The sequence below is a fragment of the Bubalus kerabau genome, chromosome 12, assembly GCF_029407905.1.
Source record: "Bubalus kerabau isolate K-KA32 ecotype Philippines breed swamp buffalo chromosome 12, PCC_UOA_SB_1v2, whole genome shotgun sequence".
Taxonomy (NCBI): Eukaryota; Metazoa; Chordata; class Mammalia; order Artiodactyla; family Bovidae; genus Bubalus; species Bubalus kerabau.
Genome location: NC_073635.1, coordinates 88,835,893 through 89,401,676, shown reverse-complemented (window position 1 = coordinate 89,401,676; position 565,784 = coordinate 88,835,893). Strand labels below are relative to the sequence as shown.

At 51.9% G+C, this 565,784-nt stretch overlaps 8 protein-coding genes and 1 long non-coding RNA gene across 31 annotated transcripts in view; 5 read left to right on the top strand and 4 right to left on the bottom strand.

Annotated features, from left to right (window-relative positions):
• ANKRD10 (ankyrin repeat domain 10) overlaps window positions 1-31,227 on the top strand; it is a 31,821-nt gene extending 594 nt beyond the window's left edge. The window contains exons 2-6 of one of the 5 annotated variants that reach the window (XM_055543032.1): window positions 3,574-3,726; window positions 7,876-7,967; window positions 18,726-18,979; window positions 26,436-26,525; window positions 29,669-31,227. In XM_055543032.1, coding sequence (XP_055399007.1) covers window positions 3,574-3,726; window positions 7,876-7,967; window positions 18,726-18,979; window positions 26,436-26,525; window positions 29,669-30,135 — 1,056 coding nt within the window. In that variant the 3' untranslated portion in view covers window positions 30,136-31,227. Of the gene's footprint in view, window positions 1-3,573; window positions 3,727-7,875; window positions 7,968-18,725; window positions 18,980-26,435; window positions 26,526-28,910; window positions 29,023-29,668 lie in introns of all 5 variants that reach the window. The other 4 variants (XM_055543033.1, XM_055543034.1, XM_055543035.1 and 1 more) reach the window with 4 other exon arrangements.
• Window positions 31,228-59,817: 28,590 nt separating this feature from the next.
• On the bottom strand, window positions 59,818-64,552 carry LOC129624259 (uncharacterized). Its single transcript, XM_055541917.1, has 3 exons — window positions 64,108-64,552; window positions 61,429-61,542; window positions 59,818-60,505 (listed from the first exon to the last, which is right to left on the bottom strand). Exons 1-3 carry the CDS (start codon window positions 64,272-64,274, stop codon window positions 59,818-59,820), a joined length of 969 nt encoding a protein of 322 aa, XP_055397892.1. The 5' UTR covers window positions 64,275-64,552.
• Window positions 64,553-85,683: 21,131 nt separating this feature from the next.
• ING1 (inhibitor of growth family member 1) lies at window positions 85,684-91,110 on the bottom strand. Of its 3 annotated transcripts, none has more exons than XM_055543030.1 (3): window positions 89,284-89,390; window positions 88,027-88,113; window positions 85,684-86,937 (listed from the first exon to the last, which is right to left on the bottom strand). In XM_055543030.1, exons 2-3 carry the CDS (start codon window positions 88,043-88,045, stop codon window positions 86,237-86,239), a joined length of 720 nt encoding a protein of 239 aa, XP_055399005.1. In that variant the 5' UTR covers window positions 88,046-88,113; window positions 89,284-89,390; the 3' UTR covers window positions 85,684-86,236. The 3 variants fall into 3 exon arrangements, with proteins under 3 accessions (XP_055399005.1, XP_055399006.1, XP_055399004.1); XM_055543031.1 differs by lacking the exon at window positions 89,284-89,390 and adding an exon at window positions 88,475-89,241; XM_055543029.1 differs by lacking the exons at window positions 88,027-88,113; window positions 89,284-89,390 and adding an exon at window positions 90,861-91,110.
• A 5,391-nt stretch (window positions 91,111-96,501) lies between these two features.
• On the top strand, window positions 96,502-115,289 carry CARS2 (cysteinyl-tRNA synthetase 2, mitochondrial). Of its 11 annotated transcripts, none has more exons than XM_055543017.1 (16): window positions 96,579-96,697; window positions 97,080-97,130; window positions 99,925-100,108; window positions 100,727-100,844; window positions 106,269-106,340; window positions 106,438-106,543; window positions 107,257-107,340; window positions 108,285-108,414; window positions 108,762-108,895; window positions 111,678-111,745; window positions 112,346-112,412; window positions 112,667-112,805; window positions 113,536-113,659; window positions 114,061-114,159; window positions 114,792-114,998; window positions 115,145-115,289. In XM_055543017.1, exons 3-16 carry the CDS (start codon window positions 100,068-100,070, stop codon window positions 115,280-115,282), a joined length of 1,527 nt encoding a protein of 508 aa, XP_055398992.1. In that variant the 5' UTR covers window positions 96,579-96,697; window positions 97,080-97,130; window positions 99,925-100,067; the 3' UTR covers window positions 115,283-115,289. The 11 variants fall into 11 exon arrangements, with proteins under 11 accessions (XP_055398988.1, XP_055398989.1, XP_055398990.1 ...); XM_055543016.1 differs by having other exon boundaries at window positions 96,635-96,723; XM_055543018.1 differs by lacking the exon at window positions 96,579-96,697 and adding an exon at window positions 96,838-96,949.
• Window positions 115,290-116,464: 1,175 nt separating this feature from the next.
• NAXD (NAD(P)HX dehydratase) lies at window positions 116,465-128,749 on the bottom strand. Of its 5 annotated transcripts, none has more exons than XM_055543026.1 (10): window positions 128,595-128,749; window positions 125,058-125,208; window positions 124,255-124,300; window positions 123,480-123,568; window positions 122,668-122,776; window positions 120,888-120,938; window positions 120,703-120,807; window positions 119,835-119,955; window positions 118,759-118,879; window positions 116,465-117,770 (listed from the first exon to the last, which is right to left on the bottom strand). In XM_055543026.1, exons 1-10 carry the CDS (start codon window positions 128,638-128,640, stop codon window positions 117,572-117,574), a joined length of 1,038 nt encoding a protein of 345 aa, XP_055399001.1. In that variant the 5' UTR covers window positions 128,641-128,749; the 3' UTR covers window positions 116,465-117,571. The 5 variants fall into 5 exon arrangements, with proteins under 5 accessions (XP_055399001.1, XP_055399002.1, XP_055398999.1 ...); XM_055543027.1 differs by having other exon boundaries at window positions 116,465-117,722; XM_055543024.1 differs by having other exon boundaries at window positions 128,474-128,688.
• Window positions 128,750-142,212: 13,463 nt separating this feature from the next.
• Window positions 142,213-144,091, top strand: LOC129624207 (uncharacterized). The gene is made up of 3 exons (XR_008700828.1): window positions 142,213-142,318; window positions 142,782-142,946; window positions 143,982-144,091. It is a non-coding gene; the product is annotated as an uncharacterized LOC129624207 (long non-coding RNA).
• An 8,720-nt stretch (window positions 144,092-152,811) lies between these two features.
• On the top strand, window positions 152,812-183,624 carry RAB20 (RAB20, member RAS oncogene family). Of its 2 annotated transcripts, XM_055541884.1 has the most exons (3): window positions 152,812-153,288; window positions 153,533-153,849; window positions 182,670-183,624. In XM_055541884.1, the coding sequence occupies exons 2-3, from the start codon at window positions 153,678-153,680 to the stop codon at window positions 183,191-183,193; spliced, it is 696 nt and encodes a 231-aa protein (XP_055397859.1). In that variant the 5' UTR covers window positions 152,812-153,288; window positions 153,533-153,677; the 3' UTR covers window positions 183,194-183,624. The 2 variants fall into 2 exon arrangements, with proteins under 2 accessions (XP_055397859.1, XP_055397858.1); XM_055541883.1 differs by lacking the exon at window positions 152,812-153,288 and having other exon boundaries at window positions 153,466-153,849.
• An 8,141-nt stretch (window positions 183,625-191,765) lies between these two features.
• Window positions 191,766-352,267, bottom strand: COL4A2 (collagen type IV alpha 2 chain). 2 transcript variants are annotated; one of them, XM_055543011.1, is made up of 48 exons: window positions 351,968-352,267; window positions 350,656-350,743; window positions 350,499-350,553; window positions 302,277-302,357; window positions 246,330-246,464; window positions 246,199-246,243; window positions 243,909-244,025; window positions 242,350-242,421; window positions 241,739-241,774; window positions 241,573-241,635; window positions 239,778-239,813; window positions 237,312-237,353; window positions 236,391-236,489; window positions 233,755-233,790; window positions 233,137-233,187; window positions 232,037-232,081; window positions 229,898-229,951; window positions 229,134-229,200; window positions 227,688-227,798; window positions 227,123-227,272; window positions 222,616-222,708; window positions 222,204-222,361; window positions 219,381-219,453; window positions 219,189-219,295; window positions 217,865-218,066; window positions 217,185-217,244; window positions 215,618-215,674; window positions 214,399-214,506; window positions 211,493-211,714; window positions 210,414-210,575; window positions 209,613-209,783; window positions 208,798-208,941; window positions 207,471-207,593; window positions 207,088-207,269; window positions 206,334-206,397; window positions 206,080-206,154; window positions 203,163-203,270; window positions 202,491-202,598; window positions 201,511-201,582; window positions 199,970-200,095; window positions 198,077-198,193; window positions 197,215-197,376; window positions 196,995-197,093; window positions 196,661-196,807; window positions 196,436-196,552; window positions 195,106-195,297; window positions 194,340-194,626; window positions 191,766-192,804 (listed from the first exon to the last, which is right to left on the bottom strand). In XM_055543011.1, the coding sequence occupies exons 2-48, from the start codon at window positions 350,697-350,699 to the stop codon at window positions 192,547-192,549; spliced, it is 5,133 nt and encodes a 1,710-aa protein (XP_055398986.1). In that variant the 5' UTR covers window positions 350,700-350,743; window positions 351,968-352,267; the 3' UTR covers window positions 191,766-192,546. The 2 variants fall into 2 exon arrangements, with proteins under 2 accessions (XP_055398986.1, XP_055398985.1); XM_055543010.1 differs by lacking the exon at window positions 351,968-352,267 and adding an exon at window positions 351,033-351,283.
• On the top strand, window positions 351,342-493,558 carry COL4A1 (collagen type IV alpha 1 chain). The gene is made up of 52 exons (XM_055543012.1): window positions 351,342-351,615; window positions 406,270-406,329; window positions 432,663-432,752; window positions 432,846-432,890; window positions 433,976-434,020; window positions 434,126-434,188; window positions 434,680-434,733; window positions 434,872-434,898; window positions 436,189-436,272; window positions 436,359-436,421; window positions 437,755-437,790; window positions 438,332-438,373; window positions 439,562-439,648; window positions 440,127-440,153; window positions 440,316-440,366; window positions 441,219-441,263; window positions 441,348-441,401; window positions 443,000-443,041; window positions 443,947-444,031; window positions 444,169-444,204; window positions 446,069-446,233; window positions 448,602-448,697; window positions 450,048-450,131; window positions 450,689-450,759; window positions 456,460-456,651; window positions 457,206-457,374; window positions 460,120-460,212; window positions 460,300-460,404; window positions 460,974-461,071; window positions 461,579-461,729; window positions 461,935-462,048; window positions 462,949-463,116; window positions 463,232-463,321; window positions 464,129-464,281; window positions 464,433-464,531; window positions 464,643-464,732; window positions 465,699-465,838; window positions 466,424-466,550; window positions 466,643-466,723; window positions 467,132-467,230; window positions 468,739-468,789; window positions 470,218-470,403; window positions 470,972-471,105; window positions 472,865-472,937; window positions 473,813-473,884; window positions 481,713-481,841; window positions 483,060-483,158; window positions 484,050-484,262; window positions 485,274-485,451; window positions 488,965-489,079; window positions 490,066-490,238; window positions 492,077-493,558. Exons 1-52 carry the CDS (start codon window positions 351,532-351,534, stop codon window positions 492,156-492,158), a joined length of 5,010 nt encoding a protein of 1,669 aa, XP_055398987.1. The 5' UTR covers window positions 351,342-351,531; the 3' UTR covers window positions 492,159-493,558.
• The last annotated feature ends 72,226 nt before the right edge of the window (window positions 493,559-565,784 follow it).

The window sequence follows — 565,784 nt, the reverse complement described above, 5'->3', positions numbered from 1 at the left end:
GCGCCGGCGGAAACGGGCCCGGCGTGCGCGGCGCATGTGCAGCGGCGCAAGTTTCGGACGCGGGCTGCCGCTCCGAGGCGCCGCCCAGGCGGCGAGGTTCGTCCGCAGCCGGCGGGGCTGAGGGCCGGGCCGCCCTTGGTGGAGACGCGGCGCGCGAAGTGGCGCGGCGGCGCGAGCGTCTCCGAGGGGAGGCTCTCGGAGCGGAACTTCAACGCGCGGAGCCTCTGCCGGGCCTCCTCGCGCCCGGGGGGGAGCCGCCCTCAGGTCCCGAGGCGGGGCCGCCACCCGAGGGCCGAGTTGGAGGGTTTCGGGGTCAGGCGGCCGCGGCGCTCGACGCTTCTGGGGGGCTCCGGGCCGCGTGTTGCCCGTGTTGGTGTGGTCCGCGGCGCGTCGGTTACCTCGGGACTGGGCGGAGCGGATCGGTGTAGTTGCTCGGTCGTGTCCGCCTCTTGCGACCCCGTGGACTGGGCCTGTCAGGCTCCTCTGTCCATGGGCTTCTGCGGGCGAGGGTGCCGGCGCCGCTGCAGACCTGACGAGAGGCGCCGGCGTGCCCCGTCCGCGCGGTCCTTGGGTGGCCGAGGAGTGCTCGTCCAGGGGCGTCCTCCAGGCTTCTCAGAAGCGGCCGCAACGACTTGCTTGTACCGGCTGCGGTCACAGCCCAGCGAGAACTTTTGGGAAGCAGCTTCCCGGCCCCCAGGAAAACGAAGCCGGGTTTATCTCAGTGAGAGAAGTGAGAGGGAGTCACGACGGCGGGGCGAGGAGGGTAGTCGTCCGGGGCCTTGAGATTCCCCCGACACCCCGCGTGCCCCGGGGAAATCAGTGTCAATAAACAAGAACAAAAGCGCCTTCCGGCGCGTCTCCCTGCAGCCTGGAATGTGGATTTCCCCAGCCGGTCAATTAGCCCGGGAGCCATCTCCCTGCTGAGCGCGTCTTGCTTCATTTTTACGTTAAACTAGGTAATTCTCAAAGCATTGGTTCTCGGCATCTTTGGGGGGCGGGGGGAGGGCAAGAGACACCCTGGTAACGGGCTTCCCAGGTGGTCCAAGGATAAGGAACTCGCCTGCCAATGCAGGAGACGGTTCCGTCCCGGGTTGAGAAGATCCCCTGCCGAAGGAAATGGCAACTCCCTCCAGTATTATAGTCTGGAAGATCCCGTGGACAGAGGAGCCTGGTGGGCCACGGCCCATGGCGTCCCAAAGGGTCGGACATGACTTAGGGACTAAACAGTACCGCCACCACCCTTGTAATAGCCAAGGCAGGTTTTGGGGGGAAAGGTTCCCCTATTGATTCCGATCCTCCCTACCCTGCTTGAGAAGGACACAGCATGGCAATCCCAAACATTCTGTAGGCTCCTTACAAAGGGCTATTTAGAAATATTGACCAAGGCACAGGTACTTCCCTATCTTTAGGAATTAAAAATAGCCATAACTGGAAGATGGCTATGATGATGGAAGTGGTGGATTTCATGCATGTGTATTTGGTAATAAAAATGAAACCAGCTGAATTCAGCAAGTCTCTACTTGTACAGAACATGAGTAGTAACCTGGACACCAAGTAGTAGATAGCCCTCAGAGACCAAAAGTTGTAACTGGAGCCTTTTATTTTAGTGCCTTTGGTTGTCTTTACTCTCACTGTAGGGTCTTCGATGCAGAAGGGGCCGTGAGAAAAGGCTGTTAGGGCAAAAGTTAGGCCAGGACTCCTGACAGAGTTCTCAGCCCTGCCTCCCCGCACCCTGCCAGCAGCTTCCCTCCTTTGGTGTACACTCAGGCCTTCACTGTTCTCTGCCTGTGCAAGAGCCAGCTGACCATTTAGCATGCTGTGAACGACTCTCAGGGCATTGCAGGTGGCTCAGTGGTAAAGAACCACCTACCCCACCCCTCCCGCCAATGCAGGAGACTCGGGTTCCATCCCTGGGTCGGGAATTCTCTCTGGAGAAGAAAGTGGCAGCCCATTCCAGTATTCTTGCCTGGGGAATCCCCATGGGCAGAGGAGCCTGGCGGGCTATAGTCCGTGGAGTTGCAGAAGAGTCAGATGCAACGAGCATGCACCGAGCCCTCATTGTTCTCCACCTGTGTGAGAGCCAGCTGAGCGCTTAGCGTGTTGTGAACTACTCTCAGCCCTCAATCTGTGTTCCTAGAAATGTGCCAACTGTGCACTAATTACCTAACCGTTTTATGAGGCTTGTTCTCGCCCAGAGGACTAAACCAGACATCATTTAAAAACTCTGATTACACCTCGTTTTTACAAGGTGTCCTATTGAACAGTATCTTTCCAGAATTCCAAACCTGGTTTCCTTCATCAAACCGCGGTTAACAAATTTAAGTCCGGGGACCTCTCAGTTCATACTAAGATTAACCACTTTCGGCATATCAAGCGGTTTTTATCCTTGTTTCATTTTTGTTGCTTTGAGACCTGCTCATCTTGTCGCTATTATTGGCCTTCATTTTTCACTCAGTACATTAGTAAAAGCAATATATAAAAATATACCAAAATAGTACCCCTTTTTCAGCCTTTACTCTCAGATTCAGGTTTCTTGAAGACAAATCCTATTTTAAATCTGTACCACCAACTGTGAGTTCACCCTCACAAAACCGGCGATGGCAGCGCTCTGCCCTTTGCCGGGCAACAGTGGCATTGCTGAAAGAGGGTAAGAGACACGGCGTGAGACCCAGGGGTGGCCGTTTGTTCCTTGCCTGAGGTCTGTCCTCTGGAGAATTGCTGGCGGTGAGCAATTTTTTTTCCCCACTGAGTCTGCATGGTGTTTGGGGAGGATAAACAGGCGATCGTCCTCGATCTGAGGACGCGCTGGGTGGAACAGTGGGAGTCTCTGAGGACAGCAGACCTTCCCTCACAGTGCTGGGCGCAGCGTAGGCACTTGCTGAATCCTTGAGTGTGATGGCTCTTTCTCCAGAGGCCAGTGTGGTACTGGTGTCCGGCTGCAGTCTCGTTCTGACTCCCGCCCGTCTGTCTGTCTGAGTCGCGTGCCTGGGCACAGCTCACCTGTGCTGCTCAGCCAGTTTTTTCCTTGATGGGGGGAGGGGTTCTGTACAGACTGACGAGATGAAGTGCTGCCCTCTCGCCTGCTCGGCGCTGTCTTCTCCCTGAGATCTAGCGCTGGGCCTGAGTGCGGCCTGTGCAGGACGCAGAAAATCCAACCAATCACTCTTAACTGTTCATAAGTTTTTAGAATAGTTGGTGAAAGTGGCAAAGCTTAGTTCTCATCAAAATCCTGGAATATACAATCTAGTCTCTTCTGATTTGAGCTTTTTTAAAGATTGAAGTATAGTTGATTTACGTTATATTGGTTTTGTTAGTTGTAGAAAAAACATGTAAACTTGTATTGTGTCCATCATTTTGAGTTCCTATTCCTGTGTACCAGCTTTTTTACAAGAAAGAGGAAAAATGTGTTTTTAAATAAGCCTTTTAAATTTTGTGATACTGGGAAGGCACGACTTACTTTGTTAAACAGAAAAAAGTTTAGCAAAACACCACTCGTCTCCACCATAGAGTTTAGATTGAGCAGTGTTACTAGTATACTGACTTGTGTGCCTCTTTCATCCCCTCTTCTCCAAGTTGGAATGCTTGATACAGTTGGTGAGAGCGGGGGCCACCCTGGATGTCTCCACCACCCGTTACGCACAGACCCCAGCCCACATTGCCGCTTTTGGGGGACACCCTCAGTGCCTCGTCTGGTTGATCCAAGCAGGAGCCAACATTAACAAACCGGTAAGGGAGTGCCTGTGATTGACATGGTTTGTTTTTGTTTTCTTCTTCCAGCTGTAATTACATGGTGTTGAGTTTTAAATTGAGGCCTTAATTAGAGTGTAAGATCTTTACCTGTGGGCTAACTGGAACTTAAGTTTATTAAACTATTTGTGGATAATTGGCCTTCACGGAGCAATGCTTTCTGCTCAGAGTGCTTTCACCTGTTGTGTGACTCGCTGCGATCCGAAGCGAGCTGCCCAAGGTCACAGCTGGTGACGGAAGGAGTCTGGTCGTGAGCCTAGGTTTCCTGGCTCCCCTGCTCACAGCTGCCTTAGCTTCATCCCCGATGGTTGTGAGAACACACCTGTTCAGCAGAAGAGAGGCTGTGAAGTCATCTACAGTTGTCTGGTTGCGATAGCTTCGGCAGGCACGTGAGCTTCGGCAGGTCACCATCTGAGTTACATCGCGCCAGGTACTAGGTGGGGATGATGACTAGACGGAGGGAGGCAGTCAGGGGTCAAATAGAACGTGACTCCTAGACACCAGATTGAGGAAAGGTGGTGTAGCAGTCGTTTGAGTCGGGTCAGTGAGGAAGGGGAGTAAGGGTGAGACTGGCTAGGGAGGAAGGGCCACGAGGAGAGGAGAGCCCTTTTCTTGCTGCTCCGCTCACTGGTTACCCTCCACGCCACCCCCTCTCACACAGGCTCCTCCTGTGCTTTGTCGCTTTTGTCCAAGGATTCAGGAGTTCCCAGTGGGCAGCTGTGTGTGGTGGTGGCGCCGGGCGTCGCCTGTCCCCACGGGTCTCCTTCCCGCTCCTGGATCCTCCCCCTCCTCCTGGTGGAAAGGGCACGCCCTGCCTCCTGTCTCCAGGGCCTTTGGGCAGGCTGTTTCCTTGGTTGTGACTCAGCTTCCTTATCAGTGAGATAGGATAGTGCGGACAGCAGTAATTACTGTTTAGTATATATGTAGAGTTTTAAGTGTAGAACCTTCTTCATGATTATTTTAATTAAGTTGTTACATAAATTTTATTTGGAGAGCTCTAAAGAAGTCGTCTAATGCTGTGTTTCAAAGATTTTTAAGCCCAGAAGCCCCCTTTTCATATAATGATTTATAGCAGCTCGGTATTTTCTACAGACACCCCTTCCCTGAGCTGCTCTGGATGGTACTGTGTGGAAGCCCTCCTCAGTTCTGCTCCCAGGGCAGACCCCAGATCCCAGTCACCTTGCAGCTGTCCTCTAGTGTTGAAACGGCCCACCTGGCTCCACGTCCCCAGTCCTTTCACAGACGAGGGTATTGCTGGGTCCTGACATCCCTCTTGGGGGGACCTTGGCTGGCTGCGGTCTCACATGGGGAGCTTCGCCCCTCTGAGGCTCGGCTGCCAGGCTGGACTGCCGTGACCAGCACCCCGCGACCCTGAGGCCCCAGTAGGCTTCCTGTCGGCTCATCTCAAGGTAGACAGTTTTTCCTCATTTCCCACGTAAACATACAAAACTAAATCCAGGTTTTTGTTATTCTTTGTGTGCGTATAATTTTTGGAACCTAGTCTTAATAAATTTTGTTTTAACTCATGTTCTAGTCTTAATCTTTTGGCATGTTAGTTACTACTAACCTTTCTGAGCTCATTTTCCTCAAGTGTAATGGAGACTTCTGCTGTCATTGCTGAGGTTGGCATGGGTGGTCACTGAAGCCTGGATGTGCTGTCTCGAGGCTCAGTGCTCTGAGATTACCCAAAGAGGAAGTGGAGTTCGTTTTTAAGTGGTTTATTTTTATAGTCCATAAGTCCTCTCTTTAATACCCCTTCTAGAATGGTGCTGGTGTTTGATACTGCCTTTAGTTTCTTATAACTAGATTAGAAATAAGGTTGTTTTTTTTTTTTTAATTAAGATTCAAGGTGGCTTGTCCGCCTCGGGTCTCTGGCGCAGCTCCCTCTGTCTTTTATGACTCAGAGTCTGCCAGCAGTAGTTCTAGAATCATGTTACAAGCCGTTTGGTATTTTTGAAATATGACTGGCCTGAACTTGAGATGTGAGCAACCATGAAATGGCTCTTGCCTCTCATTCCGTTGGTTGCAGTTTTCTTTAAATAGTGTTCATTCTGCCCTTCCCAGCTGAAATGGTCTCCTCGCACACCACGAAGTAGGAGCAGGCTGGCTCTGCTCTCTTCTCTGCCTTCTGTTGCTATCTCACCGTCTTCTTGAAACAATATAGAAAACCTTTTCTTGTACTAAAGATAGTTTTTAAAAGTCCGCTTTGTTTTCTTTAGTCTCTGTGATTTGGCAGAATGTCATCTGAGTCTTGGTTCTGCTCTTCCTGGCGATGCACATAGGTGCTTGTTGCCTCCTTTCTGCGTGTGCCTCTCCCCTCCCTTCCCTTTCAGAGAATAGGGGTAGGTTTTTGTAGTTGTTGTAAGTCTGACTTTACCAGATAGTTTACTGTATAGACTCATGATTTTCTGTTTCTTTCTTCAAAGGTGGGACTATTCTGTTGGGAATTTTATGTTGCTTGTGAGCTTAAATATACGTGCTTTTCGCTCCAGTAAGCAGTTGAGTCTTTCCCATTGTGTTGTTTTGTACAATGCTCTGCCGCTCTCTACGCAGCCCTCACCTCAGTCTCCCCTGTGAGCTAATGTTCCCGAGTGCCGTGCACGTGCGCAGTTGCCCCACTCCTGCTTCCTGTATTTTCCCGTAGCTGTGTGTAGTCTTCTGCACCAAGTTCCCATTCAGTGATGATGGGATATGATTGATTCAAGGATTGTTGGCATTTCTGAAGCAGAAAGTCCTAAATCAGTTGCTCTAACAGAAGCAGCTTCTCTTGCTCGCTCTTTCTTGACCTTTTATTTTACCCCCGTGTCTGTGAATGAAACTGTATTTCAGATTGTTTTGGTCCTTTCATACAGTGTAGAATAATCCTTTTCTTTAATGACTGTATTATTCTTCAGAGTCATCTCCCTGAATCACTCACTGCCTCTGCCTCCTTGAACGTTGTTTTCTGAAGGGGCTGCTGCCAAGTCGCTTCAGTCATGTCCGACTCTGCGACCCCATAAACGGCAGCCCACCAGGCTCCCCCGTCCCTGGGATTCTCTAGGCAAGAATACTGGAGTGGGTTGCCATTTCCTTCTCCAATGCATGCATGCATGCTAAGTCGCTTCAGTCGTGTCCGACTCTGTGCAACCCTATGGACAGCAGCCTTCCAGGCTCCTCTGTCCGCGGGATTCTCTAGGTAAGAATACTGCAGTGGGTTGCCATTTCCTTCTCCTCTGAAGAAAAGGTTCTAATGCAGCCTTTCTGAAGGTCCTTAAACACAGCTACCTGTCACAAACAGCCTAAACTGTGCAGAGCTGCCTGTGTCTGACTCCATGTTCTCTATTTTTTCTCGACCCTTTATCTCAGCTGCTGCTAAGTCGATTTAGTCATGTCCGACCCTGTGCGACCCCATAGACAGCAGCCCACCAGGCTCCCCCGTCCCTGGGATGCTCCAGGCAAGAATACTGGAGTAGGTTGCCATTTCCTTCTCCAATGCGTGAAAGTGAAAAGTGAAAGTGAAGTCGCTCAGTCGTGTCTGACTCCCAGCGACTCCATGGACTGCAGCCCACTAGGCTCCTCCGTCCATGGGATTTTCCAGGCAAGAGTACTGGAGCGGGGTGCCATCGCCTTCTCTGCTTTATCTCAGCAGTCTTGTCTAAAGTGTAGTCCTGATTCACTCTCGGGATAAAACACCTGGGGCAGTGGGGGCACTGGGTGTGCCTGAGATGATGTGTGGCCTCAGGGTGTCCCTGTGGGAGACTAGATAAACATGGGTAGACTAGACCAGGCCTCGGATGTTAGGCCTGGATTACTAGTTTTGTGTGAGGACAGTGGTTTTGCGTTGTATATTCATTTGCACAGTGATTCACGATAAGAATTATTTCTCAATTGCGCCTACAGTACACATGCTGTCATTGCTGCTGAGGCCCCTTGGTGGTTCTGTTCTCGCCCTGAGAATCCAGGAGAGTGTGCTCCTTCCTTGGTCTGCTCTTCTGTTCTCTTTCATCTACATTTTTTTGTGTGTTGCTTCAAATTTGGCTCGCCTTACTCTGTTTCAAAGAGGGCTGAGATGGTCCTTGGCCTTCATTAATGACCCTAGAATGTGGATCTGAATGTTTTCACTGTTGTGTATCATTTTTGTCGTTTCAGGACTGTGAGGGCGAGACTCCTATTCACAAGGCGGCTCGCTCTGGGAGCCTGGACTGCATTAGTGCCCTGGTGGCTAACGGGGCTCAAGTCGAGTAAGCGTCTTCATTTATTCCTGCCAACCGAAGATGTAGTCAGGTGCTGTGTTTAGAGACAGGTTTAGAGCAAGCACAAGTTCTGAGCTTTGTTTTTAACATTAGTAATATAGTTTTGCTTTTTAGATCAGTTGGCGGTAGTAAGCAGGTTGTTCTGTGGGTTAAGTTGACCACCAGCAGAAGGGGCCTTGATCACAGCAGACTTGGAATTCTTGCCATGAGAGTGAGCAAGTGAATTAGGGTGGAGATGACAGTTAACCCGTTAAGTTTGGAGCCTGGCATTGTTGACTTTGCCACCACCTAGCTGTGTCACTGTGGGCGAGTCTTCAAACTTGGCCAAGTTTTAGTTTCAAAATGAGTGCCTTGAATTGGATTACGTTATCTTTTCAGGCCTCTCTGGCTCAAAATATCATGCAGACAGTTAGCTTTTCTAAATTTTTATTTCCTATCTTTTATTAGATGTGAGAACATCTTGTGTTTTAAAACCTATGATTTTTAATGATTTTATAATTCCATGTAAAATGGAACTATATACAATAGACTTCAAACTCATTCTGAGTTTTTGATACTGATGTCATAATTTTAGAATATCCTTGTCTTAGCCCAGGTTACATCAACTGGCTTACTTAGAGCTTCATAGAACAATATTAGCATTTAAGTGTATTAATTTAAAAATGTGATTGTGTATGCAAATCATTAGCTAGACATGGCATTATACATTTATTTTAGTATTAAATTTATTTGTATTAACTTTCTCTTAAAGATTTATTATAAAAATTTTTCTTCTGCAGTTCACAGCATTAACAAAATGGATGCGGTTTTCACCCTTAAATGTTGAGTGTAAGCTATAGAGCTGTAATAACCAAAATAACTGTGATAATATCAGCTTTCTTGTTTTACCAAGTGTATTGAATATTTCATAAAAATTAATTACAAATCACTTTATTCTAATTGGAAATGTGAAAATTTAGACTTTGGGAAAAATAAAACCCACAAAACTTAGTTTAACCCTTTGGTTTCCACTTCATTGTTTTGACTCTGTATTATAATAAATATTGAAAATAGATCCTGGACAGCAGAACCATATACATTAATGTACGGCCTGTCTAATACCAAGGGCTATCATTAGACTCTCAGTATCTTAGCTTCTGTTTCAGTAAGTATTATATTGTTAAGACTGGACATTGGTATGGGCTTGAATCATTTACTTGTATAACCATTTAGTGTTATAACTATGACCTGTATTACCTGTTACATTGCAGGGAGCCTTGTGACTTCATATGTAGTTATAACTTAAGGTAATGTAAAAGCAATTGATAATTCACTAATGAATATATTACATAGTTTTAAAAAGCACTGAGATGATTCTCAATGCATTGCTTTAAAGCAAAGTTATAGATGCCATTTTCTTTGCTGTTTTTAGGTTTAAAACTCTGATCTTCAATTTTAATAACAAAAGCTTTGATTATGAAATACAGAGTCATAAAATAATTGATTAAATTCCTTAATTGTCATTTATTAAAAGAATGAATAATCAGAAGTTGATCTTCTTGATGACTTATTTTTCTAAATAATAATTGGTCCTGAGCATTTTATTACTAAGATGTTAGTTTTATTCACTTTAATGGATAGCTTAATCCTTTGAACCAGTAAATATCTTTCTTTTGCTATGTCCTTTTTTTAATAGGTGTCTTTTTTAAATGAGATCATTTTATTTACAATTCTGTCCTTGTTACAGGACCCTCGAGTGTCTCTTTCCCACCAAGTGTGACTGAGCATGGCCTGAGTGCCAGCTTGCTTTTCCTTCTCAGTATAAGCCACTCCCTCGAGACCCTGCACATGGTGATTTCCCTGGTCTGAACTTTCACATATTTTTTAGAACAAATACTTAGCCTGAGCCACCTGCCAAAAGCAGTTTTTAAAATTGTAAGTCTTTGGCCTGGAGGTAGAGCCCAGTGGTCGTTAATAATCGCTGTTGTATGTGTGGTTATTCAGTTTTAACATACAGATAAAATGTCAATGTTGCCAGTAAGCCAAATTGTAAATTGCTTTTTAATGTCTGTTCTGCACATTTTTATAGTTTAATACTTTTAGTCTACCAACAAATAATACTTTAATCCCCCCCCAAATTATGATATACTTAGGTCTTTTGTTTTCTGTTAGGCTGCCCGTATGGTAAGGTGCAGCCCTGACCAGTGCCTTTTAGTTTTAAGAGCATCAAGGGGCACAAAATTACCTTACTTAAAGTTACAAATTTTTTTCCCCCAGTTCAGATTGAACTGGAGTGTTAATATTACATGCTGTAGATGGAGTAGTGGAAATTTTTCCTTTTTCTGTGACTAGATTAAGAGCTGTCTTGTATCAGTGTTTTATCACACTTGGTGGTAATTAATAATTTTGTTATTAACTCCTACTTTGCTTTTTATATATCTGCTACATAAAGTGGCCAAAATCTGAAGTTGCTGCTTTTTTGGTCATGGGGTAGATAATGGTGAGGGCCTGCGGGCCAGGCGACCGTGGCTAGAGCGGTTTGTTACATACCCTACTTGTCAATGTAGGCCGCGTCCGTAAGGTAACGCACGCCGCCGTGCGCTGCGGCACACTTGCTAGCACCACACGTGAGTATGTCGATGGAGTTTCTTTTTCTTCTCTTATTTTACATCTTGAGTTTTGGTGCCAAGTTTTCTTTTTCACGTAAGGTTTTGTTTCTGCTTATATGATTGTTGCTGGTATCTGCCACTGTTTCCATCCAAAACTAAGAACCAACAGGACGGTGGCGGTTCTGCGGCCACATTACAGTATGAGTGTGTATGCTTTAAATGACCCAGACCGCTGCAGATGCTTCTCACTCTTTTTCTCAAGTATGAAGTTTGCATCAAGTTAAACTGGCAGCATCTTTACCTTTGCTTGTGTGACAGTTCAGTTCTTTGCAGTCACAGTTTGAATGCTGCTTGTTTGATTGGAAGAAGGGCAAATCATATCATGGGAAAGGTGATTCTTCAATCAATTCAAGTAAAAATATAAAATTAAGTCTCAATGTGATTTCCAAGAAAGACTCTTGAAAATTTGCTGTCTGCTGATAATTAAGACGACCTTTTACTATCAGCTTTGTAAACTATGGTTTTCTACCCTTGAATTAGCTTTACTTTAGTACTTTGACACTGATTGATTTTTAATATTTTTATTGTCTTGAGAGATAATGGAGAATGTTTCCTTATCAATCTATAAAAGTTGATTTTTTTAATGCCTCAGAGTATAAAAATGGATTTAGTGAGATTTTAGAGATTCAGAATTGCTTGCATCGAAGGCCAGTTTGCTAGTCTATTTTAATATCACTTTGTACAGGTGCCAGTGTTTAATTGTGACAGAGTCCCACAGCTTTCTATAAGAGAGTATTTCATAAAAGCCATTGGTTCTGTGGTGACTGGATAGATCTTCCAGTGAGCTACATGTATTTTAACTTAATTATTTTGATCCCAAGAGAAAGTTAGTTATGATCATCGATAGGGAGAGACGCATCCATGGCCTTAAATAGGCAAGTTCAGTGATTCACTCTGAAAAAATCTTTCTTGCCTGATATAGAAAACGGACACAGGTGATTAAAGTTAACAGAAGTCTTAACATTGGATCTTAATAGATTTTTCAGTGTTGCAAAAAAAGTATTTTGCTGAACTTCTAAGAATTCATAACTGAAATGGAGTTGGTTTAGTTTGGTTCAGGTTTATGACCCACCTGTATTTGCTGACCCATAGAGCCCCGTCTAGAAGCAAAATTTTCACTGGGGCAAATCACATGACGAGCATATTTGATGTTAGTGTCGAAAGCTGGTTGCCCGTGGCAAAATGTAATCCATGTTTACTTTATTAGACATTTGTTCACATTTGAAGTTTGAAACTTACCCATTTGCCCTTCAGAGTAATAGTGCAAATATGAAATGTAGGAGAAGTGAGTAGTAGTTTCTGATCTTGGGATCCTGTGCGTTCCATTCTGGCCTTGTCACTGCAGCAGACTGGGTTTCCTGATTCTGGTTTCCTTTATTAAGCGACTGCAGGCAGGTGGAGGGATCACTGCAAGGCAGCTGCTGGGATCTGCTTGCTGGGAAGGAGCAGGTAGTGGGGGGCCTGGGGCACTCTAGACTTGTCATGGCAGCCTGAATAGTACCCACGTTTTAATATTTGTTTAATCACCGCTTTTATAAATAGTGCTTTCAAATAAAACCAATGATTTCTAAATTCAGATGTCTTTTCCTTTGCCAAATTACAGTGGGAGCCTGTTAACTATTTTGTCAGACTCTTTGAATGATGCTGTTGTATTTTAATGTATGCAGACATAGTTGGGGTTCAGTTGCAAATTAAAACTACCCCCAGTAGTGTTGAACTTGAAATGAAAACTTGGCACCAAATTTATTCAAGTAGAAACTTTAAAAAATACTTTCTTCCTATTGTTACCTGAAAAATATATTTAAGAACGTTTTCATAATTACTTATTTAAGAGTTTGGATACCAAAGGGTTAAAAATACACATGTTTTTCTTTTATTGAAGACATTTTAGATGTTTGTAATGTTTTGTCTGTACAAATGGGCGTTTAGTAATGTTTTATCTTTTTTTTTTTTAATGATTCCATGTATTTGCTTATTTCCATCTAGGAATAGTTACTAATGTATTTGAGATACAGCATACCAAATTTTAAAGTAACCAGAATCGTGAGTTAATGGTTTTTAGTCCATACTGTTAAACTTTTGTTGAAATACTGACATGATTAAATTGGCTTCATGCTAAACATCACTAGAAGTAATGGCGAGGGCAGTGTCTCAGAGCGACAGCTCTCGGCCACGGGGGCCACGCGACAGTGGCTATGCCCGGTAACTGTGCTTCCGCACCTCATGTATGTGTATGTATTTTCAATCAAAATGTTGCCTGCAAATATGTGATCCCTTATTATTTAAGTTTCCTGTTTATGAACCATTGCCCGTTTTAAATCACATAGAAGGTTCTGAATCGTAAAAACTACACATGTCAATGTTTTACAGCTACGTAATTCGAATTGACTTGATTTTTTCAAGTAATCCTAGAAAGGGGGAGCATTCCATATAGAAACTGCTGAAACTGCCACAGGTGCTTCTCCGAACCCTTACCGTTGTGGCATTGAATGCTCAGTATGGCTTCCTTTCTCCATCGAGGCATACTGTTGAGGTATTTGTTGCGGTGATTGGTTTTAATGCTAATCTAGGAATTCAGATATAGATTCTTTAGATTTGCATGCTTTGCTTACCCTAATTTATGATAGCTACCTTTTTATTTGTAAACTAACAATAGTTAAGTTGAGATCAGAATTTTAACAGAAATATTATTTATATAAAAATTGTGGTTATCTTTCATTGTCACATGGCATTAACTAAAAAGAAAACATCCTGAAGGTGATGTGACAACTCAGACTCTAAATGTACTTCAGAAACTTCTGGATCCGTGGTTTTTCAAATTTTTTTAAAAAAGAAAACTATTGGCACGGCTTCTCATACTCTGATGTGGTGACACTATAAGTGGAGGTGGATGGGATCAGCTGGCAGCAGAGCGGAGCGTTGTTCTCAAGTTCTTTGGGGATATATTGTTAGGTATAATAAGTTGTAATAAACCATTCAGAATTTTATTACAGAAAATACAATAGAGTATAAAAAGTTTGATTTATCTTGCCAATTATTCAGCAGAATAATTCACAGCAGATATTATTCTTTGTCTTCCCATGTTTTCATATTCCAGTTTTGAAAGAACACTAGGAACTATTGGGAGAAAATGGGTAGAATGACTTTGTGTAGCCTCAGTGAAAGTTACAGGAACCGAAGTCTGTCGACACAGGACATAGCTTTCATAATGAATTGTAGCAAATGATTCACTAGCCCCCAAATCGGATCATGTCAGCTTTTAAAGAAAAGTTTTTACAGCTTTCACAGAGTAGACCCAATCTGAACACCCAGGTTGACTGATGTCTGATTTTTTTAAATCTCTGCCCATTTTCGAAGACTTTTCAGATGGATGCCAGAGGGGGCCAGAGAGGTGAAGTAGAATTTGAAGCACATCCCATGTGTGGCTTTTTGCTTTAAGAAATGGGCAGAGGGAAATCTTGGATCAGGTTCAGTCTGTTTGCCCAAGTACAACAACCAAAGACATTAAACTGGTGTGTATGTTTAATGATTTAATCTGAAAATAACGTGTACACTTTCATTACTACCCTGTTTTCATGCAGAGCACAGTTCCTGAGAGTAATTTTGCACAATATCTACCAGATACTGTGAATTTCCCTTTGGACTGGTGTTTGCGGACTGCAGTCCAGACTTTGTCTTCAGCAGTCTCTCATGGGGTCGGTAGGCGTGGTCAGCAGGAAGTGTAGTGAATACCTCAGGATTGAAGAGTCAAGGCCTGACTGTTTAAAAAGTACTGTAACAACGAGAGGCCACATTCGAATGTAAAATTATCATAGAGCCTGTAAATCCTAAGTCACATTCATGTGCCCAGCTCCCATTGGATTTTTAGCAAAATCACTAGGTTTAAAATCTGCTTACACTTGGAACACTAGAATTTGAAGGCTTAATAAATTGATGATACATTGTAACCAGGGTAACTGTTTCAACTCTTAAAATGTCAAAATTGAAACATGCTCAAGAAAGTGTATATTAAAAAATAAATTTAAAGACCTGAGCCTGTTTTGTTAAAGTGTCTTGGGAACTACACTACTTAATTATTGTTTATTCTAGTCTTTAGCAAAAAGCCAGCATGATTTTCAGCCTCTGTGGAGTACACTTGAAAACCCTCTACTTAGGAAGTATTAAGAGGTGGTTCGAGGATTCAGACCTATAAAGGCAGTTTCGCCTTCTTCACTTTAAGTACATTGCTTGATTCAGTTGTGAGGCACTTTGAACTTTCAACTGAAAACACTCAAATAGGAATGATTGTATTACTTCTGCTTGCTCTCTCAGAGTCTTTTATTTTTACATTCTTCTGAAGTTTACCTTCAGATATTTTTCTTGGTGTTTGACATTTTGTGGTTTAACATATTGGGCAGCCTTTTAAAAAGTTCCATTTTATTTGAATTGAATAGTATGCAAAATTACCAGAGAGACATTTTTCAGGAACCAATAGGCATCTCTTATTAAGGGTTAGCGATCTAGTCAGAGAAAGACAAATACCATATGATATCACTTGTGTGTGGAATCCAAAATAGGACACATATGAACTACAGAACAGACACAGATTCACAGAGAGAACAGACCCGTTGCCAGGGTAAGAGGGGTGGGGAAGGCAAGGATTGGGAGTTGCAGGTTGACAGGTGTAAACTCGTACATACAGGATGGATGAACAGGGTCCCACTGCAGCAGAAGGAGCTGCAGCATCGTAACTTCATCATGACAAACCATGATGGAAGAGAATATGAAAAAAAGGCATACATAACGGAGTCACTTTGCTGTACAATAGACATTAACGTTGTAAATCAGCTGTACCACACCCGAATTTTTAAAAAGTAGAAGACTGGTTACTAATATCATCTACTGGTTAAATGTTACTCAACTAGTCCAGCCCGTTGTTTGTTTCGTATGGCCCATAAACTAAGAATGATTTTTACATTTTTTAAATGGTTGAGTGAAAAATCAAAAGAATAATGTTTCATTTCACAATATGTAAAAATATATGAAAGTCAGATTCCAGTGGCTGTAGCTGAAGGTTTATTAGAACACAGGGAGCACTGTAGTCCTCACATATCATCTAAGGCTGCTTCGGGCGGCAACGAGAGAATGGAGTCCTTGCTGTCTAGCCCTTTCCAGAAAAAGTGCCTGCCCCATGAATTGGTGGTCCCATCCACTCCTTCCCACCCACTTCTTGTGCCCCGTACGATTGCACGGCCAGTAGAGCAGGATCTAAATGTGAGCAGAGCAGAGAAGCGTGTTACACTAGGTGGAGAAAGGCGTGAGTGTGGGCGCGGGAGGAAGGCGCTGGGAGCCGGGGAGGGGAAGGGAGGCCTGCTGTCCTGCCCCAGGGCCAGGCGTTCACAGATCGTTTGCTTTAGAGGAACACCAGCACCATCAAGCTGGATGTTCCACTCAGCCCTTAGTGACCGAGAAATCACATGGTTGGAAGTCTGTAGTTTCCCCAGAAGTGGAGAAGGGGTACTCTATGTCCCCATTTCTAATAACACTCCAAAGACGGTGCTGACACTAGGGTCTCCAGTAGTTCTTCCGCAGCTCCCATGTGTCCCCGATTCTGACGTCTGTCCGTATGTCTTCTGGAATGTTTGGAGCTCCCTTTTGGGTCACTCTTCGACCCCTCAGAGTTACTTGAGGAGCCAGTTGAAGTTCAGCTTGGCTTATGATTGCTCTTTCTTTCTTGGTCCACACATGGGGGCACATAGCGTGAGTTGGCTCTGGTGACTGCTCTTGGGAGTTGTGAAGGCTCTGTGTCACCCCACCTGGGAGTTTGCTGGGCTCCAGCCAAGCTGAGTGACGTGTTCCTGTCGGGCCCCCGTGGTGGCGGGAGCCCCTGCCTGTGTTCTCCCGGATGTGCCCCCTCGGACACAGACAGTCTCTGTGGTCTCTGGATGCCGGCCTTACTTGTTATGTTTCCTCGTATTTCCGTGGAAGAACAGTAAACTCAGTCTCGGGCTGCTTAAGAGCGGAGGAACGGAATGTAATTTGGACAGCTTTGCTTTCAATGACTTTAAAAAGTCGGCCTGCTCCCTGAGCATCTCAGCTTTCCTCGGTGAACTGCATTTCTGGTGTAAATGGCATTTTAAAAGTCTGTGCTGTTCTTTATTTTATCGTCCACTAGAGGGGTGCTTTCTACTGACAGCTTCTGTGTCCTCATGTCAAGCAACAGTTCCTCATTTCTGCACCTGATTTCAGAGAGCGAGTTCATAGTCATGTCCATAGAAATCATTTTATAAACTGCTTATTCTAGGTCTTCATCTTTTCAAATTTTGTTGATTTAATTTTTTTTTTTTTTAATTGTGGCACCTTACTCTGTTCACGTTCTTCATAGAGTAGACCTTTTTGGACCATTCACTCATGGTATCTTCTGAAAAGGAAATACACCCTTTAAAAAAATTACCCAGTCTTAAAGTTACTTGAATATTAAATTTCTATAGCATGCTGATACTAAAAATTAAGTATATGATTATTTTATATGCACATAATTAATGTAATTAACTTTGCCAAAACTTTGGTATTTCCTTTCTTTAATTTATCTCAAAATTAAAACACTATGAAATTTTAGAATAATATTTATCAGAAATCATAGCCACAAGGTAAATGTCAGTTTTAGTTCCCAGTAGTCCTACACACAATGCCTTTTATTTTTAAGAAAATATCGTTGGTTTGGGGGATTCTCGAGTCTTGTCTCATTTATATCTGACCAAATTGAGTTTGGGCTTTTTCCTTTCTTCAAACTGTATAAATCATTTCTTTTTCTCGTGCTTTTAAACATGGAAACATATCTAGTGATTGTCAAACGTGTGTGGATGTTTCATTTCTGAATTTTGACTGTCCTGAGTATTATGGCTGGAACTAGGAATACAGGGCTATGGTATCTTTAAAGTGGAAGATCCCTATTTGTCCCTGATTCTGTAGTTTTCTCTCTGAAACAGTTTTTCCCCCATTAACGTGTTCATATAGGAGACAAGCGTCCAGGGCTGTGCATTGTTCTTTCGGGACAAGGCGAGGCCTGTGTCTGGTCAGAGCTGAGCGGTCTGCTGTGAGGTATGGGCGCTGCCTGGGCTCCTCGGCACTTCTCCAGTTTGACTGCATCAGCCTGCAGCGACAGCCTGGTTTGCTGTGTTACAGATTCATCACACAGAGCGGTGTATTTTCCTGTCTTCCAGGGGAACTTCATCATGGAGTTGCTTTTGTTCCCTCCATTTTTACTGTTTCCTAATTAAGATGTACAATTTCAACGGGTTCTTTGCTATCCATCTTACTCAGAGCCTTCATTTATCCTCTGCCACCCCTCCTGACTAGTCTAAATCTTAGTTGGTGCAGAGACATTGGCCCTGTACTTGTCAGTGGGATTAACTACAGAGTGATGTTGATTCTTCTTGGTGGTAGGACTCGGCCTCAGGGATAGCTCCTAGGACAGTATTAGAAGGAGACATCTACTCACATGCTTTCAAATGCCAAAATCTAAACTCCTAGAAGTTTTCCTATGGCCAAAATATCAAAATCTCAAAAAACTCAGCTTCTCAGATCTCCAGGCTGACAATGAATCAGCTTCAGGGCATCCATCTAAACGTCCACTTATGGTGTCACATGTCAGCACAAATTCTGGCTTGTCATTAAGCCACTTGTCTTTGCTTTTAGGAAGTCAATTGTTATGAATGCCATGGACAATTCAGTAAATGTTTGTTTGTTATGATTTTACTGGAGCTAAAGGAATGGATTATTACGTGCAGATAATACAGAATTCAGTTTCAGGTTAAGTCTGAAGTTAGCATAAATTTTCATTCTTCAGACTAACATAAAAAATGATTTTGAGACGTTAAATAGGAAGATGCCTTTTATTTTTTTAAGTTTAGTATGTTGATTTTTAAATTACTATCTCCCAAATCTTGTTTCGTAATCAAATGTGCGTAAGAGAGAAGTTAGTTACAGAGATAGGAGAGCAGCTCCTTCTTAATGAAGACTTGCTGTAATCTGTATGCTCTTTCGTATCACCTTCAGATAGCTAGTCAGCGCAGCAGGAGCAGAGACCCGATGAACGTGCTAATGGCGTGTAATTCAGTGTTTTTGTGTCGTACAGCCTGAGAAATGCCAGTGGCCTGACGGCAGCAGACATTGCTCAAACCCAGGGTTTCCAAGAGTGTACCCAGTTTCTCTTGAACCTCCAGAATTGTCATCTGACTCGTTTCGGTCACAATGGCACCTTAAACGGAGGCCATCCGAGTATATTTCCTAATCACGTTAGTGTGGGAACAAACCGCAAGAGATGCCTGGAAGATTCGGAACCCTTTGGCGTGAAGAAAGCTCGACCCGCAGGTGAGACCGCTTTGTGGGCAGGGCAGGCAGGCCTGTTTCTTCTCTAACGTGTGTTCTTCTTACGGCTGAGTGCGCCTCGGAGACGCTCCCTCACTCAGGGTGCTGTGCCCGGAGGACTCTGGTGCAGTGATGGAGGAGGCTTTCCTGTGTTGCTTCTTGGAAGATTGGCCATTTAACGAGAGGGGAGGATGTGAGAGGGCGGTTCGGCCCAAGTGTAATGTGTGTGTAACCTGCCGCACACCCAGGTTCACCTGCCGTGAATTAGAGTCTTCCCGTTTGTTGTACCTCTTGAAATATAACTATTAAAAAAAATCTGCCCCTGTGCCTCATTTTTTCTTCCTGTGAATTTTCCTGGACTTACAACAATTGTTGGTCTGATGTAAAATACAGTCTCGCATCGGGGAAGGTGGATGTTTGCACTGCTACATGGCCTCAGCTGGTCTGCACGCCCGGGTGTGGGGGGGTGCCGCAGCGGGGCCCGGCGTGCCGCCTCCACACTGAGGGCTCGTGTCTCCAAGGTAAGTGTTCCGGTTCTCGTGTCCCTCCAGCTTTTTATCTCTAGATGGTTTCAGGACGTGTAAATAAACAGTCAGCTAGTCACTCTTTGAGGTGTCCCTTTCACTTAGGGGGAGAAAATATATATAATCAGAAGACGTTAGTAGCTTGGCAGGAATGTTCAGCAAACTTACATGGAAAGGGAAGTTTAGAGCTGACAGTGAAAGTAATCACACTGAAATTATGTGCTCAGATAAGATTTGCCAAGGATAAATACAAAATCATGCCCTTTGGTTTAAAAAAAAAAAGAAACTGTTCAAGTATAGTCTGAGAAAACCGGAGCGGCTCGTGTCTTTAAATTCGATGTGTCAGCCTGATCCTCCCAGCGCTGTGCCTCTTTAATGTAACTGGCACATATCCAGACAAAAGCATTTCTCCCAGAGTCAGTAAAAAGTGAATTCTCTACTTCACAACATTTAAGATGTTGGTCGCTGTGAAAAGTTGTGATTACGCAACTTTTCTATAGAAATGAATGTATGGACTTAATAGTTTCTAAAACTCGTAACTTGTATAAATTATGGGCCTAATCCTTAGAAAGATGTTGTAAAAGTCATACCCAGAACATGAAGGTATGTGTAAACTTCAGAAACTAATCCCCGTTCTGTTTCCTGCCTGGTTAGTGTTTTGGGGTGGTGTTGCTAGTTTCACTGGGTCCTGGTACAGGGACCACGCATGTCCCTGTCATGTTAGCATACAGGATAAATCTTAAATTCTGCTTAGCTTTTTTAAAGAGATGTCACTTAACGTTCAGTGAAGATTCAAATGTACCTAAAGAGTTTTAAACTAGCCTCTTCAGGTTTCAATTTCAGTTGAATTGGCCAGTATCTCCTTATTATTGATGTGTCTGGAAGAGCCTTTCCAAGGGTTCCTGGAAACTTAAGAATTTGCACCCTAGGCCCTGTCGCTGCACAAATTGTGTTTGAAGAATTATGCAGGTGTTTGGGGATTTTATTTTCCTCTTCCAGACAAGGATTCATCTTGGTCAGCTGAGTTAAGAGATTAATGTTCTGCACATTCAGCTCAAGGTACAACTTTCCCTAAGTGCCCCATTCCTAGCAGTCAGCTCAAGGAAGCCAGTTAAGAAAATGACGTTGGAACCTGGCGTTTGAGTTCACAGGTGGTTACACACACCTCAGGCTGGGCGTTAAATCTTTGGTTACCTTTTTTAAAAACATGCCTGAAGTATCTTGGCTACACAGCTTGGACTTTATCAATAAGTTTAGTCTGTTCTGTATTCCTAGAATTTAATAAATTAGACGTACTTATGTTTTTAGTGTGGAATATACCCAAAAGCTATTAATTCCAGAGATTTTCTGGCTGAGCCAACTCTTAAAAGACGGATGGCGTTCTGTGATATTGACTCTTGAGTTTGGTGTCACGATTGTGAAAGTTTACCTCCTGCAATCCATAGAGAGTAGGATCTCTCTCTTAATAAATGGTTTTTAAATACTTTAAAGTAATTGGAGTGGTTTTTCCTTTGAAAACCATATGATGTAAAAGAACTTAAGGCACTGATCATTTATTTGTATGGCCCAAATACAAACTATCCTTTGAAAGCAAGTTGTCCAGCAGACGTGGGTACTTTAGAATGTCTTCGATGCAGTCGTTCACACCAGGGTCAGCATGCACCCTGTTGAGGAGGGTGAGTTGAAATCCAAGATTGATCCTGATGAAAAGTATTTCAGGGTAATATTTTCCCCAGTGTGGGAGATTTGGTTCATTTAGGACAATGCAAGGAAATATCGGTTCATAATAACTAGGTTTGGGGGTTTTTTTCCCTTCCACGTTGACCAACCGTCTGCTCGGGGTAGAATGACAGGTGGGCCTCAGGACTTCAGCTGCAGCTGTTGAATAAAATCTGTGTTAGGGCTGTTAGCATTGTAGCTTATAGGAGCAACAGTACAATTGTTCACAAATGTATTCCTTGGAAACTTGTCCAAATTATCAATGATCCAGGATAGAGAAAAATGCCACTCCCGCCCACGAGAGAAGCTTCATCTTGTTTTTAATCTTGAGTAGTTTCAGGCGCGGCTCCAGAGCCTTGACGGGGAGAGGCGGTGTGAGCAACAGACTGACCTGGGAACCTCGTTTTATCTGGGTGAACAGTTGCCATCCCCAGGAGGCTGTGGTGGTACCAGATCAATCTCAGATGTTAGGTTGACTTCATGGTTTTTGTTTTAATCAAATAAGTATATTACTGAGCTTAGCATCTCATGTATAACATGTTAGGTATTTAAAAACACCTTTTAGGAAAAATACAGTTTGACTTTGCTTAAAATGAGTCATAGGAAGTTGCTCAGCCCGCATTCCTCAGGATGAAATAACAAAGAATCTCCATCTTCTGTTCTTAATTGTTCATGGATGACCAGGCTTAAAAAGATAAGGAGAAAGGAGGATGGATGTGACTGGAGATTGTTGAGTGTTCATGCTCAGTCACTAAGTTCTGTCCAACTCTGCAGCCCCATGGACTGGCCCACCAGGCTCCTCTGTCTATGAGATTTCCCAGGCAAGAATACTGGGGTGGGTTGCTGTTTCCTTCTCCAGAAATCAGATTTGTAATGTAGTTCCTTCTAGTTGAGGTCCGTATATCTGACATACACAAGAGACTTTAACCTTGACGCTTGCTTAGTGTTCCCTCTTATTTGCAGCAAATGGCTGTGTTTGCTTTTAAAAATTTGACCAAATGTTTGTATTCCAGTTAACAAAAGATGGTTTTAATCTCCAAAGGCATGGCATTTTATATATATATATATGAATCGTCTGACTGAATTACATTTAAGAGCCGAGTCATTTCTGGGTTAGTCTTGAGCTGGGCAGAGCTCACAGGCCCGTCTGGCCTCCGCGCACGTGGTGGCTGCGGCGCGCATCGGCCAGGAGCAGGCCTTCCTGGCACGCTTTGTCGGCTCCTCTGTGCCACGTGCACCTCCCCCTCCACCTTCTATTAACAAAGCCCCAGACCCCTCGTTAGTGTTTCCGCAGCTGTCACTCTGTAGTCGGCATCTCCGTTCACCTGCCCTCTTAAACTCCCCCGCCCCCGTCTGCTGTTGGGGCTGTGGTGGGAGTCCCAGGAGAGGTTACCGGTAGAAAGAACCACCTTCCCACCGGCCTTTTGTACTGTTCAGGTTCTAATAGGACTTTTCCTTTAGAGGGTGATCTGAGTAAAATGTGCTGTGAGGAGAAGAGAACGGTTCTAGTTAGTAATGGAGGGAAGCCATTCCTTTTTTGGGGAATGGGGTTTCACCAGCGGGAAGGCCAGAGTGTTGGGAGTAACCTTGGTTACGGGTCAGCTCTTAGGTCTTCCCTTGAAGAGGCACAGAGGGCAGTAGGTTGCTACCCTGACCCCAGCTTCACTGGGCTCCACACGTGGAAGTGCCCAGCAGTGCTTGCTCGGCTGGTGGTGTGCAGGGGAGGACGCCCCGTGAGCTAACTAAAGCACTTAAGACTGTGTAGGTTGGGTTTTGCCTATTGAGAGAGTTCACTGCCTTTAAAGTGAAAGAATCCTGACGAGGTGTTTTTCATAAGCCCTAGGTACCTCTGTAAGTGGGCCTGGCGATCAGTCTTGTGTACAGGTTCTGCATCAGGATCAGGGACCTGCACGGCATAGTTCGGGCACATCTCCCCGAGCTGACCCAGCCCGCACGAAGGGAAGCTGCTTGGTGGCAACCGTTTCTGTAGTGCTGCAGACCCCTGTCTTTAAAAGCTAAGGAAGGGTTTCCTGCTGTTTTCCTATGTCCTTCATCAGGAATAGTTTTGTAGTTTTAGATTCACACTGGTACCTGGCTTTAGTTTTATTCAGCTCTCTGGTTTATATGAAAATTCAGGGGCAGGTTTCCATGCTGCCCCAGAGCACCTTCCCAAATGGAGCTTCTTGCCTAGCCCCAACGTCAAGAACAGGCTTCTGGGCAGTGGTCACACCTGGTCCTGACTCTGCCTCTGGGCGAAGAAACTGGGTTTATTCTGAGGCAGTCCTGGGTGATGTTCTGCCATGAGTACGCTTTGTCTGGCGTGTACTGGAGTCATGTCAGCGGATAACTGCTTTGGAAGTCAAAAGATATGGACACTTAACAAGTGTCTCATTTTTCCTTTTAACTGGAGTAGGAAGATAGGGAAATACTTCTTTTCTAAAACAAATAGAATCAAACATTTTGGAAGAAAGCCTTTTTTCTGAAATGTCGACAAGCCACCTTTCTCAGACGCAGCGTGGGGCGTTGTCGTAGTTGCGTTGGTGATGGTGATAGCGATGTGTGGGAGACGGGAGTCAAGTCCAGATCCGTGTTCTTACAGTTCTGCAAGGCTGGTTTTAATGTCATGGCTTTTGATGCGGTTTTAAAAGGTAAGTGGTGACACCCTCTGTGCTCCCATGGAGCTGTCTGAGCCCTTCCTAATTCCAGGTGCTGGGAAGAAAAACATGGAAACGTTGGTATAAGATACATTACCGGGGTTCTAGGCAGCTAGGTTAGCAGCTGGCAGATAGATCCTGCGTGGGGAAAACGCCTCACAGAGTGTCTACGGAGAAAGTAATTCTAGGCTGTCCACGTTAGCATATGCCTCCCGCGTTTAGTAAAGAGTTTCTTAAAATCTGAAAGCCTTTAGTCTGTCTCATTTGTACACGTTTTTCCTGCTCTGCTGGTGAGAAACCGCATTAACAAAAGATGCACCCGAAAGGAGAGCCTTGGGAGGAGCCCTGCTGGCGCTCCGCGTGGGTCTCTAGTTAGGGGTCAGCTTCTGCTGTGAAGCAGCACTGGGTCTTGCTCCTGTCTACAAGCACTTTTCCTTTGAATGTCCTCTGGCTCCCTTCGCTACCAGCTCTTCCGGCCCCCTAGTGGCAGGTCTGCCCTCTTGTCCTGCTTCGTTTTGTTGCCAGTCTTGATTACCTGTTCTTAATGGTGCTGCTTGCTTTCTGTGCCTGTGCCCTTTCTAGCTAGAGTGTGGGCTTCATTCCCTGATGGGACACTCCAGGCGCTGGGGAGACGGTTGACCTGCTTTCGTGAAGCTGCTCTGTTGTGCCTTTTGGGGAAGAGGGGGTCCTTATGTCATACCTGTCCACTTTTCTTTTTAAAACCTGCTTTCAGAGATCTGAAGTTGCAGCTGTAACCTAGATGTCCCTTTCCCCGAGGAGCACTGGCCCTGAACTCCAGAACAAAGCCTGGCATCGGGAGGATGGCCACGTCAAGCTGTTTGTGCTGTATCCCCTTTCGTTCAAGGCTGTTTGTGGCTTTGCCCAATAGGCCCGCTCTGCTTCTCAGTCAACTGCCTGATCTGGCTTGTCAGACGTGGGCCCTGCGTTACTGCAGAGACAGAATCAGAGGTTGGAAGGGTTCTGTCTCCTGGTACCTGAACTTCCATCCCCCAACCCCCCCCCCTTTTTTTTAAGAAAAGATGGCCTGTTTACCACTGATTTCTTGAAAGTACCTTGTTTGATAGTGAAGCTGGAACCTGGCCTATCACTGACCTCAGTGGGGCCTGTGGAAGATTAAGAAAAGCTTTGAAAACTGCTGAAGTCCTCCATTGGTTACCTCTGGTTTCAAAGCACTTCTATTTCTAGGGTGTTCATGGCCTCGTGTCTGTGCAGATTTCTGCTTTTTCTTAACAGCACGCGTCACACCATTCTGTTTGTTCTGCATACTGATCATCGAATTTGTATTTCTCTTATTAAGACTTTTTCATCTAAAACTTTTAACAGTTTGGGGATACTCTGAAACTGATACGTTCATTCCGATACAGAAAACAATTCATGTGCCTCTAGAAGTGGTTGAAGCTGCAGAGTTCAAGTCTTTCTGTTTTTAAATGTTTGTTTGAAAGAAATAGCACTGAAAGTTGTTACTTACTTGTTGTATATATCCTGTGACCCAGAAACCATTCTAGTCTATCCTGGTGAAGAAGCAGAAGTGTATGCAGAAGTGTGTTTATAGGGATGGTAGTTAATATGGTGTTGGTGATGGAAAAGGAGCCCCACTCAGGCAGCAGTGGGGAGCTGGGTGGTGGCTGAGCTATTGGTGGTCCAGCCATTCAGGGAGTTGTTACTCAGCTTTAAGGGTCCTTTTGAATTTAGTTGTTGGGATGTGTTCGTTTAGTGGTAAATGAATATAGGCAAGACGTGCAAGTGATCCTTCAGATCCGATGTTGTAAAAATGCCTGCTTCTTAAGACTGGATAGCTATGCGCAGCATGGCAGTGGCTGCTCCTGAGAAGTAGGGGCCCCAGGGCTAGCAGGAGGTTTTGCTGCAGTGTGTGTGAGCCCCGCAGGAAGGGGTACCAGGTGTGCGCACCCGCTGTTCTCCACGATGCGAGCGTTGGCGTGCCCAGAGGCGCATGCGTAGCTTCAGTCCTGCCGTCCTGGAGCCCAGAAGCTTACTGGGCGTTTCCAGTTGCGTCACATCTTGGGGCACAAGGCCAGAGCTGCTCTCAGCCCATATCCGACGAGCTTGTCTTGATCTTGGAATTTATTTTCTATTAATGAAATCACTGATTTTTAAATTTGAGGATCATTATAATGGTTTTTATGTTACTCAGGAATTATCATTTCTTTATGAAAAACAACTGAAGGAACATTTGGGGGTGTAACAGACCATCCTAAATCTTTAGAAGTATTTAGAAATAAATGTCTTCGAGTTACATAACTGCTTTATGTTGCCCAAGTACCAGCCTTAAATGAGAATTTACGCCAGCAAGTAAATCTCGAGTAGGTGTCTGAATTGCCATGACTTCATCAAAGCTGCACGTTTCCGGAATTATTCTCTATTGTGGGGAAGTAAGTTTGTTGGTAGTGTGCCAAGGTCATTGGTAATCCATAGATTATTAAGCTGTTTGGCAGTTTGGGAGCATCCAGTGCTCTGATGACAAGGAGTGAGGCGCATCTGTCTTGGGTGCAAGGAACCTAAACGTGTCTGTTTTCTGTGCAGCCCACAGTCTGGATGAGTCCATGCCGCTCGCGAGTGGTGAGGTGGAAGATGACCCCGACAAGATGCACGTGGACAGAGAGCTCGCCACAGGTGGGGGCGGACAGGTTCCCGTTAGCCGAAGCTGCGGTCCAACGGTGGAAGACACCAAACTGCCGGAGGGCGGTTCCGTTGGACCCAAAGAGATAGAAATCTATACTGTTTCGGCAATGCAGACCCCCTGTCGTTGCAGGAACCAGTATGCGTGTTACTTCTAACATGAGTTGCCGCAGACAGTTTTTGCACTTTGTCCCGCGTTTTAAAGAATGTCATACTATGATTTGGACAAGTTTGTAGATATAAGAATTAAGTGTTCTGGTGCATTTTATGGATATGAAAAATATAAGTGCAATCTTTCTATTTTGATTTGAGGCTTTTGCTTAACGTGCCTTGTTTGATTTTAAAGAGGTTTAACATTTTTCGTTTTCTGAAAACAGGACCTTGGGGTGAATTTATCAAACATCTGTTAAATTACTCTTGCTAGTAGTTTCAAAGGGATAAACAGTGAAAGGAGTGGCTGGCTGTAGGCACTGAGAGCTAGCAGATGTCATGGTTTTGACTTGTAACCTGTCAGGCCCGTGTGGAGTCCTCCACTCAACCCTCCTGGGCGCTTTGGTTTGTTTGACATTCACTCTGAATCTACTAAAATGCTGAGAACCGTGTCAACACAAAACACCTTTTTCACTAAAATTTTTAGTATATTAAAACAGTTGGTAGTCACTTTTGGTTTTTAAAAGGTAAGGGCTCTGTTTCTGTTAGTATTTAGAGTAAACATTTAGCCATTTAGTTAATGCTTTTTTCTATCCTTTTATTTAGGTGAGCATGAAAACGTTTTAGCCATTCTCTTAATGTTTTAATGTATTTGGAAATAGATACTGTTTCTTTCTTAAGTTTTATTATTATGTCTGTATGCGAAATTCTTGTTTCCCAGGGGTACATGAAAAAAATCATCTTTGTTCATATAATGAAAATGTGTGCATCTTTCTAGAAGCTACAGAATTGTTATGGGTAGAGTCACCATTTTGCTGGGTAATTAAATGAAGTGGGTAGATTTTCCAAGGGAAGTTCTGATTGGAAAATACATTTTAAAATCCTGGCTAAAGATAAATAACAAAACTCAAAGCCAGCTTAAAAAAAAAAAATGGCATTGGTACATGTTTTTAAAAAGATAGAAGTCATCACTGTTTGATCTTCAAACATTTTATTTCCCTGGGTTTTCAAGTTAAATTTAATCCCACACTTGAACCTGACATTGAACAGCCCATTATTTAAACTCAGCTCATCCCATGTAACAGGTATCAAGTAAGCGTTCCCCATATTTTTCACCATTTCATTCTTTCAGCAAACAAAATGTATTAGATCGCTAAAGGTGACCCGCAGTGGGTGGACACAGCGGAGGGGGCGGGGCGAGTCCTGGAAGGCAGACTGGAGCAGAGTTGCGGGTCCTGGGCCAGCGGCAGCGGAGGGCGTCGGCAGGCAGGTCTGGCCGGGCGCCGATAGCCTCAGCCCGTCTCTGGCACGCTTGCCATTTTCACGCTAGGTTTTACTAGATGTTCCGCTGTGAGGTTCCACTAACCTTGGCTTGAGGTTGCATAATGGAACAAGTTTACTCTAACTAGGCACCAGAGAAGAACGGCGCACACGCAGTGAACATTAAACGAAAAAGTAGTCTAATCAACCCGGGTTTCCGAGGCCCAGTCCCCTGAAAATGTAATTTCCATCTTTGTTAGTAGTATCATGGTTGTCTTACTATTAAGGTCACCATCCTACCCATGAGTTTTATTACCCAGGGAAAGCTTCTGGTTTTTTGAAAAAAATAAATGTTTCTCTGGGAATAGCTTGTGTTATTTTTAATTCTACCTCATGTTTAGTTCTTGAAATACTTGTTCTCCAGCCTTGAGTTTAACTAAATAGAAGAGCTGTCATTTAATTTGAAAAGAAATAATCCACAGTCCTCTGAAGAATTTATAGAAGTTCTTAAACTATCTCTTAAACTGCGAGAAAATTGAAAATTAGTGGCACGTTTAGATGTTTTTGTTCATTGAATGAGCCATGATTTTCCATCATCAGGAGAACTTGCGGGACACAGAAACCCGTATCTGAGTGCAGATCCGGGCGGGGTCATGGTGTGGGGCTGTGATAGGGCCAGGGGACACACAGGGATGTGCCCTCTCTCTGAAGGTGACAGAGTCATGCTTTAATGTCATGCCTTGCTTTAATAGTGCAGGACATTGGGGTACAATTTAACATCATCGAGCAGGTCGTGACCTTAGGTTGTTTCTGTACTGTTGTGTGAATTCCTGTGAACGTGTATTAGTCCTCAAGTTTCGTTATGCAGAAAAATACCTTGTCATTGCCTGTTCCCGTGTGGCCAAATGTTTTGTGACTGACGTTTTTTCTCATGAGACATCCCCTCTTAACGGATGTCTGTGTGTGCAGATTATGGGTTTTGACAGTGGATCCTTGGACAGCATGGTCCCTGTAATTGCTGAACCCAGAGGACACTTCAGGACGTGCTCGTGGCTCAGGACTGCGCGCATGGGATCTCAGGGTTCGTGGTCTTCTGCGGCCTGCCCGTGCTGCTCTGTGGCATCTTGCAGAAATGCTGTGTGATCCGGGTGTTGCTAAGGAACCACAGCCCCGCTACCACCCCGTGTGGGCTCCCCGCCTCGGAGGAGGCGCGGTGAGGGGCCTCCGGTGACGTGTCAGCGTCATCCTGGGAGCTTCCTTCATTCACACGCTTCATCGGTTGCTTTTCGTTTAAAAAAAAAAAAAAAAGCCTGAAGCTTTCTGGTTTTTAACCCTTTGTTGGAAACACTTAAATGTTCATTTCTGACGGACTTTTTCGAGGGTCATGATTTTTAAAACTGTTCTCCAAACCTAGTCTTAAAGTGAGAGCGGTTCAGTGCTATTGGTATTTTGCACGTGGCATATTTGTCAGCTGAAGTTTTTTTAATTTGGCTCCCCTACACTAGTGAAATTTCTTACGTGTTTCCTTTCTTACCGGGCAAATGCAACTGGTGATGTTTTATTTTTAAATCACTTACGCACAGTTTTTTGTTTTGCAAAAGAAACTGGTTTGTGTAAAGAAAAGAAGCTAAATAAATCCTGTAAAACAGTAGCAGCAAGGAAGCATTTTATAGTCTCTCCTCCCTTCTGGTTCTGAATTTTGGTGACAGGTGTATTTCTTAATGCAGATATGAAAAACAGTAGCTCCGTATCGAATACACTGACAAACGGATGTGTCGCCAATGGACACTTGGACTTCCCCTCCACGGCCCAGCCCTGTGGGATGGAGAGCAGGAGTGGCCAGTGCTCGGCAGGACTTAACGGAGTCGGCACTGGCCTAGTTCCAGGGCCGCCTTTCCCGAGCAGCCAGGGCTCCCCCGGCGTTAACGGGACTGAGGAGCCAGAAAGGAGCACCCAAGTCAGCCCGGAGACGTGCGGCTCTCTGCACCTCAACGGGAGCCCGAGCAGCTGCGTGGCCAGCAGGCCCTCCTGGGCAGAGGAGAGCCTGCAGTACGGACACTACCACGGCTTTGGGGACACAGCCGAGAGCATCCCCGAGCTCAGCAGTGCGTTGGAGCATGCCAGCTCCGTGAAGGCGGAGCAGGGCTACCACAGCGCCGTGCTGGGCGCCATGCACCTGTCCCATGGCTCGTAGGGCCGTGGGCCTCCGCCGCCCGGAAGGAGCGCCACGGCCCGTGCGGCGTCTTGTGCTTCAGCTTTCTGGAAAGGCGCGCTCCGTGTGGCCGGCCTCCTCAAGTCCTAGTGCGGGTGCAGGCAGGGCTTACTCAGCGCACGGCTGTCTCCGTGGGGCAGGGGGGCCTCTTTCCGGACGCGCTTTTAGAACTTAATGTTTTCTGCTGCCAATCTCGATATCCTCTTTTGAATAACGTCACCGTAAATTGCCATTTTCCCTTCTGTCGAATTAAATTTTATCTGATGAAGAATCAGAGACAGTAAGTGAGGTGCCTGGTAAACCCGCCTCTTGGCACGTGGGCATCATTTTGAAGAACTTGCTTTTCCTCCTCCCTGTAGAATTTTTGACAGAAGACAACTATCTCCCTATGCAAGGTACAGCCTTACACAGCTTTCTTGCAGTGATTTGTATGAAGAAAAGAGCGTTTGTCTTTTTCAGAGCCTTTTTCATGGAAGCTTTGCTGCCTGCCGCGTGGTGAGGGTCTTCCCTGCACACACACACAGTGTCTGAGGACCCTGCGGCGCCTCCTGGAATGCTGGCGCTCGCTGCCCTGGTTTCACCGACAGCCCGTGCGGCCTGGGCCTGACTGCTGACCTGATGTGTTTTTACCCACGTTTCCTACTCGGGCTTGAGGATTTTTACCACAGATAACGGTTTCCTCTGTATGCAGTGGAAGTTACTCTTTGTAGGGACTGTCAGGTCAACACATTTAACTGACTCTTCCAACCTATACTTTTTTTCCTTGCTTTTGTTTCTTGGGGTTTTCTGCTTTAAAATATATACCACTATGTGTATCCAGTTAACAGAATTTTGAATCTCTCTTGATAAAGCTGCATTAAGTTTATGGTTTTACAGAAATTAGCTTCTGTTTAGGCAACTAGTGGTTCCACTGTGCAACTATTGTCCTGAACTTTTACTTTTCTGATTTTTGTAATAAAAAATTTGTGAAGATAGAAGATGTGTCAGATGAACAAAACCAATGTCCTCCGAGTGTTACTAACATTTTGTTTTTAAACTGTCCTTTACAGATTGAATAAAAACCTCTCACACGCACTGTGTTTCTGGGTGTGCTTGCCCCCGTGTGGGGGCGGGGGGGCCTGTGGCAGGAACTGTTGCCTCGCTTTCTGCTTGTGAGCAGTGATTCCCTCCTCTGATTGCCCGTGGAGCACTCCCACGGAGCACTGGTTAGCACCTCCGGTTTGTTCACCTGCTTTCGGCTTACGGGCACATTGGGTCTCTCTCGGGACGCACGGGGTTTCTCTTGGGAGGTGCGGGGTCTCTCTTGGGAGGAGGGTGAGGGGGTGTTAGGAATTGCTGTCAGCTGACAGTACTTCCCTGTACGCTTGTCTTCATAAAGAACCACAGCCGTAGCTTCCTCAGCTTCTTTGAGCCAGCACACATTAATACACGGAAGCCTTTTAAATACATAAATCTTAGTTAACAAGCGGAAACAGAATAGCCATTCTGGCCTGCCTAGTGTGTCATTTAAAACGTTCAGTACTCTCTGTACATTATGAAACCCCCAGGCCACTGTTTGGAGCATCACAGAAGTCACTCTGTGCTGAGGCAGAACCCAGGACACATGCCTTGTCACTGCATTTCCCGTGCAGGCACCTGTCATCACGCCCGAACCCCGCTGGCCTCGGAAGCTGTTTTAAGGGACTGATCCCAAAGTCGCCAGAGGCTGCATTCCAGGGGAGGGGAAGCCTGGTGCCATTCGTTCCCTCATCCCCTGCATGAGCTGCACCTCAAAGAGTCTCAGAGGCTTCACGGTGAACTGTTAGTGACGGTTACTAGAAAGCATTAACGGAACCTGCTAGAATCTGCTAAAGATCAGGACATCTGGTTCGCCCTGGAATTGGACAGAATTGGACTGTTTCTTGGGGCTGAGAAGGCTTCCTAGAAGCTCTGCTTGAGCAGCCTCCAGGCTTCCCTGGGTGATTGATACATTGTGGTTCAAAGTCATGACACTGAAATTGTTACACTGAACTCCTATTTTGCCTGGAATTGGGTTCAGAATAATATAGAAGGGGAAGAATTTTTAAAAATAGGACTTTTAAGAAGAAAACTCATTCATACTTTTTTAATTTAAAAAACTCATTAATCCTTTTTTTTTTAAATGTGGACGTCATTTTCACATTGACCAAAAATAAGCTCAAATTTTTGCTCTGCTTAACTCCCCAAAATTAACTGTCACTGGTTCTCGGTGTTTGGTCGGAAGAGACTTATCGGCCCTTGTATTAAATACCCAGTGGCAAGCAGCTGGGAAATGAAATAAAGAAGTCCATTTACAGTAACATCAAGACCATAAGCTGCCTGGGAATGCCTTTAAAGGCGGGGTATGCGGCTAGGCAGGCATCACGGGGCCACGGGGAGGGGGACGAGATGACAGCAACCGCGAGCAGAGTGAAGGGCCGGGGTGACCGGGCAGCCTCGGCCAGGGGGTGACTGCGCCGGGAGGCAGCCGGGCGGGGGGGCGGGGAGCAGAGGGAGGGATTGCGGAGGGGGCGAGACTGCGTGGGCCGGCGCCCGGCCCCGAGGGCCTGGGAGGGACCCCGCCCCGGAGAGAGCGTTCCGCTTGTGCTCCAGTGACCCGAGTGCGGTGAGAGCCGCAGAGGCGCGGGCCGCGGGCCGCGGAGTCCAAGGGGCCGTCCCACTTCCGCTAAGGACGCAGCGGCCTGAGCAGGCAGGGGAAAAACAGGCCCTCCGCGCAGGGAGCTCACGGTGGGGCCCGGCTTCCCTCCAGACGGCGGGGGAGAGCGCGAGAGGGCGGCCCCCAGGCTCCTCACCCCGCTGCCATCTCCCTGGAAGTCCCCGGACCGTCTCCGACACTGTCCGCCCCCCGACACGTCCAAAGATGTTCATTGTAGCAGCGCACAATCAGAGGCGACCGCCGTGCCCATGAATCGTGACCCTGCACGGCCGCCCGTGGACACGAGCCGGGGCTTCACGAGGGTCGGGGTGGGGGTGCGGGGCCGTCAGGCGTGACCTGGACGGCAGGGACCAGTGCAGGGTGGCGCGCACAGCGCAGGTGCGCGTGTGCACGTTTAGACGGTGCAACCCCACCCTGCGAGCTGTCGGTGGATACACGCACACGTGCGGGAAAGGAGCGGACCACAGGGACGGGAGTGACGTCCACCCCCTCCCGGAGAGAACACCGGAGGGACGGAGGGCTGGCGGGGGCGCTGGGGGAGCAGACCAAGGAGACAGCTGCCTTTTCATTTCATTGCTGTTGTTCTTTTGCTTGTTTAGGAAGATCTGAAACAAAGACATTTAAATTAAAATGTTCAAAGGATAAAATAAAACACCAGATTAGAGCAACTTGGCTGGGTTACCCTAAGCCCACTGCCCAAGCTTTCTACCTACCACGCCCTCCCCGGGACCTCCCTGAACGTCAAGACGACGATGCAGCTGGAAAGCTGCAAAAAAAAATTAGGTTTTTCTGTTTCGCCGTTTACCACCGCCACAGCGCCGTCACCAGTGAATTCATCTCCAGTGTTTTCAGAAACAGCTACAAAAATGGCAGCAGACGCCTCAGCGAGCCGGTCCCGCCCCCTCCTGCTAAAAGACACGTCTCATGCCCGTCACTTGCTTTACCGCTTCCCTGACAGTTCCTGTAACTCAGAATAGCCTGAGCGGATTTTTACCAGCAAAACAACATGGGTCCAGACATCAAACAACACTGACGCTCCGACTCCCAACAATGACCCGACTCTGTGTTCCCGGCGCTTTGAACTCTGGGCAAGCAGGAGCCGTGAAAGGCCCCGCAGCACAGGGCAGCTCTCACCCCACAGACCGACCCTCTGCCCGGAGCCCGCGACGCCCAGGGCTGGGATCGCCGCTGTGGCTGGTGCTGCAGTGGGAGATGAGGGTGAGGTCCCAGAAGAGGACACAGCGCTGATCCACGTGTCAGCGATGGCCCCGTGCCCCACGGCCTTGGGCAGCTGGGTCTCAGGACAGCAGAGCTCAGGCCTCTCGGGGGTTGACGTGGAGGGAGGGGTCCCCTCAGGGGACGAGCCAGCTCGGGCTGGTGGAGGCTGGCTGTAGGGACACGCAGATTGCGAGGCAGAGAAACCTCAGCTTGGTTGGAGGCAGCAGCTTCTCCCAGCGACGGGACCCGGGAAGAGAGCACGCCCGGCTGAGGGAACCGGGGGAAACTGGCCAGGCCGTGCTGTGGGCGCGTCCAGCTGACCGCTCTCTCTTCTCGAACCTTCTCTGCCTGCCTCTCTGCTCTTAAGCACCTGGCTTTTTGCGCCCTCACGGGCCCAGACCGACAAGCCCAGGAGGCCCTGCTCGCCTGTGCTCCTCACCGACCTTCCAGAGACAGGAAAGGCCCTCCGAGCCGCCAGCCCGGCCCGTAGAACAAGCCGTTCCCAGTCCCAGGTGGACTTTCTGCCCTGACCCACACGCAGACGCCGCACACGGCGGGTGGTGTGAGCTCGTCTCCCATGTGACCGGGACCCGGGAGGCCCCGACAGAGGGCGGCCTTCCTGACCCCTCCCAGCGTGTCTCGGGGGCTCCCTGGGACGGGGGGCAAGTGGTCGGCCCCCCAGGCTCCAGCCGAGAGCAGCAGCAGGAAGAGGGAGGGGCCGCGGGAGAGAGGGGCCCCCTGCGCCGCGGCACACCGGGCTGGCTGAGCGGAGGGACGCGTGCTCACAGAGGGGGCAGCGGACGCAGCGTTAGTGGGTCGCGGTCAGGGAGCCGGGCAGTCGACCCCCCTCACCCCCCAGGGGGTCAGGCAGGAAAGGCTGTCACGGGAGTTGCTCCAAGCTTCATCTGTCCGAATGGCTTCTACTGAACGTGAACTGAATGAAGCGCTCACTTTGATGAACGTACTTTATCCTCTGTTACCATACGCAGTTCCCGTGTGCTAAGTCACTCAGTCCTGTCTGACTCTCTGTGACCCCATGGCCTGTAGCCCGCCAGGCTTTTCTGTCCATGGGATTCTCCAGGCAAGAATCCTGGAGTGGGCTGCCATGCCCTCCTCCAGGGGATCTTCCTGACCCAGGGATCAAACCCGCGCTTCCTGCATTGGCCCGCGGATGCTTTACCACTGAACCACTTGGGAAGCCCACTATACGGAGGACTTGACGCTTAACAAAGCCCTCCTGAGGGCGCCCTCCTGGGACCCGTGAACCAAGCCCACGCCCTTCAGACGGCAAGAGAGACTAGACCGGACGCGTGGCCCCAAGCCATCCCCAGGCGTCCCTGTGAATGCAGTAGATACCAAAGCAGATCCGGGTGTCACTGTGCATGCACACACACACGCACACCTCCCTGTCAAGGGGGTGCAGGTGCGAGCAGGGAAGACCAGGCAGCTCACACAGGCCCCAGGAGGGAACCACGGATGCAGTATCTCCAGGCTCTGGGTGTACACGACCCACTTAAGCCTGGAAAAGGATGACAGGGTTAAATTCTGTGATACTCGTGGGGGAGGGGAGGGGCTGGGAACGGAGGTGTCGGGGGTCATTTGGCGGACACTGTAGGCGGCCGTGAAGATAAATAAGCAAGGCCAGTCTGTGCCCAGAGCGTCCGCAGTACCGGGTTAGTGTTTGCTGTTGAAAATTAAGTGACACCGGTAATGTGCTTGTCGAAAAGACTGACGTCTAAGAGAGAGGCCGAGAGCCCCTCCTTCCTCCCTGAACATAATGAGGCTCACCTGTCTGATGAAAAAAATGTATACAGCCAAGTCACAGGAGAGATCTCGCTGAAAAAGAATCTGAAAACTAGCACAGAGAAAGGGGGAACGAGATGACAGAGAAATTAGCGTTTCATAGGACATCTGGGACCCGATGGAGCCCATGTTATCTTTACTTCCAGCACCGCAGAGTCACGGACAAGCCCCTCCGTGGGGCGCGGGGCACCTCGCTCCTAACTAACCAACAGCACCCCCGGAAAGCCTTCAGGAACGGCCATCTCAGATTTACCCCAGATGCCCACGGCAGTCCTGTCTGCCTTTAACGTCACCATCTGATTCAAATTACTTGGAATTGAGTAAGTTGGCTCCTTGACTGGGTGGAGATTTTTAAAGCCGGAATGGGGATATTTAAAGTATCTGAGGTTAAAAAAAATAAAATAAAGTATCTGAGGCTGGTTTTGAAACTGGAAAGGGAGTAGTTGCTTCGCCTTGAGAGAGGCTGCCCATGGCAAAGAAGTTAGAAATACAGTAAAACCGAATGGAAGACGCAGCTTTGGTTGAGTGTAGACTTGCCTGAGTTACACGCGCGGCCACATGGAGTCATCACCCGGGCCCTCCCTCCCTGCCTTTAACTTCCGAACGTGAAGCACACAAACTCGTCTCAGAAACTTATTTATGGAGTGTGACAGAATGCATCTGCCGAATTCAGGAGCACTCCTCCAATGTGACGAGACAGCTCAGCCCATCAGTGTGCATAATGAATAAAGATATGCGAATTTAAGAGACAAAACAGTGCCTGTCAGACTTGATCAAATGAGAAGAGGAGGAATAATGGACTCTGGTCGGGGGCGGCTGGAGCAGCCCCCGTGCATAAGCTGCCTCCATCTCAGGGTCCCCAGAATCCGTGTCTTAAACTTCAGTATGCTTTTCTGGGACAAAACATTTTCAACTGAATTTAAACAAGGACTTGACCATAGTTCGAAGCCAGCTTCAATACAGAGAGATCTCAGTGACAATCATTTTATTATTTTTCTGTGACTTGTGTGCTTTATGCGGGTTTCTGTTGGATTGCCTTTTTCGTTGGTTTATATCAGCTTTGGTATCTGTCTTCTGCGTGTGGCGCATCTCTCTGACCCTTCTGTCACTTGCTTTTTTTAACTTTGTTCTGGTCTCTTTAAACTATAGAAGGTTTTTGCCAAATTTGTCCTCCTGTTTGGAGATTTCTGAATTTAACTTCTTAGAGAAAGTTGCTTTCCCAACCACAGGATTTCAATAATACTGTGCTGTGTGCTCCTTTAATGCTTTTATGATCTTGTGTTTCTATGTTGTTCTTCAGTTCAGTTCAGTCGCTCAGTTGTGTCCAACTCTTTGGGACCCCATGAACCACAGCACGCCAGGCCTCCCTGTCCATCACTAACTCCCGGGGTCCAGCCAAACCCATGTCCATCGAATCGGTGATGCTATCCAGCCATCTCATTCTCTGTCATCCCCTTCTCCTCCCGCCCTCAATCTTTCCCAGCATCAGGGTCTTTTCAAATGAGTCAGCTCTTCGCATCAGGTGGCCAAAGTATTGGAGTTTCAGCTTCAGCATCAGTCCTTCCAATGAACACCCAGGACTGATCTCCTTTAGGATGGACTGGTTGGATCTCCTTACAGTTGTTCTTAATCCAGTCGAAATTTATTTTTGCATATGGGATGAGACCAGCATCAACTTCTATTTTCTCCTATGTATCCAGGTACCATCCCACAAACATTTACGGAGTGGCTTCCTTTCGCACGGGTTTGAGATGTAACCTTTGTCCAACAGTAAGTTCCGGCGCCCGGAAAGGCACCCGGGTTCTGTCCTGCCCTCTGGCCATTATGCGGTGCTCTTGCCACTTTCCACTGTTTCCTTTCTATTCTTCACCACTTCTGCTCTTGACCCTCTTGCGCACTTATTTTTCCTGCCACACATTAGAAGTGAGTGATCAGCCGCCTTGCATCCCGGTGTTAACTGAAAAAGAACTGGCGTTTTCACGTTACTGTCGTCCCATTCAGAATGTATCGCTTCAGTCTGGGTCTGCGGTAATGCTAATTATTCCTAAGGATGTAAACTACAGAGTCAGACATGACTGAGGGACTAACCCCCCCACACACAAACTCCATCACATAGATACTCGCTATTCTTATCCTTGAGTGTTTCTTGGTTTCTGCTGCCGTTACAAATGGGATTTCTTCCTATTCATTTTCTAACAATGTCAATATGAATTTTTTTTTGCATGAATTTGCCTCGTGTCCAGTCATCTTGCTGAATTTTCTTAGTCTAATACTTGTCTTTGACAATATTCTTATCCTCAGTTCCTCTTGCTTTGCTGCTTTGATTGAAATATCTGAGGTGATGTTACATAAACGGGCTTCTCTCACCATCAGTGTTTCCTCATTTAAGATTATATTTGTTGCTGCTTTCTGGAAGATACCCTTCTTATAGTCTATAAGTTCTCTTTTATTTCTGTTGACACCTGCCTTGTGATTAGGAAATATGAGGTTACCAGATATGTTTTGGGCGTGCGGTGATCAGATCCCAGGACTGTTCTAGAAGGTGGGGTGTGCTGAGTGGCGTTGATGGGTTGCTCAGTGAGAAAGCTGCCTGCATGCTCCGGATCACAGTGTGCGCTCTGAGCATGTCACGCTGGGTCCAGCCTGCTCACAGCTCCCTGGGTGTGTCTCGGGGAAGGAATGTTCCTATGGGATGGGGGTGGCGGGGACCTTTATTAGGCTGTTTGTGAAGGTTTTATGACATGATTGGTGCCCTATTCTTCTCTGTTCTGGAACAGTTTGTGTAAGGAGGGATTGTGTAAGTGTTCCCTGGATATCTGGTAAAGTCAGTTGAGAAGCTGTCTGGCTTTGGCAGCTCTTCACCTTCATCTGATGGAGAGTCTTTGTTGTATGCTTCACGGGATCACAGGGTTATCAGGCTACCCACTCGGGCTCACTCCCACCCGGAGGGTGAGTCTCCACAGCATCATTAATTTCGTCCACACTGACAGGAAGGTATCCAGACAGAGATTACAGCTCTCCTCATCTCTTGCCTCTCTGCGCACATTTCTCCATTGGACTCTGTGTACTCCCTCTGAGTGTTCCTAAAAGTCAGGCTTGCCAGGAACTTCTCTTTCCTAATATATATATTTTTTAAATAACCAGCTTTAGGTATTTTTATTAGTTCAGGGATTTTTGACACTCTATTAATTTTATCACTCTTAATTTTATCCTTTTTATTGTCTTTTGTTCATTCTTTTTCTGGTTTCTTATAATGAACGCTTAACTTGTTCATTTCAAACTTTTCTGCTCAACAGTGAAATTATGGGTAAAGCTACAAAATCTTCTCTGTTTATAACATTAGCTTCATCTTAAAGGTTTTGAGATTAAATATACTCACCTTAAGGCCTCCCTGGTGGCTCAGCTGGTAAAGAATCCACCTGCAGTGCGGGAGACCCCTGTTCGATCCCTGGGTCAGGAAGATCCCCTGGAGAAGGGATAGGCTACCCACGCCAGTGTTCTTTGGCTTTCCTGGTGGCTCAGATGGTAAAGAATCCACCTGTAATGTGGGAGACCTGGGCTCGATCCCTGGGTCGGGAAGATCCCCTGGAGGAGGGCATGGCAACTTACTCCAGTATTCTTGCCTGGAGAATCCCAGGGACAGAGGAGCCTGGCGGTCTATAGTCCATGGGGTCGCAAAGAGTTAGACACGACTGAAGCGACCAAGCGCACACACATGTACTCACCTCATAGATTTCTATATAACTAGTCACTTATAGGACTTCCTGGTGGCTAAGATGGTAAAGTGTCTGCCTACAATGCGGGATACCCAGGTAGTCACTTATAAGTTATTTGCCTTTGATCTGGGAACGACTTTTTAAAGTGTTTTTCTGACTCGCACACGTAGAGAACATTCTTGTGGTTGTCGAGGCAGAGGAGAGGTAAGGGAGGGAAGTATTTGGAGTTTGGGGTTAGCAGATATAAGCTATCATGTATAAGATGGATAAACAAGGGCATACATACACAGGGAACTATATTCAAAATGTGCTTTTTCAAATTTCCAAGTAGATAATTGTTTTGGCTTCTTATTATTAATTTCCAGATTAGTGTGACCTGTAAGAACTCTAGTTTTCACAATTTATGAAAAAGTCCTTTGATATCAAAGAAATTAGGAAATTTCTATTTTCACAAGAAGAGAGTCTCTTACACACCTCCACTGATTGCTATTTGCATCTTGAATGTCTGTTTATTTCATTCTTAACTGGTCAGATTCTGAGAGAGGGGTGTTACAGCTTCCCATTGGAACCAAGATTTACAAATTCTCCCTGGATTTGTGGTGTCTTAGCCTGATGTGTGTGGTTTGGAGCACTGGTTATTGACCTTTTTACATGGACTCTTCTTTTATCCCCTGGACAGGGTGGTCTGGTGGGTCAGAGGAAGAGCAGAAAGACGGTAGCAGGCTCCGGAGACCCACGCAGCCTGGGTCTTCCTCCACAGCCTCAGTCTTTCTGGATGGGAAATGGGGGAAACGGCCTCTGCTTCACCAGCTGGTGAGGATTTAATTGGTTAAGGCCTGGAACAGACTTCAAGGGCACTTGGCTCCAGAAAGATGTTAGGTATGTTATACATAATGTGATAAAGTGCCACAAACCTGGAGGCTTAGACAACAGAAGGCTCGTCTCCAGTTCCGGAGCCCAGATGTCTGACAGAAGGTGCCCGAGGGCTGGTGCCCTGTGGGGACTGAGGGGAGGCCCTGTCCTCGGCTTGTAAACCTCCGCCCTCACCCTCACGGCGTTCTCCCTGGGCGTGTGCACCTGTCTCTGTGTCCAACTCTGCCCTTTTTATAAGAACACAGAGATCTGGGACCGCGGCCCACCCGGTGAGCTCAAGCTAGCTGGGGTCTCTCTGAAGACGATTTCCAAATCAGGTCCCGTGAGCAAGTGGCGGGGCTCGGCGCCGCAGGCGCTTCCCGGGGCACCCGGGGGACCGTGGCGCGGGCACGTGAGGGTAGCAGCCGGGTGAAGGCGCGGGGCTTTGGGCCCGAGACTCAGCAAGACCCAGGAAGGCAGAGTTGCGACGCGCTCAGCTGCTGGTGGTGGGAAGGGTGGCCTCACCCAGCGAGGCGTGGGGGGAGAGCAAAGAGGGGCGACGTCTCTGTGTGAAGGGTGCGGGAGGAAGGGGACCCGAGCAGAGAAGACGCGGGCAGAGGCGTCGGAGGAGCGCGGCAAGCGGGCCCTCAGGAAGGAGGGGTGCTCGGGCGGGCGGAGTTGCGTCAGAAGCGGGACCGAGCCTCGAGCCGGCGCGGAGGGCAGGGACTGCGGAAGAGGGGCCACGACAGACCGCAAGGCTGCGGGGCTCGGGCTCAGCTCCCCTTAAGCTGCCTGCACACGGGTGGGGAGCCTTAGGGAGAGGACCGCGTACTCGGCTGCAGGGCGCCTTCAGGGCGGGAGGGGCGCGGCCCGGGTCTGCCTTAGCGGAGGGGCGGTGGGGGGCGGGCCCCCGCCACAGGGGACCGAAGGGACGGCTGGTGATCGGGTCTCGCCCATCGGGGAGGGCGGGCGGTGGGGGTCACTCAGCCGCGTCTGACTCTGCGAGCCCACGGGCTCCTCTGTCCCCGGGACTCCCAGGGAAGAACACTGGCGGGCAGGGGCAGGGGGGAGCCCTTTCCTTCTCCAGGGGATCTTCCTCACCCAGGGCTCGAACCTGGGTCTCCCGCATCGCGGGCGGACTCTTGACCCGATGAGCCATCAGGGAGGACACGTGAGCAAAGCCCAACCTAAAGGGAAGCTCAGACTCAGCACGTGTCGGTGAAGGAGCCCTGCTCGGAGGTCGAGAAACGGCAGAGACGCGCAGCCGTGGAGGCGGCCAGGGAGACTCACACCCCCGCGCCTCACACGCGGAAGGTTCCGGACGGTTTACACCTCAGGCGCTTAGACCCTCGGTCATACTCGAGGCAGTGCCGGTCACTAATTACAGAGTTTGTGTGGGGAGGGCTGTTCCAGACAGACCACCTCCCGAGGCCCCGGGTGTGATGAGAGGAGAGCTTGGGGTCTTGGTGCTCCCGAGGGCCCTGGGTGTGATGAGAAGAGAGCTTGGGGTCTCCGTGCTTCACCCCTGGGTGTGATGAGAGGAAAGCTTGGGGTCTTGGTGCTCCCGAGGGCCCTGGGTGTGATGAGAGGAGAGCTTGGGGTCTCTGTGCTCCCGAGGGTCCCAGGTGTGATGAGAGGAGAGCTTGGGGTCTCCGTGCTTCGCCCCTGGGTGTGATGTGCTGGGGGTCACTCCCCCGGCCTCACCCTGTCCGTTGGCCCTGACCCTGTGGGACAGCTCTAAGGACCGTCTGACTGGGTGTTGTCCAGTTGAATTTCACTTCTTTCAGTTGGGCCTGCCGACCGCCCTGTCCTTGGCAGCCTGGCCTGTGTGTTCGACTGTACCCGCCCCCAGGATGCCCCGTCCCTAACCCTCCCCCCTCCCCGCCACCCCCAGGAGGCCCTCCAGGGGTGGGCCCTGGGGCCCCTGGTCAGACCCTTCTCCACCATCTCAAAGCTGTCCCCAGAGGCAGGACGGCGTCTCCCCGAGGGGTCCGGGGCCCAGGGCAGGGGAGGACATGCAGGGTCTGGAAGGGGCCCCGGGCTCACACCCCTCCCCAGTGCGTCTCCCTGCTCAGGGCCTTGCTGTCTGTCCAGCTCGTGTGGGGTGTCCGGCTAGGGGACGGGAGGGGACGGCAGGGCAGCAGGACCATGTGGCCTGTCCCCCAGCCCTGCCCTTCCACAGAAAGGCCCCCAGAAGGGTCCCCTCCACGCCGCTAGGCACCCCAGCCAGAGAAAAGTATCCGATTTCTGGCTTGAGCTTTGTACCAAAGCAAAACGGAAGACCTGCATTTCGGGGACAGGAGGAGACAGCTGGGAGTGTCGGTGTCCCGGCAGAACCAGTGCTTCAGGCCTCCTCACTGTCCCCGACCCCGCAGCTGGAGGGGGCGGCGTGGGGGGCTCTGGGGGCCCAGCCCCAGCCCAGGGCATGCTCCCGGGCTGGCCCCACAGTTGTGGGAAGGCAGGACGAGGAGGAGCCCTGCCCAGGCGAGGGCCCGGGGCTCATGGGAGGATGAGGTGACCATCCTGGGCACGGGGCATGGAGGGGCACTGTCCTTCCGGCCCCTCGGCCCCTTGGTCCTGGCCAGAGGTGCTGACGGGTCCCAGGATTGAAGCGCTTTGCTGCCGTCTGAGCTTGTGGGCCGTGAACGCTCGATCGCCTCACCTTTCTTTGAGACAAGTGACGCTGTCTATCATCACACGGTTTGACAAACGACAGGGCCATCAGTGGTCACACAGGAGCAGGAACCCGCCTCCAGCCCAAGAGCCACAGGCAAGAATCAGATGAGGCTTCAGGCAGCAGGGGGCTTCCCTGTGGCTCAGGTGGTGGACTCTGCCCGTGATGCAGGAGACCCAGGTTTAGTCCCTGGGTCAGGAAGGCCCCCTGCAGAGGGGAAAGGCAGCCCACTCCTAGGTTCTAACCTGGGAGATCCCATGGACAGGAGAGCCCGATGGGCTACAGTCCACGGGGTCGCGTAGCATCGGACACGACTGAGCGGCTGACACTTTCGGGGCAGCAGAGCCCAAAGGCTCCTGACGGTCACTCCAGAAGGTACCTGGTGACAGCCCTGCCCCTAGAGGATGGACCAGAGCAGTAGGGCTGGGCCGAAAGCAGCCCCGCCAGGCCACACGGGGACGACACCTGGCCTCCTGCAGCTGGTCTAGAGGTGCCCCCGCCGCCTGCCCCCGCTCGTCTGTGGGTCAGGAGCCCCCAGCGCTGATGTGACGAAGGGGGACGCACCACGAGGCCTGAGCAGCAGGGACCCCCACAGTCTGGAGGTGCAACGGCAGCGTCCTCCCTGCCTCCTGCAGCTCCTGGGGCTCCCAGCCATCTCGGGCCCGTGGCTGGCAAGAGCATCACCCCAACCTCCGCTTCAGACTCCAGAGCCTTCAATGGGCCCAGCACCTAGGCAACCAGCAATTCAGCCAAAAAGACAAACCCTGGCCTGTGGCCATGGCACCGGCTCATTCATGCCTCCGCCCCAGAGGACCAGCTTCCTTTGTGTTGGGGCGGCAGACCAGCCTTGGGGCTCAGAAGCTGTACACGGCCAGGAGAAGCCTTGCTGGGCCCACGAGCTGGTCTCTCTGGTGCCGCAGCAGCTGAGGCTTTGTGGGCGATGACGGCAGGAAGAAGGGACCGCGCAGGGAGCTGCAGGGAGATCGCGTCTGCAGCTCTCATCTTCACACAGAGCGTGTTTGCTTCTGGCTTCAATTTTCAATGAGGTGTTGAGTGAGATTCATGTTTGATCTCCCTATAGCTCAGTCAGTAAAGAATTGCCTGCAATGCAGGAGAGCCGGGTTTGAGCCCTGGGTCGGGAAGATCCCCTGGAGGAGGGCATGTCAACCCACTCCAGTACTCTTGCCTGGAGAACCCCATGGACAGAGGAGCCTGGGGGGCTACAGTCCTTGGGGTCGCAAAGAGTCAGACACGACTGAGTAACACGTACATACACATGCATGTTTGATCAGTGAATTGGCTTGAAAGGTAAATATATTTACAGAGTAAATTGTAAGCTATCAAACCTGATCCCTCTCTCAACCTGAAAACTGCCTTTCAGGAAATTACCAGCAGGAAACCCAAAGGTTTGGGGGCACTGAAGTCCTGGGGCAGTGTCGGGGGCGGGAGGGGGGCGCCAGCGGGGGAGCTTTCAGGGTGCTGAGAGAGGGCGAGCTTTGCATTGAGGAGGGAGCCTGGGGCCTGCACATGACTCCATCTTTCCCCAGACTTGGCTCCATCTTCAAATATCCCGAGTATGGGAGTATGGCCGGGATGGGGGGCAGAATACAGGAGGCAGGGTGGAGCCTGGCCGGTGGGCAGGACCCTGCAAAGACGCCCTCTCCGCCTGCGGCGGAGTCTCCCCAGGCCCTGGGGCCTCAGTGGGAAGGAGCTGCAGTTCCTCTCTCGGAGCCTGAAGGCCGGCTCCCCTTTGCGGAGCGGGAGGGTCAGAGGAGCCCTCATGCAAAGTGGGGTGCGGGTTGGTGTCTGGGGCAGGAGGTGGGGCTCTGGGCCGAATCTCCTTCCTGGAAGCTCCGGGAGGGGGCAGTGGACAGTGCCGGGAAAGGGGTCTGCAGGGGATCTGGACCGGAGCCCCTCACTGCCCAGCTGAGGGGCTTCTGTGTGGCGGGCGGCCCACCGTCAGGCCTGTCTGCTGGGCAGAGAGCAGCTGAGGAGCCAGTGAGCCTTCAGCCTTGCTGGGCTGCCCCAGGGGGCGTCTGCGTTTGCTAAGAGGAATGGCGGTGTTCAATCCAAGCCCACTGCCGGCGGTGACCGCAGGCCTGTGACCCTGGACATGGAAGAGACTGGGGTGGGGGGGTGGGGGTTTCCTGGAAGCCAGCCGCACCTGAACAGGGGGCTGGGGACTGGCGGGAGGGGTTGTGGACCTGATGTGTCCTCAGCCCCTCCTGACCCCACCTCCCACCAGGGCTGGGAAGTGCCCAGAAGTGCTTGCGCTCGCTCTCTTCTACTCCCAGGCCCGTTCCCGCACACGGAGTCATCTGCATGGCAGACAGACGAACCGTGTTCACATGAATGCAGTGTGAGGTCTGGGCTTTTCTGGGCATGTCCAGTGGTTTATGTACTTTGATCGGACCTTCCTTGGAAGAAAGGGCAGCTCAGATTCAGCGGAGGAGATGCGCCTGCTGGACTTGCTGCGACCAGCGCCCCCCCCCCCCCCCCCCCCGCCCCGCGTCCCGCCCCAGTTCAGCTCACCGCAGGACTCGGGGGCCACCCCCTTTAAATGTCTTAACCAGTCACCACGGTGTCAGCCGCATCATCGGCGACCTGAACCCTCCTTCCCACCGTGACGTGAGGAGGCCATCGGTGACTTTGCAGACAGCAGACCGCTTTGGACCCTGAAGCCTACATTCTGCAGATGGGCGTGGGGCCCGGCCGCCAGCATCTCCCGAAACATACCCTCTGCTCTCGGGCTTCAACAGGCTGAGAAGCTAGACGCCATGCCCCCGCCGGTACAGAAGTTCACTTAGGAGACTGACCTCTGGGAAAGCGGGTGTCCCTCCAAGAGCGGACCCGGAAGGGAAGGAGTCGAGTTCAATCCAGCTCCGTCCCTCGCGGCTGGACTCTGGGCCAGTGTCCCCACCGCCCTCCGCCCCCCTCCCCGCCCCCGACTGACTTTCTCCGGTCTCTGATTTCCATGAACCCGCTCAACTGCGTGCAGAGATGAGCTGGAGGGAGGGGCAGCCCGGTTCAGGGCCAGCGGTCCCCCCACCTCCGTGCCGCCCCCTGCAGGCGGGAGGTGGGCGTCGCGAGCGCGTGTGCACCAGGGCGCGCTGCGGGGCGGGACTCGGAGCCAGGAAGCCGCTCCCCTCCGCAGCCTCACCCTCCAGGGAGCCCCCGGGGCGTGTCCTTGCGGGTGGAGGCACTCTGCGGGCTGCGTTCCCTCCCTGTGTGTGTTTACAGTTACGGCCTTGGAGACAATAATTCCTTATTTCCCACGATTTTCCTGGGGAAAGTGGCGGGAAGCGGCTGTCTCAGGGCAACTTCCAACAGGGGTGTCACCTGCTGCCAAGCGAGGCCACCCCCAGAGCCCTTGACCCGCAAAGGTCATTTATGTCCCCACTCTCGGCAAGTCACCACCTCCCCGTCGTGACCACCACGGGGACAGCAGCCGGTGACCCAAGCCCACCCACATCCAGAATATGGGCTCCTGACCCAGCACGGACATTCTTTCAAAGGACAAAGTCTTCAGATTTTTTTTTTAAATCACTTATGTATTGAAAGCTAGTTTGAAGTGTTATTATAGGAGTGAACATACATAGATAAAGGTATTCTAGACATTAGAATCCAGTTGGGATATGTTTTAAATCACAGTAATTTAAACCTAAGAAACAAAAATGGAAAGCCATATAGCCAAAGAGATATATTGTATTTTAAGTACTGTTATATAGGGCACAAGTGAACACCACAAATTTATTAGTAAATTTACAAACACTTCATGTACCATTAAAAGCCAATATGGAAACTGTATGTCAGGAAATACCTGTAAATAAAAAGCAAGCGGCAACATAAACCAAATTAGAATAAATGTATATAAAATTCATACTACTTCTCTGTATATTCATTCCATTAATCTTTGAGAGTTTAATATTGAAACTCCCAACTAAAAATCTTAATTTATCTACTTTTAAAAATTATAAAATATAGTAGTCTACACGTAACCTTATTCTGTATTTTCCAAGTCTCCTATAAATGTTTACTATACTTTCATAATTTAAAAAGTTAAAATTAAAAAATCACATTGACAAAACAAATGTACTGCTAAAAATTGGCACAAAATACACAGCAGACTAAAATAAACTTAAATGATTCCTTTAAAAGGTATCCATGCTGCTGCTGCTGCTAAGTTGCTTCAGTCGTGTCCGACTCTGTGCGACCCCAGAGACAGCAGCCCACCAGGCTCCCCCGTCCCTGGGATTCTCCAGGCAAGAACACTGGAGTGGGTTGCCACTTCCTTCTCCAATGCATGAAAGGGAAAAGTGAAAGTGAAGTCGCTCAGTCGTGTCCGACTTCTAGCGACCCCATGGACTATAGCCCACCAGGCTCCGCCGTCCATGGGATTTTCCAGGCAAGAGTACTGCAGTGGGTTGCCATTGCCTTCTCCAAATAGTGCAAGTTAAAAAAAACTACCCTAATAAAGGTGAATACACAACGTAGGACAAAATAATACCTTTGAAATAATTACAGTGGCAGGTATCCCGGAAAAACGGTTTCACCACAAATATCTACTACATGGTGAGCAGCAGGAGATACGTACAAATTCTGCTTGAAACTAGCTTGACTCTAGTAGCAACGCCTCCCTGCTTCGGAGCTGTGTATCCAGGTGGTATTCACCTGGACGTTACAGGAAAATCCCAGATTCCGCATCAAATTAGCTGTGCGGCCTGTGGGAAAGCTCCCCTGGGATGCGAAACTCTGGCGACCTTTGCTCTGCTGGCCTACGATGCTCCCCTCCGCCAGCAGGGGGCAGCAGTGCCATCCGCATCATCTGCCCGGCCACCTGGAGACCCATCCCAACCAGAGGCCAGGGGCTCCCCACGCAGAGAGCCAGGGTCTGAAACCTGGTCAGGGAGCTAGACCTGCTCTGCAGCAGCTGAGTTTGCACGCTGCAACTAAGAAAAGATGCCCCATGCCTCAACTAAGACTCAGCATAAATAAATCAAAATATATAATACATATGGTACTTAAAACACAAGGTCACATCTCAATCTGGGCGTGATAAGTAGCAGGAGCCACTGATAACTCATGTCTGTCAAGACAAAACTACAGCTGATTCCCAATTACGGGGAATACAGGGGTTTCCAGGCCCTGCACCCACTGTGAAGCAGGCGGCTCAGCGGGGGGACCAAGGCGCCCACGCCTCCCACTTAGGGGCTGCCCCTAGTGCCGGCCACACTAAGGGGAGCCGGTGAACCATGACAACCATCCGCAGCCAGTCTACAGGGAACATCCCATCATTCCATGTCCAGTGAAGAGGGGAGTGTTCACAACCACACGGAAAACCATGCTCCTCTCCACATTTAGAATTTTCATCTTATACTTGTCAAAAGAGCAATTTTTGTCTTACTTTAAAGTTAAGTATTAGCCACTCAGTCATGTCCAACTCTGTGACCCCATGGACTGTACCGGCCAGGCTCCTCTGTCCTTGGCGGATTTCCCAGGCAAGAACACTGGAGTGGGTTGCCATTTCATTCTCCAGGGGATCTTCCCAACCCAGGGATCGAACCCACATCTCCCACATTGGCAGGTGGATTCTTTACCACCTATAATTATATGCAAGGATTATATTGATATATGCTCCATACATGTGTACATGTATTCAATAAGCATTTTGTATATAATAGATTGCATAGAAAAATATGATTAAATAACTTTTAAAATGTTAGCAGCGCTTAGCTCTAATGGTCGGATTTGATTTAGTGATTTTTTTTTTTAGTTGTTTTTTTTCTTGTTTTTTTTTGGCTGTGCCTGGGGGCTTATGGAATTTTAGTTCCCTGACCAGGGATTGAACCCCAACCCTCAGCTCTGAGAGCGTAGACTCCTAACACCTGGACTGTCAGGGAATTCCCTAGCGATTTTTCTTTTATTCTGTTTTTGTTTTACTGGGTTTTCCAGTTTTCTACATGAACTTGACTCTTGTTTTGAGTAAAAATGTTATTCTAGAAAATAGCAATAACAAGGTAAAACCACAGTCTGGTAGATTCAGTAGAATTTTATTTAAATCACAGAGGGCTTTCTTTCCTTATGGAAAATTCTCCAATTTATTATGGAAAAAATGAAGGACCCGGCGTAGCTGAGGCCACATGGAAGAAAAGCAAGCTTGGGCAGGTGCTCTCCAGAGAGGAGGACAGCGCAGGTTGCTGAGCGGTTAGCACAGCGTGGGTGGACAGGAGGCCGTGCAGACAGACAGCCGGACAACACGGGGCGCCAAGGACCACGCCCCGTCACACCTGCAGAGCCTGTGTTAGAGCCGGGGTGCCTGTTTGATAAACAGGAAGCGCCGTTCACGGACAGTGCCGAAGCAGGACCCCGAACACAGAAGAAAATGACGCCCCGTCCCTGATCCGCACAGTCCGACCAGGAAGAGCTTCAACCAGAGGCTGGCGGCCCTATGTCCTGCCCTGACCCTCCACGGCGAGGATGCCAGCAGCCCGGCCTCTGCTCCGTCCCAGGGCCAGCACGTCCGCTGCGTGCTGGGTGGAGCCGCAGTCTTTTCCGAGCATCTCCGCGTGCAGGGGCCGAGGCACCCTTAGACGTCTATGTGGGGAGGCGGGGAGGCGGCCCACCTCCTCGAATTCTCGCCTGGGCAACACGAAGGAGGAAACGCCCGTTTCAAAGGGCTGTTAAGGGAGTGAGTGAAAGTTCCATGAGGCCCGAATGCACCGTCACTCACCCACTCACAGGTGCAGGGGGGCCGGCTGCGTGGAGAGACAGGCCCGACACGGAGGCTGGGCAGCTTCTGTTCCCCTGATCCTAGCTCACTAATCAACTGACGTCACTGACATCAGTGAGGCCCGCGGGGGAATGCTCCTTCCTGTAGATTCAAAGCGTGGGGTGAGAGGAGTGTCGACTTCCGGGGAGCAGACAGTCCCCTGCGGTGGCCAGCGGGGCGCAGGAGTCACCCACGAGCCTGGCGGTCAGCGCCCCGACCTTTCAGAGGAGGCCTCGCTCACCAGCCCTGCCATGAAGGCCAAGTTCGGGAACCCAAGGCTCCCTGCCGCTGAAATGGAGGCGCTGGTGCTGTCCCACGCTGTTCATCCCTCGCGCACTCAGGGCTCAGGCTTCAGGCAACTGAGAAGATGTCGCTGAACCACAAAAGACACCAGGATTCTTGGCCTCCAGAGGAGGAGAGTCCAATCCAGTGACGAGGCTTGATCGCTCAGAGCTTTTGTGTGATAAAGTTTTATTCAAGTATGAAAGACATAGAGAACGCTTCTGACATAGACATCAGAAGGGAGCAGAAAGGTTATCTTCCTATCAGCAAGCTGTCAATCAGAGAAAGGAGATGTCCCAGAACTCAGAGAGTGGCACCAGGCCCCTCACCCACAACATGCATTGTGAGATACCATTGGCACCAGGTGAGTCATCCCGGGCCATCAAACAATTGCATGAATCCTGAAGAAAGGCAGGTTTCCAAGTAAATGTATAGTTTCATTAACATAGATTAGGAGAACACAGTATGAGTAAAGTGTACAGGTTTGCTGAGCCCTTATCGGTTCCGAGTCTTAAGCAGAACAGACGGGAAGAAAGACAGAGTCTGGGGTGAACACACAGTTCTTTAACATAGCTTAAGACAAACATTTCTGTAAGAAAAATGCATTGGTTAGCTCAAGGTTTGAGAAAAGTTCAGTTCAGGTGGAACCGGATATTATCATGGCAACACAGAATTTTAAGAGAAACCTCTTTTTAAATTTGCATAGAGAAGGGAAAATCTGACACTTGTAGCTTGTTTCCTCCTGCCATTCAAGAGAGAGATAAAAAGAGTCTGACGCTTGCAGCCTGTCTCCTCCGCTTGGAGACCTTCCTGCCTGGTACCCTCTCCCAAGGAATCCACCGTCCAAGCGCAGGGACGCCCTCTGGTGAAGGGCCACCCCCCAGGCACAGGGGGAATTCAGAGGCCAGAGGCCCCACTTCCCGGCAAATGTTTCGGTACTTAATCTGTCCTCCTCTGAAACCACGATGGGCTTCTAGTGTGACCCTCAGCTCTGAGGTGCCTCTGAGGCAGCAGAGTGAATCAGAATCATTCCAGCTAAGGCGCTTTGCAAACGGGCTGTCAGTGCCCACAGTGGAAGCCCTGCTGTTAACCAGAGAGTTCTGTCAGCCCGGAGGACCCATGCCCCAGCCTCCTGTAGTGTCCGTCCTTCACTGTCCATCCTGCCTGTCCACCCTGACCATCCATCCCGACCGTCCATCCTGACTGTCCCAGGCAGACACGAGTGGACAGAGCTCCCCAACCCCGCTCTGGGAAACACTGCATTTAACTGAGGCCAGAGGCTGAGCTCCCTGAAGGCAAAGTGGTGTGGATGCTTGCCCCTGCAGACGGCAGCATGGACCCGACAGGCGCCAGGACCCTGCGGACACAGCCCCCAGCCAGCCCCCGGAGCCCGCAGCCCCTCGGGGAGCAGCGTCCCGGGAGCCCCAGGCTGGACCACGTCAGGCTGCAGGCTGCGCGGGGAAGCCCGCCACCCACGTCCCCACCTCTCCTCCGGGCCTGACTCTCGCTGTGACCCTGGTGCGTCTCGCTCTCCATCTCACCCCAGCACCTCACGCAGGGCGGGCCGTGGGGGTGGTTAGTAAACACGGCCGAAAGGAAGATGGAGTGATTTTAAATCATTCTACTTCATGCTCATTTTTGTGACCTTCTCTGCGTGTGTAGCAGGAGCACCAGGCTTCCTCCGGCTCCTGTCCTTCCATCCAGAGACGAGTGCTGTTGCCGGCTTTGTGACACCACGAGCGTCATGTAGTCTGTGCAGAGTTACGTCCGGCTACATACCCAGTGTGTGTACACACATGTACAATCAGTGTCTATACACGCGTGTGCAACCAGTGTCTGTACACGTGCATGCAATTAGTGTCCGTACATGTGTGCAATCAGTCTCTGTACGTGCGTGTACAATCTGTTTCATACAAAGGAGAGCATGCCAACCCCACTGCCTCACCTGAAGTATCGGGAGCTGTTTCATTGCCATACATGTAGAGCATCTTCATTATTTGAAATGCTTTATATATTTTATTGTTCGATTACACCAATGTTTATTGAAGAAGCCCACGGACAGGGGTTGGATTATTGCCGTTAGTCGGCTTTCACAAACAACGCTTGGTGGGGGGACACCGTTTCCTTCAAGACACTGCTCAGCCATCCCCCTGGCCGTGCTGTGTACTGTGACCTGCTGCCTCTCTGCAGCCTGGGGAAAGGCAGAGCGGGTTTTGGTGTGACCACCCCCAGTTCTCACCACGGTGACACACGGTCGGGAGTTTCCATCGCCACTCTTCAGGGTTCGTCTGTTCACCCAGGACCCCCCGAGGCCTCTCAGGGGCTCATGCTGCACAAGGGAGACACCCCGTCTCTCTTGGCTGTTTTCCCAGCCCCACCTTGTGCGTGAGCGTGACCAGGGCACAAGAGTGGGCCATCCGTGTGAGGGTCCTGCCCGCGGATCCTGCCAGCTCAGCGTGCCCTGGAGGGCCAGGCAGACTGGGCTGGAAACCACCAGTAAACCTTCAGGGGTCACAGCACAGCCTGGAACAGAGGAGAGGCAAGGACTCAGAGGCACGCGGAGAGGAAGCTCAGCTCCTTCTCCACCGCCTTCCCGGGAGAGACCTTGGAGAATCAGCACAGCTACTGAGACACGCTTTGGGGGACCTCCAGTTGGAAACTGAGGTTCTTTTTCTGGGCTTTATTTTTAGGGCACATTTTCTTCCGTGTCTGTGTCCAAGGAATCCCCACCCACCAAGCACTCCTGCTTCCATGTGTTCACTTGGAAAATTGCTGCAGTTCACATGGTATCACATAGCAGTTCCTTGGAAAGAGCACCACGGCTGCCACCTGGTTTTCAGAGGGAAACGCAAGCCCTCGGCTTGTCGTTGGCGAGAACTTCTCCGGTCATGGTCTAATGCAGACCAAACTGGAACTCCCCGAAGCTAATAATTCCATTTGGTCACTCTCAGATTCTTCGCTTAATGAGGTCTTTTAGTGGCGAAACTGCCAATGAAGGAGCTAGCTACTCACACCTCCTGATCATGACAGCATCCTCTGTGCCCCAGAAGATATCAGAAAAGCAGAGGGGAGGCAGGAAGACAGGGTCAGCCCTGGCAATCAAGGTGGCTATGCAGGGCCTTGACCATCCTGCCTACGCCTGGAGGCCCAGTTCCACGCCAGGTCCCGGCACAGCCAAAGCTCAGAGCCACTCGGGGCAGCCGTGCCAGGGCTGGACGTGTGTCCAGTTTCATGTGCCCTCTGGAGCCATGCCCACCTTGTCTTTCTGCGTGGAGCCAGACTCACCTATAAAAGTGCGTGGGGGTGGGGGGAACTTCCCTGGCAGTCCAGTGGTTAAGACTCAGCCTTCCAGTGCAGAGGGCAGGGGGTTCAATTCGTGGTCAGGGACCTAAGATCCCACATGCCTGGCGGCCAAAAACCAAAACATAAAAATGAAGCAATATTGTAACAAGTTCAATAAAGACTTTAAAAGTGATCCATATCGAAAAACCTTAAAGGAAAAAAACTGCGTGCGGACTTCCCCAGCGGTCCAGTGGGTAAGACACCTCCCTTCCAAAGCAGCAGCAGCAGTTCCATCCCTCGGGAAACTAAGATCCCTCATGCCACTCGGCGGGGCCAAGGGATAAAAAATGTTCTCAAAAGCGGTGGGCAGGTGTGTCTGGGCACCTGGGCGGAGGCGGGCGTTAGCATCCCAGAGCAGGCCACAGCCCCTGCGATGCTCAGAATAGGAGGCACGTGTTTACTTGTTTTTGTTGGTCTTGAACAAGAACAGTTGCAGAAAGAAAGATATTGTGGATGATGAAAAGGTCTCCGTGTAAGTGAGGATTAGGTTGCAGGGATGGAGCGGGACTCCTCCTGCGGCACCGACAGGGGGGCTGGAGGGGCAGAGAGCAGAGGCAGGAGGGGCCTGTGCTCCAGGCATGGATTCTGCCCCTTTGGTTTCCTGGATGACCAAGCCAAGCTGGGATTTTACTCAAATTTACAAAGAAACCAACACCCAGGGAAGGTTAGGAACTTGCCCCAGATTCGCTCTGAGGTCCAAGCTCAGCTTGGATTCAGAGCAGCGGACTATGGACACTTTTGACCTCGTGTCCCCAGAGGTGAAAATAGCTGAGCAAACCCTCCTTACATAACTATGTATTTTTAAGCCACATGTAAGAACGGCCGTGCTAACATCCTACTTGTATATTGTTTAAATCTTTTAAAGTATATTTATTTTTTAAGATTTGTCTATTTGTCTGTGCTGGGTCTTACTTGCAGCATGTGGGCTGTTTCCCGACCAGAGATCGAACCCAGGCCTCCTGCATTGGGAGTAACGAGTCTTAGCCACTGGACCACCAGGGAAGTCCCTGTATCACTTATATTTTAAAACCTGCACAACCATAAAAATGCTTAAAGTATGAGTTAAAGATTAAACAAACAATGCCCTAGAATAATTGTGGGTTATTTTTTTTATTTATCCTACAGAAAACCTTTTTATCCTCCCTAAAACAATACCATTCTACATGATAATATTTTTAGTGGAGAGATTAAGAAGAGGTGGCACAATATACAGAAGAACTATACAAAAAAGATCTTCACGACCCAGATAATCATGATAGTGTGATCACTCACCTAGAGCCAGACATCCTGGAATGTGAAGTCAAGTGGGCCTTAGGAAGCATCATTACAAACAAAGCTAGTGGAGGTGATGGAATTCCAGTTGAGCTATTTCAAATCCTGAAAGATGATGCTGTGAAAGTGCTGCACTCAATATGCCAGAAAATTTGGAAAACTCAGCAGCGGCCATAGGACTGGAAAAGGTCAGTTTTCACTCCAATCCCAAAGAAAGGCAATGCCAAAGAATGCTCAAACTACCACACAATTGCACTCATCTCACACACTAGTAAAGTAATGCTCAAAATTCTCCAAGCCAGGCTTCAACAGTACATGAACCATGAAATTCCAGATGTTCAAGCTGGTTTTAGAAAAGGCAGAGGAACTGGAGATCAAATAGCCAACATTCGTTGGATCATCAAAAAAGCAAGAGAGTTCCAGAAAAACATCTATTTCTGCTTTATTGACTATGCCAAAGCCTTTGACTGTGTGGATCACAAGAAACTGTGGAAAATTCTGAAAGATGGGAATACCAGACCATCTGACCTGCCTCTTGAGAAACCTGTATGCAGGTCAGGAAGCAACAGTTAGAACTGGACATGGAACAACAGACTGGTTCCAAATCAAGAAAGGAGTACGTCAAGGCTGTATATTGTCACCCTGCTTATTTAACTTATATGCAGAGTACACCATGAGAAACGCTGGGATGGATGAAGCACAAGCTGGAATCAAGATTGCCGGGAGAAATATCAATAACCTCAGATATGCAGATGACACCACCCTTATGGCAGAACGTGAAGAGGAACTCAAAAGCCTCTTGATGAAAGTGAAAGAGGAGAGTGAAAAAGTTGGCTTAAAGCTCAACATTCAGAAAACGAAGATCATGGCATCCAGTCCCATCATTTCATGGGAAATAGATGGGGAAACAGTGGAAACAGTGTCAGACTTTATTTTGGGGGGCTCCAAAATCACTGCAGATGGTGACTGCAGCCATGAAATTAAAAGACGCTTGCTCTTGGAAGGAAAGTTATGACCAACCTAGATAGCATATTCAAAAGCAGAGACATTACTTTGCCAACAAAGGTCCGTCTAGTCAAGGCTATGGTTTTTCCTGTGGTCATGTACGGATGTGAGAGCTGGACTGTGAAGAGGGCTGAGCGCCGAAGAATTGATGCTTTTGAACTGTGGTGTTGGAGAAGACTCATGAGAGTCCCTTGGACTGCAAGGAGATCCAACTAGTCCATCCTAAAGGAAATCAGTCCTGAATATTCACTGGAAGGACTGATGCTGAAGCTGAAACTCCAATACTTTGGCCACTTGATGTGAAGAACTGACTCATCTGAAAAGACCCTGATACTGTGAAAGATTGAAGACGGGAGGAGAAGGGGATGACAGAGGATGCGATGGTTGGATGGCATCACCAACTCGATGGACATGAGTTTAGTAAACTCCGGGACTATGTTGATGGACAGGGAGGCCTGGCATGCTGCAGTCCATGGGATCACAGAGTCGGACACGACTGAGCAACTGAACTGAACTGAACTGAATGTGATTAAGGGCTTCCCTGGCGGCTCAGGTGATACAGAATCCGCCTCATACTTCACTCTTTTTGAGACGCTTAGTTTAACAATTCCTGATATAGCATGTGGAGGTCTGATCCTAAGCTGTTTACTTTGTGATTCTAATGGCTTTCAAACTTGTAAAAAGTACTCCTCTAAGAAGTGCAAATCTGCATAGCAATGAATAATTGACTTACTAAATCATGTTACTCATTTTTTGATCTTATCTACCAATTATGCAAACATTTGATTGAAATTCAGCTAGTAAATTTCCATCTTCCCTGATGTCAATTAGTTGTCCTTGCAAATTAATCATAAGTCACTACATATTAACATTTTTAGCATATGGAATTACAACCCATCATTTTGGGGAAGATTGTTAAATAAGACAGAAAATAAAGTATGCAGACAGGAGCATCTTAATAGATGACACACATCATTTGGGGCAATAATAGAGACTTTAGCCCATCTGTTCGCAAAAGCTGCTCTCAAAAAGCTGTAGTTTTCTTGGTCATTTAAAAAAAAAATCACCTTCATCTTTAAGCTACAAATTAAAAGTGTTGCTTATTTTAAAGCTAGTTTCCTCTGACAGCCATTTGTTCTCCCAAGGACAGGTCACAATGTTTGGACAGCTCCAGTGTTGTGTAAAAGAAAACTCTGTAATTCATCTTTAAATTCAACGCTTTTGATTACCCTGCTACAAGTTAACCAGAATGATTCTGGTACCAGCACCTGGTAGATTCTGTCTGCAAGAGTCTGACTTGAAACTCACTTACCCGGAGTCCGCTAGTGACCGTCTGCAGAGCCTCTCCATTTCTACTTCAGACAGTAGGACTGCTTACAGTTTTTCCATTAAAATTTTAACTTTAAGAAAACGACCATTTCCTATTAAGACTATGCGTCCTATGGTACATCTTTCTTCGGATACACAGGGGGAAATAGACCTTTTTCCAACTTAATTTTTGAAGCAAATACAGCCAACATTGTAAGTACTGAATACCCAGACACCCTGATTAGGAAGAAGGCATTTGCAGAGTCTTACAGATACCTGTTAATTACGAGACGCAGACAGCACTTTTCAGGGGAGACAGATCTAGCGAGGAGGTGGAGGTCAGCGTCTCCAGCAGTGGGATGTATGCACCCCACGGACCCTGGACGAGGCGGGCAGGGACACAGCAGCCCCCCAGAGGCGCTCCTGCCAAAGACTCAGAACCTTGATCCATGCCTGGGAAAGCGTCAGACAAACCGAAGAGAGAGACATCCCCGAAAACACCTGCCCAGGACTCTGCAGAGGGCGCGGTCAGGAAAGGCTGGGGAACAGCCCCAGATGGGTGTGTGGGGGTGACCCCACACTCTCGCAAAGCGGGGAGAGACATCCCCGAAAATACCTGCCCAGGACTCTGCAGAGGGCGCAGTCACGGAAGGCTGGGGAACAGCCCCAGATGGGTGTGTGGGGGTGACCCCACATTCTCGCAGAGCGGGGTCCTGCTGGGGTCCGTCGGCGGGAACACGGGAGGAGGCCTGGGTCGGCCGCCTGGTGCCCCCGTGTCAGGCCGGGGTGGCATGTGGTAACTGGCTGGGAGCTAGGTGGAGGGTAAGGGGAGCTCTCTGGGCTCGTTTCACAATCTTTCTGCGACTCTGAAATCATTTTAGAATACGAAGCTGAAAAAGGAGCCTCTGTGTGCTTGCCCGCCTGCGTGCAGAGCCCCCTGCCACCTGCACCCCCCCATGCGTGCTGCTCCAACCCGCTTCTTTCAGCCGCAGATGCTTCCCACGCGACCCCACGGCGCCGGGACAAAGGCGAGCATTCCGGCACGCGGCCCGTGACTCTTTGTATTTCGGCTCTTTGAATCACAGCTGGAAGCGCTTCCTCCGTGGGGTTGGACTAAAATTGCTGCTAAATCTGAAAGCTCAAAAGAGACTTCTGGAACCTCATCAAGCATTTAGTGGGATTTATAAAGTACTATGTTTAGCAGGTTTTAAATGGTGGCGAAAATGTCATTTGTTTCCTGCGTTGGATTGTTCTCCGTTTTCACGTGTTTGATCCCTGTCTCTCATCATGGTGATTTTAACTATTACGAACCAATATTGCAAGACACAACCTACACTTGGGAGAGGGTTACCCTCCAAGGTTACCCTCCCCCACCCCCGGTTACCTTGGAGGGTAACCCTTCCCCTCCAGGGGAAGGTGAATCCATCACTCAGACCCTCCCAGCCGCTGTGGGTCCTGGGGCCTCGTCGGGCTGGAGCAAGTGTCCAGCTGGACCTGCAGAGGCCGCCACCCGCCAAGCTGGGGCAGCACCGTCCCTTCGTCCTGTCTGCTGCATCCCCGTGACCGTCAGTCTGCGATTCCGCGTGCCGCCCTAAGCCGCTCGGCCGTGTCTGGCTCTGTGGCCCCACGGACTGCAGCACACCAGCTTCCCTGTCCTCCACCGTCTCCCGAGTTTGCTCAGACTCATGACCATTGAGTTGGTGACGCCATCCAACCATCCCATTCCGTCACTGGCTCCTCCTGCCCTCGATCTTTCCCAGCATCAGAGTGTTTTCCAATGAGTTGGCTCTTCACATCAGGTGGACAGAATATTGGAGCTTGCAATGATGTTTTCCTTAAAATCAGATCATTTGCAAATCCAGCCAGAGGCCCACGCAGCGTGTTTGTGATTCTGAATGAGCCTCCAGCAAGCCGCTATCACCTTCGGAGCGAGACCTCCCGGCCAGGCCCCCACAGCACGCCGCAGGACCCCTCCCCCAGGGCCCAACTCAGTGAGGCCACCCTGAATATTTCAGTTAGAGGAAAATAAACATTGGCAGAAATCTGGAATTTTTTTGCCTCGCTGCCCAAAGCTGTGCTGTCTGATAAAGTAGCTATTTAAGTAAAACTGCAAATTAATGGAAGGTAAGGTGGCTCAGCGGTAAAGAATCTGGCTGCCAATGCTGGTTATGTGGGTTTGAGCCGTGGGTCGGGAAGATTCCCTGGAGAAGGAAATGGCAACCCACTAAATGGCAACCCATTCCAGTATTCTTGCCTGGGGAATCCCATGGACAGAGGAACCTGGAGGGCTACAGTCCATGGGGTTGCAAAGAGCTGGACACGACTGAGCGACTAAACCACAGCAATAAATAAACTGTAGTCATGCATTTTCAAGAACCACACTTCAAGTGCTCTGTGTGCAAAGGCCATGCTGCACAGAGCAGATGGAGAACACGGCCAGTTCTCCTGGGTGTGCTGCCCTGTGGGCTCACACTTCAGAGAAGCGCCAGTGATCCCCTGGGCCTGAGCCCTGCTGGGGACCGACGGGCGGTGGGCACAGGCTGGAGCCAGCCCGGGCTGGGGGGTCCTCCCTGCCCCCTTTCCCACGTCATTCCATCCCCGCAGCTGCAAGGCCCTGTGGCCCCGCTGGAGTGTGGGAGCCGGAGCCCCTCCCCGACCCCACTGGGCGTCAGCGTGCACTTAGCAACGTCTGAAAAGCCCCACGGCATCCTTGGGTCTCACTCCCCATAAATCAAGCAAAATAAGTAGCTCAGGCTGCCACATCGGAGCAAGTATATTTGTCCTGTGGTTTATTATGGAGCAGGCTGCTTGTTAAGGGCTCAGAGGAGTCCAGCTCTGGCTGAAAACCCCGCAGAAGGTGTCGCCGCGTCCATGTGCTGGCAGGCGACAGTGTCAGCTGGCACGGCTGCAGGTGGGGGCCTGGAGGGAGAGGCGGGCGGGGACAGGGAGCCGAGGGTGGTGGGCGAGGGGAGGCCAGAGGCAGTGCTGCCGGCGGCTGGAGCTGCCCAGGCGTTTTCAGGGGCCTGAAGGACGGAGCTGTCACACTCAGGCCTGAATTCACAGCATAAATTACCGTCTGCCCGGGCAAGGAGGCACACGCCACTTTCCAAAACTGGAAAAGCTCCATCAGTGGGGGCCGAGCCATCAGCCAGCCGCCCAGTCCCCGCAGCCAGCGGGGAGAGAAAGTCCTTTCCTGGAGGAGCGTCCCGCTCCGAGGATCCAGGAGAGGGGACTCGGGGCGCCCGGCCTCTGCTGGTCCAGCCGTGACGGGAGGGCGAGGAAACCCGTGACGAGGTGGTCGTGGTTCAGGAGAACAGTCTCCCTGCCTGCTCGTCACCAGGGACGGTGAAGCCGGAATTCTGCTCCTTTTCGCTTGCCTCCAAAGGGAGAAAGGATGGCTTGCCGCTGGTGGGAACTGGAGGGCGCACAGCTCATGTCTGTAACAGGAAACATCTGCTCTCACTCAGGGACCAAGTCATATTTTTCAGAGTCTGGCTGAGCAATTGGGTTTCCTTTTACTGGCAACCCCAGCTCGGCGCCTTATGAATCTGAAGCTAACACCTTTCCCTTAACTTGTTCCTTCTGCTGACACGTGGGAAAACAGAAAGGCTTCTATTTCCCCCTCCGTGCGGTGCTCTGACTGCCCTCAGCACACCCTGGGGCTCTCCCAGCTCAGAGGAGACACCTTCATGCAGACCTGCCCCCTCTCCCAGACAGAGCCCGCAGGCCACCTCTGCCGATCCTGTGGTCAAAACCCCGGTGGCCAGGCTGCGAGAGGTCTTTCTTTTGTCCAACAAGGGAAGAGATGGGAACTAAGTTACTTTTTAATAAAGAAATTTTTTATGTTTAATTGAAGGATAATTGCTTTATAACATTGCTTTGGATTCTGCCACACATCAGCGTGAATCAGCCACACGTATATACAGAATCTAGAACGATGGTCTACACACACACACAGGATAATCTGTGGAGTATGTTCACCTTATGGGCACACTTGATGACTTCTTCCTGTGCATACACCAAGCTCTCAAACATTCTCAGCACCAGAAATTTTCCCTCACACAGCCTCCTGGTTCTTACAAATAGAGCTGCTGGGTCCCATCCCACCCCAGAGGCAGCCCGATTCTGATTTCTGCAGACACGGATTCCTCCCCTGACCTGGGCCCTCACTGCAGGCATCTCAGACCTCAGGACAAGCTCATATTAACCCAGACCATGAAGCAGCGACGTCGGTTTGCCAATCTGTGGCTAGAAATGCCATTTTTCCAGGGACTAATTACTGCAGGCCAAGTCACGCTCTTGCCAGTCACCTTCCTGAGATGCTGGTCCCCGGGGCGAGAGCTGGGTGAGCCCTGCTCACCTTTCTTGCTGTGAACGTCCAGGCCCACGACTCTTTAGAAATGCAGTAACCCCGACGCCAACGTGAAAAGGAGGGGCAGCACCCAGTGCTGAGGAGGACGCAGAGCGGCTGGAACTGCACAGGGAAATGACCTTGAGAAAGCATTGAAGACTCCACGGAGCCAAGCAAGCGCCTCCCCCAGTCCAGCAGACCTGTTTCTATCACACCCAACAGACAGACATCTGCCCACCAAGGTCAAGTGCTAAAACAGTCACAGCAGGTTTACTTGTAAGAGCCCACCTGGAAGTTACCCGGAGGCCCACCTGCGGGAGGACGGATGCGTGTAACGAAGTGCCGTCCACCAGGGGGGTGGGCGCGGATAGGATCACCTCTGGGAAGTGGCCGAGCCCAGGTGGATTACAAGCAACAGGAGTTCGGGCCAGTTTAACTCAGAGTGAGCCTTATTAGGGGTCCCTGGGGGCCTCGTGGCTAGGATTCTGGGCTCTCACTGCCATGGCCCGAGTTCCATCCCTGGTCGGGGAACCGAGATTCCACAAGGCACACAGCCAGGAAAAAAAAAAGCTCAGAATATTTCTTCTCTTGCTTACTGGCCTTCTTCACCTGAAAGGAAGGCCTAGAAAATGAACTCGCATTCTGTACGATCAAAGGAAGAGGAGGATGATTTTGACCGACCTCTGCAGCCACTGGGGTGCTTTTCACAGGCGCACAAACTCTTCGTGGTCAACAGAATCACGGACGAGGGGAGCCCTCTTGGGGCTGATTTCCCAAATCGACGACTGCGAATTTGGATCGGAACGTGTACCGGTGGTGACAAGCTGTGTGTCGGGGAACCCCGAGGGGGCACCACAACCCCCAGTGTGCACTGAGACGCTTGCTATTTCCAAGGATTACACGATAAAGCTCCGGGGGACGACGAGCTCGGCGGAGGCCACGACTTCCGGTCGGCTTGCAGAGCTCCAAGCCTTCGTGGAGCTGGGGCTTCCTTCAACCGCTGAGCTGAGACGCAGGAACCAGGGCTTCTACACGGACGGGGCGGGGGTGGCTGTGCCCGGCGGGCTGAGGTCAGAGCCGCCACGCGGATGGCCAGGGTCGCCCCGGCTGGAAACACTGCTCCTGGGAGGATGACCGAGAGGCTGGTTTTAATCTCGGTATACTGGCGTTATTTCCTTAAACAGTCATCTAGTTGTGAGGATGCAACTCCTTAAGCCGTTTGGATGTCACCACCTAATAAACAGTGTTGTCAGGCATTTCTCTGGGCCGACGAGCGCCGTGCAGGGTCACCGCGGCCCTGACGGGGGCCCTGAGCCAGGGTCCAGAGCGGTCGGCGGCCCTGCCCCCAGGCTGACCGAGGAGGTGCAAACAAGCCCTGTGCTTTCTTTGTGAGACTCTCCGCCATCCTGCCCGAGCTGAACGGCTGGCCAAGTTTTAGCTCTCATCATCCCCGCAGCGAACATACACTTTAAAGTGTTATTGAAGGAAAACACCCTGTTAACAGCGATCACTCCACAGTGACCCTCAGAATCCGATGGGGTGTCTGTCCCTCAGCTAGGAGCTGGCCGCCCCGGGCCAGTCAGTAAACTGAAAATCTCTTTTGCTGCAGAGTGAGTATGTCTTTTTTTTTTTTTTTTTTTTTTTTGCAAAATTAGAGCCTTCTTAGAAGCCAGAGGCAGCAGAAGACAAAAGCTGAGGAGCAGGGTTATAAATGAAAAGCAAACAAAAGCAGAAAGCATCGCCACTCAGCAAGAACTCAGTGGACGAATCCTCTGGGGAAAGCTGCCTGTGTCCAAAGGTGGTCTCTGATTGAGCTGCTGGGAGGAGCAGACAGCGCTTCCTGGACCACCTCTGACAGCGGTCTGCATCTCATCGCAGCCCGAGAACATGGCCGGACCAGCCCAAGACACAGCTCACATGCGCTCCCGCCAGGCACTAGTGCCCAGCCAGACGGGAGCGCCCCGGCGCCCCCAGGCTCCTCTCTGCACACCCCTGCCCCCATGGACGCTTGACCCAGAGCCCAGACCCCCTGCCTTCTGGACGCCGTCACCTCTAGTCCCTGACCCGTGACTCCTCTCCAGTCCTTGGTGCCCTGGCTTCTGCGTTCTCACCGGGAACTAGGAGTCTTAATCATTTCTACCTCGTGGTGTCTCTGTAAAATCGGATTAACAAGTACACTTCAAGCAGTCATCGGCTTTTATTATTCTTAAGATAAATGTCTGATAAGGGGCTGCGGAGTCAAGTGACGAGACTAGCTTTTTTTGCTTTTGAAAACTTTCCAAGGGAAAAGTTTAAACCAAGTTGCCTTTTTTTTTTTTGGAAAGGGCCTGTTCCCCTGAGTGTTGGATATTTTAATTTCTACAAATGTGCTGATCTGAACTGTAGACACCGTCTCCTGCTGTACCCACCCCAGCCCCGGGGTCATCTGCTGGTCTACTGTTCTTAAGGTCAAGCAGAATTCTGGAGCATTTTCCATAATAACTCCAACCCCAGTTTCTGAATTTGACAGTTTCGCTTACTCTAAGAGCACATACTCTTCACTGCGGCAGGGCCGCCCTGGTCTGGAGAACCCCGGGAGCACGTCACCCCGGGTCCCACGGACGCTCCACCTCACCACGCCCAGCACACAGCCCCTCAGGCGCTTTGGGAGCAAAGCTGCAGAATTCTAAAACCCATCTCCTTACCCACCGAGCAAGACGCTCGCAGCTGCGAAGGGAGGGCAGACACAAGCACCCCGAAAGGATGCCGTTTCTCCAGAGGCAGAGTCCTAAGAAGACACACGTGAAAAATAAAACTTCACTCCAGAGGAAGAGCTTAAAGAAACAACATTCATCACAAAAGAAAAAAATCCACATTGACAATTTCAAACAGAGACAAGTCTATCTTATTAGAGGAGAGAAAGAGATCCAAATTAATTAAATATAAAAGGAGAAAGTAAGTTTAGTTCAGAGGAAGGAAAAGCACAATATAATATACACAGGAATAGAAGCAGACACCTTGGGGGCGTCCCAGGCAGCTCAGTGGTGAAGAATCCTCCTGCAGTGTCGGGGATGCAGATTCCATCCCTGGGCTGGGAAGATTTCCTGTAAGAGGAAATGGCAACCCACTCCAGTGTTCCTGCCTGGAGAATCCCATGGACAGAGGAGCCTGGCGGGCTGCACTCCATGTGGTTGTAAAGAGTCAGACATGACTTAGCGACTAAACCACCTCACCACCACCATTACAAAAGAAAGAAAGGAGATACTTTTTAATAACGAGCTAAAAATTAAAGAATTGTATGAAATAAATGAGGAAATGTTGGAACATAAAGTGAAAAGAGTAGACTTGCCTGTGGAATATTTTTGTGTTTGAAATCGAATAGTCCTGTAGAATTAAACGGCCTTAACAAGCGAAGGGAACTCAGACAACCTACAGAACAGAGCCAGAAGCAGGAGGAGGGCGGCCAAGGTGTAAAGCAGCGTTCTCCTCTGGCGTGGGAACCAGGGCCCGAGTGGCTGCACACGACGGTGGGGAGGTGCTCGTCTTTTATTTTGGGGGAGAGTGTGGGGAGAACTGGTATGAACTCTTCTCCAAAGCTTTGGTAGAATTTGGGGTGAGTCAGTCTGAGAAGTGAAATGTTAGTAGCTCAGTCGTGTCTGACTCTTTCCTACCCTATAGACTGTAGCCCGCCAGGCTCCTCTGTCCATGGAATTCTCCAGGCCAGAACACTGGAGTGGGTAGCCTTTCCCTTCTCCAGGGAACCTTACCAACCCAGTGATCGAACCCAGGTCTCCTGCATTGCTGGCAGAATTCTTGACCATCTGAGCCACCAGGGAAGCCCAAGAATACTGGGGTGGGTAGCCTATTCCTTCTCCAGTGGATCTTCCCGACCCAGGAATCAAACTGGAGTCTCCTGCCCTGCAGGCGGATTCTTCACCAGCTGAGCCACCAAGGAAGCCCCAGAGTCGGTCTGGGGTCTTCTTTTTTGGCAGCTGTTTGTTTGTTGTTTTTTACGGATTCAACCTCTCCATCTGCCCCTCCCCCTCATCTGTACCTCAAGTCCCCAAGCCCCCAGGCCACAGACAGGTCCTGGTCCTGGTCCTGGTAGGATCCGGGCCGCAGAGCAGGAGGGGAGCAGCGGGCATCTGCGGCTCCGTCGCTCCCCATGGGGGCCTGTGCCGCCCGAACCGGGCCGTGCCCTGCGGCCCAGGCTCACAGGTAAGGAGGCGCGGGCAGGAAAGAGCAGCTCCTGGAGGAGAGCGTGGGTACGGACGCCCCGCAGGCATGGTCCACCATGTGGAGTCCAGCCTCAGAAGCATCTCCTGCAGAGCTGACCTTGGGAACGCCTCTGGACGTGACCACACATGAAATGTCCTCTGGTTTCCAGGGCACACGACCCTTAATTATCCCCCAGTCAGCGCCCCAGGCCCACCCTGGGTCCCCCCACCCTGCTGGGCGCTTGACCATGTGACCGTGTGGACGCTAGCTGCCCTGAGACAGCTCTTACGGGAAAAGGCTTTGTTTCAAAATTCAAAGCTATTGAATTCCAATGTCATCAAAGTCAAATTTTCCATTAAAATTTCTATTGACCTTTTCCCATAAGAGTAACTCTGAATTGATTCTAAACCCATTTTGAAAGCCTGGGGCAAGGGCTATTCTGTCCCTGATCTGAGGCCCCCCACCGGCTTGCAGACCGCCCCCAACCCCCGCCCCCCGCCCCCAGCGTCTCTCGGGTGGAATGGAGCAACGCGTCTTTCAGACACAGCAGGACCCGGGCTGTGGAGGAGTCTGGTCTCTAAGGGTCGGGAAGACACTCCTCCCCATCACTGATGGGATGACCTACACGGCTCCAATCACCCCCACCCTCCACAATCCCTCTAGGTTCTACAGACTCAGCTGGTGACCGGTAAACTTACAGAAGGTTAAGAAAAGGACTTAAAAATATTGGACTCTGTGGGAGAGGGAGAGGGTGAGATGATTTGGGAGAATGGCATTGAAATATGTATAATATCATATATGAAACGAGTCGCCAGTCCAGGTTCGATGCACAATACTGGATGCTTGGGGCTGGTGCACTGGGATGACCCAGAGGGATGGTATGGGGAGGGAGGAGGGAGGAGGGTTCAGGATGGGGAACACATGTATGCCTGTGGCAGATTCATTTCGATATATGGCAGAACCAATACAATATTGTAAAGTTTAAAAATAAAATAAAATTAAAAAAATATATAATCAGTTTATTTCTCATTAGAAAAATGACGTACCTATTAGCAATACATTATAAGCAACTAAAAATAGAAAAGGACAAAGTAGACTTTTACTTTTAATACAAATAGTATAGACGCTGTATTTTCAAAAATTGAAAAGGAAACAGCAAACACACTTTTAAAATACTCATGACATTCATGAGAGAGACACCAGCACGCACACGAGCGTGGCCACTCCACTTTGCCCGCTCAAGGGCCTGGACAGAACCAGGCATTTTCTGTGAGCTCTCTGACCCCGTGCACATCTGAGCGGCTGCCTGAAATTCAGCGACTTTTGGGTAAACTGCCCACCCCTGCGTTATCTCAGAGACACAGCGTGCTAAAGCCCGAAGATGCCTGTAGCTCACTGCTGGATAGAACTGATTTTAAAAGCTGTTTATTTAGAGCTGTGTCTGCTCACAGAAATAAACCAGTGTCCACTGGACCCAGGCTACCGGGCTTTTCTTTGTGGGCGAATTAGTAACACAAGCAAATTTTGTGAGTCTTCAGGAGACACTAAAAAGGAAGGTGTATTTTTTTCAAGACACAAAGTTTGATACCTAGCGATCAGACCTGCTTCACTAACGGAACTCTTTGGGACGGCCACATTCTAACTCAGTTTCTCTCTGTTGGATCACACGTGGTTAGAAGGTAAGTCTGACTCCTGCTTATTTCCATTTCTCAATCACCAAAATCCAGAAATCAGCGCTGATGTAATGCCACCCTCTGACCCATGGACTCCGTTCCGATTTCCCAAGTTGCCCACATCCTCCGCAGACGGAGGGTGCACCTGGACTCACGGTGAATCTCCAGTTTCGTTCCGTCCAGCCCAGGTCCTCAGCCTCCACTCATTTCTAATGACCTTGACAGTTGCAAAGAGCACAGCCCAGTTTCCTTGTTCAGTGTTGCTCAATTTGTCTATTTCCTCACGAATGTATTCACAATATGCACTTTTGACAGGAGCACCACCTAAGCAGTGTTACGATCCTCGGGGCGGGCTAAATCAGGAGGTGTGCAGCGTGAATTTGTCTCGTTGCTAATGATGTGGGCTTTCATCCCCTGGTCAAGTGGTGTCTGCCAGGCTTGTCCATGTGACAGTCACTGCGGGCGACGAGATGCTCTGAAATGGTGTTTATCTGTCCTGATTCTCATCAGTGATGACCCTTGCCTTCAAGCACCACAGGGAGGGCCACGGGCTGTGTCTCTAATTCCATCCCTCACTTTAATTCTACCAGTTGACATTTCCTTACTGACGCATTGACTGATTTATGTCAGAAGGGTTCCACGGATTCTTACTGTTCAGTGGGTCATAACCTCTTGTGATCCTTGTTTATTTTGATGCTCAGACTTGGCCCATAGATGCTCCATTGCGTTGGCTCCTGTGTTGGTTTTGACATGTTCCCAACATCTCTGACATTGTCTTACTTTCTGGGACAGGATGTCCGGGCTCAGTTGTATTTCCCCTGTGCAGGTGGGAACCAGCCGTGTTTCTGCAGGCCCTGGTTCCTTTCAGTGGAGGGCAGTATTAAACCAAGATCTGAGCCATGTGTGCCCATTGGCACTGGACTGCCCTGTTCCTAAGCCTTCAGTGGGCAGAACTAGGAAATATGCATCCACACACATCAGCATCAGCTCCCCTATCTACACGCACATCAGCATCAGCTTCCCTATGTACACGCATCAGCATCAGCTTCCCTGTCTACACACATCAGCATCAGCTTCATTTAGACGTGTTAAAAGCCATGGGTCCCTGCTGATATAACTAATTCTAATCCCTACAACAGAGATCACTGAAGCTCCCCCATTTCCATATTTATAATCTTTTAAGTATTGGGAACACGGTCCTCATTATCTGCAGTGCATATACTTATCTTTTCAGTTGCCTGTAAGACAGACCTTCTGGCTTTCAGACCATTCAGGCCATCTATTTGGCATTAATACTGCCTGCTCAGCCACGCAGATGTCCTCCCCAGCCCAGCCCTGCCAATCTTGCTGGTAATGCTACTGAATCCCCAGCCCCCAGCCCCAGGCCCACTGAATCCCCAGCTCCCAACCCCACTGAATCCCCAGCCCCCAGCCCCCAGCCCCACTGAACCCCACCCCACTGAATTCCCAGCCCCCAGTCCCCCTGAACCCCCAGCCCCAGGCCCACTGAATCCCCAGCCCCCAGCCCCATAGAATCCCCAGACCCCAGCCCCACTGAACCCTCAGCCCACTGAACCCCCAGACCCCGGCCCAACTGAACCCCCAGCCCCAGGCCCACTGAACCCCCAGCCCCCAATCCCACTGAACCCCCAGCTCCCAGCCCCACTGAATTGCCATCCCCAAGCCCACTGAACCCCCAGCCGCCAGCCTCACTGAACCCCCAGGCCCCAGCCCCAATGAACCCCCAGCCCCCAGCCCCACTGAATTCCTAGCCCGCAGTCTCACTGAACCCCCAGCCCCCAGGCCCACTGAATCCCCAGCCCCCAGCCCCACTGAACCCCCAGCCCCCAGCGCCACTGAATTCCTAGCCCGCAGTCTCACTGAACCCCCAGTCCCCAGGCCCACTGAATCCCCAGCCCCCAGCCCCACTGAACCCCCAGCCCCCAATCCCACTGAACCCCCAGCCCCCAGCCCCACTGAACCCCCAGCCCCCAGCCCCACTGAACCCCCAGCCGCCAGCCTCACTGAACCCCCAGGCCCCAGCCCCACTGAATCCCCAGCCCCAGGCCCACTGAATCCCCAGCCCCAGCCCCACTGAATCCCCAGCCCCAGGCCCACTGAAAACCCAGCCCCCAGCCCCACTGAATCCCCAGCCCCAGGCCCACTGAATCCCCTGCCGCCAGGCCCACTGAATCCGCAGCCCCCAGCCCCCAGCCCCACTGAATCCCCAGCCACCAGCCCCAGTGAACCCCCAGCCCCCCGCCCCACTGTATCCCCAGACCCCAGCCCCACTGAATCCCCAGCCCCAGCCCCACTGAATCCCAGCCCCAGGCCCACTGAACCCCCAGCCCCAGCCCCACTGAATTGACAACGGTCCTACCTTCAGCAAATACTGTTCCCGTTACAAGTACCGTGGTTTTCTTGTGTAATTCTCTTTATTCTGAATTAACTGTTGTCTGAAGTTAAGACATACACTTTCAAACCACTTTTTCTCTTGGAATACTGTACGATTTACAGAAAAAGTCACAAATATAGGCAATCCCACATACCCCTTGCCCAGTTTCTCCCACATTTCCATCTTACGTAACTACGGTACATTTTGTTACAACAAGGAAGTTACCGTTGGTACATTACTGCTGACTAAGCTCCAGGTCTCATCTGGACCTCACCGGTTTTTCTGTGAACGTCCTTCTTCTGGGTCAGGATCCAGCACAGGCCCCTACCCCGCCTCTGGCCCCGTAGCCCCTGGGTGTCCTCTGGTCTGTGGCAGGGCTGTGGTCTTCCTGTCTGCAGATGACACCCACTTACCACCCACCCCCTCGGAGGAGGGTGCCTTCAGAGAAGTACCTGGGAAATTTCAGAGCCTGTTAAAATAGAATTCTAGCAAAGGATTTGGCCAACTGGGATTTAGCAGACTAAAATCCTAAACAGGATTCCAGCTAACTAAGATTTCACTAACTATGAATCCCGGGGAACCTGAGTGTTGGAAACCCAAGGACTAACGCAGCGTCATCTGGGGCTCAGTGAAAGGTCAGATCCTCTCTCCCAGTGTCAAAAATGTCTCCTCACTAATCTGGAAATCCATCGCATTTAAATGAGCTCTTTGGATGGAAAAACCTGAAAGTAAGGCCATAGGAAAGGATTTGAGAACGATGGGCTTTCATGGAGGAGAAAGGGGTGCTGGGAGGCGCGGAGGGGGAACCCTGGTGGGAGAGGCAGGTGGGGGCCACTACGGTGGCCAGGAGCCTGGAGACCCTGCCTGGGGGGCTGGGAAGGACCGGGAGAGAGTGAGGAGGTGGGGATCCTGGGCAGGTTGGTGTCACAGACCCACCCGGGACCAGGGGCCACCCAGCCCCGGCGTAGGGTTGGCGGAGAAGAGACTGGGACGGCCACCCATCCGGATGCACAGCAGCAGCCCTCATGGCGCACGCGTCCCTTCCCGGAGTGTTCGCTGGTTCTCACCAGAGCCCCATTAGATTAGGCACAGCGGGTGGCTTATCAGGGTCTCATGAGAAGACAGGGGTGCAGTGGAGACCTGGCCCCACCGGGGGTGGCGGCCACCGTGCGGCGATGCTCGCGATGCTCGGCAGACCTGAGGATCGGCGGGGGGACTCACACACAGCTGGGCCCGTTATGCTGCGGCTGAGACAGCGTTTCTGGGAGTGGACCCCGCCCGGGGTCAGAGGATCCGCTCCCTCCCAAGGGCTGGGCCCCGCGGCTCACCTGAGGAGCTCTTGCGGTTGACTGGGAACTGCAGGGGCCTCACAGAAGGAGGACCCAGCGAGGCGGGAGGAGGCGGCGGTCCCAGGCGTGTGCTGTCTCCCTAGAGTCTGCAAGGGAGGAGGGGTGGGCTGGGGGGCCCCGGGGGGTCTGGGGCCACACCGCTTACTCCTCACAAAACCTGCCAACCACCAACCTATGTCTGAAGGACCAGGAAGCTTATTTAGGAATGACTCCTGTTAGAAAGGCACTTGGACTAAGGAGTGAAATTTTCTTAGTTTGATACAAATTTTAAACCATAAATTATCGAAGCACAAGATTCCAACATGTCTTTTCCCTGGAGCCACAGGGCGATGGGCTCAAGCAGACCTCTCAGTGAAGCGCGTTTTAAAACGACGAAGAGGGTTTCATCAACCCTGTCCAGGACTTGGAAAGACACTTCATCACACACAGTCACATTACTCTTTAAACAAAGTGAAAACCTAGGTTACCAACACGAATGTATAATACCTTCCCAGGTGGCTCAGTGGTAAAGAATCTGCCTGCCAATGCAGGAGACTCAGGAGACAAGGGTTCATATTGCTGGGTTGAGAAGATCCCCTGGAGGAGGAAATGGCAACCGGCTCCAGTATTCTTGCCTGGAGAAATCCCACAGACAGAGCCTGGAGGGCTGCGACCAAGCACGCAGGCACAGAATATATAATAGCAGGGGCCATGAATTCATTTTGAACAATGAACCAAGTATGCAAAACAAAGAAATCAAGCTTCAAAGAGGCAAAGCAAATTTTTTTGAAAAAGAAAAAAATTTAAATTTTGAAATGAAAACTAGCTAATAAATCAAGCTTGAAATTAAACTTGTAAAGTGTGTTAGTGCGATTTTCACTGAACCAGCAAAGAAGAATAAAACTAGCCTTTCCGTTTGTTCAAGCTTTTCTTTTTAAAGTAGAGGTGGGAGTTTAAAACCTGTGTGTCAGTGACCCAATCCTGTAGGCATTTATGAGGTTTTCAGAGGAGCTTGTGGGGAGCAGAGCCAACAACGAAGCAGAGATGCTCCAACCCTGAGGCCTGGGGAGCAGAAAAGACCCTCGGCTCCAGGCACCCAGAGGCCCCCAGCCCCGCCCCTGTTGGCACCTCTGTGATGGGACCTGAGCCAGAAGCTACGGCTGCTTCACGCTTCTCCTAGGATACCTGCCCCAAACCTGCCAGGACGCTCCGTCCTCACAAAGAAGCTCAGAAGATCTTCGACCTGGGAAACAACCTCAGAAAGAGCTACTCTTGTCACTGAACACAACATTAGCAAGAGCAGTTCAGTTCAGTTGCTCAGTCGTGTCTGACTTTTTGCGACCCCAGGGATTGCAGCACACCAGGCCTTCCTGTCCATCACCAACTCCCAGAGTTTACTCAAACTCATGTCCATCCAGTCAGTGATGCCATCCAACCATCTCATCCTCTGTCGTCCCCTTCTCCTCCCGCCTTCAATCTTTCCCAGCATCAGTGTTTTTCCAAGGAGTCAGTTCTTCGCATCAGGAGGCCAAAGTATTGGAGTTTCAGCTTCAGCATCAGTCCTTCCAATGAATATTCAGGACTGATCTCCTTTAGGATGGACTGGTTGGATCTCCTTGCACTCCAAGGGATGCTTAAGAGTCTTCTCCAACACCACAGTTCAAAAGCATTAATTCTTCAACACTCAGCTTTCTTTATAGTCCAATTCTCACATCCATACATGACTACCAGAAAAACCATAGTTTTGACTAAATAGACCTTTGTCAGCAAAGTAATGTCCCTGGGTTGGGAAGATCCCCTGGAGAAGGGTATTTTGGGGGCTTCCCTGGTAGCTCAGTTGGTAAAGAATCTGCCTGCAATGCAGGAGACCCCAGTTCGATTCCTGGGTTGGGAAGATCCCCTGGAGAAAGGAAAAAGCTACCCACTCCAATATTCTGGCCTGAAGAACTCCATGGACTGTATAGCCCATGGGGTCGCAAAGAGTCAGACAGAACTGAGCGACTTTCACTTTCATTAGCAAGATAAGACTGTGTTTATGATTCAGATTTTCCGCCCTTTAAGTCCCATGTTAGCAGAACTGATAGCGGATTAGGGGACAGGGGCAGTTGCCTGGTAGAGTACGCTTTAAAAAGCAACGGCATTTTGCTTGAGAAAATCATTAAATAAACCAGTGTTCTCCAAATTGTCTTCATTGTCCAGCACTAACAGTGATGCCTGAGCAGGCAGTCCGGTCTATGCATATCTGTAAGTTACATGAAACATGCAAATACGTATTATAAAACATAAAAATAGAAATTTTCATTTGTGGCCCATACCACACAGCTTGCTGAATCTTGGCTCCCTGACCAGGGATTGAACCCAGGCCCTTGGCTATGAAAGCACAGCATCCTAACCAGTGGACCTCCAGGGAATTCCCTAAAAACAGAAATTTTTAAAGGATAACATAAAATAAATTATAAGTATCCTATAATTTGGGGCAGCTCTTGGGGGTTTTGTGGCCTACCAAGATATTAAAGGAATGAGTGAAAAGTACATGCAGCCTGCATTTCAATTCAGAAGCAAAAACTACGACTGAACCATGAGAACGGATGGATAACAGCAGGAGCAGCGAGCTCACGACTGAACCACGAGAACGGATAGAGAACAGCAGGAGGAGCGAGCTCACGAATGAACCACGAGAACGGATGGATAACAGCAGGAGCAGCGAGCTCACGACTGAACCACAAGGACGGATAGACAACAGCAGGAGCAGCGAGCTCACGAGGGCTGGGGAGTGTGTTCTGGATATTTGGGTTGTATTTTCTCTTGGTTTGTATTAAATTTTATCACTCACGTTTCTAAATAGAGACCATGGCACTCCCAGTTTGCATTTATTTAAAGTGTAAACTTTCAGGGACTTCCCTGATGGTCCAGTGGTTAGGACTCCATGCTTCCGCGCAGGGGGCAAGGGTTCGATCCCTGGTCAGGGAACTCAGATCCTGCAAGATGTGCAGTGCAGCCAAAAAAAAAAGAGTTTTCAGGAAAAACAACTGCCTTGATGGTACTTAGAATTTCAAACCAACTACTTGAACTTGAAACTGCTGGCTTTGGCATGCATTCAGATAACACTCGCTATTCAGACAGCACTGCGTGCAGGTCCCAGGATACAACAATGAACCAGTCATGGTTCCTGGTCTCCGGGAACTCCGCTTTTACTGGCTAGAATCGGTTTGATAAGAGACTTCCATCCCCAGCAGTATGGCAGGCTAGATATCCTGAACACCCTCAGACTGAAGTGATTAATATGTTTATAAAATATTTTTTAAATGCACTCTGGAGATAGCATGAGATTGGAAAAAAAGAAAAAAAAACATTCCACAGAGGCCAAAGCTAAAGGAAAGCAGAAATCCTTGTTTTTGCCAAAAGTGTTCTCCCCTCAGGGCAAAGCCTGGGGTCGTGGCTTCTTCCTGGAAGGCTGCATGGGCCTGCGTGCAGAGCGGGGTTGGGGGACACAGCCTGGCAGACCTCCCTGGCCTTCCTCAGGCCTCCCTCTGGCCCAGCGCCCGCCCCAGTGGGAAAACCGGCGGAGTCCACTCTCGAGCGGGAAAGAGGAAGGGACTTGCTGTGGAGGAATGAACGTCCCCGGCGAGCCGTCTTTCTCCACCTTGGTCCTGGGTGAAGGGGGCGCCTTTGAAAAGACACCAGCTTTACCAGACTTCACGTGTGTGTGTGTGCTGTGAATTTCCACCAGTTGTGTGGCCGGAAAAATCCACAAGGTGGGATTTTAGTTTTACTTGGTTTTCAGGTTGTGAGAGAGCTGGCAGACGGAAAAGCACGTCTTGGTGGAGGAATTCACCTTCGCCTGAAGCTTCCTGGGGGGCTCAGGGGTAAAGAGCCATCTGCCAGTGCAGGAGATGCAGGGGACAGAGATCAGTCCCCGGGTCAGAAGATCCCCTGGAGGAGGAAATGGCAACTCACTCCAGCATTCTCGCCTGGAGAATTCCACGGACAGAGGAGCCTGGCAGGCTACAGTCCGTGGGGTCGCAAAGAGTCCGACACGACTGAGCAACTCAACAACAGCAACATGGTGTGAAGTACAGGCTTCTGGTGGCCCGATGGTGAAGAACCTGCCTGCCAGTGCAGGAGAGACAGGCTGGATCCCTGGGTCACGAAGACCCCTGGAGAAGGACATGGCAACCCACTCCAGTATTCTTGCCTGCGAAATCCTGTGGACAGAGGAGCCTGGTGGGCTACAGTCCCTGGGGTCCCAAAGAGTCGTGCATGACTGAGCGACTAAGCACGCCACACTGTGCCGTAACTCGTAACTGATCTGAAAGGTCACTGGAAAGCAGGCATACTATTACCATTTGTATTAAGCTCTGACAAGACATACTGATATCACACAAATCTAAGACGAAGTGATAACTCCTGGCACTGAGTCTGCAGTGCAACCTAACTTTTGGAAAATACGACAACTGAATGGACCCCAGAAGAGCAAGTTCGATAACATTAGAGCAAAAATCTAAAGTGACAGGGTTATTGAAATTACTGGGGCATGTGTCTTGTGGAAGCAAAATACACAGACAGGTTTACTCGTTTATTTCCTCTTTTATCCCTATGAGGTTATTTGCCATCTGACTCTGATGACAATTGTATTAATATTTTCTAATATCTGACACAGGAAAGAGGCTAGTCAATGGCATTTCTGGCCTTACCAATGTGTCAGAACTCTGGAGTGTGGACTTCCCTGGTGGCTCAGTGGTTAAGAATCCGCCTGCCAGTGCAGGGGACGCAGGTTTGATCCCTGGTCTGGGAAGATTCCCAGTGACCTAGGGCAATGAAGCCCGTGAGCCGCAGGGACGGAGCCTGCGCTCTAGAGCTGTGCTGCACGGAGAGAGAAGCCCGAACACTATTAGAGAAAGCCCCATGCACAGCAACGGCAGCCCAGGGCAGCCAAAAACCAGTCAATCGATAAAAACAAAGGTGTTCATTAAAAAAAGGAAAAGGAATACTGGGGCATGCCTGGGGTAGAGGACTGTCCCGCCAGCAAGAGTGGGTGCTGCCCTCGTGGTCGGCGGGGTGACTTGGAGTCTTTTAACGATTGAGGATGTCAGGCAAACATTTTCTTCTTCTCAAAGTTGCTCAGATGTGTCTGACTCTTTGTGACCCCATGAACTGTAGCCCACCAGGCAGGCTCCTCTGTCCATAGAATTCTCCAGGCCAGAACACTAGAGTGGGTAGCTGTACCCTTCTCGAGAGGTTCTTCCCAATCCAGGGATCGAACCCAGTTCTCCCACGTTGCAGGCAGGTTCTTCAGCGTCTGAGCCACCACGGAAGCCCCTTAAGTGCAGGAAAAGCAGAAGGTCAGCCCTAGAAATATAAATGTGGATGATAAAAATCAAATATCTCTGGGAGCCATGAAGAGCTTCTGATCAGTATGGTCAAACACTAAAAAGCTGGAGGAATTGTGCAGGGGGAGAAAGTTTTAATATATCCCAAACCTCAGATGTGCAGATACCACCCTGAAGGCTGAAAGCAAAGAGGAATTAAAGAGACTCTTGATGAAGGAGAGTGAAAAAAACTGGCTTAAGACTCAACATTCATAAAATGAAAATCATGGCATCCTGTCCCATCACTTTATGACAAGTAGATGGGGAAACAGTGCAAACAGTGGCAGACTTTATTTCCTTGGGCTCCAAAATTACTGAAGACGGTGACTGCAGCCATGAAATCATAAGATGCTTGCTCCTTGGAAGAAAAGCTATGACAAACCTAGACAGCGTATCAAAAAGCAGAGATTACTTTGCCAACAAAGGTCCATACAGTCAAAGTTACGGTGTCTCCAGTAGTCATGTATGGGTGGACCATAAAGAAGGTTGCGCGCCAAGAAATTGATGCTTTTGAACTGTGGTGTTGGAGAAGACTCTTGAGAGTCCCTTGGACTGCAAGGAGATCCAACCAGTCCATCCAAATGGAAATCAGTCCTGAATATTCATTGGCAGGACGGATGCTGAAGCTGAAGCTCCAATACTCTGGCCACCAGATGGGAAGAGCTGACTCAGAAAAAGACCCTGATGCTGGGGAAGATTGAGGGCAGGAGGAGAAGGGGACGACAGAGGAGGAGATGGTTGGATGGCTTCACCGACTCAATGGACGTGAGTCTGAGCGAACTCTGGGCGATCGTGGGAGACGGGAAACCTGGCGTTTCTGCAGTCTGTGGAGTCACAGAGTCGATACAACCTGGCGACTAAACATCAACAGTAACGAAAACAGTTTCTCTCAGGCCATCCGTGTTATTGCTAACGGCAGGATTTCATATTGACTATTACTATGGATTTCATGTCAATATTTGATCATATTATTGAGATCCTGTTATTTTCAAATCATTTTAAAACAGTTACTTTACAATCGTTGTGTGACATTTCTAATTTCTGAAGTTTTTGAGGATTTTGTCTATTATTCTCAGTTCTGGTACCTTGTTTCCTTGTCATTTTATTGATTGATTGACTTTTTACTATGAAACAGCTAATCTCTCTGGAATTTTGTTGTTCAGTCGCTTAGTCGTTGTCTGATTCTTTGTGACCCCATGGACTCTAGCCCACCAGGCTCCAGTCCATGGGATTCTCCAGGCAAGAACACTGGAGTGGGTTGCCATTTCCTTCTCCAGGGGATCTTCCCCACCCAGGGATGGAAACCGCATCTACTTTGTCTCCTGTGGCTCTTGCATTGCAGGAGGATCCTCTGCCCTCTGAACCACTGGGGAAGCTCAAGGCATGATATGGAATCACCCCTAAAACTATCCCGTGACTGTCCTCACACGTCCCACTCTCACCTCTGCCGTGCGCAACTCAGCTAGCTGTTACTTTGTTAATATTCTTCATTCTAGAAATAGTTTCAAAGTTCCCAAAGTGAAATGCTCACTGCTAGACTTTGCCTTGAACGATGAGCCAAAGTTCACCCTGCCGTGCCTTCAACGGTTATTTCAGGCAGATCGTCATGCCCTGAGAGTATTTCCCTGTTACTCAACTTGGGATTTTTCATATTTATGGAGCCAATCTATGAGGTAAGGAGCCAAAAATATTTTGAAAACCATGTATACTGACCGCAGAATATGACCGAAGATATGATAACCCTCACCACCAACTAATTCTCACTTAAAGATACAAATGAACATTTCCATTTGCTGAGCACGTCCCAACTATCGGGGAAAGAACGAAGCCAGATCTGCTCTGGTTGCCATGGAGGCAGCATAATTACCCATTTTAAACATGGCATCTATCAGGGCAAGAAGAACTTTAAAAACGGAAAGGTTTACTCTAAACATAGTACCTGATCATCCAAGCCAGACTCGCAGTAGCTCCGAGTCTAGCACACCATCTGCCCTGTTGGCCATCGCTGACGCCGTGAGGGCCCGACTTTCCCGTCATGTCTGAGCTGCAGAGAGAAAGCCGTGCTGCCTGTCCTTGACTTCTCCAGTCCCAGGATTTCCCTAGCCCTCCCTTCTCTCTTCCACCTTTGTGTAAGGCATAGTCAATTTCTGTCACTTGCAACCAGAAGGTGCTAAAATACAGTCATGAAGGAAATCAAAGAATTTCTCAAGCAATGTGTCATGCAAAATAAAATTTGGAAGACAGCAAACCATTTCTAAGCATCTTTGTAAATGGAGAAATTGCTAATAAACCCTATGAACAATTATTGATGTTTGTTCTTATGAAATTTTATAACAGAAAATATTGAATGCCTTTGGGTAATCAAAATCTAACCAAATTCAATTTCTCAGATATCCGCCATTTAGAAGCATTCTGCATTTCTAATGGCTTATACATTTGTCCTAAAAGTATTTCCTTCACACAAACCAACTGAAATTCCACTTCAGGTATGACTATTATTTAGATGTTAGAGAAGAAAAATGTCTTGATTTTTGATGTCAATTCTTAGATTCGTTATTTACTCAACATGTGTTTATTGAAGGCTGATGGCTTCCCGTGAAGAGAGACTCCCTGATGGCCCTGGGGGTGAGTCCGGGCTGCCCGGGGACCGGCCGGCTGCAGTTAAGCACTCAGTCCGGTCTAAGCTCTGCCGCTGACTTGCTGAGTCAAGTTGTCACCTGAGCCTCCATTTCCTCTCCTATAGACGGAAGGGGCTGAACTAATCTCTCTACGCTCAAATTCAACCAAGAGGTGAGTCAGCAAGAAGGTTACTGGACTTTGAGAGGTGGTGGAAACAAACCCCTATTTCTCTACTTACTTCTGTTCTGCAAAGAGGAACAGTGATTTCTAGAGAAGCAGCAGCAGGCCTGCTCCTCACGCAGGAAGAGAGAGGAAGTGGCCAGTCTGTCCTGAGGCTGCACTTGACTGCTTCCCTGGTGGCTCAGACGGTAAAGCGTCTGTCTACAATACGGGAGACCCGGGTTCGATCCCTGGGTCGGGAAGATCCCCTGGAGAAGGAACTGGCAATCCACTCCAGTGCTATTGCTTGGAAAATCCCATGGACAGAGGAGCCTGGTAGGCTACAGTCCATGGGGTCGCAAGGAGTCGGACACGACTGAGCGACTTCACTTTCACTCCAGCTGTAAGGATCTCAATTTCAGTTTTCAGAATACATCGGTCGACTGGAATAACCAACAACTGACCAAAAGCAAGCCTCCGATCGTGATCTGCATGGAGTTGAGCGTTTATGAGGTGCTGCACACCTCTGGCTGGCCGGTCCTCCTGCCAGGCGAGGAGACACACTGTCACCCTCCTCGGGCTGTCCCTGAGGACACTGGGCGGAGAAGCGGCGGCCCTGAGGTCAGACTGCATGAGGTGAGCTAGCGCAGGTCCAAACCGTCCGACCTCACATAGTTCAGTCCACAACCGCGCCCCATCTCTGGTGAATTGCTTTTTTGTTGTTCGGTCGCTCAGTCATGTCTGACTCTTTGCAACCCCGTAGATTGCCACACTCCAGGCTTCCCTGTCCATCACCATCTCCTGGAGCTTGCTCAGACTCATGTCCATTGAGTCAGTGATGCCATCCAACCATCCCATCCTCTGCTGCCCCTTCTCCTTCTGCCCTCCATCTTTCCCAGCATCAGGGTCTTTTCCAGTGAGTTGGCTGTTCCCTTCAGGTGGCCAGAGCATTGGAGCTTCAGCATCCGTCCTTCCAATGAATATTCGGGGTTGAGTCCTTTTGGACTGACTGGTTTGAGCTTCTTGAAGTCTAAGGGACTCTCAAGAGTCTTCTCCAGCACCTTCAGTTCCTTGGCGCTCAGCCTTCTTTCTGGTCCAGCTCTGCCCCCACTATAGGGTGGGACAGGCACCAGCTGTGGGGCCGGCTGTCCACCTGGAGGCCAGGCAGTGTAGGGGCTGCATGTGGTAGTACAGGGCCTTCCTTCAGGCCCAGGCCCGGCAGTGAGGACCCCAGGCTGACTGCCCGCGCCCTGGGCTCCTGTTCCAGTTGGGGTCCTGGACACGTTCCTTCTGCCTGCTTCCGTCCTCTTGGTTTTGAAGGACAGAGGTGAGATCGAGGCGGCAGCAGCAGCGTCAGGTCCTGACCGCAGGTCCCGCCAGGATGGGGATGGAGGGAAGAGGACTCAGGCTCTGCAGCCCGCGGGGGACGGGGGCCTCCGAGAATCAGGCCTCACCCGGGGCTGGCACCCTCACCTGCAGCAGGGACACCTTCCAGGCAGGGTCCTTGTGAAGGTCTAAGCAGACACTTAACACCCACCTCCGAGCAGTGCGTGGCAGGCAGTCCACAGAGGCTGTTCATTTGTCAGCAACGCTGACTCACTCTATCTCGAGTGGACCTGCCTAAACAAACACTGTCTTGTTTAACAGAAGACTCAGGCTGAACCAAGTATTAAATAGTGCAAGTCAAGATTTAACCTGTTACTCCATTTGCAGTGACTTCAAGTAGGGTTTTTAAAGTGAAAGTTATCAACCCTGTTTTTTGAATGAAGTCAGATGATACAATGAATTTGAGGCAGGGAGAGAGAAGAGATCTAAAGCTTTTCTTCCTTCCAGGAAAATGACGCATTCGTTGTCATCCTTTTTGGAGGGAGGAGGGGACACAGCAAACTCGTGTTTAGTTTGTGAAGAAAACAACATATAAATATTCTGAAACAAAGACCCTCATTAAAAACTCCCGGAAGTGGGATTCCCTGGTGGTCCCGTGGTTAATACTCAGTGCTTCCACTCCAGGGGCTCAGGTTCGAACCCTGGTGGGGGAATTAAGATCCTGCATGCCACATGATATGGCCAAAAAAACCCCCCACCAAACCCGGAGGCTATTTTGAGTCTTGACACACCTCTTTCCTGAGCCAAGGAGGGAGATAAGAGAAAAGCCTCAACTGACTAGCAATTTCTCTAGATTAAACGAACCCAGAAGTCTGGCCCCCAAACTGCCTGAGACCACCTGGGACCAAGATAGAAAGCAGAATGGGTCAAAGGTTGCAAGGGAGGGCGACAGAGCGTTTCCATAAGCCTCGTTGCGTGCGCGCCAGCAACCGCTGAGAGTCATAAATCACCTCCAACAGGACCATGGAGAAAAGCCAGGCCTCTGGCAGGGGCACGTTGTCTTCAAACGTGCAAAGACAGCATGTTCGCAACTTGCTTCCTGAAAGGTTCAGTACCTTAATACACGTGGCCTGGAACACGATATGGACACGAGATGCGAAAGGAAATTTCACGTAAATGCTTATTCTTTCTAAAATAAGCATATAGTAAAAAAATAAATAAAAAATAGTGAAAACACACTGGATTTTGCTTTGGTAAATGCTTTGTTACTTCAGCAAGCACACCCGTGGCTGGCTGCGGCCACTGAGCCACATTCACGCCCAGGTTGCTGGAGGGTGGCCCGAGGGGCCTGTCGCTGCGGCGTTCCTTCTCAGGACCCCGGGTGCACCCTCCTCCGAGCCCCGAGCCAGAAGCACCATGCGGTGGCTGCCCAGTGCGCGGTGATGAACTGAATGAGCCAAGTTGCCTTGTCCTGTTTTGTGCCGGGCGTCCTTAGCATCAGCCGAGTAACGGCGTTGTGAGTTTCAGGAGAACAGCGAGGGGATCCAGCCACATACATGTACATATCCGTTCTCCCCCAGATCCCCTCCCATCCAGGTTGCCACGGAACATTAAGCAGAGTTCCACGTGCTGTGATGCATGGGCGCTAAGTCGCTGCAGTCCTGTCTGACCCTTTGCGACCCCATGGACTTTGGCCCACCCAGGCTCCTCGGTCCACGGGATTCTCCAGGCAAGAACACTGGAGTGGGTTGCCATGCCCTCCTCCAGGGGATCTTCCCAACACAGGGATGGAACCTGTGTCTCTTCCATCTCCTGCACTGGCAGGCAGGCTCTTTACCATTAGCGCCATCCATATACTGTACAGTAGGTTAAGTTTAACACAAAGATAATAAAGTAGGTTCTAATGGAAACATCTGAATCATAATGACTTGGCTATTAAATAAAAGCAACTGGGGGTTAGCAGAGGTGGCGGGGGTGGCACATGAAACGGGTGAGGAGGGTCTAAAAGTACAAACTTCCAGTTAGAGATAAGTCATGGGATACAAGGTAAGGCCCGGCGCCTGCAGTTAACTGTGCCATACTGCACATCTGAAAGTTAAGAAAGTAAATCTTCAAAGTCCTGATTACAAGATTAAAAAGATTTTGTAACTGCATGGTGACAGACGTCAGCGAGATGCAGCGGTGATCGTTTTGCAACATACACAAATATCAAATCACTGTGAGGTACACCCGAGACACCATTAACACGTATCAATTGTACCTCAGTAAAAATGTTCAGATTAAAAAAAAAAGCAAGTAAATAAAAGCAACTGTTCTCCACCAGGTAGCTTCACTAACCTCTATAGAAAGAATTCAGGCCCATTTCTAGTGCTCCCCTAGGGTTCCCTGGACCTTTATCATGACCTAAAGCCTAAATCTTGATGTTCTAAGCACTTGTTGTTCTTATTGCTAAGTCATGTCCGACTCTTTGCCACCCCATAAACTGCAGTATGCCAGGTTTCCCTGTCCTTCACCATCTCCTGGAGTTCAGATCTAGACAGCGTATTAAAAATCAGAGACATTAGTTTGCTGACAAAGGTCTGTATAGTCAAAGCTTTGGTTTGTCCAGTAGTCATGTATGGATGTGAGAGTTGGACCGGAAAGAAGTACTTACCTGTGACTTTTTACCCAGTGTTCACTGGAATTAACCAAAGTGATTTAAAAGACAGCGAAGTCCACTGCCTCTGCCACATTCCACTTTTTAAGAAGAAAACACGGCTAGCCGTTGGTCCTTATGGGAAACTTCATTAAGGCACGAGCAGAAGCCCCAGCGTTAGATTACCCTGAGGCCAGCATCCTACTCGCTGCAGCTCGTTTTCGGAACCAGCCCACGCGAAACATACGGCTGAGCCCTGAATACCCGGAGCTAGGGGCGCTGAGTCCCGTCAGTGGGAAACCCGAGGATACCCGAGTCAGGTCCCCACCCCCATATCCAGGGCTGAGTCCACAGACTCGAGAACTGCACGTCCGTCATGCGCTGCTGGAGTATTTCCCTCCAAAAAGAACCCAAGTGTAAGTGGGCCCACACGGTTCAAACCAGTGTTGTTCGAGGGTGAACTGTATTTTAACAGGGAAGAACCGTAGATCCAGATTTAGGCAATTTATTCAAGACCTAAGCCCTAAAGGAAATCAACCCTGAATATTCACTGGAAGGACTGATGCTGAAGTTGAAGTTCCAATACTTTGGCACCTGATGCAAAGAGCCAGCTCACTGGAAAAGGCCCCAGTGCCGGGCAAGATGACGGCAGAAGAAGCCGGCAGGGGAAGAGGCGGTCGGACGGCATCGCTGATTCAACGGACATGAGTTTAAGAAAACTCCAGAAGACAGTGAAGGACAGGGAAGCCTGGTGTGCTGCAGTCCATGGGGTTACAAAGAGTCAGGCACAATCTTAGTGACTGGGAAACAACAAGCCCTAAGGGGGAAAGATGGGGCTCAAACACTCCAAGGTGTGGCCCTGGGTGTGTCTCTCCAGGAGAGCCGTCTACACTGAACCTGAAAAAATGGGAAGAAATCCCGTATTAGCAGATATGCTATTCAATATGCACTTTTATAACAACTTTCATTATCAGCTGTAACTAAAAGTAGAAAACCAACAGATATAATTGTTTTAAATAATAATTTATATAAGCAAAGATTTGTTCAAACCGCTTTTCTTGCCATTGGATTATTATTATTTCACTTATTTTTATCTAGGAACCTTCCTATTTTATATTTGTCTACGTGCATGCGTGCGTGCTCAGTCGCTAGGTCATGTCCGACTTTTTGCAGCCCCATGGACTGTAGCCTGCCAGGCTCCTCTGTCCATAAGATTTCCTAGGCAAGAATACTGGAGTGGGTTGCCATTTCCTCCTCAAGATCTTCCTGACCCAGGGATCGAACCCACATCTCCTGTGTCTCCTGCATTGGCAGGAGAATCTTTACCACTGAGCCACTGGGGAAGCCCATTTGTCTAGGTCAAGCTTATCAAACTTAAACACTTAAGATTCTTAAATGTTTAAGTGTTTTGCTGGAAAGCAAATACCTATTTGTAGACATTGACATGCAAAAAGTTTATGTTCTAATGTATGATCAGTTACAATGCCCATGTCTTTACCAAACAGTGCTCCGTACTGGCAATTCACTGTCAAAGTTAGGGAATTACGTTGGGCACAAAAAAAGTTCTCAGTAACTGTTTACCAGATGAAGGTAACAGTCAGAAAACGGATTCATGGTTTCACGTGTAGTGAACATCTGCCACAGGCGTCCCCCGACGCCCCAGGGGCCCGACCTCCCCTGTGGTGCCTTCAGACCCGGCAGACCCTGGAGAGAAACGACCCTCAGCCACGCGGGGTTAAAGGGAACCACGTTATCACTCAGAGCTCAAAGTCCCACTGACCACACAGTACGTGGGCAGTGAAGGACGCTGATGATCGCGCTGGCCGTTAGTCTATATCCAACGTCAGCTTCGATGGGGCCAGAAAAGAAATGACTTCAGCTCTGTGGGTCCTGAACCGCTCGACTCTGACGCTGGACAAACACGGCCACACACAATGTGTTAGCAAACGAGCCTGGCTGTGCCCATAAACTTTATTTCCGGACACTAACACGTGAATGTCATATAATTTTCATATGTCATGAAATAGTATCCTTATGTTGACTTTTTTAACCCATTTAACAATCTGAAGATCATCCTTGGCTCACACACCATACAAGAGCAGGTGGTGGGCGGCATTTGGTCTCTGGGCAGTCATTTCCCAACTCCTGGTCTAAACATACACTCCTATTTTTACACTTATTATTTTCCTGGCAATTAGGGTAACTTCTACTTGATTAAGTGAGAACAATAATACAAAATTTTCTTAAGGCTTTGTCTATACTGCTGGTGTACACGTTTTTAAGACAAAAATGTAACACGTACTTATGTCAAGATTAAATATACTGGTAGGTGAACAACTGGCCAAGTCACGTGTATCTCCTGACGTCACGTCTGCAGCGGGCTCCTGCATGTGGCGGCATCTGGCTGCACTTCTGATTACAACACAGGAAGTGCCAGGTCCACCTGCAAACCTCATCAGTACCACTTCTGTAAGTTAGAGACAGCTACCCTGGGATCTGTCATAGCAAAAGCGTGCTCTGAAGCTGGACCTCTCCGGTTTGGTTCAGGAACAAATGTACGCAGTCATTTAAAAATGGCCATTTGGGGAATGGGCCAGGATATAAAATGTTTGTCTGGTAAAATTAACCGTTTGGTGTTTTCAAAAAACAATTTTCAAGCGTTAAAACTTGTCTATTGAATTGTTCCATGGATACACACTATTACAGTGAGCAACAAACTGGCCACAGGCCGTGTTTTTAGCAACTTGGCTAATTTTTTTAAAACAATGTGTTCATGAAGTAGTCACATTTTTATTCAAATAGAACAGTGGCGAGATGGACTCTTTCTTCCCACATCTAATGCGTGAGGTTGCTGCCAAGACGCCCCAACCCCCAACAACAAAAAAATCAGAGACTGACTTGGGTGTTTCATTCAAACCTATATTTGCAGTTTCTCAAACGCTGATCCACAGACCACTTTCCTCTTACACGTGTGCACCACCGGGACAGCAGAGACGCCCGGCGCCCGAGCGAGGACAGCTCCTCCTCCGTCCACAGGTGCGTCCCTGCACCCGCCCGCCCGGTGGCGACGCAATAAATACGCGGCTTGCGGCCGCCTGGGTCCAGCAGGCCCGCCACTACCTGTTGTAGGCCCGCTCGCGTTTGGACTTCTCCAGGGCCTTGTCCATGGTCTTCTCGCTCTCGCCCCGGCACTTGGGGCAGTACCACTTGCCCTTGGGCTTGTGGCTCAGCCCCACGCAGGAGAAGTGGAACCACTCGATGGGGCACTCGTCGTTGTCGCAGCCAATCATCTCCCCGTAGGAGACCTGGTTGCACAGACAGTACGTGGGCTCGTTCGGGTCGATGGGCAGGTCCGCGGGGGACGCCTCCCTCTCCGCTTTGGCCTTGGAGCGCTTCTTCTTCTTGGAGGCCTTGGCCTTCTTCTCCTTGGGCGTCCCCGAGGTGACGTCATCGTGGTCGTGATTATTCGCGGCGTTCTCCCGGTTCTCGTTGTTGCGCTGCCTCCGGGACCTCTTGTTGTTGGGCTTCTCCGCCTGGGTGATCGCCTCGTTTTTGGACTTGTCCTGGCCGGCTTTGCTGTGGCCTGTGGCGTCAGCGGCCTCCTGGTGGGCCTCCAGCAGCTCCACGTGGCTGTCCACCTGCCGGGCCCGGTTCTCCACTAGCTCCACCATCTGACTCACAAGCTGGATCTTCTCGTCGCCCAGCTCCTGGCTGCGGATCAGCGCCCGCTGGATGCAGTGCAGTGCTCTCCGCTTCTGGGCGCCGTCCGCCTCCCGCTTGAACCTCTCGTAGTGCTCATCCAGTTCCTTCAGGATCTCTGCCAAGGGGAAAACAAGCGTGAGACCCCCGCCAAACACAGTCTCCAACCCATAAAACCGTGGTTGTCACGGACCAAAATGATCAACGCAAGGCTTCCTAGTACGAAAAATCTGTAACACCTAGGCCTTTCTAACAGGCTTTTTACCCCCGTTACAAAAAGAAAAAAAAAGTCTCTGGAACTAAATACAAATGTTAAGACGGTTCCCATTTATCAAAGTGCACCCTAAAGCTTCCCAAGGGACTCTGTGTGCACTCAGAGGACAGGTAACCAAAACTCCCTGGACAAGCGGCCATGTGGAGAGTTCAAGTTTAGGCGAGGTATTGAGGCCCAAGCTTTTATTTTCTATAAAATTAAAGATTATGTCCTATATTTCCATTGTTTTTATCCAAGCATTTTGGGAACATTTTAAAGGCTGTTATTCTCTTTATTTTAGCGCACCAACATCTAGAAGCTACTATTAAATTAGAGAGATTATATAAATACTACTCAGCGGCCCATGGCCTCAGTTTACTCGCCACATCATTGCATCACAGCATGCACTGGAGTATCTCTGTTATACCCTGTTACTGAAAACAAGAAAGGTCTGTAAGGAGGAGCCAGACAAGGGCAGCCCTGCTTGGACACAAAGGTAACAGATTTCACTTTTCCCTTTACTGGTTACAGCAATAACATTTGTATCTATAAAAGACAACAGATTTTAAAACAAACAAAACTCCCTCCTACTAAATGTTAACCTATTTGGACAGGTTAGAAAACAGTATACCTGCTTTTACAATGTAATTTGGCAAGTGGAACTAGGCAATTTCTCAAGAAATAAAAGCTGTTAGATAAATCTGACTGAAACAAGGAAAGTAAATATTCTTGCCAAAACTCTACTTAAATACACAGAAATTCCCAGACTTATTTTCCCTAAACAGTAATCATTAAACAGTATCAGATTTTACTCCTGAAAACCCTTTGCAGTCTCTTAAGATAAGGCAATTCAACTCTCCAGCTAGGAAGTTGGGGCGGATGTGGGTAGAGGGTGTATAAAATGTGACATGACCACTTCCAGATGTTATCTCCAATTAGTTATAAAGCACATACCTAACACCAGGGTAAACATATGAACTTAGGCCGACACGACTTAAGCACAGGTTATTTTCCAGGCTATATTCTTCAGACTGCCTTCTCCTAGAAACGAGGAATGCCGGAGTCTCAGGGGCTCTTGGAGTAAGTAATCCTGAACACAAGCAGCTCTGTTCAACTTATCCAAGTTCTATCTCATAGGTGTTAAAATATTAGTTTCTGCCATTTATTTTTAAGTGACTACACTACAAAACTGTATCACTTGGTTTAATCAGTAACCCAAATTTCTGAAGACAATGTTAGCATTTCATTGGAAAGACACCAATTCCATCATATCACTAATTTGAAAGTTAATAGCATACAGCTTCTTTCACATCACAAGCAAGCTCAGAGCCCTATAAAGCCTTACTGTGGGAAAGAAACAAACATCCCATCAGAAAATCACCAAGAAATAATTGTTACCTACACAACAGCATACGTTTCTTCAGTGCCCCAAGCAAAGCACTCTTATCAACAAAGCCACTGAAGTACAAATATCTGTAAATAAGAACCCTGCTGCTAACTAGGGAGGCATCCTGGTCTCTGTAGCTCCATCAGCTCCAACTGCTGCTAACCCTTTTTTCTAAAAAAGCTCCACACACCAGCACCCTGTGAAAGTAATCTTAAAGATTACTGGAGATTGCAGCAAAGTTTAATCTCATCTGTCCGATAATTAGAAATGTATTTTAATTTTACATAGGGATGGCACCAAAGTTCTATTAGGAAGCCCTCTTCCTTGGGGGTGCATCAGCATTTAAAAAATAAATAACATTTTAAGAATAACTGGAAAAAAAAATAAAAATAACTGGAAAATATTTCAAATTGAAAATAACCTCAAATATCACTGGCAAACGAATTACAACCCATCCTTATGAATTAATGTCCCATTGAAAATAAGCAAATACTGTTAATCAAAGCTTGACTTGCAACCGATAAGTTAAGAATGGAGCCTTAATTTCTAGACTAGACTGCGCTGCAAATCTCGGCGTTTATAGTAAATCCCAACCGAATGAGTTATGACCACTATATGCCGGGTGACGAGGCTCCCTCGGGGCCCCGCCGGGGTGTCGGTGGGGCTGGTCCTCTCCCGTGGAGCCGGACACGCGCAAAGCGGCTGTCACCCCGGCTCTGAGACGGTAAACAGGGAGTCTTCAATCTCCGTCTCCGAGCGCAGCGCACACCACCCGCGTTCCGCGCCCGGGGTACCCACCCACCCAGCAGGCCCGGGTCACTCACGGCGCCGCCGCTCCCGCGGGCCCCAAGGGCCCGGCGGGAGGCCCGACTGCACCCTCGCCAGGCCCGGAGGCACGGACACTGGTCTCTCCCTGACCCCCGGGTGCCGCCATTGCTCCGCGGCGGAAGTGACCCACTCCCGTCCTGGGGGGGCGGGGCCAAGCTGGACCCCCACCAGTGGAGAGGCGGCCAGCGGGCGGCGCGCCCCGCCCCTGGAGCCACTGCCTATAGGGATCGCCGGGTCGGAGGGCGGGAGCCAAACGGATGACCAATCACGACGCAGGAAGGGAGGACACAGCCCGCCCCAGCCGTAGCAATGGCCAATGTGAGGCCGGAGGCCGGGCGACCCGAAGACATTCGAATCGACTCGACCTCCTCCCTCCTGCCCGCCCCTCTACGCAAGGGAAAAAGAAGGCGGCGGAAACAGAGCCATGCCACTCACAGTGCAAGGCCCGCCCCCATCTGGCCCAGGAACCAATGGCTCAGCGACGGACTGATAAGGACATTCCATGGGAGATACCGAGTCCAATCACAGGAGGCCGAGGCGGAACGATCGCAATATGCTAATCGGGCGCCTATATAAGTCGCCTCGAAGCCGAGCCTTGGGCAGAGCGCGCAGGGGCGCCTTGCCGAACGGGCCACCGGCTCGTGGTGGGGCTCTTCCTGGCTATCCACCTCCCCCCGCTCTTCCGTTTCCCTGCTGCGCAGCCCTGTAAACATTAGTAAACTCCGAGGGACTGTCCACGGCACAGACACAGCCCCCAGCGCCGTGCCTGACCGGGCAGCAAAGTTTCCCCAGCGGCCGACAATTCCCCGCGGACCCGACCCCTGCGTCTCTCGGGCAGTCTGGGCGGCGGGGGCTGCAGAGGACGATGCACAGATCCCCTCCCCTGCCAGGTCCCTCTCCAAACCGAAGGTACCTGCCTGCGCCCCCTGAGCGCAGCACGGATGGGCGACTTCCTCGCCCCATCCTCCCTCCCCTCCCTTCCCACGGCACACACGGAATAAAGCCCTGGCCCTCCGCAGGCTACACCCGGCCGCGGCGCCCCTCACTCGGTGTCCGGCGCCGTGCGAGGGCCGGGGGCTGGGTGGGGGCGACTGGGGCCGCACCACGCGGAGTACGGACCCCGGACTTTACGTAACACTCAGATTCGGGACTGGGTGGAGGTGGTTCCGGGGACCCCTCGCCCTCTGCGCCCTCCCGGCAGCCCTGCGCGCAGCCCCGTCCCCGCGCCCCTCAGCCTGACGACCGCGGCACAGCCCTCCCCAGGCGCCGTGGCCTGCGCCCCCTGCGCCCCCTCCCCCGCAGCACCCCGCCTCGTCACTTCACTACAAAGAGCGCTTTGCTCGCGCAGCCTGGCATCGAGACCTCTCTCGTTCCTCCTTCCTCCTCCGTGCCCGGGCTTCGCGCACAAGGACCTTGGGAAATCAAAGACGCCCCAGACCTTTTGTTTCTGCCGGCAAGGGCCCCGCCGCGGGCTCGCGGCTCTCCAAGAGGGGAAGCAGGACGGCCCGGCCCCGCGGCGCGCCGCCACCGGCGGGGATGGAGCAGCCGCCCCCGCCCATCCATCCCGCCGTACCTTGGTATTTCGCGTCGATCTCCCGCATCAGAGAGACGTTTCTCTGCAGATCAAAAGGCAGAGACTCGATGGAGTCCAGGTAGTCCTCCACGTAGTTCACCAGGTGGATCTGCTCCCCGTTGGCAGGGCTCAACATGGTTCACCGCGGTCCCCGGCGACTCCGCGCGGCTTTCCGCTTCCTCCGGCCCCCGCCCCCTCGGAGCCCGGCGCTGCAAAATGCAAGGCTCCCGCCTGCCGGCGCGCCCCCCCCCCCGACTCCAGCCGGCCCCGCGCCGCTACATCTGCGAGCCGCGCCGCCTGGGCCCGGGGACCGGCTCCTGGCGGGCCGGGCCGGCGCTCGGCGGCCTCGGGCGCGGGGCGGGCACGGGCGGGCGTGCGGGCGCGCACCCCGGCGCCGGGGCCGGGGCCGGGGCCGAGCGAGCGCGGGAAGGGGCGCGCGCCGCCCGCCGCGCCGCACTTGTCCAACGTGGAAAACCCAAATACCAGTTTCAAACACTTGGGAAACATTCGGCCCCCCGGCACCGCGCATGCGCCCCGGCGCCACCGCCCCCTCCCCCGGGGGCCCCGCCCCCGCCGCACGCACGCCCCTCGCCAGCCCCGCCGCCCGGGGGTGGGGCTCTGTCTGTCACTCCGGCCCGGGCGGGGGTCTCGCGGGCAGAGGGCGGCGGGCGGGGAGCAAACTTTACTAGGAGTTTCGCACTTGCAGGCAGAGCGGCGTCGGGCGGCACCATACTCCCACTGGGGCGGGGGGGCCGCAGGGCGGCAGGAGGCCCCGCCCCAGACGGCCGGAGCCGAGCCCGCAGCAGCAGCCCCGCCGCCAGCCCCGCGGGCAACCTGTCTCCCGCCGCCAGCCCCTCGCACTCCCCTAGCCCGCTCTGTAGCGGGGAAATATATAAGTACGCCTCGGAACAGACTGGCAACCTCGGGAGCCAATCGACTTGCCGCGCACAGTTGGATGGTCCAATCAGGACGAGGAGGGGTGGGTGAGCTCGGGTACCGCCCCCTCCGCCGGGGTCTCACTACTGGAAACCCGCGTCCTCTCGGGGCGGGCGGGGCCCGGTCGGGCGGAAGTGGGCGCGCGTGCGCACTAGGGCGGCCACGGCGGCCGCCGGCCCGCGCGGGAGACCTACCATCTGGCGGTCGGACCACCACTCCCAGCGGCCCCGGCGGCTCGCGCGCTTGCGCGGTCCAACACCGCCCGCCCTTATTGTGTCGCCGGCTGGAGGCTGGAGCCAAGCGGCTTGGAGACAAAGAGGCTCGAGAAGGGAACCCACGCCGAGCCCCCGGAGAGGCCGGACGGCCCTTCTTCTCGCCCGTGTCCTGGATGCCGCTCTTGATGTCCGCGCCCCCACTTCGAAATACCACCCACAGCGGGGCGGGGCCGGCTTTCAGTCAGGGGTCCCGGGGGGGTTTCTCTCTCAGTCTCGGGCCCTGCCCTCCCTCCATCTCTCTCTCCTCCTGGTGCTAAACTCAAGTTGGGCTTTAAGTGAGCCCCGTTGCCTAGACGACGAGCCCGCGCGAGGCCCCGCCCCGTGGGCGTGGCCACGCCGAGGCTTTGTCCGCTAGCCCGGGGCCTGCGCCCGAGCCGCCGCTGCAGGCAGGCGAGCTGGGAGGCGTTCTCTCCGCCCGGTGTGTCCTCTCCCTGGGCGCAGACGTCCTGTAGTCGTCTTTAACCCTGCCCGGTAGCTCGGCCCCAGCCTACGAGCGTCCCATACCAGCTCTGCGTCCCCTCTTCGGCCGGTGGATGCGGGGTGGAGGGTCGGCCTCCTTCCCGGGTGCCCCGCTGCTCCCCGCGTTCCCGCCCCTCGACCCGGGAACGAGGCTCTGGTGGAGCCCCTAGAGTCCGCAGAAGCAGCGTTGTGACAGCCAAGACCGCTCGGAAGTTTTCGGTCCCTCTCTGTAACCAGTAGAATTGCAGCCCAGCCCGGTGTTTTTAAAATGGGCGATTGTCCGCAGCGCGGCTCGCGCTGGCCAGGTGATGGTCTCGTAAACAGCGCGAGACCGCGTTGAGTTGTTTTTGTCTTTCGAAACGAGTTTTCACGTGGGATCGTTGCTGCGCTGATCAACGCCGAATAGTACTTAACACTTTGAAATGAGTTTCTTCTTTACGCTCAGCCCCCTTAACCCACCCCCACATCAGGAGAACGTTCACTTCGAAAATTTGGGGAAACGGTTGTTATTTCACTTAGAGATTCACACTTTTCCAGTTTTGGCTCAGTTTAAAGCAGACGCTGAGTTTAAACTTCATTTATGGGCCACTAGCCTGCACAAGACTTTAGTACTCTGACGCTATGTGGAAACGAAGATATTATGTGGACTAGTGAACGCTGACTAAGAAACAAGATAAAAGTAACTTTAAAGTACATGATCAAGAAAGAGGTAGGTACTTTTAATCCAGGCATTTATTGCCTTTAACTGAGAAGTGTTCATCTGGATTTAAGGATAAAGGTGAGAAAGTACTCCTTTCAGTGATAATCAAGCTGGACTGTTTTGTTTTGGTTTTGTTTTTTAAATCACGATGTCATCTCAGTAGCGATCCCTCATTTTTGCATGGACTTGACAAACACGTGAGACAAAAAAAAATTGTTTCATTCAACAAAAAAATATTTAATGAGCGCCTACCATATGCTTCCCCCTCTTGTGGCTCAGCAGGTAAAGAATCTGCCTGCAATGCGGGAGACCTAGGTTCGATCCCTGGGTTGGGAAGATCCTCTGGAGAAGGGAAAGGCTACCCACTCCAGTATTCTGGCCTGGAGAATTCCATGGACTGTGTATCCATGGGGTCCCAAAGAGTGGGACATGACTGAGCGACTTTCACACTTCACCACTTGCTAGCTACTGTTCTGTGCACTAGGGAAGCAGTGGTGAATAATGTTTGTAAGACCTTTACTTTACCCCTTAGGCTAAAAAGCCAGAAAATATTTGATTAGTTTTACCAAGTTCTTAAAATGTATGCCAATGACTTCAACATTGAATGGACAAGGTTAGAAGACCAATAGCTAGAGCATAACTGTAATCACCCATTTAAAAATGCCACTAAAGAAAAGATCTTAATTTTGAGGATACATTGAAGAATTTGGGTAGTTTCAATTGTTCTTTGGAGTGTGTTTCAAAAATTGATATTAAAGGTTTTTTTTAAGGTTATAGTTCTAGTTTCACTGAAGATGTTCAAACTTAATGGAAGAAAAAGAGATGAACTATAATTCTTTCTGTTTTGAGCTGCTTAAATATAAATCCTAACATGTTCATCTCAAACCTGAAGTGCCCTAAATAATATGTGCTACCTCATCTACTATACTTTGGATTTACAGATTTTGCTTTGAAGCAAAATTAATGCTGAGAACTACACTTTTTTGTTGTCATTAAGGGCTACGAAATGGCATTCATGACATTTTGGAATCATTAATTATAATATACTTACTGGTTCTGACGTAGACTGGGAGGAGTCAAATTAACTGGAATCTCTCTCTCTCTCTGGGTATGTATGCTACTATATCTTCCTGGTCACTTTAATATTGAACTTGCAAGAGGAGTCATGCTTTTAACCATCAGTGAATAATGTGTTTGTTTTCCCCTGTTTGACGATTCCCAGAAGACTTAAGGTAGCACTGCGGTCCGCCAAGGGCTGAGCACCTTACAGGACCAGTTTTCAGAGGACAGAATATACCTCTTAGTTTAAAAAATCAGGTTTCCCATGGCCAATTAAAACATGCCAGCTGTCCAGGTTCATGCGCAGGGTTCCATCTTCAGTCTCACTAAATTTGTTTTTAAAACTTCTAGCTTTCCCCTCAAATTCTTCATGTTCTTACAGATTGCAGTCAAGCCTTTTGTCGTTTTCTTATTTTTCTGGCATATCTAATATCTGTCGGAGCTTTCTCTATCAGATGTTTTACTGCTCAGATTTTCTCCCACCTGCAACAGGTGAATCTCCTCAGAGATTACCCTTTTCTGAATTTGGTGGTGGTGGCTCAGAGGGTAAAGCCTCTGCTCGCGATGCGGGAGACCCGGGTTCAATCCCTGGGTAGGGAAGATCCCCTGGAGAAGGAAATGGCACCCCACTCCAGTACTCTTGCCTGGAGAATCCCATGGATGGAGGAGCCTGGCGGGCTACAGTCCATGGGGTCGCAGAGAGTCGGACACGATGAAAGAGGTGGCTTAGTGCGTCAAGAATCTGCCTGCCAAGCAGGAGACGTGGGTTCAATCCCTGGGTTGGGAAGATCCCCTAGAGATGCAAATGGCAAACCACTCCAGTATTCTTGCCTAGAGAGTCCCACGGACAGAGGAGCCTGCTGGGCTACAGTCTGTGGGGTGGCAGAAGAGTTGGACAGGACTGAGCAACTAAACAACTACAGAGTTGAAAATAATTTACATCTGAAGTACTCAAGGAACATACTGCTATATTCAAAATGGATAACCAACAAGGACCTGTTGTACAGCACGTGGAATTCTCAGTGTTGTGACGGCCTGGATTGCGGGGCGGGGTGGGGGGGGGGGTTGGGGGAGGATGGATACATATACATGTATGGCTGAATCCCTTCGCTGTTCCCCTCAAACTACCATTACATTGTTAATCGGCTATACCCCTACGCAAAATAAAAAGTTTAAAGTTTGAAAAAAGAAAAAACCCAAAAATAATTAGGGAGAGAAACACACACCTTGTACTAGAAAGGAGAGAGAATTACAAAAGAGCAACAAGGCAAGCATGCAGGCAGTGGGGAGGGGGTTAATGCTGAAGCAGGGCTCTGAGAGGTGGGGGAAAGGGGCTTGGCTTCGATGGGAGGTCTCCTAATTGTGAATGACAAGCTCTAACACTTCAGCTGTCCTGTCTTCGGACACAGTTCCGTGGAACTGCAGAGCTGGACTCCAGAGGCCTTGGGGGAAGTTTAAGTGCTGTTGGAAGGTACTTTGTCTCTACTGGAGCACTTGCCTCGTTATAGAACGACCAAAACAAACCCCCAAAAGAACTGAGAAACAACGTGCTGTTTTGAGGACTGCAAAAGCAAAGGGGATTTCTTTGTTTTTTTGAGACGCTGTTTTGAAAGATATCAATAAGGACACGTTTGTCGAGATAATTTGAAAGTTAACTTCAAGAGACTCCGCCTTTAAACAGTCTCGTTGAAACCGAAATTCAGAATGCTTTTGTTCTCAAGAGACCAGATGACAGAACTTACAACCGTAAAATGAATCCCAGGCGGTCATTTCCTACTACGCGTACTCGATGAATGGGTGGTGTCCGAGCTTTGCTGTTTCATCCGGGGACAGGGTGTACCGTGTTGGGGTGCAGACGTGCTCAGTGTGTGCATGAGCCGTGTTGGGGTGCAGACGTGCCCCTGGAGCAGGCGCAGAGCCGTCAGCGGCTGCCCGCCCCATGGCACTGGGTCCTGCGGCGCGCGGGCCCGGCCCGGGGTTGCACCGAGTCAGCTCAGTCCAGCGCCGCCCGGGACGAGAAGGTCGGAGCTCTGCCCACCGCCCCGGGGCGGGGCCGCCACCCATGCCTGCCGCTCCCCTCCCCTCCCTCACCGAGGCGCGGCCCCGCCCCCCGCGCCGCGGCGAACTCTGGCCGGCCTCTTCCGGGTGGGCGGGGCGACCGGGCCTTCCGGTGGGCGGGGCCTGGAGGCCCCCTCCCCCGGCGTGGGCGTGGCCTGCGGCCTTGCGCGCCGGCCATGCTGGGGACGCGCCGGGCCTGCGCGGGCGCTTGGCTGCTCCGGGCCGCGCGGGGCCCGAAGCAGGGCCGCTCGGCATCGGGGGCGCGCGGGCAGGGCTGGCTGCAGCCCACGGGCTACGACACGGGCGTCAAGGTGTACAACAGCCTCACCCGGAGGAAGGACCCGTTGATTGTGAGCCGCGCGGACGCCGCCTCCTGGTAGCCCGCCGGGACTCGGGGAGCGGGGGTGCGGCGGGGCGGGAGGGGCTGCACCCAGCCTTTCCGGAGGCGGGCGCCCTGCGTGGGGCGCGGGCTTGCGTCCTCAGGTGCAGGCGTCTAATGAATGATGAAGTACTCCGGCGGCACCTGTAAAGACCCTCGGGTAGTTCCAGCGTTTCACGGATTTGGCGCTGAATTTAGTGATCCGAGGGTCATACAGCCCCGGGTACGCATCCCCCAAAGCGGTTACTTTTCTTTTTTACAAAGAGACATGATTCTATGCTGATTATGACTGAGAACGTGGCGTCCTGTCTTGCAAGTTTGTTTCACATGGTGGGTCTTACCTCTGTCCCCAGGTATAGCTGCGGACCAACTGTCTACGCTCACGCACACCTGGGTCATGCTTGGTGAGTGTCCTGACGCTGGATTTTCACCCTTTAAGGGACCGTTTATTTTGGAAAGAAAGCCTTTTGCAGGGTTTTTTTTTTTTTTTTTTCCCTATCCCTCAAGTGACAACTTAAGAATCCTGAGTAGTTAGTGTATTCCAAGCATTGTGGGAAGCATACATATTACATCCTCACTTGGCCCCCATAGCAGTGCTAAGCACTTGGTCCCATTTCAGGTGAGAAGCCTCAGGGACACAGTGAGAGCAAGGGAAAGGACCGTTTTGCAATCAGATGCTTCTTGTTGTGTTTAGTGAGAGGAGGCCATTCAGAGGACCCTTGAGTCAGCTGGTCAGGAGTTTCCGCGCCCCCCTCCCCCTGCCCCTATTTACTTCCCAACTTTGGACAAGTCACTTTATTACTGAGTCCTGGTTTCTTCGTCTTTCGGATAGGGATAATAATATTCTTTTGAATCTTGACAGTTTAATGAAATAAAGCCCACAAAGTGCTGCTTAGCCCTGTCCCTGAGGTGGGAAGGCTGCCGAAGGCCCTCCTGTTCTCCAGGATAGGTGACCCGTGGGAGGGCACCCGGTAGGAAGCGTGGCGGGTGAGCTGGAGCCTGAGCCGTCTGACCACCCCACGCGCGCTTGCTCTGTCTTCTAAATCTGCCTCCTAGGCTTGTCCAAATTGCTGCTTTTCCTAATATTTTGTCTGTTCTCTTGTACATCTCTTAAATTTATCTTTCAGATCTAGATTAAAAGTTACCTTTATTTAGTATGTATTTTAGAAATTACGCATCACCCAGCAAGACCTGAATTTTTTGTGTGTATTATAACAAAATAAATTGACTAGTAGTCTTTTTTTTCCCCTCTTCTTTTTGGGCTAACTTACTATTAATTTGTTGTTGCTCAGTTGTGCCCAGCTCTTTGTGACCCCATGGACTGCAGCATGCCAGGCTTCTCTGTCCTTCACCGTCTACCAGAGCTTGCTCAAACTCATGTCTGTCGAGTCGTGATGCCATCCAACCATCTTATCCTCTGTCACCCTGTTCACCTCCCTGCTCCATTTTTCTCAGCATCAGGGTCTTTTCCAGTGAGTCAGCTCTTTGCATCAGGTGGCCAAAGTACTATTAGTTATAAAAAGCATATTTTGATCTCTTTTTTGAAGTATTAAATATGTTGGGCAAATACCGGAAACAATAGAGGTTACTGTTTGTCCTACCCTGGAAAAGCTCTCCACAAAGGCAAAAGAGAAAACATTTTTATCATTGAAGGAGAATGAAAGGAGTATGGGGTGCGCAGCTGAAAGGATCACAAATAGCAGGAACTGGCGAGGCTTCGTGTGAGCTGGGTGGGCCCAGCTCTCTGGTTCAGGCAGGTCTACAGCCCAGAGTCCCACAGGTTAGGCCCCTCCTGTTGAGTGGTGAAAGTGACCTTGGTAACTTCATTTCAAAGAGAAGGCTTCTGGGTCCTTCATGAGTTGTGAGACTGAGTAAGGCTTACTTGGCCGTTGGAAACATTTAGATACATTTTGAAAGGACTAAGGAAGAAGTTCTGAAAGGAAGGGGGAGCGAGGTAGCCTCGCCCTTAGTTTTCCCCAGGACCATCAGTTGCAATCTGTGCTTGTCCTTAACGATGTGGACAAGCGTGCCGACCTGCACTGTGCGGCCCAGCCGATGCTCACGGCCCCCAGACCGAGAGAGCGCTCCCAGCACCCCGGAAGCCTGTCCGACTCCCTGGCCAAGGTGACCGCTCTGGGCACCCACCACTCGGAAAGAGTCATCAAGTGGGGGTGTCCCTTGTGAGGCAGAAACCTAAGACATTGGAAGAGGTTGTAGCCTCAGGGGCTGGGATGGTCAGGCACAGTCCACTGCTCTTGAGGTCAAAAGCTGGAAGCCCAAGACCGCCTCGTCTGTGGGTCTGTCCCTGCTCACTATGCAGCTTCCTGCCTCCACGCCTTCCTCCCCACCTGCTTCTGCTTTAAAGAGACAGACGCTTAACTGGACAGCACTCTGCCGGGCACTGTTCTAAACGCTCCGCAAACCCCAGCCAGTGCAGTTCTCTCACCACGCCAGCTGCTGGTGCTGTTACCTCCCACGCGTAACCCAGGAAGGGTCCCGGGTGGACAGTGCTGAGCCAGGCCGGCTGCAGAGGCCAGGTTCCCACGGGTGCAGCAGCTGCAGCCTGGTGAGTGGACCTACCCCTGGGCTCCCAAGGTGCCCACAGGGCGGGTGAGACCCGGGGAGCAGCCACCCTCGGGTATCGGGCCCCCCAGCACCCGCCCCTCCCCACCAGCTCCTTCAGCCACACATTTGATTGGACTTTTTCTTTCTGTCTGTTTTAAGTTCTTGTTAACTTCATCCTTAAAATCTCATTTCTTGTAGCATTTCCTGACCTGACAATGAGGGGCACTGGGATGATATTTATAATCAGAATTAGCTGAAATTCCTGCTGCGCAGGCACTGAGATTATGTACCGCAGCCTGTGAGATAGTAGGCTTTTGTCCAGTTTGTGAACTGGCAGTCTGAGGCTTCGAAGGGATGCTTAACCTCTTAGTTTCTTGGGAAGGAGTTTCAGAGATGGCTTGGCCCTAGAATTTGGCGTCAGCTGTGTCTGGGGTGGGTGGGTGCGGGAACACAAGGAATACAATGAGGAGGAGCTTTGTTTTCAAAGGAAAATGATGTTATGAACCCAAGTTCAGAGAGGCCACGTGTATAACAGAGACGAGCATGAGACTGGCTGACCCGGAGAGTTAAGGTTGCTCTTATGGGGACTCTGGTTTCTTGAGATTTTAAGTAGATATTGGATTTTAATCCAAGATTAGTCCTGAATATTCGTTGGAAGGACTGATGCTGAAACTCCAATGCTTCGGCCACCTGAGGCGAAGAATTGTCTCACTGGAAAAGACCCTGATGCTGGGAAAGATTGAAGGCAGGAGGAGAAGGGGACGACAGAGGATGAGATGGTTGGATGGCATCACCGACTCAATGGACATGAGTTTGAGTAAGCTCCGGGAGTTGGTGATGGACAGGGAGGCCTGGTGTGCTACAGTCCATGGGGTTGCAAAGAGTCGGACACAGCTGAGCGACTGACCTGAGCTGGATTTTAAACCCTTGCTTTCTCAAGTCTGCGTTGCCCCCGTGCAGCCTGCCCGTAAGCTGGAGTTCCCACTTTCCACAGCCACTTGCACACTTCCTGGGAGTGACCTTTCCAGCTCTGATGGGGTCATATCTGTCTTGACTTATTATCTGCCTCTGTCTCTCGTCACGGTCAAACCTTAGTTATCCTAGAGCATGAACACAGGCGGTAAAAGCACGCAGCATCTTGGCCGAATCCTGACTTTGTGTCACGAGTGAATCTTTACACAGTGGAGCAGGTGTAAACTCACCCAGACAACAGCTCAAAGTTAAAGGTGCTCGTGTTGGGTCCTGAAATTGAGGCAGCGCCTTAGTTTTCTCACGCGGACCCAAGAGGGCCGGGGAAAGGCTTTTCCTTTTGCAGCTGCCCTTGAACGTCCTTGATCACACAGTTGTGCGGCCTCGGGGTAAAGGGAGCACACTCTTTTGAAGATCACAGTGGTGGCTTTCAGGATGAAAGGGGCCGTAATGTTCTTCCTTTCAGCTCCTACGTCAGATTTGATATAATTCGGAGGATCCTCAGCAGGGTGTTCGGGTGCAGCGTCGTCATGGTGATGGGAATCACGGACGTGGACGATAAGATAATCAGACGCGCCAATGAGGTGAGCGAGGGTCACGCGGAGCGAGGCTTTGACCGGTGAGTGGGCCGACCCCCACCTGACAGTTGTCTGCGCCTTGCGAGACTTTTCTCGCCTGCTTTCCACACGTGACCACGTGAGGCTGTTCAGAGAGGTCTCCTCACCCTGCTGAGAAGTGTGGTCGACTCCGCCCTTACTGAATCCTCCCATCCCGAGGACACCTCCCGGGCTGAGTCCAGGCCCTCCCTGCCCCGTCGGCCTGCAGGATGTACCTCCTTCCCTGTTACAGGGGAACTCAGAGGCTGGCTTAGGAATTTCGCTCCTGTGAGGTTTGATTTTCTTACTTGTTATATAAACAGGACAGTCCTCTTATATCTCATGTGGCATTTAGAGGACCTTTTGGGGGGGATTTCTGGCATAGGGTTTAAATAAAGTATTTTGTTACTTTTTTTTTTTACTTAATTTTTTATTTCGTTTTTTTTTTTGGCCGTATCACAAGGCTTGTGGGATTTTAGTTCTCCGACCAGGGATTGAGCCTGTGTCCTTAGCTGTGAGAACATAGGATTTTGTCCACTGCTAACCAAGGCATTTCCTGTAGTTGTACTTTTAAAAGTCTACTTTCAAAGGTTCACCTCCTCTGTGTTTTATAATCAGCAACCCCGTATAACAATTTATATGTGACTATATGTAACAGTTGGGGCTTCCCAGGTGGCACCAGTGGTAAAGAACTCGCTTGCCAATGCAGGAGACACAAGAGATGCGGGTTTGATCCCTGGGTTGGGAAGGTCGTCTGGAGGAGGGCGTGCCTGGAGAATTCCATGGACAGAGGAACCTGCAGTCCATAGGGTTTTAAAGAGATACAACTGAAGCGACTTTAACATGCATGTACATACATAACATTTATCTCTAAAGATATATAAAAATTTGTTAAATTATCTAGTTTATAGAAAAACATGCTGAGGGCTTTACATCCTATAACTTTAAAAGTGTCTGAATGCATATATAGTTTTCTGGAAAGCCAGTTTATTCTTTACACTGTTTTGTAACCTGCTTTTCCCACTTACTGTATTTTGAGAGTTTTCTCGTGTTCTTAAGCACTCGTCAACATTTTAAAAGGAAGCATTCCATCACAGGGACATATCTGAACTTGCTGTCCTGATTTTTGGACTCTTGCATTCCTCCCGTGTTCTGTCATTTTCTCTCAGATTTATTTTCTAGGAAGCCTGTCTTCCTGTTTCCCACTGACTGCCTTCATTCAGCGTTCGGGGGAGTGTGTCGGGGGGTACTCAGCGATCCCCCTGGTCTCCCCGGTGCTGACTCTCCACGTTGTTCTGTCTGATCTCCAGATCCGCGACTTGTGCCTGGTGTCCCCTAGGGTCAGGTGTCCGCCCTGGCCACCATGTAAGCCCAGCGCGAGGTCACATGATGCTGGCGTGGCTGTGGGCGCCGTGAGTGGGGAGCTGAGGGGGCGTGGAAGGTGGCAGCGGGAAGCAGGTGGGCTGCCCTGGCTGCTGGAGCGGGCTGGCCTCCCACCACCCGCCCGGGCCCTGTGCTGTCTCCCTGGGGTCGCCCGGGGCCATCTGTGCTGAGGTTGTGCTCAGACACTCACTGGGCCGGCGGTTCTGGGGTCCAGAGGAGCCTTTGAGCGAATCCGATGCAGGAAGCAGTGGCCTCTCGTCCACGGTCAGGACAGACGGGGGCAAGGGGCAGGCCTACCAGTCCCTCTGGAGGCTGCCGGGGTCTGGGTGGGGCCGAGCAGGACCCCGGGCCCCGATGGGGAGGTCAGCCCTGCGCTGTGCTGAGCAGGACATGGGCTGGAGCCGGGCCTGGCTGGCTGGGGAGAGCAGGGAGAGGTGGGGGACTCTGATGCAGCAGGTGGATGAGTGTTGGTATGTGGGGGTAACCCCTGGCAGAGAGGACGTCAGGCTGGTTGAGGAGGAGGGTGCCTGGGTCGTCTGTCCAGCGGGACCTGAGGCCGTCCAGGTATGTCCCTGTGCTGGCTGAGTTGGGGTCAGCTGTGACTCTTCAGAGCCGGAGGTGGGTTCTCCACCTGTCATGAGGCTCAGCTGGTGGGGGCCGACGGTTGGGGAAAAAGGTTGGCAGAATTGGTTTAGAAATGATAAGTGTAGAGAGTGTTTTAATTTTTGACAGCTGAGCACGTCCATACTTGTTACATAGCAGGATGCTAATCTGGCATCACGCAGTCTTATTTGTTCTGAAGATAGACTCTGACTTCAGCATGTTAAACCACGGTCTGAAGCACATAGTTATGAAAACACTTATTTGTTTCTTAGTGTCCAACAAAAAGGCTGTTCTTTTTACCAGAGGCAAGGTTTTTTTTTTGACGATGGCCGTATCCTTCATGCCATCTGCTTCAGTGTGTGCTCTTAAAATAGTTTAAATTATATTTCAGTTCTCTGAATCACTTTCTTGACTTTAACTTTTGGCAGAGTTTTATTGTTTGTCAGGAATAAAAGCTGCAGGAGGATTTCTGGGGGAGGAATGAAAAGAAACAAGGTATATTCGCAGGGTTACATTTTGTGTTAAGAAAAATGATACTAAATGCCTCAGTGATTGAAGTGGAGTTACTGTCTTTGTGCCTTGGAACCCTGGCCTGCGTGCCCTTCTCTCTGGGAGGAAGGTTGGACAGGCGTTTAAGGTCCCCTGCCTGCCTGGGATAGCGCCCAGCCCAGGGGATCACTGTTGTTGCTCAGTCGCTCAGTCATGTCCGACTGTTTGTGACCCCATGGACCGCAGCATGCCAGGCCTCCCTGTCCATCACCAACTCCCAGAGCTTGCTCAAACTCATGTCTATCGAGTTGGTGATGCCATCCAACCATCTCATCCTCTGTCGCCCCCTTCTCCTCCTGCCCTCAATCTTTCCCAGCATCAGGGTCTTTTCCAGTGAGTTGATTCTTCATATCAGGTGGCCAAAGTACTGGAGCTTCAGCATCAGTCCTTCCAGTGAATATTCAGGGTTGATTTCCTTCAGGATGGACTGGTTGGATCTCCTTGCAGTCCTCAGGACTCTCAAGAGTCTCCTCCCCCCAGGCGGGCCTGGGCTCTCAGGGCCAGTGCCGTGTCAGCAGCGCCCCCGCGGGTGGTCCTGTGGAGAGAGCAGCGTGAGCCCCTCTTGGGGGGACCAGGGGCCTGGAGGTTCCGTGTCCAGTTGCTTCAGTTTGGGGGTCTGATTCCCTGTCCCCCATGCCAGCAGCAGCTTGTGTCCACTTCTGGCCCACAGTCACCTGTGACGGTCCCTACGGTCCCGCCGAGGGGGCGGGAGGAGCCGCGAGTGAGGACCCCACGTGTCCTGTCACCAGAGCCGGGCCGCCTGCATCTGGGGTTCCCAGGGGTGAGCAGAGCAAGTCTGTAAGAGGAGAGGCCGGAGGAGGAGGGCCTACCGGGTGCTAATGGCTCAGGAGCTGCAGAAAGTTGCTTGGTTTTCTTGACTCTTTCCCCTTTTGCACAGCTCTGTAGACGCCGGCCAGACCCGGGGGAAGCTGTGTGTCTGCACATAAGGTCCAGGCCGACGCGCCCTCCACACCTGTGGCTCCCTGTGGCGATGCTGACCACCCCCCGCCCCCCCGCCCCGCCCCCGCCTGCCTTCCGTGTCTGGAGACCATGGAGATGAAACACCAGTTCACAGTTATACCAAGAGACAGGCGATGGGACATGCTAGAATGTCCAGGGACAGACACAGTAAATTGTGGAAATTTGTTTTTGGTTAAGATGGCATTTCACATCAGCGGGGAACAGAGGAATTACTCAGTAAGAAGTCAACAATTGGGTGACCACCTGAGGGAAGAAGTAAACCAAAGTTGGATATATGTCTCACAACCAGATTTGAAGCTGATCAGAGACTTCACATAAAGACATGGAAGCATGGATTATTAGAGTAAACCATGGGGCAGTTTTTTGTAGCCGCCTGTCCAGAAGGCTTTGCTAAGTTTGTTTCCAAACCCAGAAAAGGTTGAGAAATGTAAAAGATTGCTAAATACAAAAATGAAATTTTCTGCGTGCCATAAAATAACCATGAAGTTGAAAGACGTTTGGAAACAGGTGAAATTCACATGGAGGATAAAAGGTCTATTTCTTTTCTTGAAGATACTTCCTCCATATCAATAAGACAAGACTTTAAGGACCTGCAGCTCTGTAGAGCCATGGTTAACTTCAGGCGGTTTAATGCAGATGGTCCCTAACACTCGAGATGTTCGAGCTCCCTCAGAACAGGAGAGACTCAGGTTAGAGATGCAGTGAGGAGGCGCGTTTACGGTTAGCGCCACCGTGACTGTGGTCTGGCGGGCCCTCAGCAGCACCTGAGCGAGGTGCTGGCAGTGGCCACCCAGGATGTGCACGCGTGTCCTCGAGCAGGGCGTCACGCGTGGTCTGCCCCGTGTGTGTGTGTGTGGGCACGCGTGTCTTCGAGCAGGGCGTCACGCGTGGCTGCCCCGTGTGTGTGTGTGTGGGCACGTGTGTCCTCGAGCAGGGCGTCACGCGTGGTCTGCCCCATGTGTGTGTGTGTGGGCACGCGTGTCTTCGAGCAGGGCGTCACGCGTGGTCTGCCCCGTGTGTGTGTGTATGAGCACACTCACTCGTGTGTCACGTGTGGATCTGTGGCTCAGGCGGTGCCCCCGTGTGTGTGTGCACTCGTGTGCATCACGGCTCAGCTCGCTGCGTGCCCAGGGCCCGCACACCGTGTGGCTTTAGCCGAGGACTCCAGGTGCAGGCCGCATGCCAGGTTTCGGGAGGAAGCACAGACAGAAGGTGTTTGCTTTCCGGGAGGGGCCGGGCGGGGGCACATTTCGCTCCCGACCCCAGGAGAGGAATACTGCTCAGGAAACTCATGAGGAAAACTAAGAAAACCAGGCAGCTCATCAGGCCATCTGCTGCTCTTTGGGTCCAGAACCGCGTGCCGTTGGAAACTTCCAAAGCGGCACAGTGACGCTGGGTTTTCGGTCTGTGGTTTGCTTGGCCTTTGCCCCTGGCGGGTGCTGGCGAACTGCTTTTTGCAGAGGCCCGCTCCGCCACCCGGGGCCACTCGGGAGGAGCCATTGGGCCTGGCAGCCCGATCTGGTGTCTTCTGTCCCCAGAGTCTTACCATGTACATGGGACCCCGGGGCCGTCGGGGGGGATTCAGTGGGCCTGTCTGCATGTTGCAAAGAGAGCTGAGAGAGGCGTGCGTTGTCTTGCCCACGACTGCCATGAAGAAGACACTGCTCACCGGGTTCATCTCCTCAGTAAACATCTCCGGGCCGCAGTTTCCAGGACAACTGTCGTTTTGGGGGGTTTTGTTTTGAGTTAATGGAGATTGTGGCATCGTTTATTATGTTTTCAGTCTAACCAGAAAGCAGGCCCAAGGCCCTCTGTGAGCAGGGCCCGTGGGGGCGGCCGTCCTCCGAGGCCCCGTCCTGACCCCTGCGGACGGAGCCCTGCCTCGTTATCTTGCAGATGCGCGTGTCGCCCGCGTCCCTGGCCCGTCTTTATGAAGAAGATTTCAAGCAGGACATGGCGGCCCTGAAGGTAGGTGGCTGGCGAGAAGGCCGAGCGATGGAGGCGGTCTGGCGGGGCCTCCGTCCGCGTGGGGCTGGGGAGACCGTGGGTCTGTGCCCTCCCGCAGGTCCTCCCACCCACCGCCTACCTGCGGGTGACCGAGCACGTGCCTCAGATCGTCGCCTTCATCGAGAGACTCATCGCCAACGGGCACGCTTACTGCACAGCAAAAGGTGAGCCCCCTGTCCAGGCCACGGCCCCCGAGAAGGGCGGTGCAGACAGAAGGTGAGCCCCCATCCTCAAGGCTGAGAGGGAGGTGCAGGTGAGGGTTAGGGCCGGGTCGGAGCTAGGCAGGTACAGGCGAGAAGTCACAGGTGTGTCCAGGTGAAAAGTCTCGGCCAACCACGGCCTCACGCTGACCGTGGTGTGCACCGGCCATCAGGAGCGTGGTCCAGTGCCCGTGGCCGCAGCCCTCCTGAACACGGCTCCTTCCCCGCCGCCGCCTCATGGGTCAGAGGGGCGGGGACCGCCCTGGTTCCGCAGGGCCCCCGGGAGCCCGTGTGCGGCTCAGGGAAGGCGCCCCACGGGGATGCACGTGTGAGGAGCTGCCTGCGGTCTGAGCGGCAGGGTGCTCTCGTGTCTGGACTAGGAAGGGCGTCTCGGTTGGTGGGCGTGTAACATGGGGGCCAGAGCTGAACGCAGGCCGCCAGTGAACGCAGCGACCATCCCTTTGTGTTTCCACCTCCACCGCTGGACGGCCGTGGCACGTCCGATCGCGTGCTTCCCTAGTACAGGGGCGTCGGTCGCGGTTTAGACGTGCAGGGAGGGCCGGCTGGGGCCAGAGGCTGCGTCCTGTGTTTAAGTTCTAACACCATAGCTGTGATGCGCATGTAGATGTGGGTGCTGATGGCTGAGAAGTGGCTTCACCGTTGCCTTTTCAAAACAGGCAACGTCTACTTTGACCTGCAGTCGCGAGGCGACAGGTACGGCAAGCTGGTTGGCGTGGCACCCGGGCCGGTTGGAGAGCCAGGTGGGTCCCCCCGCCTCCTGAGGGGCTTCCGGGGAGAAAGCCAGACCTTCCCGAGGCGGGTCGGGGGTGAGGATGTCACTGCCAGATGTCGGTCACGGCTGAGGTTTAAACGTAGGGGTTCTGGAACAGAGCCACGTGGAGGTCTCGGGGCTCCCCGCCTCTCATTCCTCCTGTCGTCTCTGCCCACACGCTTGTCTGTGTGTCTGTCTTAACGCTCTCGTCTGTCCTGAGGCTCTTGTGTTAAATCCCAGAGGGGGTCTATCGTGTAAACGCCGTGTGAATTTCCCCTCTAGCAGGTTCCCGTAAGCGTTTCAGCATCTGTCACCTTCCTGCTGTGTTTGGGTCTATTCCTATACCGTCTTCTGTTCCAGGGTTCTGTTAAGTCAAAGTCAGTTTTATAGAGAAACAATAGGAAGTATATAGAACTATGTTAACACTTTTAAAAGGATACCATGTAACAGAATCAAACACAAGCGATCAGAACCCCGGCAGAGCACCTGTTTTCAGGTCCCCGCCCTGCGGACTGCGTCCTGTTCGGGCCTGTCCCTGGCTATGTGCTGACTCCTGAGCAGTCCTTGTCACCTTTGCTCCAGGCGTTCCTCCCGCTGCCCTGACCGTCCACGCCGGCAAGGAATGGCCTGGCGTTCGGGAAGTGGGGAGGGAACGTCCAGTACACTTTCCAGCATCAGCAACACCTTTTTGGAAAAAATAAGAAAAAAAAAATTTTCTTGTCTGATGGCTGGGGGCCCGCGTGCTTCTGGCGTGCTTTGGTCAGGGGGTCTAGGGGCTGTGGGCTGCACGTGGGAAAGAGAAAAGACTTGCAGGAGAGACGTGCAGTTGCCTCTCTGAGGAGCGGGCTCTGGGGCGGGCGTCCCGGCTGTTCTGTGGCCGCTGTGATGTTGGCTCTGGGTTCTCTCCACTGACGGACCACTTGTCATTGGCAGTTGACTCCGACAAGCGGCACGCCAGCGACTTCACGCTGTGGAAGGCGGCGAGGCCCCAGGAGCCATTCTGGGGCTCCCCGTGGGGCAACGGGAGGCCCGGCTGGCACATCGAGTGCTCCACCATCGCCAGGTAAGCCTCACCTGTGCTGATCCGGACGCTGGGGCAGTGCCCGGCTCGGTTAATGGAGCGTGCATACGCTTTGATGTTTTTACAACCACATCTTTGGTGCAGAGCAAAGAAAGTGAAGTGTCTTTATGAGGAGAAAAAGCTGTGAACTCGGGGTTTTTATGATGTGAAAACAGAATCTCAGTTTCTGTGTGCGTTGGATTATCACGCATTTAGAACTGGACTCCGTTTGGTGTGTGCAGAGGGCTGGCAGGAGTGACCACAGGAAGGGTGTGGAGATGGTGTGGCTGGACCCGGGTAACTCCCTGCTCTGCCCCGGGTAACTCCCTGCTCTGCCCCGTGCCTTGCAGTCTGGTGTTCGGAAGTCAGCTGGACATCCATTCGGGCGGCGTGGACCTGGCGTTCCCGCACCACGAGAACGAGATCGCCCAGTGCGAGGCCTTCCACCAGTGCCCGCAGTGGGGGAACTACTTCCTGCACTCTGGTGAGTCACGGCTCCCGCCGCCTGCCCACTTCTGTCCCATCGGCTCTGCGAGTGCTCCACTGGGTGCACCCACGTCTGCTGGTCGGTCCAGCCCGTCCTAAAGGAAAGCAGCCCTGAACACTCCCGGAAAGGACTGATGCTGAAGCTCCAATACTTTGGCCACCTGATGCGAAGAGCCGACTCACTGGAAAAGACCCTGATGCTGGGAGAGATTGAGGGCAGGAGGAGAAGGGGGCGGCGGGATGAGATGGTTGGATGGCATCACCGACTCGATGGATGGGGGTTTGAGTAAACTCCGGGTTTGTGACGGGACGGGGAGGCCTGGCCTGGCGTGCTGCAGTCCACGGGGTCGGCAAAGAGTTGGACACGACTGAGCGACTCAGCAACGAAAGATCACCCAGGAGAGCAAGAAGGAGCTGTCCTTTCAGTCGTCTCTGACTTGCAGTCGGTCGCGCATGAGCTTCTTTGGATGGGAATGCCGAAAATGTCTTTTGGAAGTGAAATGTGAGCTGAAGAGAATTCGGAAAACAAGCTGTTCCGTAGAAGCTCCTTTCGGTGAAGCTGCGACGAGGGGTCTCAGCGTGCTGCCGTGGCGACTACGACTGCCGGCCTGGAGCTGTGGCAGCGTCGCCACGAGCGTCTGTCAGCCTCTGAGAGCGCCACTCTCCGCCTCACTGTTTAAGCAGCTTGTGATTAACACCAGCCGTCCGCTCCGAGGAGCACACAGCAAGTGGGGAAGCGGCGGCATCCTGAGCAGGCGGCTCTGGAGTCTGCGTGAAGCCTGGGGGCGTGAGCGTGTCCACGTTCTGACGGAGGTCGCGGGGCCACCGCTCGTGTCATGGCCGCCCTGGGACGGGCCCTGGAGCTGTCCGAGGGCAGGCGTACAGGTGCGGCTCAGGCCCTGGAGCTGTCCGAGGGCAGGCGTACAGGGCTTTGGTGCAGGTCAGGTCGGGAGACGCAGGTGCGCAATGGCGTGGGCACAGGCACCGTCTCTGTGAGTCCCTGGGTTCAGGAAACTGGATTTTCCTGGCTAGGTGGTACTAAAGGCGGCAGCTCCAGCTTCAGCATGTGCGGAAGCTGCTTCCGGCCCGCGGCGGGGTTGTCGTGGTGACCGGGGTGCGCTCACTGCTGCGTCTGCTTCACCCCAAGTTCACGCCTGCTCCCAGCCCCGAGCTGCCCAGCCCCCAGCCCCGAGCTGCCCAGCCCCCAGCCCCGAGCTGCCCAGCCCCAGCGTCTGCCCTGCCGAGACCCCCTCACAGTCCATGTGACCCCAACGTCAGTGCTACCCCGAGGTCGGCTGAGGGACGAACCAGGCTGCTGCCCCCGGCGCCAGAGCTGAGGTCTGGTGTCCACTTCGTGCACTGCTCAGAGCTCGACAGTGGCCGGAATCACTTCCTCCTGTCGGACCAGCGCCCGATGAGCTGTTCCTCTGGGGCTCCCAAGCGGGGACCGGCAGGGCCCCCAGGACCCACGTGTTTCCTGTCAGGGACCCACACTTCTCTTCAGAAGCCTCGTGGAACCATCTCCTCCGGGTGGGGGACTCGGGAGAGCAGAGCACCGCAGCCCGTGCAGGGAGGAGTCACAGGGCCCAGTGACGCAGTGCTCCCGTCCCTGGGCTGGGATCAGGTGACCCCGTGTTAACTGCTGGTGTTGCTTGTGAGGACATGGGGCCTGCCGTCAGCACCGGCGCCCCGGGTGACTGTGAGTCTAGGCGCAGGCGGCAGCGGCAGCGCTCACGGAGGTCCGTGTGCACACGCGTGGGTCCCGTGGCTTAGATGCGGGCAGGTGGGAGGGTTCACTCTGTGTTCTGGAGGAAGAGTGCTGTGTCCCGACACCTGGAGAAGCGATCTGTTTTCCTGGACTTCCCAGGCAGTGCAGTGGTAAGGAACCCACCTGCCAAAGCAAGAGACGTAAGAGACGCGGTTCAGTCCCTGGGCCAGTCAGATCCCCCAGAGGAGGGCATGGCAGCCCACTCCAGTGTTCTTGCCTGGAGGATCCCAGGGACAGAGGAGCCTGGAGGCTGTGGTCCTTGGGGTCGCAGACTCGGACACGACTTCGTGACGTCACGCACACGGGGAGGTGGACGTGGAGTTCAGCAGTCGGATGAGTTCCGTTCTCCAGATGTTGTCGGTTTTGTAAAACGTCCGTTGCACTTGGTAGAAGCCGCACGCTGCTAGGTTTACGTATTCAGGGTCAGGGGCTTTTCTAGAAGCTGCCCTGTAACCAGTTCTCAGGAAAGTTGGCCTTGGGCAGCCTGGGGTGAAGTCACATCAGGAGAGGTGGACGGACCCTGTGCCGAGAGTCACGTCAGGAGAGGTGGACGGACCTTGTGCCGAGAAACCAGTTTCCTGGGAAGTGAGCCTGGTACCCAGGCGGTCCTGGAGGAGGTCCTGGCTCGGATGGAGGCATCCTAAGGGGTTTGGGTTCCCCGTCTTTCACATATACGGGAGTGAGATGGTGCCAGGGTGGGGCACATCGGTGAAACAGCTACCGCGGGAAAGTGCTCAGGGCTGCCAGGCCTGTGCTCCGTGGAAGCAGAGGGCATCCCCCCCGGGGGCTGAGTCGGGTCCCCCCCGTTTGTGAGTCATGGGAGGGGGAGGGTGGTCCCCGCTTTGTGACGCCTGGCCAGTGGCTGTGGCCCCCTTCCTGGCCAGCGGGTCGGGGGGCCCTGTGCTGGCGCCCACGAAGGGGCAGTGAAGGGCAGGGTCCCCGGAGGCTAGGCTCTGGGAAGGGGTCCTCCTTCCCGCCTGGTGAGGAACGAGCCACTGTGCTCTCGTTTCAGGGCACCTGCACGTGAAGGGGGATGGGGAGAAGATGTCCAAGTCGCTGAAGAACTACGTCACCATTAAGGTAGGGTGCCTCTCGGGGCCCCCACGTTCCCGACGCATCGTGGAGGCTGCCCTGAGCAGGAGGCCCACCCTGGGTGCCCGGGGCTCTTCCCCTTCCTGGTGCGGTCGCTGTGGTCACGGCTGCACTCAGGCGCCTGTCTCCATGAGGTCGAGACCCAGGGCTTGGGACCACGTTAATTCACATGCAGACTGCAGCATCCCCTGGGTGGGCCTCCACGTGGCTGGTGTGGGGGGCTAAGAGGACTGGGAAAGACCCCTTTTCCACACTCCGGGAAGGAGCGTCAGGAGGCGGACGTGGATGCAGAGATAACCGGGTCAGATGGATCTTCATGTAGATCTCGGGGGTGGCCTGGTGAGGCCTGGGGACCTTCCTCAGAGCTCAGTGTTTCTGAGTAGAGTGCAGTCTGCAGCATTCAGACAGGCGCTGACCACACTGAAATACAGGCACCCACGCCCGTCCTCTCCCGGCTGAGCCAGGCCGTCCAGCCAGATGAGCAGGCGCAGCGTGGGGCGGGTGCGGCCGCAGGTGGGTGGGGAAGGCTGTGCAGGGAAATGTCCAGCCGGAGGGTCAGTGGCTCCTCTCACCCGTGTGCCCCCCCAGGACTTCCTCCGCTCCGCCTCTCCCGACGTCTTCCGGCTCTTCTGCCTGCGGAGCAGCTACAGGTCAGGTGAGCCGGCTGCATGGCCCAAGTCCCTGACGGCTCCTGGGGACCCTGAGACCCGGGAAGCAGCCCCAGCACTCGGCCCTCAGGCCTGAGACCCCCTCCGCCGCTCCTGCTGCGTCCTGAGCCGGGCAGAGCTGAGCGGGCCCAGGGCCTGACCAGCAGCCTCAGCAGTGCCGCCCCCAGGTCCAAGGTCAGAGGGGGCAGCCCCTCCCTGGCCCGTGGGCGAGGCTGCACCTGTGACCGCCCTCACCCCGCAGCCATCGACTATAGCGAGGGCGCCCTGCTGGAGGCCAGGAGCCTGCTGCGGGCCACGGCCGCCTTCATGGAGGACGCGCGGGCATACCTGAGAGGGCAGCTGGCCGGCGGGCCCATCCAGGAGGACGTGCTATGGGAGAGGTGGGTGCACAGCGAGGGCCCTGAGGTGTGAGGCGGGTGGGGAGCGGGCCTTGGGAGGCTGTTGAATCACGTCCAGGACACGGGGGTGGGGTGGGGAGGGGGTCTGCGGCTGATGTCAGGGACGGTGAGAAGCTGGGGAGATGACGGTGGCGAGAGAGGAGGAGGCCGTCGGGGTACCAGGGGCTGAGGCCGCCAGGTCTGGGGGCTTGGCATAACCCCCGGGGGCCCTGGAGAGTGGTAAGCCTGGACTCCTCCGGGGCCACTCGGGAAGGGGCGTTGGGAGGAGACAGATGAAGCAGCCTGCTGGCCCCTGTGGCGGAGCGCAGCACGGAGCCGAGCACCGGGCCCACAAGGTCTCGGGAGCCATTGGCCACGGGCCCCCCAGGCAGGGGTGTGGGCGGGTGGCGGCCTGCTCACAGGCAAGCAGGGAGTCCGTGTGTCCGTCCGCGGAGGGCCAGCTGCGCTGCGTAACGCAGCTCTGGGTGCAGGAGCACGCACAGCAGAGGTCTGCGTCTCCAGCGGGGTTGCTCGGGGCTCTGCCAGGCCTCCCCTGTGCTCGGGAAGCGGGGGGTCCTGGGGCGAGGGACAGCAGGGAGGAGGCAGCACCCCAAGGGGCTGGTGATGGCCGGGTAGGCGTGCGGGATGTGTGAGCGAGGGGCCCGCAGGGGACCTGAGGCTGCAGCTGGGGACGTGGGGGGATGGACGACAGCCCTGTGCTCTCCTCCCCCAGGCTGGGCCACACCAAGGCGGCCGTGCAGGCGGCCTTGGCGGACGACTTTGACACGGTGCGGGCAGTGGACGCCGTCATGGACCTTGTCCACCACGGGAACAGGCAGCTGAAGGCGGCCACCGAGGTAACTCCCGGGACGTGCTCGCCAGCCCTCCAGGCGGCCCCGCTCCCAGCACGGGCCCCCAGGGCTCCCCACGAGCAGTCACCTCCCGAGGGGGGCGCAGGGGGCCTGGGCGTGGACAGGAGCCCTGGATATGCCGTCGCCTCCCGGGCTCCGCGGAGTCTGAGTGGGTCACAGCGACGTCAGCTAGGGGAGGAGGCCGCGGTGAGACCCCAGCTGGTCCCCGGCCCGCCCGCCCCGGGCCAGGCTCCCGCGGAGGCGCGTGACACCCGGGGACCACCTGCTGGCTCGGGTGCGCGGAGCAGCGCCCGGCCTCCCTGGGGGCCGCGCCCCCGCGCCCGCCCGCGCTGACCTACCAGGGCCGCGCTCTGGCCTCTGAGCGCCCTCCCCGGTGGCCGTCACAGGAGCCCCGTGGTCCCCGGAGCCCCGCCGTGCTGGGAGCCATCGTCGCCTCCGTGGAGCAGTTCTTTGAGACGGTGGGCATTTCTCTGGCCGAACAACAGGTATGCTTGCCTTCTCTTTTCAGTCCTGTTTCGGGACTTCAGCTACGTGTAACAGACGCTTCCTCCCTTCATAAATGCTGGTTTTAATATGTAACTATAAGGCCAAGCTTTTTACATGTGTAAGGCGTGTCACGGTCCTTAAAGGCGCGCACACAGAGCTAGCACGCTAGCTGCAGTGACGGGGTTCTGAGCGGACCAGCGTCCGCCATGACCAGTGTGCTCCGGGCCACTTGTGTCCTGTAGGGAACCCCCCGGTGGACGCAGCAGCTGCGGTGAGCACTGTGGGCCCACCCATCAGGGTCCCCGGGGCGGCAGAGACCCAGCCCCTCCCCGAGGGGCGTCCAGCCCCGGCCTCTGGTCCCCATCTGAGCCTTCCTCAGACTTCCAGTCCTGACACCTAGGCGCCGGCACCTCTGCATCCACCCTGTGCCGGAGATGGGGCGGGGCCTGGACGCCGGCACCTCCCAGAGCCCACCCTGCGGCCGAGCTCCGGGCCGGGCCTGGACGCTGGGAGGAAGATGCCCCCCAGGCCCTTGGCTGCCGGTTCACACCCGCTCACGCCTACGCACCAGCTCACACCCCCACACACACCACTTGCCCCAATCACCCCGACACACCCCCGCACCCCTCAGTGTGTTCCAGGGGCGGGCAGCCCGGCCGCCCTGCACAGCCTGGTGGAGGAGCTGGTCCGCTTCCGGCTGAAGGTCCGACAGTTCGCTCTGGCTTCCGGGGAGGCCCCTGGGGAGGCGCGGCGGCAGCGGCTCCTGGAGCGGCAGCCCCTGCTGGAGGCCTGCGACGTGCTACGTAGGGACCTGGCCGTTCATGGCATCAGCATCAAGGTGAGCGCTCTGCGGGGCCGGGCTCAGCTGGTGTCGCAGACGTTGGCATCTCTCCTGGGAGCACACCCGCCCCCTGCTCGGGCCTGCCCCTGAGCCCCGACACCTGCCCGTCCACCCACCTATCGCCGCCTGCCTCCCCAGGACAGGAGCCGCTCGTCCACGTGGGAGTTGCTGGATCCGAGGACAGAAGACCCCAAACCCAGGAGCTGAGGACGGGGGAAGCGAGGCCGTGGTCTCCTGCCACCGTTCTGCACCCTTTAAGTCACAGTAAAGCCTTCATGTGAAAGTTGCTGTCGTGGCTGTTTTCCCTTAAAATAAACCAAGCCGACACCACCCCAGCACCCCTTTGGTGTGAGCAGAGGTGCTGCAGAGTGGGTTTCCTTTCAGCACCGACGCAGTTCAGTGCGATCTCAGCCTGGAGATGGGACGGAAGCCCCACACGGGATCCTGGGGAGGGTGGGCAGGGTGACCCTGGCCCAGGGTCACCTGGACCCTGCGTGAGGGGCAGTGTCGGCCTGGGTCTGTCAGTTTGCATGTGCTGGGTCTGGTGACAGTAACCCGTTCCCCAGGGAAGCGTAGCAGAGGAAGCCCCCGCAGGCGCCCAGCTCCCACGCACCACGCTCCCTCAACACTGGTTCTTGGGGTACCAGCCCGAGCAGACGCCCTGGGGCCAGGGCTGTGTGAGGGTGTCTGGGTGGCGCGGTGGGAGCCGGCAGGGTGAGCAGGGAATGAGTGGCCGGCGGCCTCGCCCTGTCTCCCTGTTGTCGCAGGCGGGGAGCCCCAGCTGTGCAGGGCACCGGCAGGAAACGGGGGGCCCGCCTGCTGCTCCGGCTCTCAGCCAGGCTCCCAGTTCGTCCAGAACTGGTCCATGGCTCTGCCCCGGGCAGCAGGACAGCCTGGCAGCCACGTTAACTTCATCACCGACTTTGCTACCCCAACAGGCAGGGACCCTTGTTCTAGAGGAGGGGCCCGTCCACAAGCTGGCCTGCGGCGAGGGACCCTGCCGAGCAGAGTGAAACCCCCGAGGGCAGGTGGCCGGCCCCTGGGGGAGGCTGACAGGCGCTCAGTCCTGCAGGGGACTGGCCGACGGCCGAGCCGGACCTGCCCCGGGGGCCACTGTCCTGGGGGGTGGTGTCCTGCCTGGAGCTGGTGAACGCCCGGGTTTGCAGAGGAGCCAGGGGGCAGGCACTCCCTCCATTCAGGAGCATCGCCCAGCTGCCCCGTCAAGCAGAGGGGTGCAGAGACGCAGTGGTTCCTGTGACTGCTGCCTTATGTCCTCCATGCGGAGAAGCTGCTGATGCCGGGCTGATCACTCTGCTTTAGCAGCATGACAGGCACCCGTGGACCGCACTGGCAGCTGGTTGGGCAGCTGTGTATTCATCCCCGTGTCTGAGAACGTCCTCGCTGAGGACCAAACTGAAGGTGAATTCTGGCTGTTTGAGAAAAAAATACACAACTCTCTCCAGTGAAATCAACCACATCTGCCTTTTAATAATGACTGGATTTAGGTGTAATTCCCCAAAGGAAGAAAGGTCCATGACAGCAGTGAAGCTTTTCTACCATTAGGTGTAAGCGATCCACAATTTTAAAGAAACCTTAACTCCAGCCTATTCAAAGCAAGTGGGATCTTTTGTCTGAACACAGAGCAGGGATCACTGAGGACAGATGTACGGACTCGGGCCAGGCCTGCCCTGCAGAAGGCACATGGATAGCGCACTCAGGGCTGTAATCGACCCCTTGGAGAAACAAGACGGGCCACCAAGCGCCACGCAGGCCGACCCCATGCCGACAAGACAACTCAGTAGAGAGAGCACGCGTTCTAAATGTTCCCAAGAGCAGCCCCCACCCTGCCCCAAGGCAGAGGCCCCGCTGTCCTGCCCCAGCAGCGGGTGCAGGGCAGCTTGGGCCCCCACCGGGGACCTGACCTGGGAGCCCTGGGCACCCCTCTCCGTGGGCCTGTCACCACGCCCGCCTTTGCATGGACACGTGAAAGTGAGGTGTCCCAGAGCTGCCCTGCACACTCGGGGGCGGGGTTCGTCATTTCCTTCGGTGGTTTTCCCAGGGGCCTCCAGCATTTCCAGTTCTGACAGATCACTGACTATTCCGGAAAACTTCAGCCAATTAACCAACCGATGCTGAATATTTCTGCCTGGATGTGTCCGACCTAATAACTGTTTAAAACGCCAAAATGAGCTAAAGAATGAACACCACAGCCTTTGCGGGACCTCAACTTAAAAAGAAAACATGATTCACACACAGTTGGGAACGAGAGACGGGACCCCCAGGAGGCCTGCTAGTGAGGGCCCTTCTCGCAGGAACACGACACTCAGACGCGGGGTCCGCTCCAGGCAGCAGCGGAGCCCACGGCCCAGCTGAGCCGCTGTCAGACTCTCGTCACACGATGCTCTACGTTCTTTTCTGACGCCGCAGAGGCTGAGGGAAGTTCACCAACACCGTTGCGTATCAGTTTAGGCAGAAAGCGCTAAGTTCCAAAGTGTCGTCGTGTCAACCTGCACAGCGCAGACCTCTCGGAGGACGCGGGCAGACGGCACCTGCCCTCCAGTGGCTCCGGCTCAGGCCTCAAAGAGCCTGTGGAAGGCGGGCCCGACCTCGGCGACCATGTCGGAGGTGGTGGTGGCGCGTCCGTGCTTCTGGAAGGCCTGCTGGCTGCACTGCCGGGTGAGGGCGCAGGCGCCGAAGGCGGCCACGAGCAGCGGGCTGGGCCTGCAGGGAGAGGTCTCAGGGGCGGCCACCGCACCCTGCGCGTCCTGCCTGCCATCCCGGGACCCACGCTGGTAAGCTCAAGTCTAAGGGCCTCCGAGGCAGCCTCCCTACAGTGACCACAGCTGGTCACCGGGATATGGACGATCCTGACGGATGAGCGTCAGAAACAGCTGTGCATGTGGGAAGGGTCAGGACACCGCTGTCGCCCCAGGTGACCACACACAGCACCTGTTCAGCGTCAGCGCCCACTGTGTTCTAGGACCTGGAGGATGCTGAGGCCGGGCACACCTGCTAGCCATGTCGCTCAGACCCCCAGGGACACCTGCTTGATATATTGCTGAGACCCCCCCCCCCCGCCCCAGGGACACCTGCTGGCCACGTTGCTCAGACCTCCCTGGGGACACCTGCTCACCACGTCACTCACACCCCCAGGGACACCTGCTCGCCATGTCACTCAGACCCCCCGGGGGACACCTGCTGGCCACATCGCTCAGACCCCCAGGGACACCTGCTTGCCTCGCTGGACCCGCCAGCACCCTGTCTGTACACACCCCACGGGTGTGCCGGTCAGGTCTGCGGTGACCCTGCAGCCTGGCACCATCACTGTGGCCAGGATGGGTGCAGAGCAGAGGTCTAGGTCCCAAGGGGTGGGGGTGCCCCAGCTCCCTCTACACCATCTGGGGAGGGGCCCCCCAGCTCAGAGCCCGGCTGCCTCGTGGAGACTCATCTGTCAACACGAGCTCCCCCCCGCCTGCGTGTCCCCCACCATGACAGCTGTTCTGAGAGCAGGTGCTGCAGAGCCCCAGGCAGCGTCTCCCATACCAGCAGGGGTGGGAGCAGAGAGAACCACCTGTGCCCCGGAGGCCATCCAGCCAGGGGGGTGGGGCTGCTTCCTGTGGCCAGACCAGTGGCAGGGATCAACCCGGCCAGGCCTGGGAGCTCTCCCCATGACACCGGTGTTTCACCGGGAGCATTCCAGTCTGCTCCTTACTATACGCACGAGCTGCTGAAACAGGAGGAACGAGACGGGACTTACCCGCCAGTCTTCTGGGGGCCGGCACGGAGGGCCCAGTGTGCCAGGACACCCAGGGAGCCCGACAGGAGGTCCCCCTGCCCCCCGCACCTGCGGCCGCTGCCCTCCTGGCTGCACACGAGCACTGCGGAGAAGAGGACGCATTGGGGGCGCCCTCCACCCCCCATCCCCATGCGGCAGCCTCCAGGCAAGTACGGCAGGCCGCCGCCCCCCAAGCAGCACCCAGGGTCTGAGGGGACAAGCACGCCCACCCCCAGGGCCCCTGTCCTCCAGGAGACTCGGAGCTGGTGGCGCCCCGGCTGGGACTTGTCTGCACCGTGAGAAGTTTCTGTTTCTTTGAAAATGTCTGAAGCAGTCATGACTCTGACTGTGTCAGGGATCAGAGGACCTTCTAGCATCTGAAGGACCCACAGGCCTCAGGGTCCCTAGGAGAATGCTCGCTGCGTCTCCTGTCCAGCGTGTGTGCGCGTGTGTGGTGTGTGAGTGCGTGTGTCTGTAGTGAGTGTGTGTGTGCGAGTGCACACATGTGCCCAAGCCTGTGCTTCTCTGCCTCCTGGTTCCCATGACCCGGTCAGCAGCCCTGCGTGTCCAGTTGTTTGGTCACTGCCTGCTGGGCCTGGTGCCTCCGGGGGACTGCAAGAGCAGGAGGACCCTGCAGGGAGCAGAGGCGTTACACACTGAGCCCGGAGACCCGGTGAGGACACGGGCAGGCGGCCCCCAAGGCTGTGCTTGGTGCCTGGGGGCTCCCGCGCTACCGGCCGCTCCTTGGCGTCTCCACTTTCTGGGTGCTTTTGTAAAACTTAACAAGCAGCAGGGAGACACTCAGTCCCCGTGTCTGTCTGCAGTGAGGGGGGGGGCGGCCCTCCCTGGGCCGTTGCACACGGCAGGGAAGGAGCATCAGCCGCCACGCTGGGGCCAGCCCGAGCCAGCACGCCCCATCGAGACCACCTCCCTGTGCAGAACACCGAGAAACAGGACAAAGCCAGGCTTCCTGAGGTGCGGACAAGCGGTCCTCCTGGGGCTGGTGCCCAGCATGGCTGTGCCAACTGACACGCGGTGTGACGTCTGTGGCCACTCACCCTGCTCGCCGTCAGAGATCATGTCCTGCTCCCCCTTCTGCACCACGGTGACGTTGCCCAGGGCCTGGCTGAGTCTCAGCACAGCTCCGTGACGGTCCCCGCCATCCAGGGGTGCCCCCAGCTAGACAGGACCAGAGACACGGTGCTCATTGGACACGGAAGAGCCCGTCTGCCCGGGTTCCGACTCGTCTGGGGGCCTGCGGGGCACCTGCCAACAGCCCGACGAGCTCAGCCCTGAGGCCCAGACCACCCATGCTCCAGGCGGACAGTAACACAGCCCTCAGGGCAGAAACACCGCAGGGCGCCTGCCCCGACCTGGTCCCGGCAGAGTCAGGACCCCGGCCCACGGCACGGAGTCTGCAGGTTTGCCCGAATGACAGCTCTGAAGGACAAAGAGCAGACGCACATGGGCAACACGTAAGGACGCTGGTGGACAGACGCAGCTGACCCTTCAACCATTGTGGTGTGAATGGCACGGTCCTTACACGTGGGCTTTCTTCCACAGTAACTACAATCAGGCTGGCCAAATCCACGGAGGCAGAGCCGCAGGTGTGGAGGAACCGCGCGGAGCGAGGGCCGACGGAGGGACCCTCAGGCTCTCAGCAGCGTGCAGACGGCAGCACCTAGCCCCATGCTGTGGGGTCAGTAGTGCGGTTTGATCTCGTCCTCGCAAACCCTATGACGTGGACCCCGTCCTACCCCACCTCTTAGAGGAGGGGACACAGGGCAGGGACGAAGCAATCACCCAGGGGGGCCCAGAGGCCGGGCTGACCCCCGAGTCCACCACCCAGCTTTCACCCTGTCAAGGACGCTGACCAGAGGATGCCGTGGAGTGCACACGGTCACCTGCCGTGGCTGGCTGACTCACCACGGCCTCGGACAGTCTGCTGAACTCCACGTGGTTGGGGGTGAGGACCGCCTTCCGGTAGCCCTGGATGAGGGCCGGTTGCTGGGCGATAAGCCAGAGCCCGTCCTGCGGACGAGGACTCAGGTCATTCAGGAGCAGCCGCAGGGGCTGTGGTGAGGAGAGGGCAGGGCAGGGGCCATACTCACTGCGTCGATGACCACGGGGATGCCCCTGGCCTTGGATGCTTCTAGAATGCCCTGCAAGAAAGGAAGGCAGCTAAGCAGTGAGCAAGGCTCTTCTCTGGCTTGATGCACGTGTCCTAGAACTGACTGCGGCTATGGTGCGAACTCTGTGAGCACACGAAGCCACGCGGCTGCGCTCCGTGAGTGAGCACGCCGCCGCGCACACCTCCTGCCGGAATCGCTGAAGGAAAGCAGGACGCTGGGTCCCGGAGAAACTGCCTCCCTGAGGCGGCCGCGCGGCCGGGCCTCTGCCTCCCTGAGGTGGCCGCGCGGCCAGGGGTTTTCCTGTCGTAATGTATGAGATTTTCACACGCATTCAGCTCATTCATTTCAAGTGTACAGTTTGCAGCCATCACCACGATCAGCTTCAGGATGACCTTTTCATCAACCGAGAAAGGAGCCCCATACCCTTTCTGCCTGGCTGCAGACAGGCTGTTGCACAGCTCACACCAGACGGCGACCTCGCTCAGGAAAGACCTACTAACTGTCTGTGCCTGGGCAGCACCAGGGGAGCCGAGAGGGGCGAGCAGAGGGCAGGCCCGCGCGTTAGCTGGGGCCCGGTCCGTGCCACAGACGCTCCAGCAGGTCTACGCTGGCTCACTCCCAACCTCTAACTCACACGCTGCAGAGTAGCTTTTATTTTTTTTTAAAGATAAACACACTAAAGGTTTTATTATGAATTTTTAAAAATAACAAAGAACTTGAAGCACAGAGAACCCCGACTTTCATCACCTTAAATTCACCCCCAATCCCTCTTGATACAGATTATGTTTTCACGTGTCTATAAAAATCACTTTTATTTTAGTATTTTAGATACAGTATTCCTTGACTGAGCACAGCCCACGTGTCTGTAAGATGGTTCTAAGAAAAGATGAAAAGTATTCCAGACAGATAACATGTCAAAGTTTGCTTGCGTGCTCGCCATCTGGGCGGGTGAGGACAGGCCCTCCACACGGACTGCGTGTAAACAAGCACCCCCTTGCATCAGTCGCCGCCCTCGGCAGCTCGGTCCCTGCGGGGCCGGCAGTGAGTCTGTGGGTCCAGAAGAACACACGCGCTGAGAGGCCGCAGAGGGGTGCCCCCGACCACACGCACTGAGAGGCCGCAGAGGGGCGCCCCCGACCACACGCGCCGAGAGGCTGCAGAGGGGCGCCCCCGACCACACGCGCCGAGAGGCCGCAGAGGGGCGCCCCCGACCACACGTGCCGAGAGGCTGCAGAGGGGCGCCCCCGACCACACCGTGTGTGATGACTGGTCCGACTGTCGGCGCCAGCGTCACAGACCCTCTCCCGGGTCACAGTGACAGGGACGCCCCCGGGCACCAGCTGTTCTGAGTCCCGCGCCAACCAGGCCCGTGCAGAGTGCTCCGCAGACGTGGCTCTCTGTGACCAGGGCACGCTGCCCTAACAGGAGCGCCAGACCGCGAGCTGAGCAGGCTGCTGGCGGCCCTGGCAGGGAGGGCACCACGAGCCTGACCCAAGCCGGGCCACTGCGAACACCACTCGGCCCCAACACTGGGACCCGCATCACGGCGGGACCCGCAGTGGCCGCCCCAGCCACAGCACGAGGGCCCGCGCCTGGCGCAGTCTTGCTCTACGTGCATCTCTCCTCACACCCCTTCCTCCTCCGTCCCCAAACCCCAACTCCCCCACCACGAGCCTCACAGGACGACAAGCAGCAGGAGACATGATGCGCATCAGACTTCCCGTGACCAGAGCAGTCTCCTGGGAGAGGCCGCGGTTACCTTGACGTTTTCCAGCAGAGCGTCATCCCTGCCGAGGCCGGGCCCCACCACGAGGGCGTGCAGTCGGGGCAGCCACTGCTCCACGTCGCGAACAGCCTCCGGGCCATCCCTGAACAAGAAGAGATGCCCCAGTGGCTTATTTTCATGCTTGTTTCCTTTACTAATCAAAATACAGACTTTTGGCGGATTTCCCCCAGGGTCCTTTTCCTGTCCCAGGACCCGAGCCGGGGCTCCTCCAGGACCGTCCACCCAGCTGCAGGACGCCCTCCTGGCCTCCCCCATGCCCACCGCCCCCCACTCCCATCTGCTCCCTGCTGCCTCCACACCAGGCCCTCCCCTGCTACCCACACCCCTGCCTCCCAATTTAAACACCATCCACCCGGCCCTTCTCCTCCGCAGGGCACCCCCAGGACCCGACAAGTGCCTCCCCCTGGGCCCCAAGGGCTTATTCTCAACACAGTGGCCTGACAAGCCTTTTAAAGCATCAGGCTCCAGCAGAGCCTCTGTGACGTTCAGAAAGCCAGGTGGGCACTTGAGGAAACCGTGGGCTCCCGTCTCATATAAGTGAAAGCCAGAGCCCCTAAGATGAGGCTCACGACCACCGTCCGGTCGCCTGACCCGTCCTGAGCGCCCATGCGGAGCGCCTCCAGCGGGAGCTGCTACACCCTTTCCGCACCTCCCCGCGTCTGCAGGCTGCACTGGACGCCACGCCCTGTGCCACTGCCCGCCCCCAGACTACGCACAAGCGCACCTGCCTTGCGCGCACCCCGCGTTCCCTGTGTGGGGACGCCCGTGGCCCCCGCCCCACTCACAGAATGGGGTGCACGATCAGCTCCGGGCTGTAGGCCTTGATCACGGGCGCGGCCTCCTGGGTGCAGAACACGTGGGACAGATCCGCGCCCTGGGGGAGGGCACAGCAGGCGGCTCAGGCCGGGCTCGCCTGACAGCCCGCAGAGCGTGCGGCCCTCCGCAGCCATCCCGACCCGCAGCACAGTCTGCAGGCGCGCTGGCCGCCGCGGCTCGCCCACCCAGCACAAGGTGGATGAGAGGGCGCTGGCCAGCGGCAGAGCCTGAGAAAGGCCTGGAAGGAAAGGCGGACACTGCCGCCACCCAAGGAGCCTGGCGTGCTGCAGTCCAGGGGGTCGCCAAGAGCCGGACATGACTGAGCGACTGAGTGAGGGGCAGGGCGCCAGCCACCAGGCGGCGTCACCGTGAGGTCTGCGGGCTGCAGGGTCCACCTCAGGTCCCCGGGCCACCAGGCCTTCGGGATGCGCGTGATCAAAATGCCCAGGCAGTGGCCGCGGTGAAAAGGTGTCCACTGCTTGTGCGAGGCCTGAAAAGGCAGCCCGCGATCACTGTGGCAAGGAGCACTTCTAATAAAACTTGAATTTAAGAGAAAAATGAGTCCCCATCTGAGTTACTCTGTGGCTACACAAAAGGTCAGCGTAGATTTAAACGTGTCTGTCACCCGGGGTTACCGGAAACGTTATTTAGATTTCTGTCAGAAAACATCTGCTGCAGTCATATTTAAATGATCCGACGTTTTCACTAAAAAAATCCTAACAAAGAAGCTATAAGCAAACATACCACTTTGAGAGCTGAGATTGCTGCAAAATAGGGGGCTCCAGTGTACCTAAGGAAATATTTACAGTCAAAAGTGAGAATGAGGCAAGCACTACCCAGACCTCAACAGAAACCTGTCTCCTAGCACACACTAGTTCAGCAAGATTTCTATCAACTGAAAAAAGTTTTTCAATTCCAGGAATAATTAATTGCAAAATATAATAGTATCTACAATATCAGCAAAAATCATAAACTTTCTAGGAATTAACCTTATAAACACATGGTAATTGTACAGGGAAAAATTTAAAACCTGTTAAAGTATAGCAGAGATAGACACTTGATGAGATGACTTAACATTATAAAGACGACACTTCTCTCTAGACTAACAGAGACGTAGAAAGCACTGGAGTTACGGGAAATGCCCACAGGTGCACGTGAGAGAAAAGGCAATACCGACTGAACAAGACTGGGGCTCTGTCGGCAAGGAGGACGGGTGGGGACGCGTGTTGGGGAAAAACCAAAAGGCAAAAAATCTGGAGGTCTGAGAAACCAGCGAGAGTTCGCCTAAGGCCCCTGCAGAGAGGGAGTGTGCTCGAGGGGACCACGGACCACCTGGACTGGCCGGTGCCCCAGGGGCAGGACCCAGCCCAAGAGCAACAGCGAGCGGAGGCCACGATCCCTCGCCCAGTCAGGGTCCCCTGCTTTCTCTGCTGTTCAATCAAACGTTCCTCATGGAAAATACTGCCATAGTATCAGCTGACACTTGGAAATGATTCCTGGAGTCCAGCTAGACAGACAGACGGATGGGTGGATGCTGCGTCACTTACTCCCGGCTGCCTCCCACCACGCCGATCCTCCCGTCCTGCCCTTTGTGCTTCTTGGTGGTCAGGGCAGGGACCACGCTTCTCACCAGCTGCAAAGTGCTTTCCATGTCCTTTACTGAGTGTGCTTTATGCAGCGAAAATGCTCTTTTTAACACTGAAAAACAGGAAAATGTTCAGAAAAGTAAAGAGCTATCAATATATATAAAAAAAACAGACATTAATCAAAATACTTACCAAAGCTGACTTAACATGAATGCTGCAGACTTTTATTCAGCGGTTTCAGGATTTCATTTCCACAACAAAATGAGGTTAGAAATGACACAACACTAACAGCTGTGCTAAGGTACCAGACTTGCTCTGAAACCCATCAGACGCCTTGAAAACCTACTTAAGCCTTGAGAAAGCTTTCCTAAGCGCACTGCTGCTCACTGAGCTACACATACTCACCACAATCCTCCTGCAAGCTTATTAGGTCCCCCCTCCCCCTTTGTTACTCCCACTGTCTATTCAGGCCAGACAGGTTCATGTTCTTCCCGATTCAGTTTTCTAGTCTTGGCTCCCATACTCAGGTAAAGATACAAATCAAGTATCTAATCAACGGGAAATGGCATTCTAAATAAAGAACACATCTTACACTGGGCTCAAAGTGGTTTTTCACTTTTCTGGCCATGCCACAAAGCACACAGGATCTCAGTTCCCTGACCCGAGATTGAACCTGTGCCCCCCGACCCACAGTGGAAGCATGGAATCTTAATCACGGGACAGCCAGGGAAGTCCCCAAAGTAGCATTTTAAAATAGTCTGATCCCTGAACTTTCTATAAACAGCCAATTTTAATCGGCCTTTCTTGAAAAACTTCCTGTGCTGTATGTTTTGCCATATTATTTAAAACATCTCAACTGTGAGAGAAATTCTATGTTCCGTAGAGCCCAATGTATAAATGGGTAATAAAGCACGCATTTTCTCTAGAATTACAGGATCTGTGCTGATACGAACAACACTTTCACATAAAAGGCATCCAACATTTTTATCTTCCCGTTATCTTGGCAGTGGAGAAAAACTACACGTGGGTCATAAGGTCAAGTGAAGACCAGAAGCTGACTCAGCTCCATATGGCAAAACAGCTTGATCTTAATATTGCTCATACTGTTTTACTTTTCATTCAACAAAATTATTCAAGTAATATTCTTTAGTGAGTAGAGTAAATGCCTCCTTAGTTGATACATCAGATGCTTAGACCCCAAGATGTAAAAAGAATATCAATTACCATCCAACCAAACACCTTCCCACTTTCTTCCAAATCAATACAGGATTAAAATTCCAAACAGAACCTCTATAAACCTTTGGCCATGAAAAGGCACAGGAAGGTTTGCTCAACCATCAGCCTAGCCACTGACCCTTGATTCCGGTCCAACCTGACACACCACCGAGGTGCTGGGCCGACAATCAGCTCTCACTCCTCGCCCCCGCCTCGGTCCCGTCTGCACCCCGAATCCCCAGCCATGCGCTGTCCTCCCAGCGTGCACAGTGGCTGTGAGACACAGCTGTGTGGGCACCCCGGCCAGCTGCAGGACGGGAACCTGAGCTGCTGCAGGAGAATTTAAGGGCAGCCCTGCCAACCACTGACGGCCCTCTGTGCGGTCAAGTGCTCTCCAGGCGCCTGTTTGAACATGACTGGTCAATGTGAGCACATCAGAGAAAGGCAGCCCCTCCAAATACCCCAGAACAGTAAACACGGGTGCTTTCTAAAGACTAGAAGCTGAACCTAAACTTACCAGTCACTCGAGGATTACGCTGGGTTCCTTACAATGTTCTGGCTTTATCAGTTACCATTACTTTAATCTAAGCACCTAGCTTCACACAAAATACCCCTAAGACTACCCCTCTACCTCAGCGTCTGCAGAATGCTGTAGGTAGGGTTCCCACCTGTGACTTAAGGGCTGGACTCCACCCTCAACCACCCCGGACAGAGTCTGGCACAAAATAAGCCACTCAGTAAACGTCTGATGAATTAAAAGCATCGTGGTTCACTCTAGCGGAAGCCAGTTTATCCTTCTTTTACAGAGAAGGAAACTGAGACTCAGGACAGACCTGCGAAGACGCCACGGTTACGAATGGATAAGCCTGGGCAGAACACAGCATTTTACCAAAATACTGTCATTTTCAGGCAGAAAAAAAATTTAATCAAAAAAAAAGTCAATCACACCACCAACCAAAAGACAAATCAAATGCTTCTCATGTGCCTTCTGAAAGCAATCTGTGATGGGTTAAAAAAAAAAAATCACTGCTGGAAAAAAAAATCATATCACTCTTGAGAAGTACAGGAGTTTTAGTTAACTGCAATCGTATGAATGCAAAGCACAACTCACACTGCTCATCCATAACACTCACCTGAGATGAACACGTGTTCAGAAAGAGCCAAAGGAAGATCAATTAAATTTCCCTATGCTCCACAGAAAAGCAAGTTTCAGCTAGCTCTCTAACATACACCATTTGGACTTTGCCACAGAAATGCTGAAACATGCACACCAAACCTAAGGATAAAAAGGCCTTGAGAAGAGGCAACTTGAAATTTACCCCATTAAGCAATTTGTCTTCATACAATTCTGAATCTGGAGGAACAGGTCAAAGCTGTCTGGTTTTTGGGTTAAACGAATGTAGCTGAGGAGAGGTAAATAGATTCCTTTACTCTGGGCTGTTTTCTGGAGTTACTTGCCACTCACAACTGTGCGATCTCCAACAACTTCATGTGAACTGTGGCTAATTTGGAACCAGTGACAACAATCTTTAAATTAACCTGGAGATACCATAAGGCCGGGAGGGGAAGTCAGTGACCTGCAATTCTGGGTTTTTTTCTGGTAAAAAGTTCAGCAAGTCGGCCTAATGATGAAACCTCAAGCAGACTCAAAGAGAAATCTTGACAGACCACAGCAGAATGTATGGATTTTAGGTAAACAGCGACCAACAAAATATCTCCAGACAAACCGTGGCGGCGGGGGCGTGCAGGGGGCGGAAGGGCCCGGGCAGGCGTGCCCGGGGGAGCGCAGCAGCTGGGGGAACTGGGATGCCCAGCACCCCCAGAGCGCCGCCCCGGGGGCCCGCTGCGAGGGGCACGGCCAGGGTGCGTCTCCCCGTTCCGGCCCCTCTCGGGGCGAGCCTGGCTCGGAGCCCCCTCTTTACCGCGGCGGAGGGCGGCAGGCTCCCCACTCCGTCGTGACAAGGGGGGCCCCAGGCCAACCGACCGTGTGAAGAACGTCTCCACAGACTCGTGGGGACGGAGGACGCGCTCGTCCGGTTCACCCCGCTCCTCCTCCCGCCTCTTCGGCAGCCGAGGCCGGGCCCTCGGGGTCACTCGGCGGCCGCCCACGCCCCGGGGGCCCCCCACGGCGGCGCCCCCCGCCCGGGCCCGCGGCCGAGTACCTGCGTCCAGCGGCGGCCCGTAGAGCGCCAGCGCGGCCGAGAGCACCGCCACCACGGCGGCGCCGGCGACCGCGGCCCCTGCCCGGACGGCCATGCCCCGGAAGGCCGGCAGCGCTCTTACCTGGCCGGCAGCCCCGGACCGCCCGGCAGCCGGGACCCACGGCCATCCGCGGACTTCCGGGCTCCCGGCCGCCCCCGCGCCGCCTCGGGGACCGCCGCTACGGCGGACTTCCGGGCTCCCGGCCGCCCCCGCGCCGCCTCGGGGACCGCCGCTACGGCGGACTTCCGGGCTCCCGGCCGCCCCCGCGCCGCCTCGGGGACCGCCGCTACGGCGGACTTCCGGGCTCCCGGCCGCCCCCGCGCGGCCGCAGGCGTCACAGCTCTCTGCGGACGTGCGAGCTGCTCGCCCCGCGCTCTAGCCGGAAGCGGGCTTCACTCCCGGGAGTCTCTGACCCGGGCCGCTGCACCACGGGCTGGCCTCCGCCGGTCCCTGAGGACTGTTTTGTTTTGTTTTTAAGAAGTATTTATTTTCTTTATTTGGCTTCACCAGATCTTAGCCGACAAAGGTCCGTCTAGTCAAGGCTATGGTTTTTCCTGTGGTCATGTATGGATGTGAGAGTTGGACTGTGAAGAAGGCCGAGCGCCAAAGAATTGATGCTTTTGAACTGTGGTGTTGGAGAAGACTCTTGAGAGCCCCTTGGACTGCAAGGAGATCCAACCAGTCCATCCTAAAGGAAATCAGTCCTGAATATCCATTGGAAGGACTGATGCTGAAGCTTAAACTCCAATACTTTGGCCACCTGATGCGAAGAACTGACTCATTTGAAAAGACCCTGATGCTGGGAGGGACTGGGGGCAGGAGGAGAAGGGGACGACAGAAGATGAGATAGTGTGATGGCATCGCCGACTCGATGGACACGAGTTTGAGTAAACTCTGGGAGTTGGTGATGGACAGGAAAGCCTGGTATGCTGCAGTCCATGGGGTCACAAAGAGTCAGACACGACTGAGCGACTGAACTGAATTGATCTTAGTTGGTGCATGTAGGATCTAGTTCCCTGACCAGGGATCAAATCCCAGCCCCCTACGCCAGGAGCATGGAGTCTTAGCTGCTGAACCACCAGGGAAGTCCCTCAGCAGCTTTCTTAAAAACATCAATAAAATAGTCAGTGAAAACTTGGCTTCTGGTGCTGATCGGCTGAGCTATGACTGATCTTCTGCCTCAGCTGTTGCTGCATCAGGAGGAGGGTGAGGATGGGCTTCCATAATGTCACTGCAGCCTTTTCTCATTGGTCAGGTTGATGAGATCAGGGAACAGAATCATTATTAAAATCGCTGATGATGAAAGTGCTCCTCACGTTGGTCACGTTTGCAGAGGGCGCTGTGTGTGTTCTCGCGTAAAATCCAGGAGCGTATTTCTCCATCCTTTCTCCCCGCATTTACCAAATAAGCCTCACTGAGCTGACTCTGAGATCAAGGGATTCACCTTATTCATCCCTGATCCGGAAGTTAGGCTGAGAGAAAATAAGACATCTAGTTTTATTTATCTGTGTGTGTATGCACATTGGCACACTAATGTATCAACCACCGGTAAATGAAGTGACAGGCTTTTCTCAATAGCTCTAATCTCAAAGACTTGAGAAGGCCCACATTTCTGACAAAAATATAATAATATAAAGTTGTATATATAATTTTATGTAATTGTATAATATATCAGTTCAGTTCAGTCGCTCAGTCGTGTCCGACTCTTTGCAACCCCATGAATCGCAGCACGCCAGGCCTCCTTGTCCATCACCAACTCCCGGAGTTCACCCAGACTCATGTCCACCGAGTCAGTGATGCCATCCAGCTGTCTCATCCTCTGTCGTCCCCTTCTCCTCCTGCCGCCAATCCCTCCCAGCATCAGAGTCTTTTCCAATGAGTCAACGCTTCGCATGAGGTGGCCAAAGTACTGGAGTTTTAGCTTTAGCATCATTCCTTCCAAAGAAATCCCAGGGCTGATCTCCTTCAGAATGGACTGGTTGGATCTCCTTGCAGTCCAAGGGACTCTCAAGAGTCTTCTCCAACACCACAGTTCAAAAGCATCAATTCTGCGGCGCTCAGCCTTCTTCACAGTCCAACTCTCACATCCATACATGACCACAGGAAAAACCATAGCCTTGACTAGACGAACCTTTGTTGGCAAAGTAATGTCTCTGCTTTTGAATATGCTACCTAGGTTGATCATAACTTTCCTTCCAAGGAGTAAGCGTCTTTTAATTTCATGGCTGCAGTCACCATCTGCAGTGATTTTGGAGCCCAGAAAAATAAAGTCTGACACTGTTTCCACTGTTTCCCCATCTATTTCCCATAAAGTGATGGGACCGGATGCCATGATCTTTGTTTTCTGAATGTTGGGCTTTAAGCCAACTTTTTCACTCTCCACTTTACCTTCATCAAGAGGCTTTTGAGTTCCTCTTCACTTTCTGCCATAAGGGTGGTGTCATCTGCATATCTGAGGTTATTGATATTTCTCCCGGCAATCTTGATTCCAGCTTGTGCTTCTTCTAGTCCAGCGTTTCTCATGATGTACTCTGCATATAAGTTAAATAAGCAGGGCGACAATATACAGCCTTGACGTACTCCTTTTCCTATTTGGAACCAGTCTGTTGTTCCATGTCCAGTTCTAACTGTTGCTTCCTGACCTGCATATAGGTTTCTGGTGGTCAGGTGGTCTGGTATTCCCATCTCTTGAAGAATTTTCCACAGTTTCTTGTGATCCACACAGTCAAAGGCTTTGGCATAGTCAATAAAGCAGAAATAGATGTTTTTCTGGAACTCTCTTGCTTTTTCCATGATCCAGCAGATATTGGCAATTTGATCTCTGGTTCCTCTGCCTTTTCTAAAACCAGCTTGAACATCTGGAAGTTCACGGTTCACGTATTGCTGAAGCCTGGCTTGGAGAATTTTGATCATTTCTTTACTAGCATGTGACAACACAAAGAAAAAACACAAGCTGCATTGTCTGGATATAAGATATCTAATTCCTGCACAATGGCTTGGAGAATTTGGGAGAGGTGTCTAAACTTTCTGAGTCATAGAGTTTTCATCACCAAAAATTGGAATTAGATTAGATAGCCTCTAATGTTTCTGTCAGCTCTCAAAACATACATGCTTAATCTAGTAATACATTTTGCTTATATTTTATCTTTGATTTAGTTTGTGACTTATAATATTGTTTTGAAGTCCTGTAAGAGGAACAGAAATGTGGTTGGGTTTTGTCAATAATCTAGGATTTAAATGGAGCAAGTGCCAAATAAGGTTCAAATATCTCCCCTACATCTTTTTTTCAATTGAAGTTTTTATCCAGAATAAAATTACAGAAACCGCCTGGAAGGGTGGCTGGGTGATGTCACCAGATTGGACATACCCTCTGTACCTAAGACACATAAGTTCCATCAACCTCAGAGGTTCAGCCTCTGCTAAAGTAGGCTGTATTTCTCAGTTATTCTTGGCAAATTGTGTAACAGAGCGAAGAAAGCTGTTCCTCTGCCCGTTAGGGTGCAAGGCTGAGATTCAAACTGACAGAAGACAGATGAACAGGAGGAAAGACAAATTCTACTTGTTGTTAATATTTTAACTTTTCTCCCATGAAAGGAGACTTCATAGAAAAAAAAGACCCAAAGAAGCAGTATGATTAGGAGGGGGCGGGCATATATGCCATTTTAACAAAAGATGGTAAACGTGGACAAGTGACGAGACAAAGGAAACAGGTTTTGGGCTTTCAGGGGTGGAACACTGTGGAAAGGTAGTGCCTGGGGACGCTACTGGGGACACGGGCTGCCCGGTGAGGTTTAGTCTATGCGACGCCCTGGCTCGGTCACCGCCTCCGGAGGCACAGGTTGTCCTTCCCTTCCTGGTGGGACAGAGGGCCAGCCCCTCCCCAGGGCAGGTGGAGGGCAGAGAGCGTCTCCGGTGTCTGCTGTTTCCTAGTTGTCTTCAGCTCAGAAGGATCTTTATGCCAAAGTGGCCTACTTGAGGGTGGAATCATTTGCAGTATACCTGGGAATGGAGACTTCAACAGTGTTGTCCATTTCATCTTTCTATGATGGAAATGTTCTCTGTGTTTTTACCCCGGTAGCCATGAGCCCTCCGTGTCAATGGAGTCCATGGAACATGGCCAGTGCAACGGAGGGGCTAAATTTTACATTTGAATTAACTTAAATTTAGATAGGCACACACGGTCTGCCATGCAGGGCAGTACAGCTCTAGTATATTAAGAGCCTAAACAATTGGAAAATATTTAGGTTAGCTTTGGGCTTCCCAGGTGGCGCTAGTGGTAAAGAATCGGCCTGTCTATGCAAGAAACTTAAGAGTCTTGGGTTCAACCCCTGGGTTGGAGAGATCCCCTGAGGGCAATAAGGCAACCTGCTCCAGTATTCTTGCCTGGGAAGTTCCCTGGGCAGAGGAGCCTGGTGCTGCAAAGAGCTGGATACGCCTCAGGGCACGCGCGCACACACACACAGACACACACACACAGACACACACACACAGACACAGACACACACACAGACACACACACACAGACACACACACACACAGACACAGACACACACACACAGAGACACACAGACAGACACACACACACACAGACACACACACACAGAGACACACACACAGACACACACACACACAGACACACACACACACAGACACACACACACAGACACACACACAGACACACACACACACACATCAGCTTTGAGCAGGAGAAATTTCAGCTTGTGCTGTATCGCTTGCTGCACCCAGCGCTCCGGGTGACACTTCATCCTGGGATGTTAGCTTTTTCAGTTGCTCCACGTTTACCCGGAGTACCCTCGACTGTCTGTCTCTAGGATGAAGTGTCCTCAAGGGGAGTAATTTTGGATGATCATCAGTTCTGAAGCAGTTTTGCAAATTGGCCCAGACCTAACCATTCTTACCAGACAGTTCTGTATTTATGTCTGATCCTTCAGACGTCATTCAAGTAGAACTTCTGCCGGAGGTAAGTTAGAAATGAACTCAGGAGTCAATTATGAAATTTTATCTTGGCAGTGAGAGGAACATACACCTTTCTAGAGTCTTGATCCACCATTGTTTCTGCGAAATGTTTTCTTCTTGGCAGAAATTACATCTTCAGGTCTTGCTAAGAGTTGATGTCTGACATTCACACTTATATTCTGTCTTGAATAAATAGCCTGAAGCAGGTGTTGGCAAACTGGCAAGTGGCCTTGAACGTGAGATCCAGGAATCTGAATCCAATCCAGGAAGCAGGGAGACCTAGTGAAGAATCTTAAGGAGAGGATTAGACCTTCTGTTTGCTTTGTGAGCATAACGATTTTATGGGTCAGAGTCATTTCTTGTAGCTGACTCAGGGGCAAGTTAAAGAAAAGAGAGAGAGAAGCCAGGCTGCATTTATCATGCTTAGGGAGTATGGTACTATTAAATTTAAAACAATGGTTGGCATAGTCAACCAACTTATTAGGTAGGGAAGAAACGATGCAGTCCAAGTTTGTGGAGGAAAATCATTTGCTTATTCTATAGGCCACATGAGTCACTGAGTAAAAATCTGAGCATTGAAGTTTTATCACCCTCCATCTAGGAGATGTGAGGAGCAATTAGAAAGATGAATAATAAGGATATAGCGTTTTATGTCAACTTAGATCACCAATAAATACTCTAGAGAAAAGCAGAGACCACACTGTCTGCCTTAAACTCAAAAGGCCGGAGGAACGCATCTGATGTCTCCGTGATCAGTACAGCGAGAGGGGTGTGCAGCTTCGCTTCTGTGGAAATTAAGACAAGCTCCGGGTCTCGGTACCTGACCAGGCTTCTCACACTGGGTCCTAATTTCGGAGATGCTGGCAGCTAGGACTTAAACATACCTTTTTTTTTTTTTTTTTGGAGGGGCTGGGGAACATGACTCAGTGCTCCTGTGGAAGCGAGTGAGACCCAGACACCAAACGGAGTCCGGGGGGCATCTGAGTGTGATCTGTCCTACCCCACGCTAGTTGATTTACACCTCTAGCCTTCCTGAGACTCACTTCCTTAGCCAAATGTTGAAATCTATATTAATCCATGAGAAAAGAAGGTCTCAGATGTTGCGCTGGTGGGTCAGTGTTACAGGTGGAGTTTTCTTTCTTTTGCTGACTTCACTTGTTTTTTCTTTTTTCGGCCCTGCCACACAGCATGTGAGATCCTAGTTCGCCGATCAGGGACCAAACCCAAGCCCTTCGGTTGGAGGCGTGGAGTCTAATCACTGGACCTCCAGGGAAGAAAGTCCCTGACTCTGCTTTTGTCCAGCGTCAAAGGTCAGCAGACAGGACTCAGAGGAGAAGTGTTCTGCTTGCTCTCTGAACAGCCTGTCTCCAGTGCTGGAGGGACTCTGGGGGCGACTGGGGAGCAGTCAGGCAGGCCGAGGTGAGGGCAGGGAGCTGCCGCCACACAGGCTGGGTGTCAGCTGACAAATCAATAAACGGTCCACAATACAAACGGAAAAGGGCTTTATTTGAGCCAAACTGAGGACTAGCTTGAAAGCCCGCTTCTCGGGTGACTCTGAGGAAGCACTCCAGAGAAGCGGGGTTTCCAGCAGTTCTATATCTTGTCAGAACAAAGAACATTAAACAAGTCAGGGATATATTTCCAGGAAACACACACACCCCAGCACGCACACAGCAAATCAGCCTGGCCTCGCACCCAGGAAGGGCGTCTTCGCATCAAAGGAGGACAAGTGCTGGAGTGCCAGGATGGGAGGCATTTAATCTTTAACACGGACCTTCTTCACTTTTGGCCAATGTGCCCTTTTCTTGAACAATTAAAGCAGATGTGCAATGAGCGTTTGAGAGGCCATAAACAGGCTACTTTAGTTAGCACTGAGTTCAGGTTAAATCAGGTATCAGCCAGAATGACTTCCCTCTATCTCAATATGTGAACACTTCTTTTATCGTTGGTGGTAAGGATGTGTGATGAATGCTGCCCTAGTAATAATATGTTGGTGCTTCAAATGGGCTTCTGCTTCTACCTTTAGCACGTGGGGAGACGGGCCTGGCACATCCTTATAAAGACAGCTCTGGGAGACTTCCCTGGCGGTCCAGTGGTTAAGCCTTTGTGTTTCCACTGCAGGGGGCACGGGTTAGATCCCTGGTCAGGGAACTAAGATCATATAAGCCAAGAGTTATAGACAAAAAAAAAAAAAAAATTGAAATCAGTAAATGACTTTTTAAAAAGACAGCTCTGCCCTAGCTCTCCCTCCCTGTGTCCACAAGTGTGTTCTCTGCATCTGTGCCCCTATTCGTGCTCTGTAAGTAGGTTCATCAGTACCATTTTTCTAGATTCTGTGTATAAACATTAAAACGCAATATTTGTGTCTTTCTTTCTGACTTACTTCACTCTGCATGACAAGCTCTAGGTTCACCCGCATCACTGCGATGGACTCAATTTTGTTCCTTTTTACGGCTCAGTAATAATTCATTGTGGGCTTCTCAGGTGGCGCTGGAGGCAAAAAACCTGCCTGTCAGTCCAGGAGATGCAAGAGACTCGGATTCGATCCCTGGATAGGGAAGGTCCTCTGGAGGAGGGCACGGCAACCCACTCCAGTATTCTTGCCTGGAGAATCTCATGGACAGAGGAGACTGGCGGACTACAGTCCATGGGGTGGCAGAATTGGACACGACTGAAGCAAGTTAGCATGCACTCTGTGTAGGGTAAGGGAGCTAGAGAAGGCGAAGTTCAGAAAAAGAATGAGACCGGCACTTTACAGGAACAGATCACCTTTAATGAGGCGAGAAGGGGCAGCAGTCAGATTAGTGAGCTGCTGCATAACCTAAGAAATGAGTAAGATATATAGACATGTATATGGAAAGTTACAGTCTTAAGGGAGCCTGTTCTTCTCCAAGGTTGTTCGGAGTAGTTATCTCTTAAACGGCTGGGGCCAAGAATTTTGGAGATCGGCCAGAGGCTGGACTGGCTGGGAGCTGGGCGTAACCAACCTAATGTCCAATTTTTTCTTCAGGTGAGAGAGTTCTTTGTTTTGCATAGAATGGTGGGGAGGACCTGGAGGGGAGTTTTAACTCCAGGCTACCTCGAGCCTTGCAACTTTCCTTCAGTCCATTGTGTCTAGTTCCACATCTTTATCCACTCATCTGTCGATGGACTTCTCGGTGGCTTCTACGTCCTCATTTCTGTGAACAGTGCTCCAGTTAAGCACTGGGTACTTGTGGGGTTTTTTGTCTGTTTGAATTACAGCTTTCTCAGGGAATCTGCTCAGTAGTGGGATTGCTGGGTCACATGCTAATTCCATGTTCAGTTTTTAAAGGAATCTCCATACTGTTTTCTACAGTGGCTGTATCAACATTTAGGTTTATTGCAGGGCCAGGCAAGGAGATGTGTGGCTCCTGTTCTAAAAAGCCCCAAGCTCCCCCAGGGTTTCAGCAAAACATTTTTAAAATTTTTAGTTGTTTCTTTGGCTATGCCAGGTCCTACTTGCGGCGTGTGGGATCTAGTTCCCCAACAGGAATCAAATCCGGGCCCCCTGGAACAGAAGCGTGGAGTCTTAGCCATTGGACCACCAGGGATGTCCCAGGCAAAGCGTTTTAAAAAGCCAGGTGAGGATTGGGGTTGCAGGGTCTGTGATCAGCTTGTACAGGGTTCTCTGATTGGCGGGTGATGAGGTAACAGAGTGGAGTCTCAGGAGTCAACATTCTCAGTCCTTAGGCACCAGCAGGCTGTGCTCGTGGTCATCACTTACTTAACATCTTCCTTTTGGTGGGGGTAGAGGGTGTCACATCTGCAAAACTCAGGAAATGTGCATCAAATACTGTCATCTATCCTATAGGTACTTCAGAGAAGAGCTAAAGCAGAGGATGTGAGGAAGGCCCGTCTCAGTCCTGGGCAGGCCCCGAGGGGTCCTGCTCGGTTACAGTGAATTGGACCACATCCCGCCTCGCCAGTAGAAAAGAGTAGCTCCAAAGGTCTGCAGGAAAGGAAAGGATTTTAAAGGTGGAGGTGAGTGGAGTGAGCGGATTTTGAGCAAAGAACGCATTGTTGGAGGCAAGGTCACACTCCTCCCAGAGATGGAAGGGGTCTAGGAGTCAGGATCACCCCCAGTGGCGACCAGGAAATACCAGGGTGGCTGATGCAAGATCACATTCCGGGGAAATCAGAAGTGTCGTTAGGTTAGGTATTAAGTCTTGGTCTTCTGCCACGGGCCCAAGACGACCGGTTCCATCGGAGGCCTGCGGTTTCCTTCTTCACAAAAGAAAAAACAATGGTGATGGGGCAGTCCTACTTCTGGGAATTTTCCTTGAGGACTGATTCCCACAGGTTCCAGAGGAAACATGCCTTGTTGATGTTCGTCCAGGCGTGTTTGGGAGCGTAGAAACGGCCTGCAAGCAAAGTGCAGGGGGCCGGGTGGTGCTCCCTGTTCACACGTCACGGCGCCTCTGAAACTTCCTGTTAGGTGTGCGTGGGTGCAGTCAGGGACCCTCCGGGGAGAGCTTTTCAAGAGCTTCTAGTAAAGTAACTAACGCTGCTTATTTCTGGATAATGCAGTCTGAAGTGTTTTAAAATTTTTGCTTTCTAGAGTTTTAAATGATCATTGACGTTGTAAACCATTATCACGTATTAAAGAGTTTTTATTACAAACAGAAGAGGAATGTTGGAGTCATTCCTGAAAGGAGCCTCTTGGCCCCCAGGCTCCCGGGCCAGCCCTGCCGGAGGGGCCCTGGAGTCTGTCTAACGGGAACCCAGGGCCCAGCCCAGAGGAGGCAGTCCTGCTGGGGGCTGCATCCCTGTGTCCTTGCCGGATTTCCTCCGGCTGCTGAAACAAAGTATCACAAGCCTGCCCTGGAAACAGCTGAAGTCTGTCCCCACACTCCCTGGAGTGGGAGGTCTGAGATCCAGGCGTTTGCAGGCCCTCTCCCCCTGCAGCCCACGCAGAGGGCCCTCCCCGCGTCTCTGGCTTCGGGGGTCGCCAGCATTCCTGACCTGAGATGGCGTCACTCCAGCCCCCGCCTCTGGCATCACGTGGCTCCTCGGCTCTGCGTCTTGGGGGCCAGATTCTCCTCTTGAACAAGCACACGCCTTGTCCAGGGTCAGCCCTGCCCCTGCTTCTCCAGAACGACCTCCTCTGACCTGCTAGCAGTCACATCAAGCATCGCCCTGTCTCCAAGCCGGGTCACCGTCGGAGGTCTGGGGAGCTCGGGCTTCCGCCTGTCTTTCTGAGAGACACAGTTTAACCCAAAGCAGCAGCTTAGCTGCAGGCCCTGGTCCTCGCTTCGAGTGGGGCGGGTCCCTGTCCTGCTGGGCCCGCTCCGACGGGCTCTGAACGTCCAGTGCCGACGACGGTGGCAGGCCCGCAGGGCACCATGAACTCGGGCCGAGAGGTGACCCCGAGCACACAGCCCACGGGCACCCCCCAGGAAAGCCTTGTAGAGCTGAAGTTCTCAACCTCAGTGAACTTCGGAATCCCCACGGCCTCCCAGGGAACAGCACAGCGATGAGGGCTCATGTGAGGAGACAGCAGATGGCCATCCTTCTCCCCTTGGACGCCCCCTAAAACCCTTGCGCTCAGGCGGAACCCCAGTAGGGTCCTCAGGATTCTGGGAGGGCTCATCCCTTCCTTGACTCTGGATTAGGAGAGTATTACCCCCCATCGCCAGTAGGGGGCTCAAGAAGCTGCCTTGGGAGTCACAGTATTTGTGGAGGTTGGCTGGTTTGGGGGGTTCTCAAACATCGCCCCATGTTAGAATCATCAGCGGGGCTTTTACAAGATGCTACCACCTGTGCACCCTACACTTTTAGTATTTTCACTCTCATCAAACAGCAGTTGTTAAGATTTGTCTGTCATATAAGTGCTGGACCAAGTCCCACTGACAGTAACACTTGAGGATGCTTCGACTGAAATACTGCAGCTTAAACACAACTTCCGGTCCCACCACTCCATGGGAAACAGATGGGGAAACAGTGGAAACAGTGTCAGACTTTATTTTGGGGGGCTCCAAAATCACTGCAGATGGTGATTGCAGCCATGAAATTAAAAGACGCTTACTCCTTGGAAGGAAAGTTATGACCAACCTAGACAGCATATTAAAAAGCAGAGACATTACTTTGCCAAAAAAGGTCCGTCTAGTCAGGGCTATGGTTTTTCCAGTGGTCATGTATGGATGTGAGAGCTGGACTGTGAAGAAAGCTGAGTGCCAACGAATTGATGCTTTTGAACTATGGTGTTGGAGAAGACTCTTGAGAGTCCCTTGGACTGCAAGGAGATCCAACCAGTCCATTCTAAAGGAGATCAGCCCTGGGTGTTCATTGGAAGGACTGATGTTGAAGCTGAAACTCGAGTACTTTGGCCACCTGATGTGGAGAGCTGACTCATTTGAAGAGACTCTAATCCTGGGAAAGATTGAGGACAGGAGGAGAAGGGAACAGAGGATGAGATGGCTGAATGGCATCACTGACTCAATGGACATGAGTTTGAGTAAACTCCAGGAGTTGGTGATTGACAGGGAAGTTTGGCGTGTGGCAGTCCATGGGGTCGCAAACTTTCACTTTCATCAAGAGGCTTTTTCGTTCCTCTTCACTCTCTGCCATAAGGGTGGTGTCATCTGCATATCTGAGGTTATTGATATTTCTCCCGGCAATCTTGATTCCAGCTTGTGCTTCTTCCAGCCCAGCATTTCTCATGATGTACTCTGCATATAAGTTAAATAAGCAGGGTGACAATATACAGCCTTGACATACTCCTTTTCCTATTTGGAACCAGTCTGTTGTTCCATGTCCAGTTCTAACTGTTGCTTCCTGACCTGCATATAGGTTTCTCAAGAGGCAGGTCAGGTGGTCTGGTATTCCCATCTCTTGAAGAATTTTCCACAGTTTATTGTGATCCACACAGTCAAAGGCTTTGGCATAGTCAATAAAGCAGAAATAGATGTTTTTCTGGAACTCTCTTGCTTTTTCCATGATCCAGCGGATATTGGCAATTTGATCTCTGGTTCCTCTGCCTTTTCTAAAACCAGCTTGAACATATGGAAGTTCACAGTTCAGTATTGCTGAAGCCTGGCTTGGAGAATTTTGATCATTACTTTACTAGCATGTGAGATGAGTGCAATTGTGCGGTAGTTTGAGCATTCTTTGGCATTGCCTTTCTTTGGGATTGGAGGGAAAACTGACCTTTTCCAGTCCTGTGGCCACTGCTGAGTTTTCCAAATTTGCTGGCATATTGAGTGCAGCATTTTCACAGCATCATCTTTCAGGATTTGAAAGAGCTCAACTGGCATTCCATCACCTCCGCTAGCTTTGTTTGTAGTGATGCTTTCTAAGGCCCACTTGACTTCACATTGCAGGATGTCTGGCTCTAGGTGACAAATAGAACAACAAAAATAGAACCCCACTATATCAGTTGCCTGCTTCTTAAAACCTAAGACTCAGACAGTGGTAAGCAATTTTTAAAAATTAACTTCAGGTTATAAATAGTTTATCACAGTTCCCATGAATTATTTGAGATCCATGTTAATATTTACTCAAGTAGCTTGAAGAATTAGTTGCTTAACCACTAAAACTGGATCTTTCATAGAAATGTTTGTCCAAAGAGGCAATAAAGAGAACTTGTTCTTCTAAATAATGAAAGACAGTTGGAATGCAGACCTGAGTGAGCGTCTCTCCTCGCTGGTTCTCAGATATGGTTCTAAATGATTAGTGCCTGGAAAGAAGATTTCTGGTTCTGTCCTGTAATATACTGGCCCGTGGTCAGTTGGAGCCAGAGAAACAGAGAATTAAGTCAAACAAGAGACACAGGAGAGAGGGCAACCAGGACCCGAAATATGATCAGCTAGTATCTGAAAGTGCTTGAGAGCCACGCTGCACATCGGTCACTGAGCATAAACGACGAATGTCTCAAGGTGGACTCTGAGCGGCCCAGCACCTTCCTTTAAGGACGGGTGACAGTCAACAGCACGGCCCCTCCGGCTCCGGTGGGTCACGCGGCAGGGAAGCACTGTTTCCAGGTTCCCGTCTGTTCCCCTCGCAGCCCAAACTGAGGTAAGTATGTGGGGAAAGGAAAGCCCGTTTCTTTCCCATGGGTGGAATAAAGAAAGTATCACCTTAGTCCGTTTAGGTGGCTGTAACAGAATACTACAGGCTGGGTGGCTTGTAAACAACAGAAACCTGTGTCTCCCAGTTCTGGAGGCTGGAAGGCCAAGCTGAAGTTGCTGGCAGCTTCAGTGTCTGGGCTGCGTCCTCAGCTGGGGACGGGGCACAAGAGCTCTGGGGTGCCGGGTCACTTTCATAAGGTGCTGATCACATTCACGAGGGTTCCACCCTTACGACACAATCACCTTCCAAATGTCTCACCTCCTAACGCCATCACTGTGGGGTGAGGATTTCAACACGGGAATATGGGGCGAGGGACACAAATATTCAGTCCCTGGCGAGTATGTATCTGTAAGCCTTGGAAATGAGAAGTAACGCATGCGATAGAGTGCGGGCACCTGGGCCTGTTTCCTACGGGAAATGCTGCGACTCCAGCCTTCCCATCTCTTCAGGCACAGTCTGGACCAGGCGCGCCTGCAGAGAGAGTCTTCTGGGCAGACTCTAAGCAAGATCTCTGTGGGGTCTGACCGAACCCACCGGGCCCCACCGAGGGATGAAGGTTACTGTGGACTGGGATGCCTGAGATCCAGCCGATGGAGCACGAAGGCTTTCTGGAACTTCCTTCACCTGGTTAAAGGGTTAAAGACAGCACTTCCTTCTCTCATGGGGGGAGGAGGCTGACTCCTCACAAGGGGATGGGAAATTGCCCAGGGAAATATCATACCAGCTGCCACACCTCCCAGGTATTCCCCTGAAGGCCCATTTGTCTCCTTGTAGGAGCTCTTTCTGCCCCCCTTTCCCCTGTAGCCAGCTGTCCAGGGGGCGTCTGCGTCTGAACGCAGTCAGATGGGTGTGAGTAAAATGTGCTTTCTTTCCTCCTGTTATTCTGTCTCCTGTTAATTTTTCTCCTGTTAATTTTTCAGGCCCCCCCACGGACTCAACAGTCCAGATTCCAAGGGGGCATTCTGGGGTCTTATAACTCGCCCCACATGTGCTGCCCCACCTCCACCCACAGATGGGATCTTCCCTATAAAGTCTCCAAGCCTCTTGGTGATGCAATCTGAGAAATTTACAGAAACTAGGAAATCTTGAGATAAGGATTTCTCAAGGTTGCTTAAGAGCTCCAGCTCCAGAGGTGGCTTAAAACCCTGTGATGGATTTCATGCAGCACAAATACAGTCATTGTTTCTTCTTTATTTTTCAAAGCATCAGAAATTCTGGAGTCTTTAAAAAGATGTTTTTACACGCCTACTCTTGGCGGGATTTAGGTATGACTCCAGTGGGTCAACTCTGTTTCAAGGAAATTAGGCAACTTTACATGTCACAGAAGCTTCAGGGCATGAAGACTTAGGGATATTTCGCAAGCATATGGTGAGTTTATTTAAAAACCAAACTCCTGTGATCAAGGGTGGATCCTGGGGAGGCCCTGTAGTCAGGAAGATGGGGAGGCCACAGGGAGAGATTTGCACAAAGAAGGAAGTGAGAAACAGGGTAAAGGCTATGAAGGCACTGGAAGACTGAGTGACCGTTATATGGGTCACTGGCGACGGGCGACCGCAGTTTCAGGGAGGCTGGCGGGGCAGGCTTCCTGGAGGAAGTGACACCGCTCAGCACTGAGGGGCTCTGCAACCCTGGAGAGGTCAGAGGGGAAAGGGCAGCTGCCCAGGGAGGAGGAGGGATGTGCCCGAGCAGGATCCCGGAAGATAGAGTTGAGTGTCCAGCGGGATGAGAAAATGAGACATGGGCATGGCGGGAAGTGGAATATCTCCAAGGGGGCGCATCCACAAGAGACCAGGAAAAGTGACGCTTCCCCAGAAATGAGAAACCCTCTCCTCCGAGACGCGGACGAACAGTTAAGACCGAAGAGGTGATGGTGGACCGATGAGTGTGATCAGGAAAAGCCTTCCACGTACAGAGTCTTAACAATGTCCAAAAAGCTGATCACTTACTGACAAATCGAAAGCAGTGAATGTAAGGTTCCTGTTCCCTCTGGATGGGGAAGTTTACATGGTTTCGCAAGAGGACGCAGAGCTGTTAAACCCAAATGTTAGGTTAGCTGGGAAGGGGCGAGCAATGTCCAAACGCAGACTGATCACCAGCCTGGGGCGATGTCAGAGGGGCCACAGGCGTGCTGAGCACACAGGGCCCGGCCTCTGGGTGGCGGGGCTGGCCCATCTGCGATTAGACACCAGGCAGGAGTGAGGTCTGCCCCGGTGTCAGCCGAGCGCAGGGGCCTCAGACTTGAGCTACTTGGACTCACCTGGGGGCTTGGGAGAACCCCAGTTCTGGGCCATCCAGCGTTTCCGGGTCAGTGGGGGTGGGCTGGGGTCGGAGATTTCCCGCATCTAGGTGCCAGGTGCTTTGAGGTCTGGGGCCTGGTCCGAGGGTCACCCATCCTGTGATCAGCTCCTAGGACCTGCCTAGGACCGCAGGGGACAGCCAGATGCTAAGGACCCCAGGCCTGAGGAGAGGAGGAGAGGGATCCCAGGGCCAGGAGCGCCGGGTGAACCGTCTGTTCAGAGAGAAGACGGACTTCCCTGTCTGAGCAGAGAGGGAGGTGCGGTGGGAACCAGGGGACCGCTGAGCTCAGGACACCGATACACACACCTGCACTCACACCCACAGCTGCATACACACCTGCACCCACACCCACACCTGAATTCACACTCACACCCACACCTACAGCCACACCTGCACTCACACGCAGACCTGAATTCACACCAACTCTCACTCCCACACCTACGGGCAGGCCCACTGCCCCAGGGCAGCAGAGGCTGAGAGCTGACGGAGGACGGAGCCCAGGCGCAGAGCTGCCCTCCAGGACCTCTTCCCTTGTCCCGAGGGCTCTTCAAAGTGCCCTTGGGGGCTGCATCCTCTGTGACCACCAGGAGGGCAAGCCCGAGACCAAGCCGACCTGTCCCACAAGTGAGGGGAGGCAGACAGCGCAGCCCTGCGTCTAGACCTGGGCCCACAAGGAACAGGGTGGCAGGGATGGAGCTGGCCCGGGGCTCCTGCCAACGGCAGCACCAAGATGCCTTCAGGGCTGGGCGGGGGCCGGCCTTGGTCTCGCAGTCCAGACCCCGCATCGCGGGATGAAAGTCTGCCCTTGAAGCTGCTCAGCCTGTGGTGCTTGTCACAGCAGACCAGGCAAACCTACACCAGGGAAAGGAAGTCAGCGACTTGCCCCCAAGGAACCTGCTGCCTGTCTGGGAAAAGAAATACAAAGACCAGCGTCCCAGACTGAGAGACGCTGCAACCAGGGCAGGGACAGGACAGATGATCCACAGTTTGGGGTTGACCTATGCGATCGCCCAGATTTGGGCTAAGTTGACTAGAGGTGGAAAGAACGGAATGACTTGGAAGAAACAGTGCTGGTAGATGCCATAGTGTGGATCCTGGGCCAGTTGTGTGGTTCAGGGCAGGAATAACCCTGAGATTTCCTTGAAGTGTGTGTGATGGAGAACAGGAATAACAGAGTCTATGCAGAGGGTGGAAGATGGGCAGAGGGTGCAGAAGACAGAGTCTGTGACCTCCCCTTGGCATTGAATGGCACCCCATGCTTTTTATTTGAGAAGATTTTCTTTTTATCAGAAATCTCCCATTTTGGGATTCAGTATTGATTTTACTCCCATTTCTACAAAATTCCATTCAATTTGCTCCTTTCAGTTTTAGGATAATTTTTACAGTAAGTGGGATGAGCTGATAGAAGGCATCCATATTGAGCGAGATGAAAATACTTTCTGAAATCTCAGAAGCCGTCGTCTTGGCAGTTTGCTGATATAAACTGCCATCTCATGGCAGCTTTGGGTGTTTTGTTTCACTTCTGTAAAGCATTTGAAGGAATTTTCAATGCTCTTGACTAGGGACCCCTCCTCCCAATCTGGGTGTAGGTAATTCCGCCTAATCGTCTTTCTGTAGGTTGGCTTCCCCAGCAGCCCTGCAAAGGGGTCCAGAGGCACTGACCCTCTGGCCTGGAATGTTGGGGGGCGGGCGCGAGGCTTCCAGAAGGTGCAGGTCAGGTGTGACTTATGGGGAGTGAAGCAGATGAAGGGAATTCTAAGAGAAAGAAGAGTAGACCCTTCAGGGTAAAGCGTGGGATGGTGTCAGAAAATGAAAAGTGAAACAGACTCGATGAGTACCCGCTATTTCCCATCCAAGCTGGGGAAAGGCTGGTGTCCCCAAGGGCCTGTTTCATCCCGTTGACCGTGTGTGGGGTGATGCTGGGTGAAGGGTTGTACGGAGGAGGAGCTAAGGGGCCCGGCAGTCACGGTGCACCCTCTGGGTGGAGGCTTACAGCCATAATACTGAGAGGGGCAGGGCCACCCGCATTCAGCAGATGAGGAAACCCAAGTGCGAGACAGTTTGGAACATTTGCCCCCAGTCGCTTCCTGAAAAAGTGGCCAGTCTGGACTGCAAATCTAGCTCTTCTCAAGCTCTTTCCTTTCACTCAGCTCACATCAGCTCTTTAGCAGGAAATTCAGTGGGTCAGATGGATACTGAAATGGCCAAAAATGAGGCAGGAGAAGTTGGTAGATTTGGTTACATACAAATAAAAAAAATACTTGCATGTTAAAAAAGGGCTTCCCTTGTGGCTCAGCTGGGAAAGAATCCGCCTGCAATGCAGGAGATCTGGTTCGATCCCTTGGTTGGAAAGATCCCCTAGAGAAGCGAACGGCTACCCACTCCAGTATTCTGGCCTGGAGAATCTCATGGACTATACCATCCATGGGGTCACAAAGCGCTGGACACAGCTGAGCGACTTTCACATGCACGTTAAAAAAAACCCACTATAAACAGGTTGACATAGTTCTACACACAAATACATACATGTAAGCTTTTACATGTATGGCATCAGAGGGCAGACACACTGAAACCATACTCACAGAACACTAGTCAATCTAATCACACTAGGACCACAGCCTTGTCTAAGTCAATGAAACTAAGCCATGCCGTGTGGGGCAACCCAAGACGGGCGGGTCATGGTGCAGAGATCTGACAGAATGTGGTCCACTGGAGAAGGGAATGGCAAACCACTTCAGTATTCTTGCCTTGAGAACCCCATGAACAGTATGAAAAGGCAAAATGATAGGATACTGAAAGAGGAACTCCCCAGGTCAGTTGGTGCCCAATATGCTACTGGAGATCAGTGGAGAATAACTCCAGAAAGAATGAAGGGATGGAGTCAAAGCAAAAAGAATACCCAGCTGTTGGTGTGACTGGTGATATAAGCAAGGTTCGATGCTGTAAAGAGAAATATTGCATAGGAACCTGGAATGTCAGGTCCATGGTCAAGGCAAACTGGAAGTGGTCAAACAAGAGATGGCAAGAGTGAATGTCGACATTCTAGGAATCAGCGAACTAAAATGCACTGGAATGGGTGAATTTAACTCAGATGACGACCATTATATCTACTACTGCGGGCAGGAATCCCTCAGAAGAAATGGAGTAGCCATCATGGTCAACAAAAGAGTCCAAAATGCAGTACTTGGATGTAATCTCAAAAACAACAGAATGATCTCTGTTTGTTTCCAAGGCAAACCATTCAATATCACAGTAATCCAAGTCTATGCCCCAACGAGTAACGTTGAAGAAGCTGAAGTTGAACGGTTCTATGAAGACCTACAAGACCTTTTAGAACTAACACCCAAAAAAGATGTCCTTTTCATTATAGGGGACTGGAATGCAAAAGTAGGAAGTCAAGAAACACCTGGAGTAATAGGCAAATTTGGCCTTGGAATACAGAATGAAGCAGGGCAAAGACTAATAGAGTTTTGCCAAGAAAATGCACTGGTCATAACAAACACCCTCTTCCAACAACACAAGAGAAGACGCTATACATGGACATCACCAGATGGTCAACACTGAAATCAGATTGATTATATTCTTTGCAGCCAAAGATGGAGAAGCTCTATACAGTCAGCAAAAACAAGACCAGGAGCTGACTGTGGCTCAGATCATGAACTCCTTATTGCCAAATTCAGACTTAAATTGATGAAAGTAGGGAAAACCACTAGACCATTCATATATGACCTAAATCAAATCCCTTATGATTATACAGTGGAAGTGAAAAATAGATTTAAGGGCCTAGATCTGATAGATAGAGTGCCTGATGAACTATGGAATGAGGTTCGTGACATTGTACAGGAGACAGGGATCAAGACCATCCCCATGGAAAAGAAATGCAAAAAAGCAAAATGGCTGTCTGGGGAGGCCTTCCAAATAGCTGTGAAAAGAAGAGAAGCAAAAAGCAAGGGAGAAAAGGAAAGATATAAGCATCTGAATGCAGAGTTCCAAAGAATAGCAAGGAGAGATAAGAAAGCCTTCTTCAGCAATCAGTGCAAAGAAATAGAGAAAACAACAGAATGGGAAAGACTAGAGATCTCTTCAAGAAAATTAGAGATACCAAGGGAACATTTCATGCAAAGATGGGCTCGATAAAGGACAGAAATGGTATGGACCTAAGAGAAGCAGAAGATATTAAGAAGAGATGGCAAGAATACACAGAACTGTACAAAAAAGATCTTCATGACCCAGATAATCATAATGGTGTGATTACTGACCTAGAGCCAGACATCCTGCAATGTGAAGTCAAGTGGGCCTTAGAAAGCATCACTACGAACAAAGCTAGTGGAGGTGATGGAATTCCAGTGGAGCTCTTTCAAATCCTGAAAGATGATGCTGTGAAAGTGCTGCACTCAATACACCAGCAAATTTGGAAAACTCAGCAGTGGCCACAGGACTGGAAAAGGTCAGTTTTCATTCCAATCCCAAAGAAAGGCAATGCCAAAGAATGCTCAAACTACCGCACAATTGCACTCATCTCACACGCTAGTAAAGTAATGCTCAAAATTTTCCAGGGCAGGCTTCAGCAATATGTGAACCGTGAACTTCCTAATGTTCAAGCTGGTTTTAGAAAAGGCAGAGGAACCGGAGATCAAATTGCCAACATCTGATAGATCATGGAAAAAGCAAGAGAGTTCCAGAAAAACATCTATTTCTGCTTTATTGACTATGCCAAAGCCTTTGACTGTGTGGATCACAATAAACTGTGGAAAACTCTTCAAGAAATGGGAATACCAGACCACCTGATCTGCCTCTTGAGAAATTTGTATGCAGGTCAGGAAGCAACAGTTAGAACTGGACATGGAACAACAGACTGGTTCCAAATAGGAAAAGGAGTATGTCAAGGCTGTATATTGTCACCCTGCTTATTTAACTTATATGCAGAGTACATCATAAGAAATGCTGGACTGGAAGAAACACAAGCTGGAATCAAGATTGCTGGGAGAAATATCAATAACCTCAGATATGCAGATGACACCACCCTTATGGCAGAACGTGAAGAGGAACTCAAAAGCCTCTTGATGAAAGTGAAAGAGGAGAGTGAAAAAGTTGGCTTAAAGCTCAACATTCAGAAAACTAAGATAATGGCATCTGGTCCTATCACTTCATGGGAAATAGATGGGGAAACAGTGGAAACAGTGTCAGACTTTATTTTGGGGGGCTCCAAAATCACTGCAGATGGTGACTGCAGCCATGAAATTAAAAGACGCTTACTCCTTGGAAGGAAAGTTATGATCAACCTAGATAGCATATTCAAAAGCAGAGACATTACTTTGCCAACAAAGGTTCGTCTAGTCAAGGCTATGGTTTTTCCTGTGGTCATGTATGGATGTGAGAGTTGGACTGTGAAGAAGGCTGAGTGCCGAAGAACTGATGCTTTTGAACTGTGGTGTTGGAGAAGACTCTTGAGAGTCCCTTGGACTGCAAGGAGATCCAACCAGTCCATTCTAAAGGAGATCAGCCCTGAGATTTCTTTGGAAGGAATGATGCTAAAGCTGAAACTCCAGTACTTTGGCCACCTCATGTGAAGCGTTGACTCATTGGAAAAGACTCTGATGCTGGGAGGGATTGGCGGCAGGAGGAGAAGGGGACGACAGAGGATGAGATGGCTGGATGGCATCACTGACTCGATGGACGTGAGTCTGGGTGAACTCCGGGAGTTGGTGATGGACAGGGAGGCCTGGCGTGGTGCAATTCATGGGGTCGCAGAGTCGGACACGACTGAGTGACTGAACTGAACTGAAGCTTTTATATATGCATGTGTGTGCATATGTGAGTGCCAAGTCGCTTCATTTGTGTCCAACTCTTTGCGACGCTATGGACACTATGGACTGCCCACCAGGCTCCTCTGTCCATGGGATTCTGTAGGCAAGAATACTGGAGTGGGTTGCCGTGCCCTTCTCCAAGGGATCTTCGTGACCCAGAGATTGAACCCATGACTCCTGAGGTTCCTGCATTGCAGGCAGATTCTTTACCGCTGAACCACCTGGGGAAGCCCATATATGCACATATCATAGAAATTTATTTACATGGGTTTATAAATTACGTATGTTTTGTATTTATATTTGAAACATTTATATACAATCCGCACATGACCCCTGCTCTGTTCCCCATTCTGTGCTCTCAGGAAGCCCACCAGGCAGGCCACTGCCTCGGGGGCTTTGCAGTCACTGTGATCTGTACCTGACCCTTTTTTTGTTGTTGTTATTGTATTTTTAAAATTAGAGTATAACTGCTTTCCAATGTTGTGTTAGCTTCTGCTGCACAACAGTGTGAACCAGCTGTGTGTACACTACATCCCCCACCTCTCGCCCCCTGCCCCCCGCCCCCGGTCATCACAGAGCACCCGGCTGAGCTCTGCGCGCTGTCCAGCAGCCTCCCACTGGCCATCTACGTCACACACGGTGGTGTGTGCATGTCAGTCCTATTTTCTCGGTGCATCCCACCCTCTCCTGCCCCAGTGTCCGCAAATCCGGTCTCTGAGTCTCCCGATGTGTAACTCCAGATGCATGTTTAACCCCTAACCTCATTCTCCAGAAACTTCAGCTCTGCAAACGTCCTGTTCATGACTGCCCCCTGCATCCATCCCTAGGCCTTGTTCCCTCTGCCCCTATTCTGTTTTTCTCCACCAAACATTTCATCACCATCCAGGACACTCTGTATTTTGCTTGTTTATTTTGTTGGCTGTCTTCCTCACTGCTCTAACCTTAGGTCAGGGCTCAGAGCTTAGTTCTTACCCACTGAACAAAAACATGCAGATAGGCAGGGGTTTTTTGTTTGCTTGTTTAAGAAAAGAGGAAAGTAGTTTAAAAGGTAGAATTGTCCCACAACAAAGTACCTATAAACTCCCAAGACACTTTGCAAATCATCAGAAGCAACCACACTATTACTCCTTCTACTGTAACCGTGACAGTCCCAGAATCTTCACATGGCATCTCATTAAAAAGGAGCTACCTAGTTTTCTGGGCCTTGGGCACCCTTCATCTGAGCAATTGGAAAAAGAATTACCCTGTTAGGCCAGTGGCTTAAGTGCAGGCAGAACAAACATTGGTCTTGGCAGGAGAGTAGCTAGTTTAAACAGACTTTTAACCTTTTAACTTCTTCCTCAGTCATGCTTCCCAAAGAGGAAAGAGGCAGCTGGCAGTCTTTAAGGCATTTTTTTTTTTTTTTTTAAGGAGTGGTTGAAATTTGATATGGAGACATTCTCCTGGTTAAATTTAGTTTTTCAAAGTGCTGGACAAATTTTTGAACAAACTTTCTGAGTGAATTCTATGTTCCAGGTAGAATTCTGTATGTTGTGTGTGTGTGTGCGTGTGTGTGCTTAGTCATGTCTGACTCTTTGAGACCTGGTGGACTGTAGCCCACCAGGCTCCTCTGTCCATGGGATTCTCACTGGAGCAGGTTGCCATTTCCTCTTCCAGGGAGCTTTCCAACCCAGAGATTGAACCCTGGTCTCCTGGGTCTCCTGCATTGGCAGGCAGATTCCTTTCCCACTGTGCCACTGGAACCATCCCTGCTCCTCAAAACCGGCTCAAAACACATCAGTGTTTCAAATGGAGACAGCATTCAGCAAACCAACACATTTATTTAAACACACGCTGACTGAGTGGGGACTGCCTTCCAGGTGTAGGTACTAGGAAGATGCCAGAGAAAGGAAACAAAAGACCCAGCCTCCACCTGGAAGGATGGGACGGGGCTCAGGTGGGAGGGAGTTCCAGAGGAAGGGGGTATATGTATACGTACGGCTGATTTAGCAACTGCACAGAGGCTGATTCGCCTGTTGTGCAGGAGAAACCAACAGGACACTGTAAAGCAGTTATCCTCCAATTAAAAATAAAAAACCCACCTTCGGGGACTCCTGACCCCATGTCTATTGGATGAGGGAGCCGCCTGGAAAGGTGCGGTGAGCTGGCAGGATGCAGAATTAGCTCCCTGTCCTAGGGAAACATACACCACCAGAGGACCTGGGTGTGGAGCCCAGCCAGCAGTGGTGTCTGCCTGGAATCCCCTGTGGCCTCGCCAGGATGGTGAAGTCACCCACTGTGCCCTGACCCTAAGCTTTCTTGAGCAGCTACTAGCTGCGCGATCCTCTTCAGCCCACAGAGTGGTGAACAAAACGGACACAGTGCTTCCCTCCTGCAGCTTACTTCCCAGAGAGGGAGACTGCATGGAAGGTCAGCAGTACACCCTTATTCAGTTCAATGCAGTTGCTCAGTCGTGTCCGACTCTCTGTGACCCCATGGACTGCAGCACGCCGGGTTTCCCTGTCCGTCACCAACTCCCAGACTTTGCTCAAACTCATGTCCATTGAGTCGGGGATGCCATCCAGCCGTGTCATCCTCTGTCGTCCCCTTCTTCTGACTTCCATCTTTCCCAGCACAAGGGTCTTTTCCAATGAGTCAGTTCTTCATGTCAGGTGGCCAGAGTATTGGAATTTCAGCTTCAACATCAGTCCTTCCAATGAGTATTCAGGACTGATTTCCTTTAGGATGGACTGGTTGGATCTCCTTGCAGTCCAAGGGACTCTCAAGAGTCTTCTCCAACACAACAATTCAAAAGCACCAAGTCTTCGGTGCTCAGCTTTCTTTATTGTCCAACTCTCACATCCATACATGACCACTGGAGAAACCACAGCTTTATTAGGGAGCGGTAGAAAGTAAGCAGTTAGGGCCACGGAGGGATGGAGGGCGGGAGAGGGACTCCAGACATCGGGGGTTGGGGCTCGCAGTGGGCAGTGACCGAGGGCAGAGTTCGGGCTTGCGGGGCAGAAGAAGGCAAGGCCGGTGCTCCTCGGGTGAGACGCTCTCACACCCCGCCTCCCGTCCGCATTTCCGCGTCCCCGCCCCTCCTTCTGCAGAGAACCGGGACGGCGCGGCCTCAGCAAACACCGCCCCCGGTGTTCACACTGGAGCACCGCCGGCGTCTCCAGTAAAGACTCGATCAGCACAACTGCCAAAGTCAGAAGTCCACTCCGAAGTGAAGTGGCGACGGCGGTCCTCGTCTCGCTCTGATCTACAACAGCACAACCCGCTTCTCGCCAAAGTGAGCGAAAACGACACCCGCCAGGGCCCCGGCAGACAGGCGGAGGACCGGTCCTCGAGGACGGTCACGGCCACACCTGCGCCTGCGGAGGAGGAAGCCAGGTGCTGGGGGCCGGAGCCCGCCCCGCGCCGGGACGCCTAGGTCAGCAGCCGGGCCGCGCCCCTGCGCTGTGTCCACTCCGGGACTCGGCTCTGCGTCCGCCAGCCTCCCCAACCTGGCGCCCCCACCTGCCCCCCTCCACCTGCCCGGGTCTTCCGAGTGCCGCCCGCTGGGGGAACGAGCGCGGGGCCGGCCAGAAGACAAGTCCACCCGGCCTGGCGGGCTGCAGGTGAGCGCCCTGAGGGGCGGGGAGAGGGCGGGGCCAGCCCGGGGCGTGGGCCGTCAGGGGCGGGGCCAGCTCGGGGCGTGGGCGGTATGGGGGGCGTGGTCAGCCCAGGAGTGGGCGGTCGGGGGCGGGGCCGACCGCCCTGGATCCCGGACTGGCCGTCGCCGGCGGGACACCTAGGTGGGCGTCGGGCTGGGTCCCAGCTCCGGCCCAGCGCCGAGCCGCGCTTTCTCTCCCGCGTTCCCAGGCGTCCGGAAGGGAGGGTTCCCGAGAGTCTGCCTCTCCGCCAGTCCCGGGTCGGAGTAGCCTCGGGGCGTCCAGCGGATCAGCCGCGCACCGGGCGCACGGGCCAGGAGGGCGTGGGGAAGCGGAGAGGTGTCCCCTGCGGGAAGATGAGGAAGCCCGACGGGAAGATCGTGCTTTTGGGGGACATGAACGTGGGCAAGACGTCGCTGCTCCAGAGGTACATGGAGCGGCGCTTCCCGGACACGGTCAGCACGGTGGGCGGCGCCTTCTACCTGAAGCAGTGGCGCTCCTACAACATCTCCATCTGGGACACTGCAGGTGAGGGCGGGGGCTTCTAGCTGGAGAGAAGCGTCCCTCAGGGCAGGGGACCCCAGGGCAGGGTCTCCTGGAGCAGGGGCCCCCAGGCCAGGTGTCTGCTGCCCCACGATGGGTCCCTCCCTTGCTCTGCAGGTGACCCCGTCGTCTGTATCAGGCCCCTCCTCACCGTGTGCAGCCACCCTTGGCCCCTCTTTGCTCCTACTTGACTCCTCTGCTGGTTGGAAAGCTGAGGATTCAGCCACTGGGTATATCTTAGCAACATTCCAGGAAAGCACCCTGGGCCCCAAAGAGAGGACCGCTGGTGCCTGCTTATGGAGCGCCCAGCCCAGCCAGCTGCTGGTAACCGGAGGCACTGAAGCCCTCCCACCAACAGGGTCTCAGTCGCTGTCCACAGCCACCTTGAGGGGTGAGCAGAGCTAGTATAAACTGCCTCTCCTGACAAAAGAGAAAATGGAGGCCCTGAACCTCCCCTGAGGGCTTAGGTGGGAAGCAGAGCTCAGGTCCCCTCCCTCAGTGCCAGATGTGTCTGTATTTTCCACTTATCGTCGCCATCGTCAGGGCGCATGCATGTTTTGGGGCTTTGAAGTGATTTTCTGCAGAGGCATTTTGAAGATAGCCATTTGATTAAATTCCAGGAGATAGTGGAGGACAGAGGAGCCTGGTGTGCTGCAGTCTATTGGGTCACAAAGAGTCGGAGATGACTTAGCGACTGAACAACAACAATAATTATTTTAAGTATGTGTAGTATATTTGTGGTTTTTCAAAAGTAGAATACATCAGCGGATCTTGACTCAACCTTTCAGTTTAACTCTGTGTAATTACACTGACATGAGTGTTACAATAGAATATATTTTCTTCCCCATGAAAAAGAATAAGATCCCACAAGTAAGTAAGCTGTAAATTAGTATGGTGCGTTTTCAGTGGGCTTGACTTTTTAAAGCCCGAAACTTCAAGGTCTGACTTTTTAAATATCTGCACTTTAAAAAGTGACATTTACACCGGAAGTTCCAGTGCAGAATTTAAAAGTTGCCAACTTGGGTACACCAGTCTGCTGAATAAGCAAGAATATAACTTATCCTCTATTTAAAACTGGATTGATGATGGCTGCTTTCCAACGTCTGCCCCTCCTCCCTCCCTCTTGCTTTCTCTTGGCTGTCTTTTTTGTTGTTAGAGTTGTTAACATCTTGACTAATGTGTTTGCAAACATGCTGTGAAACGCAGCGTCTCCCATCTCCCGGGTACAAGTGCACCTCCCTTGCTCTTTCTCTGCCTCCAGGCTGCAGAGTGAAGTTCCTCTGAGATCCTTTCCTTAGCTGACTCTCCAGCATTAAGCATTTGGTAGCAATGGAACCAGAGCTCTAGAAATCAGACCAAGTTAACATAACTTGTCTGTGTGTTCTGCATGAGGCTGGTCCTGAGGTCCCTTTGGTTGGTTGACTGGACCTCACTGCTGCCTTGGTTTACACAAGGCTAGTTCAGGATCAGTGCTGGGGGACCCAAACCCAGAACCCAGCTGCGGCTGCCATTAAGAAGCTTTTACCACCTGCGCGGTGTTTCTGGAACAGGAGCTGACTGTTTGGTGTCAGAACAGGCATCTTGGCATTCAAGGTTTGAAGAAGTAATGTCGATCAGTCACTTTCTTCTTTGGTGCTGAGGACGTGTTGCAGCCAGAATCTTTACTGTCAGAGGATTTTGTAATAAGGCTGATGAGATGTCCTTGGTGTCTGGTTGGGCTTCCGGGGGCAGCGACTCATTTCCTGGCTGCCTGCGAAACCGGCCTTCTTCCCGGAACCCCAAGTGTGACCTCAGCTGGGCCCCCGGGACAGTGGAATGCCGGGATCTGTGGGCACATTTCTGACCTCCTGTGTACACGTGTTCAGGGCGCCTGGGGCTAGGAGTCAGTGGTCACACAGGCCACCTCTGTGCCTGTGGGGTTAGGGAGACTTGGAGGGAGAAGGCACGTATGACTTTTTGCCTTTTAGGTAATCCTTGTTGGAGATGCAAAAGTTGAACTTTTAGGGAAGCCCCTCTCTTTCCTCCTTTTGGCTTGCCCTTAAAGTTTCTTTTGACCCCACCCTGTCTTCTAAGTTGCTTTCATTTTAATTTGTGTAACTGAGGCAGAAGGGTGAGGACCGGCTGGAGGACACCCGGTTTTATCACCATTCTCAGTCACACGGGGTGGGCGGGTGCTAAATAATGAAACTGATAGGGAGGCGTCAGAGTTCCTGTTCCACCTTGGCATGTCCTTTCAACAGCAGTGCCTGCTGGCATCCCGAGGCTGCCAGCAGAGGGGTGTGTGGGGCATCCCGAGGCTGCCAGCAGAGGGGTGTGTGGGGCAGAGCGGGGAGAGGAGGTTTGCTGGGTGGCTATCAGTTGGCATGGGGCTCCCTCTGGAGGGAGTGGCACCGTGGAGACGGGGCTGGAGCTGGTGGAGGTCACGCAGGACCAGGCTTTGTCCAGGGTTGGCACTCCGTGGGCTCCAGTTCCAGCAGAGGGGAGAGGCAGACAAGGAAACGCATGATATCGTGTCACATCGCATCACTGTTCCAGAGAAAATGCGGCAGGACAATGGGAAACTGAGCAGTGAGCCCGGGCAGACCCCGCCAGACGCCTGCCAGAGCCCAGGGCAGACCCTCCTCCAGAGCCCAGGCTGAGCCCGCCAGAGCCCAAGCAGACCCCGCCAGAGCCCAAGCAGACCCCGCCAGAGCCCAAGCAGATGCCCGCCAGAGCCCAGGGCAGACCCCTCACCAGAGTCCAGGGCAGACCCCCCACCAGAGACCAGGGCAGACCCTCCACCAGACACCAGGGCTGACTCCACCAGAGCCCAGGCTGACCCTGCCAGAGCCCAAGCAGATGGTCGCCAGAGCCCAAGCAGACCCCGTCAGACCCCAGGGCAGACCCCGTCAGATCCCGGGACTGTGCCCCCTTGTTTAGCTCTCCTTCCTCCTTCCCCAGGCCTTGGGGTGGGTGGTAGCTGACTCCTGTTTGAATGCATCTGAAGAGCTTTTCTGACCCAGATCCGCTTTGCTCCAGCTCCTAGTGACACACCCCGGTTTCCACCTGGGAGTCCCTGCAGTGCCCTTGACATCCAGGGCCTGCCTGTCGTCTGTTTGTGCGGACGGGACTTCTCTAAGATGACCGGCTTTTCTCTTCCGTGTTCCCGACTTCCTTGTGAGCCCTTGTTAACATCTGTATTTCTAACAGTCCGCTCACAGGTAGGCTTCGCAGGCGGCTCTAGTGGTAAAGGCCGTCTGCCAGTGCAGGGGACGTAGGAGGCCTGGTTCAACCCCTGGTCGGGAAGATCTCCTGGAGCAGGAAATGGCAACCCACTCCCGTGTTCTTGCCTGAAGAATCTCATGACAGGGGAGCCGGGCGGGCTACAGTCCGTGGGGTCGCAAAGAGTTGGACACGACTGAAACGACTGAGCACATGTGTTCAAGGCGATCTAGCCCCTTCCCACCGCGTTCCCGAGTTCGCCCAGGCTCCGCGATTGCCCAGTTCCAAAGCCACTTCCACGTTCATTGCAGCAGCGTCCGACTCCCAGGATCGCTTTTGGTTTCCTGCGGCTGTTGTAGTAAATGACCACAGACTTAGTGGCTTAGAAGAGCAGGTGCATCCCCGATGGGTCTCACTGGTTAGAATCCAGGTGTCAGGAGGTCTGTTCCTCTCCGAGCCTCCAGGAAGGACTGTCTTCCCTGCCTTCCTGCCCCCGGGGCCCGCCTGCACCCGCGGCTTCCTCCTCCTCCCTCTTCTAGCCGGCACGTCTGGTGGGGCCCTTCTCTCCTCACGGCCCTTGAACCCTGACTGTCATGCCCCTTCCCGTATCTGAAGGACCCTGAGATTACCCTGGGCACGTCCTGGTCATCCAGGGGTGTCTCCTCATTTAGGGTCGGCCGTTTGGATTTCTATGTTTAATACGGCGTGTTCACAGGCTCCAGGCCTGAAGACGTCTTGGTGGGGGTGGGGGCGGGCGTTCTGCCCACGACGGCTGCTGACCACACGTGTGATTGCAGGGCTGTGTCTCCTCTCCCCGCGTTTCCTCCTCTGTCAAAGGGGCACAGCTGTAGTTGTTGCTGGGAATCCAGCCGCTAATACGGGTCGTGTGCTCTGAGCAGTACTGGGAAGGAGGAAGCTTTGTGTTTTGCTAAATAAGCTTCTCCCAGCCCTGGGTACTCACAACCACGATGGCCACCAGCAAGCCTGTTACAGCGGGGCACGAGAGGCTTGGGTGGGTCACCAAGAAATGATTCTGCAGGAAGTGGAAAGCTCCAGGAATGGGGGCTCTGGAGCAGTTGGATTAAGCTCTTTCTCTTGAACACCTTAAGGGTACCCCGGGAGAGGATGCTGGAGTTCCGACGTATGAAGTCGTGGTGCCTGGAGGAGGGGATGTCCTTGCTCGCACTGTGATCTTGGTGAGGAGGTCTGGGCTCCTGTGGAAGACCAGGGCCTCAGTCCCATGAACGGCCGTGCTGTCCCGGGGGGCCCGTGTGGGCGGCCCCGGGAGGCACACGAGAGCAGATGCCAGGTGAGGTGGACAGTCCATCCGAGGACTACGAGCCCCTCTCTAGGCAGCTGCTCCTGGATCGGGGAGTAGGGGGACGCTGTGTGGGAAGAGGGCGTCGTTCAGGCTGTGGACCCTGGAGACGCGCTCTTTTTCATGGGGGCGGCAGAGCTGCGGATCCCCAGTGCCTTGGCCCAGCCTGCGAGGACTGCGTGTTTAACCTCGAGAGGCTGGCGCGGAAGTGGGTAGACAGCCTGTGCGAACTGTGTGTGCAGCCAGCGGCGGAGGGCTCTGCTTTTAGCTGCCTCTCTTGGTCGATGAGTGCGGCTGCTGAGTGGTTTTGAGGTCCTGATCCTGACAAGCAGGATGGGTGTGACAGGGATGGATGACCCCTCCTTTCTGCCGATCGGGGGTGCTCACCTGGGCCTCACTGCCACCCTACTTTGTGTAATTGGCACCCCCCCCCCCGCCCCCGCCCCAGAATTTTACAGCAGTAGAGCTCAGTGCCTGCAGCAGAGACCATACAGCACCGGAAAACTCAAGTGTTCAGTCTGGCCCTTTGCAGAAATAGTTTGCTGACTCCCGGTTTAGGTCCCATAAAAAGGAGAATACTTTTCTAAAAGTCTTTTCTGTAGCTGTTCTCTTGGCAAAACTCTGTTAGCCTTTGCCCTGCTTCATTTTGTTCTCTAAGGTCTGTCTAGTCAAGGCTATGGTTTTTCCAGTGGTCATGGATGGATGTGAGAGTTGGACTATACAGAAAGCTGAGCGCCTAAGAATTGATGCTTTTGAACTGTGGTGTTGGGGAAGACTCTTGCGAGTCCCTTGGACTGCAAGGAGATCCAACCAGTCCATCCTAAAGGAGATCAGTCCTGAATATTCATTGGAAGGACTGATGTTAAAGCTGAAACTCCAATACTTTGGCCACCTGACGCGAAGAGCTGACTCATTTGAAACCCTGATGCTGGGAAAGATTGCGGGCAGGAGGAGAAGGGGACAACAGAGGATGAGATGGTTGGATGGCATCACTGACTCAATGGACATGAGTTTGAGCAAGTTCCAGGAGATGGATAAGGACAGAGAACCCTGGTGTGCTGCAGTCCATGGGGTCACAAAGAATCGGACATGACTAAGCAACTGAACTGAACTTTCTGTAGTTGTAGAAACTCCCCAAAGAGTTTAGCATTTAGGAAAGAGTTCAGGAACTGAGGAGACCCCTGATTCAGTTAAACTGGACAAGCAGCTCTCAGATTTCCCTTGGGGGTCCACCTGAAGCTGTACTGGGTGAGGGTGGGGCCTGGGTTTAAGATCAGCGTGGGCTCCTACTGGGAGAATGTTCTTGGGAATAAATCTTAGTTTAGATTTGAGATCTGGAAATTAAGCCTGCAAAGCCAGTGTTGTAGGTGGTCCACGTCTTTGTGGGTGGTCCACATCCATGTGGGTGGCCCACATCTTTATAGATGGTCCACGTCTGTGTGGGTGGTCCACGTCTGTGTGGGTGGTCCATGTCTTTGTGAGTGGGTCAGCATCCTTGTGGGTGGTCCACACTTTGTGGGTGGCTCACGTCTTTGTGGGTGGTCCACGTCTTTGTGGGTGGTCCACATCCATGTGGGTGGCCCACATCTTTATAGATGGTCCACATCTGTGTGGGTGGTCCACGTCTGTGTGGGTGGTCCATGTCTTTGTGAGTGGGTCAGCATCCTTGTGGGTGGTCCACACTTTGTAGGTGGCCCACGTCTTTGTGGGTGTTCCACGTCTTTGTGGGTGGCCCACATCTTTGTAGGTTGGTCACATCTTTAGTACCACTGAAGACTCTGAATGGGCACCCTCTGGGGTTAAGGCATCATTTTCAGAATTCCTCTGCTTACTTGAGAAAGTCAGTGGCCTGAATATGAATGTGGGTATTAAGATAGGTGGAAGAAAATCAGCCTGGGCTCAGCAGGGTGGACAAAGAACCATTGTACTGAGAGATCTCAGAGGACAAAGGCTGCCTGTGTGCAGCTGCACGTGCTGGCAGGTCAGCCCGGAGGCCTCCTGGAGGAGGCACCAGGAACTCTGGAGGTGGGTGGGGAGAGGTATTTAAGGCTTGCGGGTACACTTGAATTCTGGAGACTTTAACTAAACTGAGGCCCACTGCATTCGTGAGCTAACACCTGAATCGCATTTAATATCTCTGGACAATAACTCTGTGCTTCGTTATCTTTAAGTTTGTGGGAAAAATAGAAACTATGATCCCTAATGGAACTTGCCCTTTGCGTTTCATTGAGACTTCGCAGAACTTCCCTCTTTGCGAAAAGGAAATTTCACACACATGTACACACGTGTTTTTATTCTTGGAACGAGGCTTTGTCACGCGTATGATTTGATGACAGACCCTCGTGGCTCCTTCCTCCTCCTCCTCCTCCTCCTGTTTTGGAGAGGGGTCCTCAGAGCCGGCCCAGGTGCCCTGTTAGGAACTCATCACAGACGCCACATCTTTGCTCTGCTCTCCCCTTTGCCGCGGCACCTCCTTCTCTGGGATTTTCCCCGCTCCTGACGACGCCCAGCTTGAATTGTGTCCCGTCTTTCAGTGTCACGTGCCTCGTGCAGCCGTCGTGGATGGTGGAGCGGACTTCTTTGTCCAGACTGTGCCACCGCGTGACCTCGTCTCCCTAACTGTGTTTCGCTTTCTATCTGATGGCAGAGTGGTCAGTGTTGCCTGTTCTGAAATGCGGAGAGAAAGCAGAACGGAGGTGCACAGAGCCGCCGTGCCTGTGGGCACCCGACCTGACATTGCCTCGCTGGGGGCGGGGAAGGAGAGGGGAAGCGCGGGTGGGGCTGACAAAGGACCAGCAGGAATAATGCCCGAAAACTTTCCAAACCTGGTAGCTCACATAAACCTGCAGATTCCAGAAGCTGAGAGAATCACAAACAGGGAAAACCCAAAGAGACCCGGGCAAGGCTCGCTATAATGAAACTCCGAAAACCAAAAGGCAAGGAAAACATCTTTTGTTTTTTTCCAGCCACTCCGTGTGGCATGTGGGATCTGATCAGATCCACGCAGCCTGCAGTGGGGGTGTGGAGTCTTACCACTGGGCTACCAGGGAAGTCCCAAGGAAAATATCCTGAAAGCACCAAGTGGGGGAAAGAAAAGGTTATAATGACAGCAGATAGCTGACTCATCAGAAGTCAAGGTGGCCAGAAGGAAGTGGCGTGGTACTTTCCAAGTGCTGAAAACAAGGATGAAGACTTTTATTTTTAATTTTAGTTTTTATTTATCTGCTTTTGGCTGCGCTTGGCTCTTCGTTGCGGTGTGCGGGCTTCCTCTAGTTGGGGCGAGCGAGGGCTACCCTCTCGTTGTAGCTCTCGGACTTCTCGTTGTGGTGGCTTTTGTGGGGGAGCGCGGACTCTAGGGTGTGTGGGGTGGGGTGCGGCTGTAGTTGTGGAGTGTGGGTTCAGTGGCTGTGGCGCACGGGCTTAGTTGCTCCTTGGCGTATGGAATCTCCCTGGACCAGGGATCGAACCTGTGTCCCCTGCATTGGCAGGCAGATTCTTTATCCTCTACGCCACCAGGGGCCTCTGATGAAGACTGTTGACCTACGATTTTTGTTCGTCTTCACAAAAAGTGACTCTGGAAACAGGTGCCATACCTTGACTCAGACTTTTCCACCTGTTCTGTTCTTTAATGACAGTATGATGCTATTTAGTATACAATTGCATGTTTAATAAGCTATCTAGGTAAACCTGGGAGGTTTTTTTTTTTCTCCACATGAAATGTAAAAGCTTTTGGCTTTGTAGCTTAAAAATTGGGAACAATTTTTGCCTATATAGTAGTTTTTGCTTTTTTGGTAGATTATCTTATAGGGTTTATTGAAAGTTCGCACATAGGCAGTAAGATTCACCTTGGTCTTTTAGTGCATGGTTAGGAGTTTTGACACAGTTGTGTAACAACAAGCACAACCAAGATACAAGCCGTTTGCATCTTTTTAAAAAAGATCCCTGGTCCTTCGGAGTCAGCCCTCTACTCACCACAGCCCCCAGCCCCCGTCTGTTTTCTGTCCTCAGCGTGGTCTTTTCTGGGCTCATATGGGACGGGGAGCTTTGAGCCTGGTTCCTTCTGCTTACTGCGTTTAACGTTTACCTGTGTTGTTGTCTGTGTTCAATCCTGTTAATTGCGGGGTAAAGTTCCACCGTGGGCTTGCCTGGCGGCTCTGGTGCCTGCAATGCAGGAGACTCAGGAGACGTGGGTTTGATCTCTGGATCAGGAAGAGCTCCTGGAGATGGCAACCCGCTCCAGTATTTCTGCCGGGAATATCCCACGGACAGAGGAGCCTGATGGGCTACGGTCCATGAGCTCACAAAGAGTCAGACATGACTGAGCCATTAAACTGCCACCGCCAGAGTCCCATCGTGTGGACGTGCTGTCCATCAGCTGAGCGATTAAACCGCCACCACCAAAGCTCCATCGTGTGGACCTGCTATCCATCAGCTGAAGGGTATTTGGGTTGTGTTCAGTTTTTCGTGATTATGAATAAAGCCACTATAAACACTGAGTAGAGGTTTTTGTGGGAACGTGAATTTTCACCTCTCGGGTCAGCCAGCTAGGATTAGGACTCTTGGGCTTTCCAGTCAGTGTATGTTGAACACCAACCTGACACAGCCCCATCAGTTAAAGAATCAGTTTTTTTAATTTCTATGTGTTGAGAGACTCACGTTTCCATGCACAGACTTGGGGAATATTCTGGGGAAAGAACTCAGTCGTTTAGCTCTTGGACACTTTTCTGAAAAAAATGGTCTGTTTCTTGTTTTCCTTAGCTGACGTTATGCAGGCACGTGTGGTTAGTTCTGCAATGGAAATTTCATTGCTTTCTCTGCCAGGGTCACAGAAGTGTTGCTGGAACGGCAGGGTGCTTGGAGAGAGGCACCAGGAGTAAGATACATACTGTAAGGTTTTAATCTTGGTTGTCGCTTGGCCATAAAACAGACACATTTAGCGGCCCTCTCTGTCTCGGGCGCAGAGCCCTTTAGAAGGAAGGCCACTCATGGAGCCTGGCGCCAGCTGCCGTGCCCGCTTACCCCGTTGTTCCCTCTGACAGATCATTTCCAACCAGCCTTCAAAACCAGCTCTTCTCTGAGACCTGCCTTCCTGCTCAGCCCGAGTGAACCCAAACCTACACGCTTACTCGAGTGTTTCTATTCCAAGAGAAGGCCTACTGAGTGTGTATCTCCTGCGGAGCATTTCCTAAACACTGGGTGACTTGTTCTGTGGACTGAGAGGAAGTGGGCATGAACTAGTGCTTCTCTCAACACTGGCCTGGCCTCCGCGGGCCGGTCTCGGGCCTCTGACATCACTCAGCTCGCCCACTGCTCAGTTTCCCGTTCTTTGGGCTCACGTGGCCTCGGAGCTTAGCTTTGACCTGACAGCGTTTGCTCGTGGCAAAAATGAGGCCAGCGGGACCGGGGCTGGAGCATCCTCCGCTCCGGAAAGGCTTCATGCCCGAGTACACCCGGCACGCTGGGCGCCGCCTCGCGGGGGCACATAGTCTGCTATGATCCTGTCAACTAGAGCAGGGCTAAAGATTTGCTTTTTCAGCTTCTTCCTCTTTCAGATGAAGAGACAAGACTCCGAAAGTTATTTGTCCAACGTCGGAGAAGGAGAGGGGCCAGAGCCGGGGTCTTGCGAGTGCCTTGTTTCACGCTGCCGTGCCCTCCATCAGGGATACTTCCTTCATCTTTAGGGGCGTCTGTGCTCTGACCTCCTCCCCTGCTGCAGTCTGCTCAGAAATCAGGGTGGTGTCCCAAGGAGAGCTGGCTTGGGAAGTGTTTTCTCCGGGCGTCCGGGTTGCTGGCTCACGGACCCGTCCTCCCTGGCCCCCCGCCAGTGTGAGTAGCAGGGGTGCCCTTGGCTTCTCCTGCGCCAGGCACCACGCGGAGTGCTGCTGGGGCCTCGTCTCTTATTTCCTCAGTGGCCTTGTGTGGTTGGTATTTTCACCACTGCCTCTTCCAGACCAGGAGGCTCAGGGCCAGGTGGTGCGGGCGCTGGGGGCCCGGATTTGAGGTCGGCGCCTCATCTTATGTAGTGGGCTCCTTTCCACCTGTCTGGGCACCATGCGGGTGCCCTCCACATGCAGAGCGCTTCCCCCGCCTGCACCCTGGGGGACGCTGCCCACGGAGACCCGGGTGAGGGGCAGCCTGCCTCCCGCATGCACCCAGACAGAGCAGGACAGGTGGGACCCAGCCCTGCGCCCCTCGCCCTGACGGCCTGCTGCATGTGGGCTGGGCCCGTCCCTGACTGACCGCTGATTGGCGTTTACATTTACAACTTTAGAAAAACAGTTACTGATTTATCTGTGGCTGTGCTGGGCCTTCATTGCCGTGCGGGCTCTTCCCTAGTTGCATGGGGGCCACTCTCTAGGTGCGGCGCTCGGGCTGCTCCCTGTGGGGGCTTCTCCTGTTGCAGAGCCCGGGCCCGAGGTGCTCAGTCTGCAGTACTTGCAGCACGCGGGCTCAGTAGTGCTCGTGCTCAGGCTTGGTTGCCCCGAGGGGGGTGGGGTCCTCCTGACCCAGGGATCGAACCGGTGTCCCCTGCATCGGCAGGCGGATTCTTAACCGCTGAAACACCGGGCACGTCCTCTGTTAACGACTTTTGATTGCCGTGGCCTGAGTTAGAAGTTTCGATTTCCAGTTTATAATTTCTCACCTGCTTTTGGAAAGAGGGTGCGGGGCTGGGACCTTGCTTTTTTTCCCCTCGGTTCCAGACACGCATTCAGTTCCCGTTGTTGAAAGGCCATTTGTATTTCCACGCATGCCCACACCCAGGCGTCCAAGGCCCCGTGTCTTGGAGCAGAGGCCTGGCTGAGGGGAGTGGGCTGAGCCAGGCCTGCGGCATGAGGGTGTCCGCGCTGCGTCCAGGGGAGGCGACGGCTGCGTGAGGGGACCCAGAGCCCATGGTCTGCCAGGGCGTTGCTTGAGAAGAATACGTTCTGTGGGTTTTTCTGGTTGGAGGAACAAAAGAGCCTTTCTTTCTGAGATGCTCGCACGTCTGTCTGTAGAAGTAGTGTTTCCTCAGCGAGTGGCCTTTGGGAGGGTGAGGGCTGCGGGCAGGGGCGGGCAGGGTGGGCGGCCTCCCGGGCCCAGGCCTCCCTGGTCCCCACCGATCTGCGGGCCCCAGGTCTCCTCCGTCCCCCGATCTAGCAGCAGCTGTGTTTGTCCTCTGGTAAGAGCTGCAGTCGCTACTTGTCACCCACATTATGAGACTTCACCAGAGACCTTGGAAGCTCCTGCCTGTGTCCAGGCTGCTTTGAAGAACTCCCGCAGGAGTGGCTGGGCTGGGCACGTCTTCAAGGGCTCCTTGGTTCCGAGTCTCCCTTATGGCCTTGCTTTCCTCACTCAAACAGGCGGACTTGTTCCTGGGACGTGAGAACACAGGGGAGGTGCTGTACGTTTGTCTTTTCCTCTATTTCTAAAAATCAGAGGCGCCTTTATTACACACTGTGGCCAAATGCACAGTGACCGAATGTTAAGTTGCTAGAATCTTATCAAAAATCCTCAGCCACGAGAATTTCCAGATAGGGCATTTTCTTGAAAGACTAAGATTAGATAGTAATGAAATCTAGCTCTTGAAGGTGGTTTTGTGTGATGCTGAACTACTGTATCAAATAATACTCCAGGTTAGCATTATGGTTCTGCCTTAAATTGAAAACTTTTAAAGCCGTATTTATTGGCTCAAAGAATGCAGTGTTCAGAACACTAATTGGAAAAGATACACGTACCCCAACGTTCACAGCAGCACTGTTTACAGCATGACAGCCAAGATGCGGAGACAGCCTAAGTGTCCGTCAACAGATGACGGACGAGTGGACAAAGAAGGGGTGGTGTCTACCCCACCAGGGAATGCTGCTCAGCCATAAAGAAGAATGAAATAATGCTATCTGCAACAACATCAGTGGATTTGGAAGGTGTTACGCTAAGTGAAATGTCAGACAAAAACAAATACTGTATGATGTCACTTACGTATGGAATCTAAAACGATAACAGGCCAGTGAATCTGACAGCAAGGAAGCAGACTCACAGAGAACAAACTGGCGTTAGCAGCGGGGAGAGGGTGATCATTTGCATCTCGTCGAGAAGCTCTTTTGTTCAGAGTCACAGCTGAGGTGCTGACCTGGATTTGAAAGTGAATGTTCAGGTGCGGAGAGTAAACTGCATGGTGTGTTGGTGACACCGTCGGCAGAGATGGGTAAACGCACAGCCCTTCAGGGATCTTGCACGAAATGAGCCATGGTCTCTACAACTTCTCTGAGACGCAGCTCCAGCACCGATTTTAGCCAGACGGCAGCTGCTGCTTCGGAAGCACTGAGCGCCAGGGCTGACCTCGGCCCTGTGTGCGCTGTAACTCTGGGGCCCCTCCCCAGGACCGGGAGGCAGTGAGGTGGGCTTCGCTGGTGGGGGTCTGAGCCCGGCAATGATCAGCGCTCGGTCAGCAAGCCAGCCCTGTGGCCTGAAATGCGCTCACACAGACGGAGCAGCTGTCTGCTGTCTCCACCTGCCCTGGAGATGGCAGGGCCGAGCCCGCCCTTCCCCGAGCTCAGGTGCGGTCCCTGAAGACCGGGAGGGCGGGCTGCCGGGGATGCTCTGTGGCTGGCTGGCCCCACTGTCCCATTGGTGGTGGAGTGGGTTTCTGAGGAGCCCGAGTCCTGCAGAGGCTGGGCCTTAGGCTCCAAGGGCACGTCCTGCCCCATCGGTGGCCGTGAGTCACTGTGTCCTTGGCTTTATCTAATATCGCTGTGCCCCTTCTTACCTGCCTTTGCCTTCTCTCTGGGGGCATTTCATCGTCCTCCTTAGCTGACCCTCAGCTTCTGGGCTCGGCCACCTCCAAGGAGCCCTGGGAGGCACCTCAGCCACCGTCTCAGCAAAGTGGCCTCAGGTCCCTCCTGGCCCCTCCTGATCCCTTCTGTCCCCTCCTGATCCCTCCAGGCCCCTCCTGGCCCCTCCTGATCCCTCCTGGCCCCTCCTGACCTCTTCCTATCCCTCCTGGTCCCTTCTGGCTTCAGGTCTGATGGGCAACGGGGTGAGCACAGTCTGGACCCCTCCTCTCACCGGTTCCGTCCACACTCTTTTCGAGCACCTGCTGCAAACTGGACACTGTGCTGAGCCCCGGGGACCACGGTGAGGAAGGCAGATGGCCTCTCGTCCTGGAGTGAACTTGGGTCAAGTTGCTGGCGACAGGCCCAGCCTGGGTGACTGGTGCCCTAAAGAAAAGGTGTGGGTGACTGGGGACATCACTGGGGACTTGAGGCAGATTTGAGGGGATGCAGTAGTCACTTTTCCTTTGGAGAAGCAGTTTGTCTGTGTCTGCACAAGACTTGACCACCTCTGTGCTGTTCCCTGCATGTTCCTGTTCTCTGCCCCCCACCCCCGAGGTCCCTGCCTCTGGGCCCCCGATCACCTGTGCCCTCTTGACCCTTGAGCTGTTTAGGTCATCGGTCTGGCTCCCTCAGTAAGTGAGATAACCGAGGCCTTGAACATGTCTTTATTTTTTGTATCTGTTGAGAAAGTCATGATTTTGCCCTTTCTTGAAAACTGTCTTTTAACATGCTTCGGGTGGAGTTGTTTGAAAAATGCTTGACCAAATCTCATTCCTGCTCTAGCAGAATTCAGAGTCCCCTCCTCCACGTTAGAATGGTTGTCGTCGGGTGTTTCCTTACCTGGCAGGTGTTCATGCCACTGTCGGGGTTACTGACTGCTGGCTTCCCGGGCATTCTCGAGCAGCTGTGTGCTCTGGCCTGTGCTTTGAGATCTGTAGAGCTGTGCCACTAATTGTGGGGGTGGGATGAGGTGCCTGCGTGTGCATGCGGGTGTATGTGTGCATGTGTGCATGTGTATGCACGTATGTTGTACAAGTGTATGTGTACACGAGTGTGCAGGTAGACATGTACATAGATGTTGTGCATGCGTGTATATGAGCGTACAGGTAGACACACGTGTGTGCATGCATGCAGGTATACATGTGCATGTGTGTTGTACACGTGCATGTGTGTATGAGTGTGCAGGTAGGTAAACGTGTGCGTGCATGCAGGTAGACACGTACACGTGTGCATATATGTTGTACACGCACATGTGCATGTATGTGTATGAGTGTACAGGTAGGCATACATGTGTATGTGTGCGTGCAGGTATACGTACGCATGTGTGTGCCTGTGTGTTGTACACATGCACGAGTGTGCAGGTAGGTAAACGTGTACATGTGCATGTGTGTGCAGGCATGTATGCAATGTGTGTCCGCATGTGCAAGTGTGTGTTATATGTGTGCACACACAGTGTGTGCACACGTCTAGCTTGCCTCTCTGCCCAGCGCCCGCAGCGACCCCTCAGCCAGGGTTGGCTCTGAGCCTTCCGAGGGGCACCGGCTGGCTGGGTTAGAGGAACACGACTCCGCTGACTCCAGGAACCAGGGACTGGGGGGTGGTTCTTCCTGTCTTACTGGCCACTGGTCCTGAGAAAGGGCAAGTCAGCATGAACGGAGGCTGTTTATAACACTTGGAGTTCCTGCCGAGACTGCAGCTCTTTGGCGGGCTCCTGCTTCAGGCAGCCTCAAGCGCCAGGGCACTCCTCTGGGCTCCGGTGGGCTCGTTTCACACAGCCCGGGCTGTGGGAGAACATTGCACTCCCACTTTTCAGAGCCTGTTGACCTCTTGTTCCCTTGGTCGGCACCTTTTCTGCAGCAGTTGTAAAAGCTTGTTCCGAACGTCAGTAATTCCCAGTCTGATGAACAGCCTGGCCGCTCGAGTGAGACCTGCAGCTGTGCCCTGAGACCAGGGAGGGTGAGCTGCAGACGCTCGGGGTTTAGAGTCACCCCGCTCCTCCAGGGAGGCTGGGGCTGGGGGTGCGGCCGCAGAATCCCGGCTGCCTAGACCTTCCTGGCCAGAAGCTGCCTCTCAGCAGGTCGCCTGCGAGTTGGGTCCAGGTCAGGAGCCTGGGCCAGCTCGGCAACGGGCAGGTGACTGTGGGCGTCCAGGGCAAGGGTCAGGCCGCTGGAGCCTCCTGGCACTGTTTGCTCATGCAGTCCTGTTATCTATCATCTTCCCACCGAGCATCACCTATCCGTCATCTTTTTACTTTCTTATCTGTCCTCTGTCTGCCAGTTTTTAACCATGTGGAATTTTTTGTGATGAAATACACGTAAAGTTTAGCAGTTCACTCCTTTTTGTGTACAGCGTGGTGGCATTAAGCTCGTTATCATTCTTGTGTGCCAATCACCACTACTATCTCCAGAACTTTCTCATCTTCCAACTGAAGCTCAGTCCCCATTAAACACAAACCTGACCCCCTGCCCTCCACCCCCCAGTGACTACTTTTTTGCTTTTTATCTCTGTGAATTTGACTCTTCGAGGGAATTATTTAAAATTTCTACTTTCATGTATAACATAATTTTGTTATATTTAAATATGACAAACTAAGTTCAAGCAAAATACTTTTTGGTCAATGGCATTAAAAAAAAATTTAAACAGAATACTTTGATAGGATTGATTTGAAAGAGTTTTTGTTTTGTTAATGGATGCAGTTATATCCGGGTACCTGATCACCCCCAGAAGGCATTTCTGATTTTACAATCTGTCTGTGGACAATGTACTTTCTAGGGAATTGTATTAGGACACACCCAGTCTGTCGAGCAGGAGATAACTAGACTTGGTAAACATGTGTGGAATCCTTTGTTTCCTTCGGATTGTTCAGAAAAGGCTTAATATCCTCCCCTTGGGTTATAATTACCATGCTCCCCCCTTATCCTCTGGAGATGCATTCCAAGACCTTCAGTGGGTGCCTGAAACTGCACGTGGAACCAAACTCTCTATATATGATGTTTTTCCTACACCATCCATACGTTTGATGAGGTTTAATTTATAAATTAGGAACCATGAGAGATTAACAACAATAACTAATAATAAAATACCATAGTTATAACAATACCCTGTAATAAACAAAACAGCACACGATTCAAAAGTTGCAAATTGTTTATTTCTGAAATTTTCTATTTAATATTTCTGGGCCATGGTTGACCAAGCGTCATCTGAAACCTTGGGAAGTAAAACCTCAGGTGAGGGAGGTGATTGTTTCAGGAAAACGTTTGTTGTGTGCTGTGTATTTCTCAGAAGACTGTATATTATGGAGAGGAAGACAAAACGCAGATTCTTTGAGAAATACCTAGGATATCTACTGGGTGGGTACCCCAGATCAGAAGCCATTTTGGATAACTTGATATTTTGAGAAAACCCTTTATCGAGTTAAAGTGCTTTCTTAACATCGTATTTGCAGTTCAGTCTTCGAAGCAAGTTAAAACTTGCTTCAAAAAATCTGAAATGCTTTTAGTTTCCTGCTTTAATAAGTAGAGGATTTCACAAATAATTGACTTTTTCTTTGATAATCTCGTTTTAAAAGTTAGTTCTCCTAGGACAACAGAGTATCTGTTGAAGGTAAAGGAGGTTGGGATTTAATGTCCTCATCTGTGAGAGTTTTTGTTTCTTAAAGTTAACTCTGTTACATAACTGTATTTTCTTTGGATTTGCCATTTTTCTTAATACTAGACTGCTAAACAATGTCCCTTTATTTGAATTGTTTGGTCTTGTTATTGAATTATTTTTAGTAAATCTATGTCTGAAAAGAATGAAGTAATTTGAGAATTCCAGTTTTAATTGTTTGACCTTGAGAATTATTTCATAAAGCCCAATCAGTGAATCATAGGTGAGGGATTAACTTATGAGCAGGTAATTCTTTGGGTGGTTGGTACATCATATGTATTCTTGCTTTTTGTTCAGGCTTCAGGTGGCCAAACAGAAACGACAGGAATGACACAGATGCTGATTTGGGTACATGTCATTGTATGTATTGAAATGTGGAAATAAATGCATTTCCCTCTCTCCCATGTGTTGGCATTTCTTGAGTTGGAAATCATTTGGGGTTTGGGTTCTTTTATTTATAGAAGGAAAAAGAAACCCTCATCTTACAGGCATGGGTTAGGATGACTGTGGTTAGTTGCCGACTGATCCGGGAGTGAAGTCCCACAAAACTGGTTTTCGTTCTGATACTGGTGTCAGCCTGCGGGCCTCCCAGGCTCCTAGAGGACTCACCTCTTCTGTGTCATGAAGCAGGGCTCTGTTTGGGATGCCTTTTGGTGGTCACAGACGGTTAAAAACAAAGGACCTGTAAATGCAAGCAAACTCAGTTGGATCATTGGATTTAAAACAGTTTATCTGTAAAACGCTGTCTAGGCACCGCCTTGGCTGGGGTCATTCATTAATCGGGGCTGAGGTTTTAACTCTTCCTTCTGGCAGAAGAGATACCCTCTCTAATATCGTGGGGCAGAAGAGAACCCTCTCTAATATCGTGGGGTAGGACTTTATCTTCTTCCTTTTCAGCTGCTCTGCCTTCACCGCCAGCTGGTGACTGTTGGCTTGGGATCTTTCCCTGCACAGAATCTTCCCAAGGTTTCCACAGGTGGTGACGTGGAACGGCCATGGGGCCGGGGCTCAGCCAGGGAAGGGCCTGGTCCCTGGACCACCCTCCCGGGTTGGTGAGGCCAGGCTGAAATCCTGTGAAGCTGGAAAAATGCGGGTTTCTGCCTTCAGAGCACAGTCGCTTCAGGGCGTCCATACCCTGTGGGGGCCGTTTCCACGGCAACGACTCAGGCTTTGGCTGTGGGTGCTTATCTTGCCTTTAGGGTTTCCTCAGTTTCTGATAACAGAGTGGTTACTCTTACTTCATTACTTCTTCTAGACTTTAAGATTGCTGTTCTTCGGTCGCTGAATTGTGTCCGTGTCTCTGTGACCCCACAGACTGCAGCACGCCAGACTCCTCTGTCCTCCACTGTCTCCCGGAGTTTGCGCAAACTCATGTCCATTGGGTCCGTGATGCCATTCAACCATCTCATCCTGTGTCTCCCGCTTTTCCTGCCTTCAATCTTTCCCAGCATGAGTCTTTTCCAATGAGTCAGTTCTTCACATCATGTGGCTAAAGTATTGGAGTTTCAGCTTCAGCATCAGTCCTTCCAATGAACACCCAGGACTGATTTCCTTTAGGATGGACTGGTTGGATCTCCTTGCTGTCCAAGGGACTACCGAGAGTCTTCTCCAACACCACAGTTCAAAAGCATCAATTCTTCTGTGTTCAGCTGCAACTCTCACATCCATACATGACCACTGGAAAATCCATAGCTTTGACTAGACAGAGCTTTGTCAGCAAAGTGATGTCTCTGTGTTTTAACACGCTGTCTAAGTTGGTCATAGGCTTCCTTCCAGGGAGCAGGCGAGCCCAGTCTCGTCCCACTGACCCAGCTTGGAGAAGGACTTGATCTGGCGGTTCAGCCTTGTGCTCAGGATCTGGCCCCTAGATCTGGTGCCTGGGGTTCAGGATCGCCTCTGCCTGTGCCCCAGCCCTTGTCTCCTCTGTCAGGGCTTCCATCAGGCCTGGAAAGGGGATTGCGGCCGCAGTCCCCCTGGGGGATGGGAGGGGCTACGTGGCCACGAGTGTGACGAATGTGGATGCTGTGAGCACTGCAGATGTGTGAACTCTGGGAAAGATATTCACATGCGCGCTCACTGTGAGAGCCAAACTCGCTCCTGGTTCTGCTCTGCCTGCTTGACGAGGTGACCGCTTGCTCGAGGGGACGCTGGTCACTCTGAAGCTCACCTGCCCATTTGTGATAGCTTCCCCTCTTAAGACACAGCCCACGAGCTGCTGCTCGTCTGGATAATTCGTTAGTTTTCTTTGACATCTTCCTCACCTCTTCCTTATGGAATTTCTCAAAAAGGACAGTGGGCCAGACATGGGTGGTGGTTTCTTCTTGTGCAAGGCAGCCTGGGGGTTGAAGGTCATTCGTTTGAGCGGCACAGGATCAAGCTGGAATCAGTGAGGCGGCTTTGGGCATTTCTGCCCCTGTGACCGAGCTCTGTGCACTAATCATGGCCTGTTTTCAGGAAGTGAGCAGAGTTGCTGACTCAGGTTCAGAAGGCGACACGTGACTCTTCATCTTCCCTGAGGCTGGGTGTTGAGTTCCCTGTTACCTCAACGTCCTTGCCAGTTTCTGTTCTGGAGGGTTCACTGAAGTTCACGAGCATGTAGCTCGTGAGAGGAGCGGAAGTGGTGGGGGGTGGGACAGAAGGTTCTCGTGGCCGCCACGAGGATACTGTCCTTGTTCAATTCATGACTTTCGGCGTCTGTGAACGGGGAGGCCGTCGGCCTGCAGCCCAATTCACACCTTTGTGGAGTGAGAATCGATTCACACCTTCGTGGAGTGAGCGTTTCCTGTCGTGATAGAACCCCACGCTCCGGTGGCGGCTTCAAGGAACAGAAACACGCTGTCTCGTGGGCCTGGAGGCTGGACGTCTGAAATCGGGTGGGCAGGGCCTGCTCTGTCTGAAGGCTCCCCCACCCCCAGCTTCAGGTGGGCGCTGGAGTTCCCGGCTGGTGGACGCATTGTCTTTGCGTCGTCATCCGTCTGAGTGTGTCTTCCTCTTGTTGTGTGCACGTGCGCACATTAGTTGCTCTGACTTGTGTGTGTGTGTCAGCCTTTCATTTGTGTCCGACTCGTGTGTATGTGTGTGTGTGTTAGTTGCTCACGACTCGTGTGTGTGTGTTAGTTGCTCAGTTGTGTCTGACTCTCTCCGACCGCATGGGCTGTAGCCTGCCAGGCTCCCCTGTCCATGGGATTCTCCAGGCAAGCATCCCGGAACGGGTTGCCATGCCCTCCTCACTTCCTCTTCTTGCCGGGACACCGCTCATACTGGATTAGGTTCCAGCCGAACGACTGTATCTCACCCTGATTACACGTGCGGCGTCCAGATAGGTTCCAGTCACAGGATCCGGGGATGAGGGCCGCCACTTTAGGGCCCACCACTCAACCCCCTGCCGACGGAGACGAGACTTTCGAAACTGCCTCTCTTATAGGACAAAACCCAAGAATAAAAGAGAAAAAGGGAGGCGATAGCTTAAAACCCAGGAAAAGCCTGACATGAATCCCATCTTCATTCCTCGCCTCCCCGTGCAGGGCCTGCCCCCTGCCCAGTAAAGCGCGTGCCCCTTGTCCGCTGTGGAAACCTGTCCTTCCCGTGCTTGTCGTTTGGCTGTTGACCACCTGGCTGGAGAGGGCACGGCAGCTCCGTGAGCGCTGCTTCGTCCTGAAGCCGGGGCGTGGGTGCCCCAGGACGGGTGGGGCGGGAGACCCCCTCCCTCTGTTGACCTGACTTAGGAGAAGCAGCCAGGCCTGTGAGGAGGACGGAGCAGGAGCCTAAGGCAGTTCGTCTCACAGCGATCCTTGTGGTCGCTGAAGAGTCTCTCGGGCCAGGTCCCCTTCCTGTGGGCCCAGCCGCCAGTTTGGCTGCGAGGCTTGACCTCTGGCTGCTCTGGTGCTGGGTAGAGGAGGGCATCGGGGTGCTGACCCACACAGGAGGGGCCGGCGGGGTGGTCTCTGCTCGGGGAGGGCATTGGAGAGGAAGGGGAGACGGTCCTGTCCACTTCAGGGCCTGGCCTCACGAGCGGCCATATTCCCACGGGGACACTTTGCAGAGAAGCATGTGTGTCAGTGAGGCTTCCCCAGAGACACAGAACCAAGAGGATACATGGATACACATCCTCCTGAGAGAGAGAGAGACAGACACACAGAGAGACAGACACGGAGACAGACAGACAGACACAGAGAGATAGACACAGAGAAAGACAGACACGGAGAGACAGACATGGAAAGAGACAGACATGGAGAGAGACATACAGACATGGAGAGACAGACACGGAGAGAGACAGATGGACATGGAGAGAGACAGACACGGAGAGAGACAGACAGACACAGAGAGAGACAGAGAGACAGACACGGAGAAAGACAGACGGACACAGAGAGATAGACACAGAGAAAGACAGACACGGAGAGACAGACATGGAGAGAGACAGACACACAGAGAGACAGACATGGAGAGAAACAGACAGACAGACAGAGATAGACACAGAGACAGACACGGAGAGACAGACATGGAGAGAGACAGACAGACATGGAGAGACAGACACGGAGAGAGACAGACAGACACGGAGAGAGACAGACAGACACGGAGAGAGACAGAGAGACAGACATGGAGAAAGACAGATGGACAGGGAGAGAGACAGACACGGAGAGAGACAGACATGGAGAGAGACAGACAGACAGGGAGAGAGACAGAGAGACAGACATGGAGAAAGACAGACGGACAGGGAGAGAGACAGATATGGAGAGAGACAGACACGGAGAGACAGACACAGAGAGAGGCAGAGATGGGTTTCGATCGGGAGGGGGAGAGTAGCTGGCCCCGGGAGTGTGTGGTTGGCAGGTCTGAACTGCACGGGGTGGGCTGGCAGGCAGGAGACCCACGGGGGAGGGTTGCTGCTGCATCTCGAGTCCAAAACCTGGAAGCAGCTTTGGGCAGCAAGGTTGGAAACTCAGGCACAATGTCTTATGACTCAGCTTGTTGTCTGGGGGCGGAGCTCCTTTTTCTCCAGGAAATCTCAGTCTTTGCTCTTAAAGCCCTTTCAACTGATGGGACAAGGCCCACCTACATCATGGGGGTGATCAGCTTTATTAAGTCAGTTGATTGCCGACTTTGATCACATTCAAAAGAACCCACCTGGCAACACCCAGACGCAGATGAGACCACATGACTGGGCACCACTCCCTGGCCGTGTCAGCTCGTAAGGTTAAGCATCACCCCCAGCAGCTCAGTGGCGGACACTCACCCTCGTGCACGGGAGCCACCCTAACCCTCGTGCACGGGGGCCTCGGGTGGAGGGTGGACTCTCAGCGAAGTGGCTTTGCACATAGGGAGGGACAGCATGCCCAGCGCTGGGCCCACACAGAGCTGCCCTCCTTTGTCACCCTGGGAAGGCGCACGGACCCTGCGTGAAAGAGCTGTAAGCATCTACTCTTTGTGGCCACTCCTGGGGGCAGCCGTTTCCTCGGGCTGGTTTTGCACCAAGCTCGCTGTCAGTGTGTGTAGACACAGACACGCAGACGGAACGTTCTGGATCTCGCCTGTGATGGTAACCTGTCATCAAAACTCACCACGCTGTGCACGCTAAACTAAAGTCGTCCTTCAGGTGGTTTGTTTACAGTGATGCGGGGGAACTGGGAAACTTTGGAGAAGGGTTTTATTTCACATTTTACACTCGTCTTGGACAGGAAGCGCATCACGGCTCACTCTGGTCTGAGCCTCTCCAGGCTGTGCTGGGTTGTCTCAGAGACGGCCCTGGGGTGTCTGTGTGCTCCCAGCTCCGGTTCTGTGGATCTGTTTTTTATCTTCATGTTGCCACATCAGTGTTTCTGTGTGTGTTTTCAGAGTTCCTCTTTCTTTCAGTGTCTGCCCTTAGATTTCCTGATAGACCTCGCTCTTCAGCTGACCTGGGAAAAGGGTCATTTACCCCAAGTGACCGCCTCTTCTCTCCCCCTTCTGCTCACTTCCGGCTGCACATCACGTCCTCCAGGGGAGCTGTTAAAGGTGCAGGATACCCACGCCCCAGATCCTGGTTCCCGTGCTCCAGGGTGGGGGAGTCTGAACGTCAGTATTTTTTAAAAGCTGCTCCCCCCTCCGCCCATGATTACAGGGTGCAGCCGGTATTGCGACATGGTTTCTGTTATTTAAAACTGTGGCCAAAAGGACATACCCCTCGGGCTGAAGTGCTGGTCGGCGCCTGGCAGGAGGTGACGTCACCTGCAACATCAAAGAGATGGAACCTGGATGTGGCTCCTCACCGCCCCGCGGCCGGCTGTGGCCGCTGACCTCGGAACCTGGATGTGGTCCTCACCGCCCCGCGGCCGGCTGTGGCCGCTGACCTCGGCCCTCCTGCCTGGGGCTGGTTTTCAGCTCTAGTGGCACAGTGGGCGGGAGTCACATGACCAAGCGCCCCGGGAATGGGGGAGAAGGTCATCCTCCAAGAGCACACCTCGTATGAATACAGAGGATGTAGGAGGATGCAGGAGACTTCTTCCCACCCCTGTCTCCAGCTCCAAGGGAGACTGCCCACAGGGCCACGTGGGTTTGCCAAGCCTGGCAGCCTGAGCCTTGGCTGCGTTGGTGAAGCAGCTAGCTGGTGACTTTTCTCACTGGGCCCTCAGGGCTGGTGCAGGGTGAGCCCGGTGTCCTAACCTCCCCAGAAATGGACCATGAAGAAGAGGAAGGTTCCAGATTGCCTAGAGCTTCCACTCTGGAGCTGGGGCTCAGGGACCTGGCTTGGGGAAAGAAAGAGAGAGAGAGATACCTTCTCAGAATCCGAGCGTTCGGGGAGGACCCTGTGAGCATCCCAGTTCAAGCCCATCACACAGATGGGGAAGTCATCGCTCCGAGGGGGCCAGGAGCTGACATTACAGCAGTCCAGACGCGGGGCCTGACTTCCGGCTCAGCACACTCACCAACTCCTGGGAAACTTGCTGCAGAGCCTCGGGTTCAGATACGCCCAGAGCTGACTGCAGACAGCCGTGTCTCGCCACCTCCCCACGTGGTCCTCACTGCCTCCGTGATGCCAGGAACGCCAGGCTCCTGCTTGGAGGCAGTTCGGGACCAAGTTAAGAGCCCCTGTTCCCTGTCGGACTGGCTGGTCTTAGTATGGGCACTACGCTAGTTGGAAAGTGGGCTAAAGGCTCTGGGTTAGATCCAAAGCAAGATTTGAGAATTTCAAACCTGAAAACTGCACACTCGTAAATCCTTTAGCTGGGTCACGGCATTCAGCTCGTTTGTGTTGGTTGACGGGTAGACAGGAGATCCAGGGTTTGATCAGCCACCTTGTCCGCCTCTTTCCAGGCTGGCATCTGGGATGCTTTAGGTCCTACTCAGCTAAGTATTTTGCTTTCTCTTTTGGTATTATTACTGTTTACTTTTGTTTTTTTTTAAAGGGCAAACCAGACAGTTTTATCTGGAAAGGAAAGCTATTTTAGGCCTTGGGCATTAACAGTCGCCTTGTTGTCCTCAGAGAAGACCACGTAACAGACGGGGAAGTTGGCGTGCCCGCCCGCCGCCCTCGTGTGAAATCTAGCGGGTGGGGGCTGACGCATTCTTTGCCCCTCACCGTCTGAGGTTAGCGTGTGCGAGAGGAAAGGTCCCGGCCCAGTGGTAACGGTGGGGCAGCGATTCTTCTTTTCTTTTCTTTTTGACTAGAGCCTCCTGCTGCCGGTTTGGGGAGATGCCTCGGTCGTCGTCTCCCAGGGGCTTCATGAAGGCAGCGGGGGTGCTGTTTCCTGTCTGCCTGGAGGCACAGAGGGCAGTTTGACCTGAAATTTGCAATTAAGTTGTTAGGCAGAGGGCCGACCCGCTGTCTGTGCAGGAGGAGGGGACGTGGGGAGCACCCGGGGTGGCAGGCTGCCCTTCCTGGTGGCAGGAGTCTGGCGGCTGTGGACTCGCTCTGTTTTCAGCATCTTGGGGGCTCACGGGACGCGTGCTTCCACCTCCTGCCAGACCTGCCCGGGTTTCCTCCTCTCCAGCTCGCCTCCCCAGCAGATCGCTTGGGGAACGCTTGGGGTTTTGTTGGAGAAGCGGGTCCCTGGCTCGGGGTCCCTCTCTGAGCAAGGGAGATGACTGGTTGGGCAAAGCCCCTGAGACCCTTCTCCCGAACATGGTGCCCTTCTCTGCAGGCTGTTCTCTCCAGGGCTAGCCACTCTCTAGGGCTGGCCACTCGGGCAGGAGACTGTCCCCCGAGGAGGCTGGCTGCCATCTGTGATGGGGTGGGACCATCTCAGAATGACTAGGGTGGCGCTCGTTTGTGTTTCTTGGCCACGTGGCTGGAGGCTGATCTGTTGGCAGAGGCCGCTGCATTTCGCAGACACACGTGTGTGGACGTGTCATGCCTGCAACCCACGCTCCAGAGACCCTGAACCAAGTGCTTTTCGTTTCCTTTGTGCCAAGGTTTCCCTTGTTGTCCGAGTGGCGCCCACGACCTTTCCTCTGAATACTGTATTTAAACACGTGCAGTAAAGTACCGAGTTTGGCCAGAAAGCAGGTTAATAGCCGTTGAGACGTTGGGCTGACGGTAAACCTACAGAACTGTAGTGAGGCTCGAAAGCGGCTGTGATTGTCGGCGGTGAAGCGCAGGGGTCGCTTCCTGCTGTCGCTTCTGCTTGGCCTGCAGTCTGAGGAGCGGAGGGAATGCCAGCTCTCGGTTAGAGGATGCTGGGAACAGATATTCCATCTTTCCCGGTTCAAGGTCATAGACTCCTGCACTCTGCCCCACTGTGGTCAGCGGGGGCCTCTGGACCCTGGACTAGAACCCGAGACCATAAGAGCCTGGCCAGGGGCTGCTGGCGGGACAGGCTGGGGGCTTGGTGCTCCGCCCGATGGGGGAGCCCTGGGTGGGTTGGGGGGCTGGGGGGCAGGTGCAGGATGCCGGGGGTGAAGCGTTGGTGTGACCTGGGGTGCATGCACGCAGATGGCCGAGCTGTGCAGGCACAAGGTTGGGACAGGGGGTCGTCCACTCTCTGCTGTCACTGATGGGGCGTCTTCTCATCCGCGTCCTGTGCAAGGGCGGACGATCCCACCCTGATCCGCCCTCCTCGGAGCTTTGCCTGCCATCCACCTCCCCCACGCACCCGGTCCTTCTGGGAGGAAATGGAGGGGGGTGTCTGGCGGGCGCAGAGAGTCTGGGATGCCTCGGGGGGTGGGGGGATGGAGCTTGGAAGATCGGGGAGGAGTGACTGCCTGGGGGCCGCTGGTCTCCGGCTGGCCTGGGTCAGCGCTGGCTGAGTCCTGTGCTGCAGAGTGTTCAAAGTGAACTTTGACCCGAGAGGTTCACATCCACCTGAGACCTGCTGGGGGCAGGGGCGGGATGGGCAGGGTCAGGCGGCGTTGGGGCTGCCGTACCCCACACACCCCAGGGAGGAATGAAGGCAGACTCCGGGCCCCGCTCCTGCGGAGGTCAGAGTCCAGCTCGGGGCAGGCGTGTCAGGGTGTTCTGAAGGACGGTGAGCCCCACAGACACCAGGGAGTGTGGGCAAGCGGTCCAGGGACCTCTCCTGGCTCCTCTGTGGGGGCTGGACACGCCCAGAGAGGTCTCCCTGTTACAGAGTCCACCCTCCTGCTGCTCGCCGCGTGACAGGCCAGCAAATCGAGGGATTGGTTGCTGGGGCCAGGAGTAGCCCCTCTGCTTGGACAGCCAGTAGACCGAGAATGTGGTCGACTAGCATCCCCAAGACTCACCTTGCCCAAGTTGGAGTCCAGTTTCTTCTAGAAGGGCAGGGGCCGGGCTGGTTGATGCCTGCTTCTTGGCGCCGGGGTCCCTGGTTCTGGCCATCGTCTGCATGTCCAGTGCCACCTCCAACAAGACAATCATTATTTTTCTGTTCTGCAACCTTTTATCTCAAGATGAATGGAAATGAGTTACACCTTCAAAGGCCAGAGCCGGGAGAATGCGTATTCCAGCGTATTCCAGGCGACAGGCAGCGTTCTTTTACAGAAGGTGCTGAGCCAGCGTGACTCAGCGCGGGTCACGGCACCAGGGCTGGCGCTGCGGGAACAGGCCCAGTGCACCGAGTCCGGCTTGCTCGTCCTGCTCCGCACGCAGGCCTGGGGGCGGGGGTCTCTCTCCGCCTGTGCGGGGGCCTGGGACGCCTCCCGGAGGGGCCCCTCCTGCATTAGGGGCTGCCCTTCGTGCCCTCACTGAGCCATCTGGCTCTTCTGAACGAGGAAGAAGGGGAACGGGGTGGGGGGGTGGTGTTTGGGAAAACCCGGGGACAAACGCGGTCCCACGTGGACGCTGGAGACCCCGGTGTGAGGAGCGCTGTCTTGCTGCCGTCTGTGGTGGGCCTCTCGCATCCAGGGCTTCTGGCGATCTGACCTGAAAGAATGAAGGGAGACAAGTGGGATGGAATTTCAGTTCTTTGGGGCTTTGACGCATCAGGGTTTTGGGTCTGCCCCGCCCCCTCCCTGCTCCGCCCTCCTCCCCACCTTCATCTGGCCTCACCCCCTCCCTTTCCCCATCACCCCTCTCCTGCTGTGTCTGCAGTTCGGAGTAAAAGTGGGAGTTGAGATGGGGGCAGGGTGTCATCTTGGCCTCTGACACGAACGAGGCTCCACCACCCAGCAAATCAGACCACGCTGTTATGAAACCAAGAAATCTTACATAAGAAAACGCCGTGCTTTCCCTTTTTCTAAACAAACAGGGGGATTTTTGTGGCTTCACGTGTGCAGAGAGTTTAATCGCCCTGAGTGTCATTATGGGTGTCTGTCAGCCACATAACTGAGGCCTCCACTCGGGGTTGTGTGGAATGCGCCGGGGCTCAGGGGGAACCCAGGCCAGGACAGGAAGGGGACCTGGAATGGGGCTGGGGACCCCCTGGAAAGTCACAGCAGAAGCCCTTGAGGGTGCCAACCCTCCCCAGAGGACCAGAGAGTAGGGCTGCCCAGGGGAGAGCCATGCTGTGTTCTGGCTGTGACTGCCCAGCTCAGAAAACACCCTGAAAACTGAAAAGGCAAAGAGAACCTCGGGCTGGGTGAGGCTCTCAGTGGGCGCAGCCGGGGCTGGGCTCCTGGGGTCTGGCACTGTGTCCTGGCATCTGGTCCTCCCGGAACCTCTGTCCTCCTTGGGGGCTGCCCCCGGGGCTCCTGCCGCCCTGATGGGTGCCCGTGGGCAGGGGAGGGAGGGAGAGGAGGTGTGAGGGGCCGGGACCTCTCCCCCCGCTGCCACCTCCCGCTCCGGGCAGGGGGGACACAGGCTTCAGGGCGGGCCCGCCCGCGGTGGGGAGATATGCCTGCCTGCTTTGCGTGTGGTGTGCACAGGAGCAGCCAGCTTGGCTTGAAAGCTGAGTTGCCCTCCTTTCCCACAGGAGAGCGCGTTTCCTTAGTGTGTGGGTTCTGAGCTCCTCCCCTGGGAGGCCTGCAGCCTGGGGCGGTGGTCTCGGAGGCAGGGCAGGGCCTGGGGCTCTGGGAGCTGGGTGAGCCCCCGGGGGTGGGGTGGGGGCAGGCCAGGGAGGCAGACGGCCCCGCCGGGAGGGAGTCCCGACCCTGTCATCCAGAAGCCAGACGCTGGTGGGAGCGTTTCATCTAAGCACCCTGGAGTAAGATGCAGGAATAGGGAGCCCCCCGCCGCCCATGAGGAGGAGAGCGGGGCGCGGGTGTCCCCCTTGTTTTGTGGGCTCACTGCGGTGCGTGGACGTGATTGTGCAGGAACTGCTGGCATGGGGACCGGCCGTCACCCCGCCTCTGCACAGCAGGGTCTCCATCTGGTTCAGCTGCAGCCGCACCGACACTTGGGGTCACGATTCCATCCGTGGTCCCTCCCGGGGGTCCCTTGTGCATGGTCGGGGGTGCCTCCAGACAGGAGAGATAACCAGCCGCTTCCTCTCCCCTCGCAGGACGGGAGCAGTTCCACGGCCTGGGCTCCATGTACTGCCGGGGGGCGGCTGCAGTCATCCTCACCTACGACGTGAACCACGCCCAGAGCCTGCTGGAGCTGGAGGACCGGTTCCTGGGCCTGACGGACACGGCCAGCGCCGACTGCCTGTTCGCTGTCGTGGGCAACAAGGTGGACTTGAGCGAGGAGGCGCCCGGCGAGGGCGGCCAGGGAGGAGGACATGACCCCGGGCAGGCGGGTGGGGGCTGCGGCAGCTCCAAGCAGGTGCAACTGGAGGACGCGATGGCCTTTTACAAGAAGATCCTCAAGTACAAGATGCTGGACGAGAAGGACGTGCCGGCCGCCGAGCAGATGTGCTTCGAGACAAGCGCCAAAACTGGCAAGAACGTGGACCTGCTGTTTGAAACGGTGTTCGACATGGTGGTGCCCGTGATAATGCGGCAGAGGGCCCAGGCCCCGCCGCAGACTGTGGACATCGCCAGCGCCCCGCCGCCCGCACGGACCAGATCCGGGTGCTGCTCTTGACACGCCCCGGCCCGGTCCCGGGGACCCGGGTGGGCTGAGGAGCCGATCGGGGTCACTCTGTAGGACTGCACGTGGAGGAGGAGCCGGGAGGAAGTGCCAGCCAGTCCCCAAGACAAGGGCCGTGTGACGCAACCCCCACGTCCATTGCTGCCCCGGGATGTGGGCAGCAGACGGATCGTCCGGAAGAGCCACCTGCAGAGCCAGGCTCCTGGAGACCAGCATCCCCTCGCTGCCCCGTCCTGACACCTGGCCCCTGTCTCTGCACATGCGTGACTCTTCAGGGTTCCTCTTCACTGTGATTTACCTTTGATCCAGCCATTTGGTACTTGTCTCTTGATGCCTCGTAATGATTCTTGACAAATGTTAATTTATATAAAATCAGGAATCGCTGTTTTTATATTGTTTGCAGCATTGTGAGCCACTTTATTATTAAAAATTATTTTAAGAAGAACCTTGGTTTAGACCTTATTTGTGCCCCCATGGGCTTTAATGTCTGTTACACGGACTTGCAGTTTCTCACGTGGACTGTGGGTGAAGCATGACCTCACACTTTTGCAGTGTCTGGGACCAAATTCTTAGCCCAGGTCTTCACTGGGCTTTTCAGTAAAGAATCTGCCTGCCAATGCAGGATGGCCCAGGTTCGATCCCTGGGTGGGGAAGATCCCCTGGAGGAGAAAATGGCAGCCCACTCCAGGATTCTTGCCTGGAGAATCCCATGGACAGAAGAGCCTGGTGGGCTACAGGTCATGGGGTCACAGAGAGTCAGACATGACTTGTGACTAAACAACAACAATGGGCCCTCATTGCTTCTGCAGCTGACCCCAGGCCGGTGTCCAGGAGGGTAGCTGACCTGCACTTCCCCAGGCCGGTGTCCAGGAGGCACCGACACAAGACCCCCCTACACACTCAGGAGTCGCCATATCCATGATTTTTCTTCTCCACTAAAAAAAAAAAAAAAAAAATCAATACACTGTCACTCATTTCAAACTTAGTACTCAAACCACCTTGGGAAAGGTAAATTGCCCGCTTACACATGTTTTCTCCCTCTGTTCAGATCGTAGGACTAGGAGCCATGGATTCTGCCCTCTTGGCCAGATAAACCACATCCATTGTTATAAATAAAGTTTTATTGGCACTCAGCCTGTTTGTTTTATATGCTCTCAGAGGCTGCAAGGACCAAGCTGAGAATTTTCAGCAGAGATTCTGTCCACCACGAGCCCACAGGAGTCGCTCTCCGGCCCTTAACAGAAAATGTTTGCCCATCCCTGTGTTTAATGCCTTGTTATCCAACAGAAATATAACACAGATCACATATGTAGTTCTAAATGATTTAGTAGCCATATTAAAAATTGAAAAGAAACAATTCCAGTAATATATTTTAGCCCAGTAGATGCAAAATAGTATGATTTCAACATATGCCCCGACACTAAGGTCACTCTGGCGGCTCAGATGGTAAAGAATCCGCCTGCGATGCAGGAGACGTGGGTCTGATCCCTGGGGTGGGAAGATCCCCTGGAGAGGGGCATGGCAACCCACTCCAGTATTCTGGCCTGGAGAATCCCAGGGACAGAGGAGCCTGGTGGGCTACGGTCCACGGGGTTGCAAAGAGTCGGAGTGACTGAGCAACTAAGCACAGCACAGGGCTCCTTGCTGGGGCTGCTTGGGTGATGGCTGTGTGAGCTTAGGACACGTCTCTCTTTTGCTGCATGAAATCCTTACAAATTCCAGATATTTAGATTGGCTTGTATGCCTAGTTGTCTAGAAGACACAAGTTCCAATAATAGAAGCAAAACTGAAGCCTCTGTCTCTGCTGACCTCTGCGCAGGTTGCCTGGGCAGTTGCTGAATCTGAAACCGCCTTTCCAGGGGCAGTGGGTGGTCAGCTTTGTTCTTAGGAGATGCCAAGAGAGGGAGGCTGTGAGAACACAGCTTTTGTTTTCTTGTGGAAGTGAAAGTGTTAGTCACTCAGTCGTGTCCAGCTCTTTGGAACCTTGTGGACTGTACCCCACGAGGTTCCTCTGTCCATGGGATTTCTCAGGCAAGAATCCTGGAGTGGGTTGCCATTTCTTTCTCCAGGGGATCTTTCTGACCCAGAGATTGAACCCAGGTTTCCTGCATTGCATGCAGACTCTTTACAACATCGGAGAACTGTAGCCCATTCCAAAGAGAAAAGGGGTCAATTCGGTTACTTTTCATTGACATAGATTAGTTTCCCATTTAGTGGATGGAAGGTGTATTTATTTTTCCATAAAGTGTGTCTCTGCTAAGGAGAGCTCTGGGAGACCCAGAAGCCCATCATGAAGACTGTGGAGGGAAGCGTCCTATGAAGTCACTTCTGTCTCTGAGGTCAGGGTGGCTGAGTTCTCATGGCCCTTTCCTCCTGCACTGTCTCGCTCTGAGCATCCCCAGCTCGTGCCCTTGAATGACCCCTGTCCCAGAGGATGGCCCAGGATGGCACCTTCTCCATCAACAGCGTGTGAGCCTTGCACCCTCATGGCGGCCCTGAAGAGTAGGCTGCGCTCTGGGCTCTGTCCCAAGGGGACCCCAGGTGCCGGCCTGGGCTCTCACCAGGGGGACTGTCCCGGGGTCTGAGCTCACGCACGGGCTTCTGGCTGTGACCTCTCGGGGACCAGTTCCTGACCAAGAGGTTTCAGCTCCTCTAGTGAGCCAGCTGGTGGAAAAGGAGGAGGTCCTCAGCTGCGACCCCGAATGTTCCTTCCTTTCTTCCCTTGTTCAGATGCAGATGCTCTGGGACTGGGAGGCTGCAGACAGCCCTGGGTTTACCTTCTGAGTTTTCCCTCAAGTGTCCCCAGAAACCTCCTTCTTAATGGTAGCTCCAGGTCAGGTTTTTCCTAGGGGCCTTGAGGCGTCCTTCACGGGAAACTTCAGTGCAGTTCAGTTCATTCACCTAGTCGTGTCTGACTCTTTGAGACCCCATGGACTGCAGCATGCCAGGCCTCCCTGTCCATCACCAACTCCCAGAGTTTACTCAAACTCATGTCTATTGAGTCAGTGATGCCATCCAACCATCTCATCCTCTGTTGTCCCCTTCTCCTCCCACCTTCAATCTTTCCCAGCATCAGAGTCTTTTCCAATGAGTCAGCTCTTCGCATCAGGTGGCCAAAGTATTGGAGTTTCAGCTTCAACATCAGTCCTTCCAATGAATATTCAGGACTGAGGCTGGTTGGACCTCCTTGCAGTCCAAGGGACACTCAAGAGTCTTCTCCAACACCACAGTTCAAAAGCATCAAATCTTTGGCACTCAGCTTCTGTATAGTTCAACTCTCACATCCAAACATGACCACTGGAAAAAGTATAGCTTTGACTAGAGGATGCTTATGTTGTAATCTGGGCTTCCCAGGTGGGCCTAGTGGTTAAGAACCTGCCTACCAATGCAGGAGACATAAGAGACTCAGGTTCGATCCCTGGGTTGGGAAGACCCCCTGGAGGAGGGCATGCAACCCACTCCAGTATTCTTGCCTGGAGAATCCCATGGACAGAGGAGCCTGGCGGGCTGCAGTCCATACGGCCGCCAGGAGTCGGACACGACTGTGCTGACTTAGCACGCACACTCGCATGTTGTAACCTGGGTGCTGGAAACATGGGTCTCCCTTTTCAGAGGCTGCGAGGCTGGGATCTTACGAGAGCACTTTGGTCATTTCTGAACCTGCCCTCCTGGTGGAATCGGCGCTGCCTGCTGTTCTAGGAACCCTTCCTGCAGACGTCCGGCAGCTCTGCCTCCAGCGAGGTCTCCCTCTGGCCGAGGCGAGCGGGGCTCAGAGCCCGTGATGCCATGGGCAGTGGATCGGAGATGGGCCTGTCCTCCAGAGGGAAGGGGCTGGACTGACCTGTGCTTCCCATGAGCTCTGCTGGTCCTGCACGTGCAGAGCATCTGTGCTGATGACCACGAATGTCCACGACACCCACGAGTCACCGAGGGAGGCAGGCCCTGGGGAGCAGGACCCTGTGTGGGAGCCGGGGTGGCCTCTCCAGGGCTGCGGTACAGGATCCACTCCAGCTGCGGTGGTTCTTTCCTTCCTGTAACTGGGGGCCGGCCCTCCTCTGCGGCACCCCCTCCTTCCTGTAACTGGGGGCCCGGCCCTCCTCTGCGGCCCCCCGCCCGCCCCACTAGATCAAACCCGCTCCCTTGGGGCTTGCTCCCATCTTTCCCACTTCTCCAAGATGGACCATTTAGCCTGCCCTGTAACTGGGGGCCCGGCCCTCCTCTGCGGCCCCCCGCCCGCCCCATTAGATCAAACCCGCTCCCTTGGGGCTTGCTCCCATCTTTCCCACTTCTCCAAGATGGACCCTTTAGCCTGCCCTTTCAGAACTGGGCAGGGCTGCTGGGTCTGCGGTGTAGACGCTGCACACGATGTGTCTGCTCTGGGGGCCCTGGGGTCCCGTCCTCCCTTGCTGGATCCTAGAGAAAGGTCTACCTTGTCCATTTGCAGGACCTTCTTCCCCAATGGACTGACCTTGAACTCGCCCTCACCTGGGAGTACGATCTGGAAGGCAGCTAGTGTGGGGGTGTGAGGACACAGGCCCAGTGTAAGGATGGGTGCTTCTGGGGCCAGAGCCCCAGGCGGCTGGAGAGGGAGGCTCCCACCGAGCTCAAGTCCAGGGCCTTCCCGGAGCCGCCTTCCTTCTGGAGGACGGCGTGGCTGTGTGGGTTTCTAAAGGGCAGTCACCCACTACCAAGAGGAGAAGTGCTCCTCATTTTACCCCCATCTGGTTCTGTCCATTGGCAGAGTCGCGGGGGCCCAGAGGGAGTACCCTGGGTGCTCGTCTCACGGGCCCAAGGCTGCCAGCATCCCGGGGAGGAGAGCTGGGCGGGCCCCGGGCCGCCGTCATCTCGGGCCACCCTGCGGTGTGTCTCTAGGGACCCTGGCCTCCTCCTCCTGGGCATCACTGGCTCGTTCCTCCCTGTGTATTGGGGGCTCCTCACTGGGGCAAGGTCCTCTGGAGGGGAGGGAGGTGTGGGGAACCCTGAGCAGAGTCCTCATAATCTGAGTGCAGGAATTCCTCCCCAGGAGCCTGCAGGTAGAAGGCAGAGGGGAGTCTTCCGATGTCTGCAATAAGGGAGGTCAGCTCCAGGTGAGAGTGTGGGTCTCCGTCTTGGAAAAGCTGGACCCTGCCCAGCGGCCTCTGGGAAGTGGCTGTGATTTTAAGGCTGTTTTACGCACCCACAGGCTCCCATTCTGCCTCCACCCTGGAGGCCCTTGGCTCCTGAACTTGGCTGTGGAAGGAGGCAGGGCCTCTGTGAGCCAGTCTGCACTCAGCCAGGCCCCCGGGGTCAACGTGCAGGCGGGGAGGCACTGGGGCCCCTGGGATGTACCTCCCCGCTGCAGTCACCCTGAGCCGCCCGGGCCCCGTGTTGGGGCTCCATCAACAGCAGTGATCTGGGGACGTGCGCTCGGTATCGGGGGAAGCGGGCTCGGGGTGGAGTACTGCCCCTAGTCGACCTGTGTCCCCTCATCCATGGTGGTGCACCCCTGAGGCGGAACCTCCTTAGCTGTAAAATGGAGCGAGAATCACAGCTCATGGAGGGTGGCGGGTGGGGCCACCCCCGGGAGGGCCCTGGGCTTGGCGTCCTTGGCAGGGAGGACGAATGACTGTCCCCGAAGGCGATCGTCAAATGGGAGGACCGTCGACTGGGAGGACTGTCGACTGGGAGGACTGGCTGAAGAGCCTTGCTTGCCTTTTTTCACTACTATAAAAACAAGTTGGATTCACCCGAGAACACAGTTGCTTCACGAAGCTTTGCCTTTGTGCTTCGACTGTGGCCTTTAAAGTTTTGTTTTTAGTGGCTGTGAGTGATGTTTGGGGAGTATGGGAACCGGAAAAGGTGCTTTCTCTTCCGAGGGACGTGTGTGCGTGTGCACGTGGCGTGTGTAGGCACACGCATGTATATGCATGTGTGATGTGTGTGCACACACATGCACACCAGTACGTGTGCCTTCAGTAAACACCCAGCAGCAGTGGGAGCTGAGGTCAGACACAGGTGGGACCCAAGAGCCTTGCTGTCTGGTCTGGAGACCACACGGCCTGGAAGTCATGGGGTGTCCACAATGGCCGTTCCTGCTGGGTGGTGTCTGGAGGGTGGTCCCTGCGCCCCGCTTCCCTAACCGTGAGGCTGGAGTGGAGGCTGAGGTCGTGGCTGCGTTGGCGGGACCACAGTGAGGGGGGCCGGGGTGGGCCCTCGTCTCCACAGTCACCACGTCTGCATCCTCCCCTCCCCACTGCTTAGTGCCCGCGCTTAGTGCCTGCCGTCCCTCTTTGTAAGAACCACCACGGCCCCTTCTGGGAGTGGCTGCCTGGAGGCGGGGCCAGGTCCAGTGTGGCCTGAGCCGGGGTGTCCCTGCGCGCAGGTGGAATAGTGCTCTCTGTGCTCACGTCACCCCCCAGCGGCTGCGGGCACCTGTCCGTGTGGCTCTGGGGCTGTGGGGGCTCTGTGTCCCTGAACTTACAGCCTGCGGATGGTTCGCTCGGGCTTGCCCTGCCGTCTCACTGTCCTCCTGAAGCTCAACGTCACCCTTTCTGTGCGTGTCAGGAATTTATGTGCAGAGCAGTTCTAGCTCGTCCCACACATGGCCTAATTTTGATAACTTGTCTCCATGGGAATGTCTTTAAAACCCCCCAATGACGGGGAGTCTCCACCCCCTTCCTCCTGAAGCCGGGCCGTGACACCAAACTCACACGAGGGTGTGCACGCCAGCTCCCTGCAGGCCCCTCCATGCACAGGAGTGGATTTAATGCTCAGGACGCCACCGTGGCCCGCGGGGTCTCTGTATCAGCTCCCCTGAGGGCCCCCCTGACCCCGAGCGCAGACCTGCTCCAGCGTCCTCCTGACTGGCTCTTCTCAGGCAGCGGGAGCAGCAGCAATCATGCGGGGCTCAGCCCGGCTCTCGGTGCCCCTCCAACCAGCCAGGATGTGTCCGGAGGCGTCTCGTGTGGTTTCACGTGAGTCTAGGCGCCGTCTGTGGTGGGGGTGGGAGAAGCCACGTTACGAGGCGTCGGGAGGCAGTGACTCTGACCTCAGGGCGCCCACTCTCGGCAAAGTGGGGACAGTGTTGGCCACTCAAGGACCCTTAGGTTCTGGGCTGGTGGTGGTTCTTAGCCCTGAGAAACTAGACCCGAGAAATCGCACGCAGCATACACGGGTCTGTGAAGGGCAGCTTGAAGTTTCAAGGTGCAGAAGCTTGGCTGTTTGACTTCAGACCAGGAATCTTCACCCGTGACCTTGACACTTGTGCGGGATCCTGGGGTCATGTACACAAACAGAGATGGATTATCTGTATTTGATTTATATTTTCTGTTTACATTTGGAGTTCAGTTATGTACTGAGACCTTGATCTTGGTCTTCCCGCCTTATGTGTTTTAGGTGTGAAGTCCGGGAGTTTGTGGTGTTTAATGCTGGGCACCTAATGCCCTGGGAACCACACAGAGGCAAAGCTAAGCCATATGAGAGCACGGGTGTGAAACTTGAAAATTGTGAAACAGTATAGAATCTAAAGAGTCTTTCACTCAATTAAAAGGAGAGGCTAGACCAAATGGAGCAGGAATCTTCAGGACTGTGGCAAGCGTCATGACCACCCTGCGATCTCGGGGACTGGGGTCTGGCAAGAGCAGCTGCCCCCCCAGCCTCCTGTGCGGGCATCTTTCAGGCCCGGGCCTCGGCCTCTAAGGGCTCAGCTGCCCACTATAACTGTTGCTATGGAAACCAGTTGTGCCCAGGTGGAGCCTACCGTAGCTCCCATCACCTTCACCTGGTCTCTGCCACCTCCCCTGGGGTGCTCAGAGCCCGCTCAACACTCCTGAACCTGGGACCCAGCCTGGCCCCCAGGGGCAAGAGCTGGAGGCGGAAAATGTGCCTTGCCCATCGGTGGTCCTTGTGTGGCCTTCCTCAGTGTGGGGGGCTGTGTGGCAGGACTGAGCTCTGTAGTGAGGCAGCCTCCTCCGCTAGGCACCAGCCCGCCCCCGCCCCTCCCCCCCCCCCCCCCCCCCCCCGAGTCCAGTCCTCCCTTAACTCCCCGGCACACAGTCCTTGGCTCAGGCGGCGCCGGGGAAGGCAGGCCAGCCCGGGGCTGATCCCATTTAAATAACACCGACACGTGAAATGCTTACTTCGTGACTGTACAAATTGTTCTCAAAGGAGGTCTAAGGTGAGCCTGAGTTCTGAAGGGTAAAAAGAAACTCTGTGAGCTGGATGCCCAGGCGTCAGCCAGGTTCTGGAGAAACTGAAGCCAGAAATGGGTCTTGCAGATTTGATTTATGGGATTTGATTTGGGACGTTATGCCAGGGTGGGTTGAATGACTTTGGAAGTGTGTTTAGAGGTACCTCCCTCCTAACCCCTGTGAGTGCAGGTTGAGAGTGTTTTCTGTAAACATCACCACACTGTAAACACAAATACAGTTCCCTGAGAAACCAGGGACGACACCACAGGCTTCGGTTCCGTCTGCTGAAACCTGGAAAATACAGCAGCGTAGTGTGGAGCTGGGCCGGCATGCAGGGTTTGGGGTTCAGCGCAAATGTCCCGCCCTAGGAACTCGAGAAAGTCAGGCAGGCAACAACGTGGGGTATAAAAATGTTGAAAAGTAACTTTTATTCTGGTTTGGTTACAGAGGAGGCAGTAGTCGGAGGGGTACAGTTCAGCGCACAGAATGGGGGGTGGATCTTCAGGCCAGCCCGGGGCGGCGGGGCGTCTCTGCCGTCTCGCCGCGGATGGCGCGAAGGTCTGGAAGGACGTGGTGGGAAGCGCGACGGCCGGGCGCCAACAGCAGCGGCTTTTCGGACACGAGGCGGCGCAGTCGGCCCTCCCGGGGGACGAGGAGCCTTCGCGTCACCGGCACTTTTGAGAGGACAGTGCGGCATCCTGGGGGCTCGGAGAGCGGGGCCTGGCCCGCCCCCCGGGGCCCGCGGGCTGAGCTGCCTCATCCGTCCACACCCCCCCTTAAGTGAGTTCGGAAAATGGGTTAACAGCGGTGGCTGAGAGCGCGGTGAGTACACGGGTGCGTAGCAGGACGTCAGCGACGCCGAGCGCGGAGCAGTCCCGGACGGCCTGAGCGGGAGGTGAACGGCCTCCCGTGCTGGGGGACACGGTGTCCTGCAGACCTGGGGGGAGCAGGCAGCGCCTGCGGGGGACAAGGGCCCATCTTGTCCAAGTGCTGGTGCTGAATTCCTTTGGTAACCTTTTTCTCTTTTTGGTTTGTTTTTTAAAGGAAAAAAAAATGCAGTCAATTTAGGGGTCGGCGTCTTGAGGTAATAAGTTAAGAATAAGCACCAAAGTGGCCCCGGACTGCACGTGGCCTGGGGAAGGGGCGTGTCCGGCGGGCGTGTCCGGCCGGCGGCCGCGCTCACAGGTTCTTCATGCACACCTGGCAGCGGCTGATGTGCGTGCGGATGAGGCCGGCCTTGAGCGTGTCGGCAGAGGGCGTGCCCTGGAAGCTCTGCTCCGGGATGGTGGTCAGCCAGAAGCTGTACTTGTTCGCGTAGTAGTGGCACGTGCCGCGGGCCCCGTTGCACTCGATGAAGGGCGTGGCGCGGAAGTCCTCCAGGCAGCTGCCCGGCGACACCAGCGACTGGCCACCTCCTTCGTCACCGGCGGCCGTGTGCTGCGCGGGGGGAGCGGGCGGAAGAGATGCCAACACGTTAGCTTATGTTTTTTTTTTTCCTTCCAAGGAAAAATAAAACAAGGTCCTACTGTAGAGCACAGGGAATTTGTACAATATTCTGTAATAAACCATCGTGGAAAATAATGTTGTATGTATGTATGTGTGGTTGATGCTTTCCAACTGTGGCTCCGGAGAAGCCTCTTGAGAGCCTCTTGGGCTGCAAGGAGATCAAACCACTCCATCCTAAAGGAGATCAACCCTGAATATTCATTGGAAGGACTGATGCTGAAGCTGAAGCTGCAAACCTTTGGCCACCTGATGTGAAGAGCCTACACATCGGAAAAGACCCTGATGCTGGGAAAGATTGAGGGCAAGAGGAGAGGGGACGACAGAGGATGAGATGGTTGGATGGCATCACCAACTCAATGAACATGAGTTTGAGTAAGCTCCGGGGGATGATGAAGGACAGGAGAAGCCTGATCCTATGCGAACCAGTGGACTGTAGCCTGCCAGGCTCTTCTGTCCATGGGATTCTCCAGGCAACAGCACTGGAATGAGTTGCCACTTCCTTCTCCATGGGATTTTCCCAGCCCAGGGATTGACCTGGTGTCTCTTATGTCTCCTGCGTTGCTGGTGGATCTTGACCACCAGCGCCAGTGTGCTTCTCCCTTCTCCTCTGACGTGGCTCAAGATGTAATGCTCGTAAGAGCAGGGCTGTCTGACCTTCGGGATACAGTGCAAGCATTTCCATGACAAAGATGCTCCTTTTTCATTTCACGATGGGAGTTAAAACATAGAGGGTCCAGCGCTTCCTCCTCTGTGACCCAGGGGCAAACGGGGGCTGCTCCGTCTGTCCCCAGGTCCCCCGACAGGAGGAGCCCCTTAAGGTAGAATGTTGCCTGTCCCTGCACAGAACCTAGTGATCCTGTTGCTTCAAATTACTGCAGCAGTAATCCCTTAAAAATGTTAAAAAAAAATCAACTCTTGTTTACCTTTTCCTTCCTTTCCTAGATTCCAGGGTTTTTTCCCTATTGTTTTGACAAGATTAGCAAACACTGCATAATTTATATATATATATATATATAATGTGATTGACATAGTTTATGAAACATTTAACATGTTGGGTATCCTGTCAATACAATGGGAGTTACAACAGTCGTAATAAATACAAACGCAACACAAGACCCAGCCTCCCCCCTGGACTTTCCTTTCTTTCTGTGATAGTGGTAAGTAAACAGGCAAATTGTAAGGAATGCTGTCAAGATAGCCAAATCGTCCTCATTAGGGTTGTTATAAGGCCTGGTGGCAAATTACTGTGTCCCACCCGGATGGGGGCAGCCCCAGGCCAAACACCGCTGGATTAGCAAAGCACAGGCTGCATTCCCGCTCTCACCAAGGGCCAGGTGCCTTTGCGCACTGCCCAACCTGAACAACCGCCCTGATCAGTCTTAAAAACGGCCACAGGCGGTGGGGGAGAGGACCTCGATTTCCACCCTGGTCCATGCTCCGAGTCACAGCAGGTGCACAGCACGTACCATGAGGAAGGAGTATCCGATCCACAAGCTGCGCCACCCGGCCGGGCAGTGGGGGATGGAGACATCCTGGCTGTGGACTGCGATGGCGACGGCCGGGGCCTCGCACACAGAGCAGCGGCTGATGTAGGGCCGGATGTCCTCCTCGGCCACGGGCATCATGGGCAGCGGGGCGGTGGTGGACAGCCAGTAGGACTTGTCGTTACGGCTGGCGTAGTAGCAGACGTCCCCGGGGTTGCAGTACAGGAAGGGCATGGTGCTGAACCGTGCCAGGCAGGAGCCCGCCAGCCCTGCGGAGGGAGGCGGCTGAGTGTGCGCGGAGGAGGGGCCCGGGTGCCTGGCCCGCTCAGGGCCCTGCCATGCCCCGGCCACCGGAGGGAGGCGGCTGAGTGTGTGAGGAGGCGGGGTCCCGGGTGCCCCGCCCACTCAGGGCCCGGCCACGCCCCGGCCACCCGAGGGAGGCGGCAGAGTGTGCAGGGAGGAGGGGTCCCAGGTGCCCCGCCCACTCAGGGCCTGGCCACGCCCCGGCCACCCGAAGAGCTCAGCGTGCACGAGGCGAGGCAGGGGCCAAGCCCTGGCTCTCGGATCCCTTGGGGGCCTCCACTGGCGCTTCCGCCCTGCCCTTACAGAGGGCCCTGGACACAGGGCAGTGCCCGCGTCCCGACCCCGGGTTTGGAGCATCCGGGTGCCTTCCGAGGACTCAGGAAGTAACTGGCCGCTGGGTCCTGCCACCCGTGGTGGGGCTGGCCGGCTGGCAGGTGGTACCTACCCAGGTCCTGGTTGTGGGCCTTCTCCTGGCCCTCGAAGTAAAGCAGACTGTACCCGCTCCAGAGCTTGTTCATGCCCACGGGGCACATGGGCTCCTTGTCGGTCTGGCTGTGCTTCACCAGGAGGTACCCGATGCTGATGCTTCGGCCGGGCATGCCGGGCAGGCCGGGGCTTCCGGGGCGGCCCGGCTCCCCTGGGCGAGACAGAGAGGCCGCCTTGCAGCTGCTGCACGGACCGCAGCCCACGTGCTGGTGGCGCGCACGGCGACATTCACGTCCCCAAGGCTGGGGTCAGTGGCTCTGCCCTTGGGGACCGAGAGCCTCCTGGCGAGGACTTACCCTCACTTAGTCCCCCTCCCCGTTCAGGAACGTGGAATGGCTATCATGAAGGGGCTGGATGGGGGGCCGTGGACTCAGAGGCCCCTGAGCTGACCCCCGGGCACCTCCTTCCGAGGGACTGCAGCGTCTGTCACTGTGCAGGGGCCCAGGGGCACTGCGGTCCAGCCCTGCCCGCCTCCTCTATGCCAGGCTGCAGGGCTCCCTGCTGGATCTTCGGGGGGTGGCCATTCCTGGGGTTAGAAACCCGACTCCCCACGTGTCCACCCAGGGCCCCAATTCTGCTCCTGATACCGCAGAATGGTCGATCCGCCTCCAGCTGGTGACCCTGTCTCTTTCACGGGGCAGCCCCTCGCCCCGACGCCACTCCCCAGCCCCCACTATGCGTGTCTCAGGTGGTGTCTCCCCCGCGCATCACAGGCTGTCCTGCTCAAGTGGCGTGATGTGGACACTTGCTGGGGTCTGGGTGTGACCATGCAGCCTGTCTCTACCGTGCACAGCGCTCACGTCACTGGTTCAAACCGAGCGCAGGTGAATTACAACAACTCCCAGGACTTTTTTTTTTTTTGCATGAATGGCTATTACTTCTGGCCTATCCCATCCTGCATGCATGTAGATAATTTTTAGAAGTCGACGATAAAAGGCTTCACAGTGGTGCCTATAATGTGATTGGTCACTTGTAGTTCATCGTCCTCAGCTTTCGCGAGCTCAGGAATCCTATCTCTCAGAGCACGTCACCCACTTCCTTCTCTGAGCCACCTCCTGATGTCTCATGGGAAGGAAGGAGGCCAGCATGTGCCAGGGACCCTGTGCCACATGCTCTGCCAGGGGCAGGGGTCACGGGGTGGGCCTTGATAACCCGGGAGCCGGACTCGGGGGCAGCCCCTCAGCTCTGCTCATCTCGGGGCTCGTCCGACCCCTCCCTGAGCTCCACGGTCCACCTGTCAGCCTCACGGCGGAGCTGAGGCACCTCCCCGCCCCCTGCCCATCACTCACCTTCGAAGCCCACCGGTCCCTGCAGCCCCACGGGCCCCTGGTCTCCACGGAATCCAGGAATGGCTGACACGCCACCTCGTCCCTGGGGCCCAGCCTTGCCCTGCGCCCCACGGAAACCTGCAGGGCCGCGGGTACACGGGTGAGTGCCCCGGGCAGGGACGGGCAGAAACAGAGCAGGCAGAGCCCCCCCAGCCTCCGCCCAGCGCCCCCTGGCTGGGCTCTTACCTGGTTCTCCGGGGGGGCCCTGCGGCCCCATCTCCCCCTGAGCCCCTGGGGGGCCTCTCCTGCCCTGTGGACCCACTGGGCCCCGCTCGATCGCAATCCTCTGGGGGATTCCTGTGATGCCTGGAGTTCCCACAGCACCGGGGGCACCTGGAAGGGGGAAGAAAGGCCAGGTGAGGCATGAGAACCGCTGCTCTGGTCTTGACTTGGGCGTGGACCCCCTCTCCAGCCTCCCGGAGCCGCCTTGCTCTGCAGAGACAGCCCCTCCAGTATCCCTGTTCACCCCACGCCCCGGCATGACCCGTGACCTCGAGGTGTCCCCCTGAGACCCACTCACCCGGCAGTCCTCGGTCTCCTTTGGGTCCCTTGGGGCCTCGGTCGCCTGGGCTCCCGGTGGGGCCTATGTTGCCCATGAATCCTGGCTCCCCTTTGGGCCCTTCAGGACAAGCAGGGCGTTGAGGACATGCGGGCCTGGTGCAGGGGGGTCTCCGGCCATCTCTGACCAGTGTCCCCGTGAGAAGCCCTCCCTCCTCCCGGGACACCACCCATGTTACAACCTTTTTCTCCCGGGAGCCCGAACACGCCAGGCCGGCCCTGGGGCCCAGGGTCACCGATCCATCCTTTGGTCCCGGGGCTTCCGGGGGTTCCTGGACTCCCCTCATCGCCTTTGCTTCCGGGAAGAGCTGCAGGCCCGGGCGGCCCCGGGGGCCCTCGATAACCTGCCAGTGTCAGTACGGAGAGAGGTGAGAGGTGAGTGAGCACGCAAAGTCACCCCTGGGGGGTGGGCTTTGGCAAGTGTGTAACCCTGGGAGGCTAGCTTTGCTTTTTATTGTGCTAAAATATGCTAACATAAATCTACCATTTTAACCACCTTGGAGTGCGCCTGTTCAGAGGCCTGCAGTCCACTCACCTCATCCTGCAGACGTCACCACCATCCTTCCCTGGACGCACTCATGTGCTCATCTTCCAGTTGAAGCTCTGTCCTCACTGAACACTCTCCTCTCCTCTCCACTCCCCAGCCCTGGCCCCCGGCATCCATGTTCTGACTCTATAACTTGATTCCTCTGTGCTCAGTTATGTCTGACTTTGCAACCCCATGGTCTCTAGCCCACCAGGCTCCTCCATCCATGGGATTCTCCAGGCAGGAATACTGGAGTGGGTTGCCATTTCCTGCTCCAGGAATCTTCCCGACCCAGGGATCCAACCTCCGTCTCCGCATTGACAGGCGGGTTCCTTACCACTGCTTCACCTGGGAAAGCCCATCGATTCCTCTAGGGAACCCTTCCCGGCCCTCCTTCCCGCCTGGCCTGTCTCCCTCAGAATCACGTCCTCAAGGGGGAATCAGGGGTGTCCCCTGCCTGCAGCAACCAGGCTTCTGTGTCCAGAGGTTCCAGCCCACAGGGTGTGAGCCCCACTCACCTTCCAGGCCAAATATCCCAGGCGCACCGATGTCCCCTGGTGACCCAGAGATGTTGGAGAGAGGGGCGATGCCTGGAAAGCCCTGAAGTCCAGGACTCCCGATTGGGCCTCGCTCCCCTGGGAGGGAAATGGAAGTTGATCAGCACCAGTGCCCAGCTCTCCATCCTGGGTTACCCCTTCTCCATGCCCTAGCCCGCCCAGGAGCAGAGCCGCTGCCAAGTGCCCACAGCGGGCTCTTGCCCACACGCCCGCCAGCCCTCTCCCACTGCCCATGGGGCCTGTGGCCCTGCCTCTGCTGCAAGGCTGCCCTCTCCGGCACGTCTTCTGCTCAGCGGCCAGCTGCCGGGGCCACCTAAGGGGGATGCCCGGCCCCGCCCTGCGAGCATTGGCTGAGAGCAGCCCTGGGGGCCCAGGGAGCACCCGTTCTGGGAGGACCCAAGGCAGGTGGCGCAGCCGCTCCTGTCCTCCCCGGGCCGCCCCTCAGGATCCCGGGCTCCAGCTGGACGTCAAGCGTCCTGGGCGGGTCCATCCTCCCGGCCCACAGTGGCTGAACTGGCATCTCACCTCCTCACTGGGCTTCACTGGTGGCCCCAGACAGCCCCACGGGGCTCCTGGATAAGCAGGAGTGGGGCTCTGAGTCCCACTCAGGGTGTCAACAGGCTCCCCTAATGTCTATCTAGGGCCTTTTCTGCCTGTCTGTGCTTTTTGAGGGTGACCTGGCTGTTTCGATCGGCCCCCAGACTTCACACTGAAGTGTTGTCCAGAGTTTCAGGAAGACTGAGACGTGCCTCCCGGAGGAAACCCTGTGTGATGGGACTGTCCCGGGGCTGAGCTTCGGGCCAGGTGTCCATGCTGCTGAACTGGGTCTGGACCCCAGCCCCGAGCAGGGCCGCCTGAGCCCCGGTAGCCCCCTGGACTCATGGTGCGGCCCCTCTGGCTGGCCCCCTCCTCCCCCTGCCTTCAGATCAAGGCCAGGGCTTGGGTACCAGGGGATTCTGGGGTTCAGATCAAGGCTGGGGCTTGGGTACCAGCGGATACTGGGGTTTCTGCTTAGTGCAAGTGGAGGGGAGGTCACAGGCCCTGGGGGGGAATCAGATGATGGGGTCTGTGCTCCCCCATCCATTGGAGGTCGGGGTTGCTGGCCTCCTCAGGGCCTGCCTTCCCCTTTGAGGGGCCGATGGTTCTGGTTTCAAGGGTAATTCTGACCTGAGCACCAGCTCTCAGACCCAGGTCTTGGAGGCCCAGGTGTGATGACCTGTTGGGTCCAGCGCCCCTGCCAGCTCCACAGGCAGCGCCTGGCTCAAGGCCGCCCCGGATGAGCCGCTGGGCTGAGCCGGGGCCGGGGGGTGGGGGGAGGGCCCAGGTGTCAGAAAACAAGGCCCACTGGGTGATGCCACAGGCCGGGAGCCCTCCACTCCGAGAAACCGGGTGTAGAGTCCACACGCCCCCGTCAGCTTAGGTCCTGCCTGGCGGCTGGCGGCCGGGCTGGGCGGGGGTCTTGTTCCCAGCAGCTGAGACCACCTCTCCCTGGCCTGTTCCTGCCGCGCTCCAGGCTGGCACATGGGCAGGGCTCAGGGGCTGCGACGCCCTCGCTCACTCAGTCATTTCCCCAGCACTCCTGTGCACACGTGGTGGGCAGGGCCCTGGGGGGCACCACGGGGATGCAGCCTGATCTTATCCTTCCTCCAAGGGCAGGGCGGTCAACAGTTAACCCGGATGGAATAAGATTGGGATGGGGTATATGAACCGTGGAACACCAGTAGGAGGTTGGCAACAGGGAACTCTCCCCAGAGAAGTCAGCACCCGGCCTGCTCCGACTGCTCATCTCTCGACTCACGGGCACCACGGTTGGTTCTGGGGGTGCAGGCGGTGATGCTGGGGTGCGGGCCTCACCTGGGGCTCCACGCTCGCCCTTCTGTCCTGGGGCTCCTGTGGGGCCTGGAAGGGTGTTGGGCTCTCCGGGGTTACCCTTGTCCCCGGCAGGGCCTGGGAATCCGGGGTCCCCGTGGATGTCTGCACCTGCAGCCGAGTGAACAGATGACGTCAGTGTCTTGGACCAGGCAGAGTCTGTTCTCACGAGAGGAAGGGGAGACTCGGAAACAAGAGCAGCCCACGACAGCGTGGAGACCTCAGCCTCCTAGCAGCCTTGATGTCCCTGAGCCCAAGACTCAGAAGGGACCCTGGGTATCAAAGCCGAGCCCTTCACTTCATGGGGGGAACTCCAAGCCCCTCAGAAAAGGCTCGTATCCTGAGATGCAGATGGTCCTGAGCTAAGACCTGCCCAGGGTCCCCAGGCTCCTGGCTAGGGCTCCGGATGCTACGTCCGAGGCGTAAAAGGGAAGTGCTGTTTAAAACCTGCTCTGCTCACACATCAGGAACTCAAAGCGGTGGGTGGCAGGAAAGAGCAACATGACTTGGGTGTTTAAACTGGAATTGAAACCTTAATTGAAGGATGAGTGTGTGACTTTATATACAATGACACACACCCAAATTTACCACAGAAAGATGGACTCTTGCTGATATAAAACAGCTACGAAGACTAATCTAAAAGCAGAGGAGGAACCACGTGAGATTTGTTTTTCTTTTGTTTACATGTATTTTTTAAAAACTTTTCTCCTCTCAACATAAGTAACTTCTATGATCTGAAAAGAAAACCATAAAAGTTTAAAAAAAGATACATTAATTGTACACTTTACAAATATTACTCGTCCAGTGAATACATTTTAAAAATGAAATGATGACTGAGCATTAAGATTTAAGATGAAAGGAACTAAGTTTAAAATAAAGAACTATCTGGGAAGTGGCCGAGAGTTTTGCACATCCAAGCGTAAAAAGGAAGCCTAAAGCAGAAAGGGGGTTCCATTCCCTGTGAGGAACACAGCCGCGCACGATGGTGTGCGGAGGTCACAGAAGCGGGGAGCCGTGCAAACCTCACAGTCACTGGCTTTCGGAGACGATGGACTCGGTGTCTCCTCCAGGCAGCCCCGCCCGCCCTGCACACCAACCACCGCTCTGAGTGCCATTGTCTTGTCCGAACCCAAACCCATGTGCTGATTCCTAAGGCCCCACGTGGTGGGATCTGGTGGAGGGCCTTGGAGAGGTGATCGGGGTTAGAGGAGGCCCCTAGGGTGGGCCCCCGCCAAGAAGAGACACCCAAGAGCTCATCTCCGCCGTGTCAGGACAGAGAAGACCCGAGAACACGGTCCTCGTCCGGATCCCCTGCACCGGCACCCCCCACCCCGGACCTCCAGGCTCAGAGCTGTGAGGAGCCCCCGCTACTGTGTAAGCCCCCCGGTCTGTGCAGCAGCCAGTGGGACCGAGTCCCTGCGGCCTCAGGGACGGGCCGTCCAGCTCTCTGAGCCCCCAACCACCCCAAGTCCCCGATGGCCCCCCAGGGGCCCCCCACTGCTGGGTGTGGCCTCGGGGCTCCCTACCTGGGGATCCCGGGAAGCCTTTGCTGCCTGGCAGACCGTGCAATCCGCTGATGCCTCGGAGGCCGGGCAGACCTGTGGGGGAGCCTCAGGGTTAGTTCTCAGGAGAGCAGAGAGACCCCCAGTGCAGCCAGATGCTTCGATTTGCTGCGGGACGGTCGTCCACCCAGCGTGTTCAGTGTCGGTCGCTCGGCCGTGTCCGACTCTTTGCGACCCTGTGGACTTGTAGTCCACCAGGCTCCTCCATCCATGGAATTCTCTAGGTGAGAATACTGGAGTGGGCTGCCATGCCCTTCTCCAGGGGATCTTCCCCACCCAGGGATGGAACCTGGGTCTCCCGCATTGCAGGTGGGTTCTTTACCATCTGAGCCACCAGGGGAGCCCCCGCTGTGTTCAAAGGCGGGACCACCAGGAAGTAGCTCAGCAAATACTGGGATGTGTCAGTCAGTCCCTCCCACGTCGCCGGAGAGAAACATTAACTTAAGAACTGTCTTCCTGGAATCTTTTCACAGACTCCTCACAGCCAGAGGGGGGCTGGGCAGTGCTGCGGGTGTTTCTTCCCGACACGCAGGTCACTGTGTGTAAAAGCTGTGCTAGGAAGCCGCGGCCTGGCACCGCGTCTATCCCCCTGGATTTCTGGAGATCAGCCTCTCTAAAGCAGGACATGGGACCCAGGCCACAGCTCCTCTTGTGATGGGGGCAGTGAAGGCGGGGTCAGGGTGCGCCCCCTGAACTGGACACGCGAGCGGCCGAGGCCGTGTCCTCTGAGCAGGGCCATCCAGGCCAGGCCGTGGAGCCCTCAGGCCCTTCAAGGGCGGCGCAGGTCCCGGCTCCGTGGGGACCCTCGCCCCATCCCCATGCTGGCACTGCCCGGGTGCTGACCGAGGATCACCCTGAGGTCTCCCGGCAGGTTGTGCTCAGCCTTCTGGGGAGGAAACACCTCTCCGCAGGCATGGTTTCTGGGACGGGGAGGCTCGTCTTACCTGGTAAGCCTGGGTTCCCCGGCCAGCCAGAGTCTCCTTTGATGCCAGGCGCTCCGGCCCGTCCTGGGTCTCCTTGAGGCCCCTGGAGTCCTGTCAGTCCTGGAAAGCCTGGGGGACAGACACATCCTTCAGGGGGCACGCAGGCACCCCGAGGCCTCCTGGCCTCCAGCTAAGGGGCTGGGTGGGTAAGGACCAGCGTCCCCTTCACTTGGCCTTGGCGGTGTGAGCATAGCCTGGCCATCAGAAGAGCTCGCCTGTGCATATTCTCATTCTTGGGTCCACACGGGAGCCTGGGCACAGCCCAGAGGCCCTCCAAGGGTCAGCCTCCCTGCGGTCACAAACACCGGGCAACAGCGGGCACAACAGCAGCAAGAAAAATCACCAAAGGGCTTCCCTCCTGTAACTCGGCCTCTGACGAGCTCCGCGGCTCAGACACCAAAAGGGGCTGTCAGAGCACGTACAGAGAGACAGGCAGACACACAGCCTCGGCCGTCAGTCCCGCGCGTCCCGCACAGCCGGGCTGTGTGCACGTGGGGACGGACACGCGGGGGGAGCTCCTGGCTGTGACTGCAGGGGACGAGCAGACAGGCAGAACCGGCCGGCCTTGTTCTGGGCCCGCGGAGACTGCGGGCTCAGCCGCACCAGGAGGGCGGTGTGACCGCTGGACCTTACCTTTTTGCCCTTTGAATCCAGGGGGGCCCTGGACTCCGGCCAGGCCGGTGATCCCCGGAAAGCCGATATCACCCTCAGTGCCTCTCAAGCCGAAGGATCCCTTTTGACCTGGAACCACAGATGCACTGCTTGGAACAATCAACCCACAGCTGCCGTGCCATTGGGGCTTAAGGTGTGTGGGGTTCAGGGGTGCCTGGTAAAGGCTTGTGGGGTCAGGGGTAAGGGTAGAGGCTCGTGGAATCAGGGGTGTGGGTAAAGGCTCGTGGAATCAGGGATGCGAGTAAAGGCTCGTGGGGTTCAAGGATGCGGGTAAAGGCTTGTGGGGTCGGGGGTGAGGGTAAAGGCCCGTGGGGTTCAGGGGTGCGGGTAAAGGCTCGTGGAATCAGGGATGCGAGTAAATTCTCGTGGGGTTCAGGGGTGCGGGTAAAGGCTCGTGGGGTCAGGGGTGCGGGTAAAGGCTCGTGGAATCAGGGGTGTGGGTAAAGGCTTGTGGAATCAGGGATGCGAGTAAAGGCTCGTGGGGTTCAGGGGTGAGGGTAAAGGCTCATGGGGTCGGGGGTGCGGGTAAAGGCCCGTGGGGTCAGGGGTAAGGGTAAAGGCCCGTGGGGTCAGGGGTGCGGGTAAAGGCTCGTGGAATCAGGGGTGTGGGTAAAGGCTCGTGGAATCAGGGATGTGAGTAAAGGCTCGTGGGGTTCAAGGATGCGGGTAAAGGCTTGTGGGGTCAGGGGTAAGGGTAAAGGCTCGTGGAATCAGGGGTGTGGGTAAAGGCTTGTGGAATCAGGGATGCGAGTAAAGGCTCGTGGGGTTCAGGGGTTCAGGTAAAGGCTCGTGGAATCAGGGATGCAAGTAAAGGCTCATGGGGTTCAGGGGTGAGGGTAAAGGCTTGTGGGGTCGGGGGTGAGGGTAAAGGCCCGTGGGGTTCAGGGGTGCGAGTAAAGACTCGTGGGGTTCAGGGGTGAGGGTAAAGGCCCGTGGGGTCGGGGGTGCCTGGAAAAGGATGCTGCCTCCCCGCGGGTGCTCCCCTTGTGAGTGGGTATGCAGATCTTGACCTGTGCTTCCCTCAGCCTGATTTCCCCCGACTCCTGCGCAGCACCTGTGGTCTGGACGGCTTTGTGCGGCCCCTCCCGCTGGAGTGCTGGAGTGCGTGAGCCAGGACACCGTGGACAGGACAGAGTGTCGCCTCGGGCCCAGGCCACACATGCGCCTCTGCTCTCACTCTGTCCCTGCTCTGCAGGAAGCCAGCTGCCTCGTCGTGAGGACATTGAGCAGCCCCGGGAGAGGCCCTCCCACCAGGACCACCTTGGCCTTGGGTGGTCCCGCCCAGTCCAGCCTTCAGGTGAGGCGGCCCTGCCGACCTCACGATAGAGTCTCATGAGAACCACCCTGTTCCTGAATTCCTGGCCTCAGAAATGGTCAGCGTACAGCTGCCGTGGTGCTCTGAGGCACAGTGTTTGGTGCCTTGGTGGGTGGCAGCAGATGGCTCACCTGAGCGGCAGATCCCTCGTCTGAACAGTGGATCCCTCATCTGAGTGGCAGATCCCTCATCTGAGCGGCAGATCCCTCTATCTGAGCAGTGGATCCCTCATCTGAGCAGCGGATCCCTCATCTGAGCAGTAGATCCCTCATCTGAGTGGTGGATCCCTCATCTGAGCAATGGATCCCTCATCTGAGCAGTGGATCCCTCATCTGAGTGGCAGATCCCTCATCTGAGCATCAGATCCCTCTAACTGAGCAGCAGATTCCTCATCTGAGCAGTGGATCCCTCATCTGAGCGGCAGATCCCTCATCTGAGTGGCGGATCCCTCATCTGAGTGGCAGACCCCTCATCTGAGCAGTGGATCCCTCATCTGAGTGGCAGACCCCTCATCTGAGCGGCAGATCCCTCATCTGAGCACTTGCTGATATGTGTGGTGCTGGGGAATCTGGAGAGTTAGTCAAGCAGGAGATGTTTGAGCCTTTCAGGTCTGGATCACGCCTGGAATCTGCCCTTTAAATGAACTCCTTGGGCAAAGCTGCTTATTGGCAGACTTAGATTCCGGGCCACACATTTTGGTGTTTCTGGGACGCTAATTAATTATTTTGGATGGGAGATCCAGCCAGCCTGAGGCATCACGTGTCTGGGACGAGAGCCATCGGGAGACCAAAAGATGGATCCACAGGAGTCCAGAGGAGCTCATAGGCGGGGCTGCCTGGCCCTAAGTGTCACTTAGGATCTGACCCCAGCTAGACCGACCACCCCTTCCCATCCTGAAGCTCGTTCTCATTAAAGAACCAGCTCAGCACCCTCTTCATTGGTCAATCACGCGAACAGACTCCTTCACCCTGAGCATTCCTAGGAGCACTTGGCCAGGGGTGCGGGGGGGTGTCTCCTGAGATAGAAACCCAGGAAGGAGCATCTAGTCCAAGTCCCTTGGGATGTGACCACCAGCAGGAATTCTGACCTTGAACTTCAGTGATGCTTACAGAGGGGGCGTGACACCCCCTGACGTCCATAGGCTGGGGGGGTTGCCTTCCTTGTTGTCTTACTCAGGAGAGGGGTCTGACTCCCACCTGCTTTTCCTCTAGACCCTTCACCGCTTGCAGGGGCTCCAGCCATTGCATCATCTGCTTTGTGCCTCATCATCCCAGTAGCCCAGGCTCACGAGGTACAGTGTAGAGGCTGCAGCGACTCCCAGCACCAAGCGCTGCTTCCCGCCACCTTCCCTTGCAGGGAGATACAGGCTTCCTGACGTCCTCACACTCAATGTAATAAAAAATCCCACTCTTCCTTGCATGTTGGGCTTGGAGACCTCAGACCAGCCCTACAACGTGGTCCGTGGGCTCACTAGGTAATGGCACGGTACACGAGCCAGCTCACGAGTGACTGCAGAGGAGGGGCAGGGTTGCCGAGGACGGGGGACATGGATGGCTTGGGTACCTGGTATTCCGGTGGTGCCCCGCTCCCCCTTCAGGCCCGGGCTCCCGGGTAGATCTATCGTGTCTCCGATGTCACCTGTCATGTGTGGAAAAGATGGCTGAGGTCAGGTCTCCTGCGTAACTTCTATGGTACTACAATCTGAATACGAGTGATTTGCTTCTAAATGACTAAGAGCACCCGTGGGCCCGCCATCCCCATGCTGCCCAGGGTGCTCTAGATCGGGGGTGGCCTGTTTTTTCCCCAGCAACACTCACCGAAGTCACCAGTGGGGCCGACCTCGCCGAAGAGGCCAGCTCTCCCGGGAGCGCCCTTGTCACCCTGGAGCAAAGTCAAACAGGAAACCATCTTACAGGCCGTTCATGAGGTCTGCAGTTTTGAAGGGTGAGCATACCCAGCTATTGTGCTAAAACCAGTTCTCAAGGTTTTTATGCCATCATTTTGTAGAAAAGTCCTCAAGTTTTCCAGTGCAATACAGTAATAGCAGATGGTCCACACACTTGTTCTTACTAAACTGCAAAGTAGTGACCATAGCAGTTTTCTTTTTGGCCACACCCTGCGTGGTGTGTGGGGTCTTGGTTCCCCAGCCAGGGATCAAACCCGCAGCTCCTGCAGAGCAAGGCGGAGTCTCCACCGTGGGACCGTCAGGGAAGTCCCAACAGTGGCAGTTTTATTGCAATTAATAACGTCAGTGACACAGTAACGGCTGTGGGGATAATCAGGACTGCACCCTGCCCTCTGCCAGGCTGACCCGGGCAAATGCTTCGGATCCCAACTCAGGACCCCGCTGCAGCCTCAGAGCAGCTCTGTGAGGCGGGTCCCGTTATCTCCCCACATTTGAGAGGGGAGGCAAAGAGAGGCGCAGAGACTTTCCCAGAGGCATTCAGCTCCTAAGTGAGATGTTAGCTTGGCTTGCTGACCCTTACTGGACCTGTCAGCCCCACGCTGTGGACCGCAGTGCTCGGGCCAGCAGGCCATAGGGAGAGGCGCTCCCAGGAGGCGTCCACTTACCCTACTGCCCGTGAAGCCTTGGAACCCCATGATTCCGGGGGAGCCGGGCACGCCAGGGAACCCCGGGGAGCCGGGCACACCAGGGATTCCAGTGTCTCCTTTGACTCCTTTGATGTGGCCGGGTCTCCCGGGCAGCCCTGGGATTCCTGACAGCCCAGGGATACCTGGCATTCCGGGAAGGCCTGCAGGAAGAGGGCCATGACTTTCTGGGGACCATGCTCTGCTTCCCAGCCTCCGGGAACCACCCCAGCCCCTCAGGCAGACCTCAGGTGTCGGGAGGGCTGCAGAGCGTGGATGTGGGCACAGGGGCGCCCCTGCCACGCCCTCAGACGTATCAGGGCCAGGCGGGCAGGCTGCCAGCTCCGAGTCAGGCCGGGCCTCACCTTTCAGGCCCAGGTACCCTTTCAGTCCCATGGGGCCTTCGTCTCCCTTCTCTCCTTTGATGTCTTTCATCCCTGGCTCGATGAGAGGGGGCGGTCCTGGGGGCCCGGGGTCTCCTCGGCTGCCTGGAAGGGAGTAGAATGTGGTCACTGCCTGGACCTCCGAGGCAGGCGTTAGCACACATGTTCGGAAGGCTGCTTGGCCGCGTCGGCCTTACTGACTTCCTTTCTGTGGAGCCCGGGTCCTGCTGGGCTGAGCCCCGGGTGGCAAGGCTCCCCTGAGACTCCGAGCTGGGGTCCCAGGTGACAGGAAACCCCATCCTTCCCACCACTGCTGACTTCAGAACATCTCCACCCCCCCAGAGGACTCTGCGCCCACAAGCGGTCCCCGCCTCTGTCTCCCCTCTCTCAGCAACTGAAACCACCGACTCCCTTCCTGTCTCTGTGGATCGGCCTGTTCAGGACATTTCAACAAACGGAAGCAGGTAATACGTGGCACAATATTTTCAAGTTTCATCTGTGTTGTTGTAGTATGTGTCAGAGCCTAATTCTTTTTCGTAGGTGAATAGTATTCCTCCACATGGCCAGGCCATGTTTTCTTTATCTGTGGTGGTTGTCGGAGTTTGTTTCTGGCTGGGGCTACTGTGTGAAGCACTCTGCCATGAAATTCGTGCATGAGTTTCTGTGTGGACCTGTTTCAGCTCTCATCCAGGAGTGCACAGCCGGGAGGAGATTTGCCAGGTAATTCTGTTTGCCTTTCTAAGGCACCGCCAGCTTCTCCACCCCGGATGCACCAGGTGAGATTCCCCCCAGCGGGGTCTGAGGCTCCAGGTCTTTGCATCCCCATCCATGCTTGTTATCAATAACTCAGTAATTTTAGAGACGGTGATGACACTTTCAGAACAAGGGTGTCTGAACAAACATCATGGAAACACAGCTTGTTGGGAACACTCTTCCTCAACGCGCGCCTCCCACGGGGTGGGCCCGGGGCTTGGTCCAGGCTCCCTCCTGGGGGTCACCGTCTCTCTGCATGGAGTGGATCTGTCCACCTGCATTGCCGTGTCCCTCTTTCACCAAAGGTGCTTCCTGCCCTTCAGAATATACCTGGGATGCATTTCTCAGGATGTTTTGGTTCTTAAAGCCCGGTCAGTTTGGTTCTCAAGTGTCCTTCGGCTAGGGGCACTCCCTTATTACACAGCCAGTGCGCTGTGGCAGGGACCAAGTTCCTGGAGCTAGTTTCTTCTGTAACGGTGTCTAGTGTGTGGGTTCCTGGGACACTGTTCTGAGCTCCGCTGAAAGCAAGTCTCAGTCTGGCTGAGAGGGGACATACCTTTCACACCTGGTTCACCAGCCAGGCCCTTCAGCCCCGGAATTCCGAAAAACCCTGCCTCTCCTTTGATTCCCGGGAGCCCAGGTCTGCCCTTGAGGCCGAGCATGCCTTCAAAGCCGTCCATCCCGGGGGAGCCCCTGGCCCCTACAGAGAGAACAAGAAACACGCTGGGTTAGGCACAGATGCTCAGCGCAGTGGCAGCCCCTCTGTGACTTGCGTGAGGAGGCGCTGAGACTCTCAACCTCAGTATGGTTTCTCAGTGGGGCTTCTCAGCACTTCCTAAGGGGACCGTCTGCGCCATGAGGGCAGAGTCAGCCTGTGGGCCATTGGGGACCAGACGCAAGGCCACTGCCAGTGGACACAAAGAGGAAACTGGAAGTCACTGCTCTGTGGTCTTTCTACCGGGTTAGAAAGAGGTCCCAGGAGTCAGCATGGTGCCGGCGCTGCAAAGGCCAGAGAACAGAGCTGGTGCCCCCGCTTCAGTCAAGGGCCAGAGGGCCCCGCCTCACGCTCGAGCAGGGAGATCGAAGCTGGGGACCAAGCTCTTCTCTTTGCTGCGGTATCTGTTCAGCAGCCAGCCTCTGGACCTGAATCCCGTCTCCCGGGGGAGTGCCCCTGACAGATAGTAAGGCCTGCTCCTCAGACACCACCCCTGCCCCACCGTGGTACGTAGACACACTGGCACAGCGGTCACAGCCTGGGCAGCGTCCGCAGCCCCCAGGGCCCAGAGCCGGCAGGCACTCCAAGGCGGGCACTCCACCCTGCGGGGCTGCCCCCCGCCCCCAGGCAGACCCACGGTCGTGCTCTGCGCTCACCTTTCAGTCCCGGGGCACCGGGCATTCCAGACACTCCTTTAAATCCGGGGTGTCCGGGGTGACCTCTCTCTCCCTGCTGCCCAGGGTCTCCTCTGTCCCCAGAGCCGCCTTTCATGCCCACGGGGCCAGGGACGCCGGTCTCCCCCGGCTCTCCTCTGTCGCCAGGCAGACCTGTCAGGAGAGGGAGGGACATAAGACATGATGAACTGGCCACACAGAGGGAACTCCTCTCAGGATACCTTGGAGACCTCGGCCATAACAGCTTTTGGTTAGAAAACGTCTGGGAAGGACGCTGGGAAGTGTGACCTCAGAGGTGAGCGTCAAGGTGTGAGTGGTGGACCCTCCTGTCTGGTGACATGCGTGTCCTGAACCTGTTACCGGCTGGATTGTGTCCCTGCAGAGCACGCATGTCTCAGCCCCAGACCGTGGGATGTGATGGCATTCAGAGCTGGCCTTCAGAGAGGGGGCTGAGGTTAATTAAACGAGCTTGCGAGGATGACCCTAAGCCAGGATGATGGGTGTCCTTATAGAAAAAAGACATGAGGATGCCGGCACAGGAGGTGTCCCTGTGAGGGCCTGGGGAGAAGCCAGCCGGCTGCCCACCACGGAGACGGGGCCCGGGAGGGAGCAGCTCTGCCGCTGCCGTGACTGTGGGCTTCCAGCCTCCGACTGCGGAAGGATGAACTCCTGTCCCGAGCCGGGCCGTGTGCGGCGCTTTCAGAGCCCCGGCGGCTCTGCAGGGCAGGTTCCCGAGGGCACATCTGAGCGCCCCCTCCACTACATGGGAGCGTGGGTCCTTACCTTGAAAGCCGGGGGCGCCCGGGGGCCCCAAGGGCCCCTCCCGACCAGGCGCTCCTGGGAAGCCGTGCTGTCCTGGCGGCCCTGGCAGTCCCGGCTGGCCCGAGAGTCCCGGGGAGCCCGGCTGGCCCTTCTGGCCTGGCATCCCTGGCATGCCCTGGCTTCCTGCGGGAGGGGAGATGAGACCGTGAAGCCAGGCCCGCATGGCTCACCGCAGGGGACAGCTCCTCCTCAGTGCTGTTGCCGGGGGACGTCACGTCCCACACCCCAGAGGCAGCCCCGGTCAGCCTGGGCTCGGACGCTGGGCTGAAGACAGCACAGGTGATATCCTAACAGCTGATGCCTCTCTGATGGAGACCCCACACGGCCTGGCGGTCACCCCACCCACTCCAGCAACACAAGCCCATGGAAGTCTGCACTCTGGGCTCTCAGGGCCCGCTTTGCACAAACTGGACACGCAAAGCTTTGGGTACCTTGTTCACACACCAGTCAACGGGCACCCTGCCGCCTTGCTGAACATGCATGGGTGAGGTGGTGAACGTCACGTTTTCTAAACCCGTCCCTTTTGCACCCACACCTTGAGCTGTGTGCCAGACCATCTGTCTTCCTCGCAAGCCCTCTCTGAGCACAGCCCACCCCTGGCTTCTTCACGTCGACCGCACCCGTCCTGCAGCCGTGGGCCCCCACACCGGTTCCCGCCCGCCTGGGACCAGTGCGAGTCCGTGGCCGGTGGGGAACTGGACCACGCACCTTGAGGTGAGTGGCGGGCAGGCGAAGATTCACCTGCCGCTCCCCATTACTCCCAGCCCCCCTCCCCATCCACGGAGGAACTGTTTCCACGAAACCGGCCCCTGGTGCCAAAACGGCTGGGGACCCCTGGCGTACACAGCACAGCGATCGCTGCTCTAGAACGTTCTGAAGGAACGCCGGAACAAAGAGGACAAGTGGGACGGAGACCCATGGTCCCGCGTGTGGTCCTGGGCTTCTCCCCTAGCCCCCAGGAGGGATTCTCGACCCCGACCCCCGCCAGGAGCCTCGGAGCAGTGGCCCTGCGCCCCCTCTCCTTTGCCTCCGTGACTTACCCCTGAAGCCAGGTGGGCCTCTTTCTCCGGGAGGGCCCTTCAGTCCGGGGCGTCCAGGCAGTCCAGAGTCTCCCCGGGGCCCGGGCTGGGCCCCCAGCACTTCTCCAGGAAGGCCCCTGTCCCCTGGGGGCCCGACTGGCCCCGGTAGGCCGGAGGCGCCAGGGAGTCCATCCAGGCCAGGGGGGCCCACTGCACCTTTGGAGCCGCGGGGTCCCATGAACCCTGAAAGGAAACAGGGCGTCCCCATAAGCAGAGGTCAGCACCAGAAAGAGACTGGAGACGGCGGGGGCCTGCTGTGGGGGGTCAGCTCGAGCGCCCGCCGCATCTCTGGTCTCGAACCCACACGGATCCCAGGGGTGTCCTTCTGCCTCCCAGAGTCTGACCCCAGCCCTGTGTGGTAGCTACGGTGGACCAGGGGGCGGCCGGGTCAGCGCTCCCTGGACTGAAGCCCTCAGCATTCGTGGGTCTGGGGTCATGAACAGGGAGGTTGTGGACACCAGCGGGCAGGCCTGAATGAGGAACAGGCTTTCACAAGCACCGTGACCTCCTCCAGTCTGATGAGGCCACATCTGACTCGCTGGCCAGTTCCTGCCGTTTAAGCCTGCTCGGCTGGGCGCACGAACTGTGATTCCCAAATCCCCTTCGTTTTCAAGGCAAGAAGGTATTAACATACTAGCAACCTAACCGTCCTATAGGTTGATGCTACGATGCCTTTATGGGAGATGAAGCTGCATTCGTGCTGGGGTGGGATCACCTCTGCAGGAGAACGTGACATTTTCTCTTAAAGGCAAAATGCTTGTAGGTTTTGCCTCTTCGCTTTGCATTTACATTTAAAGTTGCACTTGCTCACCTTCCAGTGTCTACAAAAGCCTGTATTTGGGATGGATGCTTTTTCTATAATAAAATGTTATCATTTGTGGAAAAAAAATGAATTAGCATCCTCTCAAAACGATTCTCACTTCACTTCAGCACACGCGCTGTCACCAAAGGGACAAAGCTGTAACTTCTCAACATCCCAGGTGGGCGGCAAATGTGGAAACACTTCCCTTTGCTTCTCTCCAAGGCCTTGATAACAGACACAGGGGGCAGGCTTCCTAGTTCTGCAAATCATGGAGCAACACGTGAAAGGCACGGTCCCCGCGGCCTGGGACACTGACTCCAGGAAGAAGGCCTATCAGAGGCTGATCCTGGACTGTAAGTTTAGGAGTAGACCAGTTGGCGGGGTGCAGGACAGGGAAGGGACACAGTTCAGCTATTCTTTGCTGAACACGTTTGCTAAGGGTCTACATGTGAGGAATCCACTGTTCTGCGTGAGTCCAGACATCTGGAATGTTCTCTTTAGTTCCTGGATCTTGGTTGAAAGGAATGCTGACAGGCTGGAGAGCAGTCACAGAAGGACGGGCGATTTCTGCAGGCACAGACACTGAGTCATAAAAAGAAATGTTTGCATTCCTGGTGTCAGGTCTGCCCACTTGCGAGATGTCTATGGGGCGTGTGGCCATGGTTTCCCCTTGTGGGTGAGGGGTGGTTATGGAGCAGAACCACTGACTCAAGGAACAATCAACGGAGACCTCCTGGGAGGCAGGCTTCATTCCAACTGAGAACTTTCTAGGAGAGTTTCGATGTTTCACCAGTGTGGGGCGGCGAGAGTGATTCCAGGGAGCCTAGGAGAGGATGTAGCCGGGATCCTGCAGCGGATGTTTGGCTTGGTGGGAGGGCTTCAGTGAAACCATCTATAGCTTTGTTCAGATAACATGATTCCCCAGTGCCTGGCCCTCTGTGTACCAAGTAACACAGTTGGGCTTCCGCACCCACTCCGAGCCGGGACCCCAAAGGGACAGCTGTGTCTGGGGTCACTGAGTCGTTTTCCAGGGTGTGTGGACACGCAGGCAGGTACTGCCAACTTCTGCCCACCGTTCATTACTGGAAGCATGCTCATTTCCCTCCATATACAGCTAAAGGGTTTAAGCTCTTTTAGCCACTCAATGGCTCCCATGATGCTTTGCTGGGTCAAATGTAGATGAAATGGTTTGAACTGCTGACTCAGACAAGCTGTAAACTGCAGCGCAGACGGGCAACACTGTGAACAGCAAAACACAGGTGTTCTTTGTGTGGTATCCAGTGAGTGATCAGCAGATCAGATATTGATGATGAGGGCTCAGAGGGTAAGCTTATGTGTCCTTCAGTTCAGTTCAGTCGCTCAGTCCTGTCCGACTCTTTGCGACCCCATGAATCGCAGCACGCCAGGCCTCCCTGTCCATCACCAACTCCTGGAGTTCACTGAGACTCAAGTCCAACGAGTCAGTGATGCCATCCAGCCATCTCATCCTCTGTCGTCCCCTTCTCCTCCTGCCCCCAATCCCTCCCAGCATCAGACTCTTTTCCAATGAGTCAACTCTTCACATGAGGTGGCCAAAGTACTGGAGTTTCAGCTTTAGCATCATTCCTTCCAAAGAAATCCCAGGGCTGATCTCCTTCAGGGTGGACTGGTTGGATCTCCTTGCAGTCCAAGGGACCCTCAAGAGTCTTCTCCAACACCACAGTTCAAAAGCATCAATTCTTCGGCGCTCAGCCTTCTTCACAGTCCAACTCTCACATCCATACATGACCACAGGAAAAACCATAGCCTTGACTAGACGGACCTTTGTTGGCAAATGCCTCATATCCACCAGAGAAAAACCTTTCTGCCTACCTTTTTTTTTTTCCATGCAAGATCTGTAAGTTTCTTCCACAAAAGATCAGCAATGAAAAGGGAGACATTTTTTAATTTCCCAAGGATGAGCGAAAATTGTCATCGAACATGTGTTGACAGTTTCTAAACGTTAAGACAAGGGAGCTGGGGCACCCAGATCATACACAGTCCTTCCCCGAACCTACAGGGCCGAACGGCACCCCACCCAACTCACCTGGGGGTCCTGGGAATCCCTCTCGACCTGGATCTCCCGGGAGACCCTTGAGCCCTGGCGCTCCATCGGCTCCTGAAAATCCTGGAATTCCTCTGAGGCCTTTGGCACCTAAATGACCCAGAGAGACCGGGACACACGTCAGAGCTGCGAGGAGACCCCAGCAGGAGGGGGACAGAGGGGGTCAAGGCCGGCCCCTGACCCCACACGGTCTCTTAGGAAACTGGGAAGTGATGAGCCCAGGGAACGTCAGCCCAGAAACAGCACCCCTGGCAGCTGACAGGGCTAAGTGCGGGTCTACACTAGCACCTGAGGGTGGGTCTACACCGGCAGCTGAGGGTCGGTCTACACCGGCAGCTGAGTGTGGGTCTACACCGGCAGCTGAATGTGGGTCTACACCGGCAACTGAGGGTGGGTCTACACCGGCAATTGAGGGTTGGTCTACACCAGCAACTGAGGGGCAGTCTACACTAGAAACTGTCGGTCTACACTGGCAATTGAGGGTCAGTCTACACTGGCAGCTGAGGGGCGGTCTACACCAGCAAAAGACGGTGGGTCTACACCAGCAAAAGAGGGTCAGTCTACACCAGCAACTGAGGGTGGGTCTACACCAGCAGCTGAGGGGCGGTCTACACTAGAAACTGTCAGTCTACACCAGCAGCTGAGGGTCAGTCTACACCGGCAGCTGAGGGTGGGTCTACACCAGCAAAAGACGGTGGGTCTACACCAGCAGCTGAGGGGCGGTCTACACCAGCAACTGAGGGGTGGTCTATACCGGCAGCTGAGGGTCAGTATAGACCAGCAATGGAACTTCGATCTACACCAGAAGCTGCGTGCTGTTCATGCCCCTCTCCTCTCACCTGACGAGTGTACCTTCTGGGCTCTGCTTCCCCTGGACCCGCTGAAAACGGTCTCTGAGCCCATCCCCCAGGGGTGGTAAGCACTCTGGGGGCAGCAGCCTTGGTGCCTGTGTGGGGTCCACGGCGGACAGGCCTCTCCAGGGCTTGGGCAGGGAGGGTCATGGAGGGCCGTGTGGACGACAGGCTCAGGGTTCAACTAGCTTCCTGCAGTGATGAGCGCAAGCCAGCCCCCCGCAGAAGCAGCTGAGCAGTACTGTACCAAGAACCCGGGACGTCTGGGCAGGGGGGCCACCAGGGGCAGAGAAGGAGGGCCAGAGAAGGTGGGGACGCTCCGAGCAGGGAGGGAAGGGCTTTCCCATTACCTGGGGGGCCGGGGAGACCCGGCTGGCCTGGGGATCCCTTGGGTCCTCCAGCACAACCTGCCAAGAGAGAAGAGGGCCGTCTTAACCACTGTGCACACCCGGCCTCACGGCGTCGGACGTTGCTAAGGTCAAGAGCATCGGCTGTGAAAACCTGCTTCCATTTAACGATCAGGGTGATCTGATGATTCAATTAATCTCGATGCTGATACAACTTTAATTTCACTGTGTAATGCAATCGTAATGTTAATGTAAAATGCAAATGAAGGCAGTCCCGTCGGAGGCTAACGGGGGCCGTGCTGGTGACGGGGGTCCCCCTCATCAGGGCAAATCAGCCTCGTTCATCTGGGCCCCCCCATCCACGTCAGCCAGTATGGACGCCTTTCTTTGTCTGGAAATTTCACCAGGGATGGAGGAAGACTTCGAAAGATGCTCTGTGACTTTGATTACGTTCAGAACCGGCCACCACTTGCTGCTGGGTTGTGCAGACGAAACCCGGCGGTGGCCGTCTCTGGCTGGGGATACCACGCAGCGGCGTTTTGTCAGACCGGGGATCTGCGCAGGGGCAGCGGTTCTTTGAGAGGCCTTTTGTCTGTTGGCCTGGGGTCTGGCAGGGCGCCTACCTTGGCCGCACCTGGTGGCCAGCGAGGAGCTGTGGGCTTCCCTGCCACAGGAGCAGTGCAGGTGCAGACACGGCCAGCCCAGGCCATCGAAAGAAAGGGCCCTGGACGTCTTCAGGGGGCCGGGCCTCCAGCCTGCAGAGTCGCACCCCTAGGGCCTTCTTGCAGCTGCAAGACTGGCCTGAGCCCTGGAAGCTCCTGGGTTGCTGTTCCCGATCTGCACCCTGGCCAGAGTGCCTGACCCACCCGCACACCCCGTGGCGGGGCCCACAGGTCCTGATGCTCTTCTCCAACGCCAGCCTGCACCTTGGGAGGCAGCCCCAGACCTCGACTCCCACAGGCGAGCTGCCGCAGCCCCGATGTCCAGATGGCCTGCCAGCCTCTTCGACTCTGAAAACCTCACCCTCTGCGCTCTGCTCTTCAGATCCTGAGCGGGCGCCCCCTGGACTCATCCCTCTGCCTGGCTCCCCTCCTCAGCTTCTAGGCCCCCGGCTGGAGACTTCACCTGTCTGATGGCAGCCGGGTCCACTTCTGGACTGCCCCCGCCCCTCCACGGAGCCAGGGTCACCGGGCCTCCTGTTTATATCCATCGGCCCTGCTGTGTCAGGCACTCATTCATGGCTGGACCAAAGTCTTCTCACATGTGGACCTGATCCTCACCCTGTTTAATGGGTCAATAACGCACAGCTGTCCTTCACACACATACAGACACATGTTCTGGGTGAGAAAGCACTTATCCGTTGAGTCTTACTGACCCTGTAAACAGAGGCTTTGTACTGTAGGGGCAACTTGGTGACACGTGGTCATCCCCGGCCCTGCCCTGGATTCTAAGGGGAGTCCGCATGTGTTTCTACTCTGTGGGCAGCTCCGTGCCCCCGGCGGGACCCTTGGCCGTTCTCCATGAGCACAAACTCTATAAACGGCTTCTAAGGGCCCTGTCGTGACAGTACCTGGCTGGATGGTCTCCTGTCCGTCTGCTCCGATGGGTCTTTTCACACCCGAGTCACAATCTGGGAGAGAGACAGGGTGAGGCGATTGTGCAACAGTGGAAAGTGCCTGGCTTATCTGTGTGTGCACGCGCGTGCATGTGGGTGCGTGGTGGTGGGAAGGCTGGGGTGGGCGGGGCACTGGAGGCCCGTCTCGGAACCTCGGTGCTCAGCCTCTGTGCGTCCAGCACGGGTGCGGCCCGCGCTGGGTCTGGAAGACCCCGAGGGCGGTGGTGCGCGCGCGCTGGGTCGGTGGTGCGCGCGCTGGGTCGGTGGTGCGCGCGCTGGGTCGGTGGTGCGCGCGCGCTGGGTCGGTGGTGCGCGCGCTGGGTCGGTGGTGCGCGCGCTGGGTCGGTGGTGCGCGCGCTGGGTCGGTGGTGCGCGCGCGCTGGGTCGGTGGTGCGCGCGCTGGGTCGGTGGTGCGCGCGCTGGGTCGGTGGTGCGCGCGCTGGGTCGGTGGTGCGCGCGCTGGGTCGCTGGTGCGCGCGCGCTGGGTCGCTGGTGCGCGCGCGTGCTGAGAACTGAGGCAGCAGCAAGCACCTCGTGTGACCCCCCGCACCTCCCCCCCCACACACGCTGGAGAAGAGCAGCAGGGGCAGAAGCACCGTGTCTCACGACCGTAGAGGCGAGCCTGGGCCTCGTACCGATCTGTCCTGGAGCGCCGGGGAGGCCGGGAGGCCCCGGGAAGCCTGGTGGTCCGGGCAGCCCAGCATCGCCGGGGAAGCCGCGCTCGCCTTTGGGGCCTGGCAGGCCCAGTCCTTGGGGGCCCCTCTCTCCTGGAAGGCCCTTCGTGCCGGGGGCTCCTGGTTGGCCTGCGTCCCCTGGGAGGCCTTTGATGCCATCGCCCTGTGAGAAATGCAGAACATCTCTTACAACACATGGAAGCCTCAAGGACAGCCATCTTGCCAGGCTCGCTGCCTTGATGCCCGAATTCCACGCTATGGACACGGGGCAGAAGACAGCAGGGATGAACAAAACCCCAGTCACGGTCTGGCCAGGTCACAGAAATAAAGGACAGACATCACAACAGCCATGAACAAGACTCTAGAGGATGGGAATCTGAGTACTTTTCTTTTCCAAGCTCTGCTTGGACCTTCATTTTCAGGAGGAATTCTTTGAGAGATCAGTTAGGCAGAGATCTGGCTAAACAGGGCAGGAACACATTATTTTATCTTTAGGACTTAGCACCTGTTACTGGTCTCCTATTCCGAAGGGGCAGTGCAGTGGTAAACAGGAGGAAGTCTTTGGACGAGAAAGAACAGCGAGCTTGTTAGAATAAGGAGAGATGGTGGGACCAGCAGAGCGGAAGCTGGGAGGCAGAGAGCTCCCCCACGTTCAGTTCACTCCGCTCCTCGGGCTGGGATGAGCTCGGAGCGGGGAGGAGGACCCTGGTGTGCGTGGCCACCGGCCCCTCGCTGTCCGCCCTCCATCTTCCCGCAGAAACGCGGCTCCCCCACATCCAGTTCACCCCGCTCCTCGGGCTGGGATGAGCTCGGAGCGGGGAGGAGGACCCTGGTGTGCGTGGCCACCCGCCCCTCGCTGTCCGCCCTCCGTCTCCCGCAGAAACGCGGCTGGGGCTCTGCCTCTATCACACACACTCTCTTGCAACACGGGTGAGCATGTGTCGCAAAAGCGAAGTTGTGTGTTTTACAAGCAATCCTGGAGAAAGTGTTCCCCCCTCCATCTAGGAATCTTCAGCTGGCAGAGGGGGCGGGTCTCTCATGCTACATTACGGCAGGAGGAATGTTTATTTCCGCTTTTTCTTTCAAATGTTCACTCTGGGCTTGGCTCCAACCCCAATCACTGTTTCCTTAAAAACTATGATTCCTGCTCATCAAAAGAGGACAGGTTGAGCTGGGAGGATGTCGTGCTGGTGAGTACCTCCGATGCTCAGGTGTGTGAGAACGTGGCTGACGAGGCTGAGGGCTGAGCCCCCTCTCCGCTCCCCGCACCCCCCGAGGTACTCACGGGAGGGCCTGGGAGTCCGTGGAACCCATCGAGCCCAGGGGGTCCTGGGATGCCGTCGCTACCTTTCAGCCCTGGCACGCCTGGGACGCCTGGCTGGCCCCGCTCACCTGGGGGAGGAGCGCGGTGTGAGTCTACCCTTCCAGGGCGAACAGAGGGTGAACGGCCTTAGACCTGCCGCCCACAGAGACTCACCTTTGGTGGTGATGGTCCTGGAGTCTCCCTTCATCCCTTTGGGCCCAGGGGGACCGACGTTACCAGGGGCTCCCTATGGAAACAGACACACAGTTCCTTCTTTCTCCACCCTGGTCGGGGCCTCCGAGAAGACAACGATTCCTGCTCATACGACTTGAGGGCCTTTACCTGGCATCAAGCCCAGAGCCAGACACTTTTGTCTGGACTGCCCCGTGCCATGGCCACCAACCACCAATGGCCACGGGGCACTTGAACGGGGCCGGTGGAACTCAGATGCTGACTGTAAAATTTTAAGTAGCTAAAACTTAGGGGACGTAGTCACACATGGCTGGATGCAGAAAGAACCTTGCCGCTCAGCGTGTGGTCCGCAGGTGGGCAGCTCTGGCCTCCCCAGGAGCTTGTCAGGAAGGCAGACTCTCAGAGCCCAGCCCAGGGATGCAGAAACGCTGTCCGCAGTCTCAAACTCTTTAACTTTGGAGAAGCGATCCTCTACCACGACTTCAAGGCTGCTAACTCAACTACGATTTTGTAGAATCTGGACAAATAGTAAGCCGCCAGGTATGAACGATGGATGTTTCTGATTGTTCAGTATTGAGCAATAAGAGTATTTATTCTATAGCTTGTCTTCCTGACTGAAATCAAGGTGGGGAAAAAAAATCATACTTTAGAGACAACTCAAGTGGGGGACATTCACATTTTAAGCTGTAAAATCTAGTTTTTTGATTTTATCGATTTATCGATTTACTTGATTTATCGATTTTGTTCTTTGCAGAAAACGGTGACATTCTCTTTGTATCTAAAACAAAGTCTCCCACTTTTGCAGGGCGTGACTAGGAGGTGCTGGGCAAGTGGACGGACACATGGGTTTGTTTACTAACTGACTTCCATATTTGAGGCGCTCTTTCAGATCCTATCAGTATAGATATTAAACCAAAAAACCTGAGGCTTTCCTGCCACAGATACATAAGCATACAATCAAACGCAAGCTGTGGCTCAGTGGTAAAGAATCCGCCTGCTGATGCGGGAGACGCGGGTTCATTCCCTGGGTGGGGAAGATCCCCTGGAGAAGGGAATGGCAACCCACTCCAGTACTCTTGCCTGGAGAATCCCATAGACAGAGGAGCTTGGTGGGCTACAGTCGATGGGGTTGCAAAGAGCCGAACACGACTTAGCGACTGAACAACAACAAAACACAATGCCTGAGCCGTGTGGACGCAGGCGCTGTGGGTGTGTGTGCAACGCAGCTGCGCAAAGCACACGCCCCTGGAAGGTTTTAGACGCTCCATGTGCGTAAAATGAGATCCACCAGACTTCTCGGAATGCTCCATCACTTAACAGAGAGTCGAACGTCCCACCAGTTCGGCCATTACTCAGTGCGGACTCGCACCACGCACGCTTTTTCTGAATACTTGAGCAACTTCTGTGCACTCAGCCAGGATTCGGAGATGATGCCATTTTTATACCAGCAGGAAGTGTAGCACCTACTATGTCCAGCTGGATGAAAGCATTTGTCTTCTGGGAAGTCCCAGAGAAGGGAGCAGAGAGGGGCTTTAGACCTCATTTTCACCCGCAAAGCTCCCTCAGCGTGAAGCAGTTTGAGCAATGACCCTCTGCACCCGCAGCTTGGGGGGCTGCACGCTGCTTGTGTCTCGACAGCGCCAGGTGGTTCTAAGCATCCGTGGCTGGGAGTCCTGAGCAAACATTCCTCTACTGCTGAATATACGAAATGCTAGACTTGCCACTGTATAAATGTCCCGCAGTTCTCTTTTTAAGTAAAAAATAAATAAAAAATAGTTTCTTTGTCTCCCCCTGAAATTTGCTTTGAAATCACGAGTGAGTTCAAACCTGCCACAAAGAAAGACCTACGCTGGACCATCTTTTCTTAGGGTGTGAAATGAGGCCCACTGAGCTGGAATCCACAGGCAGAAAATTCCACACATTCATCCAAAGTACATTCATGAGTTACTTGGACCATCTCGTTTTTTATGGAGTGAAGGGAGCCTTCATAAAACACTAAATCTGAAGTATAGACGGGTTTCTTTGTTTGAGATATAACTGTCATAAGATTAATTATTTTAAAGCATACAATTCAGGGTGGGTTTTTTTTTAGTATTTTCACAAAGTTCTGCAACCATCAGTAAGTATTACCTAATTCCAGACCATTTTCATCACCCCAAGAAGAATCAGTCACTCCCATTCTCCATCCTTCCAACCCTTGGCAGCCACCAGCCTACTTTCTGTCTGGAGAGCCCTGCTCTGGACACTTCATAGGAATGGTATCATATGATACCTGTTCTACGGTGTCTGTCTTAATTCACGTAGCGTGGTGTTTCTGAGGGCGCCCCACTGTGGCACGTGTCAGCACTTCACTCCTTTGGATGCATGAATGATGTTGCATCTGGTGGGGACGCTATGTCTGGACTATCCGTTTAGCACTTCTGGGCACTGGGGCTGCTCCCATTTTCCAGCCAGTGTGTGAACACCGCGGTGAACGTTAAAGTGCCGGTTTCTGTGAGGACACGTGCTTTCAGCCTCCTGGGTCTGTACTTAGGAGGGGACTTTCCAAGTCACGTGACACCTCTGTGTTTGACCTTTTGAGGAAGCATCAAGCTGTTTTCCACAACGTCTGCCCCACTTCATGTTCCCACCAGGAAAAGGTTTAAGTGTCTCTGGGAACATGCAGCTTTTTTTTGAATGGTGCCCTGGGTGCATAAGTGCTGCTGGTCTAACGTGTATGATTCAGTAAATGAAAGCTGGGCGTGGGGACGCGGGGTCAGGTGTCAAGGTCGTCCCGTCGGTTTCGTGGTGGAACTGGTCTCTCACCTTGAACCCGGCGAACCCGGGGACGCCGTGCGGGCCGGGGTCTCCTTGGCTGCCTTTACTGCCAGGCTGCCCGTTGGCACCTGCAAAGCCCTTGGGTCCTGGCAGCCCTGGAGGACCCCCGATGAACTGATCTGCACATTTACAGTCGCCGGCGTCACCTGCAATGTGGGGGAGACGGGGTGCCGTGCTGTTTATCCGCGACACGCAGGTACAACCCTCCTGTGGCTCTGCAGGGGGCAGGAGGGCACGGCAGGCAGGGGCTGGGCTGGAAGGACCGCACTGGGAGGACGTGCCCACTCTGGTCCTCTCATCCCTGGGTTGGGGGTCTTATCGTCATCTCAGAACCAGCGGAGGGTGGGCTGTCGCAGGAGGGCCAAGCGGCGCCCTGCCCCTCACCCCCAGCCAGCCTCACCTTTCCATCCTTTCTGTCCACGAGCCCCTGGGAACCCGGAGGAGCCAGGGAAGCCCCCACTTCCTCTTGCTCCTTTCAGGCCGAACAGGAAACCTGAGGGGAAGACCCACAAGGACGGCACGTCAGCTCAGCCCAGGGCCCACCGTCTGCTTCCTGCAAGGGAAGGTTTACAGCCGTATCTCCCAACAGACGACGACCGCCCCCCGCCCCCCGCCCCCCGCCCCCTGCCCAACTCCAGTCCAAGCGCTCTCAGAAAGACACGGTTTACAGCCATGTCTCCCAACAGATGGCGACCCCCCGCCCCCGCCCAGCTCCAGCCCAAACGCTCTCAGAAAGACACGGAGACTTCCTTTCTGTGACCACTGCTTCCAGGGTTGGAAAGACATGCGAACACCTGTGATTTCAGTTTTCCCATTAAAGTCTGGGAATAGGCACCTTTACTTTTCAGAAAAGCTGAGTCTAAAGAAGAGTTTTGATTGTTTACTTACGCGTTGAAGACTTGGGGTCACCATGACCTCGGGTTCCCAGAGAGACAAAAACCCAGAGCAAAACCAAACCACGAAAGGCGTGGAGGGGAGCTCTTCCCTGCTCTGCCCCGGCCTGGAACAGGTGCACCTGGGCATGCCCCTCCCTGCAGGCCCCAGGGGCTTCCGCTCCGGGTGCACACACGTCCACACACGCACACGTGTAACCGTGAGGATAACCTGTGATCCATCCTCTCCCCAGCTTCCCCCCTCACTAGGATGGGGACCCTTCAGGCGTCCGGCCCGTCTGCAGGGCTCTGACCATTCCAAGCGAGGACATCTGAGCTACCGTGTTAAGAAATAGACTCTAAAGGCCAGAAAACGCTCCGCGTCCCTCTCGAGCGGAGCGCCCTCTCGTGGTGGGAACGAGGTTGTACATTCCCGAGAAGCACCACGGCAGGGTGCTGGCGCCCAGGGTCTGGCTCGAGGTCCCGCGTGGGTGGAGATGGGCGAGGCCCCAGCGCAGGACCGCGCTGGCTGGGCTGGGGGGGGGGGGAGGGTGGGGCTGGGGGGGGGGGAGGGTGGGGCTGGGGGGGGGGAGGGTGGGGCTGGGGGGGGAGGGTGGGGCGGGGGGGGGGAGGGTGGGGCTGGAGAGGGGAGACCCTGAGTCCAGCTGAGGACTCACGAAGCTGGAGATGCCCGTGAGACACGCAGCGGTGATAAGGTGTCCAGTTCACCACCGGGAGGAGTTTGCGGCTCAGCGCACAGGACTAGGCTCGGGCCGTTGCAGCAGAATCGAAATGCGCGAACAGCCTTGGCGAGTGCCAGCCCAAGAGGCCGGCAGGACTTAGACAGCCATGGTTACTCGTCAGCTCTTACTACTCACAAACACTGGGAACTGGCCCTGTCCTTCTCGAGGCTAATCACCCTGTGACTCCATACAGATGACACTCTGCACCAGGCACTCCCCCGCTCTACACTCTGTCCTGGCATTGTGCATTTCAGAGGGAAGGTCGGGGGCTGATAGCTTCAGGGACACTGGACCTGGTTCCTGAGTTGCCTGATGCCAGCTGTGGCCATTTTGAAACTTCGCAGAAAAAGAAAAGCAAGACCTTCAAGAGGCTATAAAACCTCTCCCTGTTCTTGAGAAAGGGGGGCACAGTTCTCGAGGCGCTAACCTGCTGTGTTTCCCCTTTGCCTGGCAAAAATAACAAGGCACTCTTTTCTATTTCCTCCAAACCGTCCCTGTGTTTCTATTTGGCATCGGTGGACAGGGAGCCAAGATTCTGGCAACGGGGACGCAGTTGGGGACAGCTGGTGCATCATGGTATTAAACTCCTGTCAAAGCAGGAGTCTGCTGGGTGGAGAGATACCAGCAAGGAATTCCATCCTCCACGGGATGGTGGAGGGGAAGAAGGAAGACCCAGCAAAGGAGCCTCAGAAAGAAGGGGAGAGAGCGAGCCAGGGAGGAGTGTGTGCAGGGGGTGCCGGCCGGGGGGCTCTGCTGGAGCGAACGGTACCCAGCATAGGCTCCATGGGCACTGGGGACCCGGTCAAGGGCTTGTCAGCCTAGCAGTGGACTGAGGGCTTTATGATATGTCTCCAAGTTCTCCTGATGAGTTAGGAGAAGCTAGTATTACAGGGAGTTATTTAACCATGGATACTTCAGGGGTGCTGGCTTTTAAAATCTGAGACAAAGACACTGTGGGTGTTCTTGACACTGTTTGCAAGTCTAGCCAGAAAAGACACGTTGGGGCTCTCTGAAGGCGCACCTCCCTCCCTCCTTCCTACACTGCCTTTTCTCCATCTGATAAATTAATTAAATTAATAATTGCAAGCGAGTCCTACAGAACAGCAGTGAGCCTCTGTGATCTTTCCAACACGATTTTCCCGAAGTGGCCGTAAGAAGCCTGGCCGTATCCCGATTTATTCTAGAGCAGAGTGGAACTCTGCCAACAGTCATCCTGGTTAACAGAGCTGGAGCTGGGGATAAGCAGACGCTCATTCAGAAAGGAACTGCCTTCATGGTTCGCTTTTGCTGGAACCGCGAAAGACTAAAAATTCTGGTTTCCATCAGTAGCAACACAGAAAACCGGATGAAATGCAGATAACAGGAAAAGAATCCAATGATTTTGTTCCTGGGGAAAGGCCGGAGAGCACTGTGGGACTCAAGATCATCAATATTAAATTATGACTGTTCACAAAACTATTTTAAAAGGCCATTATGCTTGACTACTTTTTGTACAAGAGATTGCTTCTAAAAAGTGATTTGGGAACAATGTGTCTCATGGGGTAAAATGAATACTTCAAGGAGAACTTAAGTTGTGTGCTCTTAAACTTTTAAGTTGATAAATCTAGGAGACACCATTCCATCTATTTTATAAATTCCTTTTTCAGTTAACCATATGGACCAGAGATTAGTTCACGTGTTTACAGAGGACTTCTGAGTAAGTTGTAGATTTACTAAGTAAGATTTATGAAGCCAGATGGTATGAGTTTGTTTCTTTATCAAAATGGAATTTAGTTACAGGAAGGATGGCAAGGTTAGCCTTCAATCACCATCTTTTAAAGAGGCATATTTGTATGCTTTTATTTTTAATACATCATGTTCTGTTGCCAAAAAAGGGAAAAAGCAACAGACCATCGACTCAGGAAATGTAATGCTCAGAGAAACTTAGCCATTATCACAGATGGTACAGGACTAAACATTACTGTCAGGATAATAAAAAATATGAGTGATTACACTGCTCAAACCACTTGGCAAATTCCAGGGAAATATCTGTACCGAAATTTTTCAGAAGAATATAAGAATCTGATTTTTGCAGTTGAAGGGAAATTGGGAACAGAGAGCCAGAGTAACTGAGAAGACAAACTGGAACCAGAGAGGTAACTGCTGCCTTCTCTCCTCAAAGGAGCAGGTACCAATGTGCTTCTCACGCCTCCGAAAGTTTTTCTTCTCAAGAGACAGCAAAGACAGTGACAAGAGCCTCGTCTCTGAATCTCCCTTTTAGCTGGACCCACACACACTGCTGTGCTGTGCTCAGTCGCTCAGCAGTGTCTGCCTCTCTGGGACCTCACGCCCGACAGCACCGGGGTGCAGACACCATGCTTATCCAGTGTGAGGACTCAGGTCGCCCGTCTGGGCCCCCAGGTGCTACAGCCACTCCTGGCGTCAAGCGTCGCCACCTGCTCAGCGGTGGCTCCGGCTTGAGGGGGCCCAGAAGCCAGAGCCTCAAGTCTGCCCCGCGGGGTCAGCCCAGGGCAGGGGGCGGTCACAGTGGGCCCTTCCCATCTGCCCCGCGGGGGTCAGCCCAGGGCAGGGGGCGGTCATGGTGGGCCCTTCCCATCTGCCCCGCGGGGGTCAGCCCAGGGCAGGGGGCGGTCATGGTGGGCCCTTCCCATCTGCCCCGAGGGGGTCAGCCCAGAGCAGGGGGCGGTCACAGCGGGCCCTTCCCATCTGCCCCGAGGGGGTCAGCCCAGAGCAGGGGGCGGTCACAGCGGGCCCTTCCCATCTGCCCTGCGATGGTCAGCCCAGGGCATGGGGCAGTCATGGCAAGCCCTTCCCGTCTGCCCTGCGGGGGTCAGCCCAGGGCATGGGGCAGTCACAGTGGGCCCTTCCCGTCTGCCCTGCGGGGGTCAGCCCAGGGCAGGGGGCAGTCACGGTGGGCCCTTCCCGTCTGCCCCGTGATGGTCAGCCCAGAGCAGGGGGCGGTCACGGCGGGCCCTTCCCATCTGCCCCGTGATGGTCAGCCCAGAACAGGGGGCGGTCACAGCGGGCCCTTCCCATCTGCCCCGCGATGGTCAGCCCAGGGCAGGGGGCGGTCACAGCGGGCCCTTCCTGTCTGCCCTGCAGGGGTCAGCCCAGGGCAGGGGGCAGTCATGGTGGGCTCTTCCCGTCTGCACCCTGGATGGCCTGCCACCTCCTCGCCTACCACCCGCCGTCTCATCCACAGAATTATTCAGCAGAAAAACCCAAGTGAGAATGCAGCTGTGACCAGGCCCCTTGACTGGCATGCCCCACCCTTGAGTTTCCCTCCACTTACCATCTGGGCCGGGCGGCCCTGGGAGCCCGGGGGGACCGCGGAGCCCTGGCTTCCCATCAGTCCCCGAGGGGCCGGGGTACAGCGCGGGGAAACCCGGTTCTCCTGTGAAGCCTTTGGGTCCCATTTCGCCCGGCAAGCCTCTCTTCTCATCTGAAAACCCAACAGTGAACACAGCCTTGTGAGCCCCCTGGGATTCTGCCATGGCGCTGCTGTGCCCCGAGACCACACTGGACCCGTGGTTTACGGTCCAGCCAGCGACCTAAAGGGCGATGCCGCTGGTATATTTCCTCAGCACCGTTCCACTTTAAACAGCCCCTCTGCCCGCCCCCAGAGGAGGGCCCGAGAGCTGTTACAGCGCTTGGACGGCTTGTGCTCCTCCCAGCCAGCAACAGACAGAGCCACGCGCGTTAACCGTCAGCAGCGCGTCTAGCTTAGTTAGGACACAGCAGCTCTGTGACCACATCGAAACGCAGTCGAGACGCAGGCATGCTCGGGCCAGCCGAAGGGACAGATGGCAGGCGAGGGGCGCGCACGTCTTAGCTTTGAGGCCACGGAAGCTCCGTACCTTCGTCTCCAATGGTCGTGCCCGGCCGGCCTGGCAGGCCAGGGTCTCCTGGCACCCCGCGGTCTCCTGGCTCCCCGGGGGCTCCTGGGGATCCCGGCTCACCTCTGACACCTGGAAGCGAGACAGACACCCCACGATGAAAGGACCGCTGTCCAGGCCTCGGGGCAGATGTTCACACTCTCGTCGGAGGTATACGGACTGACGCCCTGTCCATCGCATGAGGCACGTGGGGTCCAAATGTTCCATCTATGGTGGCCCTGCCTTCAGGGAGCTCATTCTTAATTAGATAAGGCTGATGTTGCTGTTTAGTCGCTCAGTCACATCTGACTCTGTGCAACCCATGGACTGCAGCCTGCCAGGCTCCTCTGTCCAGGGGATTCTCCAGGCAAGAATACTGGAGTGGGTTGCCATTTCCTCCTCCAGGGGGTCTTCCCGACCCAGGGATGGAACCCATGTCTCCTGTATTGACAGGCAGATTCTTTATCACTGAGCCACCCAGGAAGCCCAAACAGGGTTGATACAAAATTCCTATAAATATTATAAAACAAGACAGGCCCAGAATACCAAAACAATATAGGGAGGTTTCAAAGGACGGGAGGGTTATTTGGGGAGAAAATCTGACTTCGAGGGACCACGGAGAATGAAAATAATAGTGGACAGTATTTCTGAGCTCATGAGTGTGCGGGCTCAGTGCTACACGCTTGAACGACGTTCGATTCCCGTAGAAGCGTGCGCCCGGATAGTATTACAGCTGCCGTGTCAGAGGGCACAGGCACCAGGCTTCAGAGAAGGTGACCTAACAGCTGGTGCAGGCAAGGGACAGCGGAGGAGGGTCAGGGAAGGATGTCCAGGGCGCAGGGGGTGGCGGAGGAAGGTCAGGGAAGGACGTCCAGGGGGCAGGGGACGGCGGAGGAGGGTCAGGGAAGGACGTCCAGGGGGCAGGGGACGGCGGAGGAGGGTCAGGGAAGGACGTCCGGGTGCAGGGGACAGCGGAGGAGGGTCAGGGAAGGACGTCCAGGGGGCAGGGGACGGTGGAGGAGGGTCAGGGAAGGACGTCCAGGGGGCACGTCAGCCAGACAGAAGGCTCAGAGCGGGCGCACCCAGAGCTGGAGCAGAAACCAGGGAAGGTGCTGGGCAGCGCCCATGGAGGCCCGGCGGGCACTAGGCTGGGCTTCCGTGGTGCCGCTGAGGGTGGCAGGGTGGGAGCCCACACGAGGTAGGCCGGAACGAAAGCCTTTCCTGGTGGAGGAAAGCGGGGGGTGCTCCGTGACACTCCTCTTATCCCACAGGGAGGGAGCGTTCACGAGACAGGTTCTCTGAGGTTAAGTGCTGAACAGCGTTTCCCTTGTTTTGCTTAGAAAGTCTTTCCCCTGAGCTCACGGCTCTGGGTCCACAACAGACGACAAAGCCTGCGAGATGTGAGCGCGAAGAATGAACGGCACAGACCTTTGACCACGGAAGGATACGGGGAGTAGCCCGGGAGGCCGGGGGGGCCTCGGTCACCCATTTCTCCCTGGAGAAGGAAGACAGGGAAACGAGAGAAGGTGAGCTGGCCTCTTGGAGCTCTGCACCCGAAGGCTGCTTCCAGATCCGAGAGGATGCCGAGCCGGTGGGGGCTGTCGCCCACGCTCCACGCCCGAGCTGGTTAGTCCAGCCTTCTGGCTGCCAGCCAGACACGCTGGCAGAGGACGGAGTGGGCAGGGATCCCTCTCACCCTGAGACCCCTGTCAGACACCAGGAGTGGCCAGGGGACCGCCTGCCTCTGGGCAGACTCCTCCGCGTTGATGGCACCATCGGATCGCCCGTGAGGGTGAGCTGGGGGGGTGTGCCCACACCCGATCTAATACCATCTGGACGGTGAGACCCAGACTCCATGAGCCGCCTAGATGTCTCTGAGCCTCGCCCGCCCCAGAAGGCCTGGCTGCGAGCCCTCTGTCCTCATCAGCGGTTCCCTCCCTGGTGGGGTACACCCCCCACCTTGCTAGGTCCCCTGACAGCTGGAGCAGCTGCGCCCCGAGTCCTCAACACCCCCTGCCCGCCCATGGAATTATTCATGGGAACCAGGGGCCCCCACCCTCTCATTACTACGTCCGCCTCTCTCAGCCCCCTCCCCACTTCTCCGATGAGGGTGGACAGGAGGTGATCAGACCACCACCCGGAGGAAGGAAGTGAAAGCTGCCCCCCGCCCCCCAGAGGAGACCTGAGCCCACCTTGGGTCCTGGCAATCCGTCAGGGCCTTGGTACCCGTCCAGTCCTCTGCTTCCCTGCAGGAAAGATGCTTGGTGCTTATTTTATCTTTAAAATATAAAGGCGTGACCAGTGTATTGTAGCTAACAAAATCAACTGTCCCTGGGATTCTCCAGGCAAGAACACTGGAGTCTGTAGCCTTTCCTTTTCTCCAGGGGACCTTCCCGACCCAGGGATCGAAACTGGGTCTCCTGCATTGCAGGCAGATTCTTTACCATCTGAACCACCAGGGGAGTCCAGTAAAATCAACAATAATTGGTTAAAATCACCTTCTACCCCCTTGGCATTCAATTTTCCCTGACTTTAGTTTCAAACGTGTCTTTTTAAAGTTGCTTTGCTTGAATCAGGATTCAATAAAAGTCAAACCATGGCATTTGGCTGGGAGGTCTCAGCTTGCTTGCTTCTCCTCCTTTCTATCTTTTCAGTTCCTTTTCCTGCGGCTGTTGAGGAAACGGTCATCTGGGTGTGAACATCCTACGTGGTGGACTGGTCCTCTCCATCCTCGTGGAGCTGGGCCCAGGGGCTCCTGGACCCCCGGCGGGCTCTGGACTGCTAGTGGCTGTTATGTCTTGGGCCTCCTTAGGCTCAGTTTCGCCTTTTGAGTTTCTTGGAGGATCCTGAGTCCTTCCTGCTGAGTCACACATAGCAACTGCCCTGATGTTGGGACTTAAAGACTGACCAGTGGGGTAGAGTGTTGGCAACCTGATCCACTTACTAAAACCAGCTCCCAAGGTGGGTTCTGAAAATTTTTAGTTAATGCCAACTAGAAGCATGAAGCCTCTTCATTTAGAAGCTTTTGCTCTTGACTTAAAAAATCTCTAACTGTAATGATTGCATTTTAATCCCTTGAATACTTATTGAAAGGTAAGGTTTACCCATATGGGCTGCATCGTATCTGGATAGGTATTTAAAGCTTAAAAAAAAAAATCTAGAAATTTATTCCTTCTTGCAAAAGAATATATATACTAAGGCCCCCTAAAATCAGAATGCCAATGGGATAAAAATGTGCATTATTTGATTACCTTACAGGATATTTTGAAATCCAGGAGCATGCATGCTGAAAGTTACTTTGTTTAGAATGAACTAAGATTGGCTTAATTCAGTATTTTATGTTGGGCCTCTGGTTTAGACCGACTCTCTTTCATACTAAGTGAAGACTGGAAAGCGAAGGCAAACTTCTCTGATATTAAAAGTGACCTCCTGCTTAGTGACTGGCCCATGACACGGGCCAGAGCCTGGATGGAGCCTGGAGGGACCGGGGAGTCGGTGACCAGGCATGCTGACCGAGCTGTGTCCCGCGAGACACAGCCAGCTGCTCAAACGATGCTGCCCACGTGGACGTGGAACCCCCGAGGAGTGCTGGGTGGAAGACATGCATGGAGAATATCACAGGGACGTTCCCTTTCCCTGGCTAAACTGCAGGCACGTGAGCACACGCCCTTCCTGTGGAGCCCTGGTCTGACGGGCACCCAGCCCACGGGCCCAGGGGTCTGCAGTGGGCGGGGGGGCATGTACTCTGTGCCTGAGTGAAGACAGCGAAGGGTGAAAACATCACTAAAAAGACCTATTTATACGTCTTCTCTCCCATAAGACCCAGCATTCAGACAGCCCTAGGCCTGACTTGGATGCAAAATGCATTTCTCACCGAATATTTGCTTCCTACAAAGGGGACTAAAACTCCTTCTGCAGAACCGGGGATAAAGACAACAAACTGGGTCGTCACTGAAGACCCAGTGTCAAAACGTGAGCGATCAGCAGATGAAGAACGCGGGTGGACTGTCGGCCACCACGCTGGCCACCTTCTTACAGGACGCTGGGGGTGACACAGGAAGGGCCAGACTGGAGGCCCCGGGGCTGTGGCCAGCGCAGGGGGAGGCGATGGGCGGCCTGGGGTGGGGGGACCCGTGCTGGCCTGCCAAACGACAGAACATGTGAGCGAGCCCCATGCCTCAGGGATGATCGGGGAGGCGTCGTTTCTGCTCCTGCACACGTGGGGAAGTTTTAAGGGGGGCGTTTTTTTCTGGGAGGCCCCAGTCTTCACATGTGACCTCTGTAAGGTGCCTCAGGCCCGGACTAGATCGCATTTCATGCCTCAGACTTACTTTCTGTCCCGGCAAGCCTTTCTCACTGTCGACGCCGGGGGCACCCTGGATTGAAGAGAAAACAGAAGCGGTGATAGCTGAGAACATGCAGCGACCTTTCGTGGGCACTGTCACGGCACCTGCCTGGGCTAAGTCAGTAAATCCTTTGCTATGACAACCCTGACGCCATCTAACTTCCTCTCCTTCCTGGAGGAGAGGCATCATTTTAGCGATGCTTTCACCCTATGCATCCTGGCTGTGACTTAAAGAAACGTGGAGAAACCCATAAACACAGCACAGTCGAAACGTACAGCCAGAAGGCGCCCCGCACCCTCGTGCTCTCAGTCTTCGTTCTGATTTTTGGAGACTGACCCTTGTCCTTGGGGTGGCTGTGGCCCGTCGCCCCAAGGTCACTGTCTTTTTCTCTAGCTCGTCTTTGCCCTCCGTTCCAGCTCACTGGGGGGTGGACCGGGCCAGCTGACTGAGCTCGGGGCCGGTGGAGGGCGGTGTGCCCTCAGGAGCGACATGGGGCAGAGCCTCGAGAGAAGACTCCCCACCACCCCATCCGCCCCACCAGGGACGTTTTTCTTGGACTCTCGGGGCAGCAAGAAATTGACTTGGTTGGACACAGCCTCCATTTCTGTTACCACGGAGTCATTCGGGCTAATACAAGCAGAAACACGTCTGAGTTCCGTTCATGTCCCTCCTCTGAAGGGGGGAGCACGGTCTCAAAACCCCCAGTTACTGGGCGGCAATCTGTGTCGGTCAGCGCAGGCTCAGGGTCGCAGCCGACAGCCCATGGAGGGGCAGGGCCCTGACAGTGGGCGTCGGGGATCGGGGTGGGGGGCAAACCTCTGTATTTTCAGGCCAGCGCTGCTGTGAACCGAGGGCTGGGGGCTCCAGGGGCACAGACTGTGACGTGACAGCAAGCCGCGAGGGCACGCTGCACAAAGCTGGCAACAGAGCCAGGGTCTCATAACAACCAGGCCGAGCAGGGCCTCTGGGGACAGCCAGTCAGTGTACCGTAGATCAACAACACACGCTCGTGGGCGTCAACCGTACTCCAACAAGCCCGGAAAGGAAAATAAAGTCAAAGCACACAGCAGGCGCACAAGCTTTACCCGTGGTCCCGAGAAGCCCATGATGCCTTCTTCTCCCTTCAAGGAGACGCCCTAGGAGAGAACAGAGAGACCACACTTCACGGTCTGCCTGCTGTGGGGGCTCATTCTTAGCGGCCCCCGCTGCGGCCAGCCTGCCTCTGTCTCTCCAGCTCCATGCAGGACGCACTCCTAGGACGTCTGCAGTCGGCTGGGACGGTCATCCACCCAGCACATCACTGGTCATCATCCCCTGGTAAGTGGCAACGGGGAGGACTGGGGATTCGGGGGCAGACGGGATCCAGATCAGGGAAGGCAGAGCAGTGACACGGCTGGACCCTGGCCAGGAAGCCGCCACCAAGCCCGCCTGGCCCTTCCCTCCACGGCACTGCTCTTGTGAGTGGTTTGGGCTCATTTATGAACTTAAGAAGAGGGTGATCAGCTGGTGCTGACTCTGCTGAAATCAGACATCCTGACACTATTTTCCGAAAAACTGTGAGACACGATCACCCTTTCCTGCTGCAGACGCATGGACTGGAGACCAGAGCTGTGGGTTGGTACTCCCCGGACAGTCTAACATTGTGATGGGACCCCGGAGAGCGCGGGAACCACGAGAAGAAGCATCTTTACTCCTTGACTTACTATTCTCCCTGGTTCTCCCTGGCTGCCTTTTTCACCCTGTGAAGATACGAAAGACAAGAAATGCTCATTAATTCACTAATAGTATTTAAAATGGATCAGGATTTATGACATAAGGTGCAAAGTATTTTATACAACTGCAAACAATGAATATAAATGGATTGTAACAAACGACTCCCTAAACCTCGCGGCTTCAAAATTCAAGGGGGAAAATGTGCTATTTCTCCTGGATTTTCACAATATCGACGAAATAGTGTGTTATTCTGATATGATCTCAAGGCTGTCTCTTTTCTGCCTGTGAGTTTCCTTCAGGGCCCACAGTGGCAGGGCACGTGCCTGGGGGACAGCCCCAAGGATAACAGAGGGGCTGTCATTTGATAATGAAACAGCGAAAGATCATTCAGGTGAGAGAGGATAAGGCGGTGGAGTGGGGGGAATCCTCTGAGGACCAGGCTCATCAGGAGCGAGTTAAGGTCCTGAGTGAGAGTGGCTTTAGAAAGCAACGTCAGTTTTATTTCTTTCAAAATAATTTTCTGTCTTTGTTTTTGGCTGCGTGGGGTCTCCACTGCTGCACGGGCTTCTCTCTAGCTGTGGCGCGTGGGGGCTTCTCTCTGGCTGCGGCGCGTGGGGGCTTCTCTCTGGCTGCGGTATGGGGGCTTCTCCCTGGCTGCGGCGCGTGGGGGCTTCTCTCTGGCTGTGGTGTGCGGGCTTCTCATTGCGGTGGCTTCTCCTGTTGCTGAGCACAGGCTCCAGGGCGTGGGGGCTTCAGTAGTTGCAGCCCCCGGGCCCTAGATTGTGGCTCAACGGTTGTGGCGCACGGGCTTAGCTGCTCTTTCCCCACCAGGGATCGAACCCGTGTCTCCTGCATTGGCAGGTGGTTTCTTTACGACTGAGCCACCCGTGATGTCATTTATATGATCAATTTCCCCCATTTCTCTTAGTCTAAAATGGGGAAGGAAATGCAGCGATGGATCTGTTCACCCATCAGTCCTAGAATAGCTCCCAGGATCCTGCAGTTCCAGACTGCCCCCTGCAGGCTGGCCAGGCCCAGCCCTGGGACCCGTTGCCTCTGCAGTTCAGTCCAGTTCAGTCCCTCAGTTGTGTCCGACTCTTTGAGACCCCATGGATTGCAGCATGCCAGGCCTCCCTGTCCATCACCAACTCCCGGAATTTACTCAAACTCATGTCCATTGAGTCGGTGATGCCATCCAGCCATCTCATCCTCTGTTGCCCCTTTCTCCTCCTGCCCTCAACCTGTCCCAGCATCAGGGTCTTTTCAAATGAGTCAACTCTTTCCATCAGGTGGCCAAAGTACTCGAGTTTCAGCTTCAGCATCAGTCCTTCCAATGAACACTCAGGACTGATCTCCTTTAGGATGGACTGGTTGGATCTCCTTGCAGTCCAAGGGACTATCGAGAGTCTTCTCCAACACCACAGTTGAAAAGCATCAATTCTTCGGCTCTCAGCTTTCTTTATGGTCTAACTCTCACATCCATACATGACCACAGGAAAAACCATAGCCTTGACTAGATGGACCTTTGTTGGCAAAGTACTGTCTCTGCTTGTTAGCATTCCCTCTTAGCTGCAGAGAACAAGGAAATGTGGTTCAGCCGCTCAATGATCTCAGCAGGGTCGCACCTGCTCCGGCCTCACTCCATCCTGGGCTACTGTCCTGACACTGGACGGGGGCCCTACCCTGCTGATGGTCAGGTCCCTCCAGGAGCCAGAGTCCCTCATGTATCCACCCCGATGACCCTGGAGGCCCTGTCCTGCCTGGTGGTCCAGGGCTGTCCTGCTCGCAACCCGGCTGGCACATGACCGTCCCCTCTGGGCTCGCAGCAGCCGCTGCCCAGGCTGCCTCTGTCAGTGGTCAAGTCACTCGTAACGCTGCAGCTGCACACACTCACGTCCCCTGTGGGGGGTCCAGCCTGCCCTCTCCCATCCGTCCCCTGGCATTCACACCCCATCTTGACAGATGCTCGAGAGACAGGGATCAGGGTCTATGTTTGGGATTTTTGCCTTGGCTCCCGTGACCTTTTATGGTGCATCCCAGCCCGGCCACCACCCTGCTGCCCTACGAGGTCAGTATTCTACCCGGTCAGTGCTTCAGTCTTCATGAAGCACACGGCAACCAGAAGGCTTAGGATGGGTGAACGGTCTGTCTGAGTGAATGAGTGATAGAGAAGGGTGTTAATTTTTATTTAGACTCTAAGAGGATGCTTTTAATCAAACAAAACATTAACAGAAACTACAAGAGTCAGAAATCTGACTCTGACCCAAAAAGCCCACAGGGACGCTCCATGTCAGCTAAACGTAGGCTTTCTTTTGCTCACACAGCTCCATACCCTGGCAGTGAGCTGTGCTGCGACCACTGGCTACGTCTACACTAGAGACTGAAGACGGAGCTGAGATTCTTAAATGGATGCACGTGTTGGTTCCAATCATCAGGATCACGAGCAGCGACACTGAGACGCCTGCGACTGTGGGCAGTGTTTTCAACGCGTCATCTGCTAATTTGGTGGGGACGGCGTTTCCACTCTGAATGCGACTGTTTGAGTAAGACCAAAGAAAGCCACATCTTTTTCTCCTCCTCCTGTTAGTTCAAATGGGAGCACGTCAGTCTTGCTGCAGCCCTTTACCTTATACTGCTCTGGGAGAAGCTCGTACACCGGCGTGGGCTTCTCGACGTAACCGTTGTCCGGTGGAATCCCGTCGGGCCCCTGCAGTCCCATGTCGCCCTGTGAACGGTTTAGCAAAGCGATTGTCTTTAGATTGAAGGACACGATCGAGGTTGAATAAAAGCATGACCCCACCGCAAACTGCTGTTTCTGTCTTCGCGTATTACTTATCACATGTACATCAATTTTAATAGTGTTACAATCATAAGATAAAAACCGTATATAAGCCTGGATGGCAGGGGGTTTTGGGGAGGATGGATGCATGTGTATGTACGGCTGAGTCCCTTTGCTGTCCACCTGAAACTATCACAACACTGCTAATTGGCTGTACCCCAACATGAAACATTTTAAAAAACGTAAAAAGATCATATAGAATAAAGTAACAGTAAGGTAAGATCACTTGATTTCCACTTGCATTAACAATCATTTGGAATTTAGGCACATAAGCTGTTTTGCTTGGTCACAAAATGCGGTTGCATTTGCTTCAGTGGAATTATCTCCTTACAATGAATTTCTGTACAAGGAAGTCATTCGGTCTGTGCGCCAAATGTTTCGGTGGTTCTTGCTGTGTTTTATGCTACTGCTTTCTAAGACTGGTACCCAAGACATAAATCAGAACGGGCGTCCCAGGTGGCACTAGAAATAAAGAATCCACCTGCCAATGCAGGAGATGACAGAGGCGCAATTCAATCCCTGGGTCTGGAAGAGCCCTGTCTTGCAGATTCTAACCACACTGGAGCCTGTCTGGTAACCTGACACTTGACAATGATTGCTACCTTTCAAAGGGGGTATTTGCAGAGCACCTCAGCATAACAGCATAAAACGAAGACATTAGAATGAGCCGTCAGCATTTCCTAATTCAATCTAGTAAGTTTCCTTTACCTTTTCACCTTTTTCTCCATAAAAACCAAGTCCTCTGTTGCCCTGAAAGACAGATGGCTTCTGTAAGTTTAAAGTCAATAATCACAGTGAAATGAAATTATCTTTTTTTTAGAAAAAGAAATCTAATATCTGTGTATTTGCAACATCACTGGACAACTATCCTTCCTAATATTCTGGCTTCAGCTCCCAGGAACGAATTAACACAAAAGGAAAAGAAACGTCTTTTCTTTTGCTAATTCCATATATAAACGGTGTAATGAAAGTCTGAGTCCAGATATCACATAAAAATGAACGGGAGCAAATCGAGATGCTGTACCAGTTGCAGAAAGTGGCCCCTCACGTTGTGCTTTGAGTGTTCACTAAAACTAAACCTTAAATGGCAAAAATTCTGGGTTCATAAAAATGATATACTAGTGTTTTAATAAAGCTCTGCTTTTAAGGAATTTGTATTTTATACTTTAAGCAAAACCTGAAAAACTGGGCTAAGAACAGCTGCTCTGTCACCCCTGGGGACACGCTGCCACTTGCTTAGATTGCCGATATATTTTACTGCTCAAATCCTGATGACCAAGAAGTTGACTATTAGTGATTTCCTCCTTGCGGCCCTGGGCTTTGACAGTCCAGGGCCCCTGCTAACTAACTGCTAACTCTCCCTCAGTCCCCTGGACCACACGGTGTGGATATCACCGATGGGGAGAGTGTCATCTCCTTGGACCGAAGCCTCACGGCGAACAGGTCATGGAGCTCAGGTCTGATCCCAGGTCTTCTGACTCTACAGGTCGGGTCTCAGAGCGTCTCCTTGGGTTCTGGCTCCTCTGGGCTCGGAACATAACCGTTTCCTGCCTGGGATCCCAATCTGAGGACCGTGATTCATACTCTCCTCTGCCTTAGGCTTTCTCATTTTGGTAAAACAATCCTAAATTTCACAGGAAGATGTCCTAACCCTCTTAATGATGGTGTTCTTTGGGTTTAGCCAAACTTTTCATCATCCTTTCTGCTTCAGAGGCAGACCGGGAAGGCACCCCGGCGTGCATTTGACAGTTTCATGAGAGGAGTGTCCACGCATGGGTGGGAGGGCTGACCGCCCGCCAGGTGGGCCGCGGGACAAACCACGGGCAGCTCAGGAAGGCCCATGTCCTCTGACTGCCCATGGCTCTGCTGCCCTCCCGGGGCTCCTGTCCCCGCCGAGCTGCAGGATCCCGTGGGGCCCACCCGATCTCCACACCACACAGCCCCCTGCCTCTGATGCCCTGAGTTTCCACAAATAGAAACAAAGCCTTTCATTAATTTTTGCTTTCTCTTTGCTTCCTTCCCACCTGGCTGGGGAGCTGAAATCAAAGCACAGAAATGCAGCCAGGCGAGACAAGAATGAGATCTGCTTGGGACCCCAACATCCCCCTGCCTCGAAAACCGGTGTCCAGGGCACCAGGAAGTGACCTGCTGGAGGCCTGGGGCTGTTTGTGCTGCAGCCAAGTGGGGATCTGAGGCGACCCTGGGGCTCCCCGCCCCATCCTACATCTGCGTCTCTTGGCTCTGGGCCGTTCCCAGCCCGCCCTGGGCGGCGGGACGGCGGGGAGCCGGGTGGGGGGTGGGGGCAGGTGGGCAGAAGCCTTAACGAGCTCCAGCCGCAGCCAGAAGCTGAGTCAGAGATGATGGGAGCTGGGGTCGGGGTGGTGACAGCCGAGGTCTCCAGGCGGCAGGGAGATGGGGTTTCTGTGGGTCAGGCCTGGGAATGGGCAGGCCGGGGAGGCGTCCTTGGCCTTACGCAGGCCATGGAGTGGTTCTGAAATGTTCCTAACGGTAGCCCAGTATTTCTGACTCATGTCGGGGTTTGACCAAATACATCCCTCGCCAGCCTCCTACGGCTTGTCCTGGACATTTGTTTAACTTTCCCAGGTCACATTAAACCCAAATTCTGCCCACGTTCCTAACAAGCCACCAACTTTGTGGTGCTCCAGCCCACTGAATCGTCTTTCTCTGATGGAAAGAGGACAGTGCTGGGCCAGAGCCTGGCTTGAGGCTCCCTGAATACACCCCCAGAGGCTGGCAGCACGCTCTGGGAGGGCCCACCTGCACCCAGGGAGGAAGAAGGCCGTCGGCTCCCCGCACAACTCCAGCTCTGCCTTGTCCCGTCCCGTGAGAGAGCACGTTATGGGTAAGCAGGGGTTGTCCCCGATGTGCTCTACATCTCTAATCACACATTCCCAGCTGGACTTTCATGCGGCCACAGGAATGCTGTGTGATTTTCAGACAAGAAGTCATTCCACACATCCACTTACTTAATGACTTCATGCATGGATTTATTCTTGGAGTTTAGAGCCTTGTCTTATAACTCTGTATACAGTCCTCCTCATGAGACAAACGATGTACTTGTCAGCCAGGTAGTTCCATGGTCAAGAAGGAGACACAGAAACACGCGAGGCCCCGGTTCCCTCCCCCTCACCCACCGTGCCCCCAGTAACTTACTGGCTGTCCTTTGGGTCCAGGGGGTCCAGGTGGTCCCTGCACAAACACAAAGAAATCTGTCAGCTGTTTTCTTTATCCGAGGACCCAGATGACATCTGCTCAGGAGCCCTGGGAAAGCTGTCCGCTGTGTGTTCAGCACACCGGGGAGGATGCGAAGAGCCTTCTGGCACATTCGTCTCGGCGGGGACGTGGGGCTGGAGGGCGGAGGACAGGGGGTTGGGCCCGGTTCTCAGGGTCCACCGGCTGCCCGGGCACAGCTGCTCCTGGTTTGCCTTTCTGAGCTCAGGCTTTTGACCTGACCTGGGTCCTGCTCACGCTGGCTCTGCTCCCTCCACGAGGCCCTGGCCCGTTCCTCCAGAGACGGCCCCTGCTGGCCTCCCGTGCATCCCCCTACCCGGCACCACCTCGCTCTTCCCGCTGCTGGGCCGGCAGGCAAGCACGCACAGAGTTAATCTACAGCCGGCCCCTCGGCAGGGCTGGGAATCCGCCCTCCAGGATCACCTCGTGCTCCTGCGGAGCAGTCCCCGCCAACGCCACTGAGGGTGGAAGCTTTACACGTGCCTTAGAAGAGCCAGGCGTGTTGATGTAGAACAGGTAGGGGGGCAGGGGGCCGTGGGAGGCCTCAGTGGTTCATGTGAAGACCCGGAGGCTGGTACCTCAGCTCGGGGAGGTGGGGAGCACCCTGCTGTTTATTTCCCAGAACTGTGTAAAGCAGGGGACCCCCCCCGCCGCCCCGAGGCCCGCGTTCTGTAAACGGGAGGCTGTGTGTGTGCAAGGGCTGAGAGCACCTTGAAACATGAGCCTGTCTCCTTCCCTTCGGCCAAATCTCAAGGCTAGAGGGCTGCTGGGGAAAACGACCAGCACGGCCCCGGGGAACTGTGCTCCGTAGAGACGTGATCGATTGTTGCGATTATTATCCGTGGTCTGAGAGAAGCGAATGAGCACTCCCACCCCAGCTGCTGGTGTGACGGACCTGCCCTCAGACACACGTGTCCGCTGCCTCTCCGCGGGTCCCATGGCCCCTGTCCGCGGCCGCCTCAATCTCGGGGCACGGTGTTCTCTGAGAAGGACTCTCTCCCCTGCACGGTGTTCTCTGAGAAGGACTCTCTCCCCTGAGGCCACAAGCGCTCCCTGAGTAACTTAAGGCCTGATTGTCTTATTAATAAAAAACGTGGACTAGCAGAGAGTCGGGCGCTTTGCAGGAGCCTGTTCACCTCTTGGTCTCTGTTCAGTGGGAAGGATCCGCGGTGGCCAGGCCTGGGGACTCTCCCTCCTTGGGCAGGCCCTCCTCCAGCCAGGGGTTTGGCTGCCAAGCCTCACTCCTGATTAGACTTGCAGGAGGAGGGGACACCTGTAGACCGCCAGTCAGTTGGGGCCCGAGGGTCACCTGGTTAACTGATGTCTAGCATCTCACCTGTCATGGTGGCTGTGCCCAGGTGCCTTACCCCTGCTCTGAGGTGTCGCCAGCAGACCCCATTTCTTCCCTATGGACCCGTGGGACACTGGTCTGCTTTGCTCAGGATGACGGGCCCCTGTCAGCTGGTCAGCTGTGGGGCTGGGAGAGTGTGTGCCTGACTGGAAGGGCCAGACCAGTGCCAGGCCAAAATCTGACCTAGCTGGCGTTGAGTCTTCACTCTCAACCTTGATGGCGGCAACAGGGACAAGGGACGGCCTGGGTGGTCTTGGCGACCATGTGCGTCAGGCACGCCGTGAGGCCTCCGCCAGCGTCCGCGCTGCCTGCGTCTCGGAGGATGTTCCACACCCGTGAGGGTGAGCACGTGAGCCTGGAACTTACCGGTCTTCCTGGGGCTCCAACCGGACCCATCTGTCCCACGGGCCCAGGGCGGCCGGGAGGCCCCTACGGACAGGCAACGGAGAAGGCGGTTAGGGAGGCAGGAGGGGTGGAGCCCGGAGCCCTTCAGGTTCTGCCCGGTCTCTTCTCTAACAAAAACAATGCTTACCTGCAAGCCGACCAGTCCCGGCTCTCCAGGTTCCCCCTAATTGAGAAGAAAGAGTTTGAAGAGTTTCAGCTTTTAAGAATCTGTGGACCTGGTTGCACTTTACTTCAGTGTTGGAAATAAGCATATAAAACACACCCGCTGTCTAAGGACTCGGTGATGTTAATTACGTAGAGAGCTGCGCTGCCGTGAGTACGAGGAGGGCGGCCCGCAGGCAGTGCAAGACGGCCGACAGCGTGGCGGCCAGCGAGAGGGCCTCGAATCAGTGCAAGACGGCCGACAGCGTGGCGGCCAGCGAGAGGGCCTCGAATCAGTGCAAGACGGCCGACAGCGTGGCGGCCAGCGAGAGGGCCTCGAATCAGTGCAAGACGGCCGACAGCGTGGCGGCCAGCGAGAGGGCCTCGAATCAGTGTATGACGGCCGACAGCGTGGCAGCCAGCGAGGGGGCCTCGAATCAGTGTAAGACGGCAGACAGCGTGGCGGCCAGCGAGAGGACCTCGAATCAGTGGAGATTCTGGCTTGTGGACACTGTGCGTCCCCCCGCTCGACTCAGAGGTCACTCTTAAGGGGGAGTGTACACGGGGCTCGGTCGTGCCCCGTCTCTGCAGACTTACCCTGTATTTGTCGCGGTCCTCTGAGGACAGAGCGTAGGGCTCGCCTTTCTGCCCTTTCGGTCCTTGGGGCCCCTGAATGCGCACATGCGGCAAAGAAAGAAAAACACCAACGGTCCATTACACTCAGCACAGTGACATGATGGGAGTCACTGCCTGCCCCCGTTTGTGGGCGATGTCCAGCTGTTCTTATGGCCAAACGAGACTATTCTGAACATCCAACTCTACCTTAACCGTGAGGTGAGACTTTTATTTTCATATTTACCCAACAGCATCTTTCTTAAAGTTAAAAAAGAAATATTCAATGGGATTTAATTTTCAGAAACCCAAGTAAAGGTTCAGCAGACGAATACTTTCCTCTCCCAAACTGTCCCTTTTCTTTGTAATGATACTATTCCGTGTCTTCTTTGCATTTGCATGCTAAAATATCGATACATACACCCCTCAGTACTATTTGTGGGAGAGATTCTGGGTCATCCGTTAAAAATGGGATTGTGTCGAGTATCTTGCATTGGCCAAAAAGTTGGTTTGGGCTTTCTGTGACATCTGAATGAACTTCTTGGCCAGCCCAGTACATGACACACAGGTACATAAGCACACAGGCCTTTTAATATCTACATATAAAACCTGTATTTTAAAGTGACTGATATATTTATTGATAATGAAAGCTATGATATTAGAATAGAGCAGAGTGTAGCTTATTGATAAGTTGAATCACATGGAAAAGAAACAGCCAGCAAATGGGGAGCTGGAGGGCAGAGGTGTGAAGATAACCAGAAATCGGTCAGCTTAAGGGAAATGTAATGAAGATTGTTACTGCTGCCCTTCCCTCACCTTAAAATGCTTTTTAAGTAAAAAGTTTTGCCAAAAAGTGTTAGTTTAACCCTGAATTTGGAATATATTGCTATAAGGTAGCAACATATTATCAAAAAAGATTGTTTGCACAGACCCTAAGAAATAAATGAGGTCATGAAATAGATCATTATATGAAAGTTCTTCCATTAAGAAAAGTAAAGTCTACCTTGTATATCCTGGAGAACAAAACTGTTTTTTCATGTCACAAAGGATGTTAGACTCTAATAAAATGATGACTAATAGAGAAGTCTGTTCAAGGTTTAAGCTTTTTAAAATTTTAGTTCCACGATTCCACTATTATTCTTGCTATTTGAATGGGAGGAAGTGATGGTATGCTTGGGAGACAAACCCATTACCTTCTATTTAACAGGCAAAGGACAAAGGGGAAATGGAGCTCTCTGAGTCCAGCACGCCTAGATGTTGGCAAGAAACCTCAGCAGCGGAGGCGTGCCCCGTCCTGACTGCTAACCGAGGGTGGGCAGCCACCGTTTCTGGGGTGGAAAGGTGGTCTGGGCACGTGCCTGCTCCCCCACCCCCAACACCATCCTGCAGCAGGAGGCAGCCCGCCCTCCCGAGAGACCTTCCCTAAGGCAGTTTCTCAAGGGGGTCCTCGGCGGGCCCTCCTGAAAGCGACACCTTTCCTGCATTTCCACCACCCAGACTCTGGAGCCGACCAGCGGAGCAGACTGAGCACTGCCCGTACTCACGCGGGGCCCGAGGAAGCCGCCGGGGCCCGGGGGTCCTGCGTAGCCCGAGTCGCCCATGGTCCCATTGCAGCCGTCATACCCAGGAGGTCCTCTGGGTCCGCCTTGCCCGGGATGGCCCTGGAAATAGACAAGCCATTGGGCCTCCAGCCCCCAGGGGCGTAGGTTTCATGTCACTGGGACGAGGCAGCTTCAACCCTTCTCAGAAGAGATGCCTCCAAGCTCCTCATCCCCTCCTGAATTAGCGGTCTGCTCTCGGCCTTCCTGACTCCCCTAGACTGGATCTGAGACATTTGACATTGCATGCCAACCTGATCTTAATTTGAGCTTGTCCTTCAAAGGAAAATTTCAATTCTATTGAGTTAAATGTCCATCTTGTGTTCAACATCCAAGCAGGTCTATTTCTGGATGATACAGCTCTTAGATTTTACTGTACATCAACTTAGTTTATGACTTCTTTTTTAAAATTTATTTATTTTTAATTGAAGGATAATTGCTTTAAATATTACGTTGGTTTTCTGCCATACATCAATAGGAATCAGCCGCAGGCATATATGTCCCCTCCCTCTGGAACCCCCCTCCCCCTCCCACCCCACCCCAACCCTCCAGGCTGTCTCTGAGCACCGGTCCGAGCTCCCTGAGAGAAGCACGGAAACGTACACATGACCACATGTAAAACAGACAGCCAGTGGCAACAAGCTGTAAATGATTCTAGGCAGCTAAAAGTACAGGGTCCCTCAAACTCTATGTTCATTAGGTGCTCAGATATAGCAGTGGGGTTTACGTTAACTTGCTGGGAGCGTCTCTCGGACTTCGGCATCGAGGAGACTGAGTTTGGCAGCCCTGACGTCCCAGAGAAAATGACCAGGTATCTGCTTACCATGATCACCCCTCCAGGTGATGATCATTTCCTCTCTAGTTTGAGACATATTTGCTTCTGACATTACATGAGCACAAAGTGGAAAAAACCAACGGAAACACGACACCCGTCAGTTACAGTATGTTTCCACAAGGTCACTCCATCTAAAGCTCAGCCTTCTGCTTCCAGAAGAGCACAGCAAGGGACAATCCCAAGAGGCCAAAAAAAGTAGGTTAAAAATGGGCAATCTCATCAGAGGCAGCTGGTAAGAAAATGCTCTGGTTATTTGTTTAACCCTTGAAATCTGCAAATTCTTCAACTCTGCCAATTTCTCAAGATTCTGACTCATGCACGAGTCATTTCCTTAACCATGCACAGCTGTGTGCTGTCACCGACGTGTCTGTTGGAGCCCCTCCCAGGGGACACCAGGGATCATGGCCATGCGGGTCTCACGTCTTGGTCGGGGGGGTGGGGCTTCCTTTCTTCAGCTCTGCCTCCTGCTGCAAAAATCTCCTTGAACGTGGAGCTAACGAAAAGCGGCAATTCTCTGACTGCTGTCCCCTCATACCCTTCCCCCTTTCTTCTGCAATGGAGCAGCCTCACTTGTGTAGCCTGGAGTGTGTGTGTGTGTGTGTGTGCGTGCGTGTATGAGCATGATGACAGATAACACGTGTGGTGCACGTGTGTGCATGCGTGTATGGGCACGCTGACACGGCACAGACATTGGCATGAATGTGAGGTTCTGGAGGCAGATGTCCTTAAACATCAGCTGTGGAGGGATGGAGCAGGTCTGAACGTGGGATAAACACATGTATCCCGGAGGCCGAGATGGGCAGGAAGCCGTCCCTGGGAAGTCTGTCCCCGGGCCCGAGGAGGAGGCTGTGAGTCAGGCTGCTCTGTTTATTTTCTTGTGCCACAAGAAGTAAAGTAAACTAGGTTAGAAAAACACATTTTATTGCATTCTGAGATTTTCTCATGGACAAAGCATGCCTTTCGTCTTCTCTCTGCACGGTTGCTACCAGGAGTCTGAGCCTCTGCACAAACTTCAGGGCAGTCCCTGCTCTGGGCAGGACGGCTTTCCACTCGGGCGGTTCTGGAGTTCAAACGCGGTGTAAGACTGGCTCCTTATGGCCCGCCTGTGCCGCCTGCAGCTGGTTACCAGTAACAAGGGGGCTCCCCTTTCACCCTTGTCACCTTTGCGGCCCTGCAGTCCTGGAAACCCCAGTTTTAGCATAGTAGCCTCCATGCCAAGTCCAGAAGACCATTTACAAAGGAAGCAGTTTGTCCAAGAGATGAGTGGGTTCCCGGGGTTCACCCACAGCTGGTGTTATAGACAAGAAAGGGGACACACGTTAGAAGTGTGCCTGTGCGTCACAAACGGATTGTTTTGCACGTATACGGTGCTTTGCAATTTTAATCTTATGAAAAACTTACGGGAATTCCGTCGGCACCAGGGAATCCCGAAACACCTCTTGGTCCCTGTAAAGAAGACAAACAGACTTAAGGCAGGCCAGGACACCGCCCCCTTCCCCCCACGAGAGAAGCGCCCACAGTCCCATACGCACCACGTCTCCCTTCGGGCCTGTGATCCCGGGGGCTCCTCTTTCACCCTTGTCACCCTTGCGGCCTTGCAGTCCTGGGAACCCCTGTAGCCCGGGGGGCCCGGTGTACCCCTGGGGGCCCACCGGCCCTGGCTGGCCCTGTGGGAACAACACTCGGTCAGTGTCCACAAGTCATAACCACGTGTCATGGTTATGGTTATTGGAACGTCTCCAATCATGCTGCTTTTGAAACTATACTTTTCATGCTTAAAGAGCTATACTCTTCAGAGAGCACTCTGTGTAAATCACCATCTTCTTCCACGAGAGCCATGAAGTGATTCCTGGCTGAGAAAGTAACAGAGTTCAAAGGGGAGGAAATACTAAATGTGAGACAAAAATTATCCTCAAGTACTAAAGCGAAGTTATTGTGAAATGCTAATATTGGGTTGGCATGAAATGATCAATTGACTTAAAAAAAAAAGTCCTTTCAGTATAAACGAAGGTGCCAGACAAGTTCCTGAGATCATCTCTGTCTCACATAATGCACGCAATGGGCATGGAGATGCAACTAGCACCCAGATACCAACACGACCCCCAGATGTTTAAGTGGTTAGACAGTCTCTCATCCTGTACACACACACACCCCGAATGCATACACGAGTATGTGTGTGTGTACAGAGAAAAAATAAAAGTTTCTGAAATGCATAAAACGTACATCCATAGCCCTGCTGCTGCTGTTCCATCGCCAAATCGTGTCCAACTCTTTTTGCGACCTCAGAGACTGTAGCCCACCAGGCTCCCCTGTCCATGGGATTTCCCAGGCAAGAATCCCTGGGGTGCATTGCCATTTCCTCCTCCTGGGGAACTTCCCGACCCAGGGATCAAACCCGTGTCTCCTGCGCTGGCAGGCAGATTTTTTACCACTGAGTCATCTGGGAAGCCCTTGCATATCCCTTAGCATGGCTATGATTTAAAAAAAAGAAAAGACGAAATTATGTGTTGGCAGGAATTTGGAGAAGTTGCTCTGTTGCAGGGAATGGAAACGGTGGCCACTGGGGAAAACGGCACGGAGGCACCTCAAAAACGGAACACAGAATCACCCGCAACCCAGCAATCCCACTTCTGTGACCACACTCAGAAGGGTGGGAAGTAGAGACTTGGACAGATCATGTCTGCACCCATGTTCATGGTAGCATTTTCCAGAACTGTCGAAGGTGGAGGCTCCCATGGATGCAATATGGTTAAGCACGATGGTCTGTCCAAACAACGGACTCTTCTTCACCTTAAAGGGGTAGGAAACTCTGACCCAGGCCATAGCATGGATGGACCCTGAGGACACATACTGAGCGAAATGAGCCCGCCACGCAGGGACAAACGCTGTCTGATTCTACTAACATGGGGTCCCTAGAGGAGTCACATTCGTAGAGATGGAAAGTGCCAGAGAGGTGACCGGGGGCTGGGGGAGGGGAGTGGGCAGTTAGGGTTTAATGGGGACAGACTCTCAGTTTGGAAAGATGAAAAAGCTCTGGAGACAATGGTGATCATGACTGTACAAAACATAAATGTGCTTAATGCCACGAAACTGTGCAAAAATGGTTAAGCTGGTACATTTTATGCTGTGTACATCTTACCACAATCAAAATGAAAAGATTAAAAAGGGGTTCCAGCTCTCTTATTATTGGAACTAATTTATGCATTACAGGTCTATTTTAATGAATGTCCCAGGTTCGCCCAAACTGAAGAAAGTAACAAGACAAAACCAAACCCCAACATCTCTGTCTTGATTTCTTAAAGGAAGGATTCTGCTGTTGCTTCATCCCACAGGCCCTTTCTCTCTGAGCCTCATTCACTCTCGCATTTCAAATGCCTGTCTTGTCTTTAGATTGAGGGGGTACTGAGTCATTACTTCTAGACTTCTCTTTTATAGCCTGTAAAAAGCCTTTCTTGTATAAACTGTGCCACTAAGCCGTTTTTTTGTCTGGGCAAAAGTTTATAATCTGTCCTTGACACTGCACAGCGCTGGGGGGAAGCGAGCGGCTTCAGATGCAGCTGGCGGTGTGGCGTTCACATGGGATGGGCGAGGGAGGAAGGGCGTGGGGGACCCCGCCTGCGATGGCCCCACCGCCCCCACGCTGCCCCTCCCTGCAGGTGCCGGCCAGGGGCGTGGGGCGAGCGGGGAAGCGGCTTTTTGGGGTGGAGGATGCAGATGGAGACTAAGATGGAGTTTGGCGGCTGAGATGAGCCCTTAGGCTTGGGGCCCTGTGTCCTCAGATGACAGGGAGCCTGGGCGCCCCTCGGGGCCGGGTCAGCGTTTCACAGATGGTGGGTTCCCTGCTCGCCCGGGGGCCCCTCGGGGCCGGGTCAGCGTTTCACACATGGCGGGTTCTCTGCTCGCTCCGTAAGCGGTACAGAATCCAGCCAGCGCTCCCCTGGAGTAGCCTGACCGCAGCATGGCATGGAGCCACGCAGCCGGCGTGCTTGAATGTCTGGAGAAGGTGAGACAGGCTCAGGAGGACTGCGTGGCCAGCCGGGCCCTGGACACGTGGCGTCCCTGTCTGATGCCCGGGGCTTCGGGTCGCCGCATCTGTCGGCGGTCTGGGGACACAAATGCTTTGACTCAGATTTTTATGGCTCTTCCTCAGCTATGCTTGTCTCCGTCTTGTTTGTGACCACAGACCAAGCCTCTAAGCCTGCAAGTCCCGTCACCCTCAGGGGCTTCTGTCTGTTAGTGTCCTCAGGGAGCAGCCTTGGGGACACGCGGATCCTGTTTGCACCGTTATTTTTTATTGTCCATAAACTACATCTCTCTCCGAGGATGACTGTCTAGCACCAACCGTTAACCCAGATGGAGTACAAGCCTCTTAACGAGAAGCATCCCTTTGTCTCGTGTTTGTTGACCGTTCCGGGCTCCCTTTGACGGGGGGAACCAATGGCGTCACGGCCTTGTTTTCCTCCCATTGTCAGTAAACTTCTTACCCTTGGCATCTCTGACGGGAAGTCTGGCTTTGGGAATAAAACTCCAGTCTTCCCTTTTCTGGAACACGCCGTCACTTTTTTCTTTTTATTAAGGTGAAATTCCTGAACCACAAACCTATCCGTTGTAAAGCGGCTTCTGGTACACTCACAGCGTCCTCCGCCCATCTCTTCTATCTATTCCAGAAGACCTTCATCACCCCCGAGAATCCCACGCCCGCCTCCAGCTCTGGTACCCGCCCTTCCGCTTTCGGTGTCTGCGGGATTTGCCCACTCTGGGTATTTCACGTCAGTGGAATCATTCATATGATACGTGACCTTTCATGTCTGGCCTCTTAAAACAAGGCTGCTGAGGTTCGTCCACGCCACAGCTTTGGTCACTACTTCACGTTTATGGCTGAACACGACTCCACTGTGTGGATAAGCTAGTTTCTTATGAATAAACTGTGTGAACACGCTCACCCTGCTCTCTTGAGTCCTGTGTTCAGTCCTTTTGGGTCTGTTACTTAGGAGTGGACCAGCTGTATCACGTGGACTCTGAAGGCTTGAGGAGCTGCCAGGCTGTGATCCGGGCTCATTTTACATTCTTATGAGCAATGTGTGAGGATCCTAAACTTCTCTACAATCCCGCCATCAGTTGTTATTTTCTATTTTTTAAAAAATAAAGCCTAGAGGGTGTGAACCAGAGTCATTCTGAGGAGGAATGGGGAAAAGCCAGGAAGAGCCTGGAGCGGATCTGAATTATTCCTCGTCCTCCAGGGTGGAACCCCAGGATGGTTCCAGCCCTTCACTGCACGCCCTGCGAGGCTGGGGCTGAAGGGACGCTCGTGTCAGGGTCCGAGCCCTGGGTGTGCGTGCTTTGCTCATCAGGGGTAAGATCCCCCCTAGGGGAGCCTGTGCCGGGGGCACCTGGGGTGTCTGCAGAGAGCGGCTGGAGGAACCAGTAACAGAAAGGGTCCCCCTCTGTCCTGATCGTCATCCTTATCAGCTTCCAGCCTCAGACGGCAAGTCCCGATTGGAAAAGCTACTTCCACCTCTTCCTTTCATGATAAGTGATGTTAAAAATAAAAAGTACCCCAGAAAGGGTAGGACTGTAGCTTAAAGTTCTTTGCATAAACTTCTAAAACTCCTAACACTCCCACAAAATACTTGATGAAAGTATTTCCACAAAATACTTCTCAAGAGCCAGCAGACACCTGGCAAGGAGCCGCGAGCCCGTGGACTCTGGCCTTGCCCCCCCGACACTTGATTTGTGTCGATATGTATCACCTCCTAGGGAAGCGAAAATGAGAGGATCTTGAAATCCTCCGTCCTCCAGGATGGAGCCCTGTGAAAGCTTTCAACAAATGGTTCCTCTCATTTTACTCCCAGGACAACTGCATGAAGTCAGTGTCACCCCAGCTTGAGAGGGGAGGTTAAGGGGGTCTAGGGGGTCAGTCAGGGTTAGGGATGACGGATGCATTTAGATCTGGGGGGGATTCCATCTTCCATGACACCCTTGCTGCTCCAAGAGAGGTCAGGGAGCCTCATCCGCATCGCCTGAGAACTCGCGGGAACTGCGGAGTCTCAGCCCCGCCCAGCCCTCCTGCCGCGGCACTGACGTGATCCCGGGAGGACTCCTTGCACTGTGAAGTCTGCAAACCGCTGCCCGACCCCGCCCTCCTCCCCCTCGTGGGAGAAGGCTGGTGTCTCTTTATCTTTAAACTTTTAATTTTGCATTGGGGTATAGCTGATTAACAATGCTGGGATAGTTTCTGGTAGACAGAGAAGGGACTCAGCTATACACACGTATCCATTCTCCCCCAAACTCTCCTCCCATCCAGGCTGCCACATGACATTCAGTAGAGTTCCCCAGGCAGGTATCTTCAAATAAGAAAACTCTCTTATGCACGAGATTGCACCTCAGAAACAAGATCAGGATTCCTGAGCTGGGCAGAGGGAAATCTAATATTTATGTGTGTTGAAGACTATTTCTAACTGAACTGTCTCGGTCTTAGGCTCTGGTGATAATTCCAGGAAGGGAGATGCTGGGCACTGTTAGGAGTGAGGGGTGCTCACGGCCTCTCCCTTTGGGAAACCATCGTGGAGGAGGAGTGGGTCGTCCTGGCTGGTTCTTGAAGCTGGAGTCTGGGCGCGGCTTAAATACTACGACCCTGGAGGGAATGCACGGCATGTCCTGAGATGCTGACTAAGCCTTCATGCACTTGGAATTCTCACTTATGGGAAAAGGGGCAAAATATATCTGTGCACACGCTGAAAGCTCCAGGACCTCAGCCTCTGAAATAAAAGTGGAAGACGGATGCTTGGTCAAGGTTCCGAGAAATCACGCCTCACAGGCAAACACGCCCAAGGAGGTGCCCTCTGCCATCCAGTTTATTAATCCGAGCACTCGCGTTGGGTAAGGGAGGAAAGAGTTTCATTTATCAAGGAAGGCCGGAGAGGAGCGTTTCCGAGGCCCAGCCCGCATCTCTGCATGTCGGGACTTTTCATCTACGGCACGGTGCTTTCCTGGTAGGACGAGAATCAGCTTTCCATGCCAGCTTCTGAATAGTAGGAAATCCCTTCTCCTTCCTAAGGGTACTCTTCCTGTCTCGCCTTTTACGGGCCCCGGGCACCCCTCCAGGCGCCTGCATCCTCCCCAGACCCTGGCGGCCCCTCCTGCCCTCCACCTTCCCGCCCTTCGGATGCAGTGACCTGTGACCTTCGCCCTTCCAATGCAGTGACCTGTGACCTTTGGGGGATTCTGGGCCCAGGCCCAGCCCACCCTTGGAGCTGTTCACACACATTTGAGAACATGGGAAACAGCCCCAAAGGTGAGAAAGACCATCTTTTAAGATTCAGGAAAATATTTTGCTCAGCTAAATTTTAGGATCAGTCACCTTTCTTAGGGATGATCGTTAGGGTTTGTGAGCAATTTCTGATCGCCCGGCAGGGTGACTGACATTAGTGCCTATTCCAAGCTGGCGATAACGTGGCGGTTAGTACTGGACAGGACATCACACATAACGGTCAGTAAGCGAGTGACTCGGTGACTGGACAGCTGCCTACTCCAGGCCAGACAGACAGACAGACACTTGGCTTAACTGATGTTAACTCTGCTGCCCTTTCCCCTAGATTCTTATCAATATACAGCAAGACATCAGTCCCACCCTGGGTGAAATCCCAAATGAAAGGTTTCACATGTTCCTCAACGAGGACGATATGGCCTCCCGGAACACCTGCTGGCCTCTTCTCCAAAACTGTCTCACAGACGGTGGTGCTGATGTGAAGGAAATAACATCCATACGCAGAGAAACCTGCTCCATAGACAAGATGGAACACAGACCCAACTGTAAGGGTGGGACTGCGACAAGTCCCACCTTTAGAAGAAGGCGTAGGAGAGAATCTGTGACTCTGGGTCAGGCGAGGGCTGCGTCCATAAGACGCGAAAGTCACAAGTCATAGGAGACAAAAAGCGGAGACAACGTTTGATCTTCAGAAGGTTCTGTCTGAAACATAAAAAGCAGGCCACACACTGGGAGAAACACTCACAAGACACATGTGATAAACGACTTTTATCCAGAATATAGACAGGGCTCCCAGAAATCAACAGCAAGGAAACGAACAACCTGACTGGAAAAATGGGTAAAAGATCTGAACAGACTCTTCATCACAGAAGAGGTGCAGACGGAAAACAGGCAAGGGGCTCAACACCATCAGTCATTAGAGAAAAGCAAATTAAATCCAGACTAAGGTGTAACTGAGAAGGCAATGGCACCCCACTCCAGTACCCTTCCCTGGAGAATCCCATGGACGGAGGAGCTTGGTGGGCTACAGTCCATGCGGTCGCGAAGAATCGGACACGACTGAGCAACTTCCCTTTCGCTTTTCACTTTCATGCATTGGAGAAGGAAATGACAACCCACTCCAGTATTCTTGCCTGGAGAATCCCAGGGACAGGGGGACCTGGTGGGCTGCCGTCTAGGGGGTCGCATGGAGTCAGACACAACTGATGTGACTTAGCAGCAGCACCAGCAAGGTGTAACTCTGGCTGCCGGAGCGGCTGACATGCCCACACAAAGACTGGCAAGGCCAAGTACTGCTGGGGGTGCAGAGAAAGCACGTCAGAGCCGTCGGGGGCGCAGACCTGGGTGGCTGAAGCCAAACACTCACTTGCAGAAGTCCTGGAGGTAAATGCTCAGAGCGGTGCAACGTCTTCCAGCTGAAAACTGGAAGCAACCTGACTGTCCTCAGTGGAAGACCAGATCATGGTCCATTCATGAGACAGAAAGCTGCTGAGTAACACAAAAGGAAAACGGCATCTGATGCGTGTGAAGGCGAGGGGGGATCTCAAAGGCACTGCCCTCTGGGAAGGATCCAGATACAAGGCTGAACTCTGTCTGTCCTGCTCATGCGATACTACGCTATTATCCTGGTTAGGTGATGTTCTAGACACAGGAAGCAGAGAAGCAAATGCTACATCAGGAGACAGAGGGAGGGGACAGGCTGCAAAGGGCACGAAGCAACGACAGCAAAGCAACTGTGGGGTCCGAGACCTGCTTTATGTCACGACTTCGGTGCTCACTAGATGGAAATGTGTGTTAAATTTGCCAGTTTTCACAGAATCACATGAAAATTACATCTCAATAAACTTGACCTAAAATCAAAGAAACAACAAAAAAGGGGTCTGGTGAAGGCAAAGATGAAGAAGGCAGCTTCTGAGGCTCACAGACAGATTGCACAGGACCAGTTCTTCTGTTGCGTCCCTACAAGTGAATGGATAACACAGATAATATTGGTAAATGGAGGAAGAGAAGATGCTTATAAAAGGATATATTGGAAACATCTGGGCTTCCCTGGTGGCTCAGATGGTAAAGAATCTGCCTGCAATGTGGGAGACTGGAGTTTGATCCCTGGGTTGGAAAAATCCCCAGGAGAAGAGAATGGCAACCCATTCCAGTGTTCTTGCCTGGAGAATTCCATGGACAGAGGAGCCTGGCGGGCTACAGTCCAATGGGGTTGCTAAGAGTCGAACATGACTGAGCAACTAGCATACACAGAAACATCCAGAAAGATGCTTTTTAAAATGTGTGCCAAGGAAATGAAAGAATTTCAAGAAACCAAGACTGAGCTCTCCTTGCCTGGAAGCGGGTCTGTCCATGCGTGATCCTGACAGGGATTAGGACTGTCCAGGCTGCGGCCCGCAGGATAGCAGAGGCGGAAGCCCGTCAGGTCCAAGTTCGAATCAGGAGCACAAGATTCACCACGGGTGTCACGGGTCTCCATCGTATGTGACTTTCACAGACAACGAAAGCAGAGGCAGTCACCTGTGATCGCAAGATGCTATAGGCTAGTTTATCTGAGATGAGGTGACTTGGAAAGACTCACATTTTAAAGCGAAGGAAAGATGGATCCTCTCTTTTTCCTCCACCCACAGGACCAGTATGCCTGAAAACTGTGCTCCTAGTTCTAAAAATAGGCAGCGCATGGGCAGTCAGACACAATGGCTTTAGCCCAGCGCGAGGCTGAGCTTTTTATAGTCTGGATGTGATTTGGCTTGGCACAGGCTGGGAAGGCCGGTTTTCTGGAAATGCCTTCCACCGCCTCTGTGCTTGTAGCAGTAAGTACATTTCATCCGCCCAAAGACGAATCCTTGCTTAGCAGACAGACTGGATTTCCTAAGTCTCTGGATTTCCTAAGGTCTCCAAGAAGGTGTGGAGGAGGGTGGTGTGGATGAGCCGAAGGCCTAGGGGAGCAGAAATGGCGGCCAAGGAACGGTCTGGAAAAAGCTGATTCAGGGTGCTGGTTGTCAGGCTCCCATGCATATGAAACACTCTTTCCAGCCCAGCAGCCGACAGCCTGGAAACAGCATCAACAACCAGAGCATCGTCAAGCAGCCTTGACGTTCTCATGAGTGACCCTACAAGGCCACCCTGGATGTGCCTGCAAGACTAGAAAGTGATATGTGCACTGAGAGGCAACTTTGAAGTCACTGGAATTATAAAAATGTTATCCAACCATAAAAAGAGTGAAATAATGTCATTTGCAGCAACATGGATGGACCGGGAGGCTGTCACACTGAATGAGGCAGATCAGACAGAGAGACAAGTGTCCCGTGGTATTGCTTACATGTGGAATCTGAAAAAATGGTACGAAAGAATCTATTAACAAAACAAATAGACTCACAGCAATAGATACAGAAAACAAACTTATGGTTACCAGGAGGCAAGGGGGAGAGAGATGAATTGAGAGATTAGGACTGATATATACACACTGTGGTCAGACATTTGAGTCATGTCTGACTCTTTGTGCCCCCACGGACTGTAGCCCATCAAGCTCCTCTGTCCATGGAACTTTCCAGGCAAGAACACTCCAGGGGATCTTCCTGATTCAGGGATCAAACCTGCGTGTCTTGAGTCTTCTGCATTGACAGGCAGATTGTGCACACTAGTGCCACTTGAGAAGCCCCGTACACGCAGGCGTGCTAAGTCCCTTCAGTCGTGTCCAAGTCTTTGCGACCTTATGGACTGTAGCCCACCAGGTTCCTCTGTCCGTGGGATTCTCCCGGCAAGAACACTGGAGTGGGTTGCCATGACCTCCTCCAGGGGATCTTCCTGACCCAGGGATGGAACTGCATCTCTTGTGTCTCCTGCATTGTCAGGCAGGTTCTTTACCGCTAGCGCCACCATTAAATAGCTAATAAGGACCAATCTAGACAGCATATTAAAAAGCAGAGACATTACTTTGCCAACATAGGTCCATCTAGCCAAGGCTATGGTTTTTCCAGTAATTATGTATGGATGTGAGAGTTGCACCATAAATAAAGCTGAGCACTGAAGAATTGATGCTTTTGAACTGTGGTGTTGGAGAAGACTCTTGAGAGTCTCTTGGACTGCAAGGAGATCCAACCAGTACATCCTAAAGGAGATCAGTCCTGAATATTCATTGGAAGGACTGATGCTGAAGCTTAAACTTCAAAACTTTGGCCACCTGATGAGAAGAACTGACTCATCTGAAAACACCCTGATGCTGGGAAAGATTGAAGGTGGGAGGAGAAGGGGACGACAGAGGATGAGATGGCTGGATGGCATCACCGACTCAATGGACATGAGTTTGAGTAAACTCTGGGAGTTGGTGATGGCCAGGGAGGCCTGGCGTGCTGCAGTCCATGGGGTCACAAAGAGTCAGGCACGACTGAGCGGCTGAGCTGAACTGAACTGAAGGACCTATTGTATAGTACAAGGAACTCTACTCAATACTCTGTAATGGCCTACATGGGAAGAGACTCTAACACAGAGCGGATGTAAGTGCACTTATAACTGATCCACTGGGCTGTACTGCAGAGACTAACACAAGGCTGTAAGTCAGCTGTGCTCTAATAATAACTAATTAGGAAAAAGAGGATTGGTGATGAGCACAGCTCAAAGCGGATATTTAGGGGCTCAGTTGTAGGCTATGTGTTTCAGTGTGCGAGCTGCAGGAGCCAGCTCCTTGCGAGTCCTCTGAATCACATCCATAGGTCATTTCACGCGTGCAGTCTCGGTCACTGCCCGTGTGGAGGCCTGCGCCCACGGACAGCCTGCAGCGCAGGACACGGCCTCTGGTGGGAAGAGCAAGAGGAAACATTGGATGCCTGGCTTTCCAAACAGCGGCCTCCCCGCCGAGATGACCCACCGGGCTGGCAGCCTTTGAGAGGGACCTCTTGGCATCCTGGCACAGCCCAGGAATGGAACCAACTATTCTATCTCCTTTCCATTTAGACTAAACACAGTCACACGAAAGAAAAATATTCTCGAGGTTGGCATTATATTTAGTTGGTCTGTTATGAAAAAAAAAAAAAAATTGGCCAACAAAAGAAAAAAGATTCAGAGCCAGGGAGGGTTCCGACTTGGCTGGGCACAGGGCTCTTTTTCCTGTTCATCTGCCTCTGAAATGTTCCTGAAAAGGGCAAGTTCTAAATCGAGCTCCACCCTGCCCGTCCAGCAAAAGGCATGACCGCCTCTCCTCCTCCTCCTTCCTTGGCATTAATTGACTTCTCTGTTGCTTTATCCTCATTGACGTTATTTAGGTTTTCATTTCCTTTTCCAGATTTCAAAATTTATTTTTAAACTTACATACAGTGGGATCCAGTTTTCTGGCATGTAGTTCTGTGAGTCTGGACACATGCTCAGAGCTGTATCAGCTCAAGGCACTAGGCTGTTCCCCCCTGCCCTCCCCGCGCCATCAAGCCCCCCTCCATCCTCTGTCTGTCGCTGGGCCTCATGGGGGTGCCCCTCTGGACGGTCACACATGTGGAATCACTCGCATCTCAGCTCTGGGGCTGGCCCTGTTCACTCAGCATCTGAGGCCCGCCGCCCCCCTGTGTGTTTCAACATTGTGGTCCTTTTAACCGTGGAAGCCTGTTCTGTTGTGCCCATCACTGCGAGGGTTATCCATTCACTCCCTGGGGGACAGCTGGATCGTTTCCAGGTTTCGGTCCGCGTGAATCGGGCTACTTAAAATCATTCATGGATGGTTTTTCTGTGTGTGTGGACACGCTTTTGTAAATGCCCAGGGAGGAGAACCTGGGCCTTATGGGAAGAGTATGTTTGTTTAACTCTATTAAAAAGCTGTGGGACCATTTTCCAGGCTGCTCCAGTTTGTGTTCCCACTGGCAGCACGTCAGAGTTACCGTGCCTGTCAGGGCTTGGCGTTCTCCGCTCCCTTAGCCGCCCTGCGAGCTCTGCAGAGCTACTGCGTTATGGCTTTGACCTCACTCCTTCCACATTTCTGCTAACCCTGGGTCCAGTGCAGGGCTCGGAGTTCCCACTTGTAGCATCATCCTGACTGCTCCTGGGACCTCCCTTTGCAATAAGAACTGCAGCCCAGGCCCCTGCGAGCCCCTGCCACACGGTCTGCCCCGAGTCGCCGGGACTGTGACCGCAGCTGCAGTGTCTTTGCTTTTCTCCAAAAAAAGGAAGAACCCAGAGTCGGTTTCACATGCCCTCGGACCTCATAAATGTAGGAAATGAGATAATTCACAAGTTTCTACTGAACAGAAAGTAAACAGAAGAGCAGCCCCTATGTTCTAAGCACTTATGTGGACTTCATTATATTTTCAGGAACATTCAAACATATTCTCAATACATTCTTCAAGAATATATTTTTCAAGGATATTCTCTACTCATGTGTTATTGTACAAAACGCTTTCTGGTACAGGAGCACCAGCTTGGTTCTTAAGCAGGACTTTTATAGGGAAACAGTCCTTTTAAATTAGACCAACATTACACTGGGGTTCCCAGATGGTGCCAGTGGCAAAGAGCTCACGTGCCAATGCAGGAGACATAAGAGATGCAGGTTCAGTCCCTGGGTCGGGAAGATCCCCTGGAGGAGGGCATGGCAACCCAACTCCAGGATTCTTGCCTGGAGAATCCAATGGACAGAGGAGTCTGGCGGGCTGCAGTCCATGGGGTCGCAGAGTTGGACCCACATGAAGTGACTTAGCACGCTCACACTCATATTACGCCGCTTTCAAAGGTATGTCCCTGCTCTTCACCACGGATAGCCTAGCACTTTCCCAAAGCTTCACGCATCACCAGGCTGGGGAGGGACTCCAGGGAGTGTGTGGACCGCTGGCATGGCTGGGAGCTCCTGGGATCATTCTACCCGTGGGATCCCATCTGCATCTCAACAAGAGCCCAGGTTGCTGTGCGCACCCCAGAGCTGGAGCGGGTCACTCAGGGATGGTGCCTGTCCCAGGCCTGTCCTGGCTGGCTGCCAGAACATCAGCTGTGGCGAGTCTGGCCCCTTAAGAATTTCTGGTCCAGGAGTTCTGGAGTGGGAAGGGGTGGAGCCTGGGAGTCTCCATTTTTAACCAGCTCTGCAAGCAGTTCCGGAGCATGGCCAGGCTTCTCTCGCAGGACAGGGGAGGGAAAAGCACGGGGGGTCCTCCCGGGACCCCACAGCGCCGTCTCTGCTGGCACCGTGATGCTCTCTGCGACGGTCCGCGCGGCTCACCCCTGCCAGCCCTTGGAGGGCATGCTCTTGAGTATGGGGAGTCTCTGCAGAGGCTGCCAAGGCCTCTCCAGCTACAAAATCCAGGGGTCCCGCCAAGGCCCCTAAGCAGACCTTGAGGGAATTTCTCCTTGTAGACAGGCTCCCTCCAGCTGTAAAATCCAGGGGTCCTGCCAAGGCCCTCAAGCAGACCTTGAGGGAATTTGTCCTTGTGGACAGGCCCCCTTCAGCCGTAAAATCCAGGGGTCCCGCCAAGGCCCTCAAGCAGACCTTGAGGGAATTTCTCCTTGTGGACAGGCTCCCTCCAGCTGTAAAATCCAGGGGTCCCGCCAAGGCCCCCAAGTAGACCTTGAGGGAATTTCTCCTTGTGGACAGGCTCCCTCCAGCTGTAAAATCCAGGGGTCCCGCCAAGGCCCCCAAGCACACCTCACAGGAGTCTCTCCATGTGGACAGGCACTGTGACCCAGAATAACAGTTTAGGATGAATTTTCCTGTATTTTCAGCATTTACAATACTTTTCCTTCCACAGATTACAGAAGAAAATCCCTAACGCTCAGAGACCCTACTCCAGTGATTTTAAAGCTGCGTGAGTCTGCGTGAGTGCCTGGGAGCATTTATTTTCTGTCCCTGGAGAGACCCGTCCCAAGTCCAGCTGCGAGGTCACTTCCTGCCGTAGGGGGTCCCCCCCGACTTCGGGCTCCTCCTGCCCCTCGCCCTCACCTTCCCCGTCACCTGTCATCAGTGCAGGGGCCCACCTGCTCTGCACACCTGAGACGTGTCCCGTGTGCAGCCCGTGTGGGGGCACCCAAGCTGGCTGTCTCTCCCTCCCCAGGCCCCTTGGACCTCGGCCTTTGCACGTGCCTGCCCCATGGCCTGGGCTCTTGGGGGGCTCTGGAGGCTCTACCGCAAACCTCTCTGGGGACATTTTTCTGACTCTGCACCTCGTCAGGGGCTTGAAAAGCTTGCTCCGACCAGAGCACTCTCTGGACAGACTGCAGGGACCAGGCCTCATCTAAGCCTCAGTCCCCAGCCTCCACTATGGCATCTGAGACCCAACCTGCTCACGATGGTTCTGTGACTGAATCACGGCTCTGCGATCACCCAGCTCTGCCGATGTGCTCCCCTGTGGACGCTGAGGCCACAGTCTTCTGTTTTAGGCCATTTTTAAGACTGTTCTGATGGGTTTGTGATTTCCAAAGCACGTCCAAGGCAGAGCGTCAGTGGGTACATGTGGGGGGAACGATGCCCTCTTGTTCTGTCACCCTGATTCTTTAAGTCACCCTAACATGTCAGGATCCGTCCCCAGCGCTCGCTCCTGTGGGAGGCCCACAGGACTCAGTTCCAGCAGACGGCCGGGTTTTATCTGTGTTGTCAGAGGCAGGCGTCCCAGGACCCTGCAGGAGCAGGAGACGCCCAGCACGGCCCTGTCTCAGGCAGATAAGGAAGACTTCATCTCCCGAGACCACGACAGCAGACGAGGCTGGGCTTGGGAAGGCAGGCTCCCCCGGCCGGAGGCTCAGCCTCAGTAATGCCCGCACCAGGCCTATCTGAGCACCACTGTCCGTGACAGATAAGCTGTGCAGAGAGCCGCCGTGACTCGGCAGGGTTAAGGGTTACAGAGAAAAGGGGCGAGTTTGCCAGCGTGATCCGAGCTGAGCAGAGGAAGGGTTTCCACGCTTGCTGGCGGTCACTGCTTTAAAATCAAATTTTAACTTCATGCCAGCAAAAGATGCCTCCTCAACTCCTGAGTCTCCGGGGTCGGAGGAATGCCCTGCAGTTCTGACGACCAACACTAGGTGGCGGTCAGTCGCGCTCTTCAGGACCAGGACCCACCCCGCTCTGCACAGATTCGTGGGGGGTTGCAAGGACGGCTTCAGTGGGGCAGAGGGCAGGCTCCGCATTCGTCATGGGGAGCTATTTCCTGTGGCGAAAACTGTGACTGCAGAATTCCAACAATGCTGTCTACAGAGCTGATCAAATCCCCTTTTTCTTTTCACAGGGCAGTTGATCGCACTCAGTAATTAATTATTTGATAATTCCCTTCCCTTCTGACTTGCTCAAAGGAATGTGTTCTAAATATGGATACAGATATGCAGATAGATAATTGAGGGGTTTTTAAAGCCAGACCCAGTGCGGAGATCCAAGGGATCGCGACCTGGTGTCTGGATTTGGGTCCTCTACAGTACCGGGAAACATTCCCAGATCAGAGCATTTACTGTTCAGAGCAAGAGCAGAGTGATTTAATCTCCACCCCTCCTCTGTGACGTGGGTGCTGTTCTTATGTCTGTATTGTAAGCGGGGGAGAGTGAAGTAAGTCAGAAGGGGAAAAAATATCGTGTATTAATGCATGCATGTGGAATCTGAAAACGTTGGTATAGATGATCTTATTTGCAAAAACAGAGGCACAATCACAGAAAACACATGTGCGGACGCCCAGCGGGGAGGTGGGTGGATGAACTGGGAGACTGGGGTTGACTGACTGTGACCCCACAGACCACACAGTCCAAGGGATTCTCCAGGCCAGAGCACTGGAGTGGGCAGCTGTTGCCTTCTCCAGGGGATCTTCCCAACCCAGGTCTCTGGCATTGCAGGTGGATTCTTTACCAGCTGAGCCACCAGGGAAGCCCAATACACTATTGATATCATGTATAAAATAGATAACTAATAAGAACCTACTGTATTGCTCAGGGAACTCTGCTCAGTGCTCCGTGATGACCTAAATGGTAAGGAAATCCAAACAAGAGGGGATACATGTGAACATATAGGATGTCCCGGGTGGTGCCGTGGTAAAGAATTTGCCTACAACGCAGGAGATGCAGGAGACGAGGATTTGATCCCTGGGTTGGGAAGACCCCCTGGAGAAGGAAACAGCAACCCATTCCAGTGTTCTTGCCTGCAGAGTCCCATGGACAGAGGAGCCTGGAGGGCCACAGTCCATGGGGTTGCAAAGAGTCAGACATGACTGAGCGACTGAGCACGGCGCAGCATGTCAGCATATAGCTGATTCACTTTGTTGTACAGCAGAAACGGACACAACTTTGTGAAGCAACTAACCCCAACAAAAATTAAAAACCATAAATGGGAGGACAGAGGCGGGGTGTTGGGGCCCTTGGCTGGCCCACGGAGGAGGAGATTCCTACATGGCCTTCCAGAACATTCCGGAGGCTGCTGTCACCGCACAGCTGAGCCTCCCTTGAGCCATGGCTCTGCCCGTGGGCCTCAAACATATCTTTTTTACGCATCTTTGTGAAGCTATAATCAAGCCCAAAGCAGATGGACGAAATGACGGCAAAACAAGACAGATGGACACCTGAGGTTCATGAAAATCCAGACAAGCCCAGGCCAACCGCAACCTTTCAGCGATTCTCTGAAAACCCCACGTCTGGGCTTTAACCCGGTGCTGCTCAACTGGGGCCATTTCACGGCTCATTAATTCCCCTCCTGCTCGAAAGTGACGGGGCCAGAAAGAGAAGGTGAAGCTCAGACAGGGCAAGTCTGTTACTTTTTAGTGACGCTGGTCTAAAGGTATGTAAGGAAGGCCCAGGGGCTCAGGCTGAAACTCTGAGCTATGACAACACCCTGGGGACCACCAGACAGGTCTCTCTCCTACATTCCCCCCAGCTCCCAGGAACAGATGAGTCATCGAGGAAAGATTGTGTTAGAAAGATCTGACGGTTTCTAAGGTGGTGAGAGTGTCTTATGGTAAAAAAGATGGCATCGGTGTGAGCATTTCCCAAACAATGAGTTTCCCTGGGTCTTTGAGAGAGTAAGGGCTTCCCTGGTGGCACACACAGTAAAAAAAAATACACCTGCAATGCCGGAGATTCAGGTTCGACGCCTGGGTTGGGAAGGTCCCCTGGAGAAGGAAATGGCTACACACTCCCAGGTATTCTTGCCTGGAGAATTCCACACACAGAGGAGCCTGGCGGGCTACAAGTCCACGGGGTTGCGAAGAGTTGGACACGACTAAGCAACTTGCACACACCTTGAGAGAATAAGCTTTCAGATATGAGGAAGTTGTTGTAAAGTCGTTTGCACACCTCCTGGGAGAGCAAGTTTACTGTGAGAGGAGGCCATGGTGGCTAAGAAGGCTTTAAGGACCAACCTCAGAAGTAACTGAGCTAAGGAACGGAAAGCAGGCACGGCCCTGGCCAGCCCCAGTGGGCGCAGACCTCCCCCGGGGCAGGCGGGGAAGTGTCAGGGCCGGCGGCTACTGGGTTGTGAACAAAATAAGAGGGTCTAGACTTCTAATCTGATGTTGAGAGAGGTGTGAGGACACAGACTGGTAGCTGAGTAAGCGTGAGAAAAAAGGAGTCTTTGAAAGTCGGGCTGAAGGAGATGGGCTGAAGGTGAGATGGTGGTGAGAACTCACGGACGGGAGGGTTTTAGAAAAGTGGCGGAGAAGTTAGCACTGAGACAGAAGCCCTAAACCAGGTGGCGATGGGCACATGTCTGTTCCTTCGCCATACGGGGCTGTTGGATTCTGGGGGTCTGCAAGTGACAGGGGTTCTATGTGTGCAGAGCTGGAAAGCTCCAGGATGTCAGACCTCTTGAAGGTTCCTAGACAGGCACTGGGTTATGGACACATGGATGATCCATTACCTTGGGAACAGCTCCTGGAGAAAGACCCAGCCCAGCTTTGAATTCGATGACTACAAGCCCTAAGTAGGTGGACAGGGCAACAGCAAGTCCGATGTTTGGAAAGGTTAAAAGGCAGACAGAAAAGCCAGATAAACACCCAGCCTTCCTCACTGGCATCTCTAAAAGTATCTATATTTTGGAAACTGTTCCACCAAGTATTTTTGCAAAGACGTGATCAGCCCTGGTACCTAGTGACCTGATTTTGGAAATGTGGGGGGAGGGAGACCCCACTGGCCAGAGCCCTGGGCTACTAGGAGGTGGGGCTCGGGGCCATGGTCAGGCCCTGCCCACAGGGGGCCGGTGCTCCCTGCGAGTGTGCCCCAGCAGATGGCCACCCGGACATCCTGAACTTCCCTCCTAAGACTCCCCGCCCTGTTCAGAGCGATTATTTGGAGGGACACCGAACACACATCCGCAATTAAAAAAAGAACAACAAACCACGAGAAACTGATCTTTTTTCAGTCTGGTGGAAAGATAATGGATGGCTCATTTGTCCAGACATGAGGCCCAGGGTCCTGGGCGAGAGGAAGCCGAGTGACATTAACATCCATTCCAGAGCAGTGACTCAGCGGCTGCTCGGTTCTCACGACACGGGGAGAAAACAACCTCCAGGACACTCGTTCTCCTCCAGCGCGTGTGTTGAAGGAAAAATAAACAGCCGCTGTGTCCACAAGATGGGAGGCAGTGATGGAAGACAGCTGCGTTTCCAGGCCCCGCGCTCATCCCTGACCTGACTCTGGTGCATCTGAGCGCCGACCGAGAACTCAGGGCATCATCCTATTCCATACACTTATTTCATCTGATTTCTGCAAGTGCAGAGGGAGTGAAAATGCAGACCTGGAGTTGTGATTCGTGTGGTGGATTCTCGCCACCTTTGGGGGTCAGAATACACCTCAATGCGGCTTATCCATCACCGACGAGGGGTTTGGCTCCTGGGTGGGATCAAGCCCCAGAAAGCCTTAATGTAGCCTGGATGGCTCTGGAAGATGCTCCCCTTTGAGTGTGTGCTGTGTGGGTGGCTATCTTGTGCTCCATCATGGCTGTGGCCTCCTGGGATGGCCTACGTGAAGGTGCCCTCGGGCGGCAGCCACTCTAGGAGGGAGCCGGGCGGCTTCTCTGTGTGCCCACGTGGCGGCACAGAAGGCCTAGGACGCCAGACAGTCCTCCAGCCCTCCTTCAGGCTGTGATCCCACCGTGGCCCAGACGGGCCCTTCGCAGGCTGGTGCCCCACGTGCCAGCAGCGATGCGCGTGGCCTCGGTCAGCGAGAGGCAATGGATGGGGAGGAAGCGCCGGTGCTCTCAGAGTGCGGCTCCTGGGGAAACATGGAGCTTGGAAGCATTTTCTCTGTTTTCCAGTAGAATCTGAACATGTTCCAAAGCCACCTCCTGTCTCCCACTTGCCCCCGACCCCGTGCCAGCTGCTTCTACCTGGACCGTCTCTCCCCTCGACGGGCAGAACGCTCGGGAGCCTGTGTCTGGGTCCCCCAGTCTTCTGCAGGGCTCCTCCCCCGGACCTGGGCTCTGTGGGGCTTCCACGCACACCCTGACATCCTACTCGGCTTCCCTAGTTCCCGCGCTGCAAATCTGGATTCCCCCGGGGTCTGCGTCTTTCCTGGGAGCTCCGAGCTGAGGCCTCTCAGTCCCTGGAAGCTGTGTCCGGGATGCTTCCTGCCAGGGACCCCTCTCCATCCGTCCGTCTGTCCGTCCGTCCGTCTGCGTGAAGCCCCATGGTCACTGTGGACTCCCGCACGGAGATTGTTAGCACACTCCCTCCAGGCCTGCCCCCTCCCTGCCTTTGCCGCTCACTCAATTCCCTGCAGTTCACCTGCCTGGACCCCAGACCCATGTGGTGGGGACACCCCCATCCTCCCTGCTCACACCGCGCCCTCCGCCATGACCAGCGCGGCGCCCTGGCCTTGGTCTCATCTCCTCGTGGCCCTGTTCGGGGCCGAGGGTACCCCCCGTGCTAGGTCTGACCTGTGCGCCCCACGTCCCCAGAGCTGGCGGGCGCCCCGCCTCTCCGGCGTGGCCTTTGCCTCTGATGAGTGTCAGAGATGCCCTGCATCCAGGACCAGCACTGCCTGGGGAGCCCCGCCTCTTCTCACACCCCCGATCAGAGGACGAGGGGTGCCCATGGGTGCCCGGGTGGGCAGCGGGCACCTCTTTACGGGATCAGCCACCTCTAACAAGCTCCTGAAGGCTTAGCAAGAGCAGGCTCGCCTAATCAATCTCCACCACCATGATCGAATCCATCTGTTCACACACCTTCAAGGGAGTCCTGATCATAAGTGGAGTTAGAACCACCGCTGAGGAGTGCATGCCTGTGTATATGTGCAATCATACACACGTGTGTACATGTTATTTCATACATTTGGAAGGTGTGAAAAATACAGAAGGGAGAAAAATACAGGAGAAAAACAAAATACGGACTCGACTGGAAGTCAGCTTGTAACAAGGTAGCAGGAAAAGCATCTCGGCTTATTTGTAAATTAAAAAAAGATCCGAACCACCAAGCGTTCACTTCTAACTAGATTACAGCGGCCTTACAGGCTCATCCTCAGGAATTTACCTCTCCCTGGAATGTGCCCCAGGAAGGACCTGGTTTTACGAGAGATCAGCTCGCGTCCACATGCAAATGGATCCTACGCGGTGTATTTCTGCTGTTTCCTGATATGTTCCTGGATCTGCTGTAAGTTCTGGAGCAGACAACGCGCATCGTCTTTGAAGTGTGTTTCCAGAACCACGCAGTGTCCTGAATGCAATGAAGGCCCAGTGAGGACGCCACGTCCCCTGCTTCCAAGGGGGTCAAGGAAGCCGCAGATGTCTGCAGGGATGCTACATCGGCTTCTGCAGGCCCCGTAAGCATCTCCCTGATTCCAGACTCATTGGTGGTTACAGGCGACAATTTACCATCGGTTTACACCTGGGATTTGTGGTTAACGCTGTCATAGACTCACAGGTTGCTCCTTTCAGGCAAATATTCCTCTCTGCCATGAGAACAGCGGTACTTTCTTGGAAGCTGGGCTGGGACGTGCCAGGAGAGGCTCAGGTGCACAGACCCGACCACTGAGGGGATGGCATGGTTTCTGCTCGCAGAGTGACCCACCAGAAGGTGATTCCCGACGGCAGACAGACTGCCCCTTGGCCAGCTCCTTCAGCTCACCCTCCCAAGCTCCCGGCCGAGACCACAGAGCAGCCGGCAACCCCGGCTGGCTTCTGGGACATTCTCTGGAAGTGCCCTAATGGGCGTGAACACCAAAGGTCACTCGCTCGCTCCAGAAATAAAACACCCAGGGGAAAAACGAGGTGTATTTCTCCAGACGGACTTGTCCCCTGATGCAGGTGTCGCGTCTGAGTGCAAGGGATGCCCGCGGCCACCCACGAGGGCAGAGAAGCTGGTGCACAAGCCTGGCCTGGACGCCCCCCTGTCCCACGCCACTGTGAGCTCTGGCCCCACCCCAGGGTTCTGTGCTCCCTTCCCCGGCCCAGGCAGCCACCCCAGCCCAGCCCGGGGCTCCCCGCCTGGCACCGTCCAGCGGGTATTTCTGCGACACAGACCTGAAGCCCCGGGCACCCAGTGTCTGGTCCTCGGGCGAGCCCACCCCGGCAGGCCCTTCCTCCCCCTGGGCCCCCAGGGCCCTGGCCAGCACCCCTTCCCCGCTGGCCCTCTGAACAAAGAGCGTTTTCCAAGCACAGCTCACCTCTTTGATCTCTGGACTAATCTGCTGTGTTTGGGTTTTACAGGGATTTTATAATTCCTCCGGCCCACATCCCCGCTAGCTGGCACCCAGTTCCCCTGTCTTTAAACCCGTGGCTTGAACACAGGTGTGGACTCCAGCCTTGCCTCCCTGGGGTGGCGGACGCTGCAGACACCCCCCTGGGGACAGCTGTCTCCCAGTTCCCTGTTCTCTGCTGCTTGCCCTCCATTTTCCAGTCGGTGGGGATGGGGGGTTCTGTCTCCGCTCAGACGCCCCCCTCTCTGCCCCGGTCTTCCCACCGCACAACTGCCAGGTGAGTCTGTGCCCAGGAGACCCGCCCTAGTGACGCAGCTGCCCCCGTTGGAGTGCCCCGGCCAAGGTGGGTGTTCGCAGCCTCCCAGGCCACACCCTTCATTCCTGGGAGGAGAATTCCACTCTCTGCCCAGCCAGGCCTGCCCCTAGGGTGGCTGCCAGGCCTCCTTCAAACCTGCATCTCCAGCCCATCTCCTGGTCTCTCACACAGAGTGGGTGGCAGCCTGTGTGTAGAATAAAGGAATCGTCAAAATACATTGATTTTTATAAGTCCGGCATTTCCCAACCCAGGGATCGAACCCGGGTCTCCCACATGGCAGGTGGGTTCTCTCTACCGTCTGAGCCACCAGGGAAGCACACAGCAAGGGCAGAACCTTCAAATTTGTGTTTGCATCTGAAGATCTGCGTTGACCCTGAAAGTTTACCTTCAAAGGATAATTCGCTTAAATAAGAGAGACGGAAACTTGCCCTGGCTGTTTTGCTACCTTATACTTTTTTTGTCTTGAACGGTAATTTTGCCTTCAACAGTCTCTGTGATTCAGAGACGCCAGTGAAGACCTTCAGACCAAGAGAATCCTTCAAAATATCACGGGTATGAAGGGAGCGAACCACCTGGGGTTGTCTGAGATGAGAATGACGAAGTCTGGTTTTAGAAAGCAGCAGAGCCAAAGGTTTTCCTGAAACAAAACGTGAACTCTGAGGAGGAATTTTTCAAGTAAGTCTTGTTTGTTTGAGTTCCCACGGGCAGGCAGACGCACAAACACAACTCCCCTGTCTGCTCTAAACATAGCGAATCAGGCATCTTTGGGTTTTAAAGGGCAGACACCTTTGTGAGAATTGCATGGCACATGTTGTGTTTCATGGGATTGTTTAATTACGATGTTATTCGTTTAAGAAGACCTGGATTACACTAAAGCCAGTTGGTTTGATTCCCTTGAGCAAAACCCCTAAACCACCCCTCGTCTGCAGACAAGGATTTAGTTTTGATGACGCTTCCACTCATAAACCTCTTCTCCGCTTCTTTCCCACCTCCTTAGATCAACAGCAGGTAATCAGTACTTATCTATGGAATACACAGATAGATAAGAAATGTTTAAAAAATGGAGCAGTCCGTTGCAAAGCTGAGCCCTGCTAAGCCAACTCGATGGTCAGGAAAAAGTTGGAAATGCGTGGGCGCGTTTCTGAAGGTCTTAGAAAAATTCAGGAAGTCCAGCAGATGTTTTCTATTAAGGGGCGTTGGAAGCCCCAAGAGCTACATCTGCTTTTTTTTCTAATATAAGTTTATTTGTGAGAATGTTTTTTTTCCCTCAAATGGTTCTCTGCTAAAACTTACAAAACAGAATGCCGGCCAAAGCACTGAACTCACAACACGTCAATGAATAACTCAGAACCTGTGCTTGTGAGCAGGGAAATTCCTATAGGAAGCAGAAATCCAGGTCAATCATTGCAAGCACGTTATTTCCTGAATAACTTTTCTGCTGTTTATGGAAACGGAATTGAGACGTGTTCTTTAACCGATTATAAAGAGTATCATGAGAGTTTCAATAGTCACGATCTTTTCCCCTCTTTGGAAAATTATTTAAGAGTCATACTGATAATCATTCTGGTTTTTTTTTAATGTGTGTTTTTATATAAACAATGATACATGAGGATCACAAGCAAGGACCCAGACATCAAGTTGGTGAAGCATAGGTGTGACATTGGGATTTTCTGCTAATTGAAATCTTGAGGACGCATTTGAATGCCCAGGCAATGGTACTTTTCTTTCTGCAGTTCTTGTCTTCACCAGTTTTTGAGTTAATGAGCGTTGACCTTGGACTTCTCTCCGAGTTCTAGCTTATATGATATTGGTCGGGGCAGGGGAGGGATCAAAGTTTTCATTTCCCCAAAGTTTCAAGAGCCAAGAAGTGAATTAGTGTTCAGAAAACATCTAACATCTTCCTTGCTTCTCATCTGCTGAGGAACTCTCCCACTTGAATTACTTGTACAAATCGGTCTCCAAAGGATTTAGGAAGGATTAGGTGTATGTAACATAACGTGCCCCACATGAATGAATGAAAACGGGAGCTACTATCCCACTGGCTGGTGATCAGGCTTCAGGACAAGCCAGCGCACCACCCTCAACAAAGTCTAGAAATACAGCTGGCTGCGTGTTTGGGAGAGTTTGTCTGATTACTACACTTGGTTACTGGATACCTTACGAGTATGGAACCAAGTCAAGAACATTGGATTCTCTTAACCTTTGGCCATTACCAAAGCTGTCAAGAATTTTAATCAAGCATCTTACAGAAGGAGCTTGTGCAATTATCAAGCTACGGATGCCATGACCACAGAAAACCTCACTACATCCCGCCTTCTTTCAGCCTTGCAACAGAATATTTTTTCCCTCTGAGAGGAGCAGGTGGCCTCGCAGATTCCTGCCAGGAAGACCACAGATTGCAAATAAAACCAGATTAAAGTAAATTAGAAGAGCTGTGTGGGAATCTTCATGTTAAAGCATTTTCACAGAAAAATCTGCCCAAATTTTAGCCCGTTCTTGAAAAGTTCCAATATTTTTGTCTCTTTCACAAAAGTGGATTGCGTCACCCGGGGAATGAGATGCATCTGGAGAATGAGAGGTTTCACAAGACCAGGCTGCTCCCGCACTTGCTCCCTGTCCATTTGTGGGAAGGAAAACTGGTAAAATGGGTCAGACATGCAAGACTCAAGGTCTGGGGTCGGCCGGACTCAGAGAACAGTTTAAAACCCCTCCTGGGTAGACCCTAGACTCTTCCTTCATTCCCAGACCAAGTAAGGATCCATTGTGATCCTTGGGATCCATCGTGAGATGGTTCCATTGTGCCCCAAATACCAGCATTATTGATATATAAGGTGTGGCAGGTTCTCTGGGTGTTCAGTGAGGGGGAGCTTCTCAGCTATGTTTCCAGCCTTGTAGAGGGCTTGCCGGGAGACCCTTTATCTTACTCTGCTGTTTCCGCTCTGTGTGACTCTGGGCAGGTGGGTGACCTCAGTCACCCTCTCTGGCCTGAGGGCTTCCGGGATGACTCCAGAGCCCAGTGGTACCTGGGGCGGGCAGTGTTCACTGGCTCCTCCATCAGTGCGCTTCCCTTCCTTCCACAGCTCCTCAAACACCCATCAGATTATCCATCAGCTGCCCACGATGCTCGCATCCTCTGGATTCTACTGCCAAAGAGGAAAACTCTTACAACTAACTGGCAGCTGTACTTAAGCCCTTTTGATAAAATGGTCTCATTGAGCCAAAAGGAATACAGTTAGACAATTAAGAAAAAAAGAGTTTTTTTTTTTTTTTTTTAAATGGATTTGGCCCTAAAGGGATGTTTTTAAAAAATCAATCTAAATTCATTTGGTTGGTGGTCCTGCAACCGCTCACTAGATGATGTTCAACTCTGACCTGCATTTGGGCCGGACATTTACCCTCTCAAGTCCACGGTGCTTTTCTAATTTCAAAGGCAAGGATGCCTCTAAACTTGTATCTGATCTTTCGCTGATTGTATTTCCTGCTGTTATGTCAAGGGACTGTGTTCCTCATGACCGATATGTGTTTCCTTATTTTTAGTTGCATGTAAATAAACATATTTCACACTGTGGGCATACCCCCTCCCATCTGCATGTAAAAATAGCAAAAGAAACAGCAGTGGAAACAGCCAAGAAGGAGAGGGGGGTGAGAAAAAGAAGAGGAAGCAGAGGCAAGAGAAAAAGGAATCTGATTTTTTTAATTCAGATTTTTGTGCTTCTCTAAAAATAACATCAAAGCCCTCAAAACGCTCAGTGGCAGGGCGAGGTTATCGTTGAGAGAGCCTACAGCGATTTGTGAACAGTCCCAGGTGGACAGCTTCTTTCTTGGGTCTGACATGGCTGCAAATGCTAGACTATCTTTTCAAATTAGGTGGCTGTTAAAATGCAACTTTAGAGAACCTTCTCACAGGATTCCAAACAGCATAAATGAGTCTGCAGATATAAACACACGACAGAAACTGTGTTCGGTGTCCCCCACCCCCACCCCCGCAGCCCCCAGCACCGGGCTGGTTCTTTGCCCCACCCCACGCCCACCCACTCACTCTCCTTTACAGCCACAAAGGACCATTCAGCCTCCTGGAGCTGGTATAATTATTTCTTTCGCTTTCTGCCTCAGTTCCTGTGATCCATCATTCCCGAGGCCACGTTACTCTGTAAGTGGCAGCCCCATTCACAGCCAATGCTTCTGGCCTCTGGTTTTGATTCCTTAAATGTCTGCTTTTCCAAGGTTGTGAAATATGCCACCCACAACGTTCTTTAAAAAAAAGTTCGACAACTTATTAATCTAAATACATGTATCCATCACTAAGTGGGGATACGACATTAGGAAGATTTCTTTGCACGATTCCTCCCCTTGTCAAGCCCATGAATTTTGCCCTGCCGCCTCGCTCGGGGCACGGGGACACGGAACCAGGAGGGCGCCTTCGTTTGGGGGCTGCTCAGGCTGGCCCCTGTCTGAGCGGTCTTTGGCAGAAGCTCTGTAGGTAGGAGCCCACGATGCTGGAGGTGCATTTGCAAGCAAACTGACTGTAAAATTATCTTCAGACAAATCTCGATGGGGGCGTATAAACAGTGGGCCAGAGGAGCTTTTCCAAAAAGCCTCCGACTGTCACGGAATATTAACAGGGCGGCACTGCAGGCCTGGCAGCCCGCTGGGGCCCTGAGCGGCGCTATGACCAAGGATGGCAAGGCTGTGAATAAGCCTGTATTAGTCACGTCCTCGGAACCCAGCTCACAGACGAGAGAGCAGGCTTGGGGGCTTGTGAGAGTCGATGCTCTGGCTGGAAAGACAGAATAAAATCCCAGGACATTGCACACTCCCTAGACCTCCCTCTAAACTCTCTCTGTGATTCAAGTGGACGCACTCAGCAATTTAAAAGTATGATGGAAGACAGATGCTTGCAGCTCTTTAAATATTGACGTTGATTCCATTCTATTCTTAGGGATTGGAAACCACTTTTAATTTTTATCATCACAAGATAACAGGGTCAACCTCGTCCTCTCTTGACAAAACTCTGAATGACTTCATTTTAGACGATCGCGGAGATGTCCAGTCCTTATCTTCTGGGGATTGTCAGTAATTTAAAAAGAAAAGGGTCATGAGTGTTCTGACATCTTGCTCAAAGGGAACCAAGGAGTCCTGGAAGCATGTTCTCCAGAAAATGAAACGATTTGATTTCACAGACCTTCCTGCCGGGAGGTCTTCAAGTGCAGGGCTCCCCTGTGGGGTCTAGGGCAGGTCCATCTGGACTCTGGGACCACAGGCTTGTGTGGGAACCACCACGACCTTATCTGTGATGCTAAGCTGTGGCCCCGGGGGGAGGTTAGGGGTTGACCCATGTAATGTGCCTCCATCGTGTTTTTGGAAAACATTTTCTGACTTTGATTGTATCTGGGTCCTGCAATCGACACTCACTGTTAAATGTTTGTTTTTTATGGAGATATTCTCTTGAACTTGTTTGTATTACAGCACAAAGTATGGCTGAAAACTGAGGAATTAAAAGCCAGCACTCAAAACTTGACTTCCCAGAAAACTGAAATACATTTCAACAGGAAGACCATTTCAACTTCACATAAGGCTTACATCAAACTGGATTACAGTCATAAAGCAGTAACCCTGACATCATTTCCACATCCAAATATTGCCATTTAAAAACGCTGTGCTTTTGAAATTATTCTTGGATGGGAGAGGCATGAAGCATTGGTAACTAAGCTGGTGAAAGTTCCGTTTGCTATTTTAATTCTACTTCTCTCTGCAAGAGTCTTTAACATGAGCTTGTTAGGGAAATAAAGAGCTTGATTTTTACATCACAAAAGAGAATCACACAGGATTAACCTTATTCACCATGGGTTCATCTTCCCAGACGAGAAGAGCAGGGTGGGTGTGCCAACATCTCCCAGTTATCCAGGACTGTGGAATTCCTCTTCCGGCTAAAAGAAAGCCTCCGTTTCTCACTGTATAAGAGGGTGACACCCCATGCTGTTTATCCTTGTTGACCCCTCCTGGACTCCTAGACTACACAGCTCTTCCCCTGTGTCACCTTCTTGGTGCAAACTGTCTCCCCCTCCTTCTCTATTCCAGGACTTAATTTATAGCTAAAGAGGAGGAAGCATGGAGGGAATCACACAAGGGCCAGATGGTTTCCAGCGCAGGAAGTTTCCAGTTATTATTCTTGACCACAATGAGATAAGAGGGGAAGGGAGATTCTCAGGCTTCCCACGAGGAAACAGGAATGAGATGGCCATGTGCTAATATGGGCTTTTTCTGCACGGGGCAGGGCCATCTGCAGCTCAGTCCACGTCTGGCTGGAAATTCACAGGCATTTTTTTGCATCATGAGCACATGCAGGAGGAGGAGGCCTCGCAGAGCCCCTCCAGACCTACTCCCCCCACACCTGGGAGGTAGATAACCCAGACACATTGATCTTTCCACCGCGGTGTCCTTTTTTGAGTTTGCTCAAATCCCTTTGGAATAACTAGAATAAAGGAACTACCTGGGCTCTTCCAATTCGCTTTCTGTCCTCACCCTCTGAGGAGCTGCTGGCTGACTCGTTTCCTGGCTCATTCTCTGTTCACTCTTAAATTCTCACAAAGTTCCACCTTGACTTTCAGTATTGATTTTAACCTCTTCTTTTTTTTTCCTGTAATCTCAAATCTGGAGTTCTTTGCCTCCTGCTGTGGACTGTTGAAAACTCAGATGTTTGCATTCTCTTCCAAAATCATCCTGGGAGGGTATGGAATCTGTGGGGACTAAAGCAGAGAAGGTTCCAGAAAAAAAAATGCATGCAAGGGTGCTCACAATGTAAGAGATACCTTATGGGGTATCTAAGGGGGACTAAGAAATTCTAGGTAAATAAAGAGGAGAGCAAAGGAGACTCCTACAGCGGGCCAGAGGGGACCACTGAGCCACGCCTGCAACAGACGAGATGGGGGAGGCCGCCCCCCTGCACTCCTGAGGTCACCTCGTCTCCCTGGCACACCTATGCCCTCCCCAGCACTCCACCCGCAGAACAAAAGCCCGAGACCCGCAGAGCTGAGGGATTTCCTCAAGGCCACCAAGCTGCTAATACGTAAAGTCAATTCTTTCTCCACGAGCCACTCAGTTCTCTGGAAAGTCTTTCTCCTCGCCCGCACCTCAGTATCACCACTCTGCTCTGTGTCGGCAAACAGCAGCTGGAGCAGACCTCGGCGTGACGAGGTGACGTCAGGTTTTCCCACTGCCCCCGTTTCACTACGTTGGAAACAGATGTTTCTGGTTCTTTGGCAACGTTGCGCCCCTGCTCAGTGTGAGGAGGGGGTCTGGGGGGCCCGTAGATATTACAGCTCTCTCCTGAGCGCACGTGTGTGACACGTTTTGAAGCTCAGTGCATCCGCACCAGCATTCTGGAAGCCCACCAGGCTCCTCTGTCCCTGGGACTCTCCAGGCAAGAGTCCACAGCTGTGCCCTTCTCCAGGGGCTTTTCTGACCCAGAGAGCGAACCTGGGTCCCCCGCACTGCGGGCCGATTCTTTTTTTACCATCTGAGCCACCATGGAGGCCCTTATTCTGGGAGCAATGTTCCTCCAAGCAAAAACAGCAAAACCCCCAACGCACGAATAAAAAAAGGACACATTTTTTTTTTTTTTTTGGTATGAATGAGGAAGTACCATAAAAAGAAGTCTTGACCCCACAGTTTCTTAGAAACTAGTGAATTCATAATTCACTTGTGACCCAAATAACTGCATAAACAGTATGAAAAGATACCGTCAGATACCAAAGAAGTGGCTCCCACTAGATATATGGGAAGCCACGAAGAAGACAGATTTCAATATAACACAACAAGAGTTTAATTCCAGCTTGGTAATGATTCCAACTGTTCAGGATCACATGAGAACGGGGATCTTCAACCAGTCCTTGAACGTGGGGGATTTACTGAGTCAAGGTTTGCCACGGGCCGCCCTGTGGGTTCTCAGGCCTCGCCCAGCACGGCCCTGACATATAGGATTCCTCTGCAAAAGCATCCTGAGAATGTGTCGTTTGGAATTAACATCGGCGGAGTCAAAGGGCATGAGAACGGGCTCTCCGATCCCTAAAGAATGGCTCCCAACCACTCTATGGAGTGAATGCTGCTGAGTTTAAACATGAACTTAACACATGGTTCTGCAGTGTGATTTACCAGGGCGTCAGTTTGTGGGTGTGAGACTGCCTGTCACCCATGACCTGAGGTTGCCTGGAACACGTCTTCTCTGTGGTCTCACCCAGGGAATCCGGTTAGAAGGTGCCGGGGTCCTTTCTGACTCTACGGGCAAAGACTTCTGGTGCCGGGTCATCAGTGACTTGAGGAACCTGTGGAGACTCCATGGGCGTCTTCCTGGGGTTGGCCCCAAGCTCAAGCGGACTGCAGATCTCCGGTGGGGAGGGGGCGGGTCTCTGGTGGGCAGGGGGCTCTTAGGGGCATCAGCACCTCGCATTGAACACCTGCCTGGCTCCTAGCACACACTCAATACGCACTCTGTGAATGAATGAATGGGACTGTAACAGAGTCTTCCCATTTTTTTTCCTCCCAAAATCACCCCAGGCCACGTTAAGTAGGCATTTAATAACATTGAGTTGGTTTGACCGAGTACATGGTATGGTTGACTAATATGTGCTTACTGAACATGGATTTTTTTCTTTTCTTTTTTTTTTTTTTTGAGAAGGGCCTGAGTCAAATAAGAAGTGAGGTATTGAAAAGATTTTGCGTTAGAAACGTTTGGGGAAAAGCAGCACCCTGTGACCCCGCCGCCCTCCCTCAGCAGGACAGAAGGTTCGGGACATGAAGGAGGACCCAGGGCAGAGACACATGCTTGGGGCGGCTTCACTCTGGGAGTTGAAATCTCAGAGAGCCCCCACCTCGCCCTTGGAGATGTCTGTGCGGCAGAGAAGAGTCTGGAGCCCAGGCTACTTCTATCGCTGACCTTGGACAGACGTGCGGTGCGGGTCCAGGCTCAGGGAGATGATGCCCACATCGGTGGCCGGGACGTGGGCCTGACGGTCACCGTCTACCGCTGAGATTCTTAGTAGGTCAGGAAGGGTGGAGTCACTCCCAGCGGTGTATATGCAAATCGGGATGAGTGCGAGCACCTGCACGGGTGCACAAGGGCGTGCTGGGACACACGCCGACGATGCGTGGTGCTTTAAGGCTGTGACACTTCCCTGAGAGCACGCACTGGTGCACGGAACGCAGAGGCGACACACTCTCACCTGAACCTGGAGAGCAGAGGGCATTCAGCTCTGTTCTTTCTGTCTGAAGCCGGTTCCCCTCCGGCTCCCCCAGCCGACGGCCTCAGGCACCGCCTGGACCAGGCCTCGGGAAGACGCTGGTCTCCCGGGATGCTGTGACCGGGCTGGGGACGGCAGACTTGGGGGAGTGGACCGGGGGTCTGTGTCTCAAAGATGGGGCGAGGTGACAGATGTGGGCGGGGGCGGGAGGGGCGGGGTTACGGGGCCGCTGGAAGGGAGCCCCTGCGAAGGTGAGGCTGAGAGCCGCTGCACCCCGGGCTGCAGGAGGACGGGCGGTCCAGGGCGGCCGGCTGACAGACGCTGGTGGAGCCCAGGCCTTTGGTGCGAGCTGCGCGATCGGGACTCGGTTTATCATGCTCGCCCTGACGTCAGAGCAGGCTCTGTGCGGCTCGCCAAGAAAACTGCAATAAACGAACCAATCAAACCCTCCTTTACTGGAGGGGCATTTCGCTCATTCACCCCGCAGGGGCTTCATGCCATGTTTAAAGTCAAAACGCAGCTTCCCAATGGGTAAAGACTGCCTCCTCCATAAACACATTCCTTCCGACAACATTCATTTGCTCTGTGGTCTAAAAATGTGGCCGCGGCGCGGAGCAGGACGGAGCACAGGGCTCCTTCTCCTTCTCATTCAACAAGTAAAAATAAACCCTGGATTTCGGGCGGAGGAGAGGCCCCGCTGCCAGGAGTCCCAGAACCTTCCCTTTTCAAGTAGTGTCTGGAGCAGCGCCCCGCCCGGCACTCAGGACGCCAGGAAAGTTCAAGAGCTCCGCCCCCGTCTCCGCGCCCAGGGTCCCTGGCGGTGGGCTGCTCACAGGAGGGTCTGGGCTCCCACCTGTGGCTGAACCCTGCTCTGAGCTTTCACACTGCATATCAGGCTTCCCTAGCCTGTGAGTTTGGCTACTGGGGTACATCCGAGGATTTCTATTCCAATCAAGCTTAGACAGGCCCAGCCCCTGTCTTCTCCCCTTGACCGTGTTTGGTGTTTTCCTGTGAAGCTCTTTCCTAACAGAAGAATCATTTAGGGATAACCCCGAAAGTCTATTTTTGGTCATGCCCTCTACATGGAAGCTTTCAAAACATCCAAGGCACACAAGTTTTAATTGCAGGTAGGAGCCAGCAGAAGGGAAAACACACCATCAGCGCTCTGAAGCATTGCTTCTTTAACAGACTTCAGCCAGTCCTGACCCGAGTCTGGGGCAAAGCAAGGAGCAGGTTTAGGGGTTGCAGATATCAGAGTGTGCTCCGGTTTCAAAGGCGGGGCTGGGGAGGAGGAAGCCGCAGAACCATGCCTAAAAAGGGACTTCATGACATCACCACCGCAAGGCTACTTATTTGGCCCCATCAGTTGCCTCTGAGTCTCATGCACTGGGGTGTTTAGGAAGCACTGAACTGAAATCCCGGAAGTTGTCTACATGCAGAAACAGGTGCAGGACTCCCATCTGGGCTGCAGTTGGCCCCAAGTTCCTCTCCAGATCAGAGGCACCGACAGGCAGGCTCAGGGTCACCCTGAGCCCAGTGAGGGACTGCCGGTGGACAGCTGGCAGGTTTGGCCAAGCACCGGCTTCCCTTGAGGGGCACTGTTTCCCCACACATTTCAGGAGCTGTCCAGGTATCGAGGAACTGCCAAGGCATTGCTGTTTCTCCTGATGGATGAGCTTAATCTACAGTTCTCAAGACTCAGAGTGCTTCAGTTCTTGACCATTAAGGAGGCTAATGACTGTTTATGGTACATGAGCCTGCAGTCCCGCTCCTGTGCCTGAATCTGGGGAAAACCAAAAATTGAAAAGACACATGCCCCTCAGGTTCACTGCAGTCCTGTTGACAGTATCGGGACAGGGGAGCAGCCTGGATGCCCGCCGACAGGTGAATGGACAATGCGCTGTGTATGCGTGTTCTTCACTCTTTTCCCTTATAGGTTATTGCAGAATATTGAGTATAGTTCCCTGTGCTGCACAGGATGACCTTGCTGGTTATCTAGTTTATACATAGTGTGCATATGTCCATCCTAACTTCCTAATTTATCTCCCCCTCACCTCCTTTCCTCTTTGGTGACCATAAGTTTTCTTTCTGTGTCTCTGAGTCTCTGTTTTGGGAATAACTTCATTTGTGTCTCTTTTTTTTTTAAAGATTCCATATATAAGTGATATCATGATATTTGTGATTTACTCCATTTAGTATGATAATCTGTAGGTCCATCTATGTTGCGACAAATAGCATCATTTCACTTTTTTTTAAATAGCTGACTAATAATCCACATATGCTAGTTTGAATGTGATGTAGTTTGAAAAAAATAATCCCCAATTGTTTTCCCCCATGGACTTCTGGTTGATGATGTCTATTAAAACTCCATACAATCTAAAAAGCCAAAAGGAGAAAAAGTCTATGTTTGGCTTGATATAACCCTACAAATTCAGTCCTCAAAAACATAATTACACTGCAGCATATGAACATCTATCAAATAAAAACATAAGTGCTTTTTCCCAAATGCTTCAGATGCACCCCGGTTGAGTGTGTGTGTGTGTGTGTGTACATAATTATGAGGAATCGGTTTAGTTCTGCAAAGTTAACACAAGATGGTAACCTGCAAATGCTCTCTGCACTCAGCTTGGAGCAAGAACAACTCAACCTCTGATGCTGGTGACTGACCAACCCGCCTTCTAACTCCTGGGCCCTGGCTGCTGAAGGGTGAAGTGACTCTGAATCCACTCCCTCTCCTAGGGTACGCGCGGTTCAATCTTAGCTTCTGGGGCTCAGTCCTTCCTCACTCTCTCCCTGTCTTACTCCTGAGTATTGTAAATAGTATGTATGTCCAATAACATCAAGCAACAAGAAAACAGCGAGTTTCCTTTTTGTTTTTTTCTGGATCTTGTTCTGACACCATCTTCCATGGTGGAAAAGGCCAGCATCCTAGGATGGACGCTGAGAGCAAACCATTATTCCCCCAACTTTGAAGAAAATGTTTAAAAAGATAAACAAGGGTCTTTTTAAAAAAAATGTGATGCACTGAGAGTGATGTTTGCAAGACCTAGTTGAGCTGATCCCCTGCCAGAATCTTATGGCCAAAATTTGATAAAATCTTCGGTGTTATTTTGAGTACATATTTTAACAATGATATCCATAACTCACAATGAAACAGCCACTCCAACTCCAGTCTGAACCCTGTTCTTTGAGGTTAATATAAACAGAAATCTATTACCACTGAACTAGCCATGAATCTTTAAGAAAATTATCTACCAGTCATTTTTCTGTTATTCAAAGTGTACATTTCAAATAGGGAAATGTGCAATTATGTTTGACCTCCTTGGGAAAAAAATTGCTTGGGAAATATAATAAATTGTTCACCCATTAAGATGAGCTGCAGAGCATGATTTATTGTTGTTGATTTCTTCTATTAATATTCCTTCTTTTATTATTGTATCAATTTGAGGAAACCATTTATTTTTTTTAAAGTGCTATTTGGATTGTTACATTGTTAACACATCACGTTACAGTGTTAACTTGTTAGAGTGATGTCTGGCAGATTCTTGAGTCTTATGTGCTTTGCATGACATCATAGTCGACGCGTAGGTCACTGTAGATGGGGTATATTCATAGTTACCGTACATAAACGCCGCTTTATTTGTGCGGTATCTAAGGAAAAAGAGGACTCGTGCTTTGCTCTGCAGCAGCACCTGTCCTCATCCTTGGCCCGCTGTGGCGGGTGATTCATGCATTTCTCTCTGGGGAAGTGGGCGGAAAACGGGTGCACGCTGTTCTCTGAAAACTCCAAGTCTCGTTTTTTCCCCTCAAGTTGTTTAAAACGTGCTGTGGAAAGAATTGATTCCATTTGGCTCATCAACAGGGATGCTCTGGCACCACGCAGCTGTTTTGCAGAACAGCGGTCCTCAAACACACCACAGCCCTATAGCTGCTTTGATTGAAGTCATTTGGATGACACGGAAGGTTTGGGGATGGGTGGGGGGGGTCCTCTCCCTCCACACGTGATCTGATGTATGCAGGCCCTTTTAGACCAGCCAAGTGGCTTCTACATCCCCGAGCTTAGCAGCATAGCTATCCAACAGCAAGACACAGATGAGGCAGCCATTGTACCAGGAGGCCGTGAAAAATCCAGCGGTAGCAAATACTGTAGTTCTAGCCCAGATGTGTCCCTCTGCAATGGCCAATAATTAAGGAATAGGATCGGGCTCCTAGAGGGACCACAGTGCAGCTGAAGTGTTAGTGTCGTGCATCTGTGTGCAAAGACAGTAGGGACACGCTGACGGTGGTGGCCTGCCAGGCTCTGGGCTTCCTGTGTCACACGCTGCATCTCCTGCAGCCCTTGCAGGTCCTCAAGGAGCTTCCTATCTCTGCTTCACCAGCGAGTGTGCGCAGGCTCTGAGAGGTACACTCGCCTACACTGCACAGCGACAAGGCGAGAGGCAGAGTCCACCCTAGGCTGCGTCCAGGCACTGGACTTCGGACAAACAGGAGGATCCCTGGATGCAAACCCCATGTGGACTGAGAAGCAGCTGCTGACCTGAGACTCCCTCTCTGAGCTGTCCTTGAGGCAGAGTCCTGTTGGGGGCTGGTGGGTGGGACTCGCTTGGCAGAAGGACCAGGCGCAGGCTGACAGCTCGTGGCGCTTGATGGGTTGGCTTACCAGTTGCTATTTCCCCATAGAAATGACAGTATTTTAATTTATTGAGTACTCAGCTTTTCTAAAGAATCCCTAGTTATTCAGATGTTTACATGAGTACGGTTGGGGTTGGCTTCCTTCTTCTGGGGTGAGGTTGTCAAGGAAAAGGGGATGTTTCGAAGCACTGGATTTGAGATAAAACACGTGCCTCCGAGGCTCCAGGCATTTCAGCAAGTCTCAAGGACTCTCTTTTCTTGTCTGAATAAAACAGTAAAAATACCTACATTTAAAAATTAACCATATGTATGCGCGCAGGTGTGTGTGTGGGTCACTATCTTACTTCTAAGGTACTGTGAGAATCCAGTGAGTTAGCACATGTACAAACAGGAATGTACTTAAAATATTAATATTAAAAGTTTAATATTTAATTAACTTATTAAAACGGTATAGGAAAAGACCTCTAATCTCTGTGGATTAGCAAAGGCACAGGAAGAATTCCCTTTACAAAGATCTCCTCCAAAGAAATCAGAAACAGGACTAATACATGCTATTGGGGGGGAAAAAAAAGACCTAAATAAAAAGAATTAGCTGTGACACCCCAAAATGTCTCTGGACATTAACCCGTGCCCCGGGGGGCAGACCCGGCCCCGGGGAGAGGTCCTACTGGATCCATAGGACCTGAAGTCTGCACGGTACCCTCTGAACAGGTGCCCACGGGTGAGGCACGCCAAGAACCACTATAAAGGGGCTTGAACGCTGCTGAGACCGTGTCTCCCATTCACACTCTGGAGAACAAAGGAGGAGCATCCTCACTGGATCTGGATGTGCCGTCTACCCCGGAGCGGTTTCATTCACGATTTTGTCAACTGACATCCACACAGGGCTGTCTACCTCGATCCTGGGAGACAGGCTGTCTTACCATCATGCTGTGATTGAGGAAACGCACGGAGGGATTGGATTTCTTGCCTAAGGAGAGTCTAGATCAGATTGGAAATTTTCTTCCTCGTCTTTCAAGTGCTTTTACCTCCTACATGTCACTCACATGCTGTGTGTAGAGAATGCTCCACACAGGAGGCTCCCACGGGGCCAACTGTAACATGAATTTTGACAGTAGCATGCCCTTCGGCTATTTCCTCGGTGAATAATTCACTGATTACTTTTGTTTCTTGGAATCAAGTCACTTCAGTTCTTGTTACTTTCTTTTAGCTCTTTAAGTCAATTTAAAAAGGCTTATTGCAATTCTATAGACTTGTTTGCTCCTGGGGCATCTCCTGGGGGTGTGGGGGACCCGGAAACAGGGAGCCTCTTCTGTACATGAGGCTGTGGATGAACTCCCCAGACCAGGATGGGTCTCGGTTTTCTTGTTTGCAAAATGTGATTTGCAAGTGAGAATATGTCCTTCCTGGATCAGAAATTCTCTGGGAAGGGGAAATATCATATGAAATCCCATAGGTGGAATCTAAAAAGGAATACTATAGTTAAATTTACTCACAAAACAGCCTCACAGACTTACAGAACGAACTTACAGCTGCCAAGGGAAAGCAGGCGTGGAAGGGAGAGTTGGGGGTGTGGGATGGACATGGACGCGCTGCTGTATTTAAAGTGGAGAGCCAACGGGGACCTCCTGTATTAGCGCAGGGCACTCTGCTCAATGTCCTGGGGCAGCCTGGGTGGGAGGCGAGTGTGGGGGAGAATGGATACATGTGTGTGTATGAGTGAGTCCCTTTGCTGTCCACCTGAAACTATCCTAACACTGTTAATCGGCCATGCATGCGTGCACTGCTAAGTTGCTTCAGTCGTGTTCGACTCTATGCGACCCTACGGACTGTAGCCCGCCAGGCTCCTCTGTCCATGGAGACTCTCCAGGAAAGAGTACTGGACTGGCTTGCTGTGCCCTCACTTCAGTTCAGTTCAGTCGCTCAGTCATGTCCGACTCTGCAACCCCATGAACCGCAGCACTCCAGGCCTCCCTGTCCATCACCAACTCCTGGAGTTCACTCAAACTCATGTCCATTGAGTCAGTGATGCCATCCAGCCATCTCATCCTCTGTCGCCCCTTCTCCTCCTGCCTTCAATCTTTCCCAGCATCAGGGAATACATGCCATGCCCTCCTCCAGGGCTTCTTCCTGACCCAAGGATTGAACCCGTGTCTCTTAAGTCTCTTGCATTGGTAGGCGGGTTCGTTACCACTAGGGCCATCTGGGAAGCCCTAGTAGGCTATACTCCAATATAAAAGAAAAAGGTAAACAATTCTTTTAATTTGTTCTATATCTATATTGATCTATCTATATGTTTTTTGAGGGGGTTGGGCCGAACTTCCCCCCATCAGTATTCCCTTAACTTGTAGGATGAATTGTAACCCACCTGCCAAACGTGCTGGTCGAGGCAGCGACTGCCATGTACGCCAGGAGCATCAAGTGCAATTCGACCGTCTCAGCCGCCAGAAGCCTCGGCCTCGGCGATGGCACCCAGGCCCTGACACACGGGTTCCAGACGCTCAGCTCTGCCAGCGTCAGTGTGGACCGGAACTGCGTATTCACTCCCACTTTCTCTCGCTCTAACACAGACTGAAGGTGCTCCGTGGACCCTTCGAAGGACTAGGGTTCAGGCAGCCAAAGGCACTAGCATCTCACCCAGCGGTGAGGACAGGCGTCCTTTCAGCTGCATGCCATCTTCCGTTCCTTCCCATAGTTCATGTCAAGTGCTAAGACTGAACAGGATAAGCCACCACTGTCTTAGGAATAAAATTCCAGCTCAGCTGACAACTGGCGTCTTTTTATCAGCCAGTTCCACTGGGAAGACTGTTCACTGAGATATTTGATTTCTATTTTTCAAAGAAGTCAAATATCTCACCACCAAACCCTTTTTGCAACGGACACTCCCTGAAGGGAAGATAAAACAAGTTCTCAATGTATACTAGCTACTAAAAGGACAATTAAATATCAGTGTTGGGAGTGGGGCAGGCGCTCACTGGGAGAACGTTGTTGGAGTGAGGAAGGCGGTCACTGGGAGAACGCTGTCCCACCCTCAAGATGCCTTTGCCGCCCGGTGGGCACTGCTTGGGCGGCGTGGGTGAGGGAGATCCTGGAGGCCGGGAATCTAGATCAGCATGGCTCTCCTGCAGCCCCAGAGCGGAAGAGACACCCCGAGTGACTAAGAGTGCTGGTCGGAAGAGCTGACAATGAAATCTCGGTGATTCTTTACTAACCGCAGAAACAGGCAACGGACATCCCCGCTCCGAGAAATACTGTGTGTCCAGAAATACACAGTTGAGTCACTAACCCATACGGCTATTGAAGAACGGAGCAGTTAGTTTCCCAGTGGCGACCATACAGCAGGCTCCATATCAATTTCTGAAAATAAAATCAGCTGAACCAGAACAATGATTTTCCATAACAGGCATTGTGCACGCTCCAGACAATGGGGAAGTTTAGACACATAAACAGAGCACAAACAGCAGAAGCTTCCAAAAGGAAACACCTGCTGTTTCAAAAATGGAACAAGATGCTAATGATTATTTCATATGCAGCTTTTAAAATAATTTAGGCTTCACCATAGTGACCACAAAATGAGATTTAAAGCACTGTAGACAAATATAGGAGTAGCAATATCTATAGTTAACAGGGAATTTTCTGTCTTTTCTGGTTCTCTCCTCTCTTGGCAATAGGAGAAAAGGTGTTTATAGGCAAAAAAGGTTACTTGTCTTACAGAAATAACACATAAAAATAATTGGAATATACACATAGATACTATTTAATAACATTAAAGTGTCTCTAAATTTAAAACAGTAGCAAAACATTGATGATTTTGATTAAAGAATAATATGAGACAAACTCCAGAAAAGTGAAACTGTATGAATGATATTTCTCACTTCTACATTCCTGATTTTTCAAAGACTTAGGAGATGCTGAAATAGCTCACAAATCATACAAAGAAAAGAAATGAGTCAATGTGGTTTTCAGAGACAGAAACTTTCTTTCTTTCTTTTTTTTTAACAAAAAAGTTTATTGAAAGGTTTGGGGAAGGTTTTTCTCTTGGTGTCTGACCGAATCCCCATGAAAGGGCCTTACAGAGATCCACCTCCAGGGTGGTCCATCAGACCCTGAGGGTCTGAAATCAATGGTATTATTGTCAATACCTTCTTGAAATATCCAATGGAACATGTTCCTTTTATGCTTTAAGTTTCTGTGCAATATATAAGGACACTTGAAAAAATCAGGAGCGGGGGAGTATAGCATTCTTATTTTCAGAAAAGCAAAAGCAGGAGGAGAAGGGGGTGACAGAGGATGAGATGGTTGCATGGCATCACTGACTCAATGGACATGAGTTTGAGCAAACTCCGGGAGATAGTGAAGGGCAGGGAAGCCTGGTGTGCTGCAGTCCATGAGGTCGCAAAGAGTCAGACACAACTGAACGACCGAAGAGCAACAACAGCAAAAAGCAGAAGGTGAGGGGCTTCCCCCAGCTTCTCCGGGCAGTAATGTGATCATGGCTGAGCCTGCAGGCTCCTCTCCCACGGGTGAGCCAGCTCCCTGCTGGTTTATTCCAGGAAGCCCTGTTGACGCAAAGCCAACAGAATATAGAGATCAGTGGGGCAATGCAGGGTGGAAACGGGAATGACAGTGAATTCCTGGAACTGCTAGCGTCAGACCCCAGGCAGAAGAGTTCAATCCTAGCCTTATCTCCCAGGGCGGTGACACCGCCCGAGGAAACTTCCCCAAGAACAGGAAGCATCGATGCTGCAAGGAGAAGCGTGTCTAGGACACTTGATGCTTTTGAAAATGTTTATTTATTCTTGTTCAAAGTGCTCAGGAATATCTGGACTAGGTTTGATATAAAAATCTGACAAATGTAGAAAGGTATTAACTCATTCTAATAAAGTTTCAGCACATTAAAAATACACCCAGGGCTTTATTTTAAGTTCTAAGATAAGATTAGATGCTATAAATAACTGAAATCCCATGTTGAACATGTGAATACGGGCTTTCAATGATAGTATACGCTAGTCTCCTGGAAACATACACAGAAAAGATGTAATATTTAATAAATATAGACTGAAAGTTAAAGTGTTAGTCACTCAGTCGTGTCCAACTCTTTGAGACTCCATGGACTGTAGCCCACCAGGCTCCTCTGTCCATGGGATTCTCCAGGCAAGAATCCTGGAGTGGGTTGCCATTGCCTTCTCCAGGCGACCTTCTCAATTCAGAGATCAAACCCAGGTCTCCTGCATTGCAGGCAGATTCTTTACTCTCTGAATGTAGGATATATAAAGTTAAAATACACATACACACACAGGCATGTGTGTGCACACATGTATGATGGGCACATTTCAGAATTCTGAGCTTATTTCCTGTAACGTGTGTGTCAAGTCTAAGAATTATTTTACTCTAGGACCTCTTACCACTTCGGCGACTGTCGGAAAGGATGCAGAATGACAGTCCAGGGCCCCTCATCCTCCAGAAACGCCAGTTTCAAAGGACTCATCTATTCATCTTTCCCATCAACAGGCCATTTCCATGACTCATCTTTCCTTCCAAGATAACTGACATTTTTGAAGGGCACCCTCTTTGTTAAATTTTATTTTCTTCTACTAAAGAAGCCTTTTTTAATCTTCTGGAATTAAGGAGTTCACTTTCATCCACAAAGTTCTTTTTGTTTACTTCCCTGGTCTGATTATTCTACTTGAGGGTCTGCAGATGGCTGCAAATCCTTCTTCATCAATGCTATCCTCAAAATAAAGTCCTAAAAATACCAGAGGCAATTAACATTTAGACATCTCCTTTTTGGTTAACAGCCGTTTCACGGAATGTCTGTGTTTGAATTAGATCAGGATTAAACAAGTAAAGGGAGGTGAAAAAAGAGGACCCTCACTTCAGACCAGAAACTGGCTGCACCTTTCAAGATGTCACAAGAATTAAATTCTGAGTTGAGGTTGAAAAATCAATTGCACAAATGGGAGACCACAAAAGACAAAAAACATGCAGCAACACTGCAAAAAACTTCCTGAAAGAAAAAAATGGAGTTTTGGGTAGAAATACACTGCTCGTGAGCCAACGCAATAATGTGTTTGATGCGATTGCACGACAAAGCTCCTAGACACACAGCATCCAGACCAGCGAGGGTGGTCATGCAGCTGCTAGAAAGCTGGGCTCAGACCCGGAGGCCAGGACTCCAGGAGGGAAGCAGGAAGCTCGGAGGAAGGGGATTCGAATCTGAGTACGATTTTCATACGAGCAGTCGGTCGGAAGTCAGGGGTGCAGGTGACACAACGGTAGACACTTCATATGAAGAAGGTTAGGAGAGCACGCTCCTTCCTAAGTTCTGCAGAGATCCGCGGATTCAGAGGAAAGGGAGCTGGGATGGGGGCCAGCTGAAGGACGAGGGAAGAGCCAGCTCACTGGGGTGCCAGGAGCTTCAAGGTTGGACGCTAGAGGCCTCGCCGGGGCATCTGAGGTTGTGTGCGCTTGTGGGGTGGGGTGGGAAGGCGGGTTTCCTGTTGCAGAAGTGGGCATGTGGCAGAGCTGAGCCCTCCCATGGCCACGGTGCCACAGTGCGTGCTGCGGGGGGGGCCACCTTCCGGGTGCCGTGACGGCCACGCCGGCCCCCGGCACCGCCTGTCAGTGGCGCTGGACTGCGCTCTTATCCGTGCTGTTACATCCGGGGGTCCATGGACTGAGCTCTTATCCATGGTATTATATGTAGTAGTCTATGGACTGTGCTCTTATCTGTGGTATTACATCTAGGGGTCTGTGGACTGTGCTCTTATCCATGGTATTATATATACTAGTTTATGGACTGTGCTCTTATCCATGGTATTACATCTAGGGGTCTATGGACTGTGCTCTTATCTGTGGTATTACATCTAGGGGTCTATGGACTGTGCTCTTATCCATGGACTGTGCTCTTATCCATGGTATTACATCTAGGGGTCTAACTGTAACCAGGTCAGCAGGGTCCTGTGGGCCTTCCTGGGACACCTCACCACCCCCCAGCCTCCCCTGCAGCTCCTCTCTGAAGATAACACATTGATAATAGTACCCAGATAATAGTATCTGATGCACATTTCCTGAGTTGTCTTACAGATGCTAAAACCCCCACCAAATGGAAGAAATGAACTGCTTGATGACCACGAGCCCCCAGACCCACTGGTGCCTAAGGACTGACAATGCCAACCCCTATGACACCACCCTGCCACCTCACCCTCCACCAGAGAATTGGACACGAGCTGATCACACACCCTGAGTTCCCACTCCGTCACCTGGCCTTAAAAAACGCTCTGCGGAAGCCCTTCGGGGACTTGGGGGCTTTCTGGGCGTGAGTCGCCCATTCTCCTTGCTTCTCTGCTGCAAACTGACTTTGCGGTGCGTTTAGCCTCACCGTTCCCTGGGAACATGAACTTGTGTTTGGTAACGTGACAATGATCAAAGCTCACCTACAGCCGTCGATGTAGCTGTCTTGTAACCAATTGCATCCAGCTTTCCCGCATTTCAAATGAAACCTCCTAACGCTATTATTTAGTCCAAACCCTTTCTCCTTGTCTCTAGTTGACTAGGACTTCTAAAAAAGTGACTATTCAAATACAATACTACTGCGTGAATGTGACTTTATTCTACAGCTTGTAGAGGTGAATTCTATGTCTTCGGGATGTTCTTTAGCTCTTTTCTACACAACACTTGAGGAGAACAGGCTGATGTCATCCCCAGGCGTCTCTTGATTTCAAGATATACCCTTCAAAGGCAAGAGAAACACTGGCCAGAGAAGAAATTATTTCTAAGATAGACGTGACGCTGACGTGTGAACAGGAGGGAATCTCCTGGGGGCTCAGGTGCGCTCACTCTGTTTCTCTTCTGTGGCGTGTCTGACACTGAGTTTCTTTTAAGTGAAGGTGTGGAATCAATCTCATTGTCTGGAAATTTTAAGTGGGATTCGGTGTTAAGCAAGAATCTCAAAGGGAAATTGTGGCTTTGAAGACAAGTTGAACTTTTTTTAGTTCAACTTTTGGGAGTTAGATTGTTTTCTCTGCAATAACGTATGACGTGTGTGCGCTCAGTCCTGTCCGACTCTGTGCGACTCCGTGGACTGTAGCCCACCAGGCTCCTCTGTCCATGGGATTCTCCAGGCAAGAACACTGCAGCGAGTTGCCACTTCCTTCTCCAGGGGATCTTCCTGAGCCAGGGATCGAACCCTCGTCTCCTGCACTGACAGGTAGATTCTTTACCACTGAGCCACCTGGGAAGCCCCAATATCATATTATATTTTTCATTAATTGAGTAATTTTTGTAGTGAATTTTACTCTGTTATATGTATGAATCTATTCTGAGTTGTGTGTCCATTAAATAACCAGGAAAGCCTGTCCTCCTTGCTTCTCTGGAGTACTCTAAGAATAGAATGAATATTCGTAAGTCTCAGATGTATTCCTCCGTCCTTCCTGGGTAAGAAGTCAGGGGGAGATTCGTCAATGTACTACTCTAACATTTCTATCATTCTATGATGAGAAATACAAATATTTGTAAAGTATTGGGTGTTAAGTGATGAGGAATTTCCCCCACGGCTTCCGAGTGAGGAAGCCACCTTCCCGTTTCAGCTTTCTGCTTCAATCATCCAGCCTCCTATTCACCCCGCCTCCATTCTTCCCTTTAGGTTGTAACAGTGTGGCTTCGGGCTGAGGGCTCTCACACTACAATCTGTTCAAGATTTGTGAATCTCACCCTCCACACCTGCCCAGGTGTAACACTGGCCCCTTCTCTAAGCTGATCGAAAAGAGTAGAAAGTTAAAAGCTGCACAGACAAAAGAAAACTGCTTCGAAGTCAGCCACAGGATTCTGTTCATTTTGTTCCAAACCACTGCAAACTCATTGGTCCTCAAAGCCAGGGTCTTTCACCGAATCTCAGAGGCTGGTCTTGTTGGCGGATGCTGAATACGGTGCAATGCATGGATCTGACCTTGACATTAGGGTTCTTTAGAGATGCGTCTTCACAAGGCTTAAAAAATGCCACTGTTACTAACTGGAGTGGATTATCTCAAAAAAACACGCGAGCTAACCTCGTAGCTCAGTCAGTAAAGAATCTGCCTGCAGCGCAGGAGACCCGGGTTCGATCCCTGGCTTGGGAAGATTCCCTGGAGAAGGAAATGGCAACCCACTCCAGCATTCTTGCCCGGAAAATCCCACGGACAGAGGAGCCTGGTGGGCTGCAGTCCACGGGGTCGCAAAGAGTCGGACACAACTAAGCGACTAACACTTACTTATTTAACGATTATATGCTAGCACTTTAATTTTTATTATGGAGACACCAACTCCACCATAAAACTAATTGTTCTCTGTTTTTTTTTTAAATTTAAAACAGACTTTAAGTCCGAAGAACAATTACAGGCTTTACAAAGACAACATTTTAATAAAAAACATCGACAGTGACAAGGCCGCTGAATGCTTTAGGCTGAAGATGTAATTCACCCAGAATTAATTTCTTCCTTTTCATTTCGGTTTGCTTTTTTGTTTGTTTGTTTTTGGTTCCAAGTCTTTAGGAATTATCTAACAGTGCTTTGAATATAAAAACATTTGTTCCTATGGTGGGATTTCAATGCCATCCATACAGGGCTCATATTGGGTTCCTGGAAGGTCTATTTCTGCTGCAGTTCTTCTAGAATTTAAACTTGGAGGCTGGACACAGAGAGGAAGGAGACAGGAGTATTTTGATCTTTCTAATCAGGGGGAAATGCGCCCTTTTGAAGGTCTGCCCTGTACTTTCCATATGAGTCAGACATCTGACGACTTGACCGGCTCGGTTGTCTACACCACGAAGGGCTCGTTCGGGTGGGACGTCAGAGGGCTCAGAATCTCAGGCCCTTCAGGCTCCCAGGTTGGACAGTTTCTTAAGAAAATTCTGCCATGCCTAAGGTGTGTAAAAATAAATGTGTATCGACCTGTTTAAATATTAAGTTTACATTCACACCAGAGATGTATGTAGCATCTTTGCCACTGGCTCTTAAGGATACAGGTAGTCTCTCTGATTCAAGAAGAAGAAAACCAGGCAGAAAAAAGATGACCGTTGCCCCACCCCAGAGTGAGAAAATTTATGCCTATGCCACCTGGATTGGTCATTTCTACCATTTTCCTCTGGTTATTATTTACAACCGCTGGGGGAAAATAAGAGTCATTTCAAAAATTTGCCAGACAAGCCTTAGCTTTCTATCACAGGCACAGCCTGGCATAAGAGTGCGTGGACACGGAGCGCTCAGCCTCTTGTCCAGACTGCCCTGAGGAGCTGGACGTGGGCACTTTTTCCATGTGCTGACTCGATGGCTTCCGACCATCTCTTTCTGCTGCCTGACGGAGGACAAAGTCAGAGGACGTGTTTCCATTTCCAGACGGCATTTAGAAAGCATGGCATGCCTGGTAAGAATTTCGCTCGGAGTCATTTTAGAAAGCCTGCAAATGTTTACTAAGGACGGGCTGGAGGTGAACGAAAGAAAGCAAAGGTCTCGAAGACTGGCATTCCTGATCTAAGAGAAAAGCGAGACGCTTCGGTGCTCTGCTTGTCAAAACATTCCATCAGGGTAGGAGACCAGGGCTTCCGAAGGCAGAGCTTGAGGCTGGCTCAGAAGCAGAGGACGGTGTTCTTTCTCTCCCCTCAGCTTATCAGGTCTCTTAGGGTCTGTGTGGGGCTTTCAACCAAAACTCAAAACGGCATTACTATCGTTACCTGGCCTCTGAACCCACAGACACGTTTCCCTAAGGGCCATGAAAGGAAGCCCAGGTCCCCAGAACCGTCAACTTGAGACTGGAACCCAGTTAATCACTTTCTCACCATCCCCAGGGCCGGTGGAGGGTGTGGACCGCCGGTCTCCCCAAGGTTTTGCTCGCTGAGGCCACTGCCCTGAATCCACGTGCCCTTTCCCCACGTGGATGCACCAGCCAGCTGGCCTGGAGGCTTCATTTCTGTCCTTCTGCATAAACCATACTTTCAGCAATGTCCCAGCTTCCCATAAAAACATCTAACCTCAGTTTACAGTCAAAGGGTTCAGAGGATAGGGACCTGCCAAGGTTAAAAAAAGTCATTTTCTTTCTCAAGTTCATTTTCTCTTCTGCCTGAGCTCTGAGGATGAATGCTCTATGCTTCTTTCATTTGGATGGAAATTCAGAAAGAGTGATCTTCCCCTGGTATTTCTAGGGAGGTAGACACTTCACGCAAGATTGGAGTGTTTGAGGTGCTAGGTAAGCATCTTTCCTTAGCAACACCTAGAGACAAGAGTGTACTTTTTCCTTATGAAGGAATTTGGTTGAGGCTGCCGGAGTGTGTGTGTGTGTGTGTGTGTGGTTTTTCTCCAGAAGAGGGAGAACTGGGTAAATAAAATATGAAAACACTTATATTCTGTCTCTGCACTCAGATACTGAGCGGCCCATGTGCCAGCGTGTCATTATTAATCATGGATAATGGTGCTACCTTAAGTATGTCCTCTGTTGACTCTATTTTTTAAATCAGACATTAATATCTGCTCTGCTGTTACCATAAGCAGCTGTGTCGTGGGCAATTGCTGTTGCAGTTGATAAATGCTGGGCCACAACCATCATGACTAATTCTCACCAAGGGTTTTCTTGATTCCTATTATTGAATGATGCATTCTACTGGTACGAAACATAGGAATCCAGCGTAAAGTTTGTCAGGCTTCATCAGAGACATGATGCTTTCAATGATCACAGAAATAAATTTTTTCTATAAGTGCTGACTTTTAATCATCAGATTCTGTCTAAAACGATGTTCTCTGAGTCCATGTAGTGAGGAAGTATTACAATTTTGTCTTTTTAAGATTTTAACAATGTGTTTGAACTGAACTGAACTGATTCTTCCTTTCGGATAGGCTCCAAACTGGACGTTTATCTAACAAACTGTGACTCATGTTAGAATGGTCCTTTGAAATTAAATATTTACCACATTGGGGCAGGGCGGGGGAGCAAGCCAGGGGTCTGGCAATTGCTTGTCTGTTCTCCAGCTGCGCGATTAACTTGTTTCTACAGCACAGGGTCGCAAGTCCTACTTGAAGAAAATGCTCACTTAACGTTGCTGGAAAAGACCCTGATGGTGGGAAAGACTGAAGGCAAAAAGGAGAAGGGGACGACAGACGATGATGGTTGGATGGCATCACCAACTCGATGGACATGAGTTTGAGCAAGTTCTGGGAGTTGGTGATGGACAGGGAGGCCTGGCGTGCTGCAGTCCATGGGGTCGCAAAGAGTTGGACACGACTGAGCGACTGAACAACAACAATCTTGCTGGAAAGAAGGCAAGAGTGATGTTATGGTCGGAAGCTGTGGGGGCTTGACCACCAAAGGTGTCCCGAACCAGACAAGCAGACAAGGAGCTTTCGGAAGGGGAGGGTCTTGATCGGAGCTCAAGCTGGCAAAGCAAATCCCCCTAAGAGACCATGGGAATATGAGGGACAAACCGATCAGGAAACTACTCTTCGCCGCCTGATGACACGCCCTGCACACACGTGTGGCTTCCCCAACGTGCCGGACACGGGTCTGTGCACCCTTGCGACAAAACCCTTCTTTGTGTGAAGATACAAGCTTAGCAGTTTACAAGTCTTGGTCTGACTTTCACGAAACCCTGATTTTACACTGTGCTTTATCTTCATTTCAGATTTAATATCTAGAATATCTTCACCTCTTCACCACGAGTTTACCGTGCACTTCCTGCACTCTCCACCTTGACACTCACAGTTGTGATCTTGATAGTAGCCACTGGCCATAGGCGGCTCTTCAGTTTGAATGTTAATTAACCAACATGGGATAAAAATGCAAAATTCAGTTTGTCCATCTCACTAACCACATTTCAAGGGCTCACACAGCCATGGTGGCTGGTGCCGAGAACACGTCCCTCTTGGCAGGAAATTCCTTCCAAGAGCGCAAGGCTGGGGTATCAGGCAAAGGCTGGGGGTGTGACCTGCTCTGTCCATTTGCATCCTTGGTGCCTAGATGGGGCGACAGATGCGCAAGCGATATTCACTGGATGAATAACTTTGCGTGCAGCCAATTGGCTGCGCGTCACCGACCGCCTGTGTGCGGGGCCACGTTCCCCGGCGTCTCTTTTTAAAAAGTTAATTATTTGTGGCTGCGCTGAGCTTCGCTGCCGCCCGCAGGCCTTCTCTAGTTGCGGCGAGCGGGGGCTACTCTCGGTTGCTGCACGTGGGCGTCTCATTGCGGTGGCTTCTCTGGTTGCAGAGCACCGGTTCTAGGTTACTCGGGTTTCAGGAGTTGTGGCCCCCAGGCTCTAGAGCACGGGCTCAATAGTTGGGGTGCATGGGCTTAATTGTCCTGGGGCATGTGGGATCTTCCCGGAGCAGGGATCGAACCCGTGTCTCCTGCATTGGCAGGCGGATTCTTTAATGCTGAGCCAACAGGGAAGCCCCTCCTGGCATCGTTTTTGACTAGAAACTGCCCCCAGTGGACTGACTCACCAAAGTACGCGTTGCACCAGCTTCCCCTTGAGAGCTTGGTGACTTGAGCAAGTTATAAGTCAAGCAGCTCCTCTGAGGAGGTCTCCAGGATGGGTCTCGCCTTACTCAGCCCAAGATGCCGCCCTGCTCCCTCGGACCTCACCTACCACGGATCTCACCACCCACTCCGCGAGGCTCACACCGGCTCCCGAGGTATTCCTTAAGGACACCAGGCACACCCTGACCTTGGGGCCACCCCTGCCGCTCAGGGGGCCCCACCCCTGTTCACGGAAGCACCTCCTTCTTCCAGACACGCGCCTTGTGCGCAGATGACACAAAATACAGATTTTGAGGGTTGCAAGAATGTAAAATTCCATTATTAAAAGGAGCCGTGGCAGATATGAAAGAAAATGTCCCGTTAGAAGCGCACCACGGACGCATGAGCAGGCGGGCATCGTCCAGACCCACCGCGGTGCCGCCTTTCTTGCAGAGAGGAGTCAAGCAACCGAGCTGGCTGCAGCCACAGCGGCGTCCAGCTAGCTGGAACCACTGCCATTCCAGACGGGCACTAAAAATAAGCCCGCGATGTTGAACGTAGGTGAGAGCTCTGTGCAGACGAAGGTTACACAAGCCCAGAAGCCGGCGGGCTTCTGCTATTTCTGAATCATTCTTTGCCCTTTCTGGTCTGCGACAGTGCAGCTGACGGGGGTGCTTTCTGTTAGGTCCGTGGGGCAGACCATTGACAAGCACCTGCCCGGAGTGGCTGCAGCTGGTGTGGAAAGCAGTCTGCTACTGCAGCATGGTGTGTGTGTTCCACACGAGCAAGGGTCACCGCGTAGCCGAGATGGGCGGCCATGCGCTGGGGGAAACCCACCCCGGTGGCGGACCACACACACTGTGTATATACAGCTTGAAGATCCATGCGCTGAGCACCTCCCCATGGCTCCACAGTGACTGACCAGTTTTCAAATTTACATCGAGCTGTTTCAAAGAACAAAAATTCCGTTTTTTCCCATATCCCAGTTATACACGTTTGAGGGTGTTGATCAGCAACATGCGACAGGAGAGACCGCCCGTTAGCGAGACCACAGCTCACCTGGGAGAGGGCGAGACCACGATCGCTGAGGCTCAGAGCCGCTTGGGCCCCCTCCCCTCTCCCCGAAGCCAGTGACAGCCACCCACCTGGGCCACCGAGAGGGCCCGCGTTCCCCGCACCCCATCCATCCGCTGCCACCCACCTCCGAGAGCGTTCTGTTCACACTCTGCTTCCTCTCTCACTCCGCTCCTCTCTGCTTTTCACATTGATTTATACTGTTGAACTTAAGGAATCTTGTGAGGTTAAGAATTATTTGCTCATACTTTGACCCAAGTCCAGGGACCCACAGACTGTGGGAAACTCTTAGCTCCTTGAAAAAAATGCAACAGCTAACTTGTGCTGGTTCTGTCTCTGCTGAAGGGAGTGGGCTCTCAGCTGCACCCTTCCAGGAGCTGGGGTTTCAGTCTCAAGGCTCCTGCTGCCAGGCCCAGGGAGGGCGAACATGGGGTGACGACCCCATGGGGTGGGGAGATGCTGGGCCCCTGGTTCAGGCTGATGGTACAGCCCTGGGACCAGTCACAGGGTGGCTGCTCCTCGTCCCATTGCAGCTTCCAGGGCCGTTCAACCACCTCGATGATTCCCAACACTGGGGGGGGGGGGGCTTCATCGTCTTTGGATTACCAATTTGTGCAACACCCGATTGCGTAGGAAAACAGGTGCCTCGTGAAGGTGGATGCCGTTCAAAAGTTGAAATAATCTATCTTACCTGAGTTTATGGTGAAAAACCATAGGGCGGAGGGGCTAGGAATCTAAGTAACTGAAATAATGATTTACATTGACCTCAGGTGGAAAAATCTGAGCACTTTTCGGTGAGGTAATGTCCAAAGGCCAAGGTGGCTCTGTTGGCTAAATCATGGGCCCACCTGCTGTCTCTCCTGTTCCCTGTGCTCTGGAGCCTTGTATCCCATGGAGACACTCACTCTGCTTCAACAGGAATTCTGTAACAGAAATTCCCTCTGATGCTTGCAGCTCGACCACCTTCAGCCTCCACCGAGTGTACAGAAAGAAGAAAAAGAAAACAGGAGAAGACAGAACCTGCCACACTGTTGGTGGGGACGTAAGTTGGTGCAGCCACCGTGGAAAACAGTCTGGAGGTTCCTTGAAAATACCAAAATGAGAGTCACCACCTGATCCAGCAACCCCACTCCTGGGCGTACACCCAGAGAAAAAAGTGGTCCGAAAGGATACTTGGACCCCAGTGTTCACCACAGCACTGTTTACAATAGCCAAGTCATGGAAGCAAGCCAACGTCCATCAGCAGAGGAGTGGGTAAGGAAGATGTGGTGCACGTATTCAAAGGAATGCTACTCAGAGCAAAAGAATTCCATTTGCGGTAACATGGATGGCCTAGTAAGGATCATACTGAATCAAGTCAGACAGAGACAAATATATAATATCACTTACATGTGGAATCTAAAGTATGATACAAATGAACTTATTTAGAAAAACAGAGAGTCACACAGACACATAAAACAAGCTTGTGGTCACCAAAGGGGAAAGTGGGGGAAGAAAAATTTGGAATTTGGAAGTAACTTATACACACCACTCTGTATAAAAAAGACAAACAAGGACTGACTGTGTAGCACAGGGAGCTATACTCAATATCTTGTAATAACCTACATGGAAACGAATCTGAAAAAGAACACACACACACATATACACACATAACCGAGTCACTTTGCTATTCACCTGAATCGCTGTAAACCAACTATATATCTCAATTAAAAAAAGAACAGAAAAGATGCAGGGGCCGGACACCTCTGGTGTGGCGAGCGTGTAACCGTTAGTGATGAAGCAAGGCTGAGAATCTAGTTACTGCCTTTCTTTGTGTATAGTGGGCTTCCCTGTGGCTTAGATGGTAAAGAGCCTGCCTGCAATGTGGGAGACCTGGGTTTAATCCCTGGGTCGGGAAGATCCCCTGGAGAAGGAAATGACAATCCAATCCAGTACGCTTGCCTGGAGAATTCCATGGACAGCTGAGCCTGGGGGGCTATAGTCCATAGGGTTGCAAAGAGTCAGAAACGACTGAGCAATAACACTTTGTATATAGCGCCCTGTGGAGCGTTGCTGGATTAGGACTTACCACTTCCTAATCACTCCAGTAGTCTTTCCAGGAGTCATGTACAGATATGAGAGTTGGACTATAAAGAAAGCTGAGCACCAAAGAATTGATGCGTTTGAACTGTGGTGCTGGAGAAGACTCTTAAGAGTCCCTTGGAAAGCAAGGAGACCAAACCAGTCAATCATAAAGAAAACCAACCCTGAATAATCTTTGGAAGGACTGATGCTGGAGCTGAAGCTCCAATACTTTGCCACCTAACGTGAACAGCTGACTCACTGGAAAAGACCCTGATGCTGGGAAAGATTGAAGGCAGAAAGAGAAGAGGGTGACAGAGGATGAGATGGTTGGATGGCATCACCGATTCCCTGGACATGAACTTGGGCAAACTCCAGGAGATGGTGAGGGACAGAGAAGCCTGGCGTGCGGCAGCCCATGGGGTCACGAAGGGTCAGACAGAACTTGGCGACTGAACGACTTAGTAGGAATATTGGACATACGAACTCTCCAATAACAACAGTCTTAACTCATTTTTTGAAGTGCTTTACTGATTCACGAAGCAGCTGAAGAGAGGCCTGAGAACCACCACTCTTGAGGCAGGAGAGTGAAATCTCTTTTCCTCTCTGCCTGCAGGCCTCGCCCCCCTCCTCCCAGGGTAACATCGGTCAGGAGGCAGGAGGTCAGGAGGTGCAGACGCAGAAGGTCACTGCACTGGAACAGGCACTCATCCGAAACTCTGAGAGCTCGCGTTCTGTTCTGGCCCCAGCGTGGAGCGGGCCTCCATGCCGGTTGTCACTGTCCTCCCCTAGGAGGACGAGGCTGGGTCCCCCTGTGGGCCCCCCGGCTCTGACCGGGGAGTCCAAGGCGCACAGACAGGTGGCCTCAGCCCCGCCCTCACCTCCCGCCCTGGCTACTGGCTTGCTGGAATGATCCCCGGGGCGGGTGGCTCAGTCTGTGAGAAACACTTCTCTCCTGGTGACGACCCGCCACCCACCCCCCAGCCTGGCTCGATGCGGCAAATGAGGGCTTACTCATTCGGTAACACGAGAACAACACTGGAGCCAGAATCCAGAGCACATTTGTGCTTTCTGCTTGGAGTCCCGAAGTTATTCAGTAACAGAGTGTTTCTGGTGTTGGCTGTCACCATGGTGAGGAGCACAGGAGCTGGACCCCATGCCCGTATAAGGCAGGGCGAGCCCGGAGCTCCGGGAGCCAGGCTCTGCGGCCAGGCGTGGTCGCGGCTGCTCCAGGGGCACCGAGGGGAAGACAGGCGGCGAGGGACCCCAGGGGAGAACGTGGGAAAGAACAGTCTCTGCGCCGGCTCTCTGAGCCCAGAGTCCGCCCACAGCTATTTTGGTGGATCCCGTTACTTCTGAAAAATACTATCAGCCCAAAAGGAGGGCAGAAATAGCTCTGCTTTCACCAGAATCCCATCTGGGTAGAGCTGTTAATTGGCAAAGATTTAATACACGTCCACCAGGTTTGTGGAATGGGCATAGACATTCTATTTTCATAAAAGATTTAATAAAGTCTATGCGACTGTCCTAACAATGAATACCTTCAGTAATGCACTGGGCTTACCCCGCAGACAGTGATAAATGGGGTTAGCAATTTCTTCTCAGTGGGTTTTTTTCTGGCTTCTTACTGTCAGTCACTCCTATCCCCTTACTGATCAATATTCAACAGCACGTGTGAATCAGTCAGGCAGCCTCAGTTAGAATCACCCAGTTTGGATCCGTGTGGGCCAGAAAGTGAGTTTAGGTCTCTCTTCATGACTCCAAACACCCCTGCCATCCTGGTATGGGGGTAGGGGGCAGATCACTGGCCCTGGTTCTTGAACAAACTACCCAGGCAACTGCTGAGTCTCAATTTAATTTGATTTCATTTGATAATGTGTCTGCAGATTAAAGTCAAGCCCATGCTAGCTTACCCGTGTTAATGAAATTAACCAGAAGATGTCACTTTCTGCGTTCTGGCAAGGCGGCGAAAGACTCAAGGCATTTTCTTAATCAGGGGTGACAGGAAATAACGCCTGTGCTGTAAACTTAGGAAATGAGAATAGACCTGGGGGCCTGTAGAAATCCCCTTCTAATGACCTCTTTGAGGAGACCCTTGGTGTCCTTCAACAATCCGCTGCTGTGCAGATGGTATCGCACATGGAAACGATCAGAGGAACTATCTTTACGGGAGAAAAGTGTTCTTGTAAAAGTATCAGTGTCCGAATACTGGTTCTACGTTAGCTAATAACAAACAGTGAGAAGGAGCAGACCCGGTCCCCCTTCTACTTGGTCTGTCTAGGCTCTCTCTGGTGGATCCCAGGGAGAAGAACGGTCCAGAGCCAGGATCCCTCCGACACAGGCAGGTCTCACAGACATGTGTGGTCTCAGGGCACTGGTTTCTCTTCTCTGTGCCCGTATAAGGCTGAGCAAGCTGAGCTGGGGAGGCCAGAGCCTGCAAGCAGGCTTTCCACCACTGCTCCGGAAGCATCGCTGGGAAAATCTATAGCTGGGGACCCCAGGGGAATTTAAGTCTCATGGAACAGCCTCCATATATTTAAAAATACTTCTCCTTGTGAAATGCTGATAAAGCACCCTCACTAGCAATTCCTGAAGCACGGAGTCCCCGCCAAGAGCAGAGGAAGCAACCACAGCAAAAACTGATGCCATGCACCAGCCCGTGGAGACTCTTGGAAGCTTCGATCTCCGGGCAGAAGACCACTCCTCCACTGTGATCATTGCCACCAAGGTAATGGTCGGCTGTGTGTTAGCACATAAGCTCCCCGCATCTATAAAGGGGGCCCGTCACACCTTTGACCGTTTGACTTCTGGGGCGGGGACTCGGGTCCAGAAGGAGGCAGGACCTGACACCCAGCCACAGATCTGGGTCCCCAACCAGTCATCTCTTCCTCCTGGTGGGTGAGGTGGGGCATGGCGACTTAAAACACTGACGCAAGCATTCAACTTGCTGAAGCTCAGTGGGAACTCCCGAGGATGGCTATGAGTCCCGTTTCCAGCAAGGACAGGGAGACGCAGGCGGGAAGTCCCACAGGCCTCTCACTGCCTGACATGGGACGCGGGTGAGCCCTGGAGGGGAAGGAGTTATCCCAAAGCGCAAGGACTCGAGAGACTGTGTCCATAAGATGAAAAACTACTCCCTACACTGCCACGCACCAAAGAGGTCTTAATACATGAATATAAACAAACCTTTAACTTCAATGATGCCGAGACTCAAATATCAGCTTTCAAAGCAACACTTGGATGAAACCTGTTAAAGTATCAGGCCCACATTTCAAACGTTGCCGGATGTTGTGGTAACTCGGGGCGACCTTTTCTCTCTGACTTACCTGTGAAGTGCCTGTACGTAAGAGGCATTCAGGGAAGGTGTGGGATAATTTCAAAAGTCAAAGTGATTCTCAGTGGTTCAATGCCAGCACCCTCTAGTTTAAATAGATACCAGGGTATAAATACAACTATGCATTCATGGTGGTTCAATGCCAACGCCCTCTAGTTTAAATAGATATCAGAGTATAAATGCAACTGCTTTCTTTATGCAATATTTCTACAAAATATACGTTTATATATACTATAAATATTAAACATAATTGCATTATGTACACATATATGCACACATGTATTTATGACAATGAGCAAGAGAGAAGATGCTCGAGAAGGCCAACACTGTTCTCAATTTATTGAGAAAGTAGCATAAATAGACCCAATTCTGCATTCTATTCTTGCTTGCTTCATCGAAATGAACTCATCTATATTAAATTTCTTATGATTGTATGCAAATGATTTAATTAGGTTATATACAGCACTTTGTACAAAACGGAAGTAAAACGAAGACAATGCTTATCGCGGCGTCATGACTTACCCGCCCTCCTTTCTCGGGGTAGCACTGGCAGCCCCCGCTGCAGTCTCGGCCTCCACAGGGCACATCCAATTTCTTCACACCCTGCAGAAACGAAGCAGAAAGCAGAGAACGTTACCTACTGCCCTCCAATCGCCGCGCAGGCCAGAATGCCAGCTGCTGATAGTCCTTCCATGCCTAACAACTATTCAGTCAAAACCCTCACTCAGTCTTTAAAGAAACAGAATTTAATTTTTAGAGCAGTTTGAGGTCAGTAAGAAAAGGTATGGCGTTTCACGCACAGCTCCTTCTGCCCACACCTCCCAACTATCAACTTGCCCCCCCCCAGATGGGCCGAGTGCTACAAGCGGTCAGCCTCCACCAATGCACCATCACCACCCCAAGTCCACGGCTGACATCAAGGCCACCCTTGGTGCTGCACATTCTAGGGTGAATTAGCCTTTTTTCAGTGCCTACTAAGTGCCAGATGCCAAGCTGCATCCTGGGGCTCAAAAGTCAAGGAGAACATTCTCCAGGGATCCTGTGTGAAGTGAGCCTAAGATAAGGTGTTCTGGGAGAGACGTCCGAGGCTGGGGAGGATGGTCAGGGTGACTGCCCGCGGCACTCTGCTGGGCCTCGTGACAAAGCCCAGACCTACTGAATTGCAGGGAGGGGGCTTCTGATCCAGAGGCGGAATTTGCAAATACAGCTGGTGGGATGACACAGCCTCCCCCCATCACAGGGAACCGCCCCCCGTCACAGGGAACCGCCACCCACGGAGAAGCCCTGCCTCTTCCCCTCCCTGAGACTGCTAACTTGGGGTACAGAGAGGGCGGGGTTGGTGGTGAGGTTTTTCCTAAGTGTTTATTCAGCTGGGTTGGGGTGATATCGTCGAAGTTTTTGCCAGTCCCTGAGATGTCACTCTTTGATGACTTTAGTGATAACGGGGGCAGTTCTCTGGCTAGACAATTCCAGCGAGGAAAAAGGCATTTCTTGCCCTCTGTCTCAGTGTCTCAGGCACGAGGTGGACATGCAGACTGGACCGTGTCTGAACTCCTCCTTTCAGACAGCGTCCACAGTACTAAGCGTTTTGAGTCGGAAATGACAATCAGCTTGGCCCTCTTTCTCCCCTCTCTGGTCAGCTCTGCCCACCTGCAGTCCGATCCCACCCCCCACAGGTGAGTTAGTGCAGCTGGTCCCCAGGGAACCTCCATCTGGCTCCTCAGTCTTGGCCAGGTGGTCCGGAGCCCGCAGGGAGCCGATCCGTAGGGGACCCTGGGCGCAGTGAGCCCTGGTGAGCACTCGGCCAGACCTAATGGTGCAAGCAACGCCCCGACTACAGAAACCGCTCCAGCTCAACAACATGGCATTTCACCAGGGCAGCTCCTCCCCTTCTGAGTTGAGTCCCAGTGACGAAACACGGGTCCCTTGGGGAGTTCTTCTGTCTGGTTTTTGGGCTAACACATTGGTCAGCATTCTCCCAGCTCCCCAGGGTTCGCGGGGAGATGCGCATGGGGCTGCCTGGCCGCCTCGACACCTCCTGCCAGCACAAGCCTCCTGGTAGGTCAATGCTGGGGGGCACAAGTGAGCTCTGACTCCATGCTGCCTGGCGGGAGCATCATCGACCTCATCAGAGATGTAGTGTCCTTTCTGTAGACAGGATACATCCCTTTGCTAAGTACTTTCTATGGAGGGGTGGTATTGGAAAGTTTCACATTTGTTGTTCTTATTCTTTCCCTAATCTAATATCGGCTGCATCTGTCACTACTTTGAAGAACTGGAAAAAAAAAAATCTGAAGATCTCAAACTCTTTACAGAAACCAGCACCTCTAAAGTCTTCTGAGACTTTTGGTATCCTTCTGAGCTGAGTCAGGTGACGGGAGAGCATAAGAGTAAACACGAATGGGTAAGGGGCTTCCCAGGAGGTGCTAGTGGTAGAGAACGTGCCTGCCAGTGCAGGAGACGTGGGTTCAATCCCTGGGTCTGGAAGATCCCTTGGAGGAGGACATGGACACCCACCCCAGTGCTCTTGCCTGGGAATTCCCAAGGACGGAGGAGCCTGGCGGGCTATAATCCGTGGGGTCGCAACGAGTTGGACACGACTGCAGCGACTTAGCTCACACCACACACATGGATAAAGTCCTTTCACGCCCTCCAAATGCGATGCTAGGCATTTCCCATTTTTGTGTGGCTTCAGTGTTTAACTACAGTGGGGCTCATTTTAAAACCGCCCGACCCTGGATATCTGGTGTTTACACATCCAGCTGCGGGCAAGCCGTTGGTGCGCGGATTATCCTGAGCACCCAAGCGAGGAGCCTGGACTCACCGCGCTGGACTTTGTCCTCTGCACGACCGGGACGTGAATAGGCGTGCGGGCAAGGCGAACTCGGCTCACACGATCATGATTCACTTACAGTTGCTTGGAAAGGGTAGGGGGACTCCTCAGGCTGAAGTGAGAAGCATACACTCCTATTCCCCATCTGGGGTTTCACATGTTATTTTTAATTTTGATTTTAAAGCCACTTGCCAAATCCCTGTATATAAATCAATGGTCGAAACGATTTTAATGGCTTCTAATCGACCTAACAGATTTTCTGTTCTAGCTCTAGGATATGCCCTAGATTTAGTTATAGAAATGTGCTCATAACCTGCTCAAAATTCAACAGTGCTTTCTGCCTTGGGAACAAGGCTTGCAGGCCTGAAGACTCCCAGTCTCCATACTTCTCAGCCATGAGCCCAGGGCTCAGATACCCTGATTCAGGACGTGGGGGAGACACTGTTGAGAGGTAGCCCTCCACCTGATAAGCCAATTTCCATCCTGGAAATTTCAGCCCTCATGTGTATGTTGGTGTGTGTGTATGTGTGTGTGTGTGTGTGTGTGTATGTCTGTTTGTGTGTGTATGTGTGTGTGTGTATGTCTGTTTGTGTGTGTGTGTGTGTGTGTGTGTGTGTATGTATGTCTGTTTGTGTGTGTGTGTGTGTGTGTGTATACGTCTGTTTGTGTGTGTGTGTGTGTATGTCTGTTTGTGTGTGTATGTGTGTGTGTGTATGTCTGTTTGTGTGTGTGTGTGTGTGTGTGTATGTATGTCTGTTTGTGTGTGTGTGTGTGTGTATACGTCTGTTTGTGTGTGTGTGTGTGTGTATGTGTGTGTGTGTATGTCTGTTTGTGTGTGTATGTGTGTGTGTGTATGTCTGTTTGTGTGTGTGTGTGTGTGTATGTGTGTGTGTGTATGTCTGTTTGTGTGTGTATGTATGTCTGTTTGTGTGTGTGTATACGTCTGTTTGTGTGTGTGTGTGTGTGTGTGTGTATGTGTGTGTGTGTATGTCTGTTTGTGTGTGTATGTCTGTTTGTGTGTGTGTGTATGTGTGTGTGTGTGTATGTCTGTTTGTGTGTGTGTGTGTGTGTGTGTGTGTTTCCATCAGCGTCTCACACATCCCACAGAGGGGCTCTTAAGAATTCCAGCAGCAACAAGAGCCCTAAGCACCACCTTCTGGAATGTCAGATCTCCAGGATGAACAGAAGTATTTACTTCTGTAGGGCAGGGCACGTGCTCCAGACGTCTCTTAGAGGCTGAACAAGTCTCAGGCTGAGCCTCGGCATTCTCTGGAGAGGACCTGGGCTCTGGAACATTCTCAAGACACAAACGCCCTCCTGAGGCTCTCAGATGAGGAGTGTGTGAAGAGCTGTGTGTCTGTGTTCCAGCCCCAGGTGCCCACCCCCCCCAACAGGAGAACAAAAGCGCAGACCAACCGCTGCCCAAGCCAAGCCCTCATGTCCAGCCCTGATTCCGTGACTCAACACAACTCGAAGACACGTCAGGGTCCTCTTGCCAGCGCCTTAATAGAGATGACGTGCTTCCTCCCCACCTACACCCACCTCAAGAGTCTGCCCGCCACCCTCGCAGATGACAAGCTAGCCCCGTCTAGACCTTCAACTTCGGAGTTTCCAGGACAGCGCGCTTCTACCCGTCAGGGCCAAGCTGTCTCCGAAACATCAATCCACTGCTTGTTAGTTTCTCACCTCGGTCCCCGCAGGTCACTTGGTGCGGAGCAATACTCCAGCAGCAGGGCTCCCTGAGCCCCCTGCGGGTCACCCAGCATCTCAGGGGGAGACGCAGCTCCAGGGCCTGGAAGCTCCCGGAGAGCCCCTGCCCTGGACCAGCTGCGTCTACTCAGCAGAGCTGGCCAAATGCTCACCCTGTTGTGAACGTCCTTCATCCCAGGGCAGGCAAGAGCTCACGGACCAATGGAACCAATAATGCTGCGAGGACTCCCAACCTTGGAGAATGTTTGAGTCCAGTCTTGACATCTCAAAAAGTGCTTCGGGGCTAATGGATGTGGTTTTGAAAGATGAAAGTGAATTATAAGCTTGGGGAAGTCAGAGAGAAGCAGCCTGAACGTAAAGAACCCAGTAAACCAGAAACATCTCTGCGCTGCATCTGGAGGAGATGAAGGGCAGGTAATCTCCTTTCGACAATTGGGAACCAAACCTGTGCTGGCAAGGAAGAAAGGGGGCAGGGAGGACGGACTGGTTGATTGAGGGGAGGCTCGGACAGAGCGTCAAAGAGGCAGTCCCTCCACGCTGGATAAACCGCTGCTCCCTCCAGACCCTCGCTACTCCCCCCTGCTGTGTGGATGCAGCCTCGGCACCGCCCTCCTGCCGGTGCCGCTCACGACTGCAGACCCCGGCCCAGGGTTCCAGCAGGGTTTCCAGGTAAGCAGGGATGATGGGCTGGCTCTAAGAAAGGGGATTTGCTTGGAGACAATGAGACAATGCAAACCACTGGGCCATCTCTTCAGTGGAGCAGAAACTATTTCCTGCAGGGTCACCAGGGCCCTGCCTAAGGCGGACCCAGGCATGACCATCCTAGACACGTGCCAGCCCTCGACATCTTTTGACTCCTGCCACCTGGGGTGTGCTCAGGGTGGCTCTGGGCACTCAGGACTCAGTTTGAGCTTATAATCAACCATAGGACCACAAATTTCAGTTCTTTTTTCCGTCAAAACATTCTTTTGAGACTCTCTCTCTCTTTTTTTTTTTTTTTTGCTGAATTTTGTGCTGTCCTAAATTGGCAGCCAGCGTTGCTGTGCTGATGAGAAATTCAAGGAATTGGAAATGACTTGGGTCGCTTAAGAGCCAACTGGCAATGTAAAGGCATAAGATACATTCTCTAGAGACCTTGTATCATATTCTACCCAAACGGAATGTAACAGATGGTTTCCAGGGCAACATGGAGAGCTCTGAACAAGAGATTTTTTAGTGAGCTTTTTACTTGGGAATTCTTTTCTTTGGAGCCTTGTCTGAATCTTGGCATCAATACACTGTAGAATGATTTAAAAATACATCTATTTGCATGGGCTTTAGTTCATCCAAGAGACAGCCAGATCACCCCCAGATGCATGGTTGAGATTCCCGGGGAAGCTTTTGTGTCTGAGAGAACAGAAGTCATGCAATGTTCTAAGCAAAGCCAGGTTCTAGCTTCCTGAACCAGGCATCTATCAGATTCAAGGAGGGAATTTCTTGCCTTGAGCCACCGGCTCCCTGGCTTCCAGCAGATATGGCTCTGCCGTTTATAACTGGAATGCGGGGAAGAGTCGGAGTGGAGATCCAGAGTGGCAGCTGCAGGATTAAGGGAACACCCGGTCCCACTTTGGGCTGGCCCTGCCTCCTGTCAGAGCAATCTACTGGCATCAGGAGAAGCCAGTATCACGCTGCCTTCGTCAGGGATTGCGCAGGACTGAGCAGAGAGGAAAAGTGCTTCCTTGGCAGCCTGGTGAACAGTAGGTGCCCCTGTGGAGGTATCTGGGGAATAGTCCCACTTCCAACATAGACAGAAGAGCTCAGCGCCACGCCTCCCGATGCCAGATATTTAGGACACTTAAAAATAGGCTTAAACAACCACTTGAACGTCAGAAAATAAAACACACAAGTGACTTAGGCTCTTTCAGACCAGCTATTTCTCAACCGCCTGTGTGAACCACCCATATGTATCAAGACAACAGACTCCACGGACGTGCACCCTGCTGTCCGCAGACGGGACGCTCTTTAAAGTCGATGCCATATGTACAGATGAAAGAAAAAAATGCTCACCATTGTTCTCAACTTGCACAGAAGAAATGAGTATTAATCAAATTTATATGAAGATGCAAGAACAAAACTCATTTGTCCCCAAACAAAGAATATTCTGTCCTCCACATGTTCCAAGAAACGTTTTGTCCAAGAAAGCCTTTTTAAGCCAAGCTACCTCCAGCCAAAAAGTGCAGATCTGGAGGGAATTTACAGATATTTTACCATTTGATTGCCCCCAGCACTCACCCGGAGCTTCCTGTATGGAGCGCTATTGAATAACCCATTCTAACCGACAGAAAAGACAAACATTCCTTTTTGTTAAAAAGTAATTATCTTTCACATTTTAGGTAAAAAATATATATATATATATATACAAGTCTTTGTCTTTGTCACAAGTCCAGGCAAGCTGAACTTTCTAAAAGTATCCTTCTAATCCAAAAAGAGGCCGACAAGGAGAAAGCCAACTTGGGAACACAGTTCCCAGTAAAGTTCTATTACTTTATCAAAACAGGAAATATAAGCCATTTCCGCACATGCAGCTTTAGAAATTAAGGAAATCATTCCAACATAGTATTAGAAAGACAGGGTATATGGCAGAGGAAGTGTGGAACACAGCCACTCCACACAACAAAACGCTCCTCTGCTGTAGGCTGGGCGGGAAGTCCAGGGAGTCCGGCTGCCTTTGTCCAAACTTTCAGGGGTGCCCAGAATAAACACGGTGACTCTAGAATGGCCCTAAGATTGCCACCAGCCGAAAGCAGTGGAGTACCTGACGGACAAAGGGGTCACCCATTTAGATGAGCCGCCCCAGTGGGCTCTGATTGAGTACCAGGAGTGCGGTGAGATCCCTCCTCCTGGGCTGGGGGGTCTGGGGGAGGCAACAGGGGAGGGCTGACGCTGAAGCTGAAGCTCCAGTCCTTTGTCCACCTGATGTGAAGAGCCGACTCACTGGAAAAGACCCTGATGCTGGGAAGGATCGGAGGCAGGAGGAGAAGGGGACGACAGAGGGTGAGACGGTTGGATGGCATTACCAACTCAATGGACATAAGTTTGAGCAAGCTCTGGGAGTTGGTGATGGACAGGGAGGCCTGGCGTGCTGGAGTCCATGGGGTTGCAGAGTCAGACACGACTGAGTGACTGAACACTGAAGTAGGGGAGGATGCTGCGACGGGAACAGGGAACCAGACAGGATGACGGCAGTCCAAGGAGAGACGCTGGGCACAGGCATTTCAGGATGCAGTCGTCAGGCCTACCCGTGCTCACTTACGCTTGCCCGGGTGTGTGGGCACCTGCGGAGGCCACTGCTCCTGCCCGCAGGGCCAGCAGGCCTGGGAGGGGCAGCACTGGAGGCCCTCACCCACGTCAGAGCAGCAAGCCGTCTGCGCTTCTACCCAAACCTGCACACTTAGACGCTTTCCTGAGCACGACCAGCCAACTTCTCCACCTCCTCTTTCTTCCCAGGTGACTCAGGCGAGGTGTGTTTTCCTAATAGAACTTGCCATCAATAAGACAGTGAGTGTGCTTCCCAGAATCCGCCTGCCAATGCAAGAGACGTGGGTTCCATGCTTGGGTTGGGAAGATCCCCTGGAGGAGGAAATGGCAACCCACTCCAGAATTCTTGCTTGGAGAATCTTGTGGACAGAGGAGCCTGGTAGGCCATGGTCCATGGGGTGGCAAAGAGTTGGACACGACTGAGGGACTAAACAACAGCAACAGTCAACAGCACAGCAGAGGCAGCTGAACTTTAATGCTGGGGTTGGGGGCCGACCGGCAGGGCTAACGCAGAGACCCCAGCAGCATCTCTGGAACTGGACAAGATGGGGGCGTGGCTGGCAGACCAAAGGCCAGAACACGCTCCCCAAAGATACTGCTCGTGCCGGTGATGCTGAGAGCGGGCTGAGGACAGCCGCTGCCCTGGGGGGAGGAAGCCCCTGCGGGTGCATGCAAAGCTGGGACGTGCAAAGCTGGGAAGCGGACAACCGACTTTGTCAGAAGAGGGCCCGGGTGGAGTCCAGGCGGGGTGGCCCCCTCTCTTCTGCCCCCTCCCCAACACAGGATGGGGTTGGCGGGGGCCGCCCAGACCTGTGGGGTGACGTCGTGGCTGAGGCCGCTGGCGCCCTCACACCAAGGGGTCATGGAGATGAGGTGCAGGCCCTGCTGCTGGCTCGGAGCCCCAGACGGTGGCATGGGAGTGTGGAGCAGCCAAGGCTCCCTGAGAAACACCTCGCCCGGGGCCAGAATGATCTCAGAGTGCGGGTGGGCCCGCTGCAGGTGAAGGCAAGCGGGCCGCCTGGCCGAACGAGGGCGTCTCCCATCACACTCCCTCTGTCCCCCGGCCTCGCCTCCCCTCCCGAGACGGGATGGAGGGGCCCCGCATGTCCCCTCTGCCGGGGGGCCCGGGTGGGAGGCGCTGCAGGTGTCCATGCGGGCCACTCCGTCCAGAAGCATCCCTCCCGCTTCCCTCTCACATCGGCTTCACCCGACGCGAGTCCAGGCTTCCCTGCGGCTCCGCCATCCCGGTGCAGACCCGGAGATGACTCATCTCACCCAGCAACTGGATATGCACACATAGAAGCACCAGGGACATGGAAGGCGAGCGTGCTGCCGTGGTCAGGAACCAGGGACCGCACAGGCTGGGGTGGGCTGGGCAGTGGGCTCGACTGGCAGCCTCAGGAGTGGGTGCGGGGCCAGGAGGGGCTCTGCAAATGGGGCTGATCCCGCCTTGAGGCAGGAAGGAGGTCCCACCGGGAGCACAGGTTGCCTCCACTTGAAGGTGCTTCTTCCCATCACCAGGTCCAGCTCACCGGAGCTCCAGCCCCTGTTCACGTCTGCATCCTGTCCACGCTCTGGAATCCGTCACCAGCACTCTGCTGCAGCTACGGTCTCAGCTCCTACGACATCCGATTTATTTTCCTTGTGTCTCAGACACGTTTATGAATCTACGGCTCAATTCTACGTTGAACCAGAGCTCATTCCCTTGATTCCAAAAGTTGCTCTTGAACCTCCGTGTGCCTGGGCTTCCCTAGATGTTGACTTACTGGATGAAACAGTCTCAAAAGTCTCATGTGAGAATGGGATCTTTTTCTCGTCCAGTGTTTGAAACAGGTCATCCAGGCTTCCACAAAAGCCCCCCATCGCCAGCCCCACTCTCAGCCCTCTTACCTCCCCTTGGCCACCATCGCTGTGATCACGGCGCCCGGGGCAATGCCAGTCTGTCACGGCGCCCGGGGCAATGCCAGTCTGACCAACGACTCAGGCAGGCTGGCTGCATCTCGGCGTCTGTTCACCCATCACTAAAGCCCGTCTTCCTGATGCCTCTGCGATGCCGCCACAAGCGTGCATCATGTGAGAGCCCGTGTGCACGCCGGCCACCTTGCAGGAGTTGGTGTGCAGGAGCATGCGCGCGCACACACACACACACACACACACGCACACATGAGCCCAGGCGGATCGACGCTTCTGTTTGAAATCGTTTGCCTGCTGTTTGGGTTTCCTTGGTGGGTCCGTCAGTAGACCAATTTCTGGAAGTCCTCCTCCCTCCATCCTTAATACAGGTGGTCACCATTCTCACTTTTATTAATCACTCATGCCCCTGTTCACTCACGGCTGCTCTAACAGAACACCAGCCTGGGCAGCTTATAAGCAGCAGTACTGTATTTATCCCAGCACTCGAGGCTGCAAGTCCAGGATCAAGGGGCGATTGGGTGCCTGTTTTACCCACAGCCAGCTTCTGGCTAGATCCTTACGTGGCCGGGTGGGGCCTGAGAGCTCTGTGGGCCTCTTCTGTTAAGGACATTCGTCTCCATCCTGGGATGCCCTCCTGAAGGCCCCACCTCCTAATACCACCACCCTGGGGTTAGGACCTCGGGGGGTGGGGGGGGGCACAAACACTCAGACCAGAGCAAGGGGCAGGGTGGGCGTGTGCGTCCTTCTGCGGTTAACCCTCTGGTTTCCAGCCCGCCCGACGCTCCAGTGACAAGACAGCGCGCTCTGTTTCCATGTCCTCTGCTCCCGACTCCCCACTCTGCCCTGGACCAGCTGAGCTGCGCCCGAGACCGAGCGGCGTGCGTCCTGCCCCCTCCGTCCCCCGTTCCCTCACTCAGCTCCAGCGAGTGCTTCGTAAAACATCTCCACACAGCGGTGGAATGTCAAGGATCTTCAGCACCTGAGCGCAAGCACCTCTGGGAGCCCATCCTCCCTGGGAATGTGCCTTCGGCCTGGAATTCTCTCCCTCCCGCCTTGGCCTCGCCATCTGCAGAGCTGAAACCTGCTCCCTTGAACACACCAGCCACTCGCCCTCCGGGTCAAGGAAGTCAAGCTCCTGCAGATTTCACCTCGGCCCTGCCCATTCTTTGTACATACGGGTGTTTCTGCTACAGCGTAATGTGGGACTGTTTCTGAAAGACCCTCATGTTCTGCAAGATGACACCTCAGGCCGACAGAGAGTACAGAAAACAGGGCTAGAGGCGGACCCGGCAGCTTTGAACCAGGGCACTAGAGTTGCTGTTCAGTCGCTCAGGCGTGTCCGACTCTGCGACGCATGGACTGCAGCACGCCAGGCCTCCCCGTCCATCACCAACTCCCAGAGTCTACTCAAACGCACGTCCACTGAATCACTGACGCCATCCAACCATCTCATCTTCTGTCGCCCCCTTCTCCTCCCACCCTCAATCTTTCCCAGCATCAGGGTCTTTTCCCAGGAGTCAGTTCTTCGCATCAGGTGGCCAGAGTACTGGAGTTTCAGCTTCAGCATCAGTCCTTCCAGTGAATATTCAGGACTGATCTCCTTTAGGATGGACTGGTTTGACCTCCTTACTGTGCAAGGGTACTAATGCCATTATGTCTAATCCCAGTAAAAGTAAGAGAATGGTTGAACAGACATGTCAAACTCACGTTCAGTCAAGAAAGTGAAAGTGAAAGTGTAGGGCGCTCAGTTGTGTCTGACTCTTTGCGACCCTCCGGACTGTAACCTGCCAGGCTCCTCTGTCCATGGGACTCTCCAGGCAATAATCCTGGAGTGGGTTGCCCTGCCCTCCTCCAGGTCAGCCAGGAAGGGCTGCAGTGGGTGCAGTGCTGTGTCTTACAGAGAAGTGAGGGCAGAGGTTTGATGGAAGCGGAAGTCAGGAGGCGTTACGAGTGCTCAGTAGAGACAGCAGCAGCCACTGGGCAGAGACGGGGAGACCCAGGCAGCGGGGGGGCCTGGGAGGGGAGCCGAGTGAGAGAGGGGGGTCCCCAGGCTGGAGCGGAATTCTGGGGGAGCTCACTGTGCACCTGGGGCTTATCTCGCACCCCACCTCCTCCCGCTCCTCCATCACCCAGTATGCCTCCCAAAAACCTGCCCGACTGACCCTGCTCCCCTGACATCGTCCTCTTGATCAGCAACTGTCCACCTGCAGATGTAGTTACACAAGATGCAGGCAGCAAAACAGGCCAGACTGCAAAGCTCTTCCTCCCTGTTCATCCAGGCTTCCCTGCTCAGGAAGGATGGGGAAGCCTGGCGTGGGGCAGTCCGTGGGGCCGCGAGAGTCAGACACGACTGAGCGGCTGGAGAATAAAAACAGCTCCTCTGGGTGTCGGTGCTCTCTTCCGATCAATAATAGGAAAATCGGCCACATGAAAGACTATTTTGGGGACTTCCCTGGCGGTCCAGTGGTTAAGACTCTGAGCTTCCTCTGTAGGGGGCACAGGTTTGATCCCTGCTCAGGGAACTAATATCCTGCATGTTGTGTGGCGCGACCTTCAAAAAAAAAAAAGACTGTTTGTGATGAAGGCTAATGCCATTCAGTCATTTTCATAGCTTGAGGGGTAGAGTTCTGTGTCTTCTGTCTCAGAGTTGAGGAAAACAACTCATCAGGAGCTTTTAAGAGGCCACCCAGATAATTATAGCTGGAGGTAAGAACTCTGTGTACACACGGTAAAGAGTCTCACACGTTATATTTAGAAAAAATGCCCTAAATATTTATGAACAACTCTGTTTATGCCTTCCTCAGCTATGAGAGATAGTCTCCCTAGACCTCATTCAGTGCAGGCATCAGCTCACACATCACCTACAGTAAGACTTCACTTATTTATACAGCATGTCGGTTCTTGGATCTCTGGCAGTGAATAAAAATGTCTATGTTGTGAGAGTTGGCTATGAGTCTGAAATGAATGTTTCACATTGTTCTGAAGAAATGAAGTGGATACATCTCTTGAAGCTATTTATTCCAGAGACCCATGCCCAGCCTTACAGCTTTGTCCCAACCCCTCCCTCCGTGACAAATTTGGGGGGAAAAATCCGAGAAGAATGGGGAGAAAAGAGACTTTGCAATGCCTTTTCAGAATACAATAAGATTTCTGTTCTGCTTGGGCGGGACCAGCCCAGGCAGGGCAGGTGTGGGTTCGCTCTGGCCCGCGAGGAGCTCCGGCAGTCTGCCTGGGCAGGCTCACGTCTGCATCCGAGCGGCTTCATCTCGGCGACCTTGATGGCTCCCTGGATCAAAGTCTCGGGGCTCAGGGCCAGTGGAGGGTCCACACTAAAACTGCAGCTGCTCCACATACCTGCTGGCCTGACTTCTGGGCTAGAATTTCTGAATTTCTGCCTTTCCCTTTCTCATACACAAACCCGGCCAAGGTGATCGCATCTGGCAGCTTCTGAGGCCGTGTGATACTCCTTTGCATACTAGCAGTGAGGTAGGATTCCTTTGCTATGAGCTTAGCAGCTTTCTCTTCGCATTGGCAGGTCTGTGAGTAAAACCTACCCTAAGTCACCGCGGAACCACCTTCCCGGGCCGGCAGCTCTGTGTCAGAGTCCTGCTCCATGTAGAGGCAATGATGCTATTTGTGTGAGGATCATCCATTTGGGTGTTTGACCACTTGGGTATTTCAAGAGGGAATTTTCAATCCCACGCTTCTCTTTACTCCCTAGCAGGCTGTTGGAAGTTTTAATCTCAAGCTTCTGGGCTACAATCAGGGGACATGTACAACAGTAACTGCGAAATGGACCTACCAAAGAGCAAACCTCCCCGGACTCGGTTCAGACCAAGACTGATTTATTATTTTTTTTAATTTTGAAAGGCATGATCCATTTATCTCATTTTATTTTAGGCTGTGCGGGGTCTGCTGCTGCTTGGGCTTTTCTCTAGCTGCGGGGAGTGGGGGCTTTTCTATATCTGCGGGGAGTGGGGGTCTTTCTCTAGCTGCGGGGAGCGGGGGCCTTTCTCTAGCTGCAGGGAGCGGGGGTCTTTCTCTAGCTGCGGGGAGCGGGGGCCTTTCTCTAGCTGCGGGGAGCGGGGGCTTTTCTCTAGCTGCGGGGTTCAGTTTTCTCGCTGCGGGGGCTTCCCCAGTTGTGGTTTCCGGGCTCTGGAGCACAGCCTCAGTGGCTGTTGCCCAGGTTCAGTCGCTCTGCGGCATGTAGGACCTTCCTGGACCAGGGATCGAACCCACGTCTCTTGCGTTGGCAGGTGGATTCTGATTCTCTGTGCCACCAGGGAAGCTCCAGACCGAGTATCGGCGAGGCTGATTCAGAATTGGATGCACACATTTTAAGGACTGGGAGCCAGTTCCGTCACACTGATGCATGATACCGTTAATCCAGTGTTTTCACGCTGAACTTCACCTGGCAAGAGGGTGAGGTCTTTCCGGGCCCCAACAGCCCCATGACCCCATTGCCTGGGCCTCAAGTGGGCGTGTGGTGCCCACTGTGATGTGGCTGAGGGGGTGCACTCTCGTGGTGCCCTGGCCGCAGGGAGGGCCTGCGGCTGTGAGACCCACCGTCTCCCGTGAGCCCTGCAGTCCCCTCATCTGTACATGGGTAGACCTGCCACCCCAACCTCGCGCGGTGCTTGCGGGGAGGAAAGGAGATGAGCCTGGGGCATGAGCTCAGCGCAGCGCCCGGCACGTGGCAGGAGGCGGTGCCGCCGTGTCCTTAACCTTGTTCTGTCTCACCCATGAAGGGGAGATGCCGGCTCACCTCCATGCTCACCGTTTTGATCCTAGGACAGAGGGCCTGCGTGCTTAGTCGCGCATTCATGTCTGACTCTTTGCCACCCCGTGGACTGTAGCCTGCCAGGCTCCTCTGTCCATGGGATTTTCCAGGCAAGCAAACTGGAGTGGGGTTGCCACTTCCTTCCCCAGGGGATCTTCCCGACCCAGGGATCGAGCCTTCATCTCTCGTGCCTCCTGCGTGGCCAGCAGATTCTTTATCTGCTGAGCCGTCGGGGAAGCCCAGGACACAGCGAGTGCAGAGTTTACACTGCTTATGGAGGTGGCTGCTCGTGCAGACACTTGAGTGTTTGGAAGTCTTAATTTTTTTTTTTTTTTGGAAGTCTTCATTCTAACAGCAGGCACAGAAAGCTGCATCCACGCAGAGCTCACAGGGTTAACCTTGGGGAGGTGATATTTTAAGTTCCGTGTACCATGAATTTCCCGAAGTTAAGATTTTTGAGAAGGAAACATTTCCTGAGCTAACTCATCTTTAATAATGGAATTCTTCTTCTTTTTATTCAGCGAATAGCTGGCAGAGGCACAGCTTAAGCAGCTCAACTCTGCTGAAAGTTGTACCCAAGGTTAACCAGTGAGTCAAGGTCATCTGGGACGCAAGCCAAGACCTCCTATTCTCTTTCCGTCGCTATGAGCCCAAGATAAAAATTCATGAATATTGTCTGAGACACAAGGCCTGTAATTCCCCCATGTATCAAAAGTGCTCTTATCATATTACAAACAACGAACATGCTGAGACTGTAAACATCCCAGAGAGTGGACTTCCTCAAGTATTTTCAGTGATGTCATCGGGTCCTTCTTTCATATCCGTTTTTATTATGCTCCTGTCCTTTCAAAACACAGTGTGGGCCACAGTACAACAAAAGCCAGGAAACATCGGTCCTCTGGCAACTGGACTGACCTGGGGAGGAGGAGAGACGGGAGAGTCCTCACGCCCGCGACGGAGAGGAAAGGCACCCACTGGACATGGCACCCGGGTCTGGACACCTGGCCCCTCTCTCCCGGCACACAGATCTGACACTCTCACCCCGCTCCCCAGGAAGCGGAGCACTGGGTGGTTTTCATCAACAGAGAGATGCTCCTCCCAAATGTCTTCCAGAAACATCTTTGAGAGCCTACAGCCTGTCATGCTCACTGAGGACCAGGGGTCCGCAGGGGACCAGGCAGAGCTCTGCCCTCGGGAGACTAGGAGCTCACCAGTAGACACTTAACATCACCATACCAGCTCTAACTGGATTGCATGCAGGGGAGTACATGGGCACCGATGGGCACGCAGTTCTCACTGGGATTGCTGTGCTTTTGCCTTGAATTTTGCTTGCTTATCTGTACTGTTTCAGTGGACCTGTCTTCCTGATTAAAGTATGTTTCCAGTCGTTTCCAGATGCCAGGTGACCTGTCCACCTAGTAGCCTCCTGCTCTTAGGAGTCTTACGAGCCACAAAGAAGGCTGAGTGCCAAAGAACTGATGCTTTCAAACTATGGTGCTGGAGAAGACTCTTGAGAGTCCCTTGGGCAGCAAGTGGATCACACCAGTCAATCCTAAAGGAAATCAGTCCCGAATATTCACTGCAAAGATTGATGCTAAAGCTGAAGTTTCAATACTTTGGTTGTCTGATAAGAGTTGATTCATTGGAAAAGACCCTGATGCTAGGAAAGATTGAGGGCAGGAGGAAAAGGGGGTGACAGAGGATGAGATGGTTGGATGGCATCACCGACTCAATGGACATGAGTTTGAGCAAGCTCTGGGAGGTAGTGAAGGACAGGGAAGCCTGGCGTGCTGCAGGCCATGGGACTGGGATATGACTGAGCGACTGAACAACTTCAACTCAGGAGTCAGGCCCAGGCTCACATCCCTAGGGACTGGCTCTCCAGCTGATGGGCTTACTGGTGTGTTTGCAGAAGGAAAAGGTTTACAGATACAGAGTGGGGGAGGCAGTTTACAGAGCTTCGGGGGACAAGGTTCAGGAATGCTGACGACTGTGGTCACTCGATGAATTGGTGGCTTAGACACCTTGGTACCCAGGAGTCCAGCTCCAGGACAACGCTGGTCATTGCTCCCCTTGGACAAACACTCGTGAAGTGGAACAGCCCTGCTTCTTTGCAGACACCGTCACGACTCAGAGCTTCCTTTTACCCAAAGCACCAGCCTCGGGAGGAAACTCCTACCAGGCAGAGGCTGGCTCCCTGATGTACCATCCCTAGCTGGGCACCTGTGCCAAGGCTGGCTCTTCCTCCTACCAGCTTTCTGCAATCTTTGCCCTTAATAGACAATACTTCTCCTCTCCTTGGTAGCAATCCATAACACCCTAAGAGATTCAGGAAGGGAGGCAGTTCTTTGAAGTCCCGGCCAGCAGTGTCCCTGAGGTCACTTAGCAGACAACGGCAGGAGAAAGGCCCGGAGACCATCAGCGGCTGTGTGCACACCTGTCACACCAGAAGCTGCAGTCTGGTGTGAGATCACGGAACAGTCAAGGACAGAGTGGCCTTGAGGAGTTTCAAATATTCCCTGTCCATTGACAGTTCTCTGCTCCTCAGAATGTCCTCATGAATTACAGGAGTGCTCTGCTTTCTCCTGGAATCGGCCTGGAGGACTGGACTTTTGGGGCCCTGGCTGGGTGGACCACCCTTCAGAAAATGCTGCCCCAGAAACTCAGACAAGACGCCAAAGTCAGGGTCAGTGGGCAGAGTCAACCTGAACCTCATGAGAGGAGCAGAGGCGTTTTCTTCTGACATGACCTACATCCCTGGGTCTTTTGGTCACTTTCTTCTGTCCTTCTTTCTTTTATATTGTTAGAATGAAGTCTTTGGAAAAGGTTGATTTGCTAGAGTAAGAAGGCAGCTTACAGCAGAAGTGCTGGTTGATTTGTGGCCCTATGTATGGAACTGCGTCCTTAGACGCGGCTGCCTCTGGCACTTACAGGGATTTTTCCCTCCCTCCGAGTCCACAGATGGCCCGATGTGGCGCTGGTACTGTGCGAGGCCCCGGGCGTGCCAAGACAACCTACAGGGGTGGAGTGGGGTAGGGGGTGGGAGGGAGGCTCAGGAGAGAGGGGACATATGTATACCTATGGTGGATTCACATTGTTATATGGCAGAAACCAACGCAGCTTTGTAAAGCAATTATCTACCAATTATAATGAGCTAAAAAAATACCAAATGCAAATCCCAGAGCACTGGGATGTGCTCTGGGTTCCTGCATCTGGAACTCTCATCTTCTCATCATGGTGATAACACATTGCATCCTCCTCCAGCGACTGAATGTGGTCCTTTTTTTCCATAAACAATGATTTTCTGCCTAATAGTTGAAAAAGAATTGCCAACTCTCTGACTCACTTAGAAACAAGTAACTGAACTCTCTCTGAGTTCCCTCTAAGCGCTTACAAGCCAGTAACAGGAAAGACATCTGAAATAAGTGGCCCCATCGCCCCCCCACCCCACGATCTCAGCTCCCCCCACGACTTCGGGGGAGGAGCCTTGCAAGCTGGCCAGCGGGGCGGCGGACGGAGGCCAGACGGGGATCCAAGAGCACTGTTTGCTACCTTTTATGGGGCACACGCGCTTCCAAAAACTGTCCAGCAGATATTTAACCAAACAAAACAAAGCCCCAAACAAAAAAGCCCGGCTTCTTATTCAACACACGACGTGATCTCCCAGCTGGAGCTGTAGCCAGGAGCTGGAGGTTGGCGGAGCCAAACCTGGGGAGGAGGAGGCGGGGGGGAGGGTGCCCAGACATCGGCTCAGCGCCTGTCTTTAGGGGACAGCGAACCCAAGGCTTTCTTCCTTTGGCAAAGCTCAGGCCAGCCACTCAGGAGAGCAAAGCGCCCTTCCAGGCTGGAAAAGTCATAGATTTCCTTGACTCCTCTGTACTTGCCCTCATCTGAAGGGCCCCTTGGGTCTCACTTTCAGCCTCTCAGAAAAGACCCGCCGTTTCCATAGCTGGGAGGCTGGCAGCACCTGCCCTCCTCCGGCGGGACTCATGGGCTTGGCTCTCGTCCTCTTCGGGGGAATGTCTACCAGTCCACACACCCCTCCTAGGTCTTTCCTCTTAGTCTCAGAGCGTTAGTGTCCTGTCTCGGTACCTGTGCCCTTGGTAACACGTTCTCTTCTCTCTCACACTGGCACACACACACACACGCTCACACACACATGCACACACACACACACGAACACACACACACATGAACACACACACACACATGCACACACACACTCACACACATGAACACACTCACACACACACACATGCTTTCACACACATATGAACACACATATGAACACACATACACACGCTCATGCACACACTCACACACAGATGAACCCACATACACACTCACACACACATAAACACACACATGCTCACACACACACACATGCTCACACACACACACCACTTGTTTTTCATTCCATTTTTGCCCTCTTGGCCAGCTCATGGTATCAGATCCCCATCACCACCTGCCTGAGACTCTCAGCTTGAGTTTTTCTAGGGGACTAACTGTCCAGCCTTCACTGCCTCAGTATTCTTTCCCCCTGTATGTTACAGAAGATCCTTTTCTCCAATTATTACAAATCAACTAATGAAATGTTTATAGACTATAAAATGCACGTAAAGTTGACTCAATAATCATTCGTGAAAAAAGATCTAACTTACAAATCAGCTTAGCATGAGGAACTAGACTCAGTATCTTGTAGGGCCCCCCTGATGGCTCAGTAAAGAATCTGCAGGATACAGGGCTTTGATCCTTGGGTCAGGAAGATCCCCTGGAGGAGGAAACGGCAACCCACTCCAGTGTTCTTGCCCAGAAAACCCCACAGGCAGAGGAGACGGAGCACTACAGTCTGTGGGGTTGCTCAGACCCTCAGCAACCAAGCCAAAACCTTGCAGTAACCTACAATGGAAAAGAGTCTGAAAAAGAATGCATACATACGTCTGTGATTGAATCGCCTTGATGCACGCTTAAAATTAACCCAACATTGTAAATTAACTGTACTTCAGTAAAAAAATAAATTTAAAAAATTGGCTTAGGATATAATTTAGCAATAAACAGCCCCTAGAGTGGTAGATGGCCCACTTAGAAAAACTTCTCCCATGGTTCCAGAGGTCTGTAAGATCATGCCATTAGCCCATGAAACAGCAAGGCAGCAGGAAGAATGGCGACCTCCAGCTGCTGGCGTCAGGCCCCTGAGTTTCAGGGCGTTTTCACTGAGTGGGCTACATTTACTCTCCACAATTACCAAAGCTGTATTTTTAACAGTTCGAGTGTTTGCTCTCTTCTAAGTCGTTTTGAAAAGTGTCCTGGGAACACAGCACACACAGCAAAGTACCTTCTGCCACACGAGCCCTTCCAATCCTGCTGAGCCCCGGGCTCGTCCTGGAGAGCCTCCGTGGTCAGCCACCTGGAGCGGGAGCTTTACGGCCCTGGGCTTAGGCCCAGGGTGCGGGACGTCCACGCCCCGGCCTTCCAAAGCGCCAGGCCAGGCCAAGCCTTGGGACCAGGCCAAGCGGGTTCCAAGGCAGCCCGCCCGGACCTGCCGCGAGTGGGCTTTCCTTCTGACCCCTGATCCAGCTCCACTTCTGATCCCTGGCCTGGAGCCCCACCCACAGGCCTGTGGCCTGGGCCCGGGACCAGCTCCCTCCCAGCCAGGGCAGGTGCAGCTGGACCTGCGTGCGGGCCTGAGTCTCCACTGCCCGTCAGCTGCCGGCCCTCACTGGGTATTTTTGGTTGGGACAACCTATCCTAAATCTTATTTTTATGATTCCAAACAGCAGAGCATAGCATCTTTTCCACTTAGCCTTAGCCGTGTCCGACTGTGACTCCATGGACTGCAGCTCCCTGCCCATCACCAACTCCTGCAGCTTGCTCAAATTCATGCGCATCGAGTCGGTGATGCCATCCAACCATCTCATCCTCTGTCGTCCCCTTCTCCTGCTGCCCTCACTCTTTCCCAGCATCAGGGTCTTTTCAGTGAGTCAGGTCTTTGCATCAGGTGGCCAAAGTACTTGAGCTTCAGCCTCAGCATCTGTCCTTCCGATGAATCTTTCACTGGACCAGTGGTTTCTGATTAGTAGCGTCCTCGTAGGTGCTTCCAAAAGTTCTAGTGCCCACGCTCCACTCCAGAACTACAGACTTACTACCCTAGGGCTGCATTCTACCACATTAGAAACTTACGTGTATGTGAGTTGTGACACACAGTGTGCACACATGTGTCAGACGTGTGTACCGTGTTGTAAGGAGGGGTGCATGAACAGACACATACAAGTACAACCTCTGTTCTCATCCCCCCCACTCTCCTTGACCCACTGACGCATCGTGGCTGCCCAGTGCCAGCACTCACAGCAGCATCTGGGAACATGCTTTGTAGCCCACACGGGCACCAGTGTGAGTGTCCATGGAGCACAAGGGGCATCACTGTGCTGCCCACGGAGCCGGTGCTTCCTCACAAACCCTCAGATAGAGCAGGGCATGAATGGCCGTCTCGGGCGGCTCCAGCTGGCTGTGTGTGTGAGACACTGATGTTTCAGATGGTCATTGGGGTCAAGACTGCAGCTAGAAAATGTTGAAACATCTTCGGGAAGGAAGCTCCCCATAAATTATTTGCAGAGGTGATGCTTCCTGGTGACATCCTGGCTCCTCCTGTATTCCTCCAGCACAACTCGATGTGAATAAGTGTGTGTTAGTCGCTCAGTCGTGTCTGACTCTTTGTGACCCCATGGACTGTAGCCCGCCAGGCTCCTCTGTCCATGGGATTCTACAGGCAAGAATACTGGGTGGGTTGCCATTTCCTCCTCCAGGGGATCTTCCCAACCCAGGAATCAAACCCAGGTCTCTCACACTGCAGGCAGATTCCTTACCATCTGAGCCACCAGGGAAGCTCGACGTGGATAAAATGGGACCTGTTTTCCCAATAAAGGGACCGAGTGCGTGTTCAACGCTTTACTCCACTCCAAGCCAGGGCTGGCCGGGGGCAGGGCTCAGAAATAAAGTGCAGGACGACGCCTCCTCCGGCAGCAGCTTTGGGCAGGCCAGTTTCCTCTGCTGTCCTGTGAAGTGTCCCCTGCTTCCAGACGCCTATAGAAACCTACCATTCCACTTCATTTTGATAGTCACCCCCCCATTTTCCCTGAATTCATCTCTTTTCATGAATAGCACCATTATATTCCGCTTCCCAAGTGTAGCCCCATTATAATTCCCTGCAAATTCATGAAAGATTGGCTCTGCTTGAGACCCACAATCAGACATGATATCAAAAGAGTCATTAGAATATTTTCCAGGAAAAGAGGAAATGGTCAACTTTTAATTCTCTGTATCAATGTTCCAGAGTAGTGGAGGAAATAATTTGAAACAGCTGAGAGACCAAAAAAAAAAAAAAAAAAATTTCCTTTTGCTTTTATTTTTAAACTCTGGGAATTGACACAGATGTGAACTTCCCTAGTTTCTATTTTCATTTACGTCAGTGCTAGGTGGAAAGGTAGTTCAGAAGTACCTGAGTACAGGTGAAGTCGGACTGCACTGCCAACGGCGGTTAATAATATTCTTATTTTTGCAAAGCGTGGTAGACGTGAACGCAAGGCAAGGGACGGTCCAGGTCCCTCAGTCCCAGGCTCAGTCCCTTCCTCCCTGCTCAGCTGGGGACGGGGCTCGTGGACCTGCTCATGCAGAGTCGGCCCTCGGAGGCCGGAGGGGCCCAGTTCTCGGAAGAGGGTATTTCAGCATCTTTCCTGAGGCCTTTCCCCTTGTATGATACTTCTTTCTACATCACTGAGACTACGCTTTATATGAAAGCCTGCACTCTCACTTTTCTTAACATTTAATGGCAACCCACTCCAGTATTCTTGCCTGGAAAATCCCATGGACGGAGGAGCCTGGTAGGCTACAGTCTATGGGGTTGCAAAGAGTCGGACATGACTGAGCGACTTCATTCATTCACTCATGCTACTAGAAGCTCTTCCTGAACAAAACATCTACAATATGTTGGCTGCATCATATTTGTTCCTAAGCCATCACTTTGCTGACAAAGGTCCATCTAGTCAAAGCTATGTTTTTCCAGTAGTCATGTACGGATGTGAGAGTTGGACCATAAAGAAGGCTGAATACCAAAGAATTGATGCTTTTGAACTATGGTGTTGGAGAAGACTCTTGAGAGTCCCTTGGACTGCAAGGAGATCCAACCAGTCCATCCTAAAGGAAGCCAGTCCTGAATATTCTCTGGAAGGACTGCTGCTGATGCTGAGGCTCCAATGCTTTGGCCCCCTGATGCGAAGAACCAGCTCACTGGAAAAGACCCTGATGCTGGAGAAGACTGAGGGCAGGAGGAGAAGGGGAGGCAGAGGATGAGATGGGTGGATGGCATCCCCAGCTCACTGGACTTGAGTTTGAGTGAGCTCTGGGAGATGGTGAAGGACAGGGAAACCTGGGATGCTGCAGTCCATGGGGCCGCAAAGAGTCGGACACGACTGAGCGACTGAACGCCAGCAGTGCGTGCCAGTCCTCGTGACCACGGCCACGACGCTCTGCACAGAACTTCCCAGCTTTCCCAGGCTGTGCATCCACACTAGAAGGATCGAACCTGCTTATCCCGCGAACATCTCAAGGGAGCGAGCTGTAACCACAATGGGGACAGAGAAATGGAACACTCCTCACCTCGGGAGCGGAAGCCAGCTCCCAAGCGTGAAACCTGGATTCCACTCACACTGAAAATGTGCGTGCACAGAATGTGGCCATGGGCCTCCCTGGTCACAGAGGTCACGACGCTGGGGTCTAAAGGAAGTTTTCCGAACAGAACCGGGGACAGGACGCAAGTGCCTCCAGACGCACCCGCGGCAATAATGCTCATGAAGGCTGGGATGCAGGCCACGCCTGGGTGCCTGACCAACAAACACACCAACAAACACGAGCTTCAGAAGCTAGGTCTCTCTTTGAAGGTTGAAGTCCAGTGCTGGCCCCTGACAAGCTCTCAGGAAGGCCTACCCCACAGCTCATCCTAACAGCATAGGCTACTCAGCTCCAGAAACAGAACCGAAGCCTGCGGCAGAAGCACTTACGAGCCTCCGCTCTGGGCAGGCCGTGGGCTCGGCACTGTGGGGCACACGCTTAACGTGCCCCGCTGCCCAGGCTCGGGAAACCGACGCTGCCCCGGGGCCGGGCAGAGCCAGGGGAGTGGGCAGGGGAGGGGGTCTCCTCTCCCTTAGCTTCTCAGCCTCAGCTTCCTGTCTGTAATGGGAGAATCCATTAGCTTTTCCCGCACAGAGGGAGGTAACGAGGCAAGGGCTGTGGGGCACTTAGCCCAGGGTTGAGCGCAGATACGACTTGGACGCCATTGCATCTTAACAATTCTGTGTAATCACCACTTACGGCAAAGCAGATGTGACTGTCTAAGGGCCTTAATAAAAGTGCAGACAACTGGCAAGGAATTCAGATGTGGACCAATCATGTCACAATAAAAAGCACCCTGTATGGGTGCCACATGCCCAAGGCATCCACGGGTAGATAGAGTTCTCCAGGCAGGGGAGAGCGACCTTCAGACCCAGAAGGGGTCACCGACCGTCAGCAGGAGCCGGGGAATCACTGGCGACTGGGGAGAAGTTGGCTCTCATTTGCTGGGGCATCCACAGCTCCCAAGGAGCAGGCTTGCCCGGGGGCTGGGGCGGGTTGAGACTTTCAAGACAAGAAAATGTACTTCCTGGAGAAGGCAATGGCACCCCACTCCAGTACTCTTGCCTGGAAAATCCCATGGGCAGAGGAGCCTGGTGGGCTGCAGTCCATGGGGTCGCTAGGAGTCGGACATGACTGAGCGACTTCACTTTCACTTTTCACTTTCATGCATTGGAGAAGGAAATGGCAACCCACTCCAGTGTTCTTGCCTGGAGAATCCCAGGGATGGGGGAGCCTGGTGGGCTGCCGTCTATGGGGTCGCACAGAGTCAGACACGACTGAAGCGACTTGGCAGCAGCAGGGAAGGCTTCTATTGTAGCTAATGTTGGGGGTGCCACTCTCTGCTCAACCTCTCCATCCATTCAGCCACTAAATCGTCACTGAGCTCCTCCACGTGCCATTGTCAATGCCAGGTGATGGGACTGTTCATGCCCATGTCCATGTCCTAAGTCCATGCCCTTGTGATGCTTACAAACTGATGGAAAGTCACAAGAAAGAAATGCAATGCTCGTAATCGCGACAAGTGCTCTGAAGAAAAACGGGCACCACAGTGATGTTTCCTGCAGAAGGCAGATGTGTATGCAGGTATGTTGGCATGCGCATGTGCGTGGGTGCTCAAACACTTATATTCGTATACATATGTGGATATCCACAAACATCCAACATGTGCTTTAAGTTTAAGGGTATCATGAATTTTATTGTCAACAATCAGATTCAAACTGCTACTTTGATGTAATATTGTGCGTAGTCTCTTGGTATTGTGTGTGTCTATTGCTCTTTTCCAACTATTAATAATAATTGACATTTGTTGGGCACTAACAAAAAAAAAAAAAGAAAATGTACTTCCTGTGTCTGGCCTCAGAATCATTAGGACGAATTTCCCTTTAAGGAGCGTGACTAGGGAAGTGCAGAGGGCTGTGCCGATGATCTCCTGGGAGCCGGTAATCAGGGTCTCCGGGGAAAAGGGAAGCGCTGCTGGAGGAGAGCACCCTGCTCGCGGCACCGGGGAGCGTGCTTTCACCAGAGGTGGGGTCCACCTGGAGCGCCCCAGTCAACACCCATCCTAGAGCAGGCAGGAAATGTTTGGAGGAGAAGAAAAGTGCTTCCAAACGTTGTCCCCTATGCAGAGAGTTAGAGGAGAGTTGGGTATGGAGAGAGGGGACCCAACACGTGTGCAGGTACAGAAACGCACCCTCTATCGGGAAGGGAAGAGACCTCGCTACTCCCCATCTCACTGTACGCCCATCAGGAGGCCCTGGGCTCAGTCACGTGGGCTGGACCTGGGGTGGGGGTCAGGGCTGCAACAGGGCGAGGAAAGTCGTTGTGTTGTCCCAATGCTGAGAGGATCTTACGAACAAAAGATACACAGTTGTCTTTCTGTGATGGCGTGAAGTACATTTCAGCCCCTGGATGGGGGGTAAGGTAGAAGGAAGTGGAGGGTTGCCATGGAGACATGTTTCCCAACGACAGCACCAGGAGCCACTGAATGGCAGCCGCACCCCTGCAGTGGCCACAAAACCGCAGCCCTGGAGTGGTCACAAAGCCGCACCCCTGCAGTGGCCACAAAGCCGCACCCCTGCAGCGGCCACAAACCAGAGGTGGAATGTGGGCACAGCTGGCGCAGAGTGGGTCTTCTTTGACTCCCAGGAGTATTTCTTAGGGTGATGGGTAGACCACAGGCACACCTACAATTTCCTCCACCCTCTACCTCTGGGACACATCCCTTCCAGAAATGAGTCTTGTCGGCTCCTATGAGAACCCCAGCACCTCTCACACCCACTATCTTGCTGGCTCAGAGACAGGACTTACATAACTACTGTTGGAATGTGGGCTTCTGGAAATACCACTGTGTTCAGGTAGCGATGAATTTCAACGGAGCCCAGCCACAGACTTCACCGTTGCTGGAAGTAAGTACTCAATTGAAAACACGGCTGATGTAAGGAAACACTCCAGGCCAGCCATGCAGGACCCCAGGGGACGCTGGACGAGTCACTGCTCACCTTTCACAACATTTCTCTTAAGGATGGCGAAATATGGTCCAAACACAAAAAGTGGTTCTTTTATTAAAAGTGAATGTATCAGAAGATTGGGTAGATCCACATCTCTGTGAGCCCAACTTTTCTTGCTTTCTATCTGCCAGCGCTTCCCTTAAGAATGACATCGACATTTAACACCCCACAATCAACACTCAAACCCAGGAGGACAGAGGACAGGAGGTGCGCCGGTGCTGCGTGAGACAGCCGTGCGCAGGCACTGCCGTGCTGATCTCACCACAGCGCTGGCGCCACGGGCCACGGTGTCTCCACCACTGTGCTCCTGGCTTACTTCTCTCTGCATTTGAATCTTAATCTAAATCTGATGAAAGATGAGTCAGGCCTGGAAATTTTTTCCTATGGCAATTTCTATTACATGATAGTCCAGTAAGCTATTTTGGGAACTGTACAATATTATTTTTTATTTTATTAAAAATTTTTAAATGGAAATATAGTTGATTTACGATGTTGTGCTAGTTCTACGTGTACAGCACAGTGACTTAGTTCCACATAGGTTGACTAAATGGACAACCTAGAAGAAAGGGACGAATTTTTAGAAAGGTACAACCTACTAAGACTGAACCAGGAAGAATTAAAAACTATGAACAAACCAATTATCAGTGCAGAGATTTTTAAGTCAGTTATTTAAAAACTCCCAACAAAAAGTCCAGGACCAGACGGCTTCACAGGTGAATTCCACCAAAGGTTTACATAAGAGTGAATACCTATCCTCTGAAACTATTCCAAAAAATTGCAGAGGAAGAAACATTTCTGAACTCATTTCTGAACTTATGAGGCCACCACCACCCTGATACCAAAACCAGACAAAGATATCAGAAAAAAGAAAACTACAGGCTAATATCACTGATGAACATAGACGCAAAAATCCTCAACAAAATACCAAACCCCAAAATACATGAAAAGGATCATACACGATGATCAAGTGGGCCTTATCCCAGGGATGCAAGGACTTTCCCGTATCTACAAATCACTGTGATACACCAGCCAACAAACAGAAGAATAAGAACCATATGATCATCTCAACAGGTGCAAAAAAATTTTCAATAAAATTCAACAGGCATTTATGATAAAAACTCCCCAGGGAGTGGACATAGAGGGAACATACCCTCAACATAATAAAAAACATATATGACAGACTTACAGCTAACATCATATTCAATAGAGAAAAGCTGAAAGCATTTCCTCTAAGATCAGGAACAAGACAAGGATGCCCACTCTTGCCATTTTTATTCAACACAGTTTTGGAAGTCCTAGCCACAGCAATAAGAAAAGAAAAAGGTATCATAGAATTTTAAAGATGAACCTGGGTTCTGAAGAGCGTTTGTGTAAGTTCTAACATCCATGTCAATGCCTACTGGTGAAGTATACGTAATATGCAGGGGTTTAGAAACCATTTCGTGGCTTGATGTTGCTAATATATTCCAGACAGTACAATAAAGCAAGAAGGAAAAGAAAAAGAAGGAAGAAAAGGTACAAGGACTAAAAAGGAAGATGTGAAGCCATCATTTGCCGATAACACGACCGCATCTCTGGGAAACAGAATTAATGGGTGAGTTTGGGCAAGCACTAACCATAAAAAGATGGTGAAGCTGGACTAGATTAAAATTTGGGGTGCCAGCTCATCAAAGGACTTCGTTTGGAGAGAACCACAGAGTGGAACAAAGTATTTCTAACACATGTAACCAAACAGAGGCTTGCTTTTAGAGTAAAGAGCTCCAAGTCAGGACAAACATTTTCTCCTAATTTTCAGGAGAAAATTAGGCACAGTTCTCACATCCATGATCATAGGAGAGAATAACCAAATGGCCAGTGAATACACACCAATCTGCCTGACCTCATCAGTAATCAGGGAAGTATAAATACTGGGGGAGTAAATATAAGATATCAAGTTCTTCTGTTGGTTGTTTTGAATTAGCTCTTGGAATCCTGCCTCATCCCTACTACTGCCCTTGGTCTTGGAGCTCTGTGGCTGTAAGCAGTCTGAATCGGAGAGCTGCTGGGCACATCCCTGCCCACCCTCTCCTCACCATGCCAATCAGGGTCTGATGAAGGAGGGTGGGGCATGAGTTTGGGTGGGTCAAGGCACTCCAGCCCCACAGACTGCCCAGTTGTGGCCTTGCCCACCATTGACAAGTAGGGAAAATTATGCCTTGCCCTTCCTTTCAACAACATGGAAAGCTTGGAGATGAGTAAGATGCAAAATTGCTGCAGAAAAAAAAATATCATGGAGACTTTGGGTAAGTCTGCTATCGCTCAGGGCAGCTTGTTCCTGCCACCGCTTTGAGCGATGAGAAGGTGAGCCCCAAAGGAACCGGGGACTGTGCGGTTCAACTGTCTTACGTCAGCAACTTCAGGCTTGTTGCGGCCTGGCATTATCACACGGGGTTTTCAGTACATTTTAGGTCCAGTAGACAATGTTCGAGCTGACCTTTGGAGGATGATTTAGGAGCTTTGGGATCTTTCTAGAAGAAAACAGTATCAGTAGAATTCCTTTTGTATACGGCTATATGGAAAGAAAAAACACTTTACTGACTCCAAGATCATCTGCATACCAGGGACGACTGAAATAGCATTTGGATGAGGAGCTGTTTAACGGAGAAATGAAGGAGGTGTAAGACACTGTGGAGGAATGTGGACACGAAGACTCCAAGGCAGCCTAATGGCCTGATTACCAAGTTATGTAGGGAAGAAAGCAGTCAGCCAAAATAGGTCAAGACAGGCAGCCCTGCAGCCAGTTCCTGGGAGAAAACTCGTCTTAATTGCTGTTTTGGAAACTAATTGCTCTCAGGAAAAGCATCGAACAGGAGGCCTTTAATTCAAAGGAACAGGGCCAAGTCTTCCAGCTCTACGGGAGCCAGAGGGTATAGCATCCATCCATCTACCATGGTCACACAGGACCACGCGGCTCAGAGCAGGCTTCAGGGCGGAGGTGGATGGCCAGGGCCAGAAACCCGGGCAGACAAAGAGATGCACTCTGCTTTGAACCATAAGAGAATCCCAGAAATACTGGCCCGAGATGGTTTCAGGCGATTCTCGGAGTTGCCCAGATGAACTGTGAACGAGCAGATGGGGAGTCTCAAAAGATTTCAGGGGATTTGGCCCAATCAAGCTGGCACGGTGGCTGGGAAGGGCTCTGCGGGGTATTGTTCCTGCCCCGACCCCCGCCTGCAACACCTCCCAGCTTCATTCCAACTCGCCACCCACGTCCACAGCAAGCCACCCAAGTCAAACACCGAGTTGCCGCAGTATCTTTCCACCCTCGGCCCGACACCGCAGCCCCTTCTAAACGCTGACACGCCAGTTGTCTGCTTAGTGACCGTTATAATACTGAAAATTCCTTTATTTAGCTTGCTTGAGAGGAAGTCAAGCAGCCATAAGAGGGACTTGCAAAACAATATCAAGTGCCATCCGCAGTTAAAGGGGCCATGGAGAGCCTTGGAATCTTTCGTGGCAACACACAGCACCCATCTACTTCATGAGAAAATTCTTATAGGGCTCCCCAGTCCTGAAAAAGCATAATGTGTATTTATAAGAAAACAAAACACACACTGCGTCAGTCTGGCCAGTTGCAGCGATATACTGAGTGCCTCCAGCACCCTCGGGTCTGCCTTCAGGAGATGAACAGCTGGCCTTGTAAGACACACTTTGGTGCTGGTTGCAGATGCCTCCTCTGCTCATGATGGAATTACGCGCTTTGCTGGGGTAGGGACCGGAAATGGCTGAGTGTGGTTGTTCTCTTTCCCTATCAACGTCACGGTGGTCCTAACAATCCCTCTCTTTCTTTCCTGGGGTGACTGGGAATACCAAGTGGAAATGTCCACTGAGCTGCACGAATGTGGAATAACTGCTTGGGACAAGCCCTTCGAGAAAAAAAGAGGATCCGACGTCAGCTCTGTCACAACTTGGTGACGTGAGCGTGTCACCGAATCCCCTCCGCCTGGTGACATGAGCGTGTCACGGAATCCCCTCTGCCTGGTGACATGAGCGTGTCACGGAATCCCCTCCACCTCAGCTGTAAATAGGATGGCTGCGCCCGATCCGTCTGTTCTCAAGGCTGCGGTGAGGACTCAAGGAGACCCTGGCTGTGAGAGACCTACGAGAAATGCGTAAGGTCAGGACCAGGGACGCGTGGGCAGGGCGCGCCTGCAGCACCCAGGGGCGCTGGGGGAGACCCCCCTCCAGAGACCACGTTTTCTGCCTCCCGCTGACCACCTTCTGTGTATGCTCTCTTCAGAACCACCAGCCCTCACCTTCCCCTTCCCCCTGCTTCTCCCTACCATCTAGGCCTTGTAAGAAAGCCTTGGGGATGTTAGGAGTCTCGTCTCAGCCTTCTGGATTCTCCGAGACAGGTATTCTCAGGAATTTAGGCTTTCTAGCATCAAGAAATCAAAAGCCGAGTCAGTGATGGGGATTGCTCTTGGAGGGGTACAGAGTGATGAAAGAGCCAACGTAGCACCTTACACCCCTTTAAATTTAGTATCGCCTTCAGACCCCTGGCATTTAGAAAACCGAATACCCCGGGGACTGAAGCAACATTAGAATTGACTTGATCAAAGGTCTAGACTTCCTGCATTTAACTTCTGCATTTTGTCCAGATGAGCGTGTTGCTTTAATCTCTTGACTTGGTTATGGACTTCCAACACATTGTGCTGAAATAGAAGAATTTATGCTTGCCGTAGTTTATGGGACCTCAGGGAAGTAGGCGCTTTGTCCCATGATGTACTCCTCTGAAGATCAATGGGTTGGACTGGGTAGAATGTTCTGTTTACCATTTCCAAAACAAGCTTTCAGAAACAGTGAATCATGTAATTTACTAAAAAAATGATCTAATATATAAAATGATCTAATCAGTGAAATTAGATGACAGCATTCTTTTACCAAGGCTGCCACTGGACTAGCGCTTGGGTTCACGATTCTACCAGGAGCTAGTTGTGTGGTTACAGGCTGGTATCTGTACCTCTCTGGGCCCCAAACTTATCTTTAGGAGAAGTTTGGACTAATTGATTCCTAAAGTCTTACCTGTCTCTGACCTTTGACACCTAGGATGACTCCTTTCACAAGGAAAATGCCCTCATATGTCATCTTTCATAGAGTACAATCACTGAAGTCAACATGGTGTTAGCACACTGAATTAAACCTATCTGTACCTTCAATTTCTTCTGAAAGCCCAGTGCTTTATCTTCATATTTTGTGAAAGAAAGGAATGAAATAGAGAAAGATAATAAAATGCTTACTAGACAAGTCTCCACTTATACTGTTTTTGTTTCACTGAACTGTATCAGCCCAGTTTGGCTCTTCCTCAAACTAGAGTGAAAATTTGGACTAATTTTATTTAATGTAGCAGCATTAGATTGAACAGGAAAAAATATCTGAACTGAGGAATTTTGGAAAGAGAAACAAAATTTTACTGATTTGAAAAAACAAACAAACAAGTCAACACTCCAGCTGAGAGGCCACAGTCATCACATGGAGGTTCTTCAGGATGCTTCAGACAAACTGATAGCGCTTATCGGAACAAGGGCGTCTCTGGTGGCGCAGCCAGTAAAGAATCTGCCTGCAATGCAGGAGTCCCGGGTTCCATCCCTGGGTCGGGAGGATCCCTTGGAGAAGGGAATGGCAACTCACTGCAGCATTCTTGCCTGGAGAATCCCATGGATACATTGTGCAGGTAAATGAGTGCTTCGGAAGTGCCTGGAGATTTGTTTTCTTAAGTGGGTTAAGGATCTTTCAATTAACTTTTTCAGACTATCCATATTAACTGAAAACTTCTTGTCTATAATTCACTGAAGACAAAGTAATAATTATTAGTCTAGATGAAGGAGGTTTATGGTACACAATTTATGGTTTATAATTCTACCATCACTTAACAACCACTTAAAATATTGACTCTGTTTCGTAAGTAAAATTGCAGGAAAATGTTATAAAAATCTATTTAGACTTTACTTAGTCTATGGGAAAATAATAATTTTGGTGTATGTGGCTGGAAAAGGCAGTTTACACTCACAATTTTATTTTAAAGGGTCAATTTTTAACAGATGACGGCCAAGAAGCCAGATGTCCCTAGGAGCCAGCGCCTTAACTAATGATGGAAACGAAATTAGCTGGGTGTGGGTCACAGTAGGAGAACTATTTCTCTAGGGGGGGCGGTTAACACTCCAGTGACACCCACAGAACGAATTCCTCTCTTGCAACAACAAGAGCCAATGACTCCAAGCTGAATTTCTTTGTTTTTCGTTCCAACACCCCATCTCCAGCTCTTCACTATAAAAAAAAGGTGCCTAAAAAACAGATAACCGACAAGGACCTACTGTGTAGCACAGGGAACTCTACTCAATATTCTGTAATAACCTGCATGGGAATAGAATCTGAAAAAGCACAGGTGTCTATACATGTGTACAAGCCACCCTCGTGGCTCAGACGGTAAAGAACCTGCCTGCAATACAGGAGAGAAGGGTTTGATCCCTGAGTTGACCCACTCCAATATTCTTGTCTGGAGAATTCCATAGACAGAGGAGCCTGGCAAGCTACAGTCCATGCGGTTGCAAAGGACATGACTGAGCAACAAACACATATGTATAGAAAAATATGAACTGTGATGTTAAAAATGCCTGGGGCTCTTTGAGAGGACCATTCTAAGGCATTCTTGGTTCTTTGTCTCTTACTGGCAAGAATCAAATAAATGCAAGACACGGGCCATTCTGACTCTGAGATGGACTGGCCAGCATGGCTGGCTGGGTGGTGCTTTCTGGATGGAGTCCAGTGTGGTCAGGGATGTGGGGAGAAGCTGCCTTCACCATACAGAGCCGTGGCCCCTCACCTCTGGGGGTGGGCAGGTGTCACCTGGGGTCTAAGCGGATGACTTAGAACGAAGCTCTGGGACGGGACGCCTGGCCCTCCTCCTCCACCATGTGCAAAGTACAAATTCTGTACCTCGAAGGAGACAGGAGAACCTTCAGGAATAGAGTCTCAAGGGCAGACAAAGATGCACTCGGGGACCACGTGATCAAGTCCACAGGAGGGACCTTCCCGAAGCTGCACAGCCTCAGTGACTGTGCAGATCGAGGGTTCTCTCCCCCCACTCACTCATCCTCCACAGTGATCTCCTTTGCAGACATCTGCCTGACAGGTCTGCCTGCTTAATCTCTGCTTGTATCTCTAATATATGCTTGTTCTACATGGAATTTTCCAAAGGACTCTGCGGACAGATGCTTTCACTAGAGATGGTCAGACGCATGACTGACCATCACTGGGGGAGATCAAGTGTCATTCCACGAGGAACAGAGCTCCTTGAACAACTCAGAGAGACAAGAGGCTGGAGGGGGTGTGCTGCCAATTTCATTTCAACAGGAAACAGGCTTCAAGTAAACCCTCTGTGACGCAAGAGTGCTGTTTTCTGTTTTTAATACTTGACTCTAAACAGTTACACTGAAATGTGTTGACTTTTGATCAATATATACACTCTCTGGTTTAAACTGTTCAGACGATGATGAGCTGAGGTTGATGGTGTTAAAAAGACCATTTTTTTTTTTTTTTTAAATCAGGGATAGATGTGTTTCCATGAAACAGGCCACGATGCCCCCTCTCCCGGGCCCTTCCCTCCCCACACAGGCTGTTTTTGTAGCGCTCAGGGTCAAACTCGCTCCCAGGCAGGACGTGACCCCAGAGGCCTCAGCCAGCCCTACGTGTCAAAAGATAAAACGCTTTGCAAAGAGAGAAATTCCTTAACTCTCTCAGAGAACAGAGGATGAAAACAATCTTTCTTTTATCCACGGCTTTCCAAAAACTGCCTGTGCAAGCAAGCGAGTGGAGCGTGTTTCTGTTTTTCTTGCCGCGCGTTAGAAGACTGGCAGCCCTTTTAGAGGCGAGGGGGCCTGGATGCACATGCTCTGCATGGCGAGCAAGTGGCAAACAGGCCCACTGAAGAGTCACAGGCCCCTGGAGACAGCTGTCTAAGCCTTGCTACACAAATTGCAGTCTCTGGATCAGCGGCAGCGCATCATCACCTGGGAGAAGGTTAGAAATGCAGGGTCCCGGGCTCGGCCCAGAACACCGAGCGTGAGTCTGTGGAACCAAACGCAGAGTCTGCCCAGCCCTGCTCTGGCCTGGCTCTTCCGACTCTGGGATCTCAGAGCGGCATTCCACGAGCTTTCTGTGGACTCCATGTCAGGGACTGACATTTCCAGGGGAGGGGGATTTCCCGGGCGTGTCCCCTGCCCCTATCAGCCTCTCAATCCCGGGCCCAGTGGGGAGGCGGTCATGGGGCCAAGTTCAGTTATCACTTTGATTGATAAGTGGGGGTTTGAGTGATGCCCCCCTCCCATTCCATTGGACCGTGTGGTTGGGTCACTGGTTCCTTTTCCACATTCTTACCCTTGACAGAGCTTCCAGAAGCATAAAGGAGGCCACTAGCCAACCTTCTCTGCCCTGAAGAAAAAGCCCAGCTCAGCCCGCAGCCCTCGCTGGCCGAGTGTGTGCCAGGAGACAGCTGGCACCCTGTCTTGCAGAGGAAGCATATTTCGCATTAGTTCGCCTCTGCAGATAAGCCGACGTCTGTCCACCCCAGTAGTTTTCATGCAGCAGCTCAAATTGAGTGCAGCCGCCAAGAGCAGAGCGCACGTCATGGCCGCAGGTGCACGCTTCTGACGGACATGCCCTTGGCCCTGAGCTGGGTGACCTGCACTGGGGTTCTGAGCAAAAAGTCCCCAAAACACTGGGCATGGGTTCTGGCCAGACGCCTGCCTGCCCCTGCCTTGCTGCGCTCCTGTGGCGTCTGGCTGAGGCGTGAGTCAGATCCCAGCCCCCACACTTGACCGGCACTGGGCACCCATGCCCATGTCCCTGCAGCGCACGGGGCCCACGCTCAGGCTCGGCAGCAGGGCAAGCACCCCTCCCTTGGGAGTTTTCTCAGGCCCTCTGCCTGCGCCCCCCACCCCACCCACAGGCTCAGAGGAGGCAGGTAAAGCACGTTTTTGTCTGGCACTCGGTCCCCCTGACTGTCCCCTCCGCTTCCCTGACCCTCACTCGTGTAAACCCTGTGACTTGTCATTTCCGAGGAGCGAGAATTAGAGAGACATGGTCAACACCACCAACTTGCAAGAGGAAAAAAAGCCCCAGCAAAATGGGTGCCAGGCAACCCAGGGCGCCTCGTGCCAACACGTGATATGGTCCCCAGCAGGTGGCTGCTTCTGGGACCACGCCTTCCTCGGGGTGCTGGGTCACAGCCTCCTGACCAGTCCCACCCAGAGAGTGCAGAGGAGACGATCCGAGCAGCCAGCGAGCCTCAGACGAGCCTGTCTTTGGGCTCCTAAACAGTGATGTGGCCACAGGCCCTCAAACTCCACCCCAGAATTCCTGGGGATCAGCCTCGGGTTTTCACTGGACCTACACCCTTGTCCGTTCACGTCTCTCAGAGCGAGAGACCCGCAGTAGGGGCACAGAGCTTGGGCTCAGTGTGCCAGAGACAGGGAGCCTACAGGACTCGCTCTATCCGGGAGTGATCAACACGGTCCGGAAACCAAGACCCACTTCCAGAGGGACACTGAGCCACGCAGAAGCGGAAAGACCAGTCTCAGGGACCCGAGTGCAGAAGCCGTGTGGCCAACGGGCCCATGTACTTTTTCTAAACTTGACAAGAACCACTGAAACCCATCAGCCAACAAAACAGAACTGAACTGTAAAACAATGCCTTAGAAAAGTACAGGAATATTATTCAGCCTCAAAAAGGAAGGAAATTCTGACACAGGCTACAGCAGGTTTGAAACGTCCAGACATTACGCTAAATGAGGTCAGCCAGACACAAAGAGACAGAGACTCTATGATTCTACCAACGCAAGGTGCCTAAAGCAAGCAAACTCATAGAAACAGAGCCTACAGCTGACCAGGGGCTAAGTGAGGGGAAGCAAGAAGGGGCTACCGCTTAATGGGACAGAGCTTCGCTTTGGGATGATGAAGAAAGTTCTGGAATCAGGCAGATTGCCCAACAATGCAAATGTTCTCAAAGCTTCTGAAGGGCAACTTGAAAACGGTTAAGACGGTAAATTTCATGTCGTGTGTGGTTTTAATCACAGGTCTAAAAAAGTAGACAAGCAGCATAGGTTTGCACTAGACAGACACACAAGAGGCCTGGGGTCTCACTAATGAGACCATTTACAAGCGATTAGGTTACAAACACTGCATGTGTATTGTCTGTGATGTATGACTTACGTGTCAAGGTTTTGTTTATTTTCGGGAAACTTATCTAATTTTTAACATATGAAATGCTTAGCAAGAATGAAGAGCTAAGACAACTTTTCAATGTGAGGAGTTAAAAAAAAAAAAACACACCTCATGGAGTCTGCCTTTTTTCTATGTTTACCCTTTGAGACTTTAGTTAATTAAACCCAATGAGGAAGAAAAACCAACGTGAAGGCAAAAATGTCGGCAGAATAAACAGCCTTAGCCTTCTGTCCTCACTCAAGAACTAGGAGGATCAAGATTTTGCCAAAGAATCTGTAAAAAGGAGACAGACAATTCTACAACTGGATGAAATGTAGGTATAAACGTGTGTACGTGTTTGTGTGTGTGTGTGTGTGTGTGTGTGTGTTCAGAGACTCAGTTGTGTCTGAGTCTTTGTGACCCCATGGACTGTACCTGCCAGCCTCCTCTGTCCATGGGATTTCCCAAGCAAGAATACTGGAGTGGGTTGCCATGTCCTCCTCCAGGGGATCTTCCCGACCCAGGGATGGAACCTGCGTCTCCTGCACTGCACGCGGTTTCTTTACCACTGAGCCACCTGGGAAGCACCGTACAGATGTATAACCTCTTTTAAATAAATTTCCTTCCTTTTGGGACACTGTGCTGGCTTTGCTCTCACTTTAATGCACATAGAACGGATGGCCCAGGTTTGACTCTGCTTGAGGAACAAGCCTTTCTAAATTTGAAGCATCACTGCGGTGCAGACAGACATTCCCTATTCTGGAACTTCTAGACAGGAGTCAAGGCGCATCTCAACTGCTTTTACTTCCTAATTAAGGAATTTTGGGACTTAAAAAAAATCCAGAGTGAGCATGACTAACCTTACTTCCTTCCCCCTCTGGAGTAAAGTAATTCATTTATTTCTAGAACATGACATTCCAATTTCTAGATAACAAACCGCTCCCATTGAAAAGCAAAGAAATCCCTCGACAATCACAGTGCAGGAGCTCAGGCTCACGGACCAATCACAGCTCAAGGGCTCAAATGCGGTGCCAATCCAACCACAAGGCAGAGCCAGGTCCAAGGACCGGGTCACCAGTGGCCAGAGGGGCCTTGGACCTCATACAGTATGCTGTGCCTCAGGCCCCAGCGCCTGGGTCTGCGACTGGCCGATGGCTGAGCTTCCGTTTTAATCAAGAACAGATCTGACATCTGTATTTCTGTTCCTGTAACTGAGGTTTTCTGGCTCCTCAGAAAATCACTTGATAGACTATGAAGACTACGTTCTCCCTGGAAGCCGCAGGAAATCCTTTAATGCTTGGAAGGACTGCGTGGTCTCAAGCCCCCAGGGCCTGTTCCTCTGTGACGGTGGGAACCAGACCTGTTCCCTACCATCATTTCAAACATGGATGATTTTTGCCAAAATTGTCATTGTGGTTTTAAACTGTGCAGCATTTCAGAAATGGGAGGAAACGGAACGTGTTTGCTCTTCTGCAGTTTCACAAAAGCCAAGGCAGACAGCCCCCAAATCCCTGCACCGTGTGACTTCATGAGCACAAGCGCATTTCCTTTTCAAGTCTCTGACATTTTGATATTGATAAACAGACATAAAACCTGATATCCACACACACTGGCATAAGGTATACAAACCATTTCAGGCTGTTTGCTGTGAACATTCCTTGTTTTGCATCGGGAAGGGGAGGCTGGGCCATAAAAGCTGATGACTAAGATGAAGGAAATCCTGTCTGAGCTAAGATTGTCTTGGAGAGGAGGGGTGGGGCGGGGAGGGAGGCAGGCAAACCTGGTGGGGGCTGGTAGGAAAGGAAGGTGGATTTCAGACGGGAAAGGAGAGTCTCAGGCCCGTATTTGGACGGTTCTGACAGTCAGGACCATGACCAAGTAAGGAAGAAAAGGATGGGGGTGACTGTCCCTCTGGGACTTCTCGCCGGACTCTTCCTGTTTGAGGGCCCCACTGGCCGCGCTCACCTGGGTGTCCCGGAGGAAACGGGTGGGTGTGTGTCCGTTGCCCCTGACTGCAGGACCCCGCGTGAGCCAGCCCTGCTGATGCCTGTAGGCGAAGGCTGGGGGCGGCCTCTGCCCCTTAGAGGACGACCTCCTCTCCTGAGGCCCTGGGTGTGTCTTCTGTGCCACGGTGCCAAATCAAAGCCTCTTGAGTTTTCTTGCTTTGTTAACTGATACTTGGATCTCAGAATTCTTTGAACAACATGTTCTTTGTAAGTCTTTCCATTTGTTCTGGAAATAATTTAGTCACACCTTGATCTGACTTTAATTAAAATTAACATTCTCTGCTTGGCGGGTGCTTTTCAAACTTGGGAAGTACAAACAGCCATCCAAAGGCTTTGGGAAGACGCCCCGGCACCCATCTCACCAAGTGGACGCACACGCAGTGGGGCCCTGGGGCCCAGCTCAGGCTCCTGGCCTTTCAGCTGCTCCCCCCAGACAGGGTCTCAGTGTCCTGGGTGCCCGTCTGGGCAGGGATGCTCCTCTCCTCTGCCCCCGGGCCACACGCAGGGCACGCGTGCTGCAGCAATGAGCCCACAAGGGCTCTTCTCCCCTCGAAAGTGGGGCCTCTGTGGGCTGCCTGCTCCCCGTGGACACTCCAGGTGGCATGTCTAACTTACAAATTCCGTCAGACAGTTGGAAACGCCTACCCAATTGCATGTGTGTGCAAACACACACACACGTGCACATACTCAGAACACCGCCCTTCCACTGCTCTTGGCCTGTTCTCCTCGGGTACCCAGACCCGAGCCCATGAAGGACGGATGCACACGGCTTGTGAGTGAACAGTATTCCTAGCAGAGTCAGGTCGTAAATGATCTCACCATGACTTGTGACATAGGTATCAACGTTTCTGTTTTATAGTAATACAAAGAAAAGGAGACAGAGAAAGGAAAAGTGACCTTTTCTGGTCATGGGACTCCAACCCAGATGCTGCGATGCTCTTTAACAGACCACGCCTGTCTACATGTAGATGTGTGGGAACTCCGGTGAAAAACATCAGGACAGAAAACACAGTGGTCAGGCAGACCCCGTGCAGGGAGCCTGGCACCGGCCCAGGAAAAAGGAGTCTGGCATCAGGCCGCTGCTGTCCGGGGGTCCCCTGCACAGCCAAGATAATTTAGGAGGGTCTCTTACTCCCTGGGGGTTTCAGTAAATCTCTCTCCATGTCAGGACTCCCAGTTTTCCAACAGGCTCTCCATCTGCTCTGAGAGGATGCTGTGTTTGCACAGCCCCGCCCTTGAGTGGCTGCAGTACACTCGTCTCCACTGCTTGGGATTTTGAAAAGGACCCGGAGAAGGAGGGTTTGGGGACTTTGTCCTGCTCAGCTCCCCCGCCTGCTCCCGTGTCCTCCCCCGAGGGGCTTTCCTCTTGCAGCCTTTCTAGTCTCTGTTCTCAGTGTTCACAAGCCGCTGGTCATCACGCACGCACACCAGTCCCTCTGCAGAGGGACCCCAGAAAGATGCTCCCTAGAGGTCTGCCTGACGTCGTCTATAGACAGTCATTCTCCTCCTGCCTGGGGAGCCCTCATGGAGAAAGGAGCTGGGGCATCCAAGGGCCGTGTGTCTGTGTGTGTTTGAGAGTGTGAGTGTCTTATGTTCTTTATTTCTCCCTCTTATTTCCATATCTATTTCTCCATCTCTACATGGGTTAGTTGCTCAGTCATGTCCGACCCTTTGAGACACCAAGGACCACAGCCCACCAGACTCCTCTGTCCATGGAATTCTTCATGCAAGAATACTAAAGAGGGTAGCCATTTCCTTAGAAGGGGGATCTTCCTGACCCAGGGATTGAACCCGGGTCTTCTGCATTGCAGGCAGATTCTTTTCCATCTGAGCCACCAGGGAGACCCATCTGTCCATCCACTATCTACCTACCTGTCCATCTATCATCCACCACTTCATCTATCATCATCTGTGTGTCTATCTTTCCATCTCTGTCAATCATCTATATGCCTATAATCATTTACCATCTATCTATATTCCAAATCTGGAGAAGGAAATGGTAGCCCACTCCACTATTCTTGCCTGGACAATCCCATGGACACAGGAGTCAGGCGAGTACCAGTCCATAGGGTCGCAAAGAGTCAGATACGACTGAGCGACTAACATGTCACTTATGTTCCATGCAGGTAACAATGTATACATGTATATATGCTGCTGCTGCTGCTGCTAAGTCACTTCAGTCGTGTCCAACTCTTCACAACCCCATGGACTGCAGCCCACCAGGCTCCTCCGTCCATGGGATTTTCCAGGCAAGAGTACTGGAGTGGGGTGCCATCGCCTTCTGCAAACATACATATGTGCATTTTACAAACCCAACATTTTGCGTGTTTTTATCTCCATCAATCATCTATCTACCTGTAATCGTCTATCTACATCCCATGTAGATGACGAGGTAACACAGGTAACACACGTATGTACCGCTTACATATCCAACATTTTGCATATTTCGAGTGTGCACGCACACCCTGTGCCTCAGATCTGCCGGCCTAGCACCGTGGTAAGGGCAGGGCTACGCAACCAGCCCGTCCTGGGCTTCACTCCTTATTGCCCTTGATAAGTGCCCTAGCCTGTGTGCCTCAGTCTGCACACCTGTTAAGCGAGGTGATCGGAACTGTGGGCTGGGATCCGTCTCTGGCACCACACTGCTGTGTTCCTCCCGTGGGAGATTTTAGCTGCCCCTGGGGTTCTGGAATGCTGGAAGCTTCCTTAGGGGCTCCTCTGTCATAAGTTGATCCCGGGGGAGTCCACAGAGACCCTCGTCGGGGATCCCTCCCTTTGTCCAACCTGGAGGCAGGGACAGGGGTGATGGCAGAGGTGGGGAGGGCTGTGGGTCCGTCACCCGTGTCCCACCTTCCATCAGTCTGCAGTTTCTGCCCAGCAGTTGCTCGTCAGCTTTCTTTTTTTCTAATGGACAAACCAGAGCGGGGAGGCACCCAGGGAGCACGTGCCTGTGGCCGTGTCCCCGAGCACAAGCCCTTCCCTCTGCTCACGGGGCCCACACGGCCACACAAAGACAGACACGCACCCAGAAGTGCTCGACACGCAGAAAAACACAGCATTATGTAATTCCCACCAGGTACCAGAAAATCGGCCTGTGTAATCCAACAACACAAATTCTTCCGTAATTCCCACATGGGAGACCACTGACCTGGGCAAAAGCAACAGGATAGGAATTTTAGGGGCGGGGCCGAAACAATCCCTCGGAAAAAATGCAAATCTCTCACAGACAGATCAGCGGTTCCTTTATCATCATGAACAGCTAGCTTCAGCCGGCGAGGGGCAGCATTTAATTGGGGGAAAAATCCACACGGAGAACAGCTGTATTTTAATCTCACCTTCCCTCTCTGCTCCCTGAGTGTATTTCTCATCCAATAGGTCTGTTTCAGGACTTTCAACTCACCGCCCCTTCACTCACGTCCAGAACGGACCCTTCACTGGGTGCCGACCCCGTTTCAGGCCCTGGCTCGTACGATGCCAGGTGAATCAGACCTGGAGGAAAGATGCTAAGTGCCCAATGCCTTGGGTTGCGGCGTCTGTCACTCCAGTGGAGGTAATTACACGAGTCAAGACAAACGCTTAATGTCTACAGAGGTTATGGACGATGATTTAAAATCCTGGCTCTCTAATGGTAATTTGGGCAGGGGGCACTTTAATTAGACTCTGAAAAAGGTCATTTCCAAGGGACAGACGCTCCGGCTGGGCGTGGGATTCTGACATGCACTACAAGCCGCCTCTGACCGGCCAGGGCAGGGTGTCCTTCACGTCGCGGGGGCTTTAGGCTGCTGCGGGGAGTGACAGGCTGTGGCAAAAGCTTCAACACAGAGCTGGCCAGGGCTGCTCTGCTCCTGGGGGTGGTGACAGGGGCGAAGTGTGAGGTGACCACCGCTGGCCACTGGCCATCCTTGCTCCTGGCCCGTGGCTGCAGTAGCAGCTGAGGCCGCTTAATGACTGCTCTGAATTCCTCAGCCACGCAGGGAGCCTGTGCGGAAGGGGGCCGCGGGGACCCTGGACCTGCATCGCTGCTGTCCACCGAGTGTCCTAGACATGCAAGTGGGTGGGCGTGAGGCTCTCCTTTCCTGTACAGCCCCTGGGGACACTGGCCTGACAAGCTGGTGAGCCAGAGGTGTTGAGCATGGAAAGCTCTCCTGGAAATGACACTGGTCTGCAAACCTGCTGTGCCATCCTGAGCTCAGCAAACACCCCTGCAACCACGCTCCCCACCACAGACCCCGCCTCCTCCCGCCAGCCGGGCGAGAAGAGGGAGGCCATTGTAGCTCAGGCCTGAGGCCCCTTGGAGATGCCAAGCTATGGAAACTCCATGAAGACGCCTTTCCACCCCTTCCTGTTAAAGAACTCCACCTGCTGTGGGGACCAAAGCCCTTGCCCCTGGCAGGGGCCACTTCTGCTAGATTGCTTTCTCTATCAGAGCACAGCGCAGGGACACGGTTCCCTCTCGCCGGTCCCTGGGGCACACTCGCTGCGTCTGCACCCGCTGCGCACCTGTCTGTCTGGACGAGGCATGCTTGGAGTGAGTGCGTCATGACTTCTCAGTCAGCCCGTTCAGTCGCTCAGTCGTGTCCAGCTCTTTTCGACTCCCTGGACTGCAGCACGCCAGGCTCCCCTGTCCATCACCATTTCCCGGAGCCTGAGCAAACTCGTATCTGCAGGATATTACTTTGAAATGAATGCTACTGGCTAGAAAGTTGCAAAGAGAGTTTGGAGTCCCCATTCAACCCTTCACCTGGACACGAGGATGTCATGTCAAAGTTTTACATAACTTCTGCCCATTTGTGTCAGAACTAGAGATTAACACGAATGCATTCACCAAATCACAGACCATCAGCATTACCCAGTTTTCCCACCAGTGTCCTCTGTCTCTTCCAGGATCTGATCTGGGGTCCCACACTGCGCTGAGAGGAGCACTGTCCTGACAGAAGAACTCGTGGCTTCAAGGGCAGCCTCGTGGAACACGGTGGAACATATCCGAACAGAACACCCAGTACGGGGTGGGGCGGGGATAGGAGACTCCAACATGGGAGGCTGATCCAGGCGCCCGAGGGCTTAGGATCCAGGGGGTGTGGTGGGGCTGCAGGCCCGTCCTTTGAAATTCCCTCCCTGACCACATGCACAGGGCTGAAGAAACCCAGAAAGTCTCCCTAAGATTAGACACCTTCTAGTCCTCTTTCGTGTGGGCATGAGCTAACCGGCTCCGCTCGGGTCCAGCTCTTTTCGACCCTATGAACTGTGGACCCACCAGGCTCCTCTGTCCTTGAGTTTCTCTAGGCAAGAACACTGGAGTGGCTTGCCACGCTCTCCTCCAAGGGATCTTTGCCTAATCCTCTTTCATAAATAATCAGAAAAGGGAAAAAAGTCACAGACCCCTAGGGAGGTGATGAAACCAGGGTGAGTGAGTCATTCAGGCTTGTCCCTGGAGAGTCTTATTAAGGGTGGGAGCAGCCACCAGGGAGGGGCCAGGAGGTGACCACAGATAACCTATGTCCTCTCACCGCAGCTGATCAGGTATTGTTCACACAAGCTCCCCCACCCCGGCCGCAGATAAGCAGCCCGAGCAGCATATTACAGTCAGCTCTGCAGTAGCCCAGGTGCCTGCGTGCAACAGCACCCCCTTTCCTGGGGTTAAGCTGGGAAGTGCGAGGGTCCAGCCTGGGGACAGGCCTGGGACAGCCGGGGGACCCCGTCCTCAGCTCTGACTCTACGACTGCCCAGGATGACTGACCTCCAGGAGCATCCCAGCGCAGACACTAGCTCCGCCTCTCAATGTTCAGTGACTGGGCTCTGGGGTCACCCAGCCCCTTAGGAGCCACGCCCGGGTGGAGCTTGGTCAGCCCCTAACTCTGCCGTGTGGTCCCTGGCCTCGGAGGCCACCAACTCCTGCACAGAACCAGCTGAGGCCTGGGCCCACCACTCACCCACCGCCTTCCACGTCCGCGATGACGCCATCAGGAGATTGACTTCACAGCCTCCTCTAAAGTCCTCTAATCAAGGGTTCTTAGCTCTTTTTCAGACTGAAAGTACCAGACATTCCAAAACCACCACCTTCCACGTGCTAAGACCTTCATTACATTATCGTCATTGAAAAGGGTTATCCTGTCGCACTGGTATCTTCCTCTCGCATTTTCTCTATCATCTAATTGAAGCTGGTCGCCTATTGTTCTTTTACCCTCTCCTCAGGAAGACAGACCATGCTTTGATTTTTATTATTTTAGTAAAATCCTTGTGTTCTATTCTAGAACTTTTCACTTGAATTCCACTCCCCCCTCCCCCCTCTCTGGTTCTAGGTATACCCATGGGCAGTGGGGAAGCCAGGGGCCCTCTGACCCCCGTGTACCTGCGTCTGCTCTGGGATGCTGGGACAACTCTCTGACATGATCAACTTCAGCGGTCAGACAAGCCACGCAGAGAGGAGTACTTTAAGAGCGTACCAGAGAGCTGCAGACTTGCTTGATTTTCCATTAACAGAGGAGGAACCTTGTGATATTTCCCTTCTTCGGAGGGACTTGGGCTTTGAACAATAGGACTAGAGCTCCAGGGAACTCTAGGGAAGCCCTGCTCTTCAGGAGGTGAACATGGGGAATGCGTGCAATCCACTTGCCATAACTTATCGATAAGCTGATTGGAAGAAGAGAGAACCTGAAGAACAGATTCCTTCTCTTTCTCTTCTTTCCTTGGAGGGAGGGAAAGGCGTGGCAGCGTGCAGGAGCACCCAGAGAATTTTCCAGAGCCTGGAGCCGTGGGAGGCGCCTGGAAATCCAAGCTGGTGGGAAGGCAGTCTGGAGCCCAGCACTTCCTGGGGCCACACAGCGCCTGTGTGTCCGGCTCTCCTAGCTGGCCCCTGATACCTGGAGAATCTAAGGTCCAGGCTGGGGTCAGGAGGTCAGCCCAGCCCACAGCATGTTTGATCTCTGGGAAGGCCTTTGTTCTCTGGAATTCTCCCCCCACCCACAGAACTGCACAGGACTGCCCTCCTAGATCTGTAAGGCTGCCATTCCATCTCTGGAGATAAGAGGCAACAGCGATCTGTGGGGGCTCACGTGCCCAGGCAACCCATCTTCAAAGTCAGGGCTGTGGTCACTGAGGACAGGCTGCCTGCCGGGCACCCACAGCCCGGCCCCGCCCGCAGGCTGGGCAGCTGCAGGAAGGCACGGCGAAAGAGGGCAGCCCCCCCCAGACCGTGTGTGTCCCCCCTGGGCCCCGAGCGCAGGCTCCTGGGGGACCGTGGCCTTTCCTCCCACTGGACGCCAGGTTGAGTGGCCTCTCCCTTGCTCTGGGCTCCTGCTCTTCAGAGCAGAGCAGCAGAGGAGGCGGGAGTGACTCCCCTTCCTGGAAATCAGCCGGTGGGCTTTATTCGGCTCACGTCCGTCCAGAGCAAGGAAACCACGGCCAGGAGACCCAACTGCTGAAACTCAGTAGTTGACTTACAGTCTGATCCTGGGAAATCGAGCTGTGGGGAGGCGCCTGGGTTCACACCCGCTGCTTACAGAGAGACACCGTGGGCGAGGTGTGCTTAAACTCTCTGTGCCTGTTTTCTACTCTGCAAAATGGGGATAATAAGAGTTACCTACTCAGGTAGCTGTGCTTTTCTATGAGGCTCAGATGGATTAAGGCACACAGATCTGCTCATAGCAAGTATTCATTAATTAATTATTCACTTCCTCTGCTAGCCATTGTCAGCTGCTTCTGCCACATAACTCTTCAGGTTACGATCAGCAGCCAGTTTTACTAAACTGACCTACCCCTGGGAAGACTCTGGCACAAATGGGCAAAGAAACAGGATTCTTGAGTGTGGCAGATAGAAGCTAGGCAGGAACTGGACTAGCCACAAGGGGGAAAGGATTTTTAATAAATACAGTTAAGGATTAAGGCAATATTGCAAGAGTAACAGTAATTAAAGCCAGTGGTCAATAAGAAGATAGTTAAGTGGAAAGTCTATTGTTGAACATTACAAATGCTGTGCCTGTTGAATAATTTGTAGCAATATGTCTCTAGTAAAATGACCCAGAAGTATCTGTTTTTTAGAGTCTAAAGCAAAGAGAAATGAAATAAACCTGGAAGGGACTCCAATGCCTTCCAACCCAATACTCTAACTCAGTGGTTCCTAAACTTTAGCACCAAGTGGGAATGCAGACACCCAGGTTCTACCCCAGAAAGTCTGATCAGGAGATTTGAGATGTGGACCAGAGTTCTGAATTTTTAACCAGCCTTTCCGGTGCATGTAAGGGTCTAAGGACTGTCCTCTGAGAAGCACTGCTAGGCAATAAAAGCTCTGCATCCCATCACAGGGCCAGGCGGCAGGGACTCGGATGGGTCTGCAGCGTCTCAGAGGCGTTAGGGGAAGGCACAGGTGTGCTGCATCCCACCAGCTGGGGGATGTCCTCTTCCTGCTGAGAATGACGGAACCTGGCTTGGGATTGAGGAGATCAGGGCAGAGCTGCCTTTAGTTCCCAGGTCTTCTGACATGGGCGCTTCCCAAGTGCTGCTAGTGTTAAAGAACCTGCCTGCCACGCGGGTTCGATCTCTGGGAAGATCCCCTGGAGAAGGGAATGGCAACCCACTCCAGGATTCTTGCCTGGAGAAGCTTACAGACAGACGAGCCTGGTGGGCTGCAGTCCGTGGGGTTGCAGAGAGTCAGACACGAGTGAGTGCGCACACACACACACACACTTCCGACACAGGGCCCTTTCTGCCAATTTTAGGCTCAGTCCCACTAAGATTCTCATCATCCTCTGGAAGGAAAACGCTCATGTTTACGAAAGTGGTTAAAGGGGACAAAGGGGTGTGGGAGAGAGAGCTGGACAGTGCACAAACCAGGCGGGACAGGGTGTCTTCCTTTGCAGGGGTCACTCGCTCCTTCTCTGAGTGTGTGTGTGTGTGCGTGTGCACGCATGTGTGTGTATTGCCCCCGCTCCCAGCTCTGAGCCAAGTCTTGCATGTCATGTGTGCATAAGGATTCATAAGGGTCGATGGGCTGGTTCAAATATCTAGTCTCTGATCTTAAATCTGGGATGTGTGGAAAGGAACGAGACACAGCCTGAGCTGGAAGAAAACTGGCCTAGAACCCTCTGGCCAAAGTCTACAGAGTTCTCTTCTGACTCCCAATCTGGGCCCTGACCTGGAGGAGAAGATGGCAGAAAGGGGAGGCTCCAGGTTCCTCCCCAGGCTGGACAGTGCTTCCTCGCTCTCAGTCTGCAAAAATCCTCGGTTGTGTCACATGAGGACAGAAAAATGTTGAAATAACAGAATTTAAACCAAGCCCTGAACACAGCTCTCCACTACCCAGAGTGGGGATGCCGGGGGGTGGGGAGGCGCTCAGGGGAGCCCCCCAGACACCAGATGCCCTGATATTCCAGCAGACAGAGGAGGAGAAGGGGAATCCAGGACCCTGGTAAGTCTCCTTGATTTTCAGTCCCACCTTAAACATTTGGGTCCTCAACTGAAAGCAACCAGCAGACCTGCGACAGCCGAGCCACACTACACGGAGCTCAAGAGAAGTGGCTCCGGTGACAGGGTACATCCCACAGTGCAATCATGGCACAGGAACGATGCTCACAGCGTCATTTCGAAAGGCAGGGCTTGTGGGGAGGCACTTGGGAAACAGGGTCCCTGGTGGGGTGGGAACCTTAACAGCCCCGCCTTGGCTCGTCCCTGGCCAGGGCGCATCTTGCAAGAAAACGGTACTTTCTGCCATTGTTCCCAGTTTCCAGGAGTACCAAGTCCCAGGTCCTCCTGCCCACCCCTCCCAGAGCCCCTCATTCAAAAGAACAAGAAAACTCTGCCAAGGGCAGGGACCCCACACCAGTTTCTGATGCCACACAGGCCATTCTCCTCCCAAGCCTGGCGCCTGGTAACCACGTGTCTGACTGCCTATAGACCCTAAGGCCCAGCTTTGCTTCTAACCAGGGGCTTTGCTCAAACGAGGGGAAAGGATGGGGCGGGTCATGTTTTTAATAATTGGTTCCCAAGGATGAGCTGACGCCTGTAATGCACAGGATTGAAGGGGAACCCAAGGGAAGGTAAACCAGAGTCCTCAGGGAAGGCGGACTTTCTCAAAGCCTGGGCTTGGTACCGGCTGCCCAGGACACACAAGCACACAAGGGGATCGGGAGCGCGCGTATACACACACACACAGACACAGAGACCCACGCTCAGATGAGCACGCACAAGCTGCCTTCTGGCAAGGTTACTCGGTGACCCAACCAAGTGCCAAGACGGTGACCCAAGAGCCAAGATTCTCTCCGGCTCGCCAATCAGCCCAGAACAAGAGTCAGGACTTACCGCCAGGACGCTCTGGGCCAGCAGCCCCACGGTCACGGCCCCCAGCAGCAGCCACCTGGGTGGGAGAGGAAGAGCTCCGTGAGTGCGTGGCCCCAGCGTGGCAGTTCCTAAAAGGACGCGCGCGCGGGACCCAGGGGCCGGGCAGAAAGTCGCTTACCGCCGTAGGGCAGGGCGCGCGGCGGCGCGCAGCTCTCTGTCCATGCTCGCAGTCCGGCCCCTCTGGGCTCCGATCGGTCCCTATGAGCCTGGAAATTGAGACAAAGAGGGCTTAGCCTGGCCGGAGAGGGGGCATCCTCGCCGCACGCCTCCGATCGCAAGACGGAGGAAAGCGGGGGGGTGGACCGAGAGTCGCCCCGCGACCCCGCCGGGGAGAGGGGAGCCTGCCCCCCCAGGCCAGGGTTGGGGCCGCTCCGCAGCAGCCGCCTCATCACCTCTCCCCTGCCCGCTCCGAGAGCCAAGCGTGCAGCCCCGGCGGCACGGGGCGCCCGCGTCCCTGCCCTCCGGCGGGTCCCGGCGTCTCGGGGCCGCTCTCACCTCGGGCCTGGCTTCAGCGGCGGCGGTCCGCTCGCATCCGCCCTCCGGCAGCGCCGCGGGCGGCAGGAGTGGCGCGATCGCCCTCCGGGGCCGGCCTCGGGCCCGCGCGTCTGCCCTCAGAGCTCGGCCGGGTAGGCGAGCGCGGGGCGCGCGGCGGGCGGCGGCGGGTGCCGAGCGCAGAGCCCTGCGTCCCGATGCGCGGCGGCCACAGTCGCCCGGCCGCGCGCTCGGCGGCCTCTTACCCGCGCCGCAGGGTCCTCCCCCTTTGAGGCGTTGCCCGCCCCCGCCGCCGAGGGGAGGGGCAGCGCCAACAAATTGGGGAGCTCGCCTGGCCGCGCTCAGGTCTCCGCCGCGAGCCGCCGCGCCCGGGACGGTGCGCCGCGCTCGAGCCCCGGCCCTGCCAGAGTGAGCCGCCCGCCGCCGCCTGCGAGAGCCCGGCCGCCGGCTCTGCCGTCCCTCGCCGCCCCCCGCCGGTCCCCGCCGCCCCGGGCTCGCCGCCATGGGGCCCCGGCTCGGCGTCTGGCTGCTGCTGCTGCTCGCCGCGCTCCTGCTCCACGAGGAGAGCAGCCGGGCCGCGGCGAAGGTGAGTCCCGGTCGGCTGGGCTGCCGGCGTCCCGCCCTGCGCCCCGGCGCCCCGCGCGGCCCCTTTGTCCCCGGCCGGAGCCGCCCTCCGGGCCCGGGGGTCGCGCGCGCGCGCGCCGCCGCCGCCAGGAGCACTCTCCTGGCCGGTCCCTGCCGGGGCCCCCGTGGGCTGCGATGGCGCACGCCTTAGGGAGCCGCCTTTGTTGTGGGCTGGGTAGGGGCGAGTCAGGGGACTCCTCGGGAGGGGAGCGAGAGAGCAGAGCTTGGTGCGCCCCGCGCGGCGTGAGGGTACCCGGGAGTCCGCGGGACTTGAACTCACACCTCGGGCTCGCCTGGCCGCCGGGCGCCCTCACCTGCGCCGGGCGCCCGAGGGGGCCGGGGCGGGAAGGGTGGACAGGCGTGCCCCGTGCTCTTCGGAGCCCCACACATGTGCCCGGGCGTCGCTCTGGGCGTGTTTCTCTGGAGCTTTGGAGACTCTGGTGGTTGATGCTGAACAGTCCTGGGCCCTTTGCCTGGAAACAGCTGTCTTCTCGCTTTCCCACGACTTTGCTGTCGCCGAAACACGCTAAGGAGCAGCGGCGGGCCTTTCTGTCCTCCAGCTTTCAAACGCTTCCAAACTCCACTCTATGAGTTTTATTAATATACCAAAAAAAAAAAAAAAAATTGAAACCACGCTATATCTGAGTGTGAAACCAAAACGAAACTCCATCTATTGTTCTGTGCAGAGATTGTTTTGCTAGTTTTCGTTTCCTCGGGCTGTGTGTTTGCCCAGAAAGGATCTGGGACTGAGGCTTGCAAGAGTGGAGGCGTCCAGCTTTGGACGATCCCTGATGTGCTGCTGTTCATTACTTTTTTTCCTTCCCCCGAGACCTCAGCTGTTCCCCACCGTCACAGACTTGCAGACAGAACCCCAGGAACGTGTGGCTTCCCCCCCAACCCCCCAACTATTTAAAAATGATGTTACTGCTTTTGGCATTTCCCACTTACTCTTTAACTGTTTCACATAATTTGGCTCTCAGGTTTTTTTTTTTTTGTTTTTCCTTCTCTTAAAGAAGAATGAAGCTCACTGACTTGATTATATATAAATGATGAACTGTTACTTGCCGGAATGAACTGACAATATGCATACATACCTTGGAACTGAGTCTGGCTCTTGGCTGGCTGCTGTCACTGGGTAGGGAACGACACCAGTGGTTAGCTTCAGATTTTTTTCTTGCAGCCCAGAGGCCAGCCAGCACCCTAGTCGGTTATTGAAACGCTCTCTGGTCATGATGACAAAATGCTTCCAACAGAGGCAGCTCTTGAACTCTTTATTTGGGTCTAGAGCTTCTGACGCAAAGATTTCACACTTCCAAGGAGAGGTGGCAGGGAAATGAGAGAAGTTCTCTGTTTGGAATATGAAGCTCTGTTTGCACTTGAGTTTTCCTATTGATGATATTAGCAAAGCCAAGCCCATCGTAAGAGGCGGCTTTTTAATTAGCTTCGAGCGTGAAGCAGGAGCCACTCAGTGAGTGAGAAGCCAAACTCATTGCTGTTGAGTTTGGGATTATTTCACTTTCCTTGAATTTTTCTTAAAGCCCAAGTGCATGTTCCTGTCCTGGCTTTGCTTTATCCCTCACATCTCATGTTATGTTTTAAGACATCTGGCAGGTGGACACCCTCTGATCACCAGTTAACTTCATGGGTCTTATCATTTTGTCATATTTTTTTTCCTGGTTTAACCAAGAGAGAGAAAATGTGTTAATATGCAAATAGCTTATTTCTGTATGAGAAAATCCATTTAAAAATAATATCTGGCTAATTTTAAAATTGGTCTCACTTTTCATGCCATCAGTAACTTTTTTTTTTATTTTTTAAACTTACCTCCTTCCAAAATCAACTGTTAGGGGTACCAAATAGTTGAATAATTTCCATATTGATCTGAGCAAAATATCATTTAAAAATGCATTTCTAATGATAAGATGCTGCCCATAGACCAGATCCTAATTCAGAAGCCGACACAATTGATTCTTGGATTGCTGGCTTTCCTGGGTATCTGAGCCTGTGTTGCCTGCACTGGTACACACAAACACCACCTACTGTGTGTCAGGCACAGGCTGCCCTTGCCGTTACTATTACGCACAAGAAAGGTGTTTGGTTTTATGTTGGGTCCTATGTGCTATGGCCATACTGTTCATTTACTAGCGGGCAGGTTTCCTAAGTCAGGGATTTTTTTTTTTTTTTCTCATCGCCACACTCCTCCCTAACTTTTCTTTCTTAGGCAAGAATGGAGGAGTAAGATGCAGACCCAAGAGAAAAATCTGCCCATAAAGTTATGATTGAGGGTCCTCTGTTCTGAGTCATGCAGTCAGGAGCTGAATAAATCCTTCCTTCTGCAGCCTCCAGACGCCCCCTTTCCGACTGGTCTGTGTGATGCTTCTTGACAGATTACTTCTCAGGATCAGACATGTGAACTTCTCCATAGCGTGGTGATGCCCGCCTAGGGTGCTGGCATCTCTAGACTATTAGTCACTCTTCTGGGACTGAATGACCTAGAACTTGGGTGAAGGGAGGTTGAACTCCCATGTGAGTGTGGCCCACGTTCTTCTGGGAATGTCAGTTAAATGAGAGGGCTGATTTCTGACTTAGTTCCCGAGACAGCACCATGAACCCAGTCCCTGGAGGGGGCTTGGTGAGGACAGAGTCTAAACCATCACGCTCTTCACATCTGGGCTGCCTCTCGTACCAACCAGGAGAAAAGTGTGCAACCCTTGTGTGTGAGTGCACACTCACAAAATTATGAATGTGTGTGTTAATGCTTCCCTGGTGGCTCAGATGGTAAAGAATTCACCTACGGGAGACCAGGGCTCAACCCTGGATTGGGAAGATGCCCTGGAGAAGGGAATGGGAACCCACTCCAGTATTCTTGTCTGGGAAATCCCATGAACAGAGGAGCCTGGCCAGCTACAGTCCATGGAGTCCCTGAGAGTCAGACATGACTGACTAACACACACGCGTGTGTTAATGGTGTAGGCATACACACACACACACACACACACACACACACACAGGACTTAAGGACCAGAGGGTCCTAAATGTTGTGTCTGCTTTCATTAAGCAGATTATTTCCGAGGACTCGGTAACCCCCTGCCTCAGTTTCCCTGGCAGATCTGCCCTCCGGCCCAGGATCCTGCCTTCATCCCACACGTGTGCCCCAGTGTGGCTTCAGGCCACACCCTCCACTGGACATTGGCTGTGCTTCAGAGCGTAGACCCTGCCCTCCCCCGCCAGGAGGGCTGCGGTTTCCTGAGAAATAGAAGGAAACAGGCCAATACAACCCAGGCTGGCAAATGCTACAGTCAGTGCGAACCCAGGGCCATAGGAGCACCTAACCCAGCTTTGGGAAAGTCAGGGGAAGTTCCAGGAGGGCATCCCACCTCTGAATCTGGGAGAGGAACGGGAGCCGTAGACCCAGCTTCTTATTTCCCTGTGAATCGCCGTGTGCATCACACTCAGAAGCTTGGACGGCCCTTCCCCAGCCCTTTCACCCCTCAGGCTAGGCTGTCTTTGCACTGAAAGATGACCTTGAGGGCTTCCTTCTCTGAGATACCAGGATACCACTGCTTCACTCACAGTTGTGATGTGCAAACATTCCCCTGGGAGGGGTGGAGACACACTGATGGCCCGGGTCTTGGAGAGCTGTGATAAGACCCCTGCTCACACCAAACTGGGGCCCTCTCCAGAGCTCGCAGATGGCTTGGGATGTTTGCAGAGTTGCAGCACGGATGACCGATCGCGGGTGTGAGTGCTTTAGGAGCTGAGCTGGAAAACCTCCCCTCAGTGGGGCAAGGCCGTGAGGGGATTCTCAAACCCTGCGTTATTCATTAACAAGACTGTCTGCAGATTTCTTGGAACTGGTAAGGATGGTCGTCCCTGAACGAGTTTGGTTATCTAGTTAAGAACTGGTAGAGCTTTTGCAGAAAAATTGAACCCACAAGTGATGCGCCGAAACGAATCCTTTTAGAGTTGGGGGGAGGGGGTGGTGTCTATCAACGAGTAATTTGCAACTCTTGTTTGGGTGAGGCAATGTTTGCTCTAAGGATGGTTTCCTCAACTGGACGAGTATTGGCCTCCTGAAAACATCTCCCCAGCAGATTGGGTATTCTGAGTGCTGGGGCTCCAGTAAGCAAAAGCAACAATAGAATGCCTAAAATAATATCATCAGAGCATTGCTCTTCCTGCTATTATTAAACAACCACTAAAAAAATGTGAGCTGTAGAACAGAAGACATATCCCACCCACTCTGGTGCACACAATGAAAGGGGATGTAAAACAAAATGCTCTGCTTGTCAGCGTGTCCTGAGGTGCTCACCACTCTGAGTGGCTTTGGAGGAGCCTTTGTGGTTTGGCCCTCGGGGACCGCTTCCATCCTGTGTTTGATGCCATTGTCCTCCTGGCCTTCATTCCCTGACATCCGTTTGCCTGGAATCCTTCTATTTCTCTGCCTCTCTGTTCTTCCAGACCCCTCAGTCTGGGTGGACCGCAGGGGTGGGCTCCAGCCGGCTTCTGGCTCTCTCCACCCTCCCCACTCCCATGATCCGTCGGCATTCCGTGAGGGGGACACCAGACCTTCCTCTGGAACCCCAGGCTGGTGTCCACACTCTCTTGAACATCTTACCTCTGCTGTCCTGCGTTAACACTCTGCCTGTGCCATGAGCCCAGTCGTGTCCCGCCCTCTGTGACCCCATGGACTGTAGCCCGCCAGTTTCTTCCGTCCAATGGATTCTCAATGCAAGAATACTGGAGTGGACTGCCATTTCCTTCTCTCAGGGCTCTCCCCGAAGCTTTGATCACAGACTTAACCAACATGACGAGAACCGAGCTGCCATCCTTTACCCAGACTGACTGCCCTCCTCCACTTGCCCGTGCTGGTCACTGACGCCCCTATGTTTCCTGACGCTCGGCTCAGGGACCGTGGCCTCGTTGGAGACGCTTGTCTCTGACCTTGTGTCCCCGGGCACTCGCTCTCCCTCTCCCCCTGCTGTCCACTCCTCCGGGTCCCCCAGGCTGGCCCTTCCAGGACCCCCGCTCGGGCAGGCTTGCTGCACACCCCTCCCGGCTCTTGCCCTCTTTCCCGCCTGTCTTCTCTCTAGCATGTTCCTCCCAGTGTCCTGAGGCTTCAGAGATCCCTCATGACCACGTGATTCCTCTGCTCGCCATCCCACAGCGGCTACCTGCTGTCTGACCAAAGGTCCCCCGCCTCTTTGGCTGGGTGGCTTTTTTGGTTTGTCTGTTTTTTAATGAAGACTTGATTGCTTACAGCCGTTTTAGGTTCGAAGCAGAATGGAGAGGAAGATCAGAGCTTTCTCACACACCCTCTCTGACCCACAAGCACAGTGTCCCCCAGTATCACTGTCCCTCCCCAGGTGGCACGTTAGGTCACAGCTGATGCACCTGCCCTGATGCATGATCGTCATCCAAGGTCTGCGGCGGACCTCAGGGCTCACTCACCTCTGTATCTCCTGCGGGTCTGCACGGATGTGTAAAGGCACGTAGCCCCCACTGCAGCATTCTGCCGCGTGTTCCCACTGCTCTGAAAGGCCTCCTGGGCTTCCCAGGCGGTTCAGTGGTAAAGAACCCTCCTACCAATGCCAGGGACAGGAGACATGGGTTTAATCCCTGGGTCGGAAAGATCCCCTGGAGAAGGAAGGAAATGGCAACCCACTCCAGTGCTCTTGCTGAGAATCCCACGGACAGAGGAGCCTGGGGGGCTACAGTCCATGGGGTCGGGAAGAGTTGGCGACTGTTTAGTGACTAAACAGCAACAGCAACAGAGGTCTTCTGTGCTCTGACCGTTTACCCCCTTCGCTCCCCAAACCCTGGCAACTGGTGATCGTTTCACTGTCTCCGTACTTTTGTCTTTTCATTCGGCTGGCATCATTACATTATGTAGACTCTTCAGATTGGCTTCTTTAGCTTTTTCTTAGGCGCTTAAAATTTCCTCCACGTCTTCATGACTTGATAGCTCACGTTGCCTAATATTCCATTGTCTGCGTGGACCACAGTTTATCCTCTCACCTACTGAGGTACACTCTGGTTTGCTTCCATGTTTCAGCCGTTTTGGGTAAAGATTCTGTAAACATCCCTGTGCAGGTGTTTGTGTGGATCTAAGGTTTCAGCTTTCGGGCAGTTACCCAAGGCGGAACTGCTGGGTCGCTTGGGAAGAGTAGGCTTGGTTTCGGAAGACGGAAGACGGCAGTACGCTGTGGCTGTACCAGTTTGAATCCCACCATCAGGGATTGAGCTTCCTGTGGCTCTTCGTCCTCGCCAGCGTTTGGCTTTGTCACAGTTTTGGATTTTGGCCACTTGAATGGATGTGTAGTAGTATCTTGCTGTTGTTTTATTTTGGCTTGCTTGTGTATACTCTTTGCAATATGGATTCATGAATTTATCTGGCTTTGTTCCTCATACTCCCCAGCCTGCAGCATGGGTAGTTGTCATGAAGGATTTATCCGTGTCTCGTGGAGCAGTGTAATCTCTTTGAGCCTGGGGTCCCTGATCCATCAAATGAAGACAACTCAGAAGTATCTGCAGATGCCTTTAAAGCCTCAGAGACGTCGTGTGTGTGTGTGTGAAGCCACTAAGCCCTCAAAACACGTCAGTTGTTATCACGGCCATGTGGCTGGTATCGTGTTGTCTTGCGTGTGATGGAACCACACCCTTGATGATATTGAGATTGAGGTGCTGGAGAACAGAGCTTCTTTGAAAAATGCCTGCACCATCTGGGGAGTGCCTGATGCTTGGGGGGAGCCGTGAGTTACTTGTATTGGGGCCAGTGTTCCCGGCTGCCTTTCACTCCGGACCCCGGGAGATGCCGGCAGGAATTGAGGGCTGGCTGCCAGAAATTGTGTTGTGTTGCTGACCCCTGTGGTAGAGTTAGGCAACAAAAGGAAAGTAATGCCAGTGAAGGTGTTTCCTCTCAATTGGGCATTTGGAGTAGATATTCCACCACAGACTAAACACGGCTTGGAAATATACACAAGGCTGAGCTCTGTGTAAATAGTTTATTCCGTGCTTTAGTAATATTCCTGCTTTGCTAGGTTTGTTTTTTAGTCTGCACACTCTAAGAGCATTTCTTGTCATCTGAGTTTTAAAGCTTGCCTGACTTGTGGTCAAGGGAAAGACAGATGGCAAGCGCCCACATCGGGTATTAAGGCAATATATTCCATGCGTATCTGTTGGTTCCCTTGCTGGTAAAGGGTGTTTCTCCAGCCTCCTCATTTTCTGCTGCTCCTGGAGTCAAGATTCTGTCCGGAGTTTTGGAATTACTGGTGTTTATTACTCGGTTCTTGTCTTGGTGTGCTGTGGGCCTCTCTTTCCTACTCAGCTAATAGCAAGAGAGGCTGGCCATGCACTGGGAGAGGGCAGTGTTCCCATTTCATCAAATTTCCCAGCACTTGGAGACCGTAGAGCCATTCGGACAGAGCTGGACCGACTCAGTAAATGTTGTCCAACTCAGTGGACTGTGTAGAGGCAGTGTTCCTGTATTTGAAGGGAAATTAAATCGAAATTCTTACAATATTTATATTGAGTCTCTGCTTTAAAAATGAGCATGTTCCTTTGTGAAGAACAAAAGTCAAGGATTTTTATGTGTAACTCAGTTTCCAAAGCTATTTGCACAAGCTTTTCCTAGCTCCCACTCACATGCCTAGAGGATCTGGAAGATATCGTATATCATTGCTGCTCATATCTAAGGACCGCAGGCTGAAACAATACAACGTCAAGAATAAAAATCAAATGAGTATCTCCTAAATACATGAAATAACATCACAAATAACTTTCAGCAGAATAGAGATGCATGGTAGCCTAGGTCTTCACTTGAGAAAAATAAATGCCCCCAACACTCCTCCTTTAGCATATGGGGCATTTTTGAGGGTACAGCGTCAGTCCTGGTTTCCTGTTTCAGAATGTTACAGATGGGCCCAGTGATAACTATTATGGTATTGTTTCATTTCTATTAAAGAAATAATATTAATGTGTATTTTTATAAGTGGCAAATTTGGTTACTGCGTCTCTGACAATATTTTTAAGAACTAAGTGCATTATTTTTGTAATAGGGAAAGCCATCAAAGTGTATTCTAAAACCCAGTTATCCTTTTATGCAACCAGTGACTTTTTCTTTAGCATGAGAACGTTAATTTCCACCTCATCCAAAATCTATCGCTGTCATGTCCAGCTCTTTGTGACCCTGTGGACTGCAGCACGCCAGGCTTCCCTGTCCTTCACTATTTCCCGGAGTTTGCTCAAACTCATGTCTGTTGAGTCAGTGATGCTATGTAAGCATCTCCTCCTCTGCCACCCACTTCTCCTCCTGCCCTCTGTCTTTCCCAGCATCAGCATCAAATAAGTCCGCTCTTCGCATCAGCCAAAAACATCAGCTTTAAAAATGTCAGTTTTTAAATATAAACAACTCCTTTTCTTAATTAGCTTTACTTTTTGAGTTGCATTTTATATAACTTTAATGTCACGGAGTTATTGCGGGGTTGTGTGAAACTTAGGTCCCCACTATCCCTGCATTAAAGCTTGCGTTAGGGTGGTATTGTTATAATCATGATTACCTCGAATGGACAAGGTCCATCATGGTGCTGAGCGGGTGTGGGAGCACCCGAGACGCGTGTCTCCAGTGGGTGGTGGTGATGCTGCGGGCGCCGGGGACCACAGACCTCACCCCTTCTCCTCGCTCCAGGGGCGGCCCCGTGATGGAGGTGAGCTGTAGCCACGCTCTTCTGAGCGGTGGTTTGTGCTCAAGTCGATGCTGAGCCGCTGTGGCTGTCCTCCGAGCCTGACGACCCCTTTTCCTGTTGGTTGTTGTTACTGGGGGCAGTTCCAGCCCTGTGGTGCCACTGGGGGAGGGGGTGGGTTTGGGGAGTGGGAGGGTCCCGATGCAGGCATGTGGGGTGTTAGGGTGCTGGAGGGGGCTTGGCGATGGGACGTGGAGACGTGGTGTACGGTTTTTCGTGTTGATCCACGGTATATCTGCGTTTTCCCATCTTTATGGCTCCATTCTCACTTTCGCGTCTGCGGATGGTGGGCTTGGAGTTTGCTTAGAGGCTTCCCAAGCCAGGACTCCAGGGTGGGCAGGAGCCCTCGAGTGTGACTTCATCTTCTTGCCATGCCCGCCTCACCTACCACCTCCTCCGAGGCTTGGCCCCTGAACGAGGAATTTCTGTTCTCTGTGTTTTTACAGCCAAATCCACTTCCTGGAAATTACAGACCACTTGGGGTTAGTGGTTTAAGATAACTCGTCATTTTTGGTCAGGAAATGGCCTGTAAAATTAAGATGAGCTTGCCAAAGCAGGAAGATGGGTTCATGGTGGGAAAAAAATGCTGCAGCTTGGATAGTGCAGCTCCTGGGTCCATGGGTTTCGGGTAGGTACGCGGCACGGTCCCCAGTCAGCCCCAGTCGCTGATAAGCTGGGGTGACGCACTCCTCACCACACAGGACGAGCTGCAATCTGCTCAATCCATCCCGAATTCACCCCTTATCTTTAACAAATACTTGTGTGTGTAAACATTACGTGAGCAGCAGATGCTTCTTATCAGTTTGTTAAAGCAGCTTTGAGCAAATAGCTTCTGGATGCCTTAGTAATAGTTAAAATGTGTTTTCCTAAGTACTTGGAAATAATGAAATTTTATTTCTTTATTCTTGGAATTCAGGCTTTTAAACCTTTAAACAATTTCTGTAATCAGTCATTTTTTATTATTTCTTGTTGGCCTTAAATTTTTCTCTTCTTTCATGGAGGTTTTCATTCACTAACATATTATAGAGATGTGTGCTTTTTTCTTGACTGGAAAACACATTTGAGACACATCACTTTGGGCACTGTTTTAGGCTGGAAGCCAAATTTGTAATCAAAGTGCCTTTTTTTTTTTTTTTTTTCACATTAGTGAAAATAAAACAAGCAAGGCTAAGAATTCACCTAAGCACAGAACACAAATTAATCTGTTCTGAGCTCAGTGTCTTGCTTATGACATTCAAAATAATTTGAAATTGCATTCAGTAAGTGAATGTTGAGCAGTCACTCTGGGTCAACAAACATGCAGTCAGGGAATCCCTGTTGTCCACTGGTTAGGACTCTTCCAGTCCTAGACTCGCACTGCTGGGGGTGCTGGTTCAATCCTTTGTTGGGGAACTAAGATCTGGCAAGCCACTTGGCACAGCCTATATATATATATATGTACGTACGTATATAATGCATATGGGCTTCCCAGATGGTGCAGTGGTAAAGAATCCACCTTCAGGAGACCCGGGTTTGATCCCTGGGTTGGGAAGATCCCCTGCAGGAGGAAATGGCAACCCGCTCCAGTATTCTTGCCTGGAAAATTCCATGGACAGGGGAGGCTGGCAGGCTATAGTCCATGGTGTCACAAAGAGTCAGGCACAACTTAGCAACTGAACAGCAATAAAACACATATATTAGCTATATGTATACCATACCTATTCTGCATGTATCAATATAATTAAAGGTATTCATTTGTACATTTACTCATAATTAATATTTATTGTACACCCAGGATGTAGAACAAAAAGCAGACAAGTATTCCTACCCTCAAAGGTTGTGTATGGCATTAATACAAGCAATTTTGGCCTTTGATCATGCTGAACTAGAAATTATTTTAAAAGATGTCTCTCTTGGCGGTTTTAGAAATGGCCCAGCCTCAGAAATTCGACTTTGTTAAAAGAGTTACAAAAAAATGAAGAAAAGAACTAAATTTTCTTATAGGAAATATTACTTATTTTGTGTCTCTAAAGTGAATTCACGAGACTAGCAAACATTCAAGATTATTCCATTTATTTAGAGATTAGAAATTTTGAAATATCTCTCGGGTGGGAAATGAATTAGCTGGGTTTTCCTCTCTGCCCTGGAAATTACACAAAGCTGGCTACAGGAAAACAACTTGGATTTAGGGTGGACAAAGGCATCAGATGAGGAAATACCAGATGTAGGAATGGACATCAAAAAGCAAGAGGGTTTCTCCAGTGTTCCTGGCTCCCAGGCACTTGAGCGAGAATGGTGTGTGTCCCAACAGTGATGATGCAAGACCGTGGTCCTCTGCCTTACTTTGAGCTGCTGGGTGGCACGGCCGCGGGACCCAGGGTGGAGGGGCTTGAGGCCAGCGGTCGGGAGGGGGTGGTTTTGTAACCAGCAGGGCGGCGCCCCGGGGGCCTCCAGCTCAGAGGGTGCAGAGGTCATGTCACCTTTCTCAGTATGGAAACCCTGGGGGGACAGCCCCCAGAGAGAAGGGCGGGTGTCCTCTGACTCAGCACCTTCTTGAAGCTGGAGGAGATCTGGTCACAGCCGGCCCCTGAGCCCTTTTCTCTTGAGTTATGCCGTTTGGCAGAATTCAAGTCTTGTTCCAGGGACCAAAGTTTTCCAGATTTCCTGGGCAAAACCCATCTAATTTGTGACTTAGGGACCAATGAATCAGAAACATGAAGCCTGTTTGTGGGAAAATATTGAGTGGCTTTAGAAAGAAAACGTAGGTCAAAGTTCTGGGTAAGATGTATTAGCCATCTGCCCTAGACAGGGGCAGGCCACATCCCATGTTATCTTGCTGCTGTGAAAAGCTGTTAATGTAAAAATCTCTGCTTAAATGTATGTTGTTCAGTTCAGTTCAGTTCAGTCGCTTAGTCGTGTCCGACTCTTTGTGACCCCATGAATCGCAGCACGCCAGGCCTCCCTGTCCATCACCAACTCCCGGAGTTCACTCAAACTCACATCCATTGAGTCGGTGATGCCATCCAGCCATCTCATCCTCTGTCGTCCCCTTCTCCTCCTGCCCCCAATCCCTCCCAGCATCAGAGTCTTTTCCAATGAGTCAACTCTTCACATGAGGTGGCCAAAGTACTGGAGTTTCGGCTTCAGCATCATTCCTTCCAAAGAACACCCAGGGCTGATCTCCTTTAGAATGGACTGGTCGGATCTCCTTGCAGTCCAAGGGACTCTTCAAGAGTCTTCTCCAACACTACAGTCCTTTTGTTGGGGAATGATTATAGAAATGACCCTTAAAAGGCTTAACCCTTAATTGGCAATTCTCTTCCTAGAGTGGAGGGTGGGTAAGGCCAGCTGAAGTTCCCAGGATGCCCAGGTGTCATAGTAACGCATTCAAGCCGCATCTGCCACACCAGAGCAGAATGGCCTGGTGGACTGCAGTCCACAGGGTTGCAAAGAGTTGGACACGACTGAAGCGACTTGGCACGCGTGCACAGAGGGTATTCCTGTTAATCCCAAGCTTCTGACTGATCCCTTTCCCCTTTGGTCACCGTAAGTTTGTCTGTGTGCAGTGCATTTTTAAGGAGGCAATGCTTGGAGCATATTTCAGACTCTTAGAGAGACATTTTCCATAGATTCAGTCTAGGGGGATTTGGTTATTGTTGTTCAGTCACTAAGTCGTGTCCGACTCTTTGCAACCCCGTGGCCTGTAGCCCTGCAGGCTCTTCTATCTGTGGGATTCTCCAGGCACAGATACTGGAGTGGGTTGCCATGCCCTCCTCCAGGGCAGCTTCCCGACACAGGGATTGAACCCACGTCTCCTGCTTGGCAGGCGGGTTCTTTACCACTGAGCCTCCTGGGAAGCCTGGGGGATTGGATAGTAGGTTGTTATAGTCAGATCTGTTGAACACGATTTATCGAAGAGGAAGGCCTGACTCTGACAGTGGATATGAGAAGTGCTCAGTTCGACAGTGTCGCCAGAGAGCTGGCCGTGAGGAGCAGGCAGGATGCAGGCACTTCTGAGGCGGGTGGGAGAGCTGAGCAGGGAGGACAGCTTTGGCGAACATGCATCTCATTGTTGAGATTGGACGCGTGGCGTTTCTCTCTCGTTTTCTGGGACCACTCATGGCCTCTGGCTGTGCGCAGATCCCATGTCCTCAGCTGTGTCTTGGTTTCTCTGTGCCTCTCGGCCTCCTGGGCAGTGGTAGCATCGTTATGAGGTTGGGACACGCAGCCCCTGTCTGCTGATTGGCTTGTCGATTGCCAAGGCGTATGGGACAGTTGAGATTCGGAGATGCATCTAGAATCTGTTCATCTGCAGATGGCAGAGGTGGGAGTAACCGCAAGAATCCAGTTGAGAGTTCTGAAAGTATAGAAAAGAGAAACCCTTTCTGAGCAAATGTGACGGAGCCCAGGCTCGTCAGGTGTGCACAGAAGGACTCTCGGGGAGGCGTGAGTCCCAGGAGGTACCGCCCACTTCCTGAAAGCCCTCTTACTGTGGGTGCCTGCTTTGGGGGTGCAGGATATGGAGACTCATAAAGTCGAGCTTTTCCCATCAGCCACGTGGGGCAGAAAATGGGGTGTGCAGGGTGCCAGCCAGCCCAGGCCTGTGACCTCAGCCTGATCATTAATCATTCCCAGCATTCCCATTCACTCCTGCAGCGTCCTGATCTGAAAGATGAGTTGTGTGAATAGTCTGGTGCTGAGGAGATTACGTGGTTAACGCTTCCCACCTTATCTTGAGGAACAAAGTGCATTCTTTGGGGCTGAGATGTGCTGAAGGATTTAAAGGATAATATCAAAAATTTGGGAGATTTGGATGTAAAATGCAGAGATAGTCGAAGAGACTAGCTGGTTTTCACCGCTTTTCTCTGCTCCTTGGCGTCAGTGAAGCATGTCCTGGGAGGAAGGACATGAAGGCAGAGTTCGGGGACATCGCTTCTCTTTTTATGAAGTAGAGTTGATTTACAGTGGTTTGTTAGTTTCTGGTGTACAGCAAAGTGATTTAGCTACACCCACACACGTATATACACACACATACGTATATATGTATATACACATACATTCTTTTTCATGTTCTTGTCCATTATGGTTTACTATAACGTATTGAATCTAATTCTCTGAGCTCTGCAGTGGGTCCTTGTTTGTTTTATAAATGGTATGTATATGTTTATCCCCACCCCCTAATTTCTCCCTCCCCTCTCTTTCGCATTTGGTAACCTTAAGTGTGTCTTCTATGTCTGTGAGTCTGGTTCTGTCTCACAAGTTCAGTATGTCATATTTTAGAGTACATCTATAAGTGTTATCACATGGTATTTGCTGAGGTGTATTAAAAAGCCTCTTGATGAAAGTGAAAGTGGAGAGTGAGAAAGTTGGCTTAAAGCTCAACATTCAGAAAATGAAGATCATGGCATCCAGTCCCACCACTTCATGGGAAATAGATGGGGAAACAGTGGAAATAGTGTCAGACTTGGGCTCCAAAATCACTATAGATGGTGACTGCAGCCATGAAATTAAAAGACACTTACTCCTTGGAAGGAAAGTTATGACCAACCTAGATAGCATATTCAAAAGCAGAGACATTACTTTGCCAACAAAGGTCCGTCTAGTCAAGGCTATGGTTTTTCCTGTGGTCATGTATGGATGTGAGAGTTGGACTGTGAAGAAGGCTGAGCGCCAAAGAATTGATGCTTTTGAACTGTGGTGTTGGAGAAGACTCTTGAGAGTCCCTTGGACTGCAAGGAGATCCAACCAGTCCATTGTGAAGGAGATCAGCCCTGGGATTTCTTTGGAAGGAATGATGCTAAAGCTGAAACTCCAGTACTTTGGCCACCTCATGCGAAGAGTTGACTCATTGGAAAAGACTCTGATGCTGGGAGGGATTGGGGGCAGGAGGAGAAGGGGACGACAGAGGATGAGATGGCTAGATGGCATCACTGACTTGATGGAGGTGAGTCTGGGTGAACTCTGGGAGTTGGTGATGGACAGGGAGGCCTGGCGTGCTGCGATTCATGGGGTCGCAAAGATTCGGACACGACTGAGGGACTGATCTGATCTGATCTGATTTCAAGGTCAGGAGGGGATGCCACTAGAATTCTTGGGCAGGTGGGGCTGGCCTCGTCCTGGGAGAAAGGCCAGCAGCGGCCTCAGCTTCTCGGTGTGCGCGCTCCATGTGGAGACGGGCCTGCCCGCCCTGATGCACCCACTTCTGTTCTTGGCCCGCAGCTCGGAGACCCGACCCTGGGGAAGCCTGGTGACCGTGAGCTCTGGCCACTGCAGGGTGACCCCTTCTGCTGTTCACAGACCAGCCCTGATGGAGGCCAGAAACCGGCCCAGGGTCGCAGGCAGAATGAAGTGGGGTGGAGGGGGACTGGGTGCCCATGGTGGAGGGGGCACTGGGTCCTGAGGCGTGGAGGGGAGGGAGCTCCAGGAGACGGTGCTGCAGGGGTTGGGGTGGGGCGTGCACAAACCCCGCAGAGGCGGCAGCCGTGATCCCGGTTGGAAAGCGAACACTCAGAGGGTGGGGGTGTGCAGTTTGGGGGTGAAGCTGGAGCCCTGGGAGCTGGAGGAGCCAGGCGGCCTGGGGAGCCTGTGAAGAATGTCCTGGCCTTTTAAGGGAAACTCTAGTGTAACATAAACATCTCGTGGGTCATTAGATGCCCTGATGAAGCCGGGAAAGCAGGAAAGTAATTGTGTCTCAGACGTAAAATTTAAACAGTGCAGAGACATTTCATGTTGAAGTTTCAGCTGCACGGACCCAGTTCCCTCTGGACACAGCTGGCCCGTCCCGGTGTCTGAGCTCGTCGTGTGCCCACGTGTACACTTGTGGGGGCATGTAAGCACACACTACCTCTCGTAGGAGAAGACAGGAGGTTTGGAGAGAAGAGGTGGTCTGTGATGTGTGGCCCCTGTTGGGGACAGCCTGTGGCATTGCGTGCATCTCCTGTTCCTTTGCTTCTCGAGTTTTCCACCTAGAAGGAGCAGGGTGTTAGTACTTAGCTCTGATGAGTGGTGTGTGTATCTCCACACAATTCTGAATGTAGATGTGTCTTCATTTTCTTTCCAACTATGTCAGAGGCAAGAAGAGGAGAAGGGGTGACAGAGGCTGAGATGGTTGGATGGCGTCATGATGGACATGGTTTGAGTAAACTCTGGGAGATGGTGAAGGACAGGGAAGCCTGGCATGCCGCAGTCCATGGGATTGCAGAGTCAGATGCAACTTAGCGAGTGAACAACAAAATATTGAATTAACTCACATTGTCACAGTTTTTAGTTTTTGTCTGTGCAGAGAACACACACACACACACACACCCCCCCGTAATAAAAGTTGGCACAGTGAAGTGAGGACACTTCTGTCTTTCAGACGCTCTACCTTGTGGTTAGATAATCTTTAAACAGATTGTGGTTATAGAGATAAAAGTCCACACATCTCTTAACCCGTGCCTTCTTCCCTAAGTGGTAGCAGGTCTGAGTGTGACACGCATCCTCTTGTGTGACCAGCGTTGTGAACCCCAGGGGTGCAGGTCTAGTTTGTCCAGGGCGGCACGCAGGCTTCCGGAGTCCTTAGCAGCTTTTTCCTGAGTCTGGAAACAGGTGCTGCTTCCTGGGCTGCAGGTACTGCAGCTCCTCCATTCGTCCAGGGAGGAAGTGTCTCTTTGGGCAGCAGCTGCCGGGAGCTCTGTCTGCACTTCCTCCAAACAGACAGCTCGGAAGCCCCCTGATGGGAGGTGCCTTTGATTCCCAAGGTCGCATCCTTGAACTCCAGCCAGGCGCGCTCCCCTGCGAGGCCCCCTTGGGGAGGCTCCCAAGGACACCGGACTCCCTTCTGGACACGGTGGCCTCTGGCCTCTGGAGGAAAGTTCTGCACATGCAATAGGAACCCCAACATAAACCCCATTTGTTCCAGATTCAGTGGGAGAAAAGGGAGCCTCAGCTCCAGGGGGCATTCTCGTTTGGAGAGGAAACGGGGACCCCCAGGCAGACAAGGAATTCCTGGGACTGGCTCCTCTGTGGACCCCAGGCTGGCAGGGGTCCAGGCTGCAGCTGCCCCGACCATGTGGACTCCAGCCTGCCGGCCTTGGGGCCCAGTGGGGACACGTGCTGTCTGGCTCGCCGCTGAGACGTCCCAAGCCTGGAGCAGGGCTGTTCTTGTGGTCCAAAGGTGGATGAAAACAATTGAGAGCCTTCTTTCCCTGTAGACGTTGTCAGAAAGGATGCCTCTGTGCGCCTACCGCCCTTTCCTCGGCCTTGGAAGCCCCCCGCCCCCGCCCCCCCATTGACATCAGGGTTGGGGTGGGGGGTGCCAGACTCTCCCCAGGTGGGTGGCCCCGGGGCGGGGGGTCACAGCCCCGCAGCATGCCTTGCCTTCCCCCGCCCTCTGCCTGCAGTTTTCCAAACGCCACTCCTGAATTTTCTGGAGTTTTGAGTTGTTTCCAACCCTGTTTGGAAGGAGAGCTTTGAGCTAACGCAGACCGCCGAGTGGGCTTCTTCCTTGAGGCAGGGCTGGTGGGATGCGGCCACGGGGTCGAGGGGGGGTGGGGTGGCGTTTGGGGTCGGCTCTCGGGGCTTCAGAGGCAGCGGGAGTGCTCCGTGCTCGTCGTGGGGAGACCTGATCAAGCAGACCATCCAAGAGGCTGCTGCAGGGCCAGCCCTGGGCCAGGCTGGGGTCCAGCCGTGCCCACCCAGCACCTAGTTTCCTGGGGCCTGTCTGTCTGTCCGTCCCCCGCAACACGGAGGGGGCGCAGGTCCTGAGGGCGGAGGCTGTGTGTGAGCAGTTAACTTTCAGGGCCTGGAAGCCGAGCTCCAGCCAGCTGCAGGGCCCCCGAGGGGTCATCGGCCGCTGACCTGTCCCTCAGGGTCCTGTCCCCGTGGACATCTGCCATGCGTCCCCGCCAGCTGGCTCGGACCCCTTTTCTGTCTCACAGCAGCGGCCCGGTCTCTCTGGGGACTGCTCCCGCCGCCCCCCTCACTCAGGATGCGTGTCCCGAGATGACCCCTGGCTGCCTCTCATGGCCAGTCTCGGCTGCCTTGGCCCTGAACTGCCCGTGTCTCCGCCCCCGGGCAGGCCCCCTGCTGTCTGGGGCTGACTCCTGGTGTCAGACCTTCCAGGCGCCCTCATCTCTTTTTCAGCCCCTCCCCCACCCTAAGACCCGCCCTGGCCTGCCCTGCAGCCCCTCCCAGCACCCCCCAGGGTGAACAACGCCCTTGAGTAAAGCAGTGACCTGCCCCCGTCTCTGCTTGGCCCCCGGTCACCTCGCCCTGCGTGTGCACATCTGGCCTTGGGTCCCCGTCACCTTCGCTTTCTCAGCCTCCCTGCCCCGGGTGCATCTGTCCTCAGGTCGCTCCTGTCTCAGCCTTTCCCTCCTCCCGCAGTCTCTCCAGCTTGCCCTTGTATGTGCTGGGGTCAGCCTTGGCCCCTTTACCATCTGTGCGGTGAGAGCCCAGAGTCCCATTACAGAAGGCCTGACACAGACCCGGGTAGGGCGGTGCCATCAGATGTAACTTTGTGCTCTTTAGTGGGCGCTGGCAGATGTGCTGGGAGGCGTATTGGTGTCAGTCATTGTTTATCTGTAGTGGTAGTAGCAGCGGCGGGAGTGGCAGGTAGACTGTTGCTATTAAGAGACTAAACGGACATGCGTTTGAGCAAACTCGGGAGATAGTGGAGGACCGGGAAGCCTGGTGCGCTGCAGTTCCTGGGATCGCAGAGTCAGACACCACTGAGCGGCTGAGCAACAGCGGTACTAGCGTGGTAGCGGATGTGGTACTGGCAGCCGCAGCGGTTTTAGTGGGTATTAGCAGCGGTAGTGGCGGTATTCACGGCCGTGGGAGCGGCAGCAGCAGCATCTGCAGATGTGTCAGTAGTAACGGCAGGCGCCGCGGCGGCGGCAGCGCCGGCTGTGGATGTCTTAGTAGGTCTGTCAGTGTCTGCGGAGATAGCGTCGTATCAGTAGACGTGTTCGTAGTATCAGTAGAGGTGCGAGTACCATTAGATCAGCAGGCGGAGCGGCAGCGGCATCTGTAGATGTCAATAGTAGCGGTATTAGTGGGTACTGTGAGGGCAGCAGGTGCAGCAGCAGCAGCAGTGGCATCTGTGAAGGTATCAGTAGAGGGCTTAATACCTGCGAGGGGGCAGCCGCGGTAGTAGAGGGGTTAGTAGTATTGGTAGAGGGGTTAGTAGTCTTGGTAGAGGGTTAGTAGTCTTGGTAGAGGGGTTAGTAGTCTTGGTAGAGGGCTTAGTAGTCTTGGTAGAGGGCTTAGTAGTCTTGGTAGAGGGCTTAGTAGTCTTGGTAGAGGGGTTAGTAGTCTTGGTAGAGGGGTTAGTAGTCTTGGTAGAGGGGTTAGTAGTCTTGGTAGAGGGCTTAGTAGTCTTGGTAGAGGGGTTAGTAGTCTTGGTAGAGGGGTTAGTAGTCTTGGTAGAGGGGTTAGTAGTCTTGGTAGAGGGCTTAGTAGTCTTGGTAGAGGGGTTAGTAGTCTTGGTAGAGGGCTTAGTAGTCTTGGTAGAGGGGTTAGTAGTCTTGGTAGAGGGGTTAGTAGTCTTGGTAGAGGGGTTAGTAGTCTTGGTAGAGGGGTTAGTAGTCTTGGTAGAGGGCTTAGTAGTCTTGGTAGAGGGGTTAGTAGTCTTGGTAGAGGGGTTAGTAGTCTTGGTAGAGGGCTTAGTAGTCTTGGTAGAGGGGTTAGTAGTCTTGGTAGAGGGGTTAGTAGTCTTGGTAGAGGGTTAGTAGTCTTGGTAGAGGGTTAGTAGTCTTGGTAGAGGGGTTAGTAGTCTTGGTAGAGGGTTAGTAGTCTTGGTAGAGGGGTTAGTAGTCTTGGTAGAGGGGTTACTAGTCTTGGTAGAGGGTTAGTAGTCTTGGTAGAGGGTTAGTAGTCTTGGTAGAGGGGTTAGTAGTCTTGGTAGAGGGTTAGTAGTCTTGGTAGAGGGTTAGTAGCCTTGGTAAAGGCACTGTTAGTATCAGCAGGCGCAGCAGCAGCAGCAGGTGAATGCACCAGTTGTATCAGTAGGTGTATCAGTGTGTGCAGGCGTAGCCGTCGTCTAGTAGATGCTTTGAGTCCCAGCAGGCACGGCAGCAGCAGGGGTGTCTATAGATGCAGCAGGGCTAGTGTAAATATAGCAGCTGCCGTGCACTGGCAGGATGTGAGATGAAGCCTGCTCGCCACTGTTGGCCGGCGGGCTTGCGCTGGGGAAGCGTGCAGGGTGGTGTGGGTGTGGACGGGGCACAGGGAGATGCTGTCACGGAGACTCAGGGTGCGGGGCGTGAGCTGGAAAGCTAATACTCGATGGGAGACGCGTCGTCGAGACTCGCTTGTTGCCTTCAAGGCAGTTGGAGGGAACGGAGGGATGTGTACCAGCACGTGATGGGAAAGGACACTCCTGGCCAGTGGGTAAACGGCTGCAGCGTGAGGCGGTGAGAAGAGTCCCTCATGCCACTAAGGTTCTTTGGCGGAAGCTAGTGACCACGTGCCCCAGCTGGGCAGGGTTTCATGTCGCCCTTCACTATCTGATGGAGAACAAACACTGTGATTTGGGCTCACCCAGGTCTAGACTTCTTAGCCTTCTTGACTATTTATAGATTTTTTTAATTAAAATTGAGTTTCTATATGAACCCACATGTTAGAAATAGCGACCTTCTTCTATTTTTGGTACCTCGCTTTCAGCATCACAGCAGATAAGCACTGACTCTTTTCCTTCCTCACCGTTTCTGAATAATCTGCTTGTTTTCCGCTTCTTGCTAATCTGGCGTTTCCTTCGGTCATCCTCCAGGGGCTAAAGGATTAACTAATGTTAATTCAACATTTTGAAATAATGTCATAAACTATGCTTCAAGGAGCACAGAGTACTTTTTGGAAGGTTGAAAAATGGTCCACGTTTGTGTTTCTCACATTTGGTTTGCAAAGATAGTACTTCCAGCTGCAGAGACGGGGGCAGCCCTTCCTCAGCGTTGTCATTGTGTAAGAGTGCTGTCTCTCACAGCTCTTATCCCAGGAGGAGGGCCTCACGGAGGCCGGCTGCCATGTTCGGTGGGCCACTCGATGGCGTCAGAGAAGTTGGCGAGGTCCCCGGCTGAGGGATGTTCTGTTTACTGGACAAGTTCGGAGCTGGAGACTTGTTTTTACATCCAAGTGGTTAAAAAATGGGACATGTAGTTGGGGTGGAAGAAAAAGCCCTTCTTTCTCGCTGGTCCAAAAGAATTGGGTCATTCCTAAAGCAGACCAAGTTTAATATAGTAATCTAAATAGATAATTATATTGGGCAGAGAGAGAATATAAGAGAGCAAGAGCTTCAGATGGATATTTGGATACATTTTATAAAGTATATTTTTTAAAGAAAAGACTATGAGAAATGCTTTATATCTTAAAAAGGAAGAGAATTCACCTCTAGGGTAGTACGGACATGATTCCACATTCTCAGAACAGGACAGGAATGGGGCAGGTCCACAAGGATAATTGGCAAGGGCATTTTGAGACGCAACTTTTTAAAAAAGTCAACACACCAATTTAGTTCTGCAGATGTAGGACTGGGATGGGTCTCTGTCCTTGGAGGTGCGATGTGTCAAGAACGTAATAAGCCAAAACAAACTCATTATTTGTGAGCAAGAAATGGGAGATTCTTGAATTTACTATATAATTCATTTTTGGAATATTTCCCCTGTAATACAAGCACTTAATTGTCTTCCTTTTCAATAGCATAATGGTGACTTTGTGATGCATTCATGAGAATTGTGAAGTTTGGAATGTGACTTTTATTTTAGGATTTTGAGGGAACTCCTAAAGGCATTTCACTTTTGACCTTTAACATGAAGCTTGTGGTCTGTCATTGCTGGGTAAGGGGCGCCTAGCGTGTGCATTTTTGTTGTGTCTGGAGGTTTGGCTGCGTTGCACAATGAGGTGTGTAATACACATGGAGCAATTTTGCCTCCTCTTTGTTCCTTGAACAGATTCACATGTTCAGTTCTTTTCAAATTGAGCTCTAAAAAACACTGAGTTATTTATACTTGGCAAAGTTTATCATTTAGCAATGCATTCATAAACGAAAACGAGCTCCAGATTACAAGGGAAAATTGCCAATAGGAACAGAACATATTAATGAAGAAGAGAAAGATGGGGACGAGATCTCAGAAGGGGAGACCCAAAGACAGGTATCTAATGCGCAGAAACTAGAGTTTGCAGGCACTACCACAGGGAAAAGAGGGAAGTTCTTTGGGGTACCGAGTGGATGTGGGGCGTGATTCAGGCAAAGACAGTGGGCACAGCCAGCAAGAGCGGTACAGTCTTCTGGGTGGCAGCCCAGGTAAGATATGCAAGTGGCAGATTCGTTGAACGATAATGCAAAGACAGTTAGTGGCTGAGAACGAAAGGGTGGTCTGAAATGGCGCTGGTTAGAAAGTTGAGCACCAGTAACAAAGTTACGTGTGTGAAGTCCCAGGGGAAAACTCTCTGAAGGAATCATCTAAAGGCTCCTGGGGCTTCCCTGGTGACTCAGACGGTAAAGCATCTGCCTGCAATGCAGAAGACCTGGGTTTCATCCCTGGGTTGGGAAGATCCCCTGGAGAGGGAAATGGCACCCCACTCCAGCACTCTCGCCTGGAAAATCCCATGGATGGAGGAGCCTGGTAGGCTACAGTCCATGGGGTCACAAAGAGTTGGACACAACTGAGCGACTTCACTTTCACCTTTCAAACACTCCTAAGTGGCCGGTATCTGAGACTGGGAAGTTTTCCCCTGCGAGACAAGGCCCACGTAGTAGGAGTCTGGCATATTTTGGTTTCCTCCTGTGACCATAGGTGTGTATGTCAGTCTCAGAGCCCAAAAGAGAATGAATTGAATGTGTCTTGCCTCAGTTCAAGAGATGAGGAGCTGAATTAAGTAACCTGTTACATGGCTTGCCCACTCAAGGAACTGATGATCTACCTGGAAACTTGTTGCAGTGATGTCACAATGTCCCAAGCTGAGGATGAAACGAACTCAGAGAATGAGCCCATTTTGTGGGGAGGAGCAGAGGCATCCTGAGATGACGGATGAGAGGTGCGGGGCTGAACCCCAGGAGAGCCTCACCTTCTATGGTGGATGGTGATTGAAAACGCAAAAATACAGGAGGTGAGGTACAGGGATGTATACAGGGCTTCACTGCTGCTCACTGGTAAAGAATCAGCCCACCAGGGCAGGAGACGCAGGTTTGATCCCTGGGTTGGGAAGATCCCTGGGTTGGGAAGATCCCTGGAGGAGGAAACGGCAACCCACTCCAGTATTCTTGCCTAGGAAATCCCATGGACAGAGGAGCCCGGCAGTCTACAGTCCATGGGGTCGCAGAGACTCAGACCCAACTTAGTGACGAAACATCAACAGTGGTTTCATGAGAAAAGGGGCTCCCGTGTGTCAGGAAGGTGCCAAGCAGTGCAAATGAAGTGAGACATTTGGGAACATTAAAGGTGGCAGGATGAGTCACAGCACCTGTTGCCCCGTTTGAAATACTTCCTGTAGGGTTGGAGCCATGTGGATAATGTAAGTGGTTTGTTGCACGCGGCTTGGAGAAGCTGTTTTGGGAAGAATTACAGAAAGAGGAAAAGCCACATGGCGATCATCCCGCTGGCAGGGATGATAGGGATGATAGAAACCAGTGTCCTAATTGGTCCAAAGTGGTGCAGAAAGGAGAGGAAATCAAGCCCAAGAGTGATGAGTACAGATAATACGTGAGCAGAAAGGAAGATATTTAAAGGACCTGTTGGGTGGAGTGAAAGGAAAGGAAAGTGGGTGGAAATGGAGGAGAATGAAATAACTTTCCTGCCAAAGGAAAATAAGGAGAAATGGGATTTGGAAACCCAAATATCCATCGTAGAGGTAGAAAGTGTAACTTGTATCTTGGTAAAAGAAAATTTCCCTTTCTTGGTATGAAAAGGGAAATTGTTATCTCCTTGATCTTTGTATTAGGTGGGGCTGGTATAACAAGATACCGTAGAGCAGGTGGCTTAGAAGCAGAATCTATTTCTGATGGTCCTACAAGCTGGGAAGTCCAAGATCAGAGTGCCCCAGAGTACTTGTCTGGTGAAGGCCGGCTCCCTGGTCTGCAGACAGCTGTCCCCTGGCTGTGTACTCATGAGGCAGGAGGGTGAGGGAGCTCTCTGGCATCCCTTTCATAAGGGCACTAATCCCACTCATGAGCGCACCACCCTCATGACCTGCTCACCTCCCAAGTGCACCCATCCCATCGCATCCCACCATGGGGAGTGGTCAGGATATCAACATGTGAATTTGGAGGTGGGTGGACACAAACATTGAGTCTGTAGCAATTTTATTGAATAACTTATGGTTTTATTCTTAGAAACAATTACTTTCTGAATCCTATCATTATTGAAGCCAAAAACAAGGTATCTGTGAGAACATAGTTACAAGGAGTCGTAGAGGAACTTGTGAGTTCAGAGCCCTTTGCTTAAAAAGGAAGAGCTGAAGGGTGTTGGGTGGGAGTCATGTGTAGAAGGTGGTCGGTGGGGAATGTGGGTTTCAGAGCACTCCTGGATTGAAGGAAGCCATTTCACAGGATAAAACATGATTTGGGGTTGAAAAAAAAACAAACAAAAAAACCAGGATGCTTCTGAACTGCTGAAATGTGTAACCCAGCGAATGTGTAGCCAACATTCCAAAATGGATCTGCATGCAGATTGAGAAAGGGGTCGTCCAGGATGGTGGCTGGCAAGAGTTTCCATCAGTTGCGAGCCTGCCCGATGCCCTGACGGCACTTCTTCTACCTAACAAAGAATACGGGGGAATAAAGGAGAGGAAGTGGCTACGGAGAAACCAATTTTGATACCAGTCAGAAGAGTATTTGTTGAATGTTCACTGTGTGCAGAAAACGGTATCTATAGGAGGAAAAGCTTTTTAAGACTTTGAAGTCAGTACATAGTACTTTGTGTGTACACATTGGGTGGATGAAATGTAGAATGAGAAATAAGAAAACTAGAATTCTACTCGTGATAGTTTTAAAAGGAAAAAGAGAACAGGGTAAGCGTGGAAGAATTAAAAAAAAAAAATTTTCCATCAAATGCAGTCACCTTGGAGAAGGAAATGGCAACCCAGTCCAGTGTTCTTGCCTGGAGAATCCCAGGGACGGGGCGGGGTGGGGGGCCTGGTGGGCTGCCGTCCCTGGGGTCGCACAGAGTCGGGCACGACTGAGGCGCCTTAGCAGCAGCAGCAGCAGCGGTCACCTCAGGATGGGTTACCATATTGATAAAGAGAAATAGTGTTCAAAGTTTGAATAAGAAGATTGTCCTAGAGACAGTAAGTGCTAACAATTTTAAAAGATGATGTGAAAATTAAGGGGAAATGAAATGGAATGGATATTGAGAAATCTCAAGAAAATAAAATTGCTAGGTTGAAGTCAGGGTGAACTTTAACTTACTCACCATGGAAGACTTAGGTCAAGGAAGAGAGGAGAGGAAAGGATGGAGCCTTCCGAGGGCCAAGTGTGCAAAGGATGGCGTGAGTCAGCCAAAGTGAAGTGGAGCCAGAAGCTTCCAGATGTGTGGGAGCAGGGCAGGGACTCTGGTGCATGGGGCATGGTCCCTGCACAGTTGAGGGAGAAGGACTTTGTGCACGTGGAGCCGATACCCGAGTCCCCAAGTTACTGAGGTAACCCTGCGGGAGGGATCAGTACACATAGGAACGTGAAGTTCCTGATGAAAAAAGCTGTTCAGAGAAGATGAGTCATCAGGTCAGAAATTTCAGGCAGAGAAAGGATTGGAGAAAATGGAAGATAATGTAGAAGAGTGGTGTATGTCAGTGGCTAGCTCTTAAACGGTATGTTTGTTCTGTGACACTGCCGAGAAGTGGCTAGTTTGCCAGAAGTGAAGTGTGCAGGTGTGAGGGGTCACGTGGACGGGGGTCAGAAGGGCAGCTGTTTAGGGATGCTCTGTTGCCCTGGACAGTTCCCACCAACACAGGTTCCGGTTGGCTGGAAGGCAGATTTCTATCAGTGACGGTCAGTTAGGACCCTGTTAGCTGATGACCTCGCCTGAAGGTCATTGAGAAGCAGCCAGCACTGGGGTGGATCCACCACACGCCTGCAAAAGGAGCCCAAGGTGGTCCTGCTCCCAAGAGTCCAGAGGAGAGGTGGGACCCCTCAGTCTCAATTTGAAAGTGTTCATTCAGAAAGATCTACAGGATGGGTATAGGCCAAGCCAGTGGTCCAGCCCGTGGGCCACGAGTCTGCTGTCTCTGATCCCAGATGAAAGCCTGAGGCGTCTCCCCTGTAGGGTCTGTGCTCTGCTCTATGGGGGACAGATGGCACACCTGGTGCTAATTAGAGCTGAGAATGGGGTACTGACACATCGCACATTATTATTGATAATCTAATAGAAATATATTGCTATATCGCTTAGCTAGTATGACTAATTATTAATCAGTTATTAATTATGCTATTAATTGGTAATCGTTGATTAGTTATTGTCTATGCTGTTTGGGGTTATCTTGTGCTAAACAACCTGCGTAAAAGTGCTCAGGGCGTGGAGCCGGGGCTTTGGCAGTACAGTGAGGACCCGTCTCGAGAGCCAGGCTGAGCTCCCTGGGGGCGGAGAGGAGGCTTGTCAACATCTGCGGTGATTTGCTGAATTAGGGCTCTGGGAGAAAACGGCAGAAAACAGCCATGCAGATGTTCTCCTAAACACTCTCCAGCTCTTTCACAATTCAGTCACGTGTGTGCAGGGTCCTTTCATGCAGCCCTGGTGTGAAAAGGGAAACGTTTAGGGGGATAAGCTAGAAAATGCAGGTCATCCCCAGAGAAGAAGTTTCTGTGTCGGCTTGAAGATGTCTCGGAATTTAAAAAATGACTAAAAATGATCTTGGAGTCATTTGTATTCATGTTCCCCATCTATACACACACACACACACACACACACACGCATCTAGATCTTACATAGGAATCTATATTTCTATTCTGAAGTATTCAGTATTTCCTATTTTCTCAGTGTTTGTATTAGTCAGGGTTCTCCAGAGAGAACCAAAAGGACATATATAGAGAGATACATGTTAGACAAATATAGATGTTCTAGGAATTGGCTCGCACAGTTAATGAGACCAGGTCATTTGCCCTCTGCGAGCTGGAGAGCAGGAAAGCTGTGTGTAATTCAGGTGCAATCGAAGGCCTGAGGTCCCTCAGGGCTGGTGGCGTGGGTTCTCGTCTGAACCAGGAGTGCTGGGCGTCCAAGGGCAGAGACGGATGCCTCAGCTCAGGCAGAGAGCTGGTTTGTCCTTGCTCTCCTTGATGGTTGGGCGATGCCCGCCTGCCCTGGGGAGGTGATCTCTCCTTTACTCAGTTTATGGATTCCAGTGCTCTGTTCTTCCAGAGATGTCCTCACCGCCTCACCCAGAAATCATGTTTTGCCAGCCATCTGGGTACCCTTTCAAATTGTTACATAGAATTACCCTGTGCCCTTCGTTCAGTTCAGTTCAGTTCAGTTCAGTTCAGTCGCTCAGTCGTGTCCGACTCTTTGCGACCCCATGAATCGCAGCACGCCAGGCCTCCCTGTCCATCACCAACTCCCGGAGTTCACCCAGACTCACCTCCATCGAGTCAGTGATGCCATCCAGCCATCTCATTCCCTGTCGTCCCCTTCTCCTCCTGCCCCCAATCCCTCCCAGCATCAGAGTCTTTTCCAATGAGTCAACTCTTCTCATGAGGTGGCCAAAGTACTGGAGTTTCAGCTTTAGCATCATTCCTTCCAAAGAAATCCCAGGGCTGATCTCCTTCACAATGGACTGGTTGGATCTCCTTGCAGTCCAAGGGACTCTCAAGAGTCTTCTCCAACACCACAGTTCAAAAGCATCAATTCTTTGGCACTCAGCCTTCTTCACAGTCCAACTCTCACATCCATACATGACCACAGGAAAAACCATAGCCTTGACTAGACGAACCTTTGTTGGCAAAGTAATGTCTCTGCTTTTGAATATGCTATCTAGGTTGGACATAACGTTAGATCAATGTAATTTTAGATCACAGTAAGGTTGGATCGTGGCTGGAACACAGAGATAAGCCTATGCCTCTCCGGGCTCTTCTGCATCGTTGAGGGACAGGCAGCAGACTCCGGTCCCTCTCTTCCTTGTTGTTGTTCAGTCGCTCAGGCGTGTCCGACTCTGTGTGACCCCATGGACTGCAGCACGCCAGGCTTCCCTGTCCATCACCATCTCCCAGAGTTTGCTCAAACTCATGTCCAGCGAGTCAGTGATACCATCCAACCATCTCATCCTCTGTCGTCCCGTTCTCCTCCTGTCCTCAGTCTTTCCCGGCATCAGGGTCTTTTCCAAAGAGTCAGCTCTTTGCATCAGGTGGCCAAAGTATTGGAGCTTCAACTTCGGCGTCCGTTCCTCCAATGATTGTTCAGGGTTGATTTTCATTAGGATTGACTGGTTTGATCTCCTTGCAGTCCAAGGGACTCTCAAGAGTCCTCTCTCGCACTCTTTTCCTACAAATGTAAAATAGACAAGAAGATCCCAGTGCCAATCCGCGGTAAAATGAAACCTTTGACGTGCTGGGGGGCCATGCCACCTGGGTCTGTCCTGGACCAGTCTTCTCGGAGACGTGCTGGAGGGAGCGAATCAGAAGTGGGGACGGCAGGATTCCACCTGGTGCTCGTGGCCTGAGAAGTGGGTCCCCTTGGCTGAAAGCTGTCCCAGAGCCACTGGGTGTTCACATCAGCTTGCCTCTGAAATTGTTGGTCATCTTTCTTGGAGAATGCATGGCAATTACAGCTGCTAGCAAAAATTTCTGGAACAGAATGGGCGTTTTGTCCCTGTTGTTGAGGTTCTGGAAACATTTGGAAGGAAACATCACTCCATACTTCTCCATCTATTTATGCATTGTCAGTCCAAAGAAATGATGTTTTCGGTCCAATACCTCCTTGACCATTCCCTTGGGCTGTCTTGTTGATGGTGGGAGATACGGGGTAAGCGATTCTGACTTCAGCCATATCATATTTGCATGGCTAAGTCCACATTATAATGTGGTTTCGCTTTTAATTGCTCAGGGTATAGAGAAAATCCGCTTCCACGTTGTGTCAACGTCTGTCTCTGCGTTGGCAAGAAAGGGAGCTTCAGCCAGTGGTCATCGGTGTAAGGCACCAGCTTCCTTGGTGTCTTTCTCTCTTCATCTGCAGCAGAGTTCCACCCAGTTGACCTTGTGTGTGCAGGCTGCCGAGAGCTGTTGACATGTCTGAGTTGCAGGGGCTGGGGTCTGAGTGGGCGCTTGCAGGGGGCTGGGGCCTGAGTGGGCGTTTGCAGGGGGCTGGGGCCTGAGTGGGCGCTTGCAGGGGGCTGGGGTCTGAGTGGGCGCTTGCAGGGAGGGGCTGGGGTCTGAGTGGGCTTTTTCAGGGAGGGGCTGGGGTCTGAGTGGGCACTTGCAGGGAGGGGCTGGGGTCTGAGTGGGCTTTTTCAGGGAGGGGCTGGGGTCTGAGTGGGCGCTTGCAGGGAGGGGCTGGGGTCTGAGTGGGCTTTTTCAGGGAGGGGCTGGGGTCTGAGTGGCGCTTTCAGGGAGGGGCTGGGGTCTGAGTGGCGCTTTCGGGGGGGGCTGGGGTCTGAGTGGGCTTTTTCAGGGAGGGGCTGGGGTCTGAGTGGGCGCTTGCAGGGAGGGGTTGGGGTCTGAGTGGGCTTTTTCAGGGAGGGGCTGGGGTCTGAGTGGCGCTTTCAGGGAGGGGCTGGGGTCTGAGTGGCGCTTTCAGGGAGGGGCTGGGGTCTGAGTGGGCTTTTTCAGGGAGGGGCTGGGGTCTGAGTGGCGCTTGCAGGGAGGGGTTGGGGTCTGAGTGGGCGCTTGCAGGGGCTGGGGAGGTGAGAACCCGGGAGCCGCAGGCGTGGCGCTCACGCCCCACCCAGGCTGCTTTGAGCCGCCACATGAGCTCGGTGTGTCCAGGGATCGCTCTCTAAGTGGAGGCGTTTCTTAGAAAGAAGTGTGTGATGAATTTGGAGAATGTTTTGTTTCATAAACCTCAAGTCCAAAATGTACTGTGAGAAGCCTTTTCCGAAACAGCAGTTGGCATTCCGTTCTCCTCCTGGGTCTGACTCAGGGCGTGTGTCCCAGGCTCCCCGTGCCCGGCTGTCCCAGCCCCGAGTCAGCCTGCCCCCTCAGAGTTCTGGCTCCTTTCTGTGAAGAGCGGTGTTTAGAAGCCAAGACGTGGAACTCAGTGTGCGCATTCCTACCGGGCTGTCATCGCTCCTGGACTTCGCAGCCGGGCCGTGACTCTTACAGAGATGGACGTCTCTCAGTAGGGCTCAGGTCCTGCCAGGGTCACCTGCTGGGCGGTGTGTCTGGAGGTGTGGAAGTACCTCCTCGGGAGGCCGTGTGGGACTTTGGAGACAACTGAGTGAGGATGTTAGAGGAGTTCGGACTCACTTCTCACCCATTGGGAGCCTCCATCTCTTCCTGTAAGGTGGGGCCTCGCAGTGACCCTTCCGTGGTTGTAGTGGACGCTGGATGAGATAATACAGCTCTCTCATGGTCTTATGTATTTGCATCATAGCCTAAGGGTATTTATGGCAAAGTTGATGCTTCTATTACACCATTGTCTTGCCGGTTTTGATATCACCTTCTTAATTATTCCATATTTTTTCATGTTGTTCTTTATAATCTTAGTTGGAAATTTTGAGAGGAAAATGGCATTGCTATTAATTAACAATGACTTAAAGAAGACATCCTTACTGAGCCCTCAGTGAGCCGGGCGAGATGCTCACAAGTCTGTTTCTGGTGGATGAGTGTCTCTGTGACTTCTTTATCTCTGCTGTCTCTGGAGACAAGAGGGACCCAGTTAGTTTCAGCTCCTGAACTGACTTCATCCACCTTCACAGCAGCTTCACAGTCTCTCCCACAGTCCAGGTGAACTGCAGCCACATCTGGTCTGTCCAGGTCTAGTATTTTAAGCCCAAACCCACAAGCAGCTGTGGGACCCAGCGGGAAGAGGAACACTGTTGTCCTTCGGCGGTCGGGTTTCGTTCTGGCATCTCCCAGAATTAGGTCACAGCTTTCTGGCTGTCGGAGCAGTTATGCATTTCTGGCTTCACAATGCCGGTTTCCCGCTGACATTTTAGGGATTTTACTATGTATATGAGATGGTGGGACCCTTCCACCCAGCCTAGGAATGCAAGGTGCTTCTCCTTTCTGTTTGTTTGGGGCTCTGAAATATGATCTTTATGCTGCAGTTAATTCAGAGACTCCCCTAAAGGCCCCTGGAGGTCGGTGTCCCGTGGTAAGGCTGATGGGGACGCCCTGGGTTCCCTAATCCCTAACCCCGCAGGGCTTGGGGCTGCTGCTGGTCTGTACGTTCCCCCATCAGGCGTCATGACACAGTGGCGTCTGCCTGGGAGTTGGGGCTGGTCCTTGTGAATCCAATTTGGATGGACACCACTGGATGTCTAGTCAGCTCCAGAAGCCACCTTTTCCTTCATGATTTCTGCACTGTTTCTGACACTGGTCGTCATAAATTCAATACAAAGTAAGGGAAACTAGCACGCTGTGTCCAGTCCAGGCTCTTAAGCCTGGGCCTTTAGGCTTCAGGGTCGTCACAGGCACTGAGGGCCATGTGCTGTTCACCCGTGTGTCCTGTGCAGCCGTGGGGGTGAGGTCACCGTGCTGGAACGAGGTCACGGTCAGCACCGGCTCTCTGCTGTCCCATGCAGGTGTCTCGGCACGGCCACCTTGACCAGCCACTGTGCCTTACACAGTCGGTATTAGGAAGCAGTCCTTTGAATTCTTCTCCTGGCATCAGACGCGTGTGCTTCGTGACAGATGCTTTCCAGGGCAGTTAGTTGATTTGTTCTGTTCTGTTTGGGGTGTCTGTGTTCTGGGTTTCGAGCATGCGTCAAGTCTAACCCAGTGATAACAGATACTTTAAGTAGTTTAAGACCCCAACCTGATATGCATTGGCCGAGATGTTTTATAGGACGATTTGTGTTTTCATCAAGTGGCTATTATGTGTCTTATTTTGACCCAGTTCCAGTGCTCTGACTTGGGGAACCACTGAAATCTGAGGATGTGAAATACTGCAGACTCTTTGATAATGTTTATCTACCCCTTGCTAATTGAGCTCCACGGCTTTCAACGCTTTGACTCCGGATCAGCTGTCTTTGTTTCAGTGCTGCTTAAACGTGTGTACTCTTAACCTGGAGAGCCAGGAGCAGCCTTCTTTGGCTGCTGCCGGGGAGAGGGCCTAGGGACTGATAAGGACCCCTCCAGAGAAAGCTGCCTGTGCATGCAGCGATGCTCTGCAGAGATTCCTCAAGGCTTATGTTCTCCTAACAGAAGGTGTACACGGAAGCACTCAGGTTACAGTCGCGTAATTCAGGGAGCACCGAAGGACGGAAAAGCACACGCATCTTTATGCTGCAGGTGTTGCCAGATCTCGAAGCCAGGATGATCCTTTTAAGTTGGGAACCCCTAAGGTCCCATGCATGCTAAGTCGCTTCAGTCGTGTCCGACTTTGCGACCCCATGGACTGTACCCCACCAGGCTCCTCTGTCCATGGGATTCTCCAGGCAAGAATATTGGAGTGGGTTGCCATGCCCTCCTCCAGGGGATCTCCCCGACCCAGGGATCGAACTTGCATCTCTTAAGTCTCCTGCGTTAGTAGGCGGATTCTTTACTAGTAGCTCCATCTGGGAAGCCCTAAGGTCCTGAGCAACCATCTTTCCAGAGTCCTGCCTGTGTCCTCCTTTGAGGGGCTGAGGTGTCGTGGCTCCAGGCACACCATCTCTCTGCAGACCTGTGAGCTGGGAGATGAGTCGTCCTTTCCCCCACCCCCTCGGGCACGTCCCCCGCCCTGGCTCACTGGACATCAGAGAGGCCAGGTCTCTGGCATTGCAGCGGATGGCAGGGAAGCCTCCCGCCCGCAGGGGGACCGGAAATCCTTTCTCCCGTGGACGTATTGTGTCGTTTGTGCCTCCGTCAGCAGCCGCTGCCCTCGCTGCAGGTTTTTTTTTGTGGCTAATCCTGAGCTGCTCACAACGGCGTGCTTCCCATTTGGTGTGCTCCTCCCCAGCGCGGTGCAGCCCTGCTCACCCCCTTTTCAAAACTTGGGTTTCATCTCTGATTTTTTAAGATTTCTGATGGACTTCCCTGGTGGCTCAGCAGTAAAGACTCTGCCAGCCAATGCAGGAGATGCAGGTTCGATCCCCGGGTCGGGAAGATCCCCTGGAGAAGGAAATGGCAACCTGCCCCAGTGTTCTTGTCTAGAGAATCCCATGGGCAGAGGAGCCTGGTGGGCTACGGTCCAGGGGCTCACAAAGAGTAGGACATGACTTAGCACATACACACAGCACTTAAGTTTAGTATATTTATTAAATTCATGAAGGTTGAACATTGTCGCTCTGTAGCCACTGTCCTGTCCATTTTCAGGCTTTGTCACTTAACCAGCACTGCCCTTTGTCGCCTGTTTCACATGGTCAGTGTCCCACCTACGGTGACGCGGGCAGTCAGCTCCGTTTCCTGTTTTCTGGTCCACAGCCCGCTCAGGGACCACCTTCTTCCCACCACCCCGGCTCCCAGGCTGGCGTGGGGCTGGTGTCCTGAGGTTGGCAACTTTGTCTTGCTTTGTCGCGCAGCGCGGTTCACGGTGACACGGACGGGCTGGGCTGGAAGCAAGCCGTGCTGTGTCCACCTGAAAGGCGGCCCCGCACCTCCCTCCCTGGGCTCCGCCCGGAGCTGGGTGCGGTGTGCAGGCTGCCGCCGGTTGGCCCAGCCCAGGCTCTGCTGCAAAAGAGCTGAAGCGGGCAATAGCTTTCAGCCCTTTATCCGGGTGGCGATCTTTTGCTGTGTAGGACGTCCCACGCTGCAGGCTGGGCATGACTTCATCGTTTGCAGAGTGTACGGCTGTCCCTGCTCCGCCTGCCGCTTGCTGCCAGCACTGCCCGGATGGTCCCCATCGCCTCCTGTCCCTCGGAAGCCCGCGCCCAGGGCTGCGTGGTGCCCAGGCCGGCAGGTGGGCACACACACTTCTCGCACTGCCCCGCCGTCCTGACCGGCGTGTTGGCTCAGGGATCTGCCAAGCCCCGTGTTCAGTCTCAGTCTCTGATGAAGAGTAGTTCTGACTGAAATTGATGTAAAATGCTGGCTTCCTTAACAGATACACACTGGTATGTATAACGTGATCCACACAGACCCACCATCCAGCATGGGGAGCTCCCCCTCAGTGCTCTGCGCTAACCCACATGGGAGAGAATCAAAGAACGGATACTTGTGTATGTATAACTGAGTCACTTTGCTGTATGTCCGAACCTAACACAGCATTGTAAATCAACCACACCCCAACAGAAATAAAAGTTAAATTTTAAAATAAATGAAGAATAAATGCATTTACAGAATGGTAGGTTCATTCTGCTGGCAGGATGAAGTGCTGTGGGAATGCACACAGGGATTCAGAAATGAGCCCTTCGGTCCCTCTCAGCCCCCTGTCAGGACGGACAGGGAGGTGGAGGCTCACGCGGCCTCTCCGGTTTCCCGAGGGGCGGGGTGGGGCGGTGTCGCCTGCGCCCTTTGTCAGGACCGTTGGCCGCGCCGCGCCCCATCATTGAGGCGGCCCTGCTGGTTCCCAGCGGTCCGCTCCCTCTCACCTGAGTGTGAGCTGCTCACACTGGTCACCACGATCTCCCGTGAGAGTGTAGGTGTGCGTGCGTCACTTGTGCGCTCGGAGTCTGAGTTCACTACACGGACCCTGACTGCTCAACTTTGCTGAAGAAGGTCACCGTCTCAGCATCTGGCAACTATCTAGCTTCTCAGACCTTCTGTTTGGAGCCACGTTGACCCTCTGAGCTGTTGAGGACTCACTCCAGGCCTTTTGTGAGTCTGCTGCTGGCCTCCAATAGTGGGGGCAGCTGTGTGTGTGTGTGTGTGTTAGTCACTCAGTTATGTCTGACTCTCTGTGACCCCAGGGACTGTAGCCCGTCAGGCTCCCCTGTCCTTGGGATTTCCCAGGCAAGATTACTGGAGTGGGTTGCCACTTCCTCCTCCAGGGGATCTTCCTGACCCAGGGATGGAACCCAGGTCTCCTGCACTGTGGGCAGATTCTGGCCCACTGCGCCACCAGGGCAGTGGGTCAGAAGGATGAAAGCCACCCTTGGAGAGTAAGCCAGGTTTGGTCACCGCCGGCTTCTCCCTCTTCTCTTCCGGGCTTTTCCACCTCCCTCCCTTTCATCTCCCTGGATGGAAATCAAGTCACGCTTCGCTGGCTCTCAGGTGGCTTCAGGGTGAGCTTGAAGTGTTCTGAGAACAGGAGGGAGGTGCCAAGCTCCCTGAGCCCTAAAGGTCCATGTTGGTGGACTTGGGCGCCCAACCTGGCATCTCCTCACTTCTGGACACACAAGCTGTGCTTGGGGGGCCGGCGTCCTGCACACGCTGGGTGTTCAGCCTCTGACCCAGAGCGGAAGGACGGAGAGCCCACGGAAGTGGAGCAGGGACCGCCGGCCACATGCTAAGGGGCTGTCCCGGGCTCAGGAGGCCTTGCCCCCAGCTCGTCTGGTCCAGGGTCCAGCATCCCGTCAGCTAAGGGCTCTAGAAGACCTTGGCCCCTGTCAGTGCCTGACCGATGGAGGGGGGGAGGGAGTGGGGGGTGGGGGAGGGAAGCCGGGGGTGCGGGTGGTGGGGATGGGGGAGGAGAGAGACAGGCGCAGGGAGAGGGAGGGGAACACACTAATATATTCAAGTCCGTGGACAGAGGTAGCATGTAGAAACAGTTTCTTTTATAAAAAAGGAATACTTTGGGGTTGAAAGGATTAATTCCTGGGAGTAGAGGCGCTGCTCCTCCGGTGGGAGTGGCCATGCGCCCCCAGACGCTCTCACCTCTCACCCTTCCCGCCCTCTCAGGGAATCTGGTGCTTGGACGTGGAGGTGGGCTGCCGTGTGGTGCGGGTCGACCGCGGTGTCTGCAGTTCCAGGCAGATGCCAGGCAGCCTGGGCCTTTGATTCAGCTTCCCCAGAGGGTGGAAGGAGTGATCCCATGCCTCCGGGAGCCACAGGCGTGTTCTGGAGCCCTGAGAACTCCCTCCTGTGGTTTGCGGCTCTTTCAGAGTCTAAGAAGGACCAGAGTCTGGGGGCCCGCGACCTCACATCCCTGAGAAGTGTGGCTTGAGTGCCAGCTCCGGGCTGGGGCTGGATTCCTGCTGGGGGAGAGGGCGGGGCCCCCTCGTGAGGAAAGTCCTCCGTGTAGCCAGTGCACAGCTGGCTGTGCCATTCTGATGACACGCCTCGCTGGCACTGCAGGGGCTGAGGGCGTTCTGAACTTCGTCTCTGCTGCGGCGTCTGCAGGTGTGCTGGCCCTGGAAACTCTGCAGCTCTCTCCCCTGCTCTTTTTCTAAGGAATAGTAAACACTGAACTTGGACTGCAAGGAGATCCAACCAGGCCATTCTAAAGGAGATCAGCCCTGGGTGTTCTTTGGAAGCACTGATGCTAAAAGCTGAGACTCCAATACTTTGGCCACCTCATGCGAAGAGTTGACTCATTGGAAAAGACTCTGATGCTGGGAGGGATTGGGGGCAGGAGGAGAAGGGGACGACAGAGGATGAGATGGCTGGATGGCATCACTGACTCGATGGACGTGAGTCTCAGTGAACTCCGGGAGTTGGTGATGGACAGGGAGGCCTGGCGTGCTGCGATTCATGGGGTCGCAGAGAGTCAGATGCAACTGAGCGACTGAACTGAACTGAAACACTTAACTGCTTAATTTTGGATTTTGCTGGATCCATTGTTAGGAATGTATTTTTAGTTGGTCATGACCCAGAGAGCCCAGATTATATTTCTTCACAGTTTATAAAATAACCTACTAAGTATCTATAAGGAGTGATCTGCAAATACTTAATTTCAGCTATCAACTTCACATTTTCACGAAGTACACCATGGGGTAAAACCTTTATTATCCCGCACAAGAGGCAAAATGTAGGTTTTCATTCATTCCATTCAAGAGGTAACGTTGGTTCCATTCTGATGACAAAAGACTGCAAAGCTGCTCATTTTACTGGAGGTTTCGGAGTGGGTTGCAGTGGCGAGCTGGTCCAGCCTCTCTTGATGATGTGTTTTGCCCTCCACAAGAAGATGCTCAGGTGGTTTTCCCAGCACTTATTCATCACACAGAGCTCACCCTTCTCCCGTCTGAACTTCAGGTCCAGACCTTGAAGTGCCAAGTCACGTGTGACAGTGTCCCTGGAGCTCAGGGGTCGTCCGGAGACCCTCTGCTTTCGTAGCCCAGGTGGTCTGCTCTGTGGCTTGGAGCAGAGAAGGAGACACGGACGGCTCTCTGGTGGCAAGGCATCCACTGCTTTTCTCGGTATGAATGCTTTCCGTGCAGGTTTGAAGAGCACACAGGGTTCATCCAGAGAAATCTGCTTGCTGGGGAGCTGAGTCATTGGTTCAAGTTCAGATTCCCAGTTTTGAGTGTAAACCTCTGGCCCACTCACCACGGTGGGAGCTACCTTATGCTCGTGGGATCTGAGGGGTATGGGTCTGGGGGGTCTTTGGGGTCTGCACCAGGAGTGGGCAGGACTGTTTTGGACTCTTGGTCACACTTGAAGTGAAACATTGGTTTTAGAAGGGGGCTTCCCTGGAGGCTCACTCAGGCGGTGAAGAATCTGCCTGCAATATGAGAGACTTGGGTTTGATCCCGGGGTCGGGAAGATCCCCTGGAAAGGGAAATGGCAACCCACTCCATTATTCTTGCCTGGGAAATCCCATGGACAGAGAAGCCTGGAGGGCTAAAGTCCATGAGGTCACAAAGAATCAGACAGGACTGAGCGGCTAACACACGCACGCTGATTTTAGAACCCAGTCCTTGACCAGAAGGGTCTCCTGCAGAAGACAGACTGGTGGGGAGGTCCCTGAGACTGGTGGGACATTTGGAAGGACAGCTGGAAATAGAGATCCTTCACCTGGAAATTCCAGGCAGGTGGTGTTAAATTAGAGCAGCTGAATCAGGAGACATGTGTTTCCCCTGAAAATGCATTGTTTATGCTTTCCTCCCCATTGTGTAAACTCAGACCCTCGGGTCAAGTGTGAGGAATTTCCTCTTCTTTGTACAGTAGCCTGGCTGTGGGCTGGAAAGGATCTCAGAAGTTGTTGATCTCTGTGTAATTTTGTCCAAATAAAGACTAGAATTCAGATTGAGGAGCAGAGGTGACTTAGATCCCAGAACCCTGTGCTTGAGTTCTGCACACACGGGGGCTTGTGAAAATGACTTTTGTATTCTGATTCACTGCAGATGCATCAGGGCTAGTGGTAAAGAACCTGCCTGCCAAGGCAGGAAGCTTATGAGTTAGCGGATTCGATCCCTGGGCCGAGAAGGTGCCCTGGAGGGGAGGGCCTGGCAACCCACTCCAGTATTCTTGCCTGGAGAATCCCTATGGACAGAGGAGCCTGGAGGGCTGTAGTCTATGGGGTCACAAAGAGCCGGGCCATGGCTGGAGGGGCTTAGCACGCAGAAACGCTGCCACTTGGCCGTGTGGTAGCCCGGTTACCTGGGAATTGGGCCTGGTTTCAAGTCCACGTTCTTGGTGTCGTCAGAGCTTCAGGAAGAGCGAGGGCCCTGGGTTCGGGCCCTGAGTCTCAGGCCCCCTCCCCGGTTCCGTGATGCTGGGCCCCAGAGAACAGCAGGGCACCGGTGCCTTTCTGGGAGAGATCTTGGCCATCTACCCACATCTTGCATCTTCCGTCTTGGCTTAGGAGAGTTGAGGCTTTGGTAAGCTTCGAGGGATTGTAGGAGACACTTGATTCCGAGGCTGGGGAAGTCCTGGGCTTCAGGACAAAGAAGTCCTAGGGCTTTCCCTGGGTATAAGAAAGGGTGGCGCTTCAGAAGAACATAACCAAAAAGAAGGAAGCAAGCAGGTCTCCAGATCTAGTAGGTGGAAAGAGAGCGAACATGAGAATTGTTTTCAGAGAATCTGGTGGCAGAGCCTGAGAGTGAGAACTGGGCTGTCAGTTTCTCGCCAGGGCCGCCGTGCTTCCTGGGTGGACGTGAAGGGGGCTTGGTGAGCCAGGGAGGTTTGTGGTGGGCACTTTATCTCCTGCGGTGGGCCCAGTTCTCAGCAGGGAGTGTTACTGGGAGAACACTGAGGTTATGAGGAGAGAGCGGAATTTGTGGAAAAACGTCCCCCCAGCCACAGATTTTCTCATCGTGGTAAACTAGCCCTGCCGTACGGTTTAGCACGCTGACCACCCGGGGCGTCCAGTCCGTGCCTTTATGTCCCTTGGCCTAGCTCTGTAAGCAGCTTCATCATTTCAGACTGGAACTCTGAACGTGTCAACAGGAGGAGCGCGATCCTCTGTGTCAGGTGAGACGCGCAGTCTGCACTCACCTGGGGCTGCCTTGTATCCCCCGTGACCTTGATTTGTGTTAAACATGAATACTGAGGATGTAGGGTTTGGTGAGCTATGGCCCATCCTGTGGGCTGCAGGCGAGGAGGGGGAGGCTCCTGGTTTCAGGGTTCAGGACAGGGACGTGAGATTGGGTGGCCCGGTGACCCAGTGCCAGGGACAGCGGCGTTCAGAGCGACTGGACACAGCTGCTCGTCTCACACACGGAGAAGACGGAGCCACTGGGAACCTGACGCCTGGGTCTCTGGTCCTCGCCGGGCGGGGCTTGTCCATCGGCAGTAGTTGGCCTCTGGTTTCTGTGGCCATTAAGTTAGCAGAATTGCATTAGAATGGCTGCTTTCTTTTGATTTAAAATTATATCATTTCTCACATTCCGAGCACATTCTTCGGGGTCTCTTTTGCTTTCACCTTTTCTTTAATGAACCCCAAATGTGAAAACAGTTCACAGGCGACTGGGCCTGAGGTTTTCCTCTGCTTGGCCGTGCAGTGAACTGTTCCAGTGAAGACAGGGTCTCATTTTCAAAGGGGAGGTTTGTGCAGTGCCGGCTTCCTGTCTAGACCATGGAGTCAAACCCAAGAGGAAAGATGGCCCATTTTGATCCTTTGACTCCTTAGGCTAAAATGAGATTTCCCATCACATGCTGTGCTCCACCTAGGTTTTGTAGACAAGCCTTTTTTTTTTTTTTTAAAGCAGTATTGTTGGTGAAATGCTTTCAAGCAGCTTGTTTATCTTTGAACGAAGCTTAGTGTAAACATGTCGTGTCAGACGGGAGCGTGGCTTGTCCCGTCAGTGATGGAGCCTCGTAATTAGGGTCCTAGCTGAAAACAATGCGCAATGATGAAGGCCGAGCAGAGCGCGGAGGAGAAGGGGGAGATGATGGTTTGTCCAGAGGAAAACGAGATCTGGAGAGGATGCTCTGGGAAGGTCTGGGAAAATGCACAAAGTAACAGGGTGGGAAAAGCCCAGCTGTGTGTGGTTCTGAAAGTGGGGTGGAGGCTGCACTTCTCAGAGCAGACTCCGGGGGCCACGATGGCTCACTCAGGGCCCAGGGAGCCCCCAGAGCCTGGTGGAGGCCGGAGGATTTCGCTGTGTGGTCCTGCCAGGCTCTGGGTGCTCAGGGCTGCTGGTGACTGTGAGCCAGTATCTTGGTTGATAGATCAAGGCTGCAAAATCCGATGTGCATTTTCCATTTTTAATGCTATGAGATGCAATTAAATGCACCTACCGCTCAAACCATACTGAGCATAATATAATCTTACTTTTTCCAAGATATTTAATGATTTAAGGATTTAAAAAATACGTATCTTGGTACCCACACTGTATTAGTTTTCTCTGTATGGTGAGATAACTGAAAGCTTTAGTTCATCTAAAATTGAAATCTGTGGCTGGTAAACTAGTATTATTTATTAACTTATTTATCACTCACATCAGCTGGTAATTCCAGACTGTATTTTTACTAGAGAGAAGGTAGATGGCTGGAATGAACAAACTGAGGTGTAAAGATTCAAAGTATATGTCACTGTTTAAATTAATTTGTGGAGTTTGGGTATTTTGGGGTACTAGTGAAAACGTGGTGAACTTGTTTTAAGGTATGCGATGCAAGGTGGCAAAAGGAGTTTTCAAGTTGTAGCCCTCTCTCCAAATGCCTCTCCACACCTGCATCCTATCCAGGTGTTTATGGATTGAATGTTGTTATTTCAAAATGCGTCTAGCGCGTCGCAGTCACACACCCTGGGTTATGTTCCGGTCGATGGCAGGGATGCGCCTCTTACTTTTCTGTGAGCTGTGACCTTGTTCATCCTTCAGTTGCTGTCATAGGACCAACACGTCATGTGAGCATCAATCAGCCCTCACTGAGTGCATGAAAAACATCATGTTTGTTCTGACTAGCTGAATCCAGAATATAACTCAGTTTCTTTTAATGGTCAAAACAACTGGATTTGCCCGATTTCAGAAGAAGTGTATTTCCAAGTTAAGGGTTCCGGAGAAGTACATTGTAAGTTGATTTTTTAAAAAGTGAATAAAGGCTTAAGTAATTTAATCATCATAAAGGGATATTTCGTGTGCATGCACAGAGCCACACACACAGATCATGCCTGTATGTGTGCGTGTGAGAGAGTACGATCAGTGGCAACCGCAAACTTTATGTTAGAAACAGCACCCTGAAAACTGTATGGTTAGTTGGTGATTCATATCTTAATTGGGATGTTATTGACTCTTAATATGAGATTAATTTGAAACTCAAAGTCCCTTTGATAATTCAAGAGATCAGTGACTGGACACACATATGGGATTCGTGTTGGAATCTGGCAACAAGAAATAAGTAAAGAAAAAGAATTGAGTCACCACCTGGCATTGTATAAGCACGTCATAAAGTGAATTGGAAGTGGAGGTCACTTTGCTTCCCTGTCCAGTCATATAACTTAACACAGTAAGACACATCTTGATGTCCTAAACGGTCACCACCTCTACTATGTATAGGGAAAAATGACCCAAGTGCCAGTGGTGAATTTTGCTAACATTAATCCCTTAAGGATTCCATGCTTTATGTATCATTTGGCCAGATTCTCCTCTTCAATAGTCTTGTTGGCTTTTGGCTCTTTCATATTTAATTTCTTTCCAGAGCCAGCCCAGCTCATTGCATTCAGGACGCCTTCTCCAAATTCAGTGTGAGTTATCCCCCTTTTTTATTCTCCTTAGTTTTCCCCTTTGAATAATGCCCAGTTTCCTCAAATGAGAAATAATAACAGGCTGTTTTAAAAATGAGCTTTCTCTTAGAAATTAACATAGAAATTTGAACTCAAGAGTTGGCAGTTTATATAGCAAAGACCCTAAAGTTTTTCAAAGAAGGAGACTTAGCTTGCTTTCAGCACATAAAGACTTTCATCCAAATGTGAAAATATAGTTATTAAAAGCCCAGGTGTGGTTTTGGTTTCCGATGGGATAAACCTCACCAGGAAATATTTGCTTTGAGCCGTGTTCACTGTCTAGTTCTTCTTGTTTAATTTTAACTTCACTGTTGTTCACTTGCCAAGTCGCGTCTGACTCTCTGCAACTACACGGTCTACAGCATGCCAGGCGTCCCTGCCCTCACCATCTCCCAGCATTTGCCCAAGTTCATGCCCATCGGACCAGTCATGTCATTCACCCGTCTCATCCTCTGTCGCCCTCGTCCCCTTCTGCCTTCAATCTCCTGCAACGTCAAAGCTCACTGTAACTGGTAGCAAAAGATTTCCCAGATATTCCCAGATGTTAACACACTTATACAAGTTCTTTGCCTTCAGAAACCACATTTAAATGCTCACAAGTCTCCTAAAACTCTCCATGGTAGATAATGGGGGCAGTAAATTATTATTGAATACAAGCGAAAAAAATTAAGAAGTTAGGACTACTTGTGTACCATTCGAATTGAATGGGCAAGGTTATGGGGTGAGTGATTCATAGTTTTTTTATTTCATATTTATATTCATATTAAAGTGTGCATGGCTTAAGTCTTCTAAATGTTTTTCTTAAATTCTCTTGGAAGACATGAGGTTTTCTGGAGTCTAATACATTTTGATAGTCACTGGTCAGTGGGTTGACATTTGGTTTCAACAGGAGCTGGTAAAGGTAAGGACTGGTTTCTTGAGTGTTAGGAGTAGGACTCTGCTCAGGGGCGGCGTGGGGGTGTGTGGTTTGGGAATGACATCTCTGCAGGCGCAAACCGCGGGTGGCTGACCCTGGAACCTCAAGGCAACCTTAGAGGTGTCTCTTGGCGTCTCTCTCGGCCTCAGTATAAACACCAGACTGTTGCTGAGAAAACCACCGCTTCCTTCTGTGGTTTCCCCCATTTTCCTTCTTAAACCATAAGTGTTGCGCTTGTGTTTTTAGGTAGGTCCTTTGAAAATGCCACTTAGCGCTTGCAAAGCAGCATTTTTGGTCCACCATCCATCATCTTCCAGAAAAGCCCAAGGAGCTGATGCTGTGCTTGAGCCCCTGGTCCGACATCCGCGTGACCTGGGCGTCTATCTGAGATTCTTCACGTGGGCCTCTCTCTCATCCTTGGTCAGAGGAGAAGCCTCGCTCCACTGTTAGTGTTCGCTGTTCCACAGGGTTAATTCTGTGGCATTTCTGTTCACATTTTGAGCTTTCAGACCTGGTTTTAAAGCTACACCTTGTTCTCCTTTGGGGCGATGTTTCCAACAGTGAGTCCTCTGGGTTTGCAGACCTGCACTGCAGCGGTTTTGAATCTGTCATTTATAAGGAATCCAAAACCTCACGTGTACTTTTGAAAAGTGGCTTCAGGATGAGTCTGGTATTCGAGGCTGAGCGCAGCTATGAAAATTACATTTTGGCTTCATCCTGGCTGCTGGGCTCAGTCTAAACACGCACACTTTTTCTCAGACATGTCCTGTATCTGACCAGCTAGGGGAACAGCTGAGATGACTGTTCTAACAAGGTGTTTTATAGCCTCTGTGAAATGCAAGGAGTGTGAATGAAGTGATATCATATACACTCATTTAATGCACAATGTGGTTGGCCTCTTTCTTACCAGAAGGAATATCTGTTTTCTAGCCTCATTCCTGGAAATACGGTATGGCTTCCCCGTCTACAGAGAAACCAGCGATCATGTATAATATTTACTTGTTCCAGGGAAAAAAGTTGGTAATCCTGTTGCCCTTGGTTTAAGTGAACTGGTTTTGAGTTGCATGTCAGTCACATTCATCTTTCCCAGGTCGGTTAGGCTTTTCATGTTGCCATTTTAAGTGTGTTACAAACGGTAGGGTCCTGAAAGGATCGGGAGGTGGCACCAGTGGGATCAACAGGAAATTGACCGCACTTTTTCCTCCCCAGTGGAAAGCCGTCTTCATGGCTTAGTACTAGTTACCTGGGGCTTTCCCAGCACAAGCAGGGCCTTCAAGGCGTCTTGTTCAAGATGCTCTAACGAGGCAGGGAAGACCACTCCACGTGAGTCCGGGATGGCTGTCAGTGAACGGACCCGGCACCGTTGGACCAGGCTGTTAAGTTTCTCACTTACTGTTGTGTGTGCGGTAAAGGTGCAGCACGTTTCCTGGGTCCCAGAAGGACGGGCATCGGAAGTGCCCTAAGCGTTCTTTCGATGCACATTTTCGCCCCAATGAGGGATTTTTCTGAAGCTACAGTGCAGGAAAGGTCCTGGAGGGGGGCTGGGAGGCTGGAGCCGTTCTCCAAGGCCGCGGGAGGGGGGCACGTCTGTCCTTTGCTCCAAGTTTCCTTTCCTGCAGACTCGTGGCATCTCGGCGTCACTGTTTGTGAGAGACTGTGTTGACATCGTGTTGATAAGACAGAGACAGGATGTTAAAAGGAACTGTGAGTGTGGGATTCACAGGCCTGCCGAGAGCGAGAGACTCCAGGGAGGGTGGGCCAAGGGCAACTGATAAGTCCCCCCCGAACCACGTGCCGGACCTCAGGCACCTGGGGGCTGCGGCGGCCCCCTCCTCTTCCTCACCCGCCCGCCTCCCTGCCTCTCTCCTCCCTTCCAGCCCCGTCCTCTCCTTCCTCCTCTGTTCTTCCTTCTCCAGCTCTTGGAAACCCTTCCGGCCGTAGCACTGCGCTGCGTGTTTCCCACTCCCAGTGCATTTCGGGCTGCTGATGGGCTGACAGAAAGTGCGCAGCACTTCTGCCTGAACAGGTGCTTTTACACTGACTGTTAAACTTGGAGACGGCACACGTTTTACCCTGAGCCTCAGAACTGGAGAGCCCGGGACCTGGTGTCTTACTCTGTCTCCTCACCTCACACCGGGGCCGCTCCCCGCAGGTCGCCGGCCCTCCGCCTTCCCAGGGGGGCACAGCGCCCCGGCCGCTTCCCTTCTCGGGTGCCCACCGGCCTGCCCCTCCCCTCGGTGCCCCCACCCCGGTGCCCTGTGCCCTCCTGCTGGGCCGACCCCCTTTGCCTCTTTCTGGGCAACAAGGCCCCCTCCCCACACGTCCGCCTCCCTGGCCAGGCCAGCCCCCTCCGCCTCCCTCCCTCCTGCTCTGGGGTCCCCACGTCCCTGGACTGGCCGTGGGGTCCCTCCCTGTGTGTCTGCGGGTCTCTGCTCTGTCTCGTGAGGGGCCTCAGATGAGGTTTCTCACTTTGGCCTCCCGCTCGCTGAGATACTCAACTCAGCTTTGTCAGCGTCGCGGGCCGGGGGCCGCCCACCCTGCCCCAGGCGTGCAGTGCAGCGGAAGCCTCCTGGCAGGTCGGATCAGCGGGGGGCACCGGGCGGCTCAGACGCGGTGTGGACGCGCAAAGGCCGCTCCTCAACCCCCACCCAGTCCTCCAGCCCCGCTGGGGACAGACCTGGAGCAGAAACAAGTGGCTGAGGGGCAGGGCCCGGGCCCGGCCCGGCTGAGGGGCTGAACTCGGAGTCAGAGGGCCAGAGCGGGTAGGGCGGGAGGAAAGGTGGCCCGTGGGGCGGCAGGATGGTGCAGGAGATGGGGGCACACTGCTCCTTGCAGGCTGCAGGGGGCGGTCTGTGGCTCTCACGGGAGCGTTGTGGACATGGTGGCTGGGGACTCGGGCGGGGAGGACAGTGTGGGGGCCAGTTCAGTTCAGTCTCTCAGTTGTGTCCGACTCTGTGACCCCATGAACCGCAGCACGCCAGGCCTCCCTGTGCATCACCAACTCCTGGAGTCCACCCAAACCCATGTCCATTGAGTTGGTGATGCCATCCAGCCATCTCATCCTTTGTCCTCCCCTTCTCCTTCTGCCTTCAATCTTTCCCAGCATCAGGATCTTTTCCAATGAGTCAGCTCTTCGCATCATGTGGCCAAAGTATTGGAGTTTCAGCTTCAGCATCAGTCCTTCCAATGAATACCCAGGACTGATCTCCTCTAGGATGGACTGGTTGGATCTCCTTGGGTGAGGGGATAGGCAGGTGAGAAAGGTGTCCGGCTACCTGGGGAGAGTCACCGGGACTCAGAAGCCTCCTAATGGGAGTTCCCTTCTGAAGGTGGGGATGTCCTCTCTGGACCCTTGCTCATCCCGGACAGTCAGTGATTCTGGGAGAACATTCTGGCCAAGGACTCCTCGGCTTCGTCCTTCAGGCCAGTGAGTCAGCAAGCACCAGGGGCTCCACCCCCACCCCCAGTTCCCATCTCCAGGCGGCCTTTCCACCCACGGGTCCCAGTGGACATGCTCATGGTCATCTGAGCCGTGGTCACGGGGCAGCTAGTCATCATTCCATCTGTGCGTGGGGCCCCCAGCAACCTCCAGGAGACACGCAGGGTTGCCCCGACACCCTCAGTTCACCCCCCTCCCCGGGCGAGGACATTCCAGGTCCACCCCCACCGTGGGAGGAGGGGATGAGGGGAAGGGGGACAAGGGGAAGGGGGACGAGGGGAAGGGAAGATGAGTCAACCCACGTGGTCCGATGAGGGAAACAGGAGAGCCAGCCTGCCGTCTCATGACGGAGGTTGGAGCCAAGCACACACCCGAGGGTGCTCATGAAGCTTGCGGGGAGCCCCCCTGCCCCCCAAGACTGTGCAGCTCGGTTCTTAGCCTGACTGCAGGAGATGTCGCAGACAGTTCAGTTTGTTTCTCAGATGTTTCATGCTCATTTTTTTTTTTTTTGCCAAGAACACATCAACACTTGGAGTTGTTTTCCCATTTGAGCAGAAGTGTTTTGTGAGTCTCAAAGTAGTGGGGATATTCTGTTTCCATGTTTTCCATGATTAGAACAGAAATGTTATTTTACTGAGCTAAATTCTTTTCTGTTGTATTAATGAGGAAAAGTTATTTTTACATCTTCAGAATCACATTTATTTTACATTTATCAAAATAAAACGCTGATGATAGAATCACCGTCAAGCAAATGCAGATTAAAGAACGTAGGCTGTGAGCTCCTTGGACATCCGTCACCCTTCCATCCACAGTTCCCAGCGTATTTCTGGAGATTCAAAAATGCTGTGCAAATGTAGACGTTTAAAATTGTTACTGTGCTTTGGCGTTTGGCCTAGAGTTTGCATTCTGTCTTGTTTTTAGATTGCCTTGTTTTCATAAATGACTTTTTTGGTTGGAAAATTTAGAGAACACTACATAATAGTAGCTTCAATAATGGGATTTCCTTGTCTTTTACTTTGGTGGAATTCCTTCACACCTGTTAATACTTTATTTGTTTTTTTTTTTAAATGTTTGTTGTATGTAATTTTGCCCATAGGATTTGGTTCTTTTTTAACTGGAGTGGAGTGGGTTCGCGTTCGTTTCAGGAGTACAGCGCAGTGAGTCAGTCACGCGCATGTCCACTCTTTGAAGACTTTTCCCATAGAGGCCACTGCAGAGTATCGAGTGGCCTGCCCTGTGGGTTCCTCCCAGTTATGCTGTCACGAATTCTTAAATCCTATGCACGCATTTTGGGGGGCGGGGTGGGTTTTATTGAAGAAGCGTGTGAATTCGTAAAGGGCCACCTCAGTGACTCTTAGGGTCCTTGGTCAGAAACCAGGTTGAGCCAGGACGTTCCCAGAAGCCCAGAAGCCCCTTGAGTCCCCTTCTCATTGCCTGTAGCCCCAAGGATGAGCACACCACAACTTCACTTGTTCAGGTTTGAACTTTCTATCATCAGAGTCTCTCGGCTGGTTTTGTTTATTTGTTTATTCCTGGTTCCCAGTTGCTCGGTACTGAGTCTTCGAGACCCATCCACGTCATAGCCCACCAACCTCAGTGGGTGAGGATTTCATCCCTTGGATCCAGACCACCATGTTTTATTCTGCTGTTTCCAGTTCTCCCTACTGTGTAGAGTGTTGCCATGACCATTCTTGAGCATGCCTTCAAGAAAGACTTTATTAAAGCATAGCAAAGGGCAGACATTGTAAGTTCGCAGCTCAGTGAAGTTTTCCACGTGTCACTGCTCACCCTGCTCGAGCAGAGAATGTCCCAGCACCCGGAGACCTCTCTGGCAGCCCCCGAGGCCAGCAGGCTCCTGACTTCCACTGTTGGTGGCATCATTTGTTCTAGATTTAATGCCGGGAGGCCATACAGTGTCTGCTCTCCTGCTGAAGTTCTTTTTTAAATCCTGGCTTAAAAACCATTTTGTTGAGGGGTGGTTGATTTACAGTGTTATGTTAATTTCTGCTACTCAGCAAAGTGATTCAACTATACATCTATCCATCTGCCTATATATACACACATATTCTTTCTCATATTCTTTTCCATTAGAGGTTACTCTCAGATTTTGAATATAGTTCCCTGTGCTACACAGCAGGACTTCATTGTTTATCCATTCTGTATATAATAGTTTGCATTTGCTAACCCAAAACTCCTAGTCCATCCCTCCCCTCCTGTTGGAGAAGTTTCAAGATGCTTTTTCAGGGCACTCTTGTCTGGTCTGGGGGTCCGTGGAGGCATTGACAGCCATTTTGCAGAACCCCTTGGCAGTACCCAGCCACTTAAAACAAGAATTACTAGAAATAGCATACTCTAGTTAAAATTACAAACAGGGTGCGAGCTAGGACATACACATTAAAAGCTCTCATATATACTCTCTGTTTCTTTATGATGTTTTAGTTTCCAAAAAGAGTGAGCTCATGGCGCTTTGAGGGGAGGGTGTTATATTTTATCCACCGTACTAACATTTTGGGGCTAATGAAACAGAGTTAAAAACAATATAATTGAAAAGGTTGAACTTCAGTGGCATGTGGTAAGGGCAAATGCTGTGGAATAGTCTCAGTAATGATAAAGTATGATGCGGCTGTTGATGACATCTGCCCACATATGTGTGGGGCAGGTGCCAAGAGTGAAATCCGGGGACAAGTCCACGTGTGATGCTCAGCTCCAGTTGTTGTTCAGTCACTAAGTCATGTCTGACTCTGCAGCCCCATGGACTGCAGCACGCCGGGCTTCCCTGTCCTCCACGAGCTCCCAGAGTTTGCTCAAACTCACGTCCATCAGGTCGGTGATGCCATCCAGCCCTCTCATCCTCTGTCGTCCCCTTCTCCTCCTGCCCTCAATCTTTCCCAGCATCAGGGTCTTTCCTAATGAGTCAGCTTTTCGCATCCGGCGGCCCGAGCATGGGGCTTGGGCTTCAGCATCAGCCCTTGCGATGAGTGTTGGGCTGATGTGCCTTAGGGTGGGCTGGCTTCACCTTGCAGTCCTAGGGCTGCTGCCTAACCCTGTTGCAGAAGGGTTGTTCTGCTGGACAGCTCCCCCTGGAGGCGGGGTCTGGAAGCTCCACTTCTGATCTGTACCCGCTTTTCAGTTTCTGCCCTGGTGGCTCTGGAGTACATTCCTGTGTCTCTACGTGCTTCTTGAGCGGAGTAGATGATTATGCACGAGGTTCTCCGAAGGAGGGCTACCACCAGGAAGAAGACGGGGCTCGTCCCATCACCACAAAACTATTCTGACATTTTGCACAGCGCAGAGAATGTGAAAAGGAATTTGAAAGATAAGCTGTTTAGACTTGGCCGAGATCCACTTGTCCCTATTTGGTGGGATGTGAAACCCATAAAAATTATTACAGTGGGGTTGGTACAGGGCTATCTCCCATCAGAAGCAGGGAAAGAACCACAGAAAATTGAGGACTTCACTCTGTTTAACTCATCTCAGACATGCTTCCCTGTGGAATATATGTCACGGTTAACAAATTACCTTGATGGGGCATTCTCTCTTTTTCTCCCCGACACAGACACACAAACACACAGACACACACACACACACACACACAGTGGTGTAGCAGCTGGCTTCCTTGCTTAGGTAAAAGGTCTCTCTAAATGGAACTAGCAAGCCTCCCCCTTCCTGTATGCCCACCTAGAACTCTCTGTGATGTCGAGAAGCACTTTCGGTCGGCCTGCAGGCCAGAGAAAGAGCGGAAATTGAGTTTATTTTGAATGAAAGTCTCTGACCCCAATCACCCCTCTTCCTTCTCTGGTGCGCGTACTGTGTGTCGTAAATCTTTGGGAATTTTTAGAACTTAGCATACTTTATAGCATTAATCCTGATGGTTTGACTTTCTGGGAACTCTTAATTGGGGCATGAAAGAAAATGTACATTCCATTCACTGTTCTATCCTCTCGTGAAGAGTGTAGAGAGACTCGTCCAGAATACAAAAGTGGTCCGCTGACGCCGTTCCTTTTGCATCCCTTCACAGTTGTGCTCTGTGTGATGTTTAAGCTTGATCCCTTCCGTCGATGGTGTGCGTGTCCGACAGACTTCATCCAGAGCTGGTGTAGCCTTTTCTTCTTTTTCAGATAATGTTAATTCAGGTCGGCTTCCACTTGGAGGGAATTTGTTACGCTCTTGTGGTGAATTGCTGGCTGTCGAGGTTGGCTTGGTTTCTGAGTTTTCCTTCAGGCTTAGGGGTACAAATGGTGGTTCTTTTGCGCCTGAGGACTTTGTCGGCTTCTCTTACCCTCACGTAGTCTGGGTGACCCGTGTGGCTGTGGGCCACGGATGAGCTCCTTCTAAGGGCTGGGCAGAAAGCTCGTTTGGGTTTTCCCATGCCATCTTTTTGGCCAACCCAATAAGACATGGACCAGGACCCACAGCACTGCGACCTTTGCGATCTTCAGCCACGTCCCCCATTTCCAGGGGCAGACGGTCTTCCTGACCAGCCTGGTCAGCCAGGCCTGTAGGTTCAGCGTGTGTCTCCCCGGGGAGAAGGCATGGGCCTGCTTGGGGGACTCGGGGCTGGTTTACTTGACCTCACACCCCGGGAAGGGGCCAGGCAAGAGGGATGGGTGGGAATGCATCACAGAGTACAAGTTCTTCCTGTTCCAGAAGCTGAAACACACGGGCAGGGAGCTAGCTGCTCGGACTTCAGGAAGAATGAGCAGGCCTTGTCCACCCCCTCAGATGTGCAGCCAAGGGAGCCGCTGGAGCCGGTGGGGGGTGGAGGGGTGGGGGGGACGGGGTATGGCTGCTGGAGCCAGTGGGGCCGTCTCTTTTGATTCTGTGGAGAGGTCCAGATGCGGAATGTAATTCTCCAGGAAGTCCTGAAGCTTGTGACATGGGCTTTACATGTCAAGTCCCCAGTGAAATCGTGACTCTGAGTAACTCATGCCGTTTTCTTGTTCGCCCTTTTGCACAGCGGTTCAGGATGGAGGGTTGAGACTCCCACTACTGCAGGCTTTTACTTAATGAGCTATTTCAGAATCAGGCAGATCGAAGGGACGCTCGGAGCATCACTGATGCGCTTTTCAGCTAGGCACCCTCGAGTCACAGCTGAATGACTCTACATGCCAGGGTGAGATACAGCATCAGTCATTGTGTGGGCCAGAATAACAGTATTTCAAAGTGGATTTTATTTAGCAAAGTAAATGTGTCTCTCATGATTTTTGTTTGTTATTCTAAAAATTAGGGTTTTTTTTTTTTTTTTTTTTTAAACAGAGCCATTTTGCATAAAATGCTAGGCCACCCAGATTGTGAAGCAAAAATCATGGTCTAAAAATGTCTTTTGTTCTGAAAAGTTGCCCATCGTTTAGACCATTGTTTAGATGTTCTTTGAATTATCAATGCTTCAGGATTGTCTTCTAGGGCCAGAAGTGGTAATAAAATTTCCTACGTGAATAAAGCAGATAAGGAGACAGGAATATCTTTTGTCTGGGATTGAGAAATTTTCTTTTTGCTTGATGTAAGCTGGTGGGAGCAGGGTGAAGGTCCTTTATTTCTGTAAGAGGGCTATAATAAGACTTTAGTTCTTTTTCTCATCTCTGATTTCATCCAATAGTTGTCATGACCTGGAGTATTGTTCAAGGGAAATTTGCGGGTGTGTTTCTGTAGCAAAAGCTCAAAAAACAGCTTGACCTCAGCATCCACCATGGGGGCCCTCTAACCTCTTATCTGGGGTCCCCTACAATTAAGGCATTTGCTGATAGCTTAAGGGAACAGTTCCAGGAAACTCACTTTTATAACCTTCCTCAAATTGAATAAAGATAAGCTTCTGAGATTTTAATCAGCCTTTCAGAAGAGGAAACCTCAGAATCACCAAATGGCCATTTTCAACTTGGGTGACTAAGGTCTGGTTTTGAAGACGCTGTGTCGAACTGTGGTTAGGAAAACCCACCCCGCCTGAGCTGCCGTTGCCCACCACCCACCGACCCCGGTGAACCTGGGCTGTGGGTGGACAGGTCCTAAGTCCATGGGTGTTAACCTGATTGGCTTCTCCTTCTGGTCTCCTTCTGGGTAACTGAGCAGAGTTCAAGGAGCAAGTGTGGGTTTCTGAACCCAGCTCAGAGGCAGGGACATGGTGGGGATGAGACGTCGCAGAGAGGAGCCACCTGGAGCCCAGGTGACTCGGGGCTGCCTCACCCGTTGAGCTTACCTGGCTGGGGGCTAACCTAGCAGCTTCGCGCTGTGCCGGGGGCCCCTGAGAACCTCCGCTCTCCCTGGCTGTCTGGGCATCTGGAGTGGTCCCCCACTCACCGCCGAGTTCCTGTTTGCAGCGGTTTCTCACAGTGCTGTCCCTGCATTGTGGGCTGACACACCAGCGTTGCTGGGTTGTTGTCTAAGGTTGTTATTTGAGGTTGATTCAATGGACGCCAGCATCACTGCCACCGCCATCAAAACAACAGCGACAGACGCCTGCTGCTCTGTCTCATCAGCCCTCAGGTGCCTGTGTGTTCGTGTTTACACACCTCTGGGGTTGGCGCAGATCGAACGGTTGACGGCGTGTTGTGGTTCAGTCAGCGGTGGGTTTTACAGCTGACGTGGTCGCAGGTGAAATATGGACTGTATCAGGCTGGGTGTGGCGCTCCGGGGCTGCCCTCCAAGTACTCTCGGGGTCCTGCAGACACACACGCCAAGGACTGTGAGACACGCGTGATAAATGTCGCAGTGTCGTTCAGTCACTAGGTCGTATCCCACCCTTTGGGACCCCGTGGACTACAGCACGCCAGGCTTCCCTGTCCTCCACTAGCTCCCAGAGTTTGGTCAGACTCCTGTCCATTGAGTCAGTGATGCCATCCAGCCATCTCATCCTCTGTCGCCCCCTTCTCCTCCTGCCCTCAATCTTTTCCAGCATCAGGGTCTTTTCCAGTGAGATGGCTCTTGCATCATGTGGCCAGAGTACTGAGGCTTCAGCATCAGCACGTCACAACAGAGGCATGTAGTCCACATGTCATGGGCACTGGGTTGGAGCAGTGAGCCCTTTCTTGGGGATGGTTGAGGAGGCTCTTTCTGCAGTCTGTTGGTTCTTTAATGTTTGTGCATTTTGGATGAATTTCTGGAGCACAGGTTTCAGGTTTTAGCCTCATCTCTTTGGACAGCTCTAAGTGGTCACCCAAACCCAGCTTCTGAAGCAAAACTGTGTGCATGGATTGATTTACACTGTAGGAGGTTATGAGAGTGCGTGCTGAACAAATTGCCTGAAAGATGAATCAGGGAGGGGAATAGATCTGTAGTGTCTGGAGTCTGTTTGGACTGTTGTCAGTTGTCCCCATTTCCAAAATATAAAATTAAGAACAGCTTACTGTCTTGGAGGCACTTGTTCAGATTTCATTTTATAAAATAAATATCTCCAGATGTAGTTGTTTTATGAAGAAGATTTCCAAGGCATTGGAACCAAGATGAGCACATTGTTTTTAGAAAACGGACTTTATGTAATCACAATACTGTTAACAATATGGTTTTATTTTCCAGAAGCTATGTTGCCAGGAGCAGCATTTAGGTGTGCACTTGATCTCAGGCTTAATATCGAGCTGCTAGTAAAGCTCGTTAGCTAAATTCTACCTGTCACACCCTCTTCCATTCTGTCCACAATATCTATGTCTATTCTGGCTTAGAATTTGGATTCTTCTAAAGAAATTGCAAATGTATTGAGCACCATCGTCTGTTTGTCTTCTGATGTGTTGGCAGTTTTCCATGATGGTAATTGAATTGAATTCATCTCAACCTTGTCCTGGCGTGTTATATTAAATCTCCTAACTCAGAGTTCACGTCTGTAAAGTGGGAATGGTAATATGCGTCTTGTTAGATAAGAGGCAGCTGGTTGATTGTTGCATTTGGTGGGCATTTGAACACGCTGGTTCCCTTCTTCTCCAGCTCGTCTTACCCACTTGAATTCTTTATCGTGCATTTTGATTTTAATTTAACGTTAGAAATGAATCACAGGAGCATTTTGTTGTGGAGTGTTCTTCTATTGAATCGTCCTGATTGAATTGAATTAACATTCTGTTATTCAGGCTTTGGGCCTGTTTGTTTCCTTTTTGCGTGTTTTGCGTGTCATTGTGTCCTGGGGATGTGAGGGGCGAGGCGTGGGCCCCTCCCCACCGCCAGGTCCCTGTGGTCTGAGCACTGAAAGTCCCGCATCAGAAGGGCCTTTGCAAGTAGCGGTGGTGCCCTGCTGAGCCTTGGGAAGTGGAGACAGTCCACGCCGCAGAGTGTCAGTGACAGCGCCCCCTCTTTGGACGGAGTGATGCTGTGATGTGTTCCACTCGGGGCCTGCTGTTCTGTCTGCCAGGGCCAGAGATGGACTTCTGAGCAAGTGCAGAAGGACTTGTCCCCCTAGGACAAGGCCACAGAGTGTGTGTGTTAAGATGGGGCTGGTGGTACCCGGGTAGGGCTTTTCCCATAAATAGCGAAGATGCCAAAAGCATTTCAGTTGAAACCTGGACGTCCTGTTCTCCTGTCTAAAGCTGTTTTCTCTTCCTTCCAGGGTGGGTGTGCCGGCTCCGGCTGCGGGAAGTGCGACTGCCATGGCGTGAAGGGACAGAAGGTGAGTAGCCCTCCCAGGGCGGCGATGCCTCGGGTCGCCATCGCTGTGGAAGTCATTACTTTAGAGCAACCGAATAACCAGCAAGTCATGCTGAAGCTTTTTACCATTTCAGGCATTTCCCCAGAGCAATACAAATCAAACAAAACCAGGCTCAACAATATTTTTGAGGCATCCTGACTGCTCCTCCCCAAAGCTGGTAATTATTGGTGGCAGTTAACGCTAAAAAAGCGATTTGGTTTCTTTCCTTTTTTGACTCTAGAAGGAACAAGTGTATTGGCAGAAAATCCGTTGAGTCAATCGCATTCTTTGGAATTAGTGCACAAAGACTAAACTTAGCTTTTTTTTTCCTGAAAAAAAACCCCACAAAAAACAAAAGTTTCTCTTGAACTTGAGAGCCTTCTATTCAAATAAGAATTTTTAAACAGTTTTACATTCGTAACATACTTGTCTAGATTTATTTACAGAAACAGTAACTATTTATCGTTTCCCAAATGTACAATTATAATTTTTTTTTTCTAAGCAGTACTCTGCCCTCTCTCTCACTTGAAGAATCGCAGATCTGTATGAAGATCATTTTCTCCTGAAGGCAGGTTGGGTCTGTGCATTTCAGTTGTTTGGAGAGAGGGTTTTCACCCCAGGACAGGGCAGTATCCGGGCTCTGTGTGGGGTCACCATGGAAACGGGGTGGGGCCATGGGAAAACCTGGCCGCTGGGCCACAGCAGCTGGGGCCACGCGGAAGGGAGGCGGAGACCCCTGGTCCTCTTCCCACTTTCTGGGAGCTGGGGGTATCGTTCGGGCAAGCCATCCCTTCTGGTCTGCCAGGGCTCCCTGAATCACAGACTCACACTTCTGAAATCCAGCAGGTTCTACTTTACAGAAAGTTGTTCCGTTTCTTTTCAGCTGTTTGCTGATGTACCAGCATCACCCTTTTTAAAAGTCTGTAGACGGTTGGTGCCTCCGCTATTACCTGGACAGGCTTTGAATCAGTGAAGTCTGTGGAAGCGTTTTCCTGTCCTCCAGCATCCACACTCGGCACCCGCTTTACTCTCTGTAATCCCTCTTCTCGCGCTGTTTTCTTACTCGGGAAGTGTCTCTAGCTAGTTCCAGATTGCATCCTCGAGAGTAACGGCAAGATGTTCGTGTCACAAAGACTCTTTTTGTGTGTGTGTCTAACTTGAATTGTAAGCATGCTGAACTAACAAAGAAATCCTTCAAACTATACAAAGTGGAACTTTCAACAAATAGGAACTGGAGACTTTTATCAACATCACTATGGTTTTCTTGTAACTTAGAGCATCAAAATTGGGGGAGGGGAGGGAGAGTTGGTGTTTCTTGCTTATAAAGAAAACGTGTCTTTTCCACCTGCTTTCTTGGTCTCATTCTCCACCATCGACTGCACCCTCCGGCGGCATTCACTCAGGCTCTGGTGCTTTTCAGACACTATTCTGGTTTTACTTTTCTAGCCTGATTCATTTTACTTTTAGCCCCAGATCTCCCCTTTAATATGAGGAAGTAGAGTCTTTATATTCATTATATATGAGGAAGTAGATTCATCCAGGTGCAGCTTTCCAAATATGTTTGGCCGACTTCTTCCTGACTTGACAGGGGCCTGGCCCTCGTCAGTTCAGAGCTGGTGAAAGCACCTTCAGAGAAGGCAGGTCACGTCTCGGGGTGTCTGACACCCACCCCGATGAGGAAAGGGGCTGTGGGTGTTTCTTTTCAAACCCGAGCACGTGGAAGCCTTTGCTTTGGCCAGTGCATCAGCGGAGGCCCGGTCTGTGCGTCTCTGGGCCCAGGAACACACACCGTAGGCCCGCCTTCCACTCGGGCATGGGAAGGTCAAGGTGGGAAGGTCACAGGGTCGCCATGATCCTTCCTGGTCTGCGCATGCTCCTTCAACAGGCTCCTCCACTGTCCACTTTGGGTTTTATACCTTATTATTATGATTCAATAAAGTCTGTTTAAATAAAATACTGGCAAGCAGTGGGTTAAACCATCCTGAATTTGTGTTTTAAAAGGCTGTGAGGACTGAATGGATTCAGACGGCCTCTTGAGATTTAGGGGAACAGCTAACTGATTTAGGATTATATCCTTTAAACAGAAAGCGGAGCTCTGTCTTTTCTCCCCTTGAGTATAAATATTTCAGGTCCCATGGTTCACATAGCATGAGCCGGGAAGAGGGCCTTCCTCCCACTGAAAGAGGAAATTTTAAACTTCCACTTATTGTCTTGGACGTGATGTTAAAATAATCAGTTTAACGATGGGAAACACCCAGAGCCTGCCTGAGCCGGACCTTCAGATCTGGTTCCATTTCTCTCATCCAAAGGTCAGATAACAAAGAAATGTATTCTTGGCTGGCACGTCAGCAAGAGAAATTGGTCTTCCTCATCTCCCACCGCTGTTCTCAGTGCCGCGCCTATATGTGCAGATCGGGTGTAAATGCAAAATGAACAAAGGCTTGAGCATCACAGAATTTGCCTCGAGCGCTTCAACCCACAGACCTGCTTTTGAGCTACCAAAGCATGTTTTCAGTTCTCATAGGGGTTGTGTTGCTGTTCTCCAGTGTCTACAAGTTAAAGGACTTTTGAGGTGTTTTTGAAAATAGGATGAAAAACGTCACATTATCGGGGGGAGTAAACGTTACCTAAATGGGACGGAGCGTCAGCTCATTGTTTCGGAGACATGCCCCCTTGAGGGACTCTTGAACATATTGGTTATTGAGAATCCACCAATGGAAATTGGAATATGTCCAGTGTAAATCACCAAAATCTCTTTTGGCAAAGTCCTGAGTTCCATGGAGATGAGATTCCTTGACAGAATGTCTGATATCCTCCAGATTTCATCAGCAGATATTGATGCCTTAGGTCACTGTTTTCTAATCTCACAGGTATCAGTGTAGTGCTAGGGAGCTTGTTCCGAGCTCGGCGCTTAGATTCATGAGCTTGTCACAGATGTCAGTCTTTGCTGACTTGTTTGTTTTCCCGGCGCCCAGATGTTTTCTCTGGGTAATTAATCTGGGTTAGTACACGGTGACTTCGTGTCTTTCCAGAGGCCTCCGCAGTGTGGGAATTTTATCTCCTTAAACTGATTAGGGTTTTGAATGCTTGCCTCCTCAGTACAAGCCAAAAGTTAAGCTCTTCCTTTGCTCCATAACCTGATTTTCTCAACTATTCGAGGTATTGGAAGAGGCAACATTGTCCCAGGAGTGACTCCCTTGGTCTTGGAAATTAACTATTTCTACTTTGCAAAAAGAACAGAGTTTGCACAAGAAGTCTTACAAATGTTTTAGCCAGAGGAGCCAACATTTATGTAAAGCTATCATCCTATCCTGCAGAGTCCCAAACTGGAAGCCTCAAGTTAACTAGAGAGGTGGGAGATATACATGTGAAATAAATAACAATTGAAGAGTAAGTGATCACATTGCAGGAGAAACAGCAGAGAAAGCAAATACTCTCGTTGTCCTGAGAAGGGAGTGATCCCAGCAGCCTAGGACCGTGAATAAAGGGACGGCTTCCTGGATGAAGCAGGATTCAGGTGTGTTGTGGCCTCACTGATGCTCCAGACTCACCGGGACATGGAGCAGGGTCCTCTGTCACGCGTCTGCCTCAAGTCATGTGCAGAGTTTAACTGCACTGATCAGAGAAAGTAGCCCCCATGGCCTGCTGATGAACATGACCTTGGCAAAGGATGGATGGCTCCTAATAGAGGGACATTGACAGGGACTTCCCCAGGCCACAGTCTTGGGGAGCACAGAGAGTCTTAATTAGGCAGAAGTGTCATATTTCTGAGGAGTGATGAGAACAGGGTGGTCATCTCATAGCTTCTCAGGACACTTTAACCTGCTGGTACCCAGGTCCTTGCCAGCAACGTGGGGAAGGAGCCCAGTTCAGTTCAGTCACTCAGTCGTGTCTGACTCTTTGCGACCCCATGGACTGCAGCATGCCAGGCCTCCCTGTCCATCACCAACTCCAGGAGGTTGCTCAAACTCATGTCCATTGAGTTGGTGATACCATCCAACCATCTCATCCTCTGAGTCAGTTCTTCTCATCAGGTGGCCAAAGTATTGGAGCTTCAGCTTCAGCATCAGTCCTTCTGAATAGTCAGGACTGATTTCCTTGAAGATGGACTGGTTGGATCTCTTTGCTGCCCAGGGGACTCTCAAGAGTCTTCTCCAACACCACAGTTCAAAAGCATCAATTCTTCAGAGCTCAGCTTTCTTCACAGTCTAACTCTCACATCCATACCTGACTACCGGGAAAACCATCGCCTTGACTAGACGGACCTTTGTGCAAACTCAGCCTGAACTGAAAGCCCCTGAGCTAGCCTAGTCTCTTCTAGGGAGTAGGATGCAGGCGATAGGATCCAAGTGCTAATCAGAGCATGAATCAATTTCCATTCTTCAAGGTAAGACGATCCTGACCTGCGAGGGCCCAACAAGAGGACCTCGTGGTTCAGAATATTCTGGAGTGTTGACCACGATCCTGTTGCTCTAAGGCTGGATCCGTGGTCTGCATGCTGCTCCACTGGCCGCCTGCCAAGGAAAGCAGACCTTCTGAAGCCTCTCTGTAAATGGGTGGTGATGAAGCAGATTGCTGAGGACCACAAAGAAATGGACCTGGTGATTTGGGGCCGTGGGCAGATCTCCCGGCTCCTGTTCATAGACAAATAACCACAGGGAGCCACCTTGTCTGCCTGAGTCCGAGCCCCACCCCAACCTGAGGCAGCTTAGGTGCAGTCCAGCCCGAGAAACCAGGATCACATCACCTTTGGAGGGTGTCTATTCCACACAGCATTCAGAATAAAACCTAGAGGCGAGGGCAGCAAAGTGAGCCTCTTAACCCCGAGTCAGGAGATGCCATTGTCCCTACATGGTGAGGATGGGGCCTCCCTGGCCCCTTCCTGCAGGAAATCCTGGCATATTCTTTGCCCTCTAGGAAATTCGTCACTCTGGTTTACAAGGAGTCATCTTTGTTACAAGCCGGGCATGACGCCTTGGTCTCCCAAGAGGCGAATCTGGCCCTAGTTCTCATGCATTCTGGACACAGAGATGGGGGTCGTGGCCCCGATGGTCAGCCTGCCTGCACCTGGGAAGTGCGTCTTGTCTTTCCTCCCTGCGGGCTCCGTGCAGTAGACCAGGGATGAATCAGTCGGCAGGCCTTTCTCGAAGGTTACTCTTGGAGACACAGAGCAAGTATCCTGAGTGTCTTTTCCTCCAGGACACACTAAATAAGAGAAAGTATGTGTAAGGAATTCTGTAAGTCTAACCGTACCTCAGGGCTTCCCTGGTGGCTCAGTGGTGAAGAATCCGCCTGCCAGTGCAGGGGCCATGGGTTTGATCCCTGGGTCGGGAAGGTACCCTGGAGGGGGACGTGGCAGCCCGCTCCAGGGTTCTTGCTCACTGCCACAGGTCGCCATCGCCTTCTCCAAAAAGGCGTTAGGAGCCAATGTTAACATTTAATATAAAGGATCGTTCTTACCCCAAGATTGCAAACATAGACTTTCTTAGTTGTCATTAAATCTTTGGTAAATTCCCTTTCTGAGACAAGGACTATATTTCATTGCCATTTTTTGAGAATTCATTAGTCTTCAATTTATATGTATCTTTATTTTCTTTTTTTTTATATCATTAAGGTTTTTTTTTAAATTTTATTTTGTATCTTTATTTTCGTCGATCTTTCTTTTACTTTATACATGGGAATTGAAGACACTGCTTTGTATGTTATGCTTTATATATCAATTGGTTATTCTCTTTTCATTTCTTATTATTCTTAGTTCTCTGTAGCATAGATTTGAGACCTCAAAGATTGTTGAAAAATAAGCTTATCTTTCTATTAATTTTTATTAGAACATAGAAAATTTCTTTCCCATAAATGAAATTTAACCACTGTTCCAAATATTAAAGGCATCATGTTTCTTCCCAGATATTTTATTTTTTACTTAAGTAAATGAAAATGAATATCTTTGTGTAAACTCTTTGGAACTTTGGGTAAATTAACTGATCTGGGCTCAATGAATTATTAATAAAAACACTAATTTATTAATTAAGCACTAACTCTGTGGGAGGCACCATACCACATATGAATTAGTGAGGATTTCAAAATCTAGTATATTAGATTAAAAAGAAATTTCATTTTCTTGCTTCTAAGACATGAAGTATAAATGCCAAAAGAGCACAACTTACTGTAACATAGGAGATTTATTTAATAAAATTAAGATTTGTTTAGTGTATTTGTAATTACTTGTATTGTTTGTGAGACTGGTTGGAAACCTCTGTTTTTATAGATGCTTTGAGCATTTCCCAAAGGGCAGTGGCGGCCACTTCAGCCTTTCCGCAGATGTGGTCCTCAGTCCACCTGGAGGACGCTCTTGCTGTGGCCTCTGGAATGGAATGCCAAGGGGTCCTCCGCTGTCACTAGGGGGACAGATAAGTCTGGGGGCACGAGCTGCAGCCCAGGACATCTCAGAACCTTTCGTTACAGCTTTGGAACCTTCAGGGGTGGCTTATCCCTTGCGGTTTTCCAAACTCACTTGATTACAGACCGCTCTGTTTCTCAAATCAAGGAGCAGCCGTTACGAAAGGATGCTTGGTAGGCTAAGAGCCTGGGTTCTCGTGTGTGTTCCACCAAGTCATTTGACCAAATTCTCCTGAGAAAAAGGGAAATGACGTACGACCTACCATTTCCTAGTTTTGCTGTAAGGATCAAGGGAAAGGTATGGTACCTAAAAATCACTTGGGACATTTAAAATGTCATGTATGTACATCATCTTAGCAGTAGCTGAAATTTGAAGTTGGGGTAAATGTGGCGATGAGCTTGCTCGCTGGTGCATTTGGGGGCTGGATTCTCAAACCGAAGACGCAGGCAAGCTGAGGACTTGTCGGTTCACAGAGAAGGACCGTTCCATCAAGACAGCAGCTGTCCCAGCACCTGAATCAGAGAGATGTCAGATGTTTGCGGAATCACAGCACCATTGTTGGGAAGCCTGTTTGTAGCTCCCAGCACCTGAATCAGAGAGATGTCGGATGCTTGCGGAATCACAGCACCATTGTTGGGAAGCCTGTTTGTAGCTTTTGGATGGTCTTGGTGGAGGAAAAATGAGATGTTCTCACTTGGGAGGTCTGTCTGGAACAGCCATCCAATTTCTAGTCAACACTGTATTTTTATCATCCATTTCCAGACTCATTAGGGGAACCAACTCTCCTGTTATTCACCCTCCTTACGTTTCAAGTACCTCTATAGGTTTTTCCTGTTAACTGCTTTTCCTGACACCCATATAATTACAAGCAGTGTCCAAATTCTTCTCCTCCCCAAGTCAACTTACCTTATTCGAGGTATTTTTAAAGGGGAACTTATGAGCAGAATCGCTTTATTTCTGCCACACGATGGATTTCAACACCCCAAGTGCCCACTTTAATCGCCTTGGGGTCAAAGCGTCCACCCCTGGCTCTGACGGCTCACTTCTCTTCCTGTGTGCTGGGTAGATGGGTTAATGCAGACTCTTTCCTTTTCCATGTTTTCCCTGGTGTCTTGCAATGCCAAGATTTTTTCCAGATGTCTCCTATTTCCTATTTCCACATATTGGACATGAATCATCATCTGGCAGAGTCATCGTGAGAATCAGTGTGGGTTTCCACATTCACCTACTTTTGTCTTCTTGATGGTTCCTTGTTTAAAAAAAAAAGGGGGGGGGCGGATTTTAAAAAACTATGCCTGAATCAAGAGTGAAGTATCAACCCTATGCTGTGGGGAAGCCATTAAGAGCAGATCCATGCTTAGTGGTTTTCTTTTATCCTTCACGCACACATCTCCCTGTGCGCGGATGTCGCTAGAATGTCCCTCTTGGGTACCACGGAGGGGACCATGAGCCACACCTCCCCCAGCATCCACCTCATCTTTCCTGTTTCTCTCCATTACTTAAAGTCTGCCCCTTTGCCCTCTGCTTCTGAGACCTGTTACACTGGAGATAGATTTTAATCATAAAACTTCTACCTTTATGGATCTATAACTGTACTTGGAATGACCTCATCCAGTGCAGCTTCACAAAAGAGTGAGTTGATCTTCGTTCCACGTTGAGATGGAATCAGATCAGATCAGTTGCTCAGTCGTGTCCGACTCTTTGAGACCCCATGAATCGCAGCACGCCAGGCCTCCCTGTCCATCACCAACTCCCGGAGTTCACTCAGACTCAGGTCCATCGAGTCAGTGATGCCATCCAGCCATCTCATCTTCTGTCGTCCCCTTCTCCTCTTGCCCCCAATCCCTCCCAGCATCAGAGTCTTTTCCAATGAGTCAACTCTTCCCATGAGGTGGCCAAAGTACTGGAGTTTCAGCTTCAGCATCATTTCTTCCAAAGAAATCCCAGGACTGATCTCCTTCAGGGTGGACTGGTTGGATCTCCTTGCAGTCCAAGGGACTCTCAAGAGTCTTCTCCAACACCACAGTTCAAAAGCATCAATTCTTCAGTGCTCAGCCTTCTTCACAGTCCAACTCTCACATCCATACATGACCACTGGAAAAACCATAGTCTTGACTAGACGAACCTTTGTTGGCAAAGTAATGTCTCTGCTTTGAATATGCTATCTAGGTTGGTCATAACTTTCCTTCCAAGGAGTAAGCGTCTTTTAATTTCAAAATTAAAGGTCTTGAGTGGAATCTCGTGTCCTTTAAAGCCCAGAACTGCTCGTGTGAGTGGACACTCTCATCAGTGGTGCCCGGCCCTGACCGTCCTCGTCTTGACTCTTAATAGAAAACGCTATTTTTTTGTAAACAGGATCCTGACCAAACAGTGGTCGGCAGGAACTTAGCTTTCTTCTAGAAGGAGCAAAATGCTGCATGTTTTAATTCAAGATCAAAGAGTCAGCATCGACCCTGACGAAGCACAGCCGTGCCGTGGATTTTCCTCCTGTTTGCTGGTGGAAGGTCACAAGCCAGTGAAATGCGGTTCCGTCTGGCACGAAACATGGGATGACTGCTGCCTGGGCTTGGAGAACTGCACCCAGAAATGGCGTCGCAGAGCCCCGTCCTCCCGGGGTGGCTCAACGCCGTGCGTGACTAAACAAAGGAGGACTTAGAGGAAACAAGGGGGCCGGATGGCCCTGGGGACCGGGCGCCACAGGGTCCTATTTTCCCTTCAACGAGCCCCGTAGAAACGTGAACATCTCCCGTGCACACTCTGTCCACGGGTGGCGTGGCCTGCCTCCACAGCCACGTGGCTTTGAAAAAGCATCATGCTTATCTGGCCCCGAGTCCAACTGACTCTGGGTCTCTCCACTCGGAAATCAGCTGTCAGTTCTCACCTCCTCCCTGAAATGCCATCCGCACAACCTTCTGGTTTGAAGTCCCTCTCGGGTTGCCTTCATCTGAATACAGTTGTGCTTTGTAGACCAACCTACAATGAGCCGGAAGACACTCCTAGTGACGAATGAGAGATGGGATTCTCTCCCACGTGTCTTTGTTAGAGTTTGAGGACTTGTCCACAGTTTTTTTTTCTCATGAGTGGGTGTTTCATTGTGGCAGCTGACGTCCTGTGTTGGTTCACTGATCACAGGTGAGAAAGCCCTGGCTCTCGGTTGGTTGGTGTGAGCTCTGAGGCCTGCAGTATCTGGATAAACACTTGACTGGGAAATGGTTTTCCCGAGGTAGTAAAGGAGCTCAGTCCGTCCACGGTGGATGCAGTGAGCCGCCTGCGTCTCCTGTCCCCCGCCCGCCTCCGTTCCAGGAGTCTTGTTGAGGTTCTGCCCATCAGTGGCTGCAAGCTGATGGATCTAGGGGGTGGCTGGCACCCGTCCTTACCGACATGCCAGCCCCAGGGACAGGCAGCGGCAGCAGTCACCCTGCCCTGAACGCTCTGCTGTGAGCCCCGAGGGGGCAGAGAAAGCAGAGCCATGAGGGTGAGCCCGTGGGGGCTGGAGCCGAGCTGGTCAGGGACGGGGACTCTGAGCTTCCCAGCAGCCGACAGTGGAGTGCAGCTCGCAGGCTCAGGACACGTGAGCTGGGCTCCGGTCTTGATCGCCTGTTTTTTTAATCGAGTTTGCCCTGATTGGGCACTATGGGAAAGGCCGTGGATAGCACTGCTCCTCAAGGCTTCTCGCTTCCTCATCAAGACCTTACGTCTTTACAGGGTGGGGTGGGCCCTTGGTCGTCTCTCTTTTCTAAGCAGGGCCTCTCCCAGCTGCTCTGCGTCTCACACGCGAGGGCGGGAGGTACGTGGATGAACCTTGTTTGCAGACCATCTGTCTCTGGACCCAGGAGGCCCGGGAGTGACGCGGTCTCTGCTCCATCAGATGTCCACCTGCTCCTCACGGGTGTTGCTGTTCAAATCCTCCCCCCATGGCTGCCCTGGGTGGCGAGCCTTGGGCCCTGTCTCTCCCCGGGCGGAAGCCGGCGCCCCCGAGGTTTGCTGCCTCAGTCCCAGTACGGAGGCTCTAGTACCTCGTCTGACTCTGGACCACACAGGCTGGGCCCTGGGTGTGCCCGGGAGGCCGTGACCCCCCGTCTCGGGAGGTGGCTCGGCTCCCGGGCTCCTCCCCGCTCTGGCTGCCGGATGCCCCGTTCTTGCAGGAGACCCTGACTTGACAGCTTGTGGAACGCCCTGCCTCCTGGGGCAGACATGATCTACGGCTGGAGGAAGACTTCCAGAAAAGCTAACAGGAACTTTCGGAAGAACATCTGGAATCATGAGCAGAGCAATACTCTGTTTTAAAGACGCTGGATGCGGGTCCCCACTGACGCCTCGCTTCTCCAGGGCCCCGTGGATCCGGGGCTGTGGGGGTGGGCACTGGAGCTGAGGTCTCGGGGGCCGTGTCCCCACCCCCAGGGCTCTGAAGATGCTCTGGTTTCCTCCACCTTGGCTCCTGGCATTCACCCGCCTCCCTGCGTGGGCCACATGGCTCTCCTCTGTCCTTCTCTGGAGCTCTGCCCATCCTGCTCTGCCCCCCAGGCCACGTGCCCCCCCCAGGCTGAGCATCTGCCTCCTTCACTCCCCTGCACAGGTGCACCTGTTCTTCTGTAGCATCCCTGCTGCACGTCCTCTGAGGCCTGCCTTCCCCCCCATATCTCCCCTGCCTGCGTGCACACACACCCACACAGGCATGTACACATGTGCACACACCCTTTTTGCCTAGATCCCTCCCCCGCCCCAACCCCCAACCCCTCTGTCCCCTGTGGTCTGGTTGGGCTTCTAGCCGGGGGTCTTTTCCTCTTTCTTCATGGGCAGTGTTGGAGGTCGCTGTCCAAGACTCTTCCTGGATGTGATAGGGACTCCAGGGGACCAAGTCAGGAAGGTGACGTTAGAGCCCAGACAACTTGAAGAGAAGAGGCAGCCGTGCTCTCTGCAGCGGTCGGTGGGGGGCACCCAGAGCAGTGTGGATTCAGAGAGAGTCCCAGGGAGCCCAGCCTTTTGTGGGTCGGGGGTGTGTGTCCCGAGCAGCTTCTCTGATGCCTCTCACGGGCTGGCCCTCTAAGGATCTGGCTCATGGTGGCTGTGTTCACCTGGGTCCTTGTGATTGGGGTGGGTTTTTCAACCTGAAAAGGAGTCTTGGCATTTTGATCTAAATTTCCAACAGGGAGAAGGTGGACTCGGAGCTCTTAAACTTTCAGAATCCACGTGTCTACTGTCTCTGATTTCAGGGCTGCCCTGTAGAGGCCAGGGGTTCGTAGCGCTTTGCCATGCTGCCCTTTCTAAAGCGTAATTTACCAGAAGGAGCTGCGGTATGCAGTCAGAGCGCTGCTGGGCCTTGCTGGTATGCAGTCAAGGTCAGAGGCTCCCTTGATCTGCGCGCAGAAGGTCAGGCCTTAACGGGCTGGCACTTTTCAGGCAGACATGTCCTCAGCCTTGAATGCTTTCTCAGTGATGTATGCGGAGAGGGCAGGAATGTGATTCATGGCGTTTGGCTCCCGCGCCTTCCTCATTCACTTCTCCAGCCTGCTGATGTGAAAGGTAGCCGTTCTTGAGTCCCCTGGGTCTTCCCCTCCCTTTTTTTCTGTTTTGAAAAGTCTCAGGACACCCGCACGGTGTCAGCTGTGAGCGTGTGGCCACAGGGAGCGGTGTCTGTCCCCTCGTCCCACCTCGTCCCACCTCGTCCCGCTTTCCAGACCCCTTCCCCGTGGGTGACCGCAACGGTGCCCCCAGAGCCTGAGGTCGCCAGGCTAGGCTCTGCTTCTGGGGCAGAGGGGGGGAGCCGGGAGGCCGGGCATGCTCCGCGAGGCTCTTCACGAGCCCCGGGGGTAGGGCCAGCTCCCTGTCCCTGTCGTATTTGTTCCTCTGCGATTCTGCACCCAGGTGGTCAGCTGCAGGCTAGGCTCTGCTTCTGGGGCAGAGGGGGGGAGCCGGGAGGCCGGGCATGCTCCGCGAGGCTCTTCACGAGCCCCGGGGGTAGGGCCAGCTCCCTGTCCCTGTCGTATTTGTTCCTCTGCGATTCTGCACCCAGGTGGTCAGCTGCGGTCCGTTGGCGTGGAACATCAAGTAGCTGTGAGGTGGTTGCTTCTCAGCCATCTCTCCCTGTAGGTGCTGGTCCTCCCCGTGGAGAAGCGTTGAGTTTGGAAGCCTGTTTGTCCTCTTCGGGATGTCTGGGGGGCTCCCCCTGGCTTGGAATTCTTGTGGGAGCTTAGGAATTTTTACAAAGTTGGCAATTTCATATCTGGAATAGGAGAGAGAAGGAAAGGCCACCTCAGGGTGCTTGACTGATCAGCCTCCTGTGGCCAAAGGGAAATTACCCCTGTGGCTGTGCTGGATGGCACAGACCCCCAGGCTGCAGAACGTGAAGCGGCGTGGCCGGAGGTTGCGTCTGACCTTCAAGCACCCCCTCCCCCTCTTTCCATCCTGTCTGTCTTTCTCTAACACACTTATCCACTGGGTCATCTGTCTTCAAGTTGATTTGTTAAATTTAAATACAGGATACATGGGAAAATGTCACACAGTTTTAATACTTTATAATCTGTTCTCTGTTTTTTATGAGAACATTAATATCTCCTAATTTACAGACTATAATGTGATTTTGCCTGTTTCAGCAACTTAGCTCCTAGCCAAAGAGTGTAATGTTTTAATCTGTCGGCATTAAGTAACTTAGAATTAACAAAACAGGAAACTGTCATATAAATTGAACCTTAAACGCCTCTGAAAAATAGATATGGTAAAACTGCTCGTTTAAATTTTTTAATGATTTGACCATGCCCCTGGGTAAAAACGTGCACCCACGTTATCTTTTGAAAACACACTGCTGATTTTGTGAACAGCGTCAAAGTGAAGGCTCTTTATAAGTATTTAAGAAGGAGCTATTTGTTGTGTTAATATATGTACCCTTATTTGGGATTGATTGTGCAATCATATGCTTTTTCTGGGGCTTCCCTGGTAGCTCAGTGGTGGTATAGAACCCCCCTGCCAACGCAGGAGACATGGGTTCGATCCCTGGGTTGGGAAGATCCTCTGGAGAAGGAAATGGCAATCCACTCCATTAGTCTTGCCTGGGAAATCCCACGGACAGAAGAGCCTGGTGGGCTACAGTCCATGGGGTCCCAAAACAGTTGGACACGACTTAGCAACTAAATGACAATAACGATACCTCTCCTAACTATTCAGTTTTAAAATCATTCTTGACCAAAAAATTGCCTTCAACATCATGCTCCATTTCTTTCCTGAAGGCACCATATGTTTTAAAACATACTGTGGTCTTTACTGAAAACAGGTTAAAATTCGGTTATTAATTAGAATCGATCTCAGCACGGCTCTTTCTCATTGAGGAGGCTGCGCTAATAGGTTTTGTGAAGCCTCAAGCTTGGCCTGTGCTGTGTTGTATTACGTGCGGAACTGATTTGTCATGTCTTAACCTCCTTGGCCCTGTTCTGATCTTGATTAATGAAGTCTTGACATTCTTGCAGCATGTTGGGGCAAGTGTTATTAGCCATGTGATAACAGGGAACTTGGTTGGAGGGAAAGGAAATCATTTGAGGCATCTGAATACGTGTTTCTCAGGTCCTCACGGAATAAACAGAAGAGGAGGGTCCCGGGGCCTCTGTCATCTCAGTGGGATGAGCTGGTGACGTGCTGGCCTCAGAAAGACTCAGGCTGACACCAGAGAGTAAATACGATGCCCTGGCCTTGAAAGGAATTGCTAGCAAACATGCTCATTAAGGAAAAACCGAGAAACCCTGTGCATAAGATAAAGGAGGAATTTCCCACACCTGTCATGTTTTGCTAAATACTCAAGAAATGCTGAGTTTCCTACGTTAAATTTAGCCACAAAAACAAGAATGAGATAATTCTTGGGTCATGACCGATAGCATCAAAAAAGAGACCAACACTGCATTTTCATTCTCTTTTAAAATACTTTGTGGCCATATAGGAAACGCCATGGACCTCACAGACATGGAAACTTAAAGACAGAAGCAAAAGGGATGTGTTTAAATGGACCACAGTCAGGAGGGTTCGGTTTGTAAACATTTGTTCAGTGTTTGAGGCAATGCAGGGTCACTCTGAAAACTCCATCAAACCAAATCTGACTCTTATGAGATCCCATGGGAAAGAGGGGCAGAGGCAGGGTCCTATCTTAAGAGGGCGAAACGGATTTTCAGGGAGTCCACGTGATCGATGCTCCAGCCAGGACTGAAATCTTTTGCTTCCAAGTTGGGGTTCTTGCCTCGTCACACAGCATCATCAGTCCACCATGAGACTGCAAAGTAGGGTTCCCCAAAGCTCCGCTCACTCACCCGGAGCAGAGGTGCCTATTTTTGTAGTCAGGTTTGAAATGGAATTCCTAAACCTGCATGCTCTTGGTAGGCTTGTATTATTTCTTTGGAACCTTAAGCATGTTGTGTTTCCTTACTCACGCATGAAAATATTTAGTGAGCACCTACTGTGTGCTCTCTGTGCCGGGTGTGGGGGCCCAGGGAATGCCCCTGGTAGGGTACCTCTAAAACCCAGTTTTAATAGATAAATGCACTGAACGTTTTTTTAAGAAGACATTTTTCTTAATTGCCAATTGGCAGTTCCTCTAAAGGTTAAACCTAAAGAATACCTTGCATGCCTTTTATGTTAGTAATGATAATCGTTATTGTCAGAATAGTCCTTTTGCATTTTTCATATTTACTGTTAGCACAGACTTTTAAAAAAACCCTCCCTGACCTAGATTGTGGCATTTCCTGATTTTTATGTGCCCTAATTTTGTTCAGGATGCACGCACTTCCAGAACCTTGTCACACACCCACGTTCATTTTCAAGTTCAAGTTAATAACATCCTTAGCTCTCCAAGGACTATTCAGACATTGTGTACTAATTGGTATTTCTAAAATTCAGTGATGACATACAGTGCATGTCTTTAGGCCTCAGGGTTGTTGGTTTGTAGGTAGTAAAAATAAAGCAAAGTGTCTTTTTGGGAAAAGTGATGCATTTTTCCTTGTCTAAACTCCAAAAGCTTCTGACCTCCCGTTGTTATTTTGTTTGCAACAATTGTGTTCCTTCAGGCTCACTCCTCCCCCCACAGTCTGTAAGTTAGGACATAGGATTTTGATAAAGGCGAGTGAGCACAAGAACAGGGGACTTTTAAACACTGAAAAGGCACCTGTGCTGGTAAAGGTGCAATTTTGCAGGCAGGTTCTCAGCCCTCTGAGGCCCCGCCGAGGTGGCTTTGTGCCACTCTGGGCACTGGAGGCAAGGCCCGCCCGTGCCAGGCCAGTCCCCAGCTGTAGGTAATCTTGCCTCCTCCTGCCTGAAGTGCACAGCACACACAGCCTCCCAGGGCCGCCAGCTCAGTGAACTTCCAAGCTGCTGTCAGGCCTTTTATGTCCATACTGCTGTTCTGCTTTTAAAGTTTTAAGTCTGTACTGCTTGTGAAGTAATAGGTTTAGGCAGAAACATTCCTGATTTTGATTTTCAAGAGTACCCCATATTACCTTTTGGGGAGCTCTTAAAATCTGGTTGGATTTTTTTCCCCCTTTCTAAATGACAAAAATCAAGAGAATGGTTAAATGACCTCAAGTATGTATTTCCTATAAGAGTAGAAGGACCAGATAAGACTCTTCAAGTAAGTTTTACCAGCAGTTGGATATTTAGAAATTGTTTCTTAGAGACCTCTTACTACCATATTTGTACCTGTTTTGCAGAATTGTTTCAAAATATACTATTTCCAATCATTTACAAAGCTGAATTTACTCCCACACCCTGTGTTATTGTTATATTCCCCTTGTATTATTGTTAGATTCTGGGTTTAAAAAATGGGTGCAGAAAGCAGTCTGTAAAACATCCACAATTCACGTTATTTCTAGGGTCACAGCATTTATGTTACTTAATAGGCTCAGTGTTCAGGTTACGAGTTTTCTATTTAATTTTAGCTACATTTTTTAACGGAAGTATAGTTGCTTTCCAGTGCTGTGTTAGTTTCTGCTGTTCAGCAGAGTGAATCGTCTATACATACCCACTCTTTTTTTGTAATTACATTTTTGAATTCAAATTAAAATTCATTCCCATAGTGATCTGTGTTGCAGGCTTATAAAAAATGATTTCTCTTAGCTGTGTCTGCACTGATATCTTCAGTGGCACTAAATATTTAACATTAGTATATTAAGATAATGAATATTTAAGAAAAAAAGGCTGAATGCTTTCAGGGTCTACTGGGGGAAATTTTGATGGGGGAAGTGTGGACCCACAGCGCCCTCTAGTGGCAGAAAGCCAGAGCCCTTGGGGGCTTTCTTGTTCAGGCGCTAAGTCATATCCACCTCTTCGGGATCCTGATCCTGGGAACTGCAGCATGCCAGGCCTCCCTGTCCTTCACTATTTCCTGGAGCTTGCTCAAACTCATGTGTATTGAGTCAGTGATGCCATCCACCATCTCGTCCTCTGCTGCCCCCTTCTCCTCCTGCCTTCAATCTTTCCCAGCATCAGGGTCTTTTCCAATGAGTCACTTCTTCGCATAAGGTGGCCAAAGTATTGGAGCTTTAGCGTCAGCATCAGTCCTTCCAATGAGTATTCAGGTTGATTTCCTTTAGGATTGACTGGTTGGATCTCCTTGCAGTCCAAGGGACTCTCAAGGGTCTTCTCCACCTAATCACAGTTTGAAAGCATCAAGTTTTCAGTGCTCAGCCTTCTTAATGGTTCAACTCTCACATCCATACATGACTACTAGAAAAACCATAGTTTTGACTCTACGGACCTTTGTTGGCAAACTGATGTCTCTGCTTTTTCATATCTGTCTAGATTTGTCATAGCTTTCCTTCCAGGGAGCAAGCATCTTTTAATTTCGTGGCTGCAGTCACTGTCTGCAGTGATTTTGGAGCCAAGAAAATAAAATCTGTCACTGTTTCCAGTTTTTCCCCTTCCATTTGCCATGAAGTAATGGGACTGGAGGCCACGATCTTAGCTTTTTAAATGTTGGGTTTAAAGCCAGCTTTTTCACTCTCCTCTTTCACTTTCATCAAGAGGCTCTTTATTTCCTCTTCCATTTCTGCTGTTAGGGTGGTGTCATCTGCGTATCTGAGGTTGTTGATACTTCTCCTGGCAATCTTGATTCCAGCTTGTGAGTCATCCAGCCCAGCATTTTGCATGATGTACTCATGGTTCCTTTACTGTTTCTTAATTTAATGTCATAGATAAGGTGTAAAAGTTGCCTTCAAATTGCTTTGTGTTTAGGAGTTCTTTGGCCACCTGATGGGAAGAGCTGACTTGTTGGAAAAGACCCTGATGCTGGGAGAGATTGAGGGCAGGAGGAGAAAGGGGCAACAGAGGTCGAGATGGTTGGATGGCATCATTGACTAAATGGACATGAGTTTGAGCAAGCTCCGGGAGATAGTGAAGAACAGGGATGCCTGGCGTGCTGCATTCCATGGGGTCGCAAAGAGTCAGACACGACTTAGCCACTGAACAACAACCTCAATGAAGGGATGTTTAGCTGAGATTCCATGGATGTGCTGGGATGCTAAGGGATGGTGGGGGTTAGGGAATGAGCACTGTTTGGGCCTGGGAGGTGGTTGAGAGCCTGGACTTAGGCTGAAGCCCAGAAGATGATGGATGTGAGTGGAGGGTTATTGGACCGGGGTCCACAGGAAAACTCATCAAGACATTGAACCTTCCCATTTAAATTTGAATGTATTAACAGAGCATGAGGAAGCGTAATGGAAACAGAACTCTGCTGTCTGATGGTAAAGTGGACGAAGCTATCGATTAAAGATTAACTGGAAATGTATACACATGATTTGATGGAATACACCCACCAGACTTTGGAAAAACATTATCAAAATATTTTTCTTTTCTTTCTAATTTAGGAAGCTGACTACTTGGGGGAATGACTTTAAATATTTATACTTAAAATATTTTGAGCAGATTACTGCTTTGGAGTAAGAATTAACAGAAGTGTTTTAGAATGATTTTTTTCAGAAAGAGCCTGATACAAATTAATGAAGAAAATATTTGCTTTTAAAGACCCTCGCCACTGCTGACAGCTTTAATCTTTGTCCACCATCGCTGATACTCGGCTCTTATGACGGAGAAGTTCTGAAATTTATTTATGAGTCCTAAGAACCTTTGGAAAATTTGAAGTTTTTTGCCACCAACAATTTGTCAGCCCTCAAGTTGCCTGTCATTTTAGTAAGTTTTTAACTGGATCAGCGAAGCTGGAAAGTTTGCTTTTAGCTGGCTTTTGGGGAAGAGTTATTAAATTGTTTATAGTAACAAGGCACTCAGGGCTCCTTCAAGTTACTCTTGGGTTGAGGAATGGTTCTTTAGAAAGTGTTTTATGAAGAACTCTTTATAATTCATTTTTTTTCTCACCCCGTGACATGCAGAGTAGATTTTGGTAGATCAGAAAGTATCTACAGCTTTATTTCTTGGCAAATGTTGACTGATTAATAACATTTATTATGTGTTTCCTCCATGATTGCTGCTCTGCTTGTTTCATATTATGTATGATTTGAGCTTAGCGCTAGTGACCGACTTTCACAGCGATGTTGAAATTCCCAGAATTGTGCCAGAATTCATCATGGGCTCAAATAGTGTTTCCAGATCGGGGTTTATCCAGCAGAAACCTACCCTTGAACATGGCCTCTTGGGGAGACTTCTGTGCTAGCGCCATGTCAGTGGGCAGCGTGAAGCTGCTGACCCACCCGCCGGGTGTGGGTGGCCCTTGTCCATTGGATGGACACAGCTCCAGGGGCTGGGAGTGTCTGCTCAAGAGTCTTGGGGCGGAGACCCCAGCGTCGGAGCTGCGGTCCACATGTCAGCAGAGAGAGGAAGGCTTTCCGACGACTTGCTGTACCCCCAGCCAGCTCCGTCTCCTGAACCTCGGCACTGTGTCTGTCCCGCTTTTCATGAGTTCAGTTCAGTTCAGTCGCTCAGTCGTGTCCGACTCTTTGCGACCCCATGAACTGCAGCACGCCAGGCCTCCCTGTCCATCACCAACTCCTGGAGTTCACCCAAACTCATGTCTATTGAGTCGGTGATGCAATCCAACCATCTCATCCTCTGTCGTCCCCTTCTCCTCCTGCCCCCAATCCCTCCCAGCATCAGGTTCTTTTCCAATGAGTCAGCTCTTCACATCAGGTGGCCAAAGTATTGGAGTTTTGGCTTTAGCATCAGTCCTTCCAGTGAACATCCAGGACTGATCTCCTTTAGGAAGGACTGGTTGGGTCCCCTTGCAGTCCAAGGGACTCTCAAGAGACTTCTCCAACACCACAGTTCAAAAGCATCAATTCTTTGGCACTCAGCTTTCTTCAGAGTCCAACTCTCACATCCATACATGTCTACTGGAAAACGCACTTTTCATACAAACCCGATTATCTGCAGCTTCCAGAGTCTTTGAGAGCACGTCACCACTAGCCTGATGGTAGCCAAAGAGAGGAATGTCGAGCTGCGTGTGATGAGGGGCCATGTAGGGTCTGTTTGCCCAGACCAGCCCCGAGGGTGAGAAGGGACTGAGTGGGCTCAGGAGGCTCTTAGGAAAGAGGCTGGATCTCACGGAACGTGAAGGCCATGGATGCAGGAGCCCTTTTTCCTTTTTAACACCTCTCTGGCTCTTGTCATCCTCTGCATGTGGAAAGACGGGGAATGCACTCATGTCCCCACCCCGGTGTGTGACTGCTCGAGCTCCTGGCATATCCCCTCCGGACCAGCGGAGACAACTACGCCGAGAGCCTCCTACCGACTGTCTCAAGCGAAAGAGCACCGAACCTGGAGAGCAGAAATGACACTTTGGGGAAGAAGACAAACAAGATGAAGCCATGCTCTGGGTGCAGGAGGATTTTACGCTTTCCTAATTTAATATTAGGAGAAGGAAATGGCAGCCCACTGCAGTATTCCTGCCTGGAAAATCTCATGGACAGAGGAGCCTGGCGGGCTACAGTCCATGGGGTCGCAAAGAGTCGGACACGACTGAAGTGACTTAGCACACATGCAGTTTAATATTTAAGTGTTAAATGCATGAAATAGTAATAGTGATAGAGAAGACGTGTGAAACTGTCTTCAGTTATATTTAAAGGAATGTAGCCTATTTTTATGGGCTTCCCTTGTAGCTCAGCTGGTAAAGAATCTGCCTGCAATGTGGGAGACCCTGGATTGATTCCTGGTTTGGGAAGATCCCTGGAGAAGGGATAGGCTACCCATTCCAGTGTTTTTGGGCTTCCCTGGTGGCTCAGCTGGTAAAGAATCTGCCTGCAATGCAGGAGACCTGGGTTCGATCCCTGGGCTGGGAAGATCCCTCGAAGGGAAAGGCTACCCACTGCTGTATTCTGGCCTGGAGAGGTCCATGGACTGTATATCCATGGGGTCACAGAGTCTGACAGCCTGTTTTTCAGTCTTTCTAACTGAAGTGTGGTTGATTTACAATGTGGTAATGCCTGCTGTACAGCAAGGTGATTCATTTATGTATATATTGTTGAGTCGCTATATATACACGTGCTTTTAAATATTCTTTTCCACTGTGGTTTATCTTCAGATTTGAGTACAGTTCCCTGGCTGTACAGTAGCACCGTGTTACTTATCCATCCTGTATAGTCGTTTGCATCTACTAACGCCAGACTCCTAATCCTTCCCTCCCCTAAACGTGGCCTGCGTTGAGTTGACATATTCATTCTTTTAAGGTTCCGGGTGTATGTCTGGTGGTGCAGAGGAGAGTCAGTGTTCTCGTCTTCCTCTGAGGAAAACCAGGCCCTTTCAGGCTTCTGCTCGTGCGTGTGCTCCTTCTCTCCCCGCCGCAGCAGTGGCAGGATGTCTGCCATAATGTCCAGCTTCCTGGTGTGATGAAGCTTAGTGGGGCCTCGTCCCGCAGTTTTTCCATGACCCCGTGACACCCAGCCTCGCCTTCCCACCACTTTCCCAGCAGCATCGGCATTCAGGAAATGATCCTGCAGATGTCTGATGGTTGCTGGGCTCCAGGAATCGGACTTGTGGAATTTTTGGCCCAGCCCCGAAGTCCCCCATTGACTGTGACCCGTGGTCCGAAATCGCTTCCCCAGCTCTGAGTGCTTGGTGAGCGCTGGCTCCAAACGCACATACTTTTGTTCCCTCAATTATTCGCAGCCTTGCTTGGACATTGAAGTCTCAAGGCCCCAAAGAGCTGACTCAGTGTCCCATCCCGCCCACGGCTCTCTCCTCCTGTTTCCTCTTTGGCCAGTGGTGGTTCCAGGCTCTATGGTGCCCGTGGGGCTTTAAATTGGGAAAGGGAGGCCAGGGACTCTGTCCTGCCCAGCAACCATGTTACTTTGTTTTAAAGCTTTTAGGCTGTGAAGATAAAGCCCTCCCTCTTCGTACGTTCATGTGATCCTGCTGGTTAGCTCGCCATCCATTCACCGACTTTCCAAGGCTGTGCCAAACGCTGAGTGAATGAGAAATACCCCTGCCTGTAAAGTGCTTAACTCCGAGAGATGAACGCCCACTGCGGGACCTCTGCGGGCAGCACCCTTCGTGGCTGTGTTCTGCTTTCCGATGGGTGAACAAGCGCGTGTAGACGGTTCTGCCCCTCACAGTCAGTCCCTCGTTGAGAGGGGCCCAGGGCTCGGGCAGGACTTTTCCTTGGCCTTCAGTCCGTGGTGACCATCCATGAACATATCATTTTAAAAATGATAAAAGGATTCGGAGTTCGGCTCAAAGACAGTGATCCCATGTTGGCTGTTGAAACAGGTGTCATGGGGCCTCTGACTGTCAGATGCTTGAAGACGGCTTAGTCTGATATATTTCATGTTAATTTCAGCTTTTTTTGTTGTTGTTATTGATGATGATGTTTTCTGTATTATCCTTAGAACTGTCTCACTTTTTCAGCCTCGCAATCCTGGGGGCTTTATTAATATTTGGAGGTTTGACTGAGATTTTAAGGGGATGATGTATTCTAACATTGGATTTCAATCATGAACTTTGTCTGTAGGTATTTTAGAAGGAAGGGAAATAATTGGATACTATTTTTAAAAAACTCTTCTATTCCCACATTTTATGGATTTTTAAAAAATCTCCTACTGGCGTTATCTCCTTCTGTAGATGATGTATGATAAAAAATTTGTAAATTGTTCCATGCATGAAGCTCTATTTCATGCCTAATTTAGAATGGCTAATTTTGATACCAAGATCATTCTCCATGGCTGTATTCTTTCTTCTTTATAGCATGCTAGTTTCTCTTCTCAAATTCTGAATTTCCTCATTTGAAGATAGAATGATAGTCACTCCCATGATTGGTATATAAACTTTTTTTTTAATTAGTGTGGTAGACTGCACTGATATTCAGGAGTAAAGCTGTTAAAGCTGTTTTTGTCTCAAAACATTTTGCGTAGGATCGTGCGCACGTCTCTGTCTCGTCCTCCACACTAAGTTCTCGCTGCCGTGGTAGCCGTGACTGGGGCTCACGTGGGCTCCCAGGTCCTCTCGGACCCTGCCTCCAGCACGTCCCGGGAAAGAGATGACTGAGGGGTCCTGCCTCTCGCTGATTTCGACTGTGCACCTTCAGCCGTGAGCCCCAGCGCACGAGGGCTCACTGCTGCCGAGTCTGGCTTCAAAAGGACTGGCAGGAAGAACCTCTGCCTCACCTGCCCAGCTCTGCTTTCCCTGTGACCCTCGTGGAGATTTGCTGAAAGCTCGGAGGAAGAATTGGGCCAGCCTGCAGATTGTGCTGTGTACTGCTAATTGTATAGCCGTTCGAATCCTTATCCTGCCTGTTTGCTCTGCTCTGGTGCCCAGGATAACATGTGGGATATTAGATTATTTGTGTCTGAACAAAAGATTAGGAAACTTAAAAAAAAAAAATGTGTGCGAGATGGCAAGAGCCATGTCCATGGAGGAGTCACTTCCTCTTTAGCTTCTTAATTCCAAAACTCCTGGGATTTGGGGCTTGCTCAAGTGTTCCGGTGACATTTGGGAAAGAATGTGTTCTGTGGCAAAAGCCAGGACTTGGGAATTCGGATTTCTGAATTCTGTTCCCAGGAGCACACGGGTCAGCGGTGACATGTGACACGTCAGTGAAACATCAGGGCCTAATTTCCTTATCTGTGAAATGGACATAAAAGGGGCTAACTTGCTGTGGGCGAGCTATTTAATATTTTCTGGGAACCAGCTTGCTCTAGTGACCTAGAAAAAACACGGACCGAGGTAGAGGCTGACCTCATTTCTATTTTTGGCTTGGATGCTGACTCAGTGAGAAACTTGCAGGAATCAGCTAATCCGGCTCTGGGCCTCCATGCCTTACACGATGAAAACGAGAATTATACAATCTTATCTGTGCTGGGCCTCCCGCTGATGCCACCAGTGTTAACCGAGCACTAAAAATATGCCACCCCGCACTTGGGAAGCTTTTCCGCCGGCGTGCCTTTGACATCTCCTTCCCATCACATGCCAGGCTATTTGAGGATACGCCATTCAATGTTCGTTTACTTTTTAGCCAGCTGTGTGGAGTTCAGTTGTATCTGGGGCCTAATCTCCCATATCTGAATCCAGGGAAGAGGTTGATCTGGTGTCAGTGTTCTGTACATCTCCAGCTCCAGGAATTTGGGCATTGGCGTCTGCTGTCGTTTAGGTGAAGAGTGAACGCCTTTAAGGAGCTTTACCCCTGGACATGGCCTGAGAATGATTTTCTTTCCCAGGGAGGACGGGCTGGCGTGGCGCTCTGTGTCCAGGCCTCTGCAGGGCCCCGGGGACGTTTGCGTCTGCTCTTCCTGGTTGGTTCCCGGATGCAGCTGGTCTAGGCAGCTGCGCCAAACTGCAGAGCTTGGCTTTCCTTCCTCCACTTAGTCCTGTTTGATGGGATCCTCTGGAGTTAGAAATCACTTGCTTCTTCCCCATATATTCACACGCTGTTTCCAGCCTCCTGCCAACGACACCCACAACCTGTGGAGGCCCAGTGGATGGAGACTTCTGTTCAGCACATTCCTACGTTGCAGAAAAATGTTGGGACTTCCCTGGTGGTCTAGTGGTTAAGAATCTGCCTGCCAACGCTAGGGTACACAGGTTCGACCCCTGGTCCAGAGCAGCCCGCATGCCATGGGGCCTCTAAGCACACTGCCGCTGCTGAAGCCCGGGCACTCTAGAGCTTGCGCTGTGCAACAGGAGAAGCCGCCACAGTGAGAGCCCCGGGCTCCATACCTGGGGAGTAGCCCCCGCTTGCCGCAACTAGAGAAAGCCCATGTGCGCAGCAGCGAGGACTCAGTGCAGCCAAAAATAATCATAAATGCATGTTTTAAAATGCACAGGCACATAATTCCCCTGCAGGTTCTGGGGTCTGCAGGTTCTGGGCGGTTTGGAGAGGAGGATGACTTTGGGAGTCTTTGTTCTGTGTTCTTTCATTTATGCAAGGTTAAAATCTTCAAGGAGCCCTTGGTAATGTGCTCTTTGGGGAGGGCAAATGTTTGTTTACCCCCAGGTGGCTTCCCAGGTGGCTAGTAGTCAGAACTCTTCTGCTGATGCAGGAAGATAGGAGATGCGGGATCCATCTCTGGGTCGGAAAGACCCCCTGGAGGAGGGCGTGGCCGCCCACTCCAGTGTTCTTGCCTGGAGAATCCCATGGACAGAGGAGCCTGGCGGGCTGCAGTCCACGGGGTCACAAAGAGTTTGAAGCGACTGAGCACATGCGCAAATGTTTGTTCTGTGCAGCTTGTCAGTTTTTTTTTTTCCCTTTGAACTAACATGACTGTGGGGGAAGTAAGGAATCCTGGCTATAATCTCTGACGTGCCTTCCGTTTTTAAAAATTGGCTAAAGATGCTTATTCAGTTTGATCGTGAGGTTGCCTTGAAGTCCATATGCATGCTCAATCGCTGTCATGTCTGACTGTGAACCCATGGACTGTAGCCCGCCAGGCTCCTCTGTCCATGAGATTCTCCAGGCAAGAATACTGGAGTGGGTAGCCTTTCCCTTCTCCGGGGGATCTTCCCGACCAGGGATCGAACTCATGTCTCCTACATTGGAAAATAGATTCTTTACCACTGTGCCACTTGGGTGCAAAAAAGTCCATATACTCTGAAGAAAATAGGTTTTCTTGGATTCTTGTCCCTATTTTGGGCTATTTCCCGTGGACAGTCTAAGTGTGGCTGTCTTCTGTAATTATCCTTAATTAGGCCACTGTGTTGTTGATGCCTGTACAGGAAACCACATTTCCAGGATCAAACAGTAGTACCTCATTTCTCCACATTCTTGTCCCACTTGTATTTCTTCTCGTTAGTTTCGTCAAGCCTGAATTACCTTCTTCCATCTCTTCATGTATTAATTTTGTTTTCTTCTTTCAAGGGTCCCCTCAAGGCCCAACATCCCAGTCTTTCTGAATCGCAGCCTCATGTGTGGACCCCAAATAATATCCATTATTTTAAAAAATAGGTTGAATTTCTTTTTGCTCCACGCGGGCAGAGACCGTAATTCAACCTTGATTCTGCCTTTGCACAAAGCCAGTTTGAAGAGAGGCTCGGGGAGGCCCGTCATCAGACTGCTGGTGGCAGAGGGGGGTCTCAGCATCTGACGCTGAGACGCCGACCGTGAGCTTTGCCTCCGCACGCCTCGAAGGGAAGCCTCCACGGAGCTTGCTCTCAGAAGCTCAGTGCCATGTCTGTCAACACAGCATCACTCATCAAAGGAGGTTATAAACAAGAAAAACCCCAACTATCCTAAACAATTTAGTGGGGAAAAAAACCCCAACTCTCCGTTGTTTTATTTGCCCAACAAGTTATTTAGCATTTGGAGTATAGTATATAGATAACGCTGGGCCAGGGATCATCTGTGGACATCCCTGCCCTCAAAGGAGCTTAAAGACAGCAGAGACGTGTCCGACTTGGGTTGCAGCAGGCTCTGGCAGGCGGGATGCGGGGTGATGCTGACCGGGGCCCATTTCTGCTCTTTCCTCCGCTCCCTTCGACCCGCCCTCCGTCTCACTGGCTCCCTCCTCCTCCGCAGGGAGAAAGAGGCCTCCCGGGGTTACAAGGGGTCATCGGGTTTCCCGGAATGCAAGGACCCGAGGGGCCGCAGGGACCACCAGGACAGAAGGTGAGCTTGGCCCTCATGGGCGCGGGGCCAGGGGCTGGGCCTGAGATGGTCTGTCATCGCTGTGGGTCATCGTGTCCTGTCTGTCCCTTCCAGGGTGACACCGGCGAGCCCGGACTGCCCGGCACGAAAGGGACGAGAGTGAGTACAGGGGCCGTGGGGTCGGTGACGCCTGTGGATGGGCTCTGATACAGCGATGCTTTCAGGGGGAGGGCTCCGGACCCCCACCCGCCGCCTCCAGACCGTCCGGGGGCGTCTCTCCTGTCCCCCTCCCCCTTCTCTGGGCCCCTTCATCCACCTCTGTCCTCAGCGTGGACAGCGGTTGCCCTGGGCGCTGGGCCCCAGGGTGATGGGCCCGTGTCCCCCTCCTCCAGGCCTGCCCCTCGACGGGCTCACTTCCTGTCCTTTCGACACCTGGCTTCTCCCGAGGCTCCTTCCTCAGGGGTTCCCGTGGGCGAATTTCACTGGGGGAGGGGATGACGCGTCTCCAGGTCTTCATCAAAGATGCCTTCGGTCAGTGTGAAAAGTAGTGACGTGTTCAGATCCACGTCCATCTTCCTTCTTGACGCTCTGCTGTCTTTGCTGTGCCCGCTCCTGGGATGTGCAAGCAGGGAGCTCTTTGAAAAAATCTTTGAAAAATAGAAGAGGCTGTAAAATGTAAACGTTTTAATTGTGTTATTGTTACTTCTTGGAAGGGAAGTGTGCCCAGCCTTGCTGGATCCTCCTTGGGGCAGAAAGATAACAGATAGCATTATAACTGTCTGCAGTGAAGATCTGGATTTCAGCCAGGAAGAGCTCTGACTTTCTTCCCTCAGGAAACTGATTTATGCCTACCCTCTTCTTCCCAACTGTCTGAGATTTTACTGTAAATTCTTTCTCTCTCTATCTGCCTATCTATCCATCCACCCATCTCTCTGTCTGTACATCTATCTCTCATCTCCTAGAAATTACAAAGGATGAAACGAGGGCAGAGTTATCTTGTGGGTGTGCAGCCTTGATTTTAGAAGTAATTAATCACCAGGATTTGATGATGAAGAGTTGCTACTGAAACTCCAGGTCATCTCCAGCCCACCCCTGGGCTGGGTCCTCGGTCGCCTCTGTCTGCTCGGGGTCGATGTTCCAAATGCCAGCAGTGAGAGTCTGACATCCTTATCCAGGAGGGTGCGGTGGGAGAAAATGGGGTTCTCCCGCACCCAGTGAAAACCTTTTCATTTCCATCCCTACAGGGACCGTCAGGAGTGCCTGGTTACCCTGGAAACCCAGGACTTCCTGTATGTATATAAAAGGCTTCTAGTTCCTTTATGAGATGTTTGATGTGTGTTACAGTAGCTTGATGATTTTCTAACTTGTTTACTTGTTCATTTTGTTAATTGCAGGGTATTCCTGGCCAGGATGGTCCTCCAGGTCCCCCAGGTATTCCTGGATGCAATGGGACAAAGGTAAAGTTAGAGCGGGGTCCTCCCGGCTGGGTGCACATTTATTTGACTTTGCATGTGGAGCAGTTGGGCAGAGTTGTCCTGTGAACACAGGTTTAGTTGCCACAGTTGGGAAGTGACTTGTGTTACGTCTTTCTTTGGCAAGGAAACAGTTTTCCCATGTTTAGTGTTCAGGAAAGACATCATTAAGCCTTTCTATTTTGTAGACTTTTATTCTAAAGTTGTTTTCACCACGAAATCTCTCACCTCTAGTCTATTACCAAAGCAAATAAGAAAATGCTAGTGTTAATTCTTGTCCCTGTTAGGTGTATTCTCAAATATATTTCTTCCAACATGAGGCAGCAGTGAGCAATGCAGCTCATAGCAATTTTTAGACAATGGCTTTTACCAGCAAATGCAGCGTTCCTGGAGGGCAGGACGGGGAAAGTGATGGGGCCTCTGGGATGAGGTCCTGTGCCCTGGCGGCCCTCGAGAGTGACTATCTCTGTCCCCAGGGTGAGAGAGGGCCTGTGGGACCTCCCGGTTTGCCTGGATTCGCCGGAAATCCCGTGAGTATTGGGTTGTTTGATGAGGGTGTGATCATTCCTCTCTCCTCATTCAACTGCCTTTCCCTTTCCTTCCCCCCGCCCGTATCTTAATGTTCTTTTGAGGAAAACAAAACTTAATGCCAACGTTTTCTTTTCTAGGGACCACCAGGGTTACCGGGAATGAAGGTATGTTGTTTTATTTTCCTGGATTCATTCCAGGCATCTGTGTAAAACAGATGCCATGAGAAATAAACTTACTTTAAATTACTTTGGTTGACCGGTTGCCTGTTAACCTGTTTGCCTAAACTCTGCACCATTAAAAGAGCACTGAAGTCCTGCACACAGACTTAAATTTTAGAGCCTAAAGCTTCAACACCAGGTCCATTTCTTCATAGGAAATAATCGGTGATGGGAAGCATAGTTTGAGGGGGAAATGTAACAGATATGGGTCCCTGAAGCTCCTTGTCCTGAGCCCCGGGTGGTGCTGTGAGCAGGTCTTGGCAGAGAAACAGAGCCAGAGGGGTGTGCGAGGGCACGCTTGTGCAATGTGTGTGCACCACATGTATACAGCACGCACACATGAGGATGGTGGAGGGAGGGAGAGGGAATTAAAATACAAATATAGTATTGTAAAATGTTTTATATGTTGTATAATAGGTAATACAGTGTACATTGTTCTATAATATTTACTTATTATTCTAATATTTATATTACATATTAATCTAAGTCTATATGTTTTGATATATAACTACAATATGTTGAGATAAAGTGGATTCCTTATTTTGGGGAGGTGTGTGACTGTGAGGTTGCAAGCCCACAGTCCGAGGGGCAGGGGTGCAGGCTGGGGACCCAGGGAAGGGCGTGGGTACGGTTTTGGAGGCGGTCTCCTTTCTTCCTGGGAGTCAGTCTTTCTTCTCAACCGCTGGGGTGGGTGGCCCCCAGCCCCTCCTCCCCCAGCGTGGAATGTCATCTGCTTTATTACTGTAGTCCTTCATACCTGCGGATGTAAATGCCCACCTCGTCTGAAAAGGGGCCTCCCCGTTGGCCTCAGCCTGGCGCATGCCCGAGTCTGGGCACCGGGGCCGGGCCGCGTCGGTGCCTAAAACGCATCCCCTGCTTTTCTGAATGTGGCTGCGCTGGGTCTTGTCCTGAAAGATGACCCTTCTTTTGCGGGAGCGGCCGATGTGCACAGCCTTTTGACCAGAGCCGGGCCCCTGTCTAGACCCCCGCCTGCCTGGGGCCCATTATGGGGAGCGCCCCACATCCTTCTGTTCAGCGGTCCACGCGCTCTGTCTTCGTGCTGGTCGTTAAGATGAGTGACCAGAGGAGACGGCCAGTCGGCTTATCCCAAGCATAGGCGGAGGCTGAACCACAGACCTGGGCTTGTCCCACACCAGCGGTTGTGCCCCCTACTCCATGGGCGTTCAGTCTCTTTCCATGAACATCAGTGTTTGTGCCTTGTCTTCCACCCCCCAGGGAGATCCAGGTGAGATTCTGGGCCATATACCAGGGACCCTGCTGAAAGGCGAAAGAGGATATCCTGGACAGCCGGGAGCACCCGTGAGTACTGGCTGGACGATTCCAAGCTTGAGCCGAGTCTCCGCCTGGGTTGCGTCTTAATTCTTCTCTTTCTCTGTGAATTACAGGGTTCACCAGGTCTGCCAGGACTGCAAGGCCCCGTCGGCCCCCCAGGATTCACTGGACCACCAGTAAGTCTCGGGGTGGGGAGTCTCTCTCTGAGGCTGTCATTCAGAGAACAACCGCGTTGAGGTGTGAAGACTCGTAAAATGGAATGAACACTTTAGCCTGGATGGGAGGGAGCTTGGGGGAGAATGCATACCAGGTACATGTATGGCTGAGTCCCTTTGCTGTCCGCCTGAAACTCTCCCAACGTTGTTTACCAGCTGTGCTCCAGGATAAAAGAAAAAGCTGGGCCAAAAAACTTTACACGGTGGTGACCCTTTCAATTCGGATTCAAGAATGAATTTATATATATATTTTTAAATTTATTTATCTTTTTAATTGAAGGATAATTGCTTGACAGAATTTCGTTGCTTTCTATTTAGTGGAGTATAGTTGACTTACAATTCTGTGTTGGTTTCAGGTACACAGCAGAGAGAATCAGTTACACATAATCCCCTCATTTTAGATTCTTTTCCTGTGAGGTCATTACCGAGTGTTGAGTGGAGTTCACTGCGGTGCAGTGGACTCTTAATAGTATTCTGTTTGAGCTTCTATCTTAAGGGAGTTTTTGATTGGTATTTATGGTCCGTATGCCCCCAGAGCCGTGGAGAAAGGATTATAAAGAGATGTCACATGTCACAGGTGGAGACATACCCCAGGCGACATGTGAATTACTTGTGGGGCTGTGAGGATGCCAGTGCGTCCCGTGAGCAGGGGGATGCAGAGACGGATGAGCAGGCTCCGCCCTGCACCTTCACTCATGGGAACACAGTCACATCCAGGAACCTGCTCTCCTGGGGGCTGTGGACACAGCCCAGGCTGTGAAGAAGCTGAGCTGTGTTTGTAGTGACGACTAGAAGCTGAGCTCAGAGAACAGCTTCCGGAAGCTCTGCTCTGCTATCAGCCTCCTTCACAGCTGATGATTCTCCACAGAAGGGCAGCATCAGCTCCTCCTACTCACACATTTTGGGAGCAAAAGAGAGTTCATATTAACAGAGCTTACTTGGGAGTGCCCCGTTCACTAGGAATGGGTGATGTGAGAATGCCATCCTCACTTGAGCCCGCCTGAGAGTCCTGGGGTTTGGTGGTGGGTTTATCCACTCTCTGATCACCCAGCACACGCTCAGCTCAGTGGGTTCCACTGGGAACCCCTGGGATTATGAGGGATTTTCATCCCTATTAGTAATTATCTTGGACTAATTTCTGGTTGCTCTCAAAGGTTAACTGTTCTATAGTACAGGAAAAACATGTAATATCCAGCAAACTATCGCGCTAACCACGGCACCTGAAGATAACGTTGGTACAAAAAAGCACACCAGGATTGTGAACCGTATTTAATTAAAATGCTCTGTCTTCCAGGGCCCTCCAGGCCCTCCTGGCCCTCCAGGTGAAAAGGTAAAGATTGTTTTCCATTTGTCTTTCTTTGCGTTAGTGTGAGGCCATCGTGACGTTGCTGTAACTCATTCTTTAGTCTCTGTAAAGTATTTCAGGAAATTATAAGTTTTATATCTGTCTCTATATTTAACATGTCTGCTCACCTATCCATCAGTCCATCAGTCTATCTAACTTCTCTGTCAATTAATCCGCTCATCTATTGATCTGTCAATTATTGATCTAGTGATCTTTCCTCCTATCCATCTGTCAGTCATGGAATCATTGATGTTTTCCTTAGTTTTCTAAAACCAGAGTTTAAAAATCTTGAATTTTTAAAAGTGGTTTCTAGGGGATTCTTCTTCAGTAGTACTTTAGCAAAGCTTTTAATAGACACTGAATGCAGCATGACCACAGCTTTCTTGAACGTATCAATATTATGTCTTTATGGGATGAAGCTCTTGCTTTAAATGTACCATCTTGTTGGATTTCATGTCGAATTTGTTAGATGATTTTGAACAAAGTAGACAGTGCTAGTAACGGAAGCCTGCCTTTTCATCAACAGGGGCAAATGGGCTTGAGCTTTCAAGGGCCGAAAGGTGAAAAGGTGAGTGCTTACTTTGGGGCGTTTTCCTGGCCAAAATCACAGGTCTAAGCAGGATAAGGTTTCCGCCTCTGGGGCTCCTCTTGGACCCTGATGACCGCAGTCACCTTTCTCTGAACGTTCTTGGGTATGTTAGTGTTTGCTGGAGGCCGCGGCTAGAATGCGCTGAGGTGACTCCATGTGGGGTCTGACCCACGGGGGCAGCTTTAGCGAGGCCACTGTTCCTCCTCTCTGTTCACAGCGGTCGGTCACAGTGTCCTCAGGCAGTGACAAAGCCCAAGCTGGGCTTCATCCTAAAAGGGTCAAATGTCGTGGCACAACCATACCGAATGCTTATAGATGAGGCCATTGGACCCGAGTTGGGAGGAAAAGCGCCTTGGAGGCAGGGAGGCACAGACCGGAAGGGGAGGTCTCATCCTGGGCGAGAGAGAGGCCGGCCCTGGGTCCCTGGTGCTCTGGGGGTGCTCTGCGCCACTTTGCCTGGACTTGGCTGGTGAAATGCACTCTGAGCACTGGCTGCTGGGATTGCGGCAGGACCCGGTTCCCAAGCTGCTGCAGACGATGGCCACGTGGAGTGGGCGGCTGTGGGCCTCCTCTTCTCAGCCCAGGTTTCCACCCTGCCTTTTCGTAAACCTCAGAGGAAAGGGATTCTGCAGCAGACACAGTGGAGGTCTTTGGATCTCAGTTGCTGCATGGTGCCGAGGTTTCGGTACATCCCGCTTGCCAGCAGTGGGGCTTCCAGGAAGGAATCCCTGACACTTCTCTGCTCTCTGGCTTACACGAAGAGCGCTTTCCCTCTGGGCACTACGAGGCAGCCAGTGCCCTCTCCTCCACGCCATCAAATGTGTCAGGCCAGCTTCTGAGAGCCCGTGTGTGTTACACGTGCTGTCTGTCTTGATGCACGGTCTGCACGTGTGCACACATCCATGTGTCCTCCAGCCGTTCAAGTTCCATTGTTACGGGGTGGCGGCCGCCCTGACCGCGGAGCGGGATAGCCTTCTCCTGGCTTTGTATCCTTAGTGGACTGTCTTCCTTCGGAAACTTGATTTTCTGCTGTGGCGAGGACAGGCTGCTACAGAACACAGTCATGTTTTTTAAACAGTTCTATTCTTGGTGTTTCCCCCTTCTGCCTTTCTCCTGCCGGTATAATTATTTGTATGCCCAATTAACCCCTAATTTTTGCCTCATCAGGGTGATCAAGGGGTCAGCGGGCCCCCAGGATTACCAGGACAGGCTCAAGTCATCACGAAAGGAGACACGGCCATGCGAGGCGAGAAGGTAGGGGCGGGCTGTGTCCAGTGAACGCTGTCTTCCTAACCCTGAACGGTTTCGAAGGGATAAAGACAGACTGGGTCAAAGTTCAGTTTCTCTGGTTCTGTTCACCCTGACCTGGAAGACAGGGGTGTGGACTCCCCATTGTACGAGAAGTGAGCCCCTTGAGAGCAGAGGCAGCTGCTCTGGTTGCAGCCAGACCGGCTGGAGGCCGACCTCCCGTGTGAGGGTCACGGTGGGGGCGGCCGGGGCTGCGGCTGGGAGGAGGGTGGGGTGCAGCTGAGGGTGGGGGAGGGTCGGGTCCCGCGGACCAGGCGAGCTCACTGTGCCGTCTTTACGTCCATCACCCAGTCATGGCAGGAAGTGAATGCTCCAGACCAGTGTGAATTTCCTGGTTACTGTAACAGGAAAAGCTGTGTTTTCCTTGTGCCTGTTCCGTGTAGCCACTACACAGTACTCATCTTTCTTTTATAACTTATTTTAGGGTCAAAAAGGTGAACCTGGATTTCCGGTAAGCACCAAAGTCTTATTTATCGTTATCATTTTGTGTGAAAGACAGTCATGTGTTGGATTTAGGTTACAAGCTTATTTTACCTTCTTTGGAACATTTACTTAATTTAGTAGTTTATTTAAATGTGTGAATGAATCTAACCCTTTCTTTTTTTCTGTTAAGGGGCTGCCAGGGTTTGGAGAGAAAGGAGAACCTGGAAAACCAGGGCCCCGTGTAAGTGCTTCTGGAGCCCTCTCCTTCCTGGTGTGAGATCATTTCTCCCCCATTGCTAGGACCACAGGGTCACAGGAGCACAGACTCCAAGGGCTCTGCAGGGGGCTTTCTGAAGCCCTGGGAGCAGGAGTAAGGAGGGAGTCAGCATTAGAGGAGGGGCTCCCAGGTGACACAATGGTGGAGAAGCCACCTGCCAGCGCAGGAGACATGGCTTCCATCCCTGAGTCGGGAGATCCCCTGGAGGAGGAAATGGCAACCCGCTCCAGTATCCCTGCCTGGAGAATCCCATGGACGGAGCTGAGGCTTATTCAGAGGACCGCCCCTTCTCCTGCCAAGGCAGCGCATCTGCTCCATCACCCCCATCTCGGTTGGGCCCTCACTGAAGAGCCACCTGTCCACCTGCTCAGAGCATCTGGGTGCCCAGCTGCTCAGATGCTTCCCATGCCCCGAGTGACAGGAGACCCACCATCTCCAACAGCTGAGAGAGTTCAGTTTCTTCCCTGAAGCGACGCGTGGAAACCTCTGTGAGCATGACACAGCGGTGTATCAGCCGCCAAACACCCCCTTGCCAATCGGAAAACCTCCCTGGCGTCAGCTCTGCAGCCAGGTCGTGAGGTCATAGGAGACTCGGAGTGCATCGACCTCCAGTTTTTAAACACTGTCAAGTCTTTTGTAGCCCTTTCAGCTCATGGTGATTTAATGTATCTTCCATGACTTATTACTGTAGCGTGGCCAGCTCATCCAGAGAATTCACACAGTGTAATAACTTGTATTTGATTCAAACCCGTGGTGTTAGAGCATAGCTATTACTATTATTTCTGCACTACTAATATTTAAATTTTTATTGTACAGGGAAAACCAGGAAAAGATGGTGAAAAAGGAGAAAAAGGGAGTCCAGTGAGTATTTCTCTATGATTTTTTAAAAAGCAAGCCGTTGCTCTTACTCGCTTATAATTGTTGTTGCTTTCTGTCCCATTTTAGGGGTTTCCGGGCGACTCAGGGTACCCAGGACAGCCCGGCCAAGACGGTTTAAAGGTGAATGGCGACCCTACTTTCCTTGTTTTTTGCCTTTATTTTGCTCAACCTAAAAGTTTTCCCTAAAGGACCATGCGCTCAAAGAATAGAGATTATGTTATGTCCCGTGTGAGGAAACACGACTTAGTGGTTCATTTGTGTGCATATGTTTTTAAAGAAAAAATATAAACTGTTCCACTCAAGTTTTTATGTGGGTTTTTTCTTTTGGAGTAGATTAATTTTTCCCAATTATGAAACAAAGTAAATGCGGGAAGATATAGAAAAAGAAAACTTGTGTAATTTTCCCATGATTCACTCAGAAATGGTCAGAATTCATAACTGTTCCATGTATACACATATACGTGAGCTTTTAAAAAATGGGACTGCATGATTTAGCTGACTTTTCCCCTTGACAACATAGTGAGGGTATATTCCAGCATTGTAAGTGTGGTTATATATCAACACTTGGGATGCTCGTGCCTTTTTCTGCATGGTATTTGGATCTTTTCCATACTTTTCTGATTTTAAGTATCAGAAAAATACTTGTCTGGTCATTTCTCACCATAAATTCCTAAAATGTGTAATTTTGGAGTTAATGTTTAGACCCTTTTCTGGGGAAGCTTTTGCCACATGAGATAAAATTGCCCTCAGAAGAAAGAACGCTTCATCAGCCTTCCATCTGACATCTGTTTGTTATTGAACTTAAACAAATACTTGCCAATCTGATACTCAGAGAAAACTGTGGTTTTATTTACTTATTTTTTGTATGTGGGTTTATTTTTCTCTTTGAATCATGAGACTAGGTAATGCATATCTTCATTAAAATAAGAAATGGATTGGAAATATTCATCTCTGGATTGGAAATGCTCGTCTCTAACAGTAGGGAGAGGACCTCAGGGCTTGCTTAGCAAAGCCTGTGACAAAGGGAGAAATCTTTCTCTAAGGCTGTAACTTTATGAGAAAGGGAATTCTTGTAGGCTGTAAAAGGTAAATTTGTTTAGAATATATTAGCTAAGAGTTTTTTTAAAGTCCCGTGATTATCTAAAATCTCTTCTTGTATTCAAATAAGAAAAATCAAAGCATGTTAATTCTGGTTTAACACGTTTAAAGCCTTAGCTTAGAAGGAAAAAAATGAAAAAAAAAAAATAAATAAAAGTAAGTGAAAAATGTGCCTTCATGAAATAATGTGCATATCTTAGGACTCTTAAAAGTATTATTATAATTCTTACATAAGAACATTGCATATAAAAGGATTTAGTGCTTGAGTTTTTCATCTAATATATGTTAAATTAAGCCTCAGAGTGATAAGAATTTATCCACCCGATGTTTTCAAGTCATGCTGGATCTTAAGGGGAAAGGAAAAACACAAGTTTCCTTTTATTATGACTTTCAATGCAGGTTTAGACAGTCTTACACCTGAAATCCTCAACTAAAATGATTTCTTTAAGAAAATACATTTAGCCACCCTAAGCTTTCATATCATTTTATTTCATTTATTTTTAATTATTTTTTAAAAAACGACTGTATAGGACTTCCCTAGTGGTCCAGTGGGTTAGACTGCATTTCCAGGCAACCATTATAATTGAAAAAATACAAGTGAAGTTGTTGTTCTCTTTCAGGGAGAGAAAGGTGAAGCAGGTCCTCCCGGGCTGCCCGGACCCGTGAGTACCAGTGACACCTGCTGTCTGTGAGGCGGTTTGAAAAGAGGGAGAGGGAGATGGGCTGACCCGTCGCCTTGGCCACACGCTCCACGACCTCCGTAGAGTGACGTGGACGTAGGGGGTGCATGTGATTTGAGCTGACAATTTGTGTTTTGCATCATGTGGTGTTTGGTATTTACTCGTTATCACATTTGGACACTTTCTGCCTATCTTTGACAACTCAAATGAAAAGAGCTGCACGTGGATAACAATATTAGCAACACATTCTGAAACTTAAATGAAAGGTGTGGTAAGGAAAAAGATAATCAGGGAAACAGATCATCGATTGCTCCAGAGGAACTGTGTCTGAAGGGTGGTAGGCACCCTGTCCTCGCATTTTGGCAACTCAGAATTGGGGTGAACTGCTTCCTCCTTTTTATTGAGGTTCACAGAGCCTTTTTCCTGTCTCATAGTCCAAGGGCCTTAAAGAAGGGTCCCCACTTCTGACCTCTTCCAATTAAAAAAAAAATGGAGTCTTCCTGTTACATATTTCCTGAGGAAATTTTAGGCAACTTTTGGGATAATACTCTTTTAAGAAGTCTGTTCTTGCAGCTTGTGTGAGCATTGAGATATTCCATACCTACACCTCAGAATTCATATATTTCTAACTTGCCTTCACTGGTAGAGCCTCTGCCAAGCAGATTATTACGAAAGGAAGCAGAAGTGCCTGGCAGAGTTCACTGCATGGAGAGCAGTGGTTCTGTTTTCCGTGCGCCCCGCTCCCCGCCACCTCCTCCTCTCCCACCGTTACTTCTCTGCTTTCACATGTCTTGAAATAATAAAAACTGTGTGTGTCTTTGTCTGTGCTGTAATGTACACCCCAGCCCCTGCCGTGCCGTGTGATGATCTTTTCTTCCGTAATTCAGGTTATTGGCACGGGACCGTTGGGAGAGAAAGGAGAGCCCGGGTACCCAGGGGGTCCAGGGGCGAAAGGGGAGACAGGTCCCAAAGGTGAGGTCCTTTCCTCCCTCTTCCCTGCCCCTCCTCCTCCCTGTTCCCGGGACCACGGGCACCCACAGCACAGAATTCGCGTCACGACCCTCCAGTGAGCCGGGCTCAGTTTGTCCTACTCTCTCTGCCCCTTGTAGGTTTCCCAGGAATACCAGGCCAGCCAGGCCCTCCAGGTGAGCGTCCGTAACTGGTTCTTTTAGAGTATTTGTACGCTTTCTATATGCCGTTTCCATTCTGAACGCGTTTATCCTCTGTGTTGGTTAGATACTTGCATAAAATGGTTAGCAATTTTGTTGCACGTTTTTCTAGTTCTGAAGACAAGGTGTGCTCCTGGGACAGTGTTTGCTTTGTAAATTGCATGTTAGCAGGCACTTAGACACATGCATTTCCTCTCTCCCTGGCTCTGACTCAACAGCCTGCCTTTCCATGTTTCCCAGGGGTATGGTCGCCTTTCTGAAGACCACCCCCACACCCCCCCAAGCATCCTTGCTCTCCCTTGCCATCAGTCTGGAATGCCTCGGCTTGAGACCGGACTCAAGGCTGAAACCTCTTCTAACTAATCTAATCAACCTTAATCTTGCTGCTTGGGAGATTCCTGCATCACTGAGCTTGTGCTAAGTCTGTTCCTGTTTTGTGGCCGAGTCATCGGGAGGCTGGGGGCTGCACTTCTCCGTAGCGCGGATGCCTGCTGTGTGCACTGCCTGTGTGTACAGCGCAGAGGTAATAAATGCTCGGCTCGGAGCCCTCACGTGCCCCAGGATTGATCCTGCATGGAGAGCTCGCAGTCTTACCAAGGCTTTGGTTTTGTTTGTTCTTTATTTTTAATTCTTATTGTTCTTTGTTATTTTATTTTTCCCTTCCACAGTCCTTAGGTTGAAAGCTCTCCCAGAGCCCCTTCCTTTATTTTTATGGGAACAGACAGCACCACCAGCACCCCCCCCCCCCCGACGCCCCCACCATCAGCCGTGGCTCAAGGCTGCTTTCAGCGCCCTGCATACCTTTTTGCTGCTAAAATTTGGGCATCTACCCTTAAAATCATCCTTGTCCATCTTTCCCACCCCTGTCTTCTCCATGGTCGGAAAGTTCGCTGGACCTCTCGGGTGCTCTAGTGAATAGGTCACTTCCTGTCTCCCTTGCCAAATCTGCTTTCTCAGACCTCTTATCTGACTCCATTAGCATCTTAAGCTGTGGTTTTTAGAAACTGTCTTTGAAGCTGCCCTGGCCTTGTCTGCTTTCAGGCTGCCCTGCCCGCCCTCTGCTGACTGTGGAGGCCCTCGCCTCCCTGCCAGCCTCCCTGTCTCGTGGGGATCACCGGGGCTCAGGTTCACGGCTGGGGTCTGGGTCCGGCCGTCCTTCCTGGGAGCTCTTCCCCGCTACGCTCTGCTCTTGCCTGGGCCAGCTCTTCAGGGTCACCTCCCTGTCCACCCTCCTGCTGCGGCCCCTCTTGGAGACTGGCTGTCCACTCTCTGGAGCAGCAGTCGCTTCCCCCACAGCCTCCTGGACCGCTGGGTCCTGAGTGCTTCATCCAGACCCCCCTGGGCTGTCACAGGCCCCTGCGATCTTGCCCCCACAAAACTCAGGGGGGCCGAGCTCGCCTGCCCGCGCTCGCTCTGCCCGCCGCAGTGGCATCGCGCTCTTCCCCAGGGCCGCCTCCCCGTCCTGACTCCTTTTCAGCTGGTTCTGGCCCAGTTCCCACCCGCTCTGCGTGCTGTCCACGTCTGTTCTGCTGAGCTGTGCCTCTTCTCTCTGAGCAGACATGGAGCCTCCTCTGTCTGGCATGCTGGGGCCGCTGCGCTGAGGGGACGCACAGATCTGAGAGCGGGCACAGTGAGCCCCTGTGCCTCACAGGGACTTCGCAGGGAGCCCTGGCCCAGCTGCATTTACCTGCGACAACTGGTGCCGTTCTCACTGTTTGAGCAGCCCACGTTCAGCGGTGGTCTGCTGGTCGTTCTCCCGGGAACAGAGCGAAGGGAACCAGTGATTCTATTGTGAGACTTGGTGTCGTCATGGGACTGTGAGGGTCTCTTCTGCTTCCAGGCTTCCCGACTCCGGGGCTGATTGGTGCCCCCGGCTTCCCCGGCGACAGAGGAGAGAAGGGTGAACCGGGCTTGCCGGGCGTGTCGCTGCCGGGACCCAGTGGAAGGGACGGGCTTCCCGGCCCCCCCGGCCCCCCCGGGCCCCCTGGGCAGCCGGGCCACACAAGTGAGTACTTTGTGGGCGCGTCCCGTCCAGGACGGGTGCAGGCAGGGCTCAGCGGGGCTGGGGGTGGGGTGCCTGCATTCACGTCCAGTGACTTATGGACTATCTGCATCTCACGTGGGTGTCTTTGCCAAGTTAGTCACCGCAGAAGGGATGCTGCACATGAACTAACGAACCTGGGTTAGGGGAACAAGATTCGGCTTAACTGGCATCTGAAGGTGGGAAGCAAGCTGGTACTGACACAGGCACGTGTGCGTGGGCACGCACACACACACACATACACACACACACATGCACACACATGCGCGCACACACATGCACACACGCATGTGCACGCACACATGCACGCATGCATGCACACGCACACACATGGAGAAGGGGCTGCTCTGTCTGTGTGGTAACATAGTAAGTGGCTTCAAATCCGAACAGTAGTTTACCTGGGTTTTTCTCATCTGTCCACCATCAAAGCTGAGCACAGAGCATGAACCTGTTGACTCAGTGAAGGGGGTTCTGTGGCTCCAAAGTAGCCCCAGTGCAGAGTATCAGAACCTTCGAGGGGACTTGAGCTAACGGCCCAGGGGGCTGGGTCTACACTCCAGCCTGTGCAGAGTGTCAGGACCTTCCAGGGGACTTGAGCTGATGGTGCAGGGGGCTGAGCTGACTCCATCCAGCCTGTGCACAGCAGAGCAACTGCAGTGTGGCTCCTCAGGCTGCTGGAAGGGGCTCCCAGAGGTGCCCGTGGTTGACTCCCGGAGGGCAGACCCAGCTCCACGGAAGGACTTCTCGTGGGTGAAGCTCCATGAGGAGGCCAGATACGCCCTGGATGGCACGAGTGCCTCCACATGGGCACCCTCACTGGGAACCCAGAACCCAGTGGCGCGCTTTTCCTTGTTAACGGGTCGAGAGTGCCTCCACTGTGACTTCACGGGGACTCCCACCCCTTCTGATGTGAAACATGGAGAATGAAGATCAAATAGTGAAGTCCTAGAGGCACGCAGCACAAAGGCACGTTTCTCTGCATTTCTGAGAGAAGCTTGTAGGCATCAGAAGGGCCTTTGGGTGCTCATTCACTCATTCCTTGGTCACTTACTCGTTAAACAAACATCGGCGTGCCTACGATGCCAGGCGCCACCCTGAGACCTGTGACTGAGCCCACGAAACAGTCCTGACCTCCTGGGCCGTGCACCATGAGACAGAGACCAAGTAAATCAGTAGCTGATGGGGTAGCAGCTGGGGCTACAGATTCAGGAGGAAACGAAGTCAGGAGGGGAACAGAGGTCGAGGTGAGGGCAGGCGGGCTGTGGGGTATAGTTTTAAATCAAGTGATCGGCAAAGAGGCTGGTGAGAAGCCAGCCATGGGGAAGTCTCGAGCCTTCTCTTAGTATTCTGCTGGTTCTCAAGTGTGAACAGCTCTCATGGAAAGACGTGAACTTCTCCCCGCTGTGGATTGTGCGGGGCGTGGGGGTTGAATACCTTGTGACATTTACCCTCTCAGTTTCCCAGTCGCCCTTTGCAGGGTGTGCAGATTAGGTGGTGCCCATCACAGCGTGTTAAGTGGTGATTGCATAAATGAGAGTTTTGCACAGATGGGGCTGGTGTGTAGGCTGCGGATGCAGGAGCTGCAGCCGTGGATGGCTGGGCTGCAGTTGTGACGAGTGACCGGTGCAGCCCGAGTTTAATCACTCGCTCTGCCCTTTTCCTTCAAAGATACCGGAGAAGGAAGTGCTGCTCTATCACTGTGTGTCCAGAAGCAATACTGTTTCTTGGAACCACAGCAGATGGCGTGTGTGTCACTGTGGTTCATGTTCACGCTTCTTCACGTCAGTGATGCTCAGGATTGAATCAGAACAGTTAGGGGTGTTTTCCCACGGGCAGCCTGCACCTCTGAAATAATGAGCACTTTGCTGTGAGTCTGTTCAGCAGGAAAAAAAGGCATAAAGTTGCTCAGGTCTCTGTTGACCTCACAGATGTAGGATATGGACAGCCCATCACTCTTTGAGCCTCAGTTTCTGAATCTGTAAGGATCATGGGGTGTACTTTGTCGTAAGGATGATGGTGTGTACTTTGCAAGATAATATGAAATAAGGTTCAGGACAGGGCTCAAGAGCTGAAATACGTGCTAGAATCATAAAGTAGAAACTAGCTGCGACGGCTGTGTGACGGGCAGCGGACGGACGCTCTGTGTGCTGGTCGCGTTTTGCGAGTTACTGTACTGGGACTGTCTTGTCCAGATCACAGCTGGATTCCTACTACTTGTCAGAGAGCCTGAACACAGGGTCATTTTGTACCAGAGACTGAATTAAGAGCCGGTGAGAACACCTGGCTTCAGCTTGGTGGGCGTGATCCTGTAACTGTTAAAAATCCATTTCAGATGGAATCGTGGAATGCCAGCCTGGGCCGCCAGGGGACCAGGGTCCTCCCGGAATTCCAGGGCAGCCAGGGCTGACGGGCGAAGTTGGAGAAAAAGGTAAGAGGTTTAATTGTTCAAGAAAGGGTGACTGCTTGGGTGTGTGATACATTCCTTCATACGTACCGGCTCTGGGCGGATGTGGGTACATTCTTCATTTGAAGCTCTCTTCAAAGTCCCTTCCTTGAGATGCCTCCTGCTGGCCCTGCTGAGATTACTGGGTGCTGGAGAGACAGTTATCACCGGGGAGGCAATGGGGGCCTTGAAGTCAGAGTCCCTCCCTGTGGTCAGCAGATTAAATTCCCAGATATCTCCGTGCGGTCCTTTGGTTCAAAGTCCGAGACTCCATTCTCCAGGAATGCACATCTTTCCAGCCATCAGCCCAATCACAAGCGTGCACACAGGATGTTCACACCCCTGTCTCAGTTCCCTTAATCAATGTTGAGCAGCTCTGAGATGGTGGGTCTGCCGACTTCACCCGGGGCTCTGTTTTATCTTAACTTTCTCAAGGGTCTGTAATGCCAGCCCAGGACCCAGCATAATCCCCTCACAATCTTGGGAACATGGCTCATCTCTGTACAGACAGGCCTGCCTTAGCGTGGACTAAACCAAGGATGTTCTGCTATTTATATAGTATGGCTCTTAATGCCCAGAACAAAGAGAGCATGGCCCCCGCAAGACTGATCCCTCTGGGCCCCACGTCTGGCTTTAGATTGCAGAGAATTTGCACTCTTCAGAAGTTTAACGTGCAAATGCCTGGAAAACGTCTCAGCACTTTGACAACCATGTACATTGCAGAACCCTAGATACAGTCAAGGTTTAGGACAAAGGCACTAAGACGTCCCAAAGGCCTTAGCGTAGTTTGAAGATCAAGAGGCAAGAGATTCACGTTTCCAAAAAAATGCGTGTCCTCCCATCTTCCAGCTCTGGGGTTCCTCTCATCGTCCCTCTTCCGTGTCAGGTCAGCTCTTGCTTTTTGTGCCTTTTTACTCCTCTGTGTCATCTGTCAGCCTGGAACACAGGTTCAAAGTCCCGGAGTTAGAGGGGCAGTTGCCTAAGAAACGCTAAGTCAAAGAGAAAGATGATGGGGAGTTTCAGAGTTAAGAGACAGAAGGATGCAATCGTGTCATCTCAGGCTGACGAGCAGAATGGAGTTCTGGATCACAGTGGATTGAGGCAGGGCCTGTCCCTCCGCAGGACAGAAGAATGGGGCTCCTTAGAAGGGTCCCCATGGTCGCCTGTGACCGTGCTGAGGGCAGAGGGCAGGCCCCGTGTCAGGGACCCACAGCCACTGGCAGCTGGATGCGTCCGGGGCGGCGCTGGGTGGACGGCGCCTCTCCTGCGCTGCCACTATGCTGCAGGGCTTTCTGCTCCCTTGTTCCGCATAATACCCCGTGTCTCCTCTTTTAGGTCAAAAAGGAGACAGTTGCCTCATCTGTGACACAGCAGAGCTTCGTGGGCCCCCAGGGCCACAGGGACCCCCCGGAGAAATAGGTAAGACCCCCAGTGTGAAACGGACTGGGTTGGGATTTGCTTCAGTGGGTCGGAACCTTCGCAATGAAGCGCGTCTTACATGCCTGACCCTATGGTCTGCATCAGTGTTAAAGCAAGAGATGAGAAGTGGACCTGCCCTTCCAGGATTTATCCATTTTGTCGAGAACAATCAAGATGGCCTACAAATTCAGTGTCAGAAAGATTTCCTAGTGAAAGGGTAGCAGCAGGTGGTTCACACAGCTCTGAAAACTTCCTCATCTCAGAGGAGGTCACTGCCTGCTTTGGTGGAAGTGTTCCCTGGATGGACGAGCAGGGATTTGTAGCCATCCGGAGTCAGGGGTCCTAGTGTGCATTCCAGGGTCACTTCCCCACTTCTGAGCCCATTTTAGGCATTTTTTGGTCATTGCTCTCTTGAGATTCTTTAAACATCATCCACTTTGTATAGAATCTTTGCACTTTTGAATCTTGAAGAAAAAGGAAGTATTTCGAGCTTCCTTAGAAGTTAGAAAGTGTCTTATCAACAATGTGCTGAATTTTCCCTCCGTCTCTTACAAAAGGTTTCCCAGGACAACCAGGGGCCAAGGGTGACAGAGGCTTGCCCGGCAGGGATGGTCTGGAAGGACTGCCTGTAAGTAAACCAGTCTGAGTTCCTGTACGTATTAGAAGTTGCCACTGAGCAAACCAGCAAAGGCGTATCTTTTTGCATCTGCAAATGGACTCTTGCTTTATTTGGGAGCCAGTAAAGGATTGCTTTGTGAAACAGTTAGAATTACCCCCCATGTCCTTCCTGACTGATTGAGCTGAGAACGGGCTGAAGCATTGAATTCAGAACCCTCATCCCAACTTGCTGGTCTTCTCACCCGGTCAAAATTCAGCTGCCACTTAACCTGTGTCCAGGTGTGGCTCAGCGCTGGTGGGCTCTTTCCCATGGGGCCTCGAGGGGCTCTTGCAGCCAATGGTGCCATGAAGGGTCACGCCAAAAGCCGCGCTGGTGAGCTGTTGGCTTTCTGCATGACCATCCATCCTCCACCAGATAGCCTAGGACTCCTCATTGAGTAAGCTCGGCAATGATGGTTTCTATGGTGATGAGGCAAACGGACCTGTCTTCTTCTGGAAATCTGAGCTATTCCTTTATTCTCATTATTGCAGATATAGATTTTGAAAATTCCTATCACCAACATCTATTATAAAGATGCTTTTTCAAACCTGTAAAGGCAATATCTCAATCTCAGGATGTGAAAACTTTCAGTTAAACAGAATATCAGTTTCTCAACCTTTCTACTTTGTTTTAAAAGGAGTCATTGAATAGGAAATTATAGTAATGATCTTAAATATTGAAGGACATGACTTTCGTGTGTGTAATCAGCTTCTCTGCTAAAGCTTTTAGACCTATGGGGTTTCTTCTCACATGGTCTTTGTTCTTCTAAGTTCAGTAAGCATTAACCAGCTTCTCCAATTTCTTTCATTCCTATTTTCTTTTCATTTTTCTTTTGTGCTAAATTGAACATTAAATCTTTAGCTTTATTCTTTTTTTGGTGTACAAATTACATTTGTAGTTTAAAAAGATATTTCTGAAGGTTCTATAAGAGTGGGCCAGGCCAAGAGTGAGTTGAAATAGGAATGAAACAGCTGGAAGTCAATGGTTTTCTCCGTTTGAAGTCAGATCACGGGCCTCTGCTCTCAGAACTTCCCCTGTGCCTGGGGAGCTGAGTTAGAAGTCGCAATTGTTTAAAATATTTCTAAATAAGTTGTAAGTTCACAAAGCTGGGAATGCTGACTGTGGTGGGGATCAAAGTCGGAACCACTTTGAAGGCCACAGACAGCGTCTGGACATAGTCTTTATCTCCTCGGCCTTTCTGGAATAAAGACTTCCTGCTTCGAGTCTGCCTGGAACCTAGTTCAGACACCCACCCCTAGATCCAGCCCCAGACCCAATAAAAATGAGGAAAAAAAAAGGAAGGGGGATGGATGAGGAGAAGTCATGATAAAGAAAAAATGCAGAAGATGTACAGCAAAAAGGCAAATCCCTGTACCTTGTCCATCAGAGCTCCTTTCTTGGGATAGAAGGAAAACACTTCTAAAACCTGTTCTATGGGTGAATAACTTGAGACGATGATGGTTTTCCTTTTGTTAGGTGCAGTATCACAGCTCCATGGTTAAACTAGCTCAGAAATGTGGTCCCCTTATTTCGCATTTGGCTGGAGGCTAAAAGAGGCTCTGCAGACCAGGAGAGCCAACTGGAAAGCAGATTCCAGTGAAAACCCCTCTGGTCCTGCACTTGGCTAGGGTAGCGCTTCTGAGACATGTTCTCTGAAGGCCGAGAGTTTGAATCTGGGGAGCAGAGTCCACTCTGAGATGCTGAAGCCCAGCCCCAAGCAGGTCTGGGGTCACTGGGAATGACCTACGTTGGGTGGATGGAATGTCTCCTGAATTTTCCCAGGGCGGCACACTTTTGGGAAGAAGAATGCGCAAGTGGTCAGATCTCCAGTTTGTGCAGCCGGTGCTGAACCACCAAGGCAGCTTTTGATTCTTCAGTATTTATCTTAAAGGATGAGAATCAAAAGACCTTTAAATCGTTTAGGATTAAGAAGGTCTGTGGCAGAGAAACCGCATGAGATGTCCTTGGGGTGTAAATGTCGCTTTTCAAAGAAACCCTGGATTTCTCCCTTAATGCCTGACAAGGTCATCGGTATGGGGGAAAAATTGTATTTTTCCCACCCTGTGCTCATAGTATTAGAAAGCACTGTATCTCTAAGCTGTGAATCATTGACACAACATAAGAGGTGCTTCTGTTTTGAGAAGTTCTGCACTGGTTGTAATTCCTTACACTGGCATTAATTTTTTATTGATGGAGATTGCTGGTTCAGCATGTCCTTCCTCCAGCATCTCCCTCTTGGAGACAGACACATGGAGATAAGAAAGAAAGCCTTGGAGCCTTGGTCTTGCCCTCAAAGCCCTGAAAAGCTAGTGGAGAGATGAGCAGGCAGTGAATGTCCCTGAGAGCAGGGAGGACCCCAGGCTGCATTGTGGTAACGTGGGAACAGAGCTCCTGTCTGAAGAGGTTTCTGAGTTTAGCTGGGCGTCATCACCGACTCAATGGACATGAGTTTGAGCAAGCTCCGGGAGTTGGTGATGGACAGGGAGGCCTGGTGTGCTGCAGTCCATGGGGTCGCAAAGAGGTGGACACAACTGAGCGACTGAACTAACTGAACTGAAGGATGCACGGGAGCTAATATTAACTCGGAGAGAAAACGCTACAAAATATCACAGCAGCTTTCAACCAAGTAATGGCTTTCCCCTGACCCTGCTAACCTTCCCAGCGCGTGGCTGGTGGGAACACTGCGTGGCCCCTCCGGGGACCAGCACACGGGGGTCGAGCGTTTTCCCTGATCCCCCAGTGCCGGGGTCCAGCCCCAGCTGATCCAGGGTATTCAAAGGAGAGACGGCGTAGGCGAGGGTCAGGAAACAACTGCTTAATTAAACGTTAATTAAGGATATAAAGAGTAATAGAATGAGGATAGCTCAGTAGGAAAATTCAGTGGAGAAAAGAGGCTGAGTAGCTTGGTTTACGCGGGGGACCAATAAAACTTCAAGACAAGAAGTTTGCACCACTTACGTAGGCCACAGGCGTCCTTCCATCCTCCCAAAGGAGAGGAGACACTGAGGCCTCCCCGGTCGGATCTTAGAAGCCCAGGCATAATTATTAAGCATGGTGGGTTCCGCGCTCCAGATGGAGACTCAGCCAGAGTGAGAGAGACATGGGGAGACCAGTCGTTCGAGGAGCTGATCCCAATTCTCTATTTTCCATGGTCTACTTTTATACACTGAGATGTTATGCAAAAGTCACGCGGGGTCAGCAGTCCTGACTTTTATCAAAGTCAGGTGCTTCATACAAATGTATACAGAGGTCTTAGGGGTGTTACATCATCTTCTGGCTGGGGGGCCTGCTGACAATTTATGACCCTCTCCTTGTGACAGCGGTCAGTCACCAGGACACTTATTTCTCCAGGGGTGATTATTCTTAAAACAGACGCCACCCAAATAAAGTTACATTCCTATAGGGAGAGGGTGTAGTGGGTTTTAGTTAAGGAAAGAATTTACTTAGCCTAAAGTCTAACGTGATTTATATCAAAGGTTAATACTTATTTCTTCTATCTATTCATTAATGTGTGTTAAGGGCAGGGGATATGGAGACTTAGCAATAAACATTGGCTCAACAAATGAAAAACCCTTCACCAATACGATTTCTAATCAGCCCATTATACTTATACTAATAATTTTCTAACTTTTCTAAAGAACCTGTTTTTAGAAGGTTTAAAGCATCTCGTGCCTCTCAACAGTTGGGAGGCTGTGAGCAATCACATGTGGCCAGACAAGCCTGTCAGGCAGGCTAGAGAACCTTCAGAGGAGTTTGTAGGTTAAAACACTCTTGTCACGCCCAGGAGTTTTTATTAACTGGAGCTCTAGGTTAACGCCTTCTCCGAAAGAGGTGGTGGGGGACAGCCCCCCGTAAAGTCAGAGGTGTAGGTGAGAGCACAAAGTAGTAAAGTAGGCAGGCTCTGGTTATGGGGGTAGATGTTCGAGGATTTCCAGGGGGACTCCTGAGGCTCGATCCCGCCTTTGCGTATGTCGAGCCTCCTTCCTCATGACCTTTGCCACGGGCAGAGTACCTCACTCTGGCCCCCAACACCCCAGGAGAGCTGAGCGAAGCACGCTCAGCTCCCAGGGGCACTTCCGGCCCAGGGCCAACTCCAACCAGCGGTGTCTGTCCAGCAGCACTTTCTGCCAGGAGAGACCTCCTCAGTCAGCACTGTCCAGTTTGGGCACCCTTGGCCGGTGGTGGCTACTGAGTCCTTGAAGTGTGGCTGTGAGACTAAGGAACTGAGGCTTAATGTTAAGTTTTTAAAGAGTAGTGGGCAGTGCAGCCTTGTCGCCCCTCTCCCGACTTCTGGAAGAGCCCTGGCTGTTTTTGGCTGCGTCTCTGAGAAGGGGTAACTGCCCGTCTGGGCGGAGCAGCCTCCCCACAACTTAGCTGGCACCGTCTGACTCCTTGGAGGCCAGATGAGCAGACACATGTCAGCCCCATGGTGATGTCTCCCTAGCGTGCCAGCCCCCAAACCCCTCCGAGCCGAGCCCCCATGTCTGTGTCCAAGGCAGGCTTTCCTAGATAACACCTGACTCCACGGGGCCCACAGGGTGTAGGGGGACCCAGGATGGGCTCTGCGGCGGGAAATCAGTACTTTCTGGCGTGCGGTCCTGGGCATATCACTGACCTTCTCTGAATATTAGCTCCTCACCTGCAGAGTGGTCGTTCCCGTGGTTTCCCTGCAGAGTTGGGTTAAGAGTCAGGGGTGCCCCAGGATGGGACACCTCGCAGGCGTGTGGGGAATGGGAGCTGTGTTGACGTCTAAAGCTTGTGTAGATTTGGGTGTCTCCCTGCCCCCTGGCTCTCTCCATTGAGGAGCCCAGGTTACACATAGACACAGAGGTGTGTGCGTGCGTGAGTGCGTGTGTGTGTGTGCATGTGTGTATGTGTGGTTCACAGACATCCAAAATCCATTTCAAAGGGAGTTTACAAAAAGGGGCTCAAGCCACACGAATCCTGCCTAGTGAGCAGGGAGCCTGCAGACTCCTCTCAGAGCAGCTCACTGAGACAGTCGTTGGAAGCCCTGGCCCTTCCCTCTGCTCCGGAGGCTGGAGGAAGCACCTTCTAGGGGTGTGGGCCTCCCTTGAGGATCCTGCCTTCCAGGAGCTGAGAGATAGTCTCTTGGGAAACTTACTCGTGTTCCATTGACGGCTCAGCGTCGTGGTTACAGAGCTGGCCGGGTGCTCACCACGGGCGTCTCCTCTGCCCAGGTGCCTTGCACCCTCTCATCTCTTCCAGAATTAGGGCTGTGAGCATGGAAGGGAAGCTGCGTTGATTTCAGCACTGGCCAGACGTGGAGAACGTGGCTGTTCCCAGCTCCGACTCTGGCTCCTGGGCCCAAGGAGTCTCAATCCAGCTCCTTCCAGTCAGAGCTGACCTGTTCTGGGCAATGTTAGCAGTTGTGAAAGGCAAGAAAGTCACTGGGGACTGGCCCACGGGCTGGGGACAGCTGCTTTGTGCCTGCCCCTGCCAGCAATCCCTCCTAAAGGCTTTTTCAGGGCAACGCGGCAGTGAGGTCAGCTCAGGGCTTGGTCACAGAGCTGCTGGCTGGCTCCCAGACAGGGAACGAGGAAACCAGTGCCCGTTCCCACTTGGCCCAGGCGTCCTGGCTCCTTGTTGGCTCTGCGTTGCTCTCCGGACCAGCGTCTTTGCCGGGGGCATCATAATGTTCTGTTCTTGCAGGGTCCGCAAGGTGCGCCGGGGCTCATGGGCCAGCCGGGAGCCAAGGGCGAGCCTGGTGAGATCTACTTCGACATACGGCTCAAAGGCGACAAAGGAGACCCCGGCTTCCCAGGCCAGCCCGGCATGCCAGGCAGAGCGGGCTCCCCCGGAAGAGACGGCCAACCGGGTCTGCCCGGCCCCAGAGGCTCCCCGGTAGGTGGATTCCCAGACTCTGAACGTGTGCTTGACAGATGGATAGGTAGATAAATGAGTCATTAATATCATAACTGCCTGTTTCCACTCGGGGGTCATTGTCATAGACAGACTCGTCTCTCGTCCCCTGGGAAAGCTGTGGTCTGTAAACTCAGGAGCTGAGGACCTCGCCTTGAACAATGAGATGATAAGGGGGCCACTGTCTTCTGATGGATCTGGGGGAACTGAAAAGGTGCCCACCTGTTGGGTGGGAGGTGAAGTTTAAAGTTAATGGCGTTCAAGTCACCCTTTCAGAGAAGATTCCAGAGATAAATGCCTTCCTCTGTGGCGTGTGCCCTGGTCTGGGGGGAGGCAGGCAGGGTGATCGCTCTGCTGAGACGGAAGAATGCTGGTTTCACTGATTAACTGCAGGTTGACCTTTGCTGACGGGTCGAGGTAAATAAGTAGCACAGCCATGTTAGACCCTGGTCACTCATTTACCACGGATGCTGGGAAATGTGTGCTGGGTCGGAGCGCTGGTATGTCTGCTGATAACGCTCTCTTTTTCACTCCAGGGTTCAGTAGGATTGAAAGGGGAGCGTGGCCCCCCGGGAGGCGTCGGATTCCCCGGGAGCCGTGGCGACATCGGCCCTCCGGGGCCTCCAGGCTTTGGCCCGATTGGCCCCATTGGTGACAAAGGACAGATGGGCTTCCCAGGAACCCCCGGGGCCCCAGGCCAGCCAGGTGAGGCCCGAGGTCCTCGGGTGCTGCCCCAGAGCACCAGGAGCCTGGGCTCAGCCAGGTGCGGGTGTGGGTCTGGTTTCAGTCCTGCCAGGAGGTGGACTGTGGCCTGGACAGGTCCTTCCTTAGCATTCCCATATGTCATCCCTTCCTTTATGAGCTGGGCCGGGTGATGTGTGTCGCATCTGGATGACAAGAAGTTGAATTTAAGGTAATTTCCTTGTAAATAACTATGCCATGCATGGCAGCCCTCTCTAGTATTCTTCCCTGGAGAATCCCATGGACAGAGGAGCCTGGCAGGCTCCAGTCCAGGGGATTGCAGAGTGGGACATGACTGAAGCAACTTAGCACGCAGCACGCACACGCCGTATGTACCAGCGAAAATCAGCCCTTTATGTGGATGTTAAAACAGCATAAGCCCGAGCTCCCTTTTTCCCTGATGCGTGGCCCGTTTTGGCTTCTGTGTCTCCCAGGCCACGTCCTTCCCACCCCTCCGCTGATCTGCACACACTCAGTGACTGACCCACAGCCGCGTCGACTTGGCTATTTAGCTCCATGCTAGTTTCAGTCACCTGGCAGTTTTCGTGTCGCTCCGGGTGCCACGCATGCTGCTAAGTGACCGGAGAGGAAGCAAGCCAGAGCTCCCACCCTCCCAGGGCCCACCGCCTGGCGTCAGCAGAGGGCGTGGGGGGCAGGCTGTGTGAGGGGTCCACCGGATGTGCTCCATGGCATCACCGTCACTGGTTCATCGTCAGGGACCGCAGGGAAGGGGGCTCGCCAGGGCCCGCACACGGCTGCTCATTGTTAGCTGACTGTGATTCATTGGAAGGACTGACGCTGAAGCTGAAGCTCCAGTACTTTGGCCATCTGATGTGAACAACTGACTCATTGGAAAAGACCCTGATGCTGGGAAAGATTGAGGGCAGGAAGAGAAAGGGACGACAGAGGATGAGATGGTTCACGCGATAGACATGAGTCTGGGCAAACTCCAGGAGATGGTGAAGGACAGGGGCGCCTGGCGTGCTGCAGTCCGTAGGTCACAGAGAGTCAGACTCGACCTAGCGACTGAATGACCACTGAGAAGAAAGGGAACACTGACATGGTTGCCTGCAAAACTTAGAAAAGAAGAGGTCAGGAGTGACCGGGACACAGAGGACAGAAGACGTGACTTTACTGGGACGTTTTAAAAGTTGGAGAAGCGAGTGAAAGGTGGCCAGGGATGATTCCCGTGGCGTGAGCAGGAAACCCCGAGGAGTGCAGTGACTCAGTGGACGGTCAGAGTTTCCAGGAAGAGCTGCCCCCCGTCCCGAGCCGGTGTCCAGCCCCAAGTTTCACCAGTCTCGGCCCCCGCTGGGCGCCGCCACCTCCCTGTGAAGGCACAGCGTACAGTCATCAGCTCGGTGCCGCAGGAAATGCCAGCAGCCTTTGATGGAAGTCCAAACCCAGCCTTCTGTGTCGGTTATTCCTAATGTCATTGCTAGGTGATCACTGGTTACTTGGCCTTAAGTTAGGACTGACTTGTTTGCTGTTTAGCAAGGATCTGAGAAATGTCTCATTTATGATTCCTTTCGGGGCAGAACATCCTGGGCTTGACTTAGGAAGCCCCTTGGTCTTGGAGAAGGGGCCCTCCTACTCCTGATTCCTGGAGCACCGTCTCGAGTGTTCTTTGTGTTTCTTGAATCTGAACACTGCTGCTGCTAAGTTGCTTCAGTCGTGTCCGACTCTGTGCGATCCCACAGATGGCAGCCCACCAGGCTCCGCCGTCCCTGGGATTTTCCATGCAAGAGTACTGGAGTGGGTTGCCATTTCCTTCTCTGAATCTGAACACTTGCAGAGTGTAAATAGGAATCAGCTTTTTTTCTCGGTCAGAAACCACCACCATCAGAAAAGCCAGTGGGGTACACACAGATAGGTCTTGAGAGGATGATAAGAAGGTTCCCAAAGGTGGAATGCTCGCAGTGCTGCTGGTCAGTCGTCCACATTCTGGAAGGTCCCTGGGCCATTCCAGACCCCGGCAGCTCTGGGGTTAGAGACCCAGCTGCTCTGATCTGCCAGAGCTGTGTTTACTTTGAGGATCGTAAAAGCCTCGTTCCCAGGCCTGGAGCTGATAGCAGAGATGTGTTGGGGTCAGGCCCCGGCGGTTCCCACAGTCTGTAGCTAACGAGAGTGCCGGCCGCCCTCGGGAGGGCCTCCTTATCCTGAATTCTTTAAGGTACACGATGATTCAGTGGGGATGAGGCCCGTGGTCCTTCCCTGACACAGCTCAATCCTGACACCCAGTGGTCCTCGCAGGCACGGGCGCCTGGGGCTGGGTCTGCCCCTCCCAGCTTGCAGAGGGAAAGGAGGCTTTTCTGGGCTGCTGGCGATAACCCTGCTCGCGTCACCCGTGGAGCAGGTCCTGAAGATGACTTCCAGCAGACGGGCCTCAGAGCAGCTGAGAGCCAATCCTATCTGAGACGCTCAGAGGGGCCAGCCAGAGGGTCCTGACTTGGACAGATGGTGACCCGGGGTTGCCTTGCTGTCTGTGTGTGCAGAGTTTTCAGCTTTTTGTGACTCTTGTTTTGGACACGTAAGGGATGCCTGTGTCGACCGAATGTCCGGGTCAGTCTGGACGTTTGTGGAGAAGAGGCAGTCGGTCTCTGTGAGAGAGGCTTCAGTGGGAGGAAGGCAGGGAGGCATGTGGACAGGGCTGCTCTCCCGGATGTGAGGCTGCGGCCCTCACGCCAAGCGTTTGTTCTCTTTCCCCAGGTCCCAAGGGAGAGGCGGGAAAAGTCGTGCCCTTGCCCGGCCCCCCTGGAGCAGAAGGACTTCCCGGGTCCCCTGGCTTCCAGGGGCCACAAGGTACCCTTAGGATTCTCACCGGTTCACCTGGGGGCCCCCTGGGAAGGTGCTCCTGTTCTCCTCTGACACCAGCCTCTCCCGCCGCAGGTGACCGAGGTTTTCCTGGAAGCCCCGGAAGGCCAGGCCTCCCCGGAGAGAAGGGCGCCATTGGCCAGCCTGGGATTGGATTTCCTGGTCCTCCCGGTCCCAAAGGTGAGCCCTGCTGGAGCCTCATGAGGGGTCTTGCTCACGTGCGGGTTCGGGGACTTCCCTGGCAGTCCAGTGGCAAAGACTCCGCTCGGTCAATGCACGCGGCGCGGGTTCAGTCCCTGGGCAGGGAACCAGGTTCCCGTGCGTTGTGTGGTGTGGCCCAAGGATTTTTGTTTTTTAAAGATCCAGGTCTGCACTGGGAGATCTGGGCTGGTTTTCTAACCAGGCAACGGGGATGCCCCTGACCTCACTCAGGGTCCCCAGAGTCTAAATCGCCATTCCCAGTCTGCAAATACTGGTGTGATGTGTTTGCAGGGAGCAGATGGGAAAAAAAATTTGCAAAGAAGGAAAGGAACGGAGGGGCAGGACAGAGGGAGAAAGAGGAGGGGGTGGCCGGCACCATGAGTGGTCCCTGCCCCCAGCTGCTCCCCACCAGGCCCAGCCTGGTCTCATCTTCCTTGCTGACCCCCTCAAGTCTGTTCAAGTTCATCTGAGCAGGTTAAAGAAGAGGAGGATGTCAGGAATAGTGTTTTACATTGATTTACATTGATTTTTTTGACGCTTCCAAACAGGCGTTGATGGTTTACCTGGAGACGCTGGACCTCCTGGGAATCCAGGTCGTCAAGGCTTCAACGGCTTACCTGGCAACCCCGGTCCACCTGGCCAGAAGGTACGTATCGAGCATTCCCCAGATTGCTGTCCACATCGCTGTGATGAACTGGGCACATAAATCATAGGCTGCTAATCTCATGGGGTGTGTTGGGTCAGCGTGTTTTATGTGGAATAGCATCAGACAGGAAATACCAAGGGACATGGGGTGGCACGCAGTCCTGCATCTTTGCGGAGGAATCATTTTTTTCCGCTTCGCGTCTGTGCTGTTGCCTGTGTGCGTCCTGGGTCTCCGTGTGCAACGTGTCTTATCGGGAGTGGAGGAAGAAAGCAACATGAAGCCCCGAGGAGGGTGGGCAGCAGCCTCTCTCAGCTTCCGTGACATGGACATTTGGGCCCAGGGATTCGTGGTGATGGGGACTGCCCTGAGCACTGCAGGGTCCTTAGGCCCCTTCTCCATGGCCCGAGCCACAGGCAGCAAAAGAGCTCCCCAAGTGCACGCCAGGTGTGACATCCCACAAACCTCGGCTTGGAGGGTCACCGGCTTCTCTGTGCTTCTGGTCTCCAGGGCGAGCCTGGAGTTGGTCTGCCGGGACTCAAAGGCCTGCCCGGGATACCTGGCATCCCCGGCACCCCTGGGGAGAAGGGAAACATTGGAGGACCGGGAATTCCTGGAGAGCATGGCGCCATCGGCCCCCCAGGCCTCCAGGGGCTCAGAGGTAACGTCTTACGGGCAAATCCAGCTGGTGGCAGGGAAGGGGCCTGTTTCTCGTGTGGCCTCAGAGCCCCTACGAGGCCCCAGTAAATGTTTGTTGAATGAATGATGAGAACCCTGGACAGCTTCCCGGTACCTGGTGTGGTGGGTGCTGCACCCCGACACGGCCGTGCCCCTTCGCGAGTGGTCACTGTTTCTTCCCCATCCAGGTGACCCAGGACCACCTGGATTTCAAGGCCCCAAAGGAGCTCCGGGAGTCCCTGGAATCGGCCCCCCTGGAGCAATGGGCCCCCCCGGAGGACAGGGACCCCCAGGGTCATCAGGTGATACTGCGTTCTTCCAGAATGCCCCCTTTCCCTAACTCACAATCTGTGGCTCAAAGGGGAAGAGTCAGCTCTTTTGTGGATAATCTCTATTTTGTGGATACAGGTTTGATGGCTCAGATGGTAAAGAATCCATCTATAAAGCCGGAGACCTAAGTGTGATCCCTGGGTCAGGAAAATCCCCTGGAGAAGGGATAAGGCAGCCCACTCCAGTATTCTTGCCTGGAGAACTCCATGGGCAGAGGAGCCTGGCAGGCTTCAGTCCATGGGGTCGCAGAGAGTTGGATAGGACTGAGCGACTAACACACACACACACAAAGTCAGGGATGCCATTCTCTTCCTCTCTCTGAACTTGGTTTATGTGCCAAAGACACTTCCCCTTTATTGTATATTCAGTACCTTTTTTATTTAATTCAGAAGGATCGGCGCCTCTGTCTGATGCTTCCACAGGAGGGGTAGTGAGTCGTGGGTAACACACAGGAGTCCGCGTCGTGGGTAACACACAGGAGTCCGCGTCGTGGGTAACACATAGGAGTCCGCGTCTAGAACCTGCTTCTGCCTTTATAACCATCATCAAGTGAGACAGTGGTGGTGGGCAGCAGAGGACAGCCAGGGAGAGCCATGCGGGGGACGCTGGGCTGAGTCTCACCACCGCAGAAGGGCTGGGGAGGAGCCTGCTGCCGATGCCCCGGCGGGCAGAGGGAGCTTGGTCTTGGGACAGGGCATGCCCAGCGGCGGCCCCACACACCACTGTCTGAGGACGGGGAGCAGCTCCATGGCCCCCGCCCTGATGTGGCCACAGCCACACACCTTCTGCAGAAAGTCACGGGTGCACGGGGTTCAGGGCACTGCCGGACACCCCGCCAGTCCTGCTGACGCCCCTTCTCTTCCCCGTCTCAGGCCCCCCCGGAGTGAAAGGAGAGAAAGGCTTCCCCGGCTTCCCAGGCCTGGACATGCCGGGCCCCAAAGGAGACAAAGGGTCCCAGGGGCTCCCCGGCCTGACGGGGCAGTCTGGGCTGCCTGGCCTTCCTGGACAGCAGGGCACCCCCGGCCAGCCTGGCATTCCAGGTGAGCGACTGTGAGCTCCACCCACGTGGGCCTGGGGAAGTGCCTCCTGGCTCTTGTTCACGACTCTCGTTCGGCCTCCGCCACCAACATTCATGCTCCTTCTGTCCGGCCACAGGTCCCAAGGGAGAGATGGGAGTCATGGGGACTCCGGGGCAGCCCGGCTCACCAGGACCAGCGGGCGTGCCAGGATTGCCAGGTGCCAAAGGTAAGGAGTGGTGACTTCGGAAAAGCTTGTGTTGTGTCTGTCTGGGCCCCAGTGCCTTGTGGGAAATTCTCTAATCGCTGTAGGTTGTAGTTCATCCCAGGAAACCTAGGAAAGAAGAAGGTCAAGTGAGGGGTCCAGAAGTCCCCCTCATGTAACTCATGATTCATGGGGATTACAGCCTGTGCCCTACCAAAAAGTCAAAGAGAAGACAGGTTTTGGGGTTTTCTTTGTTGGCACTGTTGAGTTTTGTTTTTTTTAGAAATAGTGGAATCTTCAATCATGCAAGGTCAAAGGAACTGAGTCTTTAGAGTCAAAGTAGCAAACAGAGCAAGTTTACAAGTCTTAATTTTTATTTCCTATCATGACATTTAGTCCAAAATAATATTGTTTTTTTTTTTTAAACAAAATTGACTTTGAACCTTAGACATAAAAGTGGTGATTTGTGTAGTTGAATGGGACCGAGTTCCCCTTCCGTTACTTCATGTAGAGTTGAGGGATCACTGTGACCAGGAGTCATGAAGGGATTTAGGAAGGAGAGAAAAATGTCATTTATTTAAATTGAGAGTTGAAGTCTCATGTGTTGGAAGTATTAGCAGGTGATGAACTCTGGAAATGGCTTATTGTCCGTCTGCCTGGTGTCACTTCCTCTGGGTGAGGCGGACGCTGGCCCTTGAGCGCCGCTTTCGGAGAGGCTGCTTGTTCTTTGTTCCTTGTCTGTCAGTTGCTTCTACTGGCCAGAAAGAACGCTGCGCTGGTCACTGCCCAGGGCCCTTGGCCACGTGTCACGTGTGCCTCCTCTCTCTGCAGGGGACCACGGCTTCCCCGGCTCTTCGGGACCCAGGGGAGACCCTGGCTTCAAGGGTGACAAAGGCGATGTGGGGCTCCCCGGCAAGCCAGGCTCCATGGACAAGGTGGACATGGGCAGCATGAAGGGCGAGAAGGGAGACCAAGGCGAGAAAGGTGACGTCGGGGAGCTCCACCTGCGGGGCGGGGAGGGGAGTGGATGGGCTTTCAGTTCTTCCCGCATGATAACACACCAACCTGTGTTTCTACCGCTTGCTTTAAGCAGACTTGCATCATCATTATTTTTTTTTTTTCCTGTGTTGTACAGGACAAACTGGTCCGACTGGTGATAAAGGATCCCGGGGAGACCCGGGAACCCCAGGCGTGCCGGGAAAGGACGGTCAGGCAGGACACCCTGGGCAGCCAGGTACAGTGGGAAGTCCAAGGTTGCCCGCACGGCAGGGGCTCGTATGGGGACGTGTTACCTGTCACTTTTCGTGGCTGTTGACCTGTTGGGTTTTTGTCTTTATGATCCCAGGACCTAAAGGTGATCCAGGTGTGAGCGGGATCCCAGGTGCTCCGGGACTTCCTGGTCCCAAAGGATCCACTGGTGGAATGGGCCTACCAGGTATGTGGGGCTTCGGCAAGGGGGCTTCTTCCAGGCGTGCCTGTGGCAGCTGTTGGGCTGCTGGGGCAAGCCTTACGTGAGGCCCACTGCCTGAGGACGTAATCCAGGGAGACGTGTCTTTTACACAGACTCACAGCCTAGGGATGGTGGGCATTTGGCTGACCCTTTGACCATGGCTTAAAAAAACAGACAAAAGCCCTCCCAGTTTAACAAGATCAACATGGGTGGTAGGCTGTGGGCTTCCTCTAGGTGTGTCTATCTGGATCCATCGAAAAGGCGATTAATTCTCCACTCAGTTTTCTCAGCACCAGAGGCTCCTGCTCTCCTGGCATTAGCTCAGAGGACTCTCCTGGGCCCTCTGCCCCGGTGCTGAGCTGGCAGCTGCCACAGAGGAGACAGAGAGCTGAGAGCTGAGGGCCGGGGTGGTCTGGCTCCCAAGGCTTCTCAGAATCTCCTGGGGCCACAAGCCAGGCCATGAGGCCTGCTCACGGCTCCTCCCCCGGCCTGTGAGAGGCTCACTCTTTATTTAAGACATGAACGTCCAGCTGCTGTGGGCACCTATTTATAAATTAGTCTGACTGCCCACATCAGTCGTGGAAGCAGGCACACTTCTGTTCTCCATGACCTGCGTCACACCCCCTCTGATTCATTTGGGTAGTGAAGTTTGACTGCAGAATAAAGGACGTGGAAGCCGCTTTATGCTGTTGGGAAAGTAGGCGTGGGCTGAGCGGTTAGCATATTCCTTTCCCCTTTGTAATGTGACTGTCTTTAAAAGACAGGAAGGCTGTTTCCCAGCGTCCTTCTCCCGGGCGGGATGACTGGCCCCCGCCTGGATGGCGCACAGCCCGAGAAAGGAGGGATGTGTGTTCTGCCGCCTCCTTCTCTACCGGCTGCTGAGGCGCGTTCTTATTTGTAATATTAGCACCGGCTAACCATACATTCTGCCTCCGTTGTGTGTGTTTCTAGGAATGCCAGGACCAAAAGGTGTGGCTGGCATCCCTGGCCCGCAGGGCATTCCTGGCTTACCTGGAGACAAGGGGGCAAAAGGAGAGAAAGGGCAGGCGGGGCTGCCTGGCATTGGGATTCCAGGACGGCCCGGGGACAAGGTAACAGCGTCTGCTCGAAAGCTCCTCCCACCTGTTTCTGGAAGCCCCTCCCATCTGTCTCTGGAAGCCCCTCCCACCTATCACGTGGAAGCCCCTCCCACCCATTCCCGCATAACCCAGTCCCACCTGTCTCCCTCCCTCACCAAAGGCTGCCAGGGACTGTGTAGTAAGCAGCTCTGCACAGTGAATGAATCCTAACGAAACAGTCTCCCCGCCTCCCCCAGGGAGGACCTGAGACTTGCTGAGAGCTGGAGCAGCAAATTATCATGGGGCGAAGCGAAGGAGGAACTAGAGAAGCAAAACAGGCAGCTGCTCTTTGCCACTGGGTTTCTGGCTCCTCCTCGGTTTCCAGAGTGGGCTTCGATTCCCTCTTTAGAAATGCAGAAGTGGAGTTCTGCCAGGCAGGAGTTGTTGCACCCACATGTATACAGGTGGTCATCCCCACATCCACGTGTATACAGGCGGTTGTCCCTGCACCCACGTGTATACAGGCGGTCATCCCTGCGCCTGCGTGTATACAGGAGGCACCTCCAGACCCGTGTCTGGGGCAGATACAGCATTAATGGGCCCAATCTCCACCCACAGGGAGACCAGGGCTTAGCAGGATTTCCCGGAAGCCCCGGCGAGAAGGGAGAGAAAGGAAGCACTGGGATCCCAGGGATGCCCGGGTCTCCGGGCCCCAAAGGCTCCCCAGGAAGTGTTGGCTATCCGGGTAAGTGGGCCAGCCTCCTCCCGAGTTCGGGGTCCAAGGGTGGCAAAGAGAAAATCACGGTCACGGGAACTGGGTGTTCTGCTCTTTCTTAGGAAGCCCTGGGTTGCCTGGAGAGAAAGGTGACAAAGGCCTCCCGGGACTGGATGGCATTCCTGGCATCAAAGGAGAAGCAGGTAGAAACCACATTTCAGGATACGTGGGGGCCTGTGGAGGGAGGTCACGGGGCGTCAGTCTGCGTGACCTCTGGATGACCTGTGGGGTCACACCTCCTCCTCCAGTTGAATAGACTGCATCTGGGGGCGCTTCCAGGGTCGTCCAAGGTCTTCACACCATTTAGACTGGAACTGGTTTTAGAAACAAGTTTTCCTGGTTGGCATGACTGATGGATACGCTTTGTCTCCGCTCACTCCAGCTTTTGGGGGTCAGCACCCAGTGGTCCCTTCTGAAGGGGATTCAGGAGCAACTTCCGGGAAGCCGGGCCTGCTCGGGGAGTGGGAACGGCCCCTCAGAAGCATGTTGGGAATGGTGGTGCATTTTCTACACAGACCAGGGTGCTGACCAGTCTGACCGTTCTCTTTGAGGTCTTCCTGGGAAGCCTGGCCCCACGGGTCCAGCCGGCCAGAAAGGGGAGCCTGGCAGCGATGGAATCCCAGGGTCGGTGGGAGAGAAGGGCGAGTCAGGTACGTTGGGCGTCCGTTCCCTCTCAGAGTGAGGCTATGCCCTGGAATGCACGTCTCCCTGAGCTTCCCGTTCCTCGCTGAGTGACCGGGGCCCGTGTAAGGTGGCGCCTGCGTTGTTCCATGCTTGTGTCTATGGATGGTGACGTGGATGCCTGGGCAGGGCGGGATGAGAAGGGGAGGAGCAGTGCTCGCTTATTCCACAGATACCTCTGGGCACCTGCCCTTGAAATGGCCTGAGCTCTTGTGGTGAGTGAAAGAGACACATGCAGAAAGCCCAGACCGTTGCTTTCTCTGCCTGGCCTTCCTCCCTTTAGACAGATGGTCCTGGGAATAGTTGCTGTCCCCTGAGTCTGCTCCTCTCCCTGATGGGGACAAGGCCACTTGGGCAGAAAGTGCAGGCTGTGAGGTGCAGTGACGGCAGCCACACCTGTAATAATGCGCGTGTATATGTGGAGTTAACGGTCACGCAGATGGAGTGACATCTGATGGAAAAACCCAAATGAAACTTTTGGTCAACCCAGTAGCAAGAGGGTAACACTCAATGTGAAACAGGTGACCCCAGGTTGTGGGGATGGAGCGAGGGCGGCAGAGCTGGGAATGGGTGGCCAGAGGCTCCCTGACGGCTGGCACTGGCCTCTTTCTACAGTTCACGTTTTCATTCTATGAGCCTTAGGTTTGTATTATGTACGTTCATTTTCCTATAAAAATACTTCATTAAAAGTGCCACCACAGCCACTTCCCTCCTTCGGATCTTGCCTCACACGCTTAATGCACATTGGTGGGCTCCCTGCTGTCTGCTGGCCCACCTGGCTCTCTGCGCCACCTTTGAGAGTAGCTGTCAGTTGAATGGTCATCTGAGAAAAGCCCATTTGTGAGTCTTCAGACAATAATGGGAGATTAGTACCCATTTGTACAGGTTGTTTCTACTAAATGCTTTAGTGGTTCTGAGCTCAGACGTACTTGGGAAAACGTACCACGTTACTGTATCCAGTCCACGGTGTCTTAGAACAACGGTAGGAAGACGTACTTGGGAAAACATACCACGTTACTGTATCCAGTCCACGGTGTCTTAGAACAACTGTAGGAAGACGTACTTGGGAAAACGTACCACGTTACTGTATCCAGTCCACGGTGTCTTAGAACAACTGTAGGAAGAGGTACTTGGGAAAACGTACCACGTTACTGTATCCAGTCCACGGTGTCTTAGAACAACTGTAGGAAGACATACTTGGGAAAACGTACCACATTACTATATCCAGTCCACGGTGTCTTAGAACAACAGTAGGAAGAGGTACTTGGGAAAACGTACCACATTACTATATCCAGTCCACGGTGTCTTAGAACAACTATAGGAATGTAATTTTACTTGCAAATACAGTGAAGTGACTTCTTTGTGTCTAGCAAATAGTGCATGGTTTTGGCACAAAGAGTGGGCATTTCTTTGTGCTGCTTCTGCAGCTCGGCTGCTTTAGGAGAGGTAAGCCTGGCTTCTCACCTTTATCTTGTAGGTCTACCTGGAAGAGGATTCCCAGGGTTTCCAGGGAGCAAAGGAGAGAAAGGTAACACATTTGCTAAATCTGTTCTTCCTTTTCAGCGAACTGCTGGCTCACACAGCGCCGTCAGGGCAGGGCGGGTGGATCCAGGGAAGCCCTTGGACTTAGGGTGGCAATAGATGAGGGTCTGGGACAGTAGAGCAGACCCCTTCCGCTGGTGTGTGACAAGCCCCCGCGTGCTGTGCGGTGTCTTGGATTCACAGCCTCGTGATGTGGGCGCATGTGGGAGGGACCCCAAGGAGGGTCCTTATCCTTCTAGATGGTGACCCCATTTCTTTCCCTTCTTCCTTTTCCTTACTAACCTTAAGACGGTCCTAGAATTTTGTCATTTTTTGACAAGTTTGGTGTAATAGGTTTAAAACTAAACATGCAGTTTTCTTCCTACAAGTTCTGACTTAGAAATTTTTAAAAAAACAGCTTTATTGAGGTATTACTGGCATGTAATAAACTGCATACATTTAAAAGTGTACAGTTTGATAATTCTTGATACATGTGTACTGCTGCTAAGTCCCTTCAGTCGTGTCCGACTCTGTGCGACCCCATAGACGGCAGCCCACCAGGCTCCCCGTCCCTGGGATTCTCCAGGCAAGAACACTGGAGTGGGTTGCCATTTCCTTCTCCAATGCATGAAAGTGAAAAGTCAAAGTGAAGTCGCTCAGTCATGTCTGACTCTTAGCGACCCCATGGACTGCAGCCCACCAGGTTCCATGGGATTTTCCAGGCAAGAGTGCTGGAGGGGGGGTGCCATTGCCTTCTCTGATATACATGTGTACACATCCATGTAAATAACAGCATGTCTGAGATGTGAGCACGTCGCTGCCCCGGAAGTTCCCCGGGCTGCCTTGCCAGCCCCCTCCTGTCCCTTCCTGCCCCCTCCACCCCACTCCACCGCAGGTAGCCATTGGTCTGCTTTCTGGCACTGTCGATTAGCTTGTACTAGCTAGGATTTTACACAGATGGAGTCCTGCAACATGTGCGTTTCAGCCTGACTTCTTTAGCTCGGCATAAGGAGCCTGAGAGTCACCAGGGCCATAGTTCCACTACTGTGTCCGTCGTTCACTCCTTCTTCTGAGTCGAGCTCCTTGGGGTGGATATGACACCATGTGCTTCTTCATTCGCCTGTGGATGGAACAAGCCCTTAATTTCAGCAGTGCCATACCTGCAGGCTTGTCTCCACATATGTGCAAGTCCCTTTGCCGTAGAACACGTGCTTTAAAGAGCATAAGGAATGGCAGGTTCCTGGTATCCTCAGCTTTCCTTTTCCAGGTGGGCTGTGGCGGGAGTTTGGACCGTTGTTCAGTAGAAAGGAGGGAGAAGGGCCCCCAGCTCTGGTTTCCTCCTGGGCCTTCTGGAGGTGCCTCCCTCCCCCGTGGTGCACTGGGCTTCTCTTCCTCCCTGCATTTCACCACCGTCTCAACTGTCTTTACTGTTCAGGTTCAAAGGGCGATGTGGGCTTCCCCGGATTAGCCGGGAGCCCAGGAATTCCTGGATCCAAAGGAGAACAAGGATTCATGGGTCCCCCGGGACCACAGGGACAGCCAGGATTGCCAGGGACCCCAGGCCATGCGGTAGAGGGGCCCAAAGGAGACCGCGGCCCGCAAGGGCAACCCGGCCTGCCAGGTAAGGATGTTTAATGCTCTCAGAGCTGGGGCCGAAAGAGGGACAAAAGTACGCAGGTGTAACACGAATAATCAGAGTCTTGAATGAGCTTTCTGTGAGAAGCTGGCAGCTTTTTTTACCCCTTGAAACTACTGAAGACTCTGGGCCGCTGTCGCTTGGGCCTCGGTTGCTTGGTGCTTTTCTTGTGTTCTTTCTGTCAAGGAACGTGGTATGCCCGACAGGTAACTAGGGGGAGGGAGACGGGACATCACGGAGAGGACTGGACCACGAGGGCCACGCACGGTGGTGGTTTAAAACCAGCGTGACCTCTGTCCCCCTGAGCAGGGCGGCTGCCCTGCGACTCGGCCACTGAGCACAGGGCCCGCGGGACACCTGACTCTGAGATTGGGGTGTTTCTCACAGCGTTTACTGCCTGCTGAGTCTTCCCTCCAGGACCTGCCTGGATGTCTTCAGGGCTCGAGATGTTGCTGTAAACAGTCGGGGGCATCTGGGTGGCAGTGCCAAGCACGCTCTAGTGACGCTTGCAGCTCAGCCCTCCCTCTGACCTCAAGTGTGTGTCTCCCGCCAGGGCATCCGGGACCCATGGGGCCTCCAGGCCTCCCCGGGCTCGAGGGGCTGAAAGGTGACAAGGGGAGCCCAGGCTGGCCGGGCACTCCGGGAGCTCCAGGGCCCAAGGGAGACCCAGGATTCCAGGGCATGCCGGTGAGTTGTCCCTTGGCAGGTCCTGTTTTTCTTTCTTTTTTTTTTTTAATTTTATTTTATTTTTAAACTTTACATAACTGTATTAGTTTTGCCAAATATCAAAATGAATCCGCCACAGGTATACATGTGTTCCCCATCCTGAACCCTCCTCCCTCCTCCCTCCCCATTCCATCCCTCTGGGTCGTCCCAGTGCACCAGCCCCAAGCATCCAGTATCGTGCATCGAACCTGGACTGGCAACTCGTTTCATACATGCTATTTTACATGTTTCAATGCCATTCTCCCAAGTCTTCCCACCCTCTCCCTCTCTCATAGAGTCCATAAGACTGTTCTATACATCAGTGTCTCTTTTGCGGTCCTGTTTTTGAAAGGGATCGAAAGATAACACGTGTGTGCGTGCGTGTGGCGTGTGCACTTGTGTGACATGCGTGTTATAGTCCCGGAGCTTCTCTCACCAGTCCCTTGTCTGGCAGTCACGGCAGCAGCTGTTAGAACAGCCTTGCGATCTAGTTTCGCACGAACCCTCAGAAGCGAAATGTTAGAATGCTGGAAATTACAGTTCAATGCCTGGCTTAAAAACCTACGCATAAACGATGCAAAAAGGAGCCTCAGTAACAGAGAAATACACACTCAGTGTCTGTGTATACACACGTGCGTTGTATGCATGTTGCCGTTCAGTTGCCAAGTCGTGTCTGATTGTGCGACCCTGTGGGCTGCAGGCTCCTCTGTCCTTCCCTGCTCCCAGAGTTCGCTCAGATTCATGTCCATTGAGTCCGTGATGCCATCCAACCACCTCATCCTCTGCCACCCTCTTGCCTTCAACCTTTCCCAGCATTGGGGTCTTTTCCAGTGAGTCAGCTCTTTGCATCAGGTGGCCAAAGTTTTGGAGCTTCAACTTCAGCATCAGTTCTTCCAATGAATATTGAGTCTTGATTTCTTTTAGGATGGACTGGTTTTATCTCCTTGCTGTCCAAGGGACTCTCAAGAGTCTTCTCCAGCACCACGATTTGACAGCATCCATTTTTTGGATCTCTTTATGGTCCAGTTCTCACATCCATACATGACTACTGGATTATATGTATACATATCTACAAATACTTGTTCATGTCATTTTAGTTACCTTGTTAAAATAAAGTAAAACAAATAAATATATGTAAGAAGCAATACAACTTCTTATGTATTGTGAAAGGAACAACTATGTTGAAATATGTAGAAATTAAGATAATAGTTTTAAAATATAAGAACACCACTGTATTGTAAAGGAAAATAATCCTTCTTTAGTTTTTTAATGTTTCTTTTCCCATATTAAAAAGCTCTTTTAAGACAAGATATGAAGTCAGTTCTAAAGAAAAATCACTGTGGTTGAGTGTTGGGAGGAAGGTTTTCCAGGAAGGTTCTTTGGTGTTCAGATGTTGCCACGACAGATGTTTAGGGAGTTTCGACTCTGTTCATGGCATCATGTTGTGTGGTAGGGACAGTGGGACGTCAGATTTACACCTGCTCCTGGAAGTGACCACATAGATGGATGAGCAGAAGGGACAGAGTGAATGAATGAGTGTTGCCATTTCCAGCCTCCGGATTTAAGCACGCACAGAGGTTTTGTCACTCTTTCTACATCTTTAAGAAACCAATGAGGCCCTATTTGTTCACAAAGCCACTTTCAGAACACAGAGGGGCTGTCCTGGCTTCCCCACTGCTGCCTACTCGAGAGACGTGGGTCCCTTGAGCGGTGCCTGACTGGCGTTCCCTTGTGTGTCTAGGGCATCGGTGGTTCTCCAGGAATCACAGGAGCCAAGGGTGATATGGGACCTCCAGGAGTTCCAGGGTTTCACGGTAAGACACAAGGAGATGCTGCTTGAAGACACGTTTCCCTGCCTCTAGGGCCCCAACCCTGGCGCTTCCTGCCGAGAGACTGGCATGGCTAGTATGAGATTCTGTCCTCTTCGCATTTAAACGCCCTTTCTGGATGGCAGCCCCATTCGTAGACTCTCATGCCTGGCTGTATAAAGACGTTCTGATTTCCTTCCTAAGAACCAGTGGATCACTGGCTCCTCGATGAGAAATCATGGGGGATTTGGGCCATTCATTAATTTTTTAATGTTTTAGGCAAATGTTTATGGGGTGCCTACCAGCTTCCAGGCAATGTGGTTTAACTGAGAAATCAGTGCGTGCGAATGCAAGGTGAATAAAACAAGTGCTGAGCTTGCAGGCGCCTTGCAGTCTAACTGGGGACGCGTGGGAACCGGATCGCTACCAAAGCAGAGTCGCGTGCCCTCCACCGGCTGTGACTGTTTCAGGGTTTGCTGCGTGTTTGGAAAAATGTGACTTCTGGGGTTTCAGAGAGGAGAGTTTCCTCAAAAGTTTTACATTGCTGACTACAAGGAATGCTCTTTTCTTCCAGGAGCGTAAACTGGAAACGTGTTCACTGTGTGTGTGTGTGTGTGCATGTGTGTGCGTGCGTGTGTGATGTATGCATGTGTGTTTGTAGGTGTGTATATGTATATGCAGGTACATGTGAGCATGTGTGTAAATGTTTGTGTGTATATGTATCTACTGGGTTGGCTAAAGTTCATTCAGGTTTTTATAAGGTCTTATAGAATAAACCTGAATGAGCCTCTTGGCCAACCCAATGCTTGCATGTGTTCACACACACGCACACGGATATCTTTTGGAATTCTGTGCAAAGACGATGTTGTACTTTCCTCCAGGTCAGAAAGGTGCCCCCGGCCTGCAGGGAATCAAAGGTGACCAAGGAGACCAAGGCTTCCCGGGAACTAAAGGTGAGGGGTGTGGTCGAGAGGAAACAGTGCCCGAGAACGCTCAGGCCGCTCCTCGGGGTTGTTGCCCTGTGTGGCTAGTCTAGTTGACGTTTCCACCTGTGATCTGTCCCGAAAGCCAGGTTGGTTCCATCTGTGTGTGAAGTTGATCCAGCACAGAGGGGATGAGGGGCTCAAGATTCACAGACTCTCACAGGCTCTGAGGGCAGACAGAAATCAGCTGTGAAAACTGGGAGTAGAACCCGGCTTCCACGAGCAGGCTGGACCCTCTGTGGCTGGGCAGCACGAAGCTCTTTACAGAAAAGCGCCTGCCCTGGCTTCTCCACGGGGACTGGGACGTGCCCAGTGGCTCCAGAGATGCAGCTGGTCTTGGAAGGAGATGATCTCCATCCTGCCCTGGCCTCCATGGGCCGGAGCTCATTTCTAGGGCTGCGTTTCATTTCGAAGACTGTGTCTTGATAGAGGGAGTTAGTAGCCATAATGCACTGAGATGTGGATGATTAGGGGGGAAAGTAAACAGAGAAATGTGTGAGGAGATGGAGAAGGGAGAGGGGAGGAGTGAGAGAAGGGAGAGGGGAGGAGAGAGAGAAGGGAGAGGGGAGGAGTGAGAGAAGGGAGAGAGGGGAGGAGTGAGAGAAGGGAGAGGGGAGGAGGAGCGAGAGAAGGAGGAGGGGAGGAGGAGAGAGAGAAGGGAGAGGGGAGGAGTGAGAGAAGGGAGAGGGGAGGAGAGATAGAAGGGAGAGGGGAGGAGTGAGAGAGAGAGGGGAGGAGTGAGAGAAGGGAGAGGGGAGGAGTGGGAGAAGGGAGAGGGGAGGAGAGGGAGAAGGGAGAGGGGAGGAGAGGGAGAAGGGAGAGGGGAGGAGAGGGAGAAGGGAGAGGGGAGGAGAGGGAGAAGGGAGAGGGGAGGAGAGAGAGAAGGGAGAAGGGAGGAGAGAGAAGGGAGAGAAGGGAGAGGGAGGAGGAGAGAGAGAAGGGAGAGAGGGGAGGAGAGAGAGAAGGGAGAGGGGAGGAGGAGAGAGAGAAGGGAGAGAGGGGAGGAGAGAGAGAAGAGAGAGGGGAGGAGAGAGAGAAGGGAGAGGGGAGGAGAGAGAGAAGGGAGAGGGGAGGAGTGAGAGAAGGGAGAGGGGAGGAGTGAGACAAGGGAGGGGGGGGAGAGAGAGAAGGGAGAGGGGAGGAGAGAGAGAAGGGAGAGAGGGGAGGAGAGAGAGAAGGAGGAGGGGAGGAGAGAGAGAAGGGAGAGGGGAGGAGTGGGAGAAGGGAGAGGGGAGGAGTGGGAGAAGGGAGAGGGGAGGAGAGGGAGAAGGGAGAGGGGAGGAGAGGGAGAAGGGAGAGGGGAGGAGAGGGAGAAGGGAGAGGGGAGGAGTGAGACAAGGGGGGGGGGAGAGAGAGAAGGGAGAGGGAGGAGAGAGAGAAGGGAGAGAGGGGAGGAGAGAGAGAAGGGAGAGGGGAGGAGTGAGAGAAGGGAGAGAGGGGAGGAGAGAGAGAAGGGAGAGGGGAGGAGAGAGAGAAGGGAGAGGGAGGAGAGAGAGAAGGGAGAGGGGAGGAGTGAGAGAAGGGAGAGGGGAGGAGAGAGAGAAGGGAGAGGGGAGGAGAGAGAGAAGGGAGAGGGGAGGAGTGAGAGAAGGGAGAGGGGAGGAGTGAGACAAGGGAGGGGGGGGGAGAGAGAGAAGGGAGAGGGGAGGAGAGAGAGAAGGGAGAGAGGGGAGGAGAGAGAGAAGGGAGAGGGGAGGAGTGAGAGAAGGGAGAGAGGGGAGGAGTGAGAGAAGGGAGAGGGGAGGAGAGAGAGAAGGGAGAGGGGAGGAGAGAGAGAAGGGAGAGAGGGGAGGAGAGAGAGAAGGAGGAGGGGAGGAGAGAGAGAAGGGAGAGGGGAGGAGTGGGAGAAGGGAGAGGGGAGGAGTGGGAGAAGGGAGAGGGGAGGAGAGGGAGAAGGGAGAGGGGAGGAGAGGGAGAAGGGAGAGGGGAGGAGAGGGAGAAGGGAGAGGGGAGGAGTGAGACAAGGGAGGGGGGGGAGAGAGAGAAGGGAGAGGGGAGGAGAGAGAGAAGGGAGAGAGGGGAGGAGAGAGAGAAGGGAGAGGGGAGGAGTGAGAGAAGGGAGAGAGGGGAGGAGAGAGAGAAGGGAGAGGGGAGGAGAGAGAGAAGGGAGAGGGGAGGAGAGAGAGAAGGGAGAGGGGAGGAGTGAGAGAAGGGAGAGGGGAGGAGAGAGAGAGGGAGAGGGGAGGAGAGAGAGAAGGGAGAGGGGAGGAGTGAGAGAAGGGAGAGGGGAGGAGTGAGACAAGGGAGGGGGGGGGAGAGAGAGAAGGGAGAGGGGAGGAGAGAGAGAAGGGAGAGAGGGGAGGAGAGAGAGAAGGGAGAGGGGAGGAGTGAGAGAAGGGAGAGAGGGAGGAGTGAGAGAAGGGAGAGAGGGGAGGAGAGAGAGAAGGGAGAGGGGAGGAGTGAGAGAAGGGAGAGAGGGGAGGAGTGAGAGAAGGGAGAGGGGAGGAGAGAGAGAAGGGAGAGGGGAGGAGAGAGAGAAGGGAGAGGGGAGGAGTGAGAGAAGGGAGAGGGGAGGAGTGAGACAAGGGAGGGGGGGGAGAGAGAGAAGGGAGAGGGGAGGAGAGAGAGAAGGGAGAGAGGGGAGGAGAGAGAGAAGGAGAGGGGAGGAGTGAGAGAAGGGAGAGAGGGGAGGAGAGAGAGAAGGGAGAGGGGAGGAGTGAGAGAAGGGAGAGGGGAGGAGTGAGAGAAGGGAGAGGGGAGGAGAGAGAGAAGGGAGAGGGGAGGAGAGAGAGAAGGGAGAGGGAGGAGTGAGAAGGGAGAGGGAGGAGTGAGAGAAGGGAGAGGGGAGGAGAGAGAGAAGGGAGAGGGGAGGAGTGAGAGAAGGGAGAGAGGGGAGGAGAGAGAGAAGGGAGAGGGGAGGAGTGAGAGAAGGGAGAGAGGGGAGGAGAGAGAGAAGGGAGAGGGGAGGAATGAGAGAAGGGAGAGGGGGAGGAGAGAGAGACGGGAGAGAGGGGAGGAGTGAGGGAAGGGAGAGGGGAGGAGAGAGGGAAGGGAGAAGGGAGGAGAGAGGGAAGGGAGAGGGGAGGAGACAGGGAAGGGAGAGGGAGGAGTGAGAAGGGAGAGGGGAGGAGTGAGAGAAGGGAGAGGGGAGGAGTGAGAGAAGGGAGAGGGGAGGAGTGAGAGAAGGGAGAGGGGAGGAGTGAGAGAAGGGAGAGGGGAGGAGTGAGAGAAGGGAGAGAGGTGAGGAGTGAGGGAAGGGAGAGGGGAGGAGAGAGAGACGGGAGAGAGGGGAGGAGTGAGGGAAGGGAGGGGGGGAGAGAGAGAAGGGAGAGGGGAGGAGTGAGAGAAGGGAGAGGGGAGGAGTGAGAGAAGGGAGAGGGGAGGAGTGAGAGAAGGGAGAGAGGGGAGGAGAGAGAGAAGGGAGAGGGGAGGAGTGAGAGAAGGGAGAGAGGGGAGGAGAGAGAGAAGGGAGAGGGGAGGAATGAGAGAAGGGAGAGGGGGAGGAGAGAGAAGACGGGAGAGAGGGGAGGAGTGAGGGAAGGGAGAGGGGAGGAGAGAGGGAAGGGAGAGGGGAGGAGACAGGGAAGGGAGAGGGAGGAGTGAGAAGGGAGAGGGGAGGAGTGAGAGAAGGGAGAGGGGAGGAGTGAGAGAAGGGAGAGGGGAGGAGTGAGAGAAGGGAGAGGGAGGAGTGAGAGAAGGGAGAGGGAGGAGTGAGAGAAGGGAGAGGGGAGGAGTGAGACAAGGGGGGGGAGAGAGAGAAGGGAGAGGGGAGGAGTGAGAGAAGGGAGAGGGGAGGAGTGAGAGAAGGGAGAGGGGAGGAGTGAGAGAAGGGAGAGGGGAGGAGTGAGAGAAGGGAGAGGGGAGGAGAGATAGAAGGGAGAGGGGAGGAGTGAGAGAGAGAGGGGAGGAGTGAGAGAAGGGAGAGGGGAGGAGTGGGAGAAGGGAGAGGGGAGGAGAGGGAGAAGGGAGAGGGGAGGAGAGGGAGAAGGGAGAGGGGAGGAGAGGGAGAAGGGAGAGGGGAGGAGAGGGAGAAGGGAGAGGGGAGGAGAGAGAGAAGGGAGAAGGGAGGAGAGAGAAGGGAGAGAAGGGAGAGGGAGGAGGAGAGAGAGAAGGGAGAGGGGAGGAGGAGAGAGAAGGGAGAGAGGGGAGGAGAGAGAGAAGAGAGAGGGGAGGAGAGAGAGAAGGGAGAGGGGAGGAGAGAGAGAAGGGAGAGGGGAGGAGTGAGAGAAGGGAGAGGGGAGGAGTGAGACAAGGGGGGGGGAGAGAGAGAAGGGAGAGGGGAGGAGAGAGAGAAGGGAGAGAGGGGAGGAGAGAGAGAAGGGAGAGGGGAGGAGAGAGAGAAGGGAGAGGGGAGGAGTGGGAGAAGGGAGAGGGGAGGAGTGGGAGAAGGGAGAGGGGAGGAGAGGGAGAAGGGAGAGGGAGGAGAGGGAGAAGGGAGAGGGAGGAGAGGGAGAAGGGAGAGGGGAGGAGTGAGACAAGGGAGGGGGGGAGAGAGAGAAGGGAGAGGGGAGGAGAGAGAGAAGGGAGAGAGGGGAGGAGAGAGAGAAGGGAGAGGGGAGGGAGTGAGAGAAGGGAGAGAGGGGAGGAGAGAGAGAAGGGAGAGGGGAGGAGAGAGAGAAGGGAGAGGGAGGAGAGAGAGAAGGGAGAGGGGAGGAGTGAGAGAAGGGAGAGAGGGGAGGAGAGAGAGAAGGGAGAGGGGAGGAGAGAGAGAAGGGAGAGGGGAGGAGAGAGAGAAGGGAGAGGGGAGGAGTGAGAGAAGGGAGAGGGGAGGAGAGAGAGAAGGGAGAGGGGAGGAGAGAGAGAAGGGAGAGGGGAGGAGTGAGAGAAGGGAGAGGGGAGGAGTGAGACAAGGGAGGGGGGGGAGAGAGAGAAGGGAGAGGGGAGGAGAGAGAGAAGGGAGAGAGGGGAGGAGAGAGAGAAGGGAGAGGGGAGGAGTGAGAGAAGGGAGAGAGGGGAGGAGTGAGAGAAGGGAGAGAGGGGAGGAGAGAGAGAAGGGAGAGGGGAGGAGTGAGAGAAGGGAGAGAGGGGAGGAGTGAGAGAAGGGAGAGGGGAGGAGAGAGAGAAGGGAGAGGGGAGGAGAGAGAGAAGGGAGAGGGGAGGAGTGAGAGAAGGGAGAGGGGAGGAGTGAGACAAGGAGAGAGGGGAGGAGAGAGAGAAGGGAGAGGGGAGGAGTGAGAGAAGGGAGAGAGGGGAGGAGAGAGAGAAGGGAGAGGGGAGGAGTGAGAGAAGGGAGAGGGGAGGAGTGAGAGAAGGGAGAGGGGAGGAGAGAGAGAAGGGAGAGGGGAGGAGAGAGAGAAGGGAGAGGGAGGAGTGAGAAGGGAGAGGGGAGGAGTGAGAGAAGGGAGAGGGGAGGAGAGAGAGAAGGGAGAGGGGAGGAGTGAGAGAAGGGAGAGAGGGGAGGAGAGAGAGAAGGGAGAGGGGAGGAGTGAGAGAAGGGAGAGAGGGGAGGAGAGAGAGAAGGGAGAGGGAGGAGTGAGAAGGGAGAGGGGAGGAGTGAGAGAAGGGAGAGGGAGGAGTGAGAAGGGAGAGGGGAGGAGTGAGAGAAGGGAGAGGGGAGGAGAGAGAGAAGGGAGAGGGGAGGAGTGAGAGAAGGGAGAGGGAGGAGTGAGAGAAGGGAGAGGGGAGGAGAGAGAGAAGGGAGAGGGGAGGAGAGAGAGAAGGGAGAGGGAGGAGTGAGAAGGGAGAGGGGAGGAGTGAGAGAAGGGAGAGGGGAGGAGAGAGAGAAGGGAGAGGGGAGGAGTGAGAGAAGGGAGAGAGGGGAGGAGAGAGAGAAGGGAGAGGGGAGGAGTGAGAGAAGGGAGAGAGGGGAGGAGAGAGAGAAGGGAGAGGGGAGGAATGAGAGAAGGGAGAGGGGGAGGAGAGAGAGACGGGAGAGAGGGGAGGAGTGAGGGAAGGGAGAGGGGAGGAGAGAGGGAAGGGAGAAGGGAGGAGAGAGGGAAGGGAGAGGGGAGGAGACAGGGAAGGGAGAGGGAGGAGTGAGAAGGGAGAGGAGGGAGGAGGAGAGAAGGGAGGGAGGGAGAGAAGGGAGAGGGGAGGAGTGAGAGAAGGGAGAGGGGAGGAGTGAGAGAAGGGAGAGGGAGGAGTGAGAGAAGGGAGAGAGGTGAGGAGTGAGGGAAGGGAGAGGGGAGGAGAGAGGGAAGGGAGAAGGGAGGAGAGAGGGAAGGGAGAGGGGAGGAGACAGGGAAGGGAGAGGGAGGAGTGAGAAGGGAGAGGGGGAGGAGTGAGAGAAGGGAGAGGGGAGGAGTGAGAGAAGAGAGGGGAGGAGAGAGAAGGGAGAGGGGAGGAGTGAGAGAAGGGAGAGAGGGGAGGAGAGAGAGAGAAGGAGAGGAGAGGAGTGAGAGAAGGAGAGAGGGGAGGAGAGAGAGAAGGGAGAGGGGAGGAATGAGAGAAGGGAGAGGGGGAGGAGAGAGAGACGGGAGAGAGGGGAGGAGTGAGGGAAGGGAGGGGGGGAGAGAGAGAAGGGAGAGGGGAGGAGTGAGAGAAGGGAGAGGGGAGGAGTGAGAGAAGGGAGAGGGGAGGAGTGAGAGAAGGGAGAGAGGGGAGGAGAGAGAGAAGGGAGAGGGGAGGAGTGAGAGAAGGGAGAGAGGGGAGGAGAGAGAGAAGGGAGAGGGGAGGAATGAGAGAAGGGAGAGGGGGGAGGAGAGAGAGACGGGAGAGAGGGGAGGAGTGAGGGAAGGGAGAGGGGAGAGAGAGGGAAGGGAGAGGGGAGGAGACAGGGAAGGGAGAGGGAGGAGTGAGAAGGAGAGGGGAGGAGTGAGAGAAGGGAGAGGGGAGGAGTGAGAGAAGGGAGAGGGGAGGAGTGAGAGAAGGGAGAGGGAGGAGTGAGAGAAGGGAGAGGGAGGAGTGAGAGAAGGGAGAGGGGAGGGTGAGACAAGGGGGGGGGAGAGAGAGAAGGGAGAGGGGAGGAGTGAGAGAAGGGAGAGGGGAGGAGTGAGACAAGGGGGGGGGGGAGAGAGAGAAGGGAGAGGGAGGAGTGAGAGAAGGGAGAGGGAGGAGTGAGAGAAGGGAGAGGGAGGAGTGAGAGAAGGAGAGGGGAGGAGTGAGACAAGCGGGGGGGGAGAGAGAGAAGGGAGAGGGGAGGAGTGAGAGAAGGGAGAGGGGAGGAGTGAGAGAAGGGAGAGGGGAGGAGTGAGAGAAGGGAGAGAGGGGAGGCTGTGGAAGACCTGAAACGCCTCACGATTGCTCCGTGTATTTCAGGAGCTATTCAGGCAGCAGGAGGGTTACGTTCAGTTCAGTTCAGTTTAGTCGCTCAGTCGTGTCTGACTCTTTGTGACCCCCTGGTCTGCAGCACACCAGGCTTCCCTGTCCATCACCAACTCCTGGACTTTGCTCAAACTCATGTCCATCGAGTCGGTGATGCCATCCAACCATCTCATCCTCTGTCGTCCCCTTCTCCCTCTGCCTTTGATCTTTCCCAGCATCCGTGAACAGTATGAAGAGGATTAACATTCGGTCATCATTAAAAAATTAAGACCAGTGGCTCTGGTGTGCAGTCAGGCGGGTTTCAGGAAAAAAGATGAGAGCAAACATTCTAATTCCACGTGTCAGGCTCCCCAGGTGGGAGGCAAGGCCCTCGGAGGGTTGAGCTTCACCACAGGGAGTCTGTCGGGGCATCCCGAGTGGAGCGGACAGTTGGCACTGTTGACCTGAGTCTCTCCCAGTCCCGAGGAGGCAGGATTTTAGGTTAGATAATAGACGTGAGCAGATCCCGGAGTCTTGTGAGCGCCTGGTGACCTGTGTATCTGATCGGGATTCCCCTTTTGAGAAGCACTGCTCTTGGTTGGGTTTCACGTCAGACGCCGTTTCTGCCTCGAGTGTTGACAGTGAAACTGACCAGCGGCCGCCTTGATTCCCACAGGTCTTCCCGGCCCCCCGGGCCCCCCGGGTCCATTCAGCATCATCAAGGGGGAACCAGGGCTCCCTGGGCCCGAGGGCCCCGTGGGTCTGAAAGGGCTTCAGGGACCTCCAGGCCCGAAAGGACAGCAAGGTAAGAATAAGTTGGCTGGGCAATCAAGGGCCCATGGGGTCAGGAGGGGACTGACGTGGGCGGGCTTTCCTCTTTACCCACGTGTCTCAGGTCAGTCTCTGGGTGGTGACTGTGTAAACTCGTATTTGAAGATGACTTTCTTATCTTCTCTTAATGTATATCAAAACCACGTGCAGTTTTCAAAGGGGCCTAAAAAGGCCAGAAGGTCTTCCCTGGTGGCTCAGTGGTAAAGAACCTGCCTGCCAACGCAGGAGACGTGGGTTCAATCCCTGGGTTGGGAAGTTCCCCTGGAGGAGGGAAAATGGCAACCCACTCCAGTATTCTTGCCTGGGAAATCCCATGGACAGAGGAGCCTGGTGGGCTATAGTCCATGGGGTCTCAAGAGTCAGACATGACTGGGTGACTGACCACACGTGCACACATGGAAAAAGACCAGAATGAAACAGGGAAAAGGCAGGGGGAACGTACAACTCAGCACTGATGTGCTCACTTAGAGCAGTGCGGGCGAAGGCGGGGGAGAAGTGCCTCTCTGGCTGCGAGGTGGGGGCGGCAGGGAGCAGTGGCCTAGAATCACGGGAATTGGTGCTCTCCATGGTAGCCCAGAGGCTCTGCCCAACCAGCCAGGATCTGTGCAAATCCTTACAATTCCAGATACTGCAACCTAGACGCTTTCTCCTTCTTGGAGCTAAACAGTCCCCACTTTTAAAGCTATTGTGGAGGGGCGGGAATGGAAAAATAAAGAAGGATAACATCTAGAGTAGAAAGTGAGCATCACGGAAATTTCAGGTTCAGTGCCCCGAGAATGCAGAGTATGCGTGCAAACAGAAGAACCACCCCGCCAATAAGTCTGATGCTTGAACGTTATCTGAGGCACCAGAATAAGGCCGAGGGGGAAACACTTGAGAAAATGAAAATGCGTCGAATCTCCCCAAACCCCCTCGTGCCTGCCTTTCCCCAAACTGCCTGCCGAACAGTGACAATAGAAGCAGGGAGAAGCCGGGGAGAAGCCTGAGCTCCGTGCAGGGGTCGGTCTGGCCGTGGCCTCTGCGGCATGCGCATCACTCTTCGGGCTTTTGGAGAAAGTTTCCCGCTTGTGGTCCCAGGCCCTGTGCTGGCATCTTCGGAGGCCAGAGAAGACATTTCAAAGGGGGAGGAGGAGGTACAGCCCGTGGATGGCTCTCCCCGAGCAGATCCTGACCCTTCTCTCCTCTCGCTCAGGTGTGACGGGATCCGTGGGCTTGCCTGGGCCCCCAGGTGAACCTGGCTTTGACGGCGCCCCCGGCCAGAAAGGAGAGACAGGGCCCTTCGGCCCTCCGGGTAGGTGCGCTGTGTCCTCCCAGCCTCACTGCCCCTTTGCTGCGTCTTCTGGTTTGAAGCCTCAGGCCTGGGCGTGGGAAAGCCTGCAGAAGAACGCGTTTCTGGAAAGACTTCCAGAGGAGTCTGTTTCTTAGGAGAAACAGAATCTCACAGTGGGGCTGAGGGTTGTCATCATTCTTTTCTGGGTCGGGAGACTGTTGGTCACAGCTCGGTGTCTCCTCGACGTGGACATGACTGAGAGAAGGCCGGTAGACGGCCCTGTGCGGTTTCCTAAGGGTCTGTGGCTCAAACTCGCCATTACAGCAGCGGGCAAGGGGGAGCAGATAATGACGCCGTGTTGGCCAGAAGGCCGCTGGCTGCTCCTGGTTCAAGTTGAGCTGCTTCCCAAGAGGCGGGAACTCAGAGGTCCCATCACGGCTGAGAAGCCAGAGGCCGAAGGTGCCGCTTAATGCTCGGAGGGCCCAGCCCAGCAGGAGGCCCTGGGACAGACTTGCGGCCACATGGTCGCCCCTGGAGATGGGAGGACACTCTGCAAGGAGCTTCCTTCCTACCCTGTTTCTGCAGGTGGCCTGGGGCCACTGAGGCTGGGACGCTACCTTCAGAGGAGGTTGTCTTAATAATTGTATGATAATCCTCGCGCACAGGAGCCCCCAGTGCTGAAAGAATACAGATCACACCATTGATTCCTGTATCCATGATTTCATGTATTCCATTTATTCACTAAACTGAGCTCTTTGAGCGTCTCTCCCCCAAGCGTGGTGCTTTTAACCCATCCGGCAGTGGGATGCAGAGAGGAGCGGCCGAGGCTGCAGGTCGGAGGCGGTGGCTGTCGGTGGTCGTGCCGTCTCGCCTGTGCGTAACTGAGGAAGCGGCTTCTCTTCCGTCTTGCAGGTCCACGCGGCTTCCCGGGTCCGCCCGGCCCCGACGGGCTGCCGGGATCCATGGGTCCCCCGGGCACCCCATCGGTCGATCACGGCTTCCTTGTGACCCGGCACAGTCAAACAATAGACGACCCCCAGTGCCCTCCTGGGACCAAAATCCTCTACCACGGCTACTCTCTGCTCTACGTGCAAGGCAACGAGCGGGCGCACGGCCAGGACTTAGGTGAGGCCCCTGAGATGTGTGTGTTCATTCTGAGTTGCGTCTCCGGTTCTGGGTGGTGCTGGGCTGTGTTCCTCTCCGGTCCTGTGGTCCGAGGTGTCGCCGAGACCTAGCTAAGGGGAAGAGCCCTGTTTCCCTCCATCCTTACCAAAGGCCACCATATTACTAACGGGGAGCCAGGCAATCGTAAAGGCTGACTCTCCAAAAAAGTTTAATAGAACTTTTGACCTCTTCCTCAAGTGATCAGATGGCATTAGATTTCTGGAGTAAACACGCTACGGTTTGCATTCATTGTCGTAAAACAGCAGCTTTACTGTTGCTCTTTTTAAAAATGTCCACGTTTTCTTGGCCAAAATTCCTTTGCAAAATTCCTTTGCTAATCTCTGTCCTGTAAGTTTAGGTGGACAGAGGATCGTGTGTCTGTCATCATTTTCTTAGTCCCCTCCGGATCTGCTCCTCCAAATTATGTTTTAATGTTGTGCGCCTGCCTCTAACTTTCACGGAGGTTGGGAACACGTAGAAAGACAGCTGTGCATTTTATCAGAAACGTTGTCCAGTGAGTTACTCGGCTGTTGTAGAAGGAGCTGCACATTAAATTCCTTCTGGAGTTCAGTCCAGGAAAAGGTTTCTCTCTCTTGATGAACCACTTTGTTTCCATTCAGCAAAACGTCCTGCTAATTCTTGATAGTCTCCTATGGGCTTTTAATTTAATGCTCGTTTCCAATCATACTAGTGTGTTTATTTCGCTGTGTTTCTTCCTCCCTTCTGTAACTTCACACGTCTTTATTTCCGTCTTCATGCGTGTGAGGATAGATGTCTGTTTTAATTTCAAGTGTGTTCGTTTCCATCTTTGCGCGTGTGGAGGGCGTCTGGTTTCCATCTTCGCGCGTGTGGAGGGCATCTGGTTTCCATCTTCGCGCGTGGGCACGGCGTCTTTCGTCTGTGTTAGCTGGCTCTCGCAGTCTGGCCCGGGGCAGGCTGTCGGTGGTAATCTGAGGCCCTCTCCCCGCGCAGGCACGGCGGGCAGCTGTCTGCGCAAGTTCAGCACCATGCCCTTCCTCTTCTGTAACATCAACAACGTCTGCAACTTTGCGTCCCGCAACGACTACTCGTACTGGCTGTCCACCCCGGAGCCCATGCCCATGTCCATGGCTCCCATCACCGGGGAGAACATCCGGCCCTTCATCAGCAGGTGAGTCCAGCCCGTCGGAGCAGACACACGACTGGGGGAGAAAGGCCACTCGTCCTCAGGGCGGAGGTTATTTTTGTGTTTTTCCGTTTCCCCCCCAAACATTCAATTCATTGCCATTCTGTTTACTGATTGTGATACCTGAGCTCTGTGATAGAAATCATCCATGCAAAGGATTGGATGTAAAAGTCAGTTGTCCTCTTAAAAATGGTAGTGCAAACCCTGGGTGAGATAGAAGACATACCTCGTGTGACTTGCTGGGGTGACCACCTTCCCTGCCACGAGCGAGCAGTGTCTCTGGAATTCCCGCAAACATGGGAACATCGTCACTGCTTTTTTCTTTCTTAAGATATATATTTTTGGAATCACTCCCTACCCCCATGAAATTTAAAAAAAAATTTTTATTTTTGATCGTAGTAAAATACACATAACATAAAATTTACCATCTTAACCATTTTAAAGTGTGCAGTTCAGTGGCACTTAATGTAGGAACTTAACTATGGGTGTGAGGGAGTCCTCAAGAAATTGTAACACCTCGGACATAGAGTATGTCTGTGCTTTATGCATAAGAAGATTATACTGATGTACTGTGTGCATTAACATGTGTATGTTCTAAGAATTTTCTTATTCTCCTCCACTCCACCAGTTTTTGCGCCCTGAAGGTAATACTCTCCCCTCTGAGAATGCGTATGTTTGAGTGACTTCCCAAATTAAGTGCTTGCCACACTAATTAATGTCTGGGGTATGTTTTCAAGTCCCCAAGAATCTGCCTGGTAGGAAATAAAATGGGAAATTGAAATTATTATGACCGAAAAGTACACAGTCGTCTTATCTTTGCTTCTTTCCTACTAATTAAAAAGTTGCTTCCTTAGCTGCGCTCAGAGGTAATAGAACAGAGGCAAATGTATGAATTTGTTTCACTGAGAAGCTAGTCTTCTACAGAGAAGATAATAGAGGATAAAAAGAATAACAAGGCGGGCCAAGTTTGCCTTAGCAGTGTGAGAAGGAGAAAGAACATAAGCATTTCTGTGTTTCTTTTAGGGAAATAGCAGCTTCTGAACAGGAGGAAGGATGTAAGAGTGCTGGCTGAGGGGTGTCTGTAGTTGGAAGTTGGGGCTGGGTGCATGGTGACCGCCTGGTCCCCAGATGGTCACTGCGGGCTTCCAGGGGGCTGGCCAGTTATAGGGTCTGAGGCTCCATCACATGGAAGGCTGGTCCAGATCCGTCTTCTTAAAAGAACCTACCGTGTGGACCCGGAGCAGAAAGGCTGGGAGAGTCCTATTAGAAAAGTCAGGTTTTTGAAGGCTTTACATCCAACCACTTTCTTTTGAGCTGTAAGAAAACTCACCTCCTGGACATTAAAATAGGAGCTTCCTGGGAGGCCCCTCTGCAAACACAGATGTCCTTCTGCGTATCGGGTGCCTGTGGGCTGTTCTGTGTCGAGACTTTTCTTGCTCAGACCGTGACAGGTGCGTGAGAACGAGAACTAACTGCCTTTGTGTTTCTGTTTAGCTTTCCATGGACGACAGGTAGATCGTGATTTTCATTTTTGTTTCCTATTTACCGTCTTGGCAAACTTGACATGGACCTTGGTTTGGCCGGGACACGGGGGCTCTGGGATGAGCTGGGACACCCCAGAAACCGGTCCCTGTGGGATGAGCTGGGATACCCCAGAAACCGGTCCCTGTGGGATGAGCTGGGACACCCCAGAAACTGGTCCCTGTGGGATGAGCTGGGACACCCCAGAAACCAGTCCCTGTGGGATGAGCTGGGACACTCCAGAAACCGGTCCAGGGGTAGACTGGGTCTGGGACCTGCTCTTCCCTGGGGACCCATCACCACGAGTTGTTTAAATGCCCCATTGCCGCCCGTTTCAGGGTTTGCACAGCTCCTTGTTAGCCGACCCACAGACTCTGAGCCTGAAGAGACCTCAAAAGTCACATCCTTTAAGTCACGGCTCTGAAAGCACGTGTATCTACCTCCCCTTTGGTGATCGTGCCACCTGTTCCTCCCGGGCACCCAGCTCCCATGGTCACTTTAACTTGGTGGTTTCTGACGAAGTTTCTCTCAAAACTCACAGGTTCTTTCCAAGGCCTTTCCTTTGGGGACGCCCTAAAGCTTAATTTCAGAAAGAATTAACAACACAAAGTCCTCCCTTTCCAGCAGAAAGAGCAGCAAGCTTTCTACTGTCACCCGGACACAAGCTTCTAAGCACTTTCTGACTTTCTGCAGACGCGAGGCATCCATAGCTGTGGATGGTTTAATTGCCCTAGAGCACAGACCACTGGTCTGAGAGCTGGAGCTGAGCTCCGGTTCTGCCTTATACACCAACTCTGGTCTCAGGCTCTCATGAATAACATGGAGAAGGAGACTCATGAATTTCAAGGGACGACACAGCTCATTAGACCTGCGACTCTGTCCCGGAACACCCATCTGACGGGTCGAGACCGCGTCTCTGCAACAGCCTGGATTTGCCAGCCCAGCAGAGGCTGACACGAGTCCCTTTCCTGCATGCTGTGTGTCTGCTTCCGGGCCCGGCAGGCAGATGGTGGCAGATGTGAAAGGCCGATTTCAGTAGCTGTTGTTTAATTGAGCCCTTTAATCCATCTGCATTTGTGGGAATAAAATAGGAGTAGCACAGCACACACGCAGACTCGCACATCCGGGGGAAACCGAGCGACTCGTTCCCGCCTGTTCCCACGTCGCATCTGTTTTCGTGCAAATGTTCCAGCCTAGCTAGGTGTATTATTAACATCATTTGTAGTCATTTATCAGCACTGTTAGCTCTGTGTTCATTCTGTGACTTGAATGTGGTTATTGCTATTGTTTATTTATTTAACAAACCGTGATCGCACCATCAGAGGGTCTCTTAGTAGAGCAGGTGCCAGTCAGAACATTCTGGGTCCAGCCCGGGCAGGTCTCCTCACTGGTCTGTTGGCTCCAGGTCTGGACGGTCTCTGGAAGGAGGCGCACGTGGACTGCTGGCCCCGGGTTCATTGTGTTTCTTAGTTACTGTAATTCAGCAGATGTTCTTACATTGAAGATGATTCAGGGCTTAAAGCGCCGTGTTCCAGAAGCACTGGCCCTTGAACGGCACCATCTCCTTTTTCTTGAGCATTCTGTGTGTTTGCTGAGGTCCGTGCTCATTGCTGAAACGCTGGAGCATGCTGTGGTTCGCAAAGGAGACACAGACGTCTCCTGCGGCCCCAGCTCCCCTGGGGGAGACGGGCCCTGTTACAACCTGGCTCCGGGTTGCCTTCCCCTTATAACAGAGCAGATGGGGAAATGACAAGTGTTGAGTGTGGCTCGGAGTTTAATATTTGAACACCAAGGCAACTCTGTCAAATCAGTGAGAAGCCCTGGGCCTCAGAGTCCAAGCAGGGCACCTGCTCCGTTTGATAAGATGTCACTGGATCGGAAAGACTGAGTGCAGGGCTGGAGAGCGGGTGCCGGGGAGGGGTGAGTGGGTGGGGCTCCTTGCGCTGAGCTGAGGGTCTTGGCTCCGGTTCCTCCCAGGTGTGCTGTGTGTGAGGCTCCAGCCATGGTGATGGCCGTGCACAGCCAGACCATCCAGATCCCGCAGTGCCCCACCGGCTGGTCCTCGCTCTGGATCGGCTACTCCTTTGTGATGGTGAGTGTTTGGAGCAGCTCCGTGTTTCCCCCAAAGAGACACCATGACCTCCCCACCTCTCCTATCTGGCTACTGTCCTCACTGCTGGGACGCCCTGCGAAGCGTCCCCAGGAGCCTGACCCCCTCTGCTGGGAGGGGACACTGGGAGGGGGGGCGGTGTCCAGCAGCAGCCCAGAGCTCTCCTCTTCCTTGGAGAGGCTGTTCTGGGATGACTGGATGAGACGCTGAGTTGGAGCCTCCCTGGGGGAAGCAGGGAGGGGGGTCCCGTTGAGGGGGTTCCCATCTCAGCTTTGCCTGAGAGGTGTGATCATGGTCAGATCTGGAATGTTCTGGGACCCTGGGGTCCTTGTCTGGGAATCCAGGGCGTTAGCTTTGTCCTCAGATGTCCCTTCTGGCTCTCAGTCCAGAGTCCGCTTTGCTTGTGTCTGAAGTAGCCATCCTGGAGAGGCTGTCACACCAGACACTTGTATGTCATTCACTTCATGTTTTCATTTCTGAGGACCCTGCGTCAACCCATTTGAACAAACAGTTACCGTAGTGGTTTTATTTCCTCTTTTTCTCTTAGTTTTTCCTTTTTAAAGAAAAAAATGGATCATTTTTCTTGACCTTATAAAAGCACACGTAACATCTAACATAGCAAATAAAGGATCTTCGTGATCCTGTATCAGTTTGGGTAGAAAGTCTGAGGCTACATCAGTTGGTCCCAGCATCCTTTGCATGGCCTGGCTGCCATCGCAGGCCCTGAGTTAGAAGAGGTTGCAGTGTTCTGCAGAGAGAAGAGTCAGGACGGCGTTTGTTTCAGCGCTGATGAACCGGACTGGTCGTCTCCCATCCCAGCCGGCAGCTGGTTCCTGGCGCTGGGGGCACGTGGCCCGAGGCCACGGGGAGGTGTGGGTGCCCGTGTGTGACCACAGGAGGCAGAAGGGGAGGCTCTGCAGGGAGGAGCACCCCGATTCCCGCTGACTCATGGTCCCGTCTCCCTGCAGCACACCAGCGCCGGGGCTGAAGGCTCTGGCCAAGCCCTCGCCTCCCCCGGCTCGTGTCTGGAGGAGTTCAGAAGCGCCCCCTTCATCGAGTGCCACGGCCGCGGAACTTGCAATTACTACGCGAACGCTTACAGCTTTTGGCTTGCCACGATAGAGCGGAGCGAGATGTTCAAGTGAGTGGCTCTGGCTCCTCCCCCTCGGTGGCTTTTCTTTGCAATCAGTTGTGATCCATACACGTCACCGGTGCAGAGCCGCAGAGACGGTTCTGCAGCTATCCTTAGGGACAATTCTTCTTCCACATGTAAGAATGAATCCGTGAGTCTGTTCTATGGGGGCGGATAACTGAGACCATGTTCAAAGGTGGAGCTCAGGTGACAGGCTTCATTCCTTCATTGCTGAAGAACCATGAAAGAGGAAAGGTCGTTTTCCAAAGCAAATCCATGGCAGCAGCATTAAGACAGCTCAAATCTTCATACAGAGCATTTTAGACACGGTACCTTTGACCAGCAGGCAGAGCGCGAAAACCTTCGTTTTCACGGTGTCTGTAAGGCTGAACTGGGCGTGTGTGTTGAGTCGTCAGTGACTGTTTTTTAGGCCTGCACGGAGGAAAATTAATTTCAGCACAAATTGCAGCCAAAATAGATAGGGAGGGACTTGATAGGAGGGAGGGATTCACCTTTTAAAACAACGGTCTCGAGTGGCCGCTGACCTCGAGTTAGTCTGGAGCGGGGCCCGGTCTGTACTGGACGAGAACACGTAAAGAGGCGTCTGTGCTGTACTTAGTACCCGCGGGAGCTGACGCGGGGCGCCGAGGGGTCTGAACAATTACTTACTGTTCTTTCCCCCAAATAAGGATGTCTCAGCCTTGGAGAGAAGTGATTCTGTCTTGACCTTTTCGGACAGCATTCCGCTCAGCTGGTTAAGAATCCGCCTGCAATGCGGGAGACCTGGGTTCAATCCCTGGGTTGGGAAGATCCCCTGGAGAAGGGAAAGGCTACCCACTCCAGTATTCTGGCCTAGAGAATTCCATGGACAGAGGAGCCTGGCGGGCTGTAGTCCATGAGGTCACAGAGAGTTGGACACAACTCAGCGAGTCTGCACACATACTCCTATTATATGGCCACTTTAATTTTAAAAAGATTTGATGAGTACATGTTTTAGGTCAGACTTCACTTTTCAACCGTCAAAAGACAGAATTCCTAGGATCAGGAAGCATTTGGAACTGTTCCCCTCTCTCTATTTGGCCTCCAGTGACACCCACCAGCATGAACATCTTTGCAAAGTTATGAAAGTATTTTGAGGCCTGGCTGATTTTCCCAGATTTGTTGCTCGTCTTGTCATTCAGTGATGATTTAACGGGCTTCCCTGGAGGCTCAGCTGGTAAAGAACCCGCCTGCAATGCAGGAGACCTGGGTTCAATCACTGGGTTGGGAAGATCCCCTGGAAAAGGGAATGGCTACCCACGCCAGTATTCTTGGGCTTCCCTGGTGGCTCAGCTGATAAAGACCCGCCTGCAATGCGGGAGACCTGGGTTCGATCCCTGAGTCTGGAAGATCCCCTGGAGAAGGGAAAGGCTACCCACTCCAGTATTCTGGCCTGGAGAATTCCGTGGACTGTATAGTCTGTGGGGTTGCAAAGAATTGGACGTGCCCTTAGGATCTGTGTGTGTGAAGAGAAGACTATTTTCTTAGTCTGGGGGCGTTTATAATCGAGTTGAGAAAGCAGAAGTTTGATGCTGGCGTTCGAGGAGGCTGGGCCGGGGGCGGGGGCGGGGGAGGCGGGGTCCGTGGTGGGCGGTGGCTGAGACTTCGGGCTCAGACCGACCTGGGTGACTCGGGGCGAGCTCTCACCCGCTGGGGACGGGACGCCGATGGTAACTCGCGGGCGTTGCCGGGGCCGCGGGATGCGCCCAGCGCCGTCCCCCGCTGAGGCCGGGCGGAGGCGGGGTCCCGGGGATCCCCGACGGCCGGCTCGAGCCGCGCGGTGACCCGGCCCCTGTGCTGCGTTGCAGGAAGCCCACGCCGTCCACGCTGAAGGCCGGGGAGCTGCGCACGCACGTCAGCCGGTGCCAGGTGTGCATGCGGAGGACATAACGGAGCCGGCCCGCAGCTGCGTCACGAATGGTGCTACTCCCTCTTCCCCCTCCTCCTCCTCCTAACAGCAACGAGCTCTAGAAACATAGCCCGTGTACCTCACTGTCCATACGAAAACCATAAGGTGCCTGATAGGAACCTGCCAGACTAACACACCCTGCTTCGTTGGCCTCTGCTGCTGAAGGAGAACCAAGTCCACGCCGAGCTGCCTGTAGAGAAGCCCCCGGGCGCTCCCGATGCAATAAAGAGCATGTCTGTCCTGAGTCCACTGCACTCCTGTGTGACGTGAGACCCACCAGAAAACCAAAGGGTGCTAGGAGGGGGGCGGCCTTCCATCCTGGGGGCAGCCCCTTGGCGTCCCTGCGTCCTGACAGATCCGTTCCACCCCCAGATGGATGGTCTGTTGAGGTCACTGTCGAGCTGTCTCAGAATTCAGGTTCCCTCGGTCTGTCCGAGTACTGGCCGCGTGGAGCTGATGGCCGGGCCCTCCCGGTGGAAGGATGGGCCGGCAGCCCTGTCTTCCGACAGCCCCCTCCCTCCAAAGAAAAATGTCAGTCTTTCTGCTCCGTGTGGTACTACGCAGCTGCTCTTGCAGAAATCACGGATTTCCTGTGGAATAAAGGTGGTCCCCAAAGTAGGCAGAAAGGAAATATATATATATTTTAGTAATTTATATAGATGTCAGCAATTAGGCAGGTCAAGCTGTAGTTTCATTTCCACTGTTAAAATAAAGCTTACATAGTTTCTTTAAAAGCCTGTGTTGTCCTTTAACAGAGGTTTTTTTTAAACACTAGGGTGTTGAATGTGAAACACCAGTTTTCATTGTTCACCTCGAAACCAAAAGTTGTGTGTTGCCAAAGCCAAACCCAGGTTCACGGACGTGGTGTCTGTTACAGGGAGACATGTCCTTTGAGTTTCTTGTTTTTCTTCTGTATGAGATATCTTCAGGGTTTTAAACACTAATCACAAACTGAATGACTTGACTTCAAAAGCAACAGCCTTGAAAGGCCTTCATCTTAAGAGCATCCGCGTTCTGCGGCCTGGTGTGAGAAGCAGCTCTGTCCAAGCAGAATATCAGTGTCTTACCTGTAGGCACATTCAGGCGCTCCCTTGGGTTCTCGAGAGCTGTGTTCAGACTTCAGCAGGGGAGCGAATGGATGGCAGGGGAGCAGAATTGGACCACTGTGCCTGAAATGACATTTCACTCCAAAACGTTTTTAAGACTACTAAGGCCTTCTGTGTAATTCCTTTAAATGTGTATTTCTTAAAAATTCAAATTTGTAATAAAACTATTTGTATAAAAATTAAGCTTTTATTAATTTGTTGCTAGTTTTCCACAGAAACCTCAAAGGAAAGTTTACTGCATGAGCCACTAATAAATTTGTAAGCTTTGCACACCTTAGACCATATTTATTTTGTAGTTCTTCCTAATGAGTCACAGACTGGGTATCATTTACAGAAATTACTACAAAGAAAAAAAAGTATGGTCTTCTTTATCCCTCCCCCCTTCTCTCCCATCTGTCCATCTAGGCAGCCATCATCCCCCACCCGTCCTTCCATCCATCCTCCCATCCACCCACCCATCAATCCATCATCCTTCCATCCATCCACCCACCCGCCTGTCCATCCATCCATCCATCCATCCTCCCATCCTTCCATCCATCCATCACCCACCCATCCATCCATCCATCACCCACCCATCCATCCATCCATCCTCCCATCCTTTCATCCATCCACCCGCTCGTCCATCCATCCATCCTCCCATCCATCCACCCCCCACCCATCCTTCCATCCGTCCTTCCATCCACCCACCCATCAATCCATCCTCCCACCCACCCGTCCGTCCATCCATCCACCCATCAACCCACCCATCCTTCCATCCATCCATCACCCGCCCGTCCATCCATCCATCCTCCCATCATTCCATCCATCCATCCACCCACCTGCCCGTCCATCTATTCATCCTCCCATCATTCCATCCATCCATCCATCCATCCTCCCATCCTTCCATCCATCTACCCACTCATCCTTCCATCCATCCTCCCATCAACTCACAATTCTTCCACCCATCTATCCATCCTCCCACCCATCCTTCCATCCACCCACTCATCCTTCCATCCACCCACTCATCCTTCCATCCATCCTCCTACCCATCCTTCCATCCATCCATCCATCCACCCACCCATCCATCCATCTACCCACTCATCCTTCCATCCATCCTCCTACCCATCCTTCCATCCATCCATCACCCACCCACCCATCCATCCATCTACCCACTCATCCTTCCACCCACCCACCCACCCATCCTTCCATCCATCCACCCACCCGCCCGTCCATCCATCCATCCTCCCATCCTTCCATCCATCCACCCACCCACCCATCCTTCCATCCATCCACCCACCCGCCCATCCATCCATCCATCCTCCCATCCTTCCATCCACCCACCCACCCACCCATCCTTCCATCCATCCACCCACCCGCCCATCCATCCATCCATCCTCCCATCCTTCCATCCATCCACGCACCCACCCATCCTTCCATCCATCCATCACCCACCCATCCATCCATCCATCCTCCCATCCTTCCATCCATCCACCCACCTACCCATCCTTCCATCCATCTACCCACTCACCCTTCTGTCCACCCTCCCATCAACCCACCCATCCTTCTACCCATCAACTCACCAATTCTTCCACCCATCTATCCATCCATCCATCTATCCATCCTCCCACCCATCCTTCCATCCACCCAGTCATCCTTCCATCCATCCATCACCCACTCACCCATCTATCCATCTACCCACTCATCCTTCCATCCATCTTCCCATCCATCCTTCCATCCATCTGTCACCCACCCACCCATCCATCTACCCACTCATCCTTGCATCCATCCTCCCGTCAACGCACCCATCCTTCCATCCACCCACCCATCTACCCAGCCATCTTCCTATCCACCCACCCATCCTTCCAGCAATCAACTCACCAGTTCTTCCACCCATCTATCCATCCATCCATCTATCCATACTCCCACCCATCCTTCCGCCCATCCACCCTTCCATTCACCCACTTCATCATTCAATTACTGTGTGCCTCCTGTTTACCAGATACCAGGTTAAGTACAGGATAAATGAAAGTGAATAATATGAAGCCCTTAAGAGATGTTCTATTAAAAAGCAAATCACTGTGGAAGGAACCTGTCACTTGTCAAGAGTGTGAAATGAGGTTATAGATCTGAAAACTATAGTCTCACAATAGCTGGGAGTCACATTGAGAGCTGGGTTACAATTGAGGATCATGAGAGTTGCCCTGAAGGGGTCTCCGTGAGAGACGAGAGGGAGTGAGAAACGCGCGACTGAGCGGTGGGCCCCGGTTCATCCCCCGTCCAGGCTGCAGGCGAGGCGGGGGGTGGCCATAGCGCACAGACCCCCCTGGGAAGAGCGCGAGGGCCCTTTCCTCTCTCTCCGCGTCTTCCTGTCACCCCTTGTTCTAAATCATCCTGAGGACACATCTGTGCTGGGCCTCCTTTTGACTTGCACGAGAACTTTTCCTAAGCTCAATTCACATGATGCAAACAAAGCATTTAGTTGGATTAGACCTGAGATGATTGCTCTGTGGTATTAAAAGGTGTTCCCGGGGTCACTTTCGAGCATGTGGGTTTGTGTGAAAATCACGCTCCAGTCTCTCGTCCTCTTCAACCTTCCAGACTTAAGATGCTTTCAGGCCGTGCCGTAAGTAGTGCTTTGTCCTTTCCACCACTTGAGTTTTCTGATTCCTCAGTCTCCCTGTTGGTCTGATAGGCTACAATGATGCACACCGAGAAGGTAATTGTCAAGCGTTTGTGAAGCCTGCTCTTGTTTCTTCACATGCTTTCCTAAACCCTGGGAGGGGCTTTGGTACAACCCACATCTCCTGACAGGATAAGATGTACGCACAGGAAATATTGGATCATTAGGGGCTGAAAGACACCCGGGTTGCAATGGTTGTCAAGCTCTGCAATCCGCTCTTCTGCTTCCAAACCACACCCCGTCATCCACCATGCCATCACCCATCATGCCAGAGATCTGAGACTCTTCCCTTTAGGACATGGAGAGAAATGTTCTACCAGCCTGTTTTTTTTCTGAAAATGAGTTTTCCTGTCTTGAAAGAGCATTGTCTTCCTGCGGACTGCACAGGCGTCTCCCAGCTCTGAGATGCAGACACAGCCCACTGGTCCGGTAGAGCCTCCTCGTTCGTCAGGACAGGCGTGAAGCCATGCTGAGTCCAGGTTGCCTGGTTTCCTCTGGGCTCCGCCACGGTGCCTCACCCTCCAGGGTATCCTTGTACCTCCACACTTGGCCTGGCGAGATGGGACGGAGCGGGGTGGCCACCCAAGCTGCCCGCCCTGACCCAAAGCCTCTGGGCCACCCATCTCAAGGTCACAGCCTCCTTGGTACTCAGGGCATCTCACATTTGCTTGTAATGGGGGGCTTCCCAGGTGGCGCTAGTGGTAAAGAACCCGCAGGCCAATGCAGGAGACATGAGAGATGCGGGTTCCATTCCTGGGTTGGAAAGACCCCCCTGGAGGAGGGCATGGTAACCCACTCCAGTATTCTTGTGTGGAGAATCCCATGGACAGAGGATCCTGATGGGCTACAGTCCATGGCGTTGCAAAGGGTGGGACCCAACCATAGCGACCTAGCATGTAGGGTTTGTTTAAAGCTTAGCATTTGTTCTGCAAGTTGAAAAAGCAGCTTTGGACCAGCAAAACCATTTCCTAGCCCACTTTGGAGCTGGCGGGGGCTGGGGAGACCTGGCTCCCTGCGGGGCGACCAGCTTCTGCCCACCGGGGGCTCCCCTGGGTCTGGGTCACCTGTGGGCCTGCCAGGCTGCAGGTACTGCGGGGAGGGGGGCCGTTTCTGGGCTCTGAATCACCGGCAGCCTCCGCGTGGGGGGTGTTTCCTCTCATTAACGCCCAGCCTGTACTTCCTGAGCTGACGCCCGCATGGGCGCCCTGTCCTCATTTACCCGCCAGAAATAGCTGCGCCTCCTCTGGGGGCTCTGCGCCCCAAGACAGCGCATCTGCTGCTGCCCACCCCCGCCCCCTCCCGGGGGCCGAGAGCCGGGCTGAGTCACGGCGAAACTGAGTCACTCGGCCGCGACCAGGAAAGGCCTTTTTTAGACTCCAGTTTCCAGCGGAGTCGGTGACTTCTGAAACTCAGTTCCGTGTTTTATCATCCCTGTTCTGGATGGTCCCTGCTAGCTCTGAGCAGGTGTGTTTCCCACGGTGATTTATTTCTCTGATGCAAATGAGAAAATTCTGCAGAATGTTTTGAAGCAGACTTTGCTAGCCAATTCGGGCAGATAATATGTATTTACCAACCAGCTCTCTCACAAAGAATTGTGAAGCGTTTCCACAAATCCGGAGTGGCAGGAGAGGTGGGTTCGATCCCTGGGTCGGGAAGATCCCCTGGAGGAAGAAACGGCAACCCAACCAGTATTCTTGCCTGGAGAACCCCGTGGATGCAGGAGCCTGGTGGGCTGCAGTCCCTCGGGTCACGAAGACTCGGACACGGCTGAGCATGTATGCGTGGTTTCTCACAATGTGGAGAGAGATTCCCAGGGCAGACGGCAGAGGGTGCCCTGCCACTTGTAGCCATGCCCCACCTTGCAGGAGGGTGACAGTCTTCTGTGATAGCAGCCGGGACAGACTGAGACCCTCGTGAGACAGGGCCCAGAGGAAGTCACAGATTCGAAGTCCAGAACAAAAGACCTTGCCTCTTCACTGGAGGCGTTGTAAGGCTACGCAGCAGAGGGCGTGAATGTGGGTGTAGAAACAGCTGGTGGTCTTTTTCCTTACCTGCTGTAACATCCTTACCTAACACAGTGTTAAAGATCAACCCTGCAATCCTAACAGGAAAATGCGTGCATGCTCAGTCACTTCAGTCATGTCCGATTCTCTGTGACCCCATGGACTGTGGCCTGCCAGGCTCCTCTGTCCATGGGATTCTCTGGACAAGAATACTGAAGTGGGTTGTCATGCACTCCTCCGGGGGATCTTCCCGACCCAGGGATTGAACCTGGGTCTCCTGTATTGCAGGCAGATCCTTTACCACTAGTCGCACCTGGGAAGTCCCTTCAGGAGGTCAAGTCCCTGTAGTTACCGGGGGGGGGGGGGGTCCCTCCCCCGTGTTCCCTCTGTCATGAGGCTGAGTCCATCTCTGCCCCCGAGAACTCCCTTCCTCCCTGGACTTGATGCTCCTCGGGGACCATGTAGGACACCCACTTCAGCAGGTGGGCCTCCCTGTCGGTGGGATTGCTCCTGCTCTGCATGGAGGACTCAAGGGGCACCAGATGCTCTGCTCCCTGCCCTCCTGACCTTCGCCAGGAGGAGAGGTGACCTTGGGAGCTGCCCGGCAGGGGTGCTGACCACATGGAGCAGACAGAACCCAGCCGGCTGACCCACGATGGAGCAGAATCTCCCCAGAGCCCCTGGGCCCGTGAGTGTGAGAAGCAGGTCATAGAAACCGCTGAGATTTTTAGAATCCTTTTCTTATGCAGCATGGACTGACTGACATGGTATCTTTGTGCACAGAGAGGGGTCCTTGGTGAGCCTGTTCTGTGCAGAGGATGAGTCTGGACGGCAAAGTGTGGGTTCAGCTCTCGGGGGAGGGGTGTTAGGATAGGGCCCTGGTGCAGAGACTGGCTCCAAGTTCAAGCGCTCCCCAGAGAAGGGGAGAAACCCAGGTGCCGGGGACCAGCCCCGGCTGATCCAGGGTATTCGAAGGAGAGACGGCTAGGCGAGGGTCAGGGAATAACTGCTTAATTACACTTTAATTAAGGATACAAAGAGTAATAGAATAAGGATAGCTCAGTGAGGAAATTCAGTGGAGAAAAGCGGCTGAAATAAGGATAGCTCAGTAAGAAAATTCAGTGGAGAAAAGAAGCTGAGTGGCTTGGTTTACGCGGAAAATCAATATAACCCGTGACACCAGGTTAGCTCTGACCACGGAGGCCGCAGGCGCCCTCTCGAATAGCGGAAGGTGCCCCACCTTAGACACCTTCTCGAGTGGGTCTTAGAAGCCCAGGCAAATAAATGGTCGCAGAGGACATCCGCGCTCCAGATGGACGCTCAGCCAGAAGTTAAAGGGAAGAATGACATGGGGAGACCAAGTTTCAGTGAACAAGGCCCGCACTTTATTTTCCAAAGTAGTTTTTATACCTTAAGGTATGCATAGAGGATAATGGGGGAAGGGGTAGAGTCATGCAGCAAGCCAGGCTTTCTTCCTGCAAACTTATCATATGCAAAAGTTCAGGTGATAGACATCATCTTCTGGCCCGGAGGCCTGTTAACATTTAAGAAACTTATCTTTCTCTAAAGGTGATTATTCCAAAGTCAGGCGCCAGCCTTTCAAAAAGCATTGAACAAAGCTGCATTTTACATTTCTATACACCCATTATATCAATCAATACACTGCCAAGGACACAGTAGGTAAGGAGTATGGAGACTTAGCAGCAAACATTGGCCCAACAAGTGAAAAACCCTTCACCAATACAATTTCTAATCAATCTTTTAACTACTCAAAGGAATCTGTGTTTAGGCAGTTTAGAACATCTCCTGCCTCTCACAATTGGGAGGCTCTGAACAATCACATGTGGCCGGAAAAACCCATTCAGGCAGGCTAGAGGATTTTCAAAGGAGTTTGTAGGTTGAAACACTGTCACATCCAAAAATTATTAACTGGAGCTGTAAGCTAACTCTCTTTTCAGAGAGAGGTAGTGGGGGACAGCCCCCCGTAAAGTCAGAGGTGTAGGTGAAAGCACAAAGCAGAAAGTAGGCAGACTCTGGTTTTGGGGGTAGATGCTCGAGAATTTCCAGGGGGACTCCTGAGGCTCGATCCCGCCTTTGCGTATGCCGAGCCTCCTTCCTCATGACCTTTGTCATGGGCGGAGTTCCTCGCGCTGGCTCCCGGCAGTGATAGAATTCCAGTTGAGCTATTCCAGATCCTCACTCAATATGCAATATGCCGGCTCCCAGCACCCAGGGCAGCGTTTTCTCCTTTAAGCCTGCTGAAAATAAGCACACACACACACACACACACACACACACACACACAGGAGCAGGGCAGCCAGGAGGGACACGGAAGCAGAGAAAGAAGGAAGGTGTTCTCCCGGCGTCCACAGTGGAGCTGGGCGCTCCCTGCTGTGGGCGGGACTTGTATCAGTGACGAGGTTCGTTGCTGGTGTCGTCAGGCTGAAGCCTCACCCGGGCATCACGAACCGTTCCCGACTCTGTCTACCCAAGGCAGCACTTGGCTTTGTGAGTCCCGAGAAAAAGACTCACAGAAGCCGTCCCGAAACACAAGTCCTCTGTCGGTTTTCTTTCCATCAAGAAGACTTTGCATCAAGAACCCTTGCGTCTTCTTGAGACTTTCTTTCAGAAAGAGCCCCTGGGAGCATCTTTGTATTGTCCTGTGGGTGGTGGGCACCTTATTAATATTAACCATCTCTCCCCACATTGCTCTGCTTTTCAGTTGTCCCATCGGAGCTCCTGCTTTGAAGTGGGATTTTCGAACAAAGTGATAGCATCGTTGGGGTGATTGGCCCAGCTATTCTGAAAGCTGTAAGTGGCTGAGCTCGGCTCTGGGATCAGGCAGGCAGACCGCAGTGATCTCGGGTGCCCAGCAGTGGGGCTGGTTCAGAGGCGTGTTCCCCATACACTCAGCCTCCCTGGATTCCCGGAGACAAAATCCGCTCCGTGGAAAGGCAGGGAGCAGGCTGGCTTCCCAGGTTCCCAGAGGTGGTCCCCAAGCGACTTCTGTCCATCGCAGGCTCTCCTTGAGGCCCTGGGATGGGTGTCACCCCCTGGAAGTCCCCCATGCCGCGGCCACCTCTCTGAGCAAACATATACCGCCCGGGTGGGGTGTGCATGGGTTTCCACCCTTTTAAGCCTGACTCTCAGGCCTGGGGGACTCTCACAGGGGTTTGAACTGTAGACACCACGGAAAGAAAACCGACAGAGGACTTGTGTTTCGAGATGGTTTCAGTGAGTCTGTTTCTCGGGACTCACAAAGCAAAGCGCTGTCTTGGGCAGATAGAGTCAGGAATGGTTCACGATGGCCCGGGTAAGGCTTCAGCCTGAAGACACCAGCAACGAACCTCGTCACTGATACAAGTCCTGCCCACAGCAGAGAGCGCCCAGCTCCACTGTGGACGCCGGGAGAACACCTTCCCTCCTTCTCTGCTTCGGCGTCCCTCCTGGCTGCCCTACTCCTGGGTGCCGCCCTTGTGAGATGGAATGGCGGGGTCCCCTGGCTCAGCTGGGCGTGCCTGGGGCCTGCCAGCAACTTCTTGTCAAGTTGGATCTGGTGAAGCTGGGGAGGCGCCGTCAGCCCTAAACAGCAGCCCCTTGGGGAACTTCCCTGGAGGCCCAGCGGTTAAGACTTTGCCTTCCAGGGCAGGCGTGGGTTCGATCTCTTGTTGGGGAGCTATATCCCACATCCCTGGTGGCCCAAACACCAAAAACATAAAACACAAGCAATATTGTAACAAATTCAGTGACTTAAAAAAAAAATGGTCCACATTAAAAAAAAAAGTGGATTACATTAAAAAAAAAAAAAAAGCAACCTTTTGTCAGAGATTGTAACTGGCAACCAATGTCAGCTGTCTCCGAGAAAGGCCTTCCCACCTCCCGCCAGAACTTCCCACCTCCCGCCAGAACCAGCTGGAGTCCTGGGGCCTCCACCAGCCAGAGGCTCCCAAGAAGGCGTCCAGCGCCAGGCTTCTTGTTGCCTGCACTAACAGACTCTTTCCCAGAAAAGCTCTTGCAGTTTCTACTGAAGCCTTTTTTCCCCTCACAGACCCAACCGTGTGACCGTGGGCTGTGCCAGGGTGGGCGTCCAAGGCCAGCCTCCCTGCAGAGTCCTGTGACCAGCCCAGCTCACCCCTGGCTTTCAGTTTCTGGGAAAACGCCGTCTCCTGGGAGTCTCGGCGGCCTGGGGGGACGCGTGCCCCCTTCCTACCCCGGCGGGTGCCCGGGGCTCTCTCCCCCATGACCTACTGTTCCCTGAGTTTCTGCTTTGTTCTGGTCACTGGATTCAAAACTGTTTTCAGTTTCTTTTCAACTTTCGTGGGGAACATTTGAATCCTCGCCTGCGAAGGCCAGGAGGAAAGGCTTCTTGTCCAAGGCCTCACCACATTTACATGTTCTTGAAACTTAGTAAAGCAGTAACTTAATGACTCCGTTGCGCAGACTCTTGTCTAAACCAGCTGCACAGAACTTCCAGCCCTCCGATGATGCTCTATTCCTATGGCTTGAGGCGTGTTCCCCAAAAGGTGTGTTCACATTCTGGTGACCTGTGACCTGATTTGGAATAGGGTTGTTGCAGGTATAGGTAGATAAGATAAGGTCCTGCTGGAGTTGCTTGGCTCTCGTCTAATGTGACCAGGATCCTTAGGAGAAAAGGAGAGACACCACGGGAGTACAGATGCACGCAGGGAGAGCGCCACGCAACCACGAGGTGGACACCACAACCACTGGAGGCTGGCAGAGGTCAGATGGCTCCCACCCAGAGCCGCCCGCTGACCCTTGATTTCAGACTTCTGGGCCCCAGACGGGGACAGAATCAAGTTCTTGGTTTGCAGCTCTGTCTGTGTTGCTTGGTGCTGGCAGCCCTGGCACTTTCCCACGGGGGTTACTGAACATGCTACCCCTGCCCGGCAGACTGTGGTCCCCAAATGCTTGGGGACACAGAGCAGTTTCCACGGAGCCCAGTCTGGCGGGTACATGCCCGGAAGAGATGGGCATTCTGTGATGCGACTCTGCCACTTTTCACAGAGACGACCTGGGCGCCACCTAGGACGTGCTGGAGGGGCTGACCGGGTCCAGATCTCCCTCCCCCTACTTCTCCCTGATGCAGCCCTCTCTGGGGATTGCCCATCCTCAGGGCACAGGAAGCCCGTGGTGAAGGGTCCCCAGGCACCTCGGCAGCCTGTACACCAGACCTTGGAGTGACACGGAGTTGGGTCTGAACGCCAGCTCTGTGTTTACTCAGTGTGAGCTTGGGGCCACCTTCCCAGGCCTCAGTATGCTCCCCTGTGAAATGGGCATGTAATTTAATCTGCTCTAACTTCAGAGGACATGACGTAACACAGACTGCCCAGCCCCTGGCCTGCCAAGCCACTGTGCTCCATGGGCGTGGCTCTCACGTGATCACCAGGGAAGGAGCAGGTGCGGACCCCTCTTAGCTACAGAGCACCCCATCTTTACGGGGGTTGCACAGTTCAGGGGGGTCCACACCACACCTGGAACTCACCAGCTGAAGTCCAGACAAATGTGTTAAACCTGTATTTTAAAAGAAAATCATTTAATACATTTTTGAGTAACATATTCACCTGGTTTAAAAATGTATAAAAAGAGAAGCTCTGAGGAACCTCTCCCCTACTCTGTCTTCCCCCCTTCTGCTAGCACCCCCTCCCACCACAGCAGGAAAACTCTATCACTACTCGCTCACACGCTCCCAGTGTTTCTGAAAACACAGAAAAAATAAAAACTATACTTTTATTTTCCCCTTTTTTAAGATGAGTGTCTTCACGATGTGCACACTTCTGAACGTGGCTTCTTTCGTTAACTAGTTTATTACTGGTTGACTCCAGCATGGTGGTCTTCAAGCGTTCCTACACAGAGAACCTCTCCCGTCTTCCTTACGCTGCACACACTGCCACATGGATGCATCACACTCATTTTAAAGTCACTCAGTCGTGTCTGACTGTTTGCGACCCCGTGGGCTTTAGCTGCCAGGCTCCTCTGTCCGTGGGATGCTCCAGGCAAGAATCCTGGAGGGGGTTGCCATGCCCTTTCCCAGGGGATGTTTCTGACCCTGGCTTCCTGCACTGTAGGCAGATTCTTTACCGTATGAGCCACGAAGGAAGCCCATACTCATTTTAACTTGTCCCCTATTTATGGACTTTTGTGTTGTTTTCCTAACATTTACTGATATCAGCGAGCCTGCTGTAAATAACCCTGGCAGGTGCATCTGCAGAGTAACGACCTAGAAATTGGTTTCTGGTCACAGAGCGTTAGCATTTGAAATTCTGACCGACGTGAATTTTCCCTTCACGTCCAGACTAATGTGCGCACCAGTGAAACTCAAGATGCCGCTTGGCCTCCATAACAGAACGGACAAGGAAGCTTTCTAGAAACGTATAGAGGCAAAAGATGTCTGGTTTCGTTTGTCCCGTTATGAGGTTACGAGTGAGGCTGAGCACTTTCCAATACGTAAGGATCCTTTGATTTTTTTTCCTTTGTCTCAACACGATGAATCATGTCATTTGTGTAAAGACAGCGAAACAACCCTGTGGAGAGACCCACGTGGTGTGACTCTCTCCAGCCAACAGCCGTGGGGTGAAGGGTCCTCCAGGCGCTTCAGCCGCGAGCCGAGCGCAGCCCAGTTCATCGCAGCTTCTGTTGTCTGTGTTTCTGACGCGTCGCATCTGGGAACTGGCTGATGCTGGAGCCGCTGCCCTTCCCGGGGCCGGTTGACTCCTAGAGACGGCAAATGTCTCGGTCTTTTTCAGCTGCTTTGGCACAATGTCACAGACAGGGCGGCTTATGAAGCACAGAAATCGATTCCTCGCAGGTCCAGAGGCTAGAAGTCCAAGATCAAGGAGCCAGCAGACGAGAGGTGCCTGCTTGGACCTTCCCTCTCTGGTCCCTGTGGCCGGTCTGACCCTCATGACACCCCAGACCCTGCAGCCTTAGACTGGAACTTCGAACGGGACACAGAGAGCGCTTGAGTTATTTCATTTGCTCCTTTCCAAAGCATTCTGTTTCATCACTGCCATCCTAAGAAGACCTTATATTGACAAGGGTCTGTTTCTCACTGTATTTTCCATCTGTTTGAAGAGTCCAGACACCTTGTAGTCTTTTCCGTCCCTTTGTGTGTCTGTGTTTTTGAAAAGTATTTATTTGCCACTTCAGGCCTTAGTTGTGGCAGGCGGGGTCTTCGCTGCCCGTGTCACCCCCCGGACTGTGTCCCGCCAGCCTCCTCTGTCCATGGGAACCTCCAGGCAAGAATACTGGAGTGGGTTGCCATTCCCTTCTCCGGGGGATCTTCCCAACCCAGGGACTGAACCTATGTTCCCTGCGTTGGCAGGCAGATTCTTTACCACTGAGCCACCTGGGAAGCCCCTAAATGTGCATAGGACTGCTAAATATATATATATATATATATATATATATATATATGAGGACATATGTATTAAAGTGATCTATGATGATCTTTTATTTATTTATTTCTGCCCTGAGAAATATGGAATCTGAGTTCCCTGACCAGAGATCAAACCCGTGCCCCTGTGTTGGGAGCATGCAGAGTCTTAGCCCCTGGGCTGACGGGGAAGTACCAAGTCTTTCTATGTGTTCAGGTCACGGCATCTGGAGGTATAACCCTGAATACCACTAATGACATCCTAAAACCTGTCTTATAGCAGACAAGAAAAAAAAAACAAAAAACAAACCCAACCTGAACAAACTGTTTTAAACAGAGAATAATAGTAATGAGCCATCAAATGATGTTGTAAGCACTCTCTGAGGATGTGGGGAAAAGTATGCTTTCAGAATTCATTATATTTAAAAATAATGCCGTGCAATTTTCTTGGAATTGAAGTAGAAAGTGGACTAGTGACTCCAGAGGTTGGGGAACTTGTCTCCCAGGCAAGCAGAGCCCCGGGACCCGAGGGCACCCAGACCTGGGGGAAGGCAGTGGGTGTGTCTCCTTATTCCCATAAAAGGCTCCAGTAGTTTCCATGTGAATCTGTGGGGCGTGAGGAAGTCACATGGCAGCTTCAGACCAAAGAACACAACGAAGTTTCAGACATTCGGGGAAGTTGCCCGATTCTTGACGACAAGCGCCGTCTCTGCAGGGGCCTGATCTCCAGGGAGGGTCAGCGGGGACGCCCACAGGGAAGGAGGCCGGAACGTGGGCCTTGCCCTCTGATGCCGGACCCAGCAGGATCCACCAGGGACCCGCTCACAGAGGGGGCTTCAGAGGGTGGGCCAAGGCTCTCAGCTCCCACTGACCCCTGCCTGCCCCAGCGCGTTCTTCCTTGTCTGAGTCCAGAGGCCAAACACCCAGGACCAGAGCCAGCCGACCATCCGCCGGGTCCGACCGAGATGCTCCCAGGAGGCCGTTATTCTCCGAGACGGGCACGAGGGGGCAGCACAGCCCGCGTCAAGCAGCCCCCACACCCGGCAAACACGCCCTGTCCCAGGAGGGCGGCTCTGCAGAGGCCCGGCCAGACGCTCAGGCCTCCTGCCCTGCCCCCTGCCTTCCAGCGCATGCTCACACATGCACGCGCACACACACATACGCACGCACACGCACACACACACACCGTGCACGCACACACACACGCACACACACTGGCTGCTGGGATCCACGTGCCTGCAACCGCCACACAATCCCGTGTGGAACTCCTCCCCATCACACGACAGTGTTTGGAGGGGGTTCCAGCTCAGCTCCAATCTCTCAGAGACCCTCGGAGGCCTGGCATTGCTCCAGGATGGGTGAAGGACCCTGTAGGGGGCAGCCGCTGGGCTTCCCCAGGGGCCAGCTGCCTGTCTCCAGACGCTGACCCAAGACCCAGGTCCCACGGCAGCCCCTTACCTCAGGGCACCCAGCATTTTATCCTCCCAAAGTGTGGTCAGCAATCCAGCCCAGCCTCTCTGAGCCCCATAATTAAGAGACGGTCCTGAGTCAGGGCGGCCTCTTGGAGACGCCCCGCGGTCCCCAGGATGGAGCCTTATCACTGGGCGAAGTGGACCCCGTGTGATCGTGGGACTCACAAACAGGACTCGCCCCTCCGCTCTCGTCCTGGAGTTAAACACACAGCATCTAAGAGGTGCAAACAAGCTGCACGCTGTGGAGGCTAATCTCATCGTGACCGCAAGCTTGCCAGCCCCGAGGGGGCATCATCTGAAGTTTTCCAGCCATATTGTGGGGCAAGATTGTCCTAAAAGAAACTGAGTGTCAAGACTTCTGGTGACAGTGGTTGGTGTTTTCCACCTTGGACATCATGAAAAAGATGGGTGGGAACATGCCCAGAAGATGTGCCATATGCCCGGGAAGCTGCGTGGCATTGGGGGCACCCTCTGAGCAGGGACAGGGGCGGCAGGGCGCCTTGAGATGCAAGAGCTCCCGGTGGGCTGCAGTGGGCAGTGGGCTGGCCGGCTCTTCCCCAGGGGCCTGTCTGCCCGCTCACCTGGGCAGGGACAGGGCAGGGAAGTCTGAGATGCAAGTTATGGTCCCCGCACATTCAGAAAAGAGAGGACACCAGCTCTGGTCTCTTGGAAGCAGATCAGATCAGATCAGATCAGTCACTCAGTCGTGTCCGACTCTTTGCGACCCCATGAATCGCAGCACGCCAGGCCTCCCTGTCCATCACCAACTCCCGGAGTTCACTCAAACTCACGTCCATCGAGTCAGTGATGCCATCCAGCCATCTCATCCTCTGTCGTCCCCTTCTCCTCCTGCCCCCAATCCCTCCCAGCATCAGAGTCTTTTCCAATGAGTCAACTCTTCGCATGAGGTGGCCAAAGTACTGGAGTTTCAGCTTTAGCATCATTCCTTCCAAAGAAATCCCAGGGCTGATCTCCTTCAGAATGGGCTGGTTGGATCTCCTTGAAGTCCAAGGAACTCTCAAGAGTCTTCTCCAGGGGTGGGGGGGGGGGTGTAAAAAAAAAAAAAGAGTCTTCTCCAACACCACAGTTCAAAAGCATCAATTCTTTGGCGCTCAGCCTTCTTCACAGTCCAACTCTCACATCCATACATGACCACAGGAAAAACCATAGCCTTGACTAGACGAACCTTTGTTGGCAAAGTAATATCTCTGCTTTTGAATATGCTATCTAGGTTGGTCATAACTTTCCTTCCAAGGAGTAAGCGTCTTTTAATTTCATGGCTGCAGTCACCATCTGCAGTGATTTTGGAGCCCCCAAAAATAAAGTCAGCCACTGTTTCCCCATCTATTTCCCATGAAGTGATGGGGCTGGATGCCATGATCTTCGTTTTCTGAATGTTGAGCTTTAAGCCAACTTTTTCACTCTCCTCTTTCACTTTCACCAAGAGGCTTTTGAGTTCCTCTTCACTTTCTGCCATAAGGGTGGTGTCATCTGCATATCTGAGGTTATTGATATTTCTCCCGGCAATCTTGATTCCAGCTTGTGTTTCTTCCAGCCCAGCGTTTCTCATGATGTACTCTGCATATAAGTTAAATAAACAGGGTGACAATATACAGCCTTGACAAACTCCTTTTCCAATTTGGAACCAGTCTGTTGTTTCATGTCCAGTTCTAACTGTTGCTTCCTGACCTGCATACAAATTTCTCAAGAGGCAGATCAGGTGGTCTGGTATTCCCATCTCTTTCAGAATTTTCCACAGTTTATTGTGATCCACACAGATATAAACATCTGAATGCAGAGTTCCAAAGAATAGCAAGAAGAGATAAGAAAGCCTTCTTCAGCGATCAATGCAAAGAAATAGAGGAAAACAACAGAATGGGAAAGACTAGGGATCTCTTCAAGAAAATCAGAGATACCAAAGGAATGTTTCATGCAAAGATGGGCTCGATAAAGGACAGAAATGGTATGGACCTAACAGAAGCAGAAGATATTAAGAAGAGATGGCAAGAATACACAGAAGAACTGTACAAAAAAGATCTTCACGACCCAGATAATCACAATGGTGTGATCACTGACCTAGAGCCAGACATCCTGGAATGTGAAGTCAAGTGGGCCTTAGAAAGCATCACTATGAACAAAGCTAGTGGAGGTGATGGAATTCCAGTTGAGCTATTCCAAATCCTGAAAGATGATGCTGTGAAAGTGCTGCACTCAATATGCCAGCAAATTTGGAAAACTCAGCAGTGGCCACAGGACTGGAAAAGGGCAGTTTTCATTCCAATCCCAAAGAAAGGCAATGTCAAAGAATGGTCAAACTACCGCACAATTGCACTCATCTCACACGTTAGTGAAGTAATGCTCAAAATTCTCCAAGCCAGGCTTCAGCAATATGTGAACCGTGAACTTCCTGATGTTCAAGCTGGTTTTAGAAAAGGCAGAGGAACCAGAGATCAAATTGCCAACATTCGCTGGATCATGGAAAAAGCAAGAGAGTTCCAGAAAAACATCTATTTCTGCTTTATTGATTATGCCAAAGCCTTTGACTGTGTGGATCACAATAAACTGTGGAAGCAAATAGATGGCTTAATTCAGTGGTTTGCAGAGTTCAGGCCCCAGACCAGCAGCAAGAGCAGCCCTGGGGACCTTGTTACAGACACAGACCCCAGGGCCCCAGCCCAGACCTTCCAGCCCAGCAACTCCGAAGAGCTGAGAGCCGACACCCGCGTGTGATGAGCGCTTCACATGGGGGAGATGCACAGTCAGGTGTGAGCACCCCTGGTTCACTTAAATAGCGACCTGGAGATGTGAATGAGTATTCAAAACTAAGGGGTTAAAAATAAAGTTGTCTTTTATCCAGTGAATCCCTTCCTAGGAATGGACTTTCTTTTATGCATTTATTTTTATTTTTAATTACAGTATAATTACTTTACCATATTGTGATGGCTTTTGCATCAACATAAATTGCCCATTGGAATACACATGTCCCCTCCCTCTTGAACCTCCGTCCCGCCTCCCTCTCTATCCCACCCCTCTAGGTTGACTCAGAGTGTGGACATACTCCTGCAAGTGTGCGATGAGGCAGACATAAGTTCTGGACAAGATGGAGACACGGGAGGGTGGTCTGGCAGTGCTCTGGTGAGCTCAGGGAGGATGCACATGTGGTGAACACCTAAGATTTCTCGTGATGCGTTGGCTCTGCAGACGCCCGGTCCGTGAAGACGCTGGATTCCTGGTGGTAAAGGGAAAGCCTCCTGCCCAGCCGTCTACAGGACACAGCCCTACTGTGTGTGCCATTGGCGGTAACATGCACACACACACACGTTAGATAGTTTGTGCCTGGAAAATACACAACATGAGCTCATACAAATTTAATAATTTTAGAACTAGCCAGTGGGAAGAAATAAAAACCAAAAAATGAGACAGGGGGAGCCCAGAAGTTTCTCTGGGCTCTGCTGTTTCTCCCTGTCCCCCGTTCTGGACGGTTATTACCCTGCTCCTCAGCAGACCAGAGCACGAGCTCATTTCCTCTGTCTGTCTGTCTTCCACAGAAACCAAGATATGAGGTTGCATCATGCTTGAAGATTCGCAGCAACCTCATAACCTTTATTTCCAGACTAGTCTAATCTCATTGCCTAATTTCTCCTCAGAAACCCTTAGTCATCTTCGGGGTTCTTCTGTGGAAGTGCCTAGAGTTGGGCTGATCTACAGATGCCAGGATAAGGCAAAATTCATTTCACCAGATAAGATGATTTTGTTAGGGTCGTTACGAGTCTGTGGCTAATCATGATTGCAACATCGGGGTCCTCACTGGCTGAGAGTGATATTCGGCTGATAGATACAAGAGAAGCAGACTTTAACACGTGGCATGAATGAGGGGATGTGAACAATTAAGTGGACGAATAGATAGAACTGATGCTTTTGAATTGTCGTGCTGAAGACTCTTGAGAGTCCCTTGGACTATAAGGAGATCAAACCAGTCAATCCTAAAGGAAATCAACCTTGAATATTCCTTGGAAGGATTGATGCTGAAAATGAAATTCCAAAACTTTGGCCACCTGATGGGAAGAACTGACTCCTTGGAAAAGACCCTGATGCTGGGGAAGATTGGAGGCAGGAGGAGAAGGGGATGATAGAGGTTGAGATGGTTGGATGGCATCACTGACTCAATGGACATGAATTTAAATAAGCTTCGGGAGTTGGTGAAGGACACAGAAGGCTGGTGTGCCTTCCCATGGTGTCCATGGGGTCGCAAAGAGTCGAACACAACTTAGTGGCTGAAAAGCAACAACATAGCTGGATAGACAGATGGGAGAGATAGATAAATAGATGATAGACATAGATAAACAGATAGATGAATGCTAGAAATAGAGGGATGGATGGGCAGATAGATGTTTATAGATAGACAGACAGATGGAATAGATAGATAAATAGATGATAGACATAGATAAACAGATGGACGGATGATAGAAATAGAGGGATGGATGGACAGATAGGTGTTTATAGATAGACGGGACGGCGGAGCCTGGTGGGCTGCCGTCTATGGGGTAGCACAGAGTCGGACACGACTGAAGTGACTTAGCAGCAGCAGATAGATGGGATAGATAGATAAATAGATGATAGACATAGATAGATAGATGGATGATAGAAATAGAGGGATGGATGGGCAGATAGGTGTTTATAGATGGATATACAGATGATAGATGACAGAGAGATATGAAGGTCTTCAGTGATCAAACCTCGACCACAAAACATGCTCAGCTCCTCTTGACACAAAGCAGCTGTTCATGGGGATGCCCCAGTCTCCGTACGTGGGGGCCTGGAGACCAAAGCTCCCAGGGACGCGGCCCCCCCGCTGACGAGACATTAGGGCCTCCTGTTAGCCGTCGGCATGTTGGGTCTGCAGAGCACCCACGAGGGCAGCTGCCTCCACAAGGGAGCCCTGGTTCCCCCACTTCCTGGCCTCCCCAAAGACTCAGGGAAGAAAAACTTCTCTAGAAGGAGGAATCTATCACAACCACAGCCCGAAGCACTCTGGTCCTGTCGGAAGACAAGCCACGGGGCTAAGGCACGTGCCTACAAGGACCCTGGGCCTGTGAGCCGGTGGGTAGGCAGCAAGGGGGAGCTGCTGTCCGTGCCCAGCACCTGTGACCGAGGGTGTTAGGGCAGAGAGAGCCCACTGCTCTTAGGGCCGATGGCAGTGATGCTCTTAGTCCTTTTAAACTCTCCCATTGGAAAAGATACATTTACTCATTTTGGGCCTATGCTTAGTCATGTCCAACTCTTTTGTGACCCCATGGACTGTAGCCTTCCAGGCTCCTCCGTCCATGGAATTCTCCAGGCAAGAATACTGGCGTGGGTTGCCATTCCCTTCTCCAGGAGGTCTTCCTGACCCAGGGATCAAACCCGCGTCTCTTCTGCCTCCTGCATTGGACGGGAATTCTTCCGAGATCAGGTGAGATCGGGTGCGTTCAGGGTGGTATGGCCATAGATGGCAGGCCAATGAGTTACCATTGTGCCTCCATTTTAATTGGGAAAAGAAAAGAAACATGGAGATGAGTTAGTTGCCCTGGAAACACCCAGAGTTCTTACCTGGATCCTGACTGTGCAGCGGGGAGCTAGGCTTCAGCTTCAGCTTCATGGCACCTGAACGGCGTTCTTAAACTTGGCAACCGTGAGAATAGAGGAACTGTGAAGCCCGAGTGCCTGTGAGGGTGGATGCGCAGCGGTGGCCTGTCCCCTCTCTGGGGACTTGGAGAGCGTGTAATCCAGGTGTGAGCCCCCTGCCTGCGGATTGGTGCCATTTTCTAGTCTCTGGGGGCTGTGGCGAGGCCCTGTTCTTGGAGCTGGCTTCTTCTCTGCACTCAGCATCATTCTTACCAATTTCTGGATTAGTTATCTGTCCCTTTTAGATAAAGTGTAAATGATGTATCAGAGGTTATAAACTACAAGTAATTGTTATATCCTAATATAAACCCCATTAAACATAAAGGGATTATCCAACTGACATTGCCTAAAGCAACAGTTCTGGGAAGGGGAGGCTGGAGGGCTACAGACCGTGGTGGCAGACTCAGACGCGGCTGAGTGACTGAACAACAGCAACCAGAGCGACAAGAGCCAACAGTTGAATGTGTGTTTAAAGAACGATGATGGAAAGCACCCAAGAAATGAAAGATAAACGTGTACTTTTAGAAGCACAGGAATGCTTTATTTTTATAATTAAAGACAATTTTTTTAATATTCTATAGTGGAAAAGTGTAATTTGAAATACGAGGCATCCCTTTATTGTATTTTTTAAAAGCTCTACCACTTTAGCTTTGCAATATTTTGTAGAAAAGAGTTGCTGATAAATCTCAACACAAGTTGAAGAAAGTAGAAAAAAATGAAATGCATAGTTGGAGATGTTCTACTCACTGCAAAAGTATCATTGGGATAATCTGGACTAATTTATCTCATTAGCAAATAATCACAACTTCTGGAACTCTTGGGAATTAATGTGGACATTTTTTCAAAGTAGTACCTCCAAATTATGTTAGCTCACAATGGAATAAATGTGATTCTGAGGACAAATTATTACAAGACCTCAGAATGGAATTAGCATTTTATCAGATTATTCAACACACGGACATGAATCCAATATCAATTGTTTGATGAAAGAGCTCTTGTTAATTTGTGTGAGGTGTGTACAGAAAATGTAAAAATCGGTGTTAATTAATGAAATATTCTTGTTTTTTAAGCAAGTTATAAAAGCATGTTCTCGCATTGGTGTATCTTGGACATTTTCGTTCTGTGGAACTTCAGAACCATGGCAAGTAATTGCCTTAAAGCGACTGTAAGGAGTCCTTCCCTGACCTCTGGACCCATCATGTACTTGACCATTCCCTGGGAAGCAAGGAGGGCTTTCTTCTCTATGTGTCCATTTTCCATGTCATGAGTCTTTTCTAGGAAAGAAGAGGTTGCATTTGAAAGACACTTCTCATACAGAACAGGCAGATTTCAGAGACTTATTCAGTTCAGTTCAGTTCAGTTCAGTCGCTCAGCCGTGTCCGCCTCTTTGCGACCCCATGGACTGCAGCACGCCAGGCCAACATCACCAACTCCCGGAGTTTAACCAAACTCATGTGATGCCATCCAGCCATCTCATCCTCTGTCGTCCCCTTCTCCTCCAGCCCCCAATCCCTCCCAGCATCAAGGTCTTTTCCAATGAGTCAGCTCTTCGCATGAGGTGGCCAAAGTATTGGAGTTTCAGCTTCAGCATTAAGCGTCTGCTTCTGGAGACAGAGGAGCCTGGGCTGACAATGAGTTTCCTGTGTTTGGGATCCTGATGTATGACGGTGGCAATACCAGCCAAGACTGAGAACGCAAAAGTAGAATAAATGCTCGAGTAAAGTAGAGAAAAAGTCCCACTTTTTTAGTCCCAGGGTCTTTAACAGCAGACCCTGAAGGACATCAGGGTCCACATACGGCAAAGGGACACAGGAGGGTCAGCGTGGAGATCCAGGGAGGATGGCGTGAAGGGCCAGTGCCAGCACCGCGTCAGTGGTGGTGAGACATGGTGAACGGAATTCACCGAGGGAAGTAAACGAGCCAGGCTGAGTCGGACCGAGTGTCTTCCTGAAACCACTTCCTGAAACCACTGGGTCAGGCCCCTGGTGAAAGAGTCTGAGAGGAGAGGCTAGAGTGGAAAAGACAGGTGGGCCCATGCTCTGGCGGAGAGGAGGCCAGGTTTCCAGAGGAGGGGTCTTCCTGGGGGTGCTGGGCGGTGGATGGCCAGGGGAGGTCCTGCGGCAGGAATGCAGCAGTGCAGGCTATGGGGTGAGGGCCGCTGGCCTCCTACTTGGCTCTTGTCAGCCTAACTTCATCTGAACAGACTCTACTCCTAACCTTCGCGCTAGAAACAATAGCAGGATTGGATGTACGTTCCTCCCAGAGTATAAAGCATAGACGACGCGACACTTTTTTGTGTGTGCTAAGTCACTTCAGTTGTGTCCGACTCTTTGCAACTGCGTGGACTGTGGTCCGCCCAGCTCCTCTGTCCATGGGAATTCTCTCCAGGCAAGAATACTGGGGTGGGTTGCCATGCCGTCCTCCAGGGGAACCCGGGGATCAAATTCGTGTTTCTTACGTCTCCCACATTGACAAGTGGATTCCCTACCAGTAGCGCCACCCGGAAAGCCCAGTAAAGAATACCTGTGCTTATTTTAGACTGGTGAAGGGGGGGGACATTAGGAGGCATTTCACGGTGGCTGCAGGAGGTAGAATCACACCCCCTGGCCCAGATGTCCACACCCTAGTCCTTGGAACCTGTGAGCATGTCACCCTGCATGGCAAAGGTACCCTGCGGGCTCGATTAGACTAAGATCTGAGCTGAGGAGGTCAGTCTGGATTTCCTGGGTGGACACGAAATGGTCACAGGATTCCTCAAGATCTGAGGACCTTCCTACCCGCAGAGGACCAGCGGGTGGGCGGGTGAGACGGGTTTTGGCTGCTGCAGATAAAGAAAGTGGATTAGAACCGAGGAATGAGGTGGCTTCCAGAAAGCAGAAAAGACCAGGAGGCAGGTTTCCCCCTAGCATCTAGAAGGAACACGGTCCCGCCTTGATTTTTAGCCCAGGAAGACCCACCTTGAACTTCGGAGCTCCAGAGCGGTAACATAATAAACTTGTATTGTCTGACAAGTACCGTATTTATCACAACAGTGACAGAAAACTCCCCGGGGGCTTTTTAAACACGTAGTGTGCTGACATTTGTAGTCTGGAAGTTTATGTTTGAGTACATATGTGAAGAAACTGTGTGTGTCCTCGAGCTTGGAAGGCCCTGTTGAATCACACATGGCTCTCTATGTACGACACAAAATATGGTCTCGAGATGGAAAAAGAGCAATCGCTGCTCAGTCGGAGGAGTTCTCCTTTTCTCAAGCAAGCCTAGCACCCTGCTCCCAAGTGGAGAAAAAAAAACCTGCCCTCGTTTCGGGCCACCTGTGTCCCCGTCCCGTCACGTGACATAGAAAGCGCTCCTGTCCCCGAGCTAAAAATAGGCGGATGCTATCGTCTTCTGTTAATGAGCACATGGGCTGATCGGAAAGCTCGACTTTGATCTAGACTTCAGTGGCTTCACGTCTTTATAATCATTTTCCGTGAGAACTCTAGACTGACTTCCTTCTTCATTGTTTTTTTTTTTCCCCCACCGAATGATCAGTACATACCGCATCTGATACACCAATGACTGTTGTTTCTTGAAAAGAAACCTTCTTTTCCCCTTTAAAGTCTTGAATCGAGTCATTCTTGTCCCTGTCTTCTTTAATACACGAACTGCCCACAAGGAACCAGAGCAGATTGCTTTCTTCCCGGGGGTCAGATTGACTCTCTCCTTCTCAGACAGGGCCCTCTCACAGCGGGTGACGGCCCTAGTTCATGTTCAGACCTGTTGTTGGGAATTTGGAACTGATTTCTCCAGATAAACACGGTAATGGAAGACGATCTGGCTGCTTTCTTCGAGTGTCTCTGAATGGCCCCCAGGTAACAGGCCCAATGCTGCCAGAGGGTCTCAGGAGGGGCGAGGACGGTGAGGAGGACCCCTGCCCTATTTCTGGGTAAATACAGTAGCCAGTATGTTGAAAAGGGCAGTTCATTTTCTTCCTCCACCAACCCCACCTTAGCTGTGGCTTTGCCCCCACAGGAAATCCAGACTCTCAAGCTCCTTCCTGTGACCTAAGACCCAGGCTCTCCAACACCCCCTCTTCAGGGGTCCCTGATGGACGTTCATCAGATCAGTGATTCCTTCAGGTGGAGCCCCTCAGGACTGTGGTCCACTCTGAGCCCCTCATTTCTCAGCTGCCGTGGTCTGAATGTCTGAGTGCCCCCCGGGTCCCCCGCCAGATTCATAGGTTGAAACCTGATGCTTAAGGTTAGACTTCGGGAGGTGGTTGGGCCGTGAGGGTGTAGCCCCCATGAAGGGATTGAAAGTGTTGGTCGTTCAGTCGTGTCTGACTCTTTGTGACCCCATGAACCATTGTCCACCAGGCTCTTCTGTCCATGGGAGTCTCCAGGCAAGAACACTGGAGTGGGTTGCCATTCCCTTCTCTAGAAGATCTTCCCCACCCAGGAACTGAACCCAGGTCTCCCACATGACAGGCAGACTCTTTACGGTCTGAGCCACCAGGGACGTGCTAAGGGGATTAGACAAGGGTCCTTATCGAGACTCCAGAGAGCTCCCCACCCCTTCCACCAGTGGGGGCCCTGGCAGAAGGTGGAGATATGTAACTCAGAGAGACCCTCACCAGACTGCAACCGTGCTGAGACCCTGCCCTTGGATTTCCAGGCCAGAACAGTGAGGAATAAATCTCTGCTGTTCATAAGCCACCCAGCCTTGGGGCTCTGCAGTAGGAGCCCCAGTGGACTGGGACATCAACACTTAGGGGCTTGTGTGGGGTGAAGCCTAAGGGGTCTTCCACCCTGACCTCCTTGTTAGCAAGCCCAACAGTTTTAAAGGGGACAGACAGCCCATGCCAGAGGCTGTCAGATCATGGACACCAGCTCAGGGTCCCCGAGCCCTGGCTTCCTCCCAGGGACCTCACTGCTCCCTGCGGAGGCCACCTCCACCTCCTGGGACACTTGGAACACTCCCTGGCCCTGGGACCTCTTGAAGGACCCTCATGGCCTTGAATTCGGGAACCTCAGATTTGTCTCCCCTCTCTGGGACATCTTGCCATCTACATTTGGCTGAAGATAGGGAGAACCATCTCTACAGGCTTGTAGCCTGAGTAGAAGGGAAGGGAGAAAAAATGTGGTCCCACTTGATCTGCACGGTCATCTCTTCCAAAAGCTGGCTGCCTGACGCTCATCTCCGGCTTTCCTCTGGGAAGAGGAGCCATAGATACAGATATATTGAACGTAAAGAAGAATATATATCTATGGCTTCCCAGATGGTGCTAGTGGTAAAGAACCTGCCTGAAAATGCAGGAGACGCGGGAAACTTGGGTTCAATCCTTGGGTCGAAAGATCCCCTGGAAAAGAAAATAGCAGCCCACTCCACTGTTCTTGCTGGGAAATCCTGTGGACAGAGGAGCTGGGCAGGCTACAGTCCACGGGGTCACAAGAGTCAAACATGTTCAAACACACATATGCGCACACGCTCACACACACACACACACTCAAGTCACTTAGTTGCATACTAGCAACTGATATAACATTGCAAATTATACTTCAATAGAATAATAAATAAATGTGGAAGATGTAATATGGAGTGTTTCCTGTACTATTTTAATATTTGATCGCCAAGAACTTTTTACTGGGAGCATCTCAAAGCTTCCGGGGTCATGCCTCTGAAGCACAAAATGTTGGGTGGGGAGGGAGGAACCCCCATGTGGGTGAAAGTACTGTTTATGGTCCTGAACCTCCTCCCCTCCGGGCGACTCCAGGGCTGGCTCTGAGGAAACCTGGCTTCCGAAGGCTTCTGCAGACTCTTTCAGGGGTTCCGAACGACAGAGGGAAGAGGAGCCACAAGAGGATGAAGGAACGAGGGAATGAGGACTAGCCAAGCCCACAGGGGAGGCAGAACCCCGAGGGGTTGCAGGGAGAGGGAAATTAGGAGACCTTGCTCCACTGTTTTAGAAAAATTTAGTCACCAATAAAGCAATTGCCATGGACTATGACCAAAATTTCAAAGGATAAGGGGTGTAAGAGATTGACTTGTGAGGTGGTTGAGATGAGATAAGTGCCCATGTGAACAAAGGGGCTTGCTCTGCAGTCAGAGTCGCCAAGTGATAACAAAAGTCTCTTTTTTAACATTCAGTTGATCAGTCATGTGTCCCACTCTTTGCAAACCCATGGACGGTAGACCGCCAGGGTCCTCTGTCCATGGGATTTCCCAGCAAGAATACTGAAGTGGGTTGCCATTTCCTACTCCAGGGGATCTTTCCAACCCAGGCCTCGAACCTGTGTCTTTTGCGTCTCCTGCATTAGCAGGCGGATTCTTCACCACCGCACCACCCAGATGTTTGTAACTACTTAATTCATTATTGCCAAAATTTGTCCTTCAATAGGTGAGTGGATAAATAAACTGCAGCACTTTTTTAATGGTGGGAAAATCTGCCCATTTAATGCAGGTGGAAGTGTCTTTCCTTATCGTAAAAATTAAGTGATATTTTTCTATACTTTGAGGAACTGAGGAAGCTCAGTCCCATCTCCTCTCAGGGGCTTCAGGCCAGCAGGCACTCAGGCCACCAGCCCGCTGCTTCTCGTGGGGATGTTCAGGCTTCCGTGAACCCGTTTCTCGGACGTGGGGCACAATCTCTGGTCTTTCCGTTCTCATCCGTGTCTTCCCAGGCAAACACCGCTTCAAATATCAAAGCAGTTATACTTTAGTTCACACTCTGAGTTCTTCTAGAATACCTCTGTCAAATAGAAAAACATATTTTCATTTTTCCAAATCACTAGCGAAAAAAATAAGTTGAAAAAGTCCCTTTTAAACCCATAATTAGAAGTACTCTGTGAGGCCTCTGCAACTTTAAAAAGAAATGTTACTTTTTTTTTTAAAAAGTATTGAATTTGTCACAATATTGCTTCTGTATTATGTTTTGGTTTTTTGGCCCTGAGGCGTGTGGGATCTTATCTCCCTGTTCAGTTCAGTTCAGTTCAGTCGCTCAGTCGTGTGCGACTCTTTGCGACCCCAGGAATCGCAGCACACCAGGCCTCCCTGTCCATCACCAACTCCCAGAGTTCACCCAAACTCATGTCCATCGAGTCGGTGATGCCATCCAGCCATCTCATCCTCTGTTGTCCCCTTCTCCTCCTGCCCCCAATCCTTCCCAGCATCAGAGTCTTTTCCAATGAGTCAACTCTTCCCATGAGGTGGCCAAAGTACTAGAATTTCAGCTTTAGCATCAGTCCTTCCAAAGAACACCCAGGACTGATCTCCTTTAGAATGGACTGGTTGGATCTCCTTGCAGTCCAAGGGACTCTCAAGAGTCTTCTCCAACACCACAGTTCAAAAGCATCAATTCTTCGGCGCTCAGCCTTCTTCACAGTCCAACTCTCACATCCATACATGACCACTGGAAAAACCATAGCCTTGACTAGATGGACCTTTGTTGGCCAAAGTAATGTCTGCTTTTGAATATGCTATCTAACCGGGATCAAACCTGTAACCCCTGAAGGAAGGTAATGTCTTCACCCCTGCAGGAAGGCAGTGTCTTCACCCCGGGGCCACCAGGGATGTCCGCAAACGTTACTCTTATATTCTACTGCTTGTGACCGCAGTTCTCAGCCCAGGGGCAGGATTAGGGGAGGTCAGTGACCCCTTTCAGAGTCCCCCTTCCAGAGATGTTTCTCCCTTGGGATAGCGGGGTGGGCATTTTAATGAGCTCCACACTGAACATTCTCCGGGCTCTTTGTCCATCTCCAGTAAAACTTTGCAAGTCAATCACAGCTGACCGATATTTTGAAAATGATGTTTTAAATGGCCTAAATAATTTAGCATTGAATTCTTTTAAGAGGTGAGTTGAGTCTTCAGTGGAGATGTTTTTCCTCTTTTCCATTTCCTATGCTTCAAAATCTATTCTGGAATTGGAGCAGAAGAAATGCAAAAGCGACTAATGGAGGAAAGATAAAGTAATGAATTACTCCAAGTTTGAAAAGAACGGGGTGGATGGCAGAGTGAAGTCTGGCTGCAGGCAGGAAATGCAGGAGAAGATGGCTATCTGAAAGAGGGACGGCTGGGCTATGCCTTTGAAGAACCGCACTCACCACTTGAAAGCCTCGTGTTTCTTAAGAGGCGCAGTGTCACGGGCTAATTGTCTTAGGAGCAGACCTGAACGTCGAAGAGCAATGAATGAGCTTGCTGCTGCTGCTGCTAAGTCGCTTCAGTCGTGTCCGACTCTGTGCGACCCCATAGACGGCAGCCCACTAGCTCCCTCATCCCTGGGATTCTCCAGGCGAGAACACTGGAGTGGGTTGCCATTTCCTTCTCCAATGCATGAAAGTGAAAAGTGAAAGTGAAGTCGCTCAGTCGTGTCTGACTCCTTGTGACCCCATGGACTGCAGCCCACCAGGCTCCTCCGTCCATGGGATTTTCCAGGCAAGAGGACTGGAGTGGGGTGCCATCGCCTTCTCCAAATGAACGAGCTTAGCATCACAGAAATCAACAAGACAGCTGCTCGAATTGTCTGGATTGCACAGAAGAAAATTTGGCTTTAACTTCTAACCTGGCTTTGGATAAAAGATGTGCACTTGGCAAAATGAAAGAAATGTGAAGAGGATGCCGTTTTTGAAAACAGGGAGTGGTGACGTCACATTTAAGGTAAGGCGTAAGTAAATTTTTGGTTGTTTATTGTCGTAAGTAACTCTGACAGATGCCTTCCTGCAGGGGTCGAGTGCTCTAATGTGAGTTGGGAAGTAAAGCTCTGCTGATGTGCTGGAGAATACTATAGCTTTATAGCGAAAAGTAGTTAAATCCCATTTAACAAGGGATTCTCCTAAAATTATCACGTCAGATGGGCTTTTTCACCCAATATCTTTCCCAAGACAAGTCACTGCTCTAAACTCAGCGTGTTAAAATACAACAGTATACAAGGACTATATTACCGCTTGAGTTTGGTTTTTCTAATTTTTGCTTTAGTTTCTTATTTTGTGGGCAAAATTCCAAATGTTCCTGAGTGGCACAAAGTAAAAAGTGAAATTTCCCTCTTTCTGTAACCCGTGGGGACATTCCCAGGTGCGCAAAAATCCTTACTCAGAGATCATTATACTATGAGTTCTCTTCTGCAATATGCTCTCTTTCTTCATTTAATATCACTTACACTTTTCTCCATGTCTCGTTTTTCCAAAGGACTGAAAGATACTCTTCGGGAGGATATTCTGTAATAAATCTAACAGGCGTGTCTTCATGAGCACTTATCCTGTTTCGGATGGTTTCCCTAGTTTCAAAGAACGCTGCAGGAATATTGCAGAGCGTGAATGCACAGACTCACGTAGTTGTTCGTGTAGCGGATGTAGTTTTGGAAGTAGAATTGCTAGGGCAAAGGGGACGTGCATTTTCAATAGTCGATCACCCACAGCTGTAAATTGACCTCCAAAGAGAGTGCAGCCAGATTTTCCAAAGCATGAGAGTGTTAGCTTATTTCTGGCTTTACTGAAGACTTGGTTTATCAAACTATTTTTTCACTCCGGTAGATAAAAACCTATCTCTCATTGCAGTTTAAAGTTCCTTCATGATATCGAATACTTGTCCGCATTTTAGTGTCAGTCTGTATTTTTAACTTAAGTTTTCTCTGTGTTTTGTGAGAAGTGCTTGTGTAGAAGGGAATAAAACCTTGGTATGTTTTCTATGTTGAAATATTTTTTTGCCAAAATGGTATTTTGAATTTGTTTATGGGATTTTCCCACATGCATTAGTTTAAATGTGTGTTTCTTCTGGTATTTGTGTAATCATGTAATGTACTAATCTTTTCTTTCCTGACTTGTGGGAGATACTGCGTTTTTAAAGCTAGTTTAATTCTGTTCTCCCACCTTTTTTTCCTCTTGCTATATTGGTCATATTTTGTTACTTGCATAAAAGACTCCCTACAACCGTATTGCTCATTTTTTTCTTTTACTCTTTCTTCCCCCAAGGACAGTTTAAGGAGTATAATAACTCCATTGCGGGCAGTGGGGTGCAGTTCACACAGGCTTTCCATTTGCTAAGCATGTCATTATCCTGATGGGATTCTTCAATTAATATGAGCACAGACCAGGGAGGCTGGGCAGCATATTTAGAAGCTGGAGGAGGGATGCAACTCAGGGACCCTGAGATCACTCAGCTTCACGTTGGTTTCTTGTTTGCAGCTCACACATGATTTCACGTTCTCATGTACTCTTTCTAGGTGAACAGTGATACTGTGTCAGTCTTAAAAGTAACTGCTGCTGCTGTTGTTCAGTTGCTAAGTCGTGTCCAGCTGTTTGCGACCTCATGGACAGTAGCCCAGCAGGCTCCTCTCTCCATGGAGTTCTCCAGGCAAGAGTATTGGAGTGGGCTGCCATCCCTTCTCCAGGCGATCTTCCCGACCCGGGGATCACACTCCGGCCTCCCGCATGCGGGCAGATCCTTTACCTTCTCAGCCACTGCCGCTGCCGCTGCTGCTGAGTCGCTCCAGTCGTGTCCGCCTCTGTGAGACCCCACAGACGGCAGCCCACCAGGCTCCCCCGTCCCTGGGGTTCTCCAGGCAAGAACACTGGAGTGGGGTGCCATTTCCTTCTCCAATGCATGAAAGTGAAAAGTGAAAGTGAAGTTGCTCAGTCGTGTCTGACTCTTAGCGACCCCATGGACTGCATTCCACCAGGCTCCTCCGTCCATGGGATTGCTGAAATTCTCCCTTCCTCCCTAGCTTTTTCAAGATGAATTTAGATACAGGGACAAGCTTGTTTGACACCAAATCAAGATAAGTGTTAGCTTTGGATAAAATGTTATTACGGAAAAAAGTGATGGACGGCCGAGAACGTGACTTTCCAGGCGGTAACTGAGCCTATAAACACCAGACAGACCTGCATCTTGTCAATTTCAAAAGTGGAAGCTTTGTTTTAATTACTTTCTTTGATGACTGGCAAGGTCAAGCACTGCTTTATATGTTAATGGCCTTTTGTATTTCTTGCTTGAAGACTTAAAGCTAGTCCCTTTAAAACTTGTTTTTGCAAATGGTTGCTTAGGCAATGCTTTTACCCTCTGCTGAGTGGGTGGGGTGCCTCTGTGGGCACAAGAAAGAAAGAGCTGGATGCTGGCTCTGAAGGCATGGTCCTTAGCGCACGATTACATGTGTGTGATGTTGGGAATGTCTTCACGGTACATGGTGACCATCGTGACACACGCCGACCGTTCGTTCTCACAGGTTTGGTTGAGGAACAAAAGTGATGGCAGCTGGGAAGTGGTGTTGAGCTTGTGAATCACGTATAGATGTTACACCATAGAAAACCTGATCCATTTCCTCCTGTTGAGAATAATGATCACGTCAAACGGGCAGTAACCCTTGGGAACTCTTCTGTTCCCACAGATGCGGACTCCAAGCCTCTGCTTCTGCACCAGCCCCGGTGTTGGTCTTGACTTCCCTTTATCTCAAGGCAGGGTCTTAGGACTTTAGTCTGAATCCTAACATTTTCTCGTGAGGAAGCTTGAGCTCTCCCCATGCCCAGGAGGAATTTTCCTGAATGGATTTTCTCTGAATTCCCAGTTTTAGCAAATGCCATGGATTTTGTGAAAACTGAATTTTGCGTCCAGGTGTTTCCTGCCGGGGTGTTGCCAGGATTCTCGGTCCGGTGCCATCCCCCTCTGCTGCTTCTGCAGGCTGTAGGGTTGCTGCAATGGTTGGTGAGAGGCCTCTGTGGGGCCGGGGACTGCACCTGGTTTCCTGATCAAACACTCTCCGTGCTGTGAAGGAGTTTTCAGATATGCATCTGTAGTCAAGTGACTTTGAGCAGAGATCACCTCTGTAAGGCAGACGGGCCTCATCCCAATGGTTAAAGACTTTCCACACAAAACCAAGGTTTCCCCAGAAGAAGAAACTCTGCCCCTTTACGATTGCATTAAATTTGTAATGAATTTCAGATTTGCCAGCCTCCCACAGTCATGTGAGCAAACTCCTTAAACTCTACCTACCTACCTCCTTACCATCTATCATCATTTACCTGTCTATCATCTACCTACCTGCCTGTCATCTATGTATCTGCCTCCGTCTTCTATCTTTTTATCTGCCTACTATCTATTGATCTGGACTTCCTTGGAGGATCAGACAATTAAAGGATCCACCTGCAAAGCACATGGATCCCCCAGAAAAGGGAATGGCAAAACGCACTCAAGTGTTCTTGCCTGGAAAATCCCACAACAGAGGAGCCCATCAGGCCTCCGTTACCTACTATCTACCTAGCTGCCTGTTGCTGCTGCTGCTGCTAAATCACTTCAGTCGTGTCCGACTCTCTGTGACCCCATGGACGGCAGCCTGCCAGGCTCCCCCGTCCCTGGGATTCTCCAGGCAAGAACACTGGAGTGGGTTGCCATTTCCTTCTCCAATGCATGAAAGTGAAAAGTGAAAGTGAAGTCGCTCAGTTGTGTCTGACCCTCAGCGACCCCACGGACTGCAGCCTACCAGGCTCCTCCGTCCATGGGATTCTCCAGGCAAGAGTACTGGAGTGGGGTGCCATTGCCTTCTCCACCTAGCTGCCTACCTATCATCTTATCTATCTACCAGCTACTATTGGCCCTGTTTTCCTGGAGAAGTGGACTGACATTATCACAGGCAAGGATTAGCAGGTCTGGGCATCCGAAGTCCGACCTAGGCATGAGGATTTTGGTGTTGACTCTAGAACGTACCTTAAACACTTTCCAGGTGGCATTAGTGGTAAAGAACTCGCTCGCTACCGCAGGAGACATGAGATGAGGGTTTGATCCCTGGGTGGGGAAGATCCCCTGGAGGAGGGCATGGCAACCTGCTCTAGTGTTCTTGCCTGGGAAACCCCATGGACTGAGGAGCCCGGTGGGCTACAGTCCATGGGGTCTCAGAGTCAGACCTGACTGAAATGACTTAGCACGCACACACTTACCTGGTATTTTTTGCACACACATACCTGGTATTTTTTGCTCATATCCTCACAATCGAGTAGTACACGTTGGTGAAAGCCAACGTGCTAAACCCGATGGACACCGGGAAAACTGCACAACGAGCTGAGATGCGCAGTTGCCGCATCTTCAGAGCCTTGTAAATTGTGCTTTGAGTGGAATTTAACGTCCAGATAGTTAACTAACAGGACTACTCCCTGAATAGAATCAGAGTTTCAGAATGAGCCAGGTAAATAAAGCTGCTTATCTGAAGGTGCTCTGTGCGCAAGCTCCTTTGAACTTTATAAAATGTGGTAATACTTGCACTTGACTTTGTAAAACTTGATGAGGGAAGAGTTTGAAGTGAAATTCTGTCACCGTTTATTCGATATTTGATGTAAATCCAGTTCCTAGAAACCTCAGATGAATGTGGCTCGTGTATCAAAGTACTGAGTTTAATTTATTGCGGCTTTAAATACGCAGCTAGCTTACATGTGAATGAATACACATACCGAGAAAAATCTGTTCCCTTAAGAGCAGTCAAGGGACACCATTTATCAAATTTCTTGGTATGTGGAATATTAATAGCTCCAAAGCGCCAGTGTGAAATTATTTGACTTGAACTCACAAAATCGGAGTATCTTGCTATTTTTAAACAAGGTTCTAACGTCTTTTCATCTTGAATACCAGCAGTTCTCAGACTCTAGCTCTTCATTTTTCCTTTCCCGTTTCTTTTTTTTTTCTTTCTAAACAAGCTGTTTTTCTTGACATAACATGATGCTTAGAAAACTAATTTCTCTTTATCTGTGTATAAAGAATAAAAAAAGTGGATAATTGTCAAGAGAACATTTTGGGGTTTAAACTGCCCTTGGGGAAGCAATAAATTGCTAGGTATTTGTGTTTTATTTTGTTCAACATCAAAATGCATTTGCAGCAATGAATCATAGGTGAACACGCTTGGATCAGGGAAACACGGGAGGGTGTTCTGGAGAAGTTGGGTTTGCTTGGAGCCGTTGTGTTTGTTGGTGGGAGGTTCCCTGCCACGTGCCACGTGAAGCTTGGGTCTTGGCAAGGACCCTGGTCGGGCGGGCGCTGGCCTTACGGGTGTCCCACTTTGCCCCCTGCTGCTTCGGTCTGTTGAAAGATGTGTTAAGTGTCCTTAGAGGGAGGCTGACGTTCATTCCAACACGGATTGTTTTCTTTTAGTGTGGTGAGTTACATTTTAATGTTGGCAAGTTTCCACTTAGGAATTTCGATATTCGGTGCTGGGTTTTTGAAATTTTATCCCTCCATTTACTTATTATCTGTCCTTTTTTGGGGAAAAGGATATGAAGTGAGTAGGTTTCCACAACAAAGAAGGGCTTGTCGCTTTCTCAATGTCATCACCTGAAGGCCAACCACTGGCTTTAAAGCAAGCTGTCCATTGTCCATGAAGTCATTAAGATTTTCCTTTATTCTCACTTCATTTTGCAGGAGACTGTCATCAATGATTTCAAAATCTCGTTTTAGAAATTTTGCCTTTCAGATTCTGATTCTGCATGATCTTATCCCGGCGAGTTTTAGTTTCGAGGTAGATTTACCGCAGAGACACACTTTTGCAGGGGGACTTCCCAATTGGCAATGAATGAGCAATGGAAAAAACAGCAGGCTCATGGCTTTTCTCTTTCTTTTCTCTAATTTTTAGTGAAGGGAAGTAATTAATGCCCTCCATCAAACCTGCCCCTCGCCCTTCTCCCCTCCCCCACCCCTCCTCCTCATGGGACCCGAGTGTGTGACGGGTGTGATTTCTGCACAAAGGAAGATTTATTGCTTTCATGTCTTTGTGATTTGGTCGCCTGTAATCTTACTCGGGACGCGAGGCAGGGCATCCTGTCCTGAAAAGCACTGTGTCTGTGTCGGGGGAACAAAGTGGCCGCCATCACCCTCTTACATCTTACATCCCCCAGTTAAAAGTTTGGCATCTGTGATAAAAGAAGATCAAACACTCAGGACAGGAGACACTGAACACCGAGAACGTAGGGAACACAGATGAACCATCTCACGTCTTTCATATCTTCTCCATGAACCCTATGGTGACCACGACTCAAAATGCTTACCAAGTGGACACACACCTCCGTACACGGAGAATCCCAATTTTTCATTGTTTTCCAACTTCCTTAGATGTTGGACAGAATGGTTTCATTGTCACCTTGAACTGCATTTTTTGATTCATGATTTAAAGATATATACGGGTGGGTGGAGGTCATTCAGCCGCTTTTCTGAAGATGAGTCTCCCGGTGGATCTCACACCTCACCTGTGTCTTGGAGGCCTGCTGAGTAAGCTTGAGGTTGGCCAGAGCCCCAGTTTATATTAGAAGTTTGGCAAAGTCTTTGGTTTTCTGGCAACTCTGTTGATAATTTAACACAAACGGGCAAGTTGGTTTCCTCTTTGTGCTTGAGGTGACGGTGGGCTCTGTGTGTGGACGGGATGTGGAGATACTCATGTGCGCCACTCAGGTAAAGTTGGGGAAATCTGTGTGACATCAGTGTCCCTGCTGCGATTTCACCACTGGATGAGGGGTACAGAGCCTTGTCCCCAGGACTTCTAATCACCGTAAGCGAATGTACAGTCATTTCAATAAAAATTTTGATTAAAAAACCAAGTTAACCTCATCTCCTAAATACACTTTCCAAATCTCTAAATGTTAGCACAGCAATGGGATCAGACGGAAAAGTGAAATGGTGCCCTTGGTTATTTTAACTGTGGATAATGTTTTCCACACTGCTCCACCGATAGGCATAAAAATTGATTATCACGCTTGGTTAGGCGAAGGATGGCATCCTGTGGCTGTCCTGGGACAGACGAATGAAACGATGTGAACATTTAGAGCTGTGCCACTGAGACCTTTTTACTTTTTCTCTCTGACTATAAACATAAACACTGAGGCCATTTCATTTTTCTCTATTTATAGAAAATTGGGAAAATAAAATAAGGCACAAAGAAGAAAAAAATCTGTAACACCCGGGCTCAGATTTAACCACGGATGACATTGTTATAGTTCCACCAGACTTGTGAACTATTCAAATATATGTTTACATATAACAAGTATTCTTCCATTTTCTAGGACACTCTTACAAACGACATTTCCAAGACTATAAAAAGTACATTTGAAATATGCTCATACAAATCTGATACTCTGCCCACGGACACCAATATGGCACCAAGTCAGGGTCCAGGCTGGTCAGCCAGCATCTTTTTATGGCCATGCCCTGCTTAATGAGACCAGTTATGAAATATTCTGAAAACCATTTACAGATTGTAGTATTTGATTAACCATGTATTTGATGTTGGGTAGGCAAGTTGTTTTGAATTTTTCATTATGATAAACCATGCTGTAATGGAAAATTTTTTGCATAATTTCTCTTCTGAATTTGGGGTTCTTAAAGGTCCGTCTAGTCAAGGCTATGGTTTTTCCAGTGGTCATGTATGGATGTGAGAGTTGGACTGTGAAGAAAGCTGAGTGCCGAAGAATTGATGGTTTTGAACTGTGATGTTGCAGAAGACTCTTGAGAGTCCCTTGGACCGCAAGGAGATCCAACCAGTCCATTCTGATGGAGATCAGCCCTGAGATTTCTTTGGAAGGAATGATGCTAAAGCTGAAACTCCAGTACTTTGGCCACCTCATGCAAAGAGTTGACTCATTGGAAAAGACTCTGATGCTGGGAGGAATTGGGGGCAGGAGGAGAAGGGGATGACAGAGGATGAGATGGCTGGATGGCATCACTGACTCGATGGATGTGAGTCTGAGTGAACTCCGGGAGTTGGTGATGGACAGGGAGGCCTGGCGTGCTGCGATTCATGGGGTCACAAAGAGTCAGACATGACTGAGCAACTGAACTGAACTGAGGATAGATTCCCAGAAGTAGAATTAATATGTGAAACTATATGACTTTTTCAGGCTGTTAATATGTAAATCACATTCCAAGAGGGCATCAGTCTTCAGATACTCACAACTGTATAGGTTCCCTACAGTAGGCAACCTCTCTCAACTTTTCTGATGTTACAGATAAAAGTCGGTATGTCATTTTAATGTTCAGGGAAGGCAAACATTTTTCTTATACGTTTGTCAGCCATGTGAATTCCCTCTTTTGTGATTTGCTTGCTTGTGCACTTTGTTTGTTGGGACAGGGACCAAATTGTGCAACCCTGATACGACTTGTCACTAATAAAGAACTACTCGGGGTTTGCTTTGTTGAGCATTTTAGGACTTTGTAGTAGTTAAACACGTGAGATGTTCTGGGACATCATTACTTTCTTCATAACGCTTAGTTTTTATCTTTATTACTATTTCAATTTTGAGATGAAATCCAGTGCAAAGGGGGGTGAAGGATGGTTTGAAACCCAAAGCACTGGAGTGGATTGCAGGGCCGGGTCTCAGGTCATACGGATCAGAGGAGAAGTACCGGAGAGAACAAAAGTTACCATCTGCCTCCCCGAGGCTCCTTTTCCTGCATCCTGCTTAGTTCTAACCCCCCGGGGTCCCCAGGCTCTGCCTCCTCACTTCCTGTTTTGCAAATCTGTTCTTCGACACTGTTCATCTCTAAGACATGGGATTTTAAAACATTGCTCTTTTTTTTAAAGGAAATTTTGCTTGATGATATCGTTCAGATAAATTTCAATTCAATACACTTAAATTCAAATAAATCCTTCAGATATATTGTAGAAATGCTGTCAACTCTTAGGCAGCAGCCGGGAAACAAGCAGACCTTGAGGCTGCTTCTGTCCCCGGGTCAGCCGTCAAGTGCGGTCACTTTTCAAAACGACTGGAGTTAAGTGAGGAGCAGTGCCCTGAGGACGGAAAGACGGCTCTACATGTTGAGGCTTCAACTCTGGACACAGCGTTAGTACGCTGTGGTCATCGGATACCAGGAGAAAGAATCTTTTAAACCAGGTTTATCTATGCCCGAATCATGTCTCTATTTTTGGACCAAAAATAAATTAAACAAATGCTTAGTTCCATGTAAATGGGGGCACTTGGAAAACTGTGGTTTTTAACTCTGGGTTCGTAAAAGTTTGTGGTTCCCTCGTGATTGCATCACTCATCAGCTTCAAAAGCTGTTCCCACGTTTTTCGTGGCGCCTCCAGAAAGTACAATGGATGAACTTTCACCAGTTGGATGGAATTGCGGAAAATACGGCATGTACGATTTCTAAGGAGATGATCATCCTTCTACTTGGATTTTCCCCATGGAGTGAATTGATGGAAAGAACGATGTCTTTTGCCTCCTGGCTTCTTCCTAAACATCCTTCAAGTCTGCTGGGAGGCGTCGCTTCCCTAGCCTCTGGGATGCTGGGGCTGGCTCCGCTGTGCCCTGGTCTCAGGGCTGTCTGTCTGTCTGCATGACAGCCCATAGGAGGCCGTGTAGTGAAGGTTTGGGGGTGTCTGTGCTTCACCTGCTGTGTCCCCACTGTCTCCGGGGCTGTATCATCTTCCCTGCTCATCCCTGGATCTCTGAGCGATGCTGGCATTCATGGAGCGCAGGAAAAATATTTCACCAATGGATCAGTGAGTGAACGGAGAGTCCTCCTAACCTCTAGAGCTGGTATGTGGCCGTTGAGACCTGCCACCCCCCACCACCAGTCACAATCCTACCCAGCCTGGCAGGAGAGCAGCTCCCAAGACCAGGCCTTCCTGGGCGGTAGACACAGCTCACCCAGAGATGCTGCCCTCCTTGCCTGCTTTCTCACCCAGAACAGGTTCCGCTTTCTCTGGGGCAACCCACTTATTGACCTTAGATGCCAGCCTCCACCCATGGAGGGCATCCCTGGTGGCTCAGATGGTAAAGCGTCTGCCTAGAATGCGGGAGACCCGGGTTTGATCCCTGAGTTGGGAAGCTCCCCTGGAGAAGGAAATGGCAACCCACTCCAGTACTCTTGCTTGGAAAATCCCATGGACGTGGGATCCTGGTGGGCTACAGTCTGCTGTTGCTGCTGCTGCTAAGTTGCTTCAGTCGTGTCCGACTCTGTGCGACCCCATAGACGGCAGCCCACCAGGCTCCTCCGTCCCTGGGATTCTCCAGGCAAGAACACTGGAGCGAGTTGCCATTTCCCTCTCCAATGCATGAAAGTGAAAAGTGAAAGTGAAGTCGCTCAGTGGTGTCCGACTCTTAGCGACCCCATGGACTGCAGCCCACCAGGCTCCTCCGTCCATGGGATTTTCCAGGCAAGAGTACTGGCGTGGGGTGCCATCGCCTTCGCTGGGGCTGCAGTCCATGGGGCCGCGAAGAGTTGGACCCGACTGAGTGACTTCACTTGCACTTGCACTTTCACCTTCCATCCATGGATATTTTTATTTAAAAAATTGTGTTTTGGGTAGGGAAATACTTTCCATCTTTTATCTGGAAGGACAGATCCCGAAGCGTGTCACCAGCAGGGCTGGGTGGGAAGAGCTCGGTCCCTCTGTCTCTCTGGGCACCGCGTTTCTATCCTGGACGATGTGTCGGGGTGGCATTCTCACTAACACCATCATCCCTATTGTTCCAGAGCACCAACCCCTAAAGCAAAGAGATCCATGCTTGTTGTAGCCACAACATACTCATTCTTCCCTGTGAAATCTGTTTGTGCAGATGCTTGCAGTGTTTTTGTGGTGATCAAGAAAGATTTCCAATGGTGAATTTTCAAGTTGATGATATAAATGTATAATTAGTTAATTTTCTTTATGGTTCAAGCTATGTTCTTTCCGAGTCCTCAGTAGCTAGCAAGGTTTTCTTGTCATTCCCGAGTGATACTGAGCAGCTATCTTTTGCATGGTTTTTCCAGGGGTCATGTATGGATGTGAGAGTTGGACCATAGGGAAGGCTGAGCACCAAAGAACTGGTGCTTTCAAATTGTGGTATTGGGGAAGACTCTTAAGAATCCCTTGGACAGCAAGGAGATCAAGCCAGTCCATCCTAAAGGAAATCAACACTGAATATACACTGGAAAGACTGATGCTGAAGCTGAAGCGCCAATACTTTGGCCTTGATGCTGGGAAAGACTGAGGGCAGGAGGAGAAGGGGACAACAGAAGATGGGATGGTTGGACGGCATCACCGACTTGATGGACATGAGTTTGAGCAAGCTTCAGGAGACAGTGATGGACAGGGAAACCTGGGGTGCTGCATGCAGTCCCTGGGGTCACAAAGAGTCGGACATTACTTAGCAATCAAATAACAACAACTATATTCTGCATAAAGAGGTACACAGGTGATTTCTTTCTGACGGTGTGAAGGACTGGTGGGATCAACATCCACAGAAGCCCACTTAGCTTATGAAGTGGAGGTGAAGTTTTCTTTTCCTCATTTGGAAACCAGGGAGACTGCAAAAATGAAGCTGATAGTTCTGTCTGGACAATATCAAAATGTATCAGATCCACTGGTTTTGCCTTAGAGGTAGGGTGGGGCTAGAGAGTCTTATAGCACAAGACACTTTTTATTTGACTGTTAATAATTTATCATCAGCATCCCAGTTGTCTTTGCCTTTTGAATAAACCTATTCCAGGCAGACAAGGAGTTGTTGGAATATGCAGATGGATGTCGGCCTCCCGAGATGAAAAGCTGCAGAGACGTTTCTGGGTTCTTTATGCCTTCCCGTGGATTTTGGTTTCCATCTGGCCTAACTTGGCTTCAGCCTGAGTTACTTCTTTCTCGAGCAAATATGATGGTGATGAATTCTCCCAGCCTTTGTTTGCTTGAAAACGTCTTACTTTTGAAAAGCATTTTATTTTTGAAAGATATTTTCATTGTTGTAGAATTCTGGGTTGACACTTTCTTTCTTCCATCCTTTATATTGTCATTCTATTGATTTCTGGGCTCTGTTCAGTTTTTCCTGATGAGAAGCCTGTCATCAATACATCACTGTGTCCCTGTAGGCGACGTGAATCTCCTCCCTGGCTGACTTTCAGATTGTCATTTGGGATGTCCCTGGTGGTCCAGCGATTAGCCTCCAAACTTCCAATGAGAAGGGCATGGGTTTGATCCCTGATCTGGGAAGTAAGATCCCACATGCTTCATGTGCTGCCAAGGAAATGTATTTTAAAATAAAAAAAAATAATAATTTTTAAAAAAATCTTCAACTCTGTGGTGGTTATATACCCTGGTATGATTTTTTTTTTTTTTAATGTTTTCTACCCCAATCTCTCTGTCTTCTCCTTCTTGATTCTAGTTTCATGTATGTTACAATGTGTGATATCGTCTCAGGGGACACTAAGACTCTGTTAGGTCTTATTTCCCCTTGTTTCAGCAGGTTAAAAAAATTTTTTTTTCAAGTTTGCTTATTTTTCTTCTGTCGTATCTGCTCTGCTGTTTAGCCCATCAGTGGATTTTCCATTTCAAATACTGTGCTTTTCAGCTCTGGAATTTGCACCTTCACAGGTTCATTTCTCTGATGGGATTCTCCCGTGCTCACTCATAACCGTATTCTTCCTAAGGTTTTGAACGTCCTCACTCCATGTGTTCTAGGGGCCTTCTTTCTGCACCATCTCAGGGGTCTGTTTACACTGGCTTCCTTTTCTCTTTATTAAGTCAGATGTGCTACTTCTTTTCAGGTCTAGAAGCTCTGGATTGGATGACAGAAGCTGTGGCCAGTCCCTGTCAGGGAATCTGGTGTTTTTCATTTACACTATTTTTATTTAACTCTTGTGCCCGCCCTCTCGTGAGGTGAGGTTGGTCACCTCACCAGTGAGCAGTTTGAAGTAAAAGAAAGTGAAAGTGTCAGTCGCTCAGTCGTGTCTGACTCTTTGCAACCCCATGGACTGTAGCCCACCAGGCTAGATTTCTCCAGGCAAGAATACTGGAGCAGCTTGCCATTCCCTCCTCCAAGGGGTCTTGCCCACCCAGGAATCGAACCTGGGTCTCCTGCATTGCAGGCGGATTCTTTACCATCTGAGCCACCAGGGAAGCCTCAGTTCACAGATGAGCAAACTGAACCTTGAGCTTGAGGAGAAGCTGCCTGGTAGCTGGCACTGGCCCAGGGGGTGAAGGTGCCACTCCCAGGAAGGACTCGCACTGTTACGGGGTCAGCTACACTGGAAAAGACCTGATGCTGGGAAAGACAGAAGGCAGGAGGACGAGATGGCTGGATGGCCTCGCCAACTCAAGGCACATGAGTTTGAGCAAGCTCCGGGAGCTGGAGATGGACAGGGAGGCCTGGCGCACCCGTGGTCCATGGGGTGCAAAGAGCCGGACACGACTGAGCGACTAAACAACATCAGCAACAGCACATTTGCCCGTTAGAGCTGCCTCTCCCGTCCTCCTTGGTTTTGCCGTGCGGGCCGAGCGCCTACTTTTTCCGAGAGGCCGGGCCTGCGAGGCCCTCTGCTGTCCAGGGGCCGCAGGCGGGACGCGGACCTCACCCCGCAGTTTCTGCCAACCGTGGGGCTCCAGCCGCTGCGTCGAGCCTGCCCGCCTGTCGAATAAGGCGGCCAGCTCCCGGGCCGCTCAGTAACCCCCAGGGTCTCGCTGAGGGGCTGCGATCAGCTGAGGTGTTTACTTGTCTGAAAATGTACCAGGCTATAAATAGAAGCTGTTCCCAGTCTCCTGCGATCCTGGGCTGGTTCTTCCCTTATTTCCTTCCCCCGTTTGTCAGCTTTAATAAAGAGGAACGAGAGGAACGGGGGGACGCAAAGCCCACTCAGTGCGCTGATTTCAGATCCACAGCGAGCGCGTTCGCGTAGCTTCTCGCAGACTGCGGCAGGGCTCCTGGGCCGCGGGAGAGGAAGCTGACTGCAGAGGGGACACTCGGCCCTTGAGGACCCGAGTGCGGAGCGAGTCCAGCGCGGCAGCGTCAACCGGGGGCGCCCCCGGGTAGGTCCTGCCGCCGGCACCCAGCACGCCCAGGCGGCTCCGGGTCTGCTCCATCCTCGACGTCCCCCAGTCTTGGTGGAGGAGACCGTCTTCCTGTAGACTGGGATCCGGCAGCTGCAAACTCTGTGGGGTTTTCTCTTTTCTGCTCAGGTTTCCCTCCGTAGGGCGCACAGGCTGTTCTCTGAATGGACGCAGAATTCATTCCCAAAGGGGAGCGATGCACTGGGGACCGCCTCCCCCCGCCATGGTACTTGACCCATTTTATACTTGCAGAAATGGAAGCAAAAGGGATTAAGTAACGAATCTAGGCTCATGCACTAGTCACTGTTTTAGTCACTAAGTCATGTCGGACTCTTTGTGACCCTATGAACTGTAGGGCACCAGGCTCCTCTGTCCATGGGATTTTCTCGGCAAGAATACTGGAGTGGGCAACCCGGTATTTCCTTCTCCAGGGGATCTTCCCGACCCAGGGATTGAACCCACCTCTCCTGCTGGGCAGGTGGGGCTTTTTTTTTTTTCCCCCACCACTGAGCCACCTGGGAAGCCCCAGACTCACACACTAGGGAATATCCTAGCCAGGTTTCCAGCTGACCTGCGTCATCTTCCACTTCTCGTGCTCGGGGCTGACCGTCTCCAAAGGGACGCTGGGAAAAGCCAGGACTGAGAAGCCTGCAGTGAGTCCTGTGGGCCTCAGCAGTTTCCGAAACGCAGAACAAAGCGAGAGCAGCGCTGCCTGGGGCGGAACCCAGGGCCGAGAGTCCAGAGAGGACAGAAGCGCTGGTTCCGAGGTCGTCTGTGGCCGCCCCGGAAGCCCTTGTGTTCATGGTCTCTCTCCCTCCGCCCCGCAGCTGGAGGGCAGCTGATGGGTGAGGAAAACGAGAAGCAAGAAAAGAACAAAGATCCGAGTCTGGCTTCCGAGTTCCCCTGGATGGAGCGGGCTTAAGGGCCGGCTCCCTCTCTCCCTGGGACCCCGAGGCCCTGAGAATTCAGCTCCTTCCGTCTGTTTACACCCCCATCCACGCACGATGCCTCACCAGAGGGTCTGCCCCGTCTCAGGCCGCTGGGTGGGAGCACAAGGTAGATCCCCAGCGTTCTGGAACCTTCTTTCTTTGTCCGCCCCCCTTCCCCGCCTGCCCCCAAGTGCCTGGACCAACGGTGCTCTGGTCCCAGCTTCCTTCCTGCAGCTCCTGCTTCCGAAACCCAGGCCTGAGTGAAGGGGAGGGTCTCTGGGAGCTCCCCAGCCAACCTGGAGGCACAGTTATGACACCCCTTAGACCCCGGGGAGGACATACCCAGGACCCAGGGGGAGGGGAGACACCTGAGACTTACGCCCGTGACAGAGCCAGAGCAGCGCGAGGTAGCGTCCTGTTCAGGCTCCTCCCACCGAGGCTCACGCCACACGTGAGCGCTCCATCAGCCAGAAGAGCCTGTCGGGCGGAGGTACAGCTTCGGGGAGCCGTTTGGCGCAGCAATCGCGCTTCTGTCTCCGCTGCCTCTTGTTTGTTTTTGCTCCGAGCATGCAGTGGTCTTTCAGGCCCAGGTCCTCCTTCCCCGAGACATCCTTTGACCTGTGACTGGGGAATTTTAAAATAATACAAGTATCACTTCCTCTCTTCCACTTAAAATATCGCAGCGTATCACCCTCGTCTCCAGGATGAAGTCCAGACTCCCCGCTGACTCTCTGGACTCTGGCTCCCTGGCCGACTCCGTGAGTGTCAGTCGCTTAGTCATGTCCGACTTTTGCGACCCCATGAACTGTGGCCCACCAGGCTCCTCTGCGCGTGGGATTTTTCCAGGCAAGAATACTGGAGTGGGTTTCCTTCTCCCCACCCAGGGACTGAACCCTGGTCTCCTGTGTTGCAGGCGGATTCTTTACCGACTAAGCCACTTGGGACTCTGGCCAGCTCAAGGCCCCGTTGTCCTAAAGGGCATCGGATGTTCTTCCCAGCATTTTGTGTCTTGACAGAAGCTGTTCCTTTGTGTCCTTCCCTTTTACGTTCAGGATGTGAAAGTCTGCTCGTCCTTGAAAACCCCCCTGAGTACCAGCTCCTCCAAGAAGTGTTTCCTTCCTTCCTCAGAGGGAATTGACTACTTTGTCTTTTGTGGCTGGAATTTGTCCTAGTCCTTCTCAGGGCACTTATTACACAATGTTGTGGTAATGTGTGCACGTCTCTGCTTCTGTTTACTGTAAGCTCCTGAAGGTCAGAGTCCCTGGTGCCTGGCACGGGTGTGGGAACCTCTACATTGCTCAAAAGTCACCCGTTCGTTCATGTTCGTTTCCCTGGTGCCTGGAACAAGTGCGGAAACCTCTCAATTCTCAGTGGATTGCATGCTGTGTCATGTGTGGCTTCTAGAGATGGGGTGGGGGCGCTGCTGGCGGGGGTGGAAGGCAGGACCTTTCTTCCCAGAGCCAGACGAAAAAAAGGAATGAGAGGGAAGGGCCTGTCTTTCTCACCCCAAGACTTCTTTTTAAAAGAAAAAAAATTTTTGACAGCAAAGTCATCAAGAAAGAATTACGTTTAAAAATCTCTGGGTTCTAGTGTGAGACTGGAGTGGCCATCAGGAAGAAAAACTGTCCTGGGAGAGCAGAAAACAGCAAGAGCAGTCAGACACTGGACCTCAGGTGTACGTCCACTCTACGATTTTACAGACGTCATCCCACTCAGTGGCTGCTCCGTAAAGACAGTTATTCCTTCTCACCATCATCATCATCATCAGTAAAGGCATTAATTGCCTGAATTGCTTGATCACCAGCGTAGGTGCCATATTCACTAAATTCTCTAAAGGCATGTTGATGTTGGATAGAAACCAATGCAATACTGTAAAGCAATTATCCTTCAGTCAAAAATAAATAAAAAAAATTCTCTCAAGGCAGAAATAAAAATATGATGCAAAGAAAGTTTCCAGATGAATGCTCAGAGAAAAGGCCTTTTGTCTGCCACATGCAACGTGTCTTGGGCAAATGCAGAAGAGAAGGACATGGTGTGTCATTTGAGGGGAAACTGAGAGATGAGTGCATTCATTTGACTGGGACAAACGATTGGGATTCACATGGCAAGCAGATACAGTCGTGTGGGACCTAAAATGCCAAGCTCAGGCTTAAACTCTGCCCTGGTTCTGTAACTGTTCATCTCTGGTGATTTAGTGGTTAGGATTCAGCATTCTCAGTAACTATTGGAGATGATGAAATCAAAGTCACATTTTAAAAGAATTGGTATCAGCCAGTGGGACACTGTGGGAACGAGGATTTTCTGGGGACAGGCGTAAGTGATGGTGGCAGCCTGGTGTCAGTTGGAGCAAGGGGGGGACAGTGAGACGCGCCCCTGATGTGGATCCCAGACCATCTCCTCCTCTCTCGCAGTGAGACTGGCTGACACTCTTCAGCTCCCCCAGGCTTTGGTTTCTAACCTGTAACATGCTGGGCAAGATTGAGGGCAGGAGGAGAAGGGGCGACAGAGGAGGAGATGGTTGGATGGCATCAGCGACTCAGAGGATACGAATCTGAGCAAACTCTGGGAGATAGCGAAAGTCAGGGAAGCCTGGCATGCTGCAGTCCATGGGGTCGTAAGAAGTCGACCACAGCCAAGTGACTGAACAATAACAGCATTAATGTGTTGGGAAGCAGCCTCAGAAACCCCTTTGAACCTTTCAGATTAGCAGTCTGTATTTTTGTGGTTCCAGAGACACATCCTTGAGGACAAGGATGAAGGGAGACTCAGCAGGGACTTGGAGAGGCTGAGCCCCAGTGGATGAGAAGATGGAGATGGTGTCTGTTGAGGACCCACATGCAGAGATGCTAAAGCGATGGCATTGTAGGAAATCAAACAAGCAGCTCTGAATGGCAGACGCTGGGCCGGCTTCCCTTCCAAAGGCTTCTTGGAGGTAGATCCTTAAGTGAACTTGGAAGGAAGGGAGGAGGAGGATTGGTTGGTGAAATGGTGAACAAACAAAACAAACCAGACGGGCTTACATCTGTGCACGGGGAGCTCGCCCACTCCTGGGTGTGCTTCTTTGTCTGCCTCCAGGGGGCTGCCTCCAATGAGGTGGGTGCCGTATTAGAGACGAGAAAGGAAAGAAAATGAGGAGGAGGGGGGCTGCTTCTGAGGCTGCGGCTGGGGCAAGGCTGCAGTAATTCGTGTGTGAGACGGCAAGAGAAGCGGGAGGCAGGATCAGATCCAAGAACCACAGGTTGTCACATCCAGGCTCAGGAGATGCCCGTTGGAGCTGTGTATGGTCCGTCCCTCTGCTGGGTGCTGAGCAGGGATGCAGTCCAAGCTGGAGATGTTGAGACGTCACCGAGCTCCCGGCCCTTCTGCTGTGCGTGAGAGCAGTCGTGGATGCTGAGAAAATGCCTTGAGGCCAGTGTGATGACCGCCATGTGGATGATGACGTGACATCGGCCCGGGAACCACCATGAACACTCAACAAAACCTCAGCCCCGATGCTCCTTCATCCTGGCGGGCCCTGCCCCTCACTGCTGAAATACCCGAGCAGTTGGGCATTTTGTTCTTTTGTTGGGGCGTGTGTGTGTGCCAGGTTGCTTCAGTCGTGTTCGACTCTGTGCGACCCTATGGACTGTAGCCTGCCAGGCTCCTCTGTTCATGGGATTCTCCAGGCAAGAATACTGGAGTAGGTTGCATGCCCTCCTCTAGAGGATCTTCCCAACCCAGGGATCGAACCTGTGTCTCTTAGGGTCTCCTTCATTGGCAGGCGAGTTCTTTACCACTAGTGACACCTGGGAAGCCTTGTTTTGTTGGAGATGTTTGCCCAAATTGCTTTACTTATGCACTGTTAATAAAAGTAAGAGAAATAATGTAATTTGGCTGAGTTGAGCTGTGTCATCTAGTCGCTCTCTACATCACAGAAATGATCCTCTGCACTTTCCCTAAAGTTTGCCTCAAGAGCCCTTGGACATCGTGGACTCATTGGGAACCACAGCTACACCCCATCAAAGGGTCATCCCAGAGGCACCACTCAGCGAATTCTATGCACACCATGTGGGCGACGCTCTGCCATGTAGAAGGAGAAATAATTAACCAAGGATGTATCCACATTAACAAAGGCAGAATTATACTAGCAAGGAAGGAGGAAAAATAGATATTGGGTAGGCAGGTAATAGTATCTTTGAAAAGAATTACTGAAGATTGCATATAGATTTTTATATACACATTATATAACATACATGGGCTTCCCTGGTGGCTCAGATGGTAAGGCGTCTGCCTGCAATGTGGGAGACCCGGGTTTGATACCTGGGTCGGGAAGATCCCCTGGAGAAGGAAATGGCAACCCACTCCAGTGTTCTTGTCTGGGAAATCCCATGGACAGAGTAGCTTGGTTGGCTACAGTCCAAGAGGTGGCAAAGAATCAGACACGACTTAGTGCCCAAACAGTGACAACATGAAATGAGAAATGTAAGAGATACCATGCAGATGGATAGATGGGCTCAATAGGAAGCAACCAAAAGCTTCTAAAGTTAAGAGTCTGGCTAGAGAAGTGGTAAAAATCCACACGATATGATATGATTTAATCCTTACACACCAGGCAGGAGAAGCGTATTTCAGACTTGGCAAAACTTCATAAGGCATTGCAAAATGAAAAGTGAACTTGACTCCATACGTGTGGAAAGAGATCACGCAGGAAGAGAAAAGCTAACACGTGTGTGTGTGAACACAGAAAAATGCCCAGGAAGACGCACAAGATGCTGATGGAAATTATAATGGCAGGGAATGGAATTATGAGCATCGGAAGATTAGGGAAGTGTCTTTTGTGTTTTTATGGGTTTTCCAAGGTTTCTCCATCAGATAGATACTACTTCTGTAATCTAAAAATAAAAAGTGATGAAAAAATAAAGATGTGAGTTTACCTTTTCCTGACAGAGTCCCAGGGAAATGAGTCGCTTCATGGACTGGGGTCAAAGCAACAGAAACCTGCCTTCTGGGTTCGGAGAGTTTATGTTCAAGGAGTTCAGGGCTTATTTGTGGTCAACAAGCTTCATGGCTTCCTGCCAGATGTTCTCAACCGTCCACATTTGCTTTCCAGGCAGGTAAACAGATGAGAATTAATGTGCTCTGGTCTGTTTTTCATTTAGCTTTACTCTTATAATTGTATTAATTTTTAAAGCACTTGTTTAAAATTCATGCTAGGAACATATTGATCTTAAATTTCACTGTTCCCCGTGAAACAGTAGGTTTTTTTGGGTAACTTTTCATTTGAAAACTTTTCCTTGGCAATTGTAATTAACACTGAGAAAAAGTTGCATTTCTTAGGGGAAAATCCTCCTTCCTAAAATGAGTGCGCTCTTGATTCCTTGCAGAGCACACAGCACAGAGTGTGCTGGGAGGGGATCTATATTTGTGTTCCGTGGGCATCCGTGTTTGGATGACGCACGTCCTAATAAGGGCATCCCAGAGCTTCGTGACCGGCAGGAGCCCTTCTGTTCCCGGTGTTTCAAGTGCTGCTGACGGAACGCTGAGAGGGACCCCCCCCCGGGGGTCTCATAGGGGCCGCTGAGCCCGTGCTCTCTCACGGTCAGCTGCCACCAAACGGCCTTGTAAGCAAAGCAAGAGGCTCTGTTCTCTCCCCGAATGCCTGGGCCAACTCCCCGGAGACAGACCAGCAGGTTGAAAGCTCACTCTGGGGAATCCCAGGGCTCTGCCTCATTTGTTCAGTGTGGAGTATTTCTACATCCCAGGTTAGGGACCCTTTCTAGAAAAATGCCCTTGAACTATGCTGGGCTACTGTCATATTTAATTTTATTTTTCAATTACTGTGTCTGTCTTTCCATTGTCCTCCTGGGACAAAAAAGAGAAAATGACCAGATGACATACAGGAAGACGGGGGTTGGTTGAGACCCCAAATGAGACAGCCCTTTATATCCAAGCAGCCTTAAAAAAATTTTTTTTTAGTTAATTGATTTTTAGTGGAAGGATTATTGCTTTACAATATTGTATTGGTTTCTGCCAAACCTCAACATGAGTCAGCCACAGGTATACACATGTCCCCTCCCTCCTGAACCTCCCGCCCACCTCCCACCGCAGGCAGTCTTTTATTAGCTGAGACAGGCATGAAATAGAGGGAGAAAAGTCTTATTTTGAGGGAGGCTGATATAGAACACTGGCTTTGGAGTTAAAGATGGATTCACTCATCGAATAAAGGACTGTTCGGCAGTTGCAGTGGGTCAAGCACATTCCTGGGATGTGGGGACACAAACAAGCTAAAACCACCCCCCAAAAAATGTGTACAGCTCAGATGTGGCAGAAGAAGCAGACACAAAATAAGATGACTTCAGGTTAACAAGGGTGAGGATGAAGGGCAGGCCCCGGTGCAGAGCGGAGATGCTGAACCAGGTGGTGGGCGTGGTGGCTGCAGGCAGGACAGGCAGGGACGGCTCTGTGAGAACGTGACCTTTGGGCTGGGACGCTTACCACCGGTTGCAGCCGGCGTGGAAAGATCTGGAGGAGGGACACTCCAGGCAGAGGGAAGAGCAAGGCGAAGGTACGAGGGGGAAAGGGACCTACCTGCTGGGAGGACCGAAAGAGAATGGGACAGTTTTTAGGGCCCTTTTGGCAACAAGATGAATTCGGCTGAGCACTGAAGAATTGATGCTTTTGAACTGTGGTGTTGGAGAAGACTCTTTTTTTTTTTAAATTTTATTTTGTTTTTAAAATTTACATAATTGTATTAGTTTTGCCAAATATCAAAATGAATCCGCCACAGGTATACATGTGTTCTCCATCCTGAACCCTCCTCCCTCCTCCCTCCCCATTCCATCCCTCTGGGTCGTCCCAGTGCACCAGCCCCAAGCATCCAGTATCGTGCATCGAACCTGGACTGGCAACTCGTTTCGTACATGATATTTTACATGTTTCAATGCCATTCTCCCAAATCTTCCCACCCTCTCCCTCTCTCACAGAGTCCATAAGACTGTTCTATACATCAGTGTCTCTTTTGCTGTCTCATACACAGGGTTATTGTTACCATCTTTCTAAATTCCATATATATGCGTTAGTATACTGTATCGGTGTTTTTCTTTCTGGCTTACTTCACTCTGTATAATAGGCTCCAGTTTCATCCACCTCATTAGAACTGATTCAAAAGTATTCTTTTTTAATGGCTGAGTAATACTCCATTGTGTATATGTACCATGGCTTTCTTATCCATTCATCTGCTGATGGACATCTAGGTTGCTTCCATGTCCTGGCTATTATAAACAGTGCTGCGATGAACATTGGGGTACACGTGGAGAAGACTCTTGAGAGTCCCTTGGACTGCAAGGAGAAGAGTACTGCAGAAGGCACTGGCATCCCACTCCAGTACTCTTGCCTGGCAAATCCCATGGACGGAGGAGCCTGGTAGGCTGCAGTCCATGGGGTCACTAAGAGTCGGATACAACTGAGCAACTTCACTTTCACTTTTCACTTTCATGCATTGGAGAAGGAAATGGCAACCCACTCCAGTGTTCTTGCCTGGAGAATCCCAGGGACGGGGGAGCCTGGTGGGCTGCCGTCTATGGGGTCGCACGGAGTTGGATACGACTCAAATGACTTAGCAGTAGCAGTGGACTGCAAGGAGATGCAACCAGTCCATCCTAAAGGAGATCAGTCCTGGGTGTTCATTGGAAGGACAGATGCTGAAGCTGAAACTCCAATACTTTGGCCACCTGATGTGAAGAACTGACTCATTGGAAAAGACCGTGATGCTGGGAGGGATTGGGGGCAGGAGGAGAAGGAGATGACAGAGGATGAGATGGTTGGATGGCATCACCAACTCAATGAACATGAGTTTGAGCAAGATCCGGGAGTTGGTGATGGACAGGGAAGCTCAGCATGCCGCAGTCCATGGGGTCCCAAAGAGTCGGACATAACTGAGTGACTGAACTCAACTACGCTGGCAACAAGATGAGAATCAGAGAAAATAATAAAAAGTGATCCTAAAGTGTTGGCCTGCAGGAAAGGGGGTTGGAAGGGAGGCTGATGGGTGGCTGCTATTATCACAATACGGGAAGATCCTAGGCCAGCGCCCTTGGTAGCGTCTAAAATAAATGTCTCCTGCAATATTCTACACGGCAGCTATTTGAACAGAAGTATAATTTAATGTGCAAGTTAGTTATTAAGTAGTTGACACAGTAGTTTTGCACATTATCTTACTAAATACATCCAAACCCTCAGTCATTCATCTTGTACTAAAAAAAAAAAAAAAATCCCGTTTTGTTTGTTGGATCAGATCTGCCAAGTTCATGGAGCAGGTCCCCGTCCTGCTCAAGCTCATGGAGCAGGCCCCGTCCTGCTCAAGCTCATGGAGCAGGTCCCCGTCCTGCTCAAGCTCATGGAGCAGGCCCCGTCCTGCTCAAGCTCATGGAGCAGGCCCCGTCCTGCTCAAGCTCATGGAGCAGGTCCCCGTCCTGCTCAAGCTCATGGAGCAGGTCCCCGTCCTGCTCAAGCTCATGGAGCAGGCCCCGTCCTGCTCAGGCTCATGGAGCAGGCCCCGTCCTGCTCAGGCTCATGGAGCAGGCCCCGTCCTGCTCAGGGGCCTGACTGCTGACTGGAGCTGCCATCCAAGGCTGTGCGTGCAGGGGTGTGTGCTCAGACCGAGCTGGTAGCTCTTTCATTACGCGTTACGATTACTCGGAGCTTTCACAGCCTGTCTGCTGATGGTGGTTGGGTGTAAGAATCACCTTTTACCTGTTCTCAAGCCTTCTAGACTTCTCTCCTAAGATGGCTGTGAAGCTCTGTGAGATTCTTGGTGGGGCACCGATGCTCACGCTTATCCCGTTTAACCCTCCATGAGAGCATGGCTGTGAGTGAGAACAGGGTGCCATTCTCCGAGAAGCTGCAGCTTCTGCCCTGGAGGGTAGCTCCGGTGTGAAACCACACAGCTTGAACCTGTGATTCACACCACGTCTTGAGGAGTGAGCATTGCAAAGGGCAGACCTCAAAGGAGGGTGCCCCATGGGGGCCGCACGCAAGGCTGGCTGCTGCTCCATCGGGAATCACGAAACGCCGTGTCCCTGAGTTCATGACTGTCATCTTCCTTTCAGCTCTGTTAAACATCCGCGTAGACAAGAAACAATCCTCTTACTTGAAAACAGCGATGGCCATGAGGATTAGGTTTATATTTCAGTCCTTTTTAAAGGAGGGAGTAAGTACCCTTACTCAGACCTACAGAAAGTTATTTATGGGAAATAAAAACCGCAAGAAGACACTTGGGGGAAAGGGATAACACGTTCCGACCAGGGAAGGGAAGTTGTAACGAGATTAAGTTTCTTCCTTTTTAAAATTCTCTGTTTGACACAGATGGAATGCTTTATGTTGGAAATAAAACCACATTTAACCCCTCAAAGATGTGTCCCCAGGCCATTGTTGTGGGGTCATATTTGTCACGGATTCTACTTAAATGTGCTCATTTTGTACCAAAAATACAAAATAGAGCGAGTGAATTTCATGGTCTCCAATCGTGAGAATGGATTACTGTATGGAGAACTGGCGGAGGGGATGGGGCCCTGGTGATGAGGCAGCGTCCTCGGGCTGTGACCAGGAACCTGAGGGGAGGGCCCATGAGAACTTGCTCTTGACTCGCCCCATCTCTTCCACTCTAGGAGGGGTTTTAAACGCTTCCCTACACGGTCCACGGGCTTCCCAGGGTGTGTGTGTGTGTTAGTCGGTCAGGCGTGTCCGACCCTTTGCGACCCCATGGCCTGTAGCCCCCCAGGCTCTTCTGTCCATGGGATGCTCCAGGCAAGAACACTGGAGTGGGTTGCCATGCTTTCCTCCAGGGGACCTTCCCAACCCAGGGACTGAACCTCGATCTCTTGCATGGTAGGCGGATTCTTTACCATCTGAGCCACCAGGGAAGCCCCTTAGTTCATCTACAATGTGGTGTTAGGTATACAGCAAAGTGGTTCAGTTATACATACACATATACCCATTCTTTGTCAGGGCTTTTCCCATGTAGGTTATTATGGAGTATTGGATAGAGTTCCCTGTGCTACACAGGAGGCCCTTGTTGATTACCTTTTTATATAGAGTAGTGTGTATATGCGGAGAAGGCAATGGCACCCACTCCAGTACTCTTGCCTGGAAAATCCCATGGACGGAGGAGCCTGGTGGGCTGCAGTCCATGAGGTTGCACAGAGTCAGGCACGACTGAGCGACTTCGCTTTCACTTTTCACTTTCATGCATTGGAGAAGGAAATGGCAACCCACTTCAGTGTTCTTGCCTGGAGAGTCCCAGGGACGGGGGAGCCTGGTGGGCTGCCGTCTATGGGGTCGCACAGAGTCGGACACGACTGAGGCAACTCAGCAGCAGCAGCAGCAGCAGCAGCAGCAGCCGTGTGTATATGTCAATCTCAACTTCCCAACTTAGCCCTCCCCGCCCGACATTTCCCTTTAATAGCAAGGTCTGTGAGTCTGTTTCTGCTTTGTAAACAAGTTCATTTGTGTCCCTTTTTAAAGTTTTCACATGTAAGTGATATCCTATGACATCTGTCTTTCTCTGATTTGCTTCACTTAGTATGATAATCTCTAGGTTCATCTATGTTGCTAAAAGAGGCATTGTTTCATTTTTTGGTATGGCTGAGCAATATCCCATTGCATATGTATAATATCTCACTGTATATCTTTCTAAGTATAAAAGTGTTTTAATCTACTGACTGTGAGTCTTAGAAGAGTGATCTTCTTTACAATCCAAAGAAAACTGGTGCATAGGTTAAAAGCTAATGCTCCTGTGACCTTTTGATGTATTTTGACTCTTCTTCATGGCTTTCTTTGTATTAACTATCTTTTTTATTATCAGTGTTAGGGCAACGTAATGGCCTCTACATGTGTGTGGGTTTCCAGTCTTCACTGATCAAAAAAGCTTGACCAAAACCACCTTTATCATACACTCCCTCCAAATCACTTCCACCCCATATGATTTTTTTAGGCTGGTGTTGTAATACATGTAATTGGCTCCAGCTTCTCGTGGCGGTGGCTTCTCTTGCTGTGGCGCTCGGGCTCCAGGGCGTGAGGGCTTCAGTAGTTGGCTCCCAGGCTCGAGAGCACAGGCCTGAGAATGATGTCATATGCCCTTGGTTGCTCCAAGGCATGTGGTGTCTTATCGGATCAGGGATTGAACCTGTGTCTCCTTCACTGGCAGGCGGATTCTTTGCCACCAAACCACCAGGGAAGCCAGAGAATAAGACATTTGGATCAATTACATTTCCACTGATTTAAGCATGGGTGCTGGTGACGAGGAAGAAAGCCATTTAAACCTTGAAATGCTTTGCCAAACAGGTCAGCGTCAAGTGTTTCGAATCATCTTCTTTGTGAGTGGAAAGCAAGGAAGTCCCTATTTCTTTGTACTTGAAGAACTGGCCCAGGCTCTCCTTCTGATGGTCCTTTGTGGGGTCCCCAGCTAACTGGGGTCACAGTGTCTTCTTGTCAGCCGCTTGCTATCTTGTTAAGTGATGTGGTGGTTGCTCTTGTGGAAAAGGTTCTTGAGTGATTTTAAAGGCACATCCTCCCATTTGTGGTGGAAGTTTCACACACTTTCTTTTCACTTACAGACTTGCGCAGAGGCTCCTAAAAATGCCTCTGCGAGGATGGGCGTCCGGCTGCCTTTCGGAGGGGTGTAGAGAGGTGTTCTCACAGCAGCGGTGTAGGCAGCAGTTGCCGCCTCACAACCGGACCTCTGTGGCCTCAGGTCAGGGGCTGAATGAACGCGTCATCACGCTTATTTTTGATGGGTGAATTCAATACATCAGGGTAGTCTGAGCATTCTTAAGGGATAAGAATAAAACGGTTAGGAAAAATGGAAATAAATGAGTACTTTTCAAAGGCAAAAGATGAATCAGTTGTTTAGTAGCTCAGTCGTGTCTGACTCTGCGACCACATGGACTGCATCATGCCAGGCCTCCCTGTCCATCACCAACTCCTGGAGTTTACTCACACTCATGTCCATCGAGTCAGTGATGCCATCCAGCCATCTCACCCTCTGTCATCCCCTCCTTCAATCTTTCTCAGCATCAAGGTCTTTTCAAATTAGTCAGCTCTCCACATCAGGTGGCCAAAGTATTGGAATTTCAGCTTCAGCATCAGTCCTTCCAATGAACACCCAGGACTGATCTCCTTTATGATGGACTCGTTGGATCTCCTTGCAGTCCAAGGGACTCTCAAGAGTCTTCTCCAACACCACAGCTCAAAAGCATCAATTTTGAACTCAGCTTTCTTTATAGTCCAACTCTCACATCCATAAGTGACTACTGGAAAAACCATAGCTTTGACTGGATGGACCTTTGTTGGCAAAGTAATGTTTGCTTTTTATTGGACGTACCAGAAGTCATGTCAGGAAAGCTTGTCCAGTCCCTTAGTGAACCTGGCCCTCTTCTGATGGCGTGTCCTCGGCCAGGTCAGTGCTGGTCCTTTGCTGAGTGGCTCACATGGACTCTGCTCTTAGTTTTCACGATTGAGGTGGGGCAAAGCCCTTTCCAGAACACAGAAGTGAACAGAAGTGAACAGGAGTGAACAGGAGTGAGCAGAAGTGAACAGAAGTGAGCAGAAGTGAACAGGAGTGAACAGAAGTGAGCAGAAGTGAACAGGAGTGAGCAGGAGTGAACAGGAGTGAGCAGAAGTGAGCAGGAGTGAACAGGAGTGAGCAGAAGTGAGCAGGAGTGAACAGGAGTGAGCAGAAGTGAACAGGAGTGAACAGGAGTGAGCAGGAGTGAGCAGGAGTAAACAGTGAGCAGGAGTGAACAGGAGTGAGCAGGAGTGAGAAGTGAGCAGGAGTGAGCAGGAGTGAACAGGAGTGAGCAGGAGTGAGCAGAAGTGAACAGGAGTGAGCAGGAGTGAACAGGAGTGAGCAGAAGTGAGCAGGAGTGAACAGGAGTGAACAGGAGTGAGCAGGAGTGAACAAGAGTGAACAGGAGTGAGCAGAAGTGAACAGGAGTGAACAGGAGTGAGCAGAAGTGAGCAGGAGTGAACAGGAGTGAACAGGAGTGAGCAGGAGTGAGCAGGAGTGAACAGTGAGCAGGAGTGAACAGGAGTGAGCAGGAGTGAGAAGTGAGCAGGAGTGAGCAGGAGTGAACAGGAGTGAGCAGGAGTGAGCAGAAGTGAACAGGAGTGAGCAGGAGTGAACAGGAGTGAGCAGAAGTGAGCAGGAGTGAACAGGAGTGAACAGGAGTGAGCAGGAGTGAACAAGAGTGAACAGGAGTGAGCAGAAGTGAACAGGAGTGAACAGGAGTGAGCAGAAGTGAGCAGGAGTGAACAGGAGTGAGCAGGAGTGAACAAGAGTGAACAGGAGTGAGCAGGAGTGAGCAGGAGTGAACAAGAGTGAACAGGAGTGAGCAGGAGTGAGCAGGAGTGAGCAGGAGTGAACAAGAGTGAACAGGAGTGAGCAGGAGTGAGCAGGAGTGAGCAGGAGTGAACAAGAGTGAGCAGGAGTGAGCAGGAGTGAGCACACTGGCACGGCTGTCAGCACTGGCATTCGCTTCCTCACTGTTGTCCGATGTCACCTAGGTGGTGAGGACTGCTGACCATCAGCAGACAACTGGTGACCAGCTCCATCAACAAGGAGAGAAAACAGTGGTTTCAGATTCTATTAATATGATGCAGATCTTTGAGGGTCAAAAACCTCTTTCCAATATTCTTGCTTCCTAAAAAAGTGAACATTGCCCTGTGAGTATCTCTTAATGACATGATGGCTGTGGCCCTGCCCCAGTTATGTCCTTATGAGACGCCAAATTTATCTTTAAGATGTCCCAAGTTTGTATGATGATGCAGCTTCAAGATTGCAAAATAAAAAAAAGAAAGCATGTTTTCTCATTAGTAATTTGGAATTACTGATTATGGGAATCAGTCTTTGTATTGACTGATAAAGCACTACTTTAAGAGCCCTCGATTTTATGCCCAGTTCCAAATATATTCATTCTTTTCTTTCTCCGTTCAGGTGATGTGTCTATGGGTAATGACTTGTTCAAACAAGGTTACCAGAATGTGAAAAGAGTAAAGACCTCTAGACGGAACCAGAGGCATATTCTCTTGGCCTTTAGGACAAATATTAGCCGAGCGGAAGAATTTGTGAGCTGGTGGCCGTGCCAGAAATGAGCGATGACCCAGGGCATCCATGGTAAGAAGCAGCTTTACCCCTCTTAATCTCCAGCCCCAGCGCTCTGAGTCACATTCTAATCCCAGTAGTCCTTGGAGGCCGCTCTGGTGCTGGGTTGACATCTAAATAATAAAGTGGAGATAAAAACACAATCACTTATCAGAGGAAATAGCTGGCAAGTAGCTTTTTGATCTATGGCACCGAAGGAGAGGCATCTCACGAGGCCGTGGAGAAATTCCCAATTAGACGATGTTGATGGATGGGCTCTATCAGGTGGTGCATAGACCTTCTTGGGATTTCTAGAGCTTTATTTCCTTATTTGAGGGCTGGGATTAGTTACTTCTTCTATTATCAGAGATTATAAGTGACTCCAAAAGTTGACTCACTGGAAAAGACCCTGATGCTGGGAAAGATTGAGGGCAGGAGGAGAAGGTGACAACAGAGGATGAGGTGGTTGGATGGCATCACTGACTCAATGGACATGAGTTTGCGCAAGCTCTGGGAGATGGTGAAGGACAGGGAAGCTTGGCGTGCTGCAGTCCGTGGGGTCACAAAGAGTCGGACACGACTTACTGACTGAACAATAACAACAAGTGACTAAGTCCAGTACTTGTTTTCTTACTAAAAAAGATTTCTATCTGTTGTTTATTATGTTGAATACAGACAAGCCTGATTGATAATGGGGTTTTATGATGGATCATTAACTGAATGTGCAAAAGATTCTGAAGCCATGCCACCCCTCAGAGCATAGGCATGAAATGCATTTAAAAAATTCAAAATATTACCTGTATTTCAGGCATAAAGAGAAGCAACAAATCAGTCTTAAATTCCATGAGTAATGAGCCCTGGAATAAGAATATGCTTTTAAAACAGACTGCTTAGAAGAACAAAATGTTTCAGGATAATGTAACCTTGGTAATTTTTTTCAGTGGAACTTTCCACCCACAACTTCTGAAAGGAAAAAATAATCTTGAGTCTGTGCAATCCAATGTACATTTACTTTTTCCTTAATAGTAGCTGGCACACTCACTGTTGAGCAGGGTGTCCTGGGACTTCTCACCATGTCTTCATTATTCCTCTTTTATTCTGTGAAGTGGCATTCCTTGTTAGTTATGAAGTGGAAAACGCAGGTATTAAAACTCACTATTCTTGTTCATAAGAAGTAAGACTAAAAAGAAATTAAACTTTTTTTTCCTAGGTCTGAAAAGACAAACAAAGGTTTGCAAGAATATTTCAGCTCTCCAGTCCTCTTCCATATCTAATTGGAATAATTTCATAATCAATTACTAATATAGTGGGATGACTTAAATGAATATCATAAAAGTTGATGTCATCTGTTTTGAACTGTTAGAGTTTTTATTAGAAATTTGAAATAAAGAATTAATTAAAAGAGTTAGCAGCTGAGCTATATTATTTGGTCTACTATTTGGAAGGGCCCACATGCTTATACCACTGAACCCTAATAATGCTTGCTGACAAAGGAAAGAAGGCATTGAGAACCACACTGGTGTGGCCCCACTGAACTTCAAGTGCTTAAACTGTGGTGAAATCACCAAGAAGAGACCAGAAAAGACATCACAGGCTTTCTTAGGACACTCTCTGTGGAGTACCAAAATAACCATTCCTTTAAGCTTGTATCTTACAAAGTTGAATAGCTCATCCTGGGGTTGACAGGAGGCTCCTCTTCATGCCTATCTTACTAATAGAAGAAAATGTCAGAAAATCAGCTGGTATGATATTAAATGTTTGCCCGCTTCATTTTTTATAGGAAGTCAAAACTCATGACAAAATCAGATATCTGAATCGTTCAGGTATTTTGATGCCTATCTCTCATCACTCTTTTTCTCCCAGGGCTCCACACAAGTCTTATTGGCAACACCAATCCGGATAATAATCCGATGAAAGGTAGTCCTGAAAACCAGCAGACTCTTACTTACTCATTCACGCTTCCAGGTACTTTTGAAGTAAAACATGGTGGAATCATCTTCAAATCGAAGTCTTTCCTCTTGCTGTCTGCACCGAGCAGAGTGCCTCACTTACCTGAACCTTAGTTGATTCATCTGTATGACTGCCATAACTCTTCCTTAGTAGCGTATCGAGAAGCACCTGGAGTCCCTGCAAGTTAGTAGATACTCAACAAATTGGACTCGGTATCATACGGTCCAAATAGATGGAACAAATAGTTTTCTTCCCCAAATTTCATTGCCATCTCTTACCCAGATTTATCCCCTAATTCCTGAATTCTCTGATATAATGTGTACTCCTTATCAGTATTAAACTCAGTAGCAAATTTTGGAAAATGTGTGAATAAAATTAACAATTTCTATGAAGGTCATGACAACCATTAATCTCATCATGAGGTCACATTCCCTTCAAGCTCCTTCCTATCTCTTCTCCTAAACTCTTGTCTAAACCCCCAGGAGATACCCAACAGGCAATCCAACCATCCCTAATTTTCAAATAACTCTCGTTGTGTAAATCTCACACTCAAGACAATCTTGTGTAAACCATTTGCTCTATGACTTAATTCCATTGTGTTCAATGCAGTTCATGTGTGATCAGAGGTTTTGTGTAGTTAATAATAGTTATTTGGTCCTTGTATGTTATTTTACAATTCAAGAGGCATTAATCGTTATTCATGACTTGAAAGCAACATCATTGCCTGAATAAGAAGAAAACTTTCTGCTGATTTGCAGCCGCAGGCACGGACCCCGTCTTGTGGAGTACTTGACTTTGATTTGAGGTCCACCCAACCTCATATCCGCGGACCCACTGAGACTTAGAACTGGAAGTCCTCAGTGTGTCGAGAAGGGTGGGAGGTGGGGTTTCAATGGCATACCCACTCTGTCTTACCGAGACGAAACTAGAAAACGGATGGAAGGAGACCGGAAGCAGACTGCATGGTTCGCGGCATGCATCCTCGCCGCGGAAAGGGCTCGAGTCTGCTCGTCTGGGCGATGCGTGCACCAGGATTTGCTCACGAACGAGGAAAGGCGTGCCTTCCCCTTGGCTAGATCAGACATAATCCCTAACATGGAGTCTTCCTGGCAGAGAGAAATTCTCCCTCAGGTGCTGCCAGCGTGGAGCTGTTGAGTCACCCCGTGTTATGGAGCGTGTCCAGGGTGATTACAATAGAAACCATTATGGCTGGGGTTGGCAATGAGATTCTCATTTTTAGGGTCTATTAGTTGTTCCATGATACAACCCAATTTACCTCAGTCATTTCAACTGCCTTTTAACTAAAGCTTGGTAAAATTTTCCTGGTAGTAAAAACTTCCTCATGTTTTATGGTGACTCCTGGTGCTCTGGAGGCTGAATGGGAGAAAAGTCAGGAGGTGGTGCAGGGCGCAAGGCTCCTTTTGACATTTAAGTGATGGTGGCTGATAATGTGCCCTGTACTCATCAGCGGGTCTTAAGAGAGTTTCATGTGAGTGTGCAGTGTGTAAGATTCATTTGCATCATCAAGTTACTCAAAGGGCCAGCATGTAATACTCCAACCCAAATCTCAAGGATGTTCCCACGATCTCTCGAAGATATGGCACCTAATCATATCAATAGATCAACTCGTAGGTCAAGCCAGCGTATTAAGCTGTAACATGAATCTGAATGGTTGGCTGATTTATCAGGGCAGGACAGTGTTAGTCGCTCAGTCGTGTCTGACTCTTTGCGACCCCATGGACTCCTCTGTCCATGGAATTCTCCAGGCAAGAATTCAGGAGTAGGTAGCCATTTCCTTCTCCAGGGGATCTTCCCAACCCAGGGATTGAACCTGGGTCTCCCATATGGCAAGTGGACTCTTAACCATCTGAGCCTTCAGAGAAGCCACTTAAATGATGTAGCCAAAAATTCTCCTTCGGGGTGTGGCTGGATTGCTCCGACCGTATGTGTCAGTTAAAACCACAGAGCAGGATTGGAATGCTTGGACCAGACAGGGTGCTTTCCCTGGTTGCTGTCTTCTCAGACTGTCCCTCCTTATGAGACATCTCCCCCTCTTTCCGACATCAGGCACAGGCCCCCTGAAGCCCAGCTCTGTCTGGGACACAAGGCTAGGACAAGGGGAAGGTCCAGGGAGAGGGGACGTCCTGGGTGAGCTGTGTAGGATCAGTGTAGACTTCAGCACGTGCTCACTTTCCAGGGCTGAGTCTGGACCTGCCCGACCTGGGTGCCTCCCTCGCTCACCCCAGTCCTGGCCCTACTTCAGGGCCAACTGGACCCCAGGGCTGGTTCTGAGACCCGCCGAGTGATGCTCGCTCCGCGACTGGCAGTGACTTCATGCCACACTGACGACCCCCAGGACTGTATTTTGTTGCTGGCGGTGTCCCAAGCACCCACTTTTCTCAGAACAATCCTGTGTGTGTGCTAAATTGCTTCAGTCATTTCCGACTCTTTTTGACCCCATGGACTATAGCTCACTTGGTCCCTGGGATTCTCCAGGCAAGAATACTGGAGAGGGTTGCTGTGCCCTCCTCCAGGGGATCTTCCTGAGCGAGGGATCTAGGGATGGAACCCACTCTCATGTCTCCTGCGTTGGCAGGGGCTTCTTTACCACTGCTCCACCTGGGACGCCTTTGTCCACGCTTCATCCTACAGAAGCTGTGAAGTGGCTCTCATTGTCCTTGACATTCAGATGAAGCTCAGAGAGGCTGAGAAAGTGGCCCAAATCTCATAGCAGATAGTAGGGGGCCTGGGGCTTGACTCTGGGGTGAGGCCAGCCTGTACGTGTCCTGGTTCTGTTGCTGGTGCCCTGGGACAGAGCCGCCTCCTGTCACCCTACGCCCACACCCCTCCCTAGGCCTGCGCTCTCGCATGTCTCTGTCATAGACGCTGTCTGAGGGTTCCCTGGAGATGCACCCCACTCTCCAACAAGAGACCGCTGGAGCCTCCAAGATCACTTCCTCTTGGTCTGGTAGTTGGCGGGGGGGCAGTCTCTGGACTCCTGGTTTCACATCTAGCGGTGTGTGACCTGGGGAAGCTCCTTGGCACCTCAGTTTTCTCTTGTAAAGTGGGGATCCCCTAAAACCTGTGCCTCAGAGGCTGTTGGGACGACTCAGGGGGGCACGACCTGGAAGTCCCTTAGAACAGCACCTGACCACAGGCAGCGTTCAGCCAGCCTCTGCAACTATTGTGATGCTTTCTGATGTCGGATGTTTACCTTCCTCTTGGGAGACTTCCAAGGTGCTAGCCTCTGTCTGCAGGACCACCCTGGGGACCACACTTCTCTGGCACAAAGCGGTGGGCTGGTCTCCAGGGCCCTCCTAGACGCCATCAGCCACTGTGATGAGCAGGGCCCTGCCTGACTCCGTAGATAGGCGGCCTTCATGAGGAGTGGGCTGATGCACGGTATGAGAGATGCCACGTTGGGAGAGGGCCGAAACCATGCCTGTGAGCAGAATGGCCTGGGTGCCATCTCGCAGGCTGTGAGCCAGAGCTCCCCTCACCTCAGAGCCCCTCCCAGGGAGATCCTTCAGCACTTTGTCCATCCTCAAGGCTGAGAGGGCTTCCCTGGCAGCTCAGCTGCTAAAGAATCTGCCTGCAATGCGGGAGACCCTGGTTCGATTCCTGGATTGGGAAGATCCCCTGGAGAAGGGAAAGGCTACGCGCTCCAGTATTCTGGCCTGGAGAATTCCATGGACCATACAGTCTATGGGGTTGCAAAGAGTCAGACACAACTGAGCGACTTTCACTTTCATTTCCACAAGGCTGAGAAGCACAGTTGTCTTGCGTGAAAGACATTAGCGGCCTCGTAAATAGTGAGAAGCATAGGTTTCTGTCTTAGACTGAGAGAGAGAGAAAGAGATTTGATAGAGTTGGCATGCATGAATGTGGGGCTGGCAAACCCCAAATACCCAGGGTGGGCTACAGGGAAGGGCCAGTCCTGCAGTTCAGGTCAGAGGGCATCTGCTGGCAGAAGTCCCTTGTCTTCAGGGATGTCAGTTTCTTTCTAAGGTCTTCAACTGATTGAGTGTGGCCCGCCTACACTGTGGAGAGCAATCTGCTTCACTCAAAGTCTACTGATTTACATCGTAATCTCATGTAAAAAACGTGTTCATAGTAATATCCAGATGCCTTTGGTCAAATATCTGGGGACCATGGCCTAGCCAAGCTGACGTGTAAGATTGTCCGTCACACCAGGCCTTTTAAATGGACTGGATGTTGCACACACTTTCATCCTTCAAGTGGGACCTGACGGGAATTATCTCAGTCCAGAAACACTTTGGTCTAGGACGTCATGGTGATTAAGAAACTATCCTCTTTGGGTGATCGTGAGGGCTTTTCAAATGGACAGCTGGCATGCTCATGCAAATGGCAGATGTATCTTTGTAGAACATTCTCCAAGCATTGGGTGAGCTCTTCTGTGACTCTTAGCAGAGTCACACACACACATACACACACACACACACACAAACACACACACACACACACTGCCTCTGGAGTTCAAACACAGAATGTTCTGATTAGGAAACTTTGTCCTGGAGGGAAAAGGAGTGGAATTTTCATCACAGGCCTGGAGTCCCGCTTCTCCACGGCAGATGTAGAAAGAAATGAGACAGTGTGTTATTACTGATTCTCTGAGTGAGGATACTAAGAAGATGGCGTTATGGGGGGGAGTGACTTTCTACATTTCTGGGCACCAGCCTGTTAACAACATAATGAATTATTATGATGGCAGAGAACACTTTGGTGCTTCTGATATGCTTCTGAGATTTTATGGATGCTGGAAGGAACAAAAATATGATCTTTAATACTCCAATTTGTGTGTGCAGTACACTCTGTGATTGTTTGGGAAACTGCTCCCTTGTCCTCTCAGAGGAACGACATACATGGACAGACATTATTTTTTATGTCTAGTGGGTAGTAAAACGGTGCAGAGGCTGAGCGATCTGAGGGGGCAGGGGACTGAATCGCCTGGACCTCCCTGTTATCATTTCTGAGCACTGCTTTTTCCCTCACGGGACCAGCAGCTATTTTGAAAGAATGTGGATGTGGGAGTCAGAGCTTACGAATGCAAACCTCAGCCCTGAAATCAAAGCTTTCTGTCACGCCTGAGAGAAAGGAGAACTTAGAGGGGTTTAAACTCTGCCGCCTGAGACCTGTGGCTCTGGGAGGGTGGTTGTTTTTCTGTGAAGTCCAGGCACTGTTTTTTTTTTCTTTTTTTTTTTTAAGGTTCCCATCCTGGGAGCGGGGTCTGGGCCTTCTAGCACAGAATCCCATCTGCACGGGGTCACGGCCGCTGGTCCACACTGGCCAAGGCTCTCTCTGCAGCCACCCCCCCATCCCCGCTGGCTCCCTGGCTCCATCCTTGGGCTCCACATCGGCTTCGTGCCACTCACGGGAGTGTCCCTCCGTCCAGGGATTCTCCCAGAATTCCTTGCCTCTCATGTCTACGTTTTAGACGTTCCCTTGCTCTTTGCCTGTAAGACTCTCACTCTTTTACCGTTTTGGACCATCTTCTCCACTTTTACCCTAGAGTTTGCGCTGCTTCTCTTCCCCAGTAGCCGTCTCTTCCACTAAACATTGAGGAGTTTGATGTCCTACGGAGGTTGATGTCTTGCTCTAAGAGCAGGCTGATCTAAGCTCTCATATCTCTCCCACCCTTGCTGCCGAGAGGACAGTACAGCTCTCTTCTCCCATATCCCGAGCAGGAGCCAGCGCTTGGACGCCGTGAGGGCTCGTCTGACTTAATGACCGTGGAGCGCTCTGTGAAAAGGGCCCCAATGTGTGTTTCTCTAGTAGTAGTTCATGGCGCACGCGTGAGCTGACTCACATTTGGGGAATTTGGAAATAGAATATTTTATAACAACACTGAAACCACAGTCTTTTAGATTATCCCCCTGTGGTCATCCTTTCTGTAGTTATCTGGATAATTCCAGTGGACACTGCGGGTTAGGCAACATCCTCTCTTTAGGGGAAACAGATATTCTTAAGATCCAGGAGTTAAAACTAAGCTTGGGGTGGGCAGGAAGGAGCTGAAATGTAGACTGGAGGAACAGGGACCTCCTCTTGTCAGAGTGTATGGACGAAGAGAGGAGCCAGGTTCTGTGTGAACCCCAGCACAGCCCCAGCCGACTGAAGCGGAATGCAGTCTGGACTTAGGAGTCATCCTCCCAGCATTGCTTTGGATCTCATTGGTTAGGAAGTGATGCTGGAGGGTCCGGCCGGTCATACCTGCGTCTCTTTGCTTCAGGGCTTTTCCTGGCAGCTCAAGCTTGCTCTGTCCACAGTAGGTCACCCACAAACGCTTCCCTAAACCAACAACTGTCAGAAGCCGGTATAAACACCTCCATTCTCTCACCCCTAGGATGTGACAACCCACCCACAGTGGTTCCCAGCTTCAGAAGGTACTATTTCAGTTTATCTCTTGCCTGTGACCCTCATCCTGTCCCTGACAGCAAACTTGGTGAGATAGTCAGTGCCTACGCCTAGCTTCTTCATCTGCCAGGTAATTATACGCCAGCCAAGCTACCTCACAACAGGAATATATGTGTCTCTGCAGATCCTAAGTCTAGAGGGACCATCAGGGACCATCTAGACGGATCTAGATGGACTCTGCCATCACCCCTTCCATGTGTTGCTGTGTGTGTGTGGGGTTCAGTTCAGTTCAGTTCAGTCGCTCAGTTGTGTCCGACTCTTTGCAGCCCCATGGACTGCAGCACGCCAGGCCTCCCTGTCCATCACCAACTCCGGGAGTTTACTCAAACTCATGCCCATCGAGTCAGTGATACCATCCAGCCATCTCATCTTCTGTTGTCCCCTTCTCCTCCTGCCTTCAATCTTTCCCATGTGTGTGTGGGGGGTAAATGTCCCAAAGTCAGTGCCTGCCATTGCTGCACGGCAGGAGTTCAGAGGGAAGCTGCGAAACCTTTGTTTTAAACAAAGTAAAATTCTATGTGACTTTTGATGAAAGTAAGTCCATTTTCTGTTAATGGGTCCTATTGCCCCCTGCCTGGGCTGCCCCCCACCCCCGTGTCTGAACTGCTTGCTGGTATCTGACTCCTCGAGAGCCCTGGGACTGTCCTCTCTGCCCGTAGGTCAGGCACTGCACGCGACGCTGATGGAGATGCAGCTACGTGGCTGCTTGTTACCCATGGAGTGGATGACCTGATGGGACCCTGAGCTTCATCTCGGATGAGCAGCTGACTGGGTACCAGGCAGGAGAGAGCTCTGGGCTCCATGCTCTCTGGAACAGAGTGCCCGGGGCAGACGCGAGGCTTCTGCTGGGTTCTTAGAACTCCTGGGCGTCTCTCCTGCAAATCCTCCTCTAAAATAGCCTTTTCTGAGCAGGCGTTTCCACTTAGCTCCTCCAGCGACTTTCCTTCAGGGACGCGCTTTAGAATATGTGCCAGTGAGTACGTGTGTCCCAGCTTCACACCATTTGCAGACACCGAAAGGCCTGGATATTCACGGCTCAGTCCAACAGCCTCGTGTCAAATGACTCAACTCGACTTTTTCCAAACTCACTGGGGTGTGCCGGCCAGTGTGCCCTGTTTGCCTCTCACCTCCCGCAGCACGGCAGCCGGAACGCCTGGGCTGATGTGCAGCCCCTGCCCCGAGGAGTCTTTGACCACAGCTCCCCACCCAGGTTGGTCCCTGACCATTGGAGCCGCACGGAAGCCAGTCACTGTGATGGCGGAGCATCAGGTCAGATGCCCCCTGTGCTGGAGGCTGAAGCGTCCTTTGATAAACATGATCACCTGCTCATTTATGGCCTCTGAAGCTGGTGGACAGGGGCTCTCACCCAAACAACAGCAAGAGTGACCTAACAAGCTATGGCGGCTGGCAGCGCCGGGCCAGCCCAAGCTCTTTGCATCCTCTTGCAAAGCGGTGTTGAGTCACCTTATACACAGTCACCAGGAATTAGCATAACTGGACTCCTGTATTTGCAAACTTTGCGTCTGATTTTCCTTGGAGGTGTTGGTTGTTGGTGTTGTTCACTCCTTAAGTCTTGTCCAGCTCTTTGCCACCCCATGGACTGCAGCACACCAGGCTTTGCCGTCCTCCACCATCTCCTGGAGTTTGCTCAGAACTCATGTCTACTGAGTTGGTGATGCCATCCAACCATCTCATCCTCTGTCGTCCCCTTCTTCTCCCCACTTCAATCTTTCCCAGCATCAGGGTCTTTTCAAATGAGTCAGTTTTTCACATCAGGTGGCCAGAGTACTGGAGCTTCAGCTTCAGCATCAGTCCTTCCAATGAATATTCAGGACTGATCTCCTTTAGGATGGACTGGTTGGATCTCCTTGCAGTCCAAGGGACTCTCCAAGAGTCTGCTCCAACACCACAGTTCAAAAGTATCAATTCTTCGGCATTAATAGTTATATCAAATACTCATAAAACGTGTTTAGAGGAGAGAAGGAACAAAAGTGATGAACTTTGGGCTGCATTGAAGAAGTCCAGGATGTGGTCAGTGTCACTCAAACATGTTCAATTAGTATTTATTGACTGCAGGTGGAAGAGGTCTCACTAGGAACGGGGTGGAAGCTTAGTGTTTCCCAAATCTCATCTGAAAAGGAGGAGCAGAGGAACGTTTCCCTCTCCTGCCATCGTCTTTAAAGATGCTCAGTCAGTTCAGTCCCTCAGTCGTGTCCGACTCTGCGACCCCATGCACGCCAGGCCTCCCTGTCCATCACCAACTCCCAGAGCCTGCTCAAACTCACGTCCATCGAGTTGGTGATGCCATCCAACAATCTCATCCTCTGTTGTCCCCTTCTCCTCCCGCCTTCAATCTTTCCCAGCATCAGGGTCTTTTCCAATGAGTTGGCTCTTTGCATCAGGTGGCCAAAGTATTGGAGTTTCAACTTCAGCATCAGTCCTTCCAATGAATATTCAGGACTGATCTCCTTTAGGATGGACTGGTTGGATCTCCTTGCAGTCCAAGGGACTCTCAAGAGTCTTCTCCAACACCGCAGTTCAAAAACATCAATTCTTGGAGACGCTCACTGCTTCCCAAACAGCTAGATGGAGCTCTTTCCTCTTTAATTAGCTGGAAGCCATTTTAGGAAATAGTCAAGCTGGAGGAGGAAGACCAGGAATTACTCAGGGAACGCATCTTCCTAGAGACAGGGCGATTGATGGGAGAAGATGGGGCGGAAGGAAGGTGGGCTGGGGTTAGCTAATAGGTGATTTGTTGGGAAGAAGCTCTCTGCAGGCTAGTGCACAAAAATGATGCAGGTGGGAAAAGCACCCAAGTGTGTGACATGGTCTCGCATTACTCGAGGTGATGCCTTGAGTGGGTATCTCAGAGCGAGTCAAGCAGAGGGCGATGATATTTGCTTAATGAACCCTGGGGCCAGTTATTCCACCAAGTGGATTTTTCTGTAAGTGGTTAAGTAAACCTTGCATGTTTTTTTCCCCAAGGGTATTTCGGCATTCAGGAAAAAAAGACTGTTGGAAACTTTAGACTCTGGTAGGAGAAGGCAAATACAAACTTTGCTGTTTGTTTTCAAAGAGAGAAGCACATATTTCAATCTTGTCTCCACTCAGCCATAAGATTCTTGAAGACTAATGTATTCCTATGTTCTCTAAGCTGACTTGATGTTGGATCTTAGGCAGTAAATACGCTTTGTTTCGGGGGATGAGGGGCAGAGGCTTTTGTGTTAAGAAGAAGCTCATATGGAAGTTCAAACATGGTGTGATGAAGGGGGATAACAGTTTCCAACATTTTATTAGAAACATTTCAAACATGCAGCAAAGTTGAAATGGTTTTGGTTAACACTTGTTTCGACACCGCCTAGATTCTATCACTAACATTAGACTATACTTGCTTCGTTATTTATTTGCTATCTACCTATTATCTGTTTATCTGTCATTTATTATCTGTTAATACCTATCATCTATCTATTATTGATCTATCCTCTATTTGTTTCATCTCCATTCATTAATTCAACTTACATTTTAGTACACTTGCCTTGCATGCATAGACATGTATATCTTTACGTAGAGTTCAGTATTTATTAACTGATTTTTCTTTTTCTATAAAACTTAGTCTTTGAAATGCACAATATCAAGGGTATGCATTCTGAGTTTTGGTATGTGATTACATCTATGTTGTCAAACCTTCATCAACCCATAGAACATCACCACTACTACCCCAGGAAGTTCTCTTATGCTTCTTCCAAGTTAACTTCAGCTTTCCTCATGCCCAGAGGGAACTATTACTCTGATTTTTTTCAAGTGAGAGTCTGGTAAACACTTATTTCTCTTTTGTTAAATGTACCCTAAAATACCATTCACAGATTATACCTACTGCCTATGTTTTAGAAAAAAATAGATATGCCTTGGCAAAGAATGGCAATGCCCTCTGACCCACAGTAACCCCTAGGGGTTTGACATTCACCCCCATGAGTTCCACTAGGGCAGATGACCCAAGGTGGTTCCCTGGAACAACAGAGGGTAATTTCTAAGGTTGCTGTGATCTTTAGTTAAAAGTTTTCAAATACCTATACGTTATAAAGTTTTTATTTTCCTACCCAAATTATTCAGACAGGTCTATGCCTTCTGTAAACCCACTCTGTGTTTATAACCAAAGTGACTTTCAAAGTACAAAGTATGAAGGAAGATGCTTTAAAATTTCCCCGGCCTCTGTGAGCAAGTCACTGTACAGTTTTGGAGTTTTCCAAATTAGCTGAAAATGGTATGTTTGACCAGCTCAGAAGTCAGTTCATAAATTTCCTTTTTACGTGAATCAAAACAGCCTGAACTCAATGGCAAAGCTCCCAGGATATGAACAAGAAGAGTGGGGACAAGCTTCAGTGACAGGTCGGGGAAATATGCAAAATTAGTCCCAGCTCACTGGCTGGGTTCAAGAAAAAAATACTTGTGTTATGAATGTGGTACTATGCACGCCATTTCTGGACTAATTATGCTGCTGCTAAGTCGGACTCTGTGCGACCCCGTAGATGGCAGCCCACCAGGCTCCTCTGTCCCTGGGATTCTTCAGGCAAGAATACTGGAGTGGGTTGCCATTTCCTTCTCCAATGCATGCATGCATGCTAAGTCACTTCAGTCGTGTCTGACTCTGTGCGACCCCATGGACAGCAGCCCACCAGGCTCCTCTGTCCACAGGATTCTCTAGGCAAGAATACTGGAGTGGGTTGCCATTTCCTTCTCCAGGAGTAATTATGCCAGCATTTGACTCTGGAGAAGAAAAGAGAACATGAAATTATTTATGTCCTAAGGCCTCCAGCAAGGTTCACGTAAAAACTAGAGACCCCCAAAATCTCTCTTTCCTTCTTTAGGAGTACACGACCCTCCAGGAACAGGCTCCAAGGCTGTGGGACGTGGATGGTGACAGGGACATGTCCTCCGTCCAGCCAAGTGCCCCCCAGGTGGCGGATTAAAGGTGCTGACGAGTGCTCCTTGGATTAAAGCTTCTGCAGGAGAAGCAGCCTTGTTGTTGCTGTCGCTCAGTTGCCTTGCTGTGTCTGACTCTGCGACCCCATGCGCTGCAGCATGCAGGCCTCCCTGCCCCTCACTGTCTCCCGGGGTTTGCCCAAGTTCATGTCCATAGGTCACCAGTTTCTGGGTAAAGACCTTGTTTTCTAAAAGCAGTTGATCCATTTTGCATTCTGTTTTATAGACAAATAAATAAATAGATAAGTGATTTATTGTAAAGTTGGATCTTTCTAGGTCTGGATAGAGCTTTTCTCTGGTCTTCCAGTCAATTTATTCTTGTATTTGTGGCTTGCTCAATGTCAGCACAATTCTGGGAGCTTCCCAGTGGCGCTAGTGGTGAAGAACCCACCTGCCATGCAGGAGGTGCAGGAGGTGCAGGTTTGATCCCTGGGTTGGGAAGATCCCCTGGAGGAGGGCATGGCAACCTTCTCCAGTATTCTTGCCTGGAGAATCCCAGGGACAGAGGAGCTTGGCGGGCTGCAGTCTGTGGGGTCACAAAAGTCAGACACGACTGAAGCGACTTAGCACGCATGCACAATGTTGAGGGCCTGAATGCCAGGAGAGACTTCATCGTGTGGTCGTTTCACGGGTACCAGAGCTGAGACTGGGGACGCGTCTGTTCCCGGGCATCCTTCCTTGAGTTGGCCAGCCTGCCTGCTCCTCTGGTTGGAGGGGTGTTCTCCCAGTGGATTCTGTTTGCTCCTGGAGCTACCCCCTTCAGCATCTACCTGAGTTTTCTTTCATTCTTAGATAATCTCCCCTCCCCTGGACAAGAGGACCAACTTTCTATGTAAAGTGCCTCAAGTCTGAGTGAGATTAGACAGTGTTCTTTCTAAGACTTTTCCTGGGAACTCACTCACAGGGCAAGGAGCTCTCTCCCTCCAGACACAAATGATGTATCTCATCCTAAAATATGGAAAAGCTCCTTTACATCATGATATTCATTACGATTTTCTCCTTGTGTCTGATTTTGACCTCTAAGAGAAGGAAAATTTTAATTACCTGGATATATATAGATGAAGAGAATTGTCAATCAAATTTATAACCACTGAGAAAAGTTGCTTTTCTATTTGTCTCATCTGTACCCAGGTGGGTGGGTTGTATATTTACGATGATGACCCTGCTAGACGAGAGGAAGCTGAGAAGCTGGACTGACTTCTATTGAATTAATTAATTCAGCAAATAGTTAATTGAATGTCCTTCATACCCCAAGACTCTCATGGGTGCTGAAAAAGTAAAGAAATAAGACATCTTCTCTATCTTCTCAAATTAATGGGAGAGAAAGAAGTCAAGAACTTTCCTGAAAAATTGGTCAAAGCGAGGGGGCTTCTCTGATGGCTCGGGGTGAAGAATCCGCCCCTCAGGGCAGGAGACACGGGTCTGATCCCTGCTCCAGGAAGATCACAAATGAAGCAACCAAGCCCATGCACCACAGCTACTGACCTGTGCTCTAAATCCCGGGAGCTACAACTTCCGAAGCCCACGCGCCTGGATTTCCACAGCGAGAGAAGCCGCCAAACGAGAAGCCCGTGAGCCACAACTAGAGAGAAGCCTGTGAGCAGCAAGGAAGGCCCAGCACAAAGTGATGGGCCAGAGTGACTGATGGAATACATTTAAAAGTCAAGCTCTGTGCCCTTGGATTTTGAACGGAGGAAGCTGCTCGTCTTGACTGGGGTGATCTGAGTGATGACACAAAGGCGTGGAGTTCCGGTGGATCCGGACCTTGGTGAACAAGCAGAGGCCTGCGGAAGAGTAAGAAAGTTTAAGGGGGTTCCTGGAGAAGGAGACGATAGAGGCCAAAAGCTGACGAGAAAGCAGACAGCGTGATTTCAGAACCATTACAGAGACGGGAGAACTGACTGGTTTGGAATCAGAAGGTCCCACGTTCTGTCTTTGGGCTGCTGCTTGTGACGGGGCTGTCACCCAGCGGCTCTGAGGTTTGGTTCCTCAAGTGGGAGTGGAGGAGCCATGATGCTCCACAGGGCTGGGAGTGTGAAATGCACAGGGCACATGGTGAGTAGAGCCCCTTGGAGTGGGCGGGCTCTTGGGGCTCCCTCTGTCACGGCAGGGCAGAGCCCAGCAGGGAAGGACCTCGTATCAGCCTAAGGAGAGGGGGCACTCTGGGGCAA

Bases quoted from the DNA above. Each gene is read 5' to 3' on its own strand.
- LOC129624259 (XM_055541917.1), bottom strand. From the start codon at position 64,274: ATGTGGATTTTTTTCTTTTGTGATGAATGTTGTTTCTTTAAGCTCTTC. The intron at 61,543-64,107 runs GTGGGTAAGGAG...TTCCCTGTGCAG, and splicing joins AGCTGCGAGCGTCTTGCTCG to TTCCAGCCGCTCTGCGTCCT. The intron at 60,506-61,428 runs GTGAGCAGGGCT...TTCCTGTTACAG, and splicing joins GGACGTTCACAGCAAGAAAG to ACATGAGCTGTGCGCCCTCC.
- ING1 (XM_055543029.1), bottom strand. From the start codon at position 90,996: ATGTTGAGCCCTGCCAACGGGGAGCAGATCCACCTGGTGAACTACGTG. The intron at 86,938-90,860 runs GTACGGCGGGAT...TCCCCTTGGCAG, and splicing joins GATCGACGCGAAATACCAAG to AGATCCTGAAGGAACTGGAT.
- CARS2 (XM_055543013.1), top strand. From the start codon at position 96,524: ATGCTGGGGACGCGCCGGGCCTGCGCGGGCGCTTGGCTGCTCCGGGCC. The intron at 112,413-112,666 runs GTGAGCCGGCTG...CTCACCCCGCAG, and splicing joins GCGGAGCAGCTACAGGTCAG to CCATCGACTATAGCGAGGGC. The intron at 112,806-113,535 runs GTGGGTGCACAG...CTCCTCCCCCAG, and splicing joins GAGGACGTGCTATGGGAGAG to GCTGGGCCACACCAAGGCGG.
- NAXD (XM_055543024.1), bottom strand. From the start codon at position 128,567: ATGGCCGTCCGGGCAGGGGCCGCGGTCGCCGGCGCCGCCGTGGTGGCG. The intron at 123,569-124,254 runs GTATGTTTGCTT...GCCCTCCCCCAG, and splicing joins CAATCTCAGCTCTCAAAGTG to GGCGCGGATCTGTCCCACGT. The intron at 119,956-120,702 runs GTGAGTCAGCCA...GGTCCTGTCTAG, and splicing joins GCAGACTGTCCGAGGCCGTG to CTGGGGGCACCCCTGGATGG.
- RAB20 (XM_055541884.1), top strand. From the start codon at position 153,678: ATGAGGAAGCCCGACGGGAAGATCGTGCTTTTGGGGGACATGAACGTG. The intron at 153,850-182,669 runs GTGAGGGCGGGG...CTCCCCTCGCAG, and splicing joins CTCCATCTGGGACACTGCAG to GACGGGAGCAGTTCCACGGC.
- COL4A2 (XM_055543011.1), bottom strand. From the start codon at position 350,699: ATGGACAGAGAGCTGCGCGCCGCCGCGCGCCCTGCCCTACGGCG. The intron at 233,791-236,390 runs GTAAAGGGCTGC...GTATCTTCACAG, and splicing joins TTCTCCCAGAGCAGTATAAG to GGTGAAAAAGGCAGCCAGGG. The intron at 206,398-207,087 runs GTAAGTGGACGC...ACTTTGCTCCAG, and splicing joins AAGGCTTCACGGGCAGTAGG to GGTGACAAGGGCGCTCCCGG.
- COL4A1 (XM_055543012.1), top strand. From the start codon at position 351,532: ATGGGGCCCCGGCTCGGCGTCTGGCTGCTGCTGCTGCTCGCCGCGCTC. The intron at 457,375-460,119 runs GTGAGGCCCGAG...CTCTTTCCCCAG, and splicing joins CGGGGCCCCAGGCCAGCCAG to GTCCCAAGGGAGAGGCGGGA. The intron at 466,724-467,131 runs GTAGAAACCACA...GTTCTCTTTGAG, and splicing joins TGGCATCAAAGGAGAAGCAG to GTCTTCCTGGGAAGCCTGGC.